We start from the raw sequence: 459,776 nt of genomic DNA, 5'->3' as shown, positions 1-459,776 counted from the left end.
AGTGTGAGGTAAGAGATTATTCTTCTTTATTTTGGGATTTCTTTCTCACCTCTGACTGCCATCAGAGAACAGAATATAGAAATCAGAACCAGTTTAGCTTAGTTCACATTGTCCAGTGAGTCTTTATGTTCCTATGAGAAACTCTCTTGGGTAAACTAGAGTTCCTCTTTTTGTTTTGCTGCGTAAAAAAAAAAACATTTTTTTTTTTAAATGGTTACTGCTGTCCTCTGTGATAAAGTATGATACATTGTTCTACTCAGAGCCACTTTTATTAAACAGCTCAAGTTTCATTTGATTTTAATTTCTGAGTGTGCGTGAAATAGTTTCTCAGACCAATGGCTAACAACTGCTTACCGTATCTCCCTTATAAAAATTAAAATGAAATAAAACATTGAGCACATTCACTGTTACCTGATCATACTTATTTAATGTTTGCTGTTTAAGCTATGCTTAATCATGAAAAGTGTTTATTTTGCGCTGTCCTTGTGTCAGAGGGTTTTTGAGTTCTCTCTGTTGGTGTGTTCACAACACATCCCCATGGGCCCGCTATCTGTCATCTCCATTTTCCTAAAGTCACAAAGCACAAACTCCACCTCATTGTTTTTAAAGTGTGAAATATTGTTGCAAGCACCCTCTATATCAGCGCGCTTTGTGTAGTGAGTTCACCCGGAGGGTAACCATTTAGTTTGTGCAACTACACATAAAGATTCATGAAACCATCCGCTTGCAGCAGTGGTGGCAGCGAGTGATGTTAGCAAAGTAACTTCTCTTTTGGATGGATTCAATATTTTTACAGTGCTTCACAAACTTTGTCTTCAGGAACCACCTCTGTGAACTTTAGATTTTGCTCTCACATCCTTCACCAGTAAAAATAACACTGGCTTTTATTGATTTGTTTATAAGGATGCCTTGGACAAGTCACCTCCATATTTGCTTCATTTAGTTTTTCCAGCCAATACAATATTCACTCATCATATCAGCTCTTCCTTAAACTGAAGAGAGTAACTGTTAAACACCCTTTGAAATCTTAGTTTTATGTTATAGTGTTGTTTGATTTGAAGTTAATTATTATAATATTTTAATTGTAGGGCAAGACAGAAAAGAATTTAACAAAATGTTAACGTCTTTTTTCACATCGACATCAATTTCAGTATTAAGGCAAGCATCAGCTCATGCTGTAATAACTTTTCACATTTCTCTTTCCTCAATAAAGATGATGATAAATGTGCTGACGATGCTGAAATATGTGGAGAAAACAAACTTTTCCAACACAGATGGCAGCTACTACTGCCAGTGTAATATCTGTTCACCATTTTCAGCCTTCAGGGTGTTTTGCTTTTTATTATGCATTGTCTGTTTTCAAATCAGGTTGGTAATGTCCCACTTTCACAAATATTCTCTGATATTTCTTCAACTAATTTGGATTGTGATTTCAGGTGAGGGACGAGTAAGGAAGTTTTTTTCTCGATGTTCAGCTTGGAAAAGGAGTCAAACACATGTAGGCAGTAATTTTAACTTCACTGTAATTGTTCTTTGCTCATTACTAGAGCAAGGTTAAGCAGTAATTTTATTGTGCATTTGAACAGCACTGTTTATATGTGAACTAAAAAGAAAGTGTGTGCACATGTAATTTTGGAAAAGAATCTGAGAATCACTGAAAAGTCACATTCACATATTGAGGGTTTTAAGTCATTGAGTAATAATAAGAGCTGTTAAGTGAAAAATTGTATATTTTTACTAACACTGCTTTTTTTAAATTAATTTTAACTTTCATTCCCAGGCATCCAGACAAAGCCTGGACACAGGAGAGCCAAACATTAGGAAAAGTACCCATAACCTGTAACTAAAGTTCAGAAGGCCGATAGTTCTAACAATAACATTGGTTTTGTTCTTTATCATACAGTAAACAGGCAGGTATATTTTGGCATCGGGCTGCACAGTGGCGCAGTTGGTAGAGCTGTTGCCTCGCAGCAAGAAGGTCCTGGGTTCGATTCCCGGCCGGGGGTCTTTCTGCATGGAGTTTGCATGTTCTCCCTGTGCATGGTGGGTTCTCTCCGGGTTCTCCGGCTTCCTCCCACAGTCCAAAAACATGACTGTCAGGTGAATTGGACTCCCTAAATTCTCCCTAGGTGTGTGTGGGTGTGTGTGTGTGTGTGTGTGTGTGTGGGTGTGTGTGAGTGTGTGTGTGAATGGTTGTTTGTCCTGTAGGTCTCTGTGTTGCCCTGCGACAGACTGGTGACCTGTCCAGGGTGAACCCCACCTCTCACCCAGAACGTAGCTGGAGAGGAACCAGCAACCCTCCTGACCCCATTAGGGACAAAGGGTGAACAGAAAATGGATGTATGGATGGATATTTTGGCATACTGACAATAAGTCTGATTTCTGCATAGTCATTTTCAATCGCCTCAGTCATTCTCTTTGGCAACGCCTTATTTGTTAAAGTCTGGTCGTTCAACTCAAACATGATCTTATGTAATAACGCCCTCTCTTCAAAAAAGAGGAAATGGGACAAGGGTAGAAAAAAACGGAACTTTAAGGCTAAAAGAGCTATCTACATCAGATCTGAAAGTATCAGACAGAATCTGAAAGACAGGTTGTTAAAAAAGCCTTCATAAAAGAGAACAAGTTGTACCGTTATGATTAGCTGTTAATACCAAACAACCAAAAGATCTAATTATAGAATAGGTTATTTCAGGAGTTGGTTACCCAGTTCTCCATATTCTATTTCAAGAGTATTTCATCCATTGGGTTCAGGTTTTCACTGGCTGGTCAAACAGGCTTAAAATGGTACTGAGCAGAAAAGGAGTGAAGAAGAAACCCATGTTCCCACAAAAACCCTAACAGATAAAAATGATTTTAAATAATGTCAATGCTGTCTGTATAGTTCCTCTTACGCAGCACCACTGTGTAAGGGAAGTGTCAGTACTGGGCCTTATCTGAGATGGTTCTCAAAGCAGCACACCAAACAAAACAAGATAAAGTTCAGAAGTATTAATGGAGTCTGTCTGACTGTCTCTTGAAATTCCTCATAATGTTTCGCTGTGTCCACATGCAGTCAATATTTATCACGGAGTGTTTCTTGTTTCTCTTCAGTTTGTTTTTAATACTTTATGCGTTTGACTGAATGGGTCCTTTATGCAATACAACATATATCACACCAGCTGTCTTCTTTTTTTCAAACGTTACCAAATCAACATTTTCACTGCAACTAACCCACAAGATCAGTTTGCAAAGATTGCTCAGGCTTAAAAAAAAACCTTATTAACCACAGTTAACTGTGACAACAAGCAGCTGACATGCAACGCTTTAAGCTATTGGCATGTTATAAATTTTTTTATGTAAAAAATGGAGAATTGCCACCATATGGACTAAAAGATTTGCACATCTTTTTTTTTTTCTTTTTTTTTTGTGTAGCTTATTTGCAGCAGCATTGTCTGAATAAGAAGCAACCTTAGGCTGAAGCCATATATGTGTCATCATCATAGTCAGGAGGTCGTGTGCCTTTGGGAGGTTGAGTCAGACAGAGGGACTCCACAGAACAATGAACTGTGTGAAAATCTCAATCTTTTTTTAACCCTGTGTAACCCCCAATCAAAGTCCGACACGGCAGCCAGCGATGAGAGCTGGCTAAAAGAGAAAGAAATTATCGGTGAAAACACGATTTTAGGTGATGTCTTTATGCCATGCATTCAAATGTGAGTAAGCTATTATAACTACATCCTGTCTCTGCCTCCACACCCTAACACGTACATTAGTTCCTGAAAAATTGTACAAAACTCAGAGCATGATGCAAAGAGAGAGAGCAAGAGAGTGAGTGAGTGAGAAAGAGAGAGATCCTCTTTTAAAGTTTTACTGTTCCCGGGCAGGTTACCACAACAGAGAGATCAGTCTGAGAGTAGAAGAGGAAGACGAGGCAAGATCAAGGGGGGAAGCTAAGAGAAGATGCAGTTTTATACAAAGAGGCATTGATAATCTGACAGAAGTGGGAGTGATGTGGAACGTAGCCACTTTGCTTTTTTCATAGACATCAACTTATGCAGTTAAATCAATTTTTTTCAATTTCCAGTTTGTAAGGCTTGAAAATTGTTTAAGTTGGACCAAAGAAGAGAGCATCGGACGATCTGAATGTGGAAATATTCTGAAGTTGTTGTGACTTTTTAAACACTCATCTGGACATTGTTTTCCTCTTCACCATGAGAGCCACGTGGACTGTTCTGACACTGGGTGAGTCACATGTGGGATTAATTTGGACATGAATGGATTATCATCTGTTTCAAGAATGTAAAAGATATTATATTCTATTATCGTTTGCCACAAGAAACACTACAGATAAACCAGTGCTGTAACTTTCGTGATTACTTACTTAATTAAACATGAATTTATTAGTCATGTAAAAAGCATCTAATTTCCAAGTTATCGTCAAATAAGCTTTATTATACTTATTTTATATATGTAAACTATTTATTTTGTTAAATATTCAGCTCTCATTGGATAATGAAAAGTCCTCTGTCAACTATAAATTTAAATTGATAACTTTACTTTAGAAGTAGCACAGTTACGTAACAGCTTTAGTCTCAAAAACACATTTGAGAACAATCTTTAAGTGTTCGTTTGACTGAGAGTGAATTAAACACTATGATCTCATCTGCCAGCACTCGCATTATTTCTTACCAACCTGACCACAACCACCAGTCATCTAACCTCAGTGGAAGAACTCTGTTTTTATGCCACTAGCAACAAGAAGCAACACTGACACATTCTGATTTTCAAAATCCCCTGAATGTTTTTAATAGAACCAGGATTATTGAACACTAATCTAAGATTTATTCTCCTCTGTAAAAATCCCAACATATTATGTTTTAGACCACAGTTTTGTTATTTACTCTGTGCTAATCTGAAAGCCAAATTGTATAAATTAAAGTTCCTAATTACAAACTTTAATTTCTTTCAACGCTTTTATTTTATTATTAACCAGGCAGTTATTTTTTATTAACTATTCACCTAGATTGGATACACTATTAAGAGAAATCTCCTTCAGAAAATACGTTCTGAACAATACACATGTAATGCAACCAGACATCATCATAAATAATAAATAATATATAAGAAGAATATATTTAACATTAAGTTTTAAGGATTATCACTGGTAAAGCCCGTGAAGTGACCAGCATAAACATTTTCCCTTCCTGTTTTAAATACTCTGTATCACACCCACATAGTCATTCAGGAAGAACTGACAATGCAGTCAGAACTTTGAATACTGCATTATTATTCACAAGGCAAAGTACAGTATTCAAAATCGAGTTCTCCAGATAATTGTGTCAAAATTATCCTGATATATCTTATAGAAGGAGGAAATACACAGTGAGAAGAATTAGCTTTTTCAGCGTGTCCTTCTCAAAATTCATCATATCTCTGGCTCTATTGGTTTGACTTACTGAATTGTGAAATGTTTCTAAAACATCCTGTATCCTTTGATAATTGTAGTAATAGGTGAAATAGTCAAAATGTAATAGGCAGCAGTAATGAGTGACACTCGGTGCTTGTTTTTCAGCTTTGGTCCTTCCTCTTCTCACTGTCCAAACAGAAACATCCTGCGAAATGGGGTACAGCAGGGTTGACCAAAACTGTGTTGGTATGTAATAAAGCATAAATCCTTTAGAGACACACATATGCAACACATGTCCAGGTTCCTATTTAAAATGATTTTGTTCTTAATTTAACCACATCCTTTTAAGTTTTTTATTTGTTAACTAAAATTATTGTTGTTTTTAATTATTCTTGTTCTTTCTTCACGTAAATATCAATTTCAGTATCAAGCCAAGCATTAGTTCATGCTGTAATAAAATTTCATATTTCTCTTTCCTCGACAAAGATGTCAATGAATGTGCAGAGGCCCCTGAAATATGTGGAGAAAATGCAACCTGTTTCAACACAGATGGCAGCTACTACTGCCAGTGTCAGGAGGGTTTCAGGTCAAAAACTGTAAATTTTACTAATGAAGACTCTGTCAAATGTACAGGTAAATAGTCTTTAACTAGAAACGACAGACAATAAGATTTCCATTCTATTTATTTTCCTAAAATTGTTATTTTCTTATCTGTTTCAAAAAAGATATCAATGAATGTTGGGAAAACGATATCTGTGGACCCAATGCCACTTGTCAAAACATCATTTCCAACTACACCTGCAGCTGTCAAAATGGATTTGCCTCTTCTACTGGAGTGGAAATATTTCATGGCCGAGACAACGTCACATGCAGAGGTAACACAGTAACTTCCTGCACAATTGTGTTAGTTTGCTTTTCTATGCATTTACAGTGTTGCACATTATTATGCAAGTGATATTTTCTCAGATTTTCTTAAATGGTCAATGCAAATGATGGTTAGTGGTGGCCCAATAGTTGGTTCATGCACTCCAAGTCTCTGGAGGATCCTCCACCTTGAGGTTCCAGAGGCACCAGCAGCTGCAAATAACAGCTGGTCTCTTAATCCGATGAATTTGTCCAACAGAAACGTTCCTCATTATGCCTTTATCTGCACAAACCCATCTTTGTTCTGATCCAGCCACTAATCTCTTCACAGTACGATAACGCTTCAGTTTTTGTTAAATATCTAATGTTTTCATACCTTGTAATAAGGCATTACGCTATCTGATGATGTTCGTCAGCAGAGACATCTTTTCTCTTTCCCATATAGCTTGAAACCTGTGGCCTGCTTAATAATGTGGAACATCCTTCTTAAGTAGATTTCCTTTAATTGAGCTCACCAGACAAAATAATCAACCCAGCTCTCTGAAATTAATTATAGTGATTTAAAGATCCCTGACACACAATACCATCTATGAATTTAATAGCACAACAACAAATTTATCTTTGACACTTAAATCCAATTTAAATAATAATTTGGAGCATGGTGTAAGGTGAAACCTTATTTATGTTCACAAGTATTTTTACATTCCATCCCCCTTCTCACACAAACAGATATAAAGAGTTATTTTTATTTAATTTGCTAAAATCATTCATATTTTTGATCATTTCTCTTTTTTCACATGAATATCAATTTCAGTATTAAGTAAGCATTAGTTCATGCTACAATTACTTTTCATATTTCTCTTTCCTCGACAAAGATGTCAATGAATGTACAGACGACCCTGAAATATGTGGAGAAAATACAAACTGTTTCAACACAGATGGCAGCTACTACTGCCAGTGTCAGGAGGGTTTCAGGCCAAAAACTGTGAATTTTACTGCTCAAGATTCCAATTGTAAAAGTAAATAGTCTTTACTAGAAATGACAGACAATAAGATTTCCATTCTATTTTTATTCCTAAAATTGTTATTTTCTTATCTGTTTCAAAAAAGATATCAATGAATGTTTGGAAATCAAAGATATCTGTGGACCCAATGCCAATTGTCAAAACACAAATTCCAACTACACCTGCAGCTGTCAAAATGGATTTGCCTCTTCTACTGGAGTGGAAATATTTCATGGCCGAGACAACGTCACATGCAGAGGTAACACATTAACTTCCTGCACAATTGTGTTTGCTTTTCTTTGCATTTACACGTCTTCTACATTATTATGCAAGTGATATATTTTCTCAGATTATCTTAAATGGTCAATGCAAATGATGGTTAGTGGTGACCCAATAGTTGGTTCATGCACTCCAAGCCTCTGGAGGATCCTCCACCTTGAGGTTCCAGAGGCACCAGCAGCTTCAAATAACTGTTTGCTGCTTTGTAAGGGCATTTTAACAGCTGGTCTCTTAATCCGATGAATTTGTCCAACAGAAACGTTCCTCATTATGCCTTTATCTGCACAAACCCATCTTTGTTCTGATCCAGCCACTAATCTCTTCACAGTACGATAACGCTTCAGTTTTTGTTAAATATCTAATGTTTTCATACCTTGTCATACGGCACTACACTATCTGATGATGTTTGTCAGCAGAGAGATCTTTTCTCTTTCCTATATAGCTTGAAACCTGTGGCCTGCTTAATAATGTGGAACATCCTTCTTAAGTAGATTTCCTTTAATTGAGCTCACCAGACAAAATAATCAACCCAGCTCTCTGAAATTAATTATAGTGATTTAAAGATCCCTGACACACAATGCCATTTATGAATTTAATAGCGCAACAAAAAAAATTGTCTTTATGACACTTAAATCCAATTTGAATAATAATTTGGAGCATAGTGTAAGGTGAAAACATATTTGTGTTCTCAAGTATTTTTACATTCCATCCCCCTTCTCATACAGACAGATATAAAGAGTTATTTTTATTTAATTTGCTAAAATCATTCATATTTTTGATGATTTCTCTTTTTTCATATGAATATCAATTTCAGTATTAAGCCAAGCATTAGTTCATGCTACAATTACTTTTCACATTTTTCTTTCCCTCACAAAGATGTCAATGAATGTGCAGACGACCCTGAAATATGTGGCGAAAATACAAACTGTTTCAACACAGATGGCAGCTACTACTGCCAGTGTCAGGAGGGTTTCAGCTCAAAAGCTGTAAATTTTACTGCTGAAGACTCTGCCGAATGTAAAAGTAAATAGTCTTTATGATGAAAGAAAAACCAGTTGCATTATTTTCTTTGCATTTCATCTCCAAGTCAATTTTTTTCAACATTCTTTCCCTCTGCTAATACAGACACAGATAAATGTAAAGATGAAAAGGTTTGTGGTCTGAATGCATCATGTATAAACACACAAGGAATTTATTACTGCATCTGCAATGCTGGCTATGCACTGAAATCTGGAAAATCTAGCTTTTCTGGGCAGGAGGAGCAATGTGAAGGTGATGAATAGGAAATAATGTGACAAGATTTGCCCATTTAAAATCATTTTATCTTATCTTAAAATATTTTACCGGAATCAACTATTGAAATTATTTTTTCATCCTTGATTTGTTTCTATTTCAGACATATGTAAGATTGATGACACAATTTGTGGAAATGGATCCTGCCTCCATGAAGCCAGTGGCCATTACTGTGCATGCTCTGCAGGCTTTACTAACTACGGCAACAAAAAGGGTCGTTGTACTGGTAAGAATAGATTTTTTTTCTTTCTGAAAGACCAATACATACAGGTTTAGGGTTTATACTAAACAAATCACTTTCAATTATTTTCAGACATTAAACTATTGTTTTATTTTCTTAGAGCTTCACTGTGGTTTTTTCAAGGATATGAACAATCTTACGGAGGTAAATTCACAGCATGAATCTTTTTTTCTTTTTCAAAATCTGGTTTTCCTCTAATGTCTGAGTGTTCCTTTTGAATGTGATTTCTTTTTTTTTTTTGCATTCTTTTAGAAATTTGACATGGTTCAAAATGATACGAAGAAACTGAGTGAAAGTTGTCTGAAGCTCTCAGGAAGTGAAGATGCAAAGGAGCTCAATGGAGACGACTTACTAACGGTACAAATTGTTTTTAGAAGCAGCCTTTTAGAGACAACCCATCATGTCAGATGGTGTACAGCTATCTGTACAGCTGTGCTGCCAAATAAGTCAGTTCTCTGCCTGATTTTACATTAACCTTTAAAACATGTTTATTTTTTATTTTTTTCAATCTCTCTCCTCCTTTGACTGTAGCTTCTGCTCTCTGTGATCGACCAGCTCCTGTCTGCTGGATCTGTCAAAGGCAACAGGAAAATCTCCACATTTTTAGACGTGGTGGAACAAGTTTTAAGGTTCATTGGACCTTTAATTAAAACACCAGTAACTAAAAGATCCACCAATCACACAGGTGAGCCAGCAATTCATATGACTGCTTTCGAAACTAAATAAAAATATAAACACTCCTTCCCTTTTGCTTTTAATTACATCAGTCTGCCTCTTTAAAGTCCACATATCATGCAATTCATAGTTTTATCTATGATACAAATTATTTAATACCAATTTTCCACCAGAACTGGAGCTGCTGGTACATACTGGGTCGGTTATACCTCAAGAATTAAAGACTTTGTCGTCTAAACATGGTAAAGTGGATATCAAGATGAAAGAAGCTGCAGGAAATCTCTCATCTTATCCGGGTAAACAAAAATGTATATAAATAACACATTTAAAACACATTAATTTGAAACACTAAACCTGTGTTGTCCTGACATTGAAGGATTTACAACAGTTTCGCTGCTGAGCTATTCAAACCTGGAAGAATCTGCAAAAGGTTTCTATAGTGGGATGAAAAAGAATGAGAGCCAGAGCTTTAAGATAAACTCCAAAGTGGTGACTGTCATTGTTAGCAATACAGACACAAAACACCTGAACGAATCAGTCAATATAACTTTATATCACCTTGAAGTAAGAGACAGCCTATTTGTTTCTTTCTTCCATAACATTCACTTTTTTAAGATAAATGTGAAACTAATGCATTTCTCTGTTTCACAGTCAAATCAAACTCTCCACACCTGTGTGTTTTGGGATTCCTCTAAGGATGGAGGGGGGTGGTCTGATCGCGGCTGCAGTTTGGCGGAGTCCAACCCAAATTACACTGTGTGTTCCTGTAACCACCTGAGCAGCTTCGCTGTGCTCTTGGCCCTCTATGAGATAGAGGTTTTACTTTCTTTACTTCATAGTTATTCAGAACATAAAGTCACTCACATTTGAAAACCTAGTGCTTTAATTTTCCCCATTCTGTCTCCATACAGAGCACTTTTGAGTTGCTGCTGATCTCCTGGATAGGCCTGTCCCTTTCATTAATTTGCCTGTTCTTCTGCATCCTGACCTTCTCAATGATTCAGTCTATCAAAAGCCCAAGAACAACCATCCACCTTCACCTCTGCATCAGCCTTTTTATTGCAACTCTTATCTTTCTCGCTGGCATCTCTCAGACACAGAACAAGGTTAATGCTCTAATAGCTTGTTGTCTTAATAAAAAGTATCTTGAAAGTGTTTGCCTATAAAAATACATCAGAGAATCAAGCATTAAGACATACTACAGCTAAAGTGGTACTGAAAGTGCTTGCCACTCTAAATAGTTTTGTACTTATCCTGTTAGAACATATTGTCTCAGCAATAAGCTCTTTCCTATGTCTTGAACTCGTCTTGAAGTCATGCTTTTCACATGCTTCATCTCTACTCCCATTAGGTTGGCTGTGCAGTAGTTGCAGGGATGCTGCACTTCTTCTACCTGGCCGCATTCTGCTGGATGTGTCTGGAGGGAGTCCAGCTCTTCAGGATGGTGGTCCTGGTCTTCAACACCAACTTTAAAACCAGCTACATGATGGCAGGGGGCTACGGAGTTCCTGCTGCAATTGTTGCTGTCACTGCATTGATCAATAGAGATGGATACGGCACTAAGAAATAGTTAGCTTTTAATATTCCATCAACTAATATAAATCTCTTTTTTATTTTTGTCTCATTTTGTAATCATTTTCAAATTCTTAAAAAGTTAACCTGTTCAATAAAATATCAACTTGCATTTCAGTTGCTGGCTAAACTTGGATTTGATTTGGAGTGTCTATGGCCCTGTCTGTGTCATCATTACTGTAAGTTTTTACCAAAAACGTATTTATTTACTTTAAAAATTACATGGGAACCAACCTTATTTCCACTTAAATTTTTCTCATCATCCAGGTAAACATTTTCTTCTTCCTTATCACTGTGTGGAAGTTGGCCCAGAAGTTTTCAAGTTTAAACCCTGACCTGGATAGCTTGCATAAAATCAAGTAAGTTACCACTGTTCCACGTGTCAACCTGCAACTATCAAAAAGCTGAAAACTACTATGACACATGTTAGTCACATTTCTGCTGTAAAAGAACCTGTTTAACTTCCTTACTCACAAAACTAAATAAACGTGATTGCAACATTCTCTTTGATGTAAAAAAAAAAATGAAGTTCCTCATTTTTACCTGTGCATTTGTTGCCTCCTGCAGGGCGTTCACCATTACTGCAGTGGCTCAGCTCTGTGTACTCGGCATCACGTGGATCTCTGGGTGTTTCCAGTTAAACAAGAATACAATAGCAATGTCTTATCTCTTCACCCTTTTTGGCAGCCTTCAAGGTGTTATGCTCTTTGTCATGCACTGTCTATTTTCCAAACAGGTCAGTCATGCCCTTTGCTAAAGTAAACAAACGTCACGCTTCAGGTTTTCTACATCATCAGGGATCAAAGCTCAATCTCTTTTCTGATTTTAGGTGAGGGAAGAGTATGAAAACATTCTTTCTCAACTACGTGCACCTCGGAAGAGAGAATACTCTGAGTTCAACTACTCAAGCAAAGCTAATGTAAGCAGAAGTTTAAAATTTAATTCAATAGGAGTTACTGCTCATTAATGCACAGAGACGAAAGTTAAACTATGTCTTTAAAATGTTTTCAACATACAATTAAAACTAATGGAAATATTTAGATACAGTGTATTAAAAAAACTTTTTCTATTCTTTATCCTCACTGCTTGAAATTAAATCAGAATAAATATTTTCTGTTGCTTTAAGCCCAGAATTATTCATTCTGGATTAAAATAAGATGTGAAGTGAAGCATAGCGTTTGTTCTTGTTGTTTCAGAGACAGCAAAGCTTTCCTCGTAAATGTAATATGTTTTTAATTCTCATTGTTTGCATTTTAATCTTCAGGCGTCCAGAAGTACCCAGGACACGGGAGAGTCTCACATTTAACTGAGCGATATCTCCAGGACATCTCAGAATGTCATTTTTAAAATGAGCTCTGAGACCCACAGTGAAGTTTGGGGCCCCTCAGGGTGCGTGGCCCGTTGCTATTTTCACTTTGTCTTCTGCCTCCTGAAGCTCTTCTGCGCTGATTTAGCCTAACAACTCACTGTTATGCTGACAATCTGCCTTTCTCATTTGGAAACGGTGCAGATTTGTCTAAAGTACAGCCCCATCTATTGGTAATTAGGTATTGCTTATCAAAATAATTTCCTGCTTCTTAATAGTGACAAGACAGATTTAATGGCCATCGGACCCCACAGGACATTTGGCAGATATGTTCCTCAGTAGGTTTTTAAAGCTAAGTTTAACAAATCACTTTTTCACTCGGTCATATGTGATTTAATTTTATACTTATTGTTTTTGCTGCTTTTCTTGGTATTGTATCGGGGTTTTTTAACTCCTTGCTCAGCACTTTGAATGGCTTTATAAATAAAGTTATTATTATTATTGCTATTAATAGCTTTGGATTAAAGTCCAGCTAAAATATAGATATTAAAGCTTTGAACATGGCTTGTTTTGACAACTCAGACTGTCCATAATATCCTTTGATTTCATGGCAATATTTTTTTAACAGTGTTTTTGTAACTTGATAAATAATTTAATTTATTTAGGAAATGTACATACAAAAACATTATTTTTATATGAAAAATTATGTGTTCTTTTGCTCAAAATTACATGTTTGTAGAACTTAATCAGGCACGTCTACTAATGTAATTTGCTTCATTCAGGTACTTATTTCAATTAGCAAGGACAATCCAAAATATACTTATGTTGCAAGATCTTTTAAATCTTTGAGCTTAAGAAATCCAAATGAAATCCAAAACACAAACACAGATTTATCATTTGAATTTTTGCCTGTATTAGTGTATGGCTCCAAGGCCGCTGCATTTATTGCATCTGAATACATGGAAAAGAGTTGTTTATTCAGTGAGTTAATATGCTATTTGTCTTGAAACTGATCTTAGGTAAGTTCAGTTGTTATGGTCCTCTGAAATGGTAGCGCCGCTGTAACACATGGTTTTAGAGCACATTGCATATTTTACACTGATGCTGTTTATTTCTTGTTTACATATCTTTCTTTGTGTGAATTATTAAAATATGTATTTTAAATGTCATTTTTTTATTTGCAAAAATAAATGTAATCATATAAGTATATATATATATATATATATATATATATATATATATATATATATATATATATATATATATATATATATATATATATATATAACATTGCTGATGAATTCGAAGGTATTTCTTGACGTGGGTTGAAAAGCATACAGGAAATGGGAGACTTTCTCCTATTCCTTCCTGTTTATGTAAGATCAGGGACATGATGGTTCCTAGAACAACTCAAAGGTTTAGACAGAGACGAGCAATTAAATCATACAGAATTACTACATTCAGAAATTTGGTTTGTATTAAAGGTCAGGGCTGAATCTGGTTTCCATTGATCTTATTATTTTACAAAGACAATGCTAAGGCTGCATTCTATCATTGTATTATACAAAGTTTTATCGATGGCATCGCATTTGTTTATGAGACGTGTACTACGTGCTGTCAGGAATGAAAAAAAAAACATCTTATTGTAACAGAGCAAAAGAACGTAAGCAATATCCGCTTCTTACTACGAGTGCTGAACCATTTAGCAAGCAGTTAATCAATTGGAAAACAAGTGAGAGCAAGCTGAGATCCACTCTGCTCCATAAGATCATCAGACGAGATCAATAGATGGAAGGAATGCTTTTAGCAGAGAAGGAGGATGGAAAACGCAGATCCAGAAGGTTGTGATAAAACAGCTCTCTGAAGAGAGGGGGAGAGAAAGTAGGAACAGGCAAAAGAGAAACTGTTGGAGAGAAAAGGGAGGGGACAAGAGAAAATGAGAGGGAAGCAGTGATAACTCACTTAGCAAACAAGGCAACGTTGCTGATAAGGAACATATTCATCTGTTTCCACCATAAACAATCCAGGATTCATCCATTGCTATCTCTGGGTAAGTTTCGTTCATATTTTATTCCTTTTTGTACTTGTAAATAACATATTTATAAAAAACATTCCTTTTTTCATAGATAGCAGTTAAGATAGTTAGGAAGCAATAGTACAAGGAAATAACAGGTTTCTGCATGTCTCTAGAGGCAACGCTGGGAAAGCTGCCCGACCACTATGAACAAATGACACCAGAAACTGGGCAGAAATTCAAAATTCTTGGTTATGTTGATGTGTAAACTTTATATTTCATATTTTAAAAGATTCCAATATGCTATAACAGATAAGCTGTTATTCAAAACTGTATCTATGTTTTATGAATTATTTAGTACTGCATTCAAAATTCTAAAACTGATTTTGGAAAGAAGTATTTAATATTCACTCTTTATGTAAACAATTTCTAAAGAATCTTTTTATATCAGTGAGCAAGTTGTGACTATAAATTTCCTTGACTTCCATTTAATTTAAAAGCTTAGTTACACACTAAAATGCCTTTATTAGTGTGCAACACTAATATGCAACAGTTGACAAATATAAAATTATAAAAATATTTTGCGACATTGAAAGTATTGATTTGTTTTTTCCTTTGACATATAGTGGGGTGAAAACAGAGGTGAAACATTTTAATACAACGAAAGTAGTTCATTTAGATTCCCCCTTCATTTAAATTCAATAAATTTCAGTAATTAAAACAAAGGGGATTACAAAGGTGACAAAAATGGTTTGAAATGATGGAAATGAACAAAAGTAGAATTGAAGATAATTTGTCTTTTAAACAACAGAAAGAATAACAGTAAGAATTGCATATGGTTGATGAAACTAATGAAAATTAATGATTTTTCTGTTTATTTTAAAATATAACATAGTATCATTATTTAATAGTCTGCAAATGTGATGTTTTGAAGTAATTTAAGGCAAACTAGAATCCTTGAGGAATAAAATCTTTAGTTATATTACTGTTAAAATCTAGGTGAGTTTTTTCTCATAACAATTCCAATTACTTTTGTATTTTTCTGTAGATTACATTGACGATGACGACACCAAGTGTACCAATAAATGCATCTTTTCCTAATATGTCCGCTACCAACACCACTTCCTCTTCTGTCTCTAAACCTGATGGCTTGGGGATGTCTTTATTCACCATGCTATTTGGAGCCATCTCCAACCTCACTGCTCTGGGAATACTGGCTCGGTCCCGTGGCCGATTCAACCGCCAATCAAAAAAATCATTTCTGCTACTAACAGTGGCTTTACTTGTGGCTGACCTGTTGGGTCATGTGATTTTAGGTGCATTTGCACTGCATGTGCATTTGAACCCGGGGGTTTTACAGACTGGAGAACCCTTCTGTAACATCTTTGGAGCAAGTATGGTGTTTTTTGGTTTGTGTCCTTTGTTTTTTGGTTTTGCAATGGCAGTGGAACGCTGTGTGGCAATCACGCAGCCATTTTTTCATGTTTCTATGATTACAGCTGCTCATGCAAAGTTAGTGGTGCTATTTTTGTCAACCTTTGCACTAGTGCTGGCTCTGTCACCTTTTTTTTCAACAGGAAGCTATATTCTCCAATTTCCCAAAACATGGTGTTTCTTGCAGATTCATGGGTCTGCTGACACAACCCTAGTTTTAGTCTTTTCTTCTCTGGGTCTCTTTGCTCTGTTTTTTTCCCTGTTCTGCAACATTGTCAGTGGACTGGCACTGCTGCATGCAAGAATAAAGTCAAGAAATGGAAATACGACACCTTCCAGTAGCAGTGGACGTCGTGTATCAACAGCATCATCTGCCTCCTTGTTTTGCACACTGGACGTGGAGATGATGGTGCAACTCGCAGCAGTCACTGTGGTGTCTTGTGTCTGCTGGGGCCCCTTTCTGGTGTGTACTTCTCTTCCTTTAACTCCTGAGAATCTTACTATAAAGAGTTACACACATTTCAGTTGTTAGATGTTTGAGTCAATTAGAAGATTGCTTAAATCTTTCTGTCTTTATGTTTTTTCTGTCTTATAGATCCACATTTTCATGAAGCAGTTTAAGATGCATACTAAACCAGATCTGCTTGTTTTAATTGGCTTGCGCATGGCTGCCTGGAATCAGATTTTAGACCCCTGGGTTTATATCTTACTTCGAAGGAAAATGCTGACAAGACTTTGCTGTGGTCGCAACTATCAAGGCATACCAACATCCAGCAACTCCCTGTTAGAGAGCCGCAGAAATACAATTAAATTTCAATGACCCTCATCCCCTGACCTCTTTCATTTTGGACTGGCATCTTAAGTTATTTGCATTGCTTTTCACCCTGATTTAGTTTTTGTTTTGTTTTGCTTTATTTTTTGTAAGTTAATATATAAATGTTATTGTATTTTTCAGCATAGATTAACAGTACATAGATTGCATACCAAAGGCCTGCGCAGCGTGGAGTGAATAAGTGATGGAAGACAACCCAAGCAACATTTCACAACATTTTAGTTAGTAGTCTGGACCGGTGTTCTCATGATTTGTCCTACATTCAGTAGCAGCCTCCTGCAAATCTGGTGGTCGGGGCAGATTTTGTCCAATCAGAACAGAGAAATGTTTGACGGTCTCCGGGTTTAGCCAATCCGTGAGCTGTTGAACAAAACTCACACCCCCTAGTGGGCGGTGCTTAAATGGCAGCAGCTCTCTCCAATATGGAGTACAGAAAATAGCCTGATTCACCCCACATCTTATACTTTTCTCTTGGCTCTTTATTATCTCAGGGTTTATTATTATTTATAGCTTATTCGCAGATGCCAGCCCGCTATAATCTCTTACCCGTATTTTGAGCTGTAGCTTGAACTTAGCAAACTCCTCAGCACTTGACAGCTGCCGCGCTAACAACGATAAACCGCTACAAACACTTCAAAACTCCTGCTTTCCACCGAAACACAGCGTTGTGAACTGTTTTCAGCGCTCTTAACGGCGGGGGGACAAAGTCTTACAGCTTCAGTCAGAACAACAAAGTGAGCAGAGTTACTGGGTGAAAGGTGACGTCGCGGCAGAATATTTGACTCATAGGTAAGTTGTGTACAAATTTGAAGTTGTTTCCAGTGACTGCTTGTTTTATCTGGCGTGGCTCCAGGTATCTGTTGCCACTTAAGTACAACTTGGATACTTCTGTTGTACCTATAGTGTTAATCCAAAACATGCCCTAAAATTTAGTTAGCTATTTGTTTTTTGTCTAATAATAAGTAAAACAAGGTTTTCTGGGTGTATTTCTCTGTACCAGCCTGCGCTGCAGTACTTCAGCCCTTTAAGAAGAACCCATGTAGGCTTCAGATTAAACCACGTATTGTGTAAATCCCATCTTTCTTTTTTTTTCTTCTTCTTCTTTCTCTCCGTGACAAGAATGCACAATGCAGCGAGTGTGTCAGCCTCTCTGGGTTCTTTGGGACTGCTGCGTCTGGTTGGGGTGTCCTGGTCCTGGAGCCTGGCAGCAGGCCTAGGAGTATATCTGGGCACCAAAAGCTGGAAATACTTCTACATTGCAGCACGTACTGCAAAGAGAGACATCAAGTAAGTTAAATGCGTCCAAATTAAGTTGTGATGTTTCTGGAAGTGGATCTACAGTGCACTTAAATATTCCCTCTTCTTCTTCTCTCATTTGAATCAGTGGCCTCTATGTGCTGCTGAGGGTGAAGCTGGCTTTGTGGCGCTACATGCGCAATGGAAGCAGTATTCTTTCCATCTTCGCCCAGACCGTGAAACACCACCCAAATAAACCGGCACTGATCTATGAAGCCACAGGGGAAACATGGACCTTCACCCAGCTGGATGAAATCTCTAATGCTGTAGCTCATTGGGCAAGAGGTCAAGGATGGGTCTCTGGGGATGTGGTGGCCCTCTTTTTGGAAAGCAGGCCGTTACATGTGGCGTTGTGGCTTGGCTTGGCAAAAATTGGGGTAGAAGCTGCTCTTATTAACTTCAGCCTCCGCTGTGATCCTCTACTGCACTGCATTGGGGTATCAGGGTCACGGGCCATAGTGTTCGGAGCCGAGCTGGCTGATGGTAAGTATGATTAATCTAACCATTTATATAATCTGTATTGTTCTGAAGGATTTCATAAAACTTGAATAGCACATTTCTTGAAGTAGGTGTGATATCAAGAGTTTTCAAAAGAGTACTATGCCTGAATAGTTTATTTTCTTTCAAACAGCTATAAAAAGTATCATTTTATGATGTTTTTCTCTCAACCTGCGTTAAAAACTTGTTAAAAGCTGGGACTCCCAAAACACACCAAAATGGATGGACTATTTTTCAAAAATATTCTTTGACATTATTGCCCTGTACGTTTTCCATATGTTAAAACAAAATTTAACATGTATAATTTTTGCAGGTTAATAAAACAACTATATTTCTATTTGTGGAATAAAAAGTGACGTTAACAATGATAACGGTTGATTTTAAAATTCTTTAAGACAAATTATACTTGTTGCCTGTTGGGCAGTGTGTGCAGAGACATTTTATAAAAGAGAGAATAGTTTTAAATGTAAATTTGATGGACATCATTTTATTCTTGTATTCAGATGTATACACTTAAACAGCTGTGCACAGTTTATATCAATATGTTGCTGGTATTTTTACTTGTTTACTTGTGCTTCCTGGTGTTTTACAATATTCAAGATCAATATATACTCTGCACGAACAAAGAAATTAGTTATTTTTTTTAAATTCAGCAAGAACAAAGTTTTTGTGAGCAAGGACATTTTGTATTTTACAAGAACTCGCGTAAAGGACTCCCTCAAAGTCTTCATGAATCTCTTCCACAGCCACTTTATATTTCTCTGACTCCACACAAGAAAGAACGACCAAATTAGGGTTTCGGGAGCGGAATGATGTAATCTCATTCTTACAACTCTGGGAGAGACAACACCTTTCTCTGCACTTACAGAAAATGGATTGTCTTTTATGTGAATGGTGTTTAAATATCAACTTTTGAAAGTAAAGATCACTAGCTATTAATGTTTATTTTAATTGGTTGTTTCAGCTTGTATAAAAGAGATTCTGTTGTAGTAACTGGACTTTTAACTTAAGCTGTATTGTGATAATTATTGTTCAGTACAAAAAAAAAAAAATATATATATATATATATATATATATATATATATATATATATATATTCTGTCCCTTTTTCGCCGCTCCAGATGCAATAATCATCAATTATGTAAATTATGTAATAAAACAGATCAGAAAACATCTGATCTGTATATATATATATATATATATATATATATATATATATATTCTGTCCCTTTTTCGCCGCTCCAGTTGCAATAATCATCAATTATGTAAATTATGTAATAAAACAGATCAGAAAACATTCTGCCTTGAAATAAAACCAGAGTTTACCCATATAATTATTCACCAGTAAGATTGTAGTTTAATGTTGTGATTAAAACCTATTTTATTTTGATTAAAGGTAGAAGTTTTGTGGGCCATTAAAGCATATGCTCATGTATGAAATTAGTAGTTTTTGGAATGCATGTAAAAAAATATTCCCCTCCATGTAATTCAAACATAGTGCTAATTCTTAACCCTCAACAATGAGTCCTCAGTATGTTGTTTATAATAAATGCATAGCAAATTATGTTTATGTATATTTCACATGATCATATTAAGTTCTCAAAACTGCACCCAAAGGGTGAATGAAAAGCTGTACTTGTGGGGATGTTGAGTAATCACTTAAATGTGTATTTTCCAGATTGTATCAAAAGGAGAACACACAGGCTCACTGATGGTTGATATACTCTGGGTGGTTGCATATTTTATTTTATACAGTTATGTTTTAAAACCTGCAGGGTGATTCTTTTGTATACCGTTAGAATATAAAACCTGAAATATGGAGATGACTTGTGCTCTGGCATGTCTGAACCTGCCGTGCGTGTTAGCGTTGCCTTGAGAATTCCATTTATGCATCCTTAAGTTAGATTACATGCCTTTTTGTTTGTGCTGTGAAATTTCCAGCTTTGTTTTAATTTATCTGTAGAAAAACAACCACTGAAAGCAGATTTGGAGCAGTTTCAGACTTGTACTAAAAATTAACCCTATAGTGCCTAGCTTGACCTACCTGGATTTCACACATTCCCTATTTGTATTATTTATGATGGATTTTTATGGTAATATGTTTATTATATTATTCAAACTCATGTAAGCCTGAAAAAAAAAAACATCTAAGATTTTTTTTATTTTGCAGAATATATTAATGTAGTAACTGAACAGTCCTGACAACATGGCAGTGTTTGTTTGTTTGATTTACTTGGTTATATCTTATAATTCTTAATTCTCCATCAGATTCAATGTCAGGGCTACCAGTCAATAGATGCAGACGTCTCTATTGTTTGGTCTTTGGCACTGGTACCACACACTTTCCCCATCCTCGGGCTCAGGTTGAACATAGATCCCATGATGCCACACTGTTGATCTGCACAGCACCTTTGGAGTCAGTTCTACCCAGACCTGCAGCCTTGATCTTTACTTCTACACTTTGTCTCCTGAAGTGTAGAAGTAAGTTGGAGGTGGAGGCGAGCGGCTGTGGGATGGAGTCCTTTGAAGTGAGGAGACTGGATGGTGTCTAAAAGCTGAAAAGTATGAAGTCCTGAGAATAGAAACAGACAGTTGTCACAGAGGGTGGAGGTGACGGCTCAGGGACTGGTGGGTGACTGACCAGACTTGTTAACAAACTGGTTCCAGTCTTTCACCTACCCTATGTCTCATAAGGCCTGGGGCCTTGGTTTGTTGCCAGTGTAATCATTTATCATTTTAAGAGGCACCGCTGTGGGTTGCCTTAAATGTGGGCCTGTTTTCCCATATCCTGCAGAGGAAAGAGGGGCTGTTACACTGAAGCTTGCAATTGCATGTTTCTTCCTGGTTAGCATTGGCTTTGGTTCCCTTTTCAAAGAGCTACACATTAATGAATGTGTTATCATTGTGTCAACAGTTGGCTAATATACGTTATCTAAAACTGAACAAGCTGAACTTTAAAATCTCAAACATCTCTCATATATTTGTTGGAAACTATTTCTAAAAAGGTTGGGCAGCCATCTTGGAATCTTAAATAAAAAGTGCACAGGGCATCTGTAATTCTTGAATCCTCCACTAGAGGACAGAAAGCAAGTATATCGTTTAAATTAAAAGAGCAGTTTTGTTGTTTGTTTTTTTTATGGAATGAAGTAACCTTGTTACAGAGATCTCTGAAATATGTATCAAATATGATTCATATAGCATTAAATTTACTGCATGTTCTCACACAGTTGAGATATCTTCTGTTGACTTCTGTTGCCTTCTCGCATCTTTGTCTTCATGATCAGCCATGATGGAGATCAACTCATCCATCAGCCAGTCCATGGTGCGCTTTTGTACAGGGGACCTCAGCGCAGAACGTCTGACAGCTCTGAATGCTCAACCTCTGGACCCAGTTTTAGCCACTGCATCAAGACACCCGCCTTCACCTTGTGTTCCCTCAAAAGGCATGAATGGTTAGTAGGGATCAACCCAAGTTATTTCTGTTTTTATCACCAACATGACTAATTTCTCTAGTGTAAGAAATCTTCTCAGTAAACCTTCTTGGTGAAAAATCATAATGCTCTTTATGGTTAATCAATTACCAATACTTGCACTACTTATTGCGTTTGTGCAAAATCTCTTGCCATCTTCAACCAGCATCTTTTGCTTTTGACCTCTTGTTGATGCCCTCATTTTACACCAGAATACATTAATCTCTGCAAAAGCTGTGTGCTTCCTGACCGATATGACCACTGCACATCTGTAGTGTTTGTATTTTTTTAGAATTTTAGTAGATGAATATGGCACCCACAGGAGTTTGCATCCCAAGATGGAGACCCCTTCCTGACTATTTTAGAATGTGTTCCCCCCTGGTTTTAACTGCAGATGCATCTGCACTTATATTACGTCTGATTACATAAGCATAGAATGTCTGCAGGTTTCTTCTTTCACCCATGTGAACTCCTCCTGTATGACTGAAACTTCTATGTGGTAAAAATATTTGAAGTTAATTTTTGAGTCCACTTTTAAATAAAAGCATGCAATTGAAGGATTTTTTAAAATCTTATATAATGTGGGGGGGTTTTCTGCAAACAAAATAAAAAGAAAGATTCCAAAAAGAAAACCCATGCAACACTGTACTAGTCAAGTCTACGCTTTAAGAGGTGAGAGGTTGTCCTAAGCAGCCTTTAGTCATTTATAGAAAGGACTTTCTGCACTGCATGCAGATCGAGAGTAAAATAAGATGTGTAGATCTCCTTTGGGTCATGCCTTATTTATTTGAGCTGTGAAAATGTGACTCTGCTAACGGACCAATTATATTTTTATCTGATCAGATCTACTCTGTTCACTTGTTTTTTGTTGGCTTGTTTTTTCTTATTTTAGGTGTGAGTTTGCCACATTTATTCAAAGTGAATGAAACAAATGAATTATTTTGGTTGCAAAATTAGCGTTGATCACAAACTTCTGCCAGATGACATTTGAATATGTTTCAGTTCAAGTTTTGTGTATGCAGTTTTGAAAGTTGAGACCTGAGTGCTGTTTGTACTTTTCACAGATAATTTAATCCAAAAATCTGAACATGAGCTTCTCTGTGGCAGCTATACAGAGGGCTACTATATTTAGTGTTTTCAAGTCAAGCAAAATGTTTCTTTTATGTTTGTTTTACAGTCAAATGGCTAAATTTAATTTCCCTCAAATGTTAAATAAATTATATTGACGTTGACAATGGAAATAAATGTCATAAATTGGGTTGTAACTTTGAAATAATATCTGCAATGTTGCATTATCTTCTCCAGACCGCCTGTTTTATATTTACACTTCTGGAACCACAGGACTTCCCAAAGCTGCCATTGTGGTCCACAGTCGGTATGTTTTAACAACCTACTGCTCACCACAAACCCTTGCTGTTAAGAGGTTGTTGTTGTTTTTTTTTACTATTCCTGTACTGTGAATGAGAACATCTGAAAATCTATTTTGTCTGTATAACAGCTACTACAGAATAGCTGCCTTTGGGTATTTTGCCTTTCGCATGCATCCTGATGATGTCATCTATGACTGCCTGCCCCTGTATCACTCTGCAGGTAAGTGATCCTCACCGTCTGTATTGAATTAATCCACATTCAGATCAATTGTTGAATTTTGTTACTTAAAGACTTTCCGTCGGTGTCAGGTAACATCATCGGAATTGGTCAGTGTCTTATCCATGGTCTCACTGTGGTAGTGAAAAGAAAATTCTCTGCCAGTCGCTTCTGGGAAGATTGCATTAAGTACAACTGCACTGTAAGAGCTACAGTTTGAGCAATATTCAAACGTACCACATTTTAATGGGTAATTAGCTTAAACAAGAGAACCTTTGATGACTTTGCCTCACAGGTGGTTCAGTATATTGGGGAAATCTGTCGCTACCTTCTGTCACAGCCGGTCCGGCCATCCGAGAAGGGCCACAGAGTTCGCCTGGCGGTGGGGAATGGTCTGCGCCCCAGTGTGTGGGAAGCCTTCACAGAGCGATTTGGGGTGGGGCAGATCGGGGAGTTTTATGGAGCAACTGAGTGCAACTGCAGCATTGCCAACATGGATGGCAAGGTCGGCATTCACTATGTTGTCTCTTTCCGCATAAAATTTGAATTGGATATGGGTTGTATACTTTAGCTGAATATGTTCTGCCAGGTGGGAGCCTGTGGATTTAACAGTCGCATTCTGCCCTATGTGTACCCCATCCGGCTGGTGAAGGTTAATGAGAAAACCATGGAGCTAATTCGGGACAGCCGTGGTCTCTGTGTTCCTTGCAGCCCTGGTAATAAAATGTTTTAATGCTATCACAAGTCTGTCTAATACAGTTTGAGTCTTTTGTTCTGTACTGAATGTACACAATTAAAATCCTCCATGCTTTACAGGGGAACCAGGGCTTCTGGTAGGTAGTATAAACCAGAAAGACCCATTACGGCGCTTTGACGGCTATGCCAACCAAGATGCTACAAAGAAGAAGATTGTTCAAAATGTCTTCAGGAAAAATGATTCTGCATATTTATCAGGTTAGCACTTTATGTCGTCTAAAAGCAAAACTTCGTTTTTTGTCAGCACACAGTGTGATGTGACCAGTTAGCTATTCACAAACATTATGTCGCGTTTTTAGTTGCAGCTAATTAGTCTTTCACTTACTCCAGGAGACGTACTGGTGATGGATGAACTGGGCTACATGTATTTCCGTGACCGGAGTGGGGACACCTTCCGCTGGCGAGGAGAAAACGTCTCCACCACTGAGGTGGAGGGCATACTCAGCAATGTTCTGGATCAAACCGATGTGGCTGTGTACGGCGTAGCAGTGCCAGGTGAACTGAAGGATCTTTTCGTATTGCAACCACTTCCTGCTCTTTCCCCATTAATCTTATTGCTGTCAATTTTGTGTTAGGTGTGGAAGGTAAAGCAGGCATGGCTGCCATCGCAGATGCTACAGGGAAGTTTGACTGCGATAGTTTCTTGCAGAAGATTCAGCGATCACTTCCTACTTATGCCCGCCCAGTGTTCCTGCGAATCTCCCCACAGGTAGACACCACAGGTAAAATAACCCAGCATTTTCTCTCTGTAAAAAAAAAATAAAATAAAATAATCGCTGACAATTCCTTGTTAATGAAACATAATATATCCAAACATGCATGTATAGGTACATTTAAAATCCAAAAGACCAGACTCCAGAGGGAGGGATTCGACCCACGGCTGACAACTGACCAGATCTACTTTTTGAACGCTCGAGCTGCCCGTTACGTTCCAGTGGACGAGGAGCTTTACAACTCCATAGTGGAGGGAAGAATGTCTCTATGACGTGGGTGGCCATAGCAGTGCTGTCCAAGTGCCTCAGTCAGACAGGTTTATCAGGCGCCAGAGGGAAACACATTGAGAAGTGCATGCAGCAGTGTCTGGATCATTCAGTTTTGGTGCAACACAGTTTTGGCTGTTCAGTTTTCAGGAAATGGTGTTAAGAGGACTATTTACATCCAGTACTGTTACACATGAGTTTAAACACTGTATAAGTAACACACTATGACATAATGTGGTGGTATTTGTTCTTTAACAGATCCTTTTTAATCACAAAATGAACATTTCAAATCGCTTTTGAGGAGCGTCGTACATAGAATAGATTTCATTCTCAGCTAATTTGAAGGACATGTTACATTAATGGTGTTAGAATATAACTTGTAGTATTAAGTGAAACTTTGTTATAGAGTATTTACCCATCTAGGAAATCCTAAATGCTGCTAGGTTTTACTGTGTAGGTTTACCTATGTTACTCTGGCTTGTTTTAATGAGGTTGAAAAACCTGATTTTAACAGGCAGTATGAATGCCTACAAGTTCAAAACCGTACTAACCTCAACATAACCATAACATCTATTGTGATTTTTTTTTAATGCAATGAATTACTAAACCTGCTTGTCAGATGTGAACAACACTGTTGAACCACAGCACAGAATTTTTATTATAGAATGTGCCTTTTATTAAACATTAGATCTATTTCACATTTTATGCTTTTAACGAAAAGGATTTAAAATAAATTGTCAGCAGAGAAGCTAAGTTGCACATTTTGACTGTTTTTATGTAACAAATCTGGGTGATTTTGCATAAGTGTTGAGGTTTGTGAGGTGCAACCTCAAATTCTTTGTTTTGCTGTAACGCTAATAAACTATTTCAAAGTGTTTGCTTCATTCAATTTAATCTATTTGAAATTTATTTTGTAACCATATTTGCAAAAAGAAAAGAGAATCTTAATCCGTTACTGCTCCGTTGACAAAGTTATCCTTTCCGGTAGAATTTTCAGTGGATGCTCTTTACAAGCGGTACAAAAATAAGGAAAAGCTTTTGGTGTGATAATATTTGTGAAAGTATAGAGGGGTGTTCTCTCCTTCGGGTCATAAAATGTCACCTTTCCTCTGTCCATGTCCAAAACCATTCTTATCACATCTGGCTTCTTAGACATGTTGAGTGGCTCCCAGGGAGCGGTGCAGGCTTTGTGCTCTCCGTTCCGATATCTTATAGTCCAGAATCCCTCTGCAGGTGTCAGCACATGTTTGCCCTTCCTATTGATCGACTCGCTGGCTATTCCTAAAACCCAGTAGGTGTTGTCGTTCACTTCCACGTCCCAGCTGTGGCGTCCAGTGAAGTAGCCCTCAGCAGCGAGCATCTCTGCGCTGATATCGAAGCGCTCTGGGTTGTCTGGAAGCTTGAAGATCTGGGTAGAGTTCTGCACAACAGTGAGATCCTCAGAGAGGATGAAGCAGCTTGCTGCAGTATTGGGATCCAGAATCACTGGAGCTTGAATGAAAAAGTAGAGTTACTGATGTAATGAAGAAAGCCTGTTGAATTTGCTGCAATATTCTGCATTAAACTTACTATATTTGACCATTTTTTTCATTTTCTCCCACACTTTATATTTTAGAGAGCCCAAGTGCTTGGCCACATCAATTAGGGCTCCAGACAACATGTGTGGATCAGGAAACTTTTTCCAGGTTCTGGAAAGAGATTGCAAAAGTAAATGTTTGGGAGGTTTTTTTCTGCAAAGTTATCTTTAAAACAAGTTTAACAATGCATACTTTTAAAAATGTACCTTTTGATTGTCTCCTTGTAATTCTGTGAAAGAAAAATGCAATATAAATATAAGTTTCTGATTGATATGCACAAGAATGCACATTCAGTTATGCTTGAAATGGGCTTAATATAAATGTTTGACCTTCAAAAATGGGATATCTTGACTATTCATTTCCTGTTCCGCTGTTTTGATAATGTTAGAAAGCGATGCTACTTCATTGCTCATCTCCTCAATCTTTTCACTGATCATGAGATTCTTCTGATCCTCCTCAGCCTTTAAGTCCAAAAGTCTAGCGGCCTCCTGTTCTTTAAGAAACTTGTGAAGAGCCTCGAATTCCTCTTTGATCTGAGCTTCAGTGTGTTTAGCTTGGTTCTGTAAAGAGGACATGTTCAAATGGTTATTTCGAACATCTTCTGAAAGCATCCCTGAAACTAACCATACCTTCACGTGTTCAGCCATTTCCTCACATGCTACTGTTGCATTCTTGTAGAGCTGTAGCTTCTCTTTCAAGGGCAGAAGAGCGCTCTTCAGCTCCTCCTGAAATGTCGGTGACAGGACATCAACTCTTTTACAAGGTCAGTCTGGCAGGTGGCCAAGCTGTCAGCACAGTGTGTGGCGTTCAGCTGCCACATACCTTTCCGTAGCACCATTCCATCTAAATGGAAAGCTTAACAATACAGTAGCATCAAAGACAAAGAACTATGGAAGACCCATTGAATGGGTCACGTCAGCAAAACTGAGGTCACACACAGACTAAAGATATTTTACAGTATTGAAAAAAACAAAAAAAAACATATTTAGTGTGTTGGATGTTTAGTTGCCTTCAGGGAAAAAGGAAAGGACAGGATATGAATGAATGTAGTGTCACTTAAACCTTGTGGGAGTCAGGTTTCAGATCCTTCTGGACCTGAATAGCAACAGGATACCAAATATATAATTCTATTATTAGAGTAGTAATATACTCTGTATTAGAATATCAGGAATACAAAAAAAAAGTTGGAAAACCAACAATGTGCAACACATTTTCCAAGCAATTTAGTCTTCACTAAATAAAAACTGTAAAATATTTAAAGTTTATTAATTTAGTCATGGTGGTTAACACCGGTGTCTTTTCCTATAATATGCGTTGGCTGCATTTAATATTCAAATACTAAGCAACACAGATTTAGTCATTTATCTTATCTACAATATCTGGCATAAAACTGATTAATATGTTATACTTAGACACAGCACGTTATGTAAAGGATGTGCTGCTGTCTGCTCTGGTGAAGCAATGCTTTGACCAGCGTTGTGACATTAATATGCCTACCTTACAGTCATGGGCGCCTTCTGCAATGGCATAGAGTCTGTGCCCCTTGTGTGCAGCTGCTTTGCCACAAAGACCACAGATTGGTTCCAGATCCTCCAAGCAGAAGAGTGTGAGGTTTTCCCCGTGCTCTTTGCAAGTCTTTGGGTCATTCCTGCTTCTGTCGTCTTTGAAGGACACACAGGCCCTCTCTACCACAGTGTTTACCACAACTTGATCCATTGAAGAGCGACGCCAGCACAGAGGGCAGCAGTGGGAGTCCTTACGGTCTTGTGTGTCCCAGCTGTCTTGCAGACAGACCTTACAAAATCTGTGTCTGCAGGTGAGGACCACTGGCTTACACAGAATATGTCCACAAATTGGACAGGAAAGGTCATCTTCAGAACGAGCATGTCTGGTGGCCATTCTTTCCCCCAGCACTTTGATTGTAAAGCAGGCTCTAATGCCCCTCCCACATCAAGCTACCTCATCTTAACCTCAGAAATAACTGTTAATACTCCAGATCTCAAATACATGTCCAGTGTAATGCTACACGGGGCACTGCCCTTTCTCAAATAAACACCTCTCTAAAGTAAAAACCCTTCTCTTTACGTTTAAATGATTGTAGAAACTGATAACTGCAAACATTATGAAGTGGAGCACCGCAGAAATAAAAATATATATATGGGGCTGGAATATAGTTACACTATAGTTGACCCTTTGGTTATTTAGAAGGTTGGTAAGTGAACCAGTGGTCGTAATGAAAGAAGCAAGACAATCAAATCTGGAGTACGGAGGAGGATATAAATAGCAAAGAGAAGCTGTATCTGGAAGATTTTATTCCTGGCCATTTGAATTTGGGATATTCTACTTAATTGTGGATGGGGTGCTGATTTAAACTATCTCAAGTTTAATATGTGAAAAACTTAATTAATTAAAAGGTAAAAGACACACAGCAACATAGTCATCCTAAAGTTTAATTTGTTAATCTCAAAAGCATTTAACAGCAACCTGACCTTCTGTGTCTTGTAACCCAGTATTTGGTTGGCCAAATTAGCTTAGTGGAATGCTGCACAAAAATAGGTTGTGCCGACGGTGCAAAAGCTCAGGGAACACTCTCCTGCCATAGGAAAACACTATTAAGTGTGGGTTAAAACTAGTGGGTTAAAACATCATGATTGCCATAGAAAAACACCTTATTAGTGTTTTTCTATGGCAGACTTGATGTTTTAAGCCAAACAATTCAGTCTGAGATGCCTGAAGTGAGGCAAATTGAAAAAAGTGTGTTTTAAAGACCTGATTTTTAATGAAAACGTTTGGAAATCCAACAAATTACAAAGGTAAGGATCGCCTTGGACACATTTATACATGACCTGTTGCTGGCCTGTGTATATAGACTGGGACTATTCAATTACGTGTAAATCTAAAAGTAACGCTTTAAAGAAAGAAAAAAGATTCACCTACCTTATGGTTCCTGAAGGCCTCCCTTATGGGAAACACTGTATGGTTCATATGCTGGCCAGATCTGCTGCAAACACAGCAGACCGGCTCCAAATCAGAAACACAGAATAGTAGCATCCTCTCACCGTGTGTCTTGCATGATTTATATGGAAGTCCAAGGCTATCTTTTAAGCAGAGGGGACACTCTTTTACACAAAGCTGTGTCCAAAACTGTTCCAAACAAATATTACAAAAGCTACTACCACAGCCAATGCAGCTCAGCACCACAGGAGCCAGGAAGATTTCTCCACACACCGCACAGCAAGACTCATCCACAACCTGACAAGCCGTGTCAGCATCCATCTGTGAAGGTTGGTGCAGCAGTCATGGATCTCTAATAAAGCAGGACGATCTATTTTCTTTTTAGCTTGTACTTCAGTGTTCAATTTAGTCTTGCTCCAAAGAAGAGGGGGAGAGTGAGTCAACCACTCTGGTTTCACTATAAATTACTGTTGACATGTACGGAAATATTTTGGCAGCAAATCTACCATCGGCTCAGAACAAGTTGGAAAAATGACAAAGTGACATCTACACTTATTTTTTTAAGAAAATTAGTCATAAGGTGCACAATTAAGATTATTTTTATGACTACAAAGTGTATTTTATGGGTTAATTGGGTCCATAATGAAAGCGAGAGGTCACCAAGTCACTAAGCCAGGGATCAAAGTATCCATACTTCTTCCTTGATTGGCTTTGATGTGTGATCTGTGATCAATAGCTAAAATTGAGAAGTGCCACTTTTTCCATTTATAAACAATCAGCACGTTTTTTACATGTTTATTTTTAGTATTTTAAATAAAACTCAAAATTCAGCCAAACAATTTGTGTAGTGGATGAGGATAATCTTTTAAACATTTAATTTTCTGTTGGATTTGAAGTAACTATATCAGGGATTCTGCCGCACATTTGGTCTTGTGTGCTACATTTAATTGAGTAATCATTGTAAGAATAAAGTCAAATTTTCTATATTTTGTGTAGCATTTTTATTTATTTTACCAAATGAGATTAGATCTGAATAATTTTACAATCTGGTAAAGACCAGGTTATTTATGTATTAAAACATATAATTGGCAGAAAGACAGAATGTTTTATCACACCTGTAAACTGCTTGTACTAATGCACAATAATCAATTAGTTGCCAATAAAGGCAGGTGCAATTCTTTATGTTGCAATGTCAGTTCTAGAGCGTGACAGCTATTTTTCCTAAAATATAACGCTACACAATAAAAAATATCCTAAAGCAGTTTTACCTCCAAAATGTGGTTGACATTTTTCAATTGTTTTCTGACAGTGATATGATAAAATTGGAGACAAATTACATGAATTATTTTAGTATAGGGATGTGGCAGCCTTGTTTTACTTCTTATAAAGACGTTTACCGAGTTATTCTAATCACCAGAGAAGTGCAACATGTAACCACAGAAAACAATACGTAAATCACATGGTCCACTTTATTTTCGAACAGAATGACTGCAGTGAAACATCACAAAAAACAATGGAAGATCATTACATACAAAAAAGTTGTTCAATAAAAGTAAAAGTTCTGCAATGTAAAAACTTCTAAAGTGTAACAACACACATATAGTATGTTAGTTCCCAGTCATGTACCGAGTTAAACCTCACCTGATCTGAGCCGATGATCAACATGTGATATTCCTGTTTCTGGCAGACATGATTAAGGCAACTTGAACACATGCTTCTGCACAATAGGATAAAAACACCACTAACATGCAGGTTTAATGACAAGCTATTATTTATATGTTGTTTTATATATGAGGTTTGGTTTGGACTTTACATGGTGGGATTTATATGTTTCCAGTTTTTGTAACGTTACAAATAAAGATAAGGAATGCCAAAATACACAGCTGATCTGACAGTGCATATCCAGTGCTTCTTCAACAAATAGTTTTAAATATATTTTGGCTTTAATAATAATTATTTCTTTCAGTATATTATTTCTGTATTACATATGCTCCGTCTTCAATAATCATAAGTTACACACATCACATTAGCTTCCTGTCATGATGATCGGATGCACGTGCAGTGCGCTGGTGTCGGACCTCCAGGTGTTTGCTCTGGACTCGGTCAAAGTGCTGCAGCAGCTCGTCGTAATCCACCTGAGTGTGAGAGGACCTCTTGCAGGCTGCTTGTTTTTTAGAGTCCATGTACTTGGATTCGTCCACAGTTCTCATAAGCTCTGGATTGGGCACACACTTCAGGCGATGTGAGAGCAGCTGGAAAGCCTGGCTCTGAGGCAGCAGCATCAGCAGACCATACAACGCCTTAATCAGGTATGGGTTGTTCTCCACATCCAGGAGCTGCAGACGCAGGTAGGTAAAAATCGGGCTTTCTATGAGCTGCACCAGCTTGTCAACCTCCATCAGGAAGTCCACAGTTACTTCCAGATTGCCAAACTTCTGGATGAGATCATACGCATGCTTGTAGTTCTGTGTGAGGAAACAAAGGGACACAGTGGCCACGGGGTTGTGGCACCAGGACCGATACAGGCAGCAGAACAAAGCACAGCTTTCCTGAGTGTGCAGGTCTTTTAGCTGGTTGCGTAGCTGGAAGAGCTCAGCAGAGGTGAGCAGGATGGTGTTGAGGGTCTGAACCATGGTAGAGGCGAATTTAAGGTCCTCCTCCTTCAGCAAGATGTCAGCCATAGAGTGGAAGATGTTCTCTGCATGAAGCAATAGGCAAAGCTGCCTGATGATGAACGCTCCTCTGTACTCCAGAAGTTTCCTATCCAGACTGAAACGCTTCAGCAAATTGATCATGAACTTATAAAAGTACGAGTTCATACTGGGAGTAGAGGGGGAGGAGTCCACAGCTTTGGAGGCTGTGCTGGACTGCTGTCCTGTTTTGGGCCCGTCTGGAACCTTGAGCACCAGTTTGTTGTCAGCCATATCGCAAGAGGAGGCCTGGTCCGTTTGGCCGGCAGGAGAGGATGCTATCTCAGCCAACACCTCCAGATCCTTCAGGATGACTTCATCAGACTCATCAGACAGCGTTTTAAGCAGAATGGGGAAAAGGTTGTCTGTGTGGCGAAACATTTTGCGTGGCGTCTTAATGTACAGGTGATAAAGCCATTTGAGGACAGCTATGCGGGTCATCATGCCAGTGGAGGAGTCGTGGAGGTGGCGGTTCAACACCTGAACAATTCCGTCGAGGTCCAGAGTTACGTGAGGCCTGTCAGAACTTGTGGGAGTGAAGAAACTGATGTTGCTCAAACCGACGGATTCTTGGGATGCATTCAACATGTCATTGCTGTCTCCTTCCATTTTGGGCTGGCCTTCTCCAGCAGAAGGCGATCCGGTGCTTCCGTTTCTTTCTTCCTCTGTGTCCTCATCATCTTCCGGAGTCACCAGTTTCATCAGACTGTTATTACAGGCACTGGCCGCTTCTTTGGTATTTTTCTTCCTGTCATCATAGGAAAGGCATGGGAGCACTGCAGTGAGAATCCCAGAAGAATAAGGGAGCACCACTCTGCCTGCGAGCTGGATGAACTCCCTCATCCAGGTCATAGCCGTCAGCTGGATCAGATCATTTGTGAGTTTGGTTTCATCGGCAACCTGGCAGTGAATGACAAGAATGTTGGCCATCTCAGCAAATTTCACACTTGAGGGGGTCTTCTTAATCTCCTTCAGAAACTCCCCAAGCACCACCTCGCACGTCCTGCGGATCTCCTTGCTGTTGTCACCCAGGATCTGAAAGAGTCCGTCCAGGATCTCGGGGAGATAGTCTAACAGGTGGATGTCTGGCACTGACTCCAGGACATGGATCCAAGAAATTATAAACTGCCTGGCATACTGATTATTCGAGTAGATCCTCTCCCTCAGCAGGGGGACAAATGACACCAGGTCAAAAGTGTTGCTCTCTGTAACTATGTCTTTCAGTAACCTGTCCAGGAGTTCAGAGCCACTTTTCACATTAGGGTCCGGATCTGCTGCAAGCTTGCTGAGACCATCAAAAAGCAGATTGAAGTGAGGCAGCACTGCCCCTCTGGCCACCTTCACTATGTTATACAGAGCCTCACAGGCATAATAGCGCAAGCGGCTGTCTGAGTCATTGAAACACGTGAGAACCGGCTCAATGAGCTCCTTCAAATACAGACCTGAGTCCTTCCCCAGGGCGATGGAGCAAGCTGCCAGTCCGATCAGACCCCCTTTGCGACTGTGGGGGTGTTGAGAGAGAGCAAACTCCGATGCCAGGATCTGGATCACATGTCTGATTTGAGTTGAGTTGTTCTGGGCCACGAACTCTCGCACCAGCTTCTCTATTTCCAGAGCCGCGACTTTCCGTTTCTCATACAGCTTATCATTGAGAGCCCTCACGATGTTGGGCGTCAGGGGCGAAAAGTCTTTCTCCGTGTTCATGCTGGCGGCTGCACTCCCGAATCCCCGAATGCTGAAGTAGGCGAGAAAGCGGCTCGCATTTAGATTAAACTATATCAGACAAAAAATTCCACCCTTAGAGGTTTCATTCGTAACAAGGAAGCGCTCTAACAAAAAGCAGCTGACCAGTTACATCCGCCGGAAATGCGTCACTGTTGCAACCTTTATTTGGGTCCCGCTTTGTGCGCAGCGGTAACTCTTATTAGCTCCATTGGCTACATGTGCCGCAAATAGTTGTTTTATTTTAATGCTGCAAGTTTTCCAGTTGACACGTGAACATTTGTTTTGTTTTTAAATATTGCTAGAAAACCTTTGTACTTCTGCCGTCTGCCATGACGAGCCGCGTCTCCATTCACTCGCAGCTCTCCTCCATCATGGAGACGATGGCGAAGTCTGCGTTTAGCCAGGTCTGCAAGCTGGTGGACCAGGACTCAGCCGAGCTGCGGTCGGAGCTGTCCCGGCTTCTGTTTGCCAATTCAGCCCTGACAGAGAAAGTGAACAGTCTGGAGTGTGAGCTGACAAGTGCGGTCAGAGACACGCCCAAGAAAAGTAGAAGTTATTGCAGCGTAGGTGTGCAAACTGTCTGCAGCAGAGACGAGAAGCATCATGATGGTATTTGAGTATCGCAAACTAAAACAGCAGGTTATTGTGAGCAAACGTGATCCGCATTGATTTACTCAGCTTGTCCTTTGTTTCTTTTCTATTTCTTAGTGACCTGCCCTCCCACTATAGAGGGGATCTTTGGAAAAGACTGGTGTATAAATCTGTGGAAGGACAGAGATCCATACAGTCCCGAGAGATGCACAGACTCACCAGGGTCTCCTGATGATGAGGTGAGAAGGGGTTAATCCAGGGCCTTCTGCGTGTTATTATGGACACAGAAGTGATTACAAATCAATATTACAGCGTAATCAAATAATTTGATTCCAATCACTGAAGTTAAACAATCTTTCAATTTCAAGTTGCAGCTGGTAACCCACAAGTTTTGAAAATGTGTTCTTTTGAGATTAAAACAAGACTTTGTCTTTAACAGCCTACAGCATCTCTATCGGACCAAGTCACACTTGCTGAGATCAAAAAAGAGGAGTTGATGCCAAATGTTGCCTCTAACTCAGATGAGGAAGCAATTTCCAATGAAGGTAAGAAATATGTGAAGAATTGGAGTGGAATGGGTAAATGGAGCAATGTTTTCCCTGCTTTCTGAGTTTAAATTGCTGCCTTTGTACATCAGAACACGAAGAAAGCATAGCTGAGGAATCGGATCAGAAGTCAGTGGATTACTCCGTCAATGGCAGTACTTGCAGCCTGCCTCTTGATCAGGATGGACAGCAGGATTCCTTATTAGAAAGTACAGAAGAACCACTTGAGCAGTTTATCAGTATCAATGATACAACAGAAGAGGACTTTAGCGCCCATATCATACCAATTGAAGTGGAGGACGAGGAGGAGGATGATGATATTGATGATGATGATGTTCAGTTTGTCAAGGCAAGTCACAATGAAGCAGAATCGAGCCCTGCAGTCGGGCCCAGTCACGACGAACAGCAAACATTACCAACAAACAGCACTGACAACTGTTTCACTAATGTTAAAGACTTCCCCAAAAACTTGAATGTGGTCAGTGTGAAAACGACCAGAGCTCCAAAAAGCAGCACGTTCACATGTCATGTATGTAGCAGGACGTTCTTTCACAAGGGCACACTGACACACCACATGAAGTCACATAAGACAAACTTCTGCAGCATCTGCAAGCAGCATTTCCCTCAAAAGAAGCTGAACTCCCACAGATGTGTGCCTCCTGTTTTACATCAGAGAATCAGCAAGTCGTGCGAGTTATGCGGCAAGATCTTTGCCAACCAATCAGCTCTGAGGATTCACTATGTTGTCCATACAGGTGAGAAACCCTACAGGTGCAGCCTGTGCGGCAAAAGGTTTACTCAAAAAGGCAATTTAAAATGTCATTTACGCATCCATACTGGTGAGAGACCTTTCCTGTGTGTTAAGTGTGGAAAGACCTTCACGCAGAAAGTGAACCTCAATCATCATCTAATGGCACACTTAAATCGTGAGGTTGTTGGAGGAGGGTCAACCTAAACCTAGCAACATGTAGCAGCAGAAACTAGGGTTGCAAGGGATAAATTGATCGAATGATAAATTTGCTCCGTTTTCCTCAATTTTGGGAGATTGGTGATCAGCCGACACTTTCATGTGAAGCCGATCTTATCTACTCATCTTATCTACCTCTGCAAGGGTCCAAAAATCAACCAATGTCCTTTTTGCTCTGCGTTGAGAGGTTTAACTGAAAGAGCGGTACATCAGGTCACGTCTGAACATTTACGGTTAACAGTAGTCACCCCACTGTTACCAAATCTGCAACTTTCTTGCTGTATTTAGAGTCATTTAAGGCAAAACAATTCTGTATCGGCATGTCAGGCTTTTTAAACATCAGTAATCGACAATCGGCCAGAAAATTGCATTCTGTGCATCCTTAACAGTCACTAACTGGTAATAATGTCTTGTTTATTAGCTACATTTGTGAAATGCACCATGTCACTTTTTACACTAGTTTAAATGTTAATGTCTTGATGGTAATGTTTTATTTGTCTTTAGGATTGTAGCAGGTGTGTTGAAAACAAATGTTTTTGTAATTTACTTGACATTTTTCATGTTATTTTCTCTATTAAAACAAAGTCATAAGTACAAATGTTTTCTTTTGTTTTATTTCATAAAACTCAATTTCAGTTATATGCTAGTAAAATCGATGCTGCTAGAACCATCTCTGGAACAGAATCGGCTCAGGCAAGCTTTACATTCAAAGAAAGCAATTTCTATTAGGCATAGGAATGAAATATGACAACATGAAATCAGATTTACAGAATGTTGACAATCTCTCTTCAATTAATAATCACGGTGGGACCATAAAAAGTAACTATTCAAACAGTAACAGTATTATCAATTACAGCCTGTGGAGCTTATTTAAATATATGACCAAGAGATAAACAAATTCATTTTAGTTATATTTCAAGAAAAATGACTTCAGTTTCATTTTAATGCCAAAGAATTAAATATGGTGTTGAGCAAATAAAGAGCTGGTCAAAGGAACAAGCTTGTTTCACCTTTTTTGTTCCAAGGAGGTAGTTTTAGAGGTCGGCCAGGACTATTTTCCCAAAGTCAATAATTTGGTATTTCTTGGGACAGTCCTTCTGTGGCCTGATATATTAGGAACAAACACATGCAACAATGACATGAAGGTAAGATGTTTTAATTTCTTGCTGGCTGATCAGTCAAACTCAGACCTGTGAGAATAAATAATCTATTATAACGGACCAATAAGCTCCACTATTGTTTGGCCACTGCTACGTTAGTCTCCCCACTCTAGCTAAAAAATATGACAAACAATAGCACAGGTAACAATAGATAATGCAATCCGCCTCTCTTTGTTCCACATCAGTATTTTTCCTCCATGTTGGATGTTAGTAAAGATATACTGCCACATGTTGAGTCACTCTGAGCATTGCTGAGAGGACCTGTGTCAAATACCTCTGGTTTGACCATCCAGTTGAAACACTGATGGTGATTTAAACCATATTTATACGCGTAGCATTTGCCACATCCCACACAGCTGTAAGGCTTTTCACCCGTGTGCGTCCGAAGATGTATGTTTAAGGAGCTTTTCTGGGAGAAACTTTTGCCACAGTCTGGACAGCTGTAAGGCTTTTCACCAGAGTGCACTCGCTGGTGCAGCTTCAGGTATGTTTTCTGAGCAAATCGTTTTCCGCACACAGAGCAGCTGAAAGGCTTTTCGCCCGAGTGCCGTCTGATGTGCACTTTTAAGCTGCTTAAATAGTTAAAGATTTTTCCACAGAATAAACAGTCAAACCGCTTTGGTGTCTTAACAAGTTTGGGCTGAAAGGGGAGCTCTTTGGTTGTGTTCGCCTGGAGACAGTTTGTGTAATCTGAGGGTGCCACCGAGGCTGGAGGAGGATTTGTGTTTTCCACAAGACTGCCCATTGTTGCATCCTCTATTAATCTGTCCGCGATGGTCGGCTGTGCCCGCTGTAGCATTTGTCCGTCCGACATCATGGGGAAATTATTCAATTCCCCTGAGTGAAGCTGCAGTTCATCGACGGATCTGTGAAGCATGCTGTCATCTTCAAACATCCCAACAACTGTAAAATGAAAATGCATCCAGTTAAGTGGTAGGCAGTTAGCAATCGGTTTAGTTTGATTTCACTCCACTCTTACGTTTCCTGTTGTCAGCACGACTCATCTGTTGACCAATAGGGTGATCGTCATACGTCTCTTCTTTGACAAAAATAAGATCAGGTTCTCTCCCCATCATGTCAGCTGCCTACCAACAGCATAAAGGAAACGGCTAAAAATACATCCCTCATTATTCAGTCCATCATATGACTGAATTGCAAAAATAAAGACACACAGCTGACCTCTGCTCCTATATTTGTCATAGCAGCCTCCATTGGCAGTCTTCTCTGAGGGTGAAGCTTCTCTTCTCTCCACAGATCCATGCACCAATCCTTTCCAAATACCCCTTCGATGGCTGGAGAAGACTGGTGCTGATCTAGAAGGAAAAATATAGAGCTTGTACTAAGATTTGATGCAGATTGTTACCTTTCTATACATGCAGTTATACAAAGACAGGCAGAGAGCAAACAGTAACTCCAAGTAATAATAATATTAACCAGAGTACAATCCTATAGGGTGCATTATGCAGCAAAAAAAAAAAAAAAAAAAAAAAAAAAGGGGGGGGGACCTCTGAGTGTCAGGCTTGATTCAAGCTTCTGACCTGAAAGTTGCCTGACGCTGGTGTTGACATGTGCAGGGTAGGTCTGTCCCTCTCTGGCTGCTCTCAGCTGGACCTCCAGAGAGTAGCACCTCTTCTTCAGCGCCTCGTTCTCCGTCTTATGCAGAGATATCTCAGTGTGAAGGACGGAGGAGCATTCGTCAGCCAGGCTGCTGATCTCAGCCAAAGCCGCCTTTGTTAGCCTGTCCAGGATGACGGCCAGCTGTGTCCGAAAACTCCTGTTAGCGCTGTCGCACATCATCTCGCCAAAGTAGCTGAGTATTTCTAATTTCGGCAAGATTACTCCCCCCGAAGTAGCGCTGCTCCTATAATCAAATATGTGATACAGCTGTACCGCAAAGGATTATGGGAAATCTATAGGCGAAAGCCCCACAATGTATACTGTATGTAAAGGCAACGCCGTGTGTTACTGCCTCAACTCGATTTATAAGGCTTTTGCTGAAAATATATGGATAGAAAATGTCATAGGACAGAGAAGATAAGTGTTATAAAACATCTCTCAAAACATTGATGAATACAAAAAAATACTTTAATGTATAATTAATGCATAAAAAAGATATTTGTTCTGTAAAGGCCAAGGTTGCAAAATCATCACATATTACATTATTTGTTATCTTTCAAATACACTCTGAACTTCTCCTGTTTCACACCTTCACACGTTTTTTATATTACTTATTACCCACGCACAATAAAAGCTATATAAAGCTTCTTTATTAATACAATTTAAACATATATGATCGGTGTTGAGCTATTTCAAAAATATTTCTGAAAGAAGAGGGGGAATAATATAATATGTTTGATATGTACGTTACTAGATCTTTACTTGAAACTAGACATTATATGAAATTGTTGCCATCTAGGGGTGATTATTTGTAATAGCCAAATAAGTTATTTTCAGTATACAGTGACTATCCAACCATGTTTTTGGGATTCAAAAAAATAAGAAAAAAACAAGGCAATGAATGATAATTTAAAAACGTTTTCCACCTTTAGTGTAACATATTAAGTTAAACCGAAAAGCAAACTAAAGCTTGAAATGTTGTGTGTATTAAATCTAGGTTATCTATGACTTTCCTTTTTTAAATCTCAACAACAAAAATAAAACTTTTCGTTTATGTTCTGATTTATTGTGGTGCATCTGAACAGAGTGTAAAATGACCCACAGAGATGATAGGCTACTAATAAATTCACACCTTTTACAAGGTAATGCTTGATCCAATTAATCTATTATAGCACACTAAAACTACAATATAAAGAGTATGATCAATATTAAGTAAACAAAATCCCCTAAGCTTCAAACCTTTAATGTGTTTTCAGCCAAACAAATTTTAATGATCTATTAAAATTGGCTGTCTGCTAGATAAGCTGCTTTAATGGCGATTTAATAGTTCCTGGAGTGTTTTTTATATATCTGAAGTACTTTCTCCTAGCTGAGTTAATCACAGTTGATTTCATAATGTATCAGATTAATACACTTGTAAGTTCTCAGGAGGAATTGGCTTTACCAGATTACTAAAAAAAATATTTGCTTGTTGAAACATCAGTTTCAGATATTTTGCACAGAAAACCTTTCAGTGATGTGTTCAAAATATGCACTTAGACACACATTCATATCTTAAGCAAAGTAAACTTTATTTTCCAGTAGCCATTTAAAATCAGAATGAAGAAATATATGTTAGCCATGGTCATTTTATGTGGTTCCGTGTATAATTGTTCCACTAAATGACTCGCCTCCATAGACGTTTAGGCCAGGATCTAGATGCAGAGTCAGATGTTTCTTCAGATTACACTTCTTTGTGAAACCCTTGCCACAGCTGACACAAACAAAAGGTTTTTCACCTGTGTGTGTGCGCTGATGCATATCAAGGGTGCACTTCTGAATAAAACCCTTTCCACAAACAGTGCATCGATAGGGCTTTTCCCCAGTGTGTGTGCGCTGGTGTGTGTACAGGTGGCCTTTTTGGGCATATCGCTTTCCACACAGCGTGCACCTGAATGGCTTCTCACCTGTGTGACTTCGCTGGTGAATTTCAAGCTGGCTGAAGCATCTGAAACCCTTGCCACACTGCATGCAGCCAAACCTCTTCGCAGTTGAGTTCCTAAAACTGTGGAGCTTCACATTCCTGGATGCACAGATGTTTTGCGAGGCAACATTTTGAACCACTTGTTTTCCTTCCTGCAGTGTAGTGTGAGCCGGTGTTAGTTGTGGATTCCACTGCATCTCCTGTCTCTTGGAGTCAGCACAAGGCTGCTGGCTGCTTGAACTCATAAAGCTATTGATGAACAGAGGTTGCTGGTGTCCTGCACTTGGTTTAGGATGCTGCATCACATTTGGAGCCTTTTGGGTATCCATGATTGCATCCTTTCCTGTTGACAGCAGATAAAAATGTAAATACTCCCCAAAACCAACATAATGTAGCAAAACCAAACAAAAACAATCTGAAAACTCACTTGCTTCATTTGTTCTGTCTTGTTCGGTGTTTTTGTTTTCCACATCTGATGGCTCTTCTTTTACCACTATCAGTTTAGATAAGTCATTTGGTGGGTTTGCAACCTAAATACCATAAATGTAAAAAATAATTAAACTTGATTCTATTTTAAAATTGTACACAATTCTGCTGAAATACCAAGTTTTTATGAGGGGGGAAAAACAAACAGACCCTAATAACTCATTTGAAAACTTCTTCCACATATGTTCTGATGTTTATCCTGTGCAGCTTAACTGAAAACCAAACAAACCAGTGATAGTTCTGGACTTTGGCTCGGGCATTACCCTTGATCATGATGCAACCTCCACCCCATTTCACAGTGAATATGCACAGTGAAATGGGGTGAAATGGTCTGTCCAAAACAAACTATCCTGAAAGGTTTTGGTAAAATATCACCAAGTTTGGATAAGCTATTTAGAAGAAATGTCCAGTCTTCGTATTGTCCCCATGCTCTAATTTTTTTTCCCCATTTATAACAGGTGTTCCCTTTCTTATGGTGTAGCATATATACAATGCCACGGAAATGTTGAATAATTCTCCTTAATAATAACTTTGTACCATGAGGTTCTTTTGATCATTAGGGATTTCTTTGCAAACTGTGGCTTTAGCTAAAGCAGTGGTATCCAAAGTCAATCCTCAAGGCCCAATATTCTTTGTCCCAGTTATACTCAACTGGAACATCAGAGTTTCCACTAGTTACGACTGGTGTTTGGTTTTGGAAAGTAAAACTGAAAATGGGGTACTGCAAACTACGCATAAAGGCGTCGCCATGTTGAATTTCATGTATTTAGTACCTAATACATTTATTTTTCAGCTGAAAATGTACAGGACAGATGTGGGAAAAGTTTTGAAATGATTCTTTAAAGTCAAACAGGTTTAAAATAGACTGTATTTGATTCAGTTTGGATACTTACTTCAGGTGAAGCATGCTCATCACTTTGGTGCAAGCTGTCCATCTCTGTTGAGGATTGTATGTTTTCCCACGTGGTGGTTCCACTACTATGCAGTGCACTTAAATACAAAATATTAGCGGTCAAAGGAAACAGTCAAGATAAAGAGCTTTTGGTAGAATTAAACACTATACCTACTTTGAATTGTCTGAAGCCAAAAAAGCTTTGTTTTCTGGAGACTCCCTCATCCCTGCGTATGATGCTGCTGCTGCTGTGTCCTGCCTGCGCTCCTGAGCCATGAACAGTAACTTCTCCATCAGCTGTAGCTTCTCTGTGAGAGAAGCGATTTCATTTCGCCCTCTTGTTATTTCTATTTTCAGCATCTTGGACTCGATCTCCACCAGTTTGCTTATTTCCATCACAGCTGTTTTGGATAGCGCATCCATGATGGAAACGAGCTGCGTCTGGAAGGAGAAGGCTGTGGACATGTTTCTCGTTGGTCTCCCGTGACAAGCAAAATTCACGCAGGCTAGTTGCCACAGTCAGGATTCCTTCGTGACGACTACAACAGCATGTAGTTACACTATTTTGTGCGAGAGGAACAGAACAGGCATGCATAAGGGTAAAACTCAAGTAGTTCAAATGGAAACTTTGATTCCATCTACCGGTGAGGCGGAAGCATAGCAATTATACAAAAGTACTGTAATGTTGAGGTGAAATATTGACATATTTTGTTTAGTTTACCAAAACGCTTCTTAATATTGATAAATATTAGCTAAACGTCAACTTTGCATTCAAATTGGAGCATTTTGGCTGCTTTTTTTCTGGAACTACAGCAACCAGAAAGCAGTGCGGTGTTGCAAGACGTGTGATTGGCTGATGAAACGTCAGTTCAGGAAGTAGTGCATGGAATTAAACTTACTCATTTGCCGACTGAAAATCCACATGACCATCTGCTGTTTCGAATTTTCTCTGCAAGGTATTAAAAGTAATTTGTTTCTATATTTAAAAATAATCACATTTTAGCTTTGCAGTTGTTTCTACGTAATTAGAAACGCGCTTGTATTAACCTACTGACTAGTGGTTCTCCTGTACTTGAAGTAGGCTACAAGTAAATCCCCCCGTAGCCTGACATATTTAGTAAACCACATTTAATAAAAGTTCTTATCGTTAAAGGATTTGTTAAATGTTTACAAAAGCCTTGCTACGTGCATTTTTTACACAGTTGCAAAACTGTTTTGTAGCTGACTTCCTTTTATTTTGCAACCTTTCTCTCTTCTTGCAGTGCTGTGATGGCTGGAAGAAGAGTTGTGGTCTTTCCTTCCTCAGCCGAGCTCGGTCCAGTCTTGGCCCATCTGGTGATCTCTCGGGCCGAGAAGGCCATAGCCTCTCATGGCAGGTTCACCCTGGGTCTCTCAGGAGGAAGCCTTGTGTCCATGCTCAGCAAAGAGCTGCTGGCTCTGCCCCAGCCAGATTGCAGCAAGTGGGTGATTGGCTTCTGTGATGAGCGCCTGGTTTCTTTCGATGATCCGGAAAGCACATTTGGGCTTTACAAGGTCAAATTTCCTGTTACTGAGTAAAATGTATGGCTCTTAATGTATTTTGCACCAAATGGCATTTAAATTAAACGCCAGACTTTTCTTCTGTTTTAGAGTCAATTGTTTCCCAAGATCAACATCCCTGAGAGTGGAATCTTAACCATAGACTCCTCTCTGCCAGTGGCAGAGTGTGCTGAGGATTACGCCTGTAAACTGAAACAGGTCCAAATGAATCCCAAGCTTTTATGTTTTACTTCCTGGTTGGTTCTTTGAATTTAATTGAATTCTTAAATTCAAAATAACAGGTGTTCCCAGGTGAAGAGTTTCCTGTGTTTGACCTGTTGCTGCTGGGAATGGGACCAGACGGACACACATGTTCTCTTTTTCCAGGTCATCCACTTCTGGAGGTAATTGCTATTTGTAACTCCAGTCTGTTTAGTGTTTAAGACATAACCACTTCTGTGAACAAATCTCAAATTAAGTCTTCCTTTTTTATTTGGCTTTCAAGGAGTCGGACTGTCTTAGATTTTTCCATAAGAGTTTGACGTTGCCTACATTTGTATTTATTTTTTCTTGAGTAATTCTCTTGTCACACCTGATACAGTAGAAATAAAATAGATTTTTCAAGAAAAGTAGAGTGTTAATAAAAAATGATGCTTCTCTCATGTCCTGTCTTGGTGTCATGAAAGACAGAGTCCTTTGAGCTGAAGTTTAATTAGTGGTGGTTTGCACTATACTTTATGTATGGTTTAAACATACGTTCAAAGTGTTTGTCAATCATCAGCATCTTCTGCACAGATGTGCTGTTGATGCTAAATGTAGAACTTGTCCCGTACGTTTCCCCCACAAAGAATAATTAAATGTTTTGCCACCAGCAGCTAAAGACTGATGTTCCCATCCTCCAGCCGATGTCAGGGTTAGAGCTGAAATGGAGCAATTATACTTTTTAACTCAACCGACTCTCTCATAAGAGCCATCCCAAACTCTCAGAATTCAACTACTAATTAGGGCAGATCATGCATCATGCCGTGTTCATCAAGCTGAGTGATGAAAGTTCCCACTTTGGCAAAAAGTAAAATGCTTTACATTAAATTACTTATTCAGTAAGACTAGAAGCAATGCATCAATAACTGGATAATCTCCACTGATTCCAATGTGTTTTGCTTGTGAAATATGAAGTGTAAAAAGTTATGTCTTGGCTTTGTCTGCATCCCACATGCAGGAAACAAAGAAAATTGTGGCTCCTATCAGTGATTCTCCCAAACCGCCTCCACAACGCGTCACTATGACTTTCCCAGTGGTGAACGCTGCACGCTGTGTGGCCTTTGTCTCAACAGGTGGAAGCAAAGCCACTGTTTTGAAGGTGATGGTTGGAAAAATATGATTTATATACAGCCTTTCATTTTTTATATAATATATAATGTCCCTACTTATTATCAGAAGCAATGTAGATTTTAAATGTGTGTAAATTTCGCGCTCGGAAAGCATGTCTGCGTATTAATCCTTCTATTTTCACAGTCACAATAAACATACTATTTGTAGAAAAATCAATTAAATTAGCCAAAACCTTTTGGGTTTTTCATATGCAAGTGACTAAAAACAATGTAGTAATAATTGTTTTACTATATTAAAGCATCAACCATTTTGACACACTAACCAAAACAGAGGAGCTTAATCTTCTTATTTGTGCAGTTTTGCTGGATTGCTACTCAGAACTCATCTCTTTTTTTGCAGGAGGTTCTGGAGGGTGGAAAAGCTTCGCCATATCCAGCCGCTCGTGTTGTACCAACCAGTGGTGAACTGTTTTGGCTCATTGATGACCCTGCAGCTGCCGCCTTGACTATCCAGGTTGAAAGGCCAAGTGCAGGAGCCAAACTTTAAAACTCTCAGTCTGATGATGAATCAGCACATCAACAGGAAATACAAAATGGTACATTCCCGCATTGTTAAAATTGTGCTTAAGAATACATATGAATAACATACCTTACCACTTCCTGGATAATTACATTTGTGTGTTGCTGCTGTATGAAGGTAATGTGCATTGGGACATTTGTTGGATGTCTTAGTTTTACTGAAGAACAAAGTAATTACTGTACATCTACATTACTATTATTCTTCTAATGCTTTACCACTTTTTAATGTTAAGGCTTGTAAGTTATAAACATACCCCAGTGTGATTAAAGTCTCAGTGTATCTCTAGAAATGTTTTCTTGATGTAATTTCTTTTCTTTAAGATTGTTTTCCTCTTTCTTTGAACATGACCGCAAAAAACAACACATTTTTATTGTGGTTTTCTTTGAAGGAGTGAATTAAGTTGATCTTGTGGTTTGACTGCCTGGAAATGCTTTTTACGTTTCTGAAATACGAAATAAAGAACACGTTTGATTGAAAAGAGAAAAAAAAATCACATTTTGTGTCGGTTGAGGTTTCCCCTTTAAGACAAGACTACATCCCACCCCTTTAAGGTTCAACTTCGCACTACAACATCAGGGCATTCTGCACAGACTGTACTTGCTTTGTGATGGGTGCGAAACGCAAAGCTACTATTCATTTTAATTTAAAACGAGCGCAATAGGATAGTAAGATCACATAAAACAGATAGTTGTCGCAATGCACGGGCTCGCCGTCCTCCCCGCCGTGCTGCTCCTGCTGCTCCTCTGCTGCTGCTCCCCTGTCCGGGGATACTTCGCGGAGGAGCGCTGGAGCCCCGAGTCTCCTCTTCTGGCTCCCCGGGTTCTTCTCGCCCTCATCTGCAGAAACTCCGAACACTCTTTGCCGTACTTTCTGGGAACTATAGAGCGACTCAAGTATCCTAAGGACCGTATGGCTGTATGGTAAGTTACTGTAGGTAAGATTGTACTGAAATAAAGACAAATGACTTCACATTTGGGGGACGTTTCTTTTTAAATAAGACAATATACAATGTTAAGGGGGGAATAAAAGCGGTGGACATGCATAAGGGTGGATTTTGGACGCATGTTCCAAATTATGTCACGCTGTTAACGTGTCGTGGTTTAACACTTGAATTTCATCGTGCACAATACAATAGATTAAATGCTCAGTTTGCTCAGTTTGGCTTTGAAAACACATAATAAGCTGAGTAAACAGGGACACAGTTGATCGAGATTTATGTGCAAAACTCGAGCAACTGTTCCCACTTCTCTGTAAACGTGGAGGGGAGGGGACGAGACTTGGCCACGAGGGGTGCTGTGTGATTCAGTATTCAAAATAAAATTTGATTTCAGCCAGACACTTCCATATTTCTCCATGTCTGAAACCAAACCTGATGGACAAAATTATTAGCCTTACAATTCATTAAAATATACATAAAGCTATGCGATCAGCTAGCACATTGTAACATTTTACCCTTACAACATTGAAACAATTTTATTGGACAGTGTGAATATAAGCTAAATTAGAAAGTGTAAAAATAAATAATTGGCTGTGTCAACATATTTTGTAACCTCACCCAATGGTGAAGTTATTCTGTTACATTAAACATAATTTTAGGGCCATTTTAAAGCATCTGTTAATCTGCACCATTTCAGTTATCTGGGGAAAGCACATATTCCAAAGCAAATTTAGATTGTGCAAACTCATATTTAAGGTAATTTAGACATCTGTCCTGCGACAGACTGGCGACCTGTCCAGGGTGTACCCCGCCTCTCGCCCGGGACGCAGCTGGAGAGGAACCAGCAACCCTCCCGACCCCATTAGGGAAGAAGGGTGTTCAGATAATGGATGGATGGATGGATAGACATCTGTCTGCCAGCATTGGTGGAAATAAGGGAGGGGCTCCTCACATAAAAAGCAAGCAAATGACATGCTCCAACAGCCCACCCAGACTTAGGTGCTCATCGTTTTCTTCGTCATCTCCTTGCAGCATATCCTCTGGACTCAAGTGGTGCGCTCCCTACTTGCAATCTACATGTATTCGTCACTTTTTTTCCCACAGTTAACATGTGTTGCTTGTTGAAGATGGCTTGCCAGATGTTTAACTCTGCTGTAAATAGTTTTGGACATTTTAGTTTTATAGGCCCCTCAAACAGTTTGAGATGCTGTAAGCACTTCTTGTTCTTTGCACTTGGCTGTGTCTTCTCACAGCTGTTTGTAATGGTGCCAAAAACTTCCAAATCATAACCCACTAAACTGTCATTTAAATCCTCGGTGCATGCAATTAGTGCTGCAGAGTGACAACGCAGTAAAAATAGACCAGATATAAGAGGTGCAACTTGTGTGAATATGTTTTTAGAGTACAGTGGCTTTATAGATAATTAGTACAAATTTTTCTCAAGCGGTTTAATCTGTTTATGAACAAGAAAAGTTCAGATTCAAGTTTGAGTCATGTAAAGGGTGAACAATTTAGGAAGATGACTCGGGTTTCTCAGACTCACAAGAAATCTTTCCGGATCATCAATTATGACTTTCATCCAAAGAAATAGCAAAAAAAAAAATCAAGCTGTCAGATGGAAAATGTTTTTAGAGCAAAGACTGTTGTTTCACTTGACCAAAAATTAGATTGTTACATTATTTATCTTTTTTTTAACAATATTTATCCAGATGTATCCAGCAGAGTTACAGCAGACATATTTAATTAACTATGTTCATTCACTGAAATGGCATCAGATGTTCATTTTCTTTAGATTTGTTCACTAATATGTAGACTTAAATTGTGATACACTGACTTCTGAAGGCAATTGTATGCTCTGGATTTTATTTATTCAGATGCAGGTCAAACCTTTTCAGATCTTTGTTAGTAAAATCATGTGATACTCTCCTTATTATTCCTCTAGTCTGCTAAAGAAAATTCCAATAAAATACCTTCATGTTTGTGATTGTTAAAAAAAACACATGCAGTGTTTGTGTTTCCATGCCCAGTAATGTGTGTTTACTTGATTATATGTGTTGTAAATGCTGAAACAACATCTGTGGTATGTTTTCATTCTTTCACAGAGTTGCGTAAACTTCCCCGCTAACATAGGTTCATTTACCTCACAGTTCAAATCTTTTCCTTCCTTTTAAGGTTTTACAGACAAAGGTTTCACTTCTTGATTGTATCTTTTGTATCCTTTGTGTATTTCTTTTGTACAGACTGCTAACCTAAAAAAAATGTCATCTCAGCTCACAGTTTTTGTTACCTGATGTTGGGATTATTAACAGTCAGTTCAGTTCCCACAGCTGCATACAATGACATTACAAAAAGTGAACAGAGAGCTATTGTTATTTGAGTCGGGGTTTGTCCTTTCAACCCAGTCTCTGATTAAACCCAATCTGGCAACAGTTCTGCACTAAATTGTTGTGAACCTGTTTTTGGTCAAACCTACTGATTTTATATGTTTTATTTCAATTTGTTGCACATTTACAGGGTAGCAACTGATCACAATGAGGACAACACCACGGTAATTCTGCGTGACTGGCTTTTAAAGGTGGAGAACCTGTACCATTATGTGGAGTGGAGGCCAAAAGAAGAACCCAGGTTTGTTGCATTGAGCTTCCAATAAATTTAGGTGCTGCTAAATGAAATCACAGAATCAATAAATGAACAAATTCCAATGAATAACTCTTAAGATGTATTTCTAAGTCGTTACGAGGATGAAGATGGTCCAAAACATTGGACAGATCTCCGCTATGAGCATGTTATGAAGCTTCGGCAAGGAGCGCTGGAGTCTGCTCGTGAAATGTGGGCCGATTACTTGATGGTAGGTCAATACACTGTTCTATCGATACAAATGTACAACACCATGTTGTTCTTAGCACCGAGCCAACTGTTGAACTATTTTTATCCTGCTGTTGCTGCCAATGGATAAGTGTAAAATCAAGGCCCAATCAAATGCACTGTTATAATTTTCAAAGAGTACAGGGTGTCAGTTTCACACTGCTCCTAGTCCAATGCTTTGAACTGTAAGCACAATACTTTGCGGATTTCTATTTGTTTTTTTCTTGTTGCACTAGCGTATAATCTTGAGGTTTCGTAGATCTACAATTGCAATAGTTTTGTCTCCTTTGAATTGCTTTTCCACGTTCTCTTGAGAGACAGAGGGAAAAAAAAGTGAAATTTAGGGTTTGTTTTAACTAGACCATTATAGCTAATTAGTAGAGTCACACTCTTGTTTCACATTTGCTTTTTTTAAGACACTGCTCTGCACATATATTCACGGGACATAAAAGGTTTATATGAGTCTTAATAGTCACGACAAAACTAGGTGCACTTTTGCTGTTTGCATAGGATTTAAGGAGGAATGTAGAGTGTTGCTAATCGAATCCATCCTTACCTTATTACCAGCAGGTGTGACCAAATATATGAAAGTGGGAGTTTTTGTAGTTTTCTCTGTTGAAAGAGATTATCATCTTTGGCACTGGAGTGTGGAAGGGTGATGGTTTTGCATCGGTTTCCAGCCACAAGACCTGGGTTACCGTGGCTATAAATTTACCAAATTACTCGGGAGCCAAATCTGAGCCAGTCTGGTAGGCCACTTAAAGTTAGCTTCAAATAAGTATCTCAAACCTAGCTGCAAATCTACAAAGTAATGACTAAAAACCCGCCAATAAAGTCCAGACTTCAGAGAAAATAAATACGGTACTTACAATCCTCAGCGACTTGAAGTCATTCTGTAGTGGTAGCAAATTGTTCCTCCACAATGAAAAAAGAAACCGATAAACTCATTATGAACATATCTCACGTCATTTCTACTCTCTTCTGTGCAGTTGGTGGATTGTGATAACCTTCTAACCGATCGAGACGTACTCTGGAAGTTAATGACAGAAAATAAAACAATAATAGCTCCAATGCTTGAATCCCGTGGTGCCTATTCAAACTTCTGGTGTGGAATGACTTCTCAGGTAGTGTTATAATGATTTGGTTTACCTGACTTGATTTATGCAATGTAGTCACATGCTAACAAACCTCCCCTCATTAGGGTTACTACAGGCGGACACCTGCCTACCTCCCTATCAGGAAGCAAGTCCGCAAAGGTTGTTTTGCTGTTCCGATGGTTCACTCCACATTCCTTATAGACCTCAGGAAACAGGCTACCAGGCAGCTAGCCTTTCACCCGCCACATCCAGAATACAGTTGGGCATTTGATGACATCATTGTGTTTGCATTCTCTGCTCAGATGGCAGGTACTTAACGTACAATTGCTAGCTTATAAACATAAGCATGATGTTCATTTTGTTGTTACATTCAGTTTAATGAATTTTTTTATGCTTTTTCCAGATGTTCAAATGTTTGTATGCAACAAGGAGACTTATGGTTATATTCCTGTACCCCTGCGCTCCCACAATAATTTGCAAGACGAAGCGGATAGCTTCTTACACTCGCTCTTGGAGGTTGATGGTAAGTTTTCTGCATTTTGACTGTAAACAACCACTTCCTTGTCGCTGGCTTCAGCTCTTTGACACTGTTTATGTGACTACAGCATGAAACTTTACACAGCATATCATTTTTACCATTTCTGCATCCATCTTCTATATTACATTCCAGTGCGGAATCCTCCACTTATGCCTTCCAAGTACATCCGTGTTCCTAGAAAAAAACCTGACAAAATGGGCTTTGATGAAGTGAGTAGAGTGATGTGAAGATGGAAGTTGCAAAAATGGCCTTCTGCTCATCTCTTTTCTGTAAGACTCCCCGCTGCTGATAAATGAAGAGGTTACATTTGATTATCTTATGTGCATTTTAGGTGTTCATGATAAACTTGCCGAGACGGACTGACCGCAGGGAACGCATGCTAAGGGCATTGCATGAGCAGAAGATTGCTTGCAAGATCATTGCAGCAGTAGATGGAAAGTAAGTTTACTCTTCTATAAGTAATAAAACAGTCTGTAGCTGTTACAAATGAATATTTTGTTCTTTGGGCCAACTGTTAACTGATCATGGGCTCTACATCCAAAATAGATCTGCTTTTGGAGAAAATTATATACCTGATATTTAAGTTATTTTTTTATAAGAAGATGGTACTGAGAAACAGGTCCAACTTAGCAGCTGGATCTCTCAGTTGTGTGTTCTTAGCTCTAATGGCGTTAACAGAATCAGCAGTTTCTGTCAGAGAACAGTTGTATGTCTTTACTAGTGGAAGTTTAAGTAGAACAGATTTGAAATGTTTGGAGGCAGGTAAGTGTTAATTGATGGCTGCACTGTAAATTTACATTAGCATGAAGCACTGATACACCTCCACATTGGATTTGTGGCTGGATTTAATGATTGTGATTGAAATGAAGACGCTTATTTGGAGTTCAAACTTATTTTACAAGCAAAATATCTACTGCAGCTTTTCCCGCATGCCTCAGCTTTTTACTTGTTACAAATTTGCATTGTAATGTTCGGTTCTTTTGTGTGATTCTTAAATCATGCCATTTTTATCTTGGTGTACTTCTTCTCTTGTTTAGTGTGGCTTAAATGTGCTATAAAAATAAACTTCCTATGCCCGCATTTCAGAGCGATGAATGTCAGTGAAATTCATGCCCTGGGTATCCATATGCTCCCTGGATACCAGGACCCTTACCACGGTCGACCACTGACGAAGGGAGAACTAGGCTGCTTTCTTTCCCACTACAACATCTGGAAGGAGGTGAACTTCAAATGCAGAACATGTAGAATGTTTTAAAATTGATAAATACTGACATGTCGTTATTTGTAGATTGTAGATCGCCGTCTGGAAACTTCCCTTGTGATTGAAGACGACCTGCGTTTCGAGGTCTTCTTCAAACGTCGCTTGATGAACTTGATGAGTGAGGTTGAGCATGAGGGACTGGACTGGGATCTTATGTAAGTTTGTTCTTCCTTCATTTATCACAGTCACATTATATCAGCAGTTTTTCTCACCAAACCTTTTGGTTTCTTCCTTTCTTACAGATATATTGGTCGGAAAAGAATGCAAGTGGATCACAAGGAGAAAGCAGTGCCAAATATTCATAACTTAGTAGAAGCAGATTATTCATATTGGACTCTAGGTTATATGATTTCCCTGCAGGGTGCTGAGAAGCTTTTGAAAGCAGAACCACTAAAAAGGATTTTACCCGTCGATGAATTTCTTCCTATTATGTACAACAAACACCCTCTGTAAGTTTTAACCCCACGAAGTAAAAGTGCAGACAGTTACAGAAACCTTTTGCCAACCTTCTTATGTTCCTCACTTTGCTTTCTCCTTCACAGCTCTGACTATATGGAGCAGTTTGAAAGCAGGGACTTGAAGGCCTTTTCTGCAGAGCCGCTCCTGGTGTTTCCAACTCACTACACAGGCGACCCCGGCTACATCAGCGACACGGAGACCTCCACTGTGTGGGACAACGATAAGGTCCGTACAGACTGGGACAGAGAAGCGCGCTCGGGAAAAACTCAGGAACAGGCCGAGATCAGCCGTGAGGCCCAAAACACAGACGTGCTCCACTCCCCTCTGGACAGCACGGCTCGAGACGAGCTTTAAGAGAAATTGGGAGAGAGCTTAAAACTAAGACATCTGAAAATTTTTTAATCCTTTTTTAACCTAAATGTTTTTGATTTACTTTCACAACAGGGATGTGATACTGAAGTTTAAAGTTTTGGATTTTTTTCTCGAGTGACAACTTCAAAAGGGATCATGGCTGACTTTTATTTTGTATACTTGGATATTATTATAATTGGGCACTAGACTTGTCATTATTAATGGCATTTGCAGTACTCACCTTCTGTCTGTCATACAGAAATTAACAGATGCATATAAAATTAGACTGTTACATTTCAGCCATTTTAGGTCAACTAATTTTACGTTACACAGCAAAATGTTTATTTTCCAAACATCTGAACAGTTGCAGATGAATAAACAGTTTGGTTGCTAATTTTTTTTAAAATAAAAGTTATTTTGTAATTTTCTTTTTTTAGTAAAGCACTTCATCTGAGGCATATGGAAATATGTTCCACATGCTATAAAAATGATTCACCCTTTTACTGTGTAAAAATATATGTGTGGTTTAATGTAAGGAGATAAAATTAAAGGTTTCATTTTAAAAAGTACATTTTGTGATTTTTATTTTGACAACAATATGCAATTGTACATAACAGTAGCAGTGTCATTCTGTATGTGTCCCTAGATTTTAAGTAATACAGAGTCAACATTTAAATGTTTTTTTATACGAGTTGCAAAAACTGCTTTACCTCTTAATTGTGACCTCATTAACTGTTCTTGGGGTCACTGCGCACAACGTACAGTACAGACCAAAAGTTTGGAGACACCTTCTAATTGAGCTCAATTAGAAGGTGTCTCCAAATGTTTGGTCTGTACTGTATTTTTCCACCAGGTACAACGGACATAAATAAAAGATGTTTCACCACATAATGTTATTTCCTTAATTTAAAAACCCCCCGTTCATAAGTCTGCAATTCTAAATAAGACAACACAAAGTTAACACAGTGGCACCTTCTCGCTATATTTGGTGTTATAATGTGGGTGGGTCCTACTGTGACAGAGATACACTTCCTCTTCCCCTCATGGTGAAAACATTAGCCAACCTCCTCTCTAGCAGAGGAAGATCTTTTGAGAGATTTAACGGTAGCAAGGTCAGAGCTGTTTGCTGATCATTTTCTGCTACTATACGCCTCCGCATACAAGGCCTGGATGAACTTTTCAGCCGTTGCAACGGCTCATTTTTTGTTTTTTAAGTGATATATTGTTGAATGAATGCAGGTGCAATGATGTGTGAGTGTATCTAGGGTCTAGCTGGTACGAGAAAAGTGAGGAGAAATGGAAGAAGGAGTGTTAAACAAGGATTCTTCTCAAACTACAGGTGAGAACTGAACCTTTGGGGAGATGTTTGTGTAAGTGATCTCTTACTTTTAGTATGTTACAGTCTTTTTTTAAAAAGGTTCTTATTAAATCCTTTAATTTTTTTAATCCATTTGTTTAATATTTATTGTACATTCATCACTCTAATAAATTACCTTACACTGGAAAATTTGATTTTGTTTGCTGACAATGCAGTGGCGCCATAATGGGAAAGACTTTGCATGTGGGTGCATGCACACGTTGCATGCACAGTGAGCCTAAATGTGTCTGCTAGAGTGTTAGTGGTGCTTTGAGGCATCCTGTGTGTCATTGAAGGGTTTGTAAACTTCCTCAACTCTTCCTTCATTTTTGACACATTCTAGTTTTGTCTTTTTTTTTTCAGCTGAGCTTTGAATTATAATAGAACAGGATCTATTTATAATCAATTTATAATCCAAAATGATTTAAACTGGCGGACCAGTTTGCAGATTTGCAAAAATATACAAAATTTAGTTCAGAAATCTTGCCATAATATGCCCCAAATGTATTGATGCTAAAATTGTATAAGGCACTAAAAAAAAAAAATCTTGTTTCAGTCAGGTTTTGACAGTTAGATTTTTGAACTTTGCTGAAATATCTTCCTTACTCTCAGTTCTCATTCTGTCATGAAACTCTACTGCTGTGAACAACAGGGACTCGTTGCATTATGGGACGTGACACAAATTGTGAGCAGGATGTGGTTGACCAAGATGGAGGCGCCTCAGAGGGAGGGAGATTTCTTTCACTTATTTGCTGCATCTGTTGTAATTTGTCGGGGCAAAAACCAAGAAGATGAGGCAGCAGTTAAATAAGATATGCAAAAAATGTGTGAGCGCTCGTTTACAAAAGGCACAGTTTTTATCTGCATTATATATTTAGCTCACATTTGATTGAAAGCTCTGTTTTTCTCTGAAACATCCAGGAAATGCTGTCAGATGGTCTAAAGGAGGATCTTAGTTTGATCTTTTTTTTAATTCAGTAAATATTCTTGATGTGTGTGGTTTGTCCTCATGTAGGATTCTTTGTTTGTTGGCCATTCTTCACACAGTTTGTCCTACATTTAGAACTGTAGATAAATAAAAGAAGTTTATCTGGGTTATGCACTACAAGATGGTTTTTTTTTAATTCAAATTTTTATTAAGGAACAACAAGGAGGATGTGTATCTCCTCTATTTACAAAAGGTGGTACAGACATATACTAGCATCCATTCAGTTTATTACATTGGTCCATACAACATACCCCTTTTTTTTTTTTCCTTCTTCCGCCCCAGACCCTTTTAGAGGAACGGGGAGAAAAAAGAATGAACAAACTGGTGCCACGTCGTAATAACTTTCCCAAACTGTAAAACAGTCTACATCGAACAGAGTAGCTAAAGAAGAGTGGGTGTCACCTCATTTTCATCGGTTTCAGATCTGGAGTCCATGAAAGTTTGCCATGGGGTCCAGGATCTTTCAAATCTGTCTTGCTCCAGTTTCAGAGCAAATGTCAGTTCCTCCATCTTGCGAATGTCTTGGATGATGTTTATCCAGTCTTGTAGTGTCGGCGTTTTATCAGACATCCATTTTCGAGTGATTGTTTTATAATGTATGTTTTATAGAATCCCTTTACACAGTTTGGTCGTCTGCCCAAGAACATCGTCTCAAAGTTTAGAACAAGATTAACCCCAATAACGAACTCTACACTTTGTTTAATTGTCTCCCAGTAGGAAAATAGTTTAGGACAGCTCCAAAAAAATATGAATGTGGCCGGCTTGATTCGACCCACATAACCTCCAGCATGTTCTGTCTGCATTTCTGGTGTTTTGAAGAAGCGTGTAACAGTCTTCCAAGCAAATTCCTTGTAGGCTAGTGATGATGTACATTTCCAACAGTTAATCAAAATGTCCGACCAGTCCTCAATGTGAATTTGACAGTTCCTTTCCTTGTCCCATCTCTCCTTTATATATAGTGTATCCCCCCCCCTACCAAGTTTTGTAGTTCATTATACACTTTAGACGTTAATTTGTTAACGGACTATAAGATGTTTGATGTTATCATCTAATTTGATCTAATTTCTGTATTTATTGTGATATGCAAACATGTTTTGAGAAAAATGTTATTTGATTTTCTGTTTGTGACAGAAAAAGGAAGACCGTTTCCTCACATCTTAGGTTGTTTTTTATTTCTTATTTCAGAGCTGAGGAAGGTGCCTCATAAGTCTGAAACCAAGCGATACAGTGAGATCTTCAGGGATTTTGATAATCTTGATCTCTCCTTAATCTCCTCGTAAGTAATAGATATTTAACCGTTGAACCGGCTATTTGTGGTTAACAGAAAAAGATCTAATAGAAATAAATTAAGTGTTCAATATATACAATCCACTAACTGCAGGTATTTGTATTTAATTCTTTTGAATTACATTTTCTCCTGTGTTCAGAGAAGATCTGCTAATAGACAGCGACTGCCAGTTCATCTCTGAATCCATCTCTGGAGAAGGTGCAGAGATCACAGAGCAAAATGACGAACATGTAAGATTTTTTTTCCCCTACAACTAATGAAAACCGTGAATCTCTATAATATGATGTTGAGGTTCAGTTCTTGATCTGTTAATAAATTTGCTGATTTTGTTATTTGTTTGTTTGTTAACTAGATAACATTAATATATTTTATAATCAGTGCTTTGATAGAGTAAGCTTCTCCCTGTTCTGTGGCGTAAGTATTTTTTTTTTTTTTACTTCACAGATTGGTGCTGAGGCAGGTGAAGGCGATGGATGCCTGAAAGGTATGATGTCTTCCTAATGCCAAGTCAGATAATAAACAAGAAAAGAGGGCTAGCGAACAAAAAATCAACCCTGTTCAGGTCTGGCTTTCATAAACCGTGATGAGCAGGTTTCCTATGCAGCAACATCTATTAGAATATGATTTCAGGGTGAAAGGTCACTAGCTTAATCACCTCTTCACCTTGAAATACACCATCACGTCACTGATTTCTGTCATCCTGTCAGTCTCTGGGGAGAAACTTCAGCTGCTGCTAGCAACACATATTCTATTTTAGTGTTGCTTACATCCTTGCTCTTAGCTGTAAGTTACAGTTAACCTGTTGTAACAAGATTAGGATAAAGCGAGAGGATTTAAGCAGGGCACAGATGCTCCAAATTTATTACACACAAGAAGGAGGGTTAGACTAAATAAAGGCAAGTTGTCAGTTACGTGGCTTGAGTGAAAGAAGTACAAACTAAGTAAATAGAGACCATCCCTTTCAATAGATGCTTCCATAATAAATCTAATGAAAAGATTTTATCTCACCAGACAGAAGACTTTTCAAATTAGAAGATGGTTTGTAGATGATGTAAGTAATTTGCAGTTGCATCCAAAAGTATTTCTAGCTCTGACAGATTCAGATTTACCAACATGTTTCTTCTGTCTGGGTGCAGTTTTAACATGTTGGATAGGCCCAACAAAGTTCTGACTTGAATCTAAGAGAATCTGTGACAGGAGCTAAAGATTAGGGTGATGGCAGAGAGGCCTTCCAAATCTAAGGAAATAAATCTTCAACATACCCATGAAAAAATGTCAAAAAGCTGATCAGCAGGGTTTGATTGCTGTAATACCAGAAAAAAAATCCACTGATTATTAAGAAAAGTGTAAATCTTATTTGCTTTTTTGCCATTAAAATGCAAATAAAAACAAATGAATGTTTTTCAGATCTGCCTGGGGTATGAGTAACTTTGGGCTGAACCGCCCAGAGACAAAAAAGAAAAAAGTCAAACTTAATCTTGTTACTTCAACAGCTCCTCCCCCACCCTGTCTTATCCCAGGAGCTCAATCAACACTCCAGGAGGCAAATCTTACTCTGTGCGACTGCAAGGTCTTTCACTCAGAAATCTGGACTAACCAGGATAATCCTCAATCTAAGCGCCAGAGGCTGTAGTCATTTAGCAGCGCAGAATTACACATGGACTGATTTCTTAAAAGGAGTATTTTCTATTTGCGAAAATTGACAGGAATTTTAATATTGTCAACTTTATCACATCACCTGGCTACAATTTTTCCATCACTTTGGATTACTTTTGACTCTGCTAGAGAACAGGACAGGAAACAAAATCCCCCAGGTGGATTTTTTCTTTTTCGCATGCTACAATTGGATTTGGTGTCCACGTCAAAACACAGGATAATGAAATCTACATGTCTGAGTGAGGAACTACTGAGATAAATTACGACACTCCTTCTGAGGACTTTTGATTAATGGCAATTCTGTAATGGGATGAGTAGTTGGAGGAATTGCAGGTTTTAAGTTAGAAAGTCACAATGCTTTATTTTCATTGTGCTGAGTTTGAATGCAGACGAAAGAAAAAGACTGGACAGTTTTGATGGAGAGGTTTTTGGAGAGCATGTGATTGTCACACATACATCACCCAGTCAGAGGTGAAATGAGTCAGAGAGGAAGAAGTCACAGAGGTTGGCAAACAAACAGCCTGTCAGCCAGACCACAGTAGAGTTGAGAGATTATAGTGTCTCTTAGTGCCTACCAGCTCTGTCATGTTGTTCTGCTCTCACCAAGTGGCTCAGATCTCAAAAGCTGACCAGCAGTGAACAGGTGTAAGGGGGAGGGTCCATGCAGAGAGAGGAACAGAGGAGAGGAGGGAAGTTATTTAGCTGTAGCTGTTTGCCTGTGGTTGATATAAGCCCGCCCCTATGACATACATCCCTATTTTCTTTGCCAGCTACCTAAACGATGTAGGGACTGTGATGGGATGTTAACATTCTGCTGAAAATATCTGGAAGCGACAACTTATCCTGAGGAACAGCAATGACTTTCCAGATGCAATCGATTTTTCCTGTACTTGGTTTGTGTTGCTTTTTAAAGCTTTGTTTGGTTTTTCATTAGTTTTGTCTTGTCTGATTTTGAGTGGAGTCTTTGGGCTGACACCGTATGCTAGATTGATGCTTCTCTGCCGCCGGTGGTAGATTAGGTCCTCCAGGAAGGAGAAGTTTTGGGTGTAGCCCAGCAGACCCAGTGTTATCTCTGGATTCATCCCCAAGTGTACAGACCCTACAGTGATGCTGATGTACTCCCTCACAGCCCAGGAAGCAGACTTGGCCCTCTTTCGCTGTGAGGATGGAGTGGAGACGGCACTGCAGTATGCCAAGATGTGGTGCCGCTATGCCAAGGACCTTCTTGCCTGGATGGAGAAGAGAATCAGCTTGGGTGAGTACATAAAAAACCTGAAACAAGGAGGCAACAGAGCAACATGCAAATAATTTCACTTTCCTGTGGTGTATTTAAATCTAACAGGTAAGAAAAGGCTGAAATGCAACAGTTGTTTACAAAATGCAAATTGAAACACCAAACAGGAAATAGCTTGGGGAAATGACTGCTGCTTTTTGGGTTTAGGTTCAGTGTATTTCACTTGTTTGGTGGATTTCTGTGTTTCACAAGCAAAGCATAAGTTTGATCTCTAAGTAATACGCACATAGTGGCGAATGCAGTATTTCAGCCGAAAAAAAAGATTATATTTTGCAACAATGTACCTTCTTAGCCTCCCTGATCATTTTCCGTCTCCCCAGTGAACAACGTACACAGAGAAATGATTAAAGATTAGCAAGTAAGAGGAGGGTACTAAAGAAGAGGGGGCTCGTTCAGATTACCCTCAGACCAGCCTGAACAGGTGCAGTGTCCAGAAAGGGATATAAAGATTACAAGTCTAGAGGAAGTGATCAAAAACAGGGTTGCCCACAAAAGCTGTCTGAGGCAGTCTAGTGCAACTGCATGTAATGCTGGGTGGAGCTCAAAGAAAACCACTGCTTACACAGCATGTAGTAACACTGTGAGATATGTTTCCCAATCATAATAGCATTTTAAAATAAGGACTTGGTTACAAATAAAACTAATAAGGACAAAACATGAACAAATTGCTAGTTATTACATGACAATAATGTCTGGTACATGATTATGTAATATGTATAAGTTATGGGTTTCATTTTGAGTCATTGGCCACTGACTTTTATGTAACAACATCTTAGTAGTTTCCTAAAGTTTCTGTCCCCTCAGCGTGCATCAACGGCTTGCATTTCAGACTAATAGATGAACAGATTATGCAGTCTTCACAGCACTTTATATAAGTATACTGTTTGTGGATTTTTATTAAGTCCTTCAACCCAATGTTCTCAAATAAATTAGAGTAAAAGTGCAAAGCTTGGGTGAGGGCATCTCACTATGTGTAATCACTATATGATCATATCTTAGCTACTCTAATCTTGAGCACTGGTGCACCATAAAACTATATTTTCACTCCTTGCCTTAACTCTGAGTTTACACTTCAACCCTCACCCATTCATACCACAAACACCTTCATAAAGTTTGTTCATGGTGCTGCCATTTTGGGACTGATTCATGACAACAAGGAGACAGCTTAAAGAGAACGGATAAAGAACAGTACTGGCACAGCAGCGATCCCGTAACGACTTGGACCTGAACACCGAAATAATTCAGATAAGATCATTAGAACATACCGAGAACCTTAATTTCTATTCATGGTTTTATTAGCTAATTATAAACATTTTATTTAATAGTTTCATTGTTTTATTTTAAGTTTTATTTTCATTATATTTATTTTGTCAAAATCACCTGGCAATTTTCATTGACAGAGCAAGAATTTGTAAAAAATGTGATGAAGGCAGCAGAAGGAGCAAAGGTCAGCGTGACACAACAGGTACGGCTGTGCTAACTAATAAAACCAAGGTTCTTTTTATGCCCATAATGTTCTAGGAATTAATACTCTTCCTCAAATTCAAGCCTGTATCATTTCACCTTTTTGCTGCAGCCGATCAGCTGCAGTAAAGCCATATTAACGCTTTCTTTTTTTTTTTTACTGTGCAGGAAATGATGCCACTACAATATATCTACACCATGACTTTGGAACAAGACATAAAGAATAGTTTGACCTCTAGAAGGACTTCAGAACTCCTGCAAAACCGGTGTTACCAGGTAGAGATGCTAGCATGTAAACTGTAACAAAAAGTGTGAGTTTCAATTAACCATCTTTATATTTTAGAAAGTATTTGATGTGAACTTTGTTTTTGTCATAAAGGCTTTGGCTGACAAGAGGACTGAGATTGATAAGTGGCGGAGAGAGTTTAAAGATCAGTGGGCAAGGGCGCAAAAGAAGATGGTGAGTGAAATGTTCTGTATATTTATTGCTGTGATTGTGTTCTGCTTGTCGCGCACATTTTGTCAAACTCAAAACTGTTACTGAAGAGGTGTCTGGATATGACCTGCTTGGTACCTTTACAAGGCACTCTACATTTGTGCTCAATAAAGTGGTGATTGTCTTATATTTGTGGAGTCTCTCTATATTATCCTATTCAGTAGATATTCAGTGATCCATATATTACTGGGACACCAATTTGTCACATGCATGTTTGGAAATGTTTTCATAAGTCTAGCAGAAGGTTGTAATTCAATTTGTATTGTGCATTGCTTCCTAGGACAGTAGCTAAAAATAAATTAGAAATATGTTTTTCTTCTACTTATTCTGTTGTGCATCCCTGTTTCTTGTTTTCAGAGTGATTCCATCACAGCTCTCAAAAAGGCCAAGCATCAATACTTCCAACGCTGTGATGAACTGGAAAAGGCAAAAGCGATCTCAGCGAAAGCGGTGGATGACACAGTTGGAGTAAAAACACTCGACAAGAGAAGAAAGTCCAAGGATGAAGCGCAGTCAAAAGTGTGTTAACCTGAAGTTATTAACACACAAATTTAATACACTTTTTGGAAAAAAAACCCCAAAACATTTATTTGTTTTGTGTTTACTTGTTAAGGTTTGATAGATATTTTAATAATTACTCTGGCATTAAGCTTGTAGTAGGTAGTTTCAGATATTTTCTTTTTATAAATGTTTGCTTCAATTTTCCATGAAGTTCTTATATTGTTGAGGGAATAGAAAGGCTGTAATTTATTTGTTATGTTAAATCTACACAGTAACGTTTTTGAAAACACAGTTGTAACGTTAGTGCAGCATTTTGCTCTTATAAAAAAGAAACAGATTTTTAAGCTTCGAGGTTAATTCTGTGTTCCTTGTAGGTATTAGAGGCAGAAATTCTCTACAACCAGTGTGTGAGTGACGCAAAGTTAACCCAAGATGAATTAGTGAAATCCAAAGAAAGAATCATTACTCACACTCGCAAGCTCATCTGTCAGGGAGACAATTTGCTCAAAGAGGTTGGTGGAAAGAAAACTTTTTTTTTTCTCCTTTCAGCTTGTGTTTAAACAATCTGTATATAAATTATTGCAGATCTTACTGTTAATCTTGCCTCAATGTACTCTTCTAAGAAATATTACTATAGTGGTGATTATGGTGGACAAGATCCCTGCTTGAACCTCACAGCGTCTCCTTGCCTCAGGTCACAGTCAATATGTTCTACTACCAGCGGCAGCAAACAGAGCCCGTGCCTCTTGGGTATCAAAACCTTGAGTTGACTTGCAGGACTGTGGAGCCTGGCGAACCCTATCTGCTTTACATCCTCAGCAGGCGTCGGCCTGAGCAAACTCTCCAGACCTTCAGCTTTCAAGAGTACACTCCTCAGGGTAAAAGGTAGAGACGGAAAGGTTTCTTTTGTTTTGTTTTTTGATGGAACTGCAGCAGAAAGACAATGTTTTACATGTATTTTTTTAATCTCCTTTTTCTACTTTGCTCATCATCAAATGACTTTTTGTTTTCATTCAAAAGCAACAGAAGAAAATCCAGCAACATTCTCAGCCCTCTGCAGGACTCAATACCCACAATTGAGGATAGTCCTTATAAACGATCCACTGATGGCAGTAAGGGCTCAAAAAACTATGTCATGACCATTTTTGAAACTCTTCTTCTTAACTTACATTTTGATGCTTTTTAGGGAGAACGGGGCACAGTGACAGTGAGAGTATTGGAGGCAGTTTGGAATCCCTCTCAAGCCCTGGTAAAAACAGGCCTCGTTTGCTCTTGTCAATAAAAGTTTGCATAAAAATGTAAACTTTGCATTTTTCCTGGTTTTTTTTTTCCTCCTTCTTTTTGTTTAAGCTCATAGAAGACTGCCCAAAACAGGATCTACTTTGACAGTGTCATCTGATGACCTGGAAGTATCAGACTTGGTGTCAGAATCAGGTCGGTTTCCTCACTGCACACGTTCAGATCATTTGCTTCAGCGTTGACGTTAAACTTCACAAAACCTGTCTACTTTCTATGTCCACAGACTATGCTGATGGTCAGTCTGTGAAAACACGAATGTTTTCTCGAGCTGCACTAACACATCGCCTCAAAAAAATGAAGAGCAAGATGGGTAAATGCAAACAGTGTGACAACTACATTGTTGTCAGTGGGGTTGAATGTGAGGAGGTATGGAGATAAACTGTAATAATACAGACTAACATGGGCAAAAGAGGAAGGTGCTGTAAAAATAAAAATAGTAATACTTGTTCTTCTCCTCCTACATGTTAGTGTGGGCTGTCTTTCCACAGAAAGTGTATGGAAGTGTGTCAGCTAGAGTGTGAGCAGAAGAAGGGAACCGTATTTGGAGTGGACCTCTCTGTGATTTTACAAGACCGGCCGGATGATGTGCCATTTGTTGTTCGATGCTGCACAAGCGAGATTGAAAGTCGTGCTCTTTCTGTTCAGGTATTAATTTACCATCTTCAAAGAGGTTGACCTAGAAGATGCAGCTTCTTGAATCTGAACTGTTGTCTAATAACTGCTGTCCGCTGTTGTTTCTGAGGGGGTGTATCGTGTGAGTGGAGCCAAACCTCGCATTCAGAAGCTCTGCCAAACATTTGAGACACACAAGGACCAGGTTGACCTCTCTGATCACTCGCCACATGACATCACATCTATCCTTAAGCACTTCTTCAAGGAGGTACTTCTAGAAGTTCTAAAAAAAAGCTTAATAAAATTTTGTCTAATTTCTTGTTTAGTTGTCTAAAAGAGCATTAAAAATCAGCAGCAACTTGTTCTCTTCTGAATAAATCACTGCACTACAATATTTTCTAGCTACCAGAGCCTCTATTAACCTTTGACCTGTACAATGAATTCATCGGGGTGGGAAAGACCATTCAGCACCTGAGTGAAAAGGAAACCTCACCAGAGCCCAACGAGATATTGGATATTATTCACAATCTACAAAAGCTACTGAAAAAGCTCCCTTCACATTACTACTCAACTTTGCAGTACCTTATTTCTCATCTGCAAAGGTAAGCATGATACAGAAAGAAAGACCTCTAGATTAACTTGCGTAACATTTGTCCCTTTGTTTTTCTCTGCAGCTGTTCTAACATTTGTCATTGTTTTTGCCTCCCCAGAGTTTCAGAGAACTATGACAACAAGATGTCACCTAGCAATCTAGGTATTGTGTTTGGACCGACATTATTGCGCCCTCTAGTGTCTACGGACATGTCAATGATCGCCCTTCTGGAGACGAGCTACCAGGCGATGCTTGTGGAGTTCCTCATTACACATTACGACAGGATTTTTGAAATGGAGCAGAGCATGAACACACCCCCTCCACCAGCACCAACAGCACCTCTCCCAGAAACCCCACCCAGAGCTTCCTGTCCCCTGGATGGAGTCGATGCAGACTTGCAACTTGACACTTCCTCCAAAGAGCGTCCACAGTCCCTAGAGGTAAGTACCTTGGTCTTAAAAGGATAAATCAAGTGTCCCTGGCATATACTTTGCACTTCTTTTACTTAGCCTCAGCACATTAACCTTTTGCTAATTTCTTTAAGATTAGAAAGCTACTCAGCTGCTGCATTTCTGCTTAAAGCTCTGCTTTGCATGTTCTATCAGCCTTTAGTTCTTGAATGTTTCTAACTTCTTAAAAAATAACCACTGTGAATCCCACTTTAAACATTTAGAATGGCTCAAGGAAATAACTCAAAAACTAATAGAAGAGGCAGAATATTAGCATTTAGAATAAGAGCCCAAAATTACTGTACCCAACGTAGCGATCGCCCTACTATCCCATCTGTCCCAGACTGAGTAGGATTAGAAGCGACCAGTAAACGCTCCCAGAAATCCACCTCAACTTGTATCATTCCAACAGAGCCGAGTTATCAAGAGAGACTCAAGCGAGGGTTATATATCTGACAAGTCTTCATCCAATGAGGCAGTGGACCAGCTCAGCCCTGAAGCCAGTGAGAGCGCAGGTAGGCAGATGTGGGATGTAAGCAAATGCTCCTGAACATACAAATAGAAATGACATACATTTTGTGGATACTGGCATTTCCTGCTGCCTGTAAATGGCATGTTTTGATTAGGTTGGTCTCAAAATGCATATATCAAACCAGCAGGTTGCTATTGATGGTAAAATAAGAGTAGGATTCGAACCACTTGATGCCGTGGGTGTAGACTGCCACAAGTTCTGTTGTCATTTCTTGTTTCAGCTCATTTCCTCTAGTTATTTTTAGGACTATGACTTCCCTTTGATGATAAGTGCTAAACTAAAACAGATATACATTTACATTTCTTAATCATTTATATTAATCCACCAGTTTAATATATAATCACATTTAACCACATTGATTACCAATGATTAGCATTGGAAATCATTTGTGGGTGTTAATTTCACTTTTAAAAAATAACAGCAAACTAAGGGAACTTGTCTTTTTTGCTGCACAGGAAGCTCACACTACTCTTTGCTACTTGCTTTTTCTGTTGCTTTGCTTCTTTGTGCGGTTTCCTCTACAAGAACTTCTTATAGTTCATGTCACAACTGACCGTGTGCATACGGCTGCATCGGCTATAGATCTCAAATCAATAACCTATGTGTTTTTGTTTTTTTTGTTTTTTTGTTTTTTCAGTTTCAAATTGAGAAATAAGATAAATGTGATTCTTTCTACAATATAGTTACGACAAGGCAAAGTTTTCTTAACTTACAAGCTAAATAACCAGTAACCTCTGCTAGGACTGACGTAATTTTGCAAATTACACATTGATGTTCTTTCTTCACCCTAGTCCTGGCTATGAAAGCATCATCAAGTAATCCTCAAGGCAAAGCTGCAGGAAAATCTTCCTCAGATTCAGGCACACAACCACATTATCGTTTCACTAGACAGCCTGTGAAGCATCACCGGTTTCAAAACCTAGGACCCCGATTCTCTAACCCAGACTGTGCAACGAAACAGCCAGCGACTCCAAAAAGGGCAAATTATCGTAGCGCAAACAACAGCCGCAACTCCTCTCCAGACCCTGGATCGCAGAGATTTCTGCAAAACGTAGAGGGCCACTGTGATATCATTCAGCAATCCCACCAGGTCACCACTACAGCAGAGGGTACGGTCAATGTTCCTCCGAGTCCCCGAGAGGTTGTGCAGTACATGCTGGGAGTGGATTCCACGGCAACATCACCAGGAGCTACATTATCATCCAGAACAACAGAGAGGTCCACTAAAGAAATGACAAGATGGAGTCAAGCTGATCATAATGTAAATTTAAACAGTGTTGGACAGAACCGCATTCACTATCCGTGTCCGAGGACCAGCTCTGCTGAGCACAACCTGACCTCGCCAGCCCAGAAGATCCTGTCTAGTTTGAAGCTGAGACGCAGCCACTCAGAGAAGGAGGAGCAGCTCTTTGTTTGAGGGAAGGGGACATTTTTAGACAACATAACAATTTACATACACTGAAGAACTGCAATTATTTTACACTGTGTGTAAAAAAATATAAAAAAATAAATAAAAACAGTGACTAAAACAGTAAAAACTGACTACATTCATGTAGTTTTTTAAAAAATCATCTTCTACTGTATTTTATTCACTTTGATTTTCCCTATGTTAGCATGTTTGAATTGTTAAAAAAAAAGCTAAGCTTTTAGAAAAGTTGATGATTTCAAACACACCTGAAATAAATCACTGTTGATGCTTACTCAGACACAGTACCTTTAAATCTTCTTCTTTTAACTGTCTACCTTTCAGCAGAAAAATGCAACAACCAGATAATACAGGAACATGTTTTTTTTGTTTTTTTCATTTTCAGTATTTGAATGTAACATGAAGGTGCTTGTAATTGTAAAAAAAAAATGCAAATCAACACAAAAGCGTCATGTTTTGTGATGTGAAGATTGTAAATGTTTGGTTTCTATTTGTTTTCTATTCAGTTTTTTTAGTCTCCAGAGTAATAATGTACGTAACTAAACATAACCTTTATCAATAGTGTCATATTTGTATTAACTGTTATTATTATCCTTGTTTTAGTTTTTGATCAATGCACCTTTCTTCTTTAGACACAAGAGGGCGATAGCTCGGTGTAGGACAAAACCATGTAAAAAAAAAAACAAATAAACAGTAAGGGCAATAAAATATTTTACTAATTGTATTCCGTGGTTTCATTTTTATTTTATTTTTTTAATAATATTTTTAAAACACCAAACGTATAAATGTTCATCCATTGATCTCAGAAAGCTTAGAGAAATTGTAAAGTAAAGCCAGTTTATTATTATTTTTCTTCCTAATATTTAGGCCAGTTATCAATACTTATTTCCTTTTGCTGCTTCGGAGACTTAACCCAGAATCAAGACGATTCAGATTATTATCAAAGCCACAACAGATTTATTTGTCATAGAAGAGGATACCAATATAAAGTTATTGCTTAACTGTGCCCTTATAAGTATTGATCTAACCCTAAACACATATTCAAAAGATCCTCCCCAACCAAGTTATCAATAGGCTCGTATTATTGCTCATCTTCTCTCATCATCTTCCGCACCTTCTCCCTCCCACCGTCTCTGTCCATCTCCTCCCTCCGCTCCTTTTTACTCCACAACCCAGAGCGACGCGGCTGTCGGAGAAATCAGGAGACACAATAGACCGTATTTGCGGGGCATCATGATGTTGGAATTTTTTTCCGTAAGCAAACAGTGAAGTAGCTCATGTGGACGATCCATATAGCCGCTTCTGTTCAGTCACACGCGAGCTGGAAGTTTCGCTGGATTTAAATGTTGCCAACCGAGATTTCAGGAGGAGTGTGTTTCACCTCAAGGTAAGACTCCGAGATCCAGGAACAGGTTGTCGGAGAAAGCAGCATGGTGAGATGCAAAAGTTGTACTTGAGTCAATCTTTCTTTTTCTAAAGAAAAGCGCTCTGGGTGGGATGTTTTTTTTTTCACTGTAAATGCGCAGGATAAAAAGATAATTTCACAGATTTTTTTTCTTTCTTCTTTTGTAGAGTGAGAATGGATAAAGTGCGGAAATTTATACTATTTTTCTTCTATCAGCTATTTCTCACATATTCCTCATCCTGGATTTTTATGTTTATGTTATGCGGTCAATCTACTGACCTACTTTTTTATGATAGAGGGGGAAAAATCAAATGAATCTGTTGGATAGCTCAAATAAAAGTATTATTATTATTATTATTATTATTATTATTATTATTATTATTATTATTATTATTATTATTATTATTATTATTATTATTATTACTCAAATAATGCTTGACGGTAATGTTATGTGACAGTTTCATTTAAATTGCTAAATTGACAGAATGAAACCTACGTTTTATTGACTGGTTGGAAATAATTTTAAAAAACAGTATTTCAAGCTTTCACAACCTATTGAATGGCAATCAATTCATCATTTTATTGAAGCCACACAACAACAATCCCCAATCAGAATAAATACATTTGCATAATTTCTTTGTATAGTCTGATTATTTTGTGAAAGAACGGCCCAAATATTTCTTTCCTTTGTTTTAAAAGTAAATGTCTTATGATAACCGTTATTGGAGTTTGAATTATCATAAGACGGAATTACAGACAAGACCTAATATTTCAGTTAACCTTGTTTTTAGCATTTGAAAAAAAATGCTAAACTATTTTAAGTCCTTTATGATGTTCTGAATACGCTTTCTGAACAAATTAGATTGAAAAAAAAATCAAAGTTGCATTTTTTTATACACACATAGAGACTCGAGTTTGCTTAGAATGGGTTGTTGTTTTTTTACCAAAATATGTCTGGTTCAATACGATTTTAAAAACAATAAATTTAAGATTTTTGTTGCCATTAAAAGCCTACATGACGTTTAAACTGAATTTACGTTCAATGCTTAAAGCAATACGCATGTTTTTAGTAACATTTAAAATAGAAATGAAGGTGAATGAGAAATAAAAATAATGTTTTTTGCATGTTCTTTTTTTTATCTTTTCGGTTTTTTTCAATAAAACCTAAACACTGTAGCCTTCAAAATAAAATTAACATTTTAAAAGTGGCTTATATAATGTAGGCGTGTCAGGGCTGAATGGGGAACTACTGAGATGTTTGAATCGAAAGCTAACATTTGATGTTCAAGTTTGATTCGTTGACTTTTGAATATATATATTCATATTTTGTTATTTTTGTCATTACGTTTTTCTGCATTTAAAGACTTTAACCTATCCAGTGTAATAGTTTTTTGAAAATTCTATTTAATATTTATTATCTATACATCAGTGCCACATGAAAGAAAAAAAACATGGACGGATGCTTAATTTTCCATCTTTGGCTCACGTGTTCTCGTGGTTTCCCTCGGTGTCTGAATGTCCTGCGATGATTTCTTCGATATTGTGTAATTTTGTATCTTTAGCGATCACACTGAGGGAAGGAGAGAAGGAATGAAAACTGAAGAGAACCAGCAGTCCTGTTTGCAACAGCCTCCGTCCTCTACGCCTTTTGGTGAGTTATGTGTTGAAATACTCAGATGAACGGGGTTTTATGAGCAGCTTTTTAAAATAAAAATATCTACAAAGAAATATTTTCGAAAGCTTGACACATGAAAATTTCTAAAAAAGTGAGCTAAATTCACCCCAAGGGAAAATAAATATAAGAACATTAATTTAATTTGAAATTATATGCTGTAAGAAAACAGTTTAGATTTTTCAAAAAGTCGCAAGCGAAGTGTCAAAGGGAACTATGATGTTATTTATGTCACGCAATACCACATCATTTTAATGAAGCGAGAAGTTAAAATTTGAATCATTTTAAATACGATTTGTGCCAAAAGGCTGTGTAACCTTTTTGCTTTTGGAACATCAAAAGGGATATTCCAATTTTTTCTTATCGGGAGAAAGAACAGTTGTCTTGCGCCAGCTGATAGGCTTAAGACTTTTTATTTATATATCAGAACTAGTTCAGGCCTTTTCGCTGTAACTGTGGCAGTGATCTGCTCCCATCAGGTCCAGATTTCAGAGGAGGAGGAGAAGTGTGCGCAGGCTGCGAGTCTCCCATCGCCGACCGCTTCCTGTTGCGCGTGAACGAGCGGTCCTGGCACGAGACCTGCGTCAAGTGCGCCGTCTGTCTGAGCGCACTCACCGGGACCTGTTACTGCAGGGACCGTCTGCTGTACTGCAAGCATGACTATGAAAAGTAAGACGCATTTATCAACAAATTAAGATGAGAAAAATCAATTTCCTAACTAAGCGTTCTTTTTTAATTACTGTTTTCTTTATTCTTTGGAAACGGTCCCCATGCAAATGTACACTCAGTGTTTTTATTTTTATTTTTTTATTTTTTTATTGACTTCAGGTGTGTTTTGATTTGCATATCACCTCCGTTTTCTCGTGTAATCTCTGAAGTTGAGGGTCAAAACCCGGTGCAAATGAGACAATGTGCTCAGGTTAGCATTAAGGTAGGATTTGAGGTTAAGTCGAAGGGAGGGTTCATGGAGGCTGTGCATAATAAATGGAAGTCGGTGCAAAGGGAGCAGAGATAGTTGCACTGGCTGTGTATAGGGAGATGAAAAAACAACATAAAAATGTCACATTAACCTGTGCTGTAGGTTTGGTTAATTGCTGCCTCGGTTTTGTTTTGTCAGAAAAATGCTTCCAGTATGTTTTTCAACCAATAAGAAAATATACTTTTTTGTTTACTGCTTTCAAAGCAAAACAAAAGGTCTGAACTTCTGCACTCTCACCATCTTTAGAAAATCCTGTAATTAAGCTGTCCCATACGTCCCAGAAGTCAATTATTCTAAACAAGTGCACCAAAGCTACAGGTCAAAACTAAACATGCAATACTGGAATCATTCAAGCTGTTGGGAAATTTTATATTTTATTTAAATTAAACTAAAACTGACACTATCAGAGTGAATGTGGGGCATTTAGATACATATAATAATTAGATGCATTCAAACCTTTACCCAGTTTAAAGATCATAGCCTTTTGTGAAGAAAAAAATAGATTTTTTTATTCTATCAATGCTTCTATCAGTATCAGTGCTTTTCACAATTATTAATTTATTTGCAACAGCAGATTAATTTCGTCTAAACCTTGTGGGCAACAATTTGCCTATTCAATTCAAATTTCTGTTAGATGTATAAAATAAATATTTCCTAAATATACACAACCTTACTCGCATCAACAACCTTTTTGAAACAAGTACAATGTTATACCAAAGTATAAAATAGTTTTTAAAAAAACAGCAGCTGATGAAATGCACAGTATATAGTTGTTTGATGATTCAGCTTTAGCAATACTTTCATGGTCATTTGCTTAAGTTTTTTTTTTTTTTTTGCTCCATGCTAGTCAGTGTGTGTCTGCAGAGGAAGCTCCTGCTTGGACAGCTTAAATAGAAGCCTGGAGCTTGTTATCATTGTTTTGAAATGTGTTAGACGGCATCCAGCAGCATAGACTCTCCCACTGTACCTGGCATCTGGAGGAGAGAGGGTGAGAAAGAAGAAGATCAAAGCCCCATTGTGTGACGTTCATCTGTAAAAATGAGTGGGAAAGTACAGACAAAACTACATATGAGTCATGATTATCAGTGATGGAATGAAAAAGGCAATTTGATTTCCTTGTGTAATGAATATAATTGCAGATTCATATCAACAGTAAGCGCTTAATTCATCACAGCGTTGTTTTAGTTGTGTATGCATATGCTGTGTTGCCTTGTTGTGTGAGGTGGTGCCAGACTTGGCACACAGTAATGTCTGTGACCTTCAGCAGATCAGCAACAATGTCTCCTTGTTTTCCCTGCAGACTGTCCATCAGCGCCTTACACTACACACTCCCCCATCTAAAGCAGGTGTGTGTATTGCAACAGGGAAGGTTGTCCAGGAATTTGGATCATGCATAAGAACTTTAGAGGAATTCACACACAGGATTTTTTATTTTTCCCCCCTTTCGGCTTTTTACGTGAGACTCAGTTTCAGTAGTGCTCCATCTGCTTCAGGAAAGATCATTTGCTCGATGTTGATACATTCTTATAAGTTATATTTTCATGTTTGGAATTACATAAATAATATTCTGATTATTTATCCTAATTTAACATTCTTATAAAGTCAGCATCTTACAAACTTTACAAGATTTTTATGCTCATATCTGGCTTGATTACGTCATTGAGCACAAACACATGCAAAAGCTCCAGTTCCTTCCCAGTATACTGTCTCCCATGAAGGACATCCTCACGTACTCTTTTCCTCATAATCCGTGAGGAAAACATTGTTTATTTTCTTTAGAGCTCAACTTGCATGTGGAGGGAAGAAAGTAGCAGACCAGATTCAGAATTACTAGGCTGGGATGAAAAAGTAAGCATGTCAGGAAACAACAATTCGCATTAGAAAAGCAATCTTACATTGAAATATGAGCCCAACTCCCGCACAATGCATCTCAGCGTAACTGCCTGAAGGCGAAACCTAATTCAGCATTTGCATATTTAATATTTTTGAAGGACTCCCTCTCTAATTATTCTAAGATAGTTGATTTAAAGCTCCAAATGTGAATGTAAGGCTTCAGCACAACAGTGAAAATATTTAGATGAAATTAATAATCAGGTTTAACAGCACTGAAGTATGAATATAGTTTCTATTCCATATTGTATTCAAGGTTTTGTTTATTTTCAAAGGAAAATAAATATGAACATTTTCTTATTTATTTTAGCTGTAGACAGGAAAAACGATCCTTTCAGATTGATTGCATTGTTAATATTTGGTTTGGAAAACTATAGTAAATAATATCGATAGATCAAATTAAGGCAGGATGATTGGAAACAACGTACTTTAACCTTAAGATGTAGCGATTTTGTCACAATAAGACTGCTGTCTGGCAATGCAGAACCAGAAAACTCTTCTATAAAACCATAAAAGCAGCTTCAACCAAGTGAGAGACTGGTGCAGACACTAACTGATCCCATGCAGTGTGGGTTGGGAGGCACGGAGAAGCTTAAATGTTTAATATTGTCTGCTATTGAAAATATATGTAATTATATACTGCACATAACTATACTATGAACAATCTAAAGAGAGTTTAGATTTTTTTTTTTTTTGTGAACTCTTGAGTCTGAATGCAGGGATAGCAAATATATTTCATCTTCTATTCTACACCTCCATCCTATCAGCCATCCCTCTCCCTGTCTCTTGATCCATTACCTCATTCATCACTGTCTCCTTTGTAATAATATTTCTGTATACCAAACCTCATTTCCTTCTTGTTGAGATTGATAGCAGTGATGACACCAAACAGTTTATCTCCCCATTTATCCCTTGTTTTCTCTTAATCGCCCCACCACCCGCACCACACTCGCCGCCTTGTGTCTCAGGGGGCGAAAGGGAAGAAATTGTGGTGAGACTGATTGGGTTTTGTGCTAATTATTGAAATCTCCGGTTGTCCGGATGACAGATCTGACTGTGTGTTGCTGTGAAATACTAACACAAAATTATGTAATATGTCAAACAGATCACAAAGGTTTATTTCTGTCAGCCTCCACAGTAATTATTAAACAAAAACCAGATGCTTTTAAATGATTTTAAAATGTGTTTAGACAAAAACACTTTTATTTGTTATTTCCAGCAGCTCATAACCATAATTCATTTTAAAAAACTCAAGTAGTTTAAATGTTTGCATTAAAAAACAAATATGTTTAAATACATGAATCATCCAATTATCCGAAACTAAATCTCTTATTTATCAATGTACTAAAAGATAGTGAGACAAATAGAACTGATTTTATAGAACTGAGCATCAACAATAAAGAAGGTAATGCTGTTTTTACTGATTGTGATTCAATGGGTAAATAATGCTTTTGACATGTCAGAACTGCAATGTTTACAGATGTGGATACATTTATTATTATCGCTAATAAAGATGGTTAAAATGCCTGAAAAAAGTTGGGATGGGTCTTTAAAAGCAAATATATTGCAACAAAAAAACCCTGAGCCTCAATATTTGGTAACTTCAGCAATTAGTATCTTTCTCTTTCCTTGGGCTATAAATATAGCACGGTATATGTAGACGTCCAATTCTATCAGCCAATGGCCACACAGGGAGACAAGGATGCACATTTATCTTTCCATGCACTGTGATGCACTAGGAAGTAAAACCACTTTTGGGAAAACAATACAGACATCTTGAGGGTCACCACGACTCCATAACAAGTTTTAGACATTAGCTGCATGACAAGAACTTTTTGAAAGGCGTGTCAGGAAAGGACCCTTCTATCTCATCAACATAAACTATAAGCATGTATTGGAACTGTGAGCTTTGGTTAGGTAAAACCCCAATTGAGCTTTTCAGCATCAATCATTGCAGGTGGGTTTGGTCTGACACAAATGGTAAATTTCTATATATGGTGAAGCGTCTATGATACTGTGGGCCTGTTTCTTCAGAGACACTGAAAACCTTGTTAGTCTTGCATGGATTTTTTCTGCCATTACACCAAAAATGGGTAATTTGGCCAACACATATCCCCTCATAAACATGAAAAGGTTAAAAAAATAAACCTTCTTTCATCGTCACCTAAGTCCCTAGATGTAAATCCAAAAGAAAACATGTAGATTAAGTAAAATAGAAGAAATCATAAGAGAAGAACCATGGTTTTATTTAATCTAGGAACTGTGTGTAATGAAGAATGGTTAAAGATCCCTTTCTATAAATTTTGCAAACTTGTGAAATGTAGGGTAAGACAAAGTTCTGTCCCGTCGGCAAAGAGGAGTAATTCAAAGTTTCAACAGCGAGGGTAGTCATACTTGTACCATTTAAAATTTTGCTGAAGGCAAATATTTCTCCCTAATCAAATAAATGTGCTAAAATTAAAAGGTGGTGTTTTCTAAACTTTATTGTAAGAGAAACAGCAAAAGATTTAAAAAAATTCTAAAAAAAGTGTCTTTGAGCAAACCATTGCATATATTTTTTCAAAACGTCTGTTCACATATATATAAACTCATGTCAACGGATCAAAATATTACATTCATAGTTTTCAAGCACCACAGATTTTTTCTCTGGTGCTTTTCTGTTTTTTCTTGAACAAAATTAGCAATTCAACAGATGATGGTTGGATATTTGCCAAAAGAAAACAAAATGGGGATGAGTGAGTTTGATGCCTTTTTGTTTTGTTTTGATGATGTTATTGATAACTGTGAACTGTTATACACTAATAACAGTTCCAGTAAAATAAGTAAAAAAACATATAGCAAAACTTCAGGTGATCAAGAACAGGTTCAAAATGGGACAAACAGAGAAAAGAGGAAATATCTGAGAGTTTTAGAGAGAAAGGGCATACTGATGGGCTGATTTTTATCTGGCATATTGTGTATTCATGTGTGTGTGTGTGCGCGTGTGTGTGTTTGTGTGTCTGTGGGAGGGGTCGTGAGTTTGGTATTGCCACTGTTTTTGCATAATGTGAGATGAGACCCCATCATCTTTCCTCCCCCACAACAATTTTATAACAGGCAGCTAATAAATGTTTCATGGCAGAACAAGCTGCTCGCTTCAGCTTTATTAAATCTGAGATAATAAAAGCAGAGAGGGAGAAGGAAAAAAGAGTGAGAATAGGGGGTTGCATCAGAGAGAGGGAGAGATAGAGAGATTGGCATAGACTTTTCTCTAACCAGTCTGCTGTATCTTCTGTTTCTGAGGTAACGGACCCCACTGTCCCCCACCAGCCCCTCCCTGCTGCTTCCCGCTCCGCCAGAGTCAGACAGGAAATGAGAAACGGGCAGACAGGATATTGCGTTCTGGTGGCCTGGGGATTAACTGTTTTATCTAAACTAACACACACCCTATCACTCACGCTCACAAACACACATCTACATCCTGACACATAGCATTCATTCTTGATCAAAGACACACAGACCTACATAGAAACACGTTTCATGCAAACCATGCATGTCATAGAGGCTTTTGGTGACTTTCTTAATATTTTGAAAATCAATTCTGCTCTCTAATACACTTGCAGTTTTACTATTGTGAACCATTTTTAATGAGACTACATAACTATATGTGAGGTTTTGGTTTTGGAAAGCAGTCATTAACAAACTACTGATATTAAAGGTTGACGTGTTAAGCAAATGGCGGCATCTGTCACTGTTTTATTGTTGTATGTTTGCACTCATTCGCCTTATCTGTGTTTACACCACAGTTATCTCTGTGTTTAGGTTTATGCTTGAGTGCATGAGGTGGTATCTATCTATCTATCTATCTATCTATCTATCTATCTATCTATCTATCTATCTATCTATCTATCTATCTATCTATCTATCTATCTATCTATCTATCTATCTATCTATCTATCTATCTATCTATCTATCTATCTATCTATCTATCTATCTATCTATCTATCTATCTATCTATCTATCTATCTATCTATCTATCTATCTATCTATCTATCTATCTATCTATCTATCTATCTATCTATCTATCTATCTATCTATGGATAGACACATAGCTATATATATACATATTTATATATATATGTGTGTGTGTGTGTGTGTGTGTGTGTGTGTAGGTGTGTGTGCGTGTGCGTGCGTGCGTGTATGTGCAGGTGTGTGGGCGTGGGTGGGTGTGTGTGTGTGTGTGCATAGAGGGAGAGATAGCAGATATATCCACATATTTATTGACATAGAGATATATAGATATATCGCTATATCCATACGCACGCGCACACACACACACACACACACGCACCCACGCACAAAACCGTATGTGTGAGAGTGGTGGCTGGGTAGCAAGTATCGTGGGGAATGCTGGGAGATTTTAATAACACAGAAGCAGCGCAGGGAGATTTAATAAAAGGAGATGATGTGATTACTGAACCCTGGCTCTGAGCCATTTTGCTCCACAGAGCAATATCCGCCAAAAGTGTGCACGCATATGTGTACACACACACACATACACGCATGCGCACATACACGCACACACACCTAAGGAATAAAAGCAAAATGCAACTTAAAAGTAAGATTGATGCATATGATTTGTTCTTTTTTCCTGTATCTCCTCAATCCTTTTGTAATACCTTAATTTTCAGGGAGCGCCAGTTATGTGTCACATGTTGCTGTCAATAAGTTTGCAGGAATCAAAATGTAGCACATCAGGACCTAAGTGTATCATATTCTGAGAGTAAATAACAGTCCAGGTGTTTGAAATGAATGACAAGCTCGCTTTTCAAGGCATTTAAGTACCAATGCACACAAACCAAGAATAATTTAAATACAGTGTAACCAAACCAATACCTGTATAAATATTAATCATGACAACACAGGGATGAACTAAACTGTAACAGCTCTGAGACACATACATATTTATGAAATGAGTGTATTTCAGTCCAGACAGTGTTAAACTTGTCGGAGCTCACAGGCTAAACAATGCCACATGACACAGCTTAAGGGAGATGGCAAAGATTCTGGTTGTGTGCCTTGGATCTAGAGAAATACAAAGAGGAAACACGTGATGATATCAGAACTCTACGAATGCAGCACGTCTCTATCTTTCTGAATTTGATCTTTTAATCTTTGAGCTCTAACCTTCTAACCCTCCATCGTCTCAAAAATCCACTGCATCGCACACGAAATTCCCTTTTTTGAATCTTGAACAAAACAAGTCTTGCCTGACGTAAACTTGTACTTCTTTCTGTACGCATTGACCTGCAGTAATTTACAAGCTGACATTGTGTTTTCCCACAAAATATAGCTTACAGTTGAATAGGCATTATTAATCATTACTTCAGATTCTCAAACAGATGAATTATAGATGCTCAGAAAATTGTAACATGTTTGCATAAATATGGTGAAACTAAATTTAGGCTGCCTCAAGTGCATGGCTCTTGTGTTTATTGTGATTTTGGTAAGCTGCCCCCCAAACATGACCATGTGCGAATGATACTTCTATTAGAGGGATTAGACTGATCTACTTACAGACCCCCCTCTGTGGCAGTTACCCCAAGTTGCCTTCATGTGCCATGTTGAGTAAATTCCTATCGTGCTGTGTACACATTGATTAGGGAGTGTGGGAGTTAACCACACACATCATCCGTCTTATGTCAAGCAGCCCTGACAATTCTGTTCTGTTGAGCATTGTCCACAGTGAAAGAAACTATTTAAGATACTGAAGTGCCTATTCATATGTAGAATGAGCCTGCGCAAAAACCACGCTGATGGGTTATTCTTTGTAGAATATGCTTGTGATACCACTGACTACCACAGCATGTTTGCCAATTTACAGATGAATTGTCTGTCTGAAGTGCATTGCATCGTTTTAATTAGAAAGTAGGTTTAAAAATAGCAAAACATAAGACACACAATTAGGCTATTGGGTTGACAACAGGTAGCCTACTTTTGTTTTTGGTATCAAGTTTGAGACACTGTCATTTGGGGAATTTGAGGAGAGCGTTTGGCAGATGGATTGAGAAAGATTAGCTGCAGCAGCTGCGTTTGGGACAGAATCACAGATTAGATGCTCTAATGTGCAGACCTGGCTCTGTCTGCACTCCAGATTTGGGCAACAACACCTTACTCTCACTCATTCTGGGAAGGTCATTACTCAGCCTTCATCTCCTCCTCACTTCATTCCCTCCCTTTTCATTCTTTCTCCTTTCCTAACAAGATCTGTGTTTTGTTGTGATGCTATTTCGGTATCCACGAGTCTTGACTGATTCTAGAGCTCTTCTACTCTTGAGTTCCTCATTCTTCAAAAATGATACTGATGTTCTTGTGGATTAAAACTATAACCTTGCTGGAGTTATTTTAAACCAACAGCACAATAATAGATGTTGCATTTAAGTAAATAAGTAAGGCAGTTGTTGCATGACCTAATGTTGGTTTGCATGCATGTGTATGTGTGGGCTAGTACCTGTGTTTGTGTGTGTGTTTTGTGTGCATAAGTGAGAGGAGAGAGATTAACCCCATGCTATCACCAATCCCTGGTTATGAGTTTACAGCGTCTGTCTGGCCATCTCACTGTTTAAACAACAATCTAATTAATCCTGTCTTTATTAGTTTCAGTGAACTGGGGAGGCAGGCTTGGAGGGCATGAGGGAAAACTGGGAATGCTGGCAGAAAAGGCTGAGGGAGGGGGAGGAAACCAAGTGCAAGAACAGGGATTTAGGAGGAATTTGAAGTCAGAGACTTGGGCCCTGTGAATGTAAATAGGCACTGGAAGTAATTGTGAAGCATGAGAGCAATTGAAAGGTTATAACATCACAGAGGGGGAGAAATGGAGGAACAAAAAAAAAAGGAAAATAAATGAATCCAACAAAGAGTATTTTAGGCCTAATTTGCAGAGCAGCCAATGTATTTTTAAGATTGTGGTTTGTATAAGGTTACCTGAAATGTAACAAGTTCTCAACATATAAGGCTTGTGCTTGAAAATGCAGTAGATTATCAACTAACTACTGCCACCTGCTGTCATTAGGGAGAAACCAAAGCGCAAGACTGTTGGGAGCAATTGTTACTCATCTTAACAGATGTTCACCTTGTTGCTCAGTGAATTGAGTAATGCCTGCACAGTCTTTAATTAAGAGGCTTCACTCTTCTACATGTTAATTGCAGTCAAGGGTAAAATGTATTAGATATCCTTGTTTGTATCTTCAAATTTAATTGCCTTAACTGCCTTTCTGCTTTCAGACATAAACCAATCTGAACACATAAGGGCATGTTTCTCTGCTTCTTTCTACTTTCAGGCTCTTTATAAGGAAGTGCAGCGCTTGCCTGCAGGTCATTGGACGCTCTGAGCTGATAATGCGTGTGCTGGGCCAGGTATACCACCTGGGCTGCTTCAGCTGCTGCGAGTGTGAACGCCGACTGCAGAGAGGTGATGAGTTTGTGTTGAAAGAAGGCCAGCTGCTCTGCCGCATGGACTATGAAAAGGAGAGGGAAATGCTTGCTGCTATTAGCCCTGCTCCAACTGAATCAGGTGCAGTGTTTGATGGAATACTGTTTAACTTGTGCCACATCGAATGGAAGTCACAAAGAACGTATTTCTTCGGAAAATTCTGATAACTCTTCTTCGTAAACATGTAGCATAATCACATTTTACCAAATAACCAGGTAATATGATGGGGGAAATAAGATTTCAAGTTTGTGTCGGGTCACTAATACAAGTAATTGTACAGAGATTATCCAAATAGTGATACACCACAAAACTGCCTTGCAGAGCACATTGCACAGGGGTTTAAGTTTGAGCTTCGTCAACACTTTGTCTTATTCAGTGAAAAGTGAGGATGAAGATGGTGGGGGAGGATCTGGCAGTGGGAAAGGTGGTGATGAAGGCAAGGAGCACAAGCGTTCAAAACGACCACGCACCATCTTGACCACACAGCAGCGGCGAGCTTTCAAGGCCTCTTTTGAAGTATCGGCCAAGCCATGCCGAAAGGTGGGTGAATCAGCCTCTTATCAGTGAAAAAACATGCCAGACAGACCTCGACTTTCCCTTCAGAGTTCATTGTTTTTTCCTCAGTTGTCTGTTAAACCAATGAAAAACTCTAACCTGTAGGTGAGGGAAACACTGGCTGCAGAGACTGGCCTGACAGTGAGAGTTGTACAGGTGTGGTTTCAAAACCAGAGAGCTAAGGTCAGACTATCTCTTTCTTGAAGATATGTTCAATCACTTTATATGTTAACACCCTTATTCAGTTCTTACGGTATCCTATTTTGCGCCCTAGATGAAAAAGATAGCTCGCAGACAGCAGCAACAGCAGCAGCAGCAGCAGGAACAAGAACAACTGGGAGGGACCAGGAGAGGCCCTAGCAGAGGGGGCCGTCAAAGCAATGATGACAGTGAGGGTAAGAGAAAGATTTAGAAGAAGGCAGACAAAAAATGAAGTATTTAAAATGAACCTCTACCTTTCCAGATGGATCTAGTACTCATGGAATGGATAGCATGCTAGGATATCCGTCTTTGCCACGTCAGCAGCTACTTTCTCTGGACCCCAACATTTACAGTGGAGAGCCATTTCGACATGGTCTGACACCTCCTCAACTAAACAGTGAGCAGATCCACTCCTATGGTAAGACGCACTGATAAAGCCTCAAGTTTGATTTCCATTTTCATTCTTTAAAGTCATTTCTGACAGCCTTCTTTTTTAGTATAACTGAAAAAAGACCAATGTTGACCACATATGCTTGGATTCTCTTTCTTTTTGCTGCAGACTCAGAGACAGTCTTCCATGACTTGGACAGCGATGGAAGCCTCAGTCACCTTGGTGACTGTCTCTTGGCAACAGGAGAAGCCGGTCTCCTGGCAGGACGAGTAGGAAACCCCATCGACCGTCTGTACTCCATGCAGAACTCGTACTTCACCTCCTGACGCTTAAAAACTCTCATCTTTACCCCACCTGTTCCACCTTTCATCCCTGAGAAGCAACCTGCCTATGGGACTATTTTCAATTAAACTGGCAACAGCCAATCATACTCCTGAGCTTTTATTGCTGGAAAACATCTTCACAAGTCAGACGGTCATAACATCACTCTGCTGATTAGCATAATGTCCTCTCGTGCTTTCCTGAATAAGAATCATATGCTGGAACTACAGGCACTATAAAATTTCCATGATAATGGCCTTCTATTTTTTTCCATCATATTTATGCCATCCATACTCAGTGAGAATATTTCACTTCACTTTCAAACAGAAAAACAATAACCACACATCGATCATTACATATAAATAAGTTACAGAATTTTAATGAATCAAGTCAAGTTAAATGTATGTAGGAATTGTGGTAGTTTTAAACATTTGGGGTTCTAAATACTATTAGTACATTGGTGAACTTTCTTTATTCTGTCTGGATTCATTTTTATCGGTGTGTGGCTGGCTGCAACATATACGAGAGTATATGTATGGGACTACAGTTTTGCTCTCAGGTTAGTGTGTATGTTTGTGAGACCTGAGTGTAATCTCAGGAAATTGTGCTGGATAGAATGACACCTTTAAATCCCCTAATATTTCTAATTGTATGCTTTTTGACAAATGACAGCTAAAAAAGTGGACCAAAAATAAATTACTTTTGCATTTAGAAAATAGATGACCTTCCAGTGTCATTTGAAAAGCCTTAAGTGGAAACAGGGTTGTATAAGTGCTCATTACTTTACTTTAATTTTATTGTAGTAAATTACAACCAAAAGGATTACAGTGCCCAAATCTTAGGTCTTCAAGTCATCAATGATGAATTCCAATTGTAAATGTGAATACAACTGTGTCACACATGATTGTTGCAATGAGTTTCTGTAATAATTTCCTTTGTCAAAAATATCCTAATAGATTCTGTTGGGTAGACATTTTGTACCTTCTGTGATAATCAGCAAATGTTTAAACTATAGCATGATATTTGTGTGCCACAAAGTAGATCTATAGAAATAGTATCCAATTTTATTTTGGATAGCAAGTGCTGCTGAAAGGATCGGAGCAGACTCATCCTGTGGCATCCCGTAGCACAAAAAAGAATTAGGGTGATACCCATCTCATTTAAATGTCAGTGATCTGACGAAGCCTGGGGTACTCTTAAGAAATTGTTTGATTCTAATAATACATGGCGTTTTTACTGTGATATTAATGTGAATGTAACTTATTTGTGTGGTACTAGATGACATTTTATCTATTTTGTTCAGTGACAGCAAGGTGATGTGCTTTGAATTTAATGTTCATGTATCTTCAATCCAATCTGTGGTTTTACCTTTAAAGTAAAACTGCCTTATTTGTTCTTAATACAATAAATAATGAAAGACTTACCAATTGCTCATGTGGCATGAACTAATAATTCACCTAAAAATAAAGCAATCTATTTCTCCTACATGACTCACACAAAAACCTTTAATAATTGAACCAGAAAATGTCTGTTCTGCTTAATGGTCACAAGGTCCATAATTCAACTTCCTCCCTCTGTCTTCTCAGTAGTCCTGCTGATTAGAGGTGAAAAACCTCCTCTTTTTTCCCTCTATCTTCCCAAACTCCCTATTGCTCAGTGACCGAATAGTCAGGTTTGTGTGGGAGCAATGCATTCCAGTTTAATATTTGACTATGACCTGGAAAAGGCATCGGCAGTAAAGATCGAAAAAAATCACCATAAAACAACACAGGATTATGACACCAAATGAATAATGGAAATGTAATATTGATTAAGTAAAAATCAGGGTATACAAAACATTGCAAACCTGACTTATTTATTGAAACACAAGAATAAGTGATATTCAAATGGTGTAATGTACAGTGCTAGAGTATTCCTATTTTTTACATTTGAAATCTGTCACAGTAAGACAAACAGATATTAAACACTCAGCTTATATATATATATATATATATATATATATATATATATATATATATATATATATATATATATATATATATATATATATATATATATATAAATTCAAATAAACACAGTTGACATTAAAATCCAGCTTGTGTAGAGGTTTGGTCTCACAACAGAAGTTGCTGAATCCTATGATGTGTCAGAACTTGAAGCTGAAGGTAGGAATAAAAGAGCAGAGATTGGCATAATTGTTAAAAAAATGTGGAATTTGATTCCATTTTCCATCATGGTAATTGTACATGGTTAACCCCCCTTAGTTAACCACCAAGATGGGGTTATAACCTTAAACAGTCAAAACAAAGTAATATTGAATAATTACCTAAATTTGAAGTTGACTTGCATTTTCATAATTCTAAATCATAAAAACAATATAAATCCATGTGACATACAGTATATATCAGGGGTCTCAAACTCCAGTTTAGATGTGCCTCTGCTGCACCACACCTGAATAGAATAATTAGGTCATTAGTAAGGCTCTGGAGAAATGATCTACACAAGGAGGAAGTAATTAAGCCATTTCATTTCAGTGTTTTGTATTGTGGCATGTCTAAAAACTGCAGGTCAGTGGCCCTCGAGGACTGGAGTTTGAGACCCTGGATAGAGAGACATTTATCATCATCAGAGGGTTAATGGAGTTGTGTCAGAGAAATATTTTACAGCACAGTTTGCACAAATATATCTAAAACATTATGATCCAGAGTTTATGTGGGATCTTTGTGATCTAAAAGGGCAATTCCAGTAAAGTCTTACCCAAGTTGCTGAGGTCAACTGAGTCTGCACAGCCTAGAAAGCGGGTCACGTGTGGTGAACAAGAGGTAGGTGAGGTCAGGTTTTCTTTCAGACATTGTTCAAATTTCTCAAATTCTGTGGAGCAGTCCTCCCTGATCTTCTGGATCACTGGACTGTAAACATTAAATGGTCAGGCACAAGGAAAAATGTACAGGTGTTTAGGATAGATCAATTGACTTACTGTGATGATGTACATTGCGAAACCTTGAGTTTTAGGTCATGGCACTTGTGTTGCCAAGACGTTGGATTTGAGGCAACGCATGACCCATATGTCTCCAGTTCTTTATAACAGTACTTTGTTGATATTTCCATAGCTGCTTGCCTGAAAGGAAACATATTTATACAAACAGTGGCCAGTGGCGGGTCAATCTTTTCTATCAATTTGACAACGTGCTAAAGTTTAGCACGTTTGACAACGCGCTAAAGCAGCAGAACGGAGCATTGTGGTGTGCATATATATTACTAATATAATTCATTATTTCAATTCTTACATGTTGGTGTTTGAAGCTGTGTCGAGTCGACTACAGAAGCGTTATAAACAAGGTTAAATGACCACTACTTCAGCGTGTGGAAACGAAGTCTATGTGATTAAGAGCTACAACACGCACGCCCATATTTGATTGGAAGGAAAAGCAACATCCTGATGATGTTCTTCAATTTTGTTGGGCCAGGTTTGTGTCTGTCACGCATGTAGGTAACGCCCCTACAGTGACGTTTTTATTTAAAGGTGCAGTAATTTTATCGCACGAAGAACTACTTTGTATTTTTGAATTGAAATTGTTTTGACTTTACTCTAGATATCATGTAACAGAGAAAATACATGCTTATTTTAGCTTGTGAAGCGAGACCCGATTAATACCGCTGTAAATCAAGGAGCCACCCATGTACGTTTTAAATTTGTGTTTTAATGATATCAGAAAAAAGAAAGTTTAATACGTTTCTTTTAATTTCTTGTACTTTAGTTAACGTACTAAAATCTACGATTCTCCAACTTCTTTGTTTTCTTTTTACGTTCCCCTGTGTTTATTAATTTTATTTATTCCAATTTATATTGAAATATATTTGCAGAAAGCAACCTGAAATATTACTAATTTGGAAACCTGAGTAGCGTAAAGGCGTTTTGAGAAAGAATGATAAAAAGCAAGTTGGAGGTAAACTGACGCTCTTTAAATATGACGTGTCTTTGCGTATTTGCGTATGCGGAAGCAGCGGTCGGGAAACAGTCAACCCAAAAGACAGGCTCTCAAAGCTGGATAACACACCGCTTCGTGTGTAGAATCGTATTCTTAACGACTATAGCGAGACGGGGTGGTGGTGGATGGTAGAGGGGGCCCAAGGAGGGATTCGGATACAATGAACGACACCAAGAAAGACGAGAGTATGGCTGCAGACGGAATCCGAGGACCGGGTGAGCTACAAATGGCCCCCTCTGTTAACCACAACCAGAATGACAGCGGCGCCGGCGATGAGCTAGTAAGCTCGGTGACACTGTACAGACGGAGGCCCCGACTGCTACACGGCACAGTCCTCCCGTTTCTGGCTGTTCTCTACCCTGGCTGGGTGTACGTGTGGTTAGGGGTGTACGGTGCCTCAGAGTATCCAGAGGCAGGCCTCCTTGCGTTAGCCGCTATCGGGATCGCGCACGTCCTCACAGCACTATCTGGATACTGGTCTGTGCACGTGCATTGTTGGCTCACTTGTTCCAAGGTAAATACAAGTTATAACAAATTATGAGCACTTTTACAGCAGATAGTACAAAAAATCCTACCTATTTTTATTTTATTTATTTTTTAGCTCATACAGTATAATGAGATTTTCTCTACTCCTACATGTCGATTAGAACATGTCAAATAGCACCTGTATTAGTGCTGGCTGTATTTTAAGGTTCCTATGTATCACGTAATGTATTATACATTTTTATGGACTTTATGTATTTATTATCTATAAATAGTACTTATCCAAAAATCTCACCTTAAGAGTGTTCTCTTTCAGATATCCACATACGGTAGTTTGTACTGATTAGTAAACAGCTGCTTGGTCATAACCAATGAAAATGAAAGAAACAGTTCAGTTATTAATCCTATGTCAAATTTATATATTTGTATTTTTGATGGTTGATGGAACTGAAGTACTTATGACTTCAAATACCAGAATAATCAATATCTGTCTTAAAGATCCTGTTTATTATAAATTTACTCACATTGGAAACCTAAATCTGTTATGAATCAAATAGTCAGAAAGTAATAGATTTTTTAAACTACCTAACATTGAACAATTATAGATCTCATTAAAACTTTTGCTGATAGGCATGTTGATTTGCCAAAACTCATCAGTCTCATCATTGCTCTGTTTAGGGACAGTTTAGCTTTTTTTCTTTGTATATCAGCAGGTTCTGTTCAGTCTATCATTAGGGTGCTCCAAAAATAAGAGTGCTGCCCAAACAGCATGTGAATATATCATCTGTTTTCTTTCTTTAAATAAACACAGGAGCCAGATCCGAAACTGGCTACGCTAGCAAAGGTCGTTCCAACCCCTAACAATGGTTCTGCTGAGCTTGTCACACTCCAGAGAGATCAGGTTTGTTCACATCTTTAAAGACTGATTTCCTAATGTTGTCATGTTTGGAAATATGTTAAATATTGCTTCCCTAAAATTCTCAAAGATGGTGTGACAAGGTTTGTGAAAGCCACACATGCCATTACTTTTTATCAAAGATCTACGTGCTTAGAAATTTGGCTTTATTTATCTGGAAGTTGTTAGGTTAATTTAGATATTGGCTTTGAATTTTATCTATTACTTGGATGTATTTTTATTTTTTATTTTCCACTGCAATATCTATTTTTTAAACATATATCCTATGTTTGGATCAACAGGATGAGAATGGGGAAAAGATCTTATCTTTTGAGTTTCAAAAGATCTGTTACATTTTTGACTACAAAGAGAAGAAATGTTTCCTTCCAGTGGCATTCCCCATTAACCACCCAATGGGCCACTTCCAGTCATGGCGTGGATACCAGGAAGAAACTGAGCTCAAGGTTGCAGAAAAGCGATATGGCACCAATCGTGCAGAGATGGTTGTGCCAGACTTTCTGGAGCTCTTTAAAGAGAGAGCAACAGCTCCTTTTTTCGTCTTCCAGGTAAGTGTGTTTCTTTTTCCTGGAATTGGTCTGGGTTCATTAGTCAGGAAGAGAAAATGTAAATACGTTGCATCAGTTTGACGTTATCTGCCCTGTGACCATCAGGTTTTCTGTGTGGGGCTGTGGTGTCTGGACGAATACTGGTATTACAGCGTTTTTACTCTGTTCATGCTGGTTGCATTTGAGGCATCCCTGGTCCAACAGCAAATGAGAAATATGTCAGAAATACGTCGCATGGGAAATAAGCCCTATATGATCCAGGTAAGCTTGATCAAGTTTAAAATGCATTCTGTTGCTAATTTAGTCATAAGAACTTAATAGTGAAATGATCAAGTTCACTTATGCAATCAACAGAGTTTGACAAAGAGTAAAAAGTCACACATGTATGTATGCAAATTGTTTTGAAAAAGAAATTGAACATTAGGCCATTTAATAGTCCTGAGGGACTTTTTCCATTGGCTTCATGAAGAGAAATTAGGCCTTTAAAACATATTTTACCCAAACTTTAGAGCTCAATCTGTTTTCCATAAATAATGTAATATACCTGGCATATCAAAATAAGTGTATGTACGTTTTTGATAGGTGTATCGCAACAGGAAGTGGAGACCTATTTCTAGTGATGAACTAGTTCCTGGAGACATTGTCTCCATAGGTGAGTGTGCAGTCCTAAATGTTATGACTCCTTACCGCAAACCTTACATTCATTTCTGGGTTGAAAAATGTGTTTTCTATTCTATAGGACGCTCACCCCAGGACAATTTGGTACCTTGTGATGTGCTGCTACTCAGAGGACGTTGCATTGTGGATGAAGCCATGCTGACCGGAGAATCTGTCCCACAGATGAAGGTTGGTAAATAATATAATCATGTGGCAAACTATTTGTTTCAGTACAGATTTTTACTGTTTTTGCTGTGTCTAAATAATTCAGAGCAACAAACAATGTCATAATTAGATGGATAAACTCAGTAAAAAAAAATACAAGATGGTGTTTTCAAATGTTAACTGCCTTGTTAAATTATAAATTAAATTTATAAGCCTCACATTTAGAAAGTTGAGTTCAGTTTCACTAGCCACGCCCAAGTCTGATTGCTTCCACACCACACTATTACTCAAATAGAAAATTCTGATAAGATACAATGAAATGAAGGCAACAAATCATGTCGTGATCTAAAGAATTTCAAAAATAGATGAGAAATTTATTTCTAAGGCTTTGGGACTCCAGCAAACCACAGTGAGAGACATTTTTCTTCCGAAATGGTGAACACAAGCAACTTTTTTTTAAATCTACCAAGATCACTTTTAAAGGTGCTTCAGTGCGTATCTTGGAGGTCACAAAGCATGTCACTTGGGCAAAACATCCTTTCACATCGATGTAAAAGATAATCTCTAGTTATTGCAAAGGCTTAATGGCAGTTGTTGCCTACAAGAGTGACACTACCAGATATTAGATTTAGAAGGCAATTACTTTTCATGTTGGATCTGTTTGGACCGGACAGCCGATTTGACTGAAATAAACCATATTTTGAAAACTAAATTATGGATTTACTCAGATTATTTTTGTCTATATTATTTGTTTGAGCATCTGAAGTTCTTAGATGCGACAAAAAATGACAAACCAGAAATCTGTAAGTGGTGGAAATACTTTTTCATTGTGTTGTTATTTCAGTAAGACTGTGTAATTTAAGCCTTGTTTTACTGTTGTGTGCAGGAGCCAGTAGAAGACTTGGATCCAGGGAGAATTTTGAATCTTCAGACAGACTCTCGCCTGCATATCATTTCTGGTGGAACCAAAGTGGTTCAGCATACTCCTCCTTTAAAGACCAGTGCTGGACTCAAGCGTAAGTGCCAATCCTTCTGTCTTTTTATTTGTCAACAGGAGTATCTACTAGCATTGGACAATCTATTTATTTGTACTCTTGTTCATTGTTTGCAGCTGTAGACAATGGCTGTGTGGCCTATGTACTGAGAACAGGATTCTATACGTCTCAGGTAAGGAATAGAGATAACTGTTAAATCTTTTTTTTAAATTCCATTATTAAAACCTTTGTTGTCCATTACTAAACAGTGTGTTGTGACATTGTTCTACAGGGTAAACTGCTAAGGACCATTCTGTTCGGTGTAAAGAGAGTGACGGCAAACAATCTGGAGACTTTTATCTTTATTCTCTTCCTCCTTGTGTTTGCCATTGCTGCTGCTGCATATGTGTGGATTGAAGGTGAGGTGACAACAATTGGCTTATTAAGATGTATCACAAATATTTTGAAAGCCAATAAAACTTGCTTCCAAGTTTGTACTTATAAGTTAGAATGAATGGTGAAGTTGATTCTGAAACATGTCTTTTTGTATTATTATTTTTATCCCTTCCTAGGAACAAAGGATCTCACAAGAAATCGCTACAAGTTGTTTTTGGAGTGCACACTTATTCTCACTTCAGTGGTCCCACCGGAACTTCCGATAGAGCTTTCTTTAGCAGTTAACACATCGCTCATTGCCTTGGCTAAACTTTGTAAGTTTGTTTCTTTTTCTGCTGGGACCGTAGGATATCTACTGCAGCAAATTCACTAAGTGGTATTGAATAATAACACTTGTTACTCTTTTTCTGCTTTAGATGTTTTCTGCACAGAACCCTTCAGAATACCATTTGCAGGGAAAGTAGAGATTTGCTGTTTTGACAAAACAGGAACTCTGACCAGTGACAGCTTGGTGGTTCGAGGGGTAGCAGGTCTCAGGTAAACCCTGTCAACCAATTCTCTGTTTGGCAGCATAAAATTGAGAAGCAACCACATGTTGTACTTGTAATTTAGATTGTAATTATTTACCGTTTATTGTATCCATCTTGTTTTCACTGACAGAGAGGGAAAAGAGGTGATGCCTGTCTCTGAGATCCCAGTTGAGACACATAGGGTTGTGGCTACTTGTCACTCATTGGTTACTCTGGATGATGGGCAACTGGTGGGAGATCCATTAGAGAAGGCCATGCTAACTGCTGCTGACTGGACACTTACCAAAGGTGCCTCCTACATCTACAGTGCAATTCATGAGTGTGCTAGTACTGTATGGTTAACAGTATTCTTGTTATATTATTGGACTAGAACATTTTAAACAGTATAATGGTTACTTAAGTTGGGGTTTTTTTTCTGTTTAAACCAGATGAAAAAGTGTTCCCACGAGGCATCAAAACACAAGGTCTGAAAATCCACCAGCGTTTCCATTTTGCCAGCGCTCTGAAAAGGATGTCTGTCTTGGCCTCGTACGAGAAACTTGGATCCACCGAACTTTGCTACATCTCAACTGTCAAGGGTGCCCCAGAGACACTTAGAGGAATGGTAAATTATAGCGCCACATTTTTCATAGACTCTCCTCTTACTTATCTTAAATAAGTGTCTAAAATACTGCTGTCCGTAGTTTACAGTGTGTCCAGGAAATTATGACGAAGTCCACAGAGAAATGTCACGGGAAGGGGCACGAGTTCTGGCCTTGGGTTACAAAGAAATTGGACACCTCAGTCATCAACAGGTTAGTTTAACTTTTTTTCTTTTAATCAAAATCTTCAGAGGCTGTTTGATTTTTCTATAGTGTCTATAAACAGACCTGGTGGAAACTAACTAAAATCTTTTTGGGTTATGCAGTGCCGTGAGATCAGTCGCGATGCTTTGGAGTGTGATCTACAATTTGCTGGTTTCATGGTTGTTTCCTGTCCACTCAAGAATGACAGCAAGGCAGTGATAAAAGAGATCCTAGAAGCATCTCATCATGTAAAAAAACACAACCGTGATGAAAAGTTTGGGTTCGTACTCAAATAAGGAACGCTTTATAATGACTGACTCTTTCATCTCCTCTTCCAGGTGGTCATGATCACAGGAGACAACCCCCTAACTGCATGCCATGTTGCAAGAGAGCTCCACTTTATTCAGAAAGATCACACACTTATTTTGCAGCCAAACCTCAATCAGGGTACGCATTAGGTTCATCACTTAATTCTGTGAGTGTTTTGACACTTGGCTTGCATAACGAGAAGTTTTATGTATAAATGCTGTTTTTCCAGGTCAGTGGCACTGGGAATCCATTGATGGCACTGTAACTGTTGCACTACCCCCTCCTTCAGTTTCTTCGTTTGTGCAACAGTTTGACTTGTGTGTAACAGGAGAAGGTCTGGCCCGGTTGGGCTGCGATCCCCACCTTCTCCACACACTGTTACCACATATACGAGTATTTGCTCGAGTCAGTCCAAAACAGAAGGTAGGTCCTGAAGCAGCAGTCTTTTAAGTCATAGTTTATGCACTCTCTTCCTACCTCAATTCGGTGTTTGAAACAAAAGTTTGATTTTACATGTTTTAGGAATTTGTAATCACCAGTCTAAAGGGACTTGGTTATGTGACCTTGATGTGCGGTGATGGCACAAATGATGTCGGCGCACTTAAACATGCTCAGATTGGTAAGTTATTTTTAAATAACTCATAGCAATGAAACAAATTTGCCAAGAACTGTTTTTCCAGTTGTGAGCAGTGAACACGTCGTTTTCTCACAGGGGTGGCCCTTTTAGCCAATGCTCCAGAGCGCATGCCTGAGAAAAAGAAGCGGGGTAGAGATAAGGAGTCGGCAACATCAGACTTCAGGCCTGTACCACCTGCTAGTTCTGGTGTCAAGCTGAGCTCCAGAGCAGCCAGACAGCGGGCCATGGCCCAGAGAGAGGAGCAGCTTGCAGCACAAAAGGTGTTCTTCTTTATCATTTAACAAAAATATTTACATCTTCTTTTGGAAACATAATGTAATCATAGAGGCAATTAATTAATTGCAATATGTATTCTGCTCTAATTTGTCATAATCTCTCCAGTTACAACTATCCAACAAATATTTAAAAATTCTTTGTTTTATGTTTAAATTAGAGCCTTTAGAGAACTATTGGGATGTCTTAGATTGTAAAAACAGAGAGCAAGGCCTAGCTTTTGGCTAAAGATAAAACTGAATAAGACTTAGAATATACTTAAGATTTAATGTATTAAAGAGGTCAGAATAGAAGGGATTAGAAATATTTCTTAATGTCCCACAGTGAGGAAATTCAGGTGTTCAAGCAGCAAGTTTGTAAATATAAGTTTGCACTGAGGTAAAAAAAAAAGAAGAAGAAGAGACTGTTCTGTCTCATTGTTCAACGTCATCATTTACATTTGACATGGACTACTCAAAAATATATGAGCTACTCAAAAAAAAAAAAAGCTTACTTTTGTTAACCATTTTTTGTGCTTACTGTGACATGAAGAAATATACACTACTCTAACCATCAGGATTTCTCTGTAACAGGAAAAAATCAGTCAAGTTCTACGAGAACTTGAAGATGATCAGGTACAAGTCGTCAAGCTGGGAGACGCTTCTATTGCTGCCCCTTTCACGTCAAAACTCTCCTCCATTCAGTGCAGTGAGTCACATGTTTCAATACTTATTTCCCTGTATTTATAAATAAAACTGATTATTAACTCTCAGACTCAATTTGTTTTTGTTTTTTCTTTATTCCCCCAGTTTGCCATGTAATAAAACAAGGTCGCTGCACTCTGGTTACAACACTGCAGATGTTCAAGATTCTAGCTCTCAATGCATTGGTGCTGGCCTACAGCCAGTCTGTCCTCTACCTCGAAGGAGTCAAATTCAGTGATTTCCAGGCGACTCTGCAAGGCTTGCTTTTGGCTGGATGCTTTCTCTTTATATCTAGGTCAAAGGTTAGAATTTGACTTATTTATTGTAAAGTTAACATGTTTTGGTGCTTGCTGTAAATTTTTAAATTCCATCGTAATTCTGTTTTATTTTAAAAAAACAGAAAAATTTGGATTTTTTTTTTCTCCTCTTTTTGCAGCCTCTGAAAACGTTGTCTCGAGAGCGGCCTTTACCAAACATCTTCAATCTGTACACAGTGTTGACTGTGCTGCTGCAGTTTGCAGTTCACTTTTGTAGTCTTGTGTATCTTTATAAAGAGGCACAAACCAGAAGTCCACCAAGGTAAGCAAAAGTACAACGGGATAAGACCAAAGACCTCTTGAAAGACCATGCATCACAGTAATAGCATGGAAAATGTGTACTTTTAACTAAATGGACATTTCTATGTTCAAATTAAACAGAAATGATTGTTCACCACCAGTATCGCCTTTGTATTAGACATTTTACTTTTTTTTTTTTAACAACTTTTTGTCTAAAATGTTTTTGGATTGATTGATACTTTCTTAGATCTTTATCTTTTTAAGATGGGACGTCCAAACTGCTGATGAGCAAACATTTGTTTTATTTAATATAACATGTACACAATGTTTTCAGTTTTTCCCATCAGTGATACTTTGTAAATGCTTTATTATTTTTATGTTTCTTTTTTTGCAGAGAGGAGCAGTTTGTAGATCTGTATAAAGAATTCGAACCCAGCCTAATTAACAGCACTGTGTACATAATGTCGATGGCGATGCAGATGGCCACCTTTGCCATAAACTACAAGGTATCTTTTCACATTTGTAATGTAATTTAATATAATAGCCGGTATCCATGTACATAATGGATTCCTCTTTGTGTCTTACAGGGTCACCCATTCATGGAGTCTCTCAGTGAAAATCGACCACTACTGTGGAGTATCGTACTTTCAGGGTTAGCCATTGTTGGGCTCCTTACTGGTTCCTCTCCAGAATTCAATGAACAGTTTGCTCTTGTAGAAATTCCAACTGAGGTGAGCTAAAATTATTTTACCATTTCTTGTTTTGATAGCCTTGTAATAAGATCGTATAACATGCTTTGTATGCTTTCTTGCAGTTCAAATTAATAATTGCCCAAGTTCTGTTGGTGGACTTTGTTGCTGCTCTGCTCATGGACCGTGTCCTGCAGTTCTTCCTGGGCAAAGGAACTCTCAGGCTGCCTTCTTGATCTCAGTGCCAACAGCAAATGCTGCCCTTATAACTAAACTGTAAAGGGACATAAGAATTTGAAAGAGGAAGAAAAGTACAGCTGTTATTCCAAACACAAGTCAGCTGATAGTCATGGCATGTAGGACTGTTCACTCTGTGAATCCCTTTCTTTGTTCCCTCTTGAACTGTGTATGTCTTGGGGGGTTTTTTCCATTTGCTTTGTCTCAATTCTAATGTTTTTTTTTAGTTTTTTTTTTTTATAACTGTCCATTTTTCTACATCCTTCCTTGGTTTTTCCCTCACCGCGCTTATGAAAGGCCATGAAGACAGCAGTATTGAGTGGAGTTTCAGATTGTGCTAGCCAGAGTGAAAACTACAGGCACAAAAAAAGGGCATTCTCCAAGAGAATTGCAATAGTGTTTTGGATTTTTTTTTTCCCCTCCCTTGTTTTTGTAAAAAGTGAAAAAAATTTAACAGACTTATAAAGATTTAAAATTATGAAGTATTCATTTAGTCTTTTTTGTGTGTTTTTATTGTATTAAAAGAATGTAAGTAGAAATCCTTATTTTTGCTGGTAAATTTGGCGTTACTAAGATATGAGAAAACAATATAAGTCAACATAAAAATAAGATTGTTTATGTCATGGGATCCACCATGCTGACCAAAAAGCATGGTGGATCCCACCATGCTTTTTAAATAAAATCTCAAACCCTGAAATTTAAAAAAAAATGCTATTAAATTTTGTTTTGATCCCATAACTATCAATGTAAAAAGATCTGCAAGTTGTTAAGTTTAACTGATTCTGATTAAGACTCAGTCCAATTTAAATTGGACATTTGCTTACTTTTAAACATATCCAATTATTAGGTAAACTATAGTCACCTTACAACTTCAAGATGAATGCAGAATATAACTTTTACTTTCACAAGTTTATAAATTGGCTAATAATTTTAATAATTATAAATTTTTTAACTTGAAGTGGAGTAATTTCAAACAGATTCCAAGAAATGAGAAATATCTAAGTGCTCTACAATCTAAAACTAATAATAAGGAAAGTAATGGAGAATAGTAAAAATCTCTTAAAGATCTGTAAGAGAATGTATTATAGTCTGAAGAAACTAAGCTGAATGTTTTGGGCAAAACTGAAAAAAAAAACAGCAGCAAAACATGGTGTGGGCAGAATAATGCTTTTGGGATTACTTTTCTTCACATGGAACTGGTGTTTTTATGGGAGATGAAATTATGAACAGTTTCAAATATCAGTTTTTAGTCAAAACCTTTTTCTATCTGCTGTAAAGATGAAAATGGATTTTATGTTTTAGCATCACTGTGAATTCACACAAGCCGATCAAAAAATTTACTTAAGATGAAAAACAAAAATAAATTGTCCCAGCCAGAGTCCAGAATAAGATTAGAGTTGACATTGTGGAAAACGGTGGACAAGAGACCTTCCCCAAATGTGATCCATGTGGAGAACCTTTTGTAGGTAAAGTGTGGACATGAGAAGCGAGAAGTCAAGATGCAGCATGCTACCAAATACTTAAAATTGAATTCAACAGTATTAGTTTAGTCTCTTAAGCATTTTATATTTCTAAAAAAATAAATGTCATGTCTTAGGCGCATAAAGTTTTTAAGTGTTTGGTCATGGTTTTATTTTTTAAGAAGTACAAAACGGAAGCATTTAAACATTTTAACTTTGGAGAGCTTCTGTAAATTTATAAAATTTATTTTTTGTAACAAACTTGAAGTCATTTAAACATTGTTCAGATAAAACCGCGGCAATGTTTTGAACTTTATCCAAAGGGATCACAATAAATATGACCTTTGCTAAAATGCCCCTATTCAACTTTTCATATAAGTATTTCTAAATGCATCTATGTATTTTGTATAAATATTGAAATTAATTTAAGGTGCAACAAATTTAGTTTTAAGCCTTGACCCTTACATGACTTAACTACATTTCCCATGAGTCTTAGAGCCGTGAAAGGGTGGGTTTGGTCTTTGGGCGCGCTGTAAGGATAGCTATTTGAAATTAAAATGGCGGAAAAGAAGGCTGAAGTTGAGCACGGGTATGTTTTGTTTTAAGCTCGTAATACAACTTATTTGAATTAAACAAATCCATTACCTTACCACTGTAAATAATTTTAAACAAACTGTATTGTTGTCATGTTTTGGTGGACCTTTCCGATAGTTTTGTTCTGGTCTGATGTAAACAGTAAAGCTACTTTTTCGTCTGTTACCTACTTTAGCTCGGGACGTATTGAGGCAGACGAAACCTCAGTAGAGGTGAGAAATAAAAACCCTTTCTGTAGTTTATAGCAGATGATTTGCTGAATGGAGAGTTACTGGCTTTGTTGTTTATGCCAAGGTCTCGTCTACGGTCCAAACTTCAAAACGATGCTCCTCCCTAATCCCCGAGTCGGAACCTCCTTTCAAGTGTCCCCGGAGCGACTCGACTTCATTTACCACACAAATGCCAGATCCTGGAGACGAACAGTCAGAGGTGATGAAACAAGAAATGGAGACACTCACAGAAAGACCCGTAAATCCCCGTGAACAGAATAAATCCTGGAGAAGAAACACCATAACCCGACGCTCCCTTCCTGCCCTTCCCAACCCATATGAGAGTGAGAGACATTTTCCCCCATCGTATTTTTATTCCCCCACACTAAAACATTGTTTACTTTTGTTCAAGACAAATAATAATCTAAATGAATTTGTTCTAGCTTTGTGCAGAAACATAAGTCCATCATTATCACAACAAGAGAGACTTGAAAAACTGCTGGAAGCTTCAATGGAGGTATGTTAAGTGAAGCTATAGAAACCAAATGCATTATTAAACCATTATAAGTTTCTCCTGAACTTGATGAAAGCCCAATAGATAATTTGTGTTTCTTTGTCTGTATCAACTCTTAAAAGATTAAAGAAGATTTAAAGATGTCATGAAATATAATCAATAACAGTTTTATATTCATATTTTGTTAAATAGATAGATATTGTTTACTCAACATTAGAATAATGACTAGATATTTAATTAATACTAGCCACAAAATTGCACAACAAAATCTGAGTAAAAAAAAACATTTGTTTTATAAATAAAAATTTAAAAATCAATTTTGTGTGTCCCTATCACTTTACCATCTGTAAACTGTGAGAATATTTTTTGTTTATTCACATGTTTTTTCCTTGCAGATGGCACTAGAAAGAACTCAAAATTCACTTGAGTCGTTTCCAAAAGCATCACTGGACTCCTTCAAAAAACAAGGTTGGTAGGTTTTTTTTGTAAATTCCTTGGAGCTAAGTATTTTAAATTATTGAAACAATAATTTTATGTTATCTCTGTTCTTGTTTTGTGTAGTTGAAAACATCAAGATGGAATGGAGCTGCTTAACCAAAAATACAAGCAATGAACCACATAAACTATCTTCGAGTCAACCCAAGTATGCATACTTTTTAAAATTTCACTGCTCTTTTGGTATTAATCATGATGACTCTTATTTGCATTTCTGTCTTTTATTGCGTTGAAGTTGCAGTCAGCCTGCTGTGCAAAGAGCCATGGAAAATGTCCAGAAAGCAATCATCAGGCATGTTGTTCTGTCTACTCTCATGTCCGATGCTTATTTTAGAATAATTGTAAATATAAAATGGCCTCATATATGATCTTTTCTTTTTGTTGTTTCTTAGGCTAAAGGCTGAAAGTGAGTCTTGGGAGGCCCTGATGAACAAACACAAGAAAAGTGCAGAGGAACTGGAAAAGTAAACATTTGTATTGTCATTAATCATTCACGTGACAGTGTTATCCATGACTTTCTTTGAATTTGCACCAATCATCATATTGATTTTCCACTGTAGGAAGGTGAAGATGGGACAGGAGACGGGTATACCTCTAAACTCTACGTTAATAGTCCAGTCCTCGCAGAACTCTGTCATACAGAGTAAACCCAACTACCACAATGTCCTCTGTAGGCAGCAACCCATGATGCATACTATGGCCATGATTGTATGTTGGATTTCTTTTTCTTTTGTCTTCACAAAAATATTATTAAGAAGTTATTGTATTTTCAAGCTTTTATGTTCTAAGCTCTAAAGTGAATAAGAGTGGGCTTGCAGTATTGTATTTGAAATGTTGCTTCCTGGGGCAGAACTACTATGACATGCGCACACCCACCAGACACTTCAGTACATTGGGTGGAGGGTGAAGAGAAATAGCTATAAGAACTGAGATTTTTCAGGGGCAAACTTGGAAATGAATGGGACACAAATACATTTACAAATACAAGCCTTTTCCACTTATATTTTAATGGCCATAAAACCACTATAATGTCAGGTTTTAACTGTTTCTATGTGCAGTGCTTAGAATTATTGCTAACTATTGTTGATAGGCATAAAGAAAAGGGCAAACTCAACATTCTCCATTCAAAATATTTCAGCTTTTTAGCATGCATGTATGTAATTGAATACAGATTGATCGTCAAGTAAGTTTGAAGATTAGTATTCTCTATTGTCTACTATTTTGGATCAGTTTTGTACCGATATATTTTTGTGTGTGTTATCTCACAGATTTTATTTACAATAGATATCTCCTTCCATAACAAGCATAGGCATGAAAAGGTTGTTATTCAGTCACTGAGAATCGCAGACACAGGACACACAGCATTTTAGACCGACCAGTTTTCAGATAGAAAACTAAGCTTTACAATTTTTCAAAGCAATGTTGAATCAATGTTGTCATCATTTTATTTTGTAACTTATAGATTTTTTTCTTGCCTGTAGATGGACACTCAGTGTAAAATGATACAGCAGCTACTTACCATCAAGGAGCAGTCACAGCTGTTAGTCAAAAAGACCAGTGTCCAACTAGGTAATGACTTTGCTGGAACAATATATATTTTCTTTGTAATATTTTTTCTGTGACGGTCTAGTGAAAGAAACTTTCACACTAATTATTTTTATTTCTATGCTGTCTCCAGCTGAGGAGGCTGGATTCCAGGAGCTTTCATCGAACCTTCTTAAGAATCTGATGTCGGCACCTTTGCAAAAGGCAACTACATAAACAATATGTCCTCAATAGATGATACTTCTGTACAGCTGAATCCAACAATTGTTAAAAATGTAAATATATTCTTGTGCTTTTATATCATTTTCCAATTTTTTTTAATTTTCCTGTGCTGTTTTGTTGAACAAAGAGAGAAAATAACATTTTATATTGTGCTCCAACATTAAGCAACTTTAATGGCAGTGGCAAATTATACATGGATATGACCAGCAGGTGGCAGTGGCTAGCTATTCACAAAATCGTATTAAAGGTGGTGAATTGCTTGAGTAGATTATTCTTTTGGCCTTAAGAGCATTTTCATCTGTGAATCCTGAAACTGTTTAGACCCATTAGTAAATGTTGTTAAATCTTTGCCACCATCCAGCAAAGTATGGTCTCTGTTTTTGGTGTTATCAAATTAAACTATAATAATAATTAAAAAAACAACCACTTTGTCTTAAAAGTGATTACCAAAGTAAGTTGATAACTATCACAATTAATATTGATGCTATAAAGAATTAATAGTTTTGACAACAGGATATATTTTATGTATTTAATGCTCTATTTAACATGAATAATAATAATAATACCCAAAAAAATCAAAGGTAAATCCTTGAAAGTACCAATGTGATGACAATGTTTGTTCAAAAAGAAATGCCATAGCTTCAATTGGGAAACATTTTGATTATATTCTTGTTAAACTATTCAAGTAAAAAGAAAGAAAACTTTTCTTCTTACTTTACACACATTCTTGGGTGTATAGAAAAACCCTAGAGGCTCACCCCCTGTCACACTTACTCCTGTTTGGTGCTGCATCTATTGCACTTCATCAGTGTCCCCTGACCATACAGAAGGAGGCCCCTCCCCCACAGTGACTCACCCCCATCTCTTGCTTGGCTTGGTCACTGATGCAGAACGAAGCCTTGACATTGTACCAGTCAGGCAAAGCTTCATTTGGCATCTCTCAAATCTCTTGGACCAATTCATTAATTAACACGTATGCTTAATTTGTGCCTCTCTTGATTGCAGCAATAAGAGCCCTTATTTTTTCCCCCCACACGATACAAGTCTATAACTTTGCACTGGAGTTACAATCCCCAGTGTGGCTTCTGGAGGATTTTCTTGTGGCTTTATTCAGGGGAGTGATTGCAGAGCATATGGAGAAGCAAGGAGAAAATGTAGGGCTTTGACCATGAGAGTTGCTAGTAAGGGAAGATGGTGCACAGCAGGATAGATCGATTCTTATTTAGATGAAAATGAGGCTTGATGCTTGTGAGGTGAGAGGAGGGCAGCTTCAGCATCCAAATGAGTAAAGGTTTCACAGAAACCTTAAGTGAATCACCAACAATAATAATAATGAAAAATCTCGACAAAGTCAATGAAAATGGTTTTGCTTTCAAAGAAAAACAATCTTGACAGTGACAAAAAAAAAACAACCCAAAAACTAAAACCTACTTGGTAAAAATTACATTATAAAGTTACTCTGGATTTTTAGAGGTTCACATGTAAAATGCATGCAATTGGGAAAACTCTACAAGGTAGTTTACATGTTAAGCTTCTCGTTTAACTTGAGTTTGACTTCTTAAAAGCCCATGCATAGAGCAACAACTGTTTACTGGATCTGCTGTTTTTGTTGTCTCTAAGTTTAGATTGATTAGTTACAGATTGTAGTAGATGGATAGCAGGAGAGTCAGCATAAATAGTCAGTTTGGTCATACTCCCTCATGCACACCCATCATCTCCTCTCAGTCTAACAGAGCTGGCTGCTGCTCTCCTCCACATCCATTCAGTCTGCCATTCGTCTCGGAAAGCTGTCTCTGTGATCTGAGTGATAAACAACATCAGAATTGCCCAGTTTGCAAAAAGCAAGGACACTTGTTTTCAATCTGCTGTCAACGTTTTCATACTGAAAACTGATGGGATGTTTCATTCATCAGGGGTATGGGACAGTATCCTGAGCTGTTTTGCTCTGGGACTGAGCACTTCTGGAAATTAGCACAGTTTGCACACGCACATGAACGTCAGTGACTTTGCATAACTTATAATGTCAGTTGCATAGTTAGCAAGTCTATACAGGTACAGCAGCATTTTCCTGCTATTTTAACATGTAGTCACCCAGGTTGGGGATTTGCAAAAATAACTATTTTTTTGGTTGGTCAAAGGCTGAGGTTTTATCTGGACTATGAAAGTTAATGTAACGTTCTAATATGAGATTTACAAAATATTATTTCAACTGTGTATAACCAGGCTTCTATTACAGCATTCAAATCACAGATTTGGTTTACTAGTAGATTTTGCAGCGTAAAATAATCGTAAATTAGATCTAATATTTGCATATGCGGTGGGAAATGTTTCGAGATAAGATTTTCTTTTCTGTCTAAAGATGCTCTCGATTTATAGTTTATCATTTACCCACCCACAAGATCGCGCTCTGTGGTGCTGTGAGTTTTAATGGTCAAAGGGACGTACACCACTCCGCTGAAGAACATCCCACATACTCATCAACAACAATGGCAAACCGTAGTCTGTTTTGGTAACACATTTTTTTATAGGAGCAACAAGGTTTGAAACGGTGTGTGTTCACACCTGATATAACTCCTAAATTACCGCGCTATTTTAAAAGACGCGTATGTTCGTTTGTGACTACATTTTCGTTATACATTTTTCCTGAAAATGTGCGAGGCGCTCACACAGGCTGTGCATGTGTGTCCCTGCTGCCTTTCTGCTGGGCTACTGCTGCTAACCTAGCTGCTTCTTTTTACACGGTGGTTAGCCTCCGTTAGCCTGGCCGCGTTTATTAACTAGTAGAAGAAACAAAAGATACAGACGAATGTAAAGCTTGTTCGTGCTATTTGATTTGCGAAAACAACCCCAAACTAATCGCCTATTGTCGCTGTCGGGTAAGGGAATAAGTGTTGTATGATTTATCGTGGAAAACACTTTGCTGGCTAGCTAATAGGCTAGCTATTTGATTGTGTTCGTCGACTGAAGAAAACGGCGAGTTTTCTTTGAAAGTATGGATGATCAGACTAGGATGCTGACGGGTCTCACCGGACTCGGTGGACTATCACAGCCCGATGTCGGTGATCCGGACTCGGTCCGGAAACAACAGTCCCTCGGTCAGCCGCAACAAGACATTGGAGATATTCTACAGCAAATAATGGCCATCACCGACGAAAGCCTGGACGAAGCACAGGCCAGGTAAGACTTGTGAAGAGCCATTTTCCACTCATGATAGCTAAGCTAAAGTCAGTTTTTTTCTTGCAGGATTTAAAATTGAGATAGTTTGTTATTGAGGGATTAATGTAACGTCACACTGCGATGTTAATTTGCACCAAAGTATGAAAGTGAATGTACATTTTGTGCCTGCATATACTGAACATATTCGGAGTCCACTGTAGAGTGTGGGTATTTGTAAAACAAGAGAAATAAAATCTAATCTTGTTGCTGCAAATTACATCACCTGGAATACTTAGAATTTGTAATCATACTGGATTGGAAATGGTAACCGATCCTCTGTACTAATTAGTTTACCAATGAAATATTAAATCGGGGTAAAAAGTCTGATAGTATTACATTTTGGAGGGTCCGGGGAACAAAAATACAGCCCAAACTAAAATTTGTTACGTTTTATTTAGTGTTAATTTACCTGTGTATGAAGAAAATATGAATTTTAAAGTTTTAAAAAACTTTTCATCAAATCGAAACTATGGAGAAGTAGCAGCTTTGTAAACATTAGGAAATATTTGTATATAAAAAGAACGTTAATAAAACTATAATCGGTCATATTATCGAAATAATTTTTACAGCTTGTTTAACTAAAAAACTACTTTTTATTTACAGTCCAAAATAGTAGTAATAACCCCAGGAATCAAACTGTAAAGTGGGGGGGGGAAATCCCACATAAAGTTAAGATCAGGCATCACCCAGTCCTGCATGTCTGTGGTGTTTGTGGTGTCATTTATTTACGGCTCTTTTTTAATGTAATGTTTGTATTAGAAGTACTTTACCTATGCTCATTGACAGCATGTACCCCACTGAGTGACTGACTCGCACTCATTTGCCATGTGGCTCACAGAGCATAAGGTCAGTTTCAAATGAAGCGTCAGTATTTCAACAATAGACAACCGTCCACTGCAAGACTGTGGCCACAGTGTGATGTGTCATTAGCTAGTGATTTTCCACCCAACATTTGACCACCTGGTTCTCTTAATTAATTCACTCCTTTCACTCCCTCCCTCGCTGGTGTTCATCCTTTTCATTGTGTGCTGGGTGCAATCAATTCTCCTATAATGTGTACGCAAGTGCAGCTGTCCGCAAATCGAGTTTCTATTAATGAGATGGTGGTGAGGGGGAGGAATGATGCTATACTGGCAGCCTATGAATGTTGAGATATTACATTTTCTTGAGTACTACTTTGGAGAGTTCATCACACCTCATGGCACAATTAATTTTGCGTTAAAATAGCTCTTGCTGATGTTTCAGTTTCATCTGTTGTATTTCAGGTTTGTGCTGACAATAGGCAATGGCAGAACTGTTGTGAACGTATTTAGCTAAATTATTCATATTTATAAGTACAAAAAAAATCAGTTGCACTGTAGAACGTACTACTTTGGCACTTCTTTATGAAGCATTGTAGGAGTTACTGTACACATACACCTCCACCGTACTTTATATGTACTCTATCATCATACTTGGAAAATGAAATTACAGACGTGCCCTTGTGACAATGTGCCTTTGACTTTCAACTAATTTACTTGTTTGTTTGTTTTTTGTTGAGAAAATTCCAAAACATGAGGAACTTTAACGCTAAACAGTAAATGTTGTTACAGATGGAGGTCCTAATAAATACTAAATGACTTACATTTTATCGTCTTTTTGTCACTGTATGCCAATATGTTAATCATTTCCTAGGTCAGGATGATCTATGTCTTAATGTGTAAAGTCGTTTTTATGGTTACATGACATCCCTGTCATGTAATGTGGCAGGATAGGATAGGGAGTGGTCAGGGTAGCACAAGAAGTTGGTGTTGCAGAGTACCCTTCCTGCGCACCATCCACCCTCATCCTCTCACCGTGTCACCATATGCTCAGATCCTGGCCAGAGGAATCGCCAGCGCATTGGGGTGGATCAGACGACCCCACAGAGGGAGGGAGAGCAGGGGGGGGCATGGCAGGGGGTGGCCTGCCACTCAACTTCCAGCACAGGTCAGTACTGGACCGCATGCACACCTTCTTCTCCCCCCCTCCTGCTCATACCCTCCATGGTGAAGACAGCCCTCCCCCATCTCAAATTGAGCAGTGACAGATTTTGTGGAGGAAGTTGACATTTAGTTCTAGACACATAATTTATTTTTTATTTTTTTCCCCTCAAAACTCTCGCAGAGGCATTCCTTTGGACTGGGTCTTGTAGGTGCCACTTCCCTCTTTTAAAACTGCAGAGGATGTTTACAACAGAAATGGGAGTTGTGGTTAGACCAGGTGTGGCTAGTTCATATTCATCACTGGTTGTTATACGTTAGCTCTCTGTGCTTCATGCTGTTTCAAAAAGAAATGGTTTATTTTTGAAATGTTTCTTTTGCATGTTTTTTCCATAACAGGCATCATGTTGATTTTCATGGTTTTCACCAAACGTACACTCATGTTTTTCTTAACAGCGTATCAGTGTTTTTGCCTAAGAAATTTTGGTGTTTCCTGCTTAAAAACAGCAAGACTGAACAATACAAAAACAGACAATAGGCAGGTTTTCATTCACAGGGACCAAATCCCAAAGGACGTGGCTGCAGACCTCGCTGCTCAAGCACCTTTCTGTCACCTCACTTTTCAGGCCCCTCACTTGATCTCCCTCCTCAGAACTGTAAACCAATCCAAATATAGAACATATATATCTGATTAAGTAAACTTTAGTGACAGTTGTATCGCAGTGGGCTTCAATTTTTGTCCTATTTTGTAAAATAAATTTATGTTGTCTCACATGCAGATATTGACTTAGTGTTTTACATAATTGGTAGTACATTAAGGGATTTGTCTTTGAAAGCTAGACTGAAATTTTGAACTCTTCATTCTAAATTCATTATCAGTTAAAATTAAATAAGTATGGTGCTATCATTTGCAGGCAGCCTTTAAATAAATTGTTGTGGTGCCAGTCTCCTCTACCATCGTCTTGACTATATGTAATGGCAAGCTTTAGCTGAGTTGTTGTCCAGGGGTTACAGCTGTTTTGAACATTTTATCATTATGGCAATAGATATTGATAAGGTTAGGCTCATATCTATTGCCAGAGGTGGTTTCCTGATTTATTTATTTTTTTGGGAATAGTCTTCTACCTTGAACTTGGATGATCACATGCAAGACATTTGAAAGTTTACATCTATAGAGGAAAGCACTAATCCATACAGGAGATGCAGTACACTTGTGTCTAAATTTGATTGGTTGGACTTAGAGGGAGGGAGTATAGTAGGGCTGGGCAATAAATCAATAACAGTAATATATATCGTTACATAGACATGTTCAATAGTTCAGCCCGGCACAGCATTCTGGGGAATGTAGGCAGAGGAAAGGCGTAACTTCTCAACCTCTCTTGACGAGGTGGCATCACACATCGGTAAACTAATGCAAACCTGCTGAGTAACTTGTACAGCAGCAATCTTAAAAAATAAAAAACAACTTTGAGTGAAAGGAAAAAATAAATATAATAGCTTGAGAGGAAATGTTTCATAAAGCATTAATGATCACGTCATATCATTGGTTATTGATATCAACTGATATAAAGCACTTATTGTGATATGTTTTTCAGTCATATTGCCAAGTCCTGGGATATAGAGCTCCTGGAAAGTAATATTTACAGATAATTTCAGCAACTTTAAAAATTATGACTTCAAAACATCATAACAAACATGCACCAGAAAAATCTTTGTAAAAAGGATTGAAGGAAATCATGTAAGAAGCATAGCGCCACCAGTAGCATTGTGAAAAATGAATTAAATGGATGGAGGGGAGGGGAAATAGTTTGTGTTGATTAATGGTAGTAAGGGCAACATGCAGTTTATAAGCTCATCTGATGCATTAGCCATGTTGCAAAAGTTAACCAGTGGCTCCATATTAAATGATGCTTCTTTATTTTTATACAAGTGTTCCCAGTATTTTACTTTTCAAGTCTAAAAGACATGTTATGAAGCAATTTCTGTTCTCTTTTCATAGTTCTTAATTTTTTTTTTCACAGCTAAAAAAAGAACTATCCACCAGTCTTTGTAATGGTAGATAGTTCTTTTCACAATTTAATTTGAGATATTGTGACAACCCACTTCACCAGAGAATGGGATTTGAGGATCTTCTGCTTATGGTTGTAATTAGAGCTGCGAATTATCAGGAAGATGCATATTTGCAATAATGCTGCTGAAAATTGCGACGATAATGATTATGATTAATCTGTGTTTCCTTGTTGTTTTTTTCCTTACAAGTTTCTTTACTATGAGCTTCAGCATCCCAACCAATAAAAATATATATTCGGTGCATAAGGGCAGTTGGAGTTCCTTCAAGTGGCCAACTACATTATTGATATGCAGAGTGGGAATGCATGTCACTTAAATTTAAGACTGCACAACTTATCGCGGATATATCCTCATTGCAATATCAGCGTGTGCAATATTCATACTGCAAAAGACTGTTTGGAGTTGAAAAATATATATTCCAAGTGTATGAGCTTTCATTTTTCATGCTAATGTAATATTTATCCACTTGGACAATCTCACAGCAGCAGATGTTCTCGTTGGACACAAACCTCAGTGCTCAAAATGCTAAAGGTTACAGAGTGAAAGAAAAGAAGAAAACTGTCATAAGTTCACAGCTGGTATTGTCATCACAATATTTACCAGTATTGCCATCGCAAAACCCACTTGAAATATAGTGTCTTGTCAGATATTTGCATACTTGCAGTCCTTGCTTGTGATTGAGATGCTGCGTACTATTGGGATTCCATTCTTTGTGTAGCTCAAATAGAAATTGTTGTCCTGAATAAATCAAAAACAAACCTATAATCTATTGTTTAAAGCTATTTTAGTGTTTCTTTTTTCTTAAATTTCTTTCTGTTGCAAATTATTTTCTAATAAAGTTGTGTCTTATTCATTTGGTCTTCAACAGAAGTGTAACATGCATTACAATTTAGGATATTTTACATTTACACACCATTCATATGCATATAAATATGCATATGAATGCACCCTTCAAAGCGTGGGGCATGTAAATCTTGAAAGTTTATTCAGTAATGAATATTGTTTGAGTAGTATTCAAATATGGTACACTGAAAGGCGAAAGTGTTTTGCAAGTATTATTTCCATACAAATGGCTTTTGAAATCAATTGTCGGCGCTTCAAAAATATTTCAATGTGGTGATTTTCCTTACCGACTTGAAGATTTATGAGTTCATAAAAGTTATTTATTAAAATGACTATAAAATTCCAACATTTAAGATATAATTAATCAGTTTCAGTTGTAAAATCAGTCTGATGAGAGTGCAGTTCATAGCCATACTGCTCAATAAGTAGCTTTTTAACTGTTAACCTTCATATGTTCCCAAAAGTCTCCCTCACAGCTTCAATAACTTCAACTTGTTTCCCCTTTTATCCATCAGGCAGTTGTAGCAATTCTAAAAATTATAAACCATGATTTAATTCCATTGATAACGTCAGAGCTGCCTGGTATTGTTAAGTATGAGCTTTTTATTCACTGCTGTCTCACCTGCGGAGCAGCAGAATGAATCTGAACCACCTGCCTCAGCAGTTTTATATGCAACCCCAGTCGAAGTCAGAACACATGGGTATTTTACTTTTTGGTTTGGATAACGTTGCTTTTCTGAAGTGATTATGAGTTAGTCATCTTAACTGTGCATTTGTATGAATTTAAAGGGCACCTTTTCTACTTGAAGCAAGAGTTTATTCTTGCTGTATGTATTCTAGTTTGAATATGGTGTAAATTAAGGGGCTATAGACATAACCCATGTCGTGCATTGCTAAGGTTTTATTAAATTTGATTATATTGCTGTGTCGTCATTTATCTTAGACACTCAAGCATGTAATTTTGGGCTACTTTGAGGTCTATTGAATTAGAAATGTACAAGACGGAATACTGCTTTTCCACCTGTCTCAGTGTTATTTAGACACCATAATGAACATTTTTACCTCAAGACAAATAAATATTGAGTGCTCTGCAGACTGCTTGTATTGAGCAAGAGTGAAATCAAACCTGCCATAGCATTCAATTCTTTAATCCTTTTATAAAGTGTCATGGGAGTGAGTATGTTGCTAAATGGAATGCGTTAACCAGATAAGCTGAGGTGATCTCATTTCTGTAAACTATAGAGCATTTGTACATAGATAGCTTTCAGTTTGTTTGGTGATAAAAGTAATTTCTGGTTATATTAAAAATGCATCCTAATCCAAATGGGCTCTGTCAACTCACCATCTAGTTTCATGGATTGAGTATGTCTTCAGCAGGTAGAAATTAGATTACTGCGTATTAACCCTGAAATCGGGTTCTCAGTAATGATGACCTTGAGGTTTGGCATCATTACCTGTTCTTCAGTGCAAAGCGTACTAATGACAATGTTACTCTTGCTAGTTTGGATTGATGCTCCAAGGATGTGTCGATGCTTACAAAGGCACAAAACAGTTCTGTGCGCATAATGCAGACAGCTGCTCTATTACTTTTTATGGAATAGAAACTTGGAATGACTTGAAATGGAGTTCTGTTTACCCTAATCCCACCTCTCTCCTTCTTTGTTTTATTCCCTCTTCTGTCTTACAGGAAGCATGCCCTGAACTGTCACAGAATGAAACCAGCACTCTTCAGCGTTCTTTGTGAGATCAAAGAAAAGACAGGTGAGTCTCTACTTCACTCGGCATCTTCCAGTGGGCTCTAGTTGTGTGCACTGAGTAGTGAGATAAAGAATGCTTTTTGCCCCAGGTTCTTCAGAGCCTTTTTTTTTCTTTTTATGCATTTCCTCACTTAGGACGATGTTAACTAAAGATTGTATTTAAATTTTGTGGATGCGTTAATGATGCGTCATTATTACTATGCACCAGGTTAAAACCACAGATTTATGGCACCTCTTCCTTTCTTGGAAACAATCCAAACTTTACAGCTGTAACTAATCACATGCTGCGTTCAGTTTTCCACAAAAACGAAACTTAGAGTTGGGAATGACGTCACACCCAAGTTAACTCCGGTTAACGTAGCTGTAGAAGTTGGGATTTTGAACATCATCTAAGCTGTACTTTACACATTTTGTTCAACGTAGAATTGAACTTTGATTTTTAGACTCATTCTTACAAATGTGTCTTGTAAAATAAACATGTTGTCTCGACAGCTTACCGGTGCTACATTGGATCTCAATGTCAACTTTCTAAAAGTTCTTTGACTTTTGGGTAGCAGGGCCTTCCTGTTGATTTTTTTTTTCCAACTCTGTAGAACTTTTGAGTTCTGACTACAAATGGAGTCCAGAATTAGTCAGTATCTTTTGAAACATGAGTATGATGCCAAAACTAACATCTCAGACTTCACTAGCTAATCCTTCAGTTTAGATCTACATTTTAACCTGGAGCAGAGATGTGCAGAATAGTTTTACCTTTTTGGTAATTGGTAAATATTGGCTTACTATAACATCATAGAATGGTGATATTGCTAAAAATTATAACTTTGGCAATAAATACACATTTTTACCACTCCTTTGCATGTATCCATACAATGCATTCAACTCTCTTTCACCTGTAGTTTATTTGACATTGCATCTATCTACTCCATTCAACAGGCCGGGTCTATTTTTGGCATGTAGAGTATTGGAATATAATGACCAACAAATACTCCACTCCCAATAGCTTTTTGCAATATTCATGTTGCACAGACTGTGTGAAAACAGTTTTATGTGATATAACATGCATGCCTGTCAGCAGTTTCACTTTCTGGGGAGAGGGGACACGATCCAGATCCATATACTGTTGTCTTAACATCAGGTGGACAAGACATACTCTTGCATTATTAATATATAGTCCAACTGTTGAGAAATACATGTCTCTACTAATGTTAAACACTGTAAATTGGGAAATATAGCCAATTATAAGCAATGCAGTAGCGCCTCTGTTGGCAATTCAAGTCGGTTTTTGGATAGATTGTTTTGGTGCGGCTGGATATGAATGGCAGATTGATGGTTATGGTTGTGTAAATGGGTTGGGTTTGCAAAACCCTCCAGCTCCTCTATGCTCTTGTGCTGTATGCTTTCTTCTCTCACTGTCCTTGGCTAACTGTAAGTCTCTCTTGTTCAAACACAATTTGAAAACACTGCACTGCTGTCTGTTGTGGCCCTCTGTCAATAATGTATTATTGCTCTCTAGTGATTGGAGGGAAGTAAAGGCTAGGCCTGAGAGATTGGGGCTGGGTACACTGTTTCCCAGGCAACCAGTGGTCTTATTTACCCTAATGCCATTCACTTTGATTTTCACATTTGGTCTCCCAGCAAACTAGACAGTAGAACCTGTGAGTACTTGTACTGTGAGCACAAGAGAATAGCTCACCAAGAATACAGTTGGGTAAATACTGGAGCCATACTTAAAGTATTCCAGTCACGAAACGCAAAGACTTTGGCTTTGCTTGTACTCTGTTGGCCATCTGCCATGCAGCTCCCTAACTGCACCGTGTACCTGCTTTGGTATTTCACGGCCACTGAGATCCCCCCTCTTTAGGCCCCATTGTCTCTGAGGAATGTAAAATGACTTTTCATTGGATCCTTCAGAAACCCAAATCAATAGTACTTTTGGTAGCCATTACATATTTTTTTTATTTTTTGCATCCCCCCCTCCCCCCGACTAATAAACAAAAGATGTGTCGGCACAACCATGTACACAATATGTCTTGCACACACTGATGCATACACACCAAACAGGGATAAAAGCAAACTCTGTCTTGGTTCTACTCCTACTGCTTCGGTCTTGTCCTCTCCCCCTCCCTCTCGCTGCCTCGCTCCCATTCTTGAAAGAGAAGACTTACTCTGAACTCAGGGCTTTGATATGGTAATGTAATGGTTGGGGTTGGAGGAGGGGAGGTGGGTTATGGGGGAGGGGAGGTGAATTCCTATGAGTACTGCAGTTGGTTAGATTGTTTTCATTGTAAAGGAAATGTTCTGCGCAAATGTCAGTACCCACCCTCCCCCTCTGCCACCACCCCAAAACACCCCCATTTTACAACAGTTCCAGTGCTGTTCTAAGCTCCCACATGAAACATGACCTCTGTCTGTGTGAACTATAACTTTTGTCAATGCTTTATTGAAGATGCACTACAAGGAGGACATGAAATTACTTGAAGGGACTCTGCGAATGATCAAAGAAGAGTCTGTGGTTTTGCTTCAACTCGCTTCTTTTACTCTCTTGTTCCCGTGGGTATTTGTTGTAGAAAATAGCTCATGGTGCAGTGGGACAACTAATACCAGCTCCTCAGATAAGCCCCTGCAGTCCATTAGTTGTCCTTTAGTTTTGGGCATGTGTTTCCTTACTTTTATTTCCTTTGATGTTAACATGCCAATAGTGAGTCTGTCACTCACTCTCCTCTGCCACGTTTATCAAGTCCGTCTTTTCAAGCTTGAATATTTACAGCTGTTTATTTTTGGAAATGTTTTAAATGACTGCAAAAATAGTATTGCAATAGTTATTTTAGAGCTATATATTTCTTTTTGTTTGTTTTTACCTTTTTAAGGACTTCAGTATTATTTCAGGCCTTCTCCCTACCCCATCACAAGGACAAGTTCACAACCATCAACCTTGTACATCTAGATGAGCTGTCTGACAAACGTCTCTGATAGTTTTATGGATGTAGAACTGTGTAAAGTGAAAAGAGAAAGATTATCTTTGTTTTGCATTAGTGTCGTAGTTTAATCAACTGATGCTGGAAGTGTGTTTATAAATCTGCATGTCAGCGCTCCTCAGGAACACAAAATTGTCTGCAACAAATAAGATGATCTCATGAACATGTGACATCAACTATTTTGTTGGACTTTGGTTGCTGTCTGCCCCACACACACTTAGGCCTTTTTAGTCTAGATAGGGTCTTGTGAAGAAGGCCCTATCTTCATAGAGTCGTTACATTTTTAGTTTATTAAAATGACTGAAGTTATTTCAGATAAAACTTTAATTGCGTTTTTATGCATTTTATTTAAAACAAGAAAAGTATCACGCATTCTTTTTGCGAAACTAAATACGCTTAGATACAGGCTTAATAAAGCTGATCTGAAAAAAAAAAAAGTTTTCTTCCAATGAAGAATATTTCTTTCACTGGTAAAAATGTATGTTTTTATCGATGCCTGGTTAATTTCTTAGAAGAAATAAGCATGTTGGTTGAATAAGAACATATTAATTATTATATGGTTTATGTGTGTATAGTTCTTTTTTCTGCCAAAATGTGGAATATGGTGGCATTATTCTTTTGGCCTATATTTTTATATGATGCTTGGGTGATTGTTGAAAATTCATCATTAGACAAAGTAAATTGTTTGACTAGATGGTGAGTGAAATAACTAGTCCTTAAACTAAAAGTTCATTCAGAGAAATGTTTATTCAGACAAAAATTATTAACTAGGATTTTTTTATTTATTTTTTTATTATCATTTAGTATCCATCCATCCACAATAATCTTGGCCTTTTGTTATGCATGTTTCCACTGTGGGGTCAAAAGCTGGAGCTATTATGTAGATCACATCCGGTGTTGTCAATAAAAGTCCTTCTTCTGCTAGACTGTTGCTGCAGTCTGGGGATACAGATCTTGGCCACTGCAAAAAGCAAAATGCTTTTAAAACGGAAAAGTCAGACCAATTCAGCATTAATATCAGATTGTGTCGTAGCAGGCATAGTTTAAAAGCTACGAACTGTCACTCCAAACTTTGTGGAAATGTCTGTGCTGATCCAGACTCTTGAGTGTGTGTATGTCGGAGAGGGGAAAGGATTTCCAGTCGGAAAAATAAAATATGTACCAATAAAACTGCAAAAAATTGGCTCACAGAGAGTTACTCCAGACCTTCTGGAAATATGTAACTGCATCATGTTGTAACTTGATATTTCTCATGCAGTCTTATTATTTTTGTTTTATGTGTTCGCTTTTTTAGAACGAGGATGAAAGAGAACTCTGGTCAAAATTGCAAACTGTGATTTTGAAAACACAATTTATAATCATTTCATTGTGATTAAACTCTGAAACTGAATTACAGTCGCTTCTAGTTCAAAGAAATTTAATCTACAGATCTTTAATAATTAAAGGCTGTGAGTTGTGTCCCAGAGGAACAGTAACAACATGCATGCATGCAGCAGTGGCAGAGTTTCTTCTCCATTCAAACTTATAATCTATTCATAATCCACAATCCTTAGCAGTTGTGATTGTGTTATTTTGTATCTTGGAAGGAAAATGTGGTAAACTATTGTAAGGTTACTGGATTAAATTCTTAAAATCCCTGCTTTGACCCTGGAAACAGACCTATAGTACAAGAGGCATTTAGTCTGTGGGCAGTTGAAGATCAAGCCAGACAGCTTCCTGCTGTGAGGTGACTGGTTTAAAGACCACTGGGAAGCCTGCTGAACTGGTTAATGCTGAGGAATTTGGTGAGCCAGTTGTAGTTTGAGATTTTTTTGTTGTTGTTGTTTTAAACCAGACTCTTTTTAGTTATGGCACATACTTAAAAATCCCAGTGTATTAGTGCATTGTTTGCCATTTTGTGTACATTTTCAGGAGAGTAATGAACTCCATCATATTAATTGAGTTGTTGTAACAAAAATCTAATTACTGGTGCCAGAAGGACCCCATATTTGTCAAAAAAAGTCTTTGAGCCTCAAAGGCACTCCCTCTCCCTTTTTATGTGTTTTTCTTTTTTTTTAAATTGTAGTAAAATCAAACAACAAACTTACTAAAACATTGTTGAAATGTTACTGCTGTTTCAACAGAGAGAGCTTAATTTTGGGAATCTGAATTTTTCAAAAATGTATAAAAATGTTCCATTAAATTGCTGAAATTAAATGAACTGTGTCATGTCACTGTAGGGTGAAGTAGCATCAGTCAATCTTCTCTAAATACTGTGATCTTTTTTTACAATATTTTTTTCTACCTCAGGGGATATTTAGGACATTATGTCAAATTTTGGGACATTTTTATCAACATCTTTTGAATGCGAGTCAAAAACCAAACTAGTGATACTCGATTCGGGACACTTTATTCTCTTTTCCACAAAAACAACATCACATGCACCAGTTTAGTTGATTATTTTTGCTCTACAGATTTTGGCTGAGATCACTTGATGAAGTCATGTGAATCACTTGCCTCATTAAAATGGCCTAATTGTTATTAGTTTTCAAGCAGCCTAACTTGGAATAGAGCCATAAAATTTTATGAGATGTTAAGAACCTAAGGGAGGTATTTCATTATATTTTATGAGGAAAAATGTTAAATCTATTGCAAGCTAAAAATGTTTATAGGATAAAAATAGTTGCCCTAAGAAGAACCATATTAACCATCTCTAGGGTTTTTAAGTTAAATGTGCTTTCTATTGTTGCTCAATTAACACTTCTCTCTTAAATACATCCTTGGGATTAGTGTGACTCTTCTTTTATTATTTAAAAATCCAATGAATTTGTGTGTATTGTGACATCCGCCATTCATTTTTTCCCCTACTGCTTTCAAGAAGAGGATGAAAAAAGACAATGTGTTAAAGGGGGTGCAGGAGTGATACAGAGATTGATGAGGCAGTAAGAGCAAGAGTAATTACTTGGTGTCCATTCCCCAAGCCAGATTGGCAGACGGCTAATATCACACAGACCCCTGGCCCTGACAGACACCCCCACACGCACAGACACACACCCCGACTCAAACTGGGGATCAAGAGCGCCCCGGACCTAATGGCGTGTGGGCCAGTTGATTTCCCCATGTGGCATTATTCCTGAAGGAACCAGACTTTTCTGTATCAGGATGTTTTACCAGCAATACTGATTGGGTTGTCTGTTGTTAACTCTGCGTTTGTATGAATCGAGATTTCTAAACGAATAAACATATTGGGACACAATCACTTCAGGACTTTTTGTTGTGGGATTGAATTTAGATACTGGACAGCAGTTTTAAGGGTATTTGTTTCACGTTATTTTTATCCTATTGTTTTATGGTGTAAAATAAGACTCATTAATAAGAAGAAAAAACACACAGGTGAGGTAAAATTATAGGCTGTAGCATTTTGCTCTAATTGGGCTATTCAGCCGAAAACATCGCAGATTGGCACATGTTCAGTTTATACAAGTAAAAACACTATTTGTTTGTCACAAATGTAACTTATTCCCTTTCTGATATGTCTGTGCTTTTCAAACCACTTCTGTGTGCTGTTCTTAAAGGAAGTCAGCATATCACTAATTAAAGATATGCAAATGAAGTCTCAGCTGGATTGTGCTAGTTTGGTGGTAGTGGGATGGGAGAGTCTCTGAGCCCAGTTCCTAATCCTGACTAATTAAGGATTAATTACAATTGATGGGTGTCTTCCACCCCTTAGCTGTTATGCACATAGCTGTCCCAGACAATATGTTTGTCTATTTCACACCATGTCATTAATGTTAGGAAGAAATAGAAACATCAGGCTGGCAGAGGGAGGGGTGTAAACACAAACACTAAGACGCTAAACATTGTTATGCAGTAAATCAGCGTAGCTGTATGGTTGATTGATGCCATTTGTGCAGATTCATGTTAGGTCACTTTTAAGTCTTGGTTACAGATGCTTTTTGGGGAGCTGTGTCACTTTGTTTTCAATCTTTTGATGCTTTAAGCAAATCTGCCTGTGTTTGTTACACAAATCCAGAGGTCATGCTGGTCAAAACCTCAGGTTTTTTGCCCAGTGATTCATGTTAATAGCAAATTAGTTTTATTCAGAACTGAGGTGGTACATTTGAACTGAGCAGACTAACCATGTCGCCCCAGTTCTCTCTGGCACCATCTGACTGTGTCATAATGCTTGTTCACTTGTTATAAATGGGCACCGCTCCTCTGATCTATGGCTTAATTGCCACCAAATTTGCATAACAGTGCAAATTAACGACCTCTCAAATGAGCGTTCATTTTTCACAAAGTCTTTAGGAGCTCCTTAAGAGTCTGTGCTAATGAGCACAGGAGGCAGCTGGCCTGATGAGAGTTGACTGGGGGAAGATCCTTGCAGTGCTGTAACAAGCCTCCTGCTTAGGTGCTCTTCATCATCCTCCTCATCCTCCTGTGACATTTTCAATTCTTTCTTCTTGTCTTTGGATTTCTCTCTGTCTTGAAATGTACTTCGCTGATAACGTCATGTCAGTGGTCCACAGTAGTACTCAAAGTTTACTTTTTGGTTCAGTACTGCTTTTGATGACCATAATTATTTCTACACAATTTTACTCATTGTTTTATCTTCAAACATTACCTAATTAATCATGACTTTCTATTAATAAGTAGCAAAATTCTTAACATTTTAGTTATACAGACATCTGTAGTTAAGTTCATCCATTCATCCATCCATTTTCTGTTCACCCTTGTCCCTAATGGGGTCGGGAGGGTTGCTGGTTCCCATCTCCAGGTCGCCAGTCTGTCGCAGGTAGTTAAGTCTGTATGACTAATTACAATTTTCTAGTGTTGAGGAAATTTTAACCATTTGAATCTGTCATCTTCCTTGCATTTACCTGAAGTTTTCTATTGTGTTCAATTGAAGCTAACGCAGTACTCTTCTCGTTGATGTCATTTGAACATAATTAGTAGTTTTTACTGCTTGGGAAATTCATTTTTTTAATATTTTTTAAGTGTCTAGTTTTTATTATAAATTACAACGAAGTAAACTAAGTGTTTTTTAAGGGAAAAGATGTAATAATTCATGAAAAAATGCAACTGGAATGTTTGTTGTCTTATTTCAGTGTATTTAAAAGAATCATTAATATGTTTTCTCTTTATATTTGTTGGTGTTATAATGTATGCCTAAATACCCCCTGCCCATTTTGGTTAATTAATGGCTGACTAATGATGTGCTGGATTGAAGTGTTGTCTTTGCCTAAGGTGTGACTTCGCCCATTTACACTTTAGTCAGACCACACTGTGTTTACTCTCAATCTGTACCTCCATCTCTCTTTCTCTCTCTGTTTCTGTGTGTGTGTGTGTGTGTGTGTGTGTGTGTGTGTGTGTCTCAGAGTGGGGGGCTTTGTGCAACAGGACTCTGGTGAACTACCCAAACAGATGCTGATTAGTGTGAGCTGCTTAAAGTAGGAATGAGCATATGGATCGGGCTCATTAAGTTGACAGTACTTTACAAAAATACTGCCTTCCAGGAAAAAAAGGGTCCATCTTTGTGCTGTTGAAATTTACTTTGGAATAATTTTTACATCCTAACATTTTCTTTTTCATCTCTTATTATGTTTTCTTTTGTTTGCTTACACATAATTTTTATTTCCTATATAAAGTGGAATTGATCAAAGATTTACCAAATTTCTAATCTATAGGAGATTTAAATGTCTGAACAAACAACAAGACGACTGAACGTTTGCCTCTTTTAGCAAAACAAAATGAGCCGACTTGGAGCTGCTTCTGGCTACGCATGAATCTCAAGTGGAAATGGAAATATTCCACACAGCTGTGAGCTTTCAGAGATGAAGCCTAACATGCAAGCCAACAGGAGTTGCTTGATGGCATTAATGCTATTAGGACACAGAATTTGAACTTAAAGTTGCATATTGTTCCTTTCACAACAATAAAAGTGGGTGAACCTAGCCTAGCCATCCTATTGTTTGCTTCAAATGTAATATTTTGGAGCGTTGTAGCTGTCTGGTCGCACAAACCGTACGCCATCATTACGTCATTCCTCCACGCTGCGACTACCCCCCACGGTGAGTCAGGGGTGGGTAAACTTCAACCCCCCTCTTTGCATCGCTTCTTTCACAAAACGCATGGAAATAAATGGTGCCTTAATCAGCATTAAAGTATTTTATGAAAGGGATTTTTGCCTTAGACCACTAGTTGAAGATTACATGCACTCCTTCTGTATATTATTTAATTATGACTCCGAAGTTCTTACTTTTTTTCTTTTAATTTCCTATAGGCCATTTTTTTGTATGCCATTGCATTCATTGATGCAATATTAAGTGTTTATGTTATGCTTGAGTATTTTTTGGAAACTAGAAATTTAAACCAACCCTTGAGATTTTCTCTTAAAGACTGAAACGAGCTGGAAAAGTTGAGGATGTGTTTTTGTGAAACGCTGTACTTATTCCAAAAGTTAAATATATGGAAATTTAAGACTTGTATCTGGAGTTTTGTTAGATACATTTGTGCAGCATGTTTATATTCTTCAAAGCAGAAGCATTTCTATTTTAAGTTATCCTCATATCTGGATTGTTTGTAGCGCCTGGGACAACCTGAGGTTTTCAATGTTTTCTTTCTCTCTGGCTCTCCTGCTCTCTGGCGCATCTGTACTCCAGATTCAGTGTAGTTCTGTTGCCCCTCTTTCTCAGTCCCTTTCTTCCTTGCACACATATCTTCTTCTGTGACTCCTTTTTTCAATTCTCCTTGGTTCTCCTTCTACCCTCTTTCTCTCTCTCTCCTTACCTTTCCCCCCCTCTCTCTTTTTTTTTTTCTTCTCTCTCTCTCCCGATCCCTTGCTCTCTCCCAGTGAAAGGCTGAGAATACCCAAGGGAGCTGATGCAATTAAAATGCTAATCCTGTCTGTCTACAGAGAGAGGGAAAGGGGGGGCTGACAGCATGAGGGATTGCGGCTCACATGGAGAACTCGACTGAAATGGAGAACAGGGGGTGGGTATGGGGGGGCGCAGAGGGAGAGTTTGTATGTGTGTGTGTGTGTGTGTGTGCATGTGTCGTAAGGGTGCGTTGAAAGGGAGAGGGGGGAGGGGATATGTGTTGGGGGAGACAGAGTGAAAAAGGGGATGCTAGCGAGGGAAAAGACAGACAAGGATAAAGCTTGTGCTCTGAGCTGAGCAATGATATACTGACGGCGTTTAAGCCTTATCTATGCCTATGTAAGGAAAGCATTGGAGTTAATGTACAGCACTACACTGTTGGCTGAGTTGTTCACCTTTACCTGCACCACTTTTTATTTTGTCTTTTGTATCTGCACAGCACAATGTTTCTACTTTGGCTGTGCAGAAATGAGAATGATTATGTATGCAGAGAGAGCCCAGCTGGATACCCTGAATATTTCATAGTATGTGTTGCTCGCTTAGTCTTCCAATGCCACACCGCCCAGCTAGGCTTGTAACATATGCATAATGGTGATTTCTAAAAGCTATAAATGTTGGCTGTGAGCCTGTCTTATTGTCTTAAAATATATATATCAGTGATTAGCAGTTGCAGCTCTTTTTTGGGTTTTTTTAGGATTCTAATGGAGACCTACATAATTTATGTGGAAAAAAAGTAACTGGCCATAATTAAACGACTGCACCAAAGTATGCAGTTCTGATATTTTCAGCTTTCTGAAACTGTTAATTTTGCTTTTTGTTGACTTTTATTGTAGTCTTTACTTTTCCATATGTGATACAGTCTTTTCTTTAACATTATCTTTAACTCATCTCAACAGCTGTAATATCACTAGGCCACTAGATTGCGCATGAGTGCAATTCTGGGTAATCACAGCTTAATTGGAGTAATTAGGGGAATGTTGGGGCATTAGGCTACAGCTGGGGGCCATAATGAGTCACAGTAAAAAAGGAGAGGGGGGTGGTTAGGTGAGACGCTCCAAAAGCAGCAGTTGCCCTCTTGTCGGTAGGTCATTGTACGTCTCACTGGGCAGCAAAAGTGAGAAATAAAACTTTGTTTGATTTAAAAACCCACAAGTCTTCACCACCTTAATCATTTTCCTTGAAGCTTCAGTCAGAAGACTCGCAAAAAAAGTTTTGGTAAACAAGTTAATTTGTTAATTGTTGGCTCATTTTTTAGAAGTTGTTGGCTATCTGACTAAAAAGTGCAGAGATCGTTTGTGTTTTTAAAAGGGGTGGAAGAGAGTGAAAAGGAGGGAAAGAGATGGGCGAATCAGGGTCATTAGTTCAGGCAACTGGGCCTGCTGCATTCCTAAGCCCTGAGATGGGGGAGCAACACAGCAGGAATGTGCCTTTGGTGGAGAAGAGGCATAAGGCAAGGGAGAGAAAAAGGCAAGCAGAAACAATAAGAAAAGTTAGCAAAGAAGCAAAGGTGGGCCTGGTAATAAAGTGGAAAAACTTAGCAAAGAAAATGAAAATTGTCTTCAGACGTCTTTTGAACACCAGTGAGTAGCCCTTGATTGCTTCACACATAAAATCAGAATTTTATTGTAAATAATATTTTTTTTAAAGTAACTAAGTGAACAGAGAAGCACATAAATTTGGAACAAAAAACTTATTTGACGTAAAAGTGAAGCTTGAACAAGTTCTAAAAAATGTTGCATTTTGGCAAAAATCATTAAATTATCTAACACCACATAGGCAGGGATTATTTATCCCTGTTATTTCAAACTAACTACTATTACTTTCATAATATGCATCTGAATCTCTTGTCAACTTAAAATAATATACACCTGTGAACACAGGTTGAACCAATATTTACATTGTAATGCAAATTAATTCATCTTAGCTAAAGAAACATTTTCCATTAATAATTATAATTGTTCATTATTTCTTATTGCTTCTGTATGACAGTCTTGCATACAAAAAACTTTTACTTTAATGAGATTTAAACATACATTAAAGAACTGCATATCATTTATCACATGTAATTTTCTACAAGTTTCCAACTCTCGTTACTAAAGTGAAGACACTGAATTGTTCAAGAAGCTTCCACGCTTACTTTCTGAAGTTGAATGATTGAAACGCAACGAGGCCAAGAAGAAATTTAGTTAAGTGTTAAAAGCTGCAGGCCCTGAGAAAAGATTATAGTCTGAAGTTAAAACTTTGGTAACAGAGTGGTGTCTGTAAGGGAGAGTGTGTATGTGTCTGGAAATGCATGTGTGAATGAGAGAGAGATGAGAGCAAGGCTGTAGGCTGACAGAGGTCCTGGTATAATACAGTGGTGGAGAGCAGCGACTGATAACTATACTTATGGCCACTGGGGCTCATAGTGACAGCACATGCACTTCTATTACTGGCCTCATGCCTCATGCCCTTATCTCTGGCAGGCTGCCATTGAGAGACCACACTGCCCTCTGCTGGTTGTTCAGAGCAACTCCATGCTTTAAAGAAAATTCACCCTTTATCCGCCCAGTACGATAAACAAAATAATAATTAAATAATTAAAATAATAAAGCTTCGTCACATCCAGTTGTCTGTTCATAATGACTCTTAGTTGCAGTTGTTGAGTCTACTTGTCTGACTTTCATGGGTTTTCTCTTCTCTCTAGTTCTGAGTATACGAGGTGTACAGGAAGAAGACCCCCCAGACCCCCAAATCATGCGGTTGGACAACATGTTGCTTGCAGAGGGCGTGTCAGGACCAGAGAAAGGCGGAGGATCGGCCGCAGCCGCTGCAGCTGCAGCCGCAGCAGGGGGCTCACCCACTGACAGCAGCATTGAACACTCTGACTACAGAGCCAAACTTGCCCAGATCCGTCAGATATATCATTCTGAGCTGGAGAAATATGAACAGGTTTGTCCTGAGCAGACTGGAACCTTTGAATTTGAACTAAGCCTGCCTTTTGTTCATTTTATTTGGCTTTACAAAAGTAATGCACAAAGAGAAAAACGGATGTAAAATGAGAACTGAAACAATTCCTCAATGCCCTATTATTTATTGTAGCACTTAGAAAGTCATTGCTGTCTAAAATGGCTGAAACTTATTAGAGAGGCTCTAATCAATCAATCAGTCTGATATTAGATTGGCCAGTGTTTTTTGATTGGCTCTAATCAATAACTGGCAGCTTGCGTTGCTAAAAAATATCAGATTTTGCATACTTTGAAGTTTAAAAAAAATCAAATAAAGTTTATGGATTAGTGTTTTTGAGGTCATTCTTTAGCTGAAACAGCAGATACTGTTTTATCCCTATTAATACTTTTTCATATGAAGCTAATCTGATCAGTACAGGACTCATCCTAATCTGTACCTTTCAGTAACACGTACTTCATCCCATCTTTTAGCAATAGCACTTAACTCCTTTCTGTCTTTTTTTTTTCTTCTTCCCAGGCCTGCAGTGAATTCACCAACCATGTAATGAACCTGCTGAGGGAGCAGTCTCGCACACGGCCCATCTCTCCCAAGGAGATTGAACGCATGGTGGCCATAATCCACCGTAAATTTAGCTCCATCCAGATGCAGCTCAAACAGAGCACCTGCGAGGCAGTCATGATTTTGCGCTCGCGCTTCCTTGACGCCAGGTCTGCCTTTGTGTTTTGATTGTATTAAACCACACCTGTGTGCTTGACATGTACTTCAAATGCCCGACATGTGGTTCAAATGCCCAACCTGTTGTTCATGATTTATTTTGTGTGTGTCAGACGTAAGAGACGCAACTTCAACAAGCAAGCTACAGAAGTACTGAACGAGTATTTCTACTCCCACTTGTCTAACCCTTACCCCAGCGAGGAAGCAAAGGAGGAACTGGCCAAAAAGTGTGGGATCACTGTGTCTCAGGTGAATACTTTACACTGCTGATATCCAAAATAGTTGCTGGTAAAGCAAATTGAAGGTCACCATCTGTTAAATCCCGACAGCTTTGAAATATTTTATTTTCTGGTAAAAAGAGATTTGATTTACGAGCTTCCAGGTTTGTTGCCATTTTTAGCTAAAACTAGGGACGCACCACACAAAATACAGACTTTATGGATTTTAAAAAGACCTGGAGTCCACACTAACACTTTGGGGATCACACACTTAACAACTGTGTACACTGAGGGTTAGCAGGCTACATGATTTGCCAAACCAAATTAACCCAATTGAGTTTGGAACGGCTCCCCTCACATAGAGTCTCATCTTTACCTCTTACTCATTAGACAATTTTCTGCCAACAAGCTGATGCAAACTGGGTAAAATCATAGCTGCCTATTGTTAGCTTTAGGGGTGATTCTGCAGCTAAACAAATGTTTATTTACTGCTTTATAATATAAAATTCATGTGTTCTTCAGGTCTCTAATTGGTTTGGCAACAAGAGAATACGCTACAAGAAGAACATCGGTAAGTTCCAGGAAGAAGCTAATCTGTACGCGGTTAAAACGGCGGTGGATGCTGCGAATGTGTCAGCGCAAGCCAGTCAGGCTAACTCTCCAGCAACACCCAACTCAGGTATTGGCACAATCCCACCTCATTCCATAGTTCTGCTTAAATAGTTTGTCCACAGTGTAACTCATATGCTTGTATTGCACCTGTTTTCAAGTCAAGTAAGCTTCCTGTTCCTGGTTTTTATTGGTGAAGATTTTTTGTTTCTGAACCTTTGCTGCTTTTTTTTTGGTTTCCGGGATACACCCAGATCTTTTTCTGGCATTTTCTGTTTTTATAAGCCTTCGTATTATAAAACGAATATAAAACTTGGGGAATATCTTTTGTATTATCTCACAGTAAGTATTGATGCATTTACTAGTCAAGCCATGCAGCATCTTGAACACTGAAAGTCTTTCTGCAACAATGCTAAGGTTTTTTTTAAGACTTTTGCATGTATTTTATCTTATTTGTGAGATATCTGAAGTTGTATATCTTTTCTTGTCATGAATTGTCCTTCTAGATCTCTACAGGAATTTTGGTGACTTGCTGTTTTGACTTTTGATATTGCGCAGACATCTTGTGTTCTGTTTTAATGTTTCTGTTACCAACTACACTCAAAGGAGGAACATGAAAGTTTCCATGGGTGACTAAAATAGTTGTTGTGGTCAGGCATGCAGTTAGTTTGCACTGTGAGCCACAGTTATTTCCTCAGAGATGATCTTGTTGTTGAAATTGAACTAGTAAAATCTGAATGAATCACAAGTATAAATGACGATAATTGTGTGAAATTTCATCCTACATGTTTTTATGACAGAGTGGGTATCACATTGATTTTGTTTCCATTTTGAACCACTTTGTAACCCAGATAATTGAAACGCTTAAACATTTAGTTTTGTGCTTGTGGTTATTTGCAAACTGTAACTTGCCTTTTTGTGTTTCTTCTGGAGTAATGACCTCTTCCTCTTTTATTGACCTTTCAGATGATGGAAGTCTCATTTTAGTATAGATAAAGATAATCTCTTAACTTGCTTCAGCCAGCACCGTTGCACTTTTTTTTTTTTTTTTGCGTTGCACACACACACACACACACACATTACAAAAACACTTTTCTTCTCTGGAACACATAACCTTTCCTACCAGTATAAAGACACGGCTGTTTAAAGTCACGTTAATGTTAATTAATTCAAACCTCTGAAATACTAATGTATAGAAAGTAAAGAGAATAAATACAAAAATTCCATTTTTGTAACATTTAGCTAATATAAATTGTTCTAACTGACCTAAAACAGGAAATATTTAGTTAGATTTAAAGTTTTTAGTAAAATGTGTTAAATGATCTGGTTTCAACTGCATATGGATGCACAGAGAAGGTCAATCTAACTAAATACATCAAAAAAACATGCACACATGCTTTCTTAAGGGTCAGCAGGGTCAAACAGCTTTTCTCATGCAGGTGATACCTACCTTGGCCAACGTTCCCTCAATGGTGAGGGTCTCAACTTTACCCCCTCTCTACAGCTGCAGGTATGCAAAAAGGACAGCTGCAGAGTTGATGGAGTTTCTCCCCGTGGTGTAAACCATCCGCAGAGCATCCCTGTATATTTTCCCTTAGCCTAATTCCTTCTGACCCCTCGTCGGATCCCGTCCTAACTGAACCTTTGATATTACCACTAGATCCTGCCCCACACAGTGCAAACTGACCATTCTTTCTTTAGAGAGAATTGGGATATTGAAAGTATTGGATTTTCTATCTTGCGTACATACGTCAAAACCCATTAAAGGGTTTATCAGAGCTCTTAATCAAGGCTGTCCAACTCAAAGCATGCAGCTGAGACAAACCCACGTATAAAAGATGGCATTCAAACCAATAATCTCTTTGATTAATGGTCAGTTTCTTTGCCTCTTGGCAATCCTGTTCCTGCAGCAGCATCACAGCTTCCTATCTTTGCCAGTTATTGTTTTTTCATGCATATCCAAACATTTTGTATTACCCCTTTATTCAAGTAGTTAGTTTTGTTTGTGTTCAGTGGTTATTTGTTGAAAGTGGTGTTTTGCCGTTTGTTCAAAATCCACAGATTTCTGTTGTAATGCTTTATTACGGGGCTTGCAAATCAAAAACTTACTTTTTGGTTTCACTTTCTCTTACTGGTATGTCTGGTTGCTTAGGTGATGTTTAAGCTTAATCTGGGTGGAACCGCAACAGCAAGGCAGTTAAAGTGCAACTATGCCCCAATCCTACCCCTTTGAAAGCAGAGCCTGAGACATTTTGAAAACATTTCCAGCTGGGTGGAGCCAAGAGACACTGAGGAGAGTGGCCAAGTGTTGGGGATGAGAGGGGCTGAACGGGTCTGTAGTCCGAACAAAAGAGGCACTTTTACCAACTTATTAACTTTGTCGCTACATATATATACTTCAGGACTGCTCTGTCCTGAAGTATGCCGATAGTCAGAGCAGAAGAGACCCACTCAGATTCCACTCCGTATCCACATTGCAAATAAATCACTCATTTGTAAAGTCGACCATCGCTGTTGACCACACTTGGTATTCCAACTCCTGACTCGCCACCATGCTGGGGCTGTGTGTCCGGGTGAGATGCTTTTATACCCAAATGGGGCGACTGATGAAAAGTTGTACTATTTTAAACAAATAAAGAGAATTCAGCTGTGGAGGCACCGTTTGACAAAAGGGGCCATCACAATTAATGTGGAACTAAAATTGATGCAATGTCAAACTTCACACAGAAGCATTAAGATGCGACCCTGAATGACCTATGCAAACTGTTTATCAGCAAAAAAAAAAAAAAAAGTTGATTTGGAGGTTAGTTGCACTGAAGGTTTGCTTCAGATGGCTTCACAAAAACAACCTCAACCATTATCTTAGAAGCTATCTACACTGCTTTATGTGAATTAAAATAGTTCAGACTAGACGAGCACTGGAGGATAATTTTGTGTCTGTTCTTTTTGCAACTTCCTGTTGCCATCTTTGCCTTATTGGGTCAGCCTCGTTTCACACCTCTGTAGGGCCCTTTCCGCTCACAGTGGTTGGGCGTCTGTTTTCCACCCGTAGATGATGATGTGGCTTTTTTGGTTGGTCAACTGAAACCACCCTGTTCCATACTGGGACCTTTCAGCTGACAGAACATTTGTCAATTGAAAGTGACCTAAAAGGGGCTTGAGGAATGCACACTACTTCTCTTGCATTATGTAGAAGTTTGTGGATACCAGCTGCTCTTTGTTGACCCGTTAATGACAAATTTTCTTCTGTCTTTAAAAATGTTAATATTTCAAATGGTGTTTTTTCACAGGTGGATACCCTGCACCGTGCTACACACCTGACGGGCGGCTATGAGGAGTTGTCAAGCAGTGGCCTCTTCACCCCTCATCGCCTGGATGTAAGTAGCTTGAAGTCTGCGTTGTTATAGTTTCAATAGCCGAGTTAGCAACCACTGCTGTATTTTCATCTTTTCAGAAATTTAAGGATGGAAAAATTCAACACATTCTCACCACGCGTCACATATTGACGCGAAGGGTACCGCTTCAGCGTCACATGTTGATGATTTGAGAAGGTTGCATGTTTTACATGGATTATTCACGCGAAGGGTTCTCGCAAACACTGCCGAACCTTCAAAACCCCACGATTGGTTAGGTTAAGGGAAAAAATTATGGTAAGGCATATGGTAAAACCCCTCGCGTCACATATTGACGCCAAAGGGGTGCCCTGCGTGTCAATATATGACGAGTTGGGAGTGAGACTGGGTTGAAAAATTACATCCATCCAGTCGGATAGCTTCATAATGTTGGCTCAATAGCTTGCTTTTCTGCCTTTCATTGAAGATTTTTAACATGAAATTCAGTTTAAAGAAATGCATATTACATACATTATACATACTGATGACATTTCATTGCTGTTTTAAATATTATGATTTTTCAGAAATTAAGCCATTATCAACTTTGTTGTCTTAATTTTTATACTTCTTTAGAGGTGGCCAACATTTCCAGGTGTTGCAGTAGATATGATTGTCTTAAATTTGTCCATTCGTTGCATCATCCTGCAACATTTGATGTTTTCTTTGTAGCTCTAGTGGAAGAACTTAGATGTTAATGTGAGGGAACAAAACTACAAACCCCATCATCCCTGGTAGCAAAAAAAGCATTAATCAGGTTACTTTTCACAAATTATTTGGGTCATAATTTTAATTGTGGCCTTAAATGTAAACTAATATTTCAATTGCATGTGAATTGTGCTCAGTTATTTGACCAAGATTTTCCTCAGCAAGGACACGGATAGCATATTTTGACCCATTAAGGTAAGAAATTGGTCATCAGTCTTCATCTCTGTGCCGCTTCCCTCCTTGTCTGGCTGCAGGCTAACAGCTGGCAGGACACCACCAACCCGCCCTCGGTTACCTCCCCTCCTGGTCCACCTGGCAGCGTCCACTCTGACACTTCCAACTGATCTGGTGGCTTTACCTGCCTTCTCTTTATTCCCACTGTGGTCTGCTGTTAAAATCATCTTGTGTTCCTATTTTTCTTCGTTTTTTTTTTTTTTCTTTTTTTTGTTTCATTTCTCCCGTGTGAACAGGCCACATGAAGTTGTATACACATTTCATTCACACTTGCTGTTCTGGACCACAGGACAGCTGTACAGTAGCTGGGAGGAAATTCTCCTTTCACCTTCATTCCAGTTCTCCGCTCTTTAAAAAGCTAAAAAGGGGAATGGAGCTCAGAGACATAAAGAAAAACATCCTTACTGTCAAGGACTTTGAAAAAAAAAAAAAAAAAAACCACATCCAGCTGTGTAGATGATCATGATGTCTGTACATTATGTGTATATGCACGTTAACTTTACACAGTACTCCCACGGCTTGTTCATGTGCTGTTTGACCTTTACACTCAACTCTTTGCTTTGGGAAACTGTGTGTAATTGCCCGTATCTGCTGAAGCCTTGGCATCTGACAGCCAAACTGTGGTTACGGACCACCAGGGAGCTCTGCTCACCTTGCTTGTACCAAAGTGCTGCCCCAGTGTTCCTCTGAGATTACCCTCTGCCTACTCAACACAAGACACTGTTGTATCAATGTATCCTTCTGTTAGGATTTTAAGGTGAGCAACTGATGTTTGCACAGAGGTGCACGCAACTGTCCCCAAAACATACAGCTCACAACTTGTCAGCTGTTCTCGTTATGAGCTGACATAAACGATGTGTCAAGCACAGATGTTAGCATCCTTGCTATGGGTTTCTACCTTTCTAGGAAGGTGAGGGGATCACTGCTCCGAAGCAGGCAGGACAAGAGATGGTAGGGCTGGTGTGAAGAGAATAGGAGAACATCTTTGGTTGAGCTTATGTAACCAGTAGCTCTTTCCACTGCTAACCCATAGAGGGTGTTGGTAGATGGCTTGTAGACTTTACTTCTTTCTTTCTGTCCACTAGTTTATTTGATTGTAGACTATTATCTAATGCTGTTTCACCAAGAATGCACCAGCCACCACCAAAAATTAGCTCAATACGACATCTTTATGACAAACGAAGGGTGGAAAGATCGCGAGGCATCGATGTATTACTGGAACAAATGTGACATGAACTTAGAAATGTGACTGTCTTCCATGCATGTAGGACTTCTAGGTGTTATACTGTTTTTCATTTACGTTTTTTAGCTTAATTTGTATTAACGAGAAAAAATAAATAAATGAATAAAAGGTAAAACTATTACAGTCAGACCAAAACCAAAAAAAAAAGTGCATCACATGTTGATGTGTCTGTGTGGACGTGTAAAAGGTTCCTGGGATATCTTAGTCAAACTGGCTGGTGCTCCTTTGAACTTTGTAAGCATTATGTAGACTGGGTGCTTCCACCAGCTGACGACACGCAAGGTGGGGTTTCAACTTAGATTTTTTCCCCATCTTGAAACTTAAGCTTGTGAGCCTGAGGCAACATGTTAACAACCTGATGTTGTACCAAAACCAAATATACAAAGTTCAGCAATGTAATAATGCTACTTTTTTTAAACATTGGTGCGCAGTCGCCTTTTACATTTGAGGAGAGGAGGGAATTCTGTTTGTACCTGTGTCTCTTTGTGGTGTTGTCATGCCTCAAGTTGGTTTCTTTTTTTTTTTGTTTTGTTTTGTTTTAAATGGGGCTTCATAAATGATGGGTGGAGTGAACACTCATCACACCTGTGATTTATTGTGAGCATAAAAGAAATGCTCTGCCCTTTCTTTATCCTTTAATACCGTCTGGTAAAAAACATATTTTTATGTTCCATAGCCAATTGGGCAAGGGCTTCTCTCTCTCCTCTGTTACCAAAAAAAGAGGCAGCACTGGGTGTAGTAAAACTCTTAATTTGTGTGTAGGACAAACCTGCCACATTTTGGCGATTTCCATCCGTTAAAGCTGTTTTATACATTAAAGATTACGTGAATAACAAAGCATTTTGATAGTAAGGTAAAGCCTTATTAAGATTTGTCATTAAAGAGTTTGTTTGAACCATGTTACAAAACAGAAGCTGAGCTTGAAAGCCGGTCACATGTTATCTCTCACATTTCATTTCCTGTTTTGTCTCTCGCAGCAGCTCGTTATTGCTGCGTCTCGAGTAATGGCGTCGTCACACCAAATTATCATGCCGCCCCTTTTTTTCTACTTGTTGTAATGGATGTCACTGTACAGTTTGTGTAATGTTTCAGTACATTTTCTTTTTCTTTTATAAAACTTTGTTTGGTTGAGATATGTACTGTTTCACAGGATTCACGCTAACTCTGTATTGGCTTTGAATATTATTTAGATCTTTTGTTACATAACCAAGTTGCAGTGTAGGATGAACAAATGTAATGTGGTGCTGTGGAACTATTTATTATTTTATTTTCCTATAACTATTTTGTCCCCCTTTTAATTTCCACATTGGGTTTGCTTTTACTTCTTGAATGCTTAAACTACAAGTTTCCCCTCGTTTGTTGCCTCGGTGATTTGCCACTATTGCCATTCACCTCAATTTATTACAGCAGAAACATCAATGCCTAAATACTTGATGTCAATATATACATTTTGTGAGCTCATGCATTTTGCAGCGGCGTTGTAACTCATCAATAAAAACAATCTTATTGTACACTAACAAGTATTTTGATCATTCGACTGGTTTAGTTCCACAGCACCAAATGTCTTTGTAAACCTTCATTTGTTTGTTTTTATTAGTATATTTGTATCTCCCTCTTTCCCTTGTATTTACCCCTCTCTCTACCTCTGTCTTTCCATTTCTCTTGTATATAACCCCACTGTTTTCAGACTTGTGAGTCTGTATGAACTCCTTTTATACCTCAACTTTAGAATTGATCTAGAAAGAGTAAAACAAAACGGAAGAATATGACAAAAATTGTAGTGTTCTTATTAGAAAATTAATAAAAAAAAACCAATTTAGTGTGATTATTTTTTTTCAGTATTTCATTTTAGGAGTGTTTCATTTTATAAGTTGTCACAAATGCTCTTGTGATAGTCAAATGTAATAAAAGGAGAGATTGCACCATCTGTTGATTTTTAGGTGAATTTGTTAGCTGCACAAAGACAAAAAACTTTTCTCAAATGCTAACTGTAATTTTTTTTTTTCTCCTTTTAATTCACTCAAAATTTTCAACACAAGGCTTACGAATATATACACTTAAGTTACAATATGTCTGATTTTCTGTCATACCACAGAGTCTGTCCCCTTGTCATCTTTACAGTCTCTGTCCAGATTCTTCCACAAGACCGGATCTTCTGACTTGTAGCTAAGAATTTTCTGTAGACAAGAAAAAAAAAAAAAGGTTTTGTTTTACAATTTCAGAAAACGTCAGACAGTTCTTCACAGTTACTTAAAAAACAAAAACAAGAGATGAATTACTAGATGTTATCCTTGTTACAAGACACCGGTTTGACAAGATAACCGCTAACAAGTAAGAACAAGCAAGTTTATTCAGAAATCTGCCCTAAGAAGTGAAACTGGAATGGCTCACAGATGGGATGATAGGATGTCAGAGGAAAAAGAAAAAACTGAAGAGCTGCCATCAAAGTGAAACATGTAACCTGAGGTGCTTTGAGTGTGTGTAGACTCTCTGGCTCCATTTTGATGAGTTACCTCCTTCAATGGAGAGTCCATTTCTGTTGTCAGAGTCTCCCTCGGCTGACAGCCCTCATGTCGACACAAACAGCAAAGGATCCACTTGAACGTTTTCCGCATCTCGGCGTCGCGCAAGGAATAAATGATGGGATTGACCAGAGAGTTGCACTCCGCTATCACCAAACAGTATTTCTCATATTTGTTGGCGTTGCCCTCTTTACCCTGCAGCCCGTCCAGCAGGAGAACGATGAGGCCAGGTGTCCAGCAGATCACAAAGGCACCTGCAGAGATGTGGATCGTTTATAGGGACAGAAATGAGTAAACGACACCTGCACATTTTTTCACTGACGCAGGATGATGCCCGACAAGCCATGGCACAAATGTGTAAGGTCACATTTCTCTATGGTTGCGTAACAACCATGCAGAACATATTTACAGACACGAAACTAGTCACCTGAGTAGTAGAAAGGTAAATCATAAGATAGAAAAATTCTAATAAAGTTCAAACTTAAATCCCCTAAAAAACAAAGATAAGGGAAGACGGAGAGAAGAAAAAATGGTTTGCAGAGAAATGCAAGATAAGTAATCTTGACAAGTCTGTACTTTTTAAAATATTTGCTCCGTCATTCGTCTACATTCCTGAAAAATACATATTTACTCTTACCCAGAACCATAGAAATGGTTTTCATCAGGTTGATGACGGTCTGCTGTCGTGCCTCCGAGGCGTGCTGAGAAGTGTGGCGACTCTGGCGTTTCACGTGAAAGAATATGTGAGAGTACATGCCCAGCATAATGAAAAAGGTGAGCAGGTTGAGAAGTGCCCAGAAAATCAAGAAGCGGCGGCTGTAGAGGGGAGCAACAGTGGAGCAGTCTGCGAGATCACATTCACAGTTCCAAAACAGCGACGGCACCAGACCCATGAGGATCCCTATGGCCCAGATGGAGATGATGAGCAGCACCACGCGCCTCTTGGTCATGGTGCTGTGCAGCTGCATAGTGATGATAGTCTGGTGGCGTTCCACAGCCACAGCCAGGAGGTTGGCGACAGAGGCAGTCAGGCTGATGTCAATCAAAGCCCCACGGATGTACCACTGCTTCTTAGTGAGCGTCGCTGTCCAGGGACCTGTGTTGAATATCAGGTTGGTATAGGCTAAACCTGCAAACAAGTCTGCTGCTGCCATGTTTCCCAGAAGGTAGTAAATAGGAAAGTGGAAGCGGCGGTTCATGAGGATGGCTGCCATCACCAACAGGTTGGCCAACACCACTATTACAGATAAGGGCAAGCCTAGTCCTATGACCAGGTAGTCCCGTGTAGTCCAGTTTCCTCCGATCGTTTTATTCACCTGTTGGTAAAAGAAGGTGACACTTTGGTCGCTGTAGCAGCTGTTCGACGTATTATTGTCAATGGCCATAACTGCAAAGAAAAAGGGCAGAAAATGTTGAAGGGAGAACAACATGCAACAACTAAAATCACATCCTCTACAAGAATATACACATTGGAACTCAAAAATGGTTTAGTCTTTACCGGTTACTACGATTTTAAATCTACGTGTTGTGAACCACACAACGGGTTCTGCATTTTCATTGAGGAAGCAAAAAAGACCAAATGGAGAAGCGGCTAGCAAAAAAGGTTCACGCTGCTTCGATAGGACTTAGAGAAAAAAAAGGTCACCCTATAATAAGTGTTGCTGGTCATTAATCTAAAAAGGATTAAGCAATTTCCAAATAATTTTACTCAGATCTTCAGGTTATTCATAACTGGAAAATATTTGAGTGCTGACCTTTTCTGAATGTGACACAACAAATTTAGCCCAAAATTAGACAAAAAAAAAAAAAAACAACAGCTGAGACTCTGCAGGGATTACATGGTATGTTAAATGCAATTAGAAAGAAACCAAACTTGTATGGGCTGTTTGAAAGTAGTGGAGAAGCATCATGTATTATCGTGACATGACTTATTGACCCCCCGCCCCTAAAGACATTTCAAAAAGTTGCGTTTCAAAAAAACCCACAAAACGTCTGAAGCAATATCCTTTGGAGGAGCAAATGTTGGTCCCATTGCAGATATTTGGCAACATCCAAATACTACATCATCACAAACGCCTCACAGAAAAAAAAACAGCTGTGGCCTCAGAAACTGTCAATCATTTCAGCGGAGGTATAAAAATTCAACAAAGAACTTAATGAGTAAAAACTGAAGTTGCGAAGAGTAGTGGACCAACAATTCTGCACAAAAGCAATTAAATTACAGGATGTCCTTATTATTTAAACTCAATGTTTCATTGTGGTTTTACTTCAAAAAAATAGATAAATGTAGAACCTGTAATGTGTTAAAACATTTTCCAATTTGGTTAAAAAAATAGTGTAGAACATCAGCTGCAGCTTTTAAAGTTCAGTTTAACATATACATAAGAGTTACTTGCAGCAGATGTTTTCCCAAAATGTAGCAGCTGGTTTCCAAAGTTGGAGTTTAGAAAATGTTTTATTTGTTTTCTGGAGATTAAGCTAAAATAATAAATAAAAAAAAGCAATGTTCCTATAGGGCAAACAAAGAAAGGTTCTTAAATAAAAATATAATGCATCACTGGGATGAGGTTTCAGTGTTAAGTTACAGGTATTATCTGCAACGCTAGTTGACTCTGAATATTAGAGGCCCGTCTGCTAGGAATACCGTTGTGTTCAAATTGCAGTCCTTCAGTTTCTACTACTGTGATACTTTGGTAGAAATTTTATTTTTTCATGGTAAATAATGTTCTTATGCAAGTATAAACCAACAGATATTAGAGTTATGACTTAGATTCTGCTGATCCTGTTTATTCAAATAATTTTTGGAGAGGAGGAATTTAAAAAATAGCAATATGAAATTTATTCAAGAACTGCATCACTCAGTGGCAAGTCTGTTAAAATAGTTCAGATTTTTTGTTTTGTTGTTGCAGTTTGCTCAATATTTTCATCCATTGAGGCTTTGCAGATTTTTGACAATTATTCACCTCTTGTTTGAGCTGAAAGAATCTTTGCTCGTATTTTCATCACTTTTGCAGTTGTTTTGATGCATTAACTGGGGCAACAATGCATTGTTTTTAGAAAGGGGAGCAACTAATTAGCCCTTACAGCTCAAATAATGCCACAGATCCCAGAGGATTGCTTTAAAACACGGAAGATAATCGAAAACTACCACTCAAACAAATAAAAGAACTGTAATAACGGAAAAGACTCGGCCAATGGTTTGCTCCAGGGTGACCGAAGAACATCTAGTACAGAGCAAACACCTCCAAAAGAAACAAACAAAAAGAAAACACTCACTGAGACACTCATTAAATGAAAGCTCAGTTGTTGTCAGACAACATCCAAATGGCAAATTCAAGCCGCACCACACAGTGAAGCACAGTTCCTCAGGCATCATGTTTTGGAGATGCTTCCCATACTGTAGTGTCAGACAAATTTATTGCATATCAGGGATCACAGGTAACTCTGAAAAATATGCGAGACAATTCACCTTGCACCAAAGAGGAAACCCATTTTAAATGGTTGTTTCAAAACCACAGCAACCACAAGTACAAGAGTGACAGACATATTGGTCCAAGGCCAACAACGCTGCTAATATAGAGTGACTGCTCCAATACTCTACAATGCTTTAGAAAGAAATTGTAGAATGAAGTCAAATAATGCAGAGAATTGTGGAAATCAGACCTGGGCTAGAATACCTGTCTCAGACCCCAGACGTTGGTCAACTCCATGCAATACAGATTTGAAAAAGTTCTCAGAATCAAAAGTTTAAGGAGGGAGAGTTTGACTATGTAAAGAAAAATCTAGACAGAGATGGGGTATTTGTTTTAGCCGTCTAAAATGAATTTTAATATTCAACGTCTGCAGTGATAACACATTCAGAATATTTTCTTTATGTTTGCTCTGTAATAGAATGCACATTATTGCCAATGTGTTCGTATGTATTAATATTAACTATGAGAATTTAGAGATTCACTTCTTTAAAACGCACTGCTATTATTTTAGAACACAGCTGTATTCTCAATCCCTCCAAAAATAAACTTGTGGTTCCAGGTAAAAACTTATTAGAAAAATATTTATATATATATATATTTCCACCAAAGGTTAAAATTCACTCACTAATTAGTTTTAATTTCCAATGTTTTGTAGCAAATCCTTTTGTATGTAATATCAGGTCTCACTTTTTGGCATCAAACCCTGATGGTTTCAGGACCTTATCCGTCTAATGAAAGGTGACTGCTGCTCTGTTTCTTTGAGCAATAAAAGACGTGTGTCGTGCTGATTTACTTACATGTCTAATCTATTAGATAAAGACAGTACATGAGTTCGTGTGTGAATCACCTGCATTCCAAGCTTAGGCACGTCTAAAACGAGGTACAAGAGTAGACCAGAGTTCAAAAATCATGTCAACATTGGCCAAAAACTGCCTTGTTTTGCAATAATTAAATGTTTAAGTCTCATTATAATATTTACCAATAAGTAAATTAATAGACTTTAATTTTTTATTCTTTCCTCAACTTTGTGAAATGGTTTCATTTCTGATTAAGTGTGATATGCCACGGACACGTTCTCAAATTATCCAAAGGAACATAAAACCTACCTTTCACTTTAGAGTCTCTTCCTTCCGAACATTTTCTTTATGAGTCAGGTGACTTGACTTTACGTCAAAAGAAGGAGAAAGTCTTATTTTGTTAGCAGTGTCAGTACATGCGTCCTATCACTTCTCCCGGTTACGCGACTCTGAATCATTCTCACTCGAAACAGCTGGACCTGGACAGGTAAACGATGTTGCCTCCAAGTACCGCTTAAAAAACCGGACAAACAAAATGTCCTGCCTAACATACAGCTTCGGAACACATTGTTCACACAGTCTTGAGACTTCTATTCAATGTTTGCGTAAGTTTCCAAATTACTTTAATGGCAAAAAAAAAAAAAAAAGAAAAAAAGACACATCTTGGTTTGGGCACTCTGATTACGTTTTACCGCTGTAGTTTCAAATAGTGACCACAAGGGACAGTAAACATTAGCCATTCTAAATAGCCGGAAGCCACCGTCCTTCCCGTAAACATTAGTCTTCATGTATCTTTATCGTATCCTTGCGACGTAAGCAAGTAGCCACACACGTAGCTACAGAATTACTATATTGTTTTAAAGTAGCTTTTGTGATAAGAATATGTTCACATATTTAGCATTTTAATTTCAGCTTTTTTAATTTGAGCGTTTTAAACTCAAATAAACACTCAAAAGCAAGTAGCTAAGCAAGTGAGTCACTTCAGATAAATGCTTGGGTAAAATAATGGTTATTGAAAAACTGATATCCCACTAGAAACACAGACCCTGATTTTTGGTGATGTAGTATATCAATATGGCAACGAGGGCAACGGAGTCGCAGTTCAGTATAAAGTCAGAGACAACCTCACTGCAGGCTCACTTCTGATAGATAAGACAACCAATAAAATCCTAATCTTGTTACCTTAATTTTTGGGTTTCAAAATAATGTTATTCTTAATATACATAAAAGTAAAGTACAATTCTTTCTTTCTTTTTTGAAACACATTAAGGAAGTGGTCCTTTAGCTTCTTACTAACGCTGACTTGTCTCTTCATATCTTGTAATTACCCGGAATAACCACAAGAGGGCAGTTTTGATTGCAAACGTATTAAGTAGCTGTCCGTAATTTTCATAAACATCTGGGGAAATGCTATCACTAACACTATCTGGCTATTAAAATTAACTAGAGGGGAATATGAATCACAAATGCCTTTTTTGCCTGAAGATAAATCAGTAAGTGAGAAATATGGGCAAAATAGACCTTTTGTGTAGTTTGCTATAATGGCCACTAGATATCAGCAAAGTCATTTTCAAACGTAAAGCCAATGGGAATGATTATAGAGTACTATTTCCGGTATGTACCGTCAAATTAAGATAAGTTACAAAACTTATTTGGTTACAATATTGACTTTCTGAAAATACCGCTATTATGACCGTTAGTAAAATAGAATTTCAACCTTGCCACGGCATCTCTGAGTTGTAGCTTGTAATCTCAGGCCTTTGCAGAACAACTGCAAAGATAAACTTATTTACAAATACGTACGTTTGAAAAATATTGTATGACTGCACTAGATTTTATCTAGGGTTGTCAAAGTAAAGCAGTCTGGTCACACTTTTCTGAGTTTTATTTGTAAAAGCATTCAAAATTTAAACTTATTTATAGAAAGAGCCACCTTAAAATTGACCAGCTCTACAACTGAGAAGCAACATATTTCTTCACCTCCAAATCAAGAGTGAGTTGCAACATTAAAACAGACACTTTCTCCGTTTTATTTTCTATAAAACAGATGAGTTTATTCAATGATCATTACATACGTATTCAGAGACCTCAAGAGACCACTCACATACCAAACAAAACTGAGGAAAATGTTATAACAACCCCCCAAAACAGAACAAATGCAACACAAAAATAAAATACCTGAATAAAGCAAATTCTGGGCTGAGCTGTATTTCAGCACATTCTCTGTAGAACTCATGGCACATTATGTCCAACAGTTATCGTGGAAAACAAAAGGATAAAATGGAATGAAAGTATTTTTCTTAACACCTTTGAAACAGGTCTAATAATAACATTATATATTCATACATGGTGGGCTTGAAATAAAAAATAAAAAAAGTGAATTAAGCACTAAACCTTTCCAGCTCATCTTTTTAGTCTTCATCAACAGAACGTTTATCTACATATCTGGGAACATGCCTCTTTGCATCACACAGTGGAAAAAGAAACCTCACACATTCACGCAGTCGCTCAAATTTACACAATCAAACTTACGGACCAGACTGAAAACGCTAATGTGGAAACGCCGAAACACATCTAGCTAAAATCTGCAGAGAACAAACTGAGAAAGTAGTTGTCAGATGTTTACACTTAAAGATGCCCAGCTAAAACTAAATTTTAAAACCAGAATATTGACAACGGGTAAAATATAAAATGCTGTCTTTACCTTTTTTTTTTCTCATTTTTTTAAAACACAAACTCTCCAAAAGAATCTCCCTCCCATTTTAAATATCAAACCTCCCACTCCTGATGTGCCACTTTCTAAGTCCCCTCAAAGTGTAATATAAGCCAACAAGAATTGCAATACAATACAGGCACTGGAGAAAAAAACAGCAAAAAAAAAAACAAATAAAAAAAAAAAAAAAAACACTTCAAGAGACAATTAGAGAGGACAACATTTGTTCAGATTTTAGCCCAGCTCCAAAATGTCTCCAGGAACAGAATTAGAACTTACAGCCACTATTATCAAACAAGAACAAAGATAGAAATCCAAACCATTTTCAACTTTTTTTTCTTGTTTTGACGTTTCCGGTTGATCGGTCTATTTTTTTAAACGCTGTCAAGAGTGCCCGTCGTGAATTGGAAGATGACTGAAAGCGGGAGCTTCGTCTGGTCCCATTAACTGGTTTTTACTAACTTGTTTTAACTGTTAGCTACAAAAGATGAAACCGTTTCTCCTTCCTTAATTGTATCTTTCTAATGTCAAGCACTGATTTTAGTCACAACAAAATCCTCAAAGGCAACACAAGAGGCTTATCCAATCCAGTAGTGACTGTTGTGAACAGCTTTACATCAATATCTGATAGTAAAACAAATATAACGACACTTGCAGTGAAACCCAACTAAAGCTCAGAAACAACTGGCTCTTTAACTCTTCTGGTAGCTAGTTTTTGTAGTTTTTAAATGACAAATACAAGATGAAAACTGATCTTTTCTTTGATAAATACTCACTGGAGCTATGATAATGCATATATTCAGTTTTTTGCCCACTATTTACCTACAATGCTTAGAGAAGTTATTTAGCATAAAAGATATTGAATTGTTTGGCATAGGTGGTGGAGTGTGTTGGTGCAAGGAGAACCCAGGTGGAAAAGCAGACAGATCCAAAATAAACAGTTTTCGAAGTATAAGAAAATATTTTTTTACAGTAGATCCTAGATGATGAAAAAAAAAATGTCTGCACGGCTTCTGGTTTTTGTCTGTAAGTGTTATAGGTGTGTCCATGTGTGCAGGCCATACAACATACTTATCTATTTAGGAAAGAGATGTAAGGCAAATTGTACCTTCTCTGCTGAGAAATATACATGATTTACAGTATGGAAGTTGCTCCCACCCCTTCCCCACCAAATATAAAAAAAAAGAAAAGGAAAAAAAAAAAACAGTTCACTAATGACAAAATAAACAACAAAAAAGACACAATTCTTCACGATTTTAGACATCTGGCAGTTTCAAAATACTTCTGCGCAGTCTGTCAGTAATTCAGAGCATTTTCACCATCTCCAGGACTGGGATGTCTTTACTCCTGCAGTATTGTTGTGCCAACACACAGTGAGAGAATCAAGTCTGACAAAGGCAACTGTGCCAAAAAAAAAGGGGGGGGGATCCTTTTTTTCTCCACAACTAGAGATCAGGCAAGCAATGCTGGATTCCAAGAAAATGACATCCAAAACAATAAGAGTCCCCTCCATGTGTTCAGCCAAAGTGAGCCGTAACCACTTGTCCAGCCAGCGTTTGTTTTCAGTCTCAACAGGGCTGGTTGTGTATGCAGTAAGTCTGTGGAGCGGTCTGCGCTGCATTGTTGCCATGATTTTATTCAAAAGGATGCTTGCGGCATTCATTCACTTTTTTTATCTTCTTCTTTTGCAGTTCATTCTGCTGTCCTCTTTTTCTCAAAACAAGTTCTCCTCAAAGATAGCCATTAAGTCACTTTGAAAATTCATATCAATAGTTGCTGCCATCTGTAGAAAGAAAAGAAGAACTCAGCATTTCAAATCAGCATTTTTTTTATTTTTTGCATGAGATGTAGAGGGTAAACCGAGGATTGGCTTACCACCTCCCTCCTCCGCCTCTCCTGTTCCCTTCGGCGTGCTAGTTCCCTCTGTTGATCTAGTGAGTTCTGCGTGGAGGGCTGAGGTGGAGTAGCGGGTTGAGGAGACTGCTGGATGGCAGCCGGCTGGGATTCCTGCTGCACCTGCACCTGCTGCGGTTGTTGTTGAGAAGGGGCTTGGATGTGCTGCGGCTCGAGGCGGCCACGAGACTCCTCATGCACTCTTCTGGGAGGAGGCTCGACGACGTCCTCCTCATCCCGCCCTCTGTAAGGCGTTCAGACAAAGAATTTGCAATCAACAGGTGCATAAAAGATTAATAAATGGTGCCCTTAAACGCACATCTTGTGTGAAGTTTCATGTCTTGTGGGGGAAAAAAAACTGTTCCACATCTTTTAAAAGAAGCTTTTTAAGGCTTTTTAAATAATAATAATAAAAAAAAGATAAACTCAATCTCACCAAAAACAAAACATTGCCTTCACATGAACATTTTTAATACCCTGTCAGTATATATTTTATTGTTTACTGATGAGCAGTATTAAAGTATCATAAATCTCCCCTAAAACATTTTGACAGCAACTTTTGTGTGCAATAACAATCTTGCTGATCGCAAATAAGAAATGTTCAGTTTTAGGGTGTTTGTACACCTGATAGTCCGGTAGTCTCCAGGACCAAAATTGTAACATTTATTACATCTTGAATTGTGTGAAACAAACTAAACCCTTTGAAAAATGTGTTCACCTCCTCGCCAGTGGTGGCGTTGCACCAGGAACCACTGAAGGAAACTACATGAAAACCTCTGACTTCTCATGGCATCACATGAGATGTTAGTGGTTGTAGGATTTCTTTTTTGTTTTTTTGCAGCGCTAGACATGCATGTTTGTTATGGTTCTATTTGCCCAGAATGCCCTGTGCTATAGTCTGCTTCAAGCTTTTGGAACGGTCTCCGGTTCACATAGACAGTTGGTTTTTAGGTGAACCTGAGTTTGCTTTTTTTAGTCTGTTTCAGAGTTTGATTGCACATTCACACTTCCCCAAATGAATCAAACTTTCTAGGCATTAAAAAGAACTTTACAGGGTTGGTGTGAATGCACACTAAAATACTAGATCTGCTGCTGAGAAGAAAATAAAAGTTATGTCACTTCAATATACATAAGGAGGCACTTCTAGCAATATTTCAAAATTGAAGAGTTGGTTTTTCTTTTAGAGTTGCTGGTCTTTGTGGGCTCAATCTGTTTTGCTCTTTCATAAACTTTCTGAGCGTAATTTACAGATTAGTATCCACATCCACCCAGCAGGTGAATGTAGCTATCTGTCTTGTGTGTTTTCTTGTTTTACCGTTGTTTGTCCTGCTCTTTACGCAGCCGGTCTTTCTCCGCCTCTGCCTGGGCCTTCAGGGCCTTCTCCCTCTCCTCTTTCTCCCGGGCCGCACGGCGGAACTGCTCGAAGCTGTCACTCGATGACTTCACAGCAGATTGTGTTGTAGACGTTGACTTTTGTGCCAGGCTTGCCCATGAGCCCATGTTTTTGAATTTCACGTCCTGAGAACGTAAACATGGAGATTTATTAGCAGTGCTACTCAAGGCAAATATTCAGATTTACAACAAGTCCAGAAACCGATCCTCTTACCCACCTGTACCTTTTTGGGAGCTACAGGGGTCTTGGGCTCCTGCTTGAATTTCTCCTTTTCCTGCAGGGTGGGAGGTGGCCCGCTGGGCTCAGAGGAACGGATGACGGGCCGTGAACTATCCACAGATTTTAAATCTGCCCAAAAACATTCATACGAGCTTTGTCAGCATCTCAGGCCGTGCATTATTTCAAGCGTTTTTCATACAGAGTAAAATAAAAAGTGTGGAGTTCTCACTCTGTTGACTCTGGCCGGTCTGACTGGGCTTGATTTCTGGATGTTTGTGATGCTCTGCTCTCATCGCAGAGTTAAACTGCTCTCCTCTCATCACTGGTGACGGAGGAAGTTTTTCCTCTTTAACAGCAGCTTGGCTTCCAGAGGCCCTCTGCTGCATGACGAAAGAATGATTCAAGGTCAGTGCTCCTGGCGTTTGCACCCATCTATAGAAAGACTTTGTCTGGTCTCTGTAAATATCTTACCTTTTTGGGTTGCATGTTGTGAGGTGGGGAGGGGTGAGAGACGGGAGGAAACTGGGGGATTTGTGGGGAATGCATCATGAGAGGAGACGGGTTATCTCTTATGTGGCCTGTCAAGGAAGCAACAAATATGATAATAAAGCAGTTCTGGCATTTAGAAACAGCCAATAGTTGTGTTTTTTGCATCGTTTTCTCAAAACCTACCAGTATTGTATGGGTCAGGTTTGGATGGCCGAGGGGAGGGCTGCTCCTGCTGTTGCTGGATGATCTGCTGTGGTTTGTTGGAGGGCATTGAGATGTTGTGTTGCGACGCCTGGGACTGACCAGCGAGTCCCGGACCCTGCTGGTAGTTCAGTTGATGCTGCTGAGCTTGCTGCTGTTGGTGTTGAGCGTTTTGCAGGTGGCGGGCCTGGTGTAGGGTGATCTGAGGGGGTGGGGCCTGATGTGATGCAGTGGGCTGGGCTTGAGAGGGAACAGAAAGCTGTGGAGGAGGCAGCGAAGTCTGTGCGGAGAGCTGCGACTGTCCCTGCATTGTCGCTGTCTGCAGGAGAGAAGTCTGTCCCAGCTGCTGCAGCTGCTGCTGCGGCTGCTGCTGCTGCCGAACCGGCGCCTGGTGCGACTGCTGCGGCTGACGGGCCGGCTGGAACTGCTGTAGGAATAACTGCACTTGGTTCATAGGTGCAGTAGACCCCGGATCTTCGTCGTCTTCCAACAGCATCTGGGGAGGCTGGGAAGACAGCAAACCTTGAGGGGTGAGGGTGGGGGGTGACATGGGCCTTTGGTGCAGAGGTTGGTGAGTGTGGAGGATCTGAGGGGGGAGCTGATGCTGTGGTGGGGGGGCCGGCTGAAGCTGCGGCTGCTGCTGTAGAGCTGGCTGCTGCTGAGGTGGGGCTGGCTGCTGCTGCTGCTGCTGGGGCGGTTTTGGATGAAGAGGCGCTGCTTTGTGACTCGGCCGCGACGGCTGCTGAGGCATCGAACTGTGTAGAGCTGGGGTTGAACAAAAGATTCATATAGTTAATAAGAAGCAAAAGACTAAATAAAATAGAATCAATTGTTCAAACATCACAGTAAATAAGTTATCTATGAATAATTCACTTTAATGCAATTTTGATTTGAAATTATCCTTATCAAAGTGTTTCTAATGTTCTTGAATTTTCATTTATTTATGTTTGTAAATCATCCTGAAGAATCCAAGTTAGCAAAACATAAGAGTTATTGTACAATAATATATTTTAAAAGCTATTAAAATTATTTTATATATATATATATATATATATATATATATATATATATATATATATATATATATATATATATATATATATATACCCTTACAGATTCCATCTGTTTTTGTTTCTATTGTCATATTTTACAAATCATTAAAACTATTTTCATATCAGTCTAATATATCCCGAGTAAATCATGATTTGAAAAAGTGTTTTCAAATCATGATTTTATTCATCAGGTAAAAATAAAATATCCAAATAAACCTGGTTCTCTGAAAAAGTTATTGCCTCCCTTTTTAAAGTCATAAATTAACTGCAATAAAATTAAATTTTTCAGAAAGAAAAACTCAATTTCACAAGCCAATGATCATCATGGAAAGGTTTGGAAGGTCTGAAAAGGGTTACAAAGCCATTTTGAAAACTTTGGCCATGAAATGAGGCAAAACTGGAGAGAACATGCAGGAGTGGAAGAGACCGATCAATCAAAGTTACTCCAAGAGCAGGTTAAAAAAACATCAACTAGGCACAAGATGGAGTAGAATTACTTCAAAACAAGATTATTAAATAGAAACAATAATGTCTAATGTTTTCTCAAATCTCCGTCTTCCTGCCCTCAATGCTATCATGATATTTAAAACACTGACATACGTATTTATCTGCACTATTTATCCAGACATGCAGGGCACATATATCCTTATGTGAACCTGAGAGATGCTGGAGATGGCACTCTCACACTTGTAATAACAAAAAAAATAAAAATAAAGCATTAAAATCAAAGTACCTACATGCATCCTTACCTGGAGACGGGAGGACTGGATGCTGGTTGAGGAATGGGTGTGTTTCAGGAGACACTGATCCAGCAGAGTGAGCATTTATATGCGGAGGTGGAGGGGAAGAGTTGCCAGTGTGGTGGGTCATATGCATGATCGGCTGGCTGAACGGAGGCAGAGACTCGTAGCTTTCTAGCAAGTGGGACGACTCCAGAGCAGCGACGGGGGGAGGAGGCATAAAGCCTGCAGGAGACGGTTGGTGCTGCTGCTGCTTCATCTGACTGCTGGCCTGAGAGACAACAGCTTGGGACTGAAACCCAGCCTGAGCAGAACCCGTCTGGACATGGGGATGCATCTTCTTCCCCTCTTTCACAGATTGGCTCTTCTTCTTCGGCTGTTTTATCATTCCTGGGGAATAAAAGAAGTTTAATCTCTTTTTCTGTTTGATCTGTTTTAGTGCTGTGCAGGACTTTGGTTAAACACACATTCTTTTAAATGCGCTTTATAGAGAAAACAGGGATTTTCTACAGAAAGGTGTGATATCAAGGGAACTTGAAAATTCAATTGAGCAGAACCCACCTGATGCCTCAGCTTCACTGTCTGAGCTCGAGCCACTGCTTTCAGAAGAAGATATTGTCTTTTTGGAGGAAGCCACTGTCTCCACGGTTTTCTCAGCTACAAAAACAACTTTGTGTTAATTACTTTTGTGGAGGCAATACCAAAATATAAATCTAGTCACACACAGTATCTTACGTGGAACCCGTTTCTTTTTCTTGAGGCAGGATGACACATATCTCTCCAGTTCACGTAGTGTTGAAGGTTTCAGTGTCTCAAAGTCGATCTCAATCTCATCAGGATTGGAGTTTTTGAGTGAGGGTTCCCTCGACTGAATGATATGTACTACACGGCCAAGCTTGTCACCAGGAAGCTTGTTAATGTCCAGGCTTAGCTGCCTCTTCTCTTCGTAAGTCATGGGCTTGCATTTCTCCCCTGGGACCGGTGGTCCAGTTATTCCAAGATCGTCCTCCAGGTTGGGAACATGCTGCAGACTGGATGGATGACTATTTTTCAATACCTCCTTTTTGCTAGAGGGAAAAAAAAAAAAAAAAAAAAAAAAGAGTTCACCAGAGCAGAAATGCACTTTTCACTAACCTAAAAGTGCACATAATTTTTTTTTTGTTAAAAATAGGCAATACTTGCTTACTATGTTGAAAACAGCAGAAAATGCATTTCAGAGACATGTTGTCAGTAGTTCATAGAATAAAAGAACAATGTTCATTTTACTTAAACATATACCTATAAAAAGTAAAATCAGAAAAACTGATCATTTTAAGTGGTCTCAAAGCTGTATATATAAAACAATAATAAAAACATGATGACATTTATGGCAGAAGGCAAGAGAAGAAATAAAAATCAAACTGGACAAAAGAGGTTTTGGTCTTAAAATTGATAAACCTACCTGGGTTTCTTCTTAGTAACCACATCTTTGTTATTGTTTGTGGTCTTAGTTTTCTTGGGCAGCTGTGGAACAGGTGGGGGGTCCTGGATCTCATCTACATGGCTTGGAATGCTGCCTTTCTTCTTATGCTTATCTTTTTTCTTCTCTTTCTTCTCCTTCTCTTTCTCTTTTCTCTTTGGTTTGCTGGGTTGTGGTTGCGACAGGGCAGCCAGCTGCTCGTGGACAGCCTTCAGCTGTTTGTGGAGAAATGGAACCATTTTTAAACAAAGTTTTACAAGAGCTGAGTAACAGCTCTGCCTTCGTCTGGAGTTTCCTTTGATCACTGACCTGCTCCTGGAGCTCTGCTAACCGCTGAGCTCTTTCCTCTTCAGAGTCATCAGTGGAAGACTCAGACTCAGAGGATGAGTCACTGGAGCTGTCTGAAGATGTGTGAACGTGAGCCAAATGGGGTAGGGGCTTCACCGGGGCAGGATGGTGAAGTGTAGGAGTTTGGGCAGAAACCACTGGCTTGCTCTCAGGTTCGTCTGGCATCTTGGCAAAGCGCATCTCAAACACGTCCTATAAAATCAAATGAATCATTTAGGAAATAATCATGTAGCCTGCATACTAAAAAACAACAGAAATGACAAAATTAATCAAGAATGTGTTAAAATTCTATAATTCCTCCACTCAACAAACACTGATAACCTTTATGTACCTGCAGCTTCCGTGCCATGGATACTACTTCGTGGTCTGGTGGGTTATATTTGTAGCAGTTGGAAAACATTAACCTTACATCAGCAGCAAACTCCTGGGGATCTCGGTATTGCTTTGTTTCCAATTTGGCCTAGCAAATGTAAAATGAAGGATTTTACTTGGCATGTCACAAAATGCACTCATCATGTTTTGGAGATTTTTTTTTTTTTATAATCATGCATTTAACAAACCTTGATGGTACTGAGGTCCATTGGATGTTTGATGATGTCGTGATAGTCGTGTAGTCCCAGTGCATCCACGTCAACGGGTTTATAAAACGGCCAGGCATAAGCAGCGTGTTTCTTGGATAGCATATCCCTAACTAGACCAGCGCAGTAACCTAGCTGATCTTGTGGTTTGGGGCTAAGACCTCCACTTGGTCCACTCATGCCTATGTGATGCTGAGAGTCCGGAGCCTCCTTCTTTAACAGTTTTGGTGGTCGGTTACTCTCTCTTCTGGGTAATGTCTTCCCAGATTTAGATTCTGCAGGTGAAGACTCACTCAGCTGGTCATTTGCTGTTGGTGTTGTAGTGTCCGCTTTCCTTTTTTGGCTCTTTTTTTGCTGATGTGAAAAAAAAAAGAAAAAAAAGAGAAGAAAATCAGATTCTCAGACTTCAAAACCAAATATTTATGGCACTCTCTAAACAAACATTTGTAACAAATGTGCTAAGCAAAGTAAATGTATTTCTCTTCATTCATCAAACTTACTTTGGTCATAGTTATAGGGCTCTGCAGCATAGGGGCAGTGTTCTGAATCGGTACTGGAGGAAGAGAGGTCTGAGTGGGGAGAGGCACAGAAGTCATGATAGGAATTTGAGGAACACAGTCTGGCTGAACCATGGTGTATGGCGCTCCGAGCTGTGGTGCAAGGCTGGGTAACGACTGGGGCACAAGGGAGGGCAGAGCCTGGATTGAAGGATGTGGAGGTAGCACAGATGGGGCCTGCATTGGTCCTAGAGACTGCGGAGCTGCTGGAAGGTTTGACAGGCCACGCGTTTGTGGAGTCGTGGATGACGAATCGATGATGGTGCCTGGTTTCAAGTTTAAACCTTGGTGACAAAACAAGGCGCTTGAATTGTTAATCTGTTTCTTAGAAGATTACTCATTAGGAGCAAGGTATAAGCAAGCAAATCACATACCACCTTCTCTCCGGCCTCGGCCACGTCCCTTTCCTGTCATGACCGGGATCTCTATTTCTTCTTGAGGCATCTCTGCAACCTTTTGAAGGAAAGCCTTCTCTAGAGCTTCAGCCATTAAAACTATGTCATCGCCAGGCTGTTGAACAGGAAAAACATCCTCAGCAAAAGTGGAAAGACATCAGAAACATTTGTATTTCATAGCAACCATGGCTCTTGTGTGCAACTATGTTACCTTGTTGTATATATAGCAGTTGGTAAACATCGTGTTGAAGTCCTGAATACATTCTTGGGCATTCCAGTAGTAGCTATTCTCAAGTCTTTTTTTGATTGTTCCCATGTCCATAGGTGTTTTAATTATAGAGTAGTAATCCTAGAAAAAAAAAATTTTAAATGTGAGAATAACAATTTCTTAAATTGCAACATTATGTAATTTATATATATATATATATATATATATATATATATATATATATATATATATATATATATATATATATATATATATATATATATATGTATGTTATTTCAACATAAATTTCCCAAACAGAGTGCTGATCAAAACCAGTCCTTGAATTACTGAACTCTGTGCCACTAAGCAGCATTAGAACTTTCTATATTCATGAGTGAACATGATTAGCTCATGACCAGATTCTCACACTTCCTGAAAAGTGATGGCAATCTCTGAAATAAGCAAATGACACATTACATAGTCAACAAACGTGGTTTGAATTGGATATGAACCTAACCCGCTTGTCTTTTTAAATGCCTTGAGATTACTTGTGAATTGGGATTGTATTCCTTGAAAGTCTTAAGGAAGATTAATATTTCAAATAATACTATTTTATAGTAGCAATTAAATAATTTTACTTACAGAAACAGTGCACATATGTTCTTAAATGGGACAAGCTAATTCCCTTAAGTTACATGAATAAAATGCATTTTGTCTGACAAAAATCTTGCTAATAATAAAAATTTTAAGCAACCTAATGATGAAAATATAAGGGACTTAAAAATGTGCTTTAACGGTTGTTTCTTTACTTGGAACAAAAAGAGCAGGTTGTACTCACAGGCAGGTTAAGTTTAATGGCATCCACTGGTGAATGAAAAGGCCAGGCATACTGGTGCTTCCATAGGGATTTTACCACAACTTTTAGTAGGTACTGCAGCTGGTTGGTCTGGCGCTTCGGCCTGTTAAGACTGAAGAACTCTGGGGGTGGGGGATTGCCCGTTTGCTGAGCCTGCCCCTGGCTGCTGCCTGACATCTGCGCAGTATCCAGGCCGTCTCCCATTCTGACAGGGTTAGGCGTGGGCTCAGGTCCCGGAACGGGAGCTGGAGCGAGAGTAGGGGCAGGGGTAGTGGTGCTGGCAGAACACCAGTTCAGTCTTGGCCCCGGCACAGACTCCACTGACAGAGTACCACTGATCCCATTGCACTCCTCACTGGAATCTCTGGGGGAAAAAAAGAAAAAAAAAAGCATTGGACTGTTATTAATATGTTACAGCCATCAAAATAGTTAAAGATATAGCACAGACTTCAATAAATATTTTTTTCCTAAAGTAAACAAAGGACAACCGATACAACTGAAACAAAGAGGTTTTACACTGCCAGCAACAGTTATAAGAGACAGTAAATAACAGATATGTACCTAAAGGTGTATCAAATATAAAGGCCACAACTCTTGCCTAAAACTTTGATTAATTCAGTAAAGCAAGTAAAGCCAATTTATTTATTTTTTGCTATTTTATCCATGTGAAGGATAAAATAACAAACAAGTTAACTTTTCACTGAGAAGCAAACTGATAAAAACAAGAACAGATACATTCCTGTTCACCAAAACTCTTTAGCACAAGTTGATGAAATTATAGATACGATCAGGAAATGTGGGTCAAAACAAACACTGGCTAACATCTTTAAGAAACTGTCTTTGTTCCTGTTATCTTGGAAAGGACTGATGAGCTGCTTTACTTCTTATTGCTTTTTTCTTTTCCCCTCCAACTGAACCAGCCCATAACCTGCATTGTGTGAATTATAAAATTGAATAAATATATTCACAAATGAATGGTTAAATAATAAAAACCAGAAAATCTCTACTGGTAATTTTTCTTGATCTTCAAGCCAGGATGAAGATCTGCTGATATCCACACTTTTTGTCAGTTAACGAGCTATTGATTTTACTGAGGCTTTCATTCCTTGCTTTATTTGCACTGGAATATAAATATATATATAAAATGTGCTTTAACAGTTGTTTCTTTATATATATGTATGTTAATATGTGTTTGAATGGGATAACAAAAAATAAAAAAATAAAAATACAAAGACACATGACTATAGTAATAAACTCTATTTAGAAGAAGTTATATGAAGATATATAAAGAATGTGTTAATATATTTTGTTAAACCTTGGCAGCAGTATTTTTGTTGTAACAGCTAAATGTAAATAAATTATGTGGGTCTTCACCTAGCCTTACTAAAGATAGCGATATCCCAGACCAAACAGAAATGTAAGAATATATTATTGTTAAAAAATGACCCATTGTACACCTAACACAAATTAAATGGCAACTTTGAAAGTGGCCTGATGCATAATGAAAATCCAATAAATTAAAGGTCCTTTAAGATCATCCTTTCAATTCATGATTTGCATTTGTTCTTTACATGTTTCAATCAGCTGCAACATCCCAACCTGATATTGGGGAATGCATATGTGTGTGCGTGTGTTGAAATCACAGAGCACATGAGACGTAATGGTAAGATGGGATTACAGAACGAATGTGGCTTAAACATATGACACAAAGTACAGAAAGCCGCATCAGCAAGCAACTGCAAACAAATCAATGCAAGCAAATGTAATTAAAATCTCAAATTTTAATTCTAGTTGTCAAAAGATTCCCCTCACTTGACCAATTAATAAGATAAATTAAATATGTTCATTTACATATGCAAAGTGTAACAACACAACTAAAATTGATCAGTCAAAAGGTTCACTTCCTCATGCTTCTGGTCTGTTGTTTTTCTCAAACCTAAAAAAAGCTGTTGACCTTTGACAGGGGCATAGATCACTGTTGGCTACTGTGGAATGTTTTCTGAGGAGACAGGAAGGTGGCTTGGTTATTAGGGTGGGGGTGAAGACCTCACACCAGGAAATCTGGTTTTACATGTGTCTTCAGAATACATGCCTAACTTGAAAGGAGGCAACAACTGTTGTCTGTCAAAACAAACCATTAATCGTCCATGTGAAGATACAAGGTTTAAATTCAGGCAAAACTATAGATCTGCAGATTTCACTGGAAGCTGCACTAAGAATCACAATGATGGCCTGTGTTTTATCTAAAAGCAGACATATGAATAATTAATTGGGCAATGGTAACAATACACCACTCTGCTTATTCTCGCTGATATCCACACTTTCTGTCAGTTAACGAGCTATTGATTTTACTGAGGCTTTAATTCCTTGCTTTATTTGCACTGGAATATATATTTTAGTCTATAGAATTGGTCTATTGAATAGAGACCAAAAGTGAAATGCAAAATTTGTAAATTTTTTCTAATAAAAAACAGCAGAAATGCACAATATATCTGCATCAACATTAGTGTTGGCTAATATTGATCATTTTGTCACATATTGATATTGGTCCAATAACTAAAACTGGGCTAATGTTTTAGTTTCTTCCTGCTGCCAGAAGAAATTAGTGATATAGTGCAGGATTGCAAGGAATTAAACTAAGGCAGAGAAACGTCGTCAACAGTGTGGATGTTTCTTTCACTGTGTCTAAAGGGTAGAAAAATATATACAACATCAGTAAATATTATCAGCCAAAACAGCTAAAATATTGGATATTGATAACAAACTAAATTTTAATATTGGTGCAGCCCTAAAAAGATATAATTTGGAAGAACAATGGCTGAAAGTTCAAAATACACCATAAGATGTAGAGGTAAAAATCCTAAGTCATTTCAAGTCAGAAAGCTAATGTGGTCATAAATTGATTATTGATTTAGCATATTGGTACCTAAGACACACATTTAAGGCTTCTTCACGCTCAAACAATCTCTGAACTTCCAAAAAGGGTAAGATTCTTACTTTAACAAATAACAGGGAAATAAATGTTGCAAAAACATAAGATAACAGAATACATAAAAAAAAATCTTAAACAAAAACAAAAATGCTTATGAACTCACAACAATCTGAAGTAATGAACAATCAACTTTATTTACTAGTAAACATTGAACTCGAGATCTTTTCTTTAATCTTAAACTAACAGAAAAACTAATAAAAATCACAAAAGTCATTTTTGGAGGTGTGTCTTTCATTGCTAAATACATTAATAATTGATTATATTGATTGATAAAAGTAATAAAACTAATTGATATATCCTTCCTCTTTGTTGGATTATTTGTTGGTTTATTTTAACCAGATCTGTGCTAAAAATTTGAACCACCACAAAACAGAAATGCAAAACATACACTTTTCATTAAAGTGCACCTTTAAGGTTCTTTAAATGGCAAAAAACATAATCTGAGGTCAAACTGTAGTTGTTTAGTGTTTTGGCTCTACATAGTGACTGTTTTAAAGTGCTAAATTTATGAAAAATCTCTGGTTTTGTTCTCTGACACCTGACATTTTTCCTAGAAGCAAACAGCTACTGTCTGTTTGCTGAACTCAAAAGGGTTCAATGACTTTTGATATCTTTGAGCTTCTGCTTCTTAACCAAGATTATTTTTGTGTCTCTAAAATCACATCAGATATCTGCAGGTTACTGCTGGGTATACAGGAGCACTTGGTTTGGACAGACTTTAGGAACTACTCAGGAATTAGTTTTTATTCAAAATAAACCATGACTCATGTTTTCTCTATGATCATTTCAAGGAATTTGTGGGCACATGATGTTCTAAAACAGTTGGAAATAGTATAATAAATAATACTGAGACATTGCCATTAATGAGTCTATTTTATGTTTTAAAGCAATGATATATAAATCACAGTTTCTCAAAATATGAGCTTAGAGATGAAGCGCAAATCTATGAATCTCTCCCAACTTTTTCCAAATAAGGTACAACCTGTAAAATGCTTGAAACACTCAGGCTTTCAAACACTAAAACAAAGGAAGACAGAACCTGATGTTAGTTAAATCTTCGTTTAAGACTGAACAAAAACAGGCAAATGGACAGAACAGTCAACTTTATTGTTACGTTATTCTCCACAGATTCATAATACAAATGCCAAAACTAGCAAAACACCTGTTATTTCAACACATTATTAAGATTTGTTTAATAATTATGTATAATTTTAACTGATTCTTATTTTTCATTTAGCCCTCTTAGGCAAGATATTGCCAAAGAGGCACTTTTATTTTTGGACGCAATGCCACTTTGGTGTAGTTAAAAAATTCATAGCTGCATTACAAGGAAGAAAGGAGCACAAGATGTTTATTAGGCGACATAATTGCCAAATATTATTTTCACAAGTCAAGGACACCTAATTTTTTGTTCTTTACAATAATTTTCAAGAGGGCCTGAAGGAAATTAAATGTTGCTCATGATTTGCCTAATACTCCAAAAAACTTGGTGGATTGTTACTTAATAGGAATGATATATCATCAAATCAGAGCTGCACAATGGCACAGTTGGTAGCACTGTTGACTTGCAAGAAGGTCCTGGGTCCAAGTCCCAGCCTGGGGTCTTTTTGAATGGAGTTTCCATGTCCAGCCTGTGCATGCGTAGGCTGGACATGAAAAACACTCAAGACTTTTGCACGGTTGAGTCAGAGATTGGGCATTCTGGCTTTCTCCCACAGTCCAGAAACATGACTATTAGATTAAGTTGTCTCTCTAAATTCTCTTTAGGTGTAAATGTGTGTGTGAATGGTTGCTTGTCCTGTTTGTCTCTGTGTTGCCTTACGATGAACTGGTGACCTGTCCAGGCTGTACCCCTCCTCTCACTCATTGACTGCTGGAAATAGGCACCAGCCCCCCTAGATAATGGATGTATGGCATCATTAAATCCACTAGTGATTGACAATGATTGATTTCTTGTGTATCTGATACTGATGGAGGACTGGCTGGTCAAAAACATTTAAAAAATCTAATCCTAATCCAATCAGTGAATGCAGCACACAATGATTGCTGCCAGGTCATACTGACAGTCAGACTCTGCAGCAGAGGTTACTCTGGTGTTCAGGGTGGGGACCTCCCATTAGTATTCCCTTACTAAGCCTATTAATTACCTATTTTAAGTAAATGGCTAAAGAGGTAAATAGACTGAACTTAAATAGTGCTTTTTCCGATCATCTAGACCACTCAAACCGATTTACACAAGAGTCACATTCAACCAACGCACACACATTTAAACACCGATATGCAAATCAGTAGGCAACTTGGGGTTAAGTACCTTGCCTGGGGGCGTATCAACATGTGAGGAGGAAGCTGAAATCAAACCTACAACCTTTCAATCACAAGGTGACTACCTACAGAGCCACATTTGAATCAGGTGTCCTGGAGTAAGGACACATCTAAAGCCCCTTCTCCACAGGTGTGGCTTTAACCAGTTCTGCCCGAGTCCGCCCACGCCCAATTTGTCTCGATTATTAGATCCTCCTCTGTTTATCCCCACTTCAGGGATTTTACAAGACAATTAGATTGAAAACAGGCTGCAAATGTTAATTGGCCCGGCCTTCATTAAATGAACAAAGGCTGGACCTTACAAACTCCAAATAACAGCTCATCCACCACAGTGGACCAGCGGGCCTGGCGTCTGCTGTCGAGTGTGGAGGAATGTAACCATAGGCAGCGCCAGAAACACACAAGTTAACTTTTGAAGCAGAATGACTGTGATTTTGCAACCCCACAAGAAGCACATCTCTTGGAAGAACGGATACAAAATAAAGAAGCGAGAAACAATGCAGGACTGGTCAGTGTTTTGTCAAAGCTATAGTTTTTCACTGGCTGGTGTAAAACACCAGAACCACCTTACATGAGTTTGCCTATGTGCATGTTATTATTTGACTGCGTTTTGCTTTCCAATAAAGTCTGTGTACATATTATTTGCCTGCATAACCTAAGTCCAAAGGTTGCACATGTTGAAAAAATTAAGCACCACAAACTAAATAGATCTGTATGTATAGTAAACTAATCAGTTAATTGTAACCGCTTTCATTAAGTTTCAGTCAGCAAACAATTTCTAGAAGACAAAGTGAAATATTAAGATTTAATTGAGGCAGCCTTGATAACATCCAGATGGAAGATGGAGATGTAATATCATTTTAAGCTTTATTTTAATTAGTTGACACTGTTTGTCTTTAAGACAAAACGGTTTGTTTGAGCCCATCTAAACCACAACCCCATGTTCTCTGTTGCTGAGTGTTGCTGCAAACGGCAATCATCCAATTGGAGCAACAGCCAAAGCTCATGGCCTGGCCATGTTTCCACATTCCTGCCCATATTTACGCCCAAAATATCAGTGAGCAGACTACAGTGAAGATACTCCCAGCTTGGCTAGAACTGATCCAGACATTAAGGACCAGGGTTGAGGACTACTGGTCTAAAATGTATGGAAGTTGTTACTTTGGGAAAAAAACTGAAAGGTATTTACTTCTGGCATCATGGAGGTATTTAAAATTGACAGTGAGCACAGAGGGTGGAAGACCCTGTAAGGAAATAAGCTTAATTTTCTTCAGAGGCATGCTGACTGCTTCTTCAGGTTGAACAACAGGAATTTGAGCCAGGTGCCACAATTATCTACCATCTAGGCTATAATTATTGTAATTGCAAAACTGTAATATGAGATGGAAAAGATAGTTCAAAATATGAACAGTCATTGTGGGTTTAAAAAAAAATAATCATGTTTAACTGCAGAGTTATCTAATACATTCATCTCTGCATCACATACAATTTGAGGCCATCTCTGGTTCTAATATAAAAAATTTATGGTGGATCTCAACGGCTAGGCCGCAAAGGGCTTTTATTACAAAAGAGAAATACTAGTTTTCTTTGTAGTAAAGAGATATGCTGGAACTCAGCTTGATTTTATCTGTATAAATACAGTCTCATAACCTAATTTCACAGTACTTTATGACTGCTAATTGCTCATTTTACCATTAAAATTGAGCTCACTGCTCAATTTTCAAATGGCTTCAAATGGAGCAATTAAGTGCTCCATTTGTCCAGACATAAAAAAGTGTTTTGTTGTTACTCAGTTTTAATAAGTACATAAGAATAACCTAATGTATGTCTTGCCATTTAGGAGCTTTAATAAATTAGTGACTGGAGAGTCGCAAAATATTTTATATGTGCGTTTACTTGTATGATTCCACTTAACAGTTTTGGTTGCAAATTGATACCTTTTTCTGTTACTTTAGGTCATGATCAGACTGCATGTGAATGCAATTACTTTCCTCTGTGCCATGTTTCACACAAATAAGTTCCAAACTTAAAAGAAGCTCCCCTTGTGTTGGCTACAAACGTTTACTGAATGCGTCAATCCATGAGGTCACACACCAACTCAAATAACCAAACCATGAGTCATGAAACTAACAGGAAGAAACAAGAATCAAGCTCCCTCTTTATAGTTAAACTTTCAGCTGTTTAGGATAAGCAAGTCGAACTGTTTCAGGAAGCAGGCGATATTTCTAATCCTAATATCCACAAGGCCATGCACCTACACACCACCACTCAGGTTTTTAGCTTTTGGCTTAAAGTTTTGACGATGCTGTTCTCAACACAACACTGAAGATCTACTTCAAATTGGACCAGTTTCCCCCCCCCCCCCCCCAAGTACTTTAAAACAAAACAAAAAAAACACCCTGTACTAACTCTATATTTTATCTTTTCTTGTTATTCAATTGTTCCATTATGACGACTATTACATGTCTTAAAGGTTTGTTGGCAAGTGTCACCACAAAACATTACCTTTTCACAGAGACTGAATGTGCAATTTTTTCCAGAAGGGCATCCAATTGTTGAAAATCCAGCAAATCATTTGACTTGGAGTGCATCTTGTAATCCATTTATCAATCAACCAAACAGAAACAGAAACCAAAGAGGCCGCAGATGAATTGGAAAGAAGTTATTTTTTCCTTTTGGTTATTCCAAAACCATTCATTCCTCTGGCTCAGTTATGTGTCTTAAAATCCCACAAGACATGGTGAGTAATCCTGAATGTAGACCAGAAAGAGTTTGAGTGGTTGTTCCAGGAAAGAAGCCAGTCTGGAAAGAGTATGTCCAGGCAGGAAGGAGAGGCTGTTGGAAACCTACAGCCAGCAGGCTCTGTTAGCTGTGTGAACCGGTCCTCTCTCTACCCCATCCCCCTCTCAGCAGTACAACAGCCCAGTTGCCACAGGCTCTTCGCTCCATTGTGTGTCCTCTCTGGGGCCTCCCCAAAAAAGTGAAAACAAGCAACAAGCAAGAGGTGTACAAAGACGATAGGACCAGAAAGAGAGTTCTAATAAGATCCTGGGTTCGCACTTTATTCCTTTACCTCTCGTTCACCCTCTCTCTCACACTGCTAGACCAGCATGCAGTTACTCAACAGTAAAAATGGCTCTACCGCTTCCTCATTCAGCAAGCCTCTGCCCACACAGCCCTCCCTCTCTCCTACGCTCTTGCTCATTCCACCCCTCCTCTCTGTCCCCATCAATAGCTTGAGTTTCTTCCTCTCTCTCATTCTGAGTTACACCTTCAACACCCCACCCCCTTCTTGTTTTTTTCTCTGTCCATTTCATTTGGCCCCACCCCCAGACACACTTCGCTTTAAATTATATTGTTTATAACTTCCACTTCCAAATTAAGGAAGTCCTTTTCTGTACTCCAACCTTTCGATATTATTATGTATATTCATATTATGTCTGAGTTATTCCAATGCAAAATATCCATTTCTAATAACTACAGAAAAAAACAAAGTTTGATCTGTAGTAATCATTAGTAATGAGGTATGCTGTAGTTATAGATCTGAATTTCACATCTGCAAAATAATGTGCAACAAAAGTTAATTTTATTTTTTAAACCACTTTGAACCACTGAGAAAAGTAGAAAAGCAAAAAAAAAAAAAAAAAAAAAACACAAATAAGACCTATGCTCTTTTATAGATCTTTTATTTAAGAGAGCAATCAATGTCGGCTCTTACATTATTTTTATATCCATTCTCAGCTCCTATATACAAGTTTTGTAATTTCATTAGTTGTAACATATTCTAGTCTATTACATTATTAATAGCTCCTACTGAAATAAAATATGTACCATACGTTTTTCTTCCAACAATTAATATCATTTCTGGAGCAAATAAAAGGGCATACTATTTATTACACAAATCAACTAGCCAGTGCTTCAAATCAAACAGTATAACTGAGTGGCTTTGACCATTGATTGACATGTAAAAACAATGAAAAAAAAACACATTTTCTTTTCCATTGATCAAAACTAAAAACATTTTTATTAAAGCACAAGGCAAACTGCATGTTCTCAGATACACATTGCTTTGTGTAAAAGCAATGTGGTAAGAACCCCCTTGAAAACGAGATGCTACATCTCAAGGGGTTGTTGTCGAAGTAAATTAATAAAAATAAATAAATAAAATAACAAACAGAGGGGGGAAATTACAGGACTTGTGGAGTTTATTTGAACATACTGTTTTGCATAATTGGAATAACTGTGCATCTTTTCTGTATTTCCTGCAGCACAGCAATTTCTGATTTACTGTGATTTGTCATGTCAATGTGGATCAATGATTCTCTTGTCTGAGCTCAAAAATAAAATAAGAGCACCTGCAATGTAGAATTGGGCAAACTCATAAAAATACTGCTTTCTGAACTCAAGTATATATTCAAGTTTGTGATCAAGGTATTTTTAAATAATCATTACTAAAATCACTTAAAGTACCAGCCTCAAGCTTTCTGAAAGGACCGAGGCAATGAGTGGGCCAAGTCAACCCGCCTCTGTTACTCCTCTTAAGAATCCAAGCCCTGTAGTGACACCTTCCAGTACAATCGACTTATTTAACAATTAGCTTTGTGGCTTGAGCGTTTGATGCTGCAATGAAAAACTGTAATGAGACAGACAAGAGATTAAGGGTGAAAACACACGTACCACTCTTTAATAACTAAAATATCCCAGCTGTACTCTACTTTCTAAATATTTGACTTATGTGCTTAAGCATTATGAGTTTATTAAGGGACAGTAAAAAATCTATTCTCTATAGCATAGTAATTGAATATAGTCTTTTATAAAAATTACAGAAATACTAATCCCTGGACATTTTAACCACTGTAATCACTAAAAACGGACACTTTACATATACTTTGGTAATTACTGGATGTTATTGAGGCCCCAGTACTATCATTTTTAAACTCTAAAATGAAAGTGAACAAATGTATGCAAATAAGCAACACTACCACCCAAACACAGAGAGATCATTGTTTACGTATTACCAGTAGTTTTGTGCATATTTTTAAATTTCCTGTCAACTTTTAGACAAAAAAAAAGAAAGAAAGAAAAAACACAGTGACTGACTGCCCTAGCATCTCTACCACCAGACTTAGCAGGTTTTCTGGGGTAAACCCTGGACTTTATAAAGATGTACTGTAGTACATCTAGTACAGATGTACTAGTGAGAGATGCTGAACTCATTAACTTGTGGACAAGGTCAGCAGTTTGTTTAGTTAAAATGCACAGAACACTAAACCCTCTCTTAGCCCAGAGATTTTGCAAATAATTTTTACTGTATTTTGTTTTTTTATTTTTCTGGAGTATTTAATCAGTTTTTGTCAAACTAACAGGTGGGGATTGATGTTACTTCAGTCATAGCCATCTTCACGGTGATTAAATCAAATACTGAATTAACAAAAAGATGCAAACGTAAGAGCAAAGCTAAAAAAAAAAATAGTGGGGCATCAGTCAGCATCCAATCTATACAACAACTGGAGTAGAGGACGATTCTCTACTAACTGGAGGAATTTTTACAATTATTGAACTTCATGGTATGGTAAGGTATGGTAGATATTTTAAAAGCTTTATATTAAACTCAGCTTTTTTATGTAGTCCCTGAACATTATGCTATTCTGAAAATTCAGTTTTAAACTGATGTAAATTTATCTGGAAAGCAAAAACTTTCCAGATAAATTTATCTATATATGTTAACTATATATATTAATATATAGTTGTTTTTAATAAAATCATATCTTTAAAATGCACTCACAACACTCCATACAACATAAATGCAATCAAATCATTCTAGCAATTCATGCTTGTCTTTTTAGATAAATCAAAGTATTTGGGAACCTGTAGTAATCCATGACTTCCTACATTCACAGAAATAATTTCACATTTTAAACAACGGAATCTGTGACAGCAAAATCTAGACCTAAGCTCACTTGTCCTGACACACAAGTAATGATAATGGAAAAGGAGGTTAAAAAATGTTCAAAGCCAAGAGGTTGAACAAAAGAGAAGAATGCTTACGACAAGACAGGAATCAGAGCAATCAGGATTTAGTGGAGAAAAAAGAAAGAGCATGTTGGAACGCTGTAAAAGATAGTAGAGGCATCTGCTGACAAACAGTGGTTCCACACAGTGTTAACATAAGGGGTGCCAATAATCTTAAGTAAAAAATAAATCTTAATGTGTGATATTTTCCACTCATTGATAAACTGTACTTGAGCAAAAGAATGGCTTTTCCTTAATTTTTTATAGTGAATTTATCATAATGCAATAAAAGATGGCCTTAATGAACCAGTAAGGCTTTTTCACATCTTTGCAATCGGTGAACTTGACAGCAGAAAGTACAGTAAAGATTTCAGAAGATATGGAGAAATCAAAATCTTCAATAAAATATGCAGCTGATTTTGTCACAACTGCTGCAAATCTTTCACACTCCTTTCACTGCTGAGCTAGCTGAACAATATAGCAAAAATGTCATTAAATTAATTTTCTCAGTTTTAGTACAAAGTTGTATGCTCATTTTTTGATTTGCCAATAATAAGGTCAAAAGTCACAAGGGATAGGCACTGAATTTGAATAGTATATAGCCACAGAGATACACAATTACTGCAAGAAAAGTAGTGAACAATGAAACCTTCAGATTTTAAACAAAATCTGAATATACATTAAGAAAAACTGATATTATGTTGAATTCTGTGATGACAATATTTTCATATTTTCGTCACCATTTTCCTTCATCATGTCTTACCATTTCTGATGTACCTTAACATCATGGCAACTAAAAATATACATCGAGTGTGTGCATCGAGTGCATTGACAGTTTCTCTACAGACGAGAAACATTACTGGCAGGAAGAACACTTGAAAATATAACATATTTTCAGCAACCACAATAAAAATAGTCTTTTGCAATTGTGATATTGCAGACATTTATGTTGCTGACAATACAATCTCAAAATTAATTTACATTTAGATTCAAACCTCTGTGATAAACAGGGTCTATTCTATCGACAATAATGGTTAGCATGAGGCTTACAAATACTATCAGCAGCAGAGTTCAAAAGAAAAAATAAAGGGCCAGGGGACTGTATACTGTGTATAAACAATACAGTTCAATAGAGAAGCTAAATAACATTTTATGTAATAAACTAATATCATTCAGTCATTAATTTTGAGGGATAATAAAAAATAACACAGCCAAAGATTATGTCACTGTAACAAATAAATGAAATAAGAGGCTACAAATACAGGGAATGAAAAACACAAAAAAAACAATTGATTAAAAAGCAAAAGCTTCTTGACATTCTACCAACTTGCTTTTTTGTGTAATTGATCACACTTGTGTTTACAGTTCTAAAATGTGAAGGCTTAATTTTACCAAGAAAAATCTAATGCAATTAATGTGACTAACAACCGCATTATTATTCACATTAATAAGGAGACTAGGAAAAGATTCAGTGCAAAACTTGGGTTAGCTGTCTAAAGCACTGATTGCTAAGAAACTGCTCGCTGTCTTAATTCATTACTTTTATTTACACAAGACGAGATGTACAGAGTAATACCTTCCATACCTGATTGATAACGTCTAGACTCAAATATGGCTTTACAACATTCAAATGGCAATACAAGCCTCAGTACCACATAATACAAAAGAGTAAAGTTTACATTAAGCATAATGGTAGAATCTTCAACAACTTCTGTAGCTTGTACCTTCAGGCAAGAAATGAGCTTTGCACTGGCATGTGATTGTAGGTGAGCTACTGACCATTATAAAATCGTATACTTACACTTTTTGGTATATCAATTGTACCATCCATTATCTTTACAAAAACAGAAACACTCGTTTCAGGTTAGAAAATCATGTAGATCTCCTGCGGGAGGAAAACGAAAGCTATAACTGACCACAACAAGACTAGCCTTAAAGCCAATAAGGAAAACCTAATTTCTACTCCTTTGTGTTTGTCTGAGTAATCTTAATAGTATGACCAAAATCACAGGTGTTTGAGATGCTGGAAATCATTAGACTGAGTCAAAGCGATAAATCATAAGATAATAACTGCTACCAAACGACCACCGTCGAAGAGCCAGGTCCCAAATGTTAGGCCATAGGGCATAGACTACTGCTCGGGTTTCGTAATAGACACCAACGCCATCCATAGTAAAACAGAAAAACAACAATAGCATCCGCGTTTAATACCTTGGCGTTCAACATTTCCGACAAATAAAAAGCGTCTTAACTAATTGAACAATTAGATGTGTTCTTAGCCAACGGGTTCGTCTGAGTGTGCGCCACCATCACCGTGACGGCGTCACCGTCTCCCATAACACAAGACAGTCGATGGGAAAACAAGCGTTAGGCTGCTCTAGACAGTACTCGAATATACATTTGTTGGGCGAATTGAAGAGTAATTGTCACTATCCGTGGGTGAAACAGGCAATAGGTGTCAGGCAGATGAACATTTTAGGTGCGGTTATTGTGTCTTTTGACAGACAACTGCAAAACTAGCTTCAGCTAGCAAGCTAGCTACTCAGAACAGGCCGCCGAGCAAGAGAACGGTAGCTGTGGGCGCCGGGCATCTTTACTACCGGCGAGGCATTGACATCACTGTTACCGCATCTCTTGCCCTCTATTTGCTCTAATTCCTGAAGCATAATGACTGCCAAAACAGTGTTGTAAACAACGGCATTTACCTGTGTTTCTCAGGTTGCCAGGGCGCGCGGGATCTTTCTCTCCGAGAATCCTGAACACCTCTCGTTATGGATGACGTCACGCGTAAAAGTCCTTGCTTGAGGACGTAAAGACTGTGCTGCACACTGGAAGTAATCTTTGCTGTTAATGTTTTGTTTTGTTTTTTGTTTGTTTTTTACAAAAAATGGGCATGGGCACCATTTTGGAGATTATCTATACTCTTGAAACATCAGGGTGATTATATTTTTGTTTACTTTCTTCCTGTCTTTACCATGATATTCACTGATGAATATCGGTTGCTAGATTTGCCTAGACAAATATGTTATTTTCTATAGAGATGACCAAATGCTCAGATTTTTGTTGTTGTTTTCTTATTTTATTTATTTATTTTTTTTACTTTTCACCCCAGTTTTTTTCATTTTGTTAGCATTCTGCGTTCTAAAAGCCATTGCGAGGTGAATTGTTTATTTATTTTTTAAAGATGGGCAAGGCATGTCAAAGATAAAGATGTTAGGTTCAACATGAACATGTAGGGCAATAAAACAACATTACAATAATCACAAATCAGTGATTTATTTACAGTTCCGGGAATTTGAATGATATTTCTCTGGATGAGTAATAAAAACGAACGATATTCTACATCCTTTATATTTTTAGAGCAGATAACCAACTGCAAAGGATGTGGAAACACAATGTTAGTACAAGGGTTATCATTCCAACTATTTTGCCCACAAGCATGTTGTGCACTTAGACTCCAGACAGAGGGGTGGCGGCAATACTGCAGAAAACTGATGTGACTGAATTTAAGGAGGTAGAAGAAGAATAGGAAGCAAATACCCGGAAATCAGTCTGAAGGTCTTCTGTTATGAGTTTAGGAAATACGACTGTTGATAACAACCTGATGTGGAAATGGGCGTTAAAATAGAGATGTTTAGAGTAAGTAAAAATTAATCGAAACTAACCAAAAGTATTTCAGTCTGAACTTTTACGTTTTAAAATGAAGAAACGTTTTTTGTTTTTTTGTCAGTATACGATGCAGTTAGATGATTACAAGTTTGCAGTATCCACCGTGTTTAACTTCTTGTGATCATTTTTTCTTGGCCAGATGATGCTCTATTTATCTTTTCCTGTGACCATGTTTTGGATCTCAAACCAGGCGGAGTACTTCGAGGAGTATATCGTTAAGAGAAAGGTCAGCCATTTTCCTTGTGTTTTGTTTTAATGTTGCATACCAATCCGTCTGATATTATTCTATTAATTCATGCTTCTATTTTTTATAATTAATCTTTCCTTTCATACTTCGATCCTTTTATAATTCCCAGAGGGAAATATTCCCACCGGACGAAGAATCACGGGTGAGATGCACAGAACTGATGTTTATAAAGTCTTTTACTTCGTAAAATGAAGAAAACAAGAGTTTTTTTTATACTAGAGTTTGTTTTTAAAGTAACAATCAAAGAAAAAAAGAGATTTTAACTTATAAACAATACACAAATTAGATTGTTAATTGGTAATTAAATACTTATTACCTGTTATGCCACGTTTTTTAGTTCATCTTCACTTTTAGCTGATTTTTATTTTAGTTTTAGTTTTAGTTTTAGTTTTTCAAATAATGATGGACATTCTGTTCAGATTTTGTCCCTATGAACTTCAATAATTCTACTATCATTTGTGTAATATTTCTTGTTTTGTTTTTTTCAGAGAAAGGAGTTGGAAAACTTTAAAGAGCGGATGCGCATTCAAAGGGAGCAACGGATATTAAAAAAAATGTCAGAAAACTGAAGATTTTGTGGTCAGGAAAAATATTTGAATATTCGGTGTAAAAACAAATTTCTGGCAATATTTGCTTGAGGAAAAGAGATTGCTTTAATCTGGCATGAGACAACAGAAAGACCTGCAAGACTAATGGGATCTGAAGGTGGCAGTTTTCAAGGATTTGCTTAAAAATATGTCATTAAATTTATTAATGACATATTTTAATACAAGATTTCTTTATGTTTTAATTGCTCTTTTTTTCTTTGGGTATTTGTAATATTATTATTTGTAATACATAGTTTTCTGGAAGTATTTTTTTTTTTATGTGTGATGCAGATTAAACATATACCCTGAATGTATTTTACCAACTGTGTTATTTTATTTTTGCCTGGTTTGATCAAGAATGGCTGCACAGTGGCGCAGTTGGTAGAGCTGTTGCCTTGCAGCAAGAAGGTCCTGGGTTTGATTCCCGGCCCAGGGTCTTTCTGTATGGAGTTTACATGTTCTTCCTGTGCATGCGTAGGTTCTCTCAGGGTTCTCCTGCTTCCTCCCACAGTCCAAAAACATGACTGTCAGGTTAATTGGTCTCTTTAAATTCTCCCTGTGTGTGTGTGAATGGTTGTGTGTCCTGTATGTCTCTGTGTTGCCCTGCGACAGACTGGCGACCTGTCCAGGGTTAGCCTCGCCTCTCGCCCAGAACAGAGCTGGAGATAGGCACCAGCAACCCTCCCAACCCTCTACGGGACAAGGGTGAACAGAAAATGGACGGATGGATGGATTGATCAAGGATAATTTTAAAAAGAAGGAAAAACAAACAGAATTTGTAGGAGGATTTATTATTAAATCATTTAACATTCTTTTGCATAACGTTTTTAAGTTGCAGTTCACTAAAAGACTGCAGCTTATGTGGGTTTTTTTCTTTTTTAAATTTATGCCTACAATGTTATTATCCAAAGATTTAGGAATCTTTCCAGAGATGTGTGTATTCCTTTATAATTCAAATGTGTATATTCAGTTCCTTTTATTGTCTTGTGAATTTGGTTTAAAAAGATCTAACTTAAGAGGGGTTGAAAAAAATCAAATTAATCAAATCAATAGGTGTAAACCAATATGTACCATATATTGCCAAATGATGAGATCATGATGAGAGTTAGGATAAATCAGTATTTAAAATAGTTATATAAAGAAATCTTGTCAAACAGTGTGAGATTGTTTGAGCTATTCTTGTCTTTAGAATGACAGGACATTTTCTATTTTTGTTTATTTTGCTACGCAGACAGAAAACTGTTTTAAAACTCATATACGTCACAACTAAACTTGCCACACTGGAACATTTTTACTTGATGATTGATGTGTTGGACTCTTACTGGATACAACTTGTTTTAAGAGGTACTATAAGGAGCTTTTAAGTTTTGGCATACTTGGAAATGACACTATGAGACAACTTCCATTCATCCATTTTCTGTACACCCTTGTCCCTAGTGAGTTCCAGCAAATGTTTTGGCGAGAGAGGGTACACCCTGGACAGGTCACCAATCTGTCGCAGGGCATGAGCCAACTAACAGCTGCTCAGTAAGCTCTCCAGGATGAATACACTAGAGAGAATTGTGACTCCTTTTCTGGACAGTCTTACATTTTGGATGTGCTCCTACAGCAATAAACAGCTGAAGATCTTATGGTGAAAAGGTGTTGACATGTGTTTCCCAAAGCCCATTGAATGATTGCCTTTGACACATTTGGCAGAGAGAAGTATCCAGAAATATATCTCTCAGTTTGTAAACTTATTTTGTGCACCTGATCACCATTAAAGATATTGTTTAGCTTTCTTTTTGTTTTTATTTTTATATGTTTTCCTTTATTATATGAGAAACTGACATTTGTTACTTTCTCACGAAACAGTCTGATTTTGTTGCACAGTCATATTGAAATAATAGTAACCGACATTAGGTGGCAATGTTGAGCTGTCTATAGCAAAGCTCTTAACATGAGGAAGTGACTGACTTTAAGGTACACTCCTGTCAAGATGGCACCGAGTGGACTGAAAGCGGTAGTTGGAGACAGTAAGTAAAATATTAGTAATAACCTATGAAGCTTGAGCTTTTTTAAAGTTGGCACAGGTAGTTTAGGTTGTTTTTTTGTTGTTGTTGTCTTGTACGATATTCAAGACTTTCATAATAAAAGTGTGTTTAGATTGTTGATATACCAGACGCCTCTTCCTGTTTTGCTCCAATTAAAACCCTTCTGTTAACAAAGGAAATAATATTAAGACGTGGGTAAAAGGCGCTATTGTGAGTCAGGTGGTTAACAGCTTTTTTGTTAGAAATCTACATCTGTTTCTGTTGATATCCTTGAAAAATAAAAACTGCGACAGCAGAAGTTGTAAGCTAACACCTGCTAGCTTATGTAAAAGGAAGTTCGCCAACTTTGAAATGAATTTAGTGAAAGAGATTATTTTAGGCGTCAACCTAGTACATGTTAACAAGATCCCTTTTTTAAAATTTTTTGAGCAAATTTTTCAGAGTATGCCGATCTTAAGTTAACAGCAAAAACACTAATTTCACTAATTTTGATAGGTGGAAATATTTTTATGTTGCACTTCAACAATCCCAATTTACGACGCACTAGAAAGCTTAACAAGTTATATTGCTTTCTTTACTGCATAATTATATTCGTTAAGCAGAAATGTTTATGCACTAAATTCTGCTAACTGTATAAGTCACTTAAACCAATCTTTGTTTTGAAGTTATCTTTATTTTTTTAAATAGCTGAAATTTACTTGGAAATTTTGCTTCTTTAATTTGTAATTTTAAGTAGCATAGTGATAAAAAATGTTGATGAACACACAGTTCCCACCCCTTTCTAAGATAAAACATAAACTTAAGTCAGTGGTATTAAAACAGCGCTCTCTCTCTCTCTCGCTCTCTTTGATTTATAGATATAAACACTTGCTGATAGCTGCGTGCAATGTTTCACAGTTTCCTGCACGGCGAATTGTGATGATGATGATGATGATGATGATAAAGAGTTGCATTTTCAGTAATCATCGTTGAAGAGAACTGATGTGTTTTTAGTAATACATTTTTGGACCTCACTGACCATGTTATTTACATTAGCAATTTAACTGATGGAAAACTTGTATTATTTATCACTAAAAGGAAATGTATTATGCATTATTTCTTAATGATACACAATATCATGATACATGTGTGATAGGTATCGGGACAAATACTCCAATTCACCCTTCCATGCATCAAAAAGCACTTTCCAAAATTGAGTTGCAACTGAAAAACCCACTAGGTGAAAAAGTCTTATCACAGACATAGTACTTTCAATATTTAACTTTATTTACTTGTTTAGGTTGATGCTACAATTTTTGGTACTTTATGGATGTTTTGTCAGTTCTTTGATGCTAGGTTAAATTCATATAATGTATATCTTTTTAACAGATATCTTTTTCTTCTGCAGAAATCCTCACTGGTGTCATCAAGAGTGTAAAGAAAGAAGGGGAATGGAAGGTAATAAGAATTTCAGAGATGCATTGTTTTCATTCCTGTTTTATGATACTGACCTATTCTATGTCCATCCATAGGTTTTAATTGTGGATCACATGACCATGAGAATTCTGTCCTCATGCTGCAAGATGTCGGACATTTTGGCTGAGGGTGTGACTAGTATGTGTGCAGACTTGTCTTATGGTGCTATGTTAATGCTTGCTTACCATAGCAGGAACCCACTGACCAGGGAATCTAATCAATTCACAGAGTTTTCCGGATCACTATTGAATTGGAAAAAAAATAATAATAATTGCAATGCATTGATGACCCTCCCGGTGGCATTTAATTCTTTTCCTGTCTGCTTTTCAGTTGTGGAAGACATCAACAAACGCAGGGAGCCAATTGCAAGTTTGGAGGCCATCTATTTGATCACACCCGTGAAGAAGGTTACCTTTTTGTTGAAGTTTATCTTGGAATCTATTTTACTTAAGTCTTGCTCAAAAATCTTTAAAATCTTCTATTTTGTTCCAATTACAGTCAATTGATGCCCTAATCAACGATTTTAAAGATGCAGCATTTACTTACAAAGCAGCACACATCTTCTTCACTGACAGTAAGATGCAAACATTTCTAAATACTAGACACTTATTATTCTGAGATGTATTACAGTAACACCTGATGTAACAATAAATGTCTTTTGTTAACATTTCCTCTTTCTCATAGCCTGTCCTGACAGTCTCTTTGCTGAGATTGGGAAATCCAGAGTTGCCAAGTTTGCCAAGACTTTAAAAGAGATCAATGTTGCATTCCTGCCCTATGAGTCTCAGGTCAGCACTTAAAAAAACCCAAAAACATAATTATTGTATAGATCTTTTTTATTTTGTTACTGGTGTATCTAATTCCTATTGATTTACAGCATGTTTAAGTTACTTTGAAAAGTCATTTTTCTTTATTTCTTAAATGCTGTCCTGTTCCTCTTTGTGTTTGGTGTTAGACAGCAAGCATATTTCCTGGTTTTTATGTTTTTAAAGTTTAAAATAAAGTTAATTGTAAAAAAAAAAAAAAAAGAAAATTAATTGACTAGCAGAAGATAGAACTTTTAAAGATGATTGTATTTTAAAGCATGGATGATAATAGCCATGCTTATTAATTGACTTACAATATAATGCAAATTAATCCCGCAACTGCAAGTAATTTTTCATGTAAATGGTTTACTTGGCAATTTAATGCAAACAAATGTACATAAAGATAAATCTGTTTAATCCCTGCAGGTATTCTCCCTGGATGATCCAACTTCTTTGTCCTCATTCTACAGCAAAGAGAAAAGCAGTGACAGAAGCAAAATGATGGAAAATGTTGCAGAACAGATTGCAACACTGTGTGACACACTTAACGAGTATCCTGCAATCCGATACCGCAAGTATGAAAAACACACTGCACAGAATTTTAAAATGAGTTTGCTGCTTAATTTGCCTGCTGATTGAAGGTGTGTAATAATTTGCTTCTTCAGGGGACTGGAAGAAAACGCTAAACTGGCTGAAGAGGTCTACCAGCGCCTTAATGCTCACAAAGCAGACAACCCAAAAATGGGGGAGGTTAGGAAATGCATTCAGCAGTTTTCCATCTTCGGCACTTGACTTTACTTTGATTTCTGGGTTTTGTTTTCTGTTTGTTTGGGGGTTTTTATATACAAGCTTTGCTGAACCTTTTCCCTTTTACTCTTCTATTTTCTGTCTTCCTTAGCTCACATTTCCTTTCTTTCAGGATGGGCCTTAACAGGCATGTATTACTGCTCTCTTTTCTCTTTTTGCCTCTACATATAAAGTGAATTTGATAAGCATGTCATCTAAGCATCTGGTTTGCTTTCATTGATGTCAAAATTGCATGTTTGCTTAAACATTGTCTCATGTTGAGCTGCAAAAACATTTGAAAGCATGACTTTATTTTTGTTGTCTTTTAAATAAAAGGGTCCAGATAAGGCACGATCCCAACTGCTGATTGTTGATCGTGGATTTGATCCCATCTCGCCTGTTCTGCATGAGCTGACCTTCCAAGCAATGGCTTATGACTTGTTAGATATCAAACAAGACATATATACGTATGTCAGCATTTTACTTTTTTCCCCTAATATGCGTCCGTCACTTGCAAGTTACCTAAGAAAAATTGTGTGTAATGTATTTTGACATAATGCTCTACTGTTCAGTTACCAGTCAACTGGCATTGGGAATTCAAAAGCAAGAGAAGTGCTACTGGATGAAGATGATGAGCTCTGGGTTCAACTCAGGCATATGCACATCGCAGATGTAACAAAGTGAGTTTCTTATTTCTGGTTTTGCTATTGTGAAATTTTAGTATTGGGACATAAGATAAAATAGAAATGGAGTAAATCTTTAATCCTCATTGCATACTGCTACTCTACATAATAATAATAATAATAATAATAATAATAAACATTAAATTACAGTTTAGTGTTTAAGGCTTTAGAATGTTTGCGTTAATGCCAAGTATTAAAGCATGATTGCACATTATTAATATTTTGGTTATCTTAATCCATTATTCCAGGAAAGTGACAGAACTACTTCGCACCTTTTGCGAAAGCAAGAGAATGTCTACTGATAATGTAAGTGCATGCTGCTTGCTTGTTTATTACAGATTTATATTGGAGAAAGTTGTAAATAAGAAATTGTTAATTATATAATCAGAAGTTTTTAATATTTGCCATTTCAGGCCAATATTAAAGACCTTTCTCAGATGTTAAAGAAGATGCCACAGTATCAGAAGGAGCTCGGCATGGTGAGAAGTTTTAAGCTTTTTTTAGTATCTTTATGAAGTTATGAGAATTTTTAGCTTGTAAATCAATTAAAATGAAGAGTGCTGATAATAGTTTGTGCTTTTTTCTTCATCTTCAGGAATGACAATCTAATGTAACAAACTGCTTCTTTCCTTTGTTATATTTTTTTATGTTGATCAGTTGCAAATATAACGACAGTTGATCAAGTGTTGGTATTTCTTAAACACTGCTTAGTTGAGCTATTTCAGGATGCTTTTCTGTCATGGTAAAAATTAAATGTTGCTTGGGTCATTAGATATATTCAACATTTCTTTAATCAAATATTTTTTTTACCCAATTTCTTTCACAGTACTCTACTCATTTGCATTTAGCCGAAGCCTGCATGACCAAATTCAAATCATCTCTTGATAAACTGTGTGAAGTGGAGCAGGTCAGTATGGAGTGTTCAGCAGACACTGAGCATTTTTAAGTGTCTTCAACATTATTGTAGCTGTTGTATGTATTTTCAATGTAAACACAAATGTTACTGGAGTTAGTTCTAAAAGTTAATCTGAGTCTGAATCTTTTGGCTACAGCTTCACTGTTTTACTGACGGTAACCGAGAGAGAATTACACTATTCTGTGCAATATTTGACTTCAGCTTGTCACCGTTTCTTTTTTTTTTTTTTTTTTCCTCTTTTGCATTTCTGGATATGGTCAAATGCGATTGGTACTGGCCAGTGGTGTTTAATAGTAAATCACGATCTGAGTATTGCATAAGAAGTGTGGTAGCAGCAATAGACATCCATATGTCTACAGAAATGCAATAAGCTGTTACATAATAACTGAGTTGGTAGGAATTTAGTACACATGTAGTACGTTCTGCTATATTCATTTGTCAGCCAGTTGGACCACTGGGGGAAGCCACAATCCACACAAGTGTTGAGCCGCATTGTGTTGCTTGTTTTGTGCCAGACATAGCTCCAGAAGGGATGTGCCCCGCAACATTTAGTTCTATGTCGGATGAATCTCAAGCACACAGGAAATGAAGATCAAGGCATGCTTGTAGTATTATGGGACACAAGTGCTAATGGGTGCTTTTTGTATGAGCAAATCACTCATCTGCACTAATGGATTGTCAGCATCTCTGAAAGCTGTCTCTTTAATCCTCTGGGCATGTTTTGGCGCTAAGATGGCCTTTGTGGTCCAAACACCAATAGTTCTTTCAGCTGTCATTTGTTTAAAGTGTTAGGCGACCATAATTAAATGTCTAATGCAATGTTGCTGAACATTATTTAATACATTGTGTGCACATTATTATGCAAAGGTGTATTTTGCTAATTTTTTTTAGGCATTTGTTCTAACTTTAAGCTGGATAGACTTGAATGCTTATTGAAGCAGAAGATGTGTATCTATATCAAGATGTGCTTAAGTATTAGGCAACTTCATTTTTTTAGGCCAATAAAGAGATTTGGCTAAAATGATCAAAAGTTCCTGAGGGATACAGTACTCTTAAAATTGCCAAAATATTGAGGCTTGATCACAGGACTATCAAACATCTTGTTGCAAACAGTCAACAGGATTACAAGAAACTTATTAAGGGGGGAAAAAAAAGTAGAGGAGCAGGTTCTTGTGTCAGTTGCTTTATCTGTTCACTGTCAGCTAACCTGAGTTGATGATTCATTTTTTCCAGTTGCAATCAGTAGCTAACTAAGACTGTCTTCCCCAGGACCTGGTAATGGGAGAAAATGCAGAGGGGGAAGCTCTAAAAGATGCCATGAAGAGCATTGTTCCTGTTCTGCTCGACAATGAAATTGGGGCTTATGACAAAATCCGCATCATTCTGCTGTACATTTTCCACAAGAAAAAAGGTATGTCATATTATGTTTTAAATCATGCAATCATTTTGAATGGACACTACTTAACTCTTCATGTGTTAACTGCTGTCTGCTATATATTTTTTTCCTTGAAGAAAAATATATAGAATATGAAATGCTGAAAATGTTTTAACTATATTCACAAGTGAGTCAATATCTTTAGGCATTGGGCAGGAGAACCTTACCAAGCTCATCCAGCATGCCAACATTTCGCAGGAAGACAGCAAAATTATCTACAACATACAAAACCTTGGCTGTAACATTATAACTGGGGTAAATTTCCTAATGTAATGAGTTGTTATGTTCAAGTTTTCATACTACTGTTAAGGATATTGTACTGAGTTATTGAGTTATTTTCTGCCAGGGCCGCAATGCTGGCAACATGCTGCCAGAGCGCAAGGAACGAAAAGAGAGTACCTACCAACTCTCTAGATGGGCACCCATCATCAAGGACATCATGGAGGTATAAATGATTAAGTGCCATTTTAGATTTTGTCAACCTAAATTGATTTCTGCACTTGACACACTCTGTGCTTCTGTACTTGCAGAATGTCATAGAAGACAAACTGGATAAGAAACAGTGGCCCTTCATCTCTAATCCAGCACCAATTAACACGACTCAGACTGCAGTCAGGTATATCCAACACACATTTGAAAGTACATGTTTAACAGAATTTGGGTGGGCATAACAAAAAATAACTGACATGTTTTAAATTAAAGCATGTATCGGGTAATGTCCAATAAAAGCTTTTATCCCTGTAACTAAATTGGAGCCAAGCTTTTGACAGATTAAGTTGAAGTTAAAAAGCCAAAAATAGGTCGGCTTTACTTAGAATGCACTGCAATCCCTTAGGGAATTCCCATCATGATGAGGCTTCCTCTGCAAACGAGCGTCTGTATTTTGTTCATAATCTGTCTAATGCACAATGTTTTTCTGCTTCCTTTTAAGCAAAGTGCAGCATTAAATATAAGTAACTCCATATTATATTATAAAACCAGACAAGATGGGTTGAATGCGTGACTGGAGGACCATTATGAAAAAGATTGTCATAATGTACAAATAATCATTATGCAACATGTTTAAGCCCTACAGAAAAAAAACAATGAAAAAAAAAACAATGGAAAATATAGGTAACACTTTATTTCATGGGGTGTGCATAAACTATCGGAGAAACTTGGTAATTTTTCCATGTTATTGTCATTAACATGGAGTCTTTATGAATGTCAATGACTGGTACCATGAAGTGTCATTTGTTAAATAATGAAACTTTTAATGCAAAGTTGCTCTAAAAGTTGTATTGAAAGTCCATTAAAAAGGCCAACTTTGCATTATTTTGTAAGTAATGACACTTGAATGCAAAGTTGGCCCTTTTAATGGACTTTCAATGCAACTTTGCATTAAAAGTGTTATTATTTACCAAATGACACTTTAGACATAGACATTCATAAAGAGTCCTTCATGTTCATGACAGGTGTTATGTCATGTTTATGACAGTGTCATGTCAGACTTATGCAGACTTATGTCAAATAAAGTGTTACCAAAATATGAGTGCTTCTTACAATTTGGAAATAATTCCTTGTTGCCAAAGAAGTAGATTATTTTTTTCCCTCTCTCTTACTCTTACAGCAGTGCGCGTTTTGGAAACTGGCACAAAAATAAGTCTCCAACAGAATATTGCTCTGGTCCTCGCTTGATTGTTTTTGTGGTTGGAGGGGTGTCGCACTCAGAGATGCGTTCTGCTTATGAAGTCACTCGAAGCACTGAGGGAAAGTGGGAAGTGCTTATCGGTGAGAGAAGTTTTTTGTTTTTCTGTTGTAAGTCTTAAAGTTCCCAGTTTATTCTAATTTTCAATGTTTACATTTTTTATCATGACAGGATCCTCTCACATCTTGACTCCAACCACCTTCCTTAATGACTTGAAGGGTCTGGAATAAATTTCCCATTTATATCTTGGTCCCTAAGTAGGTAAAAGCACAAGGAATAACGGAAAGGTTTTTCATTTGACTGGTTTCTGGTATGCTGTCTTTTATATTGTATTAACTTAATTTGAATATGAAGATAACCTATAGAATGTAACTGTGGAAGGAAATAGCTTATCCTTTAATTCACTCTTATTTTATTATGGATGTATTTTTGCCTGGATTAAACGCTTTTGTTCTAGCGACTAGAAATGTAATAAATATTTATATAGATGCATGCATTTTGATTAACCTGTTAACCAAAAATCCTGTTTGGTTTGGCAAGATTGTTACTTTTATATCGCATGATGCAATTAGTGAAATTGTGATTTACTGAGATGACAGTTAAAGAAAAAGAATGAAAAAGATTGATAGCTGTTAGGGTTGTTTTCATATGTAGGTAATTGTATCTTAGAATCTCAACTGCTGTAATGAAATATTTTTGAAGTATTGCACAACTAAATTAATATATTGATGGAAATATGTAGAGTGGGTGTTTTGTGTCTCTGTTCAATAAAAATAAAATCTTCAAATGTTTGTTTTTCCTTTAGTTCCTGGACATTTAAGATGATCTGAAGTTAGCCAAAATCCTTTGAGTAATATTTTCAGTTTTGACCATGTAATATAATTTAGATATTTAATAGCCTGTTCAATACTTCTTGTTTTTGTAACATAGTCTCCCTCATGTTCTCTTCTAATATTAACATCTGCTTGCAATTTGGGAAATAAAACGTGCAAAAATGGCCAGAAGGACAAAAGGTCTTTTGTATACTTCACATCAGTTTTATTGGTCTAACAGGCCAGTATCATAATAGTGATTTTAATTGCTTCAAATGGAGGAAACATCAAGTTTAAGTGAAATGGTGGGTCAAAATGAAGAATGTGTGCATCTCTCATGAAAAGAGATCATCCTTCTCTATGGTTAGGATTATGTTTTTATCCAGGATTATAAATGGTGATATTAAGAAGGGAGGGCTAGCTTGGCTCTTAATGATGGGTTAATACTCAGGACTCAGAACCACTTTACCGTGTCATGCTCAGCAGGCATTTGGCGGAGCATCAGTTGGAATCTTATTTATTTATTTTTTTTGAATAGCAGTTTATTTTATACATATAGTTTATTCCAATCACTTTTTTTCTCTTCTAATTTTTACAAGATGACATCTGCTGGAGTTAAGTTAAAATCAGAAGCTACTGATACTGAGGTAAGACATCTGTGGCAATACAAGTATAACTTAATTGTGTGTTGGCAATGGTTTTTGATTTGACTTTCTGCAAAATTCTTGCTTAAGGAACTGTATAGCTTCTACACAGTCCTCTGTAAAACCATAACTTAAGTTTTCAGTTAAAACATTTTTTATTTTGATTATGTTACCAGTTAATGCTTGCCTTCGAGTTTCTTTTTGGAGCTCGACTGACTAATTACTGGGAGAAAAATAAACTTTTAAATCCTTGTTAGTTTTTCAATTGACTAATATATTTTCTCCTGGTTTTCCCCAAAGAATGAACCATTTTAATAATCTTCCATACATTAGACAGTAAACAAAGAACATTTCATTTACAGCTCTCATCGTTAGTTTAACTAACAGGACATAGACTAGAACATATAAAGAGTTCAATACGTGCACCTGCTTGGTTTTGAGTTGAATTACTGACTTACTCTGTTAAATAAATTCTTGTTTTTCTAGACTTCAGATTGTAAAAATGACCTTGGTGCAAACCCTCTGATCTCTGTGACACAGAGTACTCCAGATATCGACAGAAAGCATCTAGTGGCACCTGTAAATCAGTTGCAAGTTCCTTCTCAGCGTCAACGCTCCAGTTCTTTAAGGGTCTGTTCTCATAAATGATTAGTGTAAACATATGACATTTACACTATTATTTGTTAATGTTGTATAATTAAATGTTCATATTGACCCTTTTCTCCAATCTTTTCACATAAATGAAAAAGGAAGAATCACCTGAAGAACAGCAAAAGTTTCTCAGTATGATCACTCATGGGCAGCGTGGACGTATAGAGGACCAGCGCTGTGTTTTGAGTCCTAGCGCAGGTACTCCCTGTCTACCCAAACTTTCAACCCTTCCTCAAATACATAAACCAATACTGAAAAAGAGCACAGTCTTTCAACATTAATAAATTTTTTATAAGACAGTGTTTAGATAAACTGTTATATATGTTTAATTTTATCATCAGATCGGGATTTTTTTTTAAACCTTTTGACAAGAGCTCAAAGTGGGAGGCTGGATGACCAGCGAGTATCACTTTCATCATTACCAGCATCAAAGAATGAAGATGATGATAATAAAGGAGACTCAAACGGCTTGTTTCAGATGGTCTCAAAAGTCCAGGTTAGTTACTTTTCGCTTTCTGTGAAAGAAATATTTTCACCATTGTTATTAAAAAAGAACACAACCACATGTTAGGTTTAATAGTGTGTTTGTTTATTTTCTAAAGGAAATTTTGTTTTCATTGTGGCTATGAAACCTAAAATTCTGTCAAATTAAAAAAAAAAAAAAAAAAAAAATTCTGCTCTAACTTTAGGGTTCCAGGATAGATGACCAAAGATGTTGCCTGCCTCAGTTTCAAGACCCACAGGCCCATATTTATGAAAATAATTCAAAACTATCACCTGCGTTGGGTCCAGCGCGCTCAGCCTCCTTCAGCACAAACTCAGATGTAAATCCAAAGAATAAAGAGAAACAGCAAAGTGCGTTAAATGTTAATCCTCAAGGTTTGCCTAGTTCCAAATTCACTCAAAGCACAATGCCACAAGGTAAGAACCAAAATTCTTCTTTGACTTAATAACCACTTTTGATCAGATATAATCGAGTACATATTTGATGTTAAAATCTGGGTTTCATTTTTTCTTTACTAGATGATGAAAAGCTCTTTAGTTTGGTCGCAAACTCCCAGGGCAGACGACTTGATGACCAGCGTATGTTTCTTCCATCATTACCAGGAATACAGAACAGTGGCACCATATCAACATTAACTCCTGCTGAAATGGATGCAAGATATTTATACAATTTAGTTTCAAGAGTCCAGGTTGGCGCCACATGTTTGATCAATTGAAATCATGTGTTTCACATATATTTGCCTTTTTACTGGCAAATAATGTGTAGTATAGTCTAAATTTAAGATTTATTTTAAAAATATTTTTCTATTATAGGGCTCAAGGATGGATGAACAAAGATGTTCTGCACCCAAAATCCTAAAAAATTTGAACACCCCTTCGACTGAGCGCAAAAAACTCATAAATGATGCATCTGATAAACTTCCCAAGAGTTCAGCTATCTTTAATGCTCCTCAACATTGGCAGGTGAGAGAACTTTTTGTAAAATACCTTGCTTATAGTTTTAGCAATAAATCCATATTTTGTTCTGAAGCAATGACAAAAAACAGAAAGATCTCTGATCTGTTGATCTCAACAGATCAGAGGTCAGATAAGATGCCTATGCTTTTTCTTGTCTTTTCCTAATGTAGGATTTATCTGCAGCTGAGCAGGAGCATTTTTTTGATATGATAAGACATTCTCAAAGTGCTCGAATGGAAGACCAACGATGCTATTTACAACCTTGCCAAAGTACAACCGCTACTCCAATGCACAATGGCGGCCCATTGAATAATGGGCTCGTGGGTAAGAAAAAAATACAGGACAAATTATTTCAAATTTAATTCTATCTCTCAGATGTCAGAAATAACATAAATATTCTCCATAGGGTCAAAACCTATCGCATTCGTCAACAGTAAGAACTCCAGTCAGGCAGTCAGGCTACAAGATCAACATTCTCCAGGAACAAGTCAAATATCTGAAGCAAAGAAAAATGTAAGAAATCCAAAGACTGGTTTGGATTTCTTACATCCAAACCAGGAATGCTAGGATCTAGCATTGCTAGATGCTAAATCTAGGAATAATAAAATGCAAGTTGAGTATAAATTATTGGATTGGTGACAAACTGAAAAATGACAAAGGTTGCTAAATGAAACTTATGATTTCTTTGTTTTTGTTTCACAAAATTTAATAGCTCGGCTTTTATAGTTATACATTTAGAATTTACAGATGTCTTTGGATATAAAAATTATGTATTCCATCAATTTTTTTAATGTAAAGAAGCATATTGACCTATTATTTTAAAAACTGTTTGCATTTGGCATTGTCTATAAACTAATGTTCTAATGGTACAGTATATGACTAGACATTTTTGGAATTTATTCCTTCTCTAGGCATCACCACCATATATTATTGTGAATGAGGGAACACCTGCTACATCAAGGAAGTCGTTTCGCAGAAGTTCCTCTCAGCCCCAAATTTTTGATGCCGATTCAAGCTCTAGCTTGGCCTTACCTAAGTCTGCTTCATTTACCCCTGAGACTGAATTCAGGATGGATCAATACTCTCAAGCACAGGTAGAAATAAAACTGGAGATAGAACTTCATTATAATTTCTCTAGAAGTATAGAGTGATAGACATTTATCAACGTCATATGAACTGGTCAAAATTCCTATGGAATTGCTAAATTCCCATCTACAGGAATATAGCTCTGAATATTTTCAATGAAGTACATTCACATGTGGCATCATTGACGTGATGCAGCAAATGAAATTGTGGTAGGATGAATTTCAGCTAATTATTTTTGTGTTGATGTTTTTTCTTTCTCCAATAGATGACATTGAAAGTATCACTGAGTGTAACACCACAGCCAGTATGTGCTACCACAGACCATGAATGTTTTGAATTTGCACAAATTGTTTGAAAAAAAATATAAAATCCTGAAATCTTTGTCTTCTTGTCTGTTTCAGGGATTAAAGAATGACTATCAAATACCAGAAGTCTTTCTTACTCTTGGTGCTCCAGGAGACAATGTTGTGATTCCTCTTAGTCCAGTATTTGGCAGACCACTATCTTTGGACTTAAACTTAGTCCCCAAAAAAGATTCTAAATCAAGGAATAACTCTGCAAGAACGGCAAGTCCAAGAAAAGCGCATTCTCGGCCATCATCTCCCTACCGGGAAATAGAGCGTCCTATACCTATAGGCCTAAATCAGAAGGAGAAACTTTTGACCTGTTCTGTCAGTCCAAATAAAGAACATTTCTTTATGAAAAAGAATGTAAACCCTGCCCAGATGCACAAAGGGACAGATTTAGGAAGAGAAAAATGTCAAGGGGTTCATAAAAAAGGAAGAGAGAGAGTTGAGCAAGGAAAAGGAGTTGGAAAGAAAGATAATAAATAAGTCTGATTTTATATTTTCTGTACATAAAAATAATAGTTAAATATAAAATGTCGGAAAAAAGTTAGACTTAGAATTGAGTTTTTTTGTTTTTTTTTTCAAGCTTTCGTTGGCTCTGGTGGCCTTTATTTGAAAGTAGCTCGACAGGAAAGAGGGTAACAAGAGAGAGGGAAGACATGTGGCAAATGTCACCCGTCTGCGAATCCAACCTGCGACTACCGCCATGAGGATTAAGGCCTCTATACGTGGGTCATGCTTTGCCCCTGCGCCACTACAGCACCCACTAGAATGTAGTTTTTGTTTTCTTTGTCTTTAAATAGTCAAATAATTTATATCCCCCTGTTAAATTATTGATTTTAGGGGTGCTGTGATGGTGCAGAGGTTAAGCACAACCCACATATGGGGGCCTTAGTTCTTGGCATGGCTGTTTCAGGTTCGATTCCCGGCCTGGTGACCTTTGCTACATGACTTCCCCCTTCTCTCATTACCTCTATTACTGTCAATTCACTATCAAATAAAGGCCACTAGAGCCATTAAAACATTTTTCTTAAAAAAAAATACTGATTTTATGAGATGTAATTATCATATGTATATGTTTGCTTTAGCTTGTCTTTTGAAGTGTAGTGTAGAAATCATTGTTTTTCTGCCATGTTTTCACTGTAAACAAGTAAATTTTCCTTTTCTGTATATTAAAAGAATAAAAACGGTTGTGACATGTTGAACCATTTGTTGAAAGTTAAATAACTAAATAAAATAAAATAAATTAAAAGTTGTGAAAAATAAGCTTGGTATATTTTGGTTGTCTGAAATAAATAAAAAATTTGCCACAGCCAGTAGTGCAAAAGAAATTATTTGTGATTATATTTCCGGGAAAATAATGAAAATATTTTAGCGAGTTTTACTTAGATTATAATTTTGATGGACCAAATTTTTAATGTATTGATCTGTACTTGTATAGCGCTTTATCAAGTTCAGAAGCTCACACAGCGCTTAGTAACTACATTTACTGTTCACCCATTAAAGCGCAAGCCGGGGGAAATATTTGGAAAATTCCAAGGGCACCTGATCGAAAGGGGGTCCTCGCAAAAAAGGAAAACCGTTTATATAGATATGAGACTTTTTACATGTTTGTTATTACAGGTCAGATAATTCTTACAGTAAACCAAACAATTTTTGGCAGTAAAAATTAAAGGATACCACTCTCAGACCAAGAAGCAAACATCCATATTTACTGAACATATCTTCATGATTTGGTTTGTTCCTGCTTAGCCCTCTTGAATCTAACGGCATTCAGCAGCAGTCTACAACTGTGACCAAGAGAAGTCAAGTTTTTGAAAAAGTAAAGAGAAAAAATAGAAGACTGAAACGAAGGGGGGCTAATTTGTAAAACACCTTTTCTCCAAGACAGGTTGGTAGACTGTAGTGAGTGATAAACAATCTTTTAGCTTAGTTTGCTAAAAGACAACAAAGCTGTTAGCTAGCCAAGCTAAAATCTTAGTTACCTGTTAGCCTATATTTCACCACCATTTAATCAGTGGGAATAAAGATATTTACCAATATATTCATATACTTAACTTGTCCCTGTAACTTTTACCAACTTAACAGATGAGCCAGTCAGCAGCAGACCTAACATCCCATATCACCATAACTCCTCCCCCCTGTCCCGTTGAAAAAGGTGAGCAACACTGTGTTGATGGCATGCTAGTTGGCATCATTCCAGAGAGTCTATGGGGGATTCTCTGTCTCTTTGCTTTTTTTTTACAATTATACATCAAAACGGAAATATTTGTTGCTGACAAAAATTCAAAGAATCTTTGTAAAATGAAAATATATATCCTCCACCTGTCTGGAATGGAGGCTTTACGGTTTGAACACCTAGTATCCTATGTTAACTTAACAGAGAATTTACAGATGCTACCACGTTTCCTCCTAACTTATTCCTTCTTGTTCTTTTGAAATGAAATTAAACAAATTTAACTACATAGCGTTTTCTAAGAAATGCTATGTAGTATTGCTACATGTCTGTGTTACTTTATGTGGTTGGGGGAAAAGTTTCTTAGAAAGAGTTTCCAACAGTTGAGATAGAAATAGTTGATGGGATTTTGTCCAACCTTTGCATATACCTCCACAGCATAGGTTTCACATTATACATTTGGTAATGGTTGGCAGAAGTGGAGAGGGCCTATTGACAAAAGTGAGAAAATAGATGTTTAAGGATTTGTGTGTTCTTTTTTTTTATTTTTTATTTTTTTGTATTACACAAGATCACTCATTAAGCTGAGTGATCACAATGTTGAATATTTTTTAATGTCACTTGCTTTTTAGCAAGACTAGCAGGTTTATTCAGTCTGGAGGACACAGTCCTGTGAAAATCTTATATCTTCATAGATGTAAGATTTTCACTTGTAGTGTGTTTGTTGTTAATTGTTATTATTCATTGTTAAAAGTTCACATATGTCAGATGGTCATTGCAGCATGTGTTTTAAGACGTTTTATTTAGGACTTAGAAAAAAGTTAGCCAAGACATCATTTTTCAAAAGTGAAAAAAGTTCTATTAATATATCTTCAGCACAATTATTGGAATGTAATAATCTAATATGTCAATGCATTTATTCAATAGAAAATAGGGCTACAATTCATGTTTTTCATTCATCCTGTTATCTCAGTGATAAACCGTCCATTGTTTCAGGCCTCCATGGTTTTCTGAATGGAGTTTTCCAGCATTAGTTTTCTTTGCATACTCTCTTTTCCACTCTATCCAAAAACATCCACATTAGGTTGAGTAGAGACTCCATTAATCTTAAATGTGAAAGTGTGTATTGATAGATTTGTGTCTTCTTTGATACTATTTTGACCTGTCACCTGATGACAGTTGCTATGGGTGCACCCGCCCTGTGACTGTGACAGGACAAAGCAGATTTGGAAAATGGATGAATGGATTTAGGGTGTTTCATTAACACACTGTCACCTAAATGTCTCAATCATAAGTCTATCTGATTTAATCCTTTTCAGTGAGGATAAATAGCAAATTTAATGTACCACTATCCAGGTTGAGATTTTAGGGGACCATTCAAATGTCACAGCTATACAGTTGCAGTGGATGTAAATCTTTCAGCTGTCTGAAATAAAATAGGCCTGGAAAGCATTCCATACAAGTTGAGGAAGGATAATGTATCATCTTGGAATGGAGAGGAAGAACAGTTGCCTTCTAGGTTGGGCTGACATCCAAAATAAGAGTTGTGCCAGTACACAACAATTTTAAGATGCTGCAGTTGTGTACTGGCAGCATCGTTCATGATTCAGAAAAAGAAACCACTCTTTTGTACTTACTTTAATGTGCATTTAGGATAGACTGAAGTAAATTTGTCTTTTGTAATATAGTATTTTTAACTAATTATCTGAAAATGTCATCAATGCCATCTCAATACGTAGCTGGGCCATGATAGAAATAGATCTGCTATAACAAAAAAGTAAATAAAAATCCTTTTTTTGTATCAGAAAGTATATGTTCCATATGGTATTTAATAAAATGTTTGCCAAAAGTTTAAAAAATAGGTTGTTTAGGTTTTTTTAAGTCTTATGTCCTTGTTAAATTAATATTATTTTAATCGTGATTAGTGGAGGTTAAGAAACAAGCATCTGTTTTTTAAAGTGCAGATGGGAATAAACAGATGGTTCTGAGTAACCTTCTTCACATGATATTTTTACGAATGAGCTTGTGTACCAAGGTGTTAATCTGCAATAAAATATGAGAAACATGTCTTCTGAAGAGGAGCCAGAGAAGAAAGGGTTAAATTTCACTTTGACAGGAACACTGAGAACCTGGGGAAACCTCTTTTAGACCTGACAAATTCCTAGCCTGCAGCTCGTTACTATGTTAAAACAAAATCTATTTCACCTTAATATAATCTTATCTGTAGTTTTTTTTTTACAATATGTAGTACATGTTATAGCAATGAATGCAGTTGTATGATGTCAGAAATGGTGTTGCTTTCATAAATTGGACTATCCAAAGATTTACTACTAACATTTCTCATGGCCTTTGGTGTTTTGTACAACTTAGCAAAGTAATTCAATTAGGGTCATATTGAATGTGCACAGAATGGTGTTCTGGAAGAAAGGACAACCACTGTTACATGATACTGGCTAAGGCAGAAATTGCCTTTAATCCAAATGGTTTGATGGTCCCTCTTTGACAGTTGTCTTTTAGAGGGCTTAAGCCGATGCCTAAAATATCTTGGCAAACTGATCCATGACTTCTTAGTTTGAAGGGTTTATCTAAATGAGTCCAGCAACTGACTACTGCTGTGCTTCTTGCAGTGCCATGAACATGTTCTGGAAGTTGAAACAAGCCTTCATTGACAGCAGAGATACTTATCCTGCTACATTCACAAGCCATTTTAAATTTTGCTAAGCACCTTTTAATGCATTCTTCAAAATGCTTAAGTTATAGAAGTGGTCTCCTGTTGAAAGAAAAGAGCAATCAATTCTTTAAAAAGAAGAGCTCTACAGATGGAACAAAAGTTCCTCATTCGGCCTTAATTTAGTATAGGCTTGTTTTAAAAATAAACAAAAAACAAAAGCAAGGTGAATAAAAGACTTTATTTTGCAAATGTTACAACAGAATTTTCATATTTTATGAAGTCTGTTGAGTGGTCCTTCAGATGTTTTTTCTTACTCAGCAGCATCAGACTGAAAGGAGAAAAGAAAAAAGAATGAGCCTTAATTGACTGTATTCATATCAGTTTACAACACTTGGGCCATTACTTGTATGTGGCTGACATGACCTTTGATGTGGGCCAGGTTACTTTTCAAATAAACCATTCAACACTGTATGAATGGGGTCTGTTGGCAACAAGATCTGGTCATAAATTTAGAGCACAGTTGGGATTCCCATTGAATTATAGTGACTTCCACATTGCTTAACTCTCAGAGCACTTAAGCCAACAAGCAGCTAGAAGTGTGGTAGCTGAAGTCCTGCAATGACTACTGGATTATAATAAGCCAATTGTCATTCCAGAACAGTGTCTCACTTTTCCAGGCATTCACTGACTCAATAAGCAATACCATAAAGTAAAACATTAGCATGGCAGAGCCTTCAGTTGGTTTTGATGATTTTATTGCCTGAATCATGCTGATATGTAGGATAGTTCTTTATAATAAAAATGTGGACAGTACATACTACTTCAGGTGTCCTGAGAAAAGTCATATTGAGCTATATTGTCCTGTTAGCCAAATTCCACTCACTGCGTTATATTGACATATTGTAAATTATTAAAATGGTTCTCATGTGTCATTCACTAAGAGTATTGTCCATATAGGTACCTTTCCAGCATCACGGCTCTTGGCTCTGAGCTTGTTGACCTGAGACTCAGCGATGTCAGCACGCTCCTGAGCTTCCTCCATCTCATGCTGGACTTTCCTAAGTCTGGACATGTGGGTGTTGGCTTGTTCCTCCTAAAGAATAAAATAAAGTGATTTTCAAACTATTTTCAACAAATAAACAATTTTTCACAAATAACTATTGATTAATTTTTGGCTCAATAATAAATGATTAGCTGTTCAAGTATTTTACTTACAGCCTCCTCGGCCTGTCTCTTGTAAGCCTTGACTTTGAGCTGCAGCTTGTCCACCAGATCCTGAAGTCTGGTAATGTTTTTCTTGTCCTCCTCAGTCTGCAGTCATTGCAGATTGCCAGTCATGTTTTTTTCTGTTTTAAAAACTGGTAATTTGGTAAATTGGAAGTAAAAAAAAATTTACATACCTGGTAGGTCAGCTCCTTCACTCTCCTCTCATATTTGCGGACTCCTTTAACAGCATCAGCTCCGCGTTTCTGCTCGCCTTCAACTTCAGTTTCCAGTTCACGAACCTATTTTGTGGAAATAAAATATTTGCATTTTACAAAAGTTTGATTTTAGGTACAGAATAGTAGCCATTATGGGACCCATATATAGTTTTTATAATTTTTTTAAATTGAAATATTTAAAAGCTATTACAGTTCATACCCTTTGCTCCAGTTTCTGGAGCTGCTTCTTGCCACCCTTCATGGCCAGGTTCTCAGCCTCATCCAGGCGGTGCTGCAGATCCTTGACTGTGACCTCGAGGTTCTTCTTCATCCTCTCCAGATGAGCACTGGTGTCCTGCTCCTTCTTCAGCTCCTCAGCCATCATGGCAGCCTGCAATGATGTTATGTCTTAAGTCTTGGTTTCAGCTTAGTTAGTCCTGCTTTGTACAGTAGTTTCTAGGTTTTAAACTGACATCAGCAATAGCATTTTTGGCCTTCTCTTCAGCATTTCTGGCTTCCTGAACTGCATCGTCCACCTCACCCTGAACCTGGACCAGATCACTTTCCAGCTTCTTCTTGCTGTTCAAAAGGCTGGTGTTCTGAAAAATAACCAAGATGTGAAAGTTTCAGTAAAATGTTTTTTTTTTATTATTATTATTGAGAGCCTCGAGATTTTGTGAATTAATAAATCCCTACCTGAGAGTGCAGCAGTCCAACACGCTCACTGGCATCAACCAACTCCTGCTCGGCCACTTTACGTGATCTCTCTGTCTGCTCCAGAGCGGCTCTCAGCTCCTCAATCTCAGCTACCATCAGACCGTTTCAGCGCTCCACCATGGCCACCTGTTCCTTCATGTCCTCTTGTCCTCTGACAGCATCATCCAGGTGCAGTTGGGCATCCTAACAGCAATATAAATTTGGATGTCATAATGGTTTTCCTCTAAAAGTCTTAATTTTTGTTTAACACCAAACTCACCTTGAGTTGTCCCTGGACATTCCTCAGTTGTTTCTGGGCCTCGGCAGCCTGCCTGTTGGCGTGGCTCAGCTGGATCTCCATCTCGTTCAGGTCTCCCTCCATCTTCTTCTTGACTCTCAGGGCATCATTCCTGCTCCTGACCTCAGCATCCAGAGTGCTCTGCATGGAGTCAATCACCCTCTGGCTGTTTCTCTTGATCTGCTCCATTTCTTCATCCTTCTCTGCCAGCTTCCTGTCAATTTCACTCTTGACCTGGTTGAGCTCCAGCTGGACCCGGAGAATCTTAGACTCTTCATGCTCCAGCGTGCCCTTGAAAGGTCATATAGCTAGGTTAGATGGTGGAAAAATAATGACAGGAGAGTATGCATATGTAGATGCATGATATAAATTGCTGTTCAATTTATATTGAACAGCAATTTCAGGTAAAACATTGTGGAGAAATGTTTTACCTCGGCTTCTTCCAGTGCAGCCTGAATTTCAGACTTCTCAGTCTCCACAGTCTTCTTAGCCTTCTCCAGCTCATGGATGCTCTTACCAGTCTCACCGATCTGTTCAGTCAGATCTGAGATCTCCTCTGCAATGAAAAGTAAATAAATAAATGAAGCTATAATATAAATCTACCAAATATAAACTTGAATAAATTTCAGAATTAATCATTCTCTCAATGGAGGCTGAAGCATAAAAAGGATGTGTCTCAGTAATTTTGGAGTTACTCCACTCCTTAAATAATCAGGAATTACGTACGCTGCAGGTTCTTGTTCTCTCTCTTCATGGTCTCCAGTTGGTCCAGAGCCTCTTCATAGGAGTTCTTCATCTTGAACAGCTCAGTGCTCAGGGAGCGGGCCTCCTTTTGGGCTCCTTCTAGCTCAGCCTGGCTCTCTTCATACTTCTGCTTCCACTCAGCAATAACCTACATGTATATAAATGGTATAATTGATTTTGAAGCTGAAATAACATGTCTTACCTTGGGGAAAGAGAATTTTAGGTTCAAGAACTTTACCTTGTCAAAGTTCCTCTGCTTCTTGTCAAGGTTTGCAGCCAGAGAATTAGCTCTCTCCACATCTGTCATGAGGTCTTCCACCTCACTTTGGAGCCTCTGCTTAGTCTTCTCCAAAGAGGCACACTTGGAGTTCACAGCCTCAATGGATTCCTCAGCCTCCTGCAAGCGCTGGGCAAGCTTTTTCCTGGATTAAAAAGGTGTGTTGTTGGTAAGAATGCATGACAAAAGTTACACATAATTAAACTGAGACATTCAATATGACTCACTTGGCCTCCTCCAGCTCCTCAGTGCGCTGGATGGCATCAGTCTCATATTTGGACCTCCACTGAGCCACCTCACTGTTGGCCTTAGACATGCCTCTCTGCTGCTCAGCCTTGGCCTCCTGCTCCTCCTCAAACTGCTCTCTGAGCAGATCACAGTCATGGCGGGCTGATTGAACAGCATGGGCCAGGGCATTCTTGGCCTGGAAAGCACAAATTTGATAGTACAATGATTTGTCTAGTACTGACCTCGTCATATATGGCTAAAGAAAATATAAGCAGGCTTTTCTACCTTCACTTCCTCCTCAATGTGTCTCTTGAGCTCCTCAATCTGCTGAGTGAAAGCCTGCTTGCCTCTTGTCAGCTGAGAAACAAGAGCTTCTTTCTCCTCAAGCTGGCGAGAAAACTCACCTGTGAAAGTCATAAATACATTATTTCTGAAAATTTTTAATCAATGTAAAACTCTGGTTTAAGTCCAGGTGAATTACCATTCTCTGTCTGGAGTCTTGCTTTCTGTGCATTAATGTCATTCAGCTGGCGGACATTCTCATCATTTTTAGATTTGATTTCACTAAGTTGGTCCTCAAGAGTTCTGCACATTTTCTCCAAGTTGCCCTGAAACCATCAGAAATGTATGTAAAAGGTGCGTCTGAGTCGCAGTTCATATGGCTGAGCATTGTAAAACATGAAGTATCCACTCACCTTGGCTTTGGCAACAGCCTCCATGTTGCTGGACAGGTCATCAATCTCCATCTTGTACTCACTCTTCTCCTTCTCCAACTTCTGCTTGACGCGCTGAAGATTATCGATCTGCTCTCCCAGTTCAGCAACACTGTCGGCCTGCTTCTTGCGGAGAGCTGCTGCAGTGGATTCATGCTGCAGGGTGGACTCTTCAAGGTCACGACGCAGCTTCTGGAATTCAGCCTCACGCTTCTTGTTCATCTCAATCTGAGCTGCTGTGGCTCCACCAGCCTCCTCAAGCCTCTCGCTGATCTCCTCAAGCTCCCTGGAAAGGTCAGCTCTCTGCTTCTCTACCTTAGCCCTAGCAGCCCTCTCAGCCTCAATCTCCTCTTCCAGCTCCTCAATGCGAGCCTAGAATTCAAATGCATTGAAGTAATCAACCAAGATCAATATGGAAAATAAAAAATTCTTCCAAATGCTATTATGGTTAATCTTTTGTACCTGGAGTTCCTTGATCTTCTTCTGAAGCTGAGCTCCAAGGGACTGTTCATCCTCAATCTTGCTGAGAAGCTGGCTGATTTCAAAGTCCTTCCTGGTTTTCAAGAAAAAATAAGAGATATAATTTTTGGGCACTTTATGGTATAGTAGCTAAATAAAGAAAAAATTGAAGTTACTTCTTGATTTTCTCGTCAGCTTGCTGCTTGTCATTTTCCAGATCCATGATGGACTCCTGAGCCAGTTTCAGATCTCCTTCAAGCTTTCTCTTGGCTCTCTCAAGGTCCATACGGAGTTTCTTCTCTTGCTCCAATGAACCCTCAAGCTATTGCATAGTCGGTACATTCACACACAGTAATCAATCAATACAAATACTGCATCATTAGGTTAAGGCCTAAGGAGGAAGACAAATAAACAGTTTTCTTACATCGTCCACTTGCTGTTCCAGCTTTGTCTTGGCCTTGGTCAGAGTGTTGACTTTGTCTTCCTCTGCCTGGAGATAATCCAGTGTTTGCTGATGGGCCTCTTGGAGGGCTTTCTTCTCCTTGGTGAGCTTGGCAATGGCCTCATCCTGAGTTGCCATCTCCTCTGTCAGGTTTTTCACCTAAAGGGGTTGAAATACCCAATTTTAATTGAAGTATAGGCTTGTAGATTTCATAAATTCTGTGGATTGGTTTCTCAGTGATGTGAACCTTGTTTTCAGTGGCATGTTTCTCTTTCTCCACTTTACCCAAGGTGAGCTCTAAGTCATCAATGTCTTTCTTCAGCTCAGAACATTCATCCTCCAGTTTCCTCTTTTTGGCAGTCAGCTCAGCATTGATTTCCTCTTCATCCTCCAGTCTCTCGGTTGTCTCCTTGAGTTTGGCCTCAAGCTGGATCTTGCTCTTAATCAGCCCTTCACACCTTTCCTCAGCATCTGAGAGATTCTCAACTTCCTATGATAGATGATGTGTAAATATATTTTGATGGACTCTTTTTACATAAATAGTTCTTTAACAACGTCAGAATCCATAATGTGAAATCAAATGGCTGATGTTTACACAAATTTAGTGTTCACCACATATGTAACTCCACTCTTAATGTTAGTTAAGTCTGTAGTTTAATACAGCAACTATGTGAAAAGACATCTGCCAACTTACAGCAGCCACTTGGAGCTGCAAGTCATTCTTCTCCTGGAGCAAGGAGACCATTTTCTCCTCCAGTTCCTTCTTCTTGGCCAAAGCAGCAGCCAGGTCTGACTGCATCTTTTCATAGTTCTCCTTCATATTCTGCAGCTCCTTCTCAGTCTCAGCACTCTTCAGCAGGGGCTTGATCTTGAAATACAGGTTCATCCATGGCCAGTTCTTCACATTCATGAAGGAACGGACATTGTATTGAATTGTATAGATGGCATCTCTGAAAACAGAATTATTTTGTTAACACAAAATAAACATGTTCCAATACAAACATGTTGCAATAAGTACTCTGATGTAAAGGTTTGAGTTTTATGAGGAACAGGTTGTGTGAACTGTTGTGTTTTGTGGTGGAATACAGAGGAATGTATTCATATTTTTAGTGTTTGTATTCTATTTTCCCTCCTCTCCATCATCTTCACAAACTCCTTCCTCATGACATATCCTCTGCAGAGAGCCTGAGTCATGCTAACCAATGAAGCCAGTTTCTCATCTCTCATCTCCTCAAGAGTACCCAGAAGACCAGCTTTGAAGAACACCTATATTAGCAAAACCTTTACAAGTCAGAACACAAAGGAAACAAAAGAATTGTTTCTAGATATGGAATTGACTGTCTTGTTCCAACATACCTTAGTGTGTCCAAACTTGTACTGAGTGTGGTCCACATCAATGGAGCCCAGCAGCTTCTCTGAAGCCTTCTTGTTGTCAATGAACTGTCCCTCCGGGATAACACTGGCATTCAATACTTTGTATCTGTGAGAGAAAATTTGGATGTTGCCTTTTTCTATCTTCACATCTGAAAATATTTTGAAAATGTCTTTGTACATTCAGAAAGACAAGAGCAGCCACCTCTGCTTGAAGTCACCATAGAGGATTCTGCTGGGGAAGCCCTTTCTGCAGATTCTGATGCCCTCCAGCACACCATTACACCTCAGCTGGTGGATGACCAAGAAGTTCTCCATAAGACCTGAGGGTTGGTAATATATTTAGTGAAAAATAATTCAACAGTTTCTCCAAACCATATCATGTAAAATTTCTTATGGTCAACTTATTGTCAAATTTCTAAGAGCTTCTTGCCTGGGGTCTTTGACTCATTGGGAATCGGGCAACGCACAAAGTGAGGATGAGTGCTCCTCAAGTTGGTCATCAGCTTGCCCAAGTTCTCCTGTAGATCAGCAAAATAAAATTAATCCATGGGTAATTTTAGATTTTTAGGTTCTGATATTTCTTCAAAACATGTCCATACCCTGAAAAGAGCAGACACAGTCTGGAAGGAACCACCCTTCTTCTTGCCACCCTTCTTGCCACCACCACCAGCCTCAGCTGAAATTATGACAGTGAAAACAATCATAAATCATAACTGATGTCAAGCTCCCTTTACCTTAACAGTACAATTGAATCACATATTCATTCTAGCTATGTTTGAAAGTCATCTTAGTGGTAGAATTTAGGTTCCACGACATAAAAAGAACTCTTAAAAAGTCTTCAAACATTTTGTTTCTTGGGCACTGATTGAAAGTTTTAGAACATCTCACACTGTGTGTTTTCAGGCTTTTTCTCACATGGTAAATTAATCTATTCAATTTAGGGTTATCTGTTCATTTTACTGGTTCTTACCCTCAGCTGAAGCATGAGCTGCATACAGGAAGCACAGCAACTTGTTTCCAGACTTCTGGTACAGCTGAACCACTGACTCGTTCAGTGGGTCCTTGTTCTCGTCCAGCCAGCCAGTGATGTTGTAGTCCACTGTACCAGCATAGTGAACCAGGGAGAAGTGAGCCTCAGCTTTGCCCTTTCCAGGCTTGGGTTTCTCAAAGGCCCTGTTCTTGCCAAGATGCTGATCAATCAGCTTGTTCTTGAAAGTTGTATCAGAGGCTTTGGGGAACATGCACTCCTCTTCAAGGATGGAGAAGATCCCCAATGGCTGTGAACAAATGCGAGATCAATTTGAGTGCAGGTTGAATGCAAGTTAAAAGAAAGTTAGATCAGTATTTGAATGAGAATATTTTTAGAACAGCGACTTACCTTCTCAATAAGCTCAATGCAAGCAGCCAAGTCCATACCAAAGTCAATGAACTCCCAATCAATGCCTTCCTTCTTGTACTCCTCTTGCTCCAGGACAAACATGTGGTGGTTGAAAAACTGTTGCAGTTTCTCATTGGTGAAGTTGATGCAGAGCTGCTCCAAGCTGTTGTACTGTAATTAGTGAGAATGTTTTTTAACCTAATTGGAAGTCAACTCTGTTTCGTTAGATATTTTAGAGTTTTTCTTCACTCACATCAAAGATCTCAAAGCCAGCAATGTCCAAGACTCCAATGAAGAAGGCTCTCGCCTGCTTTGTGTCCAGCATTTCATTGATACGGATGACCATCCACAAGAACATTTTTTCATAGACAGACTTGCACAGAGCGCTGACAGCGTTGTTGACCTAGAAGAATATTTGTCAGTTTTATGTATTAAACAAATAAACATTGCTTAACATCACAACTGGTATAAATCACCTGTGGGACGGTCTGACCTTTGGTGACCATCTCATTTCCGACTTTGACCCTTGGGTAGCACAGAGCCTTCAGCATATCAGCTGAGTTCAGACCCAGGAGGTAGGCAATTTTATCAGCCACTTTTGGAAAGAAACAAAACACACTTTAACCTATTTTATACAATTTTTGTGTCTCTACAGAATGATATTGGTGATATCTTATAAATTACCCTCAGTGCCGTCTGGTTCAGCCTGCTCCTCACGTTGCTTCTGCTTGAACTTCATGTTGCCATGATGCATCACAGCACCAGTGAGCTTGTAGATGTTAAACTTCTCATCAGCATTGAAGCCCAAGATATCAATAGCAGTCTGTGTAGAGAAAGAAGTTTTAAGTACACTAAACACACGTTTTGAGAGAATTCTTTTTAAAAACACGTAAATATTCTTTTACATCTGTAGCGATGAACTCCTCCACATCATTGATACTCTTGACAGTGATTTCACCCATGCTGATCATTGGGAAGTCATAGGGGTTAGTGGTGATAAGCAGAGCATCTGAAACAATAGAAACAAATAATTGTAGCTTCTTTGTCTTATTATTTGCACTTTTCTACATTCAAATTTAAAGTATTTGATCATTTACCAATGAGCTCAGGCTTGTGGCCTGTCATAAGCTGATAGAAGATATGGTAGCTCCTCTCAGCAGACAGCTGGAAGGTGACACGGGACTTCTCCAGCAGATCTAAGAATTATATGAATATTAGTATGCTCTTTGATAAGAAAGTCATGGTACATATTATAAATTAATAATAGATAATACTGATTACATCATATGTTTTACTTACATGTTTCAATATCAGCTGAGGCCAGCTTTCCACTTGTACCAAAGTGGATCCTGATGAACTTACCCTAAGCAAAATTAATATTTTGTTATACTCTTAAATTCAAGCATTAACTATCAATGAACATTTAAGCATTGTCTTAACTTACAAAACGGGAAGAGTTGTCATTCCTCACAGTCTTGGCATTACCATAAGCCTCTAGCAGAGGGTTAGCAGCAACAATTTGGTCCTCAAGGGAGCCCTGCACATTGACAGTTGTGAATATTTTTGCAGTATGCACCTAAGTATACACAGTGAAAACTTGTTTTTTCTTAAAATGCATAATCACCTGAATTTTTCCAGTGGCTTGCTGTGCTTGCTCCTTTTTGCCACTAAGAGCTGCAATTGTTGCAAAGTACTGGATGACACGCTTGGTGTTGACAGTCTTGCCAGCACCGGATTCTCCGCTGAGGTACAAGAGACGCATTTTGATTTATCAGCGTCATATTTGTACATTTTGTGTAAGAATGACCAATTGAGTTTGTGCAATACTCACGTAATCAGGATAGACTGGTTCTCACGATCTGCAATGTACACCATAATACTTTAGTAGCTGCATTAAGTTCATGTCAACGTGAATATGTTCTTTCTTTCCATTTCTTTTGGGACAACAGTTTAGTCTTTGATTTACCTGTGAGCATGAACTGATAGGCATTGTCAGAGATGGAGAAGATGTGAGGTGGAGCCTCAATCCTCTTCTTGCCTCTGTATCCTGCTACAACAACAGCATCATACACAGGCAGCCACTTGTAGGGATTCACGACTACACAGAACAACCCGGAGTAGGTCTGTTGTAGTAGAAGATGCAAACAATTATTTACCAAGCGTTGCAGAGAGATATTTAAATGTTATCATTAACCTTGGTGCGAAAACAAACTCACGTAGATCATCCAGGATGCAAAACGATCTTTGAGGTTATACAACACACAAGGCTCGTTGAGGTGGGTCATCATGGCCATGTCCTCAATTTTGTCAAACTTTGGAGGATTCCTGGGATGGATATCGTCCTCCTTGACTGTTACAGTCTAAAATAAAAGTAATGTTGTTTTGCTTGAATCTTATAAGAAGGTGGCAACAAATGTTAAACAAAAATAATATCTAGTGAATTAAAACTTCTCACCTTTCCTCCGTCCGTCTCGACTGTGGCTTTGCCACCCTCCTTCTTGATGAGTTTACACTTGACATACAGCTCAGCTTCATCCACCACAAAATAGGCAGATTTGGCATCAAAAGGAGCAGTCTGAGCTTCAATCCTCTCTTTCTGATTTCCGGAGGTAAATGGCCGCCGGGCCATAGGCCTCCATCTCTGCGTCTGTGCTCATGGTGGCACTTTGGTGAAGCCTGAAAAGTTTACATAAGTTCTTTCATTAGTTTCTTTTAATCTTTTAGGTGATATTGTGTTTGGGTGTGATTTTGAACAGATTTTTTAAGAATGCCTCTTTTGATGGGATCTACTTACCTTACCACAGAATCCTGAGTGAAACTTCAGATGTCTTGTGTAAACTCAAAGATGCTATGAATATGGAAAACAACCCAAATTAAATTGTTTTTTTTTACTGGCTAACATGTACATTATTTACATTGTTAAACATTGCTCTAGTGTTTTCCAATATATTTAACAAAAACTTTGTAAACCTGGAAAAAAATGAAAATATACATTATACATTATTAACTGTACTCACCTGAGTCAGATGCCTGCCAGTTGGCTCAGGCATCTAGAGCGGTTGCTTATATATGCTCAAGTGTGTCTGCTCAGCACAAATGGCTTGCTCAGTTTGGTAAAGTGCAAAATACTCCTCGCCTCTTCATTTGGCAGTGATGTCCCTATGTTGTTTGTAGGGATAGCCATAATCTTCATGTGCAATGGTTTAATGTTTTTCTATTGGTACAAAAATAAAAAAATAATCAGTTCTTTTCTTTTATTTATATAAAAATAAATATTAGTAAATTCAGTTAAATTAATAATGTGTGCAGCATTCACACTAACACTTAAAAGCACCTTTACATATAGATTTTTATTCATAGCTTAAAAAACAAGTCCTAGATTACAAAAGCTTAAAAAAAATTGACCACTAGAATTTTACAAATTTGGACATTTGTGAAAATGTCCAAATTGTAAACATTGGGTCTGTAATTGTATCATAAATATTTACAAGGTCTTTTATGTTCACAGTATTTACAATGCAACATAACAGGAGTGCACTGCATGATTTGTAAAGTGTTTTGCCCATTAAATGCCATGATTTATTTAGGCTCAGATTTCAGTTCACACACTTTATGATGTGCACTTGTCTCCATTTGATTTTAATATCATAGCCAGTGCTGGGTCTCATGTAGTCAGAGACGTCAGAATGTCCCTGGTATATGGTTGGAGGGTGCGAATGCCTCAGATATCTAGTTCTAATTTCACACACAGCTATTTCCATTAGTGGTTAGGGAGTCCTGGAAGAGAAAATTGAGAAAAAATGCTGACTCAGTTATTAACATGAATAACAAGCAATGGAAAGAAATGCTTCAACATTTCTTTCTAGGTTTTTCTTTTTTGCATTGAAAAAGTGTGACTAATATTACACCTGAGGGCAAATCATAATGATATATCCAAAGAGGGTAGTAAGCAAATCTTTTATGAGCTTTTGACTGTTTGAATTAGATAGTAAGTAACATAAAATTCACCATTTCAAATTGGGATCACAAGATATTATTGTAATTCCTAGCAATAAACAGGCATTTGATTGTACTTACCAAAAGCAAGAAACTATTTGAGTTTATTTGAGTTTTATTAATCTCGATTTCTTAGCTGAACACATGCATTTTAATGTTCCTCATTGTGCACCTTGTTACACACATGTAAAAAATCTTGCTCTTAATTCCTCTGACCACATTGCATCAGGTTGTTAAAACACCTTCAGAGAGAAACACTTTCCAGAAAAGATGCTGCTGTCAAACTTGTAATTTTGTCAAAGCCAGGAGAATTATAGGTGAGAATTCTTTGCATCATAGCATCCATTTGTTATGATTTTTTTGTACAGTACTTAGAAACTGAACATATTCAGAAATATTTTTTTAACTGTGGAATAAACCATTTAAGATTCTTTTGATTAGTAACTTATTTTTTTATGGCAGTTAATGTGTAAATAAACCTTTCAAAATTGGTAAAGATTTTGAATTTGTTGACTTAACATTTTTCCCCATAGGGAAGGACTACATGGACAAAAGTGGAAAGGCATGCAAAAGCCAAGATCACATGTCAGAGTGAATCCACTTTGGAGCCTCCAGAAGTCTGTGATGTTGCCTCCAGTGAGATACCTCGTGCAACTCTTGTTGTTCAGCTTAAAATGCTCCATTCCTTATAAGCTTCTATAATTTATAAATTCTCTTTTAATTCTAGAAACTAGATTGTGCTCCTAACAGAAATGTCTAGAGATGTAAATAAGCACTAAAACCCTTGCATCTATAAATTTGGATTGGTAACTGCAAGATGTGCAACAAGGGTCTCAAGGTTGGCAATTGCACTTTAGACAGCAAATCAAAATAAAATCAAATTAAAATGTACTTGTATTTCACCTTCTAGCAACAGAACGTTTCAAAGTGCTTTCCATCATAAATACACACAGACACATGCACACACAACAGCATTGATGAGGACACACTCTACAGCTATTCCTTGAGCCATTTGCTTTATCTATTATTTGCGTTTTTTTTCATTCATTATTTTTAACAATGCATTAATATTTTTCACTAAATTTGAGATTCAGTGGCTGACAGTTTAAAATTTGTTTTACCAAAAATCATGTTGTTTTACAAAGTAGAAATAAACTAAGTTGTACTAATCCTTCATTTAGTATGATCATTCCACTAAACGTTATGCTGCAATTATGTAAATTTGAGTTCTTCTAAAACTTAAACAGACACAATCTGACAAGTGGGGATAGTTTGAAGTAATTTTCTTTTGTTTGTACATAAAAATAAAAGTTTCATAGGAGTCTTGCAAAAAGCAAATGTGTTATCTTCAACCATGGCTGTTTAGTTTTGCTTAATTACAGTACTGTTTCATAGACTTCCTGTCTAGCAATAAAATGAGTAAACAAAAATACTTTTTGAACCAGTTACTCCTGAGAAAAAACATTTTTAGTATTCATCTGATGTTAATTTTCTATGTTAAGAAAACACACTCCAATACACAATATGATAGTGCTTAGGTTTTATTTAAGTATTACAGTGGAAAAAGAATTCAACAGTTGGCTCATATTTTATGAACTCTGTTGAAAAGCTTCATGAAGGTCTGGTCTCTTATTCAGCAGCATCGCTCTGGAAAAGAGGGACGGAAAAATTGACCTTAAATGGTTTGAAGAGCTGATGGAGCTTGTCATAAAGAAAAAGCATGAAGTTTCACTTACATACTGACACATATTGATTGTCATGCATAGTTTAACGCATACTGATTTGATTGTATGTATGAAAGAAATAATTCTACATTGCAATAGGTTTTGTAGTATATTTAGAAGGGAGATGGGAGGGAAAATGTTACCTTTCCAGCATCACGGCTCTTGGCTCTAAGCTTGTTGACCTGAGATTCAGCGATGTCAGCACGCTCCTGAGCTTCCTCCATCTCATGCTGGACCTTCCTGAGCCTGGACATGTGGGTGTTGGCTTGTTCCTCCTGAGAGTTTTGAGATTACAATTATTTAGTTGACATAAATGTAAACTGAATGCTTTGCAATGTTCTACCTTAAAGGGGACATTATTTGTTTGATGATAGACGACCACTTACCGCCTCCTCAGCCTGTCTCTTGTAGGCTTTCACTTTGAGCTGCAGCTTGTCCACTAGGTCCTGAAGTCTTGCCAGATTCTTTTTGTCCTCCTCAGTCTATAGAGACAAACCAAATGTTTGTGAAGACTTATTGTAAACAAGACAAATAATATACAGGGAAATAGTAACACTATTTGGCATTAGAGGTACTTAGTAAGTGTTTAGAAAACACAGAACAGAATAGTCACCTGGTAGGTCAGCTCCTTAACTCTCCTCTCATATTTGCGGACTCCTTTAACAGCATCGGCTCCACGTCTCTGCTCACCTTCAACTTCAGTTTCCAGTTCACGAACCTGTTTAAAGATGTTGAAAAAGGACACAATTCAATATTACTATAATTATATATCACAATTACACTATGTGCATTACAGAAAAAAAATGTCATACCCTCTGCTCCAGTTTCTGGAGCTGCTTCTTGCCACCCTTCATGGCGAGGTTCTCAGCCTCATCCAGGCGGTGCTGCAGGTCCTTGACTGTGACCTCGAGGTTCTTCTTCATCCTCTCCAGATGAGCACTGGTGTCCTGCTCCTTCTTCAGTTCCTCGGCCATCATGGCAGCCTGAAGAAATGGTTTGTCACCGGTTTCGGATTAAAGCCAGTTAATAAAAAGGGGTTGCAATTTGATTATTTTTGATATTTAGACTGACATCAGTAATAGCCTTTTTGGCCTTCTCTTCAGCATTTCTGGCTTCCTGAACTGCATCGTCCACCTCACCCTGAACCTGGACCAGATCACTTTCCAGCTTCTTCTTGGTGTTCAGAAGGCTGGTGTTCTGAAAGTTAATCAGAATGATACAATTTAGAAGGGTGGTTGACATGACTTTAAAAGCCCTGGTTTCTTGTGAATAACTAAAACCCAACCTGAGAGTGCAGCAGTCCAACACGCTCACTGGCATCAACCAACTCCTGCTCGGCCACTTTACGTGATCTCTCTGTCTGCTCCAGAGCGGCTCTCAGCTCCTCAATCTCAGCTACCATCAGACCATTCCTGCGCTCCACCATGGCCACCTGTTCCTTCATGTCCTCCTGTCCTCTGACAGCATCATCCAGGTGCAGTTGGGCATCCTAACAGCAATATAAATTTGGATGTCATAATGGTTTTCCTCTAAAAGTCCTAATTTTTGTTTAACACCAAACTCACCTTGAGTTGTCCCTGGACATTCCTCAGTTGTTTCTGGGCCTCGGCAGCCTGCCTGTTGGCGTGGCTCAGCTGGATCTCCATCTCGTTCAGGTCTCCCTCCATCTTCTTCTTGACTCTCAGGGCATCATTCCTGCTCCTGACCTCAGCATCCAGAGTGCTCTGCATGGAGTCAATCACCCTCTGGCTGTTTCTCTTTATCTGCTCCATTTCTTCATCCTTCTCTGCCAGCTTCCTGTCAATTTCACCCTTGACCTGGTTGAGCTCCAGCTGGACCCGGAGAATCTTAGACTCTTCATGCTCCAGGGTGCCCTTGAAAGGTCATATAGCTAGGTTAGATGGTGGAAAAATAATGGCAGGAGAGTATGCATATGTAGATGCATGATATAAATTGCTGTTCAATTGTGGAGAAATGTTTTACCTCAGCTTCTTCAAGTGCAGCCTGAATTTCAGACTTCTCAGTCTCCACAGTCTTCTTAGCCTTTTCCAGCTCATGGATGCTCTTACCAGTCTCACCGATTTGTTCAGTCAGATCTGAGATCTCCTCTGCAATGAAAAGTAAATAAATAAATGAAGCTATAATATAAATCTGCCAAATATAAACTTGAAGAAATTTCAGAATTAAAAGTTCTCCATTAGCTTAATCAATTCTTTATTGATTAAGTTAATGGAGGTTGAAGCATAAAAAGTATGTGTCTCAGTAATTTTGGAGTTGCTCAACTCCTTGAATAATCAGGAATTACGTACGTTGCAGGTTCTTGTTCTCTCTCTTCATGGTCTCCAGTTGGTCCAGAGCCTCTTCATAGGAGTTCTTCATCTTGAACAGCTCAGTGCTCAAGGAGCGGGCCTCCTTTTGGGCTCCTTCTAGCTCAGCCTGGCTCTCTTCATACTTCTGCTTCCATTCTGCCAGGACCTGAAATGTGAAGATTAATTAAAAATATGTTTTTATCTGAAGTAATCAGACTTTTGGTTGTTGTAAAATTATTGTACCTTGTCAAAGTTTCTCTGCTTCTTGTCAAGGTTGGCAGCCAGAGAATTAGCTCTCTCCACATCTGTCATGAGGTCTTCCACCTCACCTTGGAGCCTCTGCTTGGTCTTCTCCAAAGAGGCACACTTAGAGTTCACAGCCTCAATGGATTCCTCAGCCTCCTGCAAGCGCTGGGCAAGCTTTTTCCTGTAGTGCATAGATGTTTTAATTGGTAGAAATGTATAATAAAATGTACACATAATTAAACTGAGACATTCATTATGACTGACTTGGCCTCCTCCAGCTCCTCAGTGCGCTGGATGGCATCAGTCTCATATTTGGACCTCCACTGAGCCACCTCACTGTTGGCCTTAGACATGCCTCTCTGCAGCTCAGCCTTGGCCTCCTGCTCCTCCTCAAACTGCTCTCTGAGCAGATCGCAGTCATGGCGGGCTGATTGAACAGCATGGGCCAGGGCATTCTTGGCCTGGAAAGCACAAATTTGATAGTACAATGATTTGTCTAGTACTGACCTCGTCATATATGGCTAAAGAAAATATAAACAGGCTTTTCTACCTTCACTTCCTCCTCAATGTGTCTCTTGAGCTCCTCAATCTGCTGAGTGAAAGCCTGCTTGCCTCTTGTCAGCTGAGAAACAAGAGCTTCTTTCTCCTCAAGCTGGCGAGCAAATTCACCTGTGAAAGTCATAAATACATTATTTCTGATCATTTTTAATCAATGTAAAACTCTGGTTTAAGTCCAGGTGAATTACCATTCTCTGTCTGGAGTCTTGCTTTCTGTGCATTAATGTCATTCAGCTGGCGGACATTCTCATCATTTTTAGATTTGATTTCACTAAGTTGGTCCTCAAGAGTTCTGCACATTTTCTCCAAGTTGCCCTGAAACCATCAGAAATGTATGTAAAAGGTGCTTCTGAGTCGCAGTTCATATTGCTGAGCATTGTAAAGCATGAAGTATCCACTCACCTTGGCTTTGGCAACAGCCTCCATGTTGCTGGACAGGTCATCAATCTCCATCTTGTACTCACTCTTCTCCTTCTCCAGCTTCTGCTTGACGCGCTGAAGATTATCGATCTGCTCTCCCAGCTCAGCAACGCTGTCGGCCTGCTTCTTGCGGAGAGCTGCAGCGGTAGCTTCATGCTGCAGGGTGGACTCTTCAAGGTCACGACGCAGCTTCTGGAATTCAGCCTCACGCTTCTTGTTCATCTCAATCTGAGCTGCTGTGGCTCCACCAGCCTCCTCAAGCCTCTCGCTGATCTCCTCAAGTTCCCTGGAAAGGTCAGCTCTCTGCTTCTCTACCTTAGCCCTAGCAGCCCTCTCAGCCTCAATCTCCTCTTCCAGCTCCTCAATGCGAGCCTAGAATTCAAATGCATTGAAGTAATCACTCAAGATCAATATGGAAAATAAAAAATCTTCCAAATGCTATTATGGTTAATCTTTTGTACCTGGAGTTCCTTGATCTTCTTTTGAAGCTGAGCTCCAAGGGACTGTTCATCCTCAATCTTGCTGAGAAGCTGGCTGATTTCAAAGTCCTTCCTGGTTTTCAAGAAAAAATAAGAGATATAATTTTTGGACACTTTGTGGAACAGTAGCCAAATAAAGAAAAAAATTGAAATTACTTCTTGATCTTTTCATCAGATTGCTGCTTGTCATTTTCCAGATCCATGATGGATTCCTGAGCCAGTTTCAGATCTCCTTCAAGCTTTCTCTTGGCTCTCTCAAGGTCCATACGGAGTTTCTTCTCTTGCTCCAATGAACCCTCAAGCTATTGCATAGTCGGTACATTCACACACAGTAATCGATCAATACAAATACTGCATCATTAGGTTAAGGCCTAAGGAGGAAGACAAATAAACAGTTTTCTTACATCGTCCACTTGCTGTTCCAGCTTTGTCTTGGCCTTGGTCAGAGTGTTGACTTTGTCTTCCTCTGCCTGGAGATCATCCAGTGTTTGCTGATGGGCCTCTTGGAGGGCTTTCTTCTCCTTGGTGAGCTTGGCAATGGCCTCATCCTGAGTTGCCATCTCCTCTGTCAGGTTTTTCACCTAAAGGGGTTGAAATACCCAATTTTAATTGAAGTATAGGCTTGTAGATTTAATAAATTCTGTGGATTGGTGTCTCAGTGATGTGAACCTTGTTTTCAGTGGCATGTTTCTCTTTCTCCACTTTAGCCAAGGTGAGCTCTAAGTCATCAATGTCTTTCTTCAGCTCAGAGCATTCATCCTCCAGTTTCCTCTTTTTGGCAGTCAGCTCAGCATTGATTTCCTCTTCATCCTCTAGTCTCTCGGTTGTCTCCTTGAGTTTGGCCTCAAGCTGGATCTTGCTCTTAATCAGCCCTTCACACCTTTCCTCAGCATCTGAGAGATTCTCAACTTCCTATGATAGATGATGTGTAAATATATTTTGATGGACTTTTTTTACATAAATAGTTCTTTAACAACGTCAGAATCCATAATTTGAAATCAAATGGCTGATGTTTACACAAATTTAGTGTTCACCACATATGTAACTCCACTCTTAATGTTAGTTAAGTCTGTAGTTTAAAACAGCAACTATGTGATTAATTCCTCAAATATGAACATGAATAAATCAGATTAAAGAAATCTGCCTACTTACAGCAGCCACTTGGAGCTGCAAGTCATTCTTCTCCTGGAGCAAGGAGACCATTTTCTCCTCCAGTTCCTTCTTCTTGGCCAAAGCAGCAGCCAGGTCTGACTGCATCTTTTCATAGTTCTCCTTCATATTCTGCAGCTCCTTCTCAGTCTCAGCACTCTTCAGCAGGGGCTTGATCTTGAAATACAGGTTCATCCATGGCCAGTTCTTCACATTCATGAAGGAACGGACATTGTATTGAATTGTATAGATGGCATCTCTGAAAACAGAATTATTTTGTTAACACAAAATAAACATGTTCCAATACAAACATGTTGCAATAAGTACTCTGATGTAAAGGTTTGAGCTTTATGAGGAACAGGTTGTGTGAACTGTTGTGTTTTGTGGTGGAATACAGAGGAATGTATTCATATTTTCAGTGTTTGTATTCTATTATACCTCCTCTCCATCATCTTCACAAACTCCTTCCTCATGACATATCCTCTGCAGAGAGCCTGAGTCATGCTAACCAATGAAGCCAGTTTCTCATCTCTCATTTCCTCAAGGGAACCCAGAAGACCAGCTTTGAAGAACACCTATATTAGCAAAACCTTTGCAAGTCAGAACACAAAGGAAACAAAAGAATTGTTTCTAGCTATGGAATTGTTTGTCTTGTTTCAACATACCTTAGTGTGTCCCATCTTGTACTGAGTGTGGTCCACATCAATGGAGCCCAGCAGCTTCTCTGAAGCCTTCTTGTTGTCAATAAACTGTCCCTCCGGGATAACACTGGCATTCAATACTTTGTATCTATGAGAGAAAATTTGGATGTTCCCTTTTTCCATCTTTACATCTGGAAACATGTGTTTACATTCAGAAAGACAAGAGCAGCCACCTCTGCTTGAAGTCACCATAGAGGATTCTGCTGGGGAAGCCCTTTCTGCAGATTCTGATGCCCTCCAGCACACCATTACACCTCAGCTGGTGGATGACCAAGAAGTTCTCCATAAGACCTGAGGGTTGGTAATATATTTAGTGAAAAATAATTCAACAGTGTCTCTAAACCATATCATGTAAAATTTCTTATTGTCAACTTATTGCCAAATTTCTAAGAGCTTCTTGCCTGGGGTCTTTGACTCATTGGGAATCAGGCAACGCACAAAGTGAGGATGAGTGCTCCTCAAGTTGGTCATCAGCTTGCCCAAGTTCTCCTGTAGATCAGCAAAATAAAATTAATCCATGGGTAATTTTAGATCTTTAGGTTCTGATAGTTCTTCAAAACATGTCCGTACCCTGAAAACAGCAGACACAGTCTGGAAAGAACCACCCTTCTTCTTGCCACCCTTCTTGCCACCACCACCACCAGTCTCAGCTGAAATTATGACAATGAAAACAGTGATATTAAAACATTACTTGTGCTAAGGACTCTTTACCACAACTGTATGATTGTGGTAACCATACAGTTTTATGTATATATAGAATGAACATATTCATGAACATAGTCATTCTAGATATGTTTAAACATCATTTCAGTGGCACAATTTAGGTATCACTGAATAGAAAACCCTAATAAGATGAAGGGTCAAACTTTTCTGGACCGATCTATGTGTATTTTGGATGTTTGTCACAGGAGATTAAGCTATTTAATTTAAGTCTATCTGTTTATTTTACTGGTTCTTACCTTCGGCTCCAGCATGAGCTGCATACAGGAAGCACAGCAACTTGTTTCCAGACTTCTGGTACAGCTGAACCACTGACTCGTTCAGTGGGTCCTTGTTCTTGTCCAGCCAGCCAGTGATGTTGTAGTCCACTGTACCAGCATAGTGAACCAGGGCGAAGTGAGCCTCAGATTTGCCCTTTCCAGGCTTGGGTTTCTCAAAGGCCCTGTTCTTGCCAAGATGTTGATCAATTAGCTTGTTCTTGAAAGTTGTATCAGAGGCTTTGGGGAACATGCACTCCTCTTCAAGGATGGAGAAGATCCCCAATGGCTGTGAACAAATGCGAGATCAATTTGAGTGCAGGTTGAATGCAAGTTAAAAGAAAGTTAGATCAGTATTTGAATGAGAATATTTTTAAAACGGCTACTTACCTTCTCAATAAGCTCAATGCAAGCAGCCAAGTCCATACCAAAGTCAATGAACTCCCAATCAATGCCTTCCTTCTTGTACTCCTCTTGCTCCAGGACAAACATGTGGTGGTTGAAAAACTGTTGCAGTTTCTCATTGGTGAAGTTGATGCAGAGCTGCTCCAAGCTGTTGTACTGTAATTAGTGAGAATTTTTTTTAACCTAATTGGAAGTCAACTCTGTTTCGTTAGATATTTTAGAGTTTTTCTTCACTCACATCAAAGATCTCAAAGCCAGCAATGTCCAAGACTCCAATGAAGAAGGCTCTCGCCTGCTTTGTGTCCAGCATCTCATTGATACGGATGACCATCCACAAGAACATTTTCTCATAGACAGACTTGCACAGAGCGCTGACAGCGTTGTTGACCTAGAAGAATAATCTGTCAGTTTTATGTAATAAACAAATAAACATTGCTTAACATCACAACTGGTATAAATTACCTGTGGGACGGTCTGACCTTTGGTGACCATCTCATTTCCGACTTTGACCCTTGGGTAGCACAGAGCCTTCAGCATATCAGCGGAGTTCAGACCCAGGAGGTAGGAAATTTTATCAGCCACTTTTGGAAAGAAACAAAACACACTTTAACCTATTTTATACAATTTTTGTGTCTCTACAGAATGATATTGGTGATATCTTATAAATTACCCTCAGTGCCGTCTGGTTCAGCCTGCTCCTCACGTTGCTTCTGCTTGAACTTCATGTTGCCATGATGCATCACAGCACCAGTGAGCTTGTAGATGTTAAACTTCTCATCAGCATTGAAGCCCAAGATATCAATAGCAGTCTGTGTAGAGAAAGAAGTTTTAAGTACACTAAACACACGTTTTGAGAGAATTCTTTTTAAAAACACTTAAATATTCTTTTACATCTGTAGCGATGAACTCCTCCACATCATTGATACTCTTGACAGTGATTTCACCCTGGCTGATCATTGGGAAGTCATAGGGGTTAGTGGTGATAAGCAGAGCATCTGAAACAATAGAAACAAATAATTGTTGCTTCTTTGTCTTATTATTTGCACTTTTCTACATTCAAATTTAAAGTATTTGATCATTTACCAATGAGCTCAGGCTTGTGGCCTGTCATAAGCTGATAGAAGATATGGTAGCTCCTCTCAGCAGACAGCTGGAAGGTGACACGGGACTTCTCCAGCAGATCTAAGAATTATATGAATATTAGTATGCTCTTTGATAAGAAAGTCATGGTACATATTATAAATTAATAATAGATAATACTGATTACATCATATGTTTTACTTACATGTTTCAATATCAGCTGAGGCCAGCTTTCCACTTGTACCAAAGTGGATCCTGATGAACTTACCCTATGCAAAATTTATATTTTGTTATACTCTTAAATTCAAGCATTAACTATCAATGAACATTTAAGCATTGTCTTAACTTACAAAACGGGAAGAGTTGTCATTCCTCACAGTCTTGGCATTACCATAAGCCTCTAGCAGAGGGTTAGCAGCAACAATTTGGTCCTCAAGGGAGCCCTGCACATTGACAGTTGTGAATATTTTTGCAGTATGCGCCTAAGTATACAGAGTGGAAACTTGCTTTTTCTTAAAATGCATAATCACCTGAATTTTTCCAGTGGCTTGCTGTGCTTGCTCCTTTTTGCCACCAAGAGCTGCAATTGTTGCAAAGTACTGGATGACACGCTTGGTGTTGACAGTCTTGCCAGCACCGGATTCTCCGCTGAGGTACAAGAGACACATTTTTATTTATCAGCGTCATATTTGTACATTTTGTGTAAGAATGACCAATTGAGTTTGTGCAATACTCACGTAATCAGGATAGACTGGTTCTCACGATCTGCAATGTACACCATAATACTTTAGTAGCTGCATTAAGTTCATGTCAACGTGAATATGTTCTTTCTTTCCATTTCTTTTGAGAAAACAGTTTAGTCTTTGATTTACCTGTGAGCATGAACTGATAGGCATTGTCAGAGATGGAGAAGATGTGAGGTGGAGCCTCAATCCTCTTCTTGCCTCTGTATCCTGATACAACAATAGCATCATACACAGGCAGCCACTTGTAGGGATTCACGACCACACAGAACAACCCGGAGTAGGTCTGTTACAGAAGAAGAGATAATTTATGATTAGCCATTTCTATGAATACACAGATTTGATTTCTCCTTTTAAGTTCTTTGAAATGCATCTGAGAACTCACATAGATCATCCAGGATGCATAACGCTCTTTGAGGTTATACAACACACAAGGCTCGTTGAGGTGGGTCATCATGACCATGTCCTCAATTTTGTCGAACTTTGGAGGATTTCTTGGGTGGATGTCATCCTCTTTAACTGTGACGGTCTATTGAAAAAACACAAATGATGTTTTTTTTTTTTTTTAAATAATATCATTCAATTAATGCTGTGTTTTTATTTTAAGTGGAGTTTGTATTATTTTTTTATGATAAGATTAATAACAAGATTTACCTTCCCTCCTTCCAGTGTTTCAACAGTGGCTTTGCCACCTTCCCTCTTTACCACTTTGCACTTCACATACATCTCAGCTTCATCCACCACGAAGTAAGCTGTTTTAGCATCAAATGGAGCTGTCTGAGCCTCAATCCTCTCCTTTTCTGGCTTCCGGAGGTAAATGGCCGCTGGGCCATAGGCCTCCATCTCCGCATCTGTGCTCATGGTGGCACTGTTAGAGGAGCCTAAACATATAAAACTTTTTAATATAGCCACACAGTATAGATAAAACAAAATTACATTACTATAAATTCATAACTGCCTCCTGAAAAATTACCTCAGCTGATGCAAACAGAAATGCTTCAGTGTCCCGTGGTGCCAAGGTGCTACAAATAAAAAAACAGAGTTGGGCAAAGTTTTTGTTAAGAATTTATAACTATATAACTTTATAACTATATAACTAGTGTTTTGGGTGTATAGTTGTCCAATACAGAAACTATATGTGTTCATAGATTTCAACTCAAAAGTAATCAGTAAAGAATGCTTTACATAAATTAAGTGGTATGCACTTAAATTGTATCATAAAAAATATATGGGACAATTGTACTGCACTCACCTGTCTTAGAGGCCTCCCAGTTAGAGCAAATGTCTAGGGCTGCTGCCTTTATATACAACAGCCCAGCCTCCTCAACATATGTCTCCTACTCAATTTGGTCTGGAATGTTTGACACCTCATTGCTTGATGTTGATGCTGTCCGAAATAAGCAATTGTTTCATATTTCAGGATCACACAGCAAATGGCTTGTCTAGATTAGTTTTAATTAAATAAATGATTAATTAAAACTACATCAGTATTACATGTGGATTCTATAATATTTGATGTTCTATACACTAGCAATTTTTTTTAACTTAATTCATTTTAAAAAATAATTGTGAAGCTCATTTGTGTATTAATCAATAAACTGCTTAGCCCCGTTAACAAAATTTTAATCTTGACTGTGTTTAATAAAACATATTTGTAATGTCTACAGTTTACCTCCTGGTAACTTGCAAGAATGTACTTAATTGTTGAAAGATGATGTGTTAAGACTAGGTTTATAGGACACATATGCAAACCTTGTAAATTTCTTTATTATATCAATTAATGAGCTTTGAATTCGCTGAAGGACTGAAATGCCTCAGGCATCCAAAATAGAATGTTAGTTAATGGACTTTCTGTTTGAACTGGATAGGTGTTGTAAATCTTCTAGGAATGGAGTTTGAAATAAAGCCAGCTAATGTAATTTAACAGCAGAAAAAAATGGTTCTCTTAAATATTATTAATGACCTTGGTTTAAGGAAGATAAAAATATGTACACATAATGAGAATACTTCATTTAGCATGCAAAATATTGTGAATTTTCTTGATGCTAAAAATAATCTTGGAATGTTTCGAGGATGAGGATCATATTTGAAATTCTGCAGGACCTTGCTCCTAATTTGCTCTCCTGCAGTATATGATGATAATATTACCAGGGTCAAAAATAAATTCAGCTTAGGCAGGGTGCAATGATTCGTGTTTGGCAAATGAAAGAAGATATATTTATAGTGCACATTTAGGTATGTTGTTAGCACCATTTCCTAGATTTAGAGAGATTTTTTTTATCTAAAATGTAATTATTGTGTTAGGTTATTTTCAGAACATTATCTGTAAATAATCTAACATTCTTTTAGAGCACTAGCTTCTTTTTTGTCTGGCAACCGCTTAGTCATCTTTAATGTAAATCTCGCTTCTCTGTGGGCAGAGGCAATGTTTATGTCAGACTTTATTTTGCTTGTTTCTGGGATGTTCTTGAACAACCAATTGACTTTCATTCACAAGGACATTTTGTGCCATATGTGCCTGTGTATATTCCCAGTCATCTGAGTCATGTCTTCTACAACAGGCTTTACTCAAGGACAACCAGATATTTGATCATTTTTTCTTGAAGATGTTTCAACACCTATACAGTCAATCATTAATTCTTTTTGTATAGCACATTTCAGCTTGTCCCTCACCTGGTTCCTTTGGGCCTCTTGCTTGGTGTGAGTTGTGTGCTTGGACACTTGGTCGTGGTGGACTTCATTAAAAACTTAGTAAAATTCTGGCTGGTTATTGTAGTTTGGGTTAGACATAGTTGTGTTTTCCACCAGGAAAATTATTCCATGTCTTGCTTGATTAAGTTTCAACTAGAGATCAGTATTGAAGTAGATTTTGACAATGACATGCATTAATGACCTTAATTGAAGCTCTGTTTAAAATCACCTATCTTTATTCAAATTGTTTGGGGAGGTACAGACTAATCATTCTTCTAAGTTCAAAAGCTCTAAGAAATATGTTCTCGCAAATTAAGTAATTATGCACTTCCAAGACAAAATGTAGGAAAACAAGCAAGTTTGTTGAATGCACCAAACAATAGAAGCATACAAAACAAATCCTCAAATTAAAGTTAATTACCTTTGTGATGCATAAAATAATTACAGGATTTTCATCAGAACACTTGACAAGCCAGTTTGTCAGGGTGCCAAGGCGTTCCACCAGCGACACGCTGTGTTTCCATCCATCCATCCATTATCATGCTTCCTTGTCCCTGGTGGGTTCAGGAGGGGTGCTGGTGCCTATCTCCAGCTGTCAGCGGGCGAGAAGTGGGGTATACCCTGGACAGGTTGCCTGTGCCCGCCATGTTTTTGTATTAAAAATGTTGACAGAAAATGTAGGAATATTACTGGCTAATTATATGTTATTGGAAGATATTGTCGACAATGCTTAACTACACAACTATACTGTTGAAAGCAACAAACCAAAAAAACACAATTAAAATAAACATAATTTTTTTCAGCCCTGCGACAGACTGGCGACCTGTCCAGGGTGTACCCCGCCTCTCACCCGGAACGTAGCTGGAGATAGGCACCAGCAACACTCACGACCCCTCTACAGGACAAGGGTGAACAGAAAATGGCTGGATGGATGGATCATTTTTTTCACTTCTGTTAAATCCTAACTAGTAGATCTAAAAATGCTATATAATACTGATCACATTTAGAGGCAATCCCAGGCATAAATGAACTCAGTAGCCACTTGAACCCTCCAGACGTTCAGGGAGCCCCCATAAACTTAGTGGGTTTTCGGCCCCAGTTAGTGGACTTTCAGCTCCTTCTGAGCTTCCTAGTGTCCCCTCTGAGCTTCCTAGTCCCTCTGAGCCCTTTAGCCCTTTATCCATTGTTGAGGAAAAATGATTATTTTTAGTGCTTAATACAGTTAATCTTACGCCATGTGTAAAAGGTATATTGAACATTCTTATTTTGAACAAATTTCTTAATTTTGAACAGGTTTGTGTTAAGGATTTAAAACTAAACTATTCAATCGGTAAGTATTCAGAAACAGGAACCAAATGCAGATCAAAAGGGGATCTCTCTGTGAGGCACCTGCTGTGTTATCAGAGGTCAGGAGGCCATAAAATTAGCATCTCCTGCAGGACAGAAGCCTGTTTGGTTCACAGAACATCAAAAGTCTTCCAACCAACATCTGGGATGGTATAAAACTGAATACAACACAGAATGTTGAAACCATTAACATCTAATTTCTGAGACATTTTTCTAAGTATTAATAGCAGGTTTTTAACGAAAATTGTATTATCTAAGTTTAGAACTACTAATCTAGTAAATGATGAATGTATTTGAAAATTGTACTATCTGTGACAATATCTGAATCAAATGGAAATTGTTTGAATGTTATGTTTCATAGGTTAAGAAAAGCAATTGTACCTCATTTTGTACTGTTGATTTTATGTGTTATTTTTGGTAAGGACTCACTTGGGAAATGCTGGATGCAGCAGAGCAAAACTGGGTTTTGTGAGGGTAACCTTTCCTTGATCCAAATTACTGGATTTAAGTTTGTTCTGAGATAACGGGAGACACTCCGAATTTCACAGGTATCTGTGAAGTCTTATTTTATGGTTTTATTTGCCCAGGTGGCCCTAGAGCACAGAAAGCCAGGACACAGCTGCTCACTCCTTTGTCCTACCTAGGAGACCAAATGGCCTTTGATCTTGGCGTGAAATTAAGGGAAGTTCTAAGTTTTTCTGAGTGTCCAAGGTAGCTTCTGGTTGGTTAACCAGAGGTACGCCTTAATTGAATACATTAACAAGGAAAGAAACGCCTTCACTATAAGAGTTCGTGCACAAGAATAATAATTCAGATAGCTGCCCTATTTTGCCTTTTCGGCATCAGCTTTCTCCAAAGTAGTAGACTTTTTTTTTCTGTGTTAGGGGCAGGACTTTTGTCTAATTCAGGCATGGGCACTCCTGGTCCTGGAGGGCCGGTGTCCTGCAACTCTTAGATGTCTCCCTGGTCCAACACACCTGAATCCAACAGCCGAATCACCTCCCAAGTGCAGTCAGGATCTCCTGAGTCCTGCTAATGACCTCATTATTTGACTCAGGTGTGTTGAAGTAGAGAAACGTCTAAAAGTTGCAGGACACCAGCCCTCGAGGCCCAGGATTGCCCACCCCTGGTCTAGCCTGTCGTTTTGTCCACTCGTTTAGCCAGTTGCTACCGGCGTTGAGCTCTGGTTTCTGCTCAGCTGTGCCGCCTGGGTTTTGTGGACTATTTGTGGATTATGCTTTGGACTGTTTGGACTATTTTTATCATTAAAATATTATTTTCTCATTTCAACCTGGTTCTACCACGTCTGCTTCACCACCTCACACTGCAACTCTTGACAAGAGAGTAAAGACTGAGTCTTTTCACGCTTTTAAGTTTGCATTGAGCATGCAAGCAGTTCAGCTTTTATACTTGACTTGTATCTTGCTGTGGTTTTCTCCCAAAAGGCGCCCTCGTAGAGAACCACATAAACTCCGGTGGCACGGTTGTCACATGCACTATCGTGCCCAGCTTACTGCTCAACCTAGCATGAGAGAAAGCTGAAAGTAGAGGCGTGACCACATAAGGAAAGAAATAGCTTCCGAAATGATCTGGCATTATTATGAAAGGCTACTAAAATGAATTACAACAACACGGAACATGTCTGATAACTAAATGCCTTGAACTTCTTGAAGGGTCCAGAGGTCTTGTTGGCAAGGTGAGGTACCCTCCTTGAATAATGGTAGGGGAAACACTGGTGTTTGTCACAGCGCATGTCGTCAAAAGACATTGACTTAGCATTTTCTCTTTGGTACAAGGACAATAGCAGTTGGCTTTGGGATTGAGAATTTAGCTTCTTGTGGGTGTTACCTACGTACTCAGTTCTGCAGCTGAACTGACAAATCAAATTACTTACAGATATTACAAAATTGAACGGAATCCTAACAGACTCTTAAATGATAAAGGAGTTATTATTTTTTAAGAGACATTGTTACATCAATGGCTCTTGATGTAACAAGAACCACTGTTACATCAAAGACATAAATGGCCAAACCCTAATTTTCTTATTGGTGCTATGTTTAAAAACGTTGGTGTTAACCCTTTAACTGTCACCCCAAATACTGTTACATGCAGATCAATGGGGACACCGGAGTCCTCATGGCAGTTAATTAAAATGAGCTTGAAGAGTCTCTCTGTAATGTGATGCAAATGAAATGACACGCATTGTTAAATCCTTTTTAGTTACAGAAGTGCAGGTGGTCCTGAATGTGCCCTTCTCAGCAGGTTTTTTAAAATAGCAGTGGGTTCTGTTTTAATGATTTTTTTTTTACTTTGTGGTTGTGACATACATTTTCACATGTTAATAAGATAAAAAAATAAAAACACAAACTACTACCTATAAACAAAGTTTAGGACATTCTAAAATTTTAGTTATTTAAGAAATTGTCACATATTTTAGCGAAGAATACAAGTCAACATTGCACATATTTGTTACATTAAAAGTTGTCTTACTATTATTAACATTAGCAATGCAAAGTTACAGGTCTTAAACCTTTGTAAGCTAAGTAGTTCATATAGGAATTTTTATCTTAATTACTTTCTTCAAATCAGTTTATGGTTAGCTATTCATAAAAATAGAAACACATCCATCACTATCTCTGCCCAGCATGGGAAAGAGGGGTGCTGCGGGGGAGATATCATGTTTTATAGGCCGCCTGTCTAATTTATTTGATGACTGCTCACATTTTCAGACGGGGGGTATAAGCCAGAGCAGCACAATCCAAAATAGGACAGCATCTGCTAGTGTTGCTTCGTGTGTCAGGGTGCAAAACAGATGACAGAAGCATTTTGAGTACTTATAATGCGGACCATGTGAACGTTGACTGATTCACTCACTCATTTGAGGCGTCTGTTTTAACCACAGCTACATGTCCAGTTTTACTACGTGGTAGATGAAGGGATACAGTGTAGCAAGTGAATATAAAATATCTTCCTGATACAGTAATTGTTTGAAGAAACCTTTACATATTTTAAATTTGGATTTGCTCATGTTTTGATGTAAATTCTTCTTGGAAGAGAATTGATTCACAATAGATGTAAAACTGCACAATGAAACAGTGTTGAATGTCTTTTCTGCTAAAATGTAGAAGGTCAAAGAGAACTAAACTTTTTAAATAAATAAAAAAAAATTGAGTATGATCCCATTCACGTTAAAGAAAAGATTTTCTTTCAAAACTTTGATATATTCCTTGTTACAGTCCATGCAGTTGCCTAAATTCACTAAATGCAAAACACAGAACTACTTATAAATGTGTCCCTAAAGATATTCTAGCTCCAGTTTTATCTTGTGCATGGCAGTTTCAGAGTATGTATATTTCTTTATCAAGTGTATATTCCTCTTAAAATGATTATTTTTATAGCTTCCCAGAAAATCAAGGTTGCCATAATGCATGACTTATGAAATTCCTTTAGTGTTGTAATGAAACTTGGGTTATGAATGTATTAAAATACTGTAACAGAAAATGCTTCACTTGTCCTTTTATTTAAAACACAGATGTCGCTTTGCTTGTGTTATTTTACAATATTTGACCAAATATAAAGTTAAAAAGCTGGCCTTGTGCTTTTTACTTTGTAGTGTGAAGTATAATAAATTTTTTCATTATGTCTTTGAGCCTCTCGTTTTCCACTGGAGTTTCTATAAGAGTATTGTTTACAATTCTTAAGATAATTTAGCCAAAAATACCTTTTGAAAATAACCTTTGGTGGACATTGTTTTTACAGTTGGTGGGTAAACTGAAAACACTGTAACGTTATTCAAAGTTAGTGTTTGATCAAAATCTAACTTTTGTCTTTCTCTGGTGATAAAATCATACTTACTTTAGAAAAAAGAAAACTAGTTTTAAAAGAACTCTTCTCTGTTGAGTAAACATAATGAGGAAAAATCTGTCCTTCTTTATGGATAAGTGACTAACTCGTTCTAAAGTTATATTTCAAGAAAGTGAAACAAAACCATTGAATGGTATTACATTTTAAAGATATTATTTATTGAAATATTACAGTATATGATGACATTTTATAGCTAGTTCATATTATATGAACCGCAATGTAATGTTTCAAAATGGAGGGTGTCTCTTATTCAGCGATGTCAGACTAGAAAAAAAGAAGAAAGAAAATAAATCAGTATAAGATGCAAACATTAAGGTAGACAATGTTTGCATCTCTCAGAGAAAGCATCTTGCTTTCTCTGAGAAAGCAAGATAAAAATATTTATCAAATAAAAATAGTTCTGCAAATATTCATTCAATTACAAAGTGTATTACAAAATGATATAGTCAAAGAGCTTGTGCTCATGGTATCATTTGTTTGACATGTGATCTCACCTTTCCAGCATCACGGCTCTTGGCTCTGAGCTTGTTGACCTGAGATTCAGCGATGTCAGCACGCTCCTGAGATTCCTCCATCTCATGCTGGACCTTCCTGAGCCTAGACATGTGGATGTTGGCTTGTTCCTCCTACAGGTTTTGAGATACCAATTATTTTAGTTTAAACAAAATGCCAAATAAAAGCTTGGCAATGTGCTAAAGGGGGTAAAGGGAGTATTGTTTGGTGGCAGACAATCAGTCATTTCACTTACCGCCTCCTCAGCCTGTCTCTTGTAGGCTTTCACTTTGAGCTGCAGCTTGTCCACTAGGTCCTGAAGTCTTGCCAGATTCTTTTTGTCCTCCTCAGTCTATAGAGACAAACCAAATGTTCGTGAAGACTTATTGTAAACAAGACAAATAATATACAGGGAAATAGTAACACTATTTGGCATTAGAGGTACTTAGTAAGTGTTTAGAAAACACAGAACAGAATAGTCACCTGGTAGGTCAGCTCCTTAACTCTCCTCTCATATTTGCGGACTCCTTTAACAGCATCGGCTCCACGTCTCTGCTCACCTTCAACTTCAGTTTCCAGTTCACGAACCTGTTTAAAGATGTTGAAAAAGGACACAATTCAATATTACTATAATTATATATCACAATTACACTATGTGCATTACAGAAAAAAAATTTCATACCCTCTGCTCCAGTTTCTGGAGCTGCTTCTTGCCACCCTTCATGGCGAGGTTCTCAGCCTCATCCAGGCGGTGCTGCAGGTCCTTGACTGTGACCTCGAGGTTCTTCTTCATCCTCTCCAGATGAGCACTGGTGTCCTGCTCCTTCTTCAGTTCCTCGGCCATCATGGCAGCCTGAAGAAATGGTTTGTCACCGGTTTCGGATTAAAGCCAGTTAATAAAAAGGGGTTGCAATTAGATTATTTTTGATATTTAGACTGACATCAGTAATAGCCTTTTTGGCCTTCTCTTCAGCATTTCTGGCTTCCTGAACTGCATCGTCCACCTCACCCTGAACCTGGCCCAGATCACTTTCCAGCTTCTTCTTGGTGTTCAGAAGGCTGGTGTTCTGAAAGTTAATCAGAATGATACAATTTAGAAGGGTGGTTGACATGACTTTAAAAGCCCTGGTTTCTTGTGAATAACTAAAACCCAACCTGAGAGTGCAGCAGTCCAACACGCTCACTGGCATCAACCAACTCCTGCTCGGCCACTTTACGTGATCTCTCTGTCTGCTCCAGAGCGGCTCTCAGCTCCTCAATCTCAGCTACCATCAGACCGTTTCTGCGCTCCACCATGGCCACCTGTTCCTTCATGTCCTCCTGTCCTCTAACAGCATCATCCAGGTGCAGTTGGGCATCCTAACAGCAATATAAATTTGGATGTCATAATGGTTTTCCTCTAAAAGTCTTAATTTTTGTTTAACACCAAACTCACCTTGAGTTGTCCCTGGACATTCCTCAGTTGTTTCTGGGCCTCGGCAGCCTGCCTGTTGGCGTGGCTCAGCTGGATCTCCATCTCGTTCAGGTCTCCCTCCATCTTCTTCTTGACTCTCAGGGCATCATTCCTGCTCCTGACCTCAGCATCCAGATTGCTCTGCATGGAGTCAATCACCCTCTGGCTGTTTCTCTTGATCTGCTCCATTTCTTCATCCTTCTCTGCCAGCTTCCTGTCAATTTCACCCTTGACCTGGTTGAGCTCCAGCTGGACCCGGAGAATCTTAGACTCTTCATGCTCCAGGGTGCCCTTGAAAGGTCATATAGCTAGGTTAGATGGTGGAAAAATAATGGCAGGAGAGTATGCATATGTAGATGCATGATATAAATTGCTGTTCAATTGTGGAGAAATGTTTTACCTCGGCTTCTTCCAGTGCAGCCTGAATTTCAGACTTCTCAGTCTCCACAGTCTTCTTAGCCTTCTCCAGCTCATGGATGCTCTTACCAGTCTCACCGATTTGTTCAGTCAGATCTGAGATCTCCTCTGCAATGAAAAGTAAATAAATAAATGAAGCTATAATATAAATCTGCCAAATATAAACTTGAAGAAATTTCAGAATTAAAAATTCTCCATTAGCTTAATCAATTCTTTATTGATTAAGTTAATGGAGGTTGAAGCATAAAAAGGATGTGTCTCAGTAATTTTGGAGTTGCTCAACTCCTTGAATTATCAGGAATTACGTACGTTGCAGGTTCTTGTTCTCTCTCTTCATGGTCTCCAGTTGGTCCAGAGCCTCTTCATAGGAGTTCTTCATCTTGAACAGCTCAGTGCTCAGGGAGCGGGCCTCTTTTTGGGCTCCTTCTAGCTCAGCCTGGCTCTCTTCATACTTCTGCTTCCATTCTGCCAGGACCTGAAATGTGAGTATTAATTAAAAATATGTTTTTATTTGAAGTAATCAGACTTTTGGTTTTTGTAAAAGTACTGTACCTTGTCAAAGTTTCTCTGCTTCTTGTCAAGGTTTGCAGCCAGAGAATTAGCTCTCTCCACATCTGTCATGAGGTCTTCCACCTCACCTTGGAGCCTCTGCTTGGTCTTCTCCAAAGAGGCACACTTGGAGTTCACAGCCTCAATGGATTCCTCAGCCTCCTGCAAGCGCTGGGCCAGCTTTTTCCTGTAGTGCATAGATGTTTCAATTGGTAGAAATGTATAATAAAATGTACACATAATTAAATTGAGACATTCAATATGACTCACTTGGCCTCCTCCAGCTCCTCAGTGCGCTGGATGGCATCAGTCTCATATTTGGACCTCCACTGAGCCACCTCACTGTTGGCCTTAGACATGCCTCTCTGCAGCTCAGCCTTGGCCTCCTGCTCCTCCTCAAACTGCTCTCTGAGCAGATCGCAGTCATGGCGGGCTGATTGAACAGCATGGGCCAGGGCATTCTTGGCCTGGAAAGCACAAATTTGATAGTACAATGTTTTGTCTAGTACTGACCTCGTCATATATGGCTAAAGAAAATATAAACAGGCTTCTCTACCTTCACTTCCTCCTCAATGTGTCTCTTGAGCTCCTCAATCTGCTGAGTGAAAGCCTGTTTGCCTCTTGTCAGCTGAGAAACAAGAGCTTCTTTCTCCTCAAGCTGGCGAGAAAACTCACCTGTGAAAGTCATAAATACATTATTTCTGAAAATTTTGAATCAATGTAAAACTCTGGTTTAAGTCCAGGTGAATTACCATTCTCTGTCTGGAGTCTTGCTTTCTGTGCATTAATGTCATTCAGCTGGCGGACATTCTCATCATTTTTAGATTTGATTTCACTAAGTTGGTCCTCAAGAGTTCTGCACATTTTCTCCAAGTTGCCCTGAAACCATCAGAAATGTATGTAAAAGGTGCTTCTGAGTCGCAGTTCATATGGCTGAGCATTGTAAAACATGAAGTATCCACTCACCTTGGCTTTGGCAACAGCCTCCATGTTGCTGGACAGGTCATCAATCTCCATCTTGTACTCACTCTTCTCCTTCTCCAACTTCTGCTTGACACGCTGAAGATTATCGATCTGCTCTCCCAGCTCAGCAACGCTGTCGGCCTGCTTCTTGCGGAGAGCTGCAGCGGTAGCTTCATGCTGCAGGGTGGACTCTTCAAGGTCACGACGCAGCTTCTGGAATTCAGCCTCACGCTTCTTGTTCATCTCAATCTGAGCAGCTGTGGCTCCACCAGCCTCCTCAAGCCTCTCGCTGATCTCCTCAAGCTCCCTGGAGAGGTCAGCTCTCTGCTTCTCTACCTTAGCCCTAGCAGCCCTCTCAGCCTCAATCTCCTCTTCCAGCTCCTCAATGCGAGCCTAGAATTAAAATGCATTGAAGTAATCACTCAAGATCAATATGGAAAATAAAAAATTCTTCCAAATGCTATTATGGTTAATCTTTTGTACCTGGAGTTCCTTGATCTTCTTTTGAAGCTGAGCTCCAAGGGACTGTTCATCCTCAATCTTGCTGAGAAGCTGGCTGATTTCAAAGTCCTTCCTGGTTTTCAAGAAAAAATAAGAGATATAATTTTTGGGCACTTTGTGGAACAGTAGCCAAATAAAGAAAAAATTGAAATTACTTCTTGATTTTCTCGTCAGATTGCTGCTTGTCATTTTCCAGATCCATGATGGACTCCTGAGCCAGTTTCAGATCTCCTTCAAGCTTTCTCTTGGCTCTCTCAAGGTCCATACGGAGTTTCTTCTCTTGCTCCAATGAACCCTCAAGCTATTGCATAGTCGGTACATTCACACACAGTAATCAATCAATACAAATACAGCATCATTAGGTTAATGCCTAAGGAGGAAGACAAATAAACAGTTTTCTTACATCGTCCACTTGCTGTTCCAGCTTTGTCTTGGCCTTGGTCAGAGTGTTGACTTTGTCTTCCTCTGCCTGGAGATCATCCAGTGTTTGCTGATGGGCCTCTTGGAGGGCTTTCTTCTCCTTGGTGAGCTTGGCAATGGCCTCATCCTGAGTTGCCATCTCCTCTGTCAGGTTTTTCACCTAAAGGGGTTGAAATACCCAATTTTAATTGAAGTATAGGCTTGTAGATTTAATAAATTCTGTGGATTGGTGTCTCAGTGATGTGAACCTTGTTTTCAGTGGCATGTTTCTCTTTCTCCACTTTAGCCAAGGTGAGCTCTAAGTCATCAATGTCTTTCTTCAGCTCAGAGCATTCATCCTCCAGTTTCCTCTTCTTGGCAGTCAGCTCAGCATTGATTTCCTCTTCATCCTCCAGTCTCTCGGTTGTCTCCTTGAGTTTGGCCTCAAGCTGGATCTTGCTCTTAATCAGCCCTTCACACCTTTCCTCAGCATCTGAGAGATTCTCAACTTCCTGCAATTGAGAATGAGTAAGATGATGTTACTGTTTTTCTTTTACGTAAATAGTACTTTAATAATATCAGAATCCATTATTTTACTATATCTGGCCAATGTTGACACAGATCTAGTGTTTGTAGTCTCAGTCTCAAAACATAACCCCACTCTTTTAAGTACCTAGTTGAACATGAGAACTATTTGGTTAATTAATTACACATGAATATGAATAAATAACTTTTAAGAAATCTGCCAACTTACAGAAGCTACTTGGAGCTGTAAATCATTCTTCTCCTGGAGCAAGGAGACCATTTTCTCCTCCAGTTCCTTCTTCTTGGCCAAAGCAGCAGCCAGGTCTGCCTGCATCTTTTCATAGTTCCCCTTCATATTCTGCAGCTCCTTCTCAGTCTCAGCACTCTTCAGCAGAGGCTTGATCTTGAAGTACAGGTTCATCCATGGCCAGTTCTTCACATTCATGAAGGAACGGATGTTGTATTGAATGGTGTAGATAGACTCTCTGAGAGAAAAGCCCAACAATTAAAGATAAATGTTTTTTTCACCTTAGAGACATAAGTGTGTCAAGCTAATCACTTGCATAGTTAGAAGTAATCCCACCTCCTCTCCATCATCTTCACAAACTCCTTCCTCATGACATATCCTCTGCAGAGAGCCTGAGTCATGCTAACCAATGAAGCCAGTTTCTCATCTCTCATTTCCTCAAGGGAACCCAGAAGACCAGCTTTGAAGAACACCTATATTAGCAAAACCTTTGCAAGTCAGAACACAAAGGAAACAAAAGAATTGTTTCTAGCTATGGAATTGACTGTCTTGTTTCAACATACCTTAGTGTGTCCCATCTTGTACTGAGTGTGGTCCACATCAATGGAGCCCAGCAGCTTCTCTGAAGCCTTCTTGTTGTCAATAAACTGTCCCTCTGGGATAACACTGGCATTCAATACTTTGTATCTATGAGAGAAAATTTGGATGTTCCCTTTTTCCATCTTTACATCTGGAAACATGTGTTTACATTCAGAAAGACAAGAGCAGCCACCTCTGCTTGAAGTCACCATAGAGGATTCTGCTGGGGAAGCCCTTTCTGCAGATTCTGATGCCCTCCAGCACACCATTACACCTCAGCTGGTGGATGACCAAGAAGTTCTCCATAAGACCTGAGGGTTGGTAATGTATTTAGTGAAAAATAATTCAACAGTGCCTCCAAACCATATCATGTAAAATTTCTTATGGTCAACTTATTGTCAAATTTCTAAGAGCTTCTTGCCTGGGGTCTTTGACTCATTGGGAATCAGGCAACGCACAAAGTGAGGATGAGTGCTCCTCAAGTTGGTCATCAGCTTGCCCAAGTTCTCCTGTAGATCAGCACAATAAAATTAATCCATGGGTAATTTTAGATTTTTAGGTTCTGATAGTTCTTCAAAACATGTCCGTACCCTGAAAACAGCAGACACAGTCTGGAAAGAACCACCCTTCTTCTTGCCACCCTTCTTGCTAGCCTCAGCTGAAATTATGACAATGAAAACAGTGATATTAAAACATTACTTGTGCTAAGGACTCTTTACCACAACTGTATGATTGTGATAACCATACAGTTTTATGTATATATAGAATGAACATATTCATGAACATATTAATTTTAGATATGTTTAAAAGTCATTTTAGATGCACAATTTAGTATCACTGAACAGAAAACCTTAATAAGATGAAGTTTCAAACTTTTCTGGACCGATCTTTGTGTATTTTGGATGTTTGTCACAGGAGATTAAGCTATTTAATTTAAGTCTATCTGTTTATTTTACTGGTTCTTACCTTCGGCTGCAGCATGAGCTCCATACAGTAAGCACAGCAACTTGTTTCCAGACTTCTGGTACAGCTGAACCACTGACTCGTTCAGTGGGTCCTTGTTCTTTTCCAGCCAGCCAGTGATGTTGTAGTCCACTGTACCAGCATAGTGAACCAGGGCGAAGTGAGCCTCAGCTTTGCCCTTTCCAGGCTTGGGTTTCTCAAAGGCCCTGTTCTTGCCAAGATGCTGATCAATCAGCTTGTTCTTGAAAGTTGTATCAGAGGCTTTGGGGAACATGCACTCCTCTTCAAGGATGGAGAAGATCCCCAATGGCTGTGAACAAATGCGAGATCAATTTGAGTGCAGGTTGAATGCAAGTTAAAAGAAAGTTAGATCAGTATTTGAATGAGAATATTTTTAGAACAGCGACTTACCTTCTCAATAAGCTCAATGCAAGCAGCCAAGTCCATACCAAAGTCAATGAACTCCCAATCAATGCCTTCCTTCTTGTACTCCTCTTGCTCCAGGACAAACATGTGGTGGTTGAAAAACTGTTGCAGTTTCTCATTGGTGAAGTTGATGCAGAGCTGCTCCAAGCTGTTGTACTGTAATTAGTGAGAATTTTTTTAACCTAATTGGAAGTCAACTCTGTTTCGTTAGATATTTTAGAGTTTTTCTTCACTCACATCAAAGATCTCAAAGCCAGCAATGTCCAAGACTCCAATGAAGAAGGCTCTCGCCTGCTTTGTGTCCAGCATCTCATTGATACGGATGACCATCCACAAGAACATTTTCTCATAGACAGACTTGCACAGAGCGCCGACAGCGTTGTTGACCTAGAAGAGTAATTTGTCAGTTTTATGTAATAAACAAATAAACATCTGCTTAACATCACAACTGGTATAAATTACCTGTGGGACGGTCTGACCTTTGGTGACCATCTCATTTCCGACTTTGACCCTTGGGTAGCACAGAGCCTTCAGCATATCAGCTGAGTTCAGACCCAGGAGGTAGGCAATTTTATCAGCCACTTTTGGAAAGAAACAAAACACACTTTAACCTATTTTATACAATTTTTGTGTCTCTACAGAATGATATTGGTGATATTTTATAAATTACCCTCAGTGCCGTCTGGTTCAGCCTGCTCCTCACGTTGCTTCTGCTTGAACTTCATGGTGCCATGATGCATCACAGCACCAGTGAGCTTGTAGATGTTAAACTTCTCATCAGCATTGAAGCCCAAGATATCAATAGCAGTCTGTGTAGAGAAAGAAGTTTTAAGTACACTAAACACACGTTTTGAGAGAATTCTTTTTAAAAACACTTAAATATTCTTTTACATCTGTAGCGATGAACTCCTCCACATCATTGATACTCTTGACAGTGATTTCACCCATGCTGATCATTGGGAAGTCATAGGGGTTAGTGGTGATAAGCAGAGCATCTGAAACAATAGAAACAAATAATTGTAGCTTCTTTGTCTTATTATTTGCACTTTTCTACATTCAAATTTAAAGTATTTGATCATTTACCAATGAGCTCAGGCTTGTGGCCTGTCATAAGCTGATAGAAGATATGGTAGCTCCTCTCAGCAGACAGCTGGAAGGTGACACGGGACTTCTCCAGCAGATCTAAGAATTATATGAATATTAGTATGCTCTTTGATAAGAAAGTCATGGTACATATTATAAATTAATAATAGATAATACTGATTACATCATATGTTTTACTTACATGTTTCAATATCAGCTGAGGCCAGCTTTCCACTTGTACCAAAGTGGATCCTGATGAACTTACCCTAAGCAAAATTAATAGCATGTGTTATTCTCTAAATTCAAGCATTAACTATCAATGAACATTTAAGCATTGTCTTAACTTACAAAACGGGAAGAGTTGTCATTCCTCACAGTCTTGGCATTACCATAAGCCTCTAGCAGAGGGTTAGCAGCAACAATTTGGTCCTCAAGGGAGCCCTGCACATTGACAGTTGTGAATATTTTTGCAGTATGCACCTAAGTATACACAGTGGAAACTTGCTTTTTCTTAAAATGCATAATCACCTGAATTTTTCCAGCGGCTTGCGGTGCTTGATCCTTTTTGCCACCAAGAGCTGCAATTGTTGCAAAGTACTGGATGACACGCTTGGTGTTGACAGTCTTGCCAGCACCGGATTCTCCGCTGAGGTACAAGAGACACATTTTGATTTATCAGCGTCATATTTGTACATTTTGTGTAAGAATGACCAATCGAGTTTGTGCAATACTCACGTAATCAGGATAGACTGGTTCTCACGATCTGCAATGTACACCATAATACTTTAGTAGCTGCATTAAGTTCATGTCAATGTGAATATGTTCTTTCTTTCCATTTCTTTTGAGAAAACAGTTTAGTCTTTGATTTACCTGTGAGCATGAACTGATAGGCATTGTCAGAGATGGAGAAGATGTGAGGTGGAGCCTCAATCCTCTTCTTGCCTCTGTATCCTGATACAACAATAGCATCATACACAGGCAGCCACTTGTAGGGATTCACGACCACACAGAACAACCCGGAGTAGGTCTGTTACAGAAGAAGAGATAATTTATGATTAGTCATTTCTATGAATACACAGATTTGATTTCTCCTTTTAAGTTCTTTGAAATGCATCTGAGAACTCACGTAGATCATCCAGGATGCATAACGCTCTTTGAGGTTATACAACACACAAGGCTCGTTGAGGTGGGTCATCATGACCATGTCCTCAATTTTGTCGTATTTTGGAGGATTTCTTGGGTGGATGTCATCCTCTTTAACTGTGAGGGTCTATTGAAAAAACACAAATGATGTTTTTTTTTTGTTGTTTTTTTTTTTTCAAATAATGTCATTCAATTAATGCAGTGTTTTTATTTTAAGTGGAGTTTGTATTATTTTTTTTATGATAAGATTAATAAGAAGATTTACCTTCCCTCCTTCCAGTGTTTCAACAGTGGCTTTGCCACCTTCCCTCTTTACCACTTTGCACTTCACATACATCTCAGCTTCATCCACCACGAAGTAAGCTGTTTTAGCATCAAATGGAGCTGTCTGAGCCTCAATCCTCTCCTTTTCTGGCTTCCGGAGGTAAATGGCCGCTGGGCCATAGGCCTCCATCTCCGCATCTGTGCTCATGGTTGCACTGTTAGAGGAGCCTAAACATATAAAACTTTTTAATATAGCCACACAATATAGATAAAACAAAATTACATTACTATAAATTCATAACTGCCTCCTGAAAAATTACCTCAGCTGATGCAAACAGAAATGCTTCAGTGTCCCGTGGTGCCAAGGTGCTACAAATAAAAAAACAGAGTTGGGCAAAGTTTTTGTTAAGATTTTATAACTATGTAAGATATTCTAGTGTTTTGGGTGTATAGTTGTCCAATACAGAAACTATATGTGTTAATGGATTTCAACTCAAAAGTAATCAGTAAAGAATGCGTTACATAAATTAAGTGGTATGCTCTTAAATTGTATCATAAAAAATATATGGGACAATTGTACTGCACTCACCTGTCTTAGAGGCCTCCCAGTTAGAGCAAATGTCTAGGGCTGCTGCCTTTATATACAACAGCCCAGCCTCCTCAGCATAAGTCTCCTACTCAATTTGGTCTGGAATGTTTGACACCTCATTGCTTGATGTTGATGCTGTCCGAAATAAACAATTGTTTCATATTTCAGGATCACACAGCAAATGGCTTGTCTAGATTAGTTTTAATTAAATAAATGATTAATTAAAACTACATCAGTATTACATGTGGATTCTATAATATTTGATGTTCTATACACTAGCAATTTTTTTTAACTTAATTCATTTAAAAAAATAATTGTGAAGCTCATTTGTGTATTAATCAATAAACTGCTTAGCCCCCTTAACAAAATTTTAATCTTGACTGTGTTTAATAAAACATATTTGTAATGTCTATAGTTTACCTCCTGGTAACTTGCAAGAATGTACTTAATTGTTGAAAGATGATGTGTTAAGACTAGGTTTATAGGACACATATGCAAACCTTGTAAATTTCTTTATTATATCAATTAATGAGCTTTGAATTTGCTGAAGGACTGAAATGCCTCAGGCATCCAAAATAGAATGTTAGTTAATGGACTTTCTGTTTGAACTGGATAGGTGTTGTAAATCTTCTAGGAATGGAGTTTGAAATAAAGCCAGCTAATGTAATTTAACAGCAGAAAAAATGGTTCTCTTAAATATTATTAATGACCTTGGTTTAAGGAAGATAAAAATATGTACACATAATGAGAATACTTCATTTAGCATGCAAAATATTGTGAATTTTCTTGATGCTAAAAATAATCTTGGAATGATTCAAGGATGAGGATCATGTTTGAAATTCTGCAGGACCTGGCTCATAATTTGCTCTCCTGCAGTATATGATGATAATATTACCAGGTTCAAAAATAAATTCAGCTTAGGCATGGTGCAATGATTCGTGTTTGGCAAATGAAAGAAGATATATTTATAGTGCACATTTAGGTATGTTGTTAGCACCATTTCCTAGATTTAGAGAGATTTTCTTTTAATCTAAAATGTAATTATTGTGTTAGGTTATTTTCAGAACATTATCTGTAAATAATCTAACATTCTTTTAGAGCACTAGCTTCTTTTTTGTCTGGCAACCGCTTAGTCATCTTTAATGTAAATCTCGCTTCTCTGTGGGCAGAGGCAATGTTTATGTCAGACTTTATTTTGCTTGTTTCTGGGATGTTCTTGAACAACCAATTGACTTTCATTCACAAGGACATTTTGTGCCATATGTGCCTGTGTATATTCCCAGTCATCTGAGTCATGTCTTCTACAACAGGCTTTACTCAAGGACAACCAGATATTTGATCATTTTTTCTTGAAGATGTTTCAACACCTATACAGTCAATCATTAATTCTTTTTGTATAGCACATTTCAGCTTGTCCCTCACCTGGTTCCTTTGGGTCTCTTGCTTGGTGTGAGTTGTGTGCTTGGACACTTAGTCGTGGTGGACTTCATTAAAAACTTAGTAAAATTCTGGCTGGTTATTGTAGTTTGGGTTAGACATAGTTGTGTTATCCCATTATTCCATGTCTTGCTTGATTAAGTTTCAACTAGAGATCAGTATTGAAGTAGATTTTGACAATGACATGCATTAATGACCTTAATTGAAGCTCTGTTTAAAATCACCTATCTTTATTCAAATTGTTTGGGGAGGTACAGACTAATCATTCTTCTAAGTTCAAAAGCTCTAAGAAATATGTTCTCGCAAATTAAGTAATTATGCACTTCCAAGACAAAATGTAGGAAAACAAACAAGTTTGTTGAATGCATCAAACAATAGAAGCATACAAAAGAAATCCTCAAATTAAAGTTAATTACCTTTGTGATGCATAAAATAATTACAGGATTTTCATCAGAACACTTGACAAGCCAGTTTAAAATTTAAAAATGTTGACAGAAAATGTAGGAATATTACTGGCTAATTATATGTTATTGGAAGATATTGTCGACAATGCTTAACTATACAACTATACTGTTGAAAGCAACAAACCAAAAAAACACAATTAAAATAAACATAATTTTTTTCAGCCCTGCGACAGACTGGCGACCTGTCCAGGGTGTACCCCGCCTCTCACCCGGAATGTAGCTGGAGATAGGCACCAGCAACCCTCCCAACCCCTCTACAGGACGAGGGTGAACAGAAAATGGCTGGATGGATGGATCATTTTTTTCACTTCTGTTAAATCCTAACTAGTAGATCTAAAAATGCTATATAATACTGATCACATTTAGAGGCAATCCCAGGCATAAATGAACTCAGCAATCACTTGAACCCTCCAGACGTTCAGGGAGTCCCCATAAACTTAGTGGGTTTTCGGCCCCAGTTAGTGGGCTTTCAGCTCCTTCTGAGCTTCCTAGTGTCCCCTCTGAGCTTCCTAGTCCCTCTGAGCCCTTTAGTGCCCCTTCTGAGCTCCCTAGTGTTTCCCCCAAGCTTCCTAGTGCTCCACCCAAGCTCCCTAGTGCTCTTCCCAAGTCTCTGCCCCCTAGTTCTCCCTTCGTGTCTCCCAGTGCTCCCATTGTTCCCTCGTCACCCCCTAGTGTTCCCTCATTGCCCCCAAATGGCCTTTCTTTGCCCCCTAGTGACCCTTCTGAGTCTCCTCCCCTTAGTGTTCCTTCTAAGACCCAGCCTCCTACTGACCCCTCTGAGCTTCCCAGTGCCTTCCCTGAGATCCCTAGTGTTTCCTCGTCCTTCCCTAGTGTTTTCACTGTTCCTTCATCACCTCCTAGTTCTCCTCCCGAGTTCCAGCCTCCAAGAGGTCCCAGAACTCCACCGTTGCCTCCAGGAGTCCAGCTGTGCACCAACGTCGCCCGCGCCGTTGACGTTCTGTGGTTACTGCCTGCAGTGCCGCGGACGTCGTCCACCTGATCTCCCCCGTAGTTCCCGCCTTCGGCGCTGTGGACGCCTTCCGGACCTCCCCTGTGGTTCCCGCCTTTGCTGCCGCGGACGCCCACCGGACATTCCCCTTGGGTTTCGCCTCTTGCGTCTCCGCCCACCCTGGATGGGCTGGTGTTTTTTTGTTGTTTTGGACTTTTATCTTCCTACGTCTCTGCCCTCCCTGGATGGGCTGGTGTATTTTGTTGTTTTGGACTTTGGCCCCCCGTCCAGCGCCCCTACGCCCACCCTTGTTGTGTTTTTGAGTTCTGGACTGTTTTTGGGCAGCTTGGAGCCCCCATTGAGGGTGGAGTACTGTTGTGATCTGTGTTTTTGAGTTCTCTGTGTATTTACTTAGAGTTTTTATGTGTCCCTGAGTCTCCATGTTGTCCTGTCTACCCCTTGATTGCTCCCTGGCATGTCTCGTTTCCTTGATTACTCCCTGTGTATTTAACCCCACCTGTGTTCCTTGTTCCTCGTTGGGTCCTTGTCTGAGTTGGCATCTTGTCACTGTCGTCTGTGTGCCCTGTCTGTCTCTTCCTCTGTTCAACTGCCGTGCTACCTGGCACTTTGGATTACATTTGGACTGTGTTTATTCTGGTATGCTTCATTACGTTTAAGTAGAGATGCATCTAAAAGATGTCAAAAAGACCGGCCCTCGAGGCCTGGAGTAGCCCACCCCTGGTCTACGGCGTCTGCCTCACCACCACACCCCACATTTCATGACATTTAATTGTTTCAAGATGGATCATTTAAAAAGATTTAAAATTGTTTAACATTTAAACTTAACATTTTAAGGAGCTAGTAAGTTTACTTTGCAAAAGTACGAAGAACATCTTCATAGTTATATTGTTTTGTTACCATAGATAAAATCAGATGCTATGAGTTTAATCTTGAGTTTGATCTTTGTTTGTTCACAAATATCTCACCCAATTACAATTATCACTCATTGCTTTTAATCTCAGCCAGTTAAACTTAGCCCTTGTGGGGACCAAGCTTTTTCATTTTGTGACTGTTGAGTTTGTAATAAGCTCCACAGAGACTATTTGTTTCGGTAGCTCAGGCTTAATGGGACAAATTTTTATGATCTTTGGACAGCCACACCCATCAACTCTGCCTGACATCTGCCAGAGAAGACATTTAATATGGCACAGTCACAGTTGTGCCAGTTTTGATATGTGCATATCAAAACTGCTGGGTGTGTACAAAAAAACACCCAGCATGTTGTGTTACTATAAGGTGGGCACAATAGCTCTTTCAAGGTCTAAACCACCACCCAGTGAACACATTGTCCCACTGAGGAAGAAAAACAAAAACGTTTAACAAGTTTCAGCGCAGACACAGAGCCACACGTCTGGGGTCACTGATGTATCAAAAAAATCTACCCATCCATTATCATACACACTTGTCGCTATTGAGATTGCAAGGGGTGCTGGTGCCTATCTCCAGCTGTCAATGGATGAGAGGTGGGGTACACCCTAGACACCAGTCTGTTAACATGACAGTTATGTTTTTGGACTGTAGGAGGAAGCTGGAGTACCTGGACAGAACCCATGCATATACAGGGAGAACATGCAAACTCCCTGAAGAAAGACACTGGGCTGGGATTTGAACCCAGGACCTTTTTGCTGCAAGACAACAGTGCTACCAACTGCACTACTGTGCAGATTTAAAGAAGGAAATTACTGAAACATTTTTGTTTCTAAATAAAAATAACAATGCTTAGCCAGGAGAAGAGGAAGTAATATTACACTGTGGGAAACCCTGAATTATCTTTTCTATCTACTGTTTCTCTACACAGACTGCTACTGTTACTGTAAGTGCAGTGTTTAGCCTCCATTATGTCCATATGTTGAATGTTTGAACAAATGTCCATGCTCAGTGAGATTCTTTTGACAGGTTTAGGCTTTTTTCAGTACACTTTAGTTTGTATTTTAGTTAATGCATATTAATTATTAGTTAGCTTTGACGTTCATCATTTATCTGTCAGTTTAAATGTTTGTGTTACTATTTTGTAAAATATAACACTTTGCGCTGTTATCTTGGCCAGGACACTGTTGTAAAAGATACATAAAAAAAAATATCAGTGGACAGATACAGCTCCACTGACGCGGAAAGCTGCCGGCACAGATGGCTCATCTAAACTGTGAGGGAGACAGAGGCAACTTCGCACATTGAGAAGCAGTGTGCCGTACTAATTACTGCCTCTGTGCAACAAGTAGTCTCATAAAACCTTTGATTTAGTAACAGAAAATAGGAAATGTATGCAAAAATATTAAAAGTAAAAATAAAATACTTCGCAGAAAGTTTTGAAAATCCATCCATTCATCCGTTTTCTTACACCAATATCCCACTGGGGCCGGCAGGGGTGCTGGTGACTATTTCCAGCTGTGAAGGGGCAAGAGGCAGAGTACACCCTGGACAGGCCACCAGTTCATGGTAGAGTTTTGAAAATATTTGTATGAAAAACAAAGTCAACTTGCTATACAGACAGGGAGAGTATTTCCCCTTCGACAGCCAAGCCAAGGCAAAATCTTTTATTTTGTGATGAGTAGACTTTTTTTTTCTGTGTGTTAGGGGCAGGACTTTTGTCTAATTGTACCTTAACCATATGTACCAGGAGTTAGGAGAGTTACTTCTGCTGCTACTCGCAAGAGATGTCATGCTCTGTGTTTTTCTCTGTTTATTTTGAGTTTCTGTGTCTCTGAGTCCCCGTGTTGTCCTGTCTCCCTTTGATTGTTCCCAGGTGTGTCTTGTTTTCCGTAATTACCCTCAGTGTTTTTAACCCCACCTGTGTTCTTTGTTCCTCGTTGGGTCCTAGTCTAAGCAGTTTAATGTGTACTCACTCCGTCGTCTTGTCCATTCGTTTACCTTGTTGCTACCCTCGTTAAGCCCTGGTTACGGCTCAGCAGTGCTGCCTGGGTTCTGGACTATTTGGATTATTTTACGACTAGTCTTGGCATCATTTCTGTCTAGCTCGGGGTGGGCAATTCTGGTCCTCGAGGGCCGGTGTCCTGCAACTTTTAGATGTGTCTCTACTTCAACACACCTGAGTCAAATAATGAGGTCATTAGCAGGACTTTGGAGAACCTGACTGCACTTAGGAGGTGATTCAGCTGTTAGATTCAGGTGTGTTGGACCAGGGAGACATCTAAGAGTTGCAGGACACCAGCCCTCGAGGACCAGGATTGCCCACCCCTGGTCTAGCCTGTCGTTTTGTCCACTCGTTTAGCCAGTTGCTACCGGCGTTGAGTTCTGGTTTCTGCTCAGCTGTGCCGCCTGGGTTTTGTGGACTATTTGTGGATTATGCTTTGGACTGTTTGGACTATTTTTATCATTAAAATATAATTTTCTCATTTCAACCTGGTTCTACCACGTCTGCTTCACCACCTCACACTGCAACTCTTGACAAGAGAGTAAAGACTGAGTCTTTTCACGCTTTTAAGTTTGCATTGAGCATGCAAGCAGTTCAGCTTTTATACTGGACTTGTATCTTGCTGTGGTTTTCTCCCAAAAGGCGCCCTCGTAGAGAACCACATAAACTCCGGTGGCACGGTTGTCACACGCACTATCGTGCCCAGCTTACTGCTCAACCTAGCATGAGAGAAAGCTGAAAGTAGAGGCGTGACCACATAAGGAAAGAAATAGCTTCCGAAATGATCTGGCATTATTATGAAAGGCTACTAAAATGAATTACAACAACACGGAACATGTCTGATAACTAAATGCCTTGAACTTCTTGAAGGGTCCAGAGGTCTTGTTGGCAAGGTGAGGTACCCTCCTTGAATAATGGTAGGGGAAACACTGGTGTTTGTCACAGCGCATGTCGTCAAAAGACATTGACTTAGCATTTTCTCTTTGGTACAAGGACAATAGCAGTTGGCTTTGGGATTAAGAATTTAGCTTCTTGTGGGTGTTACCTACGTACTCAGTTCTGCAGCTGAACTGACAAATCAAATTACTTACAGATATTACAAAATTGAACGGAATCCTAACAGACTCTTAAATGATAAAGGAGTTATTATTTTTTAAGAGACATTGTTACATCAATGGCTCTTGATGTAACAAGAACCACTGTTACATCAAAGACATAAATGGCCAAATCCTAATTTTCTTATTGGTGCTATGTTTAAAAACGTTGGTGTTAACCCTTTAACTGTCACCCCAAATACTGTCACATGCAGATCAATGGGGACACCGGAGTCCTCATGGCAGTTAATTAAAATGAGCTTGAAGAGTCTCTCTGTAATGTGATGCAAATGAAATGACACGCATTGTTAAATCCTTTTTTAGTTACAGAAGTGCAGGTGGTCCTGAATGTGCCCTTCTCAGCAGGTTTTTAAAAATAGCAGTGGGTTCTGTTTTAATGACTGGTTACAGCTGGTCCCTATGCAGGGACTGCCTGGTCCAGGGTTAATGGTTCCATTTGCTTTCACTTTTTTGATGATTAGCACACTAAGTCCACTGGTTGAGTCCATACAGATTATAATGGAACCATCAAGCTCTGTAAAGTCAATAAAAAATTATATTAATATCTGTTTAAAATTTAGACCTCTCTTGAGGAAAACATTTGGACAAGTACAGTAAAATTTAAAAAATAAAAAATAGGTCAAAATAATATTCTCCACTTGTTGAATCCTAATGTGCAATCTTTGTCAAACACTCTTTCCCTTTATGAGATTTTTTTTTAATGTGCACAAATATTTTTTTTTACTTTGTGGTTGTGACACATTTTCACATGTTAAGATAAAAAAAAAATAAAAACACAAACTACAACCTATAAATAAAGTTTAGGAGATTCTAAAATTTTAGTTATTTAAGAAATTGTCACATATTTTAGCGAAGAATACAAGTCAACATTGCACATATTTGTTACATTTAAAGTTGTCTTACTATTATTAACATTAGCAATGCAAAGTTACAGGTCTTAAACCTTTGTAAGCTAAGTAGTTCATATAGGAATTTTTATCTTAATTACTTTCTTCAAATCAGTTTATGGTTAGCTATTCATAAAAATAGAAACACATCCATCACTATCTCTGCCCAGCATGGGAAAGAGGGGTGCTGCGGGGGAGATATCATGTTTTATAGGCCGCCTGTCTAATTTATTTGATGACTGCTCACATTTTCAGACGGGGGGTATAAGCCAGAGCAGCACAATCCAAAATAGGACAGCATCTGCTAGTGTTGCTTCGTGTGTCAGGGTGCAAAACAGATGACAGAAGCATTTTGAGTACTTATAATGTGGACCATGTGAACGTTGACTGATTCACTCACTCATTTGAGGCGTCTGTTTTAACCACAGCTACATGTCCAGTTTTACTATGTGGTAGATGAAGGGATACAGTGTAGCAAGTGAATATAAAATATCTTCCTGATACAGTAATTGTTTGAAGAAACCTTTACATATTTTAAATTTGGATTTGCTCATGTTTTGATGTAAATTCTTCTTGGAAGAGAATTGCTTCACAATAGATGTAAAACTGCACAATGAAACAGTGTTGAATGTCTTTTCTGCTAAAGGTAGAAGGTCAAAGAGAACTAAACTTTTTAAATAAAAAAAAAAATTTAGTATAATCCCATTCACGTTAAAGAAAAGATTTTCTTTCAAAACTTTGATATATTCCTTGTTACAGTCCATGCAGTTGCCTAAATTCACTAAATGCAAAACACAGAACTACTTATAAATGTGTCCCTAAAGATATTCTAGCTCCAGTTTTATCTTGTGCATGGCAGTTTCAGAGTATGTATATTTCTTTATCAAGTGTATATTCCTCTTGAAATGATAATTTTATAGCTTCCCAGAAAATCAAGGTTGCCATAATGCATGACTTATGAAATTCCTTTAGTGTTGTAATGAAACTTGGGTTATGAATGTATTAAAATACTGTAACAGAAAATGCTTCACTTGTCCTTTTATTTAAAACACAGATGTCGCTTTGCTTGTGTTATTTTACAATATTTGACCAAATATAAAGTTATAAAGCTGGCCTTGTGCTTTTTACTTTGTAGTGTGAAGTATAATAAATTTTTTTATTATGTCTTTGAGCCTCTCGTTTTGCACTGGAGTTTCTATAAGAGTATTGTTTACAATTCTTAAGATAATTTAGCCAAAAATACCTTTTGAAAATAACCTTTGGTGGACATTGTTTTTACAGTTGGTGGGTAAACTGAAAACACTGTAACGTTATTCAAAGTTAGTGTTTGATCAAAATCTAACTTTTGTCTTTCTCTGGTGATAAAATCATACTTACTTTAGAAAAAAGAAAACTAGTTTTAAAAGAACTCTTCTCTGTTGAGTAAACATAATGAGGAAAAATCTGTCCTTCTTTATGGATAAGTGACTAACTCGTTCTAAAGTTATATTTCAAGAAAGTGAAACAAAACCACTGAATTGTATTACATTTTAAAGATATTATTTATTGAAGTATTACAGTATATGATGACATTTTATAGCTAGTTCATATTATATGAACCGCATTGTAATGTTTCAAAATGGAGGGTGTCTCTTATTCAGCGATGTCAGACTAGAAAAAAAGAAGAAAGAAAATAAATCAGTATAAGATGCAAACATTAAGGTAGACAGTGTTTGCGAAAGCAAGATAAAAATATTTATCAAATAAAAATAGTTCTGCAAATATTCATTCAATTACCAAGTGTATTACAAAACAATATAGTCAAAGAGCTTGTGCTCATGGTATCATTTGTTTGACATGTGATCTCACCTTTCCAGCATCACGGCTCTTGGCTCTGAGCTTGTTGACCTGAGACTCAGCGATGTCAGCACGCTCCTGAGATTCCTCCATCTCATGCTGGACCTTCCTGAGCCTAGACATGTGCATGTTGGCTTGTTCCTCCTAAAGGTTTTGAGATACCAATTATTTTAGTTTAAACAAAATGCCAAATAAAAGCTTGGCAATGTGCTAAAGGGGGTAAAGGGGGTATTGTTTGGTGGCAGACAATCAGTCATTTCACTTACCGCCTCCTCAGCCTGTCTCTTGTAGGCTTTCACTTTGAGCTGCAGCTTGTCCACTAGGTCCTGAAGTCTTGCCAGATTCTTTTTGTCCTCCTCAGTCTATAGAGACAAACCAAATGTTCGTGAAGACTTATTGTAAACAAGACAAATAATATACAGGGAAATAGTAACACTATTTGGCATTAGAGGTACTTAGTAAGTGTTTAGAAAACACAGAATAGAATAGTCACCTGGTAGGTCAGCTCCTTAACTCTCCTCTCATATTTGCGGACTCCTTTAACAGCATCGGCTCCACGTCTCTGCTCACCTTCAACTTCAGTTTCCAGTTCACGAACCTGTTTAAAGATGTTGAAAAAGGACACAATTCAATATTACTATAATTATATATCACAATTACACTATGTGCATTACAGAAAAAAAAATTTCATACCCTCTGCTCCAGTTTCTGGAGCTGCTTCTTGCCACCCTTCATGGCCAGGTTCTCAGCCTCATCCAGGCGGTGCTGCAGGTCCTTGACTGTGACCTCGAGGTTCTTCTTCATCCTCTCCAGATGAGCACTGGTGTCCTGCTCCTTCTTCAGTTCCTCGGCCATCATGGCAGCCTGAAGAAATGGTTTGTCACCGGTTTCGGATTAAAGCCAGTTAATAAAAAGGGGTTGCAATTAGATTATTTTTGATATTTAGACTGACATCAGTAATAGCCTTTTTGGCCTTCTCTTCAGCATTTCTGGCTTCCTGAACAGCATCGTCCACCTCACCCTGAACCTGGACCAGATCACTTTCCAGCTTCTTCTTGGTGTTCAGAAGGCTGGTGTTCTGAAAGTTGATCAGAATGATACAATTTAGAAGGGTGGTTGACATGACTTTAAAAGCCCTGGTTTCTTGTGAATAACTAAAACCCAACCTGAGAGTGCAGCAGTCCAACACGCTCACTGGCATCAACCAACTCCTGCTCGGCCACTTTACGTGATCTCTCTGTCTGCTCCAGAGCGGCTCTCAGCTCCTCAATCTCAGCTACCATCAGACCGTTTCTGCGCTCCACCATGGCCACCTGTTCCTTCATGTCCTCCTGTCCTCTGACAGCATCATCCAGGTGCAGTTGGGCATCCTAACAGCAATATAAATTTGGATGTCATAATGGTTTTCCTCTAAAAGTCTTAATTTTTGTTTAACACCAAACTCACCTTGAGTTGTCCCTGGACATTCCTCAGTTGTTTCTGGGCCTCGGCAGCCTGCCTGTTGGCGTGGCTCAGCTGGATCTCCATCTCGTTCAGGTCTCCCTCCATCTTCTTCTTGACTCTCAGGGCATCATTCCTGCTCCTGACCTCAGCATCCAGATTGCTCTGCATGGAGTCAATCACCCTCTGGCTGTTTCTCTTGATCTGCTCCATTTCTTCATCCTTCTCTGCCAGCTTCCTGTCAATTTCACCCTTGACCTGGTTGAGCTCCAGCTGGACCCGGAGAATCTTAGACTCTTCATGCTCCAGGGTGCCCTTGAAAGGTCATATAGCTAGGTTAGATGGTGGAAAAATAATGGCAGGAGAGTATGCATATGTAGATGCATGATATAAATTGCTGTTCAATTGTGGAGAAATGTTTTACCTCGGCTTCTTCCAGTGCAGCCTGAATTTCAGACTTCTCAGTCTCCACAGTCTTCTTAGCCTTCTCCAGCTCATGGATGCTCTTACCAGTCTCACCAATCTGTTCAGTCAGATCTGAGATCTCCTCTGCAATGAAAAGTAAATAAATAAATGAAGCTATAATATAAATCTGCCAAATATAAACTTTCAGAATTAAAAATTCTCCATTAGCTTAATCAATTCTTTATTGATTAAGTTAATGGAGGTTGAAGCATAAAAAGGACGTGTCTCAGTAATTTTGGAGTTGCTCAACTCCTTGAATAATCAGGAATTACGTACGTTGCAGGTTCTTGTTCTCTCTCTTCATGGTCTCCAGTTGGTCCAGAGACTCTTCATAGGAGTTCTTCATCTTGAACAGCTCAGTGCTCAGGGAGCGGGCCTCTTTTTGGGCTCCTTCTAGCTCAGCCTGGCTCTCTTCATACTTCTGCTTCCATTCTGCCAGGACCTGAAATGTGAAGATTAATTAAAAATATGTTTTTATCTGAAGTAATCAGACTTTTTGTTGTTGTAAAATTATTGTACCTTGTCAAAGTTTCTCTGCTTCTTGTCAAGGTTTGCAGCCAGAGAATTAGCTCTCTCCACATCTGTCATGAGGTCTTCCACCTCACCTTGGAGCCTCTGCTTGGTCTTCTCCAAAGAGGCACACTTGGAGTTCACAGCCTCAATGGATTCCTCAGCATCCTGCAAGCGCTGGGCAAGCTTTTTCCTGTAGTGCATAGATGTTTCAATTGGTAGAAATGTATAATAAAATGTACACATAATTAAATTGAGACATTCAATATGACTCACTTGGCCTCCTCCAGCTCCTCAGTGCGCTGGATGGCATCAGTCTCATATTTGGACCTCCACTGAGCCACCTCACTGTTGGCCTTAGACATGCCTCTCTGCAGCTCAGCCTTGGCCTCCTGCTCCTCCTCAAACTGCTCTCTGAGCAGATCGCAGTCATGGCGGGCTGATTGAACAGCATGGGCCAGGGCATTCTTGGCCTGGAAAGCACAAATTTGATAGAACAATGATTTGTCTAGTACTGACCTCGTCATATATGGCTAAAGAAAATATAAACAGGCTTCTCTACCTTCACTTCCTCCTCAATGTGTCTCTTGAGCTCCTCAATCTGCTGAGTGAAAGCCTGTTTGCCTCTTGTCAGCTGAGAAACAAGAGCTTCTTTCTCCTCAAGCTGGCGAGAAAACTCACCTGTGAAAGTCATAAATACATTATTTCTGAAAATTTTTAATCAATGTAAAACTCTGGTTTAAGGTCAGGTGAATTACCATTCTCTGTCTGGAGTCTTGCTTTCTGTGCATTAATGTCATTCAGCTGGCGGACATTCTCATCATTTTTAGATTTGATTTCACTAAGTTGGTCCTCAAGAGTTCTGCACATTTTCTCCAAGTTGCCCTGAAACCATCAGAAATGTATGTAAAAGGTGCTTCTGAGTCGCAGTTCATATGGCTGAGCATTGTAAAACATGAAGTATCCACTCACCTTGGCTTTGGCAACAGCCTCCATGTTGCTGGACAGGTCATCAATCTCCATCTTGTACTCACTCTTCTCCTTCTCCAGCTTCTGCTTGACGCGCTGAAGATTATCGATCTGCTCTCCCAGCTCAGCAACGCTGTCGGCCTGCTTCTTGCGGAGAGCTGCAGCGGTAGCTTCATGCTGCAGGGTGGACTCTTCAAGGTCACGACGCAGCTTCTGGAATTCAGCCTCACGCTTCTTGTTCATCTCAATCTGAGCAGCTGTGGCTCCACCAGCCTCCTCAAGCCTCTCGCTGATCTCCTCAAGTTCCCTGGAGAGGTCAGCTCTCTGCTTCTCTACCTTAGCCCTAGCAGCCCTCTCAGCCTCAATCTCCTCTTCCAGCTCCTCAATGCGAGCCTAGAATTCAAATGGATTGAAGTAATCACTCAAGATCAATATGGAAAATAAAAAATTCTTCCAAATGCTATTATGGTTAATCTTTTGTACCTGGAGTTCCTTGATCTTCTTTTGAAGCTGAGCTCCAAGGGACTGTTCATCTTCAATCTTGCTGAGAAGCTGGCTGATTTCAAAGTCCTTCCTGGTTTTCCAGAAAAAATAAGAGATATAATTTTTGGGCACTTTGTGGAACAGTAGCCAAATAAAGAAAAAAATTGAAATTACTTCTTGATCTTTTCATCAGATTGCTGCTTGTCATTTTCCAGATCCATGATGGACTCCTGAGCCAGTTTCAGATCTCCTTCAAGCTTTCTCTTGGCTCTCTCAAGGTCCATACGGAGTTTCTTCTCTTGCTCCAATGAACCCTCAAGCTATTGCATAGTCGGTACATTCACACACAGTAATCAATCAATACAAATACTGCATCATTAGGTTAATGCCTAAGGAGGAAGACAAATAAACAGTTTTCTTACATCGTCCACTTGCTGTTCCAGCTTTGTCTTGGCCTTGGTCAGAGTGTTGACTTTGTCTTCCTCTGCCTGGAGATCATCCAGTGTTTGCTGATGGGCCTCTTGGAGGGCTTTCTTCTCCTTGGTGAGCTTGGCAATGGCCTCATCCTGAGTTGCCATCTCCTCTGTCAGGTTTTTCACCTAAAGGGGTTGAAATACCCAATTTTAATTGAAGTATAGGCTTGTAGATTTAATAAATTCTGTGGATTGGTGTCTCAATGATGTGCACCTTGTTTTCAGTGGCATGTTTCTCTTTCTCCACTTTAGCCAAGGTGAGCTCTAAGTCATCAATGTCCTTCTTCAGCTCAGAGCATTCATCCTCCAACTTCCTCTTCTTGGCAGTCAGCTCAGCATTGATTTCCTCTTCATCCTCCAGTCTCTCGGTTGTCTCCTTGAGTTTGGCCTCAAGCTGGATCTTGCTCTTAATCAGCCCTTCACACCTTTCCTCAGCATCTGAGAGATTCTCAACTTCCTGCAATTGAGAATGAGTAAGATGATGTTACTGTTTTTCTTTTACGTAAATAGTACTTTAATAATATCAGAATCCATTATTTTACTATATCTGGCCAATGTTGACACAAATCTAGTATTTGTAGTCTCAGTCTCAAAACATAACCCCACTCTTTTAAGTACCTTGTTGAACATGAGAACTATTTGGTTAATTAATTACACATGAATATGAATAAATAATTTTTAAGAAATCTGCCAACTTACAGAAGCTACTTGGAGCTGCAAGTCATTCTTCTCCTGGAGCAAGGAGACCATTTTCTCCTCCAGTTCCTTCTTCTTGGCCAAAGCAGCAGCCAGGTCTGTCTTCATCTTTTCATAGTTCTCCTTCATATTCTGCAGCTCCTTCTCAGTCTCAGCACTCTTCAGCAGAGGTTTGATCTTGAAGTACAGGGTCATCCATGGCCAGTTCTTGACATTCATGAAGGAACGGATGTTGTATTGAATGGTGTAGATAGACTCTCTGAGAGAAAAGCCCAACAATTAAAGATAAATGTTTTTTTCACCTTAGAGACATAAGTGTGTCAAGCTAATCACTTGCATAGTTAGAAGTAATCCCACCTCCTCTCCATCATCTTCACAAACTCCTTCCTCATGACATATCCTCTGCAGAGAGCCTGAGTCATGCTAACCAATGAAGCCAGTTTCTCATCTCTCATTTCCTCAAGGGAACCCAGAAGACCAGCTTTGAAGAACACCTATATTAGCAAAACCTTTACAAGTCAGAACACAAAAGAAACAAAAAAATTGTTTCTAGCTATGGAATTGACTGTCTTGTTTCAACATACCTTAGTGTGTCCCATCTTGTACTGAGTGTGGTCCACATCAATGGAGCCCAGCAGCTTCTCTGAAGCCTTCTTGTTGTCAATAAACTGTCCCTCAGGGATAACACTGGCATTCAATACTTTGTATCTATGAGAGAAAATTTGGATGTTCCCTTTTTCCATCTTTACATCTGGAAACATGTGTTTACATTCAGAAAGACAAGAGCAGCCACCTCTGCTTGAAGTCACCATAGAGGATTCTGCTGGGGAAGCCCTTTCTGCAGATTCTGATGCCCTCCAGCACACCATTACACCTCAGCTGGTGGATGACCAAGAAGTTCTCCATAAGACCTGAGGGTTGGTAATATATTTAGTGAAAAATAATTCAACAGTGCCTCCAAACCATATCATGTAAAATTTCTTATGGTCAACTTATTGTCAAATTTCTAAGAGCTTCTTGCCTGGGGTCTTTGACTCATTGGGAATCAGGCAACGCACAAAGTGAGGATGAGTGCTCCTCAAGTTGGTCATCAGCTTGCCCAAGTTCTCCTGTAGATCAGCACAATAAAATTAATCCATGGGTAATTTTAGATTTTTAGGTTCTGATAGTTCTTCAAAACATGTCCGTACCCTGAAAACAGCAGACACAGTCTGGAAAGAACCACCCTTCTTCTTGCCACCCTTCTTGCTAGCCTCAGCTGAAATTGAAATGAAAACAGTGATATTAAAACATTATTTGTGCTAAGGACTCTTTACCACAACTGTATGATTGTGATAACCATACAGTTTTATGTATATATAGAATGAACATATTTATGAACATATTAATTTTAGATATGTTTAAAAGTCATTTTAGATGCACAATTTAGTATCACTGAACAGAAAACCTTAATAAGATGAAGGTTCAAACTTTTCTGGACCGATCTTTGTGTATTTTGGATGTTTGTCACAGGAGATTAAGCTATTTAATTTAAGTCTATCTGTTTATTTTACTGGTTCTTACCTTCGGCTCCAGCATGAGCTGCATACAGTAAGCACAGCAACTTGTTGGCAGACTTCTGGTACAGCTGAACCACAGAATCGTTCAGTGGGTCCTTGTTCTTTTCCAGCCAGCCAGTGATGTTGTAGTCCACTGTACCAGCATAGTGAACCAGGGCGAAGTGAGCCTCAGCTTTGCCCTTTCCAGGCTTGGGTTTCTCAAAGGCCCTGTTCTTGCCAAGATGCTGATCAATCAGCTTGTTCTTGAAAGTTGTATCAGAGGCTTTGGGGAACATGCACTCCTCTTCAAGGATGGAGAAGATCCCCAATGGCTGTGAACAAATGCGAGATCAATTTGAGTGCAGGTTGAATGCAAGTTAAAAGAAAGTTAGATCAGTATTTGAATGAGAATATTTTTAGAACAGCGACTTACCTTCTCAATAAGCTCAATGCAAGCAGCCAAGTCCATACCGAAGTCAATGAACTCCCAATCAATGCCTTCCTTCTTGTACTCCTCTTGCTCCAGGACAAACATGTGGTGGTTGAAAAACTGTTGCAGTTTCTCATTGGTGAAGTTGATGCAGAGCTGCTCCAAGCTGTTGTACTGTAATTAGTGAGAATTATTTTAACCTAATTGGAAGTCAACTCTGTTTCGTTAGATATTTTAGAGTTTTTCTTCACTCACGTCAAAGATCTCAAAGCCAGCAATGTCCAAGACTCCAATGAAGAAGGCTCTCGCCTGTTTTGTGTCCAGCATTTCATTGATACGGATGACCATCCACAAGAACATTTTCTCATAGACAGACTTGCACAGAGCGCCGACAGCGTTGTTGACCTAGATGAATAATCTGTCAGTTTTATGTAATAAACAAATAAACATTGCTTACCATCACAACTGGTATAAATTACCTGTGGGACGGTCTGACCTTTGGTGACCATCTCATTTCCGACTTTGACCCTTGGGTAGCACAGAGCCTTCAGCATATCAGCTGAGTTCAGACCCAGGAGGTAGGCAATTTTATCAGCCACTTTTGAAAGAAACAAAACACACTTTAACCTATTTTATACAATTTTTGTGTCTCTACAGAATGATATTGGTGATATTTTATAAATTACCCTCAGTGCCGTCTGGTTCAGCCTGCTCCTCACGTTGCTTCTGCTTGAACTTCATGGTGCCATGATGCATCACAGCACCAGTGAGCTTGTAGATGTTAAACTTCTCATCAGCAGTGAAGCCCAAGATATCAATAGCAGTCTGTGTAGAGAAATAAGTTTTAAGTACACTAAACACACGTTTTGAGAGAATTCTTTTTAAAAACACTTAAATATTCTTTTACATCTGTTGCAATGAACTCCTCCACATCATTGATACTCTTGACAGTGATTTCACCCATGCTGATCATTGGGAAGTCATAGGGGTTAGTGGTGATAAGCAGAGCATCTGAAACAATAGAAACAAATAATTGTAGCTTCTTTGTCTTATTATTTGCACTTTTCTACATTCAAATTTAAAGTATTTGATCATTTACCAATGAGCTCAGGCTTGTGGCCTGTCATAAGCTGATAGAAGATATGGTAGCTCCTCTCAGCAGACAGCTGGAAGGTGACACGGGACTTCTCCAGCAGATCTAAGAATTATATGAATATTAGTATGCTCTTTGATAAGAAAGTCATGGTACATATTATAAATTAATAATAGATAATACTGATTACATCATATGTTTTACTTACATGTTTCAATATCAGCTGAGGCCAGCTTTCCACTTGTACCAAAGTGGATCCTGATGAACTTACCCTAAGCAAAATTAATAGCATGTGTTATTCTCTAAATTCAAGCATTAACTATCAATGAACATTTAAGCATTGTCTTAACTTACAAAACGGGAAGAGTTGTCATTCCTCACAGTCTTGGCATTACCATAAGCCTCTAGCAGAGGGTTAGCAGCAATAATTTGGTCCTCAAGGGAGCCCTGCACATTTACAGTTGTGAATATTTTTGCAGTATGCACCTAAGTATACACAGTGGAAACTTGCTTTTTCTTAAAATGCATAATCACCTGAATTTTTCCAGTGGCTTGCGGTGCTTGATCCTTTTTGCCACCAAGAGCTGCAATTGTTGCAAAGTACTGGATGACACGCTTGGTGTTGACAGTCTTGCCAGCACCGGATTCTCCGCTGAGGTACAAGAGACACATTTTGATTTATCAGCGTCACATTTGTACATTTTGTGTAAGAATGACCAATTGAGTTTGTGCAATACTCACGTAATCAGGATAGACTGGTTCTCACGATCTGCAATGTACACCATAATACTTTAGTAGCTGCATTAAGTTCATGTCAATGTGAATATGTTCTTTCTTTCCATTTCTTTTGAGAAAACAGTTTAGTCTTTGATTTACCTGTGAGCATGAACTGATAGGCATTGTCAGAGATGGAGAAGATGTGAGGTGGAGCCTCAATCCTCTTCTTGCCTCTGTATCCTCCTACAACAATAGCATCATACACAGGCAGCCACTTGTAGGGATTCACGACCACACAGAACAACCCGGAGTAGGTCTGTTACAGAAGAAGAGATAATTTATGATTAGTCATTTCTATGAATACACAGATTTGATTTCTCCTTTTAAGTTCTTTGAAATGCATCTGAGTACTCACGTAGATCATCCAGGATGCATAACGCTCTTTGAGGTTATACAACACACAAGGCTCGTTGAGGTGGGTCATCATGACCATGTCCTCAATTTTGTCGTACTTTGGAGGATTTCTTGGGTGGATGTCATCCTCTTTAACTGTGAGGGTCTATTGAAAAAACACAAATAATGTTTTTTTGTTTTTTTTTTTCAAATAATATCATTCAAGTAATGCAGTGTTTTTATTTTAAGTGGAGTTTGTATTATTTTTTTATGATAAGATTAATAAGAAGATTTACCTTCCCTCCTTCCAGTGTTTCAACAGTGGCTTTGCCACCTTCCCTCTTTATCACTTTGCACTTCAGATACATCTCAGCTTCATCCACCACAAAGTAAGCTGTTTTAGCATCAAATGGAGCTGTCTGAGCCTCAATCCTCTCCTTTTCTGGCTTCCGGAGGTAAATGGCCGCTGGGCCATAGGCCTCCATCTCCGCATCTGTGCTCATGGTGGCACTTTAGTCGAGACTGAAAATGACAATCCAAATGAGTCCACGGTAGTCTTTGCCTATTCACATTCACTGGTTATTATTAATTATTACATAGTTGAAACATCTACTTCAAGTTTGAATGTGCAATGCTGTTTTTCTTCATTTTCCTCCTTATTATTACCTGAACCCGATGGGAAACAAGATTGATGTCTTTGGTTTCAGCTGACCTGTGAAGATGCTGAAAAGGAGAAGACAAATGTTTTTTGTGTTTGTATCCTGTCAGGTTGATAGACAAATGAGGAAAACGCAAATACCAGATATGGCAAAATCTTTTTTTATTTCATTTGCAAATTTCTATGCCCCCTTATATTTAACTTCCTTACAGCTAATTAAATAAAACTTCTCCAAAAGAACACTTATGTTTAAGCACAAGAATCCATCATTTTAAAAGGCTTTAACTGGGATTTTTCTATTGACTGAAGGAGAATAGAATTCTGAGGAAATGTCATTGGGCTGATGCATGTTTAAAGTTAACTTGTCTGTTAAATTGTGGGTAAAATGCAACATGACAATCTCTTATAAAATGAAGACTAGAAAATAATGCGATTATAAATGCACTCACCTGTGACAGCAGCCTATCAGTTCAAGCAGAAGTCTGGAGCTCCCTCATTTATAGAGGGTGGGAGTGTCTAGTCAGCTGTTGCCACTCACCCAGTTTGGTCATGATCTCTAATCATCCTGTGGCTTATTTTGTGGTGGATATGTTTACAGAAATTATACGTGCCAACCTCTTAACTTCAGCTTTAAAACTAGTTATCTGTCTTATATACTTAAGATGATTTTATGGGATGACAAAAATTAATGAGAGGGGAAAAAAACATAAAGAATTTCAAGAAATAAAATTCAAATAATTGTAAGATAAACATCCAATATGCAATAAATGGATTTATTAAAATTATGTAGGTGCTCATGCATCAATGACTAAAATTCTGAGCCACAAATATTTTAATGCAAAATATTGTCCACTGCTGCCTCCACATGAGGAAACAGAAGTGCTGACTAAATAAAATAAATCTCTGAATAGTCCAGAAGAATGTTTAATATATATTACTCAGAAAACATATGTGACTATTAAAATAGATTTATTTTTTTTGTACGGTTGTGAACTGCTTTGGATCTGATTTTGGAAAGATATCCAAGTTTGGCTGGTATTTGGTTTCTCATTAACATATGAAATCTTTGGCTTGCTGCAAAACTCTCTTTAATTTAAGGAAAAATAGTGCTTTTTAAAAGTACATGTATAAGTTATTATATTTAAACATGTTTTATAGGTGCAATTGTATGAGCAAGCTTTGCACTAAGTGCAGAGCAACATTATCTGTTACTGGATTAAATATTAATTAAAGCTGTGACGTTAATGCTACTGCCATTTTAAGTACAAGCTGTCACCAAAATATTTTAAAGACGAATATGATGTGTGCATGTGTAAGGTAATTCAGCTTGAGAAAATTTCTAAAAATATATTTTACCTTAGAGATACAAACAAGATGAAATATCAAATTGAAATAAAATAACTTTATTAATAGGCATGACTTCACATCAATGTTTTTTATGGCTCATTTCAGATATGTACATGGCACTTAGGCTTGGAAGTGTCGTCAAACGGCTTGTAGTCTCCAGTTACTGGATGCTGGGACATTTTAAATTCCTGTAATAAATCTATATATGAGGTCTTAACCATAAAGGTTTCATCTCCCTGTATTGCCCTACAAGGAGATGAAAACAGATGGCCTTTTGCCCAGGATCTTGCTCAAAATAAGTTCCACCCTAGGGAAAATGAATGTTCTCCAGCTGCCTTATTTAATCAAGACTGGCACCTGCTGAAGAAGCATCATTAAAGGGTTGTAATAAAACTTAGGTCCCCATCTAAAAACTATTTTCGAGCTTCCCTGTCCAACCTCAAAAACAATTCACAGAAAATGGAGAATACATCCTCTACAAGTAATTGATAAAACAAATATAATATTGTATTTTTTTAAGCTGGATAAAAAATTAAAAGTCCAACTGGTGATTGTGTTTTCATATCATTTGAGTGACCCGCTACTGAAGCTAAATTATACTACTCATGACTCCATATGAATTTTTTTTAGGCTAAAACTTTGTTTAGTGTCTTGTTTAAAACTAGTAGTAATTGTGATAATAAAGTTTGATGAATTAGTTTTGTAAATACAAGGCCCCCATAACGTCAGTCTTGAAACAGTCAGTGGTGTTCTGAGAACTCATAATAAATCAAATAGATGATGGGGCAAATTCAAACTGTAGGCAGAAAAGCTCTGGCCAAGATTATAACCTAGGGCAGAGCTAAACACTATCCCACTATGCTCCTCCACTTCTCCAAAGCTTTGTGTGATGGTATCTAAAACTAATCAGACTGCTTATTATTGTTGATTATTGTTTTGCCTCAAGAAGTCAGCTCCTCTGTACCCATTAGAACATTTTGGACTTTGGCTAAAAAAAAAAACAATACACTTACATAGGTTTGTGATATGGATTTCTTTTTCCACTTGCATTACATGGACATGTCTTTCTGTCACCGTACACTCTCTTCAGAGGCATACAAAAGCAGTGCGGCATCAAGTAGTCCCCCTTCATTAAAGCCCACCAAGGCGAGAAGGTGAAAGTTCATTGAAAGCATGCATGGAGATTTTATTCTGTTCCAAGATTCCAGGCCAAGCCTTGGGTTTTTTCCATGGGGCATAGTCTCAGGCTTGGCACCACCATGTGTGTTTCTTGTGATATCTCAAATAGGACATTGCTTGGATGCAGGGAAGGACTGAGCAGTTTGTGTGCACTAAGCAGAATTTGATTCGCCTTATGTATTCATGGGAAGGAAGACAAACAGCATTATATATACATGTGTTGTTTACCTGTTCTTTATTTTAAGGGAATGCCTTTTGAAGTCCTCCATAATTGTTTTATGGCATCTATTTTAGTCATCTGCTGGAGCATTCAAATCTAATTTAGGTCATAAACTGACGATCAAAAAACAGCTGTTAAATGTTATAGATGGGTAGCATGCAATAGGCACTTTCATGTCAGACAATACTATGTGGTAGGACTGGTGTTATTATTTAGGGAATCTACATTGAAAATCTAGAGCACAAATAAAGAAAATGATTTATTTGGCACTGTGTGCAACACTGTCGCTGCTTAATCTACAAAAGCCTAAATTGCTGAGGGCTACATTTTGATTTGAACGAGACATTCAAAAATAAATGACAAGATTATGAAAGCCAATAATAATTCTCATCTTTATTGTTACAAGAAAGATACCCAAACAACTGGTTCATATTTTATGAACTCCATTGAAAGGACTTGAGTAAATGATGACTCTTACTCTGCAGAATCCGACTGACAAAGGAGAGCACAGAACACAATTAGTTATTATCAAAGTTCAAAATTAAGATTTAATTTACCGACTGACAGAATATCATCAAGGAATACCATTGTCAAAAAATAACTACCTTTCCAGCATCACGGCTCTTGGCTCTGAGCTTGTTGACTTGAGACTCAGCGATGTCAGCACGCTCCTGAGCTTCCTCCATCTCATGCTGGACCTTCCTGAGCCTGGACATGTGGGTGTTGGCTTGTTCCTCCTGTGAGGAATAATTGTTAAATTGTTGTATTAAAGTAGATATGACACTGTCATATTTACCTATTGTTTATGAACATTGTAATTTATTTAGTTACTTTTTGGCTAAAATACCAGCTATTTTAGATATAATATGTAACTTACAGCTTCCTCAGCCTGTCTCTTGTAAGACTTGACCTTGAGCTGCAGCTTATCAACCAGGTCCTGAAGTCTGACCAAATTCTTCTTGTCCTCCTCAGTCTAGAAATATCACAGAAATACATGTTAAGTACTAACAACAAGATAGAAAGTTACTATAGTTTTACTAAAACCTAAAAATTACCTGGTAGGTCAATTCCTTAACTCTCCTTTCATATTTGCGGACTCCTTTAACAGCTTCCGCTCCACGTCTCTGCTCGCCTTCCACCTCAGATTCGAGTTCACGAACCTTGTATGTAATGATAAAACATTATCTTTCGAAAAGTATGTGCCTTTAGGCTGGGATTTGTAGAAGTTGTATGAGAAATACATTTTTGTTCATTTTTCAGTTAAATCATTTGAATGAAATTGGAACTCATACCCTCTGCTCCAGTTTCTGGAGCTGCTTCTTGCCACCCTTCATGGCGAGGTTCTCAGCCTCATCCAGGCGGTGCTGCAGGTCCTTGACTGTAATCTCCAAGTTCTTCTTCATCCTCTCCAGATGAGCGCTGGTGTCCTGCTCCTTCTTCAGCTCCTCGGCCATCATGGCAGCCTGAAATTATATTGTTTTTCAAGTTTTGGTAAAAAGTTAAACAAATGTTTAAATTGTGTGGTTTCCGAGATTTAAACTGACATCAGTGATAGCTTTTTTGGCCTTCTCCTCAGCGTTTCTGGCCTCCTGAACAGCATCCTCCACCTCACCCTGAACCTGGACCAGATCAGCTTCCAGCTTCTTCTTGGTGTTCAGAAGACTGGTGTTCTGAAAATTAATGTGAATAAAAAAATTGATGCGTTGGTTTAATGACTTTAAAAGCCCTGGTTTCTTGTGAATAACTAAAACCCAACCTGAGAGTGCAGCAGTCCAACACGCTCACTGGCATCAACCAACTCCTGCTCGGCAACTTTACGTGATCTCTCTGTCTGCTCCAGAGCGGCTCTCAGCTCCTCAATCTCAGCTACCATCAGACCGTTTCTGCGCTCCACCATGGCCACCTGTTCCTTCATGTCCTCTTGTCCTCTGAGGGCATCATCAAGGTGGAGTTGAGCATCCTAATAACAAAAACAAATGTTGGAGTCAAACTCTTCAGTTCAGTCTTACACTGTTCAGTGTTAATTTTTGTTTAACACCAAACTCACCTTGAGTTGTCCCTGGACATTCCTCAGTTGTTTCTGGGCCTCGGCAGCCTGCCTGTTGGCGTGGCTCAGCTGGATCTCCATCTCGTTCAGGTCTCCCTCCATCTTCTTCTTGACTCTCAGGGCATCATTCCTGCTCCTGACCTCAGCATCCAGAGTGCTCTGCATGGAGTCAATCACCCTCTGGCTGTTTCTCTTGATCTGCTCCATTTCTTCATCCTTCTCTGCCAGCTTCCTGTCAATTTCACTCTTGACCTGGTTGAGCTCCAGCTGGACGCGGAGAATCTTAGACTCTTCATGTTCCAGAGTGCCCTTGAGAGGTCAAGCATACAGCAAGGTAGCAAGATGCCAAAATAAAGTGTCCTGAATATGCATTTTGTATTTATAATGTGGTTTAAATTATTAACTACTGAGAAGGGTTTTACCTCGGCTTCTTCTAATGCAGCTTGAATTTCAGATTTCTCAGAATCCAGAGTCTTTTTAGCCTTTTCCAACTCATGAATGGTTTTACCAGTCTCACCAATCTGTTCAGTCAAATCTGAGATCTCCTCTGCAATGAAAAGTAAATAAAATAATGTTCAAGCAAAAACCGACTGAAAAAGAAATAATTGTTGTTTGTTCTTATTCAGTTTGATAAGGAATATTACAGTAGCAAAACTTTGTGACTTGCAAAGATTCTGTGTTGTCTCTTTCTTTATGATGAATTTATTAATAATGTCATACGTTGCAGGTTCTTGTTCTCTCTCTTCATGGTCTCCAGTTGGTCCAGAGCCTCTTCATAGGAGTTCTTCATCTTGAACAGCTCAGTGCTCAGGGAGCGGGCCTCTTTTTGGGCTCCTTCCAGCTCAGCCTGGCTCTCTTCATACTTCTGCTTCCATTCTGACAGGACCTGAAATGTGAAGATTAATTAAAAATCTGTTTTTATCTGAATTAATCAGCATTTTGGTTGTTGTAAAATTATTGTACCTTGTCAAAGTTTCTCTGCTTCTTGTCAAGGTTTGCAGCCAGAGAATTAGCTCTCTCCACATCTGTCATGAGGTCTTCCACCTCACCTTGGAGCCTCTGCTTAGTCTTCTCCAAAGAGGCACACTTGGAGTTCACAGCCTCAATGGATTCCTCAGCATCCTGCAAGCGCTGGGCAAGCTTTTTCCTGTAGTGCATAGATGTTTCAATTAGTAGAAATGTATAATAAAATGTACACATAATTAAATTGAGACATTCATTATGACTGACTTGGCCTCCTCCAGCTCCTCAGTGCGCTGGATGGCATCAGTCTCATATTTGGACCTCCACTGAGCCACCTCACTGTTGGCCTTAGACATGCCTCTCTGCAGCTCAGCCTTGGCCTCCTGCTCCTCCTCAAACTGCTCTCTGAGCAGATCACAGTCATGGCGGGCTGATTGAACAGCATGGGCCAGGGCATTCTTGGCCTGGAAAGCACAAATTTGATAGTACAATGATTTGTCTAGTACTGACCTCATCATACATGTCTAAAAAAAATATAAACAGACTTTTCTACCTTCACTTCCTCCTCAATGTGTCTCTTGAGCTCCTCAACCTGCTGAGTGAAAGCCTGTTTGCCTCTTGTCAGCTGAGAAACAAGAGCTTCTTTCTCCTCAAGCTGGCGAGCAAATTCACCTGTGAAAGTCATAAATACATTATTTCTGAAAATTTTTAATCAATGTAAAACTCTGGTTTAAGTCCAGGTGAATTACCGTTCTCTGTCTGGAGTCTTGCTTTCTGTGCATTAATGTCATTCAGCTGGCGGACATTCTCATCATTTTTAGATTTGATTTCACTAAGTTGGTCCTCAAGAGTTCTGCACATTTTCTCCAAGTTGCCCTGAAACCATCAGAAATGTATGTAAAAGGTGCTTCTGAGCCGCAGTTCATATGTCTGAGCATTGTAAAACATGAAGTATCCACTCACCTTGGCTTTGGCAACAGCCTCCATGTTGCTGGACAGGTCATCAATCTCCATCTTGTACTCACTCTTCTCCTTCTCCAGCTTCTGCTTGACGCGCTGAAGATTATCGATCTGCTCTCCCAGCTCAGCAACGCTGTCGGCCTGCTTCTTGCGGAGAACTGCTGCAGTAGATTCATGCTGCAGGGTGGACTCTTCAAGGTCACGACGCAGCTTCTGGAATTCAGCCTCACGCTTCTTGTTCATCTCAATCTGAGCTGCTGTGGCTCCACCAGCCTCCTCAAGCCTCTCGCTGATCTCCTCAAGCTCCCTGGAGAGGTCAGCTCTCTGCTTCTCTACCTTAGCCCTAGCAGACCTCTCAGCCTCAATCTCCTCTTCCAGCTCCTCAATGCGAGCCTAGAATTCAAATGCATTGAAGTAATCAACCAAGATCAATATGGAAAATAAAAAAAATCTTCCAAATGCTATTATGGTTAATCTTTTGTACCTGGAGTTCCTTGATCTTCTTTTGAAGCTGAGCTCCAAGGGACTGTTCATCCTCAATCTTGCTGAGAAGCTGGCTGATTTCAAAGTCCTTCCTGGTTTTCAAGAAAAAATAAGAGATATAAATTTGGGGCACTTTGTGGAACAGTAGCTAAATAAAGAAAAATTGAAATTACTTCTTGATCTTTTCATCAGATTGCTGCTTGTCATTCTCCAGATCCATGATGGACTCCTGAGCCAGTTTCAGATCTCCTTCAAGCTTTCTCTTGGCTCTCTCAAGGTCCATACGGAGTTTCTTTTCTTGCTCCAATGAACCCTCAAGCTATTGCATAGTCGGTACATTCACACACAGTAATCAATCAATACAAATACTGCATCATTAGGTTAATGCCTAAGGAGGAAGACAAATAAACAGTTTTCTTACATCGTCCACTTGCTGTTCCAGCTTTGTCTTGGCCTTGGTCAGAGTGTTGACTTTGTCTTCCTCTGCCTGGAGATCATCCAGTGTTTGCTGATGGGCCTCTTGGAGGGCTTTCTTCTCCTTGGTGAGCTTGGCAATGGCCTCATCCTGAGTTGCCATCTCCTCTGTCAGGTTTTTCACCTAAAGGGGTTGAAATACCCAATTTTAATTGAAGTATAGGCTTGTAGATTTAATAAATTCTGTGGATTGGTGTCTCAATGATGTGCACCTTGTTTTCAGTGGCATGTTTCTCCTTCTCCACTTTAGCCAAGGTGAGCTCTAAATCATCAATGTCTTTCTTCAGCTCAGAACATTCATCCTCCAGTTTCCTCTTCTTGGCAGTCAGCTCAGCATTGATTTCCTCTTCATCCTCCAGTCTCTCACTTGTCTCCTTGAGTTTGGCCTCAAGCTGGATCTTGCTCTTAATCAGCCCTTCACACCTTTCCTCAGCATCTGAGAGATTCTCAACCTCCTGTGAGTGAGGGGGAAGAAACATAATTTAATGGGGGTTTTTTTTCATACTGGTACATATCCATCTAATAAGGATGATTCAAAAACATGCACTTTTTACCCAGACCAGGTGTTCACCAAATACACAACACCACTGTTATTTTAGTTTATGAACATAGGAACTACATGGTTAATTACTCTAGTATGAATATAAATAAATCACATTAAAGAAATCTGCCAACTTACAGCAGCTACTTGGAGCTGCAAGTCATTCTTCTCCTGGAGCATAGAGACCATTTTCTCCTCCAGTTCCTTCTTCTTGGCCAAAGCAGCAGCCAGGTCTGTCTTCATCTTTTCATAGTTCTCCTTCATATTCTGCAGCTCCTTCTCAGTCTCAGCACTCTTCAGCAGGGGCTTGATCTTGAAGTACAGGGTCATCCATGGCCAGTTCTTCACATTCATGAATGAACGGATGTTGTATTGGATGGTGTAGATAGACTCTCTGGTTGAAAAATCAGTTAATAAAACAACATGTCAGTTTTACTAAATGTTTTAAAAGGGAAGGGCAACTATTTATCAGTCAAAATAATGCTCCCACCTTCTCTCCATCATCTTCACAAACTCCTTCCTCATGACATATCCTCTGCAGAGAGCCTGAGTCATGGTAACCAGCTCAGCCAGTTTCTCATCTCTCATCTCCTCAAGAGTACCCAGAAGACCAGCTTTGAAGAACACCTATGACAGCATAAGTATTGCAAGTCAGAACACATGGATACAAAAAAGTTGTTGTCTTTTCTGAAAATTATTGTCCTGTTTTTCAAGATGAGATGAAGATCGAAATATAGACAGGAATATAAAAGTCTTATTCTGGGTTTATTAGATGTTCAATAACACAGTGAAGTCTTAGGAAGGTAAGAATCCAGCATTGAGTGAATGAAAAAGAAGAACGAATATATAAAGGAGGTTGATTTCTAGATAGAAAATTGATGGCTGATTGATAACTGACTGCAGGTGTGAGGGCAGAGAAAGCAGGCTGAGAAAAGTGAGAGAGCATGGCACAGGGGCGAGGGAGAGCACACAAACAGGAAAACTAGAAAAATGAATCTAACTGAATGAGGCATAAGAAATAAACATAAACTAGAATAATTAAGAAAGGAATGAACTAAAGCAAAACAGAAACAAAGCTGATCTATTTACAATAAGAAACTAAGGAGTACAGAATAACTATGAAATTTGAATCAGAAATCAAAACCCCAAAACAACTGAAGATCCAGCCAAATACCTTAGTGTGTCCAAACTTGTACTGAGTGTGGTCCACATCAATGGAGCCCAGCAGCTTCTCTGAAGCCTTCTTGTTGTCAATAAACTGTCCCTCTGGGATAACACTGGCATTCAATACTTTGTATCTATGAGAGAAAATGTGGATGTTGCTTTTTTCCATCTTCACATCTGAAAACATGTGTTTACATTCAGAAAGACAAGAGCAGCCACCTCTGCTTGAAGTCACCATAGAGGATTCTGCTGGGGAAGCCCTTTCTGCAGATTCTGATGCCCTCCAGCACACCATTACACCTCAGCTGGTGGATGACCAAGAAGTTCTCCATAAGACCTGGTAACATATTTAGTGATAATTATTCAACAGTGTCCACAAATAATATAATGTAAAATATCTAAGACTGAGCTTGTTACCTGGGGTCTTTGACTCATTGGGAATCAGGCAACGCACAAAGTGAGGATGAGTGCTTCTCAAGTTGGTCATCAGCTTGCCCAAGTTCTCCTGTAGATCAGCATCATACAATTAATCTCAACACATTAGGTTCTAATTTATGGGAATTAGGGTATGGAAAATAGTTTACCCTGAAAAGAGCAGACACAGTTTGGAAGGAACCACCCTTCTTCTTGCCAGCCTTCTTGCCACCACCACCACCAGCCTCTGTTTGAGAAAAACGAATACCAGTACAGCACAATAAAATTGTAAATGTCTGTATGTATGTATGTATGTATGTATGTATGTATGTATGTATGTATGTATGTATGTATGTATGTATGTATGTATGTATGTATGTATGTATGTATGTATGTATGTATGTATGTATGTATGTATGTATGTATGTATGTATGTATGTATGTATGTATGTATGTATGTACATATGTACGTATGTATTTGTGTTTAAAGCAGTTTTGTCTGATTAGTTCATGGAAATCTTACCATCTCCTGCAGCATGAGCTACATAGAGAAGACAAAGCAGTTTGTTTGAGGACTTCTGGTACAGCTGAACCACAGAATCGTTCAGTGGGTCCTTGTTCTTGTCCAGCCAGCCAGTGATGTTGTAGTCCACTGTTCCAGCATAGTGAACCAGGGAGAAGTGAGCCTCAGCTTTGCCCTTTCCAGGCTTGGGTTTCTCATAGGCTTTAGTCTTCCCAAGATGCTGATCATTCAGCTTGTTCTTGAAAGTTGTATCAGAGGCTTTGGGGAACATGCACTCCTCTTCAAGGATGGAGAAGATGCCCATTGGCTGTGAACAATTACCATTTTAAATGAGAAATTTAACTTTAGTTAAAATTTAATTCAAACTCATGTAAATATTTACAGATGAACTTGCAGAATCAATTCAACAAATGTTTTATCACAGCTATTCCTCTACCACAGAATATGAGCAAATCTCAGTTCAAGTTGTTCTGCAAGTTTCTGTCAATCTGTTATGAAAGTTAAAGGAAAATCAAGTAAGTATTAAAACAAGAATATTTTTAAAACAGCTTCTCACCTTCTCAATAAGCTCAATGCAAGCAGCCAAGTCCATACCAAAGTCAATGAACTCCCACTCAATGCCTTCCTTCTTGTACTCCTCTTGCTCCAGGACAAACATGTGGTGGTTGAAAAACTGTTGCAGTTTCTCATTGGTGAAGTTGATGCAGAGCTGCTCCAAGCTGTTGTACTGTAATTATTGAGAATTTTTTTTAACTTAATTGGAAGTCAACTCTGTTTCGTTAGATATTTTAGAGTTTTTCTTCACTCACATCAAAGATCTCAAAGCCAGCAATGTCCAAGACTCCAATGAAGAAGGCTCTCGCCTGCTTTGTGTCCAGCATCTCATTGATACGGATGACCATCCACAAGAACATTTTCTCATAGACAGACTTGCACAGAGCGCTGACAGCATTGTTGACCTAGAAGTGAAAATTGTCAGTTTTACATAGCAAACAAAAACAAATAAACAACCAACTGCTGAGCATCACGGAGTAACAAAAAAACATTGCTTAACATCACAACCGGTATAAATTACCTGTGGGACGGTCTGACCTTTGGTGACCATCTCATTTCCGACTTTGACCCTTGGGTAGCACAGAGCCTTCAGCATATCAGCTGAGTTCAGACCCAGGAGGTAGGCAATTTTATCAGCCACTTTTGGAAAGAAACAAAACACACTTTAACCTATTTTATACAATTTTTGTGTCTCTACAGAATGATATTGGTGATATCTTATAAATTACCCTCAGTGCCGTCTGGTTCAGCCTGCTCCTCACGTTGCTTCTGCTTGAACTTCATGTTGCCATGATGCATCACAGCACCAGTGAGCTTGTAGATGTTAAACTTCTCATCAGCACTGAAGCCCAAGATATCAATTGCAGTCTACAATGGATATGAAGTTTGTAGTTAAACTTTCAAAGATCCCATGAATAGTAAGATTTATGTTACCCAAACATGTGAACTTACATCTGTTGCAATGAACTCCTCCACATCATTTATACTCTTGACAGTCACCTCACCCTGACTGATCATATGATAGTCATAGGGATTGGTAGTGATCAATAGAGCCTCTGCAAAGAATTGGAAGAAATAGCTATAACATGCATGGTGTGTTTTTTCATTGAAATGTTGTGAGCAAGTGCTCTATTATACCCAGCAGCTCAGGCTTGTGGCCTGTCATCAGCTGATAGAAGATGTGGTAACTCCTCTCAGCAGACAGCTGGAAGGTGACACGGGACTTCTCCAGCAGATCTAAATTTGAAAGATTAGTGTGGGAAAATAATTTACTGCAAATATGTTTCACCACCCAAAAAGAGTGCATGTCTTTAAATGTTCCCCATACAACACTATACTGCATTTAAATCAAAATCCATTTTTAAGTCAAATAATAATTTGTGAAAATAACTTACATGTTTCAATATCTGCTGAGGCCAGCTTGCCACTGGTTCCGAAATGGATTCTGATGAATTTACCCTAAATATGTAATAATCTGACTATTAGGATTCTTCATATGCAACTCCAAAATCATGATATTCTTTCTTCCCCACCCCTAATACTCACAAAGCGAGAGGAGTTGTCGTTCCTCACAGTTTTGGCATTACCATAGGCCTCCAGCAGAGGGTTTGCTGCAACGATTTGATCCTCCAGGGAACCCTGCAAAAATATAACATTTGATTTTACATTTCACATATATCTCCTATATGTGAAATATAAGAGGTATATTTCACATGCCTCTTAAATATGTGAATTATTTAAGAGGTAATTCTCTGACCTTTGTTCACAAAAAGAATTGCATACCTGCATTTTTCCTGCCGCTGGTTCTGCCTTCTTAGATCCAGTCATTGCAACTGTTGCAAAGTACTGGATGACACGCTTGGTGTTTACAGTCTTCCCAGCTCCGGATTCTCCACTAGAGGAAAGGAACAATTGATCATTCAAATTATTCAACCTCATTGTTTTTTGTTTTTTTTATTAGAGCCAAAACATACATTCACAATACACATCTCACTATGGACACATACTGATCGATACTCTCAGTACATTTATACAAAAATAAATATTCCAAAATCACAATCCAGCAGTTTCAACCTTTTAAATTAAACAAAAAAACCAAAAACCTTCTCATCCCAGCTCACAGTCAACCTGATGGAAAAGAAAATAAATAACTATATCCTTCATCAGATATCACTACCCATACTTATAACCAACACAAAATTCAGCAGCAGGCACCATCACTTAGGCAAAACTTCTAAGTTTGAAAGTAGGAAAGAAAGCATTGCCATTTTTGGTAAAACTTCTGTGTAGACGCTCGAAGGGTGTATTTAATTTTCTAGCCTCATTGTTACAGTTCTGTAAATATGTATAAACCTTTTTTTTTTTGTTACTTACGTGATGAGGATGGACTGGTTCTCACGATCTGAAAGAAACATTTGTAAATATATATGCTTTGCAGTAAATATGCAACACCATCTCTCACTGTTCAACATCTTACCTGTGAGCATGAACTGATAGGCATTATCAGAGACAGAGAAAATGTGAGGGGGTGCCTCAATCCTCTTCTTGCCTCTGTATCCTGCTACAACAACAGCATCGTACACTGGGAGCCACTTGTAGGGGTTCACAACGACACAAAACAAGCCAGAGTAAGTCTGAAAAGACAGATATATTCTTATTTAGTATCCTAGCCTGCTTTTGAGTTGGTATATTTTAGATTTTTATGGTAATGTATTCTTCCTAAATTCTCACATAGATCATCCAAGACGCAAACCGATCTTTGAGGTTATACAACACACAAGGCTCGTTGAGGTGGGTCATCATGGCCATGTCCTCAATTTTGTCAAACTTTGGAGGATTCCTGGGATGAATATCATCCTCTTTGACTGTTACAGTCTGAAAATAACATCGGCTGTCAAAAAGTGTTTAAAATATAACATTTGGGAGGAATTAGAAAAGGACAAAATTAAAAAATTTAGCAAAGCTTTACCCACCTTCCCTCCATCTGTCTCAACAGTGGCTTTGCCACCTTCTTTCTTCACAAGTTTACCCTTGACGTACATTTCATCAGGATCCACCACAAAGTAAGCTGTTTTAGCATCAAATGGAGCGGTCTGAGCCTCAATCCTCTCCCTTTCTGGCTTGCGGAGATATATGGCCGCAGGGCCATAGGCCTCCATCTCTGCATCCGTGCTCATTTTGGCAGCTTTTCAGTCCTGTAAGAATAACAACTTTTGAACTGGTTTAATCTTATTTGTTCTCATAAAATTTGTATGATATTCTGGAACACATTTCTACAATATCAAAATCTATTGTATCTATTTTACCTTTATTATTGTACAAATCCTACCTTCCTCCCAGCTGAGTTGATGTTTAATGATGTCTAATGATGCTATTAAAAGAAAGATTTAAGGAATTGTTTAATTTCAAATAGCTCAAATCAGCAATACAAAAGAATCACTTAATATCACAGACGTAACAGAAAGAGACAAATGAAATTAATCACTTAAACCCAAGCAAGTGTAAGTTAATCTAAACAACAAAGGACTGACCTGTACGGGATGCCCATCAGTTCTCAGCGGAGTCTGGGGCTGCTGCTTTTATACAGGCTGAAAATACCTTGGTCAGCAGCAGTCAGCTTCTCCATTTGGTCAAGCATCCTTGTCATCTTAAGACCCATCGTGTGACATTTCAGGATCAGTCTGCTATTTTTTGATGTAACATTTACTAGCTATTAAGCTAAGAGCTTTTTCAAACAAAAAAAAATTGATTACTTTATTACTAAATCAAAATAATTCAGAAACATGTGTTAAAAAACATATGAGACTGAAAACTTGTTAATTGGAATAAAAAGAAAATGCAACAACAAAACAATTAACACTGCATTTGAAATAGTGTTTTAATTCTATAATATGCATCAATAATTAAAGTAATGGATAATTAAAATTTTCAATTGCTAAATTCAGGAACTCGTCACTTGACCTCTCTTTCTTAAAAATCGTATGCGTTGCCTTTAGTAAAATGTCAGTAAATGTCACAAGTATCAAGTCTGAAAGCATATCCACATTTCAAATATTTGCAATAAAAAGTAATGATTTTTTTTTCTCTCATGACACACTAGCGGTGCAGAATTGCATCAATTAATTTTGAGAGTGTCTTATTTAGTATGAGTCTTTTTTAATCACGTCTTTCTCATATAAGCATGTCTTTTGCTCATAAAACATAAGTCTGACAGCAATCTTTAAAGTATGTCCCAAATTTTAATTTTTACTCTCTAAAATATGAGTAAGTTTAAAGAACTGATAACTTTGTAGTGAGAAGTCTTGTCTTCTTAGCCCTGCAAATAAACAAGCCCGTTGCCAAGAACAGAAATTCATTTGGGGAAGCTCCCAAGTGGTGCTGGTATACGGTTGCAGGACACTGGCACAGCTCGTATTCCTGTAATAAAACTGAATGTAAGGCCCTTTCCATGAAGTTCAAGCGGTGTTACACCTTGCCTTGAAAGGAAAGGAAGAACATTTGACAACCAGGGTGAGAGAAGATCTATAATAAGTATCACTTGAATATCCAAGATCTTTGTCCTCATGCTTCATTTGATTCAAACGATGTTGTTGCTGTTGTAGACAGTTGGTGTCCTTGCAAAACTATTCAACTTTGATTTTGATCCTTCACCAACCAATGCTTAAGAAATGTTTATTACACAAGCAACTGGGTAATACGTTTTAAAATGGATTACTTGGCATAATACATCTCTGATATTTATTAGTCTTTACAGCAGTTTCTATTTTTAGGCAGTAAGAAAAGAATCTGTTTTATTTATTTGACTTAATAGTTTATTACACGTGTCATATAATTTTAAAATTTATCTTGTTTTGAACAATATTTCTTTTTGTCCAAGAACAGAACAAATGAGTTTTATTTGTTAGATTTTTTTTTTATAAGGTTAAGCTTATATTTGATGGCTCAGACAGTAGACTCCTTTTTCAGGTTTCATTAGAGTCAGTATCAACAGGAATACTGAAAATTTTATGCAACTTCCTTTTTCTAAGAGGTTGTTTGGCACAAGTACTCTTTATTCAGTATTAGTTGGATAGCTGAGAGAAAAAAGTAAAGACTTGCAGTAAATGGCCCAATGGCTAGGATTAAAACCAGGGACAGCTGCAGCAAGGATCACAGCCTTGGTATGTGCTGCTTCTGCTCCACCACTCAAACACATGAAGGCCCCACAAAAGTCTTTATATAAATTTAAGTATTTTTTTGCCTTTCAGCATCTACAAAAAACTGTGCAAGTGGACATATTGTCTGTCCTCCAACTCTGCGAGAATAAAGTGGGTATACAATTTGATTCTTAACCCCTTATCACTCATGAAACACTTACATGTTATCTATTGGGTCCAAGAGGACAACAGAATCCTCATGACAGTTAAGAGATGTTGCCTTTGTTAGGAGGAAAAGTGTATTAAATGAATAACTATTTTATACTTATATATTGCAAGTGAAAATATAGCAACTTTCAGACATCTATACACCCATTTGAAAATACAATTTAAAAAGAATAGTTTGTTAAATCATTTCAAAAGCTTTTACACATGTAATGTGTGTGGAAAAGTATTTCTATTTTTTGTATGTTTATCACACTAAGTGTTTGAGTTTATCAAACCAACTTAAATATTAGTCAAATAAAAGGAAACACCAAATGCGGCTTATTAATTAAGGTATTTATTATTAAAGGAGATCAAAAATCTAAACCTACCTATATGAAAAAAGTAATTGCCCCTAAAACTAATAACTAGTTGGGCCACCCTTAGCAGCAACAACTACAATCAAGCATTTGCGACAAGTACCAATGAATCTTTTGCAGCGCAGTGGAGGAATTTCGGCCCACTCATATTTGGGGAATTGTTGTAACACAACCACATTGGATAATTTTTTAAGCAAGAAAAGGTCACAACAACTCAATAGGATTCAGGTCAGAACTTTAACTAGACCTCTCCAAAGTCTTCATTTGTTTTTCTTCAGCCATTCAGTAGCAGACTTGCTGGTGTGTTTTGAATCATTATCTTGATGCAGAACCCAAGATAGTTTCAGCTCCAGGTCACAAACAGATGGCCAGACATTCTTTTCCAAGAGTTTTGGTAGACAGCAGAATCCATGGTTCCATTCAGCACAGGAAGCCTACGCGATCCTGAAGCAGCACAACACCCCGAGACCATCACACTACCACCACCATATTTTACTAACTATCTGTATAATGATTTTTTCTTAAATCTGGTTGGTTTTACAACAGATGTAATGGGACACACACCTCCCAAACAGTTCAGCTTTTGTCTCATCTCTCCACAGAATGTTTCCCCAAAGGTCTTGACCAGATGTGTTCTGAAAAATTAGGATTTGGCATGCTGTTACACTACTACAAAAGAAGATTCAATGCTTAAAAGGTGCATATTACAACATAACATGTGTTTTTTTTTTCAGTTCAGTTGTATAAGATGAAGACAACATTATATCTGAAAAAAAAAAATTTATTATCATATTTTAATTTTTTAAGTAACAAAATTTTGGGATTTTTGCAGAGGTGTGTAGAGTTTCCAGTACCACTGTAAATAAAAAGAAAAAATACCATAATAATTGGTTAACAGCAGCAGAGAAATTGTTATAAAAATTTTGAAAAATTAAGAAAATTGATTAACCGGTTAGAAATATGGCTATATGAAAAGATGTCTTAATTATATCTTACAGGATAAGAAAAACATGAAAAATTTTGTTAAAGGAAAGAAACAGAAATAACATATGTTTACCGTTGACTGGAACAAAGACAGACACAAAGAGATATATTTTAAGATTTCAGTGGTTTTATTTTGCTGGTGTTGGCTTTTATTTTTACATCCTTACCTTTAAACACCAGCTGGTGGCAGTAATAAACCCTGTTGTTCGTTGACAACAAGCCGCAGAAAAACTACAAACTTCCTCCAGGTTTGTAGTTCTTTTTGAATGCGCTTGCGTGCTTTGTAGCGGCACCACCGGAAGTTATATGGAGGGCTACACGCTTTGAGTTTGCAAGCTAGTTTAGCTTTTCAAAAGTTAGCACTGAGTTTTAACTCCAGAGTTGATACTGTCTTGAAAGAAATGCCTTCCCTAAATGGAAAAGCTGACGTTATATTTGTAAGTAATACAAATGAAAATACTATATTATATATATCGCTATATCTGACATTAGTTGTAGCTAGCTAGCGTAAACCTAGCCTGGCTGGGTACATAAAATTGAAAGAGACAGTTGTGTTTTGTGTGTTTTTATGAAGTTATACTTCATAATAACTTTATATTGCTATCAAGACATCGTAGCAATATTAACCGTAATACTTTATTTTGCTGTAATTAAATAAATTCAAACGTCACTCTTTCGTAGATTTTAGCTTACATTGTCTTTCGTATTTGCTGTTCGTATTACTTTTTCAGGAGGATGATGATCTTCCTTATGAAGAGGAGATTATCAGGAATCCATACTCAGTCAAGTGCTGGATGCGCTACATTGAATTCAAACAGAATGGAGCCAAATCCACCCTGAACATGATATATGAACGGGCTCTGAAGGAATTGCCTGGAAGGTAACTTTTACTGAAAGATAAAATTGCACATTTGGGCAAAGATGACTATTTTTATTTATTTTTTTACCAAAATTTCCATTAATTTTTACAGCTATAAATTGTGGTACAATTATCTGAGAGAAAGGAGGAAACAAGTCAAAGGAAAATGCATTACAGATCCAGCATATGAAGAGGTCAATAACTGCCATGAAAGAGCACTTGTGTTTATGCACAAGGTAGTATTTACTCAAAATCCAGCAATATAACAGTAAATAAAATAATGCATACATTGAAAACATTGTGTGGTCTTGGGGTGTGTTTTTTTTAAACTAACCAATATTTTTTTCCATAATTGTAGATGCCCAGGATATGGACTGATTACTGTCAGTTCGTCGTGTCACAGTGTAAGATCACGAGAAGTCGGAGAACGTTTGACCGGGCTCTAAGAGCGCTACCTGTAACCCAGCACCCACGAATCTGGCCATTGTATCTGCGCTTCGTTCACAGCCTCCCCCTACCTGAAACATCTCTGCGGGTATATCGAAGGTACCTTAAGGTAAGATCATGGAGCTCAAAGCATTTATGTACAGCGCATGTCATGTAAGAATTCATGGTATTATTGCATGTAGGGAAATTTTCTGTAATTTTACTGTACAGGCTGTATTTTTGCTTGTGTCGTAACATTTTACATAAAAGTATTTGATTGTTTTTTTGTTTTGAAAATAGCTGAACTGTTATGTGTTTTAATCAATACATAGTTTTGATTCTGATTAAGAGAAGTTTAGCAGCACATCTTCTAACATTCTTCTGGTATTTGCATATTGCAACATCGTTGTTGTAAAGGTAACAAATATTATGCTCTAGAAATTTAAGTGCAGTATTTCTCTACATTTTCCAAAGTATTCTGTCTTCTCTTTATACCTTAAAGCTATCTCCAGAGAATGCAGAAGAGTACATAGACTACTTGCGGTCTGTTGGTCGCTTGGATGAAGCAGCTGTACGATTAGCAGCAATTGTAAACGATGAAAGCTTTGTGTCCAAAGAGGGCAAATCCAACTATCAGGTAAAACGTCATTTTAGGTCTAGCATCTTCAAGTATGCCCATATTATTCTGATTATAGTAACATATGAATCCTTATTCTACTTGTATTTTTACTTTTTTGTTTAGCTGTGGCACGAGCTGTGTGACCTGATCTCTCAGAATCCTGATAAAGTGACCTCTTTAAATGTTGGAGCCATCATACGAGGTGGCCTCACACGCTTTACAGACCAACTTGGAAAACTTTGGTGTTCTTTGGCTGATTATTACATCAGGAGTGGTCACTTTGAGAAAGTAAGTTTCACTGAATTGCTTATATTTTTATGTATAAATCAGTGTTTAATTTATTATTTTAAACATTTGCTCTATATTTGTGAATTACATTTTTTTTGGTTGTTGAAAGGGGATGCATGATGTGTCATTATAATGGTTTCTTTTTCTTCAGGCACGGGACGTTTATGAGGAAGCCATACTTACTGTAGTAACTGTGAGGGATTTCACTCAAGTGTTTGATAGCTATGCTCAGTTTGAGGAGAGCATGATTGCTGCAAAGATGGAGACCACTGCTGAGATGGGAAAAGAGGAGGAAGGTTTGTATGAGTTAGCATTAAGGCACCTTTATTCCACAGTACCACTTATAAATGGCCAATTTTTTTCCCCTCTCCAACCAGATGACATAGACCTGGAGCTTCGTCTGGCCCGCTTTGAGCAGCTCATTGCCCGGCGGCCACTGCTTCTCAACAGTGTACTGCTGAGGCAGAATCCCCATAATGTGCACGAGTGGCACAAGCGAGTAAAACTTTATGAAGGAAATCCACGACAGGTAAATTTAAGGGCCTGTATACATTTTATTAAAAATATTTCTATATCTCTAAGTATCTATCACACAGTACTGACAAATGGATTAAATATAATGTATCCACTCCAGATCATCAATACATACACTGAGGCAGTACAGACAGTGGATCCAATGAAGGCCACTGGAAAACCTCATTCTCTGTGGGTTTCTTTTGCTAAGTTCTATGAGGAAAATGAACAGCTGGATGACGTAAGTTACCGAAGTCTTTCCTTTGGAGCTGCATGGATTCTTTGAACTTGGGATGGATGATAGTTTTTTTCTTTAATTTATATGTGTCATATTTTTTGACTCAGGCCAGGACAATCTTTGAGAAGGCTACTAAAGTAAACTACAAACAAGTGGATGACCTTGCTGCAGTTTGGTGTGAATATGGAGAGATGGAACTTCGCCATGAGAATTATGATCAGGCACTACGCATACTGAGGGTAAAATTCTTCTAGTAGATATTTTTGTTGATTACAGATGCTGTATCAACATACTTTGTTAATGTTTTTTCCTTTATTGCTGTTTGCCATTTTTATCTTTTCTTGGATGAGACAAGGAAAATACTAACACACCAAACAGAAAGCGTTTGAAAATCTGTTTTCAAAAAAAAATATTCAGTGATAAGGTCCTGCCAACATAAACTATTCTTTGGAAGTTATATCTGATTTTGGTCAATTCAGCATATCATTAGAACATCATCCAATAAATCTAATCTATTCTTTCAGTTCATAACACTCCAGTTATAAGTTTAGAAGACTATCCAGATTTACTATGCTATTTATTAAATCTTAGTGGGTGAAAGTTGTTTTTTTCCAGTTCAGACCAACAATTTCTCCTCAGTCAGAGCTTTGAATCATTTCCATTTCATATGTATTCATTGGATAACAGTGGAGAGCTAAGGCTGCCTTGCAATAGCAAATACTTCTAACCAAGCCTGACTTAGGAAATCTGCTTACACCCACTGGGGATTGATTAGATGAAAGGGAGATGAACAAAAACACAAAAGCATCAAACAAGAGAGGAACAGTAAAGAATTTGGAGTGCAGAGAAACTGACATGTTGCATTTGTTTTTTTTAAAAAAATATGCATTTATCTTAATATATCATTTTCTGTTCAAATACGATCCTCTATCAAAAGCTACAGAAAGACTGTTTAAATTATAACTTTTCACACTTACAGATAGCCTATTTGACAAGCTTCCTGGCCCCCATTTGTTTACTAATATGCTATGAAAATATATTTGGTCTCAAAACAAAGGACTAACCAATGCAGCATGATGCAGTACAAGTAACAAGCACATTGCTTTTCTATAAACTAGGTGCTTAGGGACATCTTTTGGCAAATCCAGGAACTGCAACAATACAAACATTTTGCAAATGAAGCATATGTTTGTGTTCTGTAACAAATGAAAGAAAAATCAGAAAAATGACAAAAGTATGTAAAATTTTTAGTTGTTCCTAAAGCATTAAGAATCTAATGATATTCCATTGTATTTGGTTGGCTTCATTGTGTTCAAGGACTCACTGGTGACACAACATTCACATGAAAACAGACAAGTCATTAAAAAGAAACTTATTGAACACAAATTTGTGAAAGATGAACATTTAAGGCAAATACTTCAAATGCATCACTGTAAAGCAAATGAAACTACTATATTTTTTATTGGCATGTCACTTATTACTATTGTAGCTACAACACTAAGTTTATCTTTTTATGATTTTTGTATTAGAAAGCTACAGCAATCCCATCTAAGAAAGCAGAGTACTTTGATTCATCTGAGCCAGTCCAGAACAGAGTGTACAAGTCTCTGAAGGTCTGGTCTATGCTGGCTGACCTCGAGGAGAGTCTCGGGACTTTTCAAGTATGTATATAAATTTGTAGATGATGACAAAGCACATAATCAGATCTGTAGTTTTCTATTTCAGTTATTAATTCCTTATATCTTATTGCTCTGGTTTTGATCATCAGTCTACAAAAGCAGTGTATGACCGGATTATTGATCTACGCATTGCCACTCCTCAAATTGTCATCAACTATGCCATGTTCCTTGAAGAACACAACTACTTTGAGGAAAGCTTTAAAGTAAGAACGTTTGAACCAATTCAGGAACATGTATTTTGTTACTCATAGTTGTATTTTTATTTGATCAGTTTAAAAATATTGTCATTGTTTCTTTCCTTTCAAAAGGCTTATGAACGAGGGATCGCTCTCTTCAAGTGGCCAAACGTTTATGACATCTGGAACACTTACCTTACCAAGTTCATTGACCGTTATGGTGGCAAAAAATTGGAGCGAGCCAGAGATTTATTTGAACAAGCCCTGGATGGCTGCCCTGCCAAGTTTGCCAAAAGTAAACATCCTTCAAAGCACAGCACAAACATTTTTCAGTATTACATATTATGCTCTTATTCTATTTTGTAAATTGCTCTAAAACGTTGTTGTTTTCTTTTTGTTATTTGTTTTTAGCCATTTATCTGTTGTATGCCAAACTGGAAGAGGAATATGGATTGGCACGGCATGCCATGGCTGTCTATGAAAGAGCAACACAAGCAGTGGAAACTGAAGAGAGACACCATATGTTTAACATCTACATCAAGAGAGCAGCTGAAATTTATGGTGTTACGTACACCAGAGCTATTTACCAGAAGGCTATTGAGGTGACGTTTTAGTTACATAAAACAATACTTGGAAGTGTTTCTCATTCTTCTGCAGGTTATGCCTCATAGAGTTCCAAAGAAAGTTGTTTTTTCACAAAATCAGTCAAATAAAGATAGCTGAATTTCTATTTTCTTAGTACCTAAAAAAACATTCCTCAGCTAAACCAACAATGGCACTAAACCATTTTAGAATTTTTTGAAATAAAGAACATCACAATAGTTGCACATCAAGAGTATTACGTTCAAGACTTGTTATTCTAATTGCAATATTTATTGTATGAGTAGTAGTTATTTAAATTAGTACATCTCCGTTATCACGTTTCCTACCCACAAATCACAATGAACTTGAATAGTTATAGTTGACGAACTTCTGTGCTGAGCTTGCCTAGAATGATAAAACACGTCTAAGATTGCAACATTTGTTTAATTAACATAGCATATTTTTATCTTCTAAAAGTGTTGTTTTATGTATGTTGAATTGGCTGACATCTGAAGATTACCTTTTATACTCCACTAGGTTCTTCCTGATGTGCATGCGAGGGATATGTGTATGCGATTTGCTGACATGGAGTGTAAACTTGGGGAGATTGACCGTGCCAGAGCAATCTACTCCTTCTGCTCTCAGATCTGTGACCCAAGGGTGAAAGAAACCACCTTATCTAAATGTTTTCTTAGTAAATTGTTCAAAAATATGGCAACTCATTTGGATATATTTATCGTCTTTTAGGTGACAGCAAATTTCTGGCAGACCTGGAAGGAATTTGAGATTCGCCATGGAAATGAGGATACAATCAGGGAGATGTTGAGAATCAAGCGCAGTGTCCAGGCTACATACAACACCCAGGTCAACTTTATGTCCTCACAAATGCTGAAGGCTTCAACAAGCTCTACAGGCACTGGTAAGACACCATATTTGAAAGTTGGGCCCTTAGTGGTGGGTTTTCCTTGGTTTTAGTATCTGTTTAATTCTTTACTCATGAATGTCTGTTATGCTATTACCGCAATCAAAATACTTGTCTTTCTGTTTTGTTTTGTCCTATTGTAAGATTATTAGTTTATTCTATAGTACGATTATTAGTTACAGATGTAACAACTGCTATAAAATTTTAATATTTAATAAATAAAATGATGAAAGCCATACACAGACAGTTTAAGGACAATAGTTGCTATCAGAATTGAAGATTGATTCATATCTTGACTTCTTTCAAAGTTGGAAAAGTATACGCTGTGGTATTTCTGTATTCAATTATTTTTCCAGGTATTCAGCTGGGAAAATCAAGTTTAAGTCTTCAGATATTTAACATTAACAAAAGTAAATAGTTTAAATAAAGCTGAAAAATACAAGCACTCATCAAGGGTTAATATGAGGCAGATTATGTTTTTCACTAAAATAAGGTAAGCACTTCCGTAATCCCTAGCAGGTTAATTTACATTCCAATAAATTTAAGGTTGCACTCCAAATTATTCAAACACCTGATAGACATAGTTTTAAATTTATTTTATTTCAGCCTAAAAGGTTATTTCTGGCAGAAATTTAGACAATTTTGATTGATCCTTTTTACTTTACAAAAATAGTTTCCAGAAATGAAGTAAACCTTTCTTCTTGAATTATAAATATAAAGCACACTGGGTCTGAAGAAAATCCACACATTTTCTGTCCACCGGAGTGTTTTATCACTTAATCTACTATTGATGATCTGTGTGAACTGTCACAGATCTGTGTATGGGATATTCAGAGGATTCAGTTATGTAAATATTAACTTTGAATCTACAGGATGTTAAAGACTTTAGGAGAAACATTAATAATTGATATGTTTGTCTCAATATTTTCTGTTGGGTGTCAGTTTCAGATCTTGCTCCTGGCCAGATGGGAATTGATGATATGAAAATGTTGGAGCAGAAAGCTCAGCAACTTGCTGCAGAAGCTGAGCAGGACAAACCCAAACCCAAGGAGAAAATTCTGTTTGTCAGGTTTGTGGTTCAAACTTTGATTGACTAAGATATTAATTCACAGGTTTTATGAAAGCCATCACTTTCAATGCATCACCATTTTCCTTATCTCTCCATACAGGAGTGATACTTCTCGCAGTGAGTTGGCTGAGCTTTCCAAACAAGCCAATCCTGATGAGATAAATATTGACGACGACGAGGATGAAGATGATGATGACCAAGAACCCGATGGTTAGTGTAACACAAATTAAAACTGTGGTGTGAGGGGGGTGAATTGCTTGTTTAAGCATTTCTATGAGTCATTAAAAATGCAATTTTCTCCATTTTTTGCCTTTACAGAGGTGCAGCTTGAGCAGAAGAGTGTTCCAACAGCTGTCTTCGGAGGTCTTAAAGAGGACTGAAAAAATTACTCATTAAATTTAGCAAAAATCCAAACTTATGTAATATTTCAGTGGCTACATATTTTAGATTACAGTGAATGTTGAGCTGTATCATTAGCTTGATAGAATGATACAGACATCCTTGAGAATTAGCAGGAGAACTTTCCCTTTAAAGTTTTTTGTTTTTTTTAGGTGAAGAGCTGTGTCTATTTCGACCACATGATGTCAGTAACTCCTAAAGCCAAGCATGTTTATTTTATCGGCTATTTTTTAAATGATATGTTTTGTTGGAGTTGGTATTTGTTCACACTTATTTTTCCGAAATAAATAAATGTAATACATGTTTTCTACCAGAACAAATTCCAAATATGTTTTAATTGAAAGCCATGTACCAGAACACACAGGGGAGTAATACTGTTTCATCAGCTTTGAATGTTACAACTGATAATGTAAAGAATTTCTAAAAGGTTGAAAATTTGTAGATTAATTCTAACTTTGTAGTAATTCAGTTCAAGCTGTGGTTGCTTTTGTACATTAAACTGTTTGTTGTTGAATGGTGGAATTACATAAAATTTTGAATAATCAGTAAATGTTATGTAGTAGTTTGATTTCTATTTTGTTCAAATTGTATAATTAATTTTCTTATTGTTCATATAGATTGTAATGTTATAAAACTGGATAAAGAGGTAAGTACTTAAATTTGAAATAAATAAGCAAGCAAACTTGCTCAAAATCTCAGTTTTAGACACCAGATCATCAGACACAAACTGGCATATTACAAAGTACTGACTTGAACTAATTGTTTCAACAGATTAAAATAGCTGAAAAGTAATCATCTTACAAAGTTACCACAGCAGTGCCAGTAAACCATTTTCATGTGATGACGTGCTGTTGGGTGTGCTGTTTACCAAGGTTGTAGGTGTTGCAGGAACACTGTCTGGAAAACATCCAGGCCTAAGATAAAGTAAACTGAAGCCCTCAAGCATTTTGGTTTCATTACCTCATGAAAAAGTGCATCAAATTTTAATTGATTTTCTTGATAGCAATGTTGTAGTATAAATTTCATATTGTGAAATTTGGAGCTGTTTCATCTTGCATTTGAAAGAAGATGCTACATTGATTTTGTTTCTTTGCATATTTTAAGATATAGTTTATGAAATGTTATGAATTCTGTAAGATTATATTTCTGTGTTGCTGTCAAATGTAATTTGAAAACTTAAGGTAATAGAGAAAAATACCATGCAAAATTTTTTAGGATTACGAATTATTAAAACAATTTAAAAAAAATTCCACAGTTGTGAGATGTCCATTGGTTTTGATATTATAATAAGCCATTTAATTTATGAACTTATCCGTTAACATTAGAGAGGATTTTTTGCAAGTCAACAATGTTAGAATCAGATTCCTTATCATTGAAAAAAATATTGTGAATAATCTCCAGCAACACCCCTCCATAATAATACGTTTGCTATGTTCAGTTTTGCGTAGGAGTGCATTTTGGCATACTTCAGTATGATTTCCTATATACTTTTCAGTGTGATTTCCACACTTAGGCTTTTTTTTATTTTATTTTGGAGTTTATAAAACTTTGAAATGTAATAACAGAAGAACAGATTTCGAATGATCTGCACTTTAAGTTAACTTCCAACAGCTTTATGGCAATAAAATGCTGTCCCCTCAGGGGTTCATCTACGTACCAGATGCACCTGTAGCAAAACTACCGCCACACCTCTACCTGCTGTTTCCTTTCACAAGGAGGGCCCGCCCTCGTTGTGCATCCTTAATTCCTATTGGCCAGTTGGGTGAGCGAGTGATGCCAGTGTGGAGCACCTGGTAGTCACTCATCGGCTGGACTAAAGTGGAGCTGTGTACAGTGAACTGACAACACAGCAATGCGGACGAAGAGAGGCAGAAACGATTGGGAATAGTCCGGCTTTCTGTAACATCTCGGTGTTTCGGAGCTTCGTCTGACTGTAAAGTATAACCAAGCGGATATTTCGTCTTCAGAAGGACGTAGAAGAGGACATTAGCTGTCTGGGAAGCCAAACCGGGGCGGATATTTCCCGAGGAAAACCTGAAACCACATCCGTATTCCCAACCCTGCGGTCGTGTGGAATACTCAACTAAAATAATGGTTGCCTGAGTATTTTTATACACTCTTGCATATATTTTTTGCCAGCATCGCTTGCGATTTTTTTTTACAGTGCCGCTATGGTGGACTCCCCCACTAAGAGGAAGACTTTTGTGGTCCCAGACATAAAGCCATTGGATTTGTATGACTGCAGTAAATCAAAAATATGCGCAAGTGTAGGATGGCTGTTGGCGAAGTCCTACGGGAGTTCAGGTAGGTTTTTGTTCGGGCCTGCTGGCTTAAAACCTTGTTTTATTCGGGACCCCCATTCTTTTGTTGTCTGGTAAGGTGTTTACATTATTTTAGTGAAACGCACATGCACGGAAAGCAACTGCAGTGCTTGTATTGTTCTGCGATTTTAGCACAAAGAGCCGCGTGTGAAAAGAGGACGCTGGCACTGTATGCATTTTTTGGGACTGTGACACATGTCATTTATTGTCTCTTTGGGTATGTATGTCAGAGAAACGGGCCTCCTCTTGTAGGCCTCCCTTATCAAGCTAACCACTCTGTCCTAATTCCAGCCCTGAGGTCTGAAATGACAGGCTACACAGAAATGGTACACAAGGCATTTGTGTTCTCAAATATGTTCTTTCATCTGTGATAACAGCAGCTTAAACCAGGCAGACTGAACTGCAGAACCAATAGGGATAAATGAATTCCCACGTTAAATGATATTCTGCATTCCTCTATGGCAGCTTTTAATTTATCAGACATTCTCCAGTCAGCAAAACTCTTGTTTGACAAACCAACCAGCCACTGTGGAAACAGGAAACTTCCATCTTTTACATACAACTCAGATATGTGTTTTGGTTGCTTAAACTCTTGTCAGCTTTGACCCTGAAATGTTGATGTGTGGCTTTGTTTTAGAACACCAGCTAGGAAAACATAAAAACTCTCACAGAGGAAAGGAGACACCCAAGTAGTCATGTGTGTCTTTTCATTGTAGTTGAATTTTATAAAATGACTCTCTCATCAGTGAAATGGTATGTAATCAACTTTAAGATAATTTAATCTTATGTACTGAAAGGTTTAGAGAAGATTACAAATCTTTCTTATTTTGCCAATAAAGTTATTTTGTGTGTGTGAGCTATTTTGTTACACTGTGCTACACTGATCCTGTGTTTAAGACTCCAGGCTGTTGCCACCTTTGTGTACTCAGTTTAGCACCTCAGCCACACCCTATGGTCAAAGTCATGCCAAGCCACTGGGATATAACAACAAAACACTGTGATCATGTTTAGTTTCTGTCTTAATCAACTTGGTAGCCTTGCTGATGGAGTCATGCAAATTCAGGATAGCATCATCAAGTCCTTTCCCAGAAATTCAGCTGGTTAGGACGGATAGCCCAGGAAGAGCCAGGATAGGTCGTTTTAGCTTTTCAAGGGCAGTTAGCTTATTTAAAACAATAGACCACATTTTAACACATTTTAATAGCAGTTTTCAAAGACCTTTCTAAGACATGTGCCAGAAATGTATGAAAAGCTTTGTCATCGAATGTATAACCTCCTCAAAAATAAATCTCTGTTTAGTCATAATAATCTGCTTAAGAGGTTGAATTAAAATATTTATGTTGCCATGACAAAAGGTATTGAGGCTCAGGGACCAGGACAGCAAGTAGGTTAAACAGAATCATTATTCATTTAAGCAAAGGAGCATTCAAGGAAATAATTGAAAGGCTAAAAATACTGAACTAGAATTTTAATTTCTCTTTTAGCTTTTGGCAATGACATCTAGATGTGTTGCACGTATTCTTAGAGGACTGTGACATTGTTTCAAAAATGAACTTGGATATTTAAATGGGTAACAAAGCATGATCCACCTGGAGTGTCACAATGGACAAATAATTAACAAATCATCCGAGGGTGACTCAAGCTAGTGCTCCATTAAGCTGGAATGAAACTCAAGATTTACCTGTTTAGGCTAGGAGGAAGTCTGTTTTTCAATAGGCAACACTTGCATGCCTTCAGTTTGTTTAAGCCACGTGTCTATGTTATGTCTATTTTAATGCTGTTGTATGATAAAACCGGGTGTATTCAAAAAAATATGTTACCAGAGAAGGTTGGTATTATGGTCTAGGATGGGAGTATTCAACTCCAGTACCAAAGGGCCAATGTCCTGCAACTTAAGCGGGAATCAGTTGGCTCAATTAAGCATACGGTATACAGTCAAGCTCTACATTGTGCTGCCATCATCCTGATTATTTGACTCAGGTTTGAAGAAGCAGAAACGGATCTGAAAGTTGCAGGACACCAGCCTCTGGGGCTAGAGTTGAATACGCCTGGTCTAGAATGTTTGCTTGTTGTTAGTGTTCAGTCAGAAAGTTTAAATTATCTACAAGGTGATTTTTCTTTAAGACCAAGCCTTTCGCACTGTTGCTGAATTTTTCTTTAAATTTCAGGGGCTTCAGGTCAATTTACCCATTTGCCGCTACATACAGCCATTTTGTGTCTTTGTATTCTCCATTTTAAATCTATAAACAAATCATTTTGTACCCATGGACATAAACCATTTTGTCTTAGTGTAATGTGTATTCTATTTACATACTTTCATGAATTACAGACAAACGTGTTTGTACAAATTCTCAGATTTGATGTAAAATATTATTCAAAGATAAGTTAATACCTGAAAATTTACCCACTATTGTATGAACCACTGTAAGAAAGGTTAGTTCCCATTCTGTCTTATATGGCTAAAGACTCTTTAATTAAGGGCATCAAGATCTAATTTAGAGTTTGTTTCTATCATCTTTTCATATTGCATACTTGCCCTCTCCTCTATTGTTGTCCTGTTTACTTCTGAGGTGCTCGTAACGTAATCACTTTCACCCTTTAGGATGTAGCTCGGTGTACACCGGCCCTCTAATGCAGTCAAGCTTTGTGTGCCGTAGTAGAGCCTGTCTTAATGTTACAGGATACAAAGGGCTTTCAGGGCTAGCAAGTTAATGGTAAGTGGATCTTTGAGGGCATGTGAAGACGAAACGCTTCATATGTTGTGTTTTATCTCTCAATCAGATTGTTGTTCAGAGATCAATATTTGCTTGCTTTCAACACTATTTTAGCCACACAAAGAAAATATATTGTTTTATTTATTTTTTTCATTTTAATGTAAATTAAACTGAAGAGTTTTTACTTGCAAACCGTGCCACTGCACATCGTTAATGATGATGATCAATGTGTGTTTTGAATTTAAATGTTTGAAATGTAGTTTATAAAAATTAGCTATGGTGGTCTCTGTTATTCTGAGTTTGAGTGGTTATGTGGAGTGTGGGCTGCTAACATTGCTCTTCTGACTAGTGCTAAGTTTTGGGGCAACAGAACAGTACCTGCTTTGTTCTAAAAATAAAACCCGGTAATCATATGTGTTTGATCCTTTCAGCCACATGATGAGGATATTTGAAACAACAAGCAGTAATACACTGAATGTCAGTGAATTATCTCCTAAATAACAGAGTTTTAAAAAGTTTTCAGGTCCATCAGACCTTCTTTAAATATGCTATTCTTAAATTGTAAGGGTGCTGGTGGTTTGTTCTAAAAACCAGCAGAGGCTCTTTCATTCTGAGGAAAGTTGTTACTTGGAACATTTGAGTGCCAAAGTTTTGCACAGAAGCCTGTTCTGCTGTGTGTTGTAACCACTTTGAGAGACGTGTTAATGTTCTATGACCCCGCCGGTATACTAGCTCAGTCAGTCAATGAAGAGGGACACGTTTTCTGTTATCCAACTGTCCAGGTCAGTTTAGATACCAGCTAGCACAGCAGACCTGACTGCAGCTTTGCTTGTAAATTGTCAGTTCCTCCAGACTTTTCAAAACTTTTTACAGCTTTACATAAATACCTGTTTTGCATATGTTCAGTTACCTTTTCTGCTAACATAAATATAAAAAGGTCAAAGTGAGCTGCCCCTGTTGTCAGGATTTGCCATATTTGGTCCACAGATGGACAGTCGCTTCCCTATTTTTACCTGGAGTAATCTGCCAGAGGTACTGACTGAGTCAATAAACTTTGCAAACTTTTGACTTTTGCCTTCTCACTCAAGCTAATAGATAAACTACTGACTGATGACCTGTAAAAACGAGAGGTTCTTGCACCAGCCTAAGCAAACAAATATAATTTTTAAAATAAAAATCTTTTTAAACTATTGTATGCATTTCAATATCGGCAAATTATGTTTTGTTATTTTATGATAAGTTGCATTCATATCATAACCTCCCATTTGTTTCACTGTCATTAGGATTTAAATGGCAAAGATTGGACTTTATAGTGAGTTCTTTATGCATCTGCTACTTGAAATGTGCCACTGGCTTTAAATTTGATATGTGATGGACCAAGTCATTGTTCATGGTAAGTCACATAGGGAAATTATTCTCAGATCAGTCTTTGTCATCTCGCTGAGTTGTGGTATTTGCATCCGCTTTGCCTTCTAGAGGAGATCTTACCACATTTTTATGTATGTATACATTATCTACTTTAGCTGCTGATAGGTATTTATAACTTTAATGTGAGCGCTGTTGGAGTTTTAGCTTTTGAGACTTTAATATTGAAACAAATATAACAAGTGACGTCCAGTTTTAGACTCAAACGTCCAAATGTTTTCCGTCGCTTTCGTTGCTGATGTTTCCATTTCTAAAGGACCTGTTGAACTGTGAGACACTTATTTACAGACACCATTGTTAATGTTTTCACTAAAAACTGCTTTATTTGTGGGTGTGTCGAGTACAGTTTTAACACATTATTTTTAGTGTAATGTTGGTAATGTAGGTCTTAGATACTCAATGACCAGCCTAAAGATGTGCTTAGTTTTCTTTTTTTTTCTTATTTAGATTTGCAGGAGAAAGGTGTGTCATAACTCTTGGTGCATTAGGTGAATGTTGGAACTGGAAAGTTATTACCATTAGTTTGTTGTGTATGCTTAGACAGCAAATTCTTTTTAAGGTGTATTACTTGTAAGTTTTCTTTGTTTTTTTTCAGGAGAGCTAGTCACTTAAAACTTACCAGGTTTTTTGTATCTTTGTGTTTCATTTTGAACCATACATTTAAAATACAATTATAAATTAATCTACAACCACAGAGACAAAGTCATTTAATGTTCAGACTTTTTTCTATTTCTGAATGTTGCTTTTCTTGTTTTTTTTTTTTTTTGAGTCTGTATTGTTTCAAATACATGTGTTGTAACAATGCTGTGACTGAAAGATGGATCTTTATTAGCGTCCTATGATTGATGAGCAGACAGGGGAATTTTAAAAACTACACAACTAAACTTGTTGTCTAGAACTTTCAGGTCATCTGTTTGTAATTTTTTTTTTTTTTTTTTTTTACAGACAAAGTAAATTTTTTGATTTCCTCATTCTCAAATACATTGAACAGTTCATGGTATTATATCCTGAGAGTAGATTCTTAAAGTTGCAACAGATCCTGAAAAGGTAATTGAAAATCAGGATTCTCTGAAAATAATTTGATTTACTGCCTCTTGATATTTTGACCTGAGCAAGTCGGGCACCTTCAATTAATCTCTGAAAATTGTCAGCTAGTTCAGAAAAGCACATGTGCTCAATAAAAATGGCAAAGAAAAAAAAGTAGCAAGGCATCTTTTAACTTGGGAGTGCCAAGTTCTTGGGTTTTTTGTGATGTTTGTTTTTTTACTTACTTCTGTAATTATAACTGGGTGGTATAAACAGCTGGCTTAATCTGCCCCTCTATGTGCCTGAAAGCAACTTTTGAAATCAGCTAACTCTTTTGTTTTGGTCTCTACCTGAAGTTATTGAAAATGGTAAGGGTGAACATTTTTTAACACATATTCTGGGCTTAAAAATATGTCAAGCAAATTCTTTTTCTTTACTGTTTTAGTTTATGAGAGAATAAAAATAATTAGCATTTCTACTTGAGCAGGACAAAGAATAACTTGTTTATATAAGGCACGCATTTTTTTCTACAAATGTTTAAACCCATCCTACTTTCTGTATCACTTCACATCCAGGAAGTGTTTTTGTTTCCTTGGAGTCATTTATGTCCTTCCTTGGGAATGTTTCTGTCTGTTTCTACAAAAGTGTTTTGCTGTTGTGATCTGAGCCATCTGATATGTGAAGCTGTTTGGTTGTCGGTAAATTTTCTCTGTTTACTTCAGAAGTGTGTCGGTCTTGGCTAACCTTGAGTCTTTGGATTGTATGCAAGATCCCACTGTTATACAAATATGTCTTTATTATTTTATATGCTTCCAGAGCCTTACTTTAAAATGTGGTTTGCACACTTCTGGCTGAGTCAAATGTTCCCCTACGCTACTTGTTAAGTTGTACTTTTACTCAGTAAGTGTAGTAGCTCATTTCCAAACTCCTCAGGTTTGTTATTTTTGTGCTGAGGGTTATGCTTGCTTTGTTTACAGGTGTGAATGAACAGTGCATCACCTCTTAGACATCCGTTTAATCTTCCTGAAGGTGTTTCCTGGTTAAACAGGATTCTAGCTTAGCCCTTTTTAATTTTATATTTTAAGTAGTTCCTCCATAACATTACCTGCACATATCCTTGTGACTTTAATATCTTAAATCTAAATGATCTAATCATAATCTGTTTTTGTCCATTAATAGAAAATGTCCCTGCAGAGCTGCGTGACCCCTTCTATTGTGACCAGTATGAACAGGAGCATCTCAAACCTCCAGTCACACGCCTGCTGCAGTCCTCAGAGTTGTACTGTCGGACCTACAGCATCGTAACGGGGAGTACTGGATCGGAGGCACAGCCCAAAGACAACGTCGCCCTGCTGCAGGTCCTCACCCAGAGAGGAGTAGTCGCCAAAGACCAAGAATCCTCAGTGACTGAGGCAGACCTGCGACATAAACCCATCAAAATGGTAATATCTGCCAAATGTTTTGTGGAGCATTTTTACTTTTTTGCAGAATAGGATTAAATTAAGACTTTAAACTCACCTGATTTTGAATTATTTTTAAAATGTAAGAAACAGATAATTGCACAGACGTCTGCATCACCTCCTTATTCACTAAACTGCCTCCAAAATCCAGCGCTAGCGAACATGTAACCAGAGCAGTTTATGCTAAAATTGAGAACGGTAACATAATGAACAGTGTTGTGTGCATGATTTGCTTATTATTTTCTGTGCCTTATGTTTCTCCAGTGAAGCCAGTTCTGTTATTCAGAAAAAAAATTAAGAGGTTGGGTTCACTTTGCTGTTACTGGGCCATGTTTATGCTTTGATTCTGGGGATTAAAGGACATCAAAAAGACCCTTACTCACTGAGCCCTTCCCCCAGTGCCATGCACGTCCCTAACTGATCTCAAAAGATGAGTGGTTCCAGCTGCAAGGACGAGGGCATGACTACTTTACTTTCAGGGTGTGAGAGGGAGATGGAGTCCATGTACAATAGAAGGTCCAGATCAGAACAATAGCTAGAGAGTTCTAGTGAAACTTTAGCTGCTGTGTTGAGAGAATACATTGAGCTGGCTCAATGAGTTTAAATCAAGAGAAACAGGTTTGTCCTCTTAGCTGCTGACAAAGCCTCTCTGTATGTCTTTCACTCTTCTTGTGACATTATGACTCACAACTCTTTAGCCTGAAAATGAATTTATTATATATAGAAAATGAAATTTTTGTATATGATTTGTATTAGCAAGATGACATTTAAGACAGTTTACAATGCAGTTTATTTAAGCCATACCATTTACACTAATCAAAAGCCCACAAAATGTGTGCACTCACACGCTGTTTTTGAAAACAAGGCCCTCCTCAGGGATTTGTAGGGAACATTGTTGTACAGGGACTCATATTTGCGCCACTGCAGCCGATTGCTTGGTACCACAGCTTGTACTGTACACCTGATGACAGCAGTCTTTTTCATTCTCCTTTTCAGTCATTGGTTGCATTTCAGTGACGTAAAAATGAAATCTTGTTCACTGAATCCAGCAGAGATGGGTTAATACCAGGTCAGTAAGAGCTTACACAAAACAAAAGACAGGAATGCACAATCAGTGGGCCGGCAGTGTTGTTGGTTACAGAGCTGTCATGCTAACTTCCATAGGCAGCACTTTGGATTTTGTTCCACTGTGCAAAGAATGTTTCTTATGCATAAGAGTTGGTGTTTGAAATGGGCTAGTTTTTTGATGATGAGCCAAATTTCAAGCTTGGAGCAATATGCCCTATCATCAATTGAAGCAGTTCTTGCAGAAAACTGGTTAGTACTTAACTTTTTTCTTTACTCTTTTTTTTAAAGTTATTATTTTGATTTATTTGCGTTCTTAATCTGAATCCACATCATTCTAGTAGAGATGAGTGGTAAATGTTTTTACAGCTGTATAAAACTTTTTCAACCAAAAAACATATTATAAAATCTTCAGTGTGTTTTTGTTGTTTACCCTTTCACATGTTTTTCTGATTGTTTACATCCAGCATATTTTCATCATCATACTTGCACAATAACAAGCACATTGGCGCATCAAGAGTTTTCTTAAACCTCTTAAAAGCTTTGCCATTTTCTTCTAATTTCATGTACGATACTGAAATAGCTGACTCTAAAGGAAAGCTAAAAGATTTCTAAATGTAAATACACAGGTATCTGTTGTTCTTGGTTGTCATTTAATGCATTTTGTGCTCCTCAGATTTTTCCACTTTTGACAATGGCTGTTCTGCTTTATCACTTAGTCATAAAGCTCTTCTCTGACTGACTCTGCCACTGCTGCAGTCGCTACTTGGTACTGTAGTGTATTATCCCTAGTTATGGACCGCTTTTGGAGTTTGTCTGCCAGTGACTGGCAGTGCAGCTTTTATGGCAAGCAGAGAAAGTGGGTCATGCTGCAGTATTACAAGGATGGAACATCAGTGTGGTTCCTTGCCAGTAAAACAGCTTTTGCAGCAGTGGCAATCTGCTGCAGGTTGGCTCTTTGTTAAAGCTTCACATTTCTCTAGATGGAATACGCAGCTATGCCTGTTTACTACTGAAGCGGCCAAGTAATTTGCTTTTACATTGCAGATTTCATTTGGAAAGGTCAAGGTTGTTGCATTAACATTGTTTACTGATTTTTGGAAAATTGGGTTATATTTAAATCCAAACCCGCCGGCTCAAATAAAGTTGATGTTATTTTGTCTCTTCTTGCATCTACAAAGGGCTGGTGCTTTGCTAATCTGTAAAACTGTAATAAAAACAGAGGCATAGCTCCCTTGTTAAAGTATACGCTGTTTCTAATAAAGTAAAAATGTTATTTAGGTTAAGATGGATTCTACTTTATTATGTTTTATTTTGATCTTGCTTTCTTTAATATTTTGTAAAATGTTCTTAATCAAGTAAAGATGTTTATGTAGTTGTAGTGAAAGTCTTCTATATTTTAGTCAATGAGGATCTATCAATTTTTGGGTTATTCTGCTTGCCTCTGCCTGGCCTCCATTACTCCTCAGATTGAGGATAAAGATCCTTGAAGATTAGGCATAATCTTCTATATAGTCTGAACGTCGTCTTTCATGATTGGTCAACATCCTAGAGATGACCACTAACCCCCAGTTCCCTGGTTTCACATGTTAAGTGGATAATTGCAGTGCTTTTTGAACAAACCATGTACCACAACCAGGTCTCATTGACTCCTTTACTTCAGTAACTCTGAGCCCTGTGAGTTATGCTTGTTAAAATTGTGAAATCAGAGGTGTGACTTGAAAACCATCAGCCTTGTTGTCTAGCTGGATTCTCCCGCCATGCCAGCTCTGACTTTTATGTTCACCTTTAGTGAGCGTTTGCCAGGATGGGTGGGCGTAACACAAACTATTTAGTCACACCTTGAAACAGTTTTACAATATCTGGTATTGACATTGATTTAATAAAGTTGATCATAATGTAGCCAGATTTCATTCTTGTCCTGTATTGCGTTTGTTATGTTAGAGACACTGTCTTAGGGAATAGTGCTGTGTTGGCAGGTTTCTGGTTAAGCGAGCATCAGTCAAGAGCTTAGCTGAAACCGAAGTGGCAGAGTATCAGAAACAGTAACAATCACCTTACACCATTTATTCTGCTTTGGTCTGTTACTGTTTATAAAATAATTGTTTTTATTAATTAATCTTTGAAATGTGCTGCATTTATTTTGAGCTGATTTCCCGTGGTTAAGTGCAAGGTTCATGTACATATGGGTATTAACCTCTTTTCCAAAATCCCTGGCTGGGCCCCAGGCCTGCTTGATCCCCCTGTTTGTCTCCCCATCAAACAGGAACAAGGCAGGGACGGGGGATGGGGTTAAGTCATATTTCAGACGTAATCCCTTCAACATGACTTTGTCTAATGATCAACATAATGTTTTTTTTCTTACCTTATTTAACAAATGTTTTGTAGTCATGTTTTAGATGTTTAGTGTTAAAGGGATTTGCTGTTTATTTTTGCTCTCTACAAATGTATTGCAGAGGTGGAGGATGTTTCAGAGAACCAGGGTTAAGCCAGGAGCACGAATCAGTACTGCAGTCAGGCTTGTTCTCAGATGCATTATGGGTCATCTGGCTGGTTGTTATGGTGATCTGGCAGGCTCAGAGCTGTGTGCTGGAGTGGCTTCTCTCTCTACTCATTAGGGAACCTTGTGATTTAGCTTAGCAAACTCCCCTGGGCCTGCAGTGGCAAATCTGCAAGTGGCTGCAGCTCATTCTTCCTGTTTTGTTTAACTTTTTTAAATATCTTAAAAATCACATAACCCAACAAAGGCAGAATTGGCCACATTCAGGGATACATTTGTGGCTCTTTTTTTTTCTTTCTTTGTTACCTTTCGTGTTGAGCTGTGGTAGAAATCTAAGCTAGATGTGTTACAACTAGAAATTACTTAGTGTTTTATAGATTTTAATTATATTTTTATACATTACAGAATATATTTTTTCTGGAATATTTTCTTTTTTAGTGGAGTGCAAAAAATTTTGAGCTATGTCTATCAATCTGCTTCTTAGTTTGTCAACAGTATTTGGAGGGCAAACCACCTAGGGCTTCAGTCCCTGCTCTACAGAATATCCCAATATTATCTGACAAGTGTTTCCTAGCATAGCCTGCTCTGCCAGGGGTTTTCCCAGGTCAGCACTTTACCGCTGGGTTCAGTAGGCAGACATAAATGCCAGGCTGATTGTCAACTGAACTGCTACTACTCTGTATCTGGGCAAAAGTAAAAGGGAAAGGATGTCTGGCAGCTGTATTTGTTAGTAGTTAAAGGAACTAGGCAATGATTTTCCCAGATTAAGCTCAAAAGTGTTGATCAACTGAGTAGCCTATTGATGGGAATGAGTTGATTTTGCTCAGTCTTTTCTCTTGTAAGTAATCAATAAAAGCAGAGAAACATGTTTGATGATGAGGGACAAGCTGTTAAAAGAATAACCTTATGTACAAATTATTGTAATCTTTTTAACTGTTTTGTCCTTCTGTAACGACTGGTAATTAGATCCGGTCTAAATGTAAATTTCTTGTCTCTGGGAATTTGTTGATGGTAAACAAAAGAAAATTGTTATTAAACTAGGAAAAAATTGGTTTAAATATGTTTGAATTGTAACGCTGTAGTGCAAACAGAGCACAACTACTACAGTAATAAGTTAACAGGTTTAAAGAATTAACATTCTCGCTTTGACTGAGCTGGTAAGGTTGGTACTACATTTAATGAGCTCTGTAATGGTCTACTGTGCTGTTGAGGAAATACCCAAAGCATATAGTTGTAAATATCAATGTTTCCATTTATATTCTGAACTCACTTTCAACACATTATTTAGTCTTAAACCTAATAAGATACACCTCTACGCTCATGGAGTTTTTCTTTTCCATTTGTGTTTTCTCCTTGTTGCATAACAGCCTTTTGTTTTTCATCTGGCATATCCTGCATGTGTGCGTTTTTACATGAGTCATATGGAAATATTTGTCTGTGTAAAAGGTAAAATAGATGAAGAGTGACGGCTCTAGGACCTGTGTTATCATATTACAAGTCTGCTGTCCATTTAATGAATGTACAAACACAGGTCCAAAGTTCACCCACATCTACTGTGGTTTGTGTTTGCCTGCTGAAAAAGTTTGAGACGTTTTTTTTTTGTTTTTTTTCCTGGTCAATCAATGGGTTATAGTGACCTCTAGAGGACACTGCTAGTAAACAGTGACAGTGAAACGATATCTGTTGATAAAAACAACTGTTCAACAATATTGTATGCGCTAATTAGTTGATGTCACCTCAGGTCTGGAGTTGAATTCCTTTTCTTTGTCTTTTGGGATTTTTTTGTTGCAGAGTGCCCATCTTGCAGTGATGGATGCCTTGATGGCGGTGGGAGCCATGCAGACTGTGACTGCAGTGAAGTTGTGTGGCTCTGCTGAATTACTGGATGGAGCTGCTCGTTGGGAGGATGCTCTGCTTCACTGGGTTAATGTGGTAAGGAGTAAACAAAGCATGTTTTAAACTCGGATTTTTATTATTTTTGAACTTATTAGTTTATTTTTATCCCCCTCTTGCTGGAGACATATTATGTAATTCACATTTACTTGTGATGTATGATTTTATTGTATGTTTAATTACAAATATTTATAATTGGTATGGATTTTAACAGTTCTGATAATCTGTTCTTAGTTAAACCAGAAGCTGCGAGATCATACTGAAGGAGCTCAGACTGACTCGTCTCAAGCAACAACAGAACCGCAACCTGTTGAGCCTTCTGTGAGTATTGCTGATATCCAGAACTCGGCACATGAACCTCTGAATCTTTTCAGGATTATTTAAATGGGTTATATTTAAAATAGGAAGAAGACATTTGTCATAAGAAGTAAAAACCTTTTGATCCGTAGAATTAATTTTCTGCAATTTTTGTAAACTAAGTGACTTTTTTCAGGTGCAGTTAATCTAAAGAAGTCAGAGTGAGTTTTAGTAATGGCCAATAATTAGTGCAATTGTACAAACACTAGTTTATGGCTAACTGTTTTTTGGAGACAGACTGTTTGTAAAAATTCAGGATCAGTAATATCTCTTGTATAATAAAATCAATAAGGGAGAAAGACACAAAATAAAAGTGGACTTCTGCAAACTTTACAACAACCTCAGACATAAAGCACTTGAAAAGTCAAATTTCTTTTGCACTTTCAAGAAGCTGTCCGGTTTGTCTTTTTCCTCCACTATAATCTTAATACCTGTCCCTGTGCTCCTGTTCTCTATTCTCCTCTTTTTTTTTTTCTGTTACTCTTTCCTTTGCTCTGACAGTGTCCTACACGCTGGTATTGGAAACTTGTTCCTGTAAGTTCCCTCCTCTTTTCTGCATCCCTATCCGTCCATCCTTCCAGTGTCCTCATCAAATTTCTCAAAATTCTGATCAGGTCTGTTCTTTTAATGCCCATGAGCCGGTTTGAGTTTGGATTTTTGCATCAAATCTTTGTTTGCGCTGAGCAGCACTTGATTAAAAATATAACAGCAATGCAGTTTCAGGACAGGTCCAGAAGGCATTATTTGCAGAGACATGAGTAGTGCATGAATCATTGTTTTAAAAAAGCTGGACTTTGCCATGTGTATGCAGGTTTTTTAGGTGCTGTGTGTTTGCACGAGTTTTATCATAGACGAGTTTAGGAAGGTGGTTCCTGCCTTGTTTTGTATTCTGCAGTTATACCTGAAATGTTTTCCTCCCTGTCTTTCTCTTTCTTCAGGCTCTCTTGACCCCCTTTCTCACTTTTTATCTCTGAAATAGCTTTTGTCTTTGCCTTAATAACAAACTCAACCATTCTCACCTCCTTTTGCATGTCCTTAGCTTTACTTTTTATTTGTCCTCTTTATCTGATTCAAAAGTAATTCCTAACCTGTCGCAAGCATCAGGTGGGCACAAGAGTGCACACGTGTGTCCTTAAAGGAATGACTTAACACATCAGATTAAGATATCAGTAAAGTCATATGAATTAATTATGATTTTTTTTGTCTGCTTTTATAGCTCCGCTACAGGAAGGATAAGATTCAGTCCAAAATGAAACCGATCTTTCCAGAGGTGAATGAAGTTAAAGACCTCTCCAGTGGTTGTGCTGTTGCTGCTGTCATACATTACTATTGCCCTGGACTACTAAGGCTTGAAGGTACTGATATTTTTTTTAATTCTGTGCTTTAACATAATGGCTTTTAGCAGGATATAAATTATAGCTCAACAATTGGATTGTGGTAGCAGCTCATACAGCAAGAACAACACAATACTAAATTCCCATTGAGATTGACAAAGTGATTTTAATTTAATTCAACTTTTTTTTTATCTCTAGCAAAAAAGGCATAATTCAATATTATTTTTTAATTAAATATATCAATTTGGATAAAAATCAATATATTTAACTTAAAAGTTTTTTCCTAATAAATAAAAAACCTACAAATATTAAAATAACTTAAATGTATTTGAAAAACTAAGAACAAATAAGACTGGACTTCCAATAACAAAAAATTAATCCTGAGTGTCATGTTTAGTGAAAAATAAAACTAAGACTTGTTCTTGATGCGTAACAATTGTAATGATGGTTATTTCACATGGAATTTAAACTTAGCATAAATATCTGAAATAAATGGATATTTAGAGGCATTTTGAAAACTATTTCGAATTATTATTTATTTTGGTACGGGTCCATTGACCTGATAAATGGCTCAAAGGTTGTTCACACATTTGTTCACATGGGAACACTGAAGTTGGCATATTGCTTGTAGTTCAAAATTTCAACAAGTGAAACAGCTCTTTAAGTAACTATATTGGAATCCACAGGTAGTGTGCTAACCTCTGTTCACAATTCAGTGCAATTCAATCTATATCTAAAGCACCAGGTCACAACAAATGTTGTCTCAAGGCACTTTACAAAAAAGTCAATTCAACTCAATCAACAGTAAGATCCCAAGTCAATTACATCATTCCAAATTGATCCTAGTTACTCATTACTTGAGTTAATATGATGACAACAGGCCATGTCTGTCAGTTTAACACTTTTACTCCTGTCTGTAAGATGTTTGTATGAAGGACTCCATGTCGGTATCAGACAGCCTGTACAACCTGCAGTTCATCCGAGAATTTTGTGACAGCTGTTTGAAGGGCTGCTGTCACTTGGCACTTGAAGATATGCTATACACACCACAAGAGCTTCAGGTAACCACTCTGTCATTATTTGACTTGTACATTAAAATTACATGATGGTTCTCTAATGTCTGACTTGATACGTTTCATCCTGTAGCTCAATTTTCTGAGTTTCCTGTCTGAACTGCTTTACTGGTTCGAAGTACAAAGGCCAGAATTTGTTCAACCAATAGGTGAGTGTCGCAGGTTTGCGTTCCTTTGTAAATGTTGATCATTACTCTGAAGATGAAGTCCTAATGGCTCTAACATGGACCCAACTGGGTTCTCCCTTTTCATCAGATGAATCCACACCAGTGACACAAAGTAACGCCAGTGGTAACAGGTACAGAAATGTTTTTATTTTGTTTTTGTATGAATAAATGCATTTAATAAATATTTATTTTATTGAGAGCTAAAACTAGATATTTTTCCACCTTCCAGTACTTCTCCTTCCATCTTCAAGAAGCCTTTTCTCCCCATTTCTTCTTCTGCATCAGGTATTAAGTCAGTTTGATTCCCTTCAGTCATTGTTTTTGTTTCAGTTTTGTGGTGTTTTGTCCTTATCTCTCCATATATATATTTCATGTATATTTTGTTTGGTTATTGTGTGCATCCCTGTGATGTTTGCATGCCTTTACATGTTTGTCTGTGTCCCATTGTACTCAGGACCTTTGACTCAGTCTACCTCAATGTCTCATATAGAAGGAGTTGGAAAGACATGGAGCAAGAAACCTCTCAGGTAGTGCTAGTAGACAGAGTACATTAACTGTTACATCCACCAGTTTATTTTTACTTGAACTTGCTTTGCTCTTTCTCTTAGTCGGCCCTTGTCAGCAGTATCCTTCAGCATCCCTTTTGGCCTTGACAGTGACGTTGATATAGTGATGGGCAACCCTGTAATAACCCGCTCTATGAGCTCAGATCAGCTCAACCCAGCAGGCCAAAACATTAATCATCCCTACACTACTCCTGAAGACATCAGCCATTTGGTTGGTAAGGCCCCTGGACCAAATGGTCCTCAGAGAGCATCATGGGCCACACAGACTCCCGTTATTCCAAGGCTGGCTGAGGAGAACGGACTTGAGACAAATGAAACTGGAGAGCTGCCCACCATTGAAGAGGCTCTCCAAATAATTCACAACGAAGGCAAAATGGAACCTAGATTACATCCTGATGGTGCTCCTGATGGCTTCTACCTCCACTCGCCTGACGATCCTGCAAGTTCTAGATATGATGGCAACCTGACCCCCATCAGCTGCTCTGCCCCTACACACTCAGGAATGATGTACCAGCCTAAAGAGTCCACCAGGGAGCCAGCTCGCACCAGAAACACCTCAGGATGTTCACGGGATGATGACTCAGTCTTGAGAGATGGCAGTTTAGATTCAGATGCCTTAGAAGACCTGCCAAAGGCCCAGTCAACTCCAAACACACCAGCTGCCCATGCAAACTCTTCCATTGGCTATGTTAAGGGTTCACCTGACAGTGGCGTGAAGATGACCAGCTTTGCAGAACGCAAAAAGAAACAGAGCATGGATTCTCCTAAAGGTAGCGACCCATCTTCCCCTCAGATGACCTCTTGGGCACAAAAGTCTGAAGAAAGCCCGAGCAAGAGCCCACAACTAAATAATGAGATGACTGAACTGGGAGCTCGGCTTGAAGAAAAAAGAAAAGCCATTGAAGCCCAGAAAAAACGTATTGAGGCCATTTTTGCAAAGCATCGTCAAAGACTGGGGAAGAGTGCTTTTCTACAGTTGAAAAAAGAGCACAATGATGTTGACTCTGAGGAGAAAGGAGAGGAAGATCTTTCACGTTTGACTTTGGAGGAAAGACTTGCTCAAATGGAGGAGGAAGGGAAGGAACAAGATCAACAGCGCCTTTTGGTGGAGGATGATGCAAGTGGTAGAGGAGGACATGCGCTCATCAAGGAGGCCAGTCAGACACCTGGTGAAAAAACGGTAGCCCCTTTAGGGGATTATAACAATGCTGTGTCCAAGTTAACTGCAGCATTGTCCTCCCTGCAAACTGACATGCAACGACTGAGTGAACAGCAGAATCAACTAATCAAGAAGAAACCTGCAGCATCCACGAACAAATCCTGGGTTATTCCAGCCGACCCCAAACCTTCCAACTCAGCTCCTCCTTCACGCATCTCACGAGAATCCACCCGAGGTTTTAATTTAGCGTCCTCTTCTCCCTCACCATCACGCAAAATGGCAAACCCTTCTGCTCCTCCTAAATCTCCTAAAGTTCATCGAAGAGCTCAGTCTGTACCCCCTAAAAGTCCAAAACACAGTCGCCAAATGGACACAAAGTTCCCAAAGGATTCAAGGGTTCTCAACCCCCCTCAGAATGTGGACCGTATACCCCATCTTCGTCGAGGAAATCATTTGCAGTCCCAGGTTCAGACTTCTTCCTCCTTCTCTATAGGTGACTCTGATAGCCTGGATGAGCTACGTTCATTTGGGCCGACTCCTGTCCCCACACCTTCATTGACTCCTATATCAACTCCACCTCCTCACCCTGCAGCAGATGACGACCTATCAGAAGTAGGCTCCAATGATGGACAGAGTATTTTTAGCATGGACCTGGAGGCAGGGCGCTCACACAGTCCCCTGGTAAAGAAGGAAGGGCTTGCGAGTGCAGGATGCAGCTCTGGCGCCCCTTCAGAGTGCTCCTTCGAGAGTGAAGCCCCGGCTGGAATGCCCAATGGCAAACGTAGCAGTTTAATTGAGATCCCACTCTCTGCCTTGGGAGCAGAGGGGGAAGAGGATGACGAAGTGCCTGATATATTATCAGATTCAATGAGTGATCGAACGGAGCCAGAATCAAAGGCAGGTGTTGGTTTCTTTTTCAAGGTTGGTACTGCATCTCATTATTTTGGTATCTGGTAAACCGTGGTTTAGGTCAGTGTGTTAATAGCTATTCATGTGTACTTGGTTTTGTCTTTGTAGGATGTCAGGGATCGAACAGAGGATGAGATGGCACAGCGAAGAGCAGCTCTTCTTGAGAAACAGCAAAGGAGAACCGAAGAGTTGAAGAGACGCAAACTTGAGCAAGAGAAGGAAAAAGAATCAAAGTAAGACTTTTCTTCTTTTTTCCACTTATGCAGCTGGTGGCATTACTAAATATGAACCGTAATAGTGCATACAATAAAAACAGTTTTAGCACAATAGACACTCCCTAATGACTCCTGTACAGTCAAGTATGTTTAGATTGTAGTTTTTAAATCATATTTGCAGTTGTTGTATCTGTATTCCCAGTATTATACATTTTGACATTGTGCTCTCTGTCTCCCTCTGCTCTTAGCAAGCCCCAGTGGATGATCATTGAAGGATGGGGCAAGAATGAAGAAACACCCCAGACCTCAGGCACCCCTCCGGCGTCACGTACCCCACCAGCAGAAGGCACTCCCCAGCGCAGAGGAGACTTCACCAGGCAGGAGTATGAGAGACGACATCAACTGAAGATTATGGAAGATCTGGACAAAGTGCTGAGGAAGAAACCTACAACAGTTCGTGATGTGAAGAAACAGAGACCCAAGACAGTTTTCAGAGATGACTCGGTTTTGTCCAATAGTCCCGTCAAGGGTAAAGGCTTCTGACACCACCACCAAATTTCTAAGTGTTAGAAACTTTATCTTTGCTTTTGCTTGTTTTTTTTTAATAACATGCTCTTGTTTTTTTCTGTGTAGGAAACAGGCTGAACAAAGGGAACTTCCACTCAATGATGAACCTCTCCTCTATGGCTAATGACTCTGGAGGGCTGACTGTCAGGAAATCTCCAAGGTAACATACACAGAGATGATGGATTAAATTTATTTATGTAGGGGCTTTAAATGTTGGCGCTGTTTGCCCTGGACAGGTCAAAGAACATTACATTAACCATCTGAGAAAGAGGACCTGGATAATGGATTTTTACAATGACCAAGTTGTTTCATTATTTGTTTGTGTTTATCCGCCTCTAGTTACAGTTGCTGTGGTAGTCGTTATCAGTGCTATCAGGTGCAAAGGTGATGGTGACGATTAATGTCTGCAACCCACTTTGTTTGTTGTTTTTTTTCTAGCCGATCACATTCTCCCTCTCGGTCACGGCTAATGTCACCAGGGCGAAGGAGTGCCCAGAATGGGGAAAAAGACTGGGAAAATGGATCCACCATCTCCTCCCCAGCTTCCATTCCAGAATATACAGGTGAGTGATTAATTCATGGCTAAAGTTTGTTTTAAAAATGTGAGCATTGTTTTATTAGAGCAGCAAGCATATCATGTGTGAAAACTGTTTTTCAGGACCAAAGCTATACAAGGAACCGAGCTTTAAGTCCAACAAGTTCATCATCCATAATGCCATCACTCGCTGCTGCCTGGCTGGCAAGGTTAATGAACCACAAAAAAACAAGATTGTCGAGGTAAACAATGCTGCTACGTTACGGTCTCACTAAGAGGCCCACATGAACATGGCTCTTACTTACAAACTCTGCTTGTCTGTTGGTGTTTGTCTTTTCAGGAAATGGAAAGAAGCGCAGCCAACCATTTCCTAATCCTCTTCCGAGATGCCAGCTGCCAATTCAGAGCAGTTTACACCATGAACCCTGAAACCGAGGACATGGACCGGCTGACTGGCATTGGCCCACGGAACATCAAACCTGAGATGGTGGAGTCCATTTACAAGTATAGCTCTGACCGTAAACAGTTCACCGTCATCCCGTCCAAAACCATGTCAATGAGTGTTGATGCCTTCACCATTCCTAACCACTTCTGGCAGAAGCGCCCAGGAACACCTAAAAAGTTGAATACCCCAAATTAAAGACTCGCCTATGGTTGGGAAAGATGCTATAATTCAGGAAATGTACACAGTTGACTCATTCTTCCTTTTTGCTTCCCTGGCTAGTGTGGAGTGTCAGATCGTTCTGTTGGGGGGAAAAAATGGAACGACTGCTCAGGTATTTTTCCGTTGTCAGCTTGAACCCTGAGAACCGAACTGGTGACTGGCCAAGAGAAGGAGTCAATCACTCCTTAATACAGACACTCGAGCTAAAAGACTTTATCTCTAGAGCTTCTGACAGGTTCTGAATGATCCACTCAGATTGTAAAATGTAATGGGACAAATTTCATTTGGACAAAATAAACAACAACAACTGTTTCCCTTTTCCTCCTCATGCCTTGCCTTACCCTGCCATGTCCGAGTCTTGTTTTTGACTCGAAAAGGGAGGGAAGTGGAGAATTACACTGCCTTTGCCCGCACAACAGTATTTTGGGTACAAGCAGCTCCCACCCTTCAAAGTTTTGGTTTGGTTTCCTTTCGCTGCCTTTTCTTCTTCCAGGGCTCCGTTTCCCTCCAGTATACTGAGACACATGATTCGGCTCTTTACTCTGATTGGAAATGAAGGCTGAAATGTATAGGCAGTTAACGCTGCTCTCATATGAATGTAGGGCACATGCTACCCACTTCTAGTCAGGACCAGAAAATACCATAGATATACCAGAGGCTACTTTCACTGCAGATTGCTTTACACATTCGAAACTGCTTGTGCCCCATATTTTCTGCACTCCACTCCTTCAGCTGTAGACATCTGGATGTTTTTTTTAATACTTTTTGACATGTTTTCCTAGCAACTGATTGAGTAATGAGAACTGAAAGAAGAATAAAATATCCTGTGATTTTTTTGTTTTTTTGTTTATTGGTTGTTTTCATGGAAATAATGGTTTGAGCTTGTCACCGGGGGGAACAAAGATGAAGGAGAGCTTCGTCATGTTCATCAATACTTGGATAAAGCTCTGTATGACAATGATAATCAATCTTGATTTAATATATATTGAATGCTGAATACTTTCTTTTTTGATGATGATTTGTAAAAATTAAGTTGACCTTTGTGAGCTGCAAATAAGCTAGCCTGCTGCTTAAGCATTAGTGAGGTGTATGTTTGAGATGACAATGAGTGAATGAGAATGAATTTGAATTGTTCAACAGCTGAAGTTCCTGATACTGTTTTAGGATAAATAAATCGTGTAGGTCACTGAGCTTGTTTCCTAATGCATTATTCCCTGTTTATATGTCCGGGCATATAAACAGTAGGTTTCTTAACGAAGGATCATTCTGGACTGTAACAGCCCTAGTCTACCCCACAGTCTCTTGAGACTCCTTCATGTACAACAGGGGAATGTAAAATGCCAAAAGCTTTTTTTTTTTTTTTCCTCAGTGCTGGTTAAAAAATGACTCCAGAATTTCTTGATTAATTCAATACTGGCAAAACATCTTGAAAATTAGCTCTTTCTTTGCAGTCTTGCAGCATTATTACAGTTGCCACAGTGCAGCTACCTTCTTCACAGAATGCCTCCATGTAATGTGTTGTTTGAAGGGGACTCCTATGGATGCAATGTTGAAACCATAAATAAGAAATAAACTGTTGATTAAGTAAGTGTGTGTGTGGGGGTTTACGTGTAAATTTAATAGATGTTTGTATTTATGTACTTGTAAAGCTTCAAATGTGGTAGTGATTGATTTTGTGCAATTCTCCCTAAAACTCATCATCCAGAGGTATATTTATTTCCATTTGAATTATTTGACAAATTTATTTTTTAGTTTGAGGTTCTCTGTCCTTTTCTCTCCATTTCTTTTATGCTTCTTCTTTTTTTAAATGAAGGTAATATGTCAAATTTCCATTTCAGAAAAGATGTCATAAGTTTTTTTTGTTTTCTTCTGTTTTCTTATTTGCCAGTACATTTTGTATGTTCATTTCATTAAGTGACTCCTTGACAACTGGACCAGAAAAATAAAATCATTTTTAAATCATCCACATAGATTTTTTTTTTTCATTATTTGATAATCATCTTTTTTCTCCCTCATATCTTTGTTTTAGAATTTGCATGTGTATCTTTGAAAAGATATACTGCAGAGTGAGAATGACCAACACATTTTTATTTTATATTTATAAAAGTTAGGCACAAAATTGCTTGACTTTACTGAATGTATTTTATTTTTTTGTTGAACAGTTTTGCCTTTCCTGTTTACATGAAATAAGATGACACCTGGGTCCTAATTTAACACTGATAAAGAAACCTTCTCATAGCACGACCCATCTTCATCTTAGAGCATCTTTGAAGGTGATAATTTTTCAAACTTCAACACCCTCCTAGTTGTGCTTAGCGTGCAGCATCTCCGCCAGTAGAGAGTTGCAGGGTAAATCTCCAAGAAGGTGGCGCTGGTACAAATAGTCCTCAACTTGCAAGCTAATGCTGCGCACTTCTGGGAGCCGAAGAAGCAACTGCCCAAACTTGTCTGAGTGTCCCGGGTGGCTCTGCTGGGTATGTTCCATGAGAGCTCTGTTCACCCTCTCCTGAGTTTGCTCTACTTGTCTGCGGTTCTGGACTGACTTCACATCTGATGCATTAAAAAAAAAAAAGCACAAAAAGTGGGTTGAACACTAATAGCAACTGTATTAATGACAGATCAAAATTAAGGTAAATACTTGACTTTAACAACTATTGAATTAAGAGCACTAACCTGGGTTGAACAGGACAAGGTATTTAAGACAAACAAACTCGTGTCTGTCAAAATGGAGTGCCTTAAGTTTGAAAACAAGGTCTTGGGTTCTTGATACTAAACTACTTAACGTCGTTCCAGCCTGGGACATAATGGTTGACACTTCAATCTGCATCACAATAAATCACTGTTAGAAATAAGTGTGTGAGTGATGAAAATAAACATGCCTCTAAATCTGTACAGATAAGTGACTAATACTTCACCTGTTGACCTGTGACCAGATAAATACAACCTTCTTTTCCGTGAGTGACTTGTCTGCAGAGGTGGTCTAGGACCAGCAGCTCACTCCAACAGCTTTGCAGCAGTGACATCTGATCATCCACCTATCAGAAGCACCAAGGTGTGAATATAATATAAACCCTTGAACTCCAGAAACTGCATAGATCTTATCCTGCTGCTGACTGGTAGTGTAGCAGAATTTCCTTACCTTGAGCTCTTTAAAGAGATTGCTGTTTCTGGCCCACTCCACAAGTCCAAACAGAGTCTGGTCAGCTATTTTGCACATGATGCTGAATGTATTTAGGCAGTCATGCTTCCCTCGATTGGCCTGCTCTCTTTGCAGACTAGCCAAGACTTTGGTGCATAGCTGATCCTCATCTTGTTCACCCTCCAGGAGCTGAATAAGGAAGTTGGGAGAAGGAGTGTTTGGTGGAGGTATTGTCTGAGTACCAGCCTGGGAAATAGCTGGTGCTGAGCTTGGTGTGGAGCAGGGGGAAGATGTTGGTGTGCACGTTGGTGTGAATGGGTGGACTGAAAAGTGTGTGGGAACGGGGTTGTAGCTGAAGCTGGGTTCCTCTTTGTCCTGTGAGTATTCAGGGAAACTACAACAAAGTCCACGAAAAGGCATGGATGGAGGTGATAGACCTCTGTGATTGTTCATGGTACAGTCCAGAGGCATGGGTTGACAACTTCGCTCCATCCCAGACGGATACATAATATGGGATAGATGAAAAGCAGCTGAAGACGATGTATTGTTTGTTGGGCCACTTATTCGATGGTCATTTGGAGATTGGGGACCAGGTGTTTGCCTTGTTTCCATCTTAATCCTGTAGGGATTTGTGTTTGCCTTTTGCTGTTTCATCTGCCTGTCACGTCTGTACAGAGGCCCAAACTTATTCCTGCCACCTCTCATACGATCTGCTCTTACAGCTGAAAAAGAAGTCATAATTAAAAGGCAACACTTGTAACATCTTTGGCGAAAATAATGAATAAAAATAAATAAATAAACATTACTTGGAGCCCAAGTAGAATAACATATAATATTTGACCCTCATTTACAAATTTCCTGTATTGAAATTTTGCCAATTGAGCCAAAACTAGAATGATTTAGTTTCATAAGGAAGAGATGGACATTCGCACTGCCAGGAAAATAGTATTCCCTCCTTTCAAGAGGTATTTTCTTTTTCTTTTTCTGTTTTATTAGTCACACCTAACGGTTTCAGACATATCATAGTATTGAGTTAATACAAAGGACTAATTTCTAATGACATTTTGAATTATTAAGAGAGAATAAGGTATCTAGAACAGCAGATCAGCCCAATAGATGTTGTTCAGTTTTTTTTTCTTTTGTGGAATCATAAATACCACCTTTAAGAAAAAATAATAATAATTATATAATAGAGGCAACCATATTTGTTTGTTGTTTTTTTTCTTTACAAAGGATTGTATTGGTTTTGGAAGGCATTTTTCCTTTGATAGAAAAAAATCCTAATTTGAAAACTGCAAATTAATATACCTTTTAATTATAATAATATTTTCAGTATAATTTTTCAGTGTAACTGACATGAAACATTTAAGTGTGACAAATTAAATCCCGACAGAAGATGTCTAGTGATGCTTTTTCACAGCAGTGGATGTGACAAAGAAGCAGAAATGCATCCAAAGTGTTGAGAGATTACATACCTTCTTTTCTCATGCCTACAGCCAGACACTTCTGGAAGCGGCAGAAAGGACAACGTTTTCTTTGGGACAGGTTCATTGGGCAGCGTTGTTCCTCTGAACAGGTATAATGCTTGTTATTCTGCACTGAGCGTTTGAAGAAGCCCTGTGTGAGAAAGAAATACTCCTAGTATGTTGATTCTGTCTGAGGGGGCAAAACCTAAATAAATCTGGATCTCCATCATCACAGAAGAACCACATATCAACAACTTATTCCATACCTTGCAACTCTCACAGGTAAGCAGTCCATAGTGGTATCCTGACACTTTGTCACCACAAACTGGACAGCTCTCCTCTGACTCTGACCGACTGTCTGCCTCAGTCTTTTGTTCCTGAGCTACCAAAAGACAGTAGATACATCAAAATGTGCGATTAAGTTTTTGACACATACTTATGGGTAAGGAAATGTATTAAGATTAATACTGCTCACATAAAATGGGGGTTTATTGCTCAGCTATTGAGCAGACAAGGGGACCATCCCTCCACTGCAGAAAGTATCTTATCACTCATCTAGATTTGTTTGACTTTGATAACATGCATGACCCTTACATAATTTCTACCTACACCATGTGTAGTGAATGAAAACGGTCCCACATAAATTTCTGAATCTAAAGTCTTTTAAAGTATTTTTTTCCTCTGGAAGGAGTCATTGCCTTGCTAACAACGCATGTACATTTTACAAAAAGTATCATCATATAAAATGTTTTGAATTTAAAAAAAGTTTCACTCTGCAATCCATGCCGTACTCACATGTTGATGAACCCTCCTGGGTTAACAAATCCTCTGGATGGCTACCAGAGAAATGAGCAGGAGTCTGGGGCTGTTGTGTGTAATAACCAGGTATGTCCATCTTCTTGGGACATGAACGCCACAGTCAGCTTAGTTTGATCTTCATTGTTTCAAAGACCAAGAGACAAGACAGTCACAGCAGGAGAGCCAGAGAAAAGCCAGGTGGTGGTCAGCCCCAACAGCTCTGATGGACTGACAACTGTTGGAGGCCCACATTTGGACTTTGGCCCATAGTGGGTGTCATAAAACCTCTCCTGACTGGCACTCCTAACCAGTCAGTGTATCAGGAAGCAAGCTAGCCCGCCGGCCCCTTCATGGGGAACAGATAGCCACCTGCTGGAATCTTACTGAAGTGAAATCACTTCTGGATTACTGTACCAACCTGAATCCCAGCAGATAAGATAAGAGTCCATTAAAGAGCAAATAGGACCACTGCTAAACTACAAACATGCAGATTTGACTTTAGATTCTCTTGTATTCCAATTTTAAGGTTTGCTAATTGTGGAAACCACACCTCCATTCCAAAACATACTTTAATGTTTATCCTGTTTAAAAACGATGATTAAATTAATAAATCTCCAAACTGTGCTGAACATAAACATTTTAATAAGACTGCAAAAAGATTGCTCAATATGTGGGTTCAGTTTTCTTCTTGCTTGCTTGATTCTCAGCTTCTTCCTTTTCTATAACTGTTTTTGGTTTTTGGAGTGAAACTGGAGTTATATCTAAATATTGCCAACACTGATGATAAGAGTGTTTATGTATTACTCTTCACAATATCATTACAGAATAGCTCACTTACAGATGAACACATAATTTTCCACCTTTCTGTTTTTTGTTATTCAAAACAGTTAACATTAGTTTAGCTGTTGCATAGCTATCAATTTCTGCAAAAAAACAAAAACAAAACCCAAAACCCAATAAACAAACAAAAAACAAAACAAACTTGGTAATAATTGTCTAATGCACTGCCAGCTGTATGTTTTTTATTTCTATTGAACATAAAACACTTAAATTTAGTGAAAATAATGGCAACTCCTTCAATCTGCTGTAATACATTTGAATGTATTTATGTAAAACTGCATAGTTATAATTATTTATTTGAGGTAAATAAATAGAAGGCATGTACTTTGTCCTGTATAGTAGTAATATTTAAAAAATAAAGCTATGGTCTCTAGTACTGCAGTTAATTCATAAACTGAGGTTTGTAAAATTAATCCATTGCTTTTTATGGCTAGCTATAATTTAGCAAATCTCCAATTTGCAAATAATACATACATTATTAAAATGCAGTGTACAACAGGTTACGTAATAAAAACCTGTATGTATTATCTTAACCTTTCAGACAGTGGTGATAAGATACAGATGAAACACTATTAACACAAACTGATTCAGTCACACAGTGACGTCAAAGTCAAGCCATAACGGCAGCTAAGGTGTATGGTTACCATGGATACTTTCAAATATTATACAACATTGCATGCTAAGTTCTTTATCTTTTAAACTACATATTTAGCTCCAGGTAGTATAAACAAAGCTTTCATTTAATTGGTCAAGTTGTCATGAGATCAAGGTGGCATCAGCTCGTTCAAGATTTAGTTACCATTAGTGCCATCTACTGGTGCAGATGTGCAAAGCTTTTGTTTACATAGTACATGGACAAAGATCTATCATTCTTATGTAGATGAATAAAGAAACGGAATGATTGCTGCAAAAACTACTTTATTTTTCAACAACAAAAAAAAATGAAAGCAAACACAAAAAATTTTAAAAATCCCTTATAATCATGGTTTTGTTGTCTATGTGTTCAAACAGGGTTTACGTTCAATTTTAAGGGAAGTTCAGCTATAGCACAAGCATTGTGTTCAGTAAACTATGCAAACATTTGAAGAGCTGGATCACACACTGGATCCCCCTCAACAACGTACCACACCTCACAGTGTCTCTTTTTCTTGGGCTTTGGACTACAAGAACATAAAAACACACAGAGATATTAGAATATGACTTCAACACACTGGGGGTTGTTTTAAGCATTTGTGCTAGTTATCATTTTATTACCTGTCATATCCAGCTGCGAAGTGGGATCCTTTCCTGTACTGTGCTTTGGCAGAGTCAAGAGCTTTCGACAGTTTATTGGCGTACTTACTGTCAGACCAGCTGTTCATGTAGGCGTCATAGTCGATTACATAGACATTCATAGCAGGCGTTTCTTGGATATAAACCTGCAAATTAGCAAAAATGTTTTATCTGCAGAAACCAAAAGCAGATCTCAGAGAAAAAAGATTCAAGTTTCATAACAAAGTTTACATCATCATTAGTAGGTTTTGGTGGATCCAGCTGATATTCTGCTGGCAGCAAGAAACTCATTGTGAAGACATCCATCCTAAAAATGTTCTTTTCAGGCATTCCCATCAGAACTGGAGCGGTCATAGGGATGTTTTGGCCTGCAAGGGAACAGAATTATTGCAAACAGAATATATGTACCAAAAAGAAAATATGTACACACTGTCAATACACATGGCAATTGGATAAATAAAATTCCACATTTAGATGAAGACCATTTTAAAAAAGAGCAAAAAATAGGACCACAGTATTTCAGTATTACTAATCAAGACAATTACCTTTTTTTTTTTTAAATTGGAAGTCAAGTTTTGAATGAAAGACAGTAAAGAATTGAGACCAAATGTTTTCTGCAGGCTATTAAAGTCTGTTGTTTAGTTTATTATAAACAGTATTGCCTTTGTGTTTGTGCTTATAAGTCACACTGTATGGAATTTTAATTGCTATTTTTGTTTCTCCACAGAAATAGCTGCAATAAAAGAAGTGAGGGGAAAAAAATGGTAGCATCAAATCACATACTAACTTGCTTCATTTTCACCGGTGATGTACTTGTACAACTTCCAGAACGCTGGTACCATCATAAATTCCATAGAGAAGGTGGTGTAGTTAGTTGTAACCCATTTCACAGAGTCATAATGCCGCACCTGAAAATTATTATTATTATTATTAATAATGGAATTATTTCATGTCATTCTCAGAAACTTTCTCCCTCGAATACTGATGGAGATAGGCGCTAGCTGCTAGACCCTGCTCAACCCTTCAAGAATTAACAGATTTAGACAAGAAATAGGCACTTACAAGCAAATATAAACCATTTTTATTTTCATTTTATTTGTTCTCGTAGACACTCACCTCATATACGGAGTTCTTGCAAATCAAGTCAAACAGCAGGCACTGCTCTGTCTCATTGCAGAACTCCAGCTGGGAGGAGTCTCTGTAAAGTCAAAACATACATTATTTTCTCTTGTATGCATTCACAAGGAAATCTACTCATACCACATGCCGAGTGAAAGTGTCAGTAAGTTAATTTTTCATACCCAACTCTGGCTTCAGCAGTGAGAACCAGCAGAAGACCCACAAGACCTGAAAAACAAATCCTGACACACAAATGTAGAGCGTTTGTTTCATTGTTATTAAATTGAACTTCAATGCATTTCTATTCAGCAAGAATGTAAGTTAAAACGAATGACTACTTACATTGTAGCTCACTGTCGAGTTCTCAGCGTCTCAAAGAGTAATAGTCCCACTCTGACCCAAAGCAAGCATTTATTCCCTTCTGGTTATGAAAGGAAAATAGGCTCCTCCCTGAACTCCTAATTCAGTCCAGACAACAGAGAGGCAAGACATGTGAGAAAATCTCCATAAGGGAATACTTGCTGTCTCACTTATACAACCTTGCCTTTGCGTAATATAGATGTAAAACTTACATTTATGTCACACCAGCTGATGTAATAATAAAGGATAGATTTTGTATAATTTAATTAGAACTCCCATATTGTTGAAGAAAGTGTTATGCTGCACTTCAGACAACATGACACAAAGGTCAGCAACTGTAACCTTGACTGTAACATCATGTGTACACATGCGGTGATGTAGGTGGATGGGTTACTGAACCAGAAACAATAATTCTCTCTTTCGAATAACACGAAAACGTGCTTTTTCTGTTCCGATTTGTTTTGTTCTGAAATAAATAAATGAGTAAAATATATCCAACATAAAAGCAATACCCCGAGCAGTAGCCCTCAGCTGTTGATCACTGATGGAAAACCAGAAATTTGATCTTTATATGTTTTTTTTGTCTGTTTGTGAGTTCATTTTGCTTTTATTGTAACCTAATATGTGTTTCTTGTTCCTCAGCTGAGTTATAAAGGAGTGGGCACAGCTTGTTGGATTGACACTTTAAAAATAAATAAGTATCTATCATCTGTTTTCAGAGCGAGTTAGAACATTGTGCTTTTGACTGATTGTCTTGTTCACACACAGTTTTTTACATGAACTGTATAGGAACAATGTAAAAAATACCTTGGATTCGGTTTGCAAGCAGACAAAAACTTTCCTGGGAGAGAAATAATGGGACCACTGAGGGAATTAGTGGCATTGACCAAATCTTTTCTTAAAGCCCTCACGATACCTGTTTTGTCCTCATGTGACACCTGATCTGGGCTGGGAGACAGAATGTTCAGTCACACCCTCTGCATTCAATTCAATTCAATTAGAAATATACTTTATCAATCCCAGACAGAAATTAAAAGTTGTTGTAATGCCAGACAATTTTCTTCAGAGTTACTGTAGATGCTGATGGCTGTGAGCATGGGTCTCCTGTAGTGGTCAGTATTGCAGCAACCGTTTGAAAGCTCTGACTGAAGACACTGTTGTTTCATGAGAGTAGTAGTTGTTAGGGCTTGCTTTAGCGTCTTCTGTGAGGTGTTGTAGTATTTTTCCCGAGCTAATGTTTGGATTTTTTCAAGGCTTCCTCTCATAGTCCGAAAATATTCCTGTTAAGTCAGTTGGGTTTCTCTAAAATACGTTTAGAGGTAGCCATGTATAGGTATGGTTGTATGTTCCTCTTGTCTCTTAGTTTTTCTGTGATCAAATCAAAATAAACAAGACACATAATTACTCAACAAAATGACAATATATATAACTTCCAGTCCTTTTATTGTCTTAACACATGTTTTTCAAGTTTCATAACATTGACAAAAAAGCTACTCATTCAGCAGAATTGGTTGTGTTATGAATGTGCAGTTTTTCAATCATAAGAAGAGTGGGTGCTTCAAAGGAATGCACATGACCACACTAACTTTTCTCCTCTTAAAAAAATAACAATTTAAATTAAATGATTACCAGGCTTTATTAGGGAAAAGGTTTTAAGTTACAACAACAGAATTATTTTTTCTTTGATTCAAAAGGATTTCAGGAGCAGAAAATAATTTGAAGACTTTTGACACAGACACAAAGCTGTTACGCAGACAATACAGATAAGTATATGCTGCTTTGTCTAACAGAATGCTCTGCCATTAATCATGAAAAATAGCTAGAAAACATCCAGAGTTTCATTTGCACAATGGTGTGAGCATGTGGGGTTATATAACCTGTCAAACAGATGTGAACAATTTCTCTTTTGCCACTGAGAAAAAGGATTGAAACAAAACGAAACCCTCCCACTGTTGCAAAACAAAATTTATGTTTTCTTTTTTTTCCTTGCAAGAACAAAATGCATCCTTATATAACAAATGAAAGAAAAAAGAAGAATCAGTTATATCATGTTCCTCTGTATGAGTTTCAGGAGGAGAGCTTTATTTTACATTAACATGTCTGTGTGATTGAATGACCTGAAACTATTTATTTCAGTTTCATCTGTAAAATGCACATGTTATTTATATTTGCTAAACTGATTTATCTTTGGGCTCTGAATGATTCTTTTGGGTCAAGAGTTATTATGAAATAATTTTGATAGAAACAAAGAAGCGGGAGCTGTCAAATTAGAAATTATTGTAGATTTTGCTCTAGTTACTACAGAGGCATAAAAAGTTGATTAAACATTATTTATTCACCTCAACGAGTTCAAGGCCAGCTAACTTCTCGTTGCTTCTGATAGTAAATCCCTTCCATCTTTTGTGGAAAAAATCTGAAGAAATAGAAGAAAAAGCAAATGTTCAGTATAGACTATATCTGTTAGACAATATGGTAAAAATACTTTAGTGATTTAAGTTGATCTTGAGGGCTAGTACAAAACAATAACACTTTAAATCAAATATTGCTTAGTAAACATTATTTTGCACTCATGAGTTCTCCCTGTGCATGGTGGGTTCTCTCCAGGTGCTCCGGCTTCCTCCCATAATCCAAAAACATGACTGTCAGGTTAATTGGTCTCTCTAAATTCTCCCTAGGTGTGAGCATGTGAGTGCATGGTTGTTTGTCTATCTCGGTGTTGCCCTGTGACAGACTGGCAACCTCTCCAGGGTGAACCTCGCCTCTCGCCCGAAACGTTCTCTGGAGATAGGCACCAGTACCCCAAATGGATAGATGGAGTTCTTTCAGGGAAGTTTTCCGGTGAGTGACAATATTTTTGTTAAAAAGAGAGGATTCACAACTATGGTATCAATTAAAAGCGCTACATATCCTCCACAGAGAACAACCTAAACAGCTTGTGTTTATCATGCTTGAAACTTTTTGACATGGTCCTTGGTCAAATCCATTTTGATAAGAACTGCCAGTCAGCCTTCATTTTAGAAGTGTTATTCAGAGACAAACAGCTCAAAATCTAAAGGGAAATCATCTCACACGTGGGTAACAGGTGGGCGTGGCGGCGTGGCAAAGTGACCTGTAACGCCGTTGCCATACGTTTGGCTCTGAATTCCACATGTTTTGACTGAGCTGCACCAAACTTTCAGGTGCCAAATTGGATTTCTGTTTTAGACACAGCTCCAAATTTCACATATTTACTCTGAATCCTTTGTATTCTCGCTCTAAGCTGCTGTAAAATAATCTACCTCGAGATGCAATAAAAGATTTGTGTTTTAGGAAAACGTACTACCATTAACTGGCAGTGTGGGAACCATAAAAGTTCACTCTTTCTGAGCCAAAACGCTGACTGTTGAACAGAATATTTGAATGACGAGTCTGCCCTCCAGTGGCTAAAACAAAAACCGCAAGACTTAGTTAAATCTAGAGCGGTGTTTTATTTATTTTTTTCTTATAAAATACATTGTTAGACATTTATAAATATATTGGACACACAGATACCTTTTTTCTTCAGAAATTTAACTAGGTAAAAACTGCATGCCACGTTTATGATAAGACTTTAAATAAGATTCCACGAAATGTTGAAGAATATAAAAAAGAAACATATAAGAAATAATTACAGTGAGTAATTCAGAGTAGAAGATACGCACTAAGAAGAAAAATCAACATCAGCCGTAACATAAGTGATCCTACAGGTTCTTTGTTTACTTGTCTCCCAAAAACTACAACTCCCATAATACAAGAGCCGCTTGAGTAATCCCTGAGACTTTAGCTGCCTGTCCCGACGTTTGAGACGTCGTTATGTTTGTTCAGTGTTTTTGCAGCAATTCATCGATGCACTGTTGACAAACTGTTTTCCACATCAGTGAGGACCAAACAGCTCGCTCCGCAGGTGGGTACCGAGTGCCAAACAAAACCATCTGCCTCAGTAGAGAGTGTTTTGTAAAGGTTTAGCAGATCGTGACCTTGGAGTAATTGAAAATTATGCATAGATCATTGAGTGTCAGGTCTTGAATATTGTGTTTCTCCAAATGTCAGAAAGAAGTAGATGTCCTACTTCTTTTTTGCAGCCCTTTTACTATAGATTCAGTTTAAAACCTACACAGCATGACTAAAATAGTTGGGGTTTTTAAAATTCTATTGTTAACTATGTTATGTAGACGACTGCAGCAGGTTCAGATGAGTGAAGTCAAAAATCTAGACAAACAAAAAAAGTCAGTATTCTGACTTTAATCTCAGAATTCTGAGATTAAAGTCAGAACTGTCTTATTTTTTTCCCCACTGGCCCTAATCCTCTACCGGAGATCATAGCTCATAGAATCTGAACTGGAATATTCTTCAGTTGTAGAAGATTTTAAACTCCTTGTGGTAAAACCTTTCTCAGATAAATTTGGATTGTGATAGGAATAATAAAAACTGTACCACTAGAACGTCTTTAAAGTCAGAAAGAAAATACAATATGTATGTACTTCACAACAGCTTTTAAGATGGACCAAGTCCATCTTAAAAAGACAATAAATAATAATAAAAAGTATTGTCTTATTTCAAGAGCAGCTATTTATCTCACAACAAACTATGTTTTAAACTGTCGTTATGCAGTATACTATATTCCTTTGTAGATATGACCTATTTCTATCCTGTACTATATTTAATCCTATTACAACTAAAAGTACAACGTTTCCCCTTTGAAGAAAAACATTTTAGGATTTCTTCTCAAGGTCATTATGTACAGCATAATAACCATGTTATTATGGACATTTTGTAACTACTGTGATTTCAAATTGGATGATAATTCTAAAGTTTTTACTTTAAAAACTACTGTTGCTATTTGAATGAGTTTGCTTTTCTATTCTTTGTTTACCTCAGTGCACTTTCTGGTCTTTTTTTTTTAAATATGAAAGTGGTTATTCACTAGACCTGTAGCATTCTTATAGCCTTGTTATGCAACTACACTTAAGATGTACTATGCAAACATGGCAGTGGCAGACTCTGACTCACTTTGAGCACAGGGAGAACACCATTAGATTTAAGTAGATGTGGCTTATCACACCTTGAAACACAAGAAAGCCATAACAGTGTAGAAAATATATTTGAGCTTTTTATTATTATTATAGTCCACTAGTAAATCTTGAGGTCGACACCATGGGGACCAGGAGAGTGCTGGTTACTGGTTGCTCCTCTGGTATTGGCTTGGCTGTGGCAGTACGCTTGGCCAAGGATGAGACCAAACGGTTTAAAGGTAAGCTGTTGATGTTCTTTGCTGCACCTAAAAAAAATTCAATATCCAGTAGATAATAAGTAATCAAAGTGAGTGATATCCTGTGTGTTTGTCTGAGCTAGTAGTTGCCACAATGAGGGATCTGGATAAACGTGGCCCTTTGGAAAAAGCAGCAGGTGATTTATTAAATAAAACCCTGGTGATCAAAAAGTTGGATGCCTGCTGTGAAGAATCCATCAAAGAGTGCATCAACAGCATCCCTAACCGACAAGTGGATGTCCTCGGTCTGTTTCCTTTGCATATTAATATTCAAAGTAAATTTCACTTTACAAGCAAACATTATTAAAGGAGAATATTGCATTGTTGTAGTGAACAACGCGGGCATTGGCATGATTGGACCACTGGAGTGCCAAAGTATTACCTCAATGAAAGAGCTCTTTGAAGTAAACTTCTTTGGCCTGGTGCGACTGGTGAAAGAGGTACTGCCAGACATGAAGCAAAGGCAGAGCGGCCATATTGTGGTGATGAGCAGTGTTATGGGAATACAAGGTGGGTTTTATTTTAATGAACTGAATTTCAGACAAATCGAATAACTGTGAAAGACTTTTGATGTTCTCCTAATGTTTCAACACAGGGCTTCTGTTCAATGACATCTACTCTGCATCCAAGTTTGCTGTGGAAGGATTTTGTGAAAGTGTGGCAGTGCAAGCAATGAAATTCAACATCAAGTGATTACATGTCCTGAACAATACAACATCTTAAAAAATGCAGCTAGTCCACAAGTAAAACTTTAGTTATCTAAAAGTCTACATTGGTAAGAATTTACAGCTCAACAAATGCACCGCTTTTAGATTTACGTACTTTTCTTTTCCTAGGACTACACTGGTGGAACCTGGTCCTGTGATGACAGAGTTTGAAAGAAAAGTGTATGAGGATGCAGAGAACATAGATCTGTCTGAGACAGATGAGGAGACGGCCAGGATCTTCCGTGACATTTATCTTCCATACTCTAGAAAGGTCTTCACAACATTAGGCCAGACACCAGAGGATGTGGCAGAGGCAAGTAGTGACAATGTTCCTCTTAAATCTGAGAATTAAAGTTAACACATTTCCTTTTCAGTTAAAATACATAACTAGAAGACTCCTTCTGATGTACAGTTTTGTTCTTTTCTCATTGTTTAGCAAACACAAAAAGTGATTACAGCCAAGGAGCCTCCTCTACGGCACCAGACCAACCGACTCTACATGCCCATGACTGCACTAAAGCATGCAGATCCCACTGGCAGACTTCCTCTGGAAGCTTTCTATAAAATGGTCTTTAAACATGATGCTGTTTTTAATGCCACATTGGGGATTCTGCGCATGATGAATCGGAGGAAGGGGAACAAATAATCATTTAATGAAAGTAGATGCAATAGTTGATCAGGGTCACTGCAGTTATTCTTTCTTTATGTTTAACAATCAAATACTAAATTTCTGACAAGTTGTAAAAAATAGATCTTTTATTAGCTTTGTTACTCTTTAAAAGAGGATTTAATGATTTTTCTTTTTTTCAACATATAGACTGGATGTATGTGATCCTTTAACTTTGTTTGATTTTGATCATTAGAAACTCAGGTGATTTTTTTTCCCCTTAATCCTTCAAAGCCTGATAGAAGAAATTGTTCTATACTTTTAAAATCTGTACTGTCTATTATATGCTTTTGTCAATTTGCGTCTATTTAAATATTCCTATTTTATGTTATTGCATTGATAAATTATTTCTTGAAAACTGGTAATTATTGTAAAGACATAAATGTTAAGTTCTTATCAAAGTTGAGGAAATTATTTCAGTATATATTACCATTTTATTTTAGTATTTAAAGTAAAAACTGCTTTAATCACAATTGATTAGGGTTCTACAGAATATTTATTGATGCTTAATTTAAACCCTGGTTTATGACTAATCAAAAAAAATAAAGTTCTAAAATAAATTTATTTTTTTTTTACAATTAAATTCTGTACCATTAAAAAAATTATTTCTAAGGTAAACAAAAGTGGTGCAAAAGGGCACAAGATCAGCCTAGAATTAAGAAAACAGTTTTTTAAAATTAAAAGTAAAATATTTATAAAAGAAAAGAAAAGGTCAACATATTAGAAACATTTATCTCGATATATATGTGGAGCATCATGGAGTTAAATTCTAGAAAAAGTTCTTTCTGGGACATAAAGAATAATTTTGAGTGAAATATAATATCCACACAGTTATATTATTACATTATATCAGATCAGTTTACTGTGATAAAATTTGTATTTCTCTCAGATGGCTTGAGGATTGTTTAGAACATCTCTAAAATGTACGTCAGCACATTTTCAATCTCAGCCTAAATCTGGATGAGTTTCCATTGTGTGTTTTCTAAGTAAAAAATATTAATGCACAGTATATTTCACAGACTGTTAAATGGAGGAAAGTTTTACAATGTTAGCAATGTGTTACATTTGAAAGAAAAGAGATCATTTTAAAAAGGGCAATGGTCTATACCTCTGGAATATGACAGATCTGAACTTGTCATTCAGAACAGCTGCTCTGTATATTAGTGTAATATAAACACACTACTAAAAACACATTGCTAAAAAAAATTAAGAATAATAATAACAATATACTGAAAAGTAGTTCCCTGTAGTTTTTATTACAAATATATTTAACAAGTTTGATAAAAAAGGAAAAACTGCTGAGAAATGTTGACAGTGACTTTAAACTACTTTTGAACAATTGTAGGAATAAATTTAGGTTATATCAACTTGTGCTGTTGTAACAAGATTGCTAAAAAATATTCATTAGAATATTCAAATAATGCTAAATGAAATACACTTTATTTCTGTCTTTTTAGTACATAACAATCACTTTAGGAAAATAAGACTTCTTAAGCAACAATCTAACCAAAACAAACATATTTACAATCTGCAAAATGTGAAATTTTGTAACTGAAATGGTGAATGCACAAAACACTTAGTGTGACCTGGCAGGAAAATTTTAAGACCAGAAAATTAGAAAAAACAGGCAAACCAAAAATTTTCACCTGTAAATAAGATTCGAACTGGACTGTGAAAATCAACACTTTCCCAGGTTTGAGAGACCAGAACCTGGTTCTATAATGAACAAGATAAAATAGGAAAACAAAAATAAACTCAGCTGATAACTCAACTAGACGCAGTGTTTAGGCATTGTCACTGTAAAAACAATAACTAGAAGTGATGAGCTAATTCCTCTCTGCTCAAGAGCATGAAATGAAAATGCCAAAGTGTCTTTCTTAAAATGTTATGTTACAAAAAGTATGAAATGTGCACAAAATGTTATAGAGAGGCGACCACCCCCTCCCCGTTCTACATGGCCAGGTTATATGAAAAACAAAATACTTGTTTAGACATAATACAAGTGGTTAGCTAAACGACTTGAGTTTCATTTTAGAATTACGGAACATAAACACTACACAGTAGTGTTGTTTTCCCCCCTCATTCTTATTTCACTAGCTCACAACGTCATGAGCCCTGGACGTGGTATCTACTGTAGATGCAAGGGAATCATTCCTTTGCATGCCATAAAACACCTCCCTGAGGAGTGACAGGGCATCAGCAGTCACAGTCCAGCAGCCCCACCCTCACACTGGTCACCACTCCCAACTTGATCTCAGCTGCAATAGTCCATTTAGTCCATTTCACGTTATGGGGTCAACAATTTCAAAAGGTTTTGTTGTCTGGTTTGGTTACCTTTTAGTGTTCACCTTAATGCGGTAGTCTAAACACAAAAAGCCAGAAACAGCGGAGGAATGTTTGAAACAAAGAGTGATATAAAATAGCAGCGGATATAAGCATAGCTTAATACATCTAAAGTGATGTTTGACAAAGAAAAAAGTATTTATGCTTTTCCACAAATATACAGAGTATAAAACAATAAAAAATATAATGTAAGGGCAGTGAAAAGCTGATTTTTAAAGGCCAACACATTTTCTTTGAAACATAAATAAAACGAATGCTAAAGGTAATAGACTCGGCAGTAAGACCATCAACAAATACTCTAGTGTCAATGAATAGTTATATAAAATAAATGCATCACACTTAATATTGTCTCTGATTTTTTTTTAAAGATTATATGTAAAATTCACAGCGATTAAATGCCCCTTATAAATATCCAATTATGCCAAATGTATTTGACAAAGACTTGCCCTTTGAGGCTGGTCAGTTGAAGTGCTTTAAAGACACTCATCTACATTCTTGTTCATAACACTCATATATAAATTTGTTATTTACCACAAAACTAAACAAAACTATGGCAGAATAATTTTTGAAATGTAGTTGCTAGAACCATTTTAACATTATGGTGGCAGTTTATATGAGAGGCTTGAACAGAAATTAAACTAAAGAGCAGGTCAGATAGATAAAAACAATAAATAAAAATAAACAAATTCCCTTCAACAATTCACTTTTTCTCTGTTCTACCTTTTAAATGTTAGTTTTCCGGAGACTTTCCCTAAGTCTTTGAAATTAAAGACTTGGTTTTCTTCATATACTTTTTTTAAGAATCAAAAATAGTCCATCCGTGACAGAATTACTTCATTAAATTGTCTGCAGTTTTTTCAGACAACACACATTTCCCTTTACTTATTTATTTCTTTGCCATATTCACTAGCAGACAGTCCTCTTATACATATTGCCAGCTCAACTCCAAAGAAAATCTTGGAAACATGCTGACAGATAGAACACAGACAAACCCAAGAGCCAGTCTTTTTAACCCAGGTCCTTTTTCAGGTTGAGTCCGAATGACCTTCATGCAAACACCTGCATCTTGCCATTGGCCTCTGGGATTTGAGTAATTTGGGTCTGGTTGGGGACAGCGACAGCTGGGCTTGGTGTGGAATCTGACCAATCAGAGACGCAGTGGGGAGAGGGACTGGACCAGTGCTCTGGAGACTCTGGAGAGGGTGTCAGATATGGGTGCTCACTGGGCAAATTGTGGAAATGCTTGGGTGTGGCATCTAATGTGGATGAATAACTGTGTTGGGAAGGAGGTGTTGGATAATCCTCGTTCCCTGCAGCGCTACCACTTGGCTGGGAGGAAAGGACCTGAGCTGGCTGGGCTGCTGCTGCTGCTGCTCCTTGGGTAGGCTGAACAGGAGGCTGAGACGACTGCTGAGGCAGCTGCTGCTGATGCTGCTGCTGCTGATGCTGCTGGAAGAATGATGGTGGAGGCTGCGAGGTTTGTGGGGTAGGTGGCGTAGACGTTCCCATAGGACCCATGCTTGGCTGGTTGGTGATGTTGTGATTAATGAGCTGCTGTTGCTCTGCAATGGAAGGCAGCTTCACTGTGCCGATGGCCTGAGTGGAGGTAACCGGTGTGGGCTGCAGCATTGGACTGCGGTAGAGCTGCTGTTGGTGCATCAGCATGTTCTGTTGCTGCATGGCTGGGCTCTGGACATGCATGCCTGCTTGACTACTCTGCACAATATTCACAACCTGCTGACCACACTGAGAGGATGGAGGCATGCGATTGTGCCAGTCAAATGGCACACTGACAGGACTGACTATGCCCATGTTGACCCCCAGCTGGCCAGAGCTCAGCACATAGCCATGGTTGACATCTGAGGCCATAGAGACATGGCCCTGCATGGACATTGCTCCCGCTCCAATGTCATTAATTTGTGCAAGAGACACTGCAAATGGGCCCCCTCCTTCCAACATGCTACTGTGAACCATTGGGGTGTTTGGAACAGACATGGAGGAATGGAAAAGACCTGGTGACTGCATGGCAACGGGTGACGTTGGATTGGTGATGTAGCCAGCATTGCTAGCTCCCCCGTGCGGTGAGTCTAAGGAGTCCACTGGGGACAGAGTAACCGAGCTATCCAATAAGGCACTCTGCATGTCCAGAGTTAGCTTCTTATTGCGAGCCTTTACTGACTCCTTGAGACTTGCATGCTGGCCTCCCAGGCTGGAACCTTTGACCCCAGGCCGGCGGTTCTTCTTGCTCTGTGGGGTGTTCTTCAGACTAGGGAGGAAGGCACTGGGAGGGCACATGAGAGGAGATAGAGTGTGGCCTCCTGCGAGTTGGTGTCCAGCTGCTCCATGACCCTGGGGACTCCTTACTGTGTTGTATTCATCAAGAAGTTGTACAATATCGTGGTGCATACGCTCTAGAGCAATGTCTCTCGGCAGCCTGTCCATGTGGTCTGTAATTTCTCTGTTTGAGAAGTGAGCAAGGAGCACCTTCACTGCCTCACAACTTCCTTCACGGGCTGCAAGGAACAGAGGGGTCTCCTCCTGAAAAACAGACAGAAAGTTCATAAAAATTAACAAGCTGTCAAATGCAAACATATGCGTCGTGTATGGCTTCCATGCTTGTGTTTTTAAAATTACCTTCAGATCTTGCATATCTTTGTTGGCGCCATTTTTCAGCAAAGCAATAGTAGCATCTACATTGTTTACAGCTGCAGCCCAATGCAAAGCAGATTTACCTAAAAGAGAAGTCAACCATTATGATAAAATCTTTTGGTTTTGCTTAAGTATTATCATGAATTTGAACCAAATGATTTGGAGATCTGAGCCTTACCCAATTCATCGACTGCATTGACATCTGCATGGCATGTAATTAGTTCCTCAACCATGCCTTCCACTGCCAGTCGTGCAGCCAGGATTAGAGCAGTAGAGCCATCGTACATACGGGAGTCCAGATCAGTGGCGCGATTTCGAATCAAAATCTAAATGAGTGGAAAGAAGGGGAAATAAACCTTTATAGTTATACCATACATTTTGGGAATAAGTTAAAAATCTTTGTACTGCTAATGTAATAAACAAACACAATGTCCTAATAACTGATTACCTGGAAGACACCCTGTGCATCTGCAGCCACAGCAGCATGTAACGGTGTTCGTCCCGTGTTATCTTGAGCATTGGCGTCTGCTCCGGCATCCAGCAGGCGCTTTGCAGCATCAGCACGTGCGTAGCGAGCCGCCAAGTGGAGTGCTGTCTCGCCAGTACGGTCTGTTTGTGCAGCGAGTGATGCACCCTGGTAGATTAAGTCAGAGATAATGTTGGCAGAGCACTCTTCACTCTCCTCCTCCTCTGTCACCTCAGGTTCTAGGCCGCCTCCACAGAATGATGCCAGCATCAGAGGTGTAAAACCATCTAGGATGTGGACAAGTGAAAAAAAAAAAGTTAGTCTGTTCAAGTGACCACCACAATGATTTGTGAAGAAAGATGAAAATGTATTGTCAAAAGACAGCTTTCAATCTAAAATGAAACTTCTACACCAACCTGGGCCTCGGACATTAACGTCCATGCAGTCACTTTCAAATTCTCCTTGAGGTGGTGTGAGGGCTATCGTGGGTGGTACACGGATGTCTGCAGCTACGAGATGATGCTGGGTCCACTGTCTGCAGTCCACTGCATCTTCGCTGTCTGAGAGCATGCTTGGCTCCTCAACCTGAATTTATATAGAAATTTGGTAATATAAATTCTCACACTAGTGTCAATTTAAAAAGATGCAAAATATTTACAGTAAGAAATATTTGTGCGACAAACCTTGAGTCGTTTGGCTTCTGGGCAATCTGAGTCCATCCACTGATCACTGTGATCACCGAGGAGAGATTCCTCAACTGTTTTTGGCATGTGTCTGATTACAAATCAAAAAATGCAACAGCATAAGTTCCAGGAAAACCACTGAAACTAAAAACTGATTCCTACAGTAATAGCAAGCCATTTCGCATTAACGATTAACGCCAAAGTGTTTTAAGTTCTATTTAACTTCTAAATAACTTACTTCAGTCCAAGAGCATCTTGACCTACAGGTTCCCTGCGGTTTTTGTTACTGCTGGGTTCCTTCTTAAGAAAGAAGCCTTCAGGGAACCAAAGGGTGCTGTGTTCACGCTTCCGACGAGTTATCAACATGCCAATCACAAGGATGACCAAAACAAAAATTAACACTAAACAGGGCACCATCCATCGGGTAAGTAGAATCATTATTGGTGGATCTGGACCAACGGGGATCTTTTCTCCTGTTGTGGAACAAGAAAGCTTGGATTTGCATATGCCTCATTAGAGTGATTCATCAATCTTGTGTTAACTCAGAATTCACACTTGCCTCTGACTTCTCGAAGAGGATAAGGGAAGTTGAGCATTTCTGTTGCAGATAGAGCTCCAAGATACTCTGCTGCACTTTTAGCTGTCGGGAAACAGTCCTCTGAATCTCGAATGCACAAACGGTTGTCTATCTCCAGATAGACTATAGACCTACAAAAGAAGACATAGAAAAATGTGTTTTGTGTACAGAGCAATCTCCAGGTAATGATTTATCTTTTATATGTACAGTGTCTTTCTAACCCAACAACTTCATTTTGATGTCCAAGTTCTCGTTTGAGGCGCGCCTCTCGACGGGTGTAAGGAAGGATCATTGCGTCTCCATTTTCATCCAATCTGAAGCGTACTGAAGTGTGCAGGATAGCACTCAATTTCTGCAAAAAAGCTTTGCCAGTGAGGAGAAGCTTGTCTGGAGGCAGAAGGACGACCAACACCAAAACACCATTGGCAAGATCCTCTGGAACCGTCTCTGCACAATCTAAGCCATCCCAACCACACTCTTCTGTGTTGCAGCCCTGGTCACACTGACCATCAGCATAATGGGCGTCGCAGTAACTTGCATATATTGGACTGGAGAAAACAAAAGCACATGGATCATCTTAACTATTTTATGTTACTGTTAAATAAAATGAATCAACCTTATCAATAAAATCAAACTCACTTGCAAACTTTTTCTTTGCTTCTGCAGTCAAAATTGTCATATAGACACTCGGGGTTGTTACAGAATTCATCACACTGGCTATTGTTGAAGGCACGCCAACAGCGGGGGTCTTTGCAATGAGCCCAGGGATTCACTGCCAGGGAGCAGTCACCACCATCCCAACGACAAGGAAGTGTATTACATTCCTTGTCACAAACACCATCATTGGCTTTGCCTTGACAATCTGCCCTAGGGCAGGAGAGAGACGGATGCTCAGATTTGCTTTGTTCGCACCGTTTTCCCATAAATCCACTTGGGCACTGGCAGTGGAAAAATGGGAAGCTGGTTTCTTCAGTGCACAGGCCTCCATTCTGGCATGGCTTGGAAGAGCACCCATCATTACTGCGATGCTGACATTGGGGCCCACCAAAGCCTGACAAGCACACACAGCGTGTTCCCCTCTTGGTAAGGGCACAACTCCCCCCATTGTAGCAAGACAGCTCCTGGCAGGACATGCTCCTTTCACAGTTTGGACCAGCATAACCCTAGAGATAAACATTGTTAAAACAGTTTGTGCTTACAACCTTTTGATATTGTCCTGTCATTGGCAAACTATAATGTGAAATTAGATGTTTGAATACTCAAAACTGTCTTAAACTTACAAGTTGACATGTACAGGTGTATCCCAGAGGGGCACTGCTAGTTACTGAACAGGCACCCCCGTTATGACAAGGCTGAGATTCACACACACTGAACCTGTTCTGACACCTTCGTCCTAAAAAACAATGTCAGTGGTTACGTTTTGGCTTACACAAACAGAACACACTGTTACAGACCATCAAGAATGAAGATTGTCTAACCTGTAAACCCTGGCTTGCAGACACACAGGTAATCATTGGACAACTGGATGCAGTCAAGACTGTTGGTGGAACTACAAGGGTTTGAGAGACACTCATTTATGTCTCCCTCACATCTGTCTCCTGTGAAACCCGGTGGACAATTGCAGCGATGACCACCAACTCTGTCTACACAGGTTCCGTTATTGAGACACTTGGGTGGAGCACCTCGTAGCCTCAGTGGTGGTGCACAGTCATCCTCATTAATCTCACAGAGAACACCTTCAAAACAGAAGATTATCACACACTAATGAATATATGACACAGAAAGTAAACTCTTTAGTGATATGCATATCACTAGTGTTTGTTGCTTTTGTTCTTTCTTACCCAGTGTGCCGGGGGGACAAGAGCAGATATAATGTCCAACTAGATCAATACAAGTGCCCCCATTCTGGCATGGATGAGACTGGCACTCATTGATTTCAATCTCACATGTCTGTCCAGTATAGCCAGGCATGCACTGTAATGATAGGAAAAGCGCATTATATTTAAGTAGGTTGAAAAAAATGTAAGGGAAAATTTTAATCCCCTGCTAAAGTTATCACTGGTAAATTTTGACACTGAAGAATTGACTTGTTTCAGAATAGATAAGAGATTTGACTTACATCACACTGGTACCCGCCAACATATGACCTGCAGGTGGCACCATTGCGACAAGGTTTGTCTTCACATTGGTCCACTTGTATTTCACAATAACTCCCAGTGTAGTCAGCAGGGCATTTACAAATGTGTGTATTGCCAGAGTTGACGCAGTGACCACCATGGTGGCAAAGCTCATCTGTTTGGATTCCTAATTTGAAAGATATTTGTAAATATTCGAGTTGTAGTTAAGAGTGCAGACTCAGAGATAAAGAGCATAGAAAAGTCAAATACCCCTCTTGCGAGCTGCTGTTTCACAAGACATGTTTGGGATGTCACAATAACGTCCAGACCAACCATTAGGACAATCACAACTGAAAGACGCATCCTTTTGGCGGCAACGTCCTCCATTCTGGCACAGAGACAAGCGTCGGCACCAGTCAACTGGTGTCTGAAAAGCCAAGAAGCAGAAATCAGAAACAAAAGAAGCAAATCTGAAATATTGAGCCTACAGAATAAATATTTTATGCCTCAAGCTCCTAACATTACATTTCAAGTGTACTTAAGTGCTTATACCTGGCACCTGCTGCCTTCAAAGCCCTTCGGACAGGAACAGCGGAAGGACTCCAGGGCATCTTGACAGGTGCCTCCGTTTAGACATGGCTGAGAGTCACATTCATTTACTTCATACTGGCAGTGGGAGCCAGTGAAGCCAGAGCGACAGGTGCAAGCATAGCCATTGATTTTGTCTGTGCAAGTCCCTCCATTAAAGCAAGAGCTGTAGAAATGTGAAAACAAGTTAAATTTATACATTTTATTAGGAAATTTAGCTCAAGTTTACCTTAAGCACACACTTACCTTTCAGTGCAATCTGGAATGTTGGTTTCACAGTGGATGCCAGTAAAGCCAGGTGGGCAACTACATGTGTAAGAGTTGACATAATCTGTACAGGTGCCTCCATTTTTACAGGGGAAACTTTGACATTCATTGATCTCCAGGGCACATCTAGGGCCTGTGAAGCCAGGCAAGCAACTACAGTGAAATGAGTTCACGCCATCTGTACACGAACCTCCACTTAAGCAAGGGTCTGAAAGGACAAAGGGAGAAAATGACCTTGATCAGAACAGTAAATGTAATAGTATTATGACAGACAGTTGCTGACAGATATATTTCTACACAATATATTTAAAATGTCACTTACTGGGAAAACAGTCATTGATATCTGTTTCACAAGTCAGCCCTGTAAATCCTGCTCTACAGGAACACACAAAGCCTCCTAGCGTGTTTGTGCAGGTCCCACGGTTTTTGCAGGGATTTGACATGCATTCATTCATATCTATGTTACACAACTGACCTGTAGAGTGCAAGAAATCAACACAATGAGATATGCTTTGTAAGCCTAAAAATGGATTATCTCTCAATAAGTCGTAAGTACTCGTGTAACTGAATCAGGTTTTCTAACCTTGCCACCCTGGCTGGCAGTTACACTGATAACCCAGGTAGTCTGGGGTGTGGGTACAGACTGCATGATTGGCACAAGGGTTAGGGAAGCAAGGTGTGAGGACCTCAGCACAAGTAGGTCCACTATAGGGGAGCTCACATAGACATGTGAAACTTGCAACACCATCCACACAAGTTCCCTTATTTAGACAGGGACTGGAAGCACATTCATTGTTGTTCACCTGGCAGAGGTTACCTGTAAACAGAAGCAGCAAAAAGGTAACACTTACAGTTTATAATAACACTTATTATATACTGTAGACTGGAAGTGTATAGCAACACTTACATCTAGCCACAGTCTAAAACCTGTGGCTAGGTGCAGCTGCACATTCTATTCACCACTAGGGGGAGCCAGACAACTGTAACTTGAGCTTTGTTTTTGTGTAACTTGTCAAGCGCTCACCTCTGAACCCTTGGCGACACTTGCAGGTAAAACCATTAAGTTTATCTATGCAAGTTCCAGCATTTTGACAAGGACTTGGTAAACAGTCATTCCTGTCCAGGTCACAGTTCTTCCCAACCCATCCAGGTTCACAGTCACAACGGTATCTGAAAACAGTAGTAGAAACAGAAAGCCACAGATACAAGTTCATAAAAAATGAACAGATGAAGACTATGGACCTGTACTCTAAATCAAGATCAGGGATCTTTTTTTGATACAACTGTTGCAGAGCAAGTTAGGTTTCATAAAAGGACCAACACATCCATAGGGTCAAGTGAAAAAATTTATTTCAATTCTTTTTTTTCTGCTAGCCTTCTGTTTGGCTTTTCTAGAAACTCTATTGTGTTAATCCTTTAAATGTTAACATTCCTATATGGTTTTGCTGCAATGTTGGCACTTTTGATCACAAATATGTAACTCCAGCTCCGTGACTGTGAAATGTATTTTATTCATTTTTAGAAAACATTGGTTTGCTTACTAGGTTGATATGCATTTTCATATCTAGCTCATTAGGTTCATATAAACATACTCCAGATATTCCAAACCTGTTTTTTTGTACAGGATCTTAATGTACAGTGTGGTAAGCATGTTTTGCTGTTAAAACTGTTCATACCCATTTATGTCCTCTCTGCAGGAGCCATGGACACATGGGCTGCTGCCACACTCATCCACCTGGGAGTAACAGTAAGGGGGTTTAAAGCCTTCAGGACACTGGCAGTGGAATCCATTTTCTTCATCAATACACGTTCCCCCATTTCTACAGGGGCTAGATGCACACTCATCTATTTCCACATTACATTTTGGACCTAGAATGAGAGACATAAGACACATTTCAGTATTTCCAGTTTGAAATCATTATTTGTTCCATGAAACTTGTAGTTTTAATTCCAGAGAGACTTGCCTGTAAAGCCAGGTTTGCAAACACAATCATAGCGGTTGATGCCATCTTTACAGATGCCATAATCACAAGGGTTACTGGCACAATCATCAAAGTTTATCTCACAGTTTGTACCTGAGTTAAGAAAAAGGTATCACATTATTCTGTAAAATAAATAAACCTTTTAACAATTAAAGAATGCAAAATTCAGCACACTTGAATAACATCTACTGTGTATGGAGTGAATGGAGTTGTCTCCTACCTGAAGTTCCATGCTGGCACTGACAAATATACTTATTGACCCGGTCCACACACTTGCCCCCATTCTGACAAGGATTGCTGTGGCACTCATTAAGTTGGTTTTCACAGCGATAGCCTGTATATCCGGGATCACAATTACATGTGTAGCTGGCAATGCCATCTATGCAAGTGCCATGGTGGCATGGGTCAGGTTGACAGTTGTTGACATTAATTTCACAAAGTCTCCCTTCATAACCTAAAAAGGAAAAATGTATACAATTAGGTTTCTTGTGTGTTACAGCAAGTCACCTTGCTGTTTTCTCCCACAACTCATTGTCTTTTTTTAATTTCTCCATTGTTGTGTTAAATTTATTGGTTGTTTTTTTTCCCCATAAAACATTCTGATGTTTGTACTATGATGACTATGGTTTCTATTTTACCATGCATATGTATGCACACCAAACTGTTGGTTTGTGCTGTGAAATGTTAAGGTGGTTGAAGTAATAAAAAGGGCCTTCCAGTCCTCTGCCTTTGTTCTCTGTGGTGCAGGGAACAATAGACAGCACCATGTCAAACAGGGCCACTTCACTCAACAGAAGGGGCCCATAAACACAGCGAATACCAAGCAGCTGGCCACTGAAACAATGAAGCAGGCTCCTCCATTGGCATAGTTACAAACAAACATGTTAAATTTCAAAACACAGTCAGCAAGCTTAAACAAACAAATTTTACGACAAACTTTACATCATTGTGAGTTATGTGCCTTTGTAACACAAAGGGGTTGATGTCAAACTGCAACATAAGGTGTTGTGTGGGGTTTTAAGAAATGAACAGATGTCGGGGTGATGACCAAGGCTCTTTTTTAGGCAAACTGCTGGTCCTCTGTGACCTCATGATCCTGACACCCAATGAGAGGAAAAAGGAGGATCAGGGGCCACTTGGCCAGCAGACGCCCAAAGAAATAATTCGCCCCCAAACAATGAATACTTATTAAACACCAAATAACTGTTTAAAGATCATCTGCTCCACCGTCTGAGGAGATGCTGGTTTGTGTAGCGCTAACACCTGTCTACTGACCACAATTATGTGTAAAGGCCCTTACCTTCAGCGCACCGGCACTCATATCCATTGGGCCGGTCATAGCATTTTGCTCCATTCTGGCAGGGAGTGCTAGCACACTCATCTATGTCAATTTGACACATGGTGCCAGTAAACCCTGGGACATGCAAACACAAAGGTTAAAGGTCAGACAGACGGTCCAGTGAAAGGGTCCAAGCATAGGTCAGAGGGCAGCCGCAGAGGCCTGTAGTTCGGTTAGTCATGTCTGGCTAAGGCAGATTTAAAGGCTTCCTTCTTTGTTAGAGACTAGTGATATTTTCATTGCAATCAACACTTATCTGACCATTACTAGGTGGTGATTAGGTTTTAAAAAGATTCCAACAATTAGAAAAATTCTTAAAAAAAAATATTAAGCATTCAAATCAATTTTGCTGTCATGCTATTGACATTTTCATTAAGTTACTGTACATATTGTGTGAACAATCCATATTCAAATATAATAATACAAAAAGAGTTTCCACGCTAAGAGAGTTGAACCAGGTTTAAGTCTTTGAGCACAGTGCCAAGTGATACATTGGCAACGCACTGTTCAGTTGATTAACAGTGTCAAAATGGTTTCTGTGTTTGGTTCTTGGGCTACTGAAGGGGTGTTTAGAGGAGACGGTGGGATTGTTTTTCTTTTTCTTTTTGGGACCCCCACACCTCCTCCTCTACTTCTTGCTTTAGGTCCACCATCTCAATAGCTAGATAGGGGATGGAGGGGGGGACGTCTGTCCCAGATGTAAATTGCGGACCTGGAAAAGAATCTCATTAGCAGAACTGCTGTCCCCCCTCAGCAGCACTACGAGGGCAGGATGAGGGAGTGCTGTCCCTTCCACATTCCACAGAGGAGGGAAGCAGGGGTCACAATGGTGTCTTTGTTCTGGCAGGAGGATCGGCAGTCTTTAGGGCCGGCCTTTTTATGAGTGGTGGCTCTGTATACCAACAGGCAGAAGTAGTGTGTAGCCCATTGGTACTTTGGTTTTACATATATCTAAATTGAGTTTTTCACTGCTTAATTAGAATTAAAACTGTAAACAGACTCCATGGACCCAAAGAAGAGCAACTGTTATTAGAGTAATTCAGCGAAGCCTACCTGGCTGACAGGTGCAAGTGAAGCCGTTGACCATGTCCCGACAGATGCCATCATTCACACATGGGTTGCTCTCACAGTCATCAATGTCAATTTCACAGAAAGTCCCCATATAACCTGGAAAATAGAAGTTAAATCTTAATTGCTTACTTTTCTTATTGTTGCTGCAAATTCATAATTAATGTAAAAGTAATTCTGTTCAAGAAAGCATGGACTGCATTTTGATGTGAATCCGGAGGAAGATCTAGAAAGCACTCATTAGACAGCCCAAAAGATTCCAAGACCATGTCCAGTGGTGCCACTTCATTGACCTGGAATCACCACACCCAGCTGTCCACAAAAATGTCACCTCCCTGGGTCAATGTCCCATTCACCAAATACATGTTATACATTCTACATTGGCAAACTATGGCGAGCTAGTCCTTTGAGATGAAACAGAATGTGAATGAGAGTGCTGCCCCTGGGGAGAGGCTAGCGTGGAATCAGAAATAATCAGAAGCTCCACATGAGCTTTGCCAGGCTGACGATGAAAACGGTGATGAGGAAGGTCCTGTCTCTGGAAATGAAGGAGGGGGAGAAGGGTGGGCTCTGGGAAAAAGCCTCTTTCCCTCACCGTGTCTATGAGGGGTGCAAAGTGGAGCACAGAGGGGCCCTATTGTTCCACTCCATTCCCACCACTCTACCTCTCATTAGTATTCACAGCACACTCCTCCCCCTAACTGTTTGCCCTCTCTCACATCCAGTCCTATAGACCAACCTCCCAGCTCTAATTTGTATAGTACCAAAGAGCCCAGGACATACATGTAGGACTGTGTGTGTTATTTTGACTATGTTTTAGGGTCAAAATAAAACTGCATACAAACTAATAGCCACCTGGAGTACAGTGTGGTATAGAAGCAACTGACCTCCTAATGTCTTATGAACTGTTACATAACAGCCTACAGTTGAAGTCTTCATGGCAGAACAACAGATAATGTTTAAGGTCAAGTTTAAAAACACCGTTCTCACGTACTGGGATAATGCTAACCTTATGGCTTTACTAATTGTCAATCGAACATTTTGTTCTGAGGGCAACTAAAGCTATGATGGTAGGAGTTCATACTTTTACTGGTGGGTTGCCTGGTTCAAACCCACACCTGGCCTGTCTCAGTTATTGTGTCATTGGGCATAGGCACCAGCCTTCTCCACTGGTGGTGGTCAGAAGGCCAGGTGGTGCTAGTATGTGGCAGCCTCACTTCTGTCACACTGCCCAGGGCAGTTGTGGCTACAATGTAGTTTATCACCATAGATGTTTGATGAGTGAATGTAGTTTGAAGTGCTTTCGTGTCTAGCGAACTTGATAGAGTGCTGTACAAGTACAGGCCATTTACCATTTGGTCAGATGATTTAGATCCAAGCCCAGTCATCAAGAACTACCACATTGAAATCTTTAGATGCATTCTTCTCTGAAACACACCTGAATCAAATGAATGGCTCATTATCTCTGCAGAAATGAATGACTGCTGAGGAGACTATTCAGCCTTTTGACTAAATGTGTTGGATTGGGGGTGCATCAAAAAGTTGCTGAATGGTAGCTCTCCAAGAATGGACTTGGGCAATCATGGTTTAGATTTGCTAACAAAATAATGTATTTTTAAGAGCTTTGTTTTATACGTTATCAAAATGTAAAATTGTATTAGTATGGAACTGTTCTTTTATCAGTGAAGAAAAATATACATGTAAAATAACCCTCTCATTGAAGGTAAAGTTTAGTATATACCTGGCATGCATATGCAAGTGAACTCTCCAATGCGGTCCAAGCAGGTGGCATCATTCTGACAGGGCATGGAAAGGCATTCATTGATGTCAATTTCACAACGTGGGCCAGCATATCCACGACCACACTGACACTGAAAGGAGCCTTCTGTGTTTACACATTTTCCAAAATGCTCACAAGGGTTTGCACCTGTCATCAGAAGGCAGATGATCAGTAACCTTATATATTTGGTACAGTCACAAATTGAAACCTTAAAACATAAAACGTTAGAAGGAACCTTACCAATGGAACACTCATCCATATCCTGATTGCAGGCACCACCAACAAAACCAGCGGGACAGGTGCAAATAGCACGACCATTAAGGGGATTGGTGTCACACACGGCCCCCTCATTGCAAGGGTTGCTGACACATGCATCATCCAGATGACAAAGCAGACCTGTGAAACAAACAAGAACAACATTCTCACTTATTTAGCTCACAAGTAAGAAACAGCCACAGGAACAACAATAAGCCAAACAACAGACCTGTCTTCCCAACTGGACACTCGCAGAAGAAGGATGCTACACGGTCATGGCATGTGGCACCGTTGAAGCAAATAGCTATTGCACAGTCATCGATGTTCTCACTGCAGTCATCTCCAGTCCAACCATTGACACAGACGCATGTATGACCACCGATAGTGTTGAAGCAAGTGCCTCCATTATGGCATGCATTAGGTTGCATGAGGCACTCATTGACATCTTCAGCACAGTATTGTCCTAATGTGGAAAATCAACACACTCGTTCAAATACAATCATTGTGTTTTAAACAATACATTTAAACTATATGTCATAAAATGTACCTGTCCATTCTGGTGGACACTGGCAGTTGTATGTATTCACTCCATCCACACATAGTCCTTCATTCATGCACTTGTGACCTGGGCAGTCGTCCACATTGTTCTCACAGTTGTGTCCCTGAAATCCTAAAAACAATGAACAGAAAACAGAATTAGTATAAAAAGATACAGCCACACACTCTAGCTGATCAAATATATGGTGTCATCTAAAACAATACTACGCAATTCTACTCCTAAGCACATGTTACATTTCCCACACAGTAGAAGATGTGGGGAAATCTGAGTAATTAAAGTTCAGAAGGTGAGTGAATGTTTACATTTATATTTGACTTTTCCCACACAATGTCAGCTACAGGAGTGATTCCTGACTGCTTCAGAGGTCTGACCTACCCTCCATGTTTGCTTGTTTTATAATCTCTCACAGTTTCAATGACTTCCTCCCTGGCAAGAGACATTTCCTGTCAGGTCCCCAGTGGGAAACCAGAAAGCTCATAAAGTAAATTCCTTCTGTGGTGAAAATAGTTGACTGGAGAAGAGAGCAGACATGCAGCTTCTTCAACTTTCCCACTGGCCATCTACCACCAGAAGCTATTATTAATGGGCAGGAAGCAGAACTGAGACACAGGATAGAATCCCATGAAACAACTCTACTAGCTACACTATATTACAGAGCTAGAGAAATTTATTTCATTCTAGCACCCTGCAAAGAACCTGGAAAACAATGAGATACAGATACAGACTGAGTGTGTTGGTTCTATAGAAAGACAGCTGTTGTACCTGGTAGGCAAGCACACTCATAGGAATGGTCACTTGTCTGGCGACAGGTGCCCCCATTGAGACACTGAGATGGGGCACAGGGTAAGGTAGACACCTCACACGTACGACCACTGTATCCTAGTGGACACTGGCAGCGGAAGGACCCAACCAAGTTCAGACACAGGCCACCATTGAGACAAGCGCCAGGTTTGCGACACTCATCAATATCACTGCGGCAATTCTTTCCCTGGTACCCGGGCGGGCAGGAACAGTTGTAATGGTTATTCCAATTGACACAGCGAGCCCCGTTAGCACATGGGCTTGTGGCACAAGCATCAATGAGGGAGCAGTCTTGACCTGAGGGTCATAGAAATTCATTCAGTTAAAAATTGGAAATTTCTTAAGCCAAGTTATTTTAATGAAGACTTACCTCTGAAACCTCTTTGGCACACACATTTGTACTGTGGAATATCATTGACCACATCACTCTTGCAAGCTGCTCCATTCAGACATGGGGATCGATGACAGGGATCCAGGTGTTGACAAAAAGGGCCAATGAATCCAGGACGACATCTGTATAAATACATTGGAATTAATTATATCTCACTTTCCAATGTGCTGATCATTCTGTCTCTATAACACCTTGGAGAGGTTGGATACTTGCTTTGTACATTCAGCAATGAATCTGAGTCCTGGAATGATTTGTGATTTGGTGTTTACTGTATAAGTACACACCATGCAATGCATTATTCTAGCAATGACCACGCCAACCAAATTTAAACTTTTAAAAACTAAAGACAGCATTTCCATTGGTATCCATCAGTTCATCAAGATTCAAGATAAATCTGTTACTTTAAGATGCAGAGCATAATTGTCTCCACGTCATCCAACATTCTTCCACTCTCATTTTTTCCAGATCACAGTTTGTACATTTTCCCAGACAGGAGGAAAGCGCACACACGCATCCTGAAACAACAGTCTAGAAACATAACAAATGTCAACAAATTGTGTCTTAAGAAAAAAGACCCATGAACTGTAGTTAGTTTTGGTGAAAAAAATAAAACAACTATGGTGTGGGAATGAAATATCTGAGTTCTGTTTTATTGTAGGTGAGGAAGGCATCTCTGACAGGTGGGTCAATCAGACAAACATATCTTTAAATAATTGAAAAACTTTAAAGGTTAGAATTAGAATTTTTATTGTCATTGTGCAAGAAAGGACAATAAAATTTAAAAAATAGCAATTTTTGAAGAAAGTTATAATACATAAATACATATAAGCCTTTTCTTTGGTGTTTTTTTTCTTATTTGTGTGTAATTACAGAAGAAGACTTTGATCACTGCCAAAACATGGGCAGCCAATGTTTTTCAAAACCTGCATAGACACAGTTGAAGAGCTGTCGCTAGGTAAACATTGTCACCAAATTTGCCAATTTCAGTATGAGTAATTCAGTGAACAATGTGTTGCAAATATATCACTTGGCACTGTGCTCAAAGACTTAAGGCTTGTTCAACTCTTTAAGCATGGAAACTCTTGTTGTATTATTATTCATTATGAAATTGGCTAATTTCATCTGAAATGACAGATTTTGTTGAGTCTATGGTAGAGTTAAACAAAATATAGAATTGCAGTCTTCATTGTAAAATCATCCATCCATCCATCCATCCATCATCCATCTATCCATCCATCCATCCATCCATCCATCCATCCATCCATCCATCCATCCATCCATCCATCCATCCATCCATCCATCCATCCATCCATCCATCCATCCATCCATCCATCCATCCATCCATCCATCCACTTTTTTGGTTAATTGTACTTAAGCTCCTCATTGCAGAACTATTACAATTATATATCCAGATATTGGAAACATTACTTTATAGTCATTTACAATATTGGGACATCAGATAAAGTTTGCTAAGCTGGTAACAATATACCTAAAGTTAGAACCTGCTAAGGCCAAACCCTGGCTTTTAAGGCTATTTTATGATAGTAGCTGGGCAATGACAGCTGGGTTCCAGCCCCCTGTAGATTTTTAAAATTTAAATCAACTCCTTTGGATCAATGCCATTTTTGCTGACCTTTCTTATTAACTAGGGCTGTACATAATCAGGAAAAATATGTAAATACAATAATATTTCTGAAATGAACAATGCCAATCTCAGTTTTTTATTATTTATTTACTTCCCTTAACATTACACATTGCCTCTCTACTTTCTGTGTGCTTTAGCATTTCAACTGCTACATCAGGTACAAATATTAGACTTAGAATACACTTCAAATATATAATACAACCAAATATTACATAATTAGGGATTGGAATATTGCACACTCTGATAGATGCAATGATGATTACAATTTAATACATTGTACAGTAACACAATAAGTATTGGCACACTGCTAACTGTTCATTACTAACTGTAGGTTGAACATTTTATCCGGAAAGTTTATATGTAATAATTGAAATGCTATTATCTCCTCTAAGTCGATGAGCAGATCCAAACCTACATCTTTCTAAAACTGCTTTCTGTCTGAGAAAATTAACAGAGATTTCTTGGTTTAGTTTAGATTAAGTCTATAATAAGTTTAGATTTTTCTTGGCTTTACATAAAACTTAAAATGGGTGAGCAGTAGCAATGAATGAAAATTAGGGCATTCACACATCTACACAAAATAAAATGAACCTGCAAAAATGAAAAAATACAATATGTTCTTAACAAATGTGCTGTTTATGTAGTAGCAAAAAATCTGGGACCAATAAATGGTTTATAGAGACATTCCTCAATAATTTGCTAAAGGCAAGCAGTAAAGAGCTGATAATTAGTTGGGTTGTAAACATGAAGCTTCACTCAAGTACTCGTGCTGAGAAAATGTGTCTGCACAGATACTAAAGCATCTTGTCCCTCCTGCAAATCCTCTCTGAACACCAGCTTGGCTTTTCCTTCCACAACTCCCTCCTCTCACGCGCTGAGAGGTCAGATGTCAGAGGTCCTCTGTCTTATTGTGATGATAATGTCACTTGGGCAGCAGAGTGTGATGTGGTTCTGCTAGGCAGGAGAAATTGCCTTTTATAAGATGCAATTGATGGTAAGAAAGACTTAGAGGTGAAGAGAGTAGTCTGGTCCAACAGGAATGTCATGTCATATTTTCTGTAATCCCTGGTTCCTTGTTCTGAAAACATGGCACTCACTCCTAGTGCACAATTGCTGTTGCCCTAGCAACCAACACAGACGAACAAGTGAGCCTGATAGCCAACCAATCTCCACCTCCCCCACCCTTCGTCCCCATGGCTATTTGTCATGGCTTGGCTGGGTTTATTTAGAGGCAAATTAACTATGTCTGGAATCTGGAGTTTTACAAAAAATGGAACACAAATGTGGCACAAAGAGAAACTTGAAAGTATCAAAGAGTAAAATTGCTTATAAAGTTGAAAAATACAGCAAAGACTTTGACGTTCTTCTAAGCAGTCTCTGTACTATAATGAGTTGGATGTTAAATTTTGAGCACCAATGGCAACTCAACAACTCACCCTCAAATGTAACCTGAATGTCAATGCCTAGTGATGTCAACTCAAAAATATTACATCGGATGGAAAATAGATCTGGTGTTATGTGAGAATCAAGTTCACTGGAATTTTTTTCTGTCTGCATTGGCTGACATGAATGCATGAACGTGTGCATGTAGGCCCACAAGAATGCCTGATGAATTATTTGTCCTCCTTTACAGATCCAGCCAAAACACATATTCTTTTGTCTAGACCTGACTCAATGCCAACATGCTACTCCCATAAAACACAAATCATAATGTTATCAGAGTAGAGAATGTGAAAGACACGCAACTGTCCTTGTATTTCTGTTCATAACACTATGACAAATCAGCTTATCAAGCTCCCTTTAACCTTGTGGATTCCATGGCTCATGAGAACAACAGTCCAGGATCTAGGCTTTTCTCATTTTACTTATTTGTGCCAGATTTTTGCAACAGGTGCAGAAAAGCTATTGTGCAACAGGCTTCTTAGTCATACTTTTGACTTGCCAACATTTGACCTTTGAGGAAGCAAATACAGCAGATGAGACGGAGGTCTGCGAGTGCAGCATGGTGATGGCCAGAATGGGTAATCTTCCCGTGTCAACACATGTGATTGCTCTTGCCAGCTGCAATCCTGCCATCTGTCCACATCTGTCAGAGCACCTCTGGTTGTCTGGTATTTACATCTTTGGCCAAACTTTAAGCCAAAACAACTGGTCTGTTTTGCCCATGGGACTGAAGCAGTAGCCAAGACTCCTAGCTGGAAAACTCAAGAAATGTGGTCTTTCTTCACAGATACATGCATTAGCTTTTCTACAGTTTTGACGTTTTTAAGACTTGAGGACAAAATTGCACTGCAACATAATAAAACCATGCAACACTCAGTACACATTCAAGCACAAGGAGGGAAAACTTACAACAAGGCTCAGCCATTGAGGAGCACGAATGCTTAAAAGAGATGATGAGAGATAAAAAAATGAGACATATTAAATTTTAGTATGGCATTGAAAGTGCTTGCAGTGATGTTTTCAATTTTTGCGTCAATCATAGAAACCCTGAAAGGCTTTGATTTATGCAAGTGAGTTTTATCACCTATATGTAGGTACAACAATGCTAATTTTCCTGCTTTCTGGTTCACTTGAGCAGAGTAACCTGAGCTCATCCTCTTCCACACAATAGTAGCTATTCTCCCAGAGGTCAAATGGTGGCTCACCTGTGAACAAAGAGGCTGTAATCTTTTACATACTTCAAACACACAGTCATGCTTCACAAGACAACAAGTACACAAAGAAAAAAATAAGGAACAAAATAATATTTTGTCCTGGAGCAATCTTTCAAGTTGTCCACTACATGAGAGGAAGGATAAATCTTTTGTAAATTACTTTACAATAGCCAAAAAAAGATATTGTAACATCAGCCACTTTTTCACAATGCAGCCTTTTTTCCCACCACTCTTACCACAAGCAAGCAGTGACCAGTTATTCTCCTTTATAAGAGACCATACTGATACCACACTGCCAACAAGAGCCCATGGTTGCCCCCTCCCTCCAGCAGTCTCTTCGGCTTGGCTCCTCTCAGCTTGGTTCTCCCTTCTTCAGCAAAGAGCCAGATTGGGGGTTGGGAATGTTTTGTGGCCCAAATAAAAGAGCTAAAGTAGTCAGAACCCTTTTGTATGAAAGTGTTGGGGGGTGATAACTGTGCAAGGGGGGTGCAGTGACCCAAACAGCTAGTCTTTAAAGGCCTGGGCCGTAGCCTGGCAACAGTAACCCATGGTAAGACAGGTCCCGAATGAGAAAAAGGGGGTGATGAGAGGAAAGGTTTCATAAGGACAGTTGGATCTGCTCAGGAGATTTGTCCATGTCCAAATGCAGGTAGCGCTCTCTGGAAAACTTTAGTGTTGTAATCATCCATAATCATATCCACAAGCATGTGTGTTTGTGTTTCACAGAATAGATAACTAGATTTGTTTAAACACTTGTGTTTACATGCACACTGAAGAGGTCTCCAGAGGCCTTCGAGCTTCTCAAATGGATGAGAGTGTAGTGCGTGTGACTTTAAGAACATTTTCCTAATGGAAAATTTAATCTGAGAAAAACCAAAAGCTAAAGACAATGATTTCCCAAAATAGCTAAAGAGCAGTCAAGTTAACATGTATAGGAGTGAAAATTAGGGGCCTAGTCAAAAGGCAGACAGATTGGAGATCACTATAGATCTAGCCCTGAAAGAAAAGTGAAACAATGTTTTGCTGTGTGCTCAACATAACTCCTGGTTAAAGATCCAGACACATGCTCACAATTTCATTACTTCAACATCTTTAAAAATGTGAAGCCAATGTCAATTTGGAAGAGTCCACCGTCACATTTTTCAAATAGCAACGCTTTTGCCCATAACCACATTGCATGGGTCCTAGAGTCGAGGTCTTGTAAAGCATTCTGAACTGAACTCAACCACAAAACCCCACCCAACCACCTAAACCGAAACAGATTTTTGTTCAACTTTGAAACTTGAAGGACCCCATGCCAGCATGACAGCTTTTTAAAATTATGTTAGTTTCTAAAATATAAGTGCAGGTAAACCTCTCAATTATATTCTTTTGCTAGACAGAAAAAATTCAAATATCTGATAAGCAACACTCCACACTTCAATCTGTTGACAGAAACTGCCCCACTGATTGAATGAGGCCAGCATGGCCTCTCACGTGCTTATAGTCTTGAAAGAAATTGAGTTTGTTTATGGGGCACTGGCAAAGGTTTTTTATGATAAGCTAAGAAAACCAGCCAGAGAATGTTTACTATCTCGAGAGCTGTCACCCAAAGAAGCAGTGGAGATGTTACAGAAGTGTGTGTGTCAGTCATGTGACACCTTTTGTAAAAATGGAACAAATGAGAATAGAGCTGCAACGTTTTCTTGCTTTCAGTGTTCCAAAAACATATTAAAAAACATTGAAATTAAAAAAAATATATAGACTGGGTTAATGCTGCCTTGGGTTAGATTGTTTATAGAATGTCTGCTTATTTGAACAGTGAATGCCTTTTCCTGAATCATTTAGAGTTGGATCCATCCCTAAAGGGAGGGGAAGACTTTTGCTGGCAGAGCTCTCTAATTCTAATCAGACGTGTCTAAATTTCTTTACAGAAGTTTACAGAAGTCATTGTCTTACAGAATGGAACAAAAACACAGAGGATCAGACTTCAAAGGCAAGCTCATCCCTACATAAGCAAGAAGGCCAGACACATGTTGATAGGGAATTTTACACAGATCCCAACACGATGTTCCTAAAACAACTGAAAGTTATTCAGAACATTAATTTTATGACAAGGCTTGCTTTCAAGAGATTATTTAAGGTTCATCTCTGTGTTTTCTGATTTACTTTCAAATAAAGGAATATAAAAAAATGAGTAGAGCATAGTCAAAAGGTAAGAAAGAGTAGAGATGAAACAAACTGAAGCAAAATTGGAAAATAAAGCCCTCGGTACACTCAGTAGCTGCTTAAGCTTCTGAGATAAGACAGGATATGTGTAGCAGGGAGGTCAGAAGGCACCACTTCCTTTGACAGGGCCTGGGAACCAGAGCTCCCTGTCTCCAAACACGACCCAGAGAAAACTCATGTTAAGAGGTTAGGACAGAACTCATCTCCTGAAGGATGATGCCATTTGAATCTGCTCAGTCTGCAATAAATCAGTTTTCCTGGGTAATGACATGACAATGGATCCATCTGCCTGTTGGGGCTCCATGAGTGACGGAAACATTATGTTGCTTTCGAAAATTGTAGAGTAACTAATTGCAAATCAAACAAGTTACTCCAAACATCTAATTTAAAAAAAAAAACCCAGGCTACCGGTATTGTTAAAGGCATTCCTGAAGGGGCAAACAGGGTGAAAGGAGGGGAGACAGAGACAATAACCTGAAAGCACCAGAGGGAGAGGAGGAATCTTCCTCACTAAACATTCCTTTCTAATCCACCATAAAGATGGCAAAGAAAACACTAGCCCTGAGGTGCCGTGAACTAAGCCAACAATATAGTCGGTCCCTTTGCTATGGTCTTTGTCTAAATACATGCCTTGGCATGTACGTATAATTCTACTGAATATTATAAATTGCATTTCTAGCCTTTATATAACAAAAAAGCAGTTTTTCTGTTTATTTGTGCCAAGATACAATCTTCCTAAAAGATGCAATGCTTTTTTTCTAGCTATGTAAGCATTTTTTTGTTTCCAGAACTAATCAGAGTAAGCAAACAGTTTGGGATGTTTTAGATGGGTGGTACTAAGGGTGGCACACGGTGTCATTTTCATAAAAATGCTGTATATGTCAAAAAAAACACATAAAAGAAATTTGACTTTGCAATTTGAAATCAACCTATATCTCTAAATGCAGCTTTTACTCTTTCTGACACTCTTGTTTCAGCCCATCGTCACAGCAATGCTCCTCCATGATGCCTTTAACAATCGTTCTAAGGAGCATTTGACTAAGAAGTAGTTAGTATGATAAGCTCACCAGATGCAAAGTTTAACCAGGTGTTTGCTAATTGCACCTCCCCTTTTTACCATCGTGGGGGAGGTGCTCTGTGAGGCGGAAACTCAACTGGGTACTGCAGTTCCAAGGCGGACCCTTGGGTAACTAGGCGGCACATTGTATGAAAAAGCCCTTAGGTATCTCCAAATGGCTGCCACAACAAATTAAAGGATTTCTCAAACATGCACGTAAGAATCAAAGCAATACTCTAGGTATGTTGATGATAATATCATGACATGACTTAAAGCTCAAAAATGGTGATTTTACATGATACTCCCCTCTTTAAAAGAAAAACAGCACTCAAAACTGTCTAGCCAGTCTATTCCTTATCAAAAGCCCTCTTTCATCATGCTTTAAAAGGCTGGGAGTTGCTATGGGGTCATGACTAAACACCCACTATTTATTTGCCGCCTCTGCTACAGAGGCCAAGAATAAGGAATTTGTAAAATAAAGCGGACTACTGTATCCATGTGTCTAAAACAGCAGAGAAGGTCCAAATTTATATCTAAGCAGCTTTGTAGATTTGGGAAGAAATAGATGTTTGCCATCTGTGATCTGATTCTTGACTAAAAGCCTTAAGAGGAGAAGCATAATCTTGGACAACATGCAGTTAGAAAAAAGGAGACCTGGTAGCTGTTGCACTGTGAGAGAGGCAACATGTGCAATGAAGTCTGTGGGCTACCAGCTTCATTCCTCCACAAGCTTGTCTCTCACAGTATGGGGGCGACTGACTGCTCAATGGCAGCACCTGGTCCTGTGCTTTCTCTTTGTCAAGATCTGACTTCACTGGATTACCATCACAACATCCACCAGCTGTCCTATATGCAGCCCCTCCCGCCCACTACCTCCTCCATCTCTCTCAGCCTCCCTCAAGCCATTCCCTACCCCCAGTTCAATCCCTCCAGCTGGATCCTCTGTGAATGACACCCTCTCGATCTGCCTAATTATTACTCCTCTGGTAATACCGCAGTGGCCCTCTTCACACAGCATTCTCAGCAAGGTTGAGGGCCAATGGCTCTTCAGTTGGACTCCCTGACTGCTCACCTTGAAGGCCATACTATCCATGACACCATCAGCCATTCACTGTCAAGTTCAACAATCTAAGACACTGAAGGATCAAAGAATGAGAATAGTTGGGGCTTGGGGGAGGAGGCTATGCATATGATGGAAAAGAAGTGAGTCATGGAAAGCAGATCAGAATAACTGGTATTTTAGTGTTTGAATGTTGAGCAAAGAAGTTTACTTGAACTTTTTGCCAGCTTTGTGCACAATATAGGATTAGCATGGGTTCTATTGTTTCTTCATAAATTTGGCTTTAGGTAGACACTTCAAAGTGTTATGTTTGATTAAACTTGCAAACTCTTTTGTGGTTTTAAGCTGCAGAATGAATCAATGCATTGTTTCCCCATTGCTATTGGAGTGCAACACCATAATTCCACCAAAAACTATGCAGTGTGTTGGAAAATAAAAAGATGTGTCCATCAATATTTGTCTACAGTCTTTAGTAAATGCCACCATCACTAAAAAGACAGGCCAAAAGGCTTCTTATTTCAAACAAAAGAAGTTATGTAAAGTATTTTCTGTCAGCTAAATATGATATCGTCCTAACTGGGAAAGCAACAATAGCACCTGCCATACCCACACAGCATTTCTGTTACTAGTAAAGCCATTTCCTGTAATGGAAATGAAATACTACAATAGCTTCAAAACAAGACATATAGTCTCAACCAAACAATATGTGAAGCTTTGAAGCTCCGTTGTACTTCCTGGATTGTTTCAGCTGTTATTTTATTAGCAAATAAAAATCTAAATCTACTTTGTTTTCATTTCACTTCATGTTCTTCTCATTTTTGCTGTGGCCTTTCTTCTCTCCTTCCCTTCAACCCCGTGCTGCGGTGCCAAATTACAGCCAGGTATCTGGGGGAATAAAGGATCTTTTCTGCTGTTCTGGATCTCCTGTTTCTGCAGGGTCTCATGGGAACGGGTGGGGTGCAACCACCACTCATAGGACTGGTCTGACCACTCTCATGTGTCCATGATGTGCTCCACTGCTATCCACTGCTCTCCACAGTTAGGGGGTTCTTCTGGAGTCTGATATTTGATGTCCGGCTCCATAAGAAATACTTTGCCATTCAAACTAGGATATATTTCTTTCTTAGTACACAATTTCTTACTGTGGCTTTGAACCTTTGAAATATATGGAAGTACAACAGAACAAAAGACAATAAATCTGTATGGATAAAATTATACATTTACAAAATGATACTAAAGCGTTTTGACTATAGGTAATGATTGATAAATTGTGGGTAATGGTTACTTGTTCACATGCAGCCAGGTTACACATTGGCCAGCATGCAATGAAGACTACAGACAGATCTATAAACCACAATAACAAGTGCATTTGTGGTTTCAGAGCAACTTCGACCTCTCCAACTTAATAAACTGAAAATACCAGTTGAAAAAATTTATTTATTGTTTTGAAGGGAAGCAGCAGGAAAGCCAGGGATTTTTTGACCACTGTATCGCCTTCATCTGAAACACTCAATGCTTCCTAAACTAAGGAGGAATGACCCCCAGGCAAAACACTGTAGGCTATTTAACTTGACTATTGCAAGGGGCTCCCACACACCCCCACCTTTACCAACTGGAAAAACAAAAGCCTTATCATTGTCAGAAGATCCAAGAGCTCAATGGAGCATGGAGCAGGAAACTAAGACAATTCACCAGAAAGTTCAAAAAGCTTTCAAACAAACTAAGTAGAATCACACCTTAAAAGTTACATCTTCGTAGAAGAAATAAAGTAAAGTTTAAACAGATCCAGTAAGTCCTTTAACAGGTATAAAGAATGAAACCTTTTAAGGCTTGGTGATGCTAATCAGTGATTGCCTAATCAATCAACTAGACCATGTAGACAGACAAAAGGCTATGACAAGATTTTAATATGATATGAAAGGATTTTAAGTCAAAAAACCACTTTATGGATAAAAAAAAAAACATCTGACAAAAAATAAATCAATTCTTACAAACAACCAACACACTTGAAAGTTTGTCATCTTTGTCATCTGTATGTCTGTGTCTGTGTTATGTTTTACTTACATGCATCTAGAGGGAGAATCTATGCATGTCGCTCCATTTTGACAGGGCCTGTTTTTATCCACACAGCGGAACCCTGTAGAATTTTAGGAAATTTGTTAGATTACCACACAGCTAATAAATCTTCGTGCCATCCAGCTCAGCTTTTAAGAAGTCCCCTTTTCCTGACTAGGATCTGAATAAATAAACAACAAATATTTGGATTTTTTAAAATATCACAGTTATAAAAAAAAAAAATTGAGCCAACAATTCAGAGGACTCTCATAGATTCACATGTAGTGATTTCCGATTCCAGGCTGGGACACTCCCGCATGTTTGCTGTTGACTTTCTCCCAAGCATATAAACTTTACTATTTCCTTGATGGCGGTACAAACTTGCAATCGGTAGAATTCATAAAAGGGCTTTCCTTAGATATATAATTATTCATATTTACCAGACTTTTCCCAGGCCCGCAAAAACTATTTACGATGTCTCTTAAACCCACCTCCTCTACAATTAGGGTTTAGAAGCGCAGCATGGATAATAAATGACCTAATGTCTTAATTTATTACAAAATGAAACTACTTTTCTTTAAGGCTTGAATCTACTTTATTTCCCAGGAAGTAAAATTATAGTTCATTAAAAAGAACTATAATTTTTGCTAGTTAACAGAACTTAATTCTGTTTACTAGCATGCTATTATCTGTTGCGTTTCTGTTTCTTCCAAGAAGTACAAGAAAAGAAAGGCAAGTTTTAGTACAACATACTACTAAGATAATTAACAAAATAAATAATAAAAAACTAATACAATCTTCTCGTAAATGAGCTTGGTCAAGAATAGGGCAATTACCCTATAATGGGGGCACCGGACAATGGGTTCGCTGTCCTGACATGCCCAGGCTACCTGTGGATTTAAACACACTTACATATTGTGGGCTGCTGTGAAAGATTTTTACTCACCTTCACCAATATGAAAGCACAATAAAAGCGAGAAAATAATCCATTGCATATTCCCTTCCATTTCTGTGGAAAAGTTTCCAACGTTTTGAAGAGCGCTTTTATTAGAAATACATCCTCTGTTTAATTTACAGGACAAAAGTAAGTCTCCAAAAATTTTGTTACGTCAGCCGGGAAGCGAAGCGATAAGTCCCAATCCCGTAATATCCTCCGCAGCACGGCCACGGGTGCTGTGATTCTCCTCTCACCTCCAGAAACTTTTGAAAAGTTTCCCTTTCCCAATGATTTCCAGCGTCTGGTATCACTCCGCCTCCTCCTCATCTTCCGCCACCTCCTCCTTCTTCACCTCTCTCTCTCTCTCTCTCTCTCTCTCTCTCTCGCTCTTACTCTCTCCTTCCCCCACCTCCCCACCCTCTCTCATATCAACACAGGCACACAAACGTTCTTGCATCCAAGTATGACGATAGCTAACTTATTAAATAAAACAACAACAAAAAAGAGAAAATCAGCTAAACGCAAGAATTAAAAAATGACTAATTACAAACCTCCAAAGCGAATGAAAAGCAAGTCAAATAGTTGTATTCATCACAAAAACACAATCATGAATCGCATTAAGCACTTTTTGAGAGATTTTCCAGGGATATTAAAAAATGCTAAATTATAACATGGAAACACTACATTTCTTTCTAACGCTGTGCAAAATGTGGAAAAAACTCCCACACTGTTGTTTCTATAACATTGGGGCAGACTGGACTGTGTCCAACACTCTGTAAGCTTGTTTGTTTGTGTGTTTAGAGCTGATTAATAGCTGATAAGGGACTGAATTGTGTTTACATGGTGGCAGACACGCAGTCTGCAGGCAGCTCTGTTGTCCCCATGCCTAGTGTACTGAATCTGAGTCCTAATTTCTTAGTTCATCTCAGTCTCAATTCAGCCAGCAGCCTCCAATGAACTCATTTGCTGCAGGCGGCACATAGTGCCTCAGTTGTTCTGCTGCACGGCACAGAGCCTTTTGCTTTCAGAGACAATAGGCTTGATTTGAATCATAAAAGCAGTGCTGCATTATGACACAGTTTTGCTCTGCAGGGGAGGGTTGCACGCTAATATTCAAGTGCGCTGCCTCTACGCCACCGTCGCCCCCTTTCTGTTACTCTGCTCCTGGACCTGGCCTTGCATAAATTACAGGGAGTAGTTGGGCTATGAATGCAGTAGGCCGGTTTGGAGACAGCTTCGTTAGTGCAAGTGACGTCACCTACATGGGCTTGTTAGGCCTTGGAGACACCTGCTTCCTTTGGCACTCACAATGTGAAAAAGATCTAACTTGAAAATGTTTTTGATAGCTGCATTTAACTTTTCGTGCAAATGCTTTGTCCTGTTGTTTTACTATTACTTGAATAATAATACTGCAATAGAGAAGATTATCATGATGACTCACGTTATTACTCAGATTAAGAGTTTACAGCTGAGTACCAGCAAGTGCAAACAAGTTTTATAGAAAAGAGTGTAATTCTCTGTTACTGTTGCAAGTAGGTGTAAGAAGATGTGTATGTGTGTGTGTTTTTTTCTTTTGTTTTAATCTGGTTGTGAAAATATCTTTCACCCTGAGGGTTAGTTACTAACTCAAAACTCTGGCACATGTCTGCAGTATTTTGACTGGCTTCCAGTTGGAGGACATCCCAGGGAGAGTGAGCGCATTGCACTTGAGGCCAGCCAGTTGCATTTTCAAAAATCTTGCTATTTGTACACAAACACTGCAAATGTGTCATGTGTCTACAAAAACCCCCCACAAAAAAACCAATTGGTACACATCTCAAGGATTGCTTGAGCATTCACAAAATAAAGACCTAGTAGGTGATCAAAACCAAAGCAAAAAACAAAAACAAAAAACAACAAAAAAAAAAACAAGGAGCCAAAGTGGAAACTCCACTTTGCATTGCCATTCTCCAATTTCTCTTTAGCGCAATTCTATATATCCGAAACTTCCCTTCCAGAAATATGATCACTGTCATTGTTCAAAGAATGAAAGAGAATCTAACACATGATCGTGTTGATACTTCAGGACATCCACTAGTTTCTTTGCACGAACTATTTAGGTTTCCTACTAGCCCTATAGTTTATATACACAGGATTAATAAAACATCTGATTATGTAAGGAATTTGTCTTTTTATTTAGTATGTGTCGCACCCTTGGACAAATACACATAAATTGAACAAATAAGTTTGTGATTTGTTTGTACTGGAGAGAACCTGTGAGAGTGAGAGTCTTGGTGACAAAGTTCTCACACAGGACTCCAGGGAAATCTCCGGTCACAAAAACAAAGAAGAGACAGGCCAGAATTTATAACCCTCTTCTCTGTTGAAAACAGAGCTGTGCTTCCCTTTGATCAATGCTAGTACTGTCCTTGGATGATAAACACAAAGAGGAAATGCCTATTCTAAATTTAACTCAGACATTTATTAGCAAAAAGACTTTAATGTATCACCTCTTCATTGTAGTACTTCTCTGCATTTCTAGTTCCAGCTGTATCATACCCTACTGCGAGGCCCAGAGATAATGTAAATGCTGCTACTCAAGACTGTAAATGAATGACTAAGGTTTGTGGTGTTAGGAATAAAAGTGGACCAATGCCCATTAAGGGAAGACCACCCATTGGTGAAAAGGAAAATTGTATGTATGTGCCGTCATGGCAACTCTCAACCCAGTAGGGCCTTTTCCACAGCGGCCAAGTGTGTCTACATACATTAGGTACTTAGAGCGACTCAAGAGGTCATATGGTCAAATATCAATTAATATTACATATGGTTATGTTTTATGTTGTCTCAAAAAATATTTAAAAGTTTTTATATTTCCCTTTTTGTTATAAGTACTGCAAATAAAGACTGGCACCCTCACCAAAAACAACAACAAAAAAATAGATTAACAAAAGTAGTATATTAATATTAATCCAACACATTAATCACTGGGTGTAATACACACAAAATATAGCTTTTTCATACACAAATTAAGATGTGGCCATTACCCTCCCTTTGGGGTTGGTGGCCTTTGGAGCTAAAGTCCTCCAAGTGATATGGGCAGTAACTGGCCATGTGTGTGGACACAGTGGACGTGATGACTTTACCACCCAGACCAGACTGATTTATGTGGGAAAAACCTGAGGAGCACCCACAGAGCGTGTGGAGAGGATTAGAGGGCCCTCTGCAAAATGGGTCACGGCCAATCAGCAGCCAAGACCCCCTACAGACAGATGTTGGGGCCAATTGAAGACCAGAATCCAGATAAGTTGTATGTGTTAAGGTTTGTGTATATTTTAAAGTTTTAAAATTACACACCTGTTTATTTTAACATTTTTTCATTCACCTTTGTTTTATTTATTAATTTATTTTAATATATAAATATATATATGGATATAATTAAAATCAAAAAGTAATTTACTATCGCATGAAATAAAAGTATTATTTTAAGAGAGAATTGGACGATATAACTTAAAACTGATTTTAAAATGTATGTCAGAACAATTTTAAAAACCATCTGTTCATTTTATTTTTATGTTTTTTTACATGTGATGTTTTGACATTTCAGGCATACCATATCGAGGAGCTGGTTTCCTTCATGTGTCAGGGCACTTTTAGTCTGCAAAAAGGAAATCTGAAAAAGGCATCCTAATTGCTTCACTGAAATTGCTGCGTATGTCGTTTCAGAAACAGAACTTTGAAATAATCTGAAAAATGAATGTAAACTAAAAAATACAGATTTTAAAACAACTTCAAGACAAAGAGCAGTACAGTTCAAGACATTACTTTTAAAATACAGTAAAATTGTTACATTGTGTTTTCCCTTTTATTAATTTTACAAATTTTAATAAAAAAATCTTAATATTGTTTCAAGGTGTGTAAATTAACAAATTTGTAGGAAAATTAATCCATAATTAATATATACGTTTTCATCTACTACGTCATTCACAAATTCGAAGTAAATAAACAAAACAAATTACAATGAAGATAAAAAAACCTTGTTATCCCTGTTATAAAGAAAATGTACTGCTTATGTTTCCAGCTCTGACACGCTCAGATTTATGAAGGAATGAGGACAGACTCTTGATGTTGTCTGCATGTTTGAGAAAAGCCCAGCATCCCCCATTGAAGCTCACACCCAACTGCATCCCGGAGCGATAAGATTAAAACTCTTTGGTTCTGCTCTGTTAAAGACAAATGACCATTTTCACAGTGGAAAAAAACACCTCTGCTTTTCCCAAGATTTTTGAGAGTTGTTTGTGCAGCCACCGTCCCACTGCTGTAAGTTTTTCCACACAGAAACAAAGAACAAAGAAGAAGGTCATTGTACCAGTTGGCAGTTGTGTATTCGTACAGTTTGTCATCTAAACCATTAAGCATCGCTTTTCTTTCTAAATGTTGTCTATTTTAAACAATTTCTGGACCTGGGTGGCTTTGTTGCATTGAACGTTGCTCATACTTACCCTATTATTCCACAACTGAATAATTTGTCATGAGGCACTCTGAAAAAACATTTCTGCAGCTTTGTTTGTATTCATATAGTGTGTATCTTCAGTTACTATGAGTCTTTGGTTTCGTTTTTTTACCTTCCACCCACTCTCTGACATACACACAGGGTAACGTAGAGACTGGATTTTTTTTTTGGCCAAAAGTAAACATACAGGAATGATGGATCTTTCTTTGGATTGTGGGAAGTAGTGTTTGACTTTCACACAAGGTCTCTAAACGGCTATTAAATTGTGAATGTGTGCATAGGTCTTGGTTCTTCTAAAAACTGGGACAGACAGTAGAAAGAAAATATTTTTCACCTAACTATTTTTTTTAAACTACTTGTTTCACGCCAAATTAGTGTCTGTCATAGGCATTTCATCATTTTGCAAGTTTATCTTGACACCTTTAAACTAAACACAGCCGTACACCCCTAAAAAACAGAACTATTGTTTGGTGGACAGTGGATTCAGAGAAAGGTTGCATGCATGTGTATCTAAATGTGTGAGAGGCTGCAATCAATATCACTGTAAAGGAATGCAAATCGGAAAGAGCTGGAGGCTCAGCAGCTGGGGGAATTGAGAGCCTTATGACTCTGCTTCCGTGTGAAATAGCTGCTTAAGACCACTATAAACAGCTGCTGGGCAGCACCCCCCCCCCACTTCCACCCTCTACACAATGTTCTAGGTCCTCTCACCCTCTATGAAGCTGTAAATCTTAAATAAGAACAGAGGTGTTGGCGACTCGCTGAAAGGGATCCAGAGAGAATCCCGGGGTTCAGAGCAAAAGGTCAGGTCTGTGTTAGCAGGCCCCAGCGCCGAGTCTTTAGTTTGATATCTACTGATGACCTGACGCACACACTTCAGGCCACGGCACTGTCCATCCTAGCTCAACCATGCATCCTGGCCTCTGTTGTAAAAATGAATTGATTTTTTTTTTTTCCAAAAATAGGGAACAACATAATCCTATTTGCAACAAGTGGACTTATCTTAAAAAATGCAGGTCACATGTCAGAAAATCATGTTTGAATCTGAACTGTGTGATCTATCTAACCAAAAATAACCTGAATTTGTTTGCACGTTTATGACAGTAACAGCCTTTAAAAGTCCTCCGGGTGGCATATGTTGCACTAAAAATGTCAAATAAAAGACATGTTGAGAAAAATGAGTGAATTATAACTGGGTCTGATCCCACATTTGCCTCTGAAAACCAGAAGAGAAAGACATGGAGGGGTCCCCTGCACTCTGTTCATCCTCTTTCCCTCCTGAGTCAATTGTTGGTGAAGCATGGTGTCAACCCTGCGCCATCAATCACCCCTTTTCAGTGGAGGGCAGACAAGGCAGGGACCCGCCCCCCAGGACAGGGGGGTGGAAGTTCTCATGCCCTCCCCGCCTCCTGAAGCCCTCCGCCCCTACAGACAGAACTCCGACAGCTGGTCTGGCCATTAGGGATAGGCCAAGACCTGAGGGCCCCCGCACAGCAGCAACAGCTGCCAGCCTACTGCACCCCTCTATCACCCCCACCAACTCCGCTCTATAAAATTTGTATTTTATAGAAGCAATTTATTTTCTTTCTTTACATTTCTGCACAAACAATACTACGTATCATAGCTATTTTTTTCTTTTTCTACCCACAGAACAGAGTTGATGAAAACGTTATGGTTAAAATTTTGTCACACATTACTCATCCACACCCTCAATTAACAATTTTAACAAGTGTCTCCGTCAGTGGGCAGCTGTTCTTCTGTTGTTTCCACGTCAGATTTTCAGTCTCTTTTCTTTTGAGCAAATTAGCTTCCAGAAGAAAAATACTGATTCGCCAGTCAGGACAATTTAACAGAATAAATAGATAAGGAGAGAAAAAGAGTAAATTAATAACATATTTATTGTAATTTTTTTAATGTTCATCAAGGAAGGATAAGCTGAGTCCTGCTCAAGGTGAAAAGAAAAAAAAAATCAGCAATATTATTTGAAATTTATAATATTATAAAGTGCACTTACGATGATCCATTTCCCCCCCATCATAATATCAGCAAGTTTGTTCTTGAGTAACTTTTCAGCCATAATTTTACGTCACAGTTAATTCAGAGTGATTTGTTTTGCAAGCCTCCTCAGCAAAGCTCTGCTTTTTAACAATGAAATCACTGCAAGGTAATGTTTACCCGGCTGAGACTACATTTACAATACAAATATGTCTTTACGTGCCTGTGTATGTTTGTGTGTGTGTGTGTGCGTGTGCGTGCGTGTGTGTGTGTCTGTAATTCGGAGCGGGCTTTCATTTGATGATTGCTGTTTGCAAAATGTGTTGATTGAGATAAATGCATGAGTGTACTTAGTCTTCTGGCAAAATTTATGTGTTCCATTGAGTGAGAGAAAGACAAGAGACAAGAGCGTTAGAGGAGATTACGACACACTCCCTCAGGATCCTTGTTATTCATGCACTACTGGCGGCTCAGAGGTTCCCACACTTATACTCTAAGGTGAGTAGGCTGCACCCACAGCCCCACCTGTCCCACTTCATGTTTCAGCAGAGCCCTCCTGATCCAAGACTGTCATTAGGTAAAGAGCAGGGAAGAAAAACACACTCAATGTGGCCGGTGTTTAATCAAAACGAGTTAGTACATAACAATGCAAGTTTACCACAAAGAAATTTGCAATTTGGAAGAATGGATTGATTAACAGGTACCTGCTCTTGCACCTTCTGTCGCGTTTAATTCAAACTATTTTCATCCCATTCTATAAGATTTTTTCATGTTTTTTACAGAGTAGAAACAGATTTGGTGTAAGACGATATTGTACACAAATTCTCCGTTGGGACTGTTTAGATTCTTTAGGATGTAAAATGTTCTCCCTAAAAGACACATTAAAGAATATAAACATTGCATGATCAGAAACCCAAATCAGGACAATGACCAAAAAGAGGAACAAATCACACAACTCCACCAGTCTCATTTCCAACATGTCCAACTGGTATAATGGATGTAGAACTGAGATCTACAAGTACAAAGCAAAGATTCTGGTACTGTAGTGTAAGTCATGTCACCTCTGGACTCTAAAGCAGTGGAAATGTGATGAATTATGCCTCTTGCTCTGGTAATTCCATGGATGAATCTTAATTTGGCAGTTGCAAGGAGAAAGTCACTCCTGAATGCATTGTGTCAAGTGTAAAATTTTGTGTAGAGGGAATTATGTTGTGGGACTGTTTTGCATTAGTTGGGCTTAGCCACTTAGTTCCAGTAAAAACATGCTTTTGCACATCATTTAATCATACCTCATAATAGTTTTTGCTTGGACAAAAAACTACTGCAGACAACCTAGATATTTCAAACTGAGCAAACTGTTCAGCTATTACACCATGTTTTCTTTTGACATGGTTTTAAAAGATTAAATCTACAATGAAATCATTAAGTACTTTAAATAGACTGAACAGTGCAGATGGGTTTACAACAGGAATAGCAGAATACCAAATTGACTGGGGAGATGTCACTGTGTAGCCTAGCGTGAACAAGGTTTGAATCCAAACAACTAAAATTTTAGAAAATCTACCAGTATTGCATACCTTAGCTATTCTGATAAACTGAATTACACCCTATGCATTTTATCATAATTAGTGTCATCAACAAAAATATGTAAAATTAATTTAATTAATGTAATATCAAAGTGCACCAACTTTATTTTAGTCACATTCAATAGTGTAAAAAACAGGAAAACATTCTCTCAATTCATTATGGATTACCTCCTGCACCCTTCATCCAAGACCTATGAAGAGGTCTGTGATTGCATGTGTGGTAGCCTCATCATCATCACATTACACTGTTAGAAGCAGGACCAGATCGAGTGAAAGATCCTATTGTATACAGACATGCCAGAGAGGGTGGCTGGACTTCATTAAAGGAGGCCGATGGAGTGCTCTGGTCATTTCAGGGAGTGAAAGCTGGGCTCTTGTCCAGATAAAAGGGTGGATGTGGGAAATGGCAGGCTTACTGGACACAGATTGAAAGGTGCATGCACATTCCATTCTCGTTTTCTGCATGGCCTCAGGGCATGCTTAAATGATAAGGAAGGCAGTATTGAAATACAACAGGGCTGGGCTACTGTTGGGGGTCAAAATGGTGTTGTGTGCCTTGGGTTACTTTAGGAAGAAGCCTTTTTTATTATATGCTGTTTGTAATTTAGTTCAAAAACAAAGGTTATGAACAGTAAGGGAAATTGTCTGTATGTTAATTGCAACACTGTGTTGACCTTGTTTTGTGTACTTTCTGAAAAGAAAAAAAAAGGTCAATTTAGGTAAAATTATGGAATTGCATGTATTAGCTTCATTTGAAAGGGATTTCATGGCCTGATCAGTGTTACTAGAAAATGGTCAATATGAGTCAGTTGGGTCAGTTTTCAGAAACAGTAATGACTCTTCTTTGAGTCCAGTTGTGGTGTTGAGTGAGTGAAGTAAGTGTTGCTATCTGCAGACATTCCACACCACAGCACCAAAGGGCAAAGAGGAGAAGATGAGTTGCAGTAACTCCACTTTTATTAAAACATATTGAACAAAAACATGCAAGAAAATTATTAAATCTGCATGACAAATCTGCATGGACATCTTATCTTTGCTCTTCAAATCTCTCAGTTTCCAATCTTATCTTCAAACAATGCATAGAAGTACTCAAACAACAGTTCAGCAATCACTAATGAGCCCACGACTTCAATTGATCTTGCTTAGTTTGTCTCACCCCCAAACTTTCATGTTGCTCCCTCTTCTCTTCATCTTTTGTGGGTTTTGTAATTGTGATCAAAATAACACACATTTGCTATCTGGAAACTCTGAAACCCCCCACAAACTCTGTTCCCGCAGCTTAAGGTAAAGGTTTTGTTCAGGGGCGGGTCCCAGCCTGTGTCCTGCTAATCTCTGCTAAATGGCCCCAACATCATTATTGAGACTGGCTTTATTGTGTAGGCAATTTTACAACTATGCCTGCAGCCACACTGATCCTGTGGCCAGGTCACTGTCTCTCTGGCAACCAGTAAAGAGAGCTTGATAATGCACCGTAGAGGATTTTCTGCATGATCTAATTATTGGAGCCGTTACAAAAAAAAATCTTCCATTCTCATTTCTTCTGTTCCCGTTGTTCTGTCATGTTTTTTGCCCCTAATATGTATTGACTGGATGTGGACCAGTGACGCTTCCAAGCAAGCTAAAAATTCCAAACAAAATCCATGAGGCCAGGAATGCAGAGATATGATACACCGGATTATCCAGGATCCTGTCAAAACTATGACTTAGGTATAACCATTTTCCCAAGACTTTGCGGAAGAGAAAGGCAGTCCAGACAATCCAGACATTCTTGGGTCTTGTAGTGTTCTCTCCTAGTCTCTAATTTGAGAGCAGCTGTCAGGCTGTGCAGACCCTATACCATCAAAGCTGGGTGAGAACTGCATTGGATTGCCTCATGCAATCCAAATGAAATACTTTGAAGTTTGGGTTTTAACATAGCAATTTGGGAAGTAGATCAAGATTTGTAAAAACCTTTGCATAACACTAAGTGTTGAGAGTTAAAAACTCATTTAACAGCCTTTACCTTTGGAGCAGTGTTAAAACATTTTATTTGGTTGCAGAGAGCATAACTGATCCCCCTCTTCTGGTTTGTGGCACTGGCACCACTCAACTGAGCAACTTTAGAGTGAAGGATGCAGAGTAGATTATAGGCCAGAGAACAGCCACTGCGGTCCTCAGCAGTGAAAACAGAAGTCACACTGCTGATAATGGTCATAACTACTTTGAAAATAATTTTTCTTCTGCTGTCAACAGGTTTTCAGTAAATTTTGAAATATTTCACCAAAGACATATATTACAGCTTGTTGTTTACAATCTTAGCAGCTCTTTGTTTATTCACTTTTATAAAACAAAAGTGGCATGATAAAACCTCAAAATGTTTTGGGACAGTAAAGATGATAGCTAGATAAATAATTAAATCAGTACCACATGTTAAGCTCTTCTTGTCTGCAACAAACAAACATTGACATTTATGCCTCCCTGTTCTTTTTTTACAGCACTTCTTCTGGTATCACAAATAACAAGCAATGAAGTTTTCCAGATGTTGTTTTATTTGTTTATTCTCCCTGCAATCATTTTGTCAGCTGTTAAACGGGACCTAATCTGCATTTCAAACTCAGCCATGATTGCTGGAAAAGCCAGTCCTATGCTCTCTTTTTTGCTACTTGACAGATTGTTGTGTAATATATGCAGACTGTGGGTTTGCATTGGCTGACTCAAATAGTGCATGAATGTTTTGGATAAAAATGCCATAAAAGCAGTTGTACTGCTTTGAAGAATTTGTATTCTTTTCCAATTTTCTGTCATCTCAGAAGAGTAAATTATTTAGGTAAATCAAATGATATGGCCTCATCACAGAATGATGCCTTGACATTAGTTATGAATATTTGATCTAGAGCACACAGTGTTCATGTAGTCTAAAAACAAGGATGAATTGATGCCGTTTGGGAAATTGGTGATCACTCATGCTCAGGTCAGAGATTTTTTGCACTGAAATTCCTTAAGGCTTCATAAATCATTTGGAAATATACACTCTGGAGGGAGAAATAAACATTTTCTTTCCATTGTTTCAGTCATGGATGTTTTCATGATTGTAATATTTCAAATGTTGCCAAGCAGCAAACTCTCATGCCCTTCTATTCTCTCGAAGAAATTTCATTCAAAATTACTTACATACTATTATGTTCATAACCACCTTTTAGTTACATACAAAATTTTTGTTTCTATTTGTAATTTTTATTTTATTTTTTTTACTTTATCGCTAGTGAAGAGGTGGAATTAATGTAATACTTTTCTAGTCGTATTGCACACATTTATGCACCAATTTGCAGATCAATAGGCAACTTGCACTGGTCCACATCACCATGTGCCTGAAGGAAGCTGCAACAGAGCCTTCAACTTTCATATTGCAAAATGTCATTGAATGAATACCTATTAAAAAAAACGTAAGTAATTTTCATAGGATCATTGGACTGACACATATAGGACCTGAATGGATGTATCCCCTGATTAAAAAGTATTGGTTAAATACTTTACAGCCTAAATATTTTAATTTGTTTAAAAAAATCTGTAGTTTTTACATCTAATTCTTGACACTGTTAGAAATGTCTTGTTGACAATTTAAAAGTATAATTGCAAGCAAATAGTTTTTGGTTTTCCTACAATAAACTGCGTCAAGTATAGTTAAGCCTGTCATATACGATTCACAATGTGATGCTGTGTTTGGAGCAACTGTGTATTTAGGTGTGCTTAAAGGCTAAGTTCTCACACTACAGCAAACATGCAGAGACACGAAGTCCCCGGGGGATCCCAGATGTGGACCACATTCTGCTTTGTACTAACCCCTAATTACACTATTGGGTGCCTTATGGGACATAATTGCTAGGAATATGTCTGTGATTCAAATTTGTGGCTTTCAATTGATTTATTTTCCTTGTTTCTACTTCAAGTGCAAAACTGTACCTTCCCACAAACCCATGCATTTAGGCATATTAGATCCAAAATAAGAATACGACAGGGTAAACAATTTAGATTGAGCCTGTAGGTTTTGTGTAATAATACAGCTGACCGCTTGAATCCAAAGATTGCCCTGTTTATCTGGTATTTTTCACTGTTTGCGCACAGATTGAATGATAACTCACTGACAGAGGCTCAACATTTAATCACAAGGCATTTAAAAAAATTCCAGGTCAGAAATCTTTGAATGCTTTAATGCATCTTTCTTTCTAAAGACGAGAACTCCTGATGAAATTGCAGTGACACTGAACACTAACAGTTTTCATCACAATTACAGCGTTTCATAAAATTACTGAAGTGACAATGACAAATTTCCCCAGAATTTGAGTTGGATTTATGTGACAAATCCTTTCATAGTAGTGGATACTTGTAAAGTAGAAGGACGAGGATTCATGAATGTCAGCATTTTTAACAAATAAAAATCTGCAAGGCAGAACTTTTATTCAGTCTCTCCAAGAACCATTGAAGCTTCATGTTGTTTGAGGTATGTCTCGGTAAACTTTGCACTGTTCTCAGTTTTGTACAAAGCTTGGGATATTGACTCTGCTTTTGATGCCTTCACAACATCCTCACGGACTTATTTGTTGTGTTCCTTTGTCTTTGGTATACTGTTTTGTTTTGTTTTTACAAATGTTCTCTAACCTTCATGATAGAACTGTATTCATTCTGGGATTAGATTATGCACAGATGTACTCTATTTGATGGTTAGATTACTTATAAAAGTATTAGGTTTGCTCAGTTCCATTTAGGGTTGCACCAGTAATTGCTGAAATGTGCATGCCACACATTTCAGGTCTTTTATCTGTAGAAATAGATACTGAGAACTGTGTATCATTCTCATTTCCCTTCACAATTAGAGCTAATAAACAGAATCCCAGTAAAGTACATTGAATTTTCTAGTGGTATTTGACAAAATATTGCAAAAGTTCAAGAGGTGTGGATTTTATTTATAGTCTATGGCTAAGCACTTTGTGCATTTAAAAATATTTAAATGTCAACTAATGTTTAACTGATACATTGCCAGGAATTATCTATAAAATCTGTTTTTGCTCATCCAACAATTATTCCCAAAACATGATCACGTTGTGCCTTTAAGTTTCCTTCGATTCCTTCAGAAATTGACTCAAATTTTTTTTAATTTTAAGATTTTCACAATCTTAAGGATCTAAACAGGTTTTTCCCACACATGTATTGCAAGGGCCACCTTGGGGGTCTTCTGGACTTGCACTCCCATGGAACTGCTGTTTCAACAGCTTGTTCTAATTCCCATTTCTCCTCTAGGAAAAAAAAGGGAGGCGGAAGCACTGAAGGCCAACATTGCAACAATAAGAGTTGCCTCGAGGGCACAAGGAGGAAAAGGGTCAATGGAATCACAGTGGTGCTAGAGGCACAGGAGTGAAAGAGCTACAAAAAAGAGAAGCTGTTAGCTCACACCCTCATGTAGGGATTTCTCATTTTAACACAGAGTCTAGTCTTTTTCCCCTTTTGCACAATCTGGCCCCCACTCTCAGTATGACAGTTGTAAGCTCTTGTGAAATTAAAATCCTTGACTCTACTGAGTGGAGTGGTCTTAACCTCAGATTTCCTTTGCTTTTTGTTGATCTCAGAGACAATCAGTTGGAGTAAGCTTGATAAGCAGCGGGTTAACCATCTAAAGCAGCAACACAAGAAAGAAACATCCATCTCTGAAGTCAACTTCTGGATTTACGCCAATTCCTTAAAAAAACAAACCACTTCTCACAGGCCACAATCAAACACAGCCACCCCTGTGGTTGCTGAAATCAACGCAGCAAGAACGAAAGCAAAGCACAGTTTTAAAAAAGGATCACATATGATTTTCTGTACCGAGACATCAAAGGAGGGCAAAATGCATCAAGTCCTTAGGAATCCTTTCATTTCCTTGGAAAAAAACCCCCTGAAAGTCTTTCCTGTGACACCACTGAAGGAGCCTCGGTGACTAATGCCTAGATTTCCTCTTCAACGCAAGCCGCACAGAGTACATTTTCCATCATGTCAGGCTTTATCCAAGCAGGGCTGAGTGGCTTGTTGAATCCACTCAATGATGGTGTCTGCCTGCAAAGAAGGAGCATAGTAAGGAGAGCAGTTTATTGTGTGGAGAAAAGACGTTTAACCTCGACAGAGATGAGTGAAACCTCTGGACAGGTGGTGGTTTTATTGTGAGACACTGGATTTGGATGTTAGGTCTTGAGTGCACACATCTGTTGCTCACACAGGCTCTCTCTAAGCCCGCTTTAACGAGGCCAGAACCTGTTTCATCTTTCTGTACTGATGAGGGCTGTGGAAAAAAAAAAAAAAAACACTGCCATGTTCAAAGCAACATCAACTCACAAATTGGCAGGAACGCTGGACATATAATCTCTCTGATGACAGAAACACACACTTCGTTTGGACCAATTACTGGTCCATGGCAAAGTAACTCAGCCTGCTCTGTACATGCGAAGATTTTCCAACATCTAGTCACCAGTAGCATCCATCCCACTCCATCCTTCCATAAGCCGTCATCTGTCTTTTCTTAAAAGACATGCCGACTGGGCCTTTTCATGGAGGTCTTGGTAACACTGATGTTTCAAGGAGTGACCTCTCAGTGTGTCTCGTCTTGGATTTGCAGCTCCACATCCAGATGGCGGGCTGTGTGTGTTTGTTTAGGCTGCTGGGTGCAGGGACTTCATGTGGGAAAAAACTGCTTTCTGCAACTGGATCGATGACGTAGAGATAAGAATACACACTGCCCTTAGGTCAACATGCAGAGAAATTCTTGTTTTGTGTGAGAACTTTTTCCTCATTCTGCTTTATTTCTTCAGATTATATAATGCAGCCAGATCCACTTGCTAAGCACTGTTTAAAACTGTCTGAAACACAGAGGCAGAGATTTGGATAGTTTATTCAGCTCCACTAGGTTATGTCAGAGGCATCATTGCTCATGCTGTTTATATTTTAGATATTTCCAAAACAACTGCAACCAACACATGACAAAAATGATTAACTGATTCCTTAAGAAAATGCTTCCTTCCAATTATGATTGCCTGATTACAAAACTGCAATTCATATTTGTTTATTTCCCTTTTTTATGCAAAGCATTTTTAAATTTAGAGTTACCACCCTTACTTAAAAAAAATAATGTGGATGCAAGATTCAGTGGCACCACTTTTAATTTTTCTTTCTCTATATGAATTAAAATAGATTTTGAAACAGAAAATTTGCTCTTGCAGTTTGTAATTGTACCCATCTTTCTTTCCTTTGCAAAGCCACAACTAATTTATAAACACCACAAGAATCCTGGAATTTGAGAGTGTCCCTGTATTTTTGGATCTTTCCCATCGCTGCTGGTGCTCAGCGTGGGAATCAAGGGCAGAGATAGGAGAATGTGGGAGAAAAAGAACCTTCTGCTCTTCAAACATACCAACATTTAGAAGAAGGGGCACAGACAGGGAAGGCACCCTAACCTGTTTTTTCTCCCCAACCGTCATAATAAACTTTGGGCCTGCCAGGTTGGATCGCTAATAAGTCTCTGGGATCCCAACAGTTGATGTTACTGATAAATGACTGACCTGTCTATACGTGCTATCAGGCAGATCACTATCTCTCACTTACCACAGTCGAATTCTTAAATAACACTAACACTGTTTTGGTGTGTAAAAGATACTGTCATGTCGTTGCTAGATCTTCCACTGGGACTCAACGGTCTGAAAATATTTTATTTGAATCGTGTCTTGAGTTGCTGTTTCCATGCTGGGTTTTCCGTCTGTTTTAATCAGCGATGATGTGCTTCTTTTTATATCCAAAAGACAAGAAAATATCAGCTGAAAAAAACACACATTACTACCATTGAAAAGCATTGGGACATTATTTCCAGTGAACATAACAACAAAAAGAAAAAAAAACCCATCTGTGTTAGAAAGAAAAAAAATAAAACACCTAACAAAATCAAATAAAATATCAAATGTAAGATAAATATCTGCTGTGTTAAAAATTTATATATTTACGTTTAAGTGAGTAAAAAGGAGTCATAATGATAGCATAGACAAAGTTTGTCAGCTGCTGTTCTGGTCCTCCTTTGTGGTGGTTGAAGAGGCCCTGTGTGTGGTCTGAATGGCTCCCGTCTTCAAGGAGCGAGGCGATCCCTCAGACACTTCAGGCTGCAGTCTCACACATGGGCACTGACGAGCAAAGAGAAGAACAAGAGGTCCAATAAGCAGGACCTGTTTGATCCGGCTGCAGCCAAGCAGCCTGCCAAGATGCCTTTGTCTTAGAGAGCACACCGCAGACTGCCGTCTACCATTGCTCTCTGCTGCGACGAGGGGCATCACTCACATGCTGCCGTGCCAGAGACAGCTGCAGAGGGAAGGAAAAGAAAAGCAGAGAGAAGTTGGAAAGCAAAAACGACAATCAGAATGTGAATTGCATCATTATGTGGCCAAATGTTATTCTGTTCTCTGTGCAATTGCACAAAAACAGTTGTGCAACATGCAGGTGATTATACTGTCATGCTTTTCCAGAGCTATTGCACTTGGTCCGAGTCAAGCATGCTATTTAATCAGGACTGTGTGGGAGACACTGGAGTGGGGGAATGAGTTTGTCTTGCAAAATGCAAAGAGATACAGAGCCAGACTCAGTAAATCTGATATTTCACAAAAGTGGAACCAAGATATTTTTGACCCTGCTAGACAAAATACTGCTAACATGGGATTCCTATTGTTGTCAATCTACAAAAGACTGAACTGTGAAATGGACAGATGCAAAAGATGGAGTTGTTTTAAAATACTCTGACTTAAATGCTTTCCTGCATGTATGAGAGGCTTCAATTGAGAGATAGCACTGCTAAAGTCGGGTTTGATGTGTAAAACTATCCTGTTTCTGTTCAGACTGCACAAAAGTCAATAGAGAGCTTTGGATCAGGTGTAACAGCATGCCTCTTTCCCACAATCAAGACCCAGAACGTAGCTAGATATCTGACACTAATCATCCATTAAAACTCTAATGCTGGTCCTGCCACGCTGGAAAGAGCAGCACTGGCAGCTGTTGCTGCCACATCCAACTAGGCAGAGTAAAAACTTCCCTGGAGGATGGAGAATTTGGGGTATTGTCCTTTTTTGTTTCCTAAAAATGTTATTCTGCATTTCTGATTCAGAATTTAAGTGTACGAAACTGATTTAAATGAAGATGGATGTTTAAATGAAATTAAAACAGACCCTTAAGGATCCAAGATTAAGATAAAACAAAACGTATTTCAAGTTCAACATCAGATTTTGTTCAGGAGTAAGCTGTTGTTGTTTCCAATCTGTTTCCTTTGGTCACCTTCTTGAAGCCTGATCTTTTGCCAGCCTCTCCTCGGGACACAGATAATTATTGGATTCTAACTGCAAGCCTTCAACAGCGCCATCATATCAGTCTATGTGTGTAAAGATCAACTTTAAGACTGGGGTTTTAGGCAGTTTAGGAGCACCTGTTAGGGCTCAACTCAGACCCAGGACTCTGCCAGACCAGAATCGTGCAGCTGTTGGTCCAATCTTTCACCTCAGCCAGGAACATCATCATCCCATCTTCTCTCCTCCATTTGGCTTGTGATCTGAAAACATGCACAACAATGAAGCTGGTCTGTGGGTGCTTTGACCTCCACAGGCCTGTAATCTCATGATATGGAATATGTCTGTGATGATCTACTAGGCCCTGGAATGTAACTTACACAGGAAGACTGGGTTTCCTAAAAAGAACAGTGGAGCTGTAGTTTTAAACTGCAAGTGAGCAACAAGCTCAGTTTTTGCCAGAATATTCCGTCACCGCTGCCTTCTGGTTGATTTTTTTATTATTATTTTTATTTTCTTAGTGTATATTGTAAACATTAATGGAAAATTTGCTACGAGAAGAAATTTTAGAACTAAGCAGTGGGAAAAACAAAATGCTAAAGTTTACAAGTTTATTAGACAATCTAAACCAGCATTGTAAACATTTCAAACATTCACATGGATCCCCCCCTCCACCCCTGCTTTCTTGCATGGAAAAATGTGTGGCCCCCAGCACCTCTCTCTCAGAGTTCGAGTCTCTTGAGATGGGGAATATTAAAGAGCCTAATGTGACTGGGCTGTCCTTTAAAGGCTGTCTCCTTGTGAATGTCCATTTATAACCAGATTGGTCCAAATAAGCAGAGGAAACGCTGCACTTTCCCACAGTACTGCCGAGGCACAACACGACTTCGCCTTTAGAGTTCATGACTGCATGGAAACTGCACTCCCACTAAGAGCCCACAGAATGGGCGGACTGGTGGAGCGTAGCAGCCCGGATAACTTGACTAACGCTGAATCTGATTAACAAACTTGAAATCAAGTATGCAGATTGTGCTCAGCGCTGAATTAGGAAATACAATAACATGAAGTTAGATTCCCACCATGTTTCCTTGTTAATTATTTAGTTCTAAGCATATTGGCACTCTTTAGTTTCTAGTTTAACATTCATTAGAAGCTAGTTTGACTCCTTCTAGAAGCCTGATATTTAAATCTACTTAAAAGTACAGGATAACATGAAACTCATATGCCAAGTTTAACTGTGTGTTATTTTTTAAGAGACAGCTTCACCCAGCTGCACTTTGAAATCATAAGTGCTTTGCAGCCCAGGTAACAAAATCTGACAGCCACCTGCTTCCACCCACTTGATTCCTGCTATGCTCTCTAAGACAAAGCCAGTGTGACCTCTTCATTAGTAGACCCTCTGTTCTCTTCTCATCTGCATGCCTGTCTTTGAAGACCTTTTTGTTTTTTTTGTTTTTTTCTTTTAAGTCCGTTTTGGGTATCTGATTTCCAATGCTGTGGCTTGAGGTCTGCGGCTGCACTTTGGCAATGTCGTTCTGCTTTTCAAAACTTCTGTAGTCATACAGCGGAGAGGTTGCAACCTCTGCCTGCATGTGAGTGACAGGAAGGAACAGAGTCTTTTAAGGGGATTTACTGTGAATTAGCACGCTGATTAGATGCTCTTTTTCACTGCGCTGTGTTCCAATCTGCGCATGCCCCCGTTCAGATGGGCAGATCTCCGTTCAGCTACTACAAACAAATGCATCTAAAGATATAGTTTTATATCTCTGCACACAAATGGAAAAAAAACAACAACAACAATGAAACACTCCCCCCCCCACACACACACACACGCACACGCACACACAATTCTCTGTTCTGAACTGACATGTTGTTTGGATTAATTTGAAACCTTTTAGACAACAATTGTGAAAAAAAGCACACCACAGTTGTGATTTTTAGACTTTTCCGTTGCTTAAATTGGATAAAAGAGCACAATAGTAGCTGGTAAAGTGAGCCAGCTTGCTCTAATCAGTTTTTAGGGCAGCTGTGCAGCAAAGACTTTGACAACAACCACCCAGCTGGCTCAGACTCTGGGAACCAGCAAGAAGGGCTAAGATTCCCTTTATGCCATTACAGACATGCATGGTCTCTGTCTCCGGATTCATTTTTTTCTTACCTTGGACTCCAGCTTTTTCCCTCTGCTTTCACGCACACGCCCACACACGGGCCTTATAAATGTATCAAATACAAGACCACACACACACACACACACACACGCACACACACACACGCGCACACACGCGCACACAACTCATATGTATGTATATATATCTGAAAAAAATATATAAAAAGTAAAATCAGAGAAACTGATCATTTTAAGTGGTCACTTAATTTTTTCCAGAGCAGTATATACATACATATACATATACTGTTTATGTACATAAATATATGTAAGCATATATATATATATCTACATACAGAAACAGCACATCAAGATCACACCATTTCTTCTACTTTTACCCCCTGGTTAAACTGTAATCTGCGGTTCTGTTCCAGGCCTTCTTCCAGCGTTTGCAGCGTCATGTGGTTCAAGATTCCCACATTACAGAGAGCAGCATGTGGTGTGGGCTGCATGTTCCGCTTCCTGCAGATTAACTTTGTGAGCCTCTCTCCTCTCTTTACTGTGACAGACTGCATCAGGATAATGTAAATAAGCATTCTTAACTTCAACAAACCAATGGACCCCAAACCCCGAAAGTCCCTCATGGTTGAAAGTGGAAGAATTCCACCAGGAGAACTAAATTTCCCTCTTTCCCAGATCTCAAGCTTGCTTTTTCACAGATGCCTCAGGCTCAATGAGTTTGACTTCCCACATTTAAGAGTGACTAAAAAAAGCATCCTCAAATTGCAACCATAAGTTGCCCCCCTTTCCCTCCTCCCACACACACACATGTTCTTGCAACTTGATGGGGGTCCTGTACATTTGGGAAATTCAATTCTCAATGGAATAAATTAGTTGGATTTCCCATTTCGCCAGCTATTCCCAGCGCAGTAACATGGTGAGAAAAGCCAGCAGTGTTATTCTGTGGGATGCATACTAAGTTCAAGCCTCAAGGTGGAAAACAAAGGAGGAAGCTGCAGGCTTGCTACACAAACAAGGAGGGGTCTCCTTCCTGAAGACGTATAAGATTTTCTACATAAAATGAGAAACTGAAATAATTGTAGTGCATTGAAAGGCTGATGCAAAATTTGAGAAGGTTTGTCTTCCACTGTATAACAATTAATCTGACTGTAAGAAATATTTTTTTTTTGGATACACTGTGAAGCCATTCTCTTCCCTTTTGTAGATATGTCTATAGTTTCTTCCTGTTCCAGTAAACTTTTTTTTTAGACCTGACAGTGTGGTATGGAACTTGATCTCTGTGAGACAGTTTGACAGTTTATCCCTCACTCTCACTCCTGCAGAGAAAGAGGGGGAATCAAGTGTGTTAGGTGTGTTACTAGTTGCACTTTCAGCAGAAGTATGCTGGCTCATTCATGGGTCCTATCAGATAAAGTTGGTTATCAGACAAACTGTTCCACATCCAAAGTCTTATCACTCTTATCATGATCTAGACCCACATCAGGGTTCATTAAATTGCTTTAAAAAGTCTTTCATGCAACAAGAACTACTGGGAAGAGAGAAAGGTGAAAATGAACCAGTAGAAGATACTGCACAGCACAGGAGGGTTGAGACTTCATGGTAAGCCGGAAAAAAGAGTACATCCGAATATTTGTAATGTTGTGGAACACAACCTCCTTCTGCAATCTATTTTTTATCCATTTTCTGCTCTTATTAACAAATTAAAATCTTTTTTATGTGTTTTTTAAATATATTTACTAGTGGTTAAATTTGACTGAAATAACATTTCAGTCAAATCCTTCTCTCATTACCCACTTTCCTGTCAATTAACTATCAAATAAAGGCCACTAGAGCCAATAAAACCTTTAAAAAAAAAAAGGCTACTTCCTGAATGTTAGTGTAAAACAGAGTAAAATAAAATTTTACATCTCAAATATACATGAAGAAGTCGCAGACAAACTAATATCAACATAAACTTGTACAAAAGCTGATTTCAGCATATTTTCCCCTGAGAAAAGTGGAGAAGTGGTATTGAAAGATTACATCTTCTGGGAGTCATAAATTATATCTAAAGTTGGAAACTGAGCATTTTATTAGAGTGAGAGTTAACCTGTCTCATAATTTTTTGTCTCTTCCCATTGTAAATACTGTGAGAGCTTGAAGCCATGGTACTACTGTCAACAGCCTCAAAAGCAAAAGTCTCACACATCACTGATGCTGAAAGGCCCCCCGTGTCATACCGTCGGCTGTTTTAAAAACACACAACTCTATGAGGGTCTTTGTCAAACAGAAATATTTAATAAAGTCTGTCACGGTCCATAACTCACAATTCAAATGGCCTTTGGTAACCCTGCCATCTTTGTACCTTTATGTATAGAAGTGCACTGCCACAAAAACATTGTTAGGTACACAAAAGCAAAGAAATTATTGAGGTATGAAGTAGTTTCCTGCACACAACTTAAGTCATGCAAGCAACAAAGCAGATTTTCTGCCAGAATAAAGAAATTTAAAAGCACCAGAAGGATAAATATGCTTTTTATTATAGAAAATGATAGCATAAAATATATGTTCAGTAGTAGGTAGGTAGTGTTGACAGAAGCTTTGTCACCAAGGAAGTAAAAGAACCATGTAAGCAGAAAAAGCAGGCCTTTTAGTGTAGTTCTGTTCTAATGGTTTAACTTTAATCAGTGTTTGAATCGGGGGTGGTTGGGAGGAGCTGTGGTCCAGAGTTGGTTTAGGTTATAACCTCATTCTTGGCCCTCTCTATCAAGATTGTGAGAGAAGTTTCGTTCCCTGAGGATCTCTCCTAGTTAACACCCCTGTCAACCCCATCCGCAATCCCTCATTCTAATCTATCTATTGAAATAACTATAAATAACAACCACAATTCACCTCTAATATTTCACTTCTGTCACATGACCATGCTTTGTCTCAGTGGTCTTGATGAAGACAACTTTGGCAGTAGGATAAAGTTATGAGCAATGAGTCATGCCTCTTTGGTTAAAGGCTTCAAATTTCCAAATGCAAAAACTGTTCAAAGAAGTAGTCAGAGACTCAGACTTGCAGACACTCTCACACCCCTTCTCCACTCCTTCCCTCTGACCGAAGGGCCAACAACAACTACAAGCCTCTCTTGGGCTTCATCAGACGGAAAAATATAAAAGATAAATAAATGAACTAAATGTCCAAAATTGTTGTGCTTGCGTGGGAGACTTCAGATGAATGCCCCAAAATAGCCGTTAGTAAGACAAGAGGAATGAGGGTCTGCAACTTTTCACCATACATGGGCCTGTTTTCCATACCCACTTTGTGACCGAAACACTCCACCACAGTGACCAGGGTACTGCCACAGACTGCTGTGGCTTGTGCACAATTTCTTTGTGCTTTTGTTCTCAGAGCGTTGTTCTTTGTGTGTGCACACGAAGCCATATTTGATGGGGCATCCGTTTTTTGTTCTGCAGTACGTTCCTGGTTTATATTGACTGAAGTGGCTCTTTGTAGACTGGCTGTGTGGAAAGACGTTCCTGTTTCTACACGCACATACTGTGGAGCAAACAAAATAATAAAATTGACTCATATCGCTTAGTTTCTGAGAGTGTAAGCCAAAAGGACAAATGGCAACACACGGGACAGGTTTAATGAAAGTGGGAGAGTGCATTTAAGAAGCAAACTGAAGCGTCTTTTAACTTTGCACAAGCAGAAGTGAAACAGCCCTTCACTGTGTGTTCGTAGCCAAAGCCTTCCACAGTCCTGACCTTTTACACAGAAAATTTCTACAAACAACCAATTCCCATCATCGCTTGAATCTTTTTGTTGGGACATTGCTGTCTGTTATTTTAGGCATGCTTGTGCTCTTTTGCCTTTATAGCTTTCTATCAATCAGTCATCCGTTACTTCTGTCAAAGTGTTTTGCAAACATAATCAACCAACTATTATTGCTATGTTTATCTCCTGATGGCCTGCAGATGGATCCAACTGCTACAGAAGAATATACAGTTAGAGCCAACAGAAATGCTTGTCAGGCCCAAGAAAGTCAGAAGGGGTAATCCTGCGTTTCTAGACCCTCTGACCTCCAGTCGTTTCGCAGTGTTGGCACGTAGCTGGAGCTGTCAGCCCACCATCTATAGGAGATCTGTGTTTAATTTGCAAAAGCGGACTTTGCCAGAATACTGAGAGAGAATAGAAAGAGGGAAAGAGTGGAGGCGGTAGGGGTTGAAGCCAGTACTTTTTCCTTTGTATTTGAGAGAACATTTCTGTGTTTCTGAATGCGCCCCTGAATGCTGATGAGGCTCAGGCTAGACACCTTTGGGGTATGTGACTGAGGTGTTTTCAGTCTTTCAGAAGCTCTTTGAATGTATTGTGTATGAAAGAGTTGTGTATGTTTTGTGCTAAAGTTTGTGGGTGTGTCTGTCAGGATGAGGAAAAGAGGCAGTTACTGCAACTAGTCTGTAATTGAATCTGGGCCTAGAAGACAGTATTTCAAAAGGGACCCCCCTCACTGGAAGATGTTTGTCACTAAAGTAGAAGTACTGAGCAAGACATGACGAATATTCCTGGTAGAAAGTCAGATGGGTTGTTTTAATCTCAGTTTCTCTGTCTGTGTCCAGACTTGTGAAAAAAGTGTGTAGGTGCATAATAATTCTTGGATAAGAGTGACAGGTAACGGTGATTTCTAGCAGGTTTTTCTAGCTCTCTGTAGTGAATAGGGAATCAAGCTGTGGCCTGTCCTCTTGCTTTGAGCCTGGGAACCAGAGGAGTCATTCTGGCTTGCCTAAGTGCGTGGATGCTCTCACTGGGAGTTGTTCCCATCCTACTCATCTGTTTATTATTTTCCTGTGAGGACTTGTGTTGTAAGAAGAGAAAGGAAGCAGGGTACGGGTGGTGGAGGTCAAGATGGAGGGAACGTTCTCCCATGTTTCATTGACAATCCTTCTGCAGAGATGGATGGCGTGTCTTGAATGTAAACGAGTCACAAAACCAAACAGCAAGCAACAGTGACACATGTTACATGTGCAGCAAACTCTTGACACAGTTAGAACAAGATGTTTGAGAAAGAGGGAATTTGTGAGGAGGTCCAGTGATTGGATATGTACAATACATAGAAGGAGAATGAACACCAACCCATCACAAGGAAGCTGGAAATTAACATAGAAAGAAAGGGAATGGCTGGAAAACCACTACCATAAAGTAAAAAAGGAATAATATACATAAAAGAGTTTTACTTGACCACAAAAATGGTTTACTCTCTGTTTAAGAGAGAGAACTATATTTGTGTAAGAATTCATTGCAGAGATCTTACTGTTAATATCAAGATCAGGGGCTTTAAACTCAGATTAATCTTCCCTGTAACATTCTCTCATGGATACATTTGTTTTTTTTTAGGCTCAGTACAGGAATAATTGTATGACTTTGCTTTAACTATTTCACACTCCTGCCCTCGGGGACTGTGGTTGGAATTGCACCATCATCTGTGGATTTTGTGCATTGCAGGCAGTGGGCACGGAAGACTTCTGACCCCTGACCTTCCCGCAGCCTCAGGAGGAGAGGCTGTTTTGCTGAGAAAGGGGAGACCCTCTTTCTGGTCCCACACAGTCCTCTCAAAGTCACATACCAGGGGATGCTTTTCCCACCATATACCAAACACATCATTCTGTTCTTTCCTGGTTTATAGCCAAAGGAGTGGGCGAGCTCATGAGTGGGGTCCTGCCCAGTGCTCATGGTAGACCTGACCTCCAGAAAGTACCACAGTAAGGGCATTCTCTGCAGGTCAGAGAAAATATGGAGAGGGGAAATGTCAAGTGCTGCTAAAAATACAATAGCATTTTGTTCTTATTTTATCAAAACTTTTCTCTTTTTCAAATGTTTTTATGACCCAATTTTAGGACCCGAGATATTGACATTTGAAGTGTATGATGAACTTTATCATATAAGGAATAAACATACATGATAGAGAGAAAAATGCTTTTAAAACTATACTTATCATTTTTACCGATGGGTTTCTGGGTGTAATATTCATAGAACTCTTATTGAACAGTGACCAGTAGTAGAGGTGCTAATTTTATTTCAAATGTATCATTTTACTGAATGTTAAAAGTAGATTCAGTAAATTTAGATTAAACAAAGAGCAACATAAATAGTTGACATGGAGCTTTTTAACCTGCTACAGACTGGCGACCTGTCCAGGGTGTACCCCGCCTCTCGCCCGGGACGCAGCTGGAGATAGGCACCAGCAACCCTCCCGACCCCATTAGGGAAGAAGGGTGTTCAGATAATGGATGGATGGATGGATGGAGCTTTTTAACAATATATTGCCAATACACACTCTAAAATAGTTGTGTCTGAAGGGCCAGTCTGTGACATGGTTTCAAATGTTTCCCTGGCTCAACACCTAAATGATATATACATCCATCTATTCTTCCATCTGCTATCTAAACTGAAAAGTCCTTGTAGGATCACAGAGCCACTGCTGCTTGTCTCCAGCAGTCATTAATCAGTGGGCGAGAGACGTGGTACACCCTGGATAGGTTGCAAGTCCATCGCAGTGCAACACAGAGACACACTAGAGGGTCTGTGTGTGTACTGTATGTATTTTTATGAATAAGATTCATGGTATCACCAATTTTGGCAGCCCTGCTGCGAATACTTTGTGCAAATTACTTTCGGCAGCCCATATTGTTGGAGAATACAGTGAGAGCAGGATCTTTGATCTCTCTGTTGTCCAGAGTCATGGGTTTGTTCTTGTCCACAGGCTTTTATTGCCATAGGGGTTGAGATGGAATGTCCTTAACATTTAAATGTGATAAAAAGAAATACACAGACATTTCTAAAGGGGGAAAATACTCTTTTAAATTATGTAATAACACAGTTAAAAATACATTACAAAGAAGCATGAAACTCAACAATATGATTCTTTACCTCTCACAGGCTGCAGAGTATGTAGTCTTAGCCTATGGTATGAGGGTGTGCATGCATGGTTGTTTGTTCTGGGTATCTCTGCATTGCCTTTATGATGAAAGGGTGGCCTGATCAGGCTGTACCCCGACTGTCACCTAGCGACCGCTGGAGATTGGTACCAGCCACCCCTGCCACACTGCATTGACAAGCGGGTGTCAACCAAGGATAAATGGATGGATCTTTTAATGTATACTGCATTGTGAGCTGTAGTAAATACATTCCAATTTCATTTAGTCACCATATTTACATCAGCTTAATGTAGCCACACTTAATGGCTGGTTTCATAAAGTACAGGGTAAATGTTTTCATTGTTTTGTATTTGCCAAGAGAAAAAACAGAAAATTTTAACAAAATCACACTTATTGTGAAACCACATTGCTTTTACATAGAATACTTTGCAACTCTTCCCTCAAGCAACAGAAACAGTGCAATGCACACACAATCACAGTTAATGCATGCCACAACTTAAAATAAACGTGTGATGGTCATTGCTGCAAATGCACAAATGCCTGTAGACAAATGTCGTTATGTAAGGCAAAAATAAAAGAAAGTGAAAAAGAAGTGAAGAGGAAGACATAGGTTTGTTGTGTTGATAAATACAGAATGAGGGAGAGGGAAAAAAGAGGGGGTGAGAGGGACAGCAGCCAAATGACAGAGGCGTGTTTGTGTTCTGATTAGGCTGAGCCAAAAGAAGGCGGCACACCAATAGAGATAACCAACAAAGACATCTCTTCACAAGGGACAAATCTGCGAACATCTTTTCATAGTCAAAAGAGGTGGGTACATTTGTAGTTTTTATGTTAAAAAATTAAGGAATAAGAATTTATTGAGCGATTTTGGAGTCTGGAGATCATTTACTTCTCTCATATGTTGAAGCTGGCCCCTAATCTATGTTATCATTATGTTCTGATGAACCTCCACGTTGCATATCTATCCATTCTCACCCTGGCTGCCAAGATGGGATGCACTCAAGCTGAATAAACAATGATGTGGGCTCTTTGGGCTAAGGCAGGTTTCCTGGCATGGGTGTGCCTGCGCCCCGTTTGGTTTTTCATCTTTATGGTTGGCGACAGATCAAATCAGTGGCAGTGTGGATCAGGTCCTGAGTGAAAATTTCTCTCTGGCAGGAAAAAGAGGCTGGGATACAGCCAGGGTTGCCTTGCCTGGCAACCCTGGCTGTATCCCAGGACTCTATTGGTGTCTTGTCTTTGAGTCCTCTCGGTCTGATTCATACACACATGCACACAAACACCCAGTAAGTTCTCTCTCACACAGCGAGAGGCATGAGAGAAAAACTGTGCCATCCTTGGGAAACAAATTAAAAGGATGATGTTTCCCTAGTTAAAAGTACTCCTTCGTTGGTGTCGGTTAAAACCAGAAAGGAAAGCATGTTGTAATTTGTCTGTAAATTAAAAAAACCCCCATCATATTCCCAGACATCTAATTATAACATTGAAAGAGAGAAACAACTGAACCATGGTGGCAGAGGTTGAAAACCAAATGAGAATGATATGTTTGAAACAAAATTGTGAGGACATCAGTGGTAGGAGAGAATGCTTGAGTGTATTGCCATTTAGTTTTATTTTTCTTTTATCTATTTTCTAGATCTTGTATCATGTCTTTGATTCAGGCATCCTGTCTCGTCTTGCAAAGAAACAGGAATTTCAAGTTTTAAAAAATATTACAACATGCTTTTGTGTTCATCCAATGGAATATTACACTCATCTGACCTCATCTGTGGCCTCTTTTTTTCCCAAAAGAAAAGAGATGATCAAGTTACCCTAACTCGGATTACATAATCTTTAAATCCTTGGACAATGAACCACTAACCACTCTTCTTTGAGATCTTCAGAGCAAGACTAAAACCTCTAATCACAGAGTTTCACTCTGAACCGAACTGGTAGTTTTGAGAGAGTGAAAACAGCGAAACAAAACAACACGGTAGAGGGCAAACCCGAGTACCAGTCTGGAAATTCCTGTTGGATTGTTTATGTTCTGGAAATGAAGTAGGGAAAGAGAACGGCACTGATGGTGAAATGATTGGGACAATAAAACCTCTGTGCCCATAAAACAATGCGCACGGCTGGCCAGAGGGAGCCAAGTTACTTCTGATTTATTTGTGCTCCAGTCAGCTCCTGAATGACTTTACAAACAAGCCCGTAGACTGAGAATGAGAAATGATACCTCCTCTATGAACATGTGAGCATCGCAAGTGACCTAGGCTGCATGTGAGAGGTTACTTCACATGAACGGAGGATGAAAAGGAAAAGAAATGCACAGTAAAAGGGGGTCGGGGAGAGAATAAGTTGTGTTTGTTTCTCCTTGTGGAGTCTGCTGTTAAAGAGCAACCCGGACTTCCCCCATGTTGACTGCAAAAAGATTAATAGCCCCTCTTAGGTCTGGGTTCAACTCTGTTGATGGTAATATGTCCCATGTGGCTACATTTGTAGTCACATTCAGCCGTGCTAAATGATGATTAACCCCAAACTTTTTTTTTCTTTTTTTTTCTTCAGTTCTCATTTGTCTTTTCTTTGACATCAGCGAACTGTTACTGGTTATTTAAGCTGATCTTTGAAAACAAGGAAAATGTCAATAGAAATACATAAGTGGAGTCTCGTTTGGGAGCATTCGAACCTGGGATCAGTCTGCAGCACCTTTGTCTGACACCAGCTTCACTTAACACCCAACTCTATAGCTCTGGTCAATCCTCTGGGATATTTCTCCTCTTCCCATTTGTCTTTTTTGCATTTGGTTCTTATCCATATTCTGACCTGGCACCGAAGAACCCATACATGTTTATAACTTTATAAAAATATTGAAAAAACAATTGCATACATTTCTCCCTTTTTTTGGGAAATACATTATCCTCATAAAATGCTAATTGCTCATTAGGAAATATGGATCCAGGCAAATGCAATGTTTGACAATTGTACATTATGTCAGCCTTATTATATTGAAATCACATTCCTGATTGTAAAACAAAGGTACACAACAATGGTTTGATAAGATCTCTTGTTTAATGAGACTTTGCTGTAACTTCTGTATTTATTCAGTTAGTAAATAGGTCTTCTATTCATTTCCAGGGATCCCAATTCTCATTTTCCCAAGTTCAAAACATCCCACCCCTTACTAAACAAAATTCTGTGCCCACTCCCTGCCAATAGGCTCCCGTGTCCCACTTTGGATCTTGGCACCCCTTAGAACATTCAGGACTCCTCCCCCATCCTTCTCAGATTCCGTATCCCCCTTCTTCACCAACCCGCACACACACGCATACACACACACCCGTTTGATTGTGATTGACAGTGTCTTTGTTCCATTGTGTGGAGCTGTCGCCTCTGATGAAGACACATACTCAGAACTGAAACGCAGAATTCATTGTGCCTTACTCAGACACTACAGGTTCAGCACCAGTTGCACTAACCTTTTGCAATAAGCTCAATGTGCATTCTGACTCAGTAAGATCAGCTTGGGCGTATTCCTACAGCATGAGTTGGAGAACAGAATATTAAGTTCATGTATGCTAAACTGGACGGACCACGCCACGGCAGGGCCACAGGAGTTCGGACCAGAACCAGGAGGTCTGGGCATGATGGGTTAAGGGGGCCAGCTGGAGAGGGAGGCTCGAGGCTGTGCAATGTGTCTGAGGTTGTCATTAGTTTTCCCCCCTCCTCAGGGATGGGAACCAGGTCACATTCTCTCACACGGCACAAAGCCGGGTGTGTGTGTGAGAGGGTTGGGGGTTCAAGGGAAGGATTCTGATGGGGTAGTAGGGTGGAGGTAGGGGGGCAGGCCATGACCTCTTTATATCCATCAACAGATCACTAACTTGGCCCATAGGCATGCTCCACCAGCACATTCCCAAACACACATGCACACACAGACATTATCATCCATGCAAATACATGCTAATACGTGCGCATGTGCACAACCAGGCCTTCTAACAAAATCCATGAGCAAAGACTAGAATATCCTCTCCTGGTGGCCTAATGTGTTTCTTGTATGAAAATTCTTTCCAATAGTTTTTACCTACTGAGATATATTATTTCCTTTTGATAACATCTGCTGCTATCAATATTTGTCTTGCCAAATGAATCAGTAATAAAGTTTGTTTGTTTCACTGCTGAGACTGCATCATTAAAAATGAGCTGCCAAGAGATGAGTGATTAATTACAATCTGAGTAAGAATGAATAATGGTTGCAACATAACATAAAACATACACCCATCTATTTCAGAAAACTAAACTCAAATGACAAACATGACATAACCTATAGTCATGTTGCAATAAAAATGAGTCCATGAGTGCCAGTAATGAGCTGGGAAATAAAGGCTTTTAGACATATAGCACACAAATATAATAAGGCATTAATTTCAAATACCAAAAGTTATTTTCGTGTCGTAACCCACAAACATTTTTGTATGAAAATTTACAGTTTTTAAGTTCTGTCAGGGAAAAGGAGAAAAAACGGTAAAACACTGTCCTCTCTTGGTAAAAGATATGTCCTGCAGGCTGAATTAAACAACAGCTTGCTTACATTTTAGTTTTAGGTTAGTATTGTGGTGAAATTTGTAATTTCTATTCTTAAAAAAACTAATAAAAACTTTTAGGGTAAGTCAGAACACTGTTTATTTAAAAATCAAAATCAAAATAATAATAATAAAAAAAATCCAGCTTGGACCTTTTTGAATCTTTAAAAACTAAAAAACATTCCATTTGCCAAAAGATTGAAAACAGGATTCAACAGCAGTTATGACCACAACAACACTACATTAAAACAAACATAAAATTATAGACACAATACATTAAAAGCAAATTTGTTTATGACTATTACTAATGCCATAACTCTGAGTCTTAACATAGCATTATCTTAGCTACAATTTCTTTCTAACCTGACGTTTCATATAATGTCATTGTTTCACATATTAACCGAGTTCAGTTTTGTGCTTTTATATTAGTCCATAAGATTTATATCTCATACTGTTTTTATTTATTTTACCTCTGAGGTTCTTATTTCAAAAAATAAGTATGGCATTTTTTTTCATAAAATGTATGCTAAAACCAATGTTAGTGTTGTTGTATTGTGTGACATGTGCCTCTCAACTCAGGGCACCTTGGATATACCATCTCCTCAGAAAAAAACTTGTGCAATTGCGCATATCGTCTGTCAAAGCTTATCATAGTAGTGTCTTAGATCTAAAGGTAGCCTCCTCGCATTGAGATTCACGTTCTACATTACCTGCTTAGCCCAGAACCTCAAATTAAGACACTGGGGGGTTAGGGTTGATGAACTGAATACTGTATTATTCAGTTGGGAGAGATGGTGCGTCTGCGCAGGCAGCTACACGTCAGGCACTTCAGGATGCTCATGGTGATGTGCATGAGAGGACCGAAATTGAAAAGCAAGTTGTAGAAGGTGTTTACAGACAGGCCACCGGTTTCATCTGCGTACTTTAAGGCCACGATGGGTGTGTAGAGGCTGTTGGTCAGATTTCTAAAACGAGGCCTCTCCGACTCAATAACGATCTTTGTGCACTGGAGGAATAAAAGTAAATTTTAGATGAGGATTATTCAGACTTTGTATCTGTCAATGACTACATAACTCACACTTTAAACTCTGAACAAGTTTTAGTCGGACTCAGCTGGCTTACTTTAGCTATGTCCTCTGGAGTCTGGCCCATGGCTTCAAATATATCTATGGATGATGGAAGGTAAACATCTTTAAAATATCGAACTGTGTCTGCATCGACTCCAGGAAAATCCATCTTAGCTACATCTTCCATCATTTTCGTCTCAAACTCAGTGTGAACAGGGCCAGGTTCAATCATGGACAACCTGAGGCAAGCAGATTCAGAAAGGTGCAGGGAAGACAGCAAAAAAAAAAAAAAATTAGTAAAAAACATAGATAAATTACGATAAACTTGGGGAACAAAAGAAAGAGGTCATTTTACCGGATGTTGAACTTCATCAGCTGCACAGCCATACTCTCACAGAAACCTTCCATTGCAAACTTAGAGGCTGTGTAAACATCATTGAACACCACTCCTGGTTGGAGAGCAAAACACAGAATATTACTAAATCAGTAAATTGAAGTTTTAATTTACACATAGGATAGACAAGAAGAGAATGGTCCTCCTGACATAACTGGCAACAATTAGTCTCTTGGATCATATTGTCTTTACAAAGAGGTTTGAAAACACCTACCCTGGAGACCCATAACGCTGCTCATGACAACAATGTGTCCTGAACGCCTCTTCTTCATGTCCGGCATCACTTCTTTGATCATACGAACCACACCGAAGAAGTTGGTGTCAAAAACTCTTTTCATTTCATCGATGCTGATGCTCTCCACTGGTCCAAGCAAACCCACACCTGCATTGTTGACTGAGAACAATCCCAGACACAGACAGTACTCTACTCAGAATTTAGTAGACAGCTTAGTTTGTTTAACTTGTCTCATAAGAGTAAACACACATTGATCACACGAGTTATTACTTGCTAATGCCACCAGATGTCAGTGTGTGACAGTTTCAGGAAGGTGTGATGTAACAGGAGTCCTTGCTGTGGGGCCTCTGGGTTTTGAGTAATTATGCGAAGGGGTTGTAATATGGGATGGAAGCAGGTTTATAAATAGATGCTTTATCCAGACTAAAGGTTTTAACAAGTACTGAAAAGATGTTCTTGTTCGAGGATCACTAATCTGAAAGCTTGCAACATACTGCACATTAAAATCTGCTATTAACCAAAGAAGGTTTCTCAGTTCTAAAACTTTTCCTGCTTACCTTTCACTTTAAGGAAGTCGGTTATGATAACCAAGTTGTCTTAAAAGCATGAACCTTTAAGATGCATAGTTCTAGTTATATGTATGATGGTATATGATAGCCTTTTTTGTTTGGGTGCAAAATATATCTGGCCACTGGAATTTCAAGACTTCCAATCCCCTCCTTCCACCCACTCAACTGCAAAACCACAGCGACTAAAACTACAGTCTCAACAGTCTGAAACACTGCTGTTGTGGGACTTTACAAACTTTAGGAACAGCTAAATTAGTATTATTCTATTAAACATTGACTATTGCAGAAGGAATTGCTCACTTAAGTCGTGAACAAAACATATAAACTGAGCAGCAAAAGACAAAATACATGTATAATAATAATAAGTTGAGACACATATGGGTAACGGATCTAAAAGACAAGGAGCAGTTTTAAATGCTCCTCAGTGTGTGCTACTCACTCAGAATATCAATGTGGCGGTCCTTCACATTGTTGATGCACTCTTTGACAGATTCGTCACTGCATACGTCTAACGGAAGCAACATCAGGGTCTTCTCATATGCATCTCCAGCTGCTTCCAGAAGTTTATCCTTCTTCTTTAGGTCCCGCATGGTGGCAATGACTATTTGACAAAGACAAACAGCAATACAAAACTAAAACACCAAAAAAGAGCTTTTAAACTGAAAGGAAGGATTTCCCTTTAATTTAAGTACCTAATGATTGTTTAATCAAGACTGCTCTAATGTGGTATGATGTTGAAAACACTGTGGGAACAACACTGCTGGCGTTTGGCTTTTTAGCCCTGCAAATCTTTACAGACTTATCAATTTATAGCCAATAAATATTTTGTTTAGGATGCCAAAACTACCAGGACTAGGTTGCGTTACATAAAACAACAAACAAAAATGATTTGGCTTAAAAATAGAGAAAGCTCTAGCAATTTCCACTAAAACATTTGTTTCTATAGAAACAACGACAACAAAAAACCCAGTTATATATAACTTGTTTTATTCATAATATGATTTTTTCCCCCCCCCTCTCTCCAGTGACTGGGCCTCTGTGATCACAGCCTGCGACAGCAGCTAATATGAACGGATGTACAGGACACACTGAACTAGAAGATAATTACTTTCTGAAGCTTACAAAACTATTGATGAGTCACTGCAGTGACACATAGAGATGTGCAAAGACAAGCAAATGAAACTTTCAAAATGGAAACACAAGCAAGAAAACCCTCACATGGGGTCAAAGTTCCTAAAAAAGGCCACACCTTTTACAGGACACAGAATTGATTTCCTTTGAACTTTAAACACAGGAGAGAGCTAACCTACATACGAAGCAGAAATCTATCGCAAGCTGCAGTTGTCAGCACAGTGCTGTCGGGGCTTTGTTGGCATCTTCCACGTCCGGTATTATGATGTTGCTTAACAGGCGAATGAGTGGCAGAGCTGTTGCACAATGACAATCAGCAGAAATAAACAGCCTTTTAATTCCACATTTATCTAAATATGCCTGTTGTCCTTTGTAGATAAAACCAAGGTCTAATCTAATTCCTCTGTGAACATAAACTGGGTGGGATAACTAAGGTGAAAATGGGATTACTTACCAACTTTATGCTCATGTTTTATGAAACACAGCAATGAAGGTGGACCTGTATCTTTACAATTTATTTGGGTAAAAGTAGCATAATTTGTCTGCTACACAGACATCATGTGAGTGCTACATAAAGCTGTTAGTATTATTATTATTTAAGATGGCTGTGTGTAATCAACTGAAGGATTTACGTCTTGACTGAGACGTAATCAAGGAATCCATTGTTCTTCTAGTTCCTGAAAGAAACAGTTCTGGGCAGCTCAAACATTCTGGAAAGAGAATGTTTGACCTGCATTTGAGTGAAAAAAAACAAAAAAAACAAAGGTTTTTCAGGGGCGTTCTTGGAGTTTACAACATGTCACTGCAGCTAATTGTGACTCAATGCACAATGCAATATCTAATCTCAGCTGGGTTTCCTAATGAACAGAGCAAAACAGTTCCATTTCTCAGATGTGGTTTCACTCAAAGCAGCTCACAGCGAGGAACACACTGGGAGGGAGGGTGTAGTCAACTGTTTTTGTTTTGCTCATCTATTCCACAGCAATACATTTCATCAGATCCCAATGGCTGAAAGAAGAAAAGAAGATCTAAAACTAAACACTGCAGAGTTGTCCAAAAACTGATAGTAATGGCTTCATTCACCTACGATTGTAATTTCAGGATTCAGACTATAAGGCTAATGATGAATGGTTTCTCTGGTGACGTGTTTCATTGTAGAACTACAAACAACATCAGAACTGTGGAGATTCACAGCTAGCAACAAAAATCTTTTCATGTAGGTCTAGGGAAACTCCCGCAGTGGTCTCACACACTTGGGAGGCTACACAAAGCAAAAAAAGAAAAAGAAAAAGAAAGAGAAGACGGATTTTAGCTGAAATCTCTAAACTCAGATTAATGATGCCTGGGAAGCTGAGAGGAAACACACAGACAGACAATGTCAAAGTGGGACACCGCAACTCCCCTGTGTACCAATGGAGACTTCAAACAAGGCCCTTGCTCTGGAGTGAACCCATGCTTGTACAGGTCTCAAACTTTGTCCCCCCTTTTCACACTCAACCCAGTGTGGGGACTAAAGGCACATTAGACACGGCACTAAACTGGAGCAGGCCCTCTACAATTCACAGCAATAAAAGAGGGCTTTGTGCTGGAGAAGCCACTTGAAAGAGAACTGACAAGACTCCTTTTCTGAATCCTGCCTGGCAAGCGGCATCCTTGCAGAGCCCTACCCTGGAAGCAGCCCTTTCGGATGACAATAGGTGAGCCAAAGGAGGGGGTGGACTGGATCTTAGCGCTGACTACACTGTATGATTTCCATTTTGAATTGAGAAGCTTCACATAAAATCAACGTGTGCATGCAAGTCAATCAAAACAAACTTTATGGTGGTGCGACAGCAGACTGTTGGAGGACAGTAAACACGGACAAACTAGACTTCAAAACGACTCTGTCTATTTCAGCCCTGCTACTTGTTAGGTTTGGTCAAAGAAACAATGAATAATAAAGCGTGTTTTTACCATGGTAACGCTTCTTTTCATCTTTGGCCAGCGTAACGGCGATTCGTAATCCGATGCCCGATGAGCAACCGGTGATCAGCACAACTTTCTGCCCACTGTTCGCCATGATCCGTCCGGGTAGGCGTTGTGTTTTCCAGCGCTCCTCTGCCCCTGATGGTCGCCGAGCTGCTGCGGGAGCTACCGATCACCGGACTTTTAAAAAACTAAAGCGGATCATGAAGCCATTGCGGCCATGTGAGTCCCCTAGCCAGTCACATGTTCATGCAGAGTGGAATCTGGAACTCAAAACGGCGTGACATAAGACCTCCTGCAGTTTAAAACTAAATAGGTGTCTCTGTGCAAGAAAAGTGCAGCCTTGTTAATCCTGCAGAAGTGTGGACGTGCATGCGCGCAAGTGCGCGTTGTGTGAGGGGGCAGAGCTTTATTTGATTTGTGAGCTGTTGACCCCACCAACACATAACTGTAATATTCACTCACTATCGCCGCACTATTTCTCTAGCGTGTTTAACATATCATTTTCAATCTAATATTTAGTTCAACAAGTTGAAAACAATTTTTAGGAACATAAATAGGCCTATATGTATATATATTTATAAATCTGTGCTCATTTGTTGTGTTTCTAATATTTGTTCTATTTGTAGTAATAAAGTGTTGATTTTATATAAGATTTTTGTATTAGGTTCTATGTCTATTCGTTGTAACGCTTTTATTTTACTGATTCTGTTGTTTTCAAAGTAGTGATTAAAATGTAACGTAGTTAACTGTGCTGTACTGCCATCTTGTGTTTAGAAAGCGCGTTGCACAGTCAGGAAGCACGATTTGTCAATTGGTTAACTTTTTCTTTAGTTAGGCCATAGGCTACAAGGGATCATAATTGCAAAGATAAGAACTCAGCCAAGTCGTCCCTCATTTTCTCCAATGAAATCACACAGACCCCTTAAAGAGCCTGCCTAGTCTGGGCTTGTTGCTAAATGTGATGCAATTGCTTGCAAACTGTAGAACACAGCCTCTGCCAGACAGCTGAGCTTTCAGTCGAATCTGCCCAAAAGCATAAATAACTGAATGATCTAAATAATACTGATAATTTATGGTGTTTGTAACTAAATAACTTTTCCTATTGACATTACTTTGGGCTAATTTTGTTTCAGCCTTTTAACCCTCATTGTTTCTCTGTTTTCCTTGTCATCATCAGACTAATTTCTGATTGAGTTTTTGTGTGCTGTATTCAAAACTTGATGCCTGAATATTTCCAAAATCCCCAAACAAAACAACAAATTTCTTCCACAGGTAGATATAAAAAAAAGCAAAAGTATTTTAGATAAACAAGTTTTCATTGAAAACTGACAAGATTCTTTGTAAAGTAACAAGCTCAGCCATCCATCTATCTGTTATCTAACATGTTTATCCTTGCAGGATCAAGAGAGGGCCTGGTGCCTAGCTCCAGCAGACAACAGATGGGAGGCTGGGTACACCCTGGACAGGTCACCAGTCCAACACAGGGAAGCAACAAGAACAATTTATTCATCTATTTACAAGTAACAGACTGGGTGATAAAGTCTAACTGGGAATGACACTTGCATGAAAATATATCAGAGGTTGTAAACTTTTATCTAAAGTATAGCCTTATCTTGACAAGTAAGACAAAGAATTCTACCCAATACAATAAGCTAAGGATTCTCCATAAACTTCTACCTCTAAATAAGATGCAAGAACAGTGTTTTCCACTGGAGCAACGTCCAGGGCATTCGTCTCATGCTTTTTCAAGTGCCTCTGGTTAAAAAGGACAGGTGGGAATGGAGATAAGAAGGACTGCCGGACATCGATTGGTGTCCATCAGCCTTCAAGCTATTGCTGAGGAATTTCAAATGCTTGAAACTATGAATGAGACACAACAAAGAGGAATGATGCATGTCCGCACATGCTTTATAAAGCGGCATGCTTTTAAAGTCTTTTTCGAACCTACGCTAAACTTCCTTTTCTCCACTTTCTCTGACACACATTATTTTTCTCACTAAAGTTTTCCAAAACTTTCAAAGAACCTTTGAAAGTTTCTTTGGCACAGGTATTCTAGCTGTGCCTTGAGCTCAAACCTTTGTTTCAATTTACTTGAATCTCAGACTCTCCAGTAATGAATCCTCTGACCATCTAAAAGCTCTTTTTTTTTTTTTAGATTTATAGTTTAATTATTACTTTCCTGTGTTCTGAGCATTGGCATAAATGAACAGATGACTCTCAAACTTTACTTTTCTTGCTGACTAGATCACAGCTAATTGTATTTGGTAACATTTAAATTGGGTTATGTTATTAGAGATGTTGCTGAGGATAAACAATGCAAAATGAATACTTGTTATTACCGACAAATAACCTGTGAGCTTCCTTAGGCCTTCATGCTAATGAAAAAGAGACACACAGTGGGTGATGCCACTGAAAGGATAAGAGACTGGAATAGAGAGTGGAATGTTTGCCACAGTGCTGGAGTAATTCTTTCTGCTCTTTTGTGTGCTGTCTGCAGATGAGGTGTGGAATGCAAACTTCATGAGAATAGAGGGGTGGAAAGAAACTGAGAGAAAGAATAGCTGGGGGTCAGTGCATGGGAGGACCACTTAAAGAGGGGAGAAGGAAGAAGGAAAACTGTTTCTAGCTCCCGAGGCAGAAAGACATTGCTGAAAGACAAGCACTATAGCTGATGCAGCTTTATGCTCACAGCAGCACTGTAGTAACTTAAGAGTAAGAACACTATTTTAATATCTAAAGCACCATTTTTAAAACATTCCTTGTACCTATGCATTAATGTTCTACAATATGTTTATCAGAAGAGAAATTGTAATTTGTCCTTCAGAATCCCAACGTGTCAATACAGAAGCAAACTCCAAACAGCTGTCATTCATGGGTTGTTAAACAGCTGAAAAAAGAGAGAGAAAAAGACCAGAATAAAAAAGACAAAAACAACAGATTGAGATAATGGACTGCTTAAGCATCCCTCTGTACTGAAACATAGAATATTTCTACTCATTTACAAAAGCCACTGAATTTATTTCTTTTCAGCATTAGATTCACAACAATGTTTGGCTCTCTGATCAAAAGAACAAGGCAAAGAAAGTATATAAGTAGATTCTCTCAAGGGCTACTCATACAGCCTCTGCAGCATGTTGCAAAATTAATCTGATTAAATCACTTTGTGGTCTTAAAGGTTGTTGTATACTTTCAATGAATAGAACATTTTCAACAAGAGACATTTAAAATAAAAATTGGAATGAGGTAAAATAAACATTTTCTTGATTGACATTACCATATGTGGCATTTAATAATGTCAGTTTCTGAGTGTCAAGGTTTAGAAATACGAGTTGCGTTAATGTACTGTAATGTAATTAAGATTTCAATCAGTGTATTGGAAAGGTTAAACTTGTGACCCCACATTAGCTCATTTATTCTATTTTATTAATCTTCTTAATCAGGTTAAGGTTGAGGTTCTTATATGTTTATAAGCTTTTCCTCCATCATTCATTTTGATTGTAAATTATCATTAATCTAATTCCATAAGAGGACATTTTTTAGATTTTTAATGCTCCCAAAGCTGGTTAGGCAACATTGTTAAAGTCATAATGTAAAAACATAGTTTAAATAAGTACAATAACATTACTTTGCATCCAGGTTCTTTTCTGAGGTTCTTTTCCCTGAATACAATGTATAAGTGTAGTTTGGTATTTGTCCAAAGTAATTACTAATTACTCACTGAATTACTAAAACTAGATTAAACACAGTTAAACACAGTAACATATCAATCTCTGTCCCAACTTTCAGTCTGCCTGACATGCTTGCTTTGCTCACTGAAAATATTAACATTTTTGATGAAAGTCCTGCCTTTAAAATTGTGTTTGAAACTGCCAAAAATATTTGTTTTCTGCAAACTGAAGAAATCACTTTGTTTTTTTGTGAAGGTAATGGATAAAAGGCTGATAAAGATACACATTTTTGGTCACTTTATGTTTGTGTGTATATGTCTTTTTCAATACAAATAACAAAAGCAAAATGTATGAAATAAAATAAAATAAAGTTTTGGATTTGGTCTAGGATTTATATGTTATTTAAAGCTAATATGAGCACTTTTGTACCCTTTCTGTACTGACTATCACCAGCAGTCACTGGAGATCATAGTCTCACATTTTGTAACGTATAGTGAGAGTGAAAATAAAGTTTAATCACACAGATTTTGAGCTGGAGTCTTAGACTTTCTATATGAATAACAAAGTAGTTATACTGAGAGAACTGATCAACACAAGGGACTTTTGTAGATATCAAAATTAAAAAAGGTTTATCTCAAAATACAGGAACAAATACATTTTTGTAACAGTAATTTGTGAGTAAGATTGGATGAATTCCAATTTCAAAAGGTCTATGCTGGAAAAGCATACTTTGAACATATTTGTATGACACATTAAGCAGTTTATTGGCAGAATGAAAGCGTCAGTAGGATCTTCCCTTTTAAATTGTACATTCAGTTTTTTTCCTGAATTGTGCTCTGATGACCTGTTAAGGCATGCCCTCCAAGCAATGGATGAACTGCAAGCAAGCTAAATAAAAGCCCATCTCAGGGTCTCTAATCTTTGCTCATCTGCTGCTCTGCAGGAGGCTTGACAGTAAAGCCCAAAGGGCAAGTTGGTGACTGACAACTTCACTTTCAACTTCCATGCTAACTGTTGCTAAACAATATGAAAAGTGCACATTTGTTCATCAGCATGTTATTCGGAGGGAGACAGAAAATGGGTAATGATTTCAATGTCTAACACATTATTGCATGTGTGATAAATGTCTAACTTCTTTACTGAGATCCTAAATTTACTCACCATCAAAATGAGACAATAAATATTAAAAATGATGCAGAACTACATAATAATCGGATTTTTTCTTGTTGAAAAACGGAGAATGATTTACCCTCTGCAAACTTTGAAGTTTTTCCTCCAGCAATAATCCTTGAACACGTGCCAAAACACATTTGAGGTATGATTTACTGTTCGAACGTTTCCTGCTGTATGTTAACGAGAACAAAGTAAATACACTCGACTGGTTTCTGCTGATTTGATTAAGAGGATAAACGGATTGCCAACATGATTTGGGATCATACCAGCAGTCTTTTCATCAGTGTGAACATTCTTTTATGAACTTGACAAATATAATCTATTTACCTTCTACTATTTATTTTAATTAATCAAACCCTCTTGATTAACACTGGATGATCAAATATGAGGTAATTGGAATGAGGTACTTCCAACTGTAATAATTATGGTTAGCGCAAGACTGTGTATTTTTACAGAACTTGAGCAAGCATCTCATTTTAGGTGTGGATAATATTTTTCATTTGACAAAAGGCTGTTTTTCTGACATTGGTGGATATTTTGTTTGTGTGTGGTGTATGTGACAAAGGTTAGACTCATCTAGAAGATGGATGAAGCTATGTAGCACATGCTCCAGAAATATTTCTCACCAAGACTTCAGATTAGCTACTGGACTCCTAGTAACTATCTGCTAAAAGCTGCCAGGAATGTGATCCTGACTCAGTCTGGCTGAGCCAGTGCTGAGCGGGGACACTGTAGGAGGTCAGAGGTGTTTACACAACAGATTAACTCCAGCCTGTTTAGTTAGATACTTTTGTCAAGCCTCCTTTAATCTCTCACTTCCATTATTTTCTGATGTTTTCAATCAGACCAACACATGGGTTTATATTTAAAATTTTTGGGTTTTGAAAATATTTTTGTATTTCTGGAAGAAAATTATGAGTCAACATAAATTCCAGAGCTTTTCTATCTTTGACCTTTTTATACCATTAGAAAGTGGATTAGAATTTTTTAGATTAAATTACTTTAAATGGTAAAACAAATTTAAAAGAATACTGGCATACTGTGATGGATGTGCTTTTTAATTATTACGTGGTTAGTGAATGGTCTCCCATGAGGTCTGGCTCATTTTTTCTCTCTGGAGTTTTCTTTAAAAAGCCTGCATTTGCCGGGACTGCAGCAACATTATCTTTGGTCATTTTCCAATTAGCAGAGGTTTTTACATGCCTTATCTCTGAGCATGTCTCCACTGAATATAACAGTCTGAGAATCAATTAAATTTCTGGCAAGCTTAATTCAGTCCACATATATTGCAAATTTTTTTGAAAGCTTTTGAAAGATTTTAATAGATGTCACAGACATTTACCGTACAAACCGTAACTGGGTTGGGAGTTGACTTTTTCCTGCAATGTTTTCATTAAGTAATTTTTGTTTCCTACAATATAGATTTTCAAAATGCTAGCTTAAGGAATTGGCCCAATCTTTAACCTTCCCTCTACTCTGTTAAGAAAATGTAAATTGAGAGAGAGATCTTTTCTTCAGTTTATTTTCTTTTTAATCATTTGAAAAATTACCACTGAGAGTTGCAGATTTACTAGGGAAATGTGTCTGTGTTTGTAAAATCCATCATTTCAACTAGTTAGCAGTCTGTGGGATTTTTCTCCTCATCATAATGCAAAACACATTTTCAGTAGGAAATAGACATATGGACTGCAGGCCAGCCAGCAAAGCCCATTCTTCCTGATTTCCTGAGTGTTCCTAAATATTTTCCCTATGTTAGGTATTTTACACCACTGTAAACTTGTTATTAGCAATCTTATTTGCGGTTTTGCATTAAGGGATATTTTATTTAAAGTGACTATTTTCTGGTGAAGAAGCAAAGCTGAGAATGTGGAAAAAAAGTTGCAAAGATTGACAGTACTGAATCTGGAGGGTTTTTAGTTTTACAACAGCAACAGACTTTTAATTTAAACAGCAAAGTCTCCAAGTTGAATTTATGGTAAGGTAAAGATTTATATGATGATGTTTATATGATGATGTGGAGAAGTGTTCTCTGAGGATAAAGCTTGGAAAGCTAACCAGACTGGGGTTTAAAAATGTTTTGACGTGAGCACAGTCTGTCTGTTTTTCACCACAGTGATGAATAAATGCAAATCCTGGCATCATTCAGGTAAACAATTTTAGCCCTGGTTCTGACCTCCACTTTTTCTCTATTAATTAATCCTGGGGTGAAAAATGTTTCCATCAGACAGACCTTTTGATGTTGGTGAGGAGAAAATCATTTTCTTCATCATTTACATTTGCGGAAATTACTCTGCTTGTAAGGCCTTTTTCTACAATCAGCAGCCATGCATTCATTTGACATATTCTTTTTAGAAAGGTCCACTGCCACTCTTAATGACAGGTCCTGTTACAGAAGCTACATCACTGTGGATCTGAGGAAGGGTTTTCTGTTTTAAAGGGCATGAGACAAAAGTGATTAAACTTTTGCGTTTTGCAAAACCGATCAATTATAAGTGGTGAAAGATTCCTGACTTGTTGTTCTGACTGCCACCTATTGACATGTTTGGTATTGCACCTAATGGGTGTTAAAAATAAACTAGAAAACACAAACCTACACATGTACCAAAAAAAAAAAAAAAATCAAACCAAAATCTAAACTATGTTATCAAAGCATCAGACTAAACAATAATTTTTGACCACGTATCTTTTGATTTTATTGAGATTGTAGTTTTGAAGAAATACGAGATATTTACAGTGTAACATACACTGTTAAAGATTTAAACAATGTTTTCCAGCCAGATACACCTGTGTTTGAACAGTTGTCCAGTCCTTTGACCTGCAAGTCATTCAGCCTTCAGCTTCACATTTTCAGTCTCCAACATGCAAACAGACATTACAGAGACTGGGATGAAAGTACAGCTACAGCTACTGCTGGTGAAAATACACTATGTTTTTTACCTTAATACTTGAACCTGCTGAGGGTGTTGCAGTATTGAAATAAGTCTGTAAAGCTTTGTTCCATTCTCCACCTTCTGATATCTTTAGCACAACTAATCTTCACTGTAGTTAAAAAGTAACTTTAGTCACATAACATGAAGTCAACTGAGAATCTTTTATATAGTCAAATATATGTAAATTTTATTGAGAACCCCAAGTTCAGTTTATAAAATATTTTTTTTACAGGACCGAAAGAAAAATGTTTTATTAGAGAAACTGCAACTTATTCAAATGCATATTTATGTATATTACATATGCTAATCACTGAGTTCCTTTTGAATTGCTGCCTCAAGGTCATGAACTCCATTACTGCTGTAAGGAAATACAAACTGCTTAACCAGCAGCCTTCAGCTCATTCTGTGCTCTGTTGCCTTGTCTTCTACTGGACAATACCTCTCTACATAGTTTAGATCAGGCCAGTTTGTTAGCCAATCAAACACAAGGACACCATGATTAAAGCAGGTGGGCAGGTGCCAAGTTTTACTCAGAAATTTAAATCAAAGTCAGCAGGTTTGCATGGCTGATCAAATCATTACTGATTGTGGAAACTTCACCCATAAGACCAAGTAACATTGTTGAGGGTACTGTTATCCCTGTTGCTTGGCACCCTTTGCACCCACACGGTTTTTCTTCCACAAAATTTTCTAAAATTTGTACACATGTAAACTCGTAGAGGCATAATCTAAACCCAACGGAGAATTTTACACCTTTGATTAGTTGCCAGTTTGAGGTTTAGCACATGTCAAAATTTAAAAAACTCATAAAGATTTACACAACTTTGAAATAGAGCATGGCTTTTCTGGCAAGGAACTTTTGAGACTTGCCGAATTTTCTTAGTGTGTCAGGAATCGTTTGCTGGACAACTGCCAAGACATTATTCTTCTATCTGTTACTATTTTCAAAATGATTAAAAATAGACGCTGAAACATAAATGCTTGTTTCGAATCCACACTTTTAAAACTGAAACAAATACATTTTTCAACAATTTCCTTATTTATTTAGATGAATCTGCGCAACACCTCTGGTGGAAATGACAAAAGATATGAGATCTAACAAATTACTTCAACTAATAGACCTGATTTATGAGGGGGGGTTTTCCGCCGGCGCACCGCTCATCCCTGCGTCCTGTGGGAGGGAAGAGGCGGAGAGCGGAGGGTGGGATTGATGATGAGAGGGAGAGATTGAATGAGAGGCACACAGGGAAACTAAGAGAATCCATCACAACAAATCTTCTCCAACAATCAAGGAAGTGGAAATACCGAGTGCATTTTCCCCCACATATGGCCGTGTAGTTTTTAACAAACAGAAGTTCTGCAACAGCCAACAAAGTTCTGGGCGCGGAGGCAGACGGGGTCCTCGCTCTAAAGGATGGACCACTTCATAAGGAGCAGGTCGCGCAGAAGAATACCGCTATTTATTTTTATCCTACTTCACCTAACAACGGCTCAAACTGGTAAAGTATCAAATTAACCACGTACTGTGCCAGAAGAATGAATCTAAATCACATCATTGAGCCATAGAAACATACAAAGTTCCTCCAGTTCTAGTCTAAAATTCATCCAAGTTTCATTCTCTGTTTGCGGGGATGTCTTTGTCTCACTTTGCCCTGAAGTAATACTTGGTTTTAGGCCAACAGAGGAGGCCAATTTGCAAGTTTAACTTTCTATCTGGTATGCAAAGCTGCTTTTAATAATTTGAGGCTGGTGCGAACGTGTTGTAGGCTGTAACTTGTTATGCAGAGTTGATATCGGTTGGTAATAAATTGGCTCAAATTTCTCTCAAAAGTTTCGTAGAACAGCGCAAATAACTAATTTCGTTAAAAATTCTCGGGTCAACGAACATACTGTGATTAAAAGAGCTTGTGTTGCCACATTTGCATTTTAATGCAACATAATTTATAATGCTTGAATTTGAATGAGCCCCTTTCCGCGTCGGGTCAGCATTCTGCGTCTCAGTGGGCTGCAGGCTGTGATGTCATGTTTGAGTTTGCCTGCGACCGGCGTCGGTTTACCGCGAAAAGATTTAACGTCGGTCTGAGAACGAGCTGAATGTCTGAACACCGCAAGGAACTGAGTAGATTAACATTCCTGTCATGGATCTGTTTAATGTATCCCGTCCTTGCAAATGTCTGATGTTCAAGCGCTTAGCATTAGCAGTCTCAGCCGCCATATTCCTGTTAATTCTGACAAACGGAAATATTTGACAAGTTTAATGCCTGTACCTTATATAATATCCTGCACCTCCAGTTTCATTGCATGTAAAGGTAGAGTGGACTCATTTTCCGCAATACACCTGCAAGAGAACAAAGCTTTGGGCTCCTCCATCACTGTCATACTGCACTTAAAAAACACATCCAATAGTTTGTGTATTATATATGCCATTTGGTTCACTGCTGTTTGCCAGTCTTATGGTCTATGGCCTTTGGCTATTGATGTTTGATGTTTGCTTTTAAGAGGTGCAGACCACTTCCTTTACAGATACTGCTGCTCAGAGATCCCTAATGGAGTGACACTTCTCAGCAGCAGGAATGGTTATCACTTAAAGATGTTTTATCTTTACCTATGGCTTACACACACTTTATAGCTGGCAGTATTTCTTGTTCACTGGCTGAAATGAAGTGATGGAACGAGGAAATGAGCCAGCTGACCTAATCACATTCAAGTGGCACAGTAGCTGCTGTGTCCACAGCTAATGAGGGTCTGGTGCACTCGGAGGCTGAGATGATTTCAAAGCGCACAGCACATGTGGCTGTGTTGAGATTGTGGCCTTGCTTTTGTGCTTGCAGTTGATAATATGTTTTTGTCTCTTTAATGTTAGACATCAACCTGTGTATGTTCCAGCAGAAGAAGGCTTTCGCATATGCCGTCTCTGTGTTTGAGACATGAGAGAGCGTTTTATGTACAGACAGGAAGTGTGACATTCTTGCACATGCACAATTCACTTCAGTTACATTCGCATGTTCTTCTACTTCCACACATTTGAGTTAGGTTTCCTTTGGATTCAGAATCTGAGTATGAGGAGAGTTTATTTTCCGTGCCTTATCTCCTTGTGTATATTTTCTTCCTCCTATGACTTCTGCCCTGTCTTGTCCTTCGCTAACAAGGGGAAACATACATAATGCAGACCCCCCACTGTGTCCTGTTTGATCCTGTCCTCTTCCTTGTCCAGTATCAAACTCCCTAATGCATAGAACAAGAGTCTTTCCTTTGATCAAAAAACAAATTAATGTCAACTGAAAACAAATTATAAGACCAGTTTAATTAGGCACTGCTCAAATGCAGAACACAGGGATTTTTGGGCCTCATTGTGTGACTATCTTATTTCACTGGAAACATTACAGGAAACACTAAACATCAGAAGTGTCAGATATGACGAACTCTGCGCCTAGTTGCTGATTATGCAAGATTCACATCAAACTGCTTCTCCGACCTTTTGATGAGCCAAACTATTTGGAACCCCCCCAAGTCTTTAATATGTAAAAGTGATGCTTAAACACGTTGTGGCGCCGGACTGCAATCTATAGTATTCCATGCACATCTGGCTTCCAGAAAGTCCCTATCCCTTCAGGGTCCTGCGGCTCTGAGCTTCTCATCACTGAAAGCTCCAAGCAGCTTTCAGTGGGACTGGTTGGAGATGCTTCCTGTAGAATTGCAATGAGCAGTCATCAGAGGATCTCTCTACTACGCAGTGTCCCTTTATGTCATCAGTGTTTTTATTCAAGTTTATAAACCCAGAGCTCATTGCTGTAGAGGTCATGATTATGAAAACAAGGTTGGAACCTGTATATTTTTAGTTTTCTTCCAACAAGCCAGACATTCTTATAATCTTTCAAAGTCATATTTATTATTTGCCAGGCATTTTCTTTGGCTGCTTTTCCACTCAGTTCAGTCTAGTCTTTCTGCCTTATCGCGATGGTATATTCCAGAAACGTTAATGAGAAGAGAACAAAAGCTGTTTAAAAAAAAAAGGTGAAAATCTTGCCATGAAATGTGTTGAGTACCATTTACCTCAACCGTCAGATCAACTCGCATATAAGATTAGAATTAAACCCGACTTTGTTCCTGCAAGTCAGAAGTCAGTGAGAATTGCTGATTGCTTATCTAAATGGCCAAGCCAACAACCACTCTATTAGTAATACAAGGTGGTAGCAGAATACTTCATTTTTTAGTTTATTTGTGACTAATAAACTATGATGAGTTCAGAAAATTGCTATTTCAAAATAGAACACTGTTGGTTCTAAACCACTCTTTCATGAAATTGATGTTTCATATTTCTAATTAACTCCGTTGAAAAGGAGAGGAAATTGTGTCTTGTGACAATCTACTTGTGAAAGAGCGACTACAGGCTCAGCTTAACTATTAAAGTTATGTGTAATTCCTCTCATGAGTTTAAGAACTATCATTTTTTTATCCAGGAATGAATCATAGGTCAGTTATGTGACTTAACAAACAAAAATTCATTCCTCAGGAAATGAATAGGAATAGGATTTAAAGCAGTCAAGTTCCAAGTTCTTCTTGTTGAGCTATTACTATGCTACCAACTTCTCCACCATAACACTCTGAATAAACTAATGAATAAATTAACACAAACAAATAAGTGACAACAACAAACAACATGCTTAACTTCCATCAGTTTTTTCCCCCTTCATGTAGCTTTCTCCCTGTGTGTGTGTATTCTCTCTGGGTACTCAGGCTTCCTTCCATAGTCTGAATATGTGTTTTTGATAGGGCTGCACAATGTTTTGCAGATGTATCATTATAACAACCTCCCTGTCTGCGATACACATTTTGTGACGAACTATTGGGTGGGAATTAATACCAGATATTTAAATACCTTATAATGAGAATTTCTGTACCTGTAATATATTTGGTGATGCTATTTTTTTAATGTAGCAAAAAAACTTTTCTAAAAGTAAGCAGGTCACATGGTGGTAAAGTCATTTGGAAACAGCAAGTTGTTTTAGAGCTGAAAACAGAAGCAACTTTATCCATAAAACATTGTGGAGTCGAAACAACCAAGGATTAAAAATGACAGAAATGATGAATTTTCTTTCTTTTTGGAGCAGTTGCATTGACAACATTTTATCTTGGGTTTTTGCTGGCAATGACTCTAAAGCATATTACAAAGAAATGAAAAATTATTACTGTCTCTGTCTGGTTTGTATGAAACTCTGTCTGATCACCTGTTAATTTGTGCTTCTTTTCCTATTGGTGAGAAGTTGTGATTCCTTTATAGCAATTTAGAGTAAAATAAACTATTGTCAGGCAGTTTTAACATTAAACAGGCAACGGAAATCATACAGAAAAGACACACGTATTGCTCAAGTACGTCGTCATATGTCCAGAAGTTTAAATCTGGGTTTTTCTGAGGGGCGGCTGTTTGGTTCTGGGCCTTAAGGGGCAGGTGTTTTCTCTGTGGGCCAAGTAGCTATTGGCCTGTCAGCTCATCATGCAGAGGAACAAAACAAGATCATGGAAATCTGAGGAGATTCAAGAATGTGGTGCTGATGTGAACTGGAAGGATTTATGTAACCAGATTCCTCACAAATCTTGCTTCAACACCAAAAGGATAACTGATATGAATGTGGAACTATTAGCTCTAAAAACACGACAGAGTCCCTGACCCACATTCAGTAGTGGATATGATTATCATACATGCTTTTTGTGGCTGTCATTGTAAGCATTCAAGTATTTTGCCCCTTATTTATGAATAAACTTGTTTCTCTGAGTGACCTTAAGCAAAGGCTTAACTTTTCAAATTGTCAAAGATTTGAATGCAAATGTTTGATTGATGAATTATTTGGCTACACTCTTACATGTGTTAAATGACTCCTTCCTTTTTATGTAGATTTTGTTGATCATTGATGTTTCATCATTTGGAGAATCTTATGTGTTATGTATTTTAGTGCTGTTTTTGTCCAGGACAAATGAGATTTTAAATCTTATTTAAACAGTTAATGCAGATTTAAAGACCAATGAAATCTTAATTGGTCTTTAAATTGACTTAATTGGAATTTAAATTGCTGGAGATAGGCACCAGCACCCCTTGCGACCCTGCCGTTATAATAAATGCATAATAAACAGATGGATCTGTTTGGATAAAGTAATGATGATAATGATAATAACAAATACATGTTCATCTATCACATAAACAGATGAACATTTAATATTTCCACTGCAATTTTTCACTACATTTGAATAACAATACCAAACAAATGGCTTAATCTACATTTCTCATATTTAGAATATACTTTTTAAAAAATTCCTCCCATTTATTGTGTGTGCCACACATGAAGCAACAGAGATTCAAAAGCAGTTTTAACAAGACAAAATGCTCCGTGTTATTCCCCCCCTGCAGCTGACTTAATCAAGCTAGATATAAACAGTTAATGCAGATCATGTGCTCAGTTTGTCAAGATTATTTGTGTTTTTACTTTTTAATCTGTGTTACATGTATTAGTTCCTCTTAACTTGCAGTGTTCTTGTCTGCACACAGATGTGACCCAGACAAGGGGTCACATCCTGTTCTAATTAAATTATCTCTTCCCAGTGCCTGAGAGAAAATGTGTCTAGATTTATTCAACCACTTGCACTGGATCTTTCATCAATTTTTCATTGTTAATCACCATCTTTTAGAGCTTGGCGCCCTTGGACCCTTTTTTGAATACATTCTCTTTCTGCTGCACTTCTTACAGGCAATTTCATTTCACTGAGCAGATTTTTATTTCTTCTTGATCCAAACATGTATTTTTCATCAGCTGATCTAATCTGAGTATCTCGTGTAATTTAAAGTGTAAATGTCAGTTCTTTCCCTCCTCTCATTCCAGGGTGTGGTCGAAGATACGGTGGGAATATTTAAGTGTGCAGATCTCCTCTTGGCTTCATTTTTTGTTAAATTTCTCCCAGTTCGCAAATACAATCACTGTTGACAGTGTAGTACTGTCTCTATGAGAGAGGGGTGTTCTCAGGCAGGGTTTGGAGTGTAGGTGGTGTGAGTCATGAAGAATGTCTTTGGAGACATTTGCTTTAGAATCACAGAGCACACATTATGTCCATAGATGACTGAAATGGTGTTGAGTTGTGTCGCTACAGGGCAGAGAGAGAATGGACCGTAAGATCTACACATAAAGAGTGTTTACTCTTTAGTTCTTGGAAACAGGACGCAATCTGTAAGACAGACTGCTCAAATATTCTCTGTCTAATAAAGCTTGGATGTCAATGCTACTTGGCGGTTGTGGTTATCTCCCAGATAAAAGTACAATGGGAAGAAAAAGCGTGCTTAGAGAAAGTAAGACTCTGCAAGTTTGTTTCAGCTTTATATGTGCATTTTCTGGATCCTCACAGCATTCAATTTGCTGTATTTGAATGTTTTGTAAAAACATCTATGAGCAGGCTGGATGTTTTAGCTCTTCCCCAAGTACTTTGACATTTGCTGTAGTTGGAAAAACACCCTGGTCCATGGAGAGTTTGTGAAATTTAAGTCACGTAGCACTGTTGCTTCATGCACAGCTTATTTACCAGTAGAATTCTTGAACTTTTGAAGATTTTGATCTTTTTTTTATCCTTGATCAATCTTTCTAACTTTCTCTGAATTGACATAAGTTGAAAAGGGAGGTAAGGACATTGCAACAAAGAATAATGAGATGCGATTGAAACTTGTTCAGACAGTGCTGCAGGAAAGGTAAAGAAGCTGTTAGAATTTATATAACTCCCACTGACTTAATGGATCTTAAGCATGGAAACAATAGCATTCTTTCACTGATGGCTGCACATATCCAAACTTCTGAAGGCAACCTTTCATTTCTCTGGGCTTTTTTTTTATGCTTGTGTGGAATAGGATTTTTTATTTTACAAGGGTAAAGCTCTTTAATAAGCTTTTCACATGGCATCAACAGATTTAAGACTGACTTCTCCACAGGCTGGTGAATATTTTATATTCAGGTTCTCAGCATCACACACACCCAAACCAACGAGGTTTTTGCACATTGGTTTGTTGGAGTCTTATGATTCCATCCAAATCTAATTACAGGTGTCATCCTGACTACTTGTTGGAAACACACAGTGTCTGCTGCTTGCTTCAGATATCTCTTTGTGACTTAGATACAGATTTTTATTATTCATTTATTGATATATGAGTGTTAGAGGTCAACACTCTTTTGTCACCCTCAATTGGAGAAAACAGTGACATTCAAAACTTACACCTTTATGTCTTTGTTGGATAGTCCAAATAGATAAGATTAAAGTAACTTTGTCAGGTGCTGATATAGTTTGGCGGTCAGCTTCTTTTAAATTAATTAACCCCATATTGCTTCTGTTTAGGATCATCACTAGGGAGCAACGTTCCAAACATCAGGGCCTTATGACTTATCTTCCTCTCTGTTAATTGCTTTGGACTTGAATTAGATTTTGATGTTTGGGGAGAGGAAAAGATAACTCTTAGTTTAGTGACAAAATGCTCATACTGAAGAACAGTGTGAGTATGAGAATGAAAAAGAACAATAACAATCACGTAATATGGAGGGCACGGCAAATTTAAAGTGCTTTAACAGCAATGCAGATGATTGAATATCAAAATAGACTTTTATGAAAATTTGATGAAAATTATTGGGCAGTACAGTGTCTTGTAAAAGTATCCATATTCATTGAATTCTAACACTATTTAGATTTTTATTTGTGAAAGCTTTGGAAATCCCCTCCACTACTTTCTGTTGGTCCCAATAAAATATAATATACAGTACAGACCAAACGTTTGTACACACAGTTGTTTTGGTCTGTACTATATATTTTTGTTTGTAACAAAAAAATCAGGTTACAGGTTTGTTTTGTATTTATGTGTGACAAATTATTTACTTACTGCTTTAACAGTTCAAATAAAACCAGCTGCTCTTGGTTTGATAAGCATTATGAACTTTATAGTTGCACTTAAAATGATCAAGGTAGTTAAAAAAATCCTTGGTCCATTCAGTAGTTCATCAGCATTGCTCTGCCTAACAGAGCAATGCATGTACTCCTGTATTTATAAGTACATGCAATATTTAACCACTGCTGAATTAGCACTTTACCTCTTAAAGTGAAAGTTATAGGAAATCTCTGAAAGGCCTACGACAAAGTCCAAGCTGTCTCTTTTTCTGCTGTCCTGGCAGGTTTTTTTTGGCCCATCTGCTGCATGACTGCAAACAGTAGCCCACACAAAATATTTCATTTGTTGTCAATAAATTTCCCAGTGTCACCAAAATGCTGACTTCCTGCAGAAATATATTATATAAGAAGAAAACTTCTGCTGTGTATCACACTGAGGCCTCCGGACTTTGGGTTCAATTGTCAGCAAAAGTTTGCAGGAGAAGATACTTCTCAGGTGTCTTGTACAAAATTGCATGATGTGGATATTTATAAAACATAAGTTTGATTAAAATGATGTTACTTGAATTGATTATTTTGCAGCTGAAGCTTTTAAAACAGTACTTTACTGTTCAAGCTAAAGAAATGTTTTAGTTTCTGCCATTTTCTGCTATTTCTGTAATGATTTGATTTGAACAGAGTGTATTACTCTTTATGTAGTCAACATTTGCCCCATCAGATCATGTTTTCTATTATTGAACATAGTTATAATTTATTGCCTTATCTATCAACAACCTCTAATGTGAAGTTGCTAAGGGCGTTAGAGCTGTTAAAAACGTTTGGGGAAAAAAAAAAAGACGGAGTCTGCTTTGCAAATAAATAAAGCCATAAAATGTAATGTTGTGTTTTTCTCCGAGCGGTGTCTGGGCAATAGTAAACTCTCCCCACATGTTTAATTAACGAGAAGAATAAAAGGCAAACTCTGAGCAGCGGGAGTTTCAGGAGGCAATTTGGGTTTAGGATCCTCATTTCAGATGCTTGGAATGCAAAGTGCTGAGCCACGCTCTGTAGCAGCTGGTGGGAGACTGGCTGCACACAAAGCTCTGATCCTGGCTAATGCTCACGACAGCACTTTATCAGCAGACATCTAATAACATGAGCAGCGGATTGCAAATAAAACACTGGCTCATTGCAAGGAGGGAAGCTGTCATCTTGATGGAAGCCTTTATCTGCAGGGGATAAAGTTACTGTAATAATCATTATTTTATCATCTATGGTTCAGAAAATGCATTTAAATAACTGTTATGTTATTGGGCCTGCAAAAAATACAAAATGAAAAAAAAACAACAACTCATTCCTTTATTTGTTTGTGGCATGTAAAACTGAGGATGACTGGTTTAGATTCCTTTAATTGGAATCCAGATGTGTCATTGTTGGCTGGCACAGGGGGATCAGTGCAGGTGTCAGCTGTCAGCTGTACTGCCGCAGAATTACAGGTTAGTCTGGGTACCACCTCTTATGCTATAATAACATCCACAGAAGCCGGACCACCTGCCACCACATCGCAGGGGACCTCATCTTTTTTTGACTCGCAGGAAGCAGGAAGGCACCACACATTAAAACCAGTTACCAGCCACAATAAGTCCTGCTCATCAAACAAGTAACAACTAGTATTTAGCTGAGCCAGACAAAAAAGCAGGTTGTCGCAAAGGCAGAATTGTAGTTTTGAACTGACAAGATAAAAGCATTCTCCGGTATGCTGCAAGTTTCATTCTGTCTTAAAGTGTTTTGTACATTTTTTTTCATGCAATGTTAGATGGAGGGACTAACAGAAAGCAAGACATAATTTATTAAAATGCATTAAGTTGTTTGAAATGGCTGAATTTACGAGTGTGAGAGCACGAAATAAATCCATGTTTTCTCAGACTCCTTTATTACCATAGACAGATGGTTCATTTTCTCTTGGTTTCCATTCACAGCTGATCCTGTTGATGTTTTGCGGGTTCTCGGGCTGTCAGAGAACATGGAGGGGGTTTCCTTGGAGGCTGGTTTCTGCACTAGCAGGAGGGGCACGGAGGAGACCGACCTGGCTTACAGGATCAAAAAGATCCAGCTCAGCACTCCCACTAAACAGCTATTCCATGGTACTGTCTAGACTTTTTTCCCCCTTCTATATGACAACACACAGAAAATCCTCTTAATCCATGTCAGCCATGGAGTTCTCAATCATTTCCTTTAATGTCTGAAAACATTAAGATGTACAAAATATGTGCGAATGATGATTCTGTAAAGCATAATATATGTGACAGAACCTCACCTACTTCTCCCACTTTTACACTCCGTCTTTTCATGGTTAATATTTTTCATCATTATCCTTATCCAGGTCCTTCCCAGCAGGTGATGAAATGCGTGCTCCCTGTTGCGCCCCGCTCTTCATTTCTTAACAACTCTCCTCTCTGCTCCTCCACCTGCAGATTCCACTTTTCCTGAGAATTTCTCCCTGATGGCTACCGTGAGAGCTAAAAAGGGCTCCCAGTTCTTCCTTTTTTCAGTGTATGATGACCAAGGGGTGCAGCAGGTGGGGCTCGAGGTGGGTCGGTCCCCTGTCTTTGTGTACGAAGACCAGCATGGGCAGCCCACTCCACAACAGTATCCTATTTTCAGGAAGATCAACACAGCAGATGGAAAGTGGGTAGTATGAAGGCCTTATCATCCCTGTTAAATATGACACCAAGTGATCTGACAGAACTAAGCTGTTAGTTTGATGTCATGTGTTAATTCTATTAATCTTAACCAAACTCAACATGAGAGTCATAATCAAATTGTCTTGTCTAAATGCTTTGCAAGAGATGTTAAAGACTTGGGATAAATTGGGCATCTTCTATGGACATAAACAAACAAACTCTTCCTTCAAGACTAACCTGTGTTAATTTTTTCTGGTTGGTGTTTCAGATGGCACAGGATAGCCTACAGCGTTCTCGACAAGACTGTGACCCTTTACTTGGACTGCCAGAAGGTGGAAACTGTGGATCTGCAACGGGGGGACGATGCTGTGGTCAGCACTGAGGGAGTTATTGTTTTTGGAACACGGCTGCTGGATGAAGAAGTTTTTGAGGTACAAGATTTTGAAAGCGCATGACCACAAAACAGATGAAAACAGTTGATTTCAGGGTCAGACTCATGGTTACACTATTGCTTTTTTCCCCCTAGTATGTTTAGATCTCTTCTCAGCAGATCTGGTTTGGCAGATACTAAGAATAAACAATGGGATTGTATTGTGTGCTGTGACTCTCTATGCAGCAGCAGTTCTGTGTTCTGAGTGAATTTTTGTGGTGGTTTAAACAAAAGAAATTGTCTAAAACTTTACGTCTCTTATTTTTGTGCTGCATATGTGTGAGAAGCTTATTCTGCTGGGATTATATAGTCTATATTAGATGACAAGGCTCAGTAGGGGACTTCCTGGTGATCATGCATGACCTATTTTATTCTTTCATTTGGAAACCTGTCAGTGTTGTTTTAAAAAGCAACCAGATGGAGTGGAGCTTATCTAAAGTGCTACAAACATAATGTGGTTTTAAAATTGTCTTTTGGGATTTGTTTTTACATTATGTCACATTAAAACCACAAAATGACACTTTTTATTTCTAAAAAATAAAATATATACCCAATATATCTGCACAGGGTAATGGATAATTTGGAAGTGGAAAGGATTCAACACATGCTTTTTAAAAAGTTTTATAAAAAAAAAAGAATTGTAGTCAGCGCCTTTTTAAATTAATACCCGTCCCAGTGTAACCAGTTGCCTTAAGAAGTCACCTAAATTAGTAATCATAATGCAGATTTGTAATATAATCTAAGTATTTAAATACAGGTGTTTTGTGGTGATCTCAGATATTTGCTTGAGAAGATCAGTGACCAAAAAGCTTCTTGAAGACCAAACAACACACCAGACATGTTGTTAAAAACTCACGGCTTGAGCAAAGAGAGAATTAAGCAGAGTACAGGCCCATGGTAATTTGGGAGGAGCTGCATGGGTTCTATTAATGGTGTGCTGCAGAAATGTGGCCTTTTTGGAAGTGTGGCAATAAGAAAGACGATGAAAAGCAAAAGCGGAGCTTATCTAAAGTGTAACAAATACATTTGTTACACTTTTAAACAAATTTCAAGATTGAACTCTTTGGTTTATATGCTGAATGCTCTTTTATGGACAGAACTAGAGCTACGCATCACCCAGAATATACAATTGCCACTTTTACACATGATAGATACCAGTTGACACTCTGTGGATGCTTTGCTTTTCTTCATCAGGAAGAGGGAAAGTGGGAAAGTGCTACACTAATTACAGAGTGATCTTGGTAATTGAAAATAGACTTGCAGCTTTAAGAGAACCGTCATTTTTTTTAATTTATAAAAAAAATTAAATCATGTGTTCTTTTCCTAACAGTTTACAGTCACACCATACTATCACACAAAATCACAGTAAGGTGCATAAACGTTTGTGGTTATAAAATGACAAAATTGAATCAAGTTGAGGCTTTAAACAGTTTTTTAAGATAATTTTGTAGATTTTGGGTGACATATGAGTTGTTTGTCAATTGTTACTGTAAAGAAAAGGTGACTGTCAGAAGAAAATATTATGTTTAAGGAGGAAAATGGTAACTTGTCCAGTTTAATTTTCATAGCAATGCCAAAAAAATAATGCTAGAATTAATTTAAAGATCTGACTTTGCATGTGGGAAATCTTGGTAGTGTGACTGTAATGATAAATAGCTTAATCTCTACTATTTAAGGGATTTCTGCAAAATGAAACAGGCAGGCTTTTTACATTAACATGAATGGCCACATATGTATTAATATGCAGCAAAGCTCACTCCGGGAGTATCAAATCAAACTCTGAGAGTCTCACCAGTTCCCCTTTCCACTGCTGTAACCTTTACTGTCAGTCATTCTCTGTGCTTCCCATGATAATACTCAACCTTCTCCATTGTCATTCCCAATGAAGCCCAACTAAATCTCTAACCAACAGCATGAAATTGAGATCAGCTCAAGCTCCTTCCCCTTCCATGTCCTCAGGGCTCAGAGTCCTCCTAATGGAGTACAGAAGAAAATGGAAGATAGAGAGGCATAAGATAAGATTCTGTACCTGTTAAAAGGTTTGTGAATGTGCAGGGGGAGTTTTTTTTATTCTTAGTTGCAATGACAACAAAGGAATAGAAATTCTTGAAATTTTTTTTAGATCAGAATACTTATTTGCAAACAGACGTTTCCTTGTTTGATACATTTTTATTAGTTTCTTTCTCTTTTTTTGGATATTGTCTTCTTATGAAGCTTTTTGGGTATTTATGCATTGTCAACACTTCACTTTTAACTTTGCCCAAAAATTAACATCTTACCATTTGTGGCTTTATTTAACCTCAGCTATCTGAGGTTAAATAAGGGCACACCACACTGTTCCCCTCACCTCCACCCCCTTCCCTCGTATACAGTGACTGCAGCTTTCCAGTTTATGTAATTACTTTAAATCCCAGTTGGGAAATGTGTCTCCTTGTGGGCAGCATAAATTTCCCTTTTCAAAAGCAACCAAGACCTCTTAATTTTTGGCTTTGATCCAAAAACACTCTGATGCCCTAATTTATCATCTTATGCAAAGAGTCATGATGATGATCACATCCGATTTGTGGTTATGACTAATACATTAAAGTCAATCTGTCTTATGTGTCATCCAAATCATCCTTTATGTTAGTCAATAAACATTTTGAGGTCAAATATATATATATATATATATATATATATATATATATATATATATATATATATATATATATATATATATATATATATATATATATATATAAATAATCCTAAATTAAAGGACCCCTTTACTGGTCTCTGTGTTTTGGTGTTTTAAATTAAATTGTGCATTCTTTTAATTTTTATGTTGTATTTCAACAGCAGAGTTCTATATATTGGGTGAGGCTGGTACCACAGGGAGAGAAGTTAAGCAGGCTGACCTCTGGGCCTCTGTTCCCAGGCCCTGGTTCTGGGGAGGTGGCCAATGTTCTGGCCCAGTTCTCCCATCATGGGACCTTAGCGTGGGAGCATGGGGACTGTGGTCCGCCTATTGCTTCCAGATTGCCTACAAACGGCTACACAAACTCAGTATTTTTGTGTGGAATTGCAGTAAAGTAAACATCAATTTGGCCCTGCTGTGTTTTAGTTTTGGCTGCTGTATGCCTCCAGAACACGGACTGTGAAGATAAGATCCAAACCTGGATTGCATTGTTTTGGGAAATTTGGATTCATTCTGTTTCAAACAGTACAAGCAATAAGAGAATTATTGGCCTAGTGTGCTGGGCATGTTGAAACAACTATTACAGTGCATAATGCTGTGTAGCAAATGTGATGTTTGCACCATCAAAAACATATTCAAAATGGTTGTCAGCTTTTTAGATGTAGCAATTGTTGCAACTTAAGCAAAAATAAAAGTTTAACTCTTGTTATTTTATCCACATATTGTGCAGGAAGCGATTATTTCCTGATCTGATTAAGGCATGTCAGAAGGGTTCACTGCTCATTCTCACTGAGAGTTCAGTTTCTTCTGAGATGGGTAAATATGATTGCAGGCTTTTAGGGAGGCAATGGATAAAAAAACAACATAGTGTTTGCAAAAAAAAAAAACAACAACAACAAAAAAAAAACAACAACTGAGTCCTAAACAGAGCATGGAGCACATTAGCTGTGTGACTTGTGCTTTTCTAGAGGGGTTAAAGCACAAGAAAAGTGCAGATGAGGATTTCCTTTGATTTCAAATTGTGATTGGATTCGTTAGAATTAGCTCCCATTTGCTTTTCTTACTCCTTTGTCTCTCACCTTTGAGTGCCATCATTTTATTTCCCTGGATCTGGCTTGTGGCCAAAACAGGAAGAATAATTGCATAAGTACTCCTTTTATGTTTGATGTTTTGAAAGCCTAAATTGCAGTTTGAATAGTCAATACTAGGCTTATCCTTTTGCTCTGCAGTTAAGACTATGCATGATCATATTTTGCTGACAAAGGTTGTCTTGAGCTGCTTCAGGTGTTGTGAAACAGTGATGTTATTACTTTGAATTGATTTGACCTATGGCTGCCAAATCCAGTTAAAGAGATTACAATGGGACATTAATTAAAACAATATCAAGGTTTCAATCAAATATAATTTATCCCGCATTCCTGCCCAGCCGTCCCAGTTTATCATTTCACCTGACAGTTATGCTTACAAAGGGTGTGACTCTTTTCACGAATATACTGCTGTCAAACAGCAAGCAATGTGACCTTTTGATTTTTACTTTTTAACATTTTCCCAATAATTATTTTACAATTGAATTCAGAAACTAATCTGGATTTCACAAAGCTGTGAAAAAGTATTCATCCCTGATTCTCCATCCTGTTTTTTAATTTCTTTTCACACTTAAATCTTTCAGGTCATAAAATAAATATTAATGTCAGAAAATAGGCATCCAAACCAACATAGCATAATGTATGAAAATTTTATTACCCCCTAAATTTTATATCTGTTTTTGTCACACTTGGTGTAAACAACTGGTATTAATAATATTTTATGGTTCAATCTATTGTGGTAAATTGCACTGGTCTTAATGGAGTCCCATTAAAAGAACCCACAATGTATCTCTCTACAACTCCCATGATTGACTTTTGGTGTGATGCTTGTTTGTGAAATGCTTTGCTAGTTTAATGCTAAATGTAGAGAGATGAACAACTTGCTAAAAGTTACAGCTTCGGCTTGTTAGTGCACACAATATGTGTCAGAATGTTGTGGAGATTGTCAAGATATTTTACAGCAGATGAAACTCCATGAATGCCAGTTTTACCCAGTCTGTTTTCTGATGTTGAATCATGAACACTGAGCTAGATCAGTGTTTCCAAACCCTGGACCCCAAGGCACACAGCACTGAATGTTTTAGGTGTTTCCTTGCTACAATCAGCTGGATCAGGTGTTTCAAAGCAGGGGAACATTTAAACTATAGTGCCACTTACCTTTGATATTAGAACTTGAATCTGGATTTGACATCAAATTCAAAGGAACCATTTTCCTTTTCCTAAAAAACTGATTTATTTCTTAGGAAAACAAATCACTGACTACTGTTAGCAGTGCAAGCTAACAACTATGTATTTCTCTGCATCTTCTGAACTAAAACTCTATAGGTACATATTTACTGCAGCACATTGCATAGTACTCAAAAAGACAGATTTTATGAGAAATCATCAGAAGTACAAATAGAAAGTTTTTGATGCTAAGTCTTTCGAGGGTTTAAAACATGGCTGCCACATTGGATTTTTAGGTTTTTGTAAGTTAGAAACTACCAATTTTCTGAATCAGATTTGAAACTACAGTGTCATTTCTGTTAATTGTTCAATTCAAACTTGGAACTTTGAACTTCTAAGTGAAAATAGAATGCACTATTAAACTACAGCATATTAAATATATAGGATTTTTTTTTCCTCTTTTGTTTTTATGATGAAACTCTAAAATTAAGATGTCCAGGTCCTGTAATACTGATACTTTAAAATATCTGTCAAAGTTTCAGGACTTGGAAAACTTGCTGAGGTGATTCATGTCTATTAGACCCCCCGGCTAATTTCAAGTTTTCTCCCAGGTTTATTTAGGGTTACATGTTCATTATACAGTCTAACAGTAATCAGGTTTGATTATGACTTGTAAAATTTAACTCAGCTTTCCAAAGTATCTTATTCATCAGAGTTAAATCATGATTTAACACGGATAAAATTGCAGTTTTTTTCACAAAGGGCCAGGTTAGTTAGAATAGCTTTTCCCCCCTTAAAATAATTTAAATATCATTAGAAACTACATTTTGTATTTATTCATGTTAATTGTCTTGGATACTTGCTCTAATTTGTTTGACGATATGAAACATTTAAGTGCAACAAAACAACAAATGAAATCCATAACAGAGCAAATACTTTTTTTTAGTGGTATTTCTTGTAACATTGCTGTATGAAGCATCAAATTTACTATTGTCCTTGATCAATTATTACTTGAGATGTAACCTAATGTTCTTTCACAGCATAAATAAAAAAATTCTTCTAGACTTTTAAATGCCACAGAGAATTCAGTATTCTTATAAGGAGATATGGAGTGTGCAGATGCTAAAGTGAGTGGAGCCTGTGGGCTCAGAGCTGCAGGCTGCAGCAGTGCTGTCTTTGTCCATGTTTGTAAATATGCTCTGGCATTATGCCTGGAGGGCACAATGGGAAATTAAAGGTCCTGACAGGGGGGGTGAGAGAAAGCTTTTCGACTGTTTCTTGCACAAAAAAGAACGCCCTCTTGGGGTTATAGGAGAACTACGAGCAAATGTCAGTGTCCATGCTATCACTTTTATCAGTCTGACACTTTAATTTAGCCAAATGATTACCAGCCCATTCTTAAGGTGTTTCGAAAATGGTTCTTCACTTTGTAGCAATTTTGTTTATCACTTGTTTAAAGAGAGCATTCATTTTTGATTTCTTGATTTCAGGGAGATGTTCAGCAGCTGATGGTTGTGGATAACCCCCAGGCTGCTGCCAACTACTGTGTGAACTTCATACCAGATTGTGACTTTGCTCTGCCATACAACAGTCAAACTCTGGACCAGCAGGAGGTCAGTACTGCAAGAGACCTAGCAATGCTAATCAGAAAAGGCTATGTTTGCACAGTTTAGCTCTAGATTAATTTCACATATTTGCAAGATTTGCAAGGAAAAGAACCCAAATGTACCACTTACACTTTGGTAATATTTATTTGTGTCATGTTTGACTTTAAAATCTTAGTAAACGTCTGAGATTTTCCATGCACATTTCTGAATTCACCGTGTTAGAATATACAAGTTCTTTCTAGTAAAATGTGAAATTAATCTAGAAATTTTGAAGTTTTTTGTTTGAATTACATTTTCTCTAAGACGTTGTGGCTCTTTATATCTCGTAACACCTATTAGTGAAATATGAGCGTTTTTTATTTTTTTTATTTTGAACTGTATTCTGAATTTCCTGTATTATCAAGTTATTTTACTGGATGTTTAGAGGTCATGATTTTTATAATATGATTTAAGAGACATTGCAGGCTTCTGATTATTGCATCTGGCTCCAAGTCCCCTTGGCTATTGAAAAGGGTTTGGTGAATCCTGCATATCATAAAACTACTCAGAAAAAGTATTAGCTTATCATTAGACACAGTTGTGTGTTGCAAAGTGTGTGTGCAAAGAAACTGTACTGAGATAAAGAGGGAATACACCAGCTGTTGAGGCTTGTTTTGAAATACAGCCAGCATGGAAGCATTTCTAATATCAGGTGCACTTTTGGCAGCTCACACTCTCACACTGAAACACGAAAACAGGAAAGGAAAGCCAAAAAGAACACACATCCGACCACACATCTGTACAGAAAGCCAGAAGCAAATGACTCAACAGCTCATTCTTTCCTTGAGGCATAAAAGAAAAAAAAAAGATTTTATCAGGGATAAAGATGATTATATGTGGTTTTGTGATGATAAATGAAAGAGATAAAAGGAAAAGATGCAGCTGTGCATGTGGACGGGTTTCAGGAAGCACATAGTTTAATTCAGCTCATGTTTTGTACATAGAAATAATTAAATAAATGAATGGCGCACAATGTGGCTGGTCATCGACGAAGGAATGACGAATGAGGCCATCTTGGTAGTCACACAGCTGCCTTTCTTATAAATACAGCTGAATGAGAAGCTCTTAATCCAGAGCGTGTCCACATCTCTCACCAGACTGACCTACTTCCCATCACACTCTCACTCACTGACCATGTTTACCAGCAGATCAAAATTATGTTACATGTCACATTTCACAGGTTTTGCCTTCAGCAGGATTTTCAGGCGCAGGCCATTCAGATAAGTGACATGCATCAGATCTCTCAGTAAAGGGACAAACTTTTTCAGGACCAATAATAGTTTTAACATTTGTTGGATCATACACAAAGTCTTTGAAAGTAATCCACTGCATATGATGATAATAAATATAAACTTTAGCACATATTTTTCACACTGCAGAAACAAGCTTCAGAGGGCTTTATTGAATGTAATGTGACAAACCAACTTAAAGTGAAGCAGAAATTGGTATAAAAAGCTTTTTTGTTACAGGTAAAATCTGAAGATTTCTTGTGCATTTGTATTCAGAGGCACTGAGTCAGCAGCAACTCCTTTTTGCTGCTATAATAACTGCAAGTCTTTTGGGTGTATGCCTCTGTTCTGCATTCGGCCCTCTTTTTTGGAACGTTGCTCAAACTCAGTCAGATTGGAGGAAAAACATCTCTGAACATCAAATTTGCAAGTCTTTATTTAGGTTTAGCACTAGGTTTTAATTGTGTCATTCCAAAACATGAATCAAATACTTTGATCTAAACCACGCCATTGTTTAGTGTTGTCGTCCTGCTGGAAGAAAACAAATCTTCAGGTTTCCTGTTTCATCTTCCGATCCAAACATCTGGCTTTACTATCATGTTCCACAATGAGAATGGTGAGAACAGAAATGTGCAGTCAAAGTTTTCTTCCACAAATAGCTCTTTACAATGACAAAAAAGTTACATTTTGGTCCCATTTAACCAGAGCACATGATTCCACATGTTAGCTGTATGGCTTGTGGCAAAATGTAAACAGGACTTTTTATGGTTTCCTTTAAACAATAGCTTTCTTTTTGCAACTCTTTGTAAAGGTCAGATTTATGGAGTGAATGACTAAGTTTTTATATCAACAGATTTCCTGTTTCTACCTGACCTTTAAATCTCTTCAGTTCCCTCGTGGTAACATAAAGGTTACCACGAGGGTCTGTTTTTGTTTCTCTGGTTGTTTTAGTAAGTTTGCAGGTTAATAATTTGTTCCATATGTTTTTCATCAACAAAGGATGGCATGAACAGAGCTTTGTTGTTATTTATTTACCATACTATTTGTTTTTTGTTTTTCTATTTTCCACTTTGGCTTCTGCTCTCCAATTCAACATTTGATAATAGAACTCCCATCTTGAGTTGATGCATAGTGACCAACCAACTGAACCAAGTGAGCTCTCTAAGGAGGACAGGAGAGGCAAAAAAAACAAAAAGAAGAGGCACAAAAGCTCTAAAGGAAAACGCAAAGGCAAGGGAAAGGGCAAAAAGGGGTCGAGAAAGAAGAAGCATGAAGAGGAGGATCTAGAGGAAGACTTTCTCAGAGTAACTACAACACCTGCTGAGTTTCAGCCTCAGGAACATTTCCAGCCCACAGAACTACCACAAACTGAGGGCGACTTTGAAACTCTTCTCCCCACTAACCAAACCACCACAGGGATGCCAACCCATAAATCTGACTTCATCCCTGAAGGCCCCACCGTGGTGCCGCCTAGTATACTGCCTGTATCAAAGCTTACCAAGGAGGTAGACAAATCTATCAGTAGATGTTATCCACTCTAATACCCTCCAACCATTTGTGGTTCTAACCAGACACTGCCCTGCTAACCGTAGTGAACACCTCTTCCTCTTCTTATCACTCGAGTTGCTTATCACAACTAACCAGCACCATCCTACTCATCACCTAATCTTCATCTTCATCCAGCAAATTCGGGTATTGCATCCTAATTAACAAACAAACAAAAAAAAAAAGTGTTTAATCTTTACTGATTGTCTATTTGTAATTTTGGAAAACACAGACACAAATCTAAACTTTCTTCTCAGTAATTACGTATCTTAAAGTTCACTCAAAATGAATTCTGTGCTTGGATGGCGGCTAATTAAGGACATGCCACAACGACTTATGATAATACTACCAGGTTTTAACTTCTCTCTCTAATAAAAAATATTTTGTATGACTCCTCCATGTTTATTTCCAGCTTGTCGAGTGACGTGTTTCTGTTCCCACTGTTTTCTGTCAGTCTCTTCCAGTTGTCACATGAATCTGATCTAGTCTATCAGCTAATTACACTTCTGTGTTTTAATTAACTGCACACCTGTGTTTCATTAAAATGTTATCCAACACATTTTAATGAAATCACCCTTTTTCCCTAACATTCATTGTTCTTTAAAGATTTGCCTTTGCAGGGAGCCACTGCGTCTCTCAGAGAGGTCTCAGTGCTCTCTGGTTTGCCTTCTTGATGACTCATTTGAAACTGTGTGCTGGCCTGCAGGAAATCACAGCAGTGAACACACCTCTGGTGGTGGAGTATGAAGACGACATTTATGAAAATTTACACGAAAACCTCTCAGTTTCTACAGTAACTGTGGTTCCGAATATTACTGATTACGAGGTAGGACAAATCACATAAAATGCAATAAAATTTTATTTTATAAAAACGCTGATGAATTCATTCACTAACAAGTTCCTAACGTTTCAGCATATTCTTGAATACGAAGATTTTTTGAACGACACACAGTATGAAGAATATGAAATATATGAAGATGACTTTGACTTTGCGGAGCGGGAAAGAGCTGAGACAATGGATGTTGAGGTAAATCTGGTGCTTAAATTGGAAAGTTATGTTTTTTTTTTCTTGCTTCCTTTGAGTCATTTATAGAAATTTGTATCTATTGTTTCTTCACTACAGGCTATGCTCAGAGCAGAGAAAGGCCAGAAAGGAGAACCAGCTATTATTGAACCGGTGAGGTGCTAGAGGGTTCAATTTAATAGTAAAGCAGTTCCAATTATGTGTGCAAGTGAAGAATACTGTATTTTCTGAATCTACATTACATGCAGTTTGTTTGTTTCTAGGGTTTCTTAGTGGAAGGACCCCCAGGTCCACCAGGCCTAGAGGTAAGACACAGATATTAAACAACTGCATCAAAATTATTATAACTTAATGACAAATCAAAAATGTTTCACATGAAAATGCATTAAAAAAAATAATCATTAAGGAGGCAGGAATACAGCAAGTCAATGAATCGACACAATCTGTTGAGTTTCTTTAACACTTTTTAAACTGATTTGAATAATGAATTACATTATTGATCCTACCTATCCAATTGATAGGATGGATCAATTAGAATGTAAGTGACATTGAACTGATATGACCCCAATTATTGTCCTCCAAGACAATACTTTGTTGTGAATTATTGCTATAAAAATAGCAATTCAGCTCCTGAATTGAATTAATTAGTTTAATTAAAAAGTTCAAATATTTTATAAAAATATAAACTTATTATATATACTTTACACACAGGGATTTATTTCAAACAGTTTCAATAGATGGAAGCATGAAGTGCTCTAAAATTTTCTGTTGGACAGCTGTGCTGACATTGGGCTTAATAAAATATAGTGGACCAACACCGGCAGAGTGCATGGCTCCACAAATAATCACAGACTGTCATCATAATGTCACACTGAGCACCTCAACCCACTTGTATTTTGTGTATCTCCACTCCTCTTCTGAACTATGGGACTTTAATTTACAAATTAAATTTAACATTTTATTTAAAATGTTACTGGAATTGTAGACAACTGGGCAACAAACTCAGATAAGGTGTTTCTATCATTGTCTGTGGTTGAGGTGTGGCTTAGTGAGACCTATATATTTTATTTGTCTTATGCAACATTGTGGTGCTTTGAGAAATAGCTTTTTGGTTTTTGTGAATTGAAAGACAAAAACATTAGCAATAAATGCTTGAAATGTTTAGCTATTTGTGTGATGAATCTTTATAATATATCACTTTTTAAATTGAATTTCAGAAATACATAAACATTAAACTTAAATTCATTGAGGTGCCCTTGCACAGATTATGAGGAAATTGGTGCACCATCATAAATTACCTGAGCAGGAGAATTTTACAAAAGTCTTTTAAGCACTTGGAGAATCAAAAACATTTATTGTTCAAGTAAAGTTTATGTTGCAACATAGCCATGTTTGTTAGTTCTTGGCAAAGTACTGTTCTGTTTACAGGGACTTCCTGGGTCAGCTGGACCAACAGGCCCTCCAGGACCCAGGGGAGATCCAGGTGATCTGGTGAGTGTGACTCACAGTTCTGTGACAAAGAGAGATAAAGGTGAGATTCACCTTTTAAAGGGGAGACTAATAAACTGAACTTGACTGTCTTATTTTGTAGCCTAACTGGAATAAATTAGGACAGTAAATTATTGACATCAAATCTATGTGATTGGAATAAAAATACTACATATTTTCTATTTTATCATTGTGACTTAAGATAACTGAATAAACTGAACTTAGTGTGATTGAAGGCTAATTCTTCTTCATCACACTCAGGAATACTGGCTCTTATCAGTGTGACCTCATTGTCACCATATATATAGCTTAGCTAGAGTTAGCTTAAAAAGGGACATTTTTGAAACGTTTTATTGCTACTTTATACAACATAGTGCAAGAAGATGAAGGACAAGATCCATAAAAAGAGATGAGCTCAACCTCGGTAGACTATTTGGTGATTAAAAAACTCCCTAGAATTAAGTCCTAACAATCCAAAATCTATGGAAGTGTTAGCCACAGCATGCACAACCTGCTCCATTCTGAACAGCTCTTAAGTTTTTAATGCAAAAACAACATATAAATGCAAAAGATACTTACAACATGGCTGACTCCGCTCTGGTTTGAATGGGTTGTAGGGCTTGGTCAGGGGTTTGTTTCCTCTTAGAAGCTGGTGGTGAAAGCAGCTGCATCCAGAATCTCCTTTTCAGCTCAGGTCCTGGAAACAAAAGCAATGGTTTGCAGTAGTAATGTGGGTCTCACACAGGCTAGCTTGAAAGTTGAGATGTCTTCTATGATCTTGTTTGCATCGGCAAACCCATGGGAAAAGAACAGCAGCCAACATCGACTGGGGAACCTGTAACTCCAAGGCTCTGTTTGCAAAACTTCAATGGATGACAGACATCTCCTTGGGGAGGACAGCCCTGATAAAGATGCTGTCCTCCCCAAGTGAAGAAAGGCGGTTTGTGTGCTGTCACCCCAAATTATATATTTTTTACTTGACATATTATCCAAAGCATAGCTTTGTCTAAATAAAATTGTTAAAGAGGTAGCAGAAAATTAATGAGTCAATAATCACAAATATTTTTCCCATACTCAATTTGATTAAAAATATTTCTGTTATATGATAAAATACACATCTAACACTGATCTATTACTTCAGAGGTCAAATGTGCAGATTCTTGCATGGATTTTTTTCAAAAAAGAAGCTAACACAGGCCTGTCCACGTAAAACCTCAGAGAAATAGCTATCATGACTCACAACATCATTTCCTTATCTCCCACACCAGTTTCTATGCATGAATACAAATGAGCAGTCACTGAAATCTAGGCTGTTCAGATCTGCATTGGCAGATGGGACTAAACATCTGCTAAAGTGAGCTCTTTTCCAACCATGTCCTTACATTAATTTCCTGGAGATTTAACCTAACTCTGAGTAGTATTTGCCAAATTCTACCCCCCAAGATTATAAAGGTCTATCCCTTCAAATACAAATAGTATCATATGCATAATTACTTTCTGTTTTCAGAAGATAGTTGGCTCCCCATAACAGGAGGCACAATCGCTGATGCTTTTTCCGTCCTCTTGTTTTAGGGTCCCCAAGGACGCCCTGGTCTTCCTGGGGTTGATGGGATCCCGGGTCCTCCAGGAACCCTGCTAATGCTGCCAGTAAGATCTTGTTGCACACCAAAATGCATGGGAAAACACACATCTTTTTTCCCATAATGTTTTATATTGGCATGACCACAAGGGGGTGCTGTGTGACTGAGCTTCATTTACATTTGGGAATTCAGCGTTGGGATTTCTCCTTTTACTGCCAACAGTTCCACTTTGGAGGTGATTCACAGAAGGGGCCAGTAGTGTCTCCCCAAGAGGCACAGGCACAAGCTATCCTGCAACAAACCAAGGTTCCCCTCACTGGTGTCACGATAAAAGATCACTGATGATCACATTGTCTTTTTGCTATATTTTGATAGTTTCCTTCCATATAAAATTTGAAGTATTTCGTTTGGGTTAATGTAACATAATAGATAAATATGTTTTTCTTTCAGCTGTCACTCAAGGGGCCTCCAGGTCCACTGGGTCTTACAGGGCGACCAGGCCCAGTGGTAAGTGACTCAGATCAAATTTAAACTAAACCCCAATGCCTTGCCTATCTTCTAACATTAAGGGTGCACGATTTATCTCCAGCTTCAAACTCTAGACACTCTTTTCTCTCTGTCATTGTATCTCTAACCCCGACAAAATACACACTCACTGATTGTTTATATTTATGTCTGAAAACCTGTAACTGTATAATTTAAATTTTTTCTTAACCGGGGTTAATTTTGATTGTTGTGATTGTACAGTGTTTGGCTTGTCAAGTAAAAGGGAACATATGTTTCATTTTGTAGGGTCTTCCAGGTCCATCTGGGCTGAAAGGAGACAGAGGAGACAACGGCCCCACTGTACTGTTTTCTCTACCTTACTCTGCACTTCCATTATACAATTTTTCTCAGAATATCAATTTCATTTTGTCTTCTTGCCTCCCCTTTTTCACTCTTTTCCATTTGCTTTATCTCCTGCATCTCTTGCATAGGGACCCCGTGGGTTGCCAGGACCCCCTGGAATTAATGGAAAGTCAGGCAAGAGGGTGAGATATCTAGAGTACTGAAGCTGCTCTCAGATGATATATTTCCTATCTGGATATTGTGATCGAAACAGTGCAAAATGTGCTGATAAAAAAAGAACCTACATTAACTGGATTAAGTTTCTTATAGGGACGTGCAGGTGTGGATGGAGGCCGTGGAGCTCCTGGTGAAACAGGTGCAAAGGTAAATATTACCACAATGCAATACCAGCAGATACTATTAAAGTACAATGCCCAATCAACTCACTTAATAATGTCCATGCTAATTAATTTTATTGGTCCTCATTAGCCTTGAATTCAACAACATCACATGTTTATGCAGTAAGGTATTTTAACAGTAGCCACCGATCTCCACTTGCTAGCGTAAGCCTTTTGGTGTCGACCAGCCCCGAGCCTATTACGTATTATTGACAACCAGGCACCTCAACACATAACAGCTGCAGGAAGGGCTTAGTAAATAAATCAGCCTCCCTTGATGCTGGTTCTGACTGAACGAGGTCTTTATCAGTCAACGCAGCATTTTAGCCGCCCTGCTGCTAATCTGAAAGCACCCTCTCTTTCTTTGACACAAACTCCAAGCAGATGGATCTGCCAGGGGAGACTTTCAAGACAATTCTGCAAATGTTTACACAATGCCAAATGTGTTTGTGTTTTCCAGGGTTTAATGCACTTGTTTCTTTCTTTTTTTTATGTCTTAGGGTGACAGGGGTTTTGATGGCCTGCCAGGGCTCCCAGGAAACAAGGGACACATAGTGAGTTTTGTTTGGTACTTTGACACAGTTGCTGTATTGATTTAGTCTTTAAGATATGAACTCATTAACATGTCATGCATGCTTTATAAATCTTGAGGTGAATGTTTATTTAGTAATTATGATGATTGTTTTATGGCATGCCGGACTTAAAGAAAACATAATGAGCTATTTCTGCTAGAGCAAAAAAAATAAAATAAAAAAAAATAAAAAATAAAAAATGACTGCTTCTATTTTGTAGGGGGACAGAGGAAGGCCTGGTCCTTATGGACCTGTTGGAGAGTCAGGAGAGAAGGTGAGTGCACCAAAGTTGTCAAAATGTACTTGCAACAAACAATAAAAAATATGAATCTTTATCTCATTTTGATGTTTTTTTTTTTTTTTTTTATCTCAACATCAAAATGGAAATCCCTTTCAGATCAATAAATCAATTTGATAAAGAACCATTTAGATGGGGAAAAAACATCCCAGATCTAAGCAGGCTTAGATTAAACACAGTCATAGACTCTTGCATTATTAACTCTTCTCTGCTGGCTGGAGTTCATTTAGCATAAAGACTCGCAAAACACATAAAAGCTGACTGGAGCTTTCCTAATTCACACTTTAAAATATGAAAGCTAGCAGCTCAGGCAGCACAGAGCCAACCTGTGATGAAGGCTGGGTAGCTTTGAGAGGACGGGGAGTCTTTGCTTGAAGATCGTTATCTGTCCCACAGACAATTTCTTTAATGAACTGATTCCATGGACATAAATGTTCTCAAACTAGAGGCTAACCTGAAGAGTTGCATATAATAAAGAAATTATATGAGAAAAAAATAATATAAGAAATAATAATTTTATTTCCCTTTTATTCTAGGGATCTGATGGACCTGTGGGACCAAGAGGTCAACCAGGTGAACCAGTGAGTATTCAGATGTAGAAAAAAGTTTTAATTTAAATTTTTTTATTTCATGTGGACAGCTCACTACAGCAGACCCTCATGTGATTTTGGTTCTCTTCTTGATACGTACTCTGCTTTTCATCTTTAAGATGTTTTCAGGGTTTTTTTTGTGGAATTAAAGTACTTCAGATCAGCGAACATTTTTAAAAATCAGACAAAATCTCCTCAGCATCTCAATCTGATTCGTGTGACTTTGAATAAGCCACTTCAAAACCTTTTTCTTTTTGTTAAGCTGTCTAGATGTAGACTTTGTTGGTGTTCTTTGGAACATTGTCCAGCTGCAGAATCCAACTGCACAAAACAAGAGCTTATGCCTGTGTGAAGCCTAATTTATGATTCCTTCAATTACAACAAGTCATTCAGTTTGACTTGTCAGTAGCTTTAATCCGAAAGTGTCAAGGCCTTTTTTTTCTTTTTTTTTTTTTAGGTTATTAGTGCAATTGTTGAAGTGTAAGCATCGTCCTTACCCAATCAGGATGGTGATCCGTGTTTTTTGGTGGTCTCACATTTGGTTGGCCAACTACTCCTGGGAAGATTCATCACCATTTCCAATTTTTCTATTTATGCATAATGGCTCTTCTGACTCGTTTCCATTGTTCATTAGTGTGGTTCAGAGCATTATTTTATGGTTCGCTGTATACGGAAAGCATTTCCACCACCAGATGGATTCTCTCTAGAGAGCCAGGGTAAAACCCAAAGGGCTAACATGGCATTATACCAGTCTGATGACAAACAAAACATATTAGTATGTCTTGTGCTTGCTGCAAGCAGTGATGCTTTTCTGTCTCCCAAACAGTAAACTCTGTTGTGTGATGCTAGTAGCTCCTCCCTAACCATAACATATGGACCATACAATTAAAAGCTATGTTGGTTTTTGATTTAACAAGGGGTGCAGTTTGCTATTCATATGACCAGATTGGTTTGAATAACTGTTTTCCATTAATACATAGACATTATTTAAAATTGGAAAGATAACCTGCTGTATCAAGGACTAAAAGAGAAATAATAAAAAAAATAAGAATAACTTTTCAACTGTGAAGACCGTAGCTATCAAAAGAAATCCATTTGATTTGCTCTGCACTCCATCTTACATTTAGCATCTGTCATCAAGAATCTCACTGGTTTCTGTGAACAATCCAGGAAACTGACAGCCTTCCAGCAGACCAAAAGTTCACACCATTTTTGTAGAAGCCATAGTTTGGTGCATCTGCTGTGAAAACTGGTTAATTGGTTATAACTCGCTTCTATCTTTCTCCCAGTAGGTGAGGTTAGAGCTCAGCATGGTATTGTCTTTCCAAATGGATCTCTCAGTGCTCGAGGAAATAGACCTGCCATGTACCATATAAGGGAGAGTCTGATAAACTGCAGAAACATTGGGAAGGAATGGTCTGTTTTGAAGAGAGACAGGGAGTGATAGGAAAAAGAATAACAGCAGGAGACAAATGGAGGACGGAAATGCGGTCTGTGGTGAATGAGATGAGATAGACCGAGCAAGCAAAGAGAGAGTTTCGGCAAGGTAAAAGACAAAATCCTGGCCTGAATGATTATATTTCCATATCAATCACTTCCCAGGAGATCACAGATGTGGCTTTGGAACAGGTGGCTTGGCCAGCCTACAAAGAGGGAGGCTGAAACAGATCACAAAAAAAAAAGGAAACAGATCACACAAGCACAAGCCAGCGAGTTCAGTCTTCATGGCAGACACATTCGAAAATGGCATGTTCAGTCAAAGAAATACATAGTCAACGTTTTGCTGTCCTTACATTTGGCCCCTCTCTTTAGTTTTGATTTGTGGTGTAGTGGTCCGTTCTTCCATAGCCAGATCATGACTGCAGGTTAGCTTCTGAATATTTGCTGTTTTTTCTCCAGGGTCCTCGTGGTCTTGTTGGGTCACGGGGGCCACCTGGCCAACCTGGCCAAATGGTAAGAGAAATCATAATCAGCAATTATTTTATAGTAAATAATATTTCTGGAGACTGGAGTATCTTCAAATAAAATCTGATTTTTTTTATGTGTCTATTTTATCAGGGGATTAGTGGAATCGATGGAGTCCAAGGATCAAAAGGCAACCTGGTCAGTCTTTCTGCTTCGCTTCAGATTACTTGTCAATTCTTTGTGGTTAAATGTGAAACAATGTAAGAGATTTGTTTAACAGTTAAATACAAAAACATGTGTCAAGGTGTTATTCCCTGATGAAACAGAAATGTTTTTAATTAATACAGGTCATAAAAAAGAACATCTATATACAAAGTATGCCCACTGTTTTATCTGTTACTAGGGTCCACCTGGAGAAATAGGACCCCCAGGTCAACAAGGAAATCCAGGAGTTCAGGTACAGACTAACAGTTTTCATTCTCCATCAGACCTAATCCAATCATTTCATGTTTCATAATTTCTCTGAAATATCACAGCACCAGGGATAGATGGAGCTGAGACCATATGTTTACACAGACTGCATAAAAAGCCACAATAAATCTTTTTCACTATTTGATTGTAATAAACATCTTCTGTTTAAGGTCAGTAAGAATGAGCTTCTTTTTTAATTTGATTAATTTCAGAAGGATTTATTTTTATTACTGTGCTCAAACTTTGAAGTTTTCCTACATTATCTGTATGCCTTTAAACTATTGGGGAAATCCCTCACGATGATGCCATATACCTTATAGGCTAATTTACAACATTTGAGTTATGATGCATACCTGTGGATGTATTTGAAATCAACAACTCAAACACACTGTTTCTTTGTGGGATGACATGAGAAAATCAAAAGAAATCAACCAAGATATCAAGAAGAGAATAGCAGTCTGGTTCATCCTTGGTACAATTTCCGAGTGGTGATGAAAGTGTCACGTCTATCTTTTCAAGCAATCATATGTAAGTACAAACACCATAGGTGGTATCGTACTATTCATGAAAGAGATGTTCTGTATCTCAAAGAACATGCTTTAGTGTAAGACGCTGTTATCAACTACAGAACAAAAGCAAAGCTGAAACTAATGAGAGAATCATTATCCACAGTGTAATGGGTCCAACAATGACATGGGCTGGAAGGCCACTCAGTGTGGAATAAGCTGCAAAAACAGCATTAAAAAGCCATATTCCAATTTGCAAATGCAATCAGTTTCTACCATGTTTTAACTTCAGGATGTAAAAGTTTGGGCAGGAATGTATCTTCAAAGTTAGGGTTAGCTAACTTTCAATCTGCCTTTTATTTTTAATTTTTATTTTTTTAATAAAATTGGTTTCAAGACAATAAAGTCAATGTTTTGGAAAAGCCCTGATCTCACTCTCAGGGAAATTTATGTTCAGGGCTGAAAAGCTGTGTGCGAGCAAACCTGACTCAGCAATGGTGTGTCTGTAAGGAGGAGTGACCAAAGATTAAAGATACTGAAAACATTTGAAGCAAGTCATGTAGTTTAAGACAGTTCTACCAGATATTAAATATGCAATATGCAGATATGCAAATTTCTGAATAAAACTGTGGTAGTTAGCAAACAGAAATAATTGTAACAATCCTAAATGAAGTAATACTGGAAAGGTTTCTTATCAAGTGTTCTTGGAAAAATTTAAATTTTTTATACAGTGCATGGAAATAACTAATTCATACATAACATTTTATAGTTTATTACATTCAGAGTTGTTTTTTAAAGTGTGCTTTGACTAAATGGTTACTTTCTCTGGAAGTTGTTTGTCCTTAATGCCAGTTAAGGATCTAAATTAAGCAAATTGGAAACTTACTTACCTTTTCATTTTCACCACCATTGTTTACTCAGATACCCTACACATACACCCACACACACACACATTTAAGTGTGAACATTTAAGCAGCATTTTGACTCCTGAACATTTTGAAATCAGCTATCACCTAATCTGATTGTTGCTTTGCTTGATTTCAGGGGTTTGCTGGCCCTCAGGGTCTTATTGGAATGCCAGGAGAAAAGGTAGGTTACATGCCTCCAAGTTGATTTAAGAAATAAAGTTCTCAACCTGCCATTCCACACTCAGGGGAAGCAGGACAGTATGACCAACAACTTCTAGCTAGAATTCTGCAGAAAAACGGGTCTAGACAGAAAATCAATACTTAGCAAACAGACAAAGACATTTAAGATTGAATAAATCTTATGTTAGGATGCAAGAAGTGGAAAAGAAATAAAATACACTCTTATGTATGATATGTAACCTGTCCAGTAGTAAAGTGGTCCCTTAAGTATATCTCAACTGGTTTAGTATTCTTTACTGTCCATGTTTGTTGCAGGGTCCCCAAGGTAAAGAGGGCATACAGGGCCTACCAGGCGTTGATGGTCCTCCTGTAAGTAAGCACTGGTAAACAAATATATGAAGGTACATGCAGATCTGTGAAAAAGTGGTCGGCCCTTTACAGATTTCTCTGTCCCACATAACCCAAGTGAGTGCAAAAAGTAGTTTGTAAATGATAATTTCAGTCAAATATTTTTTCAAAGCACGACACAAAGCATTTATGAAACCCAAGTCTCAAGGTCAATGATTGCAATTTAAAACTAATTTTATTATCATATTTTTAGTAGAGCTGTACAATTTAGCATGCTCTTTATATTCCAACATGGCCTCATAAGATACATGCACTGCATGCTAGGTAGCAAATGTTGTAAGCTGATCCAGCGCAATATGACATTTCAAACAAATACAGATCTTCTTGCAGGGAGGCTTTTCTCATAACAAGGAATTAATTTTCCGTTGCAGTCAAACACATTTGTATGAGCGTCACATATTGCCCTTTCCATTGTTCCTGCAGAGCTTTGTGACAGAATGATACTTCATAATGATTTTTTACTTTCAGTGACACCTTCTCATTTGTTAGTTACATACACAAAATTCTGTTATGAAGAGATATGAAATGATGCATCACTAGCAGTGATCATACAATGTAAAATGCATCTCTCTGCTTTAGGGTCACCCGGGAAGAGAGGGAGCCCCAGGAGAAAAAGGCATCCAAGTGGGTAACTGCATGTCTGAGGCTCATCTGCCATGGTGTTAAAGGGAGATTTTAAAGCTGCCAAATCATTCATTTTTTCCAGTCTGCTGTAACAGTGCATTCAGTCACAATGAGGCTTGTCATTACAACCACTCTGTTCCAGTAATGTCATCATCTTTATTAAAGTATTAGCCCATTAGAGGCAGGGCTGTGCACTCAGAAACATTTGCAATTTTTCTGACCCTAAAAGATGGAACATGGTGACATTAAAACAGCATTTCATTTTTTCTTCAAAAAAAGAGAAAAGAATATGTTTTTTTCTATGCAGGGTTTACCTGGCTCCCAGGGACCTGTAGGATACCCAGGCAGCCGGGGAGTCAAGGTAAGGCATAAATTGTCCCTGATCTCAGATGTTCACTTATATATTTATTCCCTCTGCTGTTCTTCTGTCCACATGTCTGCCATTGATGGACAAGCTGTTAATGTCAATAAGTGACAGGTGACTGGTGGAGGAAGAGTTCCTCAGTTCTCAAGGGAGTTCTATCAACAGAGTGGAGTGCACTGGAAGTTTAGGAGAAACAAGCAGGGCTGAGATGTCAGTCTACTTTGAGCAAATAAAATTCATTTCTTAGTGTTTGATTTTGTGAATCGTAAACAGCAGTTTGACTTAACTGTCTTTAGGACTGGCTGTACTTTGCTGTAGAATGGTTATGATAAATAAATATGAGAGATAATTGAGATTAAAAAAGCAACCAAGTCTTATATCAAGAGAAACTCAACATATTAATTCTTAATAAGTAAATGTTTTAGAGTGAGTGTATTATTCAAATAAAAATTAAACCGAGATCCAAAATTAGGTCGATGGTATATTCTTCAAAATTTGATTGTGATTCTTGTCATGTTATAATTACATTCCTTGTTGTTGTTGTTTTTCACAGGGAGCAGATGGGGTTAGAGGTCTAAAGGGGAGCAAGGGAGAAAAGGTGAGAAAATTCAATAATTTTTTTTTTTCTGCCATGTTTTTAGACTGTAAATTATGACCGACTTCTCAAACTGTATTGTAATGATAATATGTAAAAGCTGTCACTACTTGTCACATCTCCTTGATGAATGTTAGGGAGAAGATGGCTTTCCAGGAGCAAAGGGTGACATGGGTATTAAAGGAGACAGGGTGAGAATCCCATCTAATTGCAACACTCATTGCTACTATTCAGCAGCTACTTGCAGAGAAAAAAAACCTCCCTCATTCTTCCTCACATATTTGGACTTTAGGGGGATAGTGGTGTTCCTGGTCCTCGTGGAGAAGATGGACCAGAAGGACCTAAAGGTCAGTCTGGACCTGTGGGAGATGTGGGAACCCCTGGCATAGCAGGGGAGAAGGTATGTGGTTTTTGTTGTTTGTTTTTGCTTTTTACATTTCTGCTAGACCGATTGTTGTGCACTGCTCTTTAGACACAACTTCCCTGAACTGTGGAGTTCAACAAGGCTTGATTCTGGGCCCATTATTATTTTCTTTTCACATTCTTCCTCTTGATAGCACTATTCTTTTTTTTTTTCCATGATAGTTCTTATTGCATCTAAGTTGATGATATCCAAATTTCTCTCTCTTTCAAAAGACACCAGCTGGAGAATTTCTCCATCCTTGCCCAGTGTTTGTCACACATTAGTGACCAGTCATTTTCTGTTTTTTATACTTTCCACTTATGCTTCTTAGAGCACTTCTGCAGTGTACAGCAGACCAGAGCAGAGTGGAGACCCATGCAGTGTAAGGTGATACTGCCGGTGTCCGATTTTTCATGGTCCAATCAGAAAAATCGGATTTTTTCTGATCTCCCGCCTGACATGCAGGCATTACAATGCAAGCTCTTGCTTGACAGTCCATCAATGCACTACCAGACTGTATTCATGCAGCAGTAAATACCAGAAATCCCAACAGTGTAAACAGAAGCTGGTCCAGCAGTAAACAGAAGGCTGTAGTTGATTGCTGTTTCACTCTTTCATTTTTCTGTACTTCTGAGGTCCTACTTTTTTTTATGAGGAAAATAATTTAGTTTTCGTTTCCCCAAAGCGGATGTGTTTTACTTTGCCACTTCCTGTCTCACTTATGACATTCCCATTGCTGCAAACAAAATGCACCTCTGGTTCATGTCAGCCAGACAGTCAGAGACGCAGTGAATCGTGACCGCTCTGCTACGCCTCGTTGACTTTAACATGTTCTAATTGCTGCATATACCATCTGACCTTATTTTCCATCAGATTGGGTTCCAAAACGTATCTGGTGTGTTCAGGGTTAGAGGTGTTAAAAGGTGTGGTTTTGAGATTTTGTCAAAAATATGTTTATTCCATATGTTATTTTTATTAAATGACCATTGTCCATTGTGGTGTTTCTTTGTCATCTTTTGCTGTGAGAAAAGTGCTGAACAACCCTTTTTTTCAGTTCTCATATTTATCTCATGTCTTTTTCTCTTTCCAGGGTAAACTCGGGGTGCCTGGTCTGCCAGGTTACCCCGGACGACAAGGTCCTAAGGTGATTTTACATTAAGGAGCTATTACCATCAGTCAATGCACTCTCAAGTCCCTGTATCAGAGCTTAAGGCTGCTGTAGATATGTGCCTTTGCCAGACTGTTTCCTGTCTTATTTAAAAATAAAGTATGATAAATGGCATATTCAGAAAGACTATTTTATTCATAGTTCATTAGTGACATCTATTCATTACATGTTGATGAATGATGTATTTAAGGCTGTGTTGGGCTCATGGATTAGATTTGCTTTAATTTGATACAGTGGTTAATTATAAGTTAATGAGACATTGGGGATGACATATGATAAATGGAGCGCTAAGGCTGATTAACTTCCACTTGTGTCTTCAGGGATCACTTGGCTTCCCTGGTGTGACCGGATCCCTCGGAGAAAAAGGAAGAAGGGTAAATATTACCCTAACATTTTAGTCGATATCACATCGCATGCAGCTCCATGTTGGTGATAAATAATCATGTAAGTGATAAACAATTGTTGATCATTACAATGCAGGGTCCTGCCGGTCAGCCGGGTTCTGGGGGTCAAAGAGGTCCTAATGTAAGAACGCTAAGTATACGTACAATGTTTATGTCTAACTAGGTGCCACAAGGTAATTACAAGTTGTAATAGTTGCTTGAACCAGCAGATTTCTGTTTGGTTTTCAGATCGTTAGGTATTTATCTTCCACCTCTAGACATACATGCACTAATAAGACAGATGCTTGTTTTCCAAAGGGATCCCGGGGGGGAAGAGGAGCAAAGGGGCCAACTGGAAAGCCTGGAGAAAAGGTGAGCTTTGTGGCACAAACACAAACATGCACTTGCAGTTATACATAAACACACATGGCTGCCTCGTAAAGTATGGATGCGTTGGCCGTGATGGAGCAGGTTGTTACTTTTCACTTCTAGATGACAGGCCATCTGGCATAGTGAAAACATGCTGTCTGGTAGAGGGTGCCTCAGTCTGTGTTCTCACATAGGAGAGTTAAACAGAAAAAGAAATATTTAAGTGAATGATGTTAAACTGAGTTTCTGTCTATGTTTTGCATTTTCTTCCTGTAAGGGATCTGCTGGACAAGATGGTCCTCCAGGATCTCCTGGAGAACAGGTGAAGATTTGTTTATTGGATGAAGCTGACTGTAAATAATCTGAAGGCTGAAAAACCTTTTGGAAAGGGAGTTTGACAAACTATGTTCTTGTTTTAGGGTCCTCAAGGGCCACAGGGTCAAAACGGAGAAACAGGAACTAAAGGACCCAATGTGAGTAGGTTAAGTGTTTGTCATGTGATTTGATGTTACTCATTTTCTATGTGTACTTTTCACCTAAACCATTCCAAGATATTTCAGTTAAGTTAGTAAAAAAATAAAAACAACAAAAAAACTTTGTTTTCAGGGTCTACCAGGAAAGGATGGATTACCAGGTCATCCAGGTCAGAGAGGAGAAGCAGTGAGTCATTTTTCTATCTAAAAAAATGCCCCAAAGAGAGGATTAAAAATGTTATTAAGAGTGCATTCTCTGAGTAGATTCTGCTGAGATTAAACATGATCTATTGATTCTAATAAAACATGCCTTCAACTCTGGAAAGTACTCTGAATCAACTTAACTGAAGTTCAGACCAACAAACTTCATTTTTTTTCTTCAGGGCTTCCAAGGCAAGACTGGACCTCCTGGCCCCCCAGGGGTTGTTGGGCCACAAGTAAGCAGATTTTTCTAAAACCTTTCACAGATGTTGATTTTCTTTAGCAAGCTGTTGTTTAAACAAGGTGATTTTGATCAGCTGTTACATAGCGCGTTTTATCTTCAGGGGAAGTCTGGTGAGACAGGGCCAGCTGGAGATAGAGGCCATCCAGGTTCACCAGGACCACCAGGTGAGCATGGTTTACCAGGAACTGCTGGAAAGGAGGGGGCCAAGGTGAGTGCTATTCATCACATTGACAGGTCATCTACTATCATGAATAATACTGTTAGATAAAGCCCAAGGACTCTCTTTAGCTCTGTCTGAATATCTTATCCTCTCAGTCTAATCCTGACTTCTAATTAAGTGATAATTTTACAGAGGGAAGCTGGAGGCGTTAAGCGTATTTTGAATCATAAAAGACAGATACACTTTCTCAATAGGACTTGCTGTTTCTGTATGATTTTTGACAGCTTGTAGCTAGCAGCTTGTGTCTGCCATGTATCTAACCCCAGGGGTGGTCGTGTGTTGGTATTAGGGAGATCCGGGTCCAGCGGGAATCCCAGGAAAGAGTGGCCCTCCTGGACTGAAGGGCTTCAGAGGAAGCAGAGGGACCCCTGGTGCAATGGTAACACAAACTTTCAAACATCTTATGTCCTTGCCTGCTCTCACGTTTTACAGAAATGTGTCTCTTTGATTTGGATTACAGGTGAAGTATAGGAGAAATAATTTTTCGATATATAAAGAGGCTAAAGTATTCACAAACTCATGTATGGTACAAGGTACTTGTTGCTTGATTGTAACTGTAACTTTTTTCTTTCTTTTTTCACAGGGCTCTGCTGGTCTCAAAGGTGGAGAAGGTCTACCTGGTGTTACAGGGCTTACTGTAAGTTGAATTTTAGGAAATTGCCTTTCATACAATTTCCTGACCTGTGTTGATGTAATATAAAACGGTAAGACTCATAAAACAGCAGGCTGTTCCTATGGTGACCATTGATCGTGGCCACTGCATTAAATAAAACAGTGATTCATGTGACATTCTCACTTGAGCTCATCTCAGCTCGTTTTATTTTCAGGGTGCTGCTGGAGAGAGGGGTCCCGCTGGGCCTGCTGGAGCAATTGGCCCACCAGGACGGGCAGGCGGTGTGGGTCCTGCTGGGCCGAGTGGAGAGAAAGGCATGCCAGTAAGAGCTGGGAAAATTGCTGTGTTTTTTTTCTCAGTTCACCCTCACCTCCTACCACTAGGTATAAAAATGTTTTGAAAGCGTCATTATGAGAAAAGTGAGAGAAGACCGTTTGAGGGACAAAACGCAAACGCAATCTTGGTAGTGATTTTCCTGCGTGATATGACACATTAATCAAAATGTCACTCTATAATATGAGAGCAATGGGTACCACTTGTGCAATTGCTAGATGTGTGCTGTGTTCCTATCTGTTCATTAGGGAGAGAAGGGAACCATTGGGCCCGCTGGGCGTGATGGAGAGTCGGGACCTGCAGGGTTGCCAGGGGTTGCAGGACCTCCTGGACCTCCAGGGGAGGACGGAGATAAGGTAGTTGTATTAGACAGTAAGTCTAGACTGCAGTTCTACTGTATAGTTCCTGCAGATTTTCTGACTTAGCTTTTTATGAGTTGTTTTATACATTTACATCTGCAGGGTGAGACTGGTGGACCAGGCCAAAAGGGCAGCAAAGGAGCCAAAGGAGAATCTGTAAGTTAGATTTACATGGAATAATAAAACCTTTATTTTTATGGATGCTAAAAAGTCTAAATTTCCACTTCTCAACATCTTAACCATGAATCTCAATGATAACTCATCCTGTGCTGCAAATGGCAAATGACATCAAACATGTCTCAGTGAATGTGGGTTGAATTTGTTTTCAGGGACCTCCAGGAACTGTTGGGATTCAAGGACCCGTGGGCCAACCAGGACCATCTGTATGAATCACTTGTAAATCATAAGCGAGTGTTTTAAAAAAAAAAAAAAAATTCTGGTTTGCTAATTATTTCTGGTTATTTCAGGGGACAGATGGTGAGCCAGGCCCTCGAGGTCAAATGGGCCTGAATGGACCTAAAGGGGATGAAGGATCTAGGGGCTTTAAGGGACCACCTGGCCCCTCCGGATTACAGGTAAAGATAATTATCAGATAGCTTAAAGCTTCACATCCTTTGTAAATTAACAGTAAAAATTTCATCTCACTTTCTAGGGGATGCCAGGACCCTCAGGGGAGAAAGGAGAGAGTGGAAATGTTGGTTCAATGGTGAGTTTAGCAGTCAATAACTTAAAATCTATGGCCTTCAGCTGGAATCAACTGTCCTTCAATGTGACAACACCAATGACAATTGATGTGACGCTTCAATGACTAAAGATGTTTTGTGAAAAATATTAAGCAGTTTTAGATATTTTCTGGGGAGGTTGTACATTTTTCTTCACTTCTTTGCTGATTACTTTTCATTCTGTTCCTCATCCTCTGTCAACATTAAACTCTAATAACTTAGTCCTCATTTATTAATTGTCTGTTATGTTTGTCTGATGTGACAAACATTCCAGCATCTTTCATCGTGCCATGTGACAAAAGCTATTATAATTTATGTATGTATTTTATATCATATACTCAGGTAATATAAATCAGGTAATGATTTTTTAAATTGTATAATGAAAAAAAATGACCCCCTTCTATCACCTGTTCTTACCATTTTAACCACAACTCTATGGATGTCCCACAGAAACTATTTGCTGTTTTCAATATTTGTTTCTCTGAGGTGTCACCATACATTGTTTTAAGTGCTGTTTTTATACAGTATAAGATTACTGACTCTACTTTGTTAAATTTATTGTTATATGTGCAAATTTGTTAGTGGCTTCAGAGAGGGGATTGGAGCTACTCATTTTACATTTGTTTATTTCTAATGGGGGAACTGGTGCCTGTGCAAATTTTCAAGAAACAAAATTACCTCCTTGAATGAATCAAATTTGTATGCGGAGGTTCCACTCTGTTCAAATACTAATACTCAGCTTTGTTTTCCCTTCGCTTCACACCAGTGAGCTTGAAATAGTTTTGGTAATACTGGGATGCCAGGACTCATGACAAGAGTACATTATAGTAAACTATAAACAGGCACAGCACAAATGTGTTTACTTTGTTTCTTAAAAACACTGTCCCACAGGATACGGGGTTTTCAGCATGAACATAGGCAACCTTCCTGAAGAACCCAGAAATGACCTCACTAAGCCATAAAGGAGCGGCTTTCTATAGCTGTCAGTTTAGCTTTTTGCAAGGTTATGTTTGTGGTTTGGTTGCATCACATCTATGTCTTTCTGTTGGACCTCATGAGTTCCATTTTATTCCCCAGAGATCCTTCGATACCTTTAGATTCCCCACCACTGACTCTTAGTTGTTTTGGTTGATTTCTGATTCTTCTTTCTAGTCCTTCTACCCCCGCTCAATTTTACATTTTTTGTCTATTTTTATTTTTTACTCCAAGACATTTTCTTTCCTCCCAGACATCCAGGAATCACCTTTTGATGGAGTTTTACTGCTTATCTTTCTGTCAGATTTCTATTGTCTAAGGCTCGTATCTTTTCAGATATTCTTCTGTCATACCAGTCATCACTATTGTTCTTTTCACTCTGCTTCACATCTTTTTGGGTTTTTCTGAATATCCAAGGTCATCTAGTTTCATTTGTTTCCAACTACGTTGCAAATCATGACACTCCTTACATGCAGCACAAGTTTTTATAATTGTGCTGCAGTCAGTTTAAGCTTTGTGTGAACTACATGTAGTACCTGGCCAATCCACCTAATCTTATTAAACTTTGATTAGTTACGGCCATTAAGTTAATTAGGAACAGCTGTGTTGTTTGTGTTGCAGGGTGTCAAACTCTGATGACTGTCATTAACATCGGCTTCCTCCAACCCCGAGTGGTTTCTAATTTTGGGAATGAGTTTGTGCTGAGTCTTATTATTTTCAAGCTACTTTTCAGACATATTTCAAGACAAGTTTATCTGGGCTTTACATTTCGATTGGTAAACTGAGACAACTGCACAGAAATTAGGAGGAAATGTGTATTCTTTGCCTCAAGCTTTTATACTTCGAGCTTCTTCTCCAGTCCAATAGCTTTGGTGATGTGGAGCGCTCCATCTAAATTTGTGTTTTCCTTTTGAAAACAGCTTGGTGAGAGAAGGTAATTAGATTTTTCTGTTACAAAAATAAACATAGGTGTAACTAATAATGTTAATTATTCCTCTGCATTCGGTAATAATTGCTGTAATCTAAACCAGAATGCCTCGGTCTGCCACCATAGGCAGAGACAAATGGAGAGATTGGCGCAGGGATTTATCACAATCACCCCCCAACAGAATCGTTAACAAATAAATGATTCTTAACTAAGAGCAATAGTCATTAAAACTCAGTTTTACTCTGACTAATTTTGCGTCTTTTGCAATCTCTTTGTCGTATCTCTCAGTGCTGGTTATATTCTATAAAAATATCAGAATAGGAATGAAGGTTTACTAGAAAAAATTAGCTTTACATTTACAGTTTGAAACAGTGTGTTTTCAACAGCAAAAGTCCACTACTTCATGTGGAAAAAAGATGAGCCAAAAGAGTGAACATGGTGGCTCAGCGTGCAAAAGGAAAAGCATAAAAGAGAAAAGTAGTGACAGAAAGGAGCATTGGAGTGGAAGGAAGAGGCGGGGCGCTCATTGTGAGCAGGAAGACAGTGTGACAGCTGCTAATCAGATTAGCCTCAGCCTTGCCCGTCTAATGAGCATCCTCCTTTGTGACAGTCATCTTGCAACGCTGTCAGCCATGAACACACGCTCAACAAGATTCTCTATAGCTTGCCTTCTCCGCAGTCAGATTAGGGAGGGAATGCATTAAAATGGAACCAAAACAAGAGAGAGAGAGAGATGGAAGAAAGGCGAGATGCTGAGGACTCAGTGGGAAAGTTTTATTCATGTGTCACTGTTGCGGATCACAGAGTTCTCCCCATAACGCTGAAATGTTTCTGTGCCAGAAGGATATGTGTTTCCTTCAGTCCCACATGGTCTCTCCCTGGGCAGATTGTCTGTCTCTCTGTTTCAGAGTCTTTACAACACAAGGTTCCCTCTAAGACTTGAGAGTGATTCAGAGCACAGCTCAACATCAACTCAACTAAAACCGAAGCCAATGACTGTTAAGATTAATTGCTTGGTGCTCTCTTAAGCTACACAGACAAGTCAAATCACATGCTCTCCCTGGCTGAGAGAATATGCTCGAGCATATTGCAGGCGAGAGGTTTCTTATTAATAAGTGAGAATAAGAGAGAGGCAGTGGGAGGCAAAATGGGAAAGAGTCTGAGCTTTTGTCATTTTGAGGGTAATGACCTGTCTGGACATCTTCATCATGTCAGTGCAATAATAATCAGAGATACTAGGACCATTGCATAAGCAATGTAGCGATGGCTGACATCTAACTCTTATTTAATGTAGGAGGCACCAGCTCACATTCACTTTGTAATGCTGAATGTTTTATGTGATCCACATAAAAATGTTTCTTTTCTTTCTTCTCAGGGGCCTCCAGGACAGCATGGCCCAAGAGGCCCTCAGGGGCCCTCTGGAGCTGAGGTATCATTTCTAAAAACTTATCTATGATAGAATTAGGCCATTTGCTAGATTCCACAGAAACAACACACAGTAAAAAGAATATTGTTCTTCTCGAGATTTATTTTAGTTCATATTAGCATGCTTTTTCTTCCTTGCTGGTAAAATGTTTCATGAAAACATCCAAGTGGAGCATATGTAGATATTTTGTGTTCAATTAGATGAATCAGTAAATGCAACAAAAAGCTCCGTCTCATTAGGTAATGCAATCAACTTAATCAACGTTATTGTATATTCAAGCTAGGCTGTTCGTGATACATAAATGTGCATATTTTTTGCATAATTTGTCATATTTGCGTTTTGCATTCTGTTTAAAACAACTCTATGGGGTTTGAAAATATGAACTTGTCCTTTTTAATTTGCTGTGTAAAAATGTTAAAAGATGGCACAGTATTTTAAAAAATTTTTGTATTAGAAACCTTATGGAAATTGGTTTTGAGATCTGTTCTCTTAAACAATGGCCTCGTTCAAAAGGCTGTATTATCATAGTGTCAACGAAGTTGCGCTTATTTTCATCCTTTCATGTCTTCTAAGTACGTCTTTAGACATACTTTCCACGGCCTTTGAAAGTTTAATGATTAAAAAGTATCACAATGTTATCTCTGTGATAGTTATATTTACCCCTCCATGAATCATTAAGAGGCATTAGGCTATTATCCTGGAAAGGCAGTTATATTTACCGCTAGTAAAGGCTGTCCTTCTGGAGTCTCTTATATTGCTCAATTATTTAGCAGTCAGCTGCAGAGAGCTGTGAGACTCACGCTAGTGCTTTATCACAAGGAACATGGACATGCAGCACTGCAGAGATAGTTCAATCTATAAATAGATTGATACAGAAAAGATAGGAAAGCAGGAGATAGAGACAGATTTAAGGAAAGCTGGTGGCAGCAGGGGTTCAGTGGCTCTGCATGGTTGCCTCTGCCTGACAGAAACTTCACTCGGTCATGCATGTACATGCAGAAACAAAAACCAAACTAAAAAAAAAAAAAAAAACAAAAAAAAAACCATGAAGAAAAGAAGGTGACTAGAAACTTTTATTATTTAAACATTATTCGCAGAAAATGCTAAAGCGGCAACTGCCTTTCTTTACTTTCTTTGTGTGTTGTCTTTTTTTTCTGTTCCAGTTTCTGCATTGTGAGAGCAAAGATGCTGACAAGCAAAGAAAAAAATACAGCGGAATCACATTTTCAGAAATCAAATGAATATTTAAAACCCACCCTTGTTTTAGTTGAAGCTTTCCTTTTTCATGACACGCAGGGCCCACCTGGTTTGCCTGGAGGAGTTGGTCAACCAGGTCTTGTTGGAGAGAAGGTCAGCAAACCCCTGAGTTCTTTTTCTACATACTGTAAGCTATATTTTGTAGTTAAATGCTCTTTCTTTGTCAGGGTGAGGATGGGGAAGCAGGCGACCCAGGGTCGGCTGGGGAGCCGGGCCCTCCAGTGAGTGACTTTGCTTTTATTTTCTCCTTTTTATTATTATTGCTCAGAAGCTAAAATTTTTATTTAATTTAGATTTTTCAAAACTATTTTCAACATTGAAATGTTTTCTTTGCAGGGGGTGAAAGGAAATGCTGGTGAGAAGGGAGATGCTGCTCCTTCTGGTGCAGCGGGGCCTCCAGGACCCAGAGGAACACCTGGAGAAGATGGACCTAAAGGCAACCTGGTGAGCGGATGCATCATTTCCTCACAGCTGTTAAAATCAGCCAGTTGGTCTTTAAATGTGAGTCAAGACGTTTTTGATTCAACTTTTTTTGCTGTTAGGGTCCTCTTGGATTTCCTGGAGATTCTGGCCCTCCAGGTGAACCAGGAGTCAACGTAAGAGTTAATGTTTTAGTTTGTCTATTGATGACTGATTGATTGATTATGAATTCTATTACTGATGCTGGAGTAATTCTATTATTTTTTGTCTTTCAGGGGGTTGATGGTTCACCTGGACCTAAAGGGGACAATGGGGAAATTGGAAAAACAGTAAGGAGTCATTTTAGGAACATTTTAATTGTTCCTCTATTAAAGCTCTTAAAAGTCTAGAGTTAAATTTCATCTATGTACCTGGAACATTTTTCTCGTGGAACTTACTTTCTTCTTACTCAGGCTGATTTTTTCCTCTGTGAGATCCAAAACTGAGCCAATTCTTTAAATTATCCATGCTGACAGTGAGATGGCCACCCCTCCTATTGTTAGAGTGCTACTGAGTGTGTGGGAGAGAGGCTCCCATCATTAAAATAAAAGCCATGATTTTCAAACACAAAACTTGTTTTTTCTCTGATTCCATAGCAACAATTACATTTTTCAACTCATAACAGTAAATTGTAAAGTTGTGATTACAAGAAAGCTGCCAAAACACATGAACTGTAGATGAGTTTAGAGAGCGAGATGACTGAAACGAATGCTGGAAATATTCAAACAACAGGAAATGTTCAGCTCCCATCGTAAAACCCCACCTGCGGTTTTGTGTAAAACGTTACCTCCCATCAGGACCATCTTCGGGAGTAGATTTCTTCTTAATTGCAGCTCAAGGGAAAGTCTATTCCAAAGTGAAAATATTGGAACATTTTCCCTTCAACTGTTGCTACGTAATGTAGATGATTCTGTTGTTTTAATTTTTACTGTTTCATGCAGGGACCGCCAGGAGCCTCTGGAGAGCCCGGCCCTCCTGGGCCACCTGGCCGGAGGGTGAGATTAATTTATTGAGCCTATGCATGTCTGTAGTAATGTTATGTGTTTATTCATAGCTAATACTTTCAATCACTATCCCAACCACATTCATTATCTCCGCCAGGGTCATGTTGGTGCAGCAGGAAAAGAAGGAAAACAAGGCATGAAAGGAGACAAAGTAAAGAATATAATGTGAAGCTCTGATTATAAGCTCCAATTTTCATTTATAATCTTTCTTTATCGCTTATTGTTGTTTCTCTCTGTGCTTTTGCTCCCAAGGGAGCCACAGGAACTCTGGGTCCTGTTGGAAAGACAGGGCCAGTGGGACCCCAGGGCCATCCGGGAAGGCCCGGTCCAGAAGGCCTTCGAGGCATTCCAGGTCCTGCGGTTAGTATGAATGGACCGCAGAAGCAAAAAATATTTCTGCACTATTTCTATCTCACCTTGCTCACATTCATCCCCATGTTGCCGTTTTAAAGGGCGAACAAGGTTTAAATGGACCACCAGGACAGACTGGACCACCTGGACCAATAGTAAGAGGAATGAACATATTATTAAATGAGACAGAAGATTTTTCCATTGCGATGATCATTGTTAAATAAAGCCGTACAGAATTTGCAGCATAGTTTCAACCGGCCAACTCTCTACATTCAATTTTAGGGTCCGCCAGGATTACTGGGATTAAAAGGAGACCCCGGAAGAAAAGGAGAGAAAGTAAGTGCATAATTATTAATGGTTGGAGCTATGTGCTCTAATTGGACCCCAGAGAACATTCCTGATAAATTCTGTCACTGTTTGCAGGGCCACGGAGGGTTGATTGGTTTAATCGGCCCTCCTGGAGAGGCTGGCGAGAAAGGTGACAGGGGTCTGCCAGGAAGTCAAGGTTTGCAAGGGTCCAAAGGAGATGGGGTAAGTGGTAACCTGTCACAGTATGATGCACCAGGGGAACATAGCTCCCAACAAATAAAGATTATTGGTTTTACTCCTAGGGAGTGGTCGGCCAATCTGGTCCAATCGGCCCCCCGGGTTTACCTGGACTGTCTGTGAGTGGCTTAACTTGAACAAGTTCTTGCTCTCCTTTATAACTGAGTGTATAATTATTCTGCTTCTAAATGTACTAACAAAAAGGATACTCACATTACCTCTCAGATTTGGTTCTTTGTTGCATACATTTCTGACAATCTGTAAAAAGTAGAAAAAAGTAGCTGTCAGGTTGATATTTTGCAGTACTGGAATAATTCAATATGTCAAAACTTTATAGTTTTTTTTTTTTCTCAATTGTGCTTGTTTTTAATGATTAGTTATTCATTATCTCATCTCGCAGGGTGCAGCTGGTGAGAAGGGATCTAAGGGGGAGATGGTAAGTATTGCAATCTGTCTTATTTATGTGATGGCACCTCTTCTTAGAAGCAGCTGCTTGGTCCATATGCAGGGGACAAAGGAGAAAGTACATTTGTTGGCCTAAATGTCCCATGCTTCCTAATCCCTTTACACTTCTGTGTTTACAGTATATCTTTGGAACAAAAAAAAAAACGTACTGTACAGTTTAGATTTTTTTTTTCTATTAGAGCTTTTTAATAGGATTTGAGTGTGGCGTGTGTGATATTGTTGACAAAAAAAGAAACCCGTATTCTGACAGTGAGTGTGTCACGGCTTTGACCACTGAGTACTGATGCACACAGCTGGAAAATCCTATAAGCTGCAGCCATACAGTATCTGCCCGAATAAATTCGGGATTCAGACAAAAGGTGTGAGAAAGCCGGGGTGAAGTGAGTCGACCCAGCCTCTTGTTGTCTTTATTCCAGGGTTTTGTTGGTCCCAGAGGAGATCAAGGGCCTGCTGGTCCTCCAGGACCCCCAGTGAGTACTTTGGATGATCCTCTCCATGGTTTGCTGGTTTCATCCTTTTTCATTCTCTTTCACCACTTTTTTTTTTTTACTATTTTTTACAACCATTAGGGACCCCCTGCAACATTTGTTCAACCACTGCCAATTCACGAAGGGAGAAGGAAAAGACGAAGGCACTCAGACGAGGCAGGAGGAGCAGCACCGTTGACAGGGGAGGATGTCCGTTTCAACACGGAGGAATTCTTCCAGGGAGATCAGCCTCTGGAAGATGTAGAGGGAATGGAAGAGGTCTTTGCTACCCTCTCTTCCATGAAGAATGATGTGGAACTTATGAGAAAACCTCTGGGGACATTTGAAAGCCCTGCTAGGACCTGCAAAGAGCTCATGATGGTTCAATCAAACTACAAAGATGGTTAGAATATAAATGGTCTTATCTGACACTAATGTGAAGAACAGCGTTTCTTCAAAAATGTAATGTTTTCTGTTTGTGATTGTCTCCAAATTTGCCTTTTTAGGGGAGTACTGGATAGATCCTAATCAGGGCTGTCACCGAGACTCTATTAAGGTCTTCTGTAACTTTACAGCATTTGGAGAGACCTGTCTCCACCCCGACAAAAAGATTGCGGTGGTGAGCCTTCAGTCTTTTTCAAAGCCAGGCTTTTGTGATGTTACACTGAAAAAATGTATCACTTGATCCTAAAACTTTAATAAACGTCTTTGTACCCAGGTTAAATTATCCTCATGGAATAAAGAGAAACCAGGAAGTTGGTTTAGCCAATACAGGAGGGGAAAACAGGTAAAATAACTACGCAAACAAAATCAATCAGTGCTCAATTATGAATAAATGTGGCATCTTAAAAAACACACAGTGTTTTCAAGTTATCAACTGAGGCTTTTTAACTGATATCTGTACATAAGAATGATTGCAAAGGCCTATGAAGACTAATTTACTGCTCATTGTCATTTCTTCATTTTACTTTGAAAAGGAATTCATTTGAAATGGATGCCTTTAATTAGGTAAAATCGTTTTTGCTGTTTGTTTTGCAAATATAAAAACTAATATTGATAGATATATTAGTGTTCAAAGAGTATAACAGCACATTATATCAGGAATTTATTCTTGCCAGTGTAAGTGCATACAATATTAATATTGGAAAGAATTGCTTGAACTGCAATAAAATTTTTCTTTTTTTTTAAATTGGCTAATTCTGTAACTAGCAAGCGTTCCAGATCCCAATGCATAATAAATTTGATGGTACAAAGAAGCCTCATTATGAAGGACAGAGATCACTGATTGACAGTGATTGCTACAAAATGTTAAATTAAAAGTACCATACTATTTTCATTTGTTCAGTGATAAACATTCACCTAACTTTAACCCTAACCTAAAAAGCAAAGTTGTTTTGTTTTTTTTGTTTGTTTTTTTTTCATCAAAATTTTGACAATTTCTATTTTAGAAACAGTTGTATTTTGGCAGCATTTGATTTAAGCTGTGAGAATAATCCAGACAAATATGCAGTATAGCTGTTCCCTATTAATGAGCATTCATGTCTTCTCATGAGCAGCTGCTTGGAGGTTTTTGTGATCTCATTTTTGAGAGAAAAGCTGTTTTGTGTTTATTTGTACTGCTTTATTATTAAAATGAATCAAGCATACTTTTCATTTGTCCTCCAGTTTAGCACACTAATGCTTGTGTCTGTGTGCCTTCCAGTTTTCCTACATTGACAGCGACGGGAACCCCGTGCATGTAGTTCAGCTGACCTTCCTTAAGCTGCTAAGTGCCACAGCCAGACAGAGCTTCACCTATACCTGTCAGAATTCAGCTGGCTGGTTTGACAGCGCCTCCCGCTCCTACCAGCATGCTCTCCGCTTCCGGGGCAGCAACGGCGAGGAGCTGACACAAGCCAAGAGCCCCTTCATTGCAACAGTGCACGATGGATGCCAGGTCAGTGCTGGCACATGTCGGAGAAAAGACAGGCTGCACAAAGTGGAATTAGCATTAATTAGAGTAATGTGCATGTCGACAGTGTTGCTGTTGTCAGCTGGATGGAATACATTTGTAACCATCAAATCCCTAACCTAATTAGTGATTCAAGCTAAAGGGGGGGGGGGGTGGGACTGGTTAGTGAAATTAACCCAAGCAGATGCTAATAATAATTTCCATTTTTCTTCTCCAGTCCCGCAAAGGCCAGGAAAGGACTATTTTAGAGATTGTCTCCCCCTCTGCAGAGCTGCTCCCCGTTATAGATGTTGCTCCAGCAGACTTTGGCAGCAACAGCCAGAAGTTTGGATTCCAAGTTGGACAAGTCTGCTTCAACGGCTAAACCCATCACAAACACAGAAGACCTTCACAGTATGAGTTAGAAACAACAACAAAAGAAAAACTGGACTGGCCACACAGTGTCAAGTTTTTCATTGTGGGATTCTGGTATATTATTTAAGGCTCATCAGCATTTTCTGTAATATTTTTGTGAATTTCTAACAGTAAGAAAAATAGCAAGAAAAAAATATGCAGATGTGAAGACAAAAGGGAATTATTGCATTTAAAATATTTAATATCTTTAAAATCTTTTCTTGTGGGCTATAAATGACTCTGGATTCCGAAGGGCTACTCTGCTGCACAAAGCAGAAGCAGTAGCAGTCATAAACAACAAGGATGTGTGCAGTAACGGTCTATTTCTTTCACTGCAGCATAGGACAGTCAGTTTGAATTTTTCAGATAAATGATCTACTCGCCTGCTAGCTTCTTGCAAAATCCAAGACTGATTAAATCTGAATTGCAATACTCATCTCCATGTTAGCATTTCTCAATAATGGTAATTGCAAGGCAGTTGTGAAACAGCAGAACATATTAATTCCACACCAGCACTGTTATTAAATTTCTATGTGCAGAGATGATAGATTGTCCTTTTTACTCTTTAACTGCAGTTTGCTCAGTGAATTACCATGATGTGTATTCATTAGGTGCAGTGAGCTATTGAACCCAACACTTACTTGACCGAATAAGGCTGTTTTCCTTTATGGACTGCTTCCCTCCATAACCTTCCTAATAGGGGTTTTGAGTCTGTCGTGTTTCTGCCAACCAGAGTTTTGTTTGGATCAGAGCAACATTCATTTAGCAGAGATAAATAATCACTTAGGATGAAAATACATTAACAGACAAACTAAGCGCATGTTGATTATAATGTTCTCTAGTCTAAACTGGAAAGCTATTCACCAAGAAACATTTTATGCATCTTTTGCTGACATAACCTGTTTGCCATTGCCTGACTCAGTTTTTTTTTTCTTTCTTTTCTCTTGTTCACATGCTGAATTTTGGACAGACAGCATTTTTATTCAGGCACAATTTGCTCTTCTGTGGTGCTACAGATAATTCTGTTATTTTTGTGTAACAATGTTTGTGCGTCTCTGTGGGCACGATTATAGGACTGGAGAATGAGAGGTTATTGTTCCTTCAGCAGCACAAGACACTCAAAAAGGGCTGGGACTGCGGATTTCCGTTTTATTTGCACATCTTCTGGCTGATTGTGTCATTTTCACACAGCCAGCGAAAAGATACTGAAGAGTTTGGAGCAACATGGTCAATTGCTCTTAAGGGGAAAATCCACTCATAAGGCAATTTTTGATATTACACGGATTTTCAGAGCGAAACCTTGTATTTTTAAGCAACAATCTCTTTAAATTAAAAGTTATAGAATATAAAAACATGATCTGATTTGGAATCGATCCTATTTTAGTTTTCACTTTAATGGTAATGGACAATGGCTCTTAAAGATTTGACATTTGTCTTGAAATATCAAGTTTTTTGATGTCAGAAATGAGACAGTTATAAATGAACTACTTCCGTCTGATGTTACATTTACCCCGTGCTATGAATTTTAAAAACAATCAAATCCACTTGAAGGGGAAAATATAAAAGTGCACCTGGTTGTATAAGCGATGGAAAAGCTGTTTGCACTGTTGCCTTGCAGCAGAAAAACTGCTGGCCTTTCTGAACGGAATTTTCATATTCTTGTCATGCGTGTGTGGATTCCCTCCATGCACTCTGGCTTCCTGCCACAGGCTCAAAATATTCAGGTGTAGGCAAAGAAAGTGAAAATATCTCTTGTATACAGCCCTCTTTAGGTCACCCCACATGTTTATGCTCAAAAATGTCTATAGACTCTGGTGAGAACATCCACAGCTTCATTTTCTCCATAATGGTCATTCTTTTCTTTATCATTTGAATATATGCAGAGGTGCATATTAGTGCAGTTGGAAGCACAGTTACATGGCAGCAAGAAGGCCCTGGGTTTGAAGCCTGGGGTTTTTCTGCTTGGAGTTTGCATGTTGTCCCTAATTAAACTGGAAGCATGGATTCTCCAGCTTCCTCCCACACCACCACTCTGTAAGAGGTTACAGATAATGGATGTAACCTGTTGTCTGTTACAATGGACAATGGGTTGCAATTGTCCATTACAATTCGTCATCCTAATAGCATAATTGCCTAATTCCTGTTTTTTAAAATGGGACTTAGGCAATTGTGTTATTAGGCTGATAGATTGTAAACCACTTGGCATCACAGTGAGTGTTGCCAGTGAATTTTTGGCATCATTCACTGTGATGTCAAAAAATTACATATCCCTTCTTTCTCAACTTTCTAGCAGAAACCAACCACTCTAGCAAAATCCTCAGATTTATTTAAAGACAACAAGTTATCATACTTCCATCAGATCATTTTAATCAAATCATCACTTTTCTTTCATTTGTTTCAAAGAAAAGACCATCTTTAATCATATTTATCTGGAGGAGTAAGAAATTTTGTCTCTTCTAAAGCACAACCCATATTTTCGCATTTTTTAAACTTCCTTCACTGTGCGATATTATAGTTAATGCATTTTTTTATATGCTTCTCCTTTTTGATACCATTTACAATAACACCGTTTTGATGCTTTGAAACGTGTTTACAAACTATAGTTTTAACTTACGGTAAGGATTAAAATAATCAAATGCAAACAATATCTTTTCCAAACATTTTATCTGTTTCTCATTTTTGTCAGACTCACTGTAATTGATAGCAGGTGTTAACTCACGAAGACTGACTCCTGAAATTGAATCAAATGCTCAGTTGAGTATTTACTTTATAGTGTGGAACAAGGTTAGCTCAGCTTTTCCATTTTCCATTCTTATATTTTTTTTCCCCCCTTTATAATTGTACAGGATACGTGTTGCAGTATATGTGGAAAAAATGTAATGGTTGATCAAAGTCTCATTTTTTTACATCTCAAAACTCTAGTATATTTGCATTTTAAGAGCCACTGTGATTCAAAGACTCTTTTTCTACATTCTGAATTAAATATTGTTCTTTGGATTGGAAGACGGAGCTGAGATAATGTACAAATGACATACAGTATGCCTGTAACTTACATTTTTATAGCCAATTTTATCTCAAGCAAGTGAAATTTCTCAGTGCTTAACTACCTCCTCTGACTCAAACAGTAGAGTGCTTAAACAGCATGTGTAATTATACTACTTCGTCCTGCTGTTATGTTTGTTTGATGGCGTTTGTGCAGTACAGTTGTTTTCCCCCTCCTCTCCCTGTCAAGCACTGCCCCTCTTGTGTATAGTGTTCATTGTATTAAATTTAACCAACAGCCTGTTGCCTGCAATAAAATGTATTTTTCAAAAGTTGATGTACAAATAAGGCTACATGACTTTCTTCTGTTTTCTTTCTTTTTTTTTATCAAATAACCACAGAGCAAGTCTGGGAAAAAACAAAAAACGTCCAGTCAGTCAGAATCTGACTGCTTGCAATTTGTTGCGATGGTGTAGTTCTTCATTACCAATGAGCTCTGGAACATTCACTCAACAAGCTGCAATCAGGAACCCCACACAATCGATGTAATGAAGTCTGATTTGCTCCCCAGTTCATTTATTTCAATTAGCTTTGTTTCAGTCCTCAAGAGGAAAGGCGGTGAGAAGACAGATGTAAGGGACGTATTTGAAGATGAATAGTGAGAACAAACAGCCATGTCTGTAATGAAATGACTGAAGATAAGAAATGCTTTTGTGGCTTTGTCAGTGAAGATGGAAAGAGCTTTTAAGACTAGAGATCCTCATTTGAAGCTGACAAAAACACTTTGTCAGACTCTTGCTGGTGCACAACACATGCATGCTTACGTGCACACAAGCACAGGCTTTGCTCTCTTGCCCCAAATCCTGACACAAGTCAAGGCTTTCATGTCCTTTAAGGACCATTGTTCAAGGTTAGAATCAATGTCAAAGTAAAGGTTACCATGTTTTCTTTCTTGTTTTCACTCTCTTTGACTAAATTGAATTTAACTAGACTAAGCTCTTGGCCAGGAAAGGTCATCTGTTTCCACCACCTATGAATAATAATAGCAGAAGCACAGAATGATTGACAGTATGGTATTTCAACAATGCAATGGCCTTTTTTCTCATTCAGAAATATTGCTCCACCATTCCTGTGACATTGTGAATCAAAAGTTATACAAATCAAAAGTTTACATATATATATTGTGTAGGAAATTCTTGGCCCCGATCTATGCAGTGATATGTTCTAAAATTATTTCAGAGAGCTGTAAAACTGTAATGAATTTACAATTAAGCTTTGCATTTCAAACACGTGCAGCCTGTGAAGTAAGAGGAGCCCTTCATCTCTGATCTGACGGTTCATTTCCGTAAAAGCTTTGAGGGGCATTGTGAAATTGCTCTAACATGAGTAAATAAGCTTTTTGGACAAACACTTACTAGATACACAACATAGAGACAGAAAACTTTGGATGAATAAAGCTATCAATTATTGCTCAATCTGTCCTAAAACAAGTGAAAGTGTTGTAGTAGTTCATTTATTAGTATTATTTTTGTTGTTGGTTCTATTCAAAGTTGTTACTAAAAAAATATATTTGCCCCCTTTCAGATCAGTTTCAGATTAAACATATTCCAATATCAGACAATGCTGAAGAAATACCAAGTGAAGTTTCGAAAATATGTTTTATTTATTAAGGGGAGCAATATCCAAGCATCTGACCATAGGTGAGAAAGTAATCACTTGTTCGATCATAAAGTAATTGCCAATGACCAAATTTTTTCTGGTTCAGTTTCTTCAGCCCAGCCACATCCAGCAATCATTAATCAAAGAATTAAGTAGAACCTGTTTGACATAATGAAGTAGGCTAAAATATCACATTATGCCCAAATGTAAAGCAATTCCAAAAAAGAGAGAAATTATTTCTATACATCGGACTTTTGATTCCAGCTGATCACTGATATCTCTTATCCATAAATGGAGGAAAACGGAGCAGTTGCTCAAACCTTATGGTAACCATAAGGTTTGAGCCCTGTCAATTAGGCTTGCGCATGTGCTGCTGAATGTGCTAAGAGAGAAACGAAAAAACAACTTACCATTACAGGAAAACTGTTTATCTACTATAATCTGTAACCCAAGATAAGAATCTTCCACGCAATATAGATGAAGAACCTTTCTCTCTCTCTCTCTCTTTTTTTTTTTTTTTTACATCTAGCCGGCTAACAGAATTGTTTTGCCTTGTTTGTGTTGTACTCTACTGTGAATGCAATGAGTCTGGCTGGCTTAGTACTTAATGAAAATATGAAAGCTTACTTTTGTATTATGTGTTGTTTCCAGCTTACTGTCAGGTGCTTTTCTACATTAAAGACACAAGTTAAACACCCATCATAAAACATGCTAAAACAAAAGTCAATTTACTGCAAAGCACTATAATCACTAGCATCTTCCAGGAACTGCACATACATTCAGTACACTATGTCAAGAAAATCCGAGATCATCCCACTTCCCCATGCTGGAGATTTTAGTTTAACAGTAAAAATAAATAAAGTTATCTTTAAAATTAATTACTCAAGTAAAATCTAGACCCAACATTAGACTTAAATGTCAATAAAATCAATTTGGTTGTGTGTGTTGTTTCTGTCTCCTGCAAACTTTGCTTTAATTCTACTTTTTTCTATCTAATCATAAGAAATCATAGTCAAGACAAAGAGAGTCATGAAACAGGAAAAGCAGTTTCCTGGAAAAAGAGGAAGTAAGTTTCCAGCCTGCAGTTTTATAAAAATAGTTCAGACTATTACTTATCTCAAAGCATGAAAGTTTTAAAGAAAGATATCAAATAATAAGAATCATGGATTATTCTTGGTTTCTTTACAAAAAACATTTGTAATAACTCACATTAAGATTATAATAAGAGTAACTGATAAATTATGGTTATCATAACATTATAAATGAATGATAAATCAGAGAAGTAAAAGAAGTTATAAATGTGATTTTTACTCTGAACTTGAAATGTTATAAATGTGATTTTTACTCTGAACTTGAAATGGTGTCAAAGGTGTAACTGCAATTAAAGATCACTGATGTGTTGGAGGTAGATTGTAGGTGAAAGGTTAAGGGAGAAAGAGGAACTAACAGGAGAGCAGAGATGGTCAACACCTTATTTGGAAACAGGTTGTTGAGCAAAAGTGGGGTGTGGGTGCGACTTTAGCAACTCTCAAAAAGTAAGAGTGAGTTTGGAGGATGCAGTTGCTCCTTTTCTCGGAAAAGGAGTCGTGTCCTACGTGCCTGGGTCAAAGTGACCCAGGTCACAAGTGTCACAGGTGCATTATTTCGCAACCTTCAACAGTAACCAGGGCGAAGGCCTGAGCTAAGAGTTGGGGCCTGGTTGCGCAGTCATGAGGATGTGCTTACAGATGTTCTTTTTCTATAAAAATGCCTAGGAGACTGCTACAGCTTTGTGTGTTGATTAATAGTGATTGCTTAATGTGTAATCTCTGTATTTTAGTATGTTTTCTGTAACGATGAACCAAAATCAAATAATCTAATGTAATGAATTGATGTTTTATATAAAACAAACTTTATTGATTAAAGTTAATTATATGGATAAGAGTATAGAATCAAAGAAAGAGAAGGAAGGCTGAGGTGGGTGCAAACTGCAAATGTCAGAACATGAGAGTGGGTTTAGTTGTGCAACTGCCAGGTCACAAGTATGCCTGCCACTTGAGAAAGTTTCCAATAGTCGCAGGTGTCAAAAGCACGTTATCTCGCAACAGGGTCAATATGACCCAAGTCACGAATGTCACCAGAGTGGTGTGCAATCTACCACAACGGTTGGGGCCTGAGTGTAGAGGCGGGCAAACGCAAGCAGCACCCCTGCTCTCTCTCTCTCTATCTGGGGTACATGCCCACAAGTGCAGAAACGATAAAATGTGAGACCGAGGTGATACGATGTTCTTCTGCCGCGCTTGAGACTCTACACAAGTGTGGTAAGAAGACCAGCAGAGGACTACGCCCTGGAACCAAGAAAAGCGCCTCACAAGGAGGACAACGGAGCTCCTCACGCCGGACCAAAGGGCGAGATCCACCGACCCAATCTCTTGGTTCCTCATTGGATTTCCAAACTCTGCACTCTACCCAACGATCTCAAAACCACATCGCAACAGACTTGGGGAACTGATCAAAAGTCAAAGTATCGACTAAGGGCTGTTCGGCTGGATGAAGCAGACAGTTCATTTTGTTTCGGTTCCAAAGAGGATTTATGATTCAAAGTCAAAGACTCTGACCAAGGACTACAAGGACTCCTGTTGCCAAGATCCGATACCATCGATGGGTATGAGTTGTGCCACACCCCAAAGCCTTATTTGATAGATAGATGACAGTGTAGGGAGGTTGTTAGGTAAAGGTTGAATTGATCTAAACTATATTGATTTTCTTTGTATGGTAATCACAAGTAAATTCTGTATGCCTGTCATTTTCCCTGCTAAAGCTTGCTTAATAAATTCATATATTTTAAAAATTCTGATTAGGTTGTGGACATTGAAATTAATTGAGTCATTTGAATTAAAGTGCTTCTATTTATAGTAAAATCAGTATTCATGATTCTAGTAATGTGGTGGCTTCAGACTTTCCTTTGGTGAGAGAAAAATAATGACCCTGTGATTATCTTAGTCTTAGTCACTAAAAATTATCTAGCCGTTACCAAGTGCACGTTACAATTTTAGAAAGGGAACTACCGTTAACAGAAGTGGTTATTGGAACTATGCGGCTGTGAGGGCTACTCGGTTGATTGTTCCTTAACTGGGAAGGGTCATAACTTCTGGATAAGGAGGTAGTCAGAGCTAGACGAATCCCTTTCGCCACCAGTTTAAATAGATTATCTCTTATAGATCTTGTTCAGGGTAAGACCCAGGTCTTAGAGATTCTCCGGACCTGTTAGACAGAGAACTGGTTCAGTAGTCAGCCCGAGGAGTTGTGAGGAGAGGGCGGGGCTGGCTATTGCGCAGTAACAAACAACTAACAGTCATCAGTCCTATATTTAATACAAGCCATGCTTGGCAAGTGATAACATTTAGGATGAGGTGGAAATACTTGAAAGGCACTTTCTCCAAAAGCAATTTGTGTTTGAGAAATGAACATGTCATGGACATAAATAATTGTCTGTCTGACCGAAGATTACAACTCCTAGGGATCAAGAATAAACAAAAATAAATATTCAAGACGCCTAATATGGCCTTGTAAAAATAAATGTACCAATGTTCCCATTTACAACTGTGGAAAGAAGGCCAAGCAGAAACAGTGATGCATACCAAACACAAGACAGAGATACAAATCTTACTGCTGCATAATACATCGAGTCTAACATTTTCACAGAACATAAACTTACATACACATCTGAAATGTGTCCAGAGTCAAGTATTGATTAAAATGTTGCTCATATAAATCAGACTCTAACTCACCAGGACCAGAAGTTTTGTTGTTGTTAATCTGTTTTAGCAGATTATGTAGCTCATCTGTACTGACAAGAACACAATCTAGAGCAAAAGATACACTGTGTATAGTCAATGACTTGTTGACTTAATGCTTTTTGTCTTTTAAGATTTTAAGAAGATATAAAGTACACAAAGTGCTGTTTTAAGTTTTATAATCACACAGTAATAATGCATTTAGTAATATATTGTCAATTGGACCTGAAAATATGCATCAAAAATGCATTTTGTACCAACATTCCAACATAATGTTGGTGTTATTGTCAGAGGCTGCTGCTTTGTTTCTGTAAGATCTGGAATACTTGTCATAGTTGATAAGAGCAAAAAATTCCCTCTACCAAAAACCTGAAGGAAAATGCTTGGAAATCTGTCTGTGACTTCAAGTTTGAGCAAGTTTAACTCTGAATTGCTCAGAAAAACAAAATAAAAGGATTTGGGAGAGCTTAGTCTACATCTGGACTCTGGACATAAATTTGATTTGGATGCTATGGTTACACTGCATATTTCCTTCACTATAAAACTCCTAATAGAATAAAAATATATTTTTATGGAACAATTGAGAAAAAAATTACAAGATAAATGCTGAATAGACAAGCACTTTCCTAATAATAACTCCCCCTGAAAGTGTAATGAGATTATGATTCATTTCTAAAGAATAGACTGGGGAGTGTTTAATGAATAAATTATTACACAAAAATTTGTTCAATGTTTGATTGCTGTGTAACAGTTATATAACTGATACACAGTAATGCAGCCCAATCTGTTAATAAGTGTTTCATTAGCAACTCTGAATCAAACGGTGATAGTAAACTAATTATTAATCACACATCAAGGACTGTAGTGTTTTTTGTTTTTTTTTTTTATAAAAAAGTTACCTAACATAACTTGAATCCCTTCTGATTGCAGTGGAAATACTGTGAAAAGTAAAAGTCAAATGAGCCTTAAAAAATGACAATGTAACTATTTTTCAGGCTTTTGCCTTCAATTCAAACTTCTAAAATCCTTTAGTACTTTTTATTGTAGTTAATTTTGTGTTTGTCTCTGTTTTAGGTTGCAGCCAGTGAGTAAAGTCATAGCAGTTCACATGATGAAAGGATTTATTTCGATTCCATTATTTGTAACCACTTAGGCCTGATTTAATTCTCGAGGCAATAAATATTAAGTAGTAACTGTAAATGCTCTAAATGTATCACAACAGACTGTCTAGTTAGGGCCATTATTTGTCATTTTAGAAAGCATATCTCTTTAGCCTCTTTATTTTTGAGGTAATCTGACAGTCGCATTAAATTTGGAGGTCTTTCGCTTCACTCTGTAGAAAGATGGCCACCTCTGCTCTCTGTTCACGTCAGCATACATATGAACTCTGTTCCACTACGTAAATGACCAAAATATCGCTAACAGCTCACTATGTAATATTAAGCAGCAAGGGAATTTTACTACATAACTTATACTGCTTATGTACCATTTTGGGAATTTATTTGTTCAGAAATGTTTGATTTGGGAAGGTGAACAAATACTTTTGGCAGCACGGTATGCCTCACAGGTGGGCAACATTTTAGATGTTACCTCATTTTATAAATTGATATTATTGTGTTGATTATCTCCTGGGGAGGTGGTTTAGCTATTATTTTAGCTGTGTTGGACTATGGATCTAAAACACAGACAGAATACCAGCTCTTAAGGACTGGAAGAATGGAGTTGCCCACCCCATGCTGACACACTCTCACCACTGAGACAAAGTTTTGAATAGATTGCTGTTACTTTTCAATTACATTTAATTTAATTTGACCACAAATTAGTTTTGTGATTAAATGCAACCAAGCATTGAATTCTTCACCCCTGTAAAGCAGTCTTTTTTTAATGCATTCTGGATAACTAGTGAACATCTTGTATGGAGTAACATTTCACTTGTATCTATTTTATCACACGCTTACCTTAACATGCTGATGTGCAAGCATTATATGTCACACTCACAATATTCTGTCACCTTCCCTTTCTTACTATTTCTTACTATAAGTGAGAGGCATACGTTTGAGCAAAGCGTTCAACCAGCTCTGCTCTGCTGTTCAGTGTCCCATTAATGATTCGAACAGAGCTGTGAGTCTATAGTTGGCACTGATGAGCTACTTTCAGGCCCAGGAGTACATTAGTGCAACCCAGAGGCAGCAAGATCCATAGTTGCTGTGTACTGGACTGACAGTTGATTGGAAGATTTTGTCTCTCATTCCATCTTTTTTCTCCCTTCTTTCCATCACTCCCTCCAGCTCTCTCCCTCTCTTTCTCTTTCACTCATATGCTCCTAACTCTCTCTCTCTCTTTTTACTGTAGTTAAAAATGTTGTTTTATTCCCCTGTACTTTTTCTGTTCTCGTCTTGTTTCTCAGCTCTTCTGTTTCTGTGACACCGACTTCACCCAAGCTGCACATGTCACAAAGTCACATTGAGATATAAACAAATTAAACAGATGTTCAGATTAATTAGAGACACTCAGCAGGAATTGTTATATTTTAGCGAGAACAGCGTCATTCCCTGGGTCTCAACATGTCCACCCAATTCCAAATCTTCTGCCACAGCTTGATAACTACAGACATTATTTTCCAAGCCACTGATGTGTGCATAAGAGTGCATGCTGTTCACATGCTTACATCTTGCAGTGTGCAAGAGGTGATGAATAACTTGGATCTTCTTTAACATGAGCTAAAAACGTCCAATGTTGGATACACGTGTTTGTGTGGTGATGGGAAATTGTGAGCAATTGAAGCTGAGCAGAAGTTTTCTTTTATTAGTGTGCATGCAAGCAGAGCTACTGCTAGGTCCCATCCACTACTCCTTTATCTCAGAAAGTGGTTGGGGGGGAATTATTTCCACTGGTGCTGCTCTCATCAGAAACACTTATCAACAAAGCTAGTAAAGTACTAAAAAAACATGGCCTGAAGGCGAGGGAGGAAAAAGAAAATCCCTGGGCATTTGGACAAGCAGCTCATAGTGATATGGAAGCCCAAGGCCCCTGTGTTTCTAGGAGTGTCAGATGATTATCTGCCAGACTGAGAGCCCAGCTTTAAACATGCAGCTTGTTGTGAATGCCCCCTTCACCTACAATACCAGGATGCAATTTGCTGTCTGCTGCAGCTGTTAGCATTCACCTCCATGGCTACTACTACAAACACTACAACTGCCATTCAAAATAATTTTGGATGGCAGCAATTACAAGAGCAAAGAGTCTCCTGCCAGTCAAATGTATCGGTGGTGCCTTTTCTTTGTTTTAACTTCACTGGGGTAAGAAACATGAAGAATCAAGAAACATACAAATAGAGTCACACTCATTCGCCAGTGTTAAACTGTTATGAATGATGGAGTCTGTGATAACCTGCCACGGTATCTCTTCATGAACAGGCTCAGCCCAGATCAGGAAAGCAGGGAGCAGATCTGTATTCAGCTGTGTGGTTTGGTGTGATTTGTTAGGGAGTGAGAACGCCAGTGAGAGAAAGCGCTGTAGCTGCATGACCCCATCACTCAATAGAAATGATTTTTTCCCATAAATCAGACAAGGCAGAGAGGGAAAGAGAGCAAGCAAAAGACAGAGACTGAGTGATTCAGCTCTGGGATTACACTGGCTCAGACTTCAGCTGAAAAGGGAGGGAAACTAATCGTTTCCATTCACATCAATGAGTCTGGCTACTCCCGCCTGTATTCCTGAATGCGTTGAAATACCCATATTCTCTCCACCGCTCACTCTGTCGTTCTCTTTTTCCATCATTCTCCCTCCCCTTTCACCCGTACATTTTTTCACTCTGTCTCCTGTTCTTTCTGAATGATCTAAGCACACTGTCATGTATTAGTGATAAAATTGATATGGTATGTACTCTGTAACGGAAAATTGGAAGTGACAACATTTCATGGGCACCTGGACGTTTTCATAAATCCTCCTAAGCAGAAGTGAGCTGCATAAACAAATTGGTTTGCCTGAGGTGTAAATGTGTTCACATTAATACAGAGGAGATTCAAAACAATATATTTTCTGCCCGTTCTAGAAGTTCTCAGTCACATCATTTAAGCTTTTATAGAAAACAAAAATTAAATTGGTACAATTTTCAGGTGGCTGAACCAGTCACATCCATTTGTTCAAACAATTGCATGCAATTGTATACAATAACTGAGGAAGGGAATTTTCTGCAAATGAACTCGAGAACGAATAACTTGATTTTGGAGACATGTCCTCTTGGTTGATGAAACTAAAACAGAATTGTTTAGCTTTAGTAACCATAGTTACATTTAGAGGAAAACAAGGAGAAACCAGTAAAATGTCAAACGATGACATTTTACAGGTTTTGACAGATTTATTTTAGCTTCTTACTAACTGCTTTTCAGTTCTATAAATTTGTTTTCTAAACAATTTTTGGGTGAAAATCACTGAATGTACACACTGCATGTTCAAACCCATTAGAAAAGTGTCTCACCTGTGGTGGTGAGGTCACACACACTGACTTATTCAGGCAGTTGATGCCAATATGCAGGTTCAATTACAAATGTACAAAACACACAAATGCTGCACTGTCTGTCTAAGATATTTAATGAATGTGTGACATATCTAGTCTTTCAGATCAGCCATAAATGTGTTGTGGTGTTGGACAGGTGAGGCAGAAAGTACTGTGCTACACTGATAGAGGGCAGCGCTGAGCTCCACAGGCACAAAGGGCAACAGGTGCTGTTCTTCTACATATTGAAAAGACTCACAGCATGTTATTGGAATTGGAGAACCATTCTCTTCCATGGCTATCCTCTCCACTGAAGATGCCAGTTTCAGACAACATGTCTCCAAAAATTGAGATTTTTTTTTCCAATTTATTGAAAAAAAGAGAGATCAGCCCAAAAACCACAACAATCTTTAAATAAATAAACTTGACCTTGTATGAAGTTTTATTTTAATTTTCTTTCTACCGTGTTGTTGAACACAATGAAACTGATTAAACCAGATTAATAGCTTTTAAATGTTTCAATTAAAATCACAACTGAAATATAAACTTGTAGTTTAAGTTTTGTATAGTTGTACATCCAACTCCAGAGGACTCAGTGCCTCCTCTGTCATGAACTTCATATCACTTTTAATTATCAGACCTGGTGGTTGCTTTGAATCCACCTGTAGACTGAGTCATTTTTACGAAATTAATCAATCAATCAAATTTTCTTTGTATAGCACATTTCAGCAGCAAGGCATTTCAAAGTGCTTTAATTTACATGCTTCGTATAACTATAGTCTTTTTTCTGGGGTACCAGAACAGGTCTTTCACTATAACAGTTTTGCTCACTCTCGTTTAAATATCCAGAAGCACACCAAACCAGGGTTTAATCAGAGAAACAGTCTTTTAAAATTCTGGGTATTATTATTAATAATAATATTGCCGTGCGTAATTTTAGCCGTTATCAGTGTGAATAATTTATTCCTCACCAAAAACATTTAAAAGAGCTTGCTGAAATTGTTATTAAATATCTGTATGTCCAGATATTTCAGAAAATGTCACAGGCAGCCTTATGATGTTCTATATTTTTCTACCTTACTGTATGAAAGTTTAAGGGGTCTGAATTAATTTGCACAAGAATAAATCATTTTTTTAATAAATCCAGCAGGCTTGTATTAGGAGAATGAAACAGAAGCAAGGTTATGACATTTTGAGGTGCTCTTGTGTTTGTTTCATATTCAAAACCTATTTAACACACAGCAGTAAAAAGTGAGGTGTTCAAGCATACCTGCTGTTCTTCCTCCATTTCCTCCAGAACACATCAAATAGTCATTTCTGCTAAAGCTCCATCTGTGTGCCTTTTTCAGCACCAGATGAAAGAGCAGAGGGATTCTGATTGAATACTTCGCTACCCGAACAAACCTGCCGTGCTCAAAACACGATAGTTCTATTTCAATTCAATCAAAGATCCAGCCTCCGTTGATCCGCAATATTTTTAACATCATTACATGCAAGTAGTCACGTGTAGAATGAACATGGATAGAATAAAGGGAGCATATAGGGGTGTGTATGTTTCTATGCTACAGCACTAATGAGTGGTGGAGCTTCAGGTGTCTGTGCTCTGAGAGGAGGTGAGTGACAGGACTCATGAATAGTGATGGTCGACAGCTGCTCATTAACCAAGAGACTGTCTGTCAGCCAGCAGACTCCAATGCCAGCCCTTCCCGTATGTTTTCACACACAGATATGAAAATATACACACGTAAACACACGCTCATGCAGATTTTCACACACATACACATGCACACACAGAGACTTCATATCCCCTTCATCTGGGCCCCCTGTGGCTGCAGTCGAGAGAATACCAATCATGCCTTTTCCCCAGACAGCCTGAGTGCAGCATGTCTTCTTACCTGTGAGCTCACACCACTCCCACTGGGGCGAGCGCCACACTGAATATGGAAACAGCTATTTCACGTAGCTATTGCACAGGGCTCAGAGAGCAACACAAGGTCGAGGTGAAGAAGTACCTGTAAAGAAAATGATATTCACTATTGAAGCGGGGGTGCATTCAGAGAGGGATTACGATACAAGAGTGGCAATTAATAAAAGGCTGATTTAAAGAATTTTCTGTTTGTATCTTAAGGTGCTTTCAGCATATTAGAGAAAACAAACATTCTTTATATTTCGGCTAAGTCATAGCTTCACCTCATTGTGTACTTTGACATTTTATTATTTCTTAATAGTAAATAGTAATAATCAGAACTCTTGTGAAGTAGGTGACATGAACACTGACATAGTTACTTTTTGTGAGCTCCTCAAAGTCCTAAAGGTCCCAGAATCTTTCTATTACAATATTTTGCAGATGTATTCGCACCCTATAAACTTTGCCATGTTTTATAAACAAAAAAGTTTCAGGTGTTTTACGTCTTATTCTCCACAACTTTACATTTGACCTAGTGGGCTGAACACAAAGGAGGCTATGCATTTGCTTTTTGCTATTTGGAAAAAAAGAGAAAGTTTTCTATGTCAGTTTTATGTATATGTTTCAAACAAAGTTTTGTTTATTCCACAGTCATATGTCAAACTCTCTGTTAATGAAATAACTAAATTAAATAATTTGACATAAAACAACATTTTTAGCCATTAACATTGCCTCAAACTTGATTTGACAGCAAAAGCTTTGGTAATACTTTCATGAAAGCAAAGCAAATATTTTTATTTAGAAGCCAGGCATGGCTTGACTACATTTTTATGCAAGGTAAACTTGGCATGGGAGTCCTTGAATATGAACTGGGTGATGTGATCCAGACCAGGAGCAGGTGGGAAGAGGTTTGCAATTTGTGATTCTTGGCAAAGGAAGAACAAAGTAATTTGTAACTAATAACTAAACAAAAACCACAGAGAACGTTTCACTGACTGCTGGGTTATGCACTAAGAATGTAGGAGCGGACGGATGCAGGGGCCAGGTATTTATGGAGAGGGAGAGTAATGAGTTGCAGCTGTGGCCTGAATTCGCATAACAAAGCAACACTTTAGTTATTAAAGACACGCCACGAAAGAAAAAGAGGTGAAGAGGAGAGAAGGCAGCTTTAGAAGATAAACCCCGTGGTTTAATCCTGTGATGGAATCTACTTTTGCTTCAAATCAATTACAAGAGAAAGGCATGCACCGTGTAATTGCAGCCTCATTTGATCTCAAATAAGCCATGCTGTCCTAAACAACGGGAAGAAAAGAGCACAGAGGAGCTGAAAACACCTTCATTACGCCAAACACACACTCCAGTACACCTTTTCCCCCTCTCACAAACACTCATCTGCATACTTCTGTAAAAGGAATTTGCCCTCTCACCGTGGGTCTGTTTTTTTTTTTTGCGTCTGCCTTGTTTGTGCCTTCAGTCGTCTTCAACACACAGCACACAAATGCTTGCCTTCATTCTTTCTGCCTATTTTGCGACTAGCCAGGGATTGATTCTAGTCACACTGGAGTGGGGTGAAATGAGCAGTCACTCTGAATAGGCTAAGGAGTCAAATAATACAGATATGAATGTCGGAGGAATAATTGAAGAAAGTGTTTTATATGTAAAAGAAAGAGGGAGATAGAGTGGAATTGAATCTTGGGGAAAATGAGGAGCAGTCTGGGTCTCAAGGGACAGACTTATAATAACTCCAACATTTTTGGTGGAAAATAGATAATAATTGGAGTGGTCACTGGGTTCCACTGAGCCCAATCCTATTTGGTTTCTCTATTTTTTTGGCTTTCATCCATTCACTAATATTGTTAGCTTCATTTTAGCATAACCCAGTCTTCTATCAATATATGTCAGAGCTTTTTTCCCTCTTTTTGAATCGTTATCCATTGTCTCTTTCATCCCCTCCCCAGATTTTCTCTATGTACTTACTTTCTCTTATCTGGCCTTCCACAATCCCTCAATCTCTTCCACAGCCTGCAGGCATAAAACTACATCAGTGGAATTTCATCAGATATTCCAGGCACATCTGGACACCACCAAACGGCATAAATTGAGAATATTTTTTTTTAGAAGTGTTCGGCCAGGCTTCCTCAGCCTTTTTAAACAGACCAGAAATGGCTCAACAGAGAGTTTTAGCTCCATTTTCTTGCTAATTCTAGTTCTTTTTTTAAGCTTCTTTCTCCAAAAGATTTATTATTTTTTGTTTTCTTAGCTTTTACCTGGAGCTAAACTGAAAAACCTAAGCTACGAGCTCTCACAGCCTGAGCAGAAAGTGACTCTTCACATAGCCATCACCTTGTCAATACACAGCAAAGTTTGGACATTTTTGGTTTGATCCACTCACCCTATCCTCTGTTTTTTCATGTTTTACTTTGGCCACCTTGTTGGCATGACAACAACATGTCTCTATGGCAACGGACTAACCAGAAAATAGATTTTTTCTTTCTTTTTTTGTTTGATATGTAGTGTTTTTTATATTGAGTGTGTTGCAAAACCATGTAGTATAGAAGCTAATGCACAATCTTCTCATAGACAGAAAGGCTTAAAAACCTTCAACGCGAGGAATAACCTACAAAACATTTTCTCACAAGCAAATTGTTAAAGTTTCAAGCTGCTTTCTGCGTACCGTGACACTGAATGAAGCTAAACAAGAAATAAAGCAGAGCTCAACAAAATCTGAACATGTTTCATTGCCCTTTATTTGGATTCCAATTAGTTGCGTGATCACAAAGTAAAATTACTTCCAACAAATAAAGTCAGGGTTGTATAGAAATGAAAATCATTACAAAATCAATTGACACAGTTCATAGTGACCCAGGAGGTTTCTGAAGCTTCCCATAAACATTTGTCTCCCTGTGTGTGGCCACGAACCAGCAGGCAGCGTAAATAAATTTCCTCACTCTGGCTCCGTCCTTGCACTTCCTCTCCCCCCTGCCTCATTCGAGATGACTGGTCCTGTGTCTCCCTCTCTTGCTCCAGGTCCCCTGTTATTGATTGGGAGCCCGCTGGAGGGTGCAGGGATAAGATAAATAAGGAGTCAGTGGCCGAGAACAGCTCTCTCACTCAGCATACCATGAAGGAGGGGGATAATCATCTGCCAGTCCCGCGGGAGAGGCCATGTATCTCTCAAGCCACTTTCAAATAAATCCCCTCACCCATCACCTTCACAACAAGGACTCAACACTTACAGAGCTGCAAAATCAGATTTAATTAACATTTTTAATGGATTCATTAGAAAAAAACTGCAGTACTGTTACCCATTTCTTTGATAGTGGAAAGAAAACATGCACATAAACAAATATTAAAAAACAGCTCTAGTGGGGGTTTGATTCTCTGCTGCAAAGCATGAAGGATTGGCACATTAAAAGCCTGTTTTTACTGAAAATTTTCTCAGTGTACAAAACACAAGGTTCTCTTATTCAAAGCATAACGCTCCACTTGTCACTAGACCTCTATCAATCAAGCCATGATATCTTAAAGGCTGTCACACATCACTATGTGCAGCATATCTACCTCCTTCTGCACAACACACACACCAGTGCGTACGGAGCCATCTGACGTGCAGAAAACAAGCGCACACAGTGGTGGAAAATAACTGTTGGTATCTCTTGCAGCACTGGGAGCAGTGGCGTGAGGCTTCCCCTCAGATTTTGAAAGCTCTGTCTGTATCAGGAACAGCAAACTGAAAAAGCAATTTGCTTTGTCACACAGAGACATGCTTGACTACGCTGAATAATTGCGCTGCAGCTCTGGAAAGAGCTGTTTTCCTTTTATTTAATGAAGGTCTTCAGGGGAAGGCGCACCAGTACATGTGCTTTGTTTGCTTTGTAAGTGTGTGTGTTTTATCGGTATAGATTGGTATAATATGCAATCTGCAGTATGCTTGGACCTTTGTCCATAGTTGTCGAGATCTATAACTTTGCCTTTAAGATACAAGCAAATCAGACACCAAGTAGACACTCACAGCTTCGTTTCTATCTGATCCTTTTTATGCAAGTGTCCCATCTCCCAAACAGCTCCACTAGGATATATTGATTCATCAAATCTGCATGTTGCTCTCAGCTGTAACCAGGTTCAGGCTTAAGGCAGTTGACTGATTCAATAATGCAGAAGGAGAATAGAGAATAAGAACTCCCAGGAACTGCTGAGTCCACACACAGATGCCTGCTGGCCCACCTCTGTGGAGTTTGTGAAAGCCTGGGGGACAAGATCAGACTTTGACAACCACACAGCTAGAAGCCCTGCAAAAGACTTGTGAAAGCATGTCAAGTCCAAGGGGACATACTGCTAGTTTATTGGGAATTATTTACTATTTTTTTTACTATTCCTTCCTCCTCGTCTTTCTTTAACACTGGTAACAGCAGTAATGGAGGTACATTATAAAGAAGTCAGGGGCATTTTATGATTAAAAATGAGGGGGGAAAAAGATAAAGGAGAAAATAGAGAAGAAAGAAAACACTCCACCTGATGACTGTGATCAGGAAAAGGTTCTGAATTGCCTTAATGGCTCTAGCATTTGTTCCATGGTGAAACTGTAATTAAGTCATAAGCGACAGTTTGGAGTCTTTGACTTCATAATGAGCCTGAATATGCGCAGTTCGTGCTCTATGGATAAGCTGCTGTAATCACTTTTATCTGCTTAATTATGTAAAACCATTCTTTTATCCCACTAGTGTCCAGCTTTTTATCTCCGCCTCGCTTCTTTTAGGTGCTGCAAATATAAAACAGTTGGATGGATCCCGCCGTCTAGCAGATATCAGCCCCAGACATGCAGCTTGTTTGCTTGGAAGTGTCAGTTCAAAGGGCTACTGGAAGTAAAATACAGCAAGATGGGAGAGTTAAAGAACACTGTCATGGAAAAGGTGAGACAGCTGTAGCTACTTTAAAAGCAGGCACAGGGCTGTCATCATGCTGAAGAGTTTTTGAGTACTTGTCTTTTAAGCCCCAAACTGGACAGAGGACTTCACAGCTAAAATATGTTGAATGAGACATTCTCTGTTCTTTTCCATTCCAAGTTCATTTCAGATTTCAGGATCATATCTTCCCTGTCACTTATTTCCCAAATTGCAACAGGACTCCAAAGGGACTATGATGGAAGGGAAGATGTGTGCTGGGTGCTGCAGGTTATTTACAAAGGGAGAAAACATATGATTGATATCTCTAATGGAGGCAACCTGATTATACTCTTTTTAGATAGACCTACATCAAAGCTCTGCTACCTCACCAGAACTTGCTGCACCACTGGGTACATGCTGCACACACCAACATGGGCACGCACTCACATCCATTTGCACTCACCCTCTAGAGTGTGGCAGCAGAGAGTGAAATCTAGTGATGCTCAGGAACTTTGCAGCCAAGACAGGCTTCATTGGGAGAGAAAAAAAAAACTGAATGCATGAAAAAACAGGAAGCTGCCACAGTTTCAATGGAGCAGAAAAAAGCAGTAGAGAAAAATGTCAACAACAAATAGCTGCTGGTTTCTGCTGCCGCAGGCAGTGTGGACCTCGGTTCCCTCGTGTTTTTTTCCCCCCTCGCATTATGCATCATCTTTTCAACCAGTTAAGCACTACAAGCGTTACTGAGTAAAACCCAGGGACCATCTCAGCTTTGGTTCATTCTGGGGAAAAATATGACGGAGTGAGACCTGGCAGTGGGAGAAAAATAAAAAATCAAGGGAGGAATGGGCAGATGTGTTTGTGTGCTTTCAATGTAAAAAAATAAAAAAATGGACCTCTTGGCAAACTGTCCTGATTAATTTGGCAACCTTTATTCCCCTCACCCTTCATTTGTTTGTGTTTCTGTAAGTCTGTTGTGGCCAAGATTTATGTTTTGCATTTACCGATGTCTCGCCGATGGATTCTTCTGGAGAATGACAGATGATGTCTGCAGGAATAAAATGAGGCGCAGAACCTGGCAGAGTTTCTTTGAGCAAATGCTGGCTGAACTTGAGCTGTCCTTGTCTTTGTTGCCTTGGTCTTTTGCAGAAGTGCTACCTCGAACAATAGGTGTGAAAAGCCATGCTTAGTTCCATCCTCTGGCAGCCACTGAATGTTTCACGCCTTTCTTTCTTGGCACAGTGAGTGTTTCAATACTCAGCAGAGAAAGCTCTTGACTCTCTGACCCAATGACTGGTTGAGTTTCTGTATCAGAAGACCGTTAATGAGTCTTCTGATACAAAAAGAAAAGACACTGGGTGGTTCTTCTTTTTCTGAAAGATATGAGTCAACTTGGTAAGTTGCCTTTTGCTGCAGATTTGACTAAAAAAAGCATTTCAGAATTTTTGATTTGAAGAAAGAAAATATTGATTTTCTTGAATTTTGGTGAATGGAATCATTTGATTCCATTCACCAAAATTCAAGAAAATCAATTTAGTCTCAATCACAGTAGTCTCAAAAATCTGAGTCTTAAACTGAAGGAAGAAAAGGAGACTTACAACAGGAAATAAGTTTACTCATGATATATTGCATCTAACATATGAACCCTAAAGCTAGGCAAGCCTAATTAAATGATAATCAGAAGCAAATAAAGAGATAAATGGGTACTTGTATACGGCAGAGCACCTTTACCTGAGGATCAGAGTGAAATTGGAGTTTTTTATGTGCAACATTAAAAGCTCCAACTTTTTGAAACCATATCAAGATTTAGCAAAACTTAATTCAAAATAAACGACTTGGAGTGGCCCATTATGTTAAAAGGTTATTGCAATCAAATCTCCAGAATCCATTCAGAGCTCAGAACACAAACTGTCTCACAAAATGGACTCGCGGAGAGCTGACCAATCAGAAGAGGATTTTTATTTTTTTTTTTTAGCAATGTAAGTTTTGCTATATTATCCAATCTTTAAGCTTAAGAAATTTAAAGGTCAGCCAATCAGAGTCCTTCCTCTATCATACCAAAGAGTTACAGATGTAGATTAAGGAAGGAAAATATTATTCAATTTTAACTAACATTTGCCTGCTAAGACTTTCTTTGCACAGCAAATATATTTTAACACATCATCATTTCTCAGAATAAAGATGGCTTCACATCGAGGTCTAATGACAAGATAGACATTCAGCAGTGAACCGAAGGATTAATAATATATTATTCAAATTGAATAGTTGGTAACCTTTAAAGGGTAAATGGAATGAATTTAGATTGTGCTTTTCTAGTTATGCCAACCACTCAACGTGTTTTATAGTTGGGCCACATTCATCCAAACGCACACATTCATTCACTGGTATGCAGATCTGTATGCAATTTGAGATTAGAAGCCTTGCCCAGGGCCATGTTGACATGTGACAGGAGGAAGCTGGAATCCAACCCACAATTTTCAGATTGTGAGAAGACTGCTCTTCCCACTGAGTTCCCACAGGGCGACTCCGACTCGCCAAGGGGTGTTCGTAATTTACCTTTTGTCTCACAAGAGAGTCTAATGTAGCTGCAGGTGGTTTTATGTAAACTAAATGTCACAAAACTGTTTGAAATGTCAGGAAAACATCTTTGTTAAGAGACCATGATTTGAGAAAGATGTTTGCTTTAGCTGAAATATGGGTTAAATTTTTCTAAATGATAAAAACAACAATGTTGTTTGGAGAGGAGAAGGTCAAAAATTGAAGGCTTGCACAACAATGCCACAATGCTAATTGTTTTTCATTTTACAAGCCAAAGACTGAATTCAATATGCCACATGTCTTTCAGGCAAAGTACTATGGACTCAGCGATCTGGATGCTCTCTGGTAGCATATGGTCCTTTGCTTCTATTGTGTAATAACTCTGCAACACTGACATCAATGGTTATATTACAAAGGTCCATAACAGCCATAACCTTAATAATATTAGTTATCTTTATACAGCAACTCGTATACTTCATAAAATCATATTAGGCTGTCAATGTTAAATCTAGATTCTACGTTTTACTGATGCACCTGTACGATTCAGTGCCTATAAACATAACTCAAAAGAAATATCCATCTACACTGTAAAAAGTAATAAGTTCACTTTACTTAAAAAAAGTTAGGAAACCGATTGCCTCAAAATCTTCAAGTAAAGTAGCTAAAAATAACTATGTTTAGACCACTCAGATAAAGGCAGTAAACCTGAGTACCGTTAACTCAAAATCATTAATTGGGTTAACTGTAAAATATTCATTCAGACAACTCATGCAATGGCAGTAAACTTGAGTGCCGTTAACTCAAAATCATTAGTAAAGTTGACTATAAAATGTCAATTATGACTACTTCAAATTGTGAGTTATGCCAATTAAGCAGTACTCATAAAAATAAGTTATGCTTACACATTTAAGAGTTCACATTACTTGCAAAATATCAGGAAACCGATTGCCTTGATATGTTCAAGTAAGATGAACCAAAAGTGTTAAGTTATTGGAACGAAGAGCCAACAGACAGTTTGAATGGAAAAAAATGTTTAATAATTAAACAAGTTTACCTTAAATACAAGGTTCTCAAGTGTGGTTACATACACACTAAACTGGAAACAAAGTTTTCCATAGACTTTTTTAGGGGAAAAAATGACACGACTTTTTTTCTAGGGTAGCCTTCAATCTAATATTGAATCCTTCAAATGGCCCTCAGTCTTTAAAACTTTGAGAATCCCTGCTTAAATGTCTTTGTTGACTGGTGTGAAACAAAAACTCAATTCTCAATACTAGAGCCTAACATTTATCATAACATTGATAAAGTAAATAGTGAAGTAGTGAAGTGAAGTAATGTTTCTTCCTCATTAACATAAAACCATTTAGTAGTCTGCAAGTGCAATGATGCTCTCTCCAACAAAAAAAGAATCAAACAAGAAATAAAAATCACTTTTCCAATAACAATAACAACGTTGATCCATAATGTCACATCACATTCACTCATTGCATCAGAAGATTTTTGAGTGATTGTATTTTTGGTTTTAGGGATTTATGTCCAAGTGACAGAAGCACCCTTTGGATGAAGTCAAAGGTGTATTTCAGTTGTTGAGGGTACTCCAAATTCAGAGAATAAATAAGTCCAAAGAGCAAACACATGGCATGTGGAAGATTCCCAAGATCATTCATGACAAGACTTCCTTCCAAAATGATGGCAGTACTTGAAGACTGGAGGTACAGTGAGTCAGTGGAGGCCTGCCTGTCCTCAGGAATGATGGTCAGGATCCCAATGGGTGTGTGAGAGACGTCTGGGTCTTTGCAGTCCTAACAACAATAGAAGCAACACCACAATTACATATCAACATAACACTTCTTTAGGGTGACCAGACGTCCTCTTTTTCCCGGACATGTCCTACTTTTCAGACCTAAAAAAATGTCCGGGGGGAATTTTGGTCAACTGCCTCAAAACACATTACATAGCTTACAGTGCATTGTGATTACATTGCCACTCCGTTCCACTACTCCATTCCAGGTTTCTTTGTATGGCAAAGAAATCGGCAGCACATGTACACACATGTGCTACCGATTTCTTGTGCTACCGCAGGTTCTACCCCCCCACCCCCCGTTGGCGCATGTGTGTCCGCCGATTCTACCCCCCCGCCAACAAAAAAAGAAGTGTCCTCCTTTTCAGAAACCCAAATCTGGTGACCCTACACTTCTTCATCACGGCTGCTTCTCCTACAGTTTACAGCTGCCCTACCTATGGCAGTCTACTCATCATAAGCCTTCTATAACAGTACAGCGGCTTTTTTAACCCGCCAACATCTTTATCCTTATCCCTTTTCCTTTTTTTGTTTTGCGCCCCGGACAGCTTTTTTGCTCTGCCGCTCCATCTCGTTGCCACTAAATAAACATGATATTTTCGACTAACGTTAGTCCCAGGCATCGCTAAATCATTACACATAAAGTTAACCTCAAAACCTGGACTTACGGATGAATTATATGGCCGAGATAAGGAATATAAGTTTGCTAAAAAACAGTGGGACTTACCGTGACAAAACTTAGCTGCAGCAACCGCCGTATTGTTGACAGTTTGGCGTTTCTTTCAAACACGTCGTCACTCGTCAGTGTCCAATGCGCATGTGCGTTCAACGAGAGCTGCCGAATGATGCCGAGTTTTTTGCTGGTTATGCAGATGCGTTTTGCTCACTCATAACTCCAAGTTCGGGTTACTTGCTGCTGATGAGTTTGATTACTTGCCTCAGTAGAAAGTTGTCTTTGCTAAGTTTAAGTTAGTATAGTCAACAGAGTAAGCTGGAATGAGTTCAGGTCACTTTTCTTTTTGAGTACACTTTACTTTTACATTTTACAGTGTAGAACATTAGATAAAGTTTATTCAGACCATGTTTTGTTCTTCTTCCTGATTAGTTTTTTCTTGAGTGAAATCCTAAAAATGTGGATTTTTTTTTTATAACAGGCCCACCTATAGTAGTTTCCCACCACACAGTTCTGTTTTAGTAGATGCACTGTACATTTCCACAAAGCAGGTGTCAATGGGAAGGCAGCACAAAAAGTCTTTACACAAACAAACCAATACAAACACAAAGAAACGGGCAGTTGTTAGATTAACTGCCCATGTTTGCTGTGCTCTTTAAAATATTTAATCAAAAGCATACTTTTTGATAAGCTCAAGCAGTAGGTGTTATATCATCAGTAATCAATAACATCCATTTTGTCAATGCTTACTAAAAGAGGAAAAGTCAAACATGGAAGGCTATAAAAACACAAAGGAAAGTTCTGGATGGTAAGATTTTATATCCTTTCATATACAGTGTAATTTACTGCAAGGCAGTTTGAGATGGCAGAAACAGAGAAAATGCCTAGGAGAAAACACATTAGCCCTGGGGGTCTATTTTCTCCTTTCTCCAGGCCTTCTCCGACTCACTTATAGGGATGAAAAGAGAAAATTGCTCCTCCTTTGACAAATGGGTCAAGCTTTGTTTGCATTTGTGTTGGAACCATTCCTCCAGCTTGCTCAATGCTGTCTTTTCCAACATTTCACAGAATAAAAGTCAAGAGAAGATAGAAGACATGAAACACAATCAATCGATTAAATGTTATTCATTGAGCATTTTTGATGCAAATAGGTGTAACGCAAAGTTCTTTCCAGAGGTCAAAAACAAAATGATCATTGGAAACACACACTTGAAAAAAAATCTAAACAGATAAAAATACAGATAATACACATAAATATTGACAAAAAAACCAATGAAAAATTAAAAGCAGATGAAAATTATTAAAATAAAAAGATAAAGGAAGAGCAGAGAAGAGACGCCTTGTACTAAAGTGTATTTCTTGAGCATGATTGTTAAATGCATTTGCACTCTGGCCTCCTGCTCATCATCAATTTTACTCATCTTGGCAGCTGTGGGTTTCTTCTGTACTAACCTTTTGTTAACTGTATGAGTAAAAGCAACAATTTGGGTGAAACACTAAAGTACTACAATGCCAGTAAAATAATTTTAATCTAATAATTAGATGGGAGCATTAATCATTTTAATTGTGTTTTTCCATTTTCATGGATAACTACTTCCTTGTTCCACTTCATCTGCTCGCTTCACATCCTCATTGTTTGTTTTCTAGCTGGTGGAAATAAGGGGGTGTACACAGCCACGGGGCAAGAAGAGCACAAAAAGAGAAGGGAAGAAGCACCGTTCTAAATGGTTTTCAAGACAATTTCACGTTTTTAAGCGTTAAATAGCTTGACACTCGGCCAGAAAACAGTTGTGAAATTAGGACAATCTGTTATCTATTATATTAATATAAAGTGTATTCTTTCAAGTTGGGAAGTTCATTAAAATTGTATGTAATAGTCAAACGGGAACAATTTTTAAAAAAATCCCACTGAGGTTAAAAATCTCTTTTGCAAGAGAATCCTTGCCAAGACTTGCAGAAGCACACACGGATTACAAATGCATAAGTGTGAAGCAAAAGGGAAAGGATGGATGCTTTAAATTTATTTTACCAAAAAAAAAAACCCTGAAAAGTGTGGCATGGTTATGCATACATTGCCCTTCATTATGAAAATCTAATGCAACCAGCTGCCTTAAGAAATCGCCTGATTTGAAAAACAGGTCCCATTGAGTCAATTTAATCTCAGTATGAATAAAGATGTTGTGTAAAGGCCTCATTACTTTGTTAGAGAACATTAGAGAGCATAGTGAAGGCAAAGGAACACAGCAGACAAGTCAGGGATACCAAGAGGTTGTGATAGCTTTATATACTCAAAAAGCTGCAGGAACAACCTGTAAAATATTAATGTAACTTGCTCACATAATAAGCTACTTATCAGAGCACCGACTCTTAGTTTAATCTTTAATTATTCTTCACTTAATCAACACAAGGATAATCTTTGTAGTTTTAAGTTGTGGAGAATCTAACTTGGCATATTGTACTTGGAAATGAGTCCTTGCCGAATTAGTTGTATTAATGCAAATGTGAGAGATGCA

At 38.4% G+C, this 459,776-nt stretch overlaps 33 protein-coding genes, 2 long non-coding RNA genes and 1 pseudogene across 61 annotated transcripts; 18 read left to right on the top strand and 18 right to left on the bottom strand.

The window, feature by feature from the left end:
- Positions 1-3,799: 3,799 nt before the first annotated feature.
- Positions 3,800-13,771, top strand: LOC122821594 (adhesion G protein-coupled receptor E1). 4 transcript variants are annotated; one of them, XM_044099660.1, is made up of 21 exons: positions 3,800-4,224; positions 5,555-5,635; positions 5,876-6,022; positions 6,115-6,264; positions 7,364-7,516; positions 8,413-8,559; positions 8,662-8,808; positions 8,933-9,055; positions 9,171-9,214; positions 9,323-9,427; positions 9,602-9,755; positions 9,919-10,041; positions 10,122-10,309; positions 10,397-10,561; positions 10,657-10,851; positions 11,097-11,314; positions 11,436-11,496; positions 11,585-11,676; positions 11,885-12,053; positions 12,147-12,236; positions 12,582-13,771. In XM_044099660.1, the coding sequence occupies exons 1-21, from the start codon at positions 4,194-4,196 to the stop codon at positions 12,621-12,623; spliced, it is 2,625 nt and encodes an 874-aa protein (XP_043955595.1). In that variant the 5' UTR covers positions 3,800-4,193; the 3' UTR covers positions 12,624-13,771. The 4 variants fall into 4 exon arrangements, with proteins under 4 accessions (XP_043955595.1, XP_043955596.1, XP_043955597.1 ...); XM_044099661.1 differs by lacking the exon at positions 6,115-6,264; XM_044099662.1 differs by lacking the exons at positions 8,413-8,559; positions 8,662-8,808 and having other exon boundaries at positions 3,803-4,224.
- An 833-nt stretch (positions 13,772-14,604) lies between these two features.
- slc27a1a (solute carrier family 27 member 1a) lies at positions 14,605-26,379 on the top strand. The gene is made up of 15 exons (XM_044099648.1): positions 14,605-14,673; positions 15,686-16,534; positions 16,667-17,692; positions 18,023-18,190; positions 18,288-18,682; positions 21,982-22,149; positions 23,473-23,542; positions 23,666-23,757; positions 23,847-23,956; positions 24,050-24,259; positions 24,344-24,470; positions 24,571-24,708; positions 24,841-25,005; positions 25,086-25,232; positions 25,338-26,379. Exons 4-15 carry the CDS (start codon positions 18,024-18,026, stop codon positions 25,493-25,495), a joined length of 1,947 nt encoding a protein of 648 aa, XP_043955583.1. The 5' UTR covers positions 14,605-14,673; positions 15,686-16,534; positions 16,667-17,692; position 18,023; the 3' UTR covers positions 25,496-26,379.
- A 63-nt stretch (positions 26,380-26,442) lies between these two features.
- Positions 26,443-30,405, bottom strand: trim35-13 (tripartite motif containing 35-13). 2 transcript variants are annotated; one of them, XM_044099651.1, is made up of 6 exons: positions 30,005-30,405; positions 27,697-27,792; positions 27,397-27,627; positions 27,274-27,296; positions 27,060-27,178; positions 26,443-26,981 (listed from the first exon to the last, which is right to left on the bottom strand). In XM_044099651.1, the coding sequence occupies exons 1-6, from the start codon at positions 30,341-30,343 to the stop codon at positions 26,443-26,445; spliced, it is 1,347 nt and encodes a 448-aa protein (XP_043955586.1). In that variant the 5' UTR covers positions 30,344-30,405. The 2 variants fall into 2 exon arrangements, with proteins under 2 accessions (XP_043955586.1, XP_043955584.1); XM_044099649.1 differs by lacking the exon at positions 30,005-30,405 and adding an exon at positions 28,565-28,972.
- On the top strand, positions 29,761-37,133 carry LOC122821590 (zinc finger protein 300-like). 3 transcript variants are annotated; one of them, XM_044099654.1, is made up of 4 exons: positions 29,761-29,880; positions 35,146-35,267; positions 35,468-35,573; positions 35,666-37,133. In XM_044099654.1, the coding sequence occupies exons 1-4, from the start codon at positions 29,847-29,849 to the stop codon at positions 36,526-36,528; spliced, it is 1,125 nt and encodes a 374-aa protein (XP_043955589.1). In that variant the 5' UTR covers positions 29,761-29,846; the 3' UTR covers positions 36,529-37,133. The 3 variants fall into 3 exon arrangements, with proteins under 3 accessions (XP_043955589.1, XP_043955587.1, XP_043955588.1); XM_044099652.1 differs by lacking the exon at positions 29,761-29,880 and adding an exon at positions 34,526-35,046; XM_044099653.1 differs by lacking the exon at positions 29,761-29,880 and adding an exon at positions 34,809-35,004.
- vac14 (vac14 homolog (S. cerevisiae)) lies at positions 31,474-34,553 on the bottom strand. Its single transcript, XM_044099647.1, has one exon. It carries the CDS (start codon positions 34,414-34,416, stop codon positions 32,044-32,046), a length of 2,373 nt encoding a protein of 790 aa, XP_043955582.1. The 5' UTR covers positions 34,417-34,553; the 3' UTR covers positions 31,474-32,043.
- Positions 37,134-37,352: 219 nt separating the features above from the next.
- Positions 37,353-39,587, bottom strand: LOC122821591 (zinc finger protein 75A-like). Its single transcript, XM_044099655.1, has 4 exons — positions 39,239-39,587; positions 38,880-39,013; positions 38,680-38,785; positions 37,353-38,603 (listed from the first exon to the last, which is right to left on the bottom strand). Exons 1-4 carry the CDS (start codon positions 39,495-39,497, stop codon positions 37,882-37,884), a joined length of 1,221 nt encoding a protein of 406 aa, XP_043955590.1. The 5' UTR covers positions 39,498-39,587; the 3' UTR covers positions 37,353-37,881.
- A 1,280-nt stretch (positions 39,588-40,867) lies between these two features.
- Positions 40,868-43,984, bottom strand: LOC122821592 (zinc finger protein 614-like). Of its 2 annotated transcripts, none has more exons than XM_044099657.1 (5): positions 43,903-43,984; positions 42,834-43,218; positions 42,660-42,756; positions 41,708-41,810; positions 40,868-41,623 (listed from the first exon to the last, which is right to left on the bottom strand). In XM_044099657.1, exons 2-5 carry the CDS (start codon positions 43,121-43,123, stop codon positions 40,947-40,949), a joined length of 1,167 nt encoding a protein of 388 aa, XP_043955592.1. In that variant the 5' UTR covers positions 43,124-43,218; positions 43,903-43,984; the 3' UTR covers positions 40,868-40,946. The 2 variants fall into 2 exon arrangements, with proteins under 2 accessions (XP_043955592.1, XP_043955591.1); XM_044099656.1 differs by lacking the exon at positions 43,903-43,984 and adding an exon at positions 43,558-43,646.
- pgls (6-phosphogluconolactonase) lies at positions 43,531-46,576 on the top strand. Its single transcript, XM_044099658.1, has 6 exons — positions 43,531-43,614; positions 43,921-44,191; positions 44,288-44,395; positions 44,479-44,580; positions 45,396-45,536; positions 45,908-46,576. The coding sequence occupies exons 2-6, from the start codon at positions 43,928-43,930 to the stop codon at positions 46,052-46,054; spliced, it is 762 nt and encodes a 253-aa protein (XP_043955593.1). The 5' UTR covers positions 43,531-43,614; positions 43,921-43,927; the 3' UTR covers positions 46,055-46,576.
- Positions 46,577-46,644: 68 nt separating this feature from the next.
- colgalt1a (collagen beta(1-O)galactosyltransferase 1a) lies at positions 46,645-54,166 on the top strand. Its single transcript, XM_044099646.1, has 12 exons — positions 46,645-47,007; positions 49,539-49,649; positions 49,755-49,872; positions 50,879-51,013; positions 51,091-51,295; positions 51,390-51,509; positions 51,657-51,733; positions 51,856-51,962; positions 52,611-52,743; positions 52,813-52,940; positions 53,028-53,234; positions 53,328-54,166. Exons 1-12 carry the CDS (start codon positions 46,784-46,786, stop codon positions 53,596-53,598), a joined length of 1,836 nt encoding a protein of 611 aa, XP_043955581.1. The 5' UTR covers positions 46,645-46,783; the 3' UTR covers positions 53,599-54,166.
- Positions 54,167-54,673: 507 nt separating this feature from the next.
- LOC122821584 (GEM interacting protein) lies at positions 54,674-68,247 on the top strand. 2 transcript variants are annotated; one of them, XM_044099644.1, is made up of 21 exons: positions 54,674-54,934; positions 57,126-57,216; positions 57,368-57,458; positions 57,673-57,712; positions 60,014-60,139; positions 61,579-61,643; positions 61,811-61,918; positions 62,022-62,102; positions 62,496-62,657; positions 63,014-63,151; positions 63,334-63,524; positions 63,660-63,751; positions 63,826-63,888; positions 63,990-64,073; positions 64,162-64,304; positions 64,407-64,583; positions 64,681-64,818; positions 64,953-65,152; positions 65,261-65,582; positions 66,004-66,106; positions 66,915-68,247. In XM_044099644.1, exons 1-21 carry the CDS (start codon positions 54,892-54,894, stop codon positions 67,538-67,540), a joined length of 3,084 nt encoding a protein of 1,027 aa, XP_043955579.1. In that variant the 5' UTR covers positions 54,674-54,891; the 3' UTR covers positions 67,541-68,247. The 2 variants fall into 2 exon arrangements, with proteins under 2 accessions (XP_043955579.1, XP_043955580.1); XM_044099645.1 differs by lacking the exons at positions 54,674-54,934; positions 57,126-57,216; positions 57,368-57,458; positions 57,673-57,712 and adding an exon at positions 59,212-59,777.
- A 459-nt stretch (positions 68,248-68,706) lies between these two features.
- lmx1al (LIM homeobox transcription factor 1, alpha-like) lies at positions 68,707-83,857 on the top strand. The gene is made up of 9 exons (XM_044099641.1): positions 68,707-68,936; positions 70,517-70,605; positions 71,106-71,295; positions 80,815-81,047; positions 81,343-81,506; positions 81,627-81,704; positions 81,796-81,916; positions 81,985-82,140; positions 82,282-83,857. The coding sequence occupies exons 1-9, from the start codon at positions 68,893-68,895 to the stop codon at positions 82,437-82,439; spliced, it is 1,233 nt and encodes a 410-aa protein (XP_043955576.1). The 5' UTR covers positions 68,707-68,892; the 3' UTR covers positions 82,440-83,857.
- A 383-nt stretch (positions 83,858-84,240) lies between these two features.
- LOC122821583 (coiled-coil-helix-coiled-coil-helix domain-containing protein 5) lies at positions 84,241-85,880 on the bottom strand. Of its 2 annotated transcripts, XM_044099643.1 has the most exons (5): positions 85,722-85,880; positions 85,412-85,552; positions 85,192-85,343; positions 84,471-84,593; positions 84,241-84,408 (listed from the first exon to the last, which is right to left on the bottom strand). In XM_044099643.1, coding segments are annotated over exons 1-4 (318 nt in total). In that variant the 5' UTR covers positions 85,724-85,880; the 3' UTR covers positions 84,241-84,408; positions 84,471-84,570. The 2 variants fall into 2 exon arrangements, with proteins under 2 accessions (XP_043955578.1, XP_043955577.1); XM_044099642.1 differs by lacking the exons at positions 84,241-84,408; positions 84,471-84,593 and having other exon boundaries at positions 85,163-85,343.
- Positions 85,141-95,347, top strand: atp13a1 (ATPase 13A1). 2 transcript variants are annotated; one of them, XM_044099640.1, is made up of 25 exons: positions 85,141-85,256; positions 87,718-87,807; positions 88,104-88,367; positions 88,473-88,628; positions 88,950-89,019; positions 89,107-89,213; positions 90,076-90,205; positions 90,301-90,356; positions 90,456-90,582; positions 90,736-90,873; positions 90,976-91,096; positions 91,220-91,377; positions 91,518-91,693; positions 91,773-91,883; positions 91,997-92,122; positions 92,213-92,321; positions 92,413-92,606; positions 92,706-92,802; positions 92,896-93,080; positions 93,666-93,780; positions 93,882-94,078; positions 94,213-94,355; positions 94,728-94,839; positions 94,921-95,064; positions 95,148-95,347. In XM_044099640.1, the coding sequence occupies exons 3-25, from the start codon at positions 88,215-88,217 to the stop codon at positions 95,256-95,258; spliced, it is 3,036 nt and encodes a 1,011-aa protein (XP_043955575.1). In that variant the 5' UTR covers positions 85,141-85,256; positions 87,718-87,807; positions 88,104-88,214; the 3' UTR covers positions 95,259-95,347. The 2 variants fall into 2 exon arrangements, with proteins under 2 accessions (XP_043955575.1, XP_043955574.1); XM_044099639.1 differs by lacking the exon at positions 85,141-85,256 and adding an exon at positions 86,407-86,937.
- Positions 95,348-97,217: 1,870 nt separating this feature from the next.
- LOC122821580 (kinetochore-associated protein DSN1 homolog) lies at positions 97,218-100,374 on the top strand. Of its 3 annotated transcripts, none has more exons than XM_044099636.1 (11): positions 97,218-97,308; positions 97,489-97,525; positions 97,608-97,866; positions 97,966-98,039; positions 98,432-98,504; positions 98,598-98,679; positions 98,767-98,823; positions 98,924-98,995; positions 99,092-99,239; positions 100,013-100,100; positions 100,210-100,374. In XM_044099636.1, exons 1-11 carry the CDS (start codon positions 97,277-97,279, stop codon positions 100,290-100,292), a joined length of 1,005 nt encoding a protein of 334 aa, XP_043955571.1. In that variant the 5' UTR covers positions 97,218-97,276; the 3' UTR covers positions 100,293-100,374. The 3 variants fall into 3 exon arrangements, with proteins under 3 accessions (XP_043955571.1, XP_043955572.1, XP_043955570.1); XM_044099637.1 differs by having other exon boundaries at positions 98,764-98,823; positions 99,092-99,095; XM_044099635.1 differs by having other exon boundaries at positions 98,764-98,823.
- Positions 100,375-102,731: 2,357 nt separating this feature from the next.
- pbx4 (pre-B-cell leukemia transcription factor 4) lies at positions 102,732-128,880 on the top strand. Of its 2 annotated transcripts, XM_044099632.1 has the most exons (9): positions 102,732-103,475; positions 105,369-105,482; positions 110,076-110,149; positions 122,664-122,908; positions 123,443-123,633; positions 123,754-123,889; positions 124,381-124,537; positions 127,758-127,844; positions 128,819-128,880. In XM_044099632.1, exons 1-8 carry the CDS (start codon positions 103,291-103,293, stop codon positions 127,799-127,801), a joined length of 1,146 nt encoding a protein of 381 aa, XP_043955567.1. In that variant the 5' UTR covers positions 102,732-103,290; the 3' UTR covers positions 127,802-127,844; positions 128,819-128,880. The 2 variants fall into 2 exon arrangements, with proteins under 2 accessions (XP_043955567.1, XP_043955568.1); XM_044099633.1 differs by lacking the exon at positions 105,369-105,482 and having other exon boundaries at positions 102,734-103,475.
- Positions 128,881-132,030: 3,150 nt separating this feature from the next.
- lpar2a (lysophosphatidic acid receptor 2a) lies at positions 132,031-137,485 on the bottom strand. The gene is made up of 4 exons (XM_044099634.1): positions 137,143-137,485; positions 133,201-133,950; positions 132,555-132,817; positions 132,031-132,218 (listed from the first exon to the last, which is right to left on the bottom strand). Exons 2-4 carry the CDS (start codon positions 133,946-133,948, stop codon positions 132,126-132,128), a joined length of 1,104 nt encoding a protein of 367 aa, XP_043955569.1. The 5' UTR covers positions 133,949-133,950; positions 137,143-137,485; the 3' UTR covers positions 132,031-132,125.
- Positions 137,486-138,870: 1,385 nt separating this feature from the next.
- brd4 (bromodomain containing 4) lies at positions 138,871-164,108 on the bottom strand. Of its 6 annotated transcripts, XM_044099628.1 has the most exons (20): positions 163,966-164,108; positions 163,062-163,145; positions 149,917-150,298; positions 149,082-149,219; positions 148,850-148,985; positions 148,419-148,759; positions 147,901-148,272; positions 147,672-147,800; positions 147,302-147,532; positions 146,975-147,207; positions 146,269-146,600; positions 146,095-146,190; positions 145,543-145,923; positions 143,724-144,506; positions 143,523-143,629; positions 143,281-143,431; positions 143,050-143,180; positions 142,755-142,957; positions 141,422-141,683; positions 138,871-141,329 (listed from the first exon to the last, which is right to left on the bottom strand). In XM_044099628.1, the coding sequence occupies exons 2-20, from the start codon at positions 163,085-163,087 to the stop codon at positions 141,261-141,263; spliced, it is 4,503 nt and encodes a 1,500-aa protein (XP_043955563.1). In that variant the 5' UTR covers positions 163,088-163,145; positions 163,966-164,108; the 3' UTR covers positions 138,871-141,260. The 6 variants fall into 6 exon arrangements, with proteins under 6 accessions (XP_043955563.1, XP_043955565.1, XP_043955564.1 ...); XM_044099630.1 differs by lacking the exon at positions 163,062-163,145 and having other exon boundaries at positions 148,853-148,985; XM_044099629.1 differs by lacking the exon at positions 163,062-163,145 and having other exon boundaries at positions 163,966-164,106.
- A 633-nt stretch (positions 164,109-164,741) lies between these two features.
- On the top strand, positions 164,742-166,082 carry LOC122821576 (protein PET100 homolog, mitochondrial). Its single transcript, XM_044099631.1, has 4 exons — positions 164,742-164,899; positions 165,069-165,155; positions 165,286-165,318; positions 165,665-166,082. Exons 1-4 carry the CDS (start codon positions 164,873-164,875, stop codon positions 165,743-165,745), a joined length of 228 nt encoding a protein of 75 aa, XP_043955566.1. The 5' UTR covers positions 164,742-164,872; the 3' UTR covers positions 165,746-166,082.
- A 1,590-nt stretch (positions 166,083-167,672) lies between these two features.
- On the top strand, positions 167,673-176,355 carry stxbp2 (syntaxin binding protein 2). 2 transcript variants are annotated; one of them, XM_044099623.1, is made up of 19 exons: positions 167,673-167,778; positions 169,184-169,233; positions 169,308-169,389; positions 169,582-169,658; positions 169,750-169,825; positions 169,936-170,039; positions 170,484-170,632; positions 170,723-170,807; positions 171,180-171,310; positions 171,416-171,523; positions 171,775-171,832; positions 171,940-172,005; positions 172,353-172,433; positions 173,712-173,853; positions 174,023-174,132; positions 174,224-174,322; positions 174,408-174,493; positions 175,490-175,647; positions 175,736-176,355. In XM_044099623.1, the coding sequence occupies exons 1-19, from the start codon at positions 167,742-167,744 to the stop codon at positions 175,792-175,794; spliced, it is 1,758 nt and encodes a 585-aa protein (XP_043955558.1). In that variant the 5' UTR covers positions 167,673-167,741; the 3' UTR covers positions 175,795-176,355. The 2 variants fall into 2 exon arrangements, with proteins under 2 accessions (XP_043955558.1, XP_043955557.1); XM_044099622.1 differs by having other exon boundaries at positions 175,487-175,647.
- Positions 176,356-176,487: 132 nt separating this feature from the next.
- Positions 176,488-180,633, top strand: LOC122822003 (G-protein-signaling modulator 2). The gene is made up of 9 exons (XM_044100321.1): positions 176,488-177,023; positions 177,561-177,650; positions 177,770-177,869; positions 178,013-178,167; positions 178,361-178,592; positions 178,695-178,864; positions 178,989-179,138; positions 179,251-179,257; positions 180,620-180,633. The coding sequence occupies exons 1-9, from the start codon at positions 176,976-176,978 to the stop codon at positions 180,631-180,633; spliced, it is 966 nt and encodes a 321-aa protein (XP_043956256.1). The 5' UTR covers positions 176,488-176,975.
- Positions 180,634-182,328: 1,695 nt separating this feature from the next.
- Positions 182,329-272,107, top strand: xab2 (XPA binding protein 2). 3 transcript variants are annotated; one of them, XM_044099619.1, is made up of 22 exons: positions 182,329-182,456; positions 182,654-182,723; positions 262,326-262,385; positions 263,401-263,495; positions 264,514-264,662; positions 264,754-264,877; positions 265,000-265,197; positions 265,570-265,704; positions 265,810-265,974; positions 266,126-266,270; positions 266,352-266,503; positions 266,609-266,728; positions 266,833-266,964; positions 268,255-268,386; positions 268,494-268,607; positions 268,713-268,875; positions 268,992-269,182; positions 269,700-269,822; positions 269,910-270,081; positions 271,027-271,153; positions 271,254-271,363; positions 271,472-272,107. In XM_044099619.1, the coding sequence occupies exons 5-22, from the start codon at positions 264,577-264,579 to the stop codon at positions 271,531-271,533; spliced, it is 2,451 nt and encodes an 816-aa protein (XP_043955554.1). In that variant the 5' UTR covers positions 182,329-182,456; positions 182,654-182,723; positions 262,326-262,385; positions 263,401-263,495; positions 264,514-264,576; the 3' UTR covers positions 271,534-272,107. The 3 variants fall into 3 exon arrangements, with proteins under 3 accessions (XP_043955554.1, XP_043955555.1, XP_043955553.1); XM_044099620.1 differs by lacking the exon at positions 262,326-262,385; XM_044099618.1 differs by lacking the exons at positions 182,329-182,456; positions 182,654-182,723; positions 262,326-262,385; positions 263,401-263,495 and adding an exon at positions 264,002-264,219.
- LOC122821573 lies at positions 185,708-196,099 on the bottom strand (annotated as a pseudogene).
- Positions 198,967-209,110, bottom strand: LOC122821572 (myosin heavy chain, fast skeletal muscle-like). Its single transcript, XM_044099621.1, has 39 exons — positions 208,884-209,110; positions 208,615-208,758; positions 208,359-208,515; positions 208,224-208,251; positions 208,017-208,134; positions 207,837-207,929; positions 207,692-207,755; positions 207,490-207,588; positions 207,298-207,401; positions 207,077-207,215; positions 206,869-206,987; positions 206,645-206,794; positions 206,392-206,562; positions 205,984-206,290; positions 205,595-205,674; positions 205,426-205,513; positions 205,198-205,315; positions 204,989-205,112; positions 204,762-204,898; positions 204,327-204,582; positions 203,844-204,086; positions 203,579-203,755; positions 203,331-203,476; positions 203,157-203,247; positions 202,678-203,067; positions 202,464-202,590; positions 202,268-202,386; positions 201,982-202,178; positions 201,715-201,898; positions 201,472-201,637; positions 201,146-201,270; positions 200,728-201,036; positions 200,448-200,651; positions 200,234-200,359; positions 199,975-200,145; positions 199,776-199,880; positions 199,549-199,644; positions 199,306-199,437; positions 198,967-199,085 (listed from the first exon to the last, which is right to left on the bottom strand). The coding sequence occupies exons 1-39, from the start codon at positions 209,088-209,090 to the stop codon at positions 199,068-199,070; spliced, it is 5,829 nt and encodes a 1,942-aa protein (XP_043955556.1). The 5' UTR covers positions 209,091-209,110; the 3' UTR covers positions 198,967-199,067.
- LOC122821568 (myosin heavy chain, fast skeletal muscle-like) lies at positions 216,263-226,798 on the bottom strand. The gene is made up of 41 exons (XM_044099613.1): positions 226,725-226,798; positions 226,456-226,504; positions 226,137-226,363; positions 225,855-225,998; positions 225,599-225,755; positions 225,464-225,491; positions 225,257-225,374; positions 225,077-225,169; positions 224,931-224,994; positions 224,729-224,827; positions 224,537-224,640; positions 224,316-224,454; positions 224,108-224,226; positions 223,883-224,032; positions 223,631-223,801; positions 223,223-223,529; positions 222,847-222,914; positions 222,678-222,765; positions 222,450-222,567; positions 222,241-222,364; positions 222,014-222,150; positions 221,660-221,915; positions 221,175-221,417; positions 220,910-221,086; positions 220,662-220,807; positions 220,489-220,579; positions 220,009-220,398; positions 219,795-219,921; positions 219,599-219,717; positions 219,313-219,509; positions 219,046-219,229; positions 218,803-218,968; positions 218,477-218,601; positions 218,059-218,367; positions 217,779-217,982; positions 217,565-217,690; positions 217,306-217,476; positions 217,107-217,211; positions 216,880-216,975; positions 216,626-216,757; positions 216,263-216,395 (listed from the first exon to the last, which is right to left on the bottom strand). Exons 3-41 carry the CDS (start codon positions 226,341-226,343, stop codon positions 216,378-216,380), a joined length of 5,817 nt encoding a protein of 1,938 aa, XP_043955548.1. The 5' UTR covers positions 226,344-226,363; positions 226,456-226,504; positions 226,725-226,798; the 3' UTR covers positions 216,263-216,377.
- Positions 227,545-229,625, top strand: LOC122822002 (proline-rich receptor-like protein kinase PERK2). Its single transcript, XM_044100320.1, has 2 exons — positions 227,545-227,599; positions 229,084-229,625. The coding sequence occupies exons 1-2, from the start codon at positions 227,545-227,547 to the stop codon at positions 229,623-229,625; spliced, it is 597 nt and encodes a 198-aa protein (XP_043956255.1).
- Positions 236,031-246,740, bottom strand: LOC122821569 (myosin heavy chain, fast skeletal muscle-like). Its single transcript, XM_044099614.1, has 41 exons — positions 246,659-246,740; positions 246,218-246,274; positions 245,848-246,073; positions 245,574-245,717; positions 245,318-245,474; positions 245,183-245,210; positions 244,976-245,093; positions 244,796-244,888; positions 244,650-244,713; positions 244,448-244,546; positions 244,256-244,359; positions 244,035-244,173; positions 243,828-243,946; positions 243,604-243,753; positions 243,352-243,522; positions 242,944-243,250; positions 242,571-242,638; positions 242,402-242,489; positions 242,174-242,291; positions 241,965-242,088; positions 241,738-241,874; positions 241,384-241,639; positions 240,899-241,141; positions 240,634-240,810; positions 240,386-240,531; positions 240,212-240,302; positions 239,732-240,121; positions 239,518-239,644; positions 239,322-239,440; positions 239,036-239,232; positions 238,769-238,952; positions 238,526-238,691; positions 238,209-238,333; positions 237,791-238,099; positions 237,511-237,714; positions 237,297-237,422; positions 237,038-237,208; positions 236,838-236,942; positions 236,611-236,706; positions 236,357-236,488; positions 236,031-236,158 (listed from the first exon to the last, which is right to left on the bottom strand). Exons 3-41 carry the CDS (start codon positions 246,052-246,054, stop codon positions 236,141-236,143), a joined length of 5,817 nt encoding a protein of 1,938 aa, XP_043955549.1. The 5' UTR covers positions 246,055-246,073; positions 246,218-246,274; positions 246,659-246,740; the 3' UTR covers positions 236,031-236,140.
- LOC122821570 (myosin heavy chain, fast skeletal muscle) lies at positions 249,334-260,646 on the bottom strand. Of its 2 annotated transcripts, XM_044099615.1 has the most exons (41): positions 260,610-260,646; positions 260,408-260,449; positions 260,052-260,273; positions 259,810-259,953; positions 259,556-259,712; positions 259,453-259,480; positions 258,862-258,973; positions 258,625-258,717; positions 258,474-258,537; positions 258,217-258,315; positions 258,031-258,134; positions 257,808-257,946; positions 257,600-257,718; positions 257,334-257,483; positions 257,081-257,251; positions 256,525-256,831; positions 256,172-256,248; positions 256,005-256,092; positions 255,807-255,924; positions 255,598-255,721; positions 254,914-255,050; positions 254,562-254,817; positions 254,095-254,337; positions 253,830-254,006; positions 253,582-253,727; positions 253,410-253,500; positions 252,929-253,318; positions 252,715-252,841; positions 252,519-252,637; positions 252,233-252,429; positions 251,966-252,149; positions 251,723-251,888; positions 251,425-251,549; positions 251,003-251,311; positions 250,712-250,915; positions 250,500-250,625; positions 250,248-250,418; positions 250,011-250,115; positions 249,833-249,928; positions 249,561-249,692; positions 249,334-249,447 (listed from the first exon to the last, which is right to left on the bottom strand). In XM_044099615.1, the coding sequence occupies exons 3-41, from the start codon at positions 260,253-260,255 to the stop codon at positions 249,430-249,432; spliced, it is 5,817 nt and encodes a 1,938-aa protein (XP_043955550.1). In that variant the 5' UTR covers positions 260,256-260,273; positions 260,408-260,449; positions 260,610-260,646; the 3' UTR covers positions 249,334-249,429. The 2 variants fall into 2 exon arrangements, with proteins under 2 accessions (XP_043955550.1, XP_043955552.1); XM_044099617.1 differs by lacking the exon at positions 260,610-260,646 and having other exon boundaries at positions 260,385-260,440.
- A 1,096-nt stretch (positions 272,108-273,203) lies between the features above and the next one.
- On the top strand, positions 273,204-295,468 carry camsap3 (calmodulin regulated spectrin-associated protein family, member 3). Of its 4 annotated transcripts, none has more exons than XM_044099611.1 (18): positions 273,294-273,856; positions 280,218-280,480; positions 285,855-285,995; positions 286,191-286,277; positions 286,815-286,847; positions 287,530-287,668; positions 288,569-288,708; positions 288,794-288,869; positions 288,976-289,018; positions 289,117-289,172; positions 289,378-289,414; positions 289,496-291,533; positions 291,630-291,754; positions 291,985-292,265; positions 292,370-292,463; positions 292,742-292,866; positions 292,962-293,080; positions 293,179-295,468. In XM_044099611.1, exons 1-18 carry the CDS (start codon positions 273,724-273,726, stop codon positions 293,476-293,478), a joined length of 4,230 nt encoding a protein of 1,409 aa, XP_043955546.1. In that variant the 5' UTR covers positions 273,294-273,723; the 3' UTR covers positions 293,479-295,468. The 4 variants fall into 4 exon arrangements, with proteins under 4 accessions (XP_043955545.1, XP_043955546.1, XP_043955544.1 ...); XM_044099609.1 differs by having other exon boundaries at positions 289,342-289,414; positions 289,496-291,509; XM_044099608.1 differs by having other exon boundaries at positions 289,342-289,414.
- nr5a5 (nuclear receptor subfamily 5, group A, member 5) lies at positions 295,243-299,135 on the bottom strand. Its single transcript, XM_044099612.1, has 7 exons — positions 298,903-299,135; positions 298,374-298,489; positions 298,117-298,258; positions 296,642-297,363; positions 296,418-296,537; positions 296,176-296,323; positions 295,243-296,052 (listed from the first exon to the last, which is right to left on the bottom strand). The coding sequence occupies exons 1-7, from the start codon at positions 299,000-299,002 to the stop codon at positions 295,805-295,807; spliced, it is 1,596 nt and encodes a 531-aa protein (XP_043955547.1). The 5' UTR covers positions 299,003-299,135; the 3' UTR covers positions 295,243-295,804.
- A 1,511-nt stretch (positions 299,136-300,646) lies between these two features.
- Positions 300,647-302,571, bottom strand: soul5 (heme-binding protein soul5). The gene is made up of 7 exons (XM_044099607.1): positions 302,479-302,571; positions 302,319-302,378; positions 302,134-302,215; positions 301,805-301,925; positions 301,249-301,385; positions 301,000-301,163; positions 300,647-300,905 (listed from the first exon to the last, which is right to left on the bottom strand). Coding segments are annotated over exons 1-7 (657 nt in total). The 5' UTR covers positions 302,481-302,571; the 3' UTR covers positions 300,647-300,814.
- Positions 302,572-305,332: 2,761 nt separating this feature from the next.
- On the top strand, positions 305,333-310,257 carry zmp:0000001048 (retinol dehydrogenase 8). The gene is made up of 7 exons (XM_044099606.1): positions 305,333-306,418; positions 307,641-307,765; positions 307,867-308,028; positions 308,114-308,293; positions 308,379-308,472; positions 308,620-308,803; positions 308,927-310,257. The coding sequence occupies exons 2-7, from the start codon at positions 307,669-307,671 to the stop codon at positions 309,134-309,136; spliced, it is 927 nt and encodes a 308-aa protein (XP_043955541.1). The 5' UTR covers positions 305,333-306,418; positions 307,641-307,668; the 3' UTR covers positions 309,137-310,257.
- Positions 310,258-310,394: 137 nt separating this feature from the next.
- Positions 310,395-338,887, bottom strand: notch3 (notch receptor 3). Its single transcript, XM_044099605.1, has 33 exons — positions 338,651-338,887; positions 337,714-337,786; positions 327,002-327,144; positions 326,593-326,928; positions 325,819-325,941; positions 325,501-325,734; positions 325,257-325,412; positions 324,978-325,163; positions 323,222-323,335; positions 322,130-322,243; positions 321,050-321,283; positions 320,812-320,922; positions 320,524-320,716; positions 319,872-320,017; positions 319,431-319,664; positions 319,170-319,322; positions 318,827-319,055; positions 318,545-318,746; positions 318,263-318,419; positions 317,995-318,179; positions 317,717-317,849; positions 317,354-317,611; positions 317,156-317,268; positions 316,515-317,038; positions 316,097-316,423; positions 315,858-316,006; positions 315,537-315,771; positions 315,299-315,389; positions 315,032-315,200; positions 314,598-314,902; positions 314,328-314,475; positions 314,135-314,232; positions 310,395-314,038 (listed from the first exon to the last, which is right to left on the bottom strand). Exons 1-33 carry the CDS (start codon positions 338,709-338,711, stop codon positions 312,548-312,550), a joined length of 7,425 nt encoding a protein of 2,474 aa, XP_043955540.1. The 5' UTR covers positions 338,712-338,887; the 3' UTR covers positions 310,395-312,547.
- A 30,906-nt stretch (positions 338,888-369,793) lies between these two features.
- rdh8a (retinol dehydrogenase 8a) lies at positions 369,794-375,366 on the bottom strand. Its single transcript, XM_044099603.1, has 6 exons — positions 374,967-375,366; positions 372,322-372,483; positions 371,293-371,472; positions 371,040-371,133; positions 370,740-370,923; positions 369,794-370,623 (listed from the first exon to the last, which is right to left on the bottom strand). The coding sequence occupies exons 1-6, from the start codon at positions 375,070-375,072 to the stop codon at positions 370,396-370,398; spliced, it is 954 nt and encodes a 317-aa protein (XP_043955538.1). The 5' UTR covers positions 375,073-375,366; the 3' UTR covers positions 369,794-370,395.
- Positions 375,367-383,999: 8,633 nt separating this feature from the next.
- On the top strand, positions 384,000-433,121 carry col5a3a (collagen, type V, alpha 3a). 2 transcript variants are annotated; one of them, XM_044099600.1, is made up of 67 exons: positions 384,000-384,251; positions 393,615-393,779; positions 394,110-394,323; positions 394,588-394,750; positions 401,169-401,291; positions 403,660-403,857; positions 404,805-404,924; positions 405,012-405,125; positions 405,222-405,275; positions 405,386-405,427; positions 406,551-406,613; positions 408,183-408,257; positions 408,413-408,496; positions 408,641-408,697; positions 408,983-409,036; positions 409,168-409,221; positions 409,349-409,402; positions 409,917-409,970; positions 410,209-410,262; positions 410,823-410,867; positions 412,776-412,829; positions 412,935-412,979; positions 413,185-413,238; positions 414,803-414,847; positions 415,162-415,215; positions 415,834-415,878; positions 416,186-416,239; positions 416,796-416,840; positions 416,975-417,028; positions 417,130-417,237; positions 418,331-418,384; positions 418,729-418,782; positions 418,889-418,933; positions 419,110-419,163; positions 419,438-419,482; positions 419,580-419,633; positions 419,767-419,820; positions 420,017-420,070; positions 420,179-420,286; positions 420,588-420,677; positions 420,882-420,935; positions 421,126-421,233; positions 421,493-421,600; positions 421,706-421,759; positions 421,933-421,986; positions 422,071-422,178; positions 422,256-422,309; positions 425,604-425,657; positions 426,951-427,004; positions 427,079-427,132; positions 427,248-427,355; positions 427,454-427,507; positions 427,607-427,660; positions 428,312-428,365; positions 428,472-428,525; positions 428,627-428,734; positions 428,827-428,880; positions 429,008-429,061; positions 429,149-429,256; positions 429,337-429,390; positions 429,672-429,707; positions 430,153-430,206; positions 430,306-430,606; positions 430,710-430,822; positions 430,922-430,990; positions 431,906-432,139; positions 432,372-433,121. In XM_044099600.1, the coding sequence occupies exons 1-67, from the start codon at positions 384,167-384,169 to the stop codon at positions 432,516-432,518; spliced, it is 5,400 nt and encodes a 1,799-aa protein (XP_043955535.1). In that variant the 5' UTR covers positions 384,000-384,166; the 3' UTR covers positions 432,519-433,121. The 2 variants fall into 2 exon arrangements, with proteins under 2 accessions (XP_043955535.1, XP_043955534.1); XM_044099599.1 differs by having other exon boundaries at positions 403,660-404,058.
- On the bottom strand, positions 428,786-432,065 carry LOC122821560. The gene is made up of 3 exons (XR_006369037.1): positions 432,004-432,065; positions 429,485-429,529; positions 428,786-428,869 (listed from the first exon to the last, which is right to left on the bottom strand). It is a non-coding gene; the product is annotated as an uncharacterized LOC122821560 (long non-coding RNA).
- Positions 433,122-448,811: 15,690 nt separating the features above from the next.
- LOC122821561 lies at positions 448,812-449,816 on the bottom strand. The gene is made up of 3 exons (XR_006369038.1): positions 449,761-449,816; positions 449,346-449,390; positions 448,812-448,963 (listed from the first exon to the last, which is right to left on the bottom strand). It is a non-coding gene; the product is annotated as an uncharacterized LOC122821561 (long non-coding RNA).
- Between the last annotated feature and the right edge of the window lie 9,960 nt (positions 449,817-459,776).

This window comes from Gambusia affinis, linkage group LG19, assembly GCF_019740435.1.
Source record: "Gambusia affinis linkage group LG19, SWU_Gaff_1.0, whole genome shotgun sequence".
NCBI lineage: Eukaryota > Metazoa > Chordata > Actinopteri > Cyprinodontiformes > Poeciliidae > Gambusia > Gambusia affinis.
This window is presented reverse-complemented; position numbering and strand designations above follow the sequence as displayed.

Bases quoted from the DNA above. Each gene is read 5' to 3' on its own strand.
- LOC122821580 (XM_044099635.1), top strand. From the start codon at position 97,277: ATGGCGGAAAAGAAGGCTGAAGTTGAGCACGG. The intron at 97,526-97,607 runs GTGAGAAATAAA...GTTTATGCCAAG, and splicing joins CAGACGAAACCTCAGTAGAG to GTCTCGTCTACGGTCCAAAC. The intron at 97,867-97,965 runs GTGAGAGACATT...AATTTGTTCTAG, and splicing joins CCTTCCCAACCCATATGAGA to CTTTGTGCAGAAACATAAGT.
- LOC122822003 (XM_044100321.1), top strand. From the start codon at position 176,976: ATGACATCTGCTGGAGTTAAGTTAAAATCAGAAGCTACTGATACTGAG. The intron at 177,024-177,560 runs GTAAGACATCTG...TCTGTGACACAG, and splicing joins CAGAAGCTACTGATACTGAG to AGTACTCCAGATATCGACAG. The intron at 178,168-178,360 runs GTTAGTTACTTT...CTCTAACTTTAG, and splicing joins AGATGGTCTCAAAAGTCCAG to GGTTCCAGGATAGATGACCA.
- col5a3a (XM_044099599.1), top strand. From the start codon at position 384,167: ATGGACCACTTCATAAGGAGCAGGTCGCGCAGAAGAATACCGCTATTT. The intron at 427,661-428,311 runs GTAAGGAGTCAT...TGTTTCATGCAG, and splicing joins ATGGGGAAATTGGAAAAACA to GGACCGCCAGGAGCCTCTGG. The intron at 430,991-431,905 runs GTAAAATAACTA...TGTGCCTTCCAG, and splicing joins AATACAGGAGGGGAAAACAG to TTTTCCTACATTGACAGCGA.
- stxbp2 (XM_044099622.1), top strand. From the start codon at position 167,742: ATGGCACCGAGTGGACTGAAAGCGGTAGTTGGAGACA. The intron at 169,234-169,307 runs GTAATAAGAATT...GTCCATCCATAG, and splicing joins AGAAAGAAGGGGAATGGAAG to GTTTTAATTGTGGATCACAT. The intron at 174,494-175,486 runs GTATATCCAACA...TTACTCTTACAG, and splicing joins ACGACTCAGACTGCAGTCAG to CAGTGCGCGTTTTGGAAACT.
- LOC122821569 (XM_044099614.1), bottom strand. From the start codon at position 246,054: ATGAGCACAGATGCGGAGATGGAGGCCTATGGCCCAGCGGCCATTTAC. The intron at 241,640-241,737 runs GTGGGATTACTT...CTTTTCTCTCAG, and splicing joins GTGAAGATGATGGAGAGGAG to AGAGTCTATCTACACCATTC. The intron at 238,953-239,035 runs GTGAGTCATATT...TATGCACTACAG, and splicing joins GAGGAGCTGGAGGAGGCCAA to GAAAAAGCTTGCCCAGCGCT.
- LOC122821592 (XM_044099657.1), bottom strand. From the start codon at position 43,123: ATGTCCACAGCCTTCTCCTTCCAGACGCAGCTCGTTTCCATCATGGAT. The intron at 41,811-42,659 runs GTAAGTATCCAA...TATGGTATTTAG, and splicing joins ATGAGCATGCTTCACCTGAA to GTTGCAAACCCACCAAATGA. The intron at 41,624-41,707 runs GTGAGTTTTCAG...TGCTGTCAACAG, and splicing joins AGACAGAACAAATGAAGCAA to GAAAGGATGCAATCATGGAT.
- LOC122821591 (XM_044099655.1), bottom strand. From the start codon at position 39,497: ATGATGTGCGACAGCGCTAACAGGAGTTTTCGGACACAGCTGGCCGTC. The intron at 39,014-39,238 runs GTCAGAAGCTTG...TTTTCCTTCTAG, and splicing joins CAGCGTCAGGCAACTTTCAG to ATCAGCACCAGTCTTCTCCA. The intron at 38,604-38,679 runs GTAAGAGTGGAG...TTCATTTTACAG, and splicing joins TCGTGCTGACAACAGGAAAC to TTGTTGGGATGTTTGAAGAT.
- vac14 (XM_044099647.1), bottom strand. From the start codon at position 34,416: ATGAACACGGAGAAAGACTTTTCGCCCCTGACGCCCAACATCGTGAGG.
- soul5 (XM_044099607.1), bottom strand. The intron at 302,216-302,318 runs GTATGAAAAATT...TTGACTTTACAG, and splicing joins ACTGCTGAAGCCAGAGTTGG to AGACTCCTCCCAGCTGGAGT. The intron at 301,386-301,804 runs GTTAGTATGTGA...GTTCCCTTGCAG, and splicing joins CACCGGTGAAAATGAAGCAA to GCCAAAACATCCCTATGACC.
- pbx4 (XM_044099632.1), top strand. From the start codon at position 103,291: ATGGATGATCAGACTAGGATGCTGACGGGTCTCACCGGACTCGGTGGA. The intron at 103,476-105,368 runs GTAAGACTTGTG...CCATATGCTCAG, and splicing joins CTGGACGAAGCACAGGCCAG to ATCCTGGCCAGAGGAATCGC. The intron at 105,483-110,075 runs GTCAGTACTGGA...TCTGTCTTACAG, and splicing joins CCACTCAACTTCCAGCACAG to GAAGCATGCCCTGAACTGTC.
- xab2 (XM_044099618.1), top strand. From the start codon at position 264,184: ATGCCTTCCCTAAATGGAAAAGCTGACGTTATATTT. The intron at 264,878-264,999 runs GTAGTATTTACT...CCATAATTGTAG, and splicing joins CACTTGTGTTTATGCACAAG to ATGCCCAGGATATGGACTGA. The intron at 265,975-266,125 runs GTAAGTTTCACT...CTTTTTCTTCAG, and splicing joins GGAGTGGTCACTTTGAGAAA to GCACGGGACGTTTATGAGGA.
- colgalt1a (XM_044099646.1), top strand. From the start codon at position 46,784: ATGCACGGGCTCGCCGTCCTCCCCGCCGTGCTGCTCCTGCTGCTCCTC. The intron at 51,963-52,610 runs GTAAGTTTACTC...CCCGCATTTCAG, and splicing joins ATTGCAGCAGTAGATGGAAA to AGCGATGAATGTCAGTGAAA. The intron at 52,744-52,812 runs GTGAACTTCAAA...CGTTATTTGTAG, and splicing joins ACTACAACATCTGGAAGGAG to ATTGTAGATCGCCGTCTGGA.
- lpar2a (XM_044099634.1), bottom strand. From the start codon at position 133,948: ATGGCCATTGACAATAATACGTCGAACAGCTGCTACAGCGACCAAAGT. The intron at 132,818-133,200 runs GTAAGAGTAAAT...ACATCTCTGCAG, and splicing joins AACCATTTCTATGGTTCTGG to GTGCCTTTGTGATCTGCTGG. The intron at 132,219-132,554 runs GTAACTCATCAA...TCTTGTCTACAG, and splicing joins TGGACTCTCCATTGAAGGAG to AAAATTCTTAGCTACAAGTC.
- rdh8a (XM_044099603.1), bottom strand. From the start codon at position 375,072: ATGGCGAACAGTGGGCAGAAAGTTGTGCTGATCACCGGTTGCTCATCG. The intron at 370,924-371,039 runs GTAAAATGACCT...TGCTTGCCTCAG, and splicing joins CTGATGAAGTTCAACATCCG to GTTGTCCATGATTGAACCTG. The intron at 370,624-370,739 runs GTAAGCCAGCTG...TTATTCCTCCAG, and splicing joins CTCCAGAGGACATAGCTAAA to TGCACAAAGATCGTTATTGA.
- nr5a5 (XM_044099612.1), bottom strand. From the start codon at position 299,002: ATGGACATACCTGGTTATTACACACAACAGCCCCAGACTCCTGCTCAT. The intron at 297,364-298,116 runs GTATGTAATCTC...CTTCTTTTTCAG, and splicing joins TGTAGGCATGAGAAAAGAAG to CTGTAAGAGCAGATCGTATG. The intron at 296,053-296,175 runs GTTAGTGCTCTT...TTAATGCATCAG, and splicing joins CCTTGTCCTGTTCAACCCAG to ATGTGAAGTCAGTCCAGAAC.
- LOC122821570 (XM_044099615.1), bottom strand. From the start codon at position 260,255: ATGAGCACGGATGCAGAGATGGAGGCCTATGGCCCTGCGGCCATATAT. The intron at 256,832-257,080 runs GTGAGAAGCTGT...AATTGTTCACAG, and splicing joins GCATTGAGCTTATTGAGAAG to CCAATGGGCATCTTCTCCAT. The intron at 256,093-256,171 runs GTAAACTATTTT...GCTGATCTACAG, and splicing joins CTGTGTCTGCTCTTTTCAGG to GAGAACTTGGGCAAGCTGAT.
- LOC122821568 (XM_044099613.1), bottom strand. From the start codon at position 226,343: ATGAGCACAGATGCGGAGATGGAGGCCTATGGCCCAGCGGCCATTTAC. The intron at 218,602-218,802 runs GTACGTAATTCC...TTTTCATTGCAG, and splicing joins AGAGAACAAGAACCTGCAAC to AGGAGATCTCAGATCTGACT. The intron at 218,368-218,476 runs GTAAAACATTTC...TGACCTTTCAAG, and splicing joins CTGCACTGGAAGAAGCCGAG to GGCACCCTGGAGCATGAAGA.
- slc27a1a (XM_044099648.1), top strand. From the start codon at position 18,024: ATGCACAATGCAGCGAGTGTGTCAGCCTCTCTGGGTTCTTTGGGACTG. The intron at 23,758-23,846 runs GTAAGTGATCCT...CGTCGGTGTCAG, and splicing joins GCCCCTGTATCACTCTGCAG to GTAACATCATCGGAATTGGT. The intron at 25,006-25,085 runs GTGAACTGAAGG...ATTTTGTGTTAG, and splicing joins GTACGGCGTAGCAGTGCCAG to GTGTGGAAGGTAAAGCAGGC.
- LOC122821584 (XM_044099644.1), top strand. From the start codon at position 54,892: ATGGAAGAAGGAGTGTTAAACAAGGATTCTTCTCAAACTACAG. The intron at 63,752-63,825 runs GTAAGGGCTCAA...GATGCTTTTTAG, and splicing joins TAAACGATCCACTGATGGCA to GGAGAACGGGGCACAGTGAC. The intron at 63,889-63,989 runs GTAAAAACAGGC...TTTTTGTTTAAG, and splicing joins GGAATCCCTCTCAAGCCCTG to CTCATAGAAGACTGCCCAAA.
- camsap3 (XM_044099608.1), top strand. From the start codon at position 273,724: ATGGTGGACTCCCCCACTAAGAGGAAGACTTTTGTGGTCCCAGACATA. The intron at 288,870-288,975 runs GTGAGTGTCGCA...CCTTTTCATCAG, and splicing joins AGAATTTGTTCAACCAATAG to ATGAATCCACACCAGTGACA. The intron at 291,534-291,629 runs GTTGGTACTGCA...TTGTCTTTGTAG, and splicing joins GTGTTGGTTTCTTTTTCAAG to GATGTCAGGGATCGAACAGA.
- LOC122821594 (XM_044099660.1), top strand. From the start codon at position 4,194: ATGAGAGCCACGTGGACTGTTCTGACACTGG. The intron at 7,517-8,412 runs GTAACACATTAA...TCCCTCACAAAG, and splicing joins AGACAACGTCACATGCAGAG to ATGTCAATGAATGTGCAGAC. The intron at 9,056-9,170 runs GTAAGAATAGAT...TTATTTTCTTAG, and splicing joins CAAAAAGGGTCGTTGTACTG to AGCTTCACTGTGGTTTTTTC.
- pgls (XM_044099658.1), top strand. From the start codon at position 43,928: ATGGCTGGAAGAAGAGTTGTGGTCTTTCCTTCCTCAGCCGAGCTCGGT. The intron at 44,192-44,287 runs GTCAAATTTCCT...CTTCTGTTTTAG, and splicing joins GCACATTTGGGCTTTACAAG to AGTCAATTGTTTCCCAAGAT. The intron at 45,537-45,907 runs GTGATGGTTGGA...CTTTTTTTGCAG, and splicing joins GCAAAGCCACTGTTTTGAAG to GAGGTTCTGGAGGGTGGAAA.
- atp13a1 (XM_044099639.1), top strand. From the start codon at position 86,584: ATGAACGACACCAAGAAAGACGAGAGTATGGCTGCAGACGGAATCCGA. The intron at 89,020-89,106 runs GTGAGTGTGCAG...TCTATTCTATAG, and splicing joins TGGAGACATTGTCTCCATAG to GACGCTCACCCCAGGACAAT. The intron at 92,803-92,895 runs GTAAGTTATTTT...GTTTTCTCACAG, and splicing joins ACTTAAACATGCTCAGATTG to GGGTGGCCCTTTTAGCCAAT.
- brd4 (XM_044099625.1), bottom strand. From the start codon at position 157,851: ATGGATTACAAGATGCACTCCAAGTCAAATGATTTGCTGGATTTTCAA. The intron at 150,299-157,753 runs GTAATGTTTTGT...TTTTTCCCCCAG, and splicing joins CATTCAGTCTCTGTGAAAAG to AGATTCCAGTGAGGAGTGCA. The intron at 148,273-148,418 runs GTAAGTTTGATG...TTTTCACATCAG, and splicing joins GCCCTATAACTATGACCAAA to CAAAAAAAGAGCCAAAAAAG.
- zmp:0000001048 (XM_044099606.1), top strand. From the start codon at position 307,669: ATGGGGACCAGGAGAGTGCTGGTTACTGGTTGCTCCTCTGGTATTGGC. The intron at 307,766-307,866 runs GTAAGCTGTTGA...TGTCTGAGCTAG, and splicing joins TGAGACCAAACGGTTTAAAG to TAGTTGCCACAATGAGGGAT. The intron at 308,473-308,619 runs GTGATTACATGT...TTCTTTTCCTAG, and splicing joins GCAATGAAATTCAACATCAA to GACTACACTGGTGGAACCTG.
- LOC122821572 (XM_044099621.1), bottom strand. From the start codon at position 209,090: ATGAGCACAGATGCGGAGATGGAGGCCTATGGCCCAGCGGCCATTTAC. The intron at 208,516-208,614 runs GTGAGTTCTCAG...CTTCTGTAACAG, and splicing joins ATGCATCCTGGATGATCTAT to ACCTACTCCGGGTTGTTCTG. The intron at 199,438-199,548 runs GTAAGTGGTCGT...CAAAACTCTCAG, and splicing joins AGAGACAGGCTGAGGAGGCG to GAGGAACAAGCCAACACCCA.
- LOC122821590 (XM_044099652.1), top strand. From the start codon at position 34,767: ATGACGAGCCGCGTCTCCATTCACTCGCAGCTCTCCTCCATCATGGAG. The intron at 35,047-35,145 runs GTATTTGAGTAT...TCTATTTCTTAG, and splicing joins AGACGAGAAGCATCATGATG to TGACCTGCCCTCCCACTATA. The intron at 35,574-35,665 runs GTAAGAAATATG...TTTGTACATCAG, and splicing joins GGAAGCAATTTCCAATGAAG to AACACGAAGAAAGCATAGCT.
- lmx1al (XM_044099641.1), top strand. From the start codon at position 68,893: ATGTTGCCAACCGAGATTTCAGGAGGAGTGTGTTTCACCTCAAG. The intron at 81,048-81,342 runs GTGCAGTGTTTG...TGTCTTATTCAG, and splicing joins CCCTGCTCCAACTGAATCAG to TGAAAAGTGAGGATGAAGAT. The intron at 82,141-82,281 runs GTAAGACGCACT...TTTTTGCTGCAG, and splicing joins TGAGCAGATCCACTCCTATG to ACTCAGAGACAGTCTTCCAT.
- LOC122822002 (XM_044100320.1), top strand. From the start codon at position 227,545: ATGAGGATCATGTTTGAAATTCTGCAGGACCTGGCTCATAATTTGCTC. The intron at 227,600-229,083 runs GTATATGATGAT...TTTCGGCCCCAG, and splicing joins TCATAATTTGCTCTCCTGCA to TTAGTGGGCTTTCAGCTCCT.
- LOC122821576 (XM_044099631.1), top strand. From the start codon at position 164,873: ATGGGCGTTAAAATAGAGATGTTTAGA. The intron at 164,900-165,068 runs GTAAGTAAAAAT...TTTCTTGGCCAG, and splicing joins TTAAAATAGAGATGTTTAGA to ATGATGCTCTATTTATCTTT. The intron at 165,156-165,285 runs GTCAGCCATTTT...TATAATTCCCAG, and splicing joins AGTATATCGTTAAGAGAAAG to AGGGAAATATTCCCACCGGA.
- notch3 (XM_044099605.1), bottom strand. From the start codon at position 338,711: ATGGAAGGGAATATGCAATGGATTATTTTCTCGCTTTTATTGTGCTTT. The intron at 326,929-327,001 runs GTAAGTCTTCAT...TATGACCCTCAG, and splicing joins GTGCCAAAGAGGTTTCAGAG to GTCAAGACTGCTCCCTCATT. The intron at 321,284-322,129 runs GTAAGGGCCTTT...TTTCCTTTTTAG, and splicing joins TGAGTGCCGGTGCGCTGAAG to GTTATGAAGGGAGACTTTGT.
- LOC122821583 (XM_044099642.1), bottom strand. The intron at 85,344-85,411 runs GTAAGTCAATTG...TAATGTTTACAG, and splicing joins TCGCAATGTACATCATCACA to TCCAGTGATCCAGAAGATCA.
- trim35-13 (XM_044099649.1), bottom strand. From the start codon at position 28,966: ATGGCCACCAGACATGCTCGTTCTGAAGATGACCTTTCCTGTCCAATT. The intron at 27,297-27,396 runs GTCAAACATTTA...TTTCTTTCACAG, and splicing joins AAGATATCCCATTTTTGAAG to AATTACAAGGAGACAATCAA. The intron at 26,982-27,059 runs GTAAGTTTAATG...TTTTCATTCAAG, and splicing joins GAAAAAAATGGTCAAATATA to CTCCAGTGATTCTGGATCCC.